This window comes from Lepidochelys kempii, chromosome 6 (genome assembly GCF_965140285.1).
Source record: "Lepidochelys kempii isolate rLepKem1 chromosome 6, rLepKem1.hap1, whole genome shotgun sequence".
In the NCBI taxonomy this organism is placed as follows: domain Eukaryota; kingdom Metazoa; phylum Chordata; order Testudines; family Cheloniidae; genus Lepidochelys; species Lepidochelys kempii.
This window is the reverse complement of record NC_136385.1, coordinates 69,839,399-70,327,485: the sequence shown is the minus strand read 5'-3', so window position 1 is coordinate 70,327,485 and position 488,087 is coordinate 69,839,399. Positions and strand designations below refer to the sequence as shown.

The 488,087-nt window shown below is 42.5% G+C and overlaps 5 protein-coding genes across 18 annotated transcripts; 3 read left to right on the top strand and 2 right to left on the bottom strand.

Moving 5' to 3' along the window:
• The first annotated feature begins 7,038 nt into the window (after positions 1 to 7,038).
• Positions 7,039 to 251,403, top strand: STARD9 (StAR related lipid transfer domain containing 9). 5 transcript variants are annotated; one of them, XR_012159442.2, is made up of 35 exons: positions 7,041 to 7,481; positions 32,850 to 32,919; positions 40,087 to 40,203; positions 88,508 to 88,624; positions 90,937 to 90,969; positions 91,067 to 91,128; positions 91,823 to 91,935; positions 99,769 to 99,838; positions 112,539 to 112,611; positions 113,517 to 113,584; positions 115,033 to 115,130; positions 115,576 to 115,773; positions 116,148 to 116,245; positions 126,416 to 126,493; positions 128,150 to 128,224; positions 130,556 to 130,735; positions 144,234 to 144,285; positions 145,227 to 145,364; positions 153,320 to 153,402; positions 154,140 to 154,249; positions 157,868 to 157,915; positions 166,542 to 166,732; positions 170,760 to 171,246; positions 173,889 to 185,336; positions 186,225 to 186,422; positions 187,884 to 188,067; positions 192,603 to 192,749; positions 193,245 to 193,353; positions 195,319 to 195,461; positions 196,448 to 196,512; positions 196,609 to 196,814; positions 197,870 to 197,949; positions 201,759 to 201,917; positions 202,947 to 203,086; positions 203,996 to 204,077. XR_012159442.2 is itself a non-coding variant. In XM_073348593.2 (34 exons), exons 1-34 carry the CDS (start codon positions 7,435 to 7,437, stop codon positions 251,067 to 251,069), a joined length of 15,378 nt encoding a protein of 5,125 aa, XP_073204694.2. In that variant the 5' UTR covers positions 7,041 to 7,434; the 3' UTR covers positions 251,070 to 251,403. The 5 variants fall into 5 exon arrangements, 4 of the variants coding, with proteins under 4 accessions (XP_073204698.2, XP_073204694.2, XP_073204695.2 ...); XM_073348593.2 differs by lacking the exons at positions 202,947 to 203,086; positions 203,996 to 204,077 and adding an exon at positions 251,037 to 251,403; XM_073348594.2 differs by having other exon boundaries at positions 202,947 to 204,088.
• ZSCAN29 (zinc finger and SCAN domain containing 29) lies at positions 117,314 to 120,913 on the top strand. Its single transcript, XM_073348612.2, has 2 exons — positions 117,314 to 119,733; positions 120,324 to 120,913. The coding sequence occupies exons 1-2, from the start codon at positions 119,151 to 119,153 to the stop codon at positions 120,842 to 120,844; spliced, it is 1,104 nt and encodes a 367-aa protein (XP_073204713.2). The 5' UTR covers positions 117,314 to 119,150; the 3' UTR covers positions 120,845 to 120,913.
• Positions 210,803 to 255,605, bottom strand: CDAN1 (codanin 1). 4 transcript variants are annotated; one of them, XM_073348607.2, is made up of 29 exons: positions 254,425 to 255,603; positions 247,552 to 248,267; positions 246,254 to 246,307; positions 245,003 to 245,227; positions 244,036 to 244,229; positions 243,386 to 243,505; positions 241,171 to 241,249; positions 240,545 to 240,665; positions 239,415 to 239,524; positions 238,636 to 238,725; positions 236,094 to 236,169; positions 233,654 to 233,862; positions 232,668 to 232,782; positions 230,715 to 230,858; positions 229,868 to 230,034; positions 229,120 to 229,201; positions 228,360 to 228,449; positions 226,951 to 227,005; positions 225,717 to 225,850; positions 224,396 to 224,499; positions 222,035 to 222,184; positions 221,152 to 221,215; positions 220,507 to 220,585; positions 219,193 to 219,350; positions 217,289 to 217,396; positions 216,844 to 216,907; positions 215,190 to 215,389; positions 213,538 to 213,645; positions 210,803 to 212,681 (listed from the first exon to the last, which is right to left on the bottom strand). In XM_073348607.2, the coding sequence occupies exons 1-29, from the start codon at positions 254,518 to 254,520 to the stop codon at positions 212,556 to 212,558; spliced, it is 4,038 nt and encodes a 1,345-aa protein (XP_073204708.1). In that variant the 5' UTR covers positions 254,521 to 255,603; the 3' UTR covers positions 210,803 to 212,555. The 4 variants fall into 4 exon arrangements, with proteins under 4 accessions (XP_073204708.1, XP_073204710.1, XP_073204709.1 ...); XM_073348609.2 differs by lacking the exon at positions 254,425 to 255,603 and adding an exon at positions 253,855 to 254,410; XM_073348608.2 differs by lacking the exon at positions 246,254 to 246,307.
• Positions 254,782 to 263,723, top strand: LOC140913021 (uncharacterized). The gene is made up of 2 exons (XM_073348611.2): positions 254,782 to 255,527; positions 256,386 to 263,723. Exons 1-2 carry the CDS (start codon positions 255,071 to 255,073, stop codon positions 257,042 to 257,044), a joined length of 1,116 nt encoding a protein of 371 aa, XP_073204712.1. The 5' UTR covers positions 254,782 to 255,070; the 3' UTR covers positions 257,045 to 263,723.
• On the bottom strand, positions 263,173 to 473,508 carry TTBK2 (tau tubulin kinase 2). Of its 7 annotated transcripts, XM_078853327.1 has the most exons (18): positions 443,210 to 443,810; positions 442,117 to 442,195; positions 434,483 to 434,661; positions 431,998 to 432,157; positions 405,340 to 405,487; positions 364,179 to 364,252; positions 356,157 to 356,297; positions 350,148 to 350,252; positions 329,896 to 329,961; positions 328,364 to 328,456; positions 327,210 to 327,335; positions 312,860 to 313,017; positions 312,235 to 312,451; positions 309,697 to 309,908; positions 307,343 to 307,940; positions 292,076 to 292,324; positions 271,073 to 272,361; positions 263,173 to 269,988 (listed from the first exon to the last, which is right to left on the bottom strand). In XM_078853327.1, the coding sequence occupies exons 4-18, from the start codon at positions 432,064 to 432,066 to the stop codon at positions 269,520 to 269,522; spliced, it is 4,014 nt and encodes a 1,337-aa protein (XP_078709453.1). In that variant the 5' UTR covers positions 432,067 to 432,157; positions 434,483 to 434,661; positions 442,117 to 442,195; positions 443,210 to 443,810; the 3' UTR covers positions 263,173 to 269,519. The 7 variants fall into 7 exon arrangements, with proteins under 7 accessions (XP_078709453.1, XP_078709454.1, XP_078709455.1 ...); XM_078853328.1 differs by lacking the exon at positions 434,483 to 434,661; XM_078853329.1 differs by lacking the exon at positions 443,210 to 443,810 and having other exon boundaries at positions 442,117 to 442,883.
• Positions 473,509 to 488,087: the final 14,579 nt, after the last annotated feature.

The following is a 488,087-nucleotide window of genomic DNA, read 5'->3' as shown; positions in this document are numbered from 1 at the left end:
TTGTGCTTTCCTGCACTCTGACATTATTTGCCTCCACGCATTCGTCTGTGCTCTGTCAGTGTGGGAGGACAGCATGAGCTCGGAGAACATTTCATCGCGAGTGCGTTTTTTTTTCTTTCTAAGCTTCACTAGCCTCTGGGAAGGAGAAGATCCTGTGATCATTGAAACACATGCAGCTGGTGGAGGAAAAAAAAAGGGACAGCGGTATTTAAAAAGACACATTTTATAAAACAGTCGCTACACTCTTTCAGGGTAAACCTTGCTGTTAACATTACATACATAGCACATGTGCTTTCGTTACAAGGTCGCATTTTGCCTCCTCCCACCGCGTGACTACCCCCTCAACCTTCCCCCCTCCCTGTGGCTAACAGCGGGGAACATTTCTGTTCAGCCACAGGCAAACAGCCCAGCCGGAATGGGCTATACTGAGTGTCCCTGAAGAAAAGCACCCTATTTCAACCAGGTGACCATGAATTATATCTCACTCTCCTGAGGATAACACAGAGAGAGAAAGAACGGATTTTGGTTGAATGCCAGCAAACATACACTGCAATGCTTTGTTCTACAGTGATTCCCGAGTATGTGTTACTGGCCTGGAGTGATAAAGTGTCCTACCATGAAGGACGAAATAAGGCTGCCCTCCCCAGAAACCTTTTGCAAAGGCTTTAGGACTACATCTAGGAGAACCGCAAATGCCAGGGCAAAGTAATCCTTTCACATGCTTGCTTTTAAACCATGTATAGCATTTTAAAAGGTACACTCACCAGAGGTCCCTTCTCCGCCTGCTGGGTCCAGGAGGCAGCCTTGGGTGGGTTCGGGGGGTACTGGCTCCAGGTCTAGGGTGAGAAACAGTTCCTGGCTGTCGGGAAAACCGGTTTCTCTGCTTGCTTGCTGTGAGCTATCTACAACCTCCTCCTCCTCATCATCTTCTTCGTCCCCAAAACCTGCTTCCGTATTGCCTCCATCTCCATTGAAGGAGTCAAACAACACGGCTGGGGTAGTGGTGGCTGAACCCCCTAAAATGGCATGCAGCTCATCATAGAAGTGGCATGTTTGGGGCTCTGACCCAGAGTGGCTGTTCGCCTCTCTGGTTTTCTGGTAGGCTTGCCTCAGCTCCTTCAGTTTCACGCGGCACTGCTTCGGGTCCCTGTTATGGCCTCTGTCCTTCATGCCCTGGGAGATTTTCACAAAGGTTTTGGCATTTCGAAAACTGGAACGGAGTTCTGATAGCACGGATTCCTCTCCCCAAACAGCGATCAGATCCCGTACCTCCCGTTCGGTCCATGCTGGAGCTCTTTTGCGATTCTGGGACTCCATCATGGTCACCTGTGCTGATGAGCTCTGCATGGTCACCTGCAGCTTGCCACGCTGGCCAAACAGGAAATGAGATTCAAAAGTTCGCGGTTCTTTTCCTGTCTACCTGGCCAGTGCATCTGAGTTGAGAGTGCTGTCCAGAGCGGTCAGAATGGAGCACTCTGGGATAGCTCCCGGAGGCCAATACCATCGAATTGTGTCCACAGTACCCCAAATTCGAGCGGGGAACATCGATTTAAGCGCTAATCCACTTGTCAGGGGTGGAGTAAGGAAATCGATTTTAAGAGCCCTTTAAGTCGAAATAAAGGGCTTCACTGTGTGGACGGGTGCAGGTTTAAATCGATTTAACGTTGCTAAATTCGACCTAAAGTCCTAGTGTAGACCAGGGCTTAGAGACTAACCAATTTATTTGAGCATAAGTTTTCGTGAGCTACAGCTCACTTCATCGGATACACGAAAGCTTATGCTCAAATAAATTGGTTAGTCTCTAAGGTGCCACAAGTACCCCTCTTCTTTTTAATAATGAATGTGTTCAGATCCAGATCTAAGGAAGTTGCTTGTCATAGCTGGTCCACCACAGAATAAAATGGTTAAAATCCTGAAGTGTCTATGTAGCTGTTGTTCATACATAGTATCTGTGTACTGTGTATGTGACTTTGGCAGGAAGAGCAGTTATAATTAGAATGTTCAAATTGTTGGTTAATAAATTTTCAAATTGGTTGCAAACAGAAGATAATTTCTGCTAATGTATTCATTACTTGTAAATATTCACCAGTGTTCAACCTCTGGGTTATTCATGAAGTATTAATTTCAATTATTCCCTGTTCATGTGGTGTGAATTGTCACCCAGCTACATGGTATTTTTTTGGTCCATGACTAGATAGCAGACATTTAAAACAGAATGACAAACAGCTGGCTCCAAAATATTCTTATTAGTGCCAATGATACATTGGTTCACATACGAACAGGAGTATTAATATTAGCCATCTCCAAGAATACTCAATTCTCAGCATTAATCAAATGTTTGAACATGCCTGAATTAAACAGCACCTTGGAATTTGAAAACAGTTTTGCAGTACTCGACTACTTCTAGCTGTGATATAATAATTTGAGCATAGAACATGAGAAGGTATGTATTTTGTCTTAACTACTTTCAAAGGAGATGTAAAACCAAGGTCCCCTGACAACTTATGGCCGCTAAAGAGCCCATGGAACTGCTTGCAAGGGTGGGGGTAATAACTTCTCAATCATGGCCAAATTCCATGTCTGTCTGTTACAGTTTCCACAGCAATTTTAACTAGATACAGTGTTCTTAGTTTTCATTTACAGTTCTAAACTGTTGTGTAGTGTGTGTTTTGCACTGTTCAATAACTACATCTCACTTCAGCTGAATTTTGGTGATGGGTAATGTGAGCTCTTTGTCCCTTAATGCTATCTCAGAGCAATTTGGGAGGCTTAATAACAGTAATCTTTTGCACTTAGCAATTTTTATCATTACATCTAAAAAAATACCTTCTTCACAAGGGTGGATAATTATTTCCATTTTACAGTTGAGGAAAGTGAAGTAGAATAGATAGAAGGGACTTACCTAAAGTTGAGCAGAATGTCAGTTGTGGAGGTGGGAGAGAAGCTAGATCTCCTGTCTCCTATCAGCTGGCTTACACTACCTCCCTGCAATTACATGAGCATAGGTGGAGATCCTCTTTGCTTGTGCAGAATCCCCATTGAAGTCAGTGATTTTCTGTAGACACAGGGGTCCACATGTCCACATCTCCTTATATGATTGAAGTCTTAAACCCTCCAGTGTGCCTGTGAGATAGGTAAGCATCATAGCCATTTCATAGGTGAGGAAAGAGGCACAAGTGGGGAAATCCTGGCCCCCCTTGAAGTCAATGGAAAAACCTTCATTGACTTCAATGAGGTCAGGATTTCACTCATAACATTCGTGATTTTCCCTACGGTCACACACACAGACTGTGGCATATACAGGAACAGAATCCAAATTTCTGTGCCTCAGTCACAGAACTGTCCTTTGCCTCTGCTGTTGCTTTCTGTAGAGATGCTTTAGCTAGAAGTTCAGGCTAAACTGATTTGCTGTACTTCATCCTTATTCTGGAAGTCTTGAAAACAGCCATGGGCTGTCCTTCATTTATTATAATTATTTTATTTTTAAACAATTAAAAAACCATTAAATGGTCTACTTTCATGCCTCAAACAAACAGTTAAATCAGTTCTTTGACTTTTCCCAGTTTATTGTCGGATATGGGACAATATAAGTTATTGAATAGTATAGCTGTATTGTCCCATTTGTCATCAGCATTGACATACTAATTCATTGTTTTGATTAATGATAACTCAAGGATATTGGAGAGAAAGGTAGCAGCAAATATTTGTGGACAGCAAGTTTTACAACTCTAGTTTGTACGATAAACCAGAAACACCTGTTAAACCTATGTAACAGACCCATAAGCCTCCAAAGCCAATTGTTTGTATTATGATCTTACTTTTTCAGTATGTTAAACACATTTTTAGGAGGTGCTTTATTTGCAGCTTATGGCAGTGTGCCTGGGACAGAAGCTTCAATGAGAGAACACTCCCCCTTTTACAATATAAATAAGACTGTAATTTAGTTAAATGACAAAATGCACAAATAACATGGTTAAACTGAATAAAATATCCTTATAATCTGCAATAAGTATGTAAGTGATGGCTGTCATTGGAAAGGCAGAGATGACATTAACTTGGAATCTCAGCCCAATGCTCCTCGAGCAAAATTTTGAATGGGAAAAAATTCAGTAAGAGAATTACTGACTACATAGACAGATTGTATAAAGAGGAATTGCCATACCAGAATAGACTAATGATCTAGCTACTCCTGAATCCTATCTTAAAAAGTGACCAATGACAGATGCTCCCTATATGCCCTATATCCCCATAATAATGCAGCTAATTGTGATGCCCTAGGGCATTTTCTTCCTGATTTCAGCTGGGGTTAAAAGAAAACCTAAAATGCAGAAATTTACATTAATGGAACACTTTGGTTGAGGCTGAAATCTCACATAGAATTGCAAAGTTATATTCCCCACAATAATTGATGCATATATAAAGGCTGGGATTTTAAAGAAGTTAGATCCCCAAATAAATCCCACTCTCCCTTGCAGTCCTACCTACAAAAAAACTTGACAACCGTTTGTGTGCTGAGGCCACTGGCAATCATGCTGTCTGTATCCATCTGTTGTCTCTTGTATGCTTAGATTGTAAACTACTTGGGGCAGGGACTGACTTTTTGTTTTGTGTTTGTGCAGTAACTAGCACCAGGGGTCGTGAGCCATGATTAGGACACCTCATTACTATGGTAATACAAATAATAAAAATAAAAGGAGTTGGATACCTAACTCCATTAAGTTCCTTTAAGAATCCTATCCTAAAGAATTAAATAAATGCAATGAATGCTCTGAGGACCATAACTTGGCTTCCTGACTTTCTGTATTTAATCCCAGTGTTGAGGATTTTTTTTAATGTAACTAATGGCATCTTGTTCACAGTCCCTTATAATAGCCTTATAGATGACCTGAAGAAGAGCTCTGGGCTTGTCTACACCATGCAGCTTTTAGCGACAAGGCTTGTCGCTAAAAGTCAGCATGTGTAAACGCTCTTTGTCGGTACTTTGTCGGCACTTTTGCTGACAAAATACTTCCAGCCCCGCGAGCAGCATTAGTTTTGTCAGCAGGAGAGCGCTCCTGCCGACAAAGCCACATTCATACTGCCACTTGTGTTGGCAAAACTTTTGTCTTTTGTGGGGGAGGGCTTTTTTAAGTACGAAAGACAAAAGTTTTGTCAACAACTTCGCAGTGTAGACATAACCTCTGTATAAATTCAAAAGCTGCCCCTTGACCAACAGCAGTTAGTCCAGTGGTTCTCAAACTTTTGTACTGGTGACCCCTTTCACATAGCAAGCCTCTGAGTACAACCCCCCTAATAAATTAAAAACATTTTAAAATATATTTAATACCTTTATAAATGTTGATGGCAAAGCGGGGCTTGGGGTGGAGGTTGATAGCTTGCAACCCCCCAGGTAATAACTTCCCAACCCCTTGAGGGGTCCTGACCCCCAATTTGAGAACCCCTGAGTTAGTCCATTAAAATTATTACGTGTTTCTCTTATAAATGTACAGTCAGATACAGGATTAGGTTGGTATTTTTGATTTCTGAATGGAACCAACAGAGAGACAAAGGTAGGTGAGGTAATATCTTTTATTGAACCAACATCTGTTGGTGGAAGACAAAGCTTTGCAGCTTACAGAGCTCTTCTTTCAGGTCTGTCTGGGAAACATACTCAGAGCATCACATGTAAACACTAGGTGGAACAGATTGTTTAGCATAGTAGTTAACACATATTTCAAGGGACCATTCAAAGTGAAGTGGCCCATTAACACCCTGCCAATTGTAGGTGGAAAACTCGGGGGTGGGGGGGGAAGCAGTTGGAGAGGATTATTAGTGGGATATGGAACAAATGTTATGTGGAGGTCAATAAAGGAGAATAATTATGGAATACTCAGCTGCCATTTTTCAGAGTGGTTACGTGTTAGTCTGTATCAGCAAAAACAATGAGGAGTACTTGTGGCACCTGATAGATTAATACATTTATTTGGGCATAAGCTTTCATGGGCTAAAACCCACTTTATCAGATGCATAGAGTGGCAAATACAGTATGAAAATATATATAGCACTGCATGAAAAGATGAGAATTGCCTTACCCAGTGGGGGGGGGGGGAAGAGAGGGGTCAGACAAATCAATTAAATTGGGCTATTATCAACAGGCTGAAAAATTACTTTTATCGTGGTAATCAGGGTGGCTCATTTCAAACAGGTAACAAGAAGGTGTGAGTAACAGTAGGAGCAAATTAGCATGGGGAAATTAGGTTTTTTTAGTTCTTGTAGGTATAGTAACAATAAGGAGTCTGGTGGCACCTTAAAGACTAACAGATTTATTTGGGCATAAGCTTTCATGGATAAAAACCCACTTCTTCAGATGCACCAGATTGTTATAGGTTTCAGAGTAACAGCCGTGTTAGTCTGTATTCGCAAAAAGAAAAGGAGGACTTGTGGCACCTTAGAGACTAACCAATTTATTTGAGCATGAGCTTTCGTGAGCTACAGCTCACTTAGTGTCACTTGTCTGATCACCCCACTTCAAATTGTTATGCAGCAGTCGCTGCCTTTTTGTTACCCCACAGGTGCTGGGAGAGGCAGACATACAATTAGTTCTAGTGCTAACCCATTGAGGTCCTTAACCAGGACTATTCTGTTTTACCCCCAACACATGCTAATAGGGGGCGCCCTTGAGCTGCTCAGGGCCTAAGCAATTACTTAAATCTGCTTATGCCTGGTGCCTGCTCTGCATACAATTGCTTGTAGTAGCAGGGAGGTCTGCAGCCATCCGAAATATGTTCACATGCTGGCAGTCTTGGTGCCCTGTCCACAATTCACCCCACCCCTCACAATACCTAAGGCGGACCTGTCCTCACACGCAGCGTGATCACTGCCACAGCAGGTACAGGTCGCCAGCCAGAACAGCAGGGTGATAAAAGACCTGCTTGAAAACTAAAGCCGTCGCTCCTGCGGTGGAAAGGCTCCTGCCAGCGAGGCCTGGCCCGCCTCCCCCACGCCGTCCAGCCGCAGCGCCTGGTTTGTACCCACACGCACGGTTCAGGCAGTCCCGTGCAGCGGGCCCCGGGGAATCCCCGCTCCGACCTCGGCAAGAACAACGGGCGCGGCTGCGCTAGCCAGTGGCGGGGCGGAGCGGAGCGGACCAGCCCAGCAGCCCTTGTTTTACCGTCGCTCTGAGCAGCGGACCCGCAACGCACCAGCCTCGTCCCCCTCAGCACAGGGGAGGCCGAGCTCGCCCCGCCCCATCTCCAGCTCCGGGGCTGGACGCGCGAGGTTCCCCCCCGCGCCGCCCCGCCCCGCCCGAGCCCCGAGGGCTGCGCTGGGCGGCGGGACCGCGCCTGCCAATCCTGTGGCTCTGGGGCCAGCGGGGAGCCCCGAGAGCCGGGGAGCAGCGAGGGTGCGGCGTGGCCGGCTGGCCGCGGCGTCTCCCCAGCGTAGCTGCGGCGGGACATGGCGAACGTCAAGGTGGCCCTCCGGGTTCGGCCTCTGAGCAAACGGTACGGGGGGCGCTGTGGGGCGAGGCCGGGGCAGCGCCCGGGGTGGAGAGGCTGGGTCCGTGTGCCGCGCGGGCGCCCCAAGGGGGTGCTAGGCTGGGCTGCACGCGTGAGCCGCGGGATTGTGCCTGTCCCACGCCCTAGGTGTGCCCTACGGGGGCATTGCGTGGGTGGCCCGCGTGTCTTCTGTGTTCTCTAACGGGGTAACCCTCGGCCGTACTCCTAGCACCGGAGGCCGACTGGGGCCCCGCTCCAAAGGGGAGAGATTTGTAGGAGGCCCTTCAGCGGTGTAGGTGTGCACGCTATGCCTGTGTGTGTATGTGTGTGTGCTGCTTAAGTGCTTACGAAGAGTGGATGTATATGGTGTCCGTACGTATCTATATACGGTACGGTATAGCTAGCGGAGGGAAGCAATCATGTAGATCCAACAAGTCAGGAAGGAATTGAATGAGGGTCCACGGGGAAGCATGAGAGTGTCTAAGAGATATTCTGTGCGCCTGAATGTCCAAATAATACTAATTGAGGCTGGTAGGAAGGGGGATGATCAGTTGGAAGGTGAAGGTGGAGACCATTCCCCCCCCCCCCCCCCGCGCTGTCTTCTTTCCTGTCTGTAAAGCTCTGCTAGCCAGTCCAACTCATGAAATGCGTGTCCCGCCCCTCTTATTTATATGTGCTGTACTGTATTTCTTTTCCGTTGCACTGTTTGCTAATTATCCTGTGACATGGCAGCTCGTTAGCTTTTCTAGTTTTAGCAACTTTGAGGATGTTAACAGATAAATCGCTGGTATTTTATATTCAGTATGGTAGTGGCTGAAGGGGCAGTATTCGATTACGATTCATTTGTTTGTATCTGAAGAAACTTTTCAAAACCGAATTTCTTTTCGTGTAAGGCGACAAGGAAGATGACTGAAATAGTCCTGTTTAGATCACCAGGTCCCTGGAAGATCGTCTTAAACAAACAAACAAAAAGTGGTGCTGTTTATTTTACTTGTTCCCAACAGAAATGGGGCAATTGTCAGTCTCTGTAAGAAGCCTCCCTCTTCCATTCCTTCCCCCCGCCCCACTTCGTTGTTGTTGTTTTTCCCCCCTGGTAGGCAGAAGCCGGATGTTCAGAATGTTACTCATTCCCTAGGGCTTGTTTGCTTCCAAAAGAAATCTTATAACCTCACTCAATACTGTGATTGCAAGTTCATTTCCCACAAAAGTGAAGATGCTGTAGTTAGAACAGATTTCTAACTTGACCTTTGTGTATAATACACTGTATAATCAAAACCATGTGTACTGTGGACGTTTTGGGAGGAGGGGAAAGAGAGCAAGAAAGTACTGAAGCTGTGTGAATATGGGTGGCTAGTAACTTAATCTGTTTTAGGGGAAGAGGGAGAAAAGCAATATAGCATAGCAGAAAAATGGAAAAGTGCCATGAGCTCCCGCTCTGAGTCTTTGTTTTGATGATGCCTTTTTTTTTTAACTTGAGTCTGTCATGTTGTCTCTTGGCTTCACTGACCTGTAATAAATAACCCTTTTAGGTTGTAGACAAGATGTTTCTGGAAGAGTTTCCCATCCTGAGAACTAATCCATTCATTATACCAACAATATAGTAGCACATCTTTCACGCTTAAATTCATGGAAGTGTTGCCATGGCCTTGACAAATGTTGTTTGACTTTATAACTTAATTTAAAAACTTGCTCTCAGCTTCAGCTAATGCAAAAGAAAGTCCTTTCTCTATATCACGGATGTTTGAGGGAGGGAAAAGGTAGGTAAAAATAAGATTTGAATAAAATAAGCTTTGCAGTTTTTGTTTACGTTGTAAGTCTGTGCAAGGGAGGAGGGAAGAAGGCTACGAGTTTTTTTGGATGCATTTTTGTCCTTATCTCAAAAGCAACTGTCAAGTGAAATCCTTCCTGTTTAAAATCAAATTAAAATATATGTCCAAATAACATTATAATCCTGACATTAATTCATGCTATTATACTGTGGGGAAAACTGCAGTAGCAGGAGAAGGCCAATTATGACTTTGAAGAATATAGTATTGTTTTAATGTTACTGACTGTGATTCTTTGTATTTGCTATTTCTTTGGTGTTCAGACACTTTCCAAAAATGAAAAGTAAGGGCTAAGTAATAGTAGGCAGTTGGTAATGACTGAAAGGCTCCAGTCCTTAAGACTTTAGTTTAATTCTCGACCAGATTGTTTGGAAACTGTTTTCACTCTGCATCTGACCATATCTGTCATTGTACTTCATTGTGTGATATATCATACATTTGTATCTTGCATAATGAACATTCCAAAAAGACTGCCAAACCTCTGTTATGATTTGGTGGTGTCATCCCAGCTCGCTTGTGGATATTCGTGACAATTAGCACCATTGGAATGGATGGGCAGGGGCTGTGATCTTCCCCTCTTACCGGGGTGTAGCAACCTGAATAATCTCACACTTCCCTTGTCTGTGCTGTTTCTGACTTACTGGGTGGAGGATTTAATTCAGTTGTGCTCCTAATCTGGCATCTTTCCCAAACCCTACCTTCATTTAGGAAAAAGAATTCTATCAGAGTGTACAAGGATTTTTTTTTTTTTAGGTATTCCTTAATGCAAGTTGAGTTGTGGTTTTTACTAGTTCATCCATCATTTCTCTCATCAAATAATTGTAATGTCTTCCATTGGGAGATCTGTTCACACTGTCAGCTGCCTGCACAATAGCGTGTTCACATTTGCAGCACTTTCAACAGTATTCGGAGCGGTACACTCTGGGGAGCTGTCCCACAGAGCATTTCTTCCTCTTCCGCCGCTAAGAGTTGTGGGAAGATGGAGGGGGTCATGGGTCCCCTGTCCTAATGCCCCGTGATGCGTTGCTTTGCATCCCAGCAATCTCTGTGCTTCCGTCCCCATTTGGCACCATCTTTCAGTGGATTGTGTACTGCACGCTCTGCCTCTTTGGGCTGCAGGAATGGATCCCGAACTGTTGACCAGTATGCCGTTCGCTCTGACCAACACATCACGAGTGGCAGTGGTGTTATTCCTTAAACTACAAAGGCAAGAGGGGTACGACATTGATCTCGCCACACATAGTAACTATGACACGAAATTGCTGTGGCATTCACGGAGGTGCTGACCACAGTGGAACGCCACTTTTGGGCTTGGGAAACAAGCAGTAAGTGGTAGGATCACATCGGGATGCACGTCTGGGATGATGAGCAGTGGCTGCAGAACTTTTGGATGAGGAAAGCCACATTCATGGAACTGTGTGATGAGCTCGCCCCAGCCCTGTGGTGCAAGGACACGAGAATGAGAGCTGCCCTGCTGTTGGAGAAGCGTGTGGCAATTGCACTGCGGAAGCTGGCTAGTCCAGACTGCTCCAAACGGGGGATCACCTGGTGCGTGGAGCAGGCATGGCCACTTGGAAAGATGCACAGAGGCCACTGCACACATCACCAAGCAAACAGGAAGGGGACTTTCAAAATTCCAAAGGAATTTATGGGGTGGGGATGACAGTTGGTCACCTGAGGGCAGAGCAGTAGAGTTCAAACCGATGACCAGAGAGGCAAGAACAGGCATTGTGGAACACCTCCAGGAGGCCAATTGCAGTGCTGTAATCGACCACAGTGTCTACGCTGGCACCATGACGCTTTAGCCCCGGCACAGTAAGCTCTATGCCTCTTGTTGGGGTGGGGGTTTTTTTTTGAGCGCTGCAACTGCACAGAAATTGCGCACTAAGTGGCTTGGCAGTGTGTACACCTCGGGAATTACAGTGCAGAAAGCTGCTTTACTGTGCAGAAACTTGCCAGTGTAGACAGGCCTTAATGAATAAATGCAGATCCTGTGGAAGCCTTGTGTCTGATGTCCTACTCTGTACGCAGGAGATTATGTAGCATGCACAAATCAAACAAATGTATGAGAAATAATTTATTATTGCCCTCATGAGGTTTGGCTTGTACGGTATATGGCAGCATATTCACACACAAACATCTAATTCTAAAATATCAGTGTTCAAAGTTTTAATGCTTTTAAGTATAATATAGTGAAAGCAAAGAAGCTGCATTATACTTAGAAAACATTTTACTGGCACTTTTGGAAAACTTCAGTGAGATCATAAACTATGTGGAGGAATTATTTTGTGAGATCTGGAGAGACCTAATATGAAATGAGTAGATTCCTTTTCCAAGTCTCTGAAATTCAGGTCTCTGAAGCAGCCGCAGTAGGGTGAATCCCTCATTTTTCTTTAAGCAGCCTCTGCTGCTAGGAGCTGGCTCATCCATTATGGTGATATAGAGGAATCAAGAAGGAAAATGAGACGGTCATCTAGGGGAGGACTCTGAACTTCCAAAACCAGCTTAGTAAAAATAATTATTGTTTTTTTAAGACCAAGATTGATCTTCCCTAAAAACTGAGGGTCAAGGTGACTAAAAGAATGAAAGTTAGTAATAAGTAAATATATGAAACCACAATGATGAGAGATCTCCCTCATCTTGCTCCCTTCTCTTCTGTATGGAGCAAATAATCATTTGTCTGCATTTGCCTGGTGGCGATGGCGGTGTTTCAAACTGCAGCAATTCCCAGTCTAGTTCTCCATACATTATGCCATGGCAGAGAAATAATCTGATCAGAGATGTTTGTCCTACAGTGGCAGGACACAGTATTTTTTGTTTTTGTTCTGTTTTTCCCGTTGGGGGGTTAGGTGACTTGGGTTTCTTTTTGCCCTTTCCTGTTACCTGTGGTTACAGCGTGGGCCATACCTGTACAGCTTTTTTTTTTTTTTTAATATGTATGCAGAGCAACATGTACAATTATTTTAAAAAGTTTACAAAGTTAATCTGGCCTGCTGCTGATTTCAGGCTGAGCTGCTGCAGCAGTTGGTTGAGCCAGAGGCATAGGGGTGTACATGAAGAGGGTAGGTGATTAGGGGGAAAATGTAGTGATAAGGACATCAGGAGGGACGTGGACTGGATGTAGACTTCTGAAGTGTCTTGGATTTTGTGGTACATTTCAAACTTTAGAAGACTCAGACTTCTTGTTGTACAGTCTCCACCAATTAATGTTACCCTAATAAAATAGTATCAATAGGATCTTATAAGAGGGATAAGGCAAAATGCCACGTTTATTGTAAATACAACAGTTAGCATATGCTTCACACACACACACACACACATACATCTCTGCAGATGGTCTTTATAGTTACCAGTCTGTTGTAGCTCAAGTCAATCTAATGGCCAGTTAGGCTGAGCACGAATGAAGAGGAGCAGGGTTCTGTTGGTCGCGATCTCATGCTCCAAGTCTTTGCAGGACTGAACCCAGAGTTCCATGGCAAAACACCCCATCTTTATAGTTGTAAATTCGCATTTGAGTTCATGCATTTTGCAATGTCATCCTATAATCATTAGTCCTTAAGTGGTGTTAATCTTGGGGTTTTCTGCTGTTATTTATTTATTGTCTCGCCTTCAGGGGTGCCTACCTCACCTCTGAGGTCATCAGTGCTGCTAACATGTTTAGCATGGATACAATGGATATTTTCTGATTGTCTCCTGCTGTTTCCAAGTCTCTTACTTTTTCTTGACCATCTGGACATTTGTGATGGCTTTTACACCTTATCTTTTCCTGATGCATGCATTCCTCATTCACACAAACAGTCTCTCACAGAAACCTTCAAAGGTATACAGAATAGATTGTAAATTAAGCCTTGCTAAATCTTATAACTAAAACAATTCACACTGGGGCTTCAGGCCCTCAACATTTCTCTAATTTATTTATCATAGACACAAAACAAAATCCTGTCTTTTACTAACTAAACTTTATAACAGGTCCTAATTGTAATGCATATGGGAAACAGGATCCCAGTCTCAGATGGTTATTCCTTTCTGTTATTCAAAAAGGGTGGCTGGCAGAATGAAATCAAGGTTTACATCAATTCTTATAGTACAATTATAAAATTTAGCCCTACACAGGATCACGAAGCCAAGAGATGTTCCCAGGTGGCAGGGGTAGTCAGAGATTCACTGTCCAGATACTCTTTGGCTGAGGGGAGGGTGCCATGAAGCCATGTATTCTAAATTCACCCCTTCCACTGTTTATATTTCTATGTATTTCAAAACCTGTACTATTGAGTAAGGCTTCATACTCCAGACCATCAGAGAAAGGCAAGTTTCATCCCCTTCCCCCTTCCATTTTACAAATAGGTAAGAGAGTGCCTGAAGTCATTTGTGGCAGAAATGAGAATGAAACCCAGGACTCTGGTATGACCAATCCAGATCTCAGCCACACTGCTTTCAGATTGAATATGCCAAATTTATGTACTTGATTTACCCCATCTGTAATCACTAGACCAGGGGGTTCTTAAAGGTCATTGCACTGCGACCCTGTTCTGACACAAAAAATTACTACACGACCCCAGGAGGGGGGACTGAAGCCTGAGCCCACCTGAGCTCCGCCCACCCGAGCTCCTTCCACCCTGGGTGGGGTGGGCCAAAGCCCAAGCCCCACCACCCTGGACAGGGGATCCCAAGCCCAGGGACTTCAGCCCCGGGCAAGGGGCCTTTAACCTGAGCCCCATCACCCAGAACTGAAACCCTTGGGCTTCGGTGGAACAGAATCCAGGAATCCTGATCCTAACATTCGATTGCTGTCGAGCAAATAGTTAGGTAACTATTTGGCAAAAAGAAAAGGAGTACTTGTGGCACCTTAGAGACTAACAAATTTATTTGAGCATAAGCTTTCGTGAGCTACTGCTCCCTTCATCGGACTGAATGCATCCTAAAGCTTCCTAAAGAGCTCTCAAGTGTGCGGTGCCGCAGGATGCCATTCTGTCACCCTCCTGATAAACTTGTACATGGGGCCGGTGGGAGGGTTAGTAAGGAGGCATGGGGTGCAGTGTTGTCAGCATGTTGAGTATAACCAACTATATATTTATATCATGTCTGATTTGGATGATGCAGTTCAGCATGTCAGCCACTGTTTAGTTGAGATTGGGGTATAGATGAGAGTGAGGTAGCTGAAGCTCAACTCAGATAAGAGTGATGTAGTGATGGTGAGTTGGGAAAAGCAACTGGAGGAGATGGCAGAGGTAGTATTGTCTCCTTTGATTGTATGAGTACATCTGCTATTAGTTAATAGTGTTTGCAATTTACGGTGATTTTAGACCCACAGCTGCTGTTTGACAATCATATTACAGCAGTGACCCAGTCAGCTCTTTACCATCTGTGTCTGGTTAGGAGTTTGCAAGCAGATTAGACTACTGCAATGCACACTACATGAGGCTGCACCTTAAAACCATTGGAGATTGAAGTTGGTTCAGAAATTGTGCACCTTAAAATTCACAAAATATGCGAAGTTAAAAAAATAAGGTACTGGGAGATCATAAGATCCTGCTTGGTATTCAAAACTTTGATTTTAAATATAGTATAATATTAACGTTACTATTTTTAAAAAAATGTTAGTTGCTAAATAGTAGCTTTTTTGGGCCAGGGACCATCTTTTTGTCATGTTTGTACAGTGCTTAGCTCAGTGGGATCCTTGGGGCTCCTAAACACGACCACAATACTAATAATAATTAAATATGAATATAGTTAAAAAGATTTAACTTTAAAATTTCTACGTGCCCTTGCATAAACCTAAACCAGTTTATAATCAACACATTTTAGAACAGCAAATGGATTAATCATTCTAATTCTGTTCATGAATGTATTCTTCTGCACCAAAACATTATCCTAGGAGAAAACTTAAAGAATGCTGACGTAACTTAATGTGCCCTGGAATTAGGTTTTTGTTTTCAAAATATTACCCTTGTAATAAGCTACATAAAAAAATGTTTGTAACAATTATACCTGAGTACACCTCTAACACTGTATTTCCCTTTTTAGAACAAAATTAGGAGGCAGACAAGTTGGGTAGGCATGGTGATAGCTAATTGGAATGGTGATAGCTAATGTTGAAGTGTTATATGGCAGAAGGAACTGGTGAAATCTCAGTTTATTTCCAGACATTCTGAGGTTGGGATTTTTTATTATTATTTTTTTAAGAGGTATATAACTTTTATAAAGAAAGTGAAATATTTTATTTATTATTAGCTGGATACCATTGAAACACACTTTCAGTCTTAACTCTTTTAACTAAGTACTTCTGTTTCAGTATAGGTTTATTAACTTACTGTCTAATTTTTGCCCTAGATTCTTTATTAGGGGAAGTGGGGGGTGCTAGTTAGTGTTTTTGATTATTATTTTTTAGAAGGCAAAACATATTGCTCATTTTTTATACCATGCTAACTTAAATAAAGCTGTGTCTATAGTACCTCTGGCGCTTCCACCACTTCAATTGTTATGGGAACTCATTACTCTGCCTGAAAGCGTCTGGGCCACACTGTGAGAAACCCAGTATTTTTGTGGGACCCTTGTTAGCACACATCGATGATAAGACCACTGTATATTACTTTGTATAGGGCCCAGCAAAATGTAGGGCTCATGCTGGTTGGCTGCTACAGAAAATCCACATGATCCACACTTAAACTCATGGGCATAGAAAACTGGGGACTTGAAGGGGCTTCCTCCCCCACTAAAAAAATTAGGGATTGTGTTAATAAAGGAAACACTGAATTTGGAACAAACATTCATTTATCTGACTCTATTAAAAGTGGGAGAATTTAGTTATAGTATAAAACTACTCATTACGGCAATATATATATATTTAACTCTAGCCCCTTCAGATAAAAAGAAAATAAAGGTGTGTTTGCTGCTGAAGTTGTTTGTGAGACTGGAAAAGGAGCACTAAGGTCCTTATTTTCAGGTCCACTGCTCTTCGCTTTAGAAGAAAGTCCCTCTCCCCGTCTCTATGAACCCCACAGGCAGACCGCTTGAAGGAGCCTCTGTCAGATGAACCTGTTTGGAAGTCATCCCATCAAAAGCCTGTCACATTTTGCTACTCTGCACTCCTTCAAATTTGTGAGACCCTCTATTCCAATCCCTCTGAGACCTTGAGCTAGCCCTACCTTATGTGTAAAGTCTTTAATCTGGAGTCACCGACTGATTCTGGGCAATGCTATGTGGCAAGGCTGAGCCATGGTACCACCACACGCAAGTGGTTGCTGACACAGCTTCAGCCTGCGTCTATACTTTTCCTCACAATCTATATGCTGCATAGTACAGTTCTATAGGAGTCCCCCGACAATCCAGCATGTAGGATAGGAGAGGGCTGTTGAATTCATGACTAGGCAGATGATTGGTTGTGAGCAACCCCAACACTATAGAGCGACTTTCCTACTGTTCTATAGCTAGGGGTGGTGGAGAATCATTCTTCCTTCTAATGATCCCTGGAAACTAAGGGCTAGTCTGCACTGGCAATGCTAAAGCCCTGCTGTGGCAGTGCTTTAACATGGCTTGTGTGGTCATGGCGCTGCACAGTGCGGCTCCCAGCGCTGGTGCACTGTCTACATGGTGCTTTACAGCACTGAGACTTGCTGTGCTCAGTGGGGTGTTTTTTCACACCCCTGAGGCAGAAAGTTGCAGCGCTGTAAATTGCCAGTGTAGACAAGCCCCCAGTGTGTAGCCTGGCAACTCAAGCAGTGTGCTGAGAAAAGAATTTGGCCTTAGTGAATAGTTCAGTAGGGAGACCGCAATTTTTCCAGCATATTAAAGTGTAGCAGATAGCTTAATGTAGTGTAAATTACCATGATCAGTGTGATCCATGATGTCTTGATTATCATGTCTTTTTAAAAAGTAATATGTAAAAATACATTACAGAGTGAATGTTTGTTTAATTAGTAGTATGGCTTTTTTGTTGGGTGCTGCTTTTTTTAAACCATTTAATAAATGATTTCATGAATGAGTGTACTAAACATAATGCTATGTTCCTTCCCATTCATTCTTTTTAATTATGTGCTGTGATATGTAAATAGAAAGGATGTTGTGGTTGGCCTCTGGAATAGTTTTGTAAGCACTAGTCATTGCTACTTTGGGGCCTGCCACTAATGAGTACTACATGCAAAAGAACCACCAAAACTTGGACCTTTGCATTGAAACAGTATTTCTGTTGTTGTTGTCCATAGTAATGATAACTTCTAGCAGGCTAAGTAACAAAACCATTCTCTGACTTTTATGCATGAGAAATCTCAAATGTTGCATTAATGTAGTTAATCTTTGGTGTTATTTATAACAATAGTAGGTGGTAATTTTTTCAGACATATATGTAGTTTTTGTTTAATTGAGAAAAAGTGAGTGAGGTGATATATTTTATTGGAGCAACTTCTGTTGGTGAAAATCACATACTTTCGAGCCACACAGAGCTCAGGTCTGGGAAGGATATTTAGAATGGTACAGCTATATACAAGGTGGAACAGATTGTTCAGCATAAGTAGTTAGCACATATTTCAAGGGACCTTTCAAGGTGAAGTGTCCTTTTAGCACTTCACCAGTTGTAGAGGGGAAAGTGAAAGGAGGGCGGAAGTGGGGATGGGGGACAGTGAGTAAGTTATAGATTGTTTTCAGAGTAGCAGCTGTGTTAGTCTGTCTGCAAAAAGAAAAGGAGTATTTGTGGCACCTTAGAGACTAACAAATTTATTTGAGCATAAGCTTTCGTGAGCTACAGCTTACTTCATTGGATGCATGCAGTGGAAAATACAGTGGGGAGATTTTATATACACAGAGAACATGAAACAATACCATACACACTGTAACAAGAGTGATCGGGTAAAGAGAGCTATTACCAGCAGGAGAGGGAAAAAAACCACAACCTTTTGTAGTGATAATCAAGGTGGGCCATTTCCAGCAGGTATATGGTAACACCCATTGTTTCCATGGGTCCAGATGATGAAGATGTCATCAATGTAGCGCAAGTAGAGTAGGGGCATTAGGGGACGAGAGCTGAGGAAGCGTTCTAAATCCGCCACAAAATGTTGGTGTACTGTCGGGCCACGTGGGTACCCATAGCAGTGCCGCTGATTTGAAGGTGTACATTGTCCCCAAATGTGAAATGGTTATGGGTGAGGACGAAGTCACAAAGTTCAGCCACCAGGTTTTCCGTGACATTATTAGGGATACTGTTCCTGACAGCTTGTAGTCCATCTTTGTGTGGAATGTTGGTGTAGAGGGCTTCTACATCCACAGTGGCCAGGATGGTGTTTTCAGGAAGATCACCGATGGATTGTAGTTTCCTCAGGAAGTCAGTGGTGTCCTTGAAGATACTGGGAATGCTGGTAGCATAGGGCCTGAGGAAGGAGTCAACATAGCCAGACAATCCTGCTGTTAGGGTGCCAATGCCTGAGATGATGGGGCGTCCAGGATTTCCAGGTTTCTGGATCTTGGTTAGCAGATAGAAAACCCCTGGTCGGAGTTCTAGGGGTTTGTCTGTGTGGATTTGTTCTTGTGCTTTTTCTGGTAGTTTCTTGAGCAGATGGTGTAGCATCATCAAGGATCTACAACCTATCCTGAAGGACGACCCATCACTCTCACAGATCTTGGGAGACAGGCCAGTCCTTGCTTACAGACAGCCCCCCAACCTGAAGCAAATACTCCCCAGCAACCACACAACAAAAACACTAACCCAGGAACCTATCCTTGCAACAAAGCCCATTGCCAACTGTGCCCACATATGTATTCAGGGGACGCCATCATAGGGCCTAATCACATCAGCCACGCTATCAGGGACTCGTTCACCTGCACATCTACCAATGTGATATATGCCATCATGTGCCAGCAATGACCTTCTGCCATGTACATTGGCCAAACTGGACAGTCTCTATGTAAAAGAATAAATGAACACCAATTAGACGTCAAGAATTGTAACATTCAAAAACCAGTCGGAGAACACTTCAGTCCCTCTGATCACTCAATTACAGACCTAAAAGTGGCAATTCTTCAACAAAAAAAACTTCAAAACCAGACTCCAATGAGAGACTACTGAATTGGAATTAATTTGCATACTGGAGACCATTAAATTAGGCTTGAATAAAGACTGGGAGTAGATGAGTCATTACACAAAGTAAAACTATTTCCCCATGTTTATTTTCCCCTCTACTGTTCCTCACACGTTCTTGTCAACTGCTGGAAATGGCCCACCTAGATTATCACTACAAAAGGTTTTTTTTTTTTTTTTTTTTTTTTTCCCCTCTCCTGCTGGTAATAGCTCACTTTACCTGATCACCCTCATTACAGTGTATATGGTAACACCCATTGTTTAATGTTCTCTGTGTATTATAAAAATCTCCCTACTGTATTTTCCACTGCATGCATCCGATGAAGTGAGCTGTTGCTCATGAATGCTTATGCTCAAATACATTTGTTAGTCTCTAAGGTGCCACTAGTACTCCTTTTCTTTTTATAAATAGTTGTAATAAGACATAAATCCAGTGTCTCTATTCAGGTTTTTTTTTCGTGTCCAGCAAAGTTATGAATCTAAGCTCCCAGTCTTGTCTTTTGAAGGTGCTGTGCAGGTTTCCTTTGATGATGAGAACTGAGAGGTCAGATATGGAGTGATCGTTTTGTGAAAAGCGTTCATCCATGGGTGATGTGATGCTTTTGTTCTTTATCATTTTTCTGTGAGTTCATTCAAGAGTGTAGTTCTTGTCTGGTTTCACCCACATATTTGTTATTGGGGCATTCAGTGCACTGGATGAGGCACACAATATGTTGTGATTGGCATGTGTAGAATCAATGGATCTTGAAAGGTATGTTTTGGGGGGTGCTGATCATCGTTGCAGTGAAGATATGTTTACAGGTTTTGCATCTGTTATGGCAGGTTCTGGTACCACTTTGAGTTGGTGAGTCCTGGTCTTAGAGGAGCTCGCGTCTGATGATGAGCTTGGCGAGGCTGGGGGGTTGTTGGAAAGCTAGAAGTGGGGGTTTGGGAAAGATATCTCAAGGTGTGGTCCCCACTGAGTATGGGTTGTAGTTGTTTTGATGATACCCCATATTGGTTCCAATGTGGGATGGTAGATGACAATGAGGGGTGTGCAGTCGGAGGGCTTTTTATTCCCATATCGAAGCAGGTTCTCTCAGGGGATTTTGGGTGGCCCTTCCATGTCCACGATACAATGTACTTTTTTGGTGGAGTATTCTTGTTCAGTAAAGGTGGTTTTAAATATGTTAAAGTATGCATTACTGACTTCCTCCTCTGAGCTTATTCTGTCATATCTGAGTGTACTTAAATGTTTCACCTTTCACCAGTAGAAGTTGGTTCAATAAAAGATTGCCTCATCCACCTTGTCTCTTTTAATATCCTGGGACCAATACGGTTACCACAACAAATTTTATTTAATTGACAGTAGCCATATAAAACGTGTTTTGCATTTTGTTCACAAAGACCCCAATCCGACAAAAGTTTGTATGCAGGAATAATGGTGTGAACTCCTCTGGGACCTAAATCGACTAGTTCAGAGTTTTCATGCCTTGAGACAAGACTCCCTGTCTCACAGCTTCAGAACACATTTGTTTAGAGGAAGGTGTATCATTCTGAGAAAAGGTACCCATAGAGATTTTTGGGTAAAATTTTCAAAAGTGCCTCAAATCCTGTTTTCAAAAGTTTGAGTTGAGCTTTAGCATGGCTCATGTAGTCGCGGCATAGCGCTGGGAAGAAAACCACCTCCATGAGGGGCGCAGCTACCAGCGTTGGTGCACTGTGTATCCTGGCACATTACAGTGCTGAAACTTGCAGCGCTCAGGGGTGGTTTTTTGTTTGTTTTTGTTTTTTTCCCCCACACCCCTGAGTGAGAAAGTTGCAGTGCTGTAAAGTGCCAGTGTACACAAGCCCTAAAAGATGCACCATTCGTTTCCTCAAGGTAATTTTTGTAAAGAAAAAAGAACTGTGTGGGAGGGGTATTGTGTTAGTTTCCTGTAGTTTGTTTTTATTACATGTTTACATACAGCATGCTGGATAACTTGAGTGCTTGTTTGGATGGTAAATTAGCTCACTGTCAGCATTTAAAATCACATCCTCTCAGAAAACTACTACATGCAAAATCCACACCTGGGTGTAAGAGGGTATATCTCCCGTTGAAGACTCTGGCTGAATTCTGCAGTAGTGTTTGATATATTGGGGTGCAAATTGAATAGAAAATTGGTGTAAAGGGTAAAGTGTAAATTGTGCTGATTTAGTGTTCAATGCACATACAAAATGAGTGTAGTTAACACACATGGTGAAATTCTGGTCCCACTGAAGTCACTGGCAAAACTCCCTTTATGTATATGTAGCAGGAAAAGCAGCCAATGATTGGTGTTTAAAGCAAGCCCTTGTACCTTATTTATTTTCCTGTTAGCTGCTTTTCTGCTATAGGTAGGACTAGATGAGGACAATTTGGGGCCATCATGGGTGCTCTGGAGTTGGAGCACCTATGGGGAAAAAAAATAGTGGGTGCTCAGCACCCACCAGCTACAGCTGTTTGGTGGTGCCCCAGATCAGCTGATTAGGAGTGCGGCTTGTGGAGAGGCTTGGAGGAAGGTGAAGACCAGCAAGCAGCAGGTGGGCAGGGATCCCTCAGGGATGGAGCAGAGTGGGGTGGGCCTTGGGGGAGGGGCCGAGCGAGGACAGGGCCTTGGGGAGGAAGCGAATTGGGGGTGGGAAGAGATGGAGTGAGGACAGGGCCTTGGGGGAGGGGTGAAATGGGGAAGGGGCCTTGGGGTGGAGCGCCCCCCGGGGAAAAGTAAAAGTCCACACCTATGTTAGGCATAGCATAACATAGGCCTCCCATGACTGCCTCAGAATCACCTCTCAACCCTCAAGCCCTACCCTCAAACTTTGAGTGATAGTAGTAGTGATAGTTTGAAGAAACTCTGAGACTGCCTTCACTGCAGGTTTAACTCAACTTTTAGCATGCCCAGCTTGGAGTATAGTTTAGAGCCTGGATTTCACTGTAATGTGAGCCCTACCCTCACCTGCCTACTTTGTATTGTGGCTGCAGCTGAAGCCTGGATTGCAGAGCTCAGATTTCCATAGTCCTCCAAAGCCACGCCACAGTTGTCTGGGCCTGTGTTTTCGAGTCCTTCTACTTACTTCCCACTCACCTCCTATGCACTGGAAACTACTGTGATGGCTCTTGTACCCAGGGCTGTGAATCACCTTGTTACCCCCTATTTCCAGTGACAGGAAGTCTTGCCTGTGGTAGCTGGGTGTCAGCTCCCTAACACCACCAGCCTGTTATCCACTCATGCACTCTCCTCCAGACTATGCCAGCCCTGTCTTTGCCTTTCAAGTTAACAAAAAGTGCACCCCAGTCCTCTTAAATTGTTCCCCTGTGATATCTAGTCCCTGACGCTGGCTACTCGCACACATCCCAGATCCTCTGCTCCCAAAGGAGCAGCGTACTCCAGTTTGCCAGTTTTATCTTAAATCACTACTCCTGTGTAATCCACTGCACTTGTGAGCATTTTCAATAAAACAAAAGGCTTATTTAAGAAAGAATAAAGATTTCACTAGAAACGAGAGAGTAATGAAAATTATTACAATACAAAACAAAATTATAAAATGTTAACTGGGATCTACACTTATTGGTAGTTACCTTTCCTGTCTAATAAAGTAGGTTCACCTGTCAGAGTTCAGTCTGTTATAGAGCTGGCTTCTTTCCCAGTAACTAGGATCCAATCTTTCATGAAACACCCTCACTCTAGAAGGTGTTGCCCCAGTGAATAGATGCGGAGTGTCTTTCTCCACCCTGTGATATAGTGAATCAGTCTTTTGTATTTATTTGGGGACAGGGCAATCCCCCGTCTGTTACAATGTTACTTTTTTACCTTTTTTTTTTTTTTTAAAGTTGTTTTGATTAGTTGCTGTTTTCTTTGATGGTTTAATAGAATCTTAGAATATCAGGGTTGGAAGGGACCACAGGAGGTCATCTAGTCCAACCCCCTGCTCAAAGCAGGACCAATTCCCCAACTAAATCATCCCAGCCAGGGCTTTGTCAAGCCTGATCTTAAAAACCTCAAAGGAAGGAGATTCCACCACCTCCCTAGGTGACGCATCCCAGTGCTTCACCACCCTCCTAGTGAAAAAGTTTTTCCTAATATCCAACCTAAACCTCCCCCACTGCAACTTGAGACCATTACTCCTTGTTCTGTCATCTGCTACCACTGAGAACAGTCTAGAGCCATCCTCTTTGGAACCCCCTTTCAGGTAGTTGAAAGCAGCTATCAAATCCCCCAACATTCTTCTCTTCTGCAGACTAAACAATCCCAGTTCCCTCAGCCTCTCCTTGTAAGTCATGTGTTCCAGTCCCCTAATCATTTTTGTTGCCCTCTGCTGGACTCTTTCCAATTTTTCCACATCCTTCTTGTAGTGTGGGGCCCAAAACTGGACACAGTACTCCAGGTGAGGCCTCACCAATGTCAGTGGAGGGGAGCAATCATGTCCCTTGATCTGCTGGCAATGCCCCTACTTATACAGCCCAAAAAAACAAAGGCACACTGTTGACTCATATCCAGCTTCTTGTCCACTGTAACCCCTAGGTCCTTTTCTGCAGAACTGTTGCCTAGCCATTCGGTCCCTAGTCTGTAGCGGTGCATGGGATTCTTCCGTCCTAAGTGCAGGACTCTGCACTTGTCCTTGTTGAACCTCATCAGATTTCTTTTGGCCCAATACTCTAATTTGTCTGTATATTTTCCTATTGCTTGTTCTGGGATGGGGCCAGGATAATCCAATTGAACCTTGTATTACATCTCTGGTTAAAGAGGTAGGGATGACAATGCCTTCCTGCTTGAATGGACCATCATTGATTCCTTGGTAATTAACTTTTATTCCAAGACCATAAGGCAAAGCTTTCAATATAATTGTTATTCCTTAAATATTACCCTTACATGCATCTCGCAATAATTATGAGTATTTATAAATTACAAGCTTTCAGTAGAGACATCATGTGCTACCTTTCATTGATAAATATCATTAAAGTGTTAGTGACTAATAAGGTATAGTGAGTTTTTGTCAGGTCTAAGACAGGAGTTACTTGTGAGGAACAGTGACCCCTTTGCCAGCTGGCACCAATGGGCCTGTGTCACAGCTACCCTCCTACTGCTTTATATAAACCTGGTTGGTGTTTAACTCGTCATTTCACATGGCCTGGACCCTTTTGCACTGCTCGGTGCAGCTCAGCTGCACAGTGAGAGAAGATGCCATCCTAGCATGCTGCTAGCTGGCCAGAGGATTACGGCAGGGTTCTGGATGCCTTCTGGTATGAGTAAAGCAAAAAACATGATTTTGGAAGATGCATCTGAAATCTGCATCTATACAAAATGCTTGAGAATTTTTCATACATGAGATATTCAAGACAGTTGGTGAGTTTCCTGTAGCTTACCAGCTCTCTCCATCTATTGATAGGCTGATTAGCTACCAGGTTTGTCAGAGGGTGGAGATGGATGGCAGGAGAGAGATCACTAGATCATTACCTGTTAGGTTCACTTCCTCTGGGGCACCTGGTGTTGGCCACTGTCAGTAGACAGGATACTGGGCTGCATGGACCTTTGGTCTGACCCAGTATGGCCATTCTTATGTTCTTATGTCACTGGAGGGAACAAGTTTTTCATCAGAGATCTCCAAACAATTAACATCCTCCAAAGCTTCCCAGGTCTGATGTAGTGTTAAAACCAATGCTGGTAACAGGCCCCTGGTCTGATTATCTTAGCCCCCCAAACGTGCCCTTAATTTTTTTAATTAATTAAATCTGAAATTCATACCATAATATTTATTTCTCCTGCTCATTTTGACCCAACTCCAGAGATGATAGGCATGCTTTCTGGTTGCTTGTACTGAGTCTGCAAACCAGGAATGTCTTGAATTGAATCCTGGTGAAAGGTCTCGCCTTTAGCCTCACAGATGTTGTGCAGGGTGCAGCACACCACAATAATACAAATGGCACTGGGCACACTGGCATCCAAACAGGTTTGTTGGCCATGCCGTCTTGCCATCAGCCGAATGTGCACACTGTCACCATCCTGCAAGTGCTCAGTGCGCGGTTAAACCTTCTGCCAGGTTCTCTGATACCAGACTAGGGCTTCATGAACCAGGGCAGTAGTTGGGTTTCCTAAAATAACAGTGGGCACAAACATCCTTTTGATAAGCATGTCGTTTGAACAGAAAGGGACCTTATTCTCTCCAAATAAGTAAATGCCAGATGGTCTCAGCATCGCGATATCATGCACCCTGCTGGTGCATCCAACGCTGGTGATCGTAAACTTTGCCTTTATGGTCACCCAAGGCCTGCATAATGCTTGAGTGGTATCCTTTGCCATTGACATATTCATGTGCTCCTCATGGTGGGCAAACAATGGGCAAGTGGCTGCCATCAGTGGTCCCAGTGCAATTTGGTAACCCTATTCTCTGTCATCCTACTATTATTTCAGGCAATAGTAGGTATGTTCAACACCTGGGGGTAGACCAAAGCAGTCATTGCCTCACAAACCTCAACTACTACTGCAGTACTGACAGTTAACTTGCTACCATCAAACTGAGTAGCTACAGACCTGTAGCAATCTGGTGTCGCCAGTTTCCAGATGGCAATAGCAAATAGCTTCTGGACTGGTATGGCCTCCCTCATTTGTGTGTCCACATGAGGAAGGCCACGAATGCTGTATGAGGAGCTAGCCCCAACCCTTCCACATCAGGAAGTTCTGAAACCACTGCTGGTCATCCCAGGTCTGTATGATGAGTCCCACCATGCTGTGCTAGTTGTCCTGCACCAGAAGCACCAGTTTGAATGTAAGGAATCTGCAATAATTGTAGCATGCATCCCCCTGTCTTCCCCATTGCCATGTCAGCATCCAGCCTGCATGATCTCCTCCTTACCAAGACCCACTGCTGCCTTCTGAGTGTCACAAACTACAGCTGAAATTCCCTCCATAGTGTCCCATATGCTGTCTCTGCATCCTGGTGCAATAACAGTGCAAACAAAAGCAGGAACAGTTCCAGAACCTGTGCTGGGTTGTTGTCTTGGCAGTCTTTGGAACCTACAGAAGGAAGGAGCGTGCAGAGCCAGAAGTGCCTCAGTTAAATGTGTCGGTGGGCTAAGAACTCTTCCACCCAGGTATTTGGGAAGAACAGACAAGTACTCCCACTATACACTCCAAAACCATTCCTATTAGCTCAAGTTAGTGAGGTGCTAAGAAGCCTGGGACACACCTCAGAAATCCCAGCATCTACTGCAGCACCATGTGGATGCACCTATACAGGTATGAGTCAAGAACAGGTAGCTCTGCAATGTGGATGCTTCCAGGTGGGCTTGGCTTACATGGGTGCCCAGACTCAGGTAAACTATTCAGTGAAGACATACCTCCCCATCAGCCTGGGGGCTCCTTTCTGCTGCATAGGGGTAGCAGCAGGTCCCTTGCTTCCCTCCTGAGCAGCAAGTGTGGCATCAGGGATCCCCTCTTTCACCCCTGAGGTCTGTCTACACAGCAGCTGGGAGGTGCAAGTCCCAGTACAGGTAGACAGACATGCTAGCTCCACTGTAGTTGGTGCCTAAGAGTGTGGCCACAAGGGCATCACAAGGGTGATGACCCATGCATTTGTGGAAAGCTGGGGTGTAAACCTACCCTGTACTAGCTGGCCATCTACTAACGGTATGTCTGTACTAGAAACACTACAGTGGCACAGCTGCAGGCTATAGTATAGACACTGACTACAGTGACAGAAGGGATTAGTAAATCAATGAGGTAGTTGCTAGGTCAACAGAAGAATTCCTCCATCAGCCTAGCGGTGTCTACAGTGGTCTCTAGGTCAGCTTGCTTATGTTGCACAGGGTGTGAAATTTTTCACGTCTGGGTGGACACTGCTGCTGCACACTAAACATGCCCTCATGCTCTTTAATCTACTCCCATTTTAAAGCAAAGTGCACTATGGAACTTTTAGTGCGCGGCAGGAGGATCCACATGGACGCTTCGTGTGCAGCAAGGTGGTACGGGGTAGATTTATGCCCCAGCTTCTGCAAACTAAGCATTTGTTTAGACAAGCTCTTTGTATATATCCCAGCTGCTGGGGTAGTTGGGTGAGTAAGGCCTGCTGCATGTCTCTCCTGCGGCAGAGTCTTCTGCTGAGGTGGTTTTGGTGGGACTGCTAAAGCAGTGGATTTTGGAGTTCACACCCCATGTGGATGGAAGGGGTAGCTCACCCCTCAAAATTATGATATCATGCTCTCTACAGGCACAGGGAGACATCACTGCATTGGTTATGCTCAGTTCACATTTTCAAGCTTTTTTCCATTACCATGAGGCTAGATACTTTTTTTTTTTTTTTAATGAAAACTGAGGGTCTGATGTAATTACATAACTGTAGGAGCTGGAGGCTTAGACATGAGCCTATAGTCTCTGTGTCTTATTCTAGCCTTGCTCCCACCCTTTTCTGTGTCCTCAGTATGTAAAATAAACCCTTTTCCACATGTGCTGGATGTCAGACTAGTGCAAGTTACAGTACTATGCTATTTTCTAGCTAACTTACGCTATCATTTACACTACTGCAGAATTTGACCCTGTGTGTCTTGGTTTGCCCCCCCCCCCCCCACCGAATCTTCTTATCAGAACTCTACCTACTGATTTGTTAAGCAAATGTTTACCTTATGATCTTATCAGCATCAATAAATTCAGGTGTTTGGTCTGGCACAGGGGTGGGCAAACTCTTTGGCCTGAAGGCCACATCAGGGTATGGAAATTATATGGCGGGCCATGAATGCTCACAAAATTGGGGGTAGGGGTATGAGAGGGGGTGAGGGCTTTGTTTGGGGGTGTGGGCTATGGGGTGGGGCCAGAAATGAGTTCAGGGTGCAGGGGGTTGCTCCAGGCTGGGGCAGGAGGTTGGGGGGTGAGGGAGGGGGGTGAGGGCTCCGGCTGGGGGTGTGGGCTCTGGGGTTGGGCTGGGGGTGATGGGTTTGGGGTGCAAGAGGGTGCTCTGGGCTGGGACAAAGGGGTTTGGAGGGCAGGAGGGGGATCAGGGATGGGGCAGGCTCTTGGGGCACGGGGTGTGTGTGAAGATTCTGGCTGGGTGTACGGGCTCGGGTCGGGCTGAGGATGAGGAGTTTGGGGTGCAGGAGGGAGCTCTGGAGGGTGGGAGGGGGATTAGGGATTGGACAGGTTGTTGGGGCACGGGGAATGGTGAGGGCTTTGCCTGGGGGTGCGGGCTCTCGGGTGGGGCCGGGGATGAGGGGTTTGGGGTACAAGAGGGGGCTCTGGGCTGGGATCGAGGGGTTCAGAGGGCAGGAGGGGGATCAGGGTTGGGGTAGAGGATTGGGGTACCTGGGTGGGGGCTCAGAGGTGCAGGCTCAGGGTGGCGTTTACCTCAAGCAGCTCCTGGAAGCATGTCCCCCCTCTGGCTCCTACACAGAAGCGCTGCCCTGTTGGCAGGTGCCACCCCCACAGCTCCCATTGGCCATGCCTCTGCATACTACTTAGGAGCCGGGGGCTGGGATCATGCCAGCTGCTTCCTGGGAGCTGCAAGGAGCAGGGCAAACCCCCGATGAGCAGGTGCTGAGGACCGGATTAGAAGGTCTGATGAGCCAGATGTGGCCTGCAGGCTGTAGTTTGCCCACCCCTAGTCTGACAGATGGCAATTAGACTTGAATCACAGAGTTTTATGTAAACAGTTCTTACTGTAACTAATATATCCATGTTGTATGGTTTTATTTGACATGGTGTGTTGATACTGAAAGCGCTGATCTCAAGCACACACTTACTACTCAGGTTACTTTGTTTTGTAGTGCAATCTTCTGTAAATATTTTTAAAGTTATTTCCCTCCATCAAATTAACTACAATACTTTTTGCCCATTAAGCTGATTTTAAAAAAAATCAACTGTAAACTAAAATATAGAGAGAGCTGTTCTTTTTCAGTTTGTCTCCCAATACTTACACTTGGTGCTGGAAGATGATTTTCATAGGCTATATCTGTGTTAGAAGGGCCCTGCAACAGTTCCCAGAGGCTTTCCTTCGACAGAGTGCTGGGGGAGCATGTGCAGTCACTGCAACTGTTGCACCTTTTAAAGAGGATGAACTGGGCTAGTGAATGGTTGGTAAGAAAGTGATGTGAGCCCCTTGCTTCCCTCGCTGGGATTTCTAGTGTCTCTGATGCTGTGTGATGCTTGTCTCCCCCACATTGTCTTGTGCTCAGAGAGCATAAGGTGCAGGTTTCTGATGTTTGGTTTGCAAAGTGTGGGAGGTTCCCTGTGCCCCCAACTATCACTTCCCTGAATTACTGCACAAGAATAGGAGTACCTGTGGCACCTTAGAGACTAACAAATCTATTTGAGCATAAGCTTTCGTGAGCTACAGCTCACTTCATTGAAAATCTCATGAAAGCTTATGCTCAAATAGATTTGTTAGTCTCTAAGGTGCCACAAGTACTCCTTTTCTTTTTGCAAATACAGACTAACACGGCTGCTACTCTGAAACCTGCATGAGAATAGATAGACTATGGCCCTTAATGTGCAAATATAAAGAATGTTTTAAAAATTTGTTAGAAACTCTTATATTAATAGTATTTTGTACTTCCATGTAGTACCTTTCCTCCAACGATCAGAAAAGTCTTTACAAACATTGAGTTGCAATATCCTTGTGTGTTATGTCTCAGTTTATAGATAAGAGAAAAAACTGAGGCATAGAGAAGTGAAATGATTTGTCTAAGGTTGTGACACAGATCTCTTGCTTGTTCCTCCCATACTTCAGCTATAAGCCATGCTTCCTTTACCAATGTTCCTCAGCTTATGCCTAAATAGAAGCATATCATCTGGCAAATGTTTATAGGATTAGACTGTGTGGTGGGTAGAGAAGAGGATTTAGAGTTAAAAGAACTTGAGTTCTGTTCCTGATTGCAAATGACTTGCCATGTAACTTTGGACAAGATTGCTTAACGCATTTGTACTTCAGTTTCTTCATCTGTGGAAAGGGGATAATTACCCACCAATGAAAGGCACTACTTTATGTATGCAATCTTTATGCAGTCTGCTTTCGTTTTGAATTTTCTCCTTCGTCCTTTTTTCTTTGTTTTCTTATATTTTACTGTAGTTTGAAGAATCTTTATTTGGAAAGAGTAAAATTATCACTTCTGCTTTACCTAAACAGTGTTGCTTTGGTATGGGAGAGTATGTCATGGGTTCCAGCTTACTAGAGAATTTGTCTGTTCTTAGGGCTATATACAACCCATGTGGAATGGGAACAGTGAATTTCACTTATTATTTTGATTACATATTTATATTGCAGCAGTTCCCAGTCAGGATTAGGGTCCTGTAGTCCTGGGCACAGTATAAACACACAGAAAGAAACTGAGGGGCTCCTGCTCTAAGCATAGTTTGTGTAGCTTTTCTGTCCTCCTCACTGTGATGAGGCGTACCAGGTCCTTCATGGGCCTCCTCGTGGATGCCCTGTGGTCCTACCACACCCTGCCCCAGGAAAGGAACAGCAAAGGCGGGGTCTCCAGGCCTGCCTAGAGAGGCTGCTTAGAAGCAGCCAATTAGAGCCTAACAGGCTCAGATAAAAGGATCTGCAGGGCCTGCGAGCAGCTCAGTTTGTGACTGAGGCTAGATGGCAAAGTAGGGGTTCTGCTCTGGCCACCGGTGTGTGACAGGCTGCACTTACAGCTGTGGGAGAGAGGACCTGAGAACTGTAACCCACCCCAGAAAGGGGGTGCAGCTTGTTTAAAAGCCTGAGACGGTCTAGATTCAAAGGGCCCAGAGACAGGGCTGAAGACGCTAACGAGGGCACACGTTACTCCTCGTCAGGGCATAAATTCTCATAGAGAATCTCCCGGAGCCCCCATGCTGCCCTCAACAATCTATTAAAAACTCCAGGGGGGTTGACATTTTTTTACTGGAGCTCTGCTCTTCTTTGAACCTTCGTTAACCCTGGAAGGGGTTAATAGTTGACTATGTGACTGGGCTGGAGGGCTGAGCCACTAAAGACCTGCCTAGTGAAGTCAACAACCTGCAGGGGGTGCCAGGAGGATAAGATTGAAGTGCCCCACACAGCCCTTAGAGGCAGAATGCAGGAGAACTGAATGTCCCTGTCACACCCCCTCATTTCTGGGTCTGTTTTTAATTTTTGTCTGCCAGGTCCGTTGGCCTTCATTAAACAAACTTTGTTCTTATAGTCCTTAAGACTGCTAGAAACCCAACAACCATATCTTAAACAGAGCTGGGAACAAATAAGTAGCATTTAGCCTTTCTGTTCCTGTGTCCTTCCACAGTTCTCAAATTATTGCCTGTTATTGGATGTTGTTTCCAAGTGGCATATTATTTAGGTGAATAGCTGGTTAATAGGGTAAAACGGCTTGAGTCTTAGCATAGTTCTCTGGAGACGGCTGAACATCTTTTGAGTAGAGGTAAAAAGAAAAGGAGTACTTGTGGCACCTTAGAGACTAACCAATTTATTTGAGCATAAGCTTTCGTGAGCTACAGCTCACTTCATCGGATGCATACTGTGGAAAATACAGAAGATGTTTGTTTTTATACACACAAATCATGAAAAAATGGGTGTTTATCACTACAATAGGTTTTCTCTCCCCCCACCCCGCTCTCCCGTTGGTAATAGCTTATCGAAAGTGATCACTCTCCTTACAATGTGTATGATAATCAAGGTGGGCCATTTCCAGCACAAATCCAGGTTCCCCTCCCCCCTTCAAACAAACCCACTCTCCTGTTGGTAATAGCTTATCTAAAGTGATCACTCTACTTACAATGTGTATGATAATCAAGGTGGGCCATTTCTCCTCCCCACCCACGGCTCCCCAATACCCTCCCTCTGAACTGTGAACCAACATGAGAAGAACCTCCTTGGCTTCAATGAGAAATCCTACTAGGTGCACAGAAATGGTGATTTCGCTCTAACCCCCCCAACCTTTTCAATTCTACGGTAGTAGTAACTTAAGGATGGCAGAAGTTGGATGTACGTGAACACAACTCCCATTGAAGTGAATGGGAGTTTTCCTTGAGTATCAAACAGCCGTGTTTGACCCCTAGCAATTTAAACTGTTTATCCCTGATGAAGCATTCTAACCCGTGAGACAAAAAAAGTCCTGAAATGTAATGTAAATGACCTTTTGGACATCGCCGTCAATTTGGGATTGTACGGTAAAAATAAAACATAGCGCAATATCTCTCTCAAAGTACAGTTGGCTCAGCTTTTATAAGAACATCTGATCTAAATTCCAAACAGTTTAAAATACTTATTTCCTTAGTTGTGGTTTTTAAGACTTGTGCTGAAACTTTTTCATGAGTCTGGTGCTCTTTGCTACTTTTTCTGACTGTAAAGACACTAGACTACAAAGCTACAATAATTTCTTGCTGCCATGAGGGAGTTTTTATAAGCTGGATTGTCTGTCTGTGTTAGAATTAATCATACAAGTTGCTCTTAATTATAGTAGTGCAAGCCCATAAATCTAATATTTAATACAAATCTTTAGTCTTTTTCATATTTTAACTGAATTTTTTTATCTGTTTCCAGAGAGAATGCAGAAGGGGGAAGAATAGTTGTAGAAGTTGATGAAAAAGTGGCAAAAGTCAGAAACATAAAGGTAAGTTTGTTTGTTTTTTCTTCTGCTTCTTAAACTCTGATGGTTGTAGAATAATTATGAAATTCTGTAGGAATGTATAGCTGTAATATTATATTACAGGAAAGGAAGGAAATATTAAGAAAGAATCTTTAATTGGCACAGATATGGCGTTTTAGAATTGCCATGAACATCTGTGTTTTTGTAAGATAAAGAACATCTAGCTGTGCTTCTCTTACTTTCTGTTTTCTGTATCTATCAAAGCCTCAGTACTGTGGCTGCATACCATCGTTCAAGCCTGTCAGTAAATTGTTAGTAACAGTAAGATAATCACAAAATCCCAAACGTCTGGATAACTTTCTCTTTCCTTTTCTCTTTTTTTCTCCCACCATTTGCAGTGAGATGTGATTGCAACTAATGTGTGAAATTGAACAAAATGTATTCAGCCACAGTTAAGGCTTTGATGGGTGACTAGGAACACTGAGAATTGATTTACTGCACCCTCCTTTCTTTCCTTTTGGGATTCTTGGAGGCTACCTGCATGGGACATGAGAACCAGAGCTGTGTTTCAGACACTGAGGCTTTTAATGCTGCTAAGCTACTCAGTAAATTAGTAAAATGGGACCAAAGTCTGTGTTTCCATGCTCTTTCCTCTTCAAAAGGCAAATGAATGAAATGTAGAATAATCTAGATAACTGTGGGAATTCTAAAGGACTCATGTTTTCTTGCTTGCTTGTTTGCTTTTTTGTTTATATCTGCATTGTCAGCCCAATTATATTAGAAGACTTGTTCAAGAGAATTAGTATTTTAAATTTCTTAAGAGGAAGCTTGGCACAGATGAGATGAATGGACTTACGCCTTTTACCCTCTTGTTCTGGCTGCTAATCTGGGCTCTATCCTGTTAGGATAGCAATTGATAGTGCTCAGCAATGCGAGAGATGCCAGAGGGGGAAGTAACTGCTCACCTGCTGCACATTTCCTTTCTTTATCATGTATAAATATTATGGCCCCAATTCTGTAAATTGCTCCATATGGGCCAACCTTGAATCAGTTTGGCTCTGTGCAGGTGCAGGGCTCTCCCCATGTGGAACAGTTTGCAGGATTAGGGCCTAGGGACCTATGGAAGTATTTCCTTTTTCAGCACTTTAAAGCTTTGCACCTAAAACTGACATAGCAAAAGACGGTAGGACTGTAATTCTAATTTAAATCTTTGAATAACCATTGCTCTTCTACCCTCTAAAATAAAGTCAAATTAAGATTTCCTGGTCTACTTACCTAGGGACACAGGGTCCTAGAACTAAAGCAAATTGAGCTAATGTCAGTAGCCTAACATTTGTTTCAACAATAGAGTTTCTGGTACCTTATGAAGATTTGGTTCCCTTCGTCATGCCTATTTGAAAATAGGTGAGAAATTATACTGGTAATTTCATAAGGTAATTAAAGTAAATGTACAGACAGAGCAAATAGGAGGTCACAATAAGATGGCACAAATGTTGAGGAGTTTGCAGAGACCAGGTGTTCTTGAAAAAAGAAAAGGAGGACTTGTGGCACCTTAGAGACTAACCAATTTATTAGAGCATAAGCTTTCGTGAGCTACAGCTCACTTCCTCAGATGCATATCGTGGAAACTGCAGCAGGCTTTATATATACACAGAGAATATGAAACAATACCTATTCCCACCCCACTGTCCTGCTGGTAATAGCTTATCTAAAGTGATTTCCAGCACAAATCCAGGTTTTCTCACCCTCCACCCCCCCACACAAATTCACTCTCCTGCTGGTGATAGCCCATCCAAAGTGACAACTCTTTACACAATGTGCATGACAATCAAGCTGGGCTATTTCCTGCATAAATCCAGGTTCTCACATCCCCCCCACCCCCATACACACACAAACTCACTCTCCTGCTGGTAATAGCTCATCCAAACTGACCACTCTTCAAGTTAAAATCCAAGTTAAACCAGAACATCTGGGGTGGGGGGGTAGGAAAAAACAAGAGGAAACAGGCTACCTTGCATAATGACTTAGCCACTCCAAGTCTCTAATAAATTGGTTAGTCTCTAAGGTGCCACAAGTCCTCCTTTTCTTTTTGTCTAATAAATTGGTTAGTCTCTAAGGTGCCACAAGTCCTCCTTTTCTTTTTGCATAGAGACTTGGAGTGGCTAAGTCATTATGCAAGGTAGCCTGTTTCCTCTTGTTTTTTCTTACCCCCCCCCCCCCAGATGTTCTGGTTTAACTTGGATTTTAACTTGAAGAGTGGTCAGTTTGGATGAGCTATTACCAGCAGGAGAGTGAGTTTGTGTGTGTATGGGGGTGGGGGGGATGTGAGAACCTGGATTTATGCAGGAAATAGCCCAGCTTGATTGTCATGCACATTGTGTAAAGAGTTGTCACTTTGGATGGGCTATCACCAGCAGGAGAGTGAATTTGTGTGGGGGGGTGGAGGGTGAGAAAACCTGGATTTGTGCTGGAAATCACTTTAGATAAGCTATTACCAGCAGGACAGTGGGGTGGGAATAGGTATTGTTTCATATTCTCTGTGTATATATAAAGCCTGCTGCAGTTTCCACGATATGCATCTGAGGAAGTGAGCTGTAGCTCACGAAAGCTTATGCTCTAATAAATTGGTTAGTCTCTAAGGTGCCACAAGTCCTCCTTTTCTTTTTGCGAATACAGACTAACACGGCTGCTACTCTGAAACCAGGTGTTCTTGGTAGTTTTTCCATTTTAATTGTTTTACTGATGGTTATATGCGTCAAACATATTCCAGAGTCTCCTTACAGTTCTGTCTTCAAGAAGGACCTGAAGTGTGTGTTGCAAGTTTAGAGTCTTAGTGAAAGGATTCCTCTGGAATAAGCCTAGAGCACAGATAGATAATAAAATGGACGAAAAACTTAGCAGGTTATAATGCTCAGCTAGGCTACAGCATAGTTAACAATCAGTATATTTAGTATTAGGTCATTTTAGAGAGGTTTTCTGTATATATGTTGTGTGCATTTTTGTGTGTCAGAGAAAAGGCAAAAATAGCCTTAAAGCTTAGCATGTACACTCATAGTAGTCCATGTAAACAACTTCTCTGATACAGAATTATCTGGTGATTTGAGAAGAATATCTTTTGAAGGCAGAAAATATGCTACAGATCAGACAGGTAATATCACAGCAGTCAGGTTAAGCTAGTCGGCCAGGATTTCCAGAAGTGACTAGAGTGTTTGTGTGCCCAACTTTGAAACAACTGAAAGAGGACGGATGTGCAGCGTGCAGGTGCTCAGCCCTTTCTGAAGCATGCAAGAAAAATGGGAGCTTCCTCACCACCTGCCTCAGTTGTGTAGTGGGTTGTTCCAATGGTCCCTTTTCTCCCCAGCCATTATGCCTTCTGCCCCTTTTGCCTTCTTGGGGGAGTCTCTGACAATCAGGATAGTGTTGTGGGGATCTGGGGATCAACCAAGTCTAGGTTCACTGCTCGGATTTATCAGGCCCATCTGGGAGTCCCTCCCTGAAATGATAGTAACTAGGAAGAAGCAATCTGTAGGCTTCAGATATGCAACTGAACCTAGTTAGACTGAGATTTTGAGAGAGAGCCATGAAAGAAGTACTTTGCTTAGGAACAGAGGGATGGAGGGTCTTCCTTACCAGAAGTCTGGCAGGGAATTCTGGAGCCATAAGAGCTGACCTGCTTATATTTTGTTTGGTATTTCAGACTAAGTTTTATGAAGGGAGAGACATTGCCTTGTCTACATACCAAAGTTTCACTGCTTGTAAATATACCAGTATGTTAAAGTGGTACAACCCCCAATGTGGATACAGTTATCAGTATAAAAGTGCTTTATATATGCCAGCAAGCTATTTTTGTACAAGAAGAGAATAAGCTATAGGTATATAAGGCACCTATACAGCAGCATAACCATTTCCACACTAGGGTTGTACCAGTATAATAACTTAGATTTGAAAAAACCCCAAAACCCAATGTACCCCTAATGAAAATAGTTTTATACCAGTGCACAAACTGTGTAGCTGAAACCTTTATGTTAATAGGTAGCCTGTCACTTTGATTATAAAACTGAATTTTCAGAGATAAAGTATTCATTTTATCTTGTTGCAATAGGCGGTCAGGGCTCCTAGTTAGCCACAATCAGCCACTGCAGAAAACAGTGGAGAGCTCTCTTTTGGGTTACAGCACTTATAAGGCTTCTGAATAAACCTCATTCATTGAAGATAATCCTTTTGAATTAACTGATCAATAGACTAGCTTACATTTTAACACTAGCCAAAGGAAACATCAGCTGGAGTTAATTCAACATGACTAATTTAGAATCATGTGGGTTTCTCCATACCTGATGTCCTTTTTCATCTAAGGATAAATGTACGGTGTCTCTTCCCCGCCACACACAGCAGCAAAACTGCTGTTAGCAAAGAGGCTCTTTTAGATGGTCTTGTATAACAATTTCCCCAGTAATCTCCATAAATTATGAAAATACTTAGCATTTACAGTGCTTTTCATTCATAGATCTTAAAGGTAGCTAAGTGTTATCACCATTTTTCAGCAATAGTGGCTTGTTAATGGGAAATTTAGTGTTCCAATTAATAGTGAATTTAACTATTTTCTTTTCTACTTATGCTATTGCCAGATGTCAAGATTGCTAATTCTGTTGTTGCTAATGTCAGTGTTACATATGAACCCACCTATTTCTGGCTCATGTGTGACTCAAGATTTCCTCCTTTGATTTGGGAAGAGGAAGTGTGTGGGTTTTTGGAAAGTTCCTTGCGCACTTGCTTGGTGCAAACAGAAACATCTTGTTTGGAATCAAACAATGACTTGTGTAGCAAGATCTGTTTGATTTCGGTAACTTCTTGAGTCACCTTTTATGAAAATGATTATTTTTACAAAGCCATAGGCATACATGGCACTTCACAGCTCAAATAAAAAGACAAGCTCCTGCCCTTAAGAGTTTACAGTCATCAATATTACACCTGATTCTGCAGTCCTCATTCACAGGAGTAGTGTCATTGACTCTTAATGAAACTTTACGAAATCCTTTAAACAGCTTTTTCTAATATCAAGAGACTGACCCCACCTCCAAACTCTCGCAAGGGGAGGGAAGTGTGTTTAAAAACAGATTTAAAAATTCCAGTAGGGGTTATTCCATTCTTTGCACAGATTAATTTAATGTATAGCATCAGACTTCTTACAATCAGAGATGAAAGCTGAAACCATGAACAAGGTTAAAATATGTATTGTGATAGACCCAGGCCAGTTGGGTACAGAAGAGTAACAGAAGGCAGATATACTGGCTACTGGATTAACAGTTTTCTGTTCCCTGACTGACCAGAGCAGGGGCTGCTCCAGGCTAATGAGAACACCTGACTCCAATTAACCTGCAAAGAGTCAGGTGAGGCCATTAAGCTAATGTGACCACCTGACTCTAATTAAGGCCCCTCTGATAATATAAAAGGGCTCACTCCAGTCAGGCAGAGAGGAGTTAGGGAGCCAGAGGAGAGAAAGTGTGGCTGAAGGGCTGGTTAATGAAGACACCCTCAAGTCATTGGTAAGGGAGCCCTAAGGTAAGGGAGAAGCAGGAGGGCTGTGGGGAAGTGTCCCAGGGAAATGTAGCAACTGTGGCAGTAAAAGGTTGGCTGCCAACAGCTGCTACCATTAGGGTCCCTGGGCCGGAATAGAGAGCGGACCCGGGTTCCCCCCCAACCCACCACTACAGAAACACCTCCTGGGAGGAGAAAACAGGCTTCTGTCAGGATAGGAGGCTAAACTGTTTTGGCATAAGGCCATAGGAGCAACAGAAACTGTGGAAATTCTGTCACCAACCTCCATTGCTGGCTTATGATGAAAAGGGCTCAGTAGACTGTATCCCTGGCCCTAGAGAGAGAAGGGCTATGTGGAGGGTTGCAGTGAGCCTCTGAAGCTAGCATAAACCACCTGGAAGCACGGGACCCAAGGGGACAAGGTTGGAGCTCTGCCACAGTATGTATTTATATATTTTTAGAAATGATGTACATTATAAAGTAGCACAGGGAAATTTTATTCTGATTAACTGATGGCTGTTTAAACTAAAACTGTACAGACCAATATTGGGTATGTCTTCACTGCAGGTTAGCCTTGCCCCAACTCACTTCCTCTCCACACACAAACTTCTCACCTGTATTTAGTGGTGCTTTCAACCTGGGCTAATTGGCATGTCTGTGGGTATAGATTAAAACTTTGTAGTGAGGACTCTAAGCTAAACCACTCAAAAGTTGATAGCCCTCCACTGCCTTCCCAGAATTCCCCATGTGTGCCTGGAAGGGGCAGACAAGTTCTTCTACAACTTAATATGAAAGAATTGTAGAGAAGCTCAGCTTACTGCAGCCCAAAAGAGCCATGGGATATGCCCCTCCAAATCCTAATGACACATACAGATGAGTGTAGCACTCGTGAGGTGGTAGTAATTCGGGTACGGCTTTGCAGTGTGGCTACTCAAACATGGGCTAGGCTAGGTGCTTAGACCTGAATGCCAGTCACCCAAGCTACATTTTTAGTGAAGACATATATCCTAAATGAAATACTTCAGTAACAAAAAGTAGTAGCTCCAGCCTATGCTATGTCTGGAGGGTTTGGTTGTGATTACTGGTTAATCAAAACTCAGGATTTGCTCTGGGCACTTCATAATCCATAACACACTGAAGGAGGAGAACTGATAAACTGTTAATACAGCAAGGTAAAGAAGGAGAGTAGATAGGCTTGTGATTAAAGCGTAATACTAGGAGTTGGGAGGTGTGGTTCGTATTTCTGGCTCTACCATAAACATAGTCATTTAACCTCTGGGATTTGGTTTCTCCATCTGTAAAATGGGGATAATGCTTTCCCACCTAAAACGGACGTTGTGAGGATTAACTCAGTAATGCTTGTAAAATGCTTGGAAATCGTTGAATGGAAAACGCTTAAGTGCATTGTACTTTTTTTGAAGTAGGAGAGAAGTGGTGAATGAACTGCTCAGTGAAAGTTTTACTAGCAGCTTTGTGATGGATCCATCCATATTTTTTCTTTGACTTTTGTGCAAGAAAACGAAAACAGCATGAACTTGGAGCCATGAATATTTGTGTTGTGAGAGGGGGAAAAGTATATCCTGGACAAAGTTTTTAAATTATGCTCTTTGGTAATCCTCAAATTCAAGTGCTCTCTCTATCTTCCCCCCTATTCAGGTAGACAATAGGCTTGAGGGCCTGTGGGACACAAGAGAGAAGATTGTGGCTTTTGGCTTTGATTTCTGCTATTGGTCAGTTGATCCTGAAGATCCTAAATATGCATCTCAGGAAATGGTGAGTAATTTTTCAGTTCTCCGTGTGTGTCCTGTTTTGTCCTTTTATTATTGTGTTTGGTGAGGAGGGGAGGATATAAACCCTCAGTAACCAAGTTTGAGATTCTAGTGTTTGATTTATTTTTCCTGGGACCGTCTTTTTCTTATTCTGTTGATGATGTATCAGTACTGTGTGGTAATATCACAGTCCTTCAATTTTAAAATAAAAATACTGGAGTACTCTTTCTACTAGTTGATATACATCATTTTGACTGTGTCATCAGCTTTCTGATAAGCACTCATGACCTGAAAAGACAAGAAGCCTGAGGGACTCCAGTTAAAGCAATGAAAAATAATTGGGAGTCAGATTCTTGAGGGAGAAAATGATGGTGCTCTATATAAGTGCTGACCACAATCCCAAACTTAGTCCACAGAATCAGAGTAGCTTGATGTTTCTTCTGAAATGATCAGCAATGAAGTGAGATTTTAAATGGCAGCATTAAACTTCAATGTTAACACCATATTGTCCTGAACAATACCAGATTAACTCTGAGTTTTTAATTAAAGAGTCAGAAATCTCTCCTTACCAACCAGCACTCTTCCTAGTTTGATAGTCCAAGGTTTGTTTGGTTAAATTCAAAGGTCATAGGGATATGTGTATTAAAAAAAACCCCAAAAATGATGAGGTTCACTTTCTTTTTTTTCAGTAACCCAGAAGTTCTTGTAAAATGACAAGTAATTATGGGAAAACAGCCCCTACTTTCTCCAGACATATCCTATCTGTGTGCATTCAGTGTTTTATCTGCTGATAGTGGTGATTTAAAACATGTTTTTACTACTTTTTGCTACTGATAGACTTGGAAGAGCCAACACATCTAAGAGGTTGCTGTATCTATTTGATCTTGTCCATCAGTTGAATTGTTTACTAAATTCCAATCATTATCCCTGTGCAGGCCTGTTGAAGACAATGGAGTCACACAGGTGTCACCGAGGACCAAATTAGCCCTGCAAAACCTGTTTTATTGGTGATGATGTGCACAGTACCTAGCTTTACTCTGAGTCTATGCTGAATTTGCAAGGTAGCAGTTCCAAAAATTATGGATCTGCCAAGGAGAAACCTAGCACAACGGTGGGAGGAGGCTATTGGGTATTTCTTTGCAGCTCCTTGATTCATTGGGTGGCTCTGTGCTGGCTGAAGCTCTAACCCAAATTAGAGCATCCTGACAATTGTGCCAACCTTTGTCAGCTTGCAGTGGTCCCCAAAAAACTGTAATCCAGCTAAGGATAGCCAGAGCGCTATGCCTCTAACATTCTCCCTGACCGCCTGCTACAATCATAGAATTGCAGGACTGGAAGGGACCTTGAGAGGTCATCTAGTCCAGTCCCCTGAACTCATGAGAGGACTAAGTATTATCTAGACCAGTGGTTCTCAACTGAGCTGCTTTCAGGGGGCCATAGGGCCCCACGGCTGAAGCCCGGCACTCCAAGCCCTGGCACCCCATGGGGCTGAAACCAGGAGTGGAGCCACAGGGTACCCTGAGCCTCAGTGCCTCTCCCTGCCCCCAGAGCTAACATTCCAAGCCCAGCACCCCCCATGGGTCTGAAGCCAGAAATGTGGGGCTGAAGCCCTGAGCCCTGGCATCCCTGTGGGGCTGAAGGTGGGAGCACAGCCATGGGGCTGAAGCCCAGAGCCCTGGTGCCCCTGTGAGTCTAAAGCCCAGAGTCCTAGCACCCTGCAGGGCAGAAGCCTTACCTCCCCCCAGCCCCGTCACCCTGTGAGGTTGGAGCCCTGAGATCCCCCTCCATCCCCAGCACCCCACGGGACTGAAGCTCTCAGCTCCTCCCCACAGCCCCATCACCTCTTGCCCGGTGGCTGAGGTTCGGAGCTCTGAGGCCCCCCTCCCACTTTGGCTGAAGCCATGAGCCCTAAGGTTCCCCCCCCCCACTCACTCTCCCCCCCCCCCCCCCCGGGGCCCTGGAATTCATATAGCATGGGGGCGGGGGCTCAGAAAGATAAGGGTTGAGAACTCCCGATCTAGACCATTCCTAACAGGTGTTTGTCTAACCTGCTCTTAAAAATTTCCAATGACAGAGATTCCACAATCTCCCTAGGCAATTTATTCCAGTAGTTAATCATCCTGACAGTTAGGAAGCTTTTTCTAATGTCCAACCAAACTGTCCTTGCTGCAGTTGAAGCCCATTTTGTCTTGTCCTCAGAAGTTAAGGAAAACAATTGATCTCCCTCCTCGTTGTAACAACCTTTTATGTGCTTGAAAACTGTTATGTCCCCTCTCGGTCTTATTTTTTTAATATTCCCTCATAGGTCATGTTTTCTAGGCCTTTAATCATTTTTGTTGCTCTTCTCTGGACTTTCACCCATTTGTCCACATCTTTCCTGAAACGTGGCGCCCAGAACTGGACACAATACTCCAGCTGAGGCCTGAGTAAAGCGGAAGAATTACTTCTTGTGTCTTGCTTACAACACTCCTGCTAGTACATCCCAGAATGATGTTTGCTTTTTTTGCAACAGTGTTACACGCTTGACTCATATTTAGCTTGTGATTCACTGTGAGCCCCCAATCCCTTTCTGCAGTACTGCTTCCTAGGCAGTCATTTCCCGTTTTGTACGTGTGCAGCTGAAGGTTTCTTCCTAAGTGGGATACTTTGCATATGTCATAATTGAATTTCATCCTATTTACTTCAGGTCATTTCTCCAGTTTGTCCAGATCATTTTGAATATTAATCCTATCTTTCAAAGCTCCTGGTATTGTCCGTGAACTTTATAAGTGTACTCTCTATGCCCTTACCTAAATCATTGGGATTAAGTGGTGAGGTGGAACAAGAGCTGGGTCAGCTGGCCACATGCCACTATTTTCCAGGGTTTTCGCACTATCAGAGCAGTTTTGAGGGGCAGGAATGCATCAGAGAATCTGACTCTTAATCTTTTTCTGTTTCAATTGAGCACATGATATAGATAAACGGTAAACAAAGAATCCAGGATGCCTTTTTACAAGGTCCCTATTCAGAATAGAGGTGCACTTTAATTATTGTTAAGGGAAGGATTTAAATATGAAGGAATTTAGAACTGATAAGGTGTTATCTGGGTTATAGTCCCCAGATCTGATCCTTGGCAGACCTGCTTTATTGTGGTGCTCTTAATATATTCTCATATTAGTTCCTAATATAATTAGGGTTGGGAGTCTATCTGTGGGCTCATTGAACAAAGAAACTTTGCCCTTACTTGCAAATGGAATGGGAGATGGAGTCAGTCCAACATGCCTTCCCACAGATAGGGAAATTAAGGCATTAAGAATTCACTTACTCTTTCTCCTGAGTGTCTGGATGTTGAAGGCAGCTACCATTCTGCTCCTAAAGAGGAGAAAGCCCAATCAAAGGTAACTACTGAAAATCTGTACTCAAAGTAGGGCTTTTTGGCAGCCGAGGAAGTGTGGAGGCAGTAAAAGCAAAAGGTCTTCTGCATCTGCCCTTTTCTCTAAAATGGTTAAGTGAACTTTGCTTCTACTTTAAGGATTAAAAATTGATGAGATATGTCTCATTCATCAGTGTCGTTGGTTTTCCCCCTTCAAATTGACCTCTCCAACAATTAAATTGGGCGGGAAGAAGCTTCTTTTCTGTGTGCCTTGCTGCAAACACAGACTTCTGTTTCCTCTCATCTTTATAACAATACAATAAGAAACATTTTCTTGTTCATTTTCTAGCAGAACTGTTATCAGTGTAGTTGGCTTTCCAGCTAGGATGCCTTTGCATAAGCATTGATAAATACAACCCACTATGTCCTCTTTATCTCCACTTATGAAAGTGTGCCACATGAATTCAGCATTGGCTAGGGCAATAAAGTACTCTTCATTCTTCTAAAACAATATTACAAATAAAGAAAAGTTTAAAATGTACCATAAAGTGGCCTTGTGTAGTCACTGAATGCACCTGATACCCAGGGCTAAAAGGTTGTTGGGTGCTGCTCCATATACCTGTTATGTCATTTGCAAGCCAGTGGAATGTCTGACTTTTAAAAGAACAACACTGTATTTAGAAGCAAGGGAATGCAACATGAAAGGGTTTAAAGATGGGTTGGTGCTCTGAAGGACATGGGACAGTGAGTGATTTTCTGTCACTAATTTCCCCAACACTTTTTTAGGATTTTTATAGCACATGTAATATGTAGTTCCTAAGGGGGTGCTGGAGAAATGTGCTTGCTTTTGTGAGTTTCAGACTCCTAATATTGTTTGAATGAAGTTCCTTGTATTTAATTCCATGTTTAAAATCAATACTCTATCACTGAGTACATACAGATTCAGTTTCCTAGCAGCTTCCTTATTTTAGTGATATTATCAGCTACTAAAGGAATTAAATAACACTGACATACAATAAAGCTTTCTTCTAAAGTTTGCCTGCAATCACTGTATTTCCTTACAGTGATGTCTTGTTGTGCCAACTGTTATCGCAGGGGCTTGGTTTATTAGCTGAATGATGAAAATACTCTACCTTCAGGCATCTTTCTTGAGAATACTGTCTCTTAAAAAGCTGTGTCCCTTCTTGTCTTCCGGATGAGATGTCAAAACAAGTTCCTAACAGCTTCTAGTCATTATAGAGATCCAATGGCAATGATAGGAGTAGGGGTATACATCCATGTATCTAGGCCAAATTCCAACTCTTTCAATTTATAATCTGCCTCTATAAATTTCTCCTGCAGTTACCCTTGTATGTGGTATTCATTTCAGGTCCTGTTTTATTAAACAGTTGCTGTGTTGTGCTCCAGAGATGGCTACACTTCATAATATTACTATATATTCCTGTATCGCTTACTTGCTTCACAGGTGGTTTTGAGAGGCTTAAGGTGTGTCTATGCTTCCATCTGGGGTGTGTGATTCCTAGCGTGAGGAGACCTACTCACGCTCGCTTTCATGAAGCTAGTATGCTAAAAATAGAATGCAGCTGCAGTAGCATGATCTGTAGAAGGGGCTAGCTGCCCCAAGTGCATTCCCATCAGAGATGCTAAGTATGAATTTAAGGTGGCTAGCCCCTCCTCCTGCTTTTGCCACATTCTATTTTTAGCATGCTAGCACAGGGTTGGGCAAATTACAGGCCACATCCGGCCCATCAGACCTTTTAATCCGGCCCTCGGCTCCTGCCCAGGAGTGGGGTCGGGGGTTTGCCCCACTCTGCGTGGCCCCAGGGGAGCAGTCAGCATGACCCCCCCCCCGGTTTCTACATAGTATGCAGAGGTGCAGCCAGGCGGCTCTGTGTACTGCCCCATCCACAGGCACTGCCCCCATGGCTCCTGAACAATAGGAGCTGTGTGGGCAGCACCTGTGGATGGGGTAGTGCACGCAGATCCGCCTGGTCGCACCTCTGTGTAGGACCCAGAGGGTGGACGTGCTTCCAGGATCTGCTTGAGGTAAGCACCGCACAGAGCCTGCATCCCTGAGCCCCCCTGTGCCTCAATCCCCTGCCCCAGCACTGATCTCCCCCCCCCCAGTCCCCTCAATCCCAGCCCAGAGCCTGCACCCCCAGGTAGAGCCCTCACCCACCCCACCCCCCGTAACCCAATAGCCTGCCCCATCCCTGATCCCCTTCCTGCCCTCTGAGCCCCTTGTTCCTGGACTGGAGCACCCTCTTACACCCCAAACCCCTCATCCCCATCCCCAGCCCCACCCCAGAGCCCGCACCCACAGCCAGAGCCCTCTCACACATCCCTGTCTCAGCCTAGAGCCCCCTCCCGCACCCTGAACTCCTCATTTCTGGCCCCTCCCCAGAGCCTGCTCTCCCAGGCAGAGCCCTCACCCCCACCACCAATTTCATGAGCATTCATGGCCTGCCATACAATTTCCATACCCTGATGTGGCCCTCAGGCCAAAAAGTGTGCCCGCTCCTGCGCTAGCTCGATGAAAGCTAGCTCGGAGGTCTCCTCAAGCTAGGAACTGCCCCCCCAAACTCCAGGTGTAGACATAATGCTTATGTAAAGTGTTGTCAAAACCTTGGATGACAGTTGGTAGAAAGTGTAATCTTGATATTTGAAAAACACTGTCAGCTGTGTTCCTTTCCTGACTTGCATTTGTTAAACTGTGAACAGTTGCCATCCACAGTAGAATCTTAACCACAGTATTGATTACTCTTAATAAGTTTGTGTTAATGTTCCCTTCATCTTTTTTTAATTTAAGAGATGGGAAAAGTATGGTATATTTTGTTTTGGTGTTTTTTTGTTCCTTGGTTGAGGGGTGAATAGTATAAGCTATTACTGTTTGTAATATGATACATAAACCTGAAGAGATGTTAAATGACACAAGGGAGAAAACACTCAATATCCACATGTCATAAATATAAAGGGAAGAGTAAACACCTTTAAATCCCTCCTAGCCAGAGGAAACACCCTTTCACCTGTAAAGGGTTAAGAAGCTAAGACAACCTTGCTGGCACCTGACCAAAATGACCAATGAGGAGACAGGATAGTTTCAAAGCTGGAGGGGGTAGGAGGGGAACAAAGGGTTCTCTGTCTGTGTTGCTTTTGCCCGGACCAGAGCAGGAATGCAGGTCAGAACTCCTGTAAAAAGTCAAAAGAAAAGGAGTACTTGTGGCACCTTAGAGACTAACCAATTTATTTGAGCATAAGCTTTTGTGAGCTACAGCTCACTTCATCGGAAGCAAAAAAGTCAATAAGCAATTGAGTTAGATATGCGTTAGATTCTGTTTTGTTTAAATGGCTGATAAAATAAGTTGTGCTGAATGGAATGTATATTTTTGTAACTTAAGGTTTAGCCTAGAGGGATTGTCTATGTTTTGAATCTCAAATACCTGTAAGGTATTTACCATCCTGATTTTACAGAGGTGATTCTTTTACTTTAATTAAAATTCTTCTTTTAAGAACCTGATTGCTTTTTCATTGTTCTTAAGATCCAAGGGTTTGGGTCTGTGTTCACCTATGCAAATTGGTGAGGATTTTTATCAAGCCTTCCCCAGAAAAGGGGGTGAAGGGCTTGGGGGGATTTTGCGGGGGAAAGATGTTTCCAGGTGGGCTCTTTCCCAGTTATATTTGTTAGACGCTTGATGGTGGCAGCAATAAAGTCCAGGGACAAAAGGTAAAATAGTTTGTACCTTGGGGAAGTTTTAACCTAAGCCGGTAAAAATAAGCTTAGGAGGTTTTTCATGCAGGTCCCCACATCTGTACCCTAGAGTTTAGAGTGGAGAAGGAACCTTGACACCACATAGCATACTTTATGCACTCATTTAACAAAAAGAAAAATGACATCACATCAGTAAGTGCTTATGCCTTTTAAAAACATAAAATAAGTGTGGTTCTTAAATGTAATTTTATTTTCAATATACAGCTCTGTATTTTTATTTTTCAAGGTGCTGTTCAAACAGTAACTATTTTCAGAGCTGAGAATAGAACCCAGTTTTCCTGAGTCGCACTTTTGTGCTCTGACCATAAACTCTTACCTTTCCAAAAGATGGCAAGGTTGCTCATCATTGTCATTCTGAATTAAAAAAAGAACTAACCTTTTATCCATTGAAAGAAGAGCCTATTACTACCATGCTCTCCTGAGTAATTGTCTTAGCTGAGATGAACCAGAGGCTAATGTTAGGAGAGGGTTGCTGGTTTCAGTTATAAGTGATCCTGACTACTTAATTCATGAGCTGTTCTTTTAGTCCAGCAGTTGAGGGAATAGATATGAACCAGAGTTCAGTTTTAATTTCCTTACCTCCTTTTATGGGAGTGACATTGCACTCCATATGTTTATGGAAATACATTATATTTACACTTATAAGTATAATTGGAATATGCTTTATGCAAAGGTAAGGTATCATTACAAAGCTTATAATCTGAGTGTGTTCATCCTATTTGTATGAATGTATCATTCTTGTATCTGAAGCTAGAAATATGAAGTGTGGGCCATTAATTGTGGCTTGGAATCTTGATGGCTCCCATTAACTAGGACAATGGGTTGTAAATGGCTCTGTTTACTTATAAGCCTTCCTGTGTGCCAACCAGCCCCAGAAGAATGGAGACTAGGGGTCTTACAGGACATGGGATCATGTCACATGATACTGGAATCCATTTTAAACCTGGTGCTTTTCCATTTAGAAGGAGGGGTGGGAACCCAGAGAAACAAAGGATTCCTGCCATGGGCCAAAGCTATAAAAAGGGGTGGAGCAGAACAAGGGGGCTGCAAGTAATGAGAAATCCCCTAGTTACCACCTGAGCTGGAACTAACCAGGATTGTACCGGGGAAAGGATTGGGACCAGACTAAAAGGGAGTCTAGTCTGTGAAAGAAGCTTATTGGAACACCTCTGAGGGTGAGATTTACCTGTATCCAGTTTCTTAAATGTATTAGGCTTAGACTTGTGTGTTTTGTTTTATTTTGCTTGGTAACTTACTTTGTTCTGTCTGTCTGTTACTTGAAACCACTTAAATCCTACTTTTTATACTTAATAAAATCACTTTTGTTTATTAATTAACCCAGAGTAAGTGATTAATATCTGGGGGAGTAAGCAGCTGTGCATCTCTCTCTCTGTGTTATAGAATCATAGAATATCAGGGTTGGAAGGGACCTCAGGAGGTCATCTAGTCCAACCCCCTGCTCAAAGCAGGACCGATCCCCAATTAAATCATCCCAGCCAAGGCTTTGTCAAGCCTGACCTTAAAAACTTCTAAGGAAGGAGATTCCACCACCTCCCAAGGTAACGCATTCCAGTGTTTCACCACCCTCCTAGTGAAAAGGTTTTTCCTAATATCCAACCTTAATCTCCCCCACTGCAACTTGAGACCATTACTCCTTGTTCTGTCATCTGCTACCACTGAGAACAGTCTAGAGCCATCCTCTTTGGAACCCCCTTTCAGGTGGTTGAAAGCAGCTATCAAATCCCCCCTCATTCTTCTCTTCCGTAGACTAAACATCCCCAGTTCCCTCAGCCTCTCCTCATAAGTCATGTGTTCCAGTCCCCTAATCATTTTTGTTGCCCTCTGCTGGACTCTTTCCAATTTTTCCACATCCTTCTTGTAGTGTGGGGCCCAAAACTGGACACAGTACTCCAGATGAGGCCTCACCAGTGTCAAATAGAGGGGGATGATCACGTCTCTCGATCTGCTGGCAATGCCCCTACTTATACATCCCAAAATGCCATTGGCCTTCTTGGCAACAAGGGCACACTGTTGACTCATATCCAGCTTCTTGTCCACTGTAACCCCTAGGTCCTTTTCTGCGGAACTGCTGCCGAGCCATTCAGTCCCTAGTCTGTAGCGGTGCATTGGATTCTTCCGTCCTAAGTGCAGGACTCTGCACTTGTCCTTGTTGAACCTCATCAGATTTCTTTTGGCCCAATCCTCCAATTTGTCTAGGTCCCTCTGTATCCTATCCCTACCCTCCAGCGTATCTGCCTCTCCTCCCGGTTTAGTGTCATCTGCAAACTTGCTGAAGATGCAATCCACACCATCCTCCAGATCATTTATGAAGATATTGAACAAAACCAGCCCCAGGACCGACCCTTGGGGCACTCCACTTGATACCGGCTGCCAACTAGACATGGAGCCATTCATCACTACCTGTTGAGCCTGACAATCTAGCCAACTTTCTATCCACCTTATAGTCCATTCATCCAGCCCATACTTCTTTAACTTGCTGGCAAGAATACTGTGGGAGACAGTGTCAAAAGCTTTGCTAAAGTCAAGGAACAACACATCCACTGCTTTCCCTTCATCCACAAAACCAGTTATCTCGTCATAGAAGATTAGTCAGGCATGACTTGCCCTTGGTGAATCCATGCTGACTGTTCCTGATCACTTTGCTCTCCTCTAAGTGCTTCAGAGTTGATTCCTTGAGGACCTGCTCCATGATTTTTCCAGGGACTGAGGTGAGGCTGACTGGCCTGTAGTTCCCAGGATCCTCCTTCTTCCCTTTTTTAAAGATGGGCACTACATTAGCCTTTTTCCAGTCATCTGGGACCTCCCCCAAACACCATGTGTTTTCAAAGATAATGGCCAATGGCTCTGCAATCACATCCGCCAACTCCTTTAGCACTCTCGGATGCAACGCATCTGGCCCCATGGACTTGTGCACGTCCAGCTTTTCTAAATAGTCCCGAACCACTTCTTTCTCCACAGAGGGCTGGTCACCTCCTCCCCATGCTGTGCTGCCCAGTGCAGTAGTCTGGAAGCTGACCTTGTTCGTGAAGACAGAGGCAAAAAAAAGCATTGAGTACATTAGGTTTTTCCACATCCTCTGTCACTAGATTGCCGCCGTCATTCAGTAAGGGGCCCACACTTTCCTTGACTTTCTTCTTGTTGCTAACATACCTGAAGAAACCCTTCTTGTTACTCTTAACATCTCTTGCTAGCTGCAACTCCAGGTGTGATTTGGCCTTCCTGATTTCACTCCTGCATGCCCGAGCAATATTTTTATACTCATCCTTGGTCATTTGTCCAATCTTCCACTTCTTGTAAGCTTCTTTTTTGTGTTCAAGATCAGCAAGGATTTCATTGTTAAGCCAAGCTGGTCGCCTGACATATTTACTATTCTTTCTACGCATTGGGATGGCTTGTCCCTGTAACCTCAATAAGGATTCTTTAAAATACAGCCAGCTCCCCTGGACTCCTTTCCCCTTCATGTTATTCTCCCAGGGGATCTTGTCCATCAGTTCCCTGAGGGAGTCAGTCTGCTTTTCTGAAATCCAGGGTCCGTATTCTGCTGCTTTCCTTTCTTCGTTGTGTCAGGATCCTGAACTCGACCATCTCATGGTCACTGCCTCCCAGGTTCCCATCCACTTTAGCTTCCCCTACTAATTCTTCCTGGTTTGGGAGCAGCAGGTCAAGAAGAGCTCTGCCCCTAGTTGGTTCCTCCAGCACTTGCACCAGGAAATTGTCCCCTATATTTTCCAAAAACTTCCTGGATTGTCTGTGCCCCGCTGTATTGCTCTCCCAGCAGATATCAGGGTGATTGAAGTCCCCATGAAAACCAGGACGTGCGATCTAGTAACTTCTGCCAGTTGCTGGAAGAAAGCCGGAGGGCGGACAATTTATGAGTTTACCCTGTATAAGCTTTATACAGAGTAAAACTGATTTATTTGGGGTTTGGATCCCACTGGGAACTGGGTGCTGGAGATAGGTGACTTGCTGAGCAGTTTTTGGTTAAAGTCTGCAGCTTTGGGGGCCTGGACTAGACCTGGGTCTGTGTTGCAGCAGATTTGCATGTCTGGCTCAACAAGGCAGGGTTCTGGAGTCCCAAGCTGACAGGGAAAACAGGCTCAGAGGTAGTTTCAGCACATCAGGTAACAGTCCCAAGGGGGTCTCTGTGACCGAACCTGTCACAATGGGGAAAGACTAAATTATAATTTCTTCAGTAATTAGGCTTCACTTGTGGATTTGATAGTAATATTTTGAACTCTGTAGCTCGCTCCTCCTTTTGGAGGATATCAAAGTGCTTTACAAAAAATAAGCTTCACAAAAGTCCTTTGAGGTATATCCATATTTTGCTCCTTTTACAGATGATTTAACAATCAAAAGTGGTCTCCAATTTTGGTTGCTTCCATTTTTGGGTGGCCAATTTGAGGCCTGATTTTTCTGAGGTGCTGGGTACCTGCAGCCACCATTGACTTTGGATTGAGTTGAAGGTTTCCAGCTGCTTTTACAGGTGTTAAGGCACAGGTTCAATTCCTGTTGCCACCTTAGATGTTGCAAAGAAGAGTCAGAATGCCTGGAAAAGCAGGAGCAATGGTAACTACTACTTCTAGGGACTGTTCCTGTGTAAGAGGAGAAGAAGACCCAAGAACTATCCTCTGAGATGAGTCATCAGTGGGGGGCAGGAAAGGAGACATCCCTATGCCCAATATGCTGGAGAGTATCGGGAGAAGAGGACCAGGTGTCTGGCCAGCATGCCCAGGGAAGAGTCTGTCAATGGTGTATCTGTGAGTGAGCCTCCCTGCCCAGACCCACAGACTCAGTGGGGCTTGCACACGTGTGCTAAAAATAGCTGTGTAGCTACTGCTTCGATGTTGCAACTATGGTTGTAGGTTAGGCTCTTAAATCCAGGGGCTGGGCTCAGCAGCTTGCTCCCAGATTCAGTGTAGATATACTCTAAGGGTCAGGGAAGCATGTACCGGGGGAGAGGAGGACCAGAAATGAAGTGAAATGAAGAATAAAGGGAAACCCATTTTTCTTTTTCAAAAAATGTAATAAAAACAGCTAAAAGACATGCATACTTTGCTCATCTTACATTTCCCTATAAACAATTGCTGTAGCTGCCACAGGGATATTGTGCAGTTGTAAGTGGGAGGTGTCTTTTGAGATGTGGTTATACCATGGAAAAAGTTTGAGAACCCCTTTTCTAACCAGTATACCACATTCCTTCTATACCTACATCTGATATTGCTCACCTGGAGCAAACCATGTTCTCTTTTCTGTGGGCTCAGTAAGCCTTGATAACTGCAGACCTAGTGTGATTGCATATGGGAGGAGCCTGCGCAGATGCTCTGTACCCCTGGGTAGAGAAGCACAGTTCCACAAGGTCTCCCTGCACTCCCATGTGAAGGAGTTCTTTGGGGATAGTCCTAGGATGGTGATCCATGACTATATGTGGATCCAACAGCCAAAGCCCCTCCCAGCATATGGGGAAGTAACAGATGGAGCAGCTAGTGCCCATTCTTTGTTAACCTCTGTGAACCTCCCAAGCATGCAACTTGAATAAACAGGTTGTGCATTGCATTCAGGCTTTGACTACTGGAGTGAGAGAGGAAACTAGCTAACTGATAGAGAACTCTTTGGAGAGAGGTAAAAGGTGTTCTCAGAAAACTCTCATCCTTGCAGCCCATTCCAAACAAGGAAGAACAAGGAGGGGGTGAGGTTTTTAGGCTCTTCTGTGGTGGATAACACCAAAAATTCAGCTATCATTGGTCGCTGTGTAATGATTAGGGTTTTCACTTAGTAGGAACAAATGATGTACTGTATCTTCCATTTTCGAATGAAAACACATGCAACCCTATGTAGCAATAACTTAATGTTTACTTTCTGATATCTTTGTAAAGGAGTCTGACAAGTATTATGGACAAATGCTGGTATTGCCTCTGTGTCAGATACTTTACACAAGCAAGTTCAGGCTTGCTGCTTAATTTGTATTGTTTAGCAATGGGTGCTGGGGGGTAGGACCAGGGACCCCTGCTGTTGCTGGGGAGGGGTTGGTGGGGCTGTCAGGTTCCCTACCCGGCTTCAATCAGCATGTCCCTGCAGCTCCTGGGGGGAGGGCCCAAGGGAACCACAGCCAATGGGAGCTGTGGGGGCGATGTGCACGGGCAGTGCGCAGAGCACCCTGGTCCTTCCGCCTTGGAGCTGTAGGGACATGCTGGTAGGAGCCGGGGGCAGCCAGCACCAACTGCTGCAGAAGTCACAGAGGTCACGGCAAGTCGCGGAATCCATGGCTTCCGTGACCGACACGCAGCCTTAATTATAGGCCATTGTGATATAACCGCTCCCCAAACCTCTGTACTTATACACTGCGAAAGCTGAGCTAATGTGCAGCTATAATATGTACGGAGGCTAACTGAAGCAAGATTATTCCTGATAGGAGCTGGAATATCTGTGAGCTTCTGCATAGGGTTCTTTGTCCTCATGTAACATATACTAACAAATGTGGAGTTTGTCATTTGATTGGTAGCCCCTGCTCTCTCAGTGGCAGCTGTATGGGAGTGTTTGAGGTGTTGTCTCTTTTTGGGTTTGAGGGAGCCAGAGTTTGGAAGATCAGCTTCCTCCCTGTGCACTTGCAACTGCTGGTGGGCCTCCCTAAACAGCATGTGCCAAAATATAGTCCTATACTTGTAAAGCAGTTCTGATAGAATCCTGTTAACTAGCTGTCATTAGTAAAATTTACTGTTATAAAATGTTGCCTCATGTTCTGGTTTCTAATATTGTCTTTCAACTTGCAAAAACATACGCATTGAACACCCAGTAGTGACTTGTCTTATGTTAGGACAATAATGAAAACACTACAGTTAAAAGCGCGAAGGAAGCCATGTTTAATTTTTAATGCGACACTAAACTTCATTTGGCAGTGTATACTATCTGTCTTTTTCTGTGCAAAGTTATGGGGGGCGGGAAAGCACCTGCTGACACACAACCATCTATCTAATGGAGTACATTATTGATGGTTTTTGTTTTTAAATTGTCCATTGAGGATTTGTTTCATTTTGCACCCTAAGGACAGAAATGGTCATTACTGAAGACCGGCACATAGTGACTTAACACAGATAATATATGAAAACAAAGAAATCACACGTACATTTGTGAAAGTTAGTTTCTGAGAGTTTTACGCTCCTCATTCTGTTTTAAAATGATTGTGCTAGTTTTGACCATAACTTCACGTGCCCAAAAAGCACAGCTTGGTTTTGTGTCCTAATTCCAGCTCAGCAAGTGGTGGGAGCAAGAGGGAAGATAATTCTGCCCCCTTTCCTCCAACGCATAATTGAAGCCTGAACAGAAGAGATGCTGTTTACCTCACAAACCATCCTATTTGAAGCTGTGTACAAGGCCTTCATTGATACAGCAGGATCTTAATTTTACACCAATACAGTTTAGATATAACTTTCATATTGAAAAAAATTTAGAAAGTTACAAACAGTATTTGGAAAACACTGTAATTTGTTTAATATTATTTTCCATCCTTAGTGATAGGTCATTAATCCAGTTTTTTTCGTGATACCACACTCCTGCTTCTATGGAACTCTCATTGAGAAATTTTTCATTTCTAAGTAAGTTGAGTTTTTTATCCATCCCTTCATTCTGTGTGAAATGCACCTTTGTAGTTGTTGTAAAATCTCCTCTTTGATTTGTGCTTTTAAATCTACAAATTGTATTAGAAATGAAGAGCTTTCAAATCCTTCTGTTTTGGGGAGTGGGAGAGAGGAAAGAGCAGGCTGTGGGTGTAAATGGCATTTTCTCATGAAATATTTGCAAAGCATTCTATCCTTGGCATAGTTTTGGTTGGGGGAAACAAACAGAAGTGAAAAGGAGAGCATGCTATAAGAAAAAGGCTTTTTGTGGAATAATTGGATCACTATGTAATGAATTGCATTGGAGGGAGGGAAATCATCACCATGAGCATTTTATTCTGTTGTGTCTTCTCTGCCAGCAACACAGCTGCTGCGTTCAATAGTCATTTACATGGCTTGGATTTTAGAGGAATAAAGTCAGTCTTCTGGCTATATCAAGATGTCTTTCCTCTCCAGAAAATTTAACTGAGAATTTTAATGAATAATCTTGAAATTCAGAGAAGATTTTATGAAGGACAAAAAAAAGACCCTTTGTAATTTAGTATCCGGGTGACAATATTTAGGGGTTATGAAAAGAGGCAGAAATACAAATGGAAAAACATTAGTTGCAAACAATTAGTTTATGAAGCTATTAAAGGAGGAAACAATCACATACTTCAGTGTAAGTTTGCTTACAAATATAAATGAAAAATGCTTGCATTTCAAAATATGAAGTATAAAAAGGGGAAATGGGGGTATGGAGTATAAAAGGGGAAACAAATAGCAGAGAATCACTGTCACATCATCAGTTATATGAATATTCAGAAAAATTGTCTAATGCTGCAGTATTTGCACTCAGACACAAGTATTTACAGGCACTGACTATTGATTATTGGCTGCATAGATTAAGCCAGATGCATAGATTATGCAAAGGAGAAAAAGCCAATAATTGAGTTTTTCCTTCTGCTTCCAGTTCTAGGCAAATCACCTTACCTCCCTATGCCTCAGTTTCTCATCTGGAAAACACTGACAAACACTTATATCATGCGTGTTGTGAAGATGAATTAGTTAATATTCACAGAACACTTTGAACCAGTGAAGCACTATGAGTGCTATATATTAGTAAATTTTTTTTTTAGCAGCTGTACATTACAATATTGTCCACAGATGTGAGAGGGTTGCTTTTGTCACCAACCTCCTTTTTCTGAAAAGTGTGGGTGGTAGTTGTTTATGTTGCTGTAATACACGAGGGTTGAGGCGACGTTGTACTATGGCGTGTAAAAGCATATACCAAAAACGTGATTCTTGCCCCATAGAGCTTATAGTCTAAGTATCAGTATTCAGCTGACTGAAGAGAGAGAGAGAGCAGAAAAAGAGCATCTAAGAAGGAAATCAGGTGAGGAGAAGGCACAGAGAGGTGGAAATAGCTGAAGAAGGGGGGCGTCAGTATAATGAAATCTACATCATCTTCTCTGTCCATAACAGGTAGATGCAAAATAGAACAAGCCTACTGAAACGAACTTCTGCAGCCTGACCAAATTACAGTCTGAATAGGTCAGTGGAAAAACTGGAGAAACCTGCTCCCTAAAAGGCACAACATAGTAAAACTGTAAATGGCTTTGGGATATTCAGCCAAGCACATCACCTGCCTACTACTGAAGGGTTCTCTGTCTGCCTGTGGGTACATAAAATGAGAGAGACTAGAGAGCGAATTGTAGGATTTCTTTATTGCAAGTTGTTTTGTATGTAGGAGTGATCTACAATCGGACATGTTTTGTAGTGACTATGAATATTGCAGTGTCTTGAAAGTAAAAATGAAAACTTTGCATTGGTGACCCTCCTTGTTCAATGGCCCACTTTCTGAAGTTGTTGTGAAGCATAAAACTAATTAAAAGGGTGACCTTGTTAGTTTGCAGTCAGGGTTTTTTTGTTCTGCTTTTTGATTGTCTCAACGATATAGATTGCACTCTCTTCCTTGGGCTGATCTTTCATGCTTGGACTTCATTGTCTAGACAGGTAGGATTTTACTACTTTCATCCATGTTCCTCAGGTAATGAGGTTCTTGCCTCCCCAAGGTAATGATGCTTGTAGGACTGACTAGTCTTGGATGAGAAGATCCTCCAGTTTCTCATTCCTTTCAATCTGCATGGTGTTCCCCATAGTAGTCCTAAATCCCCTATGTTCTCCTTAAAAAGAAAAGGAGTACTTGTGGCACCTTAGAGACTAACCAATTTATTTGAGCATAAGCTTTCGTGAGCTACAGCTCACTTCATCGGATGCTGTAGTTCACGAAAGCTCATGCTCAAATAAATTGGTTAGTCTCTAAGGTGCCACAAGTACTCCTTTTCTTTTTGCGAATACAGACTAACATGGCTGCTACTCTGAAACCTATGTTCTCCTTCTACTTCACTTAACTATAACTCACTCTTGATCTTCTGCAGGGTGTTTCTGGAGGGATACACATAGGATGGAAAGTCATCTCCACAGTGCTTCCAAATCCTTGCCCAGCCAAGAAGCAGTTGTCCTGAGGTCACGTTTAACCCCAAATCATTCTTTCCCCCACCCCGTCGTGGTATATGGCTCTGATAACTGAACCATTAGACTTCTCTTCTGGGAGTAAGTTTTGTTGAGAAAATCACATTGAATTTCAGCTATATCACTAAGCCCCACAAATATCTGCCTATGCTAGTTAATGGTTATTATTTTAAAAGTACTGTATAAAGTACTGGCTTGAATGTAGAGTTAATTGCATGAGCCTTCTAGCCTTTTGGGGATGCACTACTGATGGGATTTTACAAGTAAACTGCCAATCTTTTTTCTTTCCTTTTTGGGCAGCTGGCTTATGAAAGGTCCTGTTGGACAGGGCTACCTTAACATTGCATAATGGAATACATTTATTGTAACAGCTGCAGTCTTGTTCGGCACAGCCATTTTGTTCAGTTCTGAAAATGTGCTGTTTCTGGCATGTTGCAGACATGAGATTGGACTTGAATGAATAATCAAAACTGTAAAAACCCAGACGGTGCTGCAGATCTTGTGAGACTGCTTCTCAAAGTGTCAGGGTACAAACAGTAAATATTTGAATATATTTTAAAGAAAACCAAAACTCACTTTTATAGTGTGTTTTTTCCCCCCCAGTAGCTATTTCCCTGCACACCTTATCTTTGACTAAAATTGTTTTGTCTCTGACTGAAATGTGTGTGTGGCCTTGGAGACTGAGTTAATCATCTTTCTTTGGCTTTGAGGCCCCCTACATTGTGACACGAGTCCATGGTGTTTCTGATCCAACAAAAGTTTACCCAGGATAGCTCATCGGTGAAAAGTAAAATTGATTTCTCTATTTCGCGCTCTCTCTTTTTTGTGAAAATTGATTCAGTTTGTGATGCCTCTGAATAGCATAGAAAGGAGCAGTAAAGATGGATAAAAGTCATTCTTTTAAGTGTCCAGTTACACTGGAGAAGTTAACTGTGTGCACTAGTGTTTTATAACTCCAAAATTTTGAATGTAGTATTTCCTAATAAATGGTTGGGATTTTTTCCTACATTTGCTTTGTATTATGGAAAGCTCTCACTGTTTAATATTGGAAAAGTGAGGAATTTATTATTTGTGTTAATAAGTTAATAGATTCGAAGACCAGCAAGCACCACAGTGATCATCTAGTTTGATCTCTTGCATAACCTAGACCATAGAACAGGGGTGGGCAAGCCTTTTGGCCTGAGGGTTGCATCGGGCTATGGAAATTGTATGGCGGGCCATGAATGCTCACAAAATTGGGGGTTGGGATGCTGGAGGGGGTGAGGTTTCTGGCTGGGGTGAGGCTAGAAATGAGGAGTTCACGGTGTGGGAGAGGGCTCTGGGCTGGGGCAGGGCGTTGGGATGCGGGAGGGGGTGAGCACTCCGGCTGGAGGTGATTCATAGATTCATAGATATTTAGGTCAGAAGGGACCATTATGATCATCTAGTCTGACCTCCTGCACAATGCAGGCCACAGAACTTCACCCACCAGTCCTAAAAAAGACCTCACACCTATATCTGTGCTATTGAAGTCCTCAAATTGTAGTTTGAAGACCTCAAGGAGCAGAGAATCCTCCAGCAAGTGACCCATGCCCCATGCTACAGAGGAAGGCGAAAAACCTCCAGGGCCTTCCAATCTGCCCTGGAGGAAAATTCCTTCCCGACCCCAAATATGGCGATCAGCTAAACCCTGAGCATATGGGCAAGATTCATCAGCCAGATACTACAGAAAATTCTTTCCCGGGTAACTTGGATCTTACCCCATCTAAAAACCCATCACAGGCCATTGGGCCTATTTACCTTGAATATTTAATTACCAAAACCATGTTATCCCATCATACCATCTCCTCCATAAACTTATCGAGTTTAATCTTAAAGCAAGATAGATCTTTTGCCCCCACTACTTCCCTCGGAAGGCTATTCCAAAACTTCACTCCTCTGATGGTTAGAAACCTTCGTCTAATTTCTAATCTAAATTTCCTAGTGGCCAGTTTATATCCATTTGTTCTTGTGTCCACATTGGTACTGAGTTTAAATAATTCCTCTCCCTCTCTGGTATTTATCCCTCTGATATATTTATAGAGAGCAATCATATCTCCCCTCAACCTTGGGCTCTGGGGATGGGCTTGGGATGAACGGTGTGGGGTGCAGGAGGGGGCTGCAGCTGGGGATGGAGCAGAGAGTTTCGGAGTATAGCTGAGGCAGGTGGCTGGGGTATGGGCTCTGGGCTGGGGGTGTGGGTTCCAGGGTGGGGCCAGATATGAGGGGTTCAGGGTATGGGTGGGGCCTTTGGACTGGGGCAGGGGGTTGGATGGCGTGGGGGGGGTGAGGGCTCTGGCTGGGGGTTCAGGAGGCTGCTCTTGCCTGGGACCGAGGGGTTCGGAGGGCAGGAGGGGGATCAGGGCTGGGGCAGGGTGTTGGAGCGCAGGAGGATGTCAGGGGTGCAGGCTCTGGGCGGTGCTTATCTCAAGCAGCTCCCAGAAGCTGCGACATTTCTCCTCTCCGGCTCCTATGCGGAGGTGTGGCCAGGCACCTCTGCGCACTGGTCCCGTCCGCAGGCACCACCCCTGCAGCTCCCGTTGGCCATGGTTCCCAGCCAATGGGAGCTGCAGAGCCATTTGGGGTAGGGGCAGCGTGTGGAGCCCTTGGCTGCCCAAACACATAGGAGCCAGAGTGGGGACATGCCACTTCTTCTGGGAGCCGTGCAAAGTGGGGCAAGCCCCCAGCCCCACTCCCCAACAGGAGCTCAAGGGCTGGATTAAAAGGTCTAATAGGCATGACGCAGCCCTCGGGCCGTAGTTTGCCCACTCCTGCCATAGTATGTCCCTGCAATGATTCTTGTTTGAATATAGGATATCTTTTTTTAGAAAAACATCCACTCTTGATTTAAACATTGCCAGTGGTGGAGAATGTGCTATAACCCTTGGTAAATTTTTTCAATGGTTAATTACCCTTACAGTTAAAAATGTGCACCATATTTCCAGTCTGAATTTGTCTAACTTCGACAACAGCCATGAGATCTTGCCTGCTGATTGATCAGCCCATTGTCAAATATTTGTTCCCCAAGTAGGTGCTTACACACTCTGATCAAGTCAACCCTTAACCTTCTCTTCATAAAGCCAAATAGATTGAGCTCCTTGAATGTCTCACTGTGTGGCTTGTTTGCCAATCCTTTAATTATTCTCCTGACTCTTCCCTGAAACCTCCAAATCAAAATCTTTGAATTATGTACACAAGAACTGGACACAGTACTCTCGCAAAAGTCTTAGTCTGTAATGCACTCTATTCACCACTCTGAAATGTAGACTATACTATTTTGCTTAGGGTTGTCGAGTCTCTTTGGAGGTTCACACATCTGTTATATACAGTTCAATAATTTAAGAAGAACCAATATTATTTAGGAATCTACTTGATAATCATGGGTTGGTTGATTAGGTTGTAATTCTGAGATGCTGGACGGTAGCTACCAAAGAAAAGGGAAAATCTTGCTGGCCACTTTGTAGCCTCCTTTCTTAAGAAAAGGTCTCTGCAGAGAGATGTCTTGCCTTGTAGTCTAAAAGCTGAGACGTGAACTCATTGCAATCTCTGTTCCAAGGGAGTTCTGAGATCAAAGATTCTCCAATGAAAATGTCTTTCTTCCAGACTTTGAGAACATAATTGGGTTATATCAGCAGAAGCACTGTGTGCTCATAGTGCTCTTTGTGGGTTTTGTGTGGAGAAGAGTCTCAGAGGTAGCCAGGTCCTAGTCCTTTAGAGGGACCTGAAAATGAAAACTAGGGCTCTGTGACAGCATGGACTCGGACCAGAGGCCTGCTGCTGGAAGCCTCAGTGTCCTGCCACATTCATCCCAGAGAGAAGCAGAAGAGAAGTTCTCCAAGTGGCCCAGAGTGGGTGCAGGGAAAGCAGCCAATGAGAGCCCGGGGGGCCCTGTAATAAGGAGCTGCAGAGCCAGAGACAGGCAGTTCCTTGCTGGAGCTAGATGACTGCAGGTCTGGGCTATTGACTGGCCAAAGGGAACTGCAGCACAACAGACAGTGCCAGTAGGGACTGGGGGAGCAAGGAAGAGTTCCTGGCTGGCTGCTGGGCCTGAGCTTAGAAGAACCCTGAGCTAAGGGTAAGACATTGGTGAAGGCTGGAGCTGCAGGGAATTGGCCCAGGGAACTGAAGGCACCTTTGCTAAAGGGACATGGCAGTGTGTGGCTGCTATTCTTAGGGTCCCTGGGCTGGAACCCAGAAGGCTGGGTGGGACTGTGTGTGGTATGGTCGTAGTTGTCCCCCCCACCATAGGCAATTGGGGAAGGGCCTACAATTGGACAGCAATGTTCCCTCTAATTTTTTACATCCATGTGCAGAATGAATTTTGTTATGTGCACCAATGTGGAGGTGATGTGTGGCGGGGGTGGGTCTGAAAGGTTTGGTGTTTGGGAGAGAGCAGAGGGTTGGGGTGTAGGGGTGAAGGCTCTGGCTGGGAGTGCAGGGTTTGGGGTGTGGGCGGGGACTCAAGGGTGGGGCAGAGGGTGGGGGGAGGGATCTGGCTGGGAGTGTGGGTTCTGGGGTGGGGCTGGGGATGAGAGGTTTTGGGTACAGGCTGCCCCAGGGCTGCGGTGAGGAGAGAGGACTCCCCTCAGCCCTTCCTTGCTGCAGCAGCCCGGGGCCATGGGAGAGGTGCCTCTCCCTGTCTGCGCAGCCCTTGATAGACAGCTGCATGGCCATGAGGCCACACAGCTTAGAGGGAACTTAATTGGACAGCAGTAAATTCCCAGAAGGAGACTGAACTGTCGGGAGGCCCAGCTGGAGAACAGACTAAGAGGGTGAAACCATTGCCTCCAGGCAGGAAGCCCTGGGGGTACGACCCGATATCAGCTGGGACTAGTTTAAAGACTGTAGACGCCCCACCAGAGGAGGGCGCTCACGAGAGGTGGGTGACATGCTGCTGCAGGACTTAAAGTGAATCTTGCATTGTGTGGGGATGCAGTACAGAGCACTGGTGTGATGTCCTGTTGCTGATCTGTTCCAGTCAGGAGATGAACTTTTACATATGGACCCTATCAGCACAAGGAGATGGACACAACACACAGTCAACCTGTGGAACTCCTTGCCAGAGGATGTTGTGAAGGCCAAGACTATAACGGTTCAAAAAAGAACTAGATAAATTCATGGAGGATAGGTCCATCAATGGTTATTAGTCAGGATGGGCAGGAATGGTGTCCCTAGACTCTGTTCGGCAGAAGCTGGGAATGGGCAACAGGATGGATCACTTGATGATTACCTGTTCTGTTCATTCCCTCTGGGGCACCTGGCATTGGCCACTGTCGGAAGACCCAGTACGGCTGTTCTTATGTTCTTAAGGTCCCTTCCATCTCTACAGTTCTATAATTCTATATTGGACCAATGGAAGTTTTCATGTTGCCCTATTGTTCCTGTTTTCAAGGCAATTGTCATAATTTATCCCTGAGGTGGTAACAACAGTGTCTGTTGTTGATAAATGGGCATTAGTCCTTTGTCACAAAAAGAGGCATAATTTCCTTAATAGCAAGTGGAAGAACACATTCCTGGGCAGTGCTGCTATCTGGAAATCTAGTTATAGAGATAAGTTAAGGAGGACTCCAGAACTGTTACTTTTTAATCAAAGGGCATTAGATGCGGGGGCGGGGAAGAGGAGTCATGGTTTCTGCTAATTAATCAGTATGGTTTCCCTTTTTTCCCACCTTTACCTCAGTCTGCCTTAGTTAGGCCTGCTTTTTACCTGTGCTTTTATTTATTTGATTGATTGAACAGTGGGGTAACTGGGTGACACCATTAGGTAAATTGTATGTTTATGCCAATTGTATTCCTTTTAGGCATGTCCTTACTGTGTTTCTGCCTAAGTGTTGTTTTAGCATTTGCATTGCCCAGCATCAGTTAAGATTAAAGATGTTAAAATCAAGCTAAAACTGGCTAAAATCAAGGATAGTCTCAATTCTGGTTCATTCTTTCAGGAGACTATATATACTGCATTTTCATTTCAAATGCATATTTGGAAAAGAACTGCTATCCACTCTTCCTCACCATTTAATTATTAGCTGTATGTTTTGTTTTTGGAATATGACTAAAAAGAAGAGGAGTTCAACCTGTTACTGCAATGTTTTGGGTTTTTGGGGATGGTTTTTTTTAATGCCTTCTTGATTAGTAGCTTAACTCTTCCAAGATCATGGATTTCTTGAGGCTCCTGACAGATCTGTTAACTTGAACAGAGGACCCTTTACAATGTATTCAGATTGCATCTCATTGGAAAACATGCAGGAAAGAGATTACTGCTTTGAAAGCGGTACAGCAGGTGGCTTTTCTTGTATTCTCTTGGCTCATGTTATCGTTGGTGCTGGCAATAAATGGAGTTGGTCAACTACCGACAGGAATATAAGTTGACAGACTTCCTTTTTTTTCAGTGAGTCAAAAGTATGAAAAGAACAAAAGCTTCATACATTAAGTCCTTCTCTTCCTCCACCCTGGAAGAGAGATCTTTCCTAGCTGACAGCTTTACCTCCAAAAGCCAAAGAGCAAGAGGAAAATCATCATCATCTCATGCCATTTCTTTTGCATGCACAGACTCTTGCAAGACTGAGGTATCTGGGCAAGAATTGTGTCTGTCTCTCTGTCTATACCACTGAATACACTGCTGGTGTTTAACAATTAAGAATAAAAGCTATAGTAACTTGTGTGTGTGTGACTTATTCTTCCTCCTGTATGGTGTGGGGGTTTTTTGTTTTATTTTTATTGCATGTTCTGTCTTTTTGTTTTCTGATATCATACCAGTTCCACTTCTGAGCAGTCGGTTACTTGAATTCACTAACCAGTTGATTGGTTAAGTATTTTCAAACATTTTTTCTCTTACCCTTCTTATTTTTCTTTAAGTTCTAGTGGTGGTTTTTAACCAAGAATATTTTTGCAAAGCTACTTTGGAACAATAACTCTGGTAGTCTGATGTCTTTCATCCAGAGTACTAATGAATATGAACATAAGTAGCAGATTTCTCTCTGGTCTGCAGGACAATCTTTTTTTTTTTTTTTTAAATTAAATGAAAGTGATCACTGGAATTTTAAAGCCAAAAAACCTGTCACTTCTGTAATCAGGAAATCTTTTTAATCTGTAGAGTAGAAATAACTGATAATTTACTTTTTTGTTTGGCCCATGAATTCTAAGCAGTCTTTACCCCTTTAATCAGTGTGTTTCTATAAAAGATATAGCATACAAAACAAGAAAATGATAGTGAGCCTTCAAGTAATATTGTATTTGAGCAACATATGGTATTTCCTATGATAAATTTCCTTCTAAATTTCTTTCAAATCCTTTGGAATATAGAAATAGAAACTTGAGTGATTAGGGCATGTGCTTAAGTGGCTTTTATATTTTTAAGTTAGTCTATCAATCCAATAGTAACTCAAAAGAACTACTAAAAATGGAGCTGCATTTACTGAACAGCATAAAGATTTCAGATTATAAAAGTAGGCTTGTTTCAGTTCTTCCCATTGCCTTCCTTCACTCTTAGCTTGGCATTTGTGTCTCTGACTTTTTTTTTTGCTCAGCATAGCACAATGCAGTAACTGTTTCAAGTCCTACTGTATATAATTTGCATAAATTTATTCCCTGATTACAGTATATGGAATGTAATCTTTTCTATTCCATCGGTTATGAATTTGAAAGGCTTTCTGCGATTGAATGTCATGGGGAAGGAGGGGGTAGAAAGGGAGCAAAAAAAGTCAAAAGATCCTTCTTTACCCCTCAGCTCATTAATTTGGAATTAATAGGTGTTTCCTTTTCTCAACTGAAGGATTCTTTTATTGTAATAATATAATAATAATAAATAATAGTGGTTCTGTAGCACAGCTCATCATTGATCTCAGAGTATTTTTAAAAATAAGCCTCATAATGCCTCTTTGGAGGTACTTAAGAGGTCTTTAGGCCTGATTTTGCTGACCACTGCAATTCATGCAAATGTGGGGTGGAATACAGCTGCTGTTCAGCAGTGTACAATGCTACATAATACTTCAGGAACAGGAAGTGCAGAAGAATAGCATACCCAAAGGACATATCAGCAGGAATTTAGATTGTTAGAGTGTAACTGTTTGAATTCAAATGTGGCCTAGACACAGGGGTAAAACTCTTACTCAGAAAAGCACCTTTTTTTGTTTTTGTTTTTTAAAGTAACAAGGCCTTGTTTTTTATATATCATCCAAAAAACAGCATCTCTATCAGCAGTGTGTGTCCAAACATTGCACCCACCGGGGCACTGACTCACAGGAATTAAGGGCTTGTCTACACGAACAATGAATTTACAGCAAACTAGGGTGTAAATCTACCCCATACTAGTCTGCCACGTGCTGTCTGTCCAGCCTACATAGTCTTTGTCATTGTGGACAGAAACTGGAGAAAATAAGCAATGATTGCAGCTTCTGTTTTTATTTGTAGGGCCCCTAAGTAGTTGCACTGTGACTAACAATTGCAGCCTGTAAGAATCATCTGCTAATATGTTAGGTTCCCAATTCTTTCATGTTGGGAATGCGAGAAAGCAGCTGACCTGGCTAAAGGGTTGGATTAGCAGTTTACTAAAACACTGGTTCTGGCAAACTTTGTTGTGCGTTAAATTACTGAGAGTAAAAAAAAAACCCCAAAAGTTCTCTCCATGAACTCACAAGTGACTTCGAGTTACTTGTTGTTTTGATTCAGATTCTACAAGAAACTGCTGAAATCATATTCGTTAAAAAGGTCCTTATTCTCAAGGAGCCTACAGAGCTTTAAAGCAATTTTTCATTAAGCTTGTGGGAAATATTATGGAATGTTTGCTTTTTTACATAGTAACAACAGTGAACTGCAAAATTGTAGTATAACAAAAGTCTTAAAGTATTAAACCAGACTGCAAAAGAAATCCTGCTCAGCGTCTTGGCTGCTGCTTCTATCGAGTAGTTGTTGGATGTCTCTTTGAACCGGGGCCACGGATTCTTCATAAAAGTATGGGGGGGAAGAGGCCCTGCCCCCCCAGCCAAGCTGGATGCCTATCCAGGGAGCCCAGGCCCCGCCATCTGCCTGGCTGGGGGGCTCAAGAGCAGCCCTTGGCCCGTGTCCCTTCCCTCTGGTCCTCCCACCCAGGGGGAAGAGTGTGTGAGCAGCTCCCCACAGCTGCCCAGGCAGATCTTACCAGGCCAGTCTGGAAACTGGAGCCAGGTCAAGGTAAGAGCCATGTGGGCAGCTGTGGGGAGCTACGGACCCTCTACCTTCCCTGGAGGACAGGGACATGTGCCGGGGGCTGCTCTCTGGCCCCTTCACCAGGCAGGTGGAGGGTCTGCGGCTCCCCACAGCTGCCTGGACTCCCCTAGCCACTCTTACCTGGGCCAGGGCTCCAACTTCTGGCCTGGCTAGGTGGGGGGATCTCAGGGGAAGAGTTGGGGCGGGGGGGGTGGACCAATGGTAAAAAGCTGACAGGCTAGGCTGTTTATCAATTCATGTCCCTCTCCCCATTCCAACCCACCTTCACCATCCCCCTTCAGGAACTCTTCTCATGAGAACCAACTTCATCAGAAAATATACCACTGTTTTGCATTGGGGCCATTGAACCAGTCCTGGTGCAACTCAGGAGTTTCTTTCATTATTTCTTGATATTCCTCCCCCCCCCCCCCCCGAGCAAAATGAGGCTGGAGTTCCATTCTAGATCTAAGGCCATTAAACAAATACGGGAAGGCGCAGACATGCAAGATGGTCACACTAGCAGCCATTATTCCAGCTCTAGAGCAAGGAGATTGATTTCCAGCCGTCGACCTAGAAGATGTCTACTTTCGTATCTCAGTACAACCATCATACAGGAGATTTCCTACAGTTTACCGTTGGGGCAGGACCATTATCAGTACAGACTGCTCCACACAGGGTATTCTCCAAGGTTCTCTTCATTGTAATGATGCACTAACCCCAATACAGCGACGGGAGTTTATTAGCACCAACCTTGATGCAGTACAAGCGAGAGCATTCCTCCCACTACACAGACTCACCACCCTGGGACAGATGCCTCCCTAACAGGCTGGGGAGCTCACCTACACAACCACAAGGCTCAGGGCAAATGGCCTTCCACAGAATTGACCTTCCATATCACTCTTTTGGAGCTACCTGGCTATCTGGGAGGAAGTTTGGTGGGGGCGGGCCTCAGGGCTGGGGCAGGGAGTTGGGGTGTAGGAGGGGGGTTGGGGTGTGGGCTCCAGGCAGCGCTTACCTCAGCTGTTCCTGTGATCCGGTGACATGTCTCTCCGCCTCCTAGGTGCAGGGGTGGCCCGTGGGGGGGGGGGCTCCACACCCTGATCCCATCTGCAGGCGCCATCCCTGCAACTCCCATTGGCTGTGGTTCCTGGCGAATGGAAGCTGCACGGTGCTCAGGGCGGTGCCTGCACCATGGGCAGGGGTAGCACACAGAGCCCCCCACCCAGCTGGCCCTATGCATAGGAGCCAGAGGGATATGCCAGCCACTTATGGGAGTCAGATGCTGCGACCAACTGGACTTTTAATGGCCTGGTCAGCTGTACTGACCAGAGCTGCCAGGGTCCCTTTTCGACCACGCATTCCAGTCAAAAACCAGACACCTGGCAACTCTACTTTAGACAATAAGTTTTATACAAAGATACTTAATCTTCAACTGTCAGCAACTCTCCTCAAAGGTTCATGTAATAATCACACAGTAAAAGGAATTGCTTACAGGTGATTTGAAATGATTTTTTAACAAAAAAAGAAATACAGAACTGTTAAGATCCTAGATTATAAACAGAACACATGTCCAGACTTAAATCACAGGAAAGTATGTTGCACAATAGAGTTGAAAACCAGTCCTTCTTTTAACTGAGCTGTCAAGACCTGAATCAAGGGATATGGCTTTCTCTTGAAAAAGCTGATGAATGACCAAAGTGGAAAGCAGTACATGGCAAACAACTCACTGCTCTGCTGACTTGCTAGTGATGTCTTCAACTGTTGCATGAAAAACACGCGAGCTTGAATCGTAAACTTGGTAAATAAAAAGATTTTCATTTCACCTTGATGACATAAGTATTTGTAACTTTTTAAAAGGGTCACCAACTTAAATTATGCTGCAAACAAAAACGTTTTTTACATCTGCTGTTGTTAATACCTTAAATTATTAAAATTGAAAAGTACTTTTTTATTTTGTATATTTCTTTAAGTTTAGACAATGAAATCAATGAAGTTCCGTTTCATTTTGGCTTACAGGCAGGTTAACCTTTAGTCAGGTTTTCTGCACTGTTTGGGTTATTACACTCTGCAGAGGAATGTTTATTAACAACTTTTTACTGGAATTAAAAAAAAATTTATTGAACGCTTCTGTTTGTTTTAGCTTGCTATTTTACATTTTGGGCCAAGTTTAGGTTAGGCTGACACTATTCTCCATATTCATTCTGTTTAATGATTTGAGATTTTAATCAATTGTGTTAATTTTAAAAACGCTTTTGAATTTGCTCTTGGTACTGAGGGGTTAGGGAAGGGAAGCAGAAGATGTTAGATTTTTTAGTAGCTCATATTTGAAGGAAGTGAATACTCCATCTATGACCCAGAAAAATCAAGTGTCTAGATTTCCAGTTGTTTGCATCTGTAAGGGTGAGGTAATTTATCTTGGTTTGTAATAGTCAAGCCAGAACTGGAGCATTGGCAGGAAACTACAAAGGGTAGTCTAGGGCAGCCTAATCTATAGGCTTGTTCTGCAGACTATAGTGGTTGTATTCATGAAGTTTGCTCAGTTTTTAAGACATTCTCCCATTTTCTTTATAGGGCATGTTTCTCCATCTGGCCTTTTTTACATTGGAGTAAATGTTTTAAGTGTGACCACTGTTGATCACCGTGTAGTGTGACAGCTTCCCTCTTCTTTCTTAAATTATATGGAAAAATAGGAATCTAAAGCTAGTAATAAAATTAACTTACTCTGATTTTTGTCTGAGTGTTGTTTATCAAAATAGTTACTTTCTATAGCTCCTTCACTCTATTGGCACAGTGTGGGTATGCCAAAGAGTAGAACCTGATGTGTGCATTTGAGTTCTTGTCAAGTATGTGCAGCACCCTCAAGAAGCCCATTCAGACTAAACAATGCCAAATACAGGAAATTCCCTTCCAGCAGTGTGAGCTGGAGCGAATTTGTTTCTACTCCAAATAGACAAAAACTGTGCTACAACAATTAAGTTTAAAAATGGAAACACTGTCTCATAGGACTTCCTTACTGTTATTTTTTAAGACTTGTTTACATGACAGGGGTTTTTTTTAGTATCCTCTCCTCTCCTTTTTCTACATCTTGCATATCTTGTTTCTTAAAGCAGTGCCAGCTGATCTCATTTGAAGGGGAGAAGCCAGTTTGTAACTATGTATATTTTATAGGGTTAAGAGGTGGTTTCCAGTGTGCTGATCTTTTAGATCTGATAACCTAGTAGCTAGAGTGCCAACTTGCATCATCTGAGTAAGAAAAAAATAACCATTGACAACTGAAGTACAAAAAGCTAAAATGGAGTTATTAGTTTGATGATATGCTGAATGGTGCCACACTGTTGCTTGAGGATTACAGATTGTTCAGATATTTATCCTTTGAAAATATCTGAACAGTTTGGATTAGTACATTTTTTGTAACCAAGTCAAGGAATTTATTAGTTTTTCCAACAAAAGTAGCACACAGTGATTTAATTATAACTGAGCTAACTAAAAATAAAACACCATATGTTTATTTAGTTTTATATATGCTTGCTTATTTTTATTAATAAAATATATAAAAAGTCCATCAAAATTGCAACAGGGTCATGGAACTCTTCCCTGAGTTATGATCTATGGGTTTGTCTCTAGCTGATGGTGAGGCATGTTTCCTTTTTTTTTTCTTTCTTCACTTTGTGAAAATTAACATGAACATTTATAATGGAATTTGAGGAATTATGAATTTTTTAACATTTGATTTATGGAGCTGGTTTGCTCTGTCACATGGCAAAAAGCCAGTTATCGATCCCATAAGTCATTTAAATCCAATCTTTCCCCTTTATAAAAATAAACACAATTGCTTGAGACGTTTTTGAAAAGTATTCTATTTGTGGAGGTTATTACTGACATCATTTTCCTGTTACTGTAACTTGTAGAAGGTCATATTGCTACCCTAATTTCAGCCTAAATTTTTACAGAAGAAGCAGTTTGCTTTCAGTAAGTTTCTCACCATTATTATTGTTTACCGAATACATCAGCGGACCAGCAGTGACTTTTTAAAAATTGATCAAAATTTTGACTCTCACCTCTCACTGAGTATGTTGCACATAAGTTCATTGCTTCTTTGAAATGTCTGCCTTTTGTGAGGCAGGTTAATTTAGTGCACCAGTGAGATGTCCTGAAATTCTCATTGTATCAGGTGCTTGAAAATCTATTAGGGCTGGTCCCTGCAAAATGCCAACTTGTTACAGTTTAAGCAAAGTAGAAGTATTATTTACCATGGAGTTAAAAAAAATCCTGATTGCTCACATGATTCCCTGGGATCTGCAAACTTGGTTTTCAACACTGTCTTTAAAGATCTACTACATTTTTCTTCCATGATGAAGTTCTGAGATTTTTGGCTTATAGTTGGGTATGATACTTTGAGATATTCTGACACACACACCCAGTTTTTTCCAAGAGACTAGCTATTGTAGTTAAAACACTTGGCTCTTTTCCCTTTTGTAATTCCAATAATCTGCTTTTAAAGATGTAATTGAATCAGGAAGGAAAAGATCAGCTATCTCATAGTTTTTTAAAACTCATACTACCGAGACTGGATACACTACTTAGTATCAACCAAGGCGACCATTTCTGCTGGTGCTGGTGGGTGCACGTGCCCACCCCGTCCTTGCCCCGACTCTGCCCCTACCCCGCCCCATTGCAGCCCCTTCCCCAAAGTCTCTCCCCCAACTCTGCCCCCTCCCTGCCCCTATTGGACTCCTTCCCTAGATCCCCGCCCCACCTCTTCCTTGCCTCCTTCCCTGAGCGCGCTGTGTTCCCGCTCCTCCCCCCTCCCTCCCACAGCATGTTACGCCGCGAAACAGTTGTTTCATGATGGCAAGCGCTGGGAGGAGAAGTGGGGACAGCGCGCTCCGGGGAGGAGGTGGAGGTGAGCTGGGGCTGTGTGGGGAGCTGCCAGTGGGTGCAGAGCACCCACCAGTTTTTCCCAGTAGGTTCAGCCCCGGAGCACCCACAGAGTCAATGCATGTGGTATCAACCATCCTATTAAATTGGCCAAGAATTATTTCAATACATGTTAATACAATGGAAAATGAGAGGATGTAGACTACAGAAGTTATTCATACACTGCTGGCTTACTAGTAACCAAGACCACAGTAAAGATAGAGCAATGCCTCATAATATGGCAAGACAGTGGGAAAATATAATTATCCAACAAATGTTTACAAAACATGTTTACAAAGTTAAAGTAAACATTCAAATTTTGTGGGTATTTTAATGGAAAAAAAGCAGCCTAAACATCTTAAGGCTAGGCAAAGGCCTCAGTGGGAAAAAATAAGTGTCCCACTTGCTCTCAAATCCTTACTCTTCACATTAAATGTCTATACGTTTTTGATGTCGGATTGGACACATTCCATCCTGGATTCCATGTCTTCGAGGCACCATTCCAAAAATGTATTGATACTCATTGCAGAAGAAAATACAAACATGTGTTCATCATATAAATACTTAAGTTTTGCATGACAGAGAAGGCCGTGTTCCAAAGCCAAACACCAGTGTGTTTCTTAGTATCTTGAAAACTCTTTTTAAAAAAAAAAAAACCACAAAAGTCATACAAGAGTCACTATAAATCTGGATTTAGATCCACTGGAAGAAATTTTGGGGACCTTGCCTCCTTGGAAGATTTTTAATTCTCGTGTCTAAAGTGGAAAAAGGACAATAGATGAGTTTTGTGCCCCTTTTTGACTGTCCATTTTCTATAAGTAAAGGTGCCCTTTTAATTTTAGCCTCAGATGATTTGGGCAATTTTGTAATCCCGATTTTCAAAAGTGACATCTGTGTCAGGTAAGTGTTCTAAATGTATAAAGCCAAATTAATTCCCTGGTTCCACCAAAACCATCCTTGGCCTATGGAAAAAGCTTCTGCTGGCATTCACTTGAGAATTACTTCTTTTTAGCCAGTTGGACTGAATATAAGTAAAGTGTCCTGAATACCAAGTTCTGTATCAGTGCTTTTGTGTCCTGCAGCAATGCGAGAGTGCACTTGCAATCAAGAAATTCCATTTGTTCACTTAGGTCCAACTTGTGTGGTAAATTTTGTGAAGCTTTGATTCTTTTAATTTCAGTGGAAGTCAAAAGGCTAAAACTCTTGCCTTTGCTTTGAAAAGGTTCCCAAAACCTTGCTTCAATTTTTGTTCTGTTTCTTCAATTTAATTTTTACTTTTCCAGTAGTACTGTTAACGAATCCACATCCTTTCATCAAGACCAGTTTGATGTGAGAAGATCAGTTATGCTTAGACTCTGGTTTGTGTTCCAAGTTTTCATTGAATTTTGTAGTCCTTCATTTCAGACTCAGCAGAGATCTAGGCATCCTTTTTATAATGGAGCATCATACAGACTTGCAGTATGTTTAGATTCAGAAGGATGTCTTTATGTATACAATACAATTCATTTTTTAGCCTTTCCTTTTAAAGAGGAGTAGCTCAGCAGTGTATCATTAGGCCTTATTGAATTAGTCATGTGTTTTTTTTAATTAATTTGCAGAAAGAACAGCAATAGAAGCCTGTATTTGCCCAATTTTAATTGTTTATACACAAAGTTATATAGTTTTGGGGTGATTTATCCTCCGTTCTTTGGATATGAATTATATACATGAATTACATTCAGCAGTGAAAATATGTTTACAGCTCTAATGTTCATGTGAACTTCCTTGCATGGTTTCCCTTCATTATTTAGGCAGGTGAATTAAATGTGCCAGGGCAAAATGTATTTATAATGCACCAAAACCAAACAAACAAAGCCCTAGGAAACCCAGGGATAAAAAAACTACAAAGAAGAACTGAAAAAAATAGATGATAACCTAAATTAATAGGCATCAGGGAAGAGGAGGTACATATGAAATCTTTAGGGTCAGTTCCTGCAGTCACAATTCAGCTTAAAATTACAATGATGACATTAGGCCTTTTGCATGCATAAATGCTGAGTTCTTAAAAGTTGCTTATCAGGATAATCTCATGTGATGAAGTACCTTGCTTTCATACATCTTTATCGTGTAATAAAGTTTTAAAAGAAAAGGTAAAAATATAATTGTTATTTTTTTCACTGCCTGTTGTTCACTTTTGCCTGATCTTGTTTTGGGGGTACCCTCTATTGTACTGTTTAAAACTGTTATCTCAGATACATCAGTACAATGACTGATCCAATTGTCACATGGGTGAGTGCCAAATAACAAAGCAATCAAGGCAATTAGGAGAGAAATCCAAGATACACAAAACCCACATGATCAAGCAGTCATTTCACAGGCAAAATAATTAATCTAGTCTTTGTATGGCAATGTATTTAAGGTATTTTACAATAACACTGAGTAATACAAAAGAGACTTAGTGTCCGGTTACTTATGTATAAAAGGGAGACAAACATATTAAGAGGCAATTTTAAAAGGCACAGAGGGGAGTTGGGGCGTAACTTTTCTGTCTTCAAGAAAATTCCTTTAAAAGTCTGCTGATAATATTTTGATTAACTGGACCAAGAGGTAGTTACTGTATGCCTGAAAGTAAGAAAGGTTAAAAATGTCCTTTTAGATGTCTCTAAGATTCTCCTGCATATATGTGAATAGGAGTTTCCAGGCACATTAGCTAGTCAGAATTCAAGATAAGCAATGACATAGGATTTGATTTAGCTTTAATGATTGGCTGACATCAGCATCTGCTCTCATTCATGTTTGGGAAAATGGCCCCTGGAAGGAGATTTTTGCCTCAAAAATGTGCTTTTAATATGTGCAAAGTATTATATTCTAGATCTGTTTATGGATTGGCATTTTTCAAACTGGGGTCTGTGGACCCCTGGGGGTCCCTGAGGGTACTCCAGGGGGTCTGCGGGCCTCGCTGATCCAAGTCCTCCCCCTCCCGCAACTTGTCCTCCTCCCTCTATCTCCCGGAGGCTACTGGAGCCAAACTGGGAGATTTTAGGGGCTAAAAGTCTGGTGGCGCAGCGGGGCTAAGGCAGGCTCCCTACCTGTCTGGGCTGCACGCCGCTCCTGGAAGTGGCTGGCACATCCCTTCGGCTCTGGGGGGACAGGGGTCTGCGTGTGCTACCTGTACCCCAAGTGCTGACTCTGCAGCTCCCATTGGCCAGGAACTGCAGCCAATGGAAGCTGCAAGGGCAGCACATTGAGGCACCCTGGCCTCCCTGCCTAGGAGCCGCTGCCAGAGATATGTGCCGGTCACTTTTGGGAGCCGCCCAAGGTAAGTGCTGCCTGGCTGGAGCCCATATCCCTCACCCCCTCCTGCGCATCTGCCCCAGCATCAGCACCCAAACTCCCTCCCAGAGCCCTCACCCCATCCTGCACCCTAACCCCCTACCTGCTGAGAGTGAGTGAGGGTGGGGGAGACTGAGTGATGGAGGGAGATGGGAAGGGTGGGGCCTTGGAGGAAGGGGCTGAGCGGGGGTGCGGGAAGGGGCTGAGTGGGGGTGTTGGGGGGTCCCCAAAAATTTTTAAATCAAAATGGGGGTCCTCAGGTTGCTAAAGTTTGAGAACCGCTGTTATAGATGATAAAACTGATTGATTGAAAAAATCGTCCAGTTGATGACAGTTTCAAGTAACATTCATTGGGCCAAGTTCTTTTTAGTAACATCAGTTCCAATGGAGTTACTATGAATTTACTCAAGAATGGATGTCTTTACAAGCTATGCTCTAGCTCAACCAGAAGTTATGGGTTTCATGTAGGAAATTACTTGGTGAAATTCTGTGGCCTGTGCCGTGCATGAAGTCAAGACTAGATGATCACAATGGTCCCTTCTGGTCTTCAGATTAATGGATCTATGAATACCCTGGTGTAACTGAATGTAGAATTAGTTACTTTGTGTCTTGATTTTCCAGTTACCCTTCTATCTTAGGGAGCTGCTTTTTTTTTTTTTTTTTTTTTTTTTTTAACACGTATGCCAGTGTGTTTAACAGTAGAGAGCGATAGTTCAACTGTGAGATAAATTTAACAGGAAGGAATGTTCTTGCAAGCAGCAGCTACTATTATACTTGCTTGGTGAACATCTTGTGAGCATGTGTGAGAATGAGAAGAAAAGAGAAACAAATTTTAACAGAAATATAAGAAAAGGGCAAAAAACAGTTTAAGAAGTTGGAGAGAGGCTAGCATGCAAATCAAGGGGGAAGAGGCAACATAAATTAAGAAGGGAGCAAATTCATCTCAGGTGTAACTACTTACTTCAGTAGTTACAAGTTATGAAATTGGCCCTGTATTCTGAACACAAAGTGCTGGATTTCAGCTGCATAAGTTCTATTAATAAGGACTTCTTTGTCTTTAAACCTTGTATGTTGAGTTGAGAATATACTCCGTAAATCGAGTTAAAAGCAAAAGTTATCTTTACTGGTCAAAGTTTCCCCCAAAATATTGTACAGTTATGACAACTGTTGTGATGTGTTCAAACCTCTTTTGTTAGAAGTTTCAACAAATATCAGCCACTGATTTTAGGGAATTCTAACACAAACAAGATAGGTTTCCTATTCAGCAATGTTCCCCCCTCAAAAATAGTCATTATTTGTAATATGTTCTTCACAAAATAGTTATTTTATAATCCTGGATATAATCCTGTGGGGTTTTTTTCCATGAAAACATAAGATTAAAGTTTGTAAAGAGCCATTTTATTTGGACTATATTTGATGTGAATTAATAGCCAATAAAGAAATAAATCCACTTGTGAACTGTAAATCTGTTTGAAAAGAGAAACAAGATATTTAACTTATGCTTTCACTTTTGAATAATATTTAGCAACACAGTTACAAACGTATTTGCCAGGGCTGTTATCACTCACTAAACTTACACCATCTGAACCACTTGACTTGAACCTATTGTTGCTATCTGATGAACCTTGCCTCTCATACTACAGAATTAGGAGAGATTCTTAGGTCTTGTAGTGGTAGTTTATTGGAACAACGTATCTGAAGAGAAGTGACACTAAAGAGAGGTGTTTTTTTAATACGTTTCTGTGGTAACTGTCTGAAGGTGAGTTTTTGTCCGTTCAAAGTTAACATGCAAAGTGTTCATAGTCTACGCAAGCTAAGGATAATTCACTAAATTGGAACTCTGACACATGGCACGCTTAATTGAACACTTGTTTTCTACATTAAAAAAGACCCCTTTTTAAAAAAATTTTTGGGTAATGGGTAAAAACTAGCTGTTTATAGTGACAAACACAGGTTACTTATAGAAAAGAACACTGGTGCGTTTATATTTCACTTGAGAAATTACTAATATTTATTTTTATATAATTTATACAGTAGCTAAATGGTGCTGGTCATTTTTTATGCAACATTGGAAGGAAATGACCACTGCCGCAGAGTCTATAATCTAAGGAGAGACCAACCATTACAGACTAAAGAAACATAGAGGAATATGAGAAGAATTGTGTCCAGAGGCTTATGGGCTGGTATTTCTTAAACTTTAAATTTAATTTTTAAAAATAAATATTATGAGTCAGAGCAAGCGTAAAAGTGAGGGGTAAGCTGGTGGGAAAGGAGGTCAGAACATAAGCCAAAAGGGGGAAAAGATGGAAGGACAGAAAGGAATACAATGAATAAGAGTGGGCAATGATGGTTGTGGGTAGGACACTGGGAAGGTATGCATGGTGCCTGACATGACGTAGAGTATACAGGTCCCAGAATATTAGAGAGAGAGAAGGTGGATGAGGTAATACCTTTTATTGGACCAGCTTCTGTTGGTGAGAGAAACAAGCGTTTGAGCTTACTGTAACCTCAAAAGCTTGTCTCTCTCACCAACAGAAGGTTTGTCCAATAAAATATATTACCTCATTCATCTTGTCCTATGATGTACAGTATAAGATGAAAATCCAAAGCATTAATTAGATTCTGCCCCAACAGTCAGCTGTGAGTGCTGCCCAAAACACAAATTTTATATTCCCCTGCAAAAAAAGAATGTTGACTAATAAGGCTCTATTTTTGTAGTGATCCACGCTTCAACACATTAGTTAACGTTTTTATATAGTACCATAAGCGTGCTTGGTGCTTTTCATAACAAAGACACAGTCCTTGTGCTGACTTACCTACCATCTTAACAGTATAATTCATATAGTTTGTAAAGAAATGTAGTTTTTGCAAGTAAGAAGAACAGTGGCTTAGACACTTAGGGTACTGAATCACCCCAGTTAACACTCTCATCTTGAGGGCCCACGTGTCTGCAGGTCTAGGGGGAGAGAGAGAGGTTCTGGTTTCTGGTAGGTAGGGCTAGCTTGGGACTCTTGGAAGGAACTAGGCCCATCCAGTTGGCACCAATTTCTCCTTCCATCTCAACTTGTGGCCCTGACATGACCCAACCTCCAAGACCAGGAACTAGCAGAGGGAAGGTATTGGGATCTGAAACTGGGAAGGAACCACGTGAAGGCAGCAGATTCTCCAGGCACAGATACAAGCACAGAGGTTTGTGCGGAATAAGCTTGAGTGTGAGTTTAAAGCGCAATAGCTATTTGACCCTAACTACCCATGTGGACACTTTTATGCTGCACTAAAAGTATCTTTGTGTGCTTTAGCTTAGTTCACTTTCTGACTGCTTGGGAGGCATGATCTGTTGTTCAGTGGGAGGTCGTATAAAGGTTAAGTTGGTGGGAGAGGACTTGTTCAGAAAAGGGAAAGAACAATGAAGGGTGGAGAAATAGGGGTCTTGCTGTGAAGGGAGGAGGGGAGAGAGAGACAAGATTATTCTTTCTAAATGCTGTGAGAAACAGTGCAAATTAAAAATTCAATCCACACTCTTGAGTGACATAGTTATACCGACCTAACTCCTATATGATCTAACAGAAGGGCTTCTCCCATCAACATAGCTACAGACTCTTGGGGGGAGAGAGTACCTACACCCACGGGGAAGCTTTCCTGTGGATGCAGGTAGCATCTTCACTGAAGTGCTATAGTGGTGCAGCTGTGCTGCTACACGGTTGTAAGTATAAACAAACCATTAGTTAAACTGATGCAAATCCCTAATGTAAACACACTTAGCCCTGGTCTACACTAGGAGTTTAGGTCGAATTTAGCAGCATTAAATCAATGTAAACCTGCACCCGTCCACACGATGAAGCCCTTTTTTTCGACTAAAAGGGCTCTTAAAATCGATTTCTTTATTCCACCCCTGACAAGTGGATTAGCGCTTAAATCGGCCTTGCGGGGTCGAATTTGGGGTACTGTGGACACAATTGGACGGTATTGGCCTCTGGGAGCTATCCCAGAGTGCTCCATGGTGACCGCTCTGGACAGCACTCTCAACTCAGATGCACTGGCCAGGTAGACAGGAAAAGAACTGCGAACTTTTGAATCTCATTTCCTGTTTGGCCAGCTTGGCAAGCTGCTGGTGGCCATGCAGAGCTCATCAGCAGAGGTGACCATGATGGAGTCCCAGAATCGCAAAAGAGCTCCAGCATGGACCGAACGGGAGATACGGGATCTGATCGCTGTATGGGAGAGGAATCCGTGCTATCAGAACTCCGTTCCAGTTTTCGAAATGCCAGAACCTTTGTGAAAATCTCCCTGGGCATGAAGGACAGAGGCCATAACAGGGACCCGAAGCAGTGCCGTGTGAAACTGAAGGAGCTGAGGCAAGCCTACCAGACAACCAGAGAGGCGAACGGCCGCTCCGGGTCAGAGCCCCAAACATGCCTCTTCTATGATGAGCTGCATGCCATTTTACGGGGGTTCAGCCACCACTACCCCAGCCGTGTTGTTTGACTCCTTCAATGGAGATGGAGGCAACATGGAAGCAGGTTTTGGGGACGAAGAAGATAGCTCCCAGCAAGTAAGCGGAGAAACCAGTTTTCCCGACAGCCAGGAACTGTTTCTCACCCTGGACCTGGAGCCAGTACCCCCCGAACCCACCCAAGGCTGCCTCCTGGACCCAGCAGGCGGAGAAGGGACCTCCGGTGAGTGTACCTTTTAAAATACTATACATGGTTTAAAAGCCAGCATGCGAGGATTAATTTGCCCTGGCATTTGCGACTCTCCTGGATGTACTCCCAAAGCCTTTGCAAAAGGTTTCTGGGGAGGGCAGCCTTATTGCATCCTTCATGGTAGGACACTTTACCACTCCAGGCCAGTAACACGTACTTGGGAATCATTGTACAACAAAGCATTGCAGTGTATGTTTGCTGGTGTTCAAACAACGTCCGTTCTTTATCTCTCTGTGTTATCCTCAGGAGAGTGAGATATCATTCATGGTCACCTGGTTGAAATAGGGTGCTTTTCTTCAGGGGACACTCAGAGGTGCCCGTTCCTGCTGGGCTGTTTGCCTGTGGCTGAACAGAAATGTTCCCCTCTGTTAGCCACGGGGAGGGGGGGTAGCCACACGGTGGGGGGAGGCAAAATGCGACCTTGTAACGAAAGCGCATGTGCTATGTATGTAATGTTAACAGCAAGGTTTACCCTGAAAGAGTGTAGCCACTGTTTTATAAAATGTGTCTTTTTAAATACCCTTTTTTTCTCCACCAGCTGCATGTGTTTCAATGATCACAGGATCTTTTCCTTCCCAGAGGCTAGTGAAGATTAGAAAGGAAAAAAAAAAACATTCGTGATGAAATGTTCTCTGAGCTCATGCTGTCCTCCCACACTGACAGAGCACAGACGAATGCGTGGAGGCAAATAATGTCAGAGTGCAGGAAAGCACAAAATGACCAGGAGGAGAGGTGGAGGGCTGAAGACAGGGCTAAAGCTCAAATGTGGCGGCAGCGTGATGAGAGGAGGCAGGATTCAATGCTGAGGCTGCTGGAGGATCAAACCAGTATGCTCCAGTGTATGGTTGAGCTGCAGAAAAGGCAGCTGGAGCACAGACTCCCACTACAGCCCCTGTGTAACCAACCGCCCTCCTCCCCAAGTTCCATAGCCTCCTCACCCAGACGCCCAAGAACGCGGTGGGGGGGCCTCCGGCCAACCAGCCACTCCACCACAGAGGATTGCCCAAAAAACAGAAGGCTGGCATTCAATAAATTTTAAAGTTGTAAACTTTTAAAGTGCTGTGTGGCATTTTCCTTCCCTCCTCCACCACCCCTCCTGGGCTACCTTGGTAGTCATCCCCCTATTTGTGTGATGAATGAATAAAGAATGCATGAATGTGAAGCAACAATGACTTTATTGCCTCTGCAAGCGGTGATCGAAGGGAGGAGGGGAGGGTGGTTAGCTTACAGGGAAGTAGAGTGAACCAAGGGGCTGAGGGTTTCATCAAGGAAAAACAAAGAGAACTTTCACACCATAGCCTGTCCAGTCATGAAACTGGTTTTCAAAGCTTCTCTGATGCGTACCGCGCCCTCCTGTGTTCTTCTAACTGCCCTGGTGTCTGGCTGCGCGTAACCAGCAACCAGGTGATTTGCCTCAACCTCCCACCCCGCCATAAACGTCTCTCCCTTACTCTCACAGATATTGTGGAGCGCACAGCAAGCAGTAATAACAGTGGGAATATTGGTTTCGCTGAGGTCTAAGCGAGTCAGTAAACTGCGCCAGCGCACCTTTAAACATCCAAATACACATTCTACCACCATTCTGCACTTGCTCAGCCTGTAGTTGAACAGCTCCTGACTACTGTCCAGGCTCCCTGTGAACCGCTTCATGAGCCATGGCATTAAGGGGTAGGCTGGGTCCCCAAGGATAACTATAGGCATTTCAACATCCCCAACAGTTGGGGGCTGGGAATAAAGTCCCTTCCTGCAGCTTTTGAAACAGACCAGAGTTCCTGAAGATGCGAGCGTCATGTACCTTTCCCGGCCATCCCACGTTGATGTTGGTGAAACGTCCCTTGTGATCCACCAGAGCTTGCAGCACTATTGAAAAGTACCCCTTGCGGTTTATGTACTTGGCAGCTTGGTGCTCTGGTGCCAAGATAGGGATATGGATTCCGTCTGTGGCCCCACCACAGTTAGGGAATCCCATTGCAGCAAAGCCATCCACTATGACCTGCACATTTCCCAGGGTCACTACCCTTGATATCAGCAGATCTTTGATTGTGTGGGTTACTTGCATCACAGCAGCCCCCACAGTAGATTTGCCCACTCCAAATTGATTCCCAACTGACCGGTAGCTGTCTGGCGTTGCAAGCTTCCACAGAGCTATCGCCACTCGCTTCTCAACTGTGAGGGTTGCTCTCATCTTGGTATTCATGCGCTTCAGAGCAGGGGAAAGCAAGTCACAAAGTTCCATAAAAGTGCCCTTACGCAAGCGAAAGTTTCGCAGCCACTGGGATTCATCCCAGACCCACAACACTATGCGGTCCCACCAGTCTGTGCTTGTTTCCCGAGCCCAGAATCGGCGTTCCACAGCATGAACCTGCCCCATTAGCACCATGATGCATGCATTGGCAGGGCCCATGCTTTGAGAGAAATCTGTGTCCATGTCTTGATCGCTCACGTGACCGCGCTGACGTCGCCTCCTTGCCCGGTATCACTCTGCCAGGTTCTGGTGCTGCATATACTGCTGGATAATGGGTGTGGTGTTTAATGTGCTCCTAATTGCCAAAGTGAGCTGAGCGGCCTCCATGCTTGCCTTGGTATGGCATCCGCACAGAAAAAAGGCGCGGAACGATTGTCTGCCATTGCTCTGATGGAGGGAGGGGTGACTGATGACATGGCTTACAGGGTTGGCTTACAGGGAATTAAAATCAACAAGGGGATGGCTTTACATCAATGAGTATTTCAGGCAGGGCTTCACGGAGGGTTCCAATAAGAAATGGTTCACCTAAGTAATTGTTCTTATTGGAACAAGCAGGTTGGTCTGGCCTCTGATTGATACATGGCTAGATTTACCTCGCTGCACCTTCTCTGTGAGTTACTGCAGTGTGACCTAGAGGAAGGAGTCCCCTAGAGGGGGGAGGGGAGGAAGCAAATGAGTACAAAACAAATCTGGTCTATTTCTTGTTTTGATCCACGCCATCTATCTTTTACATCTTTGGCTGGCAGTAGACGGTGCAGAAGGACTGCAAGCCATCCACATCTCATGGCTGCTCAGCAGAAGATGGTGCAGTAGGACTGCTAGCCATCCTCATCTCTTGCCTGCCTGGCAGAAGATGATACAGTAGGACTGCTAGCAATCCGTATTGCCTGCCTGCTCACCATAAGATGGTTTAATTGGACTTACTGCAGGACTAAAGAGAATGACCTGGTCAAGTCACTTCTAATGTAGTCCCTGCGCCCATGTCTGCCCAGGTGCTCCTGGCCGACGTGGCCAGGAGCACCTCGGACATGATGATGACGGCTATCAGTCCTAGTGCACCGTCTGCTGCCACAAGGCAAGGGGTTGCTGCTGCTGTGTAGCAATGCAGTACCATGTCTGCCAGCACCCAGGAGACGGTTACGTGAGCAGGCTCCATGCTTGCCGTGGTATGGCGTCTGCACAGGTAACTCAAGAAAAAAAGGGGCGAAATGATTGTCTGCTGCTGCTTTCACGGAGGGAGGGAGGGAAGGGGGGCCTGACTATATGTACCCAGAACCACCCGCAACAATGTTTTAGCCCCACCAGGCATTGGAATCTCAACCCAGAATTCCAATGGACAGCGGAGACTTCAGGAACTGTGGGTTAGCTACCCACAGTGCAACACTCCGGAAGTTGACGCTTGCCTCAGTGCTGTGGAAGCACTCCGCCGAGTTAATGCACTTAATGCGCTTAGAGCATTTTCTGTGGGGACACACACACTCGTATATATAAAAACAATTTCTAAAAAACCGACTTCTATAAATTCGACCTAATTTCATAGCGTAGACATACCCTCATAGTGCTTAAACAAGGTTTAAATAGATTTAAGCCACAATGATATAGCTTTCCAGCATAGACAAGGACTATTACTTATAACTGTCTCTCACAGCAGGTGGTTAATGAAGCTCTGTGGCTCTGTTTCTGGTTGTATGCTAAGTTAACAGTTAAGAAGACTAGTGCCTGCTTTAAGCCTTCGTATGTAATATAGTTTGTGCGCGTTAGGTTGTCCTTGTGTTTTCTTAAGGGCTGCATAACTCCTGTTGCAGTCTTACTTCCTGTTTCTTGGGAACAGTACAACTTCAGACATAAGCTTTCATAGTGTGGATCACAAGATTTACCTGGTATGCAAATACTTAAAGGCTCACCCTGTTTTGTACACTCGAATAGGGCATGGAGGCTTTTGAGATGTTTAGATAATCAATTGTTATGCCAGTCAGTAAAACATCAACAACTCTTACTTCAGCTTTCAATCTTCAGATTTTGACAGGGCCTTGACATTGCTGTAGAAGCAGCACATTCAACCCCTAGGAAGGAGAATATCATTTTTGACCAACACTTTGAGGTCAGCGTAGAGTGAGCTCTTCCCCAGGTCATGTTCACCATTCCTTGTTTGGAAAGACAAATTTCCCCTGAGCTCGACCTCAAAATGGGGGTGGGCAAGAGCAGATACATAAGACGAAAAAGGTGTGTGTGTGGGGGAATCCCACAAGATCTCTGTTCTTTTACCCCTCAACAAAAAAACAAACCAGATCCATATTTCCATTAGCAAGGATATGGAGGATTGCTAAATGTGATGGGCAAGAGTGGAAATGGGGTGTGCTTCCCCAATACTTTAACCCTTGGTCAGTGTATAACTTTAGTACAAAGAGTTAAACACATTTTGACCTTGAGATTGATCTATAGGCCCTGTCACATCAAGGAGCCCTCATTAATTTTCTACCATGATGACTCAGTCCAAGAATCACAAATATAATGGTTTGACTTGTGATTATGAATATTCAGATGTTTTTCCAAATAATTGTAACTTTTTAGGGAAAAAAATGGCCTAATTTGTATTGTGCTGATGTAATGAGTCTACAAACACAGGGCCAAATTCTTCCTTCAGTGCTCCACAGAAATAATGGGATTACAACAGAGCATCTTAGAGGAGAATTTGGTTTACAGACTTTTTTAGTCAGTGTGTTTAATAAATAGCCTGCCTGAGATTGATCACTGTGCTCTAAAGTAGAGGTAGCTAATAGTAAATCAAACGTTCTATCCTGCCTTGATCCCAGATCAGTTACTTCCAAGTGCTTCTTTAATTCGAACACTGTTGGAACTGTTGCTGAGCAATTAGACCTAAATACAGTGATTCTCAGTACAGAAAACACTCTGGTGAAATCCAGAACTAGTTTAGAACACAATAGGGATACATTTCGGATTGACCATTTTCTAAGGTGCAACAGCACTGTGGTTAAAGAAACAAAAACATGTCACAGTTGCCAAAGCACAGCAGCACCACCAGTCAGCAACTATTGCTATGTCAGAGTTTTGGGAGACTTGAAGTACTTTTCTATTAGTAAACTTTTGTTCCCTGAAGCACGTACAGGGCTCAGTTCTGTATTCCTTACTCTTGAGTAGTCCCCTTAAAGTCCATAGAACTGACTGTGCTAGATAAGAACTGCAGGATCAGGCCTATATTCTGGTTTGATATTTATTCAATTATTTTTAAAAGAGCATTGCCTTTTCCATAGAAACCAATGAGTTAAATAAAAAACAGATGTTGAAACACTACTACAAAGCAACTTCCAAGAATACTCTAACCCCAAACTAAATCCCTCTCGTTATATTTTCCCACAGCTCAAAGAGGGCCTCATGGGCAAAATACTGCCTATGATCTTATTTTATATTTCATATTTGTATGTGATTACAAGGAGCACATTTTTGAAAAGCCTCGTGGTGTCTGAGTACTTTTAGGAGAGAACAGTGATACAAGAGAATAGTTTCCCAGTGCCCTGAGAGAATATGAATTTGTAACTGCATTCTGCTGGGCAGAAAGAGAATATATTTTTAATAGAGGGAAGGATAATAATTAATAACATTTATACATCAGAGTTTTTAAAGACATCAACCTAATACATTCTATGCCTGAATAATTTACAATCTTTATTTAATAATAAAAAAAGTGCAAGATAGGAGACAGGACAGCAGTACAAGAGTGGGTGAAATCCTGGCCTCAAGTCACTGGTGTGATGGGGCAAGGCCAAATGGCTATAGGAAAGTAGTGAGAAACAGGTATGTTAGCCCCAAGCTAAATAAATCTCTGTTACCATGGTAACCAAATGGCAGTTGCTCCAGGTTAATCAAGACACCTGGGGCCAATTAAGATCCTTCCAGAAAGCAGTGGAGACAGGTTGATTGGGACACCTGAAGCCAATCAGGGGCTGGCTGAAACTAGTTAAAAGCCTCCCAGTTAGTCAGGTGGGGGGTATGTGTCAGGAGCTGTAGGATGAAGCCATGCTGCTGGAGAAACTGAACAGTACAAACCCTATCTGGCACAAGAAAGGAGGCCCTGAGGTAAGGGTGACGTAGATATTGAGGAAGTGGGGGCTGCTGTGGGGAAGTGGCCCAGGGAATCATACTCGTCCTGTTTCCAAAAAGTCAGCTACCAAGAGCTGCTACTATCAGGTTCCCTGGGCTGGAGCCTGGAGTAGAGGGTGGGCCAGGGCTCTCCCCTCTCCTTCCCTCTCCGACTAATCACTGAGACTGGGAGACAACAGAGACTCTGCGAGGGAGGATAGCTTCTCCTCCTCGGTCTTGTTGGCTTATGATGAAAATGGCTCAGTAGGCTGTGACCCTTGCCTCTAGAGAGAGAAGGACTACGTGGCGGGTCACAGTGAGCCTCTGAGGCTAGCATAATCTGCCAGGAAGTGCAGGACCCACTGAGACAAGGTCTGAGCTTTGTCACGCTGGGTAAAATGTCCATTGACTTCAGTGGCGCCAGGATTTCACCATCGAAGCATGAAGAAGACATGGAGCAGAGACTGGAAAAGGAGACTAAGGGAATGGAATATTGAACAAGAAAGGAAGGAAGAAAAAAATTAGGGCAGAGATTACAGAGGGCCTTGTAGGTGAGGATGAGGAGTTTGCATTTGATGTGGCAATGATTAAAAAAACATGCAGTTTCAGCCTATTGGGTGATGGCGACCTGTTCAGCATTGCTCTCTTGTCATTCATATTAAAGTGTCTGCCTGTGTTTTCACTGTGGTTGGTCAGTATATGTTGATAAATGTGTTATATATTATGAGGCAGGTCTGTCTTCCTATTTACATTGTACCATGTTTGAACCTTCCAGGATTTGTCATTCCTGACACAGAATACTTTTGTTAGACATGCTGCCACTGATCCACTAACAATGAACTGATATTTGACTTCTGGCTCAGATGGTTTATTATCAGAGAACACAAATAGCTAAGTTATCCTTGATTACTGAAATGTGTGAATAGTCTCAGCCTTCAGTGGAGTTGGAACTATATTGAATTTTCTGCTAAGAATTGGCACCTGTGGTTTGAACTGTAATATGACCTGCAAATTAAGGCTCAAGAGTTTATTTTTGTTAGCTCTGATTATTATTCTTGCTATTGGGGTAAATTTGTTTTGCCTACAGTATATTTGTTTTCTTTATCCACCATTGTTAAGTTTAATACATTTACCTGTCTGTGAAAGAAACAAAAGTTGGCTGAATCTTTTCAGCGAGTATGGTATGTAACTGTGTGTATATATACAGGTTAACTTTCTACATGAATAGAAAAGATTTTTGTACTTACAGTATTTTCTTTGAAAGACTTCAGCTGTACTGAGTTCATTTATCCTGTGCTGGAAGGCTTAGCAGTTGGCAGCCAGCACAGAGGGGACTCCATACCCCAGTGTACCCAGCAGAGGAGATGACCTCTCTTTACACTGCAGTGGAGTAGCGATTTGGTATGTTGGGGATGGGGTCAGTGGGTTTGGGCACAAAGCAGGAACTGAGCAGGAGGTAACATCTGCTACTTTCTGCCATGCCTAGCAGTAGCCAGCTTTTGGTCTTGTGGATTGTGATGCCCAACTCTTTTTTATTATTTATTATTTGTATTGCTGTAGCGCTTTGGAGCCCTAGTCATGATCCTGGACACCATTGTGTCAGGTGCTTCACAAACACAGCACAAAAAGACAGTCCCTGTCCCAAAAAGTGTGCAATCTAAGTATAAAACAAGAGACGACAGATTGGGGAAACAAGGAAAATTCAACCTTACCCAAAGAGCAGTTAACAATGGTTCACTGTCGCACTGGTAGGATGTAACTAGTTGGGTCCTGCAGGGATCTGTCCTGGGTCTGGTACTATTCCATATTTTTACTAATGACTTTGATAGTGGAGTGGAGAGTGTAATTGTAAAATTTGCGGATGACGTCAAGCTAGGAGCTGTTGCAAGCACTTTGGAGGACAGGATTAGAATTCAAAATGATCGTGACAAATTGGTCTGAAACGAGAGACAAAATTCAGTAAAGACAAGTGCAAAGTACTACACTTAGGAAGGAAGAATCAAATGCACAGTTCCAAACTGTTTTGGTGGTAATACTGCAGAAAAGGATCTGAGGTTATAGTGGATCACAATTTGAATGCGTCAATGTGACACAGTTGCGAAAAAGGCTAATATTCTGGGGTATATTAACAGGAGTGTCATATGTAGGACACGGGATGTAATTGTCCCGCTCTGCTTGTCACTGGTGAGGCCTCGGCTGGAGTATTGTATCCAGTTTTGGGCACCACACTTTAAGAAAGATGTGGGCAAATTGGAGAGAATCCAGAGGAGAGCAACAAAAATGTTTAGAAAACATTTAGAAAACCTAAAAGAAAAAGGAAAAATAAGTGGGCATGTTTAGTCTTGAGAAAAGGAAACTAAGGGGGGGCCTGGTTACAGTCTACCTTTTTTTATCTTGTCCAATTTCCACATGTTTGTTAGTCCCATGAAATATGTCAGTAGGCAAATGGAATGGAACTTCTTATCATTTAGACTTGAGAAAAATAGACTGAGTGATGTTTGAATGGCAGTGAGTGTTTCCAAGGAGGGGATGACTCACTGAGTGCATTTTTTTCTTTTGACCATTCCAGGTTTTCCAGGACCTCGGCACATCAGTGCTATCTGGTGCTTTTAAGGGGTATAATATCTGTCTTTTTGCATATGGACAGACGGGTTCAGGAAAAACGTACACAATGATGGGAACTCCAGTGAGTCATGGTCTTCATTACACTCTTTTTTTTTTTTTATCTGTTTATTAAATTGAAGTTCATGATTAAGATCCCAATTAAGCAAAATGTTTAAGCATGTTTTACTTGGAATTACTTGTGCTTAAAATTAAGCACATGCTTAAGTACAAAGCTAAATAATGTAGCAGAAGCTAAAACCATAAAAATATGGTATAATTATATTATGTGGTATGTTGGGGTATATATAAAAATATGATATAATTCCTTTCGTAGACTGTGCTGTTTGTTTGTTGCATGTGTGTGGTTTATCATTTAGTCTAAAGAAAACAAGTTTTCTACCATGAACACTTACAGTTCTTCGTAGCAGCCAGCCTGTGCATCTACAAAATATTTTAATGTCACTTTCTTTGATAATCAGACAACCGTGTTGAAGTTAAATTACTTTTGCTAATTAATATTTGGAATAATTATTTGTGCCATCTTTGCTGCATTTTTATGAGAAGACTTTGCTGTCCATTAGGGAACAGTCTGAGATGACCATATTTGCTTCATTTCCAATTACTAAATGAATTTGAAGGAAGCTTTGGGGGTGAAACATTAGCATATGCTCCTCAAAGCCACTCAATTCTAAGATATTTGAGTTATGGGGCCCCACTTAGTGTGCCTTTATGTGTTAAAGCACCCAAACCATTGGGTCCAGTGGAAGGGTTACTGGCTTTGCTGATCCAGAGGGAAAGGTAGTTGATCTCTCTGAAAACCTATATAAATTGAAGGGGAGTAAATTGTTTCTAAAGCGGTGTTTCTCAACCTATTTACCATTGTGGGCTGCATATGTGTTAAGTGGGTTGCATCCAATACTACCTGTATGGCCCTGAGGGTGTCACGTGGGCCACAGCTCTGTGCTGAATGGGCAGCAGGTTGAGAACCACTGCAAAAGAGAGAACCATGTTTTAAGGGGACAGCAAGAGCAGGTCAGTACCTCCCACTCCCTGAGAGGATCACTGCTTCAGGTAAAGGGTAGGGGAGAGAGACACACTCTTCAAATAAAATTCTTTGAACCTATAAAAATGTTCAGGGTTGGTCTGAATTTTGGATACAGTTTCTATTTGGTTCTTATTTTTACTGAACTGGTTCTGCTGTTCCTGAATGACCGTATTAGCTTACTAAAGGCACCACCTGACAGGCAGCTGCAGGGAGATTTGCCCATCTGATACCTAAGGCCTGATTCTCTTCCATGTGAAGATTTGTGCATCAGGAAGAATCCCACTTCGATCTGATATTTAATAATTTGCATTTATTGTAAAACACTATTAGCCTTGTTAATAGCTAGAAAATCAGCATGCTTGGTCTGTAGAGAACTTTCACATCCACAAAAATGCATTTATTTAGGGAAAGCTGTGTTTTCTGTAATTTGTTCTATTTCAAATATACCTTTTAAAAATCTTAGCATCCTACTGCAAAGAGATTCCTAGTGGGAGGGGCTGAGCCTGAAGGTAGCTCCAAGTCTTTACGTAAGCCATGTGCTGTAGCAAGTGGAGTCATCTTAGCCTTAAACTTTTCAGCAACCACTGCCTATTAAAAATGCCTTAAGATGACTTCCAGTGAGGATAAAATTGACCATTTCAGGTACAGCCACCATTCTACCAGAGTATATCGTCCCTTTAAGTCAGGGGTGGCCAACCTGAGCCTGAGAAGGAGCCAGAATTTACCAATGTACATTGCCAAAGAGCCACAGTAATACGTCAGCAGCCCCCCCATCAGCTCCCCCCTGCTCCCAGTGCCTCCCGCTCACCAGCAGCCCCGCCAATCAGCGCCTCCCTGCACCTCCCGATTAGCTGTTTCATGGCATGTAGGAGGCTCGGAGGGGGAGAAGCGAGGGCATAGCAGGCTCAGGGGAAGGGGTGGAGTGGGGGCAGAGCCAGGGGTTGAGCAGTGAGCACCCTCCGGAAACATTGGAAAGTTGGTACCTGTAGCTCCAGGTCCAGAGTCGGTGCCTATACAAGGAGCCGCATATTAACAGAAGAGCCGCATGTGGCTCCGGAGCCACAGATGGGTCACCCCTGTTCTAAGTGATTATTTCTAGAGATGCTGCAACTGGAAAGCTATGAGTGGTCACACATCTAGCACTGAGAATGCTCCAGGGCAGATTGTGTTGTGATCTCCACAATCACTACCAGTGTATCTCTCCATGTTTTAGTGGGAAGTTGCTGCTGGAATAGTTGGGCATTCCCCATAGCTTTGTTTATATTTACATTTATTAAAATGACTTCTGACAAGAGACACTGGGACTGTGATCATATCATATAATTGTTTTGTTTTTGTTTTATTTAAAGGCATCCATTGGGTTGACACCTCGTATATGTGAGGTATTTGTTTTATGAACTTGAAATTGTTTAAACTGTTTTTCATTTTCTTTTCTTTTTATTTTCTTAAGAAAAAAATGTAAACTTTTGGTTTGTGCAGGGCCTTTTTTCAAGGGAGTATGATTATTCAGAGCAGCCAGCATCTTGCAGAATAGAAGTCAGGTAGGAGTGTCTCATTATTTTTGGCCGTATGTTTCTAAATACTTTCAAATGTGTATTTCCATAGTCAAAGCATACAAATGTTATTTGATAAGTTTTATTTCTCTTTCTTAGTGCTGTCAATCATTTTGTTGGGGTAGGAAAATCTTGCAATTCAGTTTTCAATCCAAGTATAGTTCCTTGGATGCTGTGTGTTCACTGTTAGATCCCAAAGAATATGCATCTAAATAATAGTGGGTTAAGAGTCCACTTCTTGCTTGTTTAACTCTTCAAAATTTGGACCCTATATTGCATTCAGTTCTTATTCATAAACACCATTAACTTTGTGGAGTTTTGTGCTCTGAACAATTGAAGAGTTGGAAACAACATTAATTAAAAGTGCAGGCAATATACTGTGTTGGCAATGCAGATGATTTATTGTGTCAGCACTATTTCCAACCAGCCAGCAGCAGGGGACAGCTATTTTCTTTTTTCATGACAATTGATTACTTCTCAGCTCCTTTCCAAGTGTCTGTACGCACAACATGTAAGAAGACATAATGTGAAAGGTAATGAAGATGAATGCTTTAGTTTCTGATGTGGAATGTCTGTGCCAGGCTGCAGGTGCAAATTTTTATTGTCCAAGGAACAACTATCATTTTTTTTTTTTGTGAATAGTGGATGCCAGAAACGCAACATTTTATTTATTTTTCTTCAGTTTCCTTGAAATCTATAATGAGCGTGTCCGAGATTTGTTAAAGCAATCAAACCAGAAGAAACCTTATACGCTTCGGGTCCGAGAGCACCCTGAGACAGGTCCATATGTGCAAGGTGAGAGTGAGTTTCTGCATGGGTTATAGATGAATGCCTATGTGCCTACTATGAATGTTCACTTACATTCCTAACCTGATCTTTATTATTTCCACTCTTTCCAGTTATTAAACAGCCGGCATGAAATATGTAATTTGAGGAACTCAAAATCCTCCCAGCAAAAACATATAGCAGAACATGGAATCTAATTCTTAATATTTGGAGAGACTGAAATTCTAGAGCAGGGGTGGGCCAACTTTTTGGCCTGAGGGCCACATCTAGGTATGGAAATTGTATAGTGGGCCATGAATGCTCATGAAATTGGGGGTTGGGGTGCAGGAGGGGTGAGGGCTCCGGCTGGGCATGTGGTGGGGCCAGAAATGAGGAGTTCAGAGTGCGGGAGAGGGCTCTGGGCTGGGGCACGGGGTTGGGGGTGCAGGAGGGTGCTCTGGGTGGGACCAAGTGGTTCGGAGGGCAGGAGTGGGTTGGCGTGAAGGAGGGGGTCGGGGTGCAGGCTCTGGGTGCTGCTTACCTCAAGCACTTCCCAGAAGCAGTGGCATGTCCCCCCTCTGGCACCCTCGTGGAGGTGTGGCCAGGCGACTCTGCACGCTTTCCTGTCCACAGATGTCGCCCCTGCAGCTCCCATTGGCCAGAACCATGGCCAATGGGAGCTGCAGGGGCGACACCTGTGGACAGGGAAGCGTGCAGAGTCGCCTGGCCACACCTCCACGAGGGTGCCAGAGGGGGGACATGCCACTGCTTCTGGGAGCTGTGTAGAGCGGGGAAGCTCCCGACCCCACTCCCTAGTGGAAAGTTGAGTGCCAGATTAAAACATCTGGAGGCCCGGATGCGGCCCTGGGCTGTAGTTTGTCCATCCCTGTTCTAGAGGAAGGACTCATTTTGTGTGTGTAGTGAATGTGTTAAATAAAAATATAGAGTATAAGATTTGCTGTATTGGTTCAGGCCATTGATCTATGTAGCCTGATAATCTGCCTCCAACAGTGGCTACAATGAATGTTTCATGAGAATGTAAAACCATACTGCTAATACTAGGAAGAAATCTCTTTCCTACTAAGCATAGCAGAAAATGGGAGTAACCCCTTTCCTCAAACTAAAATGGTTGTTTAGTTGATAGCAGTTTGCCTGTAAATCCTCAGAAGCTTCAGATTCATGTCAGAAACTTTTTGTGAAACAATGTACTTGTTTCCATTGGAATTACTAGGTTACAGATTTCTAATCTGCTGACTTTCACATGCATGTTTGCTGTAGTTATAAAGACATTGTAATGCAGTTTTATATTAAGTTTCCAAACTTACATCTTTTTGTAAAATTGTTTCTTCCGTTCTGTTTTCCTCTTTTCAGTCTTTATCTTTTCTCTTACCTTCTTTTGCTTTTCCGGTTTTTCCTCTTCTGGTTTTTCTTTCTCTTCCCTTTTGCCTCTGCCCTATTGTCAGAAGTGTAATATTTTAAAGTAAACTGTTGGTGCTTAAATCGTTTGAGAGTGCATTATACTGAGTTTGCCCTCTGAAAAGTAACACGTTTGGTCAGTGATTGACAGAAAGTGGTTTCTACAGAATCAGCGCACTATAGGCAGTAGAAGTAACTAAGTGATCTTAAAACCGTATAAAATATATTAATGGTCAGGAATGGAAGAAGAGACCTTTCGAAACCGATGCAAATTATAAATATGGGTGGGTTTGTCTGGAAAGTAAATACACCCATTTCCCTTTTAATGTGCTGCTAAACACGATGTCTACACAGTGGGCAGAACTCCAAATTGCTTCTGGAATTACTGACCGTGCCAAGTCTTGGCTATTGGCCAAGTGGATTGTAATATGTTTGACGCCTAGGAAGTATTCCTTTAATGTGTAAAATGCACATAAGACAGAATTGTATTGGTTCTGTCATGTCAGATCAAATACTGCTTTTTAAAACATCTCCTTTCCTTTTGTAAGTTTCCTTTGTTCTCCTCTACCCCTTCTCCTGCTGTTTGCCGTTATCGTGTCACCTGACTTACGCAGGTTGGTGGGGGTTTTTTCTTTAGGAGAGGGAGGGAAAGGGAAATGGAAAATCAAGATAAATTCCGTGGCTGGATTTTTGAAAGAGCTGGATAATTTTAGAACTACTAACAACATTTGTAGTCAATTTAATTTGGCTTTGCAAGATATAATAATAGTACATAGCATTCTTCATCCAAGAATCTCAAAGTGCTTCACAAACATAAGTTAAGTCTCTCAACATCTCCGTGAAATATATAAATGGTATTCACAATTTACGGATAGTGAAACTGAAGAGAAGAGGTTGAGTGACTTGCCCAGGTTCATCCAGTGACAGAGCCAAGTAAAAGAAACATGAAATTCTGATGCCTAGTTTCCTGATAATCAGTATGTCCTGTAATATTGCTTTTATCACCTGATCATTGTTATCAGTTTCCATGTCTCAGAGAATAAACTGATTACCAGCAGAGCCAATAGGGAGATTTTACACACAAACCTCCTATACACGATTGGCCAGGTAGCATTCTGGTTATTTTAACTATGACTTTCTGTACCACCAGCATCCTACTAAATTCAGGATTGAAAAATAAATGAGTTGATGGTCTGATCCAGTATGGCAAACCTGTAATCCTTGGAAATCTAGGAGAAGCGTACACATTTGGCCTTCACTGTGGCCCTTTCTGTGTTCCTTCCCTGGCTCCCTCTCAACTGGGAACCTCATTACAGATCTTACCCAGAGCCTAGTTACTGTAGAGCCCGACCAGGAGCTGCTGCTTTTTCCTGATCGTTGCCCACATTGAGAAGAGTGCTTTAGACTGTTTCTTTCCCTGTTTGCTTTGCTGTCAGGCATACATCTCCAGTGGTTCCTAGGTGACAAATCCCAGAGTTCTCTTGATCTGGGAGGAAACCAGGTCATATCTGGGACATGAATGAATCTCTTAATGTCCCAGCTAACCCTGTGGTAGGAAGTTATGCAGTTGTTTCCCAGATAGTTCCTCATTAGATAAATCTATCCTTTGTCTTCTAGTTCTGATATTTTATATTTATTGTTGGTTCTTTAAATAAGAATTCAATACCCAGATGTTACCTAGAATATTGCTTGTAACTAGGATAGTGACTTTATAATGTTGCAGTTCTGTTGTTTCCCTTAAAATTTTCCCTTCCCTGAATTTTTGTTACCTTATACTATGAGAAAAGTATAATATAAACCCGTTAACAAAATCAGAAAGTGCCATTTCAGGTCACATGAGAAAATCCACATTGGGCACTCTATTAGCCCTACTCCTGCTATCTTTGTCCCATGACAAACCCATAAATTCCAATAAAAATCTCTGCAAGGAACTTGCAGCTCTGCTTATAATAAGTAACGTGATTCAAAATTTTAGAAAGAAATGGCTGGATGAGTTAAAAATGAAATAACTTCTTGTTTGAGGTGTCATGTGGTAGCATTACATTGCTGTTGTTGTACCACATAAATAGAATTGATACTGATGAATCAGTATCTTGGGGTATGTAGTCACATGACATAGTTCTTTATGTGTATACTACTGTGTGTTGTGTGTTTAACAACTATAACCATTTATGCCATATGTATTGCATTTGTGTGTATGGTTTGTTTGTTTTTGGGAGGTGGCATTATTTTGTTTTTTGGTAGGAGATTGATAGAGAAGGTGATCACATGGATTCCTGCAGAAGTGTGCTTGTTAGCTCACATGTCAGACGACGGGTGAGAGCGTTCAGACATTTTTCATGCTGCAGATCAGTACAAGTGGCTTGATTTTAAAGAACTTCTAACTCAGAAAATAAAGTGGTTTACACCTCTGTGGCTTAAGGGCTGCTTAGCAATTATTGGTTTCAGCAATATTCTGAGAGTTCAGTAATGTACAGTATGATCCTGTAGTCTTTTTATGTAAGCCCTTGCCCTTTGAAATCCACAGAAGTTTTGCATGTGGAGTCTCTTCAGGATCACACCCTAGGAATCCTGTTACTGATAGCTGGGTGGATATATTTTCTGAATTAGCCATATAATTATAGCCTGTAGTTGCATAGGAGGATGGTTTACTTTGCACCCCTCTACCAGACAATTTGCTGAATGGAACAAATGAGTATTGTTAAACTGATGAACACAGGCAAAGTTCAAAGATTTCCCATTATCTCACAGTACATTGCAGTATATGAAGACTTGCGTCTGTACTTGCGTTATACGTGTTACGTATGAGCTCTCACCAGTTTAGGGGTAACAGAAACATTTTAGTGTTGGGGAGGGGCTTCCTCATATACTGCAGGTGTCACTTAGATAGTTTGTTTCAGTAGTCTCTAGTGTATAGAAGTCAATACTTGGATGAAGAACAGACAAGGAAGGGAACCAAAGAGAAAATCCTTTAGGGTTGCCTAGTTACTTTCATATTAGAGGTAATGCATTTTCCATTTGCTAGTCCAGTCAGGAAATCCCAGCACTAAGTATTTTGAATAGATTCCAGACTATCATTTTTATATATATATAATATATATATATATATTAAGGGCTGCACGTTTCTAGCATTTAAAATGCTGAAACTGTTTCAGTGCTTCAGATTGGAATGGTTTCAAAATTCTCTCTTACAGATGGTTGCACTGTTAAGGAATCAGCCTCTTTTAAATCAGGAAATGATGCAATCTATATTGTTACTCTGAGACAGATTTCTGAGGCAGATACTGTCTTAGTTTGAGAGAGATTTCTAGTCCAGACAGAGTTTTTTGTCATCTTTCTGTGATTCTTGAAAACAGACTTTCTTTTTCCAAGTAGCAGAAAGAGCACTTCATGGCATTCCTTCTCCAACAACATTAATAATTTTTCTTTTGCCTTTTTATAATAAACCTTTGTGTGCTGTGATCAACTAATTTCTATACTGGAGGCAATAGTGTCCACAATAACATAAATGTAATGGGTAAGAACTGTGGAAATTTTATAATAAATATAACTGTGCCTTCCCATCACATAGCTAGTTTTTTATTCACAAGATTACAAACCCTTGAAAGTGAGTTAGAGAAACAATATAAGGCACTTTTCCATATTCTGTAGATTTGCAGATGCTGGTGCTGTTTGAACAGTAATTGGCTATTGTTTTTCAGACAGGAAAATGTCATTACATCTTTTGGAGTTAACATATAGCTAATACAATGTCAAACAGTAGAATAAATGCTTTGCTTTGTAAACCATCTTGTAATTTTGCATGTTTTTAGTCCATTGATGAGATTACTTTAGTTGTGGGTGAATGTGATGCTGGTGTGAGAATTTGTTTTCTTTGGGTCAGGTATTAAATGGCTACAACAAATCTTTGGGCCAAATTCTGACCTCATTCAGAGTCTATTTATCTATTAGTATCTGAGGATAGACTCTGTCCCACTATCAAGGTGGGTAGAAAGCTGGCTAGATTGTCGGGCTCAACGGGTAGTGATCAATGGCTCCATATCTAGTTGGCAGCCGGTATCAAGTGGAGTACCCCAAGGGTCGGTCCTGGGGCCAGTTTTGTTCAATATCTTCATAAATGATCTGGAGGATGGTGTGGATTGCACTCTCAGCAAATTTGCGGATGATACTAAACTGGGAGGAGTGGTAGATACGCTGGAGGGGAGGGATAGGATACAGAAAGACCTAGACAAATTGGAGGATTGGGCCAAAAGAAATCTGATGAGGTTCAATAAGGATAAGTGCAGGGTCCTGCACTTAGGACGGAAGAACCCAATGCACAGCTACAGACTAGGGACCGAATGGCTAGGCAGCAGTTCTGCGGAAAAGGACCTAGGGGTGACAGTGGACGAGAAGCTGGATATGAGTCAGCAGTGTGCCCTTGTTGCCAAGAAGGCCAATGGCATTTTGGGATGTATAAGTAGGGGAATAGCGAGCAGATCGAGGGACGTGATCGTTCCCCTCTATTCGACATTGGTGAGGCCTCATCTGGAGTACTGTGTCCAGTTTTGGGCCCCACACTTCAAGAAGGATGTGGATAAATTGGAGAGAGTCCAGCGAAGGGCAACAAAAATGATTAGGGGACTGGAACACATGAGTTATGAGGAGAGGCTGAGGGAGCTGGGATTGTTTAGCCTGCAGAAGAGAAGAATGAGGGGGGATTTGATAGCTGCTTTCAACTACCTGAAAGGGGGTTCCAAAGAGGATGGCTCTAGACTGTTCTCAATGGTAGCAGATGACAGAACGAGGAGTAATGGTCTCAAGTTGCAGTGGGGGAGGTTTAGATTGGATATTAGGAAAAACTTTTTCACTAAGAGGGTGGTGAAACACTGGAATGCGTTACCTAGGGAGGTGGTAGAATCTCCTTCCTTAGAGGTTTTTAAGGTCAGGCTTGACAAAGCCCTGGCTGGGATGATTTAACTGGGAATTGGTCCTGCTTTGAGCAGGGGGTTGGACTAGATGACCTTCTGGGGTCCCTTCCAACCCTGATATTCTATGATTCTATGATCTCTAAAATAGCCATTTGAGTCTTGCTTAGCTTTTAAATTATTGACTAGGGTAAGCAATTGATCTTGACTTGATAGGAAAATCATTTTAATTAGAAAAATTAGACCTTTTAGAAGGGGGTCTCTTTAGAAGGTGTGGCATTAGGTGTTGATTCCTATCACTGAAAGTCTGTTTCCTGCAGATAAGATGTTCCAATAGAACTATATATTTGTTTTTCATGGTGCCAACGGGTGTGTATATGTAAATTTGCTAGCTCATTTAAAATAGTCTTAAGAAATGATATTCTTACCATAAATTATTTTATGGTAACAAAGTATACCATTTCCTCCCCTCCCCCTTATACACACTTCTATGGCACATATTAAAAAGAAAATATGTTTCCTGGATTGTTGTACTGATGAAATACAACAAAAAATATGAGGCGCACTTCACTCTACCTCATGATAAACAATTTGGGAAAAGATTATTTTCTATAGCGCCTTGTACGGTGAGGCCTAGGATTCCCATGATTCTACAGCTGCCAAAAATAAGACAGTGCAAACATGTGAGATCAGTTTCATCCGAGGAGTAAGTCTATTGAAGCCAACTTCGTGTGTCTGCTACAATTTACATTGTATAAGATGCTAAATAAAGTTACACCATAGCAGCATACTGCCCTCTAGTGGGTTTCATTCCTGGCTGATGGACTTCCCTCACCCCCATTTTTGGTTTTCTCAGGGCAGCTACATTAATGCTTGATTCTTTCTGGGATCATAATCAGGATGCACTTTGGTGCGGAGTAGGACACAGAATTTTGTCCAGGGGTTAGTTTACAGATAAATGTCACAGGTTCACAGTATGGTATTTAGCTAATGAAGTGTGCACCAAAGACTCCAGACAAGAGGACTTTCTCATTCTCTGATTCATTTGGACTGAACCTTATACTTTACATCTGCAGAAGCAATGGCTGTAGGATTGTCTACACACACAAAAATTATCACTTCAACTGAGTGTGTAGTTAAAGTGATTAAAAAAAATCAACCTCATGTGGATGCAGTTACATTCATATAAAATGTTTATGCCACTCTAACTTATTCCTATATGGGAAGAGGAATAAACTAGACTGGTAGAAGACATTTTTATACCAATATAACTGCATCCACACTAGGGGTTGTACCGGTATAACTATTTTGGTTTCAAAACAAAACAAACCCCACAGCTAATCAAAATAGTTATACTGATACAAAAATTGTGTGTAGACGAGGTCTAAATCTCAGACAGAATTTTTGTACTCCCCAGTTATGGTAGTGACCCTATTGCATAGTTGAATCAAGAGACTTAGAGTGAAACAATATTTCCAGAGTAAAACCTGTTTAACAGTCTCTCTCTGTCTCTGTCTCTCACTTTTTAAACCTCTGACAGGATTGTCTCAGCATTTAGTTACCGACTACAAACAAGTCATAGAACTTCTGGAAGAAGGAATAGCCAACAGGTATTTCTGTTTTTTTTTTTTTTTTTTTTTTACTCAAAACCATTTTTCTGTATCTCCTGTTTCATCCCAGTTTTGATGACACAACTACTGATTTTTCTGACAATGTTACACGCTTGCCATTTAACTTTAAACAGAAATGAAGAATGATTGATCTATGCGATGACATCAGGTTTCCAAATTACTCTCTGAAAAAATACTATATATCATCACGTAGCTCTTAAATAGTTGTTACAAGGGCTCATTACAAGATTATTTGCATAGATATTATGACAAAACTGGTTGTATGCTGACTTACACATAATATAATTTTTATACAGGATAAAAAGTGAACTATAGGGAGATGTTTTGCTCTAACCAAGTAAATCTGTATGTTCCACGTACTCCATTCTTCAAATGGTATAGTTTTCAATTCAGTTTCAGTGTAGTTTAGTTTGTGACTACTGAAATCACAACACATTTGTGCTTTACTACAAACTGTTTGATGTATGTTTATCATGTGATTCAGGCTGACCACAGGGTAGAACTATTGTAAAAACAGGCCAGAAGCCATTTGTACCATCCTTTCCTATGGAAAAGATCTAATAAAAATAGCAGAAATTTAAAATTATGTTGGGTTAATTTCTTTAATATAAAGGGACACATTTTCAAGGGTCCTTAAACTAGCCTCTAAAATTACGATGCAGTGTTTGTACACCAATCAAGCAGCTACGTGTAATTACCTGACTTGGGAGCAAACACTGGAATTTTTGCATGCACAAAATATAGTCCTAGCAACATGTGCAAGCAAAACTGTAGGTGCAAGAATTGTCTGCAAAAATCCTAGGTGTATAAAAATGCACCCACAATTTCTGGCTGAAATGTTTCCATAATCTTAGGGTGAATTTCACCTCTGTGCAGAGACCACAGCCATAGGTGCCAGCTCTGTGGGTGCTCTGGGGCTGGAGCACCCACTGGGAAAAATTAGTGGGTGCTCTACACACACCAGCAGCCAAGCTCCCTGCCCCACTCCCCCGCCTCACCTCACCTATGCATTTCATAGTTACTAGCGAGGTTCTTCTGTATAGCATGCCAGACCCAGTCTCAAATGCGTAAAAGAAAAGTAAAATACCACAGCACACAAAAATACAGCTTCTCAACCCTGAAAAATAAAGTAAATAAACCAAAATGATGTCAGCAGGGCCACTGAAAGATAATAAAGCACATGCTACATGCCACAAGCAATAAAACATGAAAAACCACTATAACATCCACCCACAAAAATCCACACATGGGCTGTGAATAGCCTAGACTCTAGACAACTCAAACATCCTGTTATCAGCCAAAGATGCAGCTGAACCCGTGCTAAACTGTGCTCCACACTGCACATGAAGCTGATAGCCATTGTCAGCAATGGGTAATTTTTCTATTAATGTCAAGCCCTAAGTGTGACCAAGAGAGGGATCTGGGAACTGACCGGTACCCTAAGCAAAGTCCTCCTCCTTTTGACATGGCTGACCAATAAAAAGAGTGGGAGGATACTATCAGTTGGACCCAGACAGAGTGGGAGGGTGTAGTTTTTCCCTCTTCAGTGTCCTGGCAGCTGGTAGCTAGCACCCAGCCTCACAGTGCAGTGGCTGAGAGGATTAGATTCAGCTTGGTGAAAAACTTGTGAGCTGGGCTGTGGGGCACCAACTTCCAGCTGCTGCTTTGCAATTTTTTACCTTACCACAGCTAAGTTTGATATTGTAGTTTAGTCATGAATTGTTGGACCCAAAGTCTGGACATGGGCCAACTGTGATAAAGAAAATAAGTAGATACACTGAACTGTATGGTATGCAGTCTGCCCATGGTGGAGGAGTGGGGAGTTCACTCACTTCAATTACACCTGTTGAATGAATTCCATTTTTCAATTCTATTACACTGTTCCCAACCTCCCTTGAATATGGTGAGCCAAATTCTTGGCCCTCGCTCCAGCCTCTTGCACTGCTCTGGTGGTGTAAAATGAGGTAGAAAGGTGCCCTAACAGGTCCTTTGTGACAGAGGATGTCATGAAGCTGGCATCAGCCAGCTGTTAGGGCAGCTTTCTGGCATGCTTGCTCTTCTGGGGATGTGCAGAGGAGCCAGAGTGAGGGCCAAGGCCCTGGCCCAGTATATTCCAGGCACATGGGGATGAAAAATATAATTTATTCCCTTCTTCTTCAAGTAATCATAGAACCATAGAAAACTAGGGTTGGAAGAGACCTCAGGAGGTCATCTAGTTCAACCCCCTGCTCAAAGCAGGACCAAACCCAACTAAATCATTCCAGCCAGGGCTTTGTGAAGTCAGGCCTTAAAAACCTCTAAGGATGGAGATTCCACCACCTCCCTAGGTAACCCATTCCAGTTCTTCACTACCCTCCTAGTAAAATAGTATTTCCTAATCTCCAACCTAGACTTCCCCCACTGCAACTTGAGACCATTGCTGCTTGTTCTGTCATCTGCTCCCACTGAGAACAGCCTACCTCCATCCTCTTTGGAACCCCCTATGTGTAGTTCATAGATTCATAGATATTTAGGTCAGAAGGGACCATTATGATCATCTAGTCTGACCTCCTGCACAACGCAGGCCTCAGAATTTCACCCACCACTCCTGCAAAAAACCTCACACCTATATCTGCACTATTGAAGTCCTCAAATTGTAGTTTAAAGTCCTCCAACAAGTGACCCGTGCCCCATGCTACAGAGGAAGGTGAAAAACCTCCAGGGCCTCTTCCAATCTGCCCTGGAGGAAAATTCCTTCCCGACCCCAAATATGGCGATCAGCTAAACCCTGAGCATATAGGCAGGATTCATCAGCCAGATACTACAGAAAATTCTTTCCTGGGTAACTCGGATCCCACCCCATCTAATATCCCATCACAGGCCATTGGGTCTATTTACCGTGAATATTTAATTACCAAAACCATGTTATCCCATCATACCATCTCCTCCATAAACTTATCGAGTTTAATCTTAAAGCCAGATAGGTTTTTTGCCCCCACTGCTTCCCTTGGAAGGGTATTCCAAAACTTCACTCCTCTGATGGTTAGAAACCTTCATCTAATTTTCTAGCCTAAATTTCCTGGTGGCCAGTTTATATCCATTTGTTCTTGTGTCCACATTGGTACGGAGCTTAAATAATTCCTCTCCCTCTCCAGTATTTATCCCTCTGATATATTTATAGAGAGCAATCGTATCTCCCCTCAACCTTCTTTTAGTTCGGCTAAACAAGCCAAGCTCCTTGAGTCTCCTTTCATAAGACAAGTTTTCCATTCCTCGGATCATCCTAGTATCCCTTCCCTGTACCTGTTCCAGTTTGAATTCATCCTTCTTAAACATGGGAGACCAGAGCTGCACACAGTATTCCAGGTGAGGTCTCACCAGTGCCTTGTATAATGGGACTAAAACCTCCTTATCCCTACTGGAAATACCTCTCCTGATGCATCCCAAGCCCGCATTAGCTTTTTTCACGGCCATATCACATTGGCAGCTCATAGTCATTCTATGATCAACCAATACTCCAAGGTCCTTTTCTTCCTCCGTTACTTCTAATTGATGTGTCCCTAGCTTATAACTAAAATTCTTGTTATTAATCCCTAAATGCATGACCTTACACTTCTCACTATTAAATTTCATCCTATTAGTATAACTCCAGTTTACAAGGTCATCCAGATCCTCCTGTAGGATATCCCTGTCCTTCTCTAAATTGGCAATACCTCCCAGCTTTGTATCATCCGCAAATTTTATTAGCACATTCCTACTTTTTGTGCCAAGGTCAGTAATAAAAAGATTAAATAAGATTGGTCCCAAAACCGATCCTTGAGGAACTCCACTGGTAACCTCCCTCCAGCCTGACAGTTCACCTTTCAGTAGGAGCCATTGTAGTCTCCTCTTTAACCAATTCCTTATCCACCTTTCAATTTTCCTATTGATCCCCATCTTATCCAATTTAACTAATAATTCCCCATGTGGCACGGTATAAAACGCCTTACTAAAATCTAGGTAAATTAGATCCGCTACGTTTCCTTTGTCTAAAAAATCTGTTACTTTCTCAAAGAAGGAGATCAGGTTGGTTTGGCACGATCTACCTTTTGTAAAACCATGTTGTATTTTGTCCCATTTACCATTGACTTCAATGTCCTTAACTACCTTCTCCTTCAAAATTTTTTCCAAGACCTTGCATACTACAGATGTCAAACTAACAGGCCTATAATTACCCGGATCACCTTTTTTCTCTTTCTTAAAAATAGGAACTATGTTAGCAATTCTCCATCATATGGTACAACCCCTGAGTTTACAGATTCATTAAAAATTCTTGCTAATAGGCTTGCAATTTCATGTGCCAATTCTTTTTAATATTCTTGGATGAAGATTATCTGGGCCCCCTGATTTAGTCCCATTAAGCTATTTGAGTTTCGCTTCTACCTCAAATATGGTAATGTCTACCTCCATATCCTCATTCCCATTTGTCCTGCTACCATTATCCCTAAGATCCTCTTTAGTCTTATTAAAGACTGAGGCAAAGTATTTGTTTAGATATTGGGCCATGCCTAGATTATCCTTGACCTCCACTCCATCCTCAGTGTTTAGCGGTCCCACTTCTTTCTTTGTTTTTTTCCTATTTATATGACTATAGAACCTTTTACTATTGGTTTTAATTCCCTTTGCAAGGTCCAACTCTACTTCACTTTTAGCCTGTCTCACTTTATCCCTACGTGTTCTGACCTCGATAAGGTAGCTTTCCTTGCTGATCCCTCCCTTCTTCCACTCGCTGTATGCTTTCTGCTTTTTCTTAATCACCTCTCTGAGATGCTTGCTCATCCAGCTTGGTCTACAACTGCTGCCTATGTATTTTTTCCCCTTTCTTGGGATGCAGGCTTCCGATAGCTTCTACAGCTTTGATTTAAAATAATCCCAGGCCTCCTCTACCTTTAGTTTAATGCCACCATCAAATCCCCACTCACTCTTCTCTTCTGCAGATTAAACAAGCCCAGTTCCCTCAGCCTCTCCTCATAAGTCATGTGCCCCAGCTCCCTAATCATTTTCATTGCCCTCTGCTGGACTCCTCCAATTTGTCCACATTCTTTCTATAGTAGGGGCCCCAAAACTGGACGCAGTACTCCAGATGTGGCCTCACCATTGCCGAATAGAGGGAAATAATCACTTCCCTCGATCTGATTGCAGTGCTCCTACAAATGCAGCCCAATATGCCGTTAGCCTTCTTGGCTACAAGGGCACACTGTTGACTTATATCCAGCTTCTCGTCCACTGTAATCCCCAGGTCCTTTATCTGCAGAACTGCTGCTTAGCCAGTCGGTCTTCAGCCTGTAGCAGTGCATGGAATTCTTCTGTCCTAAGTGAAGGACTCTGCACTTGTCCTTGTTGAACCTCATCAGATTTCTTTTGGCCTAATCCTTCAATTTGTCTAGGTCACTTTGGACCCTATCCCTACCCTCAAGCATCTCTACCTCTCTCCCCAGCTTAGTGTCATCCGCGAACTTGCTGAGGGTGGAATCCATCCCATCATCCAGATCATTAATGAAGATGGGGAACAAAACCAGCCCCAGGACCGACCCCTGGGGCACTCCACTTGATACTGGCTGCCAACTAGACATGAAGCCGTTGAGCCCAACAATCTAGCCAGCTTTCTGTCTACCTTATAGTCCATTCATCAAATCCATACTTTTTTAACTTGCTGGCAAGAATACTGTGGGAGACCATATCAAAAACTTTGCTAAAGTCAGGATATATCATGTCCACCGCTTTCCCCGTATCCTCATAGAAGGCAATCTGGTTGGTCAGGCATGACTTGCCCTTAGCGAATGCATGTTGACAGTTCCTGATCACCTTCCTCTCCTCCAAGTGCTTCAAAATGGATTCCTTGAGGACCAGCTCCATGATTTTTTTAGGGACTGAGGTGAGGCTGACCAGTCTGTAGTTCTCCAGATTCTCCTTCTTCCCTTTTTTAAAGATGGGCACTATATTTGTCTTTTCCCAATCATCCAGGACCACCTCTGATCATCACAAGTTTTCAAAGATAATGGACAGCAGCTCTGCAATCAAATCAGCAAACTCCCTCCGCACCCTCAGATGCATTAGATCCAGACCCATGGACTTGTGCTGTGCATGTCCAGCTTTTCTAAGTAGTCCTTAACCTGTTCTTTCACCACTGAGGGCTGCTCACCTCCTCCCCATACTGTGCTGCCCAGTACAGCAGTCTGGGAGCTGACCTTGTCTGTAGAGACAGAGGCAAAAAAAGCATTGAGTACTTCAGCGTTTTCCACAACATATGTCACTAGGTTGCCTCCCCCATTCAGTAAGGGTTCCGCACTTTCCCTGACCACCACCTTGTTGCTAACATACCTGTAGAAACCCTTATTGTTACCCTTCACATCCCTTGCTAGCTGCAACTCCAGTTGTGCTTTGGCCTTCGTGATTACACCCCTGCATGCTCAAGCAATATTTTTATACTCTCCCATGTCATCTGTCCAAGTTTCCACTTCTTATAAGCTTCCTTTTTGTGTTTAAGCTCACCGAAGATTTCTCTGTTAAGCCAGCTGGTCACCTGCCATATTTGCTATTTTTTCTGCACACTGCGCACTCAATAAGGCTTCTTTAAAATTCAGCCAGCTCTCCTGAACTCCTTTCCCCCTCATATTAGCCTCCCACAGGATCCTGTCCATCAGTTTCCTGAGGGAGTCAAAGTCTGCTTTTCAGAAGTCCAGGGTCCGTATTCTGCTGCTCTCCTTTCTTCCTTTTGTCAGGATTCTGAACTCGACCATCTCATGGTTGCTGCTGCTCAGATTGCCACCCACTTCTACTTCCTCTTCCAATTCTTCCCTGGTTGAAGCAGCAGATCAAGAGGAGCAGGGCCCCTAGTTGGTTTCTCCAGCACTTGCACCAGGAAGTTGTCCCCAACAACTTCCTGGATTGTCTGTGCACTGCTATATTGCTCTCCCAGCAGATGTCAGGGTGATTGAAGTCCCCCATGAGAACCAGGGCTTGTGATCTGGAAACTTCTGTTAGTTGTCCAAAGAAAGCCTCATCTACCTCATTCTCCTGGTCTGGCGGTCTATAGCAGACACCAACTACAACATCACTCTTGTTGCTCTCGCCTCTAAACTTAACCCAAAGACTCTCAACAGGCTTTTCTCCAGTTTCATACTAGAGCTCTGAGCAATCATACTGCTCTTACATAAAGTGCTGCTACTCCACCTTTTCTCCCCTACCTGTCCTTCCTGAACAGTTTATACCCATCCATGACAGTGCTCCAGTCATGTGAGTTACCCCATCAAGTCTCTGTTGTTCCAATCACATCATAGTTCCTTGACTGTGCCAGGACTTCCAATTCTTCCTCCCAGGCTTCTTGCGTTCGCGAACAGGCACCTAAGTAATGGTCCTTATGCGTATCCTGTTGTGTGGTGTCCATGTGCCTGAGGCTGAGGGATTCTTGCTAGCAGCATGCGTTGGTCCATTCTCCTTCTCTCCTTCTTGTGCTCTGAACAGAGGGCATAAGGGACTGTGTGGACCAACCACTTCTCCAGTTTCTTTCTACAGCCTGTGGACTGAGACAGAACCTCTTCAGTGTCCACTGCATTAGCTAACTTCTTCAGTGTCTAACTGCGATTATCTGTAAATAGCTTTTGAGTAATAGTTTTTAGACAGTTTGCGCAGTTAAGTGTAGAGCTGGATCAGGCAGAACCACCAGTTCCGATTGAGTTGTCATCTTTATCCACAGACAAGGTATTTGCACTGGCCTTATCACCACCTGATGACTACAGGCAATTTCAGAATCTACTGAGGAAGATCATTGACATGTTCCAGCTCTCCGTGGAGGCAATGCAGGACACCCCTCATCAACTACTGACATTCTCTAGAGCACTGATCCCAGTAAGGGGCCTTTTCCTATTAAGGAAGTCCTCTTAAATCTGGCCAAGACAGTCTGGCACACTCTGGCCATTTATGCCATACTCCAAGATGAAAGAGAGAGAAATATTTTGTGCCAGTTTTTAGCAGAAGTTTTATTTACACACCCCACTCCAAATTTGTTGTTCATACTAACTGTCGCTGAAAGAAGCAGACAACAGTACCCTGGATCTCCTCCCTCCAATAAGGAAGTTCAACACTTACACCTCTTTGGGAGAAAAATACTTACTTTGAGCTTACAGTTCCACATAGCAAACTACCAAGCCTTGAGGTCAAAATATGTTTGTTTTTTTTAAATTATAGTAAGTTTGTGGAGTTCACTAACAAACTCCTACAGGACATAGGCTGCAGCTCCAGGCATTCAGTGAAGAAGGTGAATTGCTAACCAGATTGTCCTTCCTGCGTTCAGTTGCTGTAACAGATACAGCCTCCTGGTCAATGGCAAATTCTGTAATCGTGTCAGGTGTCATGGCGCCAATCCTCTGGATTTCTCAATGAAGTCTGATCCACAGTGGAGGATCTACCCTTTGAGGGAAACAGTTTGTTTAGTGAAAAGGCAGATGAGTTGTTACATTCCTTAACACGATTCAAGGGCAACCCTCCTTTCCCTGGTTACCTACACTCCAGCTCCATGAAGGAAATACCACAAGTCTCAGTCCTACAAACAATGACCAGCCCCTCAACCCTTTTATCATCAAAAGGGTTACAGGCCACGCAGGAAGTGTCAGAGGATGCAATGTAGCAAACATAACATCCCTCCTTGTCCTCTTTCCACCCACAGCAGCTTCCTACTGGGAAAAACTTTTGACATGACCTTCAAGAGCATTAGTCCCTCTACCACATCTACTTGTTCAGGACTCCGGTATCAATTTGGTGGCCACCTACCTCATTTTTCCCAGGCCTAGTATCTTATAACAACAGACTGGTTACACTGTGTAGTTCTCTCCCTCCCCCTCAAACCCCCTCCTCCTGGACAGAGCATGCTGTACAGGGACTGGTGACCAAGCCAGTCCAAAACATGTAATGCAATGTAATGTGGAAATGCATATAAAAGAAGAAGTATTCTTTGTAACTTAGGATGTGTGGTGTGCCCTATACCCTGAGCCTGATCAACTCAAGTGTACTTTGATTGTATGCCTGTGAAGAAACCTCTGTGATGGGTTCATAGTCCAAATGAGTTCTTGCTCTCATAGGTACTGAGTGGGTAAGGTCTCAGAAACCACCCCAACATAGTGGTGCCATGATTCAGAGCCACCCATCTAAAGCAAGCAATGTATACACCCCTTAGTGTGAGGGTCGCAACCTAGCATTAAGGGAAATGACTCTGAAAGAGTTTAAAGGTTTTAATATTGAAAAAGCTCGTGTCACATTTGAGAAGTGGGTTAAATCTGAAGGTGGACCCGTTGGAATACTCAGAGAAGTATTAGGGTGAGGCTTGGGACCAGGGTAAAGAAGGAACTTTGGAGAATAATAAAGAAAGAGAAAGAAAGAAAAAGAAAAAGCACTTGACAGAGCACAGCAAAGGTCTGTTAAATGCCATAAATAAATGCACATCAAAAGTCTGTTAAATGCAACTAAAATTTTTTTAAAATAGGAACCATTGGCCTCCGTGGAAAAAAGTAGTATCTAGTTGCGTTTTTTTACCCTAATGCAAAGAGAGCCTAAATCTAGGCAGCAGTTTCACAAGGATTATTTCTAGTATCTAAAACTTTACTAGTGAAATGTGCCACCTTGAGAGATAAATGCAAAAAGCATAAAAAGTAGTTATAAAAAACCCAAACAAAATAAATAAATAAAAAATTCTGACAGGTTAAATAAACACACACACACACACACACCCCTGCCCCGCCCAATAATCTATATTACCTATTTGTATAAATCCAAAGTGAAAAGCAGCCATCCGTCAAGGACTGTATTTAGTGGGAACAGCTGTGCACGTAAAGTGTACTAAGTTTAAAAAATAAAGGCAAAAACAAAACATAAGCTTAAAGCCATCAAAAAAATAAGCTAAAAATGTGTTACTATAAAAAATAAAATAAAGAAAATTACAATCCCAGTATTTAGTAGCTAATAACATTTTAAGTGTCTTCTAAAACAATAAAAATTAAAGTAATTATAGAAACGTGCAGTTAAAAAAAACTGTTGTACTAATTAACACGGCAAAGCTCAAAACACCCTAAATAATGAAGTATTAAAAACATTTAAATATTAAATGCTTAATTTAATAATAAAACCCAGTTATAGCAGTATCACTTGGTGTAGTCATGCCTAGTAAACCCTTAATAATCAGAATTATCCAAATATCAATAATCTAATCAAAATTACAAAAAAAAAGTAGAGCCTAGCTGCTTCTAAGTGTACTCATAAAAAATTAACCTGAATGCAAAAAAGAAAATATAGTGCTAAATTTAAAAAATAAAACAACTAAAATTGCTTGTCAAACAAAATTAATGTAACAATAAGCTTACTAAAGTCTTAAATATTTAAAATGTAATTTATAAAATAATCAGCAGTAAAACATAATATTGCTAAAATATAGCAATTATGAAAGCCCAGGCCCAAAAAATTCTCACCTGTTTAAAAAAAAAACAAAAAACAAAACACTTATTCAAGCTTTAATATAGAAATAAATATTGCAGTTTTAAAATGTGAGCAACTTAAATATGTCAGTTGCTCAAAACTTGTAATTTAAAAAAACCCTTCAAAAGTATAAAACCAATTAAAAAAATTCAAAAGCTCAGAAAGCAAAGCTAAGCCAAGCAAGTTTAAAATATTTATTTAGTCTCTCATAATAAACAATTTACAACATAACCTAAAAACCCACAAAATTAAAAACAATAAGAAAATGTATGGATAAAATAAATTAGCTTTTAAAAAAAAATCCACTAAAAATCCATCTAAACCTTCAACTCAAAATTGCAAAGCTAACACAACTACTCTTTGGGCAGCAGCCATCATCTCCTGGCAGTCTTAACTTTAGGCAGTGTAGTTGTAGCCATGTTGGCCCAAGGACATTTGAGAGACAAGGTGAATGAGGTAATAATATCTTTTAATGGATGATAGAGACAAGCTTTTGACAGTCTGAATGTCTGACTTTTGAAGGTCTGAAGAAGAGCTCTGAGTGGTTCAAAAACTTGTCTCTCTCTCTCTCTCTCCAACAAATTTGGTCCAATAAAAGATTTTTACCTCCCCCATCTTGTCAGTCTTAACTTTCTTTGTTAACCCTTTGAGTGTCGCAATGCTTTTACAAAGTTTTTAACATGATAAAAAATTAAATTATAAATATTAAATATAAATTAATAAAAAACCCCAACATACTCAAAAACATCTCCTTTTATTAATAAAACAGCTAAAAAAAGCTACAAAAATAATATATATAATTAATTAAGTAATGTAATATTATAATGAAGGCTCTATTTGATCACTTAGCATTATTTGCCTTAGCCCACTTATCTATGAAGGTTGCCTCTCTAGTTGCCATCATTTCAGCAAGAAGAGTAGGTGAACCGGAGGCCCTTTTGGCTGAGCCTCCTTACACTATCTTCAATAGATACAAAGTGTCCCTGAGATTATACCCAAAATTCACCCCCCAGAGTAATCTTGGAATTTCATCACAGACGACTCACTTAATTTACCTGTGTTCTTCCTGAAATTTGTGCCACCGCTGAGATTAGGAAACGTCACTCTCTGGATGTCTGTCATGCCCAGGCATTCCACCTAGGACAGAATCCTTTAGGAAATCACCTAGACTATTTGAATCCTTTGTGGAATGTATGAGAGGGGAAGAGATCTCTTCTCAGAGACTTTTCCAAATGGATTTCAGCGTGTATGTTGCTTTGTTATGAGTTAACAGTGACCCCTCCCCCACAAAGTGTCAGGGCCCACTCAACTAGACCTCAGACTGCGGCAGTAGTCTCACTTCAAGATTCTCTCCTGGAAATCTGTAAGGCAGCAACATAGGGCTCTGTTCACACTTTTGCAAGACTTTATACCCTGGTTCAAGCTTCTACAGCTGATGCATTCTTTGGCAGAGCAGTCCTCCTATCATTGATCCAGCACAGTTCCTTACACCCTCCTTCTCAACAAATATTGCTCGTGAATCACCCGCAGTGAAATATGCATAGGGACCATTGCTTAAAGAAGAGAGTGAGATTATTTACCTTGTGTGGTAACTGGAGCTCTTTGATATGTGTGGTCCCTATCTGTATTCCACTATCTGGCCTCCTTCTCCTGTGCTGCGGAGCCTTATATTAGGGCTATTTGTAGTAGAAAGGTAACTGGAGGGGCGATTGGTCTGCACCTTCCCTTGTGCCCAGGAGGAGGAGCAGGGTGCAGGTGTGGACCAATGGATACTGCTAGCAAGAATCTTCCAGTCCCAAGCACCTGGAGTACATGCACACCTCACACTGGAATACACATAGGGATCACACCTCTTGAAGAACCCCAGTTACTGTACAGGTGAGTAACCTTGCTTTATACTTTCAAGCTGTATTCAGGTCTTATTTAACACCATAAATATGTACCTGAAGGCTGTTCTAATGTATGTCTCTTGACTGCCTCCTGGATCAAAATGCAAAGGTGGTTTTAATTCACCTTTGCCCTCCACCTTCTCAGATGTTGTACTGGGCACAGTTTGGCCAGATCTAAGAATCTGGCCACTGTATTTAAAGCTACAGTTCTTTAGTCTTAGCCTTCGTTAATCAGATGAATCTTGTATTTGTACTTCAGAAACATGAACTGTCCCAACTGAATTTTTTTGTGTGCACTTTTTATGTAGAATCACAGCAGCTACGCGTGTTCATGATGCCAGCAGCAGATCCCATGCCATCTTCACCATTCAATACACTCAGGTTAGCTAAAAATTCCAATCTCCTTTTTTTCTCCTCCCAAAGAACATTGTTTAGCATACTGTGCAGAGTTTGTTCTACTTTACAGTAACCTCGGTAGAAATTATGCTACTTATTTCCTTTGGATCATACTGCAAATTTTGTTACGCTTCGTACACCAACTTGAAGGCTTTGTATTTGTTGAAGTTACCTTGTTTCCTTGTGCCTGCTTATGGTTAGGAGTGAAGCCAAAGACTCCTTGTGAAAGGAAAAAAATTTAAATTGAAAACTGATCTTTATATTACAATACCACCCCAACAATGTTGTGAAAATTCACGTGGCAATGTGTTTGCAGTTTCACTACCTTTTGTACTCTGTAGCTACTACTTACTGATTAGGATGTTAATATAAAGAGTAGCATTTTAATGCCTCCTCCTGAATTTTTTGACTTTCTGGGATTTCCGTATTCATCTCCTAAGCATCTTGGTGCCTAGTGTGCTGTATCTGATACAATACATCCTTTTTCTGGGGGACTGTATCCTACACGGTCAGGAAGATGGTCTCAGTGATCTAATAGATATTTTCCATCTCGCTCTTCTAACATCCTCTAATTTTAGAACATTCAAGATATTTTTCAGCAGTTTCACAAAAGAACCTTGGAATATAGTAATAGTGATTTTGTCAGGTCTAAAAGAAAATCTTTTCATACAGTCACGAGGCAGTGAAGTTTGCTCAAGAGAAAATGATCATAAGAGTGGGCTTTGCATGTAAGTTAAGAGAACTACTGGGTTGATGTTTTGACTGTACTATATGGCCTAAGGTCACATAATAAGTAGAAGTGCCAGAAATACAACTCTTCAATAGAACACGTAGCCTCTTGTATTTTCATATATTTGAATTGAAAAATTTTGATTTATTTTTCCCTTCAGGCTATACTGGAGAACAATCTCCCCTCTGAAATTGCAAGCAGGATCAACCTGGTGGACCTTGCAGGCAGGTAATAATGAACTGAAGGGAAAAAGCATTATTTTAATGTAGTTTTGTAAAACGTAATTTCCATTTTTAAAATCATCATCATCAGTTGTATGGAACACAGCAGTTAATATTTTAATAGAGCTAAGTATGACTTCTGTATATGAAACCAAGGAGGATATTGAGCTGAAGTTGTCACTCTGTCATGTATTGTTTTGTTTTGGTAATAGGGTTTCATTGGACCAATATCCATTACAAGCAATGGACTCACAAAATCATATGCAATAACTGTGAACAAAGACCAGTATTCTCCCCACTATCACACTGCACAGAAGGGAGCAAAAGAGGAAGTTACTCACCTTGTGCAGTAACAAGCGTTCTTCAAGATGTGTCCCCCGCTGTGGGTGCTCCACGTCAGATGTCGGTGCGTCCCTGCACCGCAGATCGGAGGTTTTTGGTAGCCGTGCTCGGTCAGGGCGTGCGTGCGCAGTAGTCGTCTCGCAGTGCCGTTGGCACCTCATGTAGCATACGCATGGCCTCAACCGTCCTCGGCTGCAAACGGAGCTCAGTGGCCGTGCTGCCTCTTCGTTTTTTTCTCTATAGAAATAATTAGATTAGTTGTAGTTTCGTAAGTCTTGTTTTCTTAGATACCGTTTCTTCCTCCCAACCCCAAAATTATTTGTTATCGCCACTCCCACCCCCCACCTCCTGTTCCCCATTGGGAAACTTTTATCAACTGCAATGTCTGGCTCTCCCGGCTTCAAACGCTGTAACTCTTGCTGTGAGGAAGTGCCAGTCTCTGACGGCCATTCATCATGTGTCTGTTGTTTGGAGGAGACTCATATCCCTCAAAAATGTGCCCATTGTAGTAACCTCAAAGCCAGGGCACGGCATGACAGAGATCTCTGCCTCAAGATGATTTTAATAGAAAAGTCCCTTCAGCCTACTCCTCAAGGACCAAACTCAACACCAGCAGATGGTTCCCCAAGCAAAACCTCTGCTAAGGGAGTGCTCAGTCTTCCAAAATTTCCAGGAAGCGAGCCACCACTTCCCCTCATAGGGACACTCGGAAAAAGAACTGGTCCCCAGCGAGGTCGCTACCCTCAGTGACTCAGTGCTAAACAGGGTTGCATGATGCACTGAGGGAACAAGAAAGTATGTTCTATGTTCCTCCTCCACTAGCCATTTGCAGCGCCATTGTTGTGTCTCTGTCTCAGCTGAGCTCTGCCTTTAAAAAGGGCACATGTGGATGTGGTGAGAGTGTAACCTTGAATTGCTGCCCTTTAAAAAGTAGCATAAGAGGAACGTATTTTATGTAAAATGCCCAAAGCATATACTGTTTACTTCTGAGGTTTGAATTCTTCCATTCTTGTACCTGAGAAGAACATGTTCTCGTTCAGGCCTGCCCTGGCATGTGTTAAATATTAAGTATAGTCACACAGTTTGTATTTTGTCCCCCGATATGTGTCTTAGTGAAAGAGCTGATCCCAGTTATTGCAAAGATCGAATTACAGAAGGTGCCAACATTAACAAGTCATTGGTTACTCTGGGAATTGTCATCTCCACCTTAGGTATGTGTAATAAAATGAATATTTTTTTATTTTGAAAGATAGTTATGCACAAAGCCACGAGACCCCTTGTTGTGTGCTGTATTTGAAAAGTGTATTGGATTTAGAATACTGAGCTGAGGAGAACAGCTCGGTGGCCCCTTCATGTACTAGTTTGACGTTATAGAATGAAAATAGCCATCATTAGAAAAAATGTAGTGATATTTAAACTGATTTCTAAAAAAGCGTTTTCAGATAAACAACTGATAATGGTTTAAATACTTTAATATCAGAGGACAGCCAGCAGGACACTGTAAAATACAATACTAATGACATTTTTATCATCTCAGCCAATTAAGATGCAGAATTGAGAGTAATAAAGACACACTAAATGCAGAAGACAAGAAATTGCTATCTGAGCCCACTGAAGATAATCCCTCTCAGAAAATATTTATTGTATTACCTACAGCACAAAACTCTCAGCTGTTCAGCAGCTGCCAGAGTATAAACAGCATAACTAGTGAAGGGGACAGCCATGTGAGCAGTCACCCTCCGGGCAGCGTCACCAGGCCTAGGCGTCAGGCTTACATCCCGTACCGTGATTCCATCCTCACCTGGCTTCTGAAGGACAGTCTAGGGGGCAACTCCAAAACCATCATGATCGCCAGTGAGTTCAGCTTTCTGTTCACTTCATATGTGGTGTGGTATACTGAAAAATAAACCACTACTGTGGTGTGAGGTCCATTGCATCATTTGGGCCTTGTCCTGCAAAGATTTTTCACCTATGCTTAATTTCATGCACAGGGGATAATCTCATTGAAGGAAGTCAGTGGAACTAAATTTAAGATTGAACATGTGTCTTTCTAAGACTGGGGCTTTGATCAGCACTATTATAGGATGTGTTTATAAATTAAGGGATTTTGATAAGTCATTCTCTATGGACTTGAGATAAATCCCTAAAGACATTTTAAGTTATTAATAAATTTACGATTTTTATAAAAACAGTAATCTCTCTAAATCTGTTTTGTTCTTCATTTAAAGCCATCTCTCCTGCTAGCTCCAGCTACAATGAGACCATGAGTACTTTGAGATATGCCTCAAATGCCAAAAACATTATTAACAAGCCCCAGGTGAATGAGGTGAGACACCAACTTCTGATTTTATTTAATTTTTATATATGTTTTAAATTTATTTAGCATATCTACCAAACACAGTCTGAGCACATTTAAGTAATTGAAAGACACAAATATAACCTTACAGCAATGGGCTTTGACCAATGTCAGCGTCAGATAGACTCATCTCTGGATCATATGTCAAAAAAGAATTGTTTGTAATTGATTGAGTGCAGTTTATATAATTTTGTACCTCTGACTCGTGAGACATTCCTGTTTTGTATCCCTTCAGCATTCATCCCTCTTGTTTGTGAATTTTCATTTCAAATATGTTTACTATGGGCTTGTCTATAGGAACACTTCGTTTGCCACAAGCTGAGGAGTAAATCTACCCCATGCTAGTCTACCGTGCACAATGTCCATGTGTACCTTGCTGTCATGCACTGAAAGTTCCCCAGTGCACTATGGTCTACTCCTGTTTCAAAGCAGAGCACATTTATAATACAGCATTGAATTACATGATTACATGCTATATTTTCCACAGGACTTCAGCTTTATTCAGTGCACAGGCTGTACCTGCTTTGGAGATGACTCAGGGTTGTATATTAAAGGTTGCTGTTGTCTGTAATTTGAAGGTGCATAGTGAATAAGGTAGAGAGTTGGAGGAAGAGAGAGGATGGTCTCATAGTTAAGATAAATGTTGCCCTGGAGAACTGGATTCCATCCCTATCTCTGCCATGGAGTTCCTGTGAGATGCTGGATAAATCACTTAAACCAAACTTTTCCCAGGTGGTCTCTAACTGTGTGTTCCTCATTTTCTGGGTGACTGACTTGAGACCTGGGGTCTGATTTACAGAAGTGCTGAATACTCACAGCTGCAACGAAAAGTGAATGAGAGCTGTGCTTTAAATATGTAAGTTGCTATATAATGCTAAGTACTGAGAAAATCAAGTCCTAAGCATCTCTGGTTGGTGGAACCTTTTGACCTTAATCTCTCTGGGCCTCATCTCCCCATATGTAAAATGGAGATCATAGCATCCCTTCACCTCACTGGGTGTTGTGAAGATAATTCAGTTAATGTTTGTGAAGCACTCAGATCCTGTAGTGATGAACACCATAGAAAAGCTCAGGAGGAAATTAATAATTCTGTCTTCAAAGCAGGGTTTTGAATAGTGTGCAAGAATTAAGGCCTGGGTCCATACATTGAGCAGTGATGCTAAAGCAAAAATACTGGATAGCAGCTCATTAAATGAACACCATCTATCTTGGTCACTGAATGAGAATGGGTTCTTGTGCAAGGAAAAAAGCATGTGTTCATGTCATTAAAGACTTGATCATAATGCATACACACTAGGTGGCTGAATTAAGGTTGCAAAGGTCTGGCATTTTCTCAGTTTTGAGTTCTTGATTTTACAACCTTATTAATGTCCTTTTAACATAGCTTTGTGTGTGTAATTTCCTAGACTTATACAAAAGAAAAATGAAAAAACAAATTTCATTGTGTGGCATCATATTGACCCCCAGGTTTGTCATCAGCAGCGTTAGAACCTTTAGATTCACCACACAGACCTCTGCAAGCTGAACTGAGTAACTGATCGTATTAGTGGACCTTTATGGTCCTTTATGTGGACCAGTACTAAAGGGGACTGGGGGACACACTTTGACAGTGGGTTTCACTGATATTATCTGACAGCAGATAGATGGTGAGATTCAGGAGGCTTTAGTTCTGTTTCAGAGTGTGCTCTAGTAGGCACAGATTCTTCTGCCCATTCCTCCAAATGTGACCCTTTATGCCCTGTCCCCTCCAACCTGTCTCAGTTGCAATCCTGCAACCCCTGGCTCCTTGTCCTAGTCCCATTCTCCTCATTTAGCCAGTCTCCACTCCCCAAGATTCTCATCTCAGTCCCAGTTTCCTTACTCAGATAGTTCTAGTACCCCCTTTCCGAGTTCCTTGTCCAGTCTCTCTCCTGCTTTCCTCCCAAGTCAACCTCACCAGGCTCCTCATCCAGCCTGTCTTCCCATACCACCTCCCTGGCTCCTTGCCTCAATCTCACCTTTTCCTGGCTCCTTATCCCAACTGCTCTGCCAATAGAATTGCTCTGCCAATTCTAATTCTTCCCTGGCATCCCGGGTCTTGGTTGGATTTATCCCCTCTGTTCCTCTCCTGACCCCAATTTCTTAGTTCCTGCCTCCTTGGTCAGCCAGTCCCAGCTTCCCCCAATCTCCTTTTCTGATCTTGATGTCCTCTAACTCCCAGTCCACTGGGTCTGCATCCCACACATTTCCGTCACTGGCTCCCAGTCCTAGTCTCCTTGCCCAACCATTTCCAGTCTCCCCTCCCTCTTGGCTCCCAGTTTCCTTGCCCACCAATTCCAGTTGCCACAATTTCTCTGCCCACCCACCTCCAGTCCTAGTCTAACCAGACTCCTTGGCCTGATTTGCTCCTAACCTTCCCCCTGCACTCCATCCAGCTTTTGTCCCCTCTGCATTCAAGTCAGACAGCTTCCTCCTCCACTCTGCATGGGTGGTAGCATGAGGGGTCATTGAGAGCAGGAGAGACAGACTCCCTTCTCTCAGCCCTGGTCTACACTAGGACTTTAGGTCGAATTTAGCAGCGTTAAATCGATTTAAACCTGCACCCGTCCACACAATGAAGCCCTTTATTTCGACTTAAAGGGCTCTTAAAATCGATTTCCTTACTCCACCCCTGACAAGTGGATTAGCGCTTAAATCGACATTGCCGGCTTGAATTTGGGGTACTGTGGACACAATTCGATGGTATTGGCCTCCGGGAGCTATCCCAGAGTGCTCCATTCTGACCGCTCTGGACAGCACTCTCAACTCAGATGCACTGGCCAGGTAGACAGGAAAAGAACCGCGAACTTTTGAATCTCATTTCCTGTTTGGCCAGCGTGGCAAGCTGCAGGTGACCATGCAGAGCTCATCAGCACAGGTGACCATGATGGAGTCCCAGAATCGCAAAAGAGCTCCAGCATGGACCGAACGGGAGGTACGGGATCTGATTGCTGTTTGGGGAGAGGAATCCGTACTATCAGAACTCCGTTCCAGTTTTCGAAATGCCAAAACCTTTGTCAAAATCTCCCAGGGCATGAAGGACAGAGGCCATAACAGGGACCCGAAGCAGTGCCACGTGAAACTGAAGGAGCTGAGGCAAGCCTACCAGAAAACCAGAGAGGCGAACAGCCGCTCTGGGTCAGAGCCCCAAACATGCCGCTTCTATGATGAGCTGCATGCCATTTTAGGGGGTTCAGCCACCACTACCCCAGCCGTGTTGTTTGACTCCTTCAATGGAGATGGAGGCAATACGGAAGTAGGTTTTGGGGACGAAGAAGATGAGGAGGAGGAGGAGGTTGTAGATAGCTCACAGCAAGCAAGCGGAGAAACCGGTTTTCCCGACAGCCAGGAACTGTTTCTCACCCTAGACCTGGAGCCAGTACCCCCCGAACCCACCCAAGGCTGCCTCCTGGACCCAGCAGGCGGAGAAGGGACCTCTGGTGAGTGTACCTTTTAAAATGCTATACATGGTTTAAAAGCAAGCATGTGAAAGGATTACTTTGCCCTGGCATTTGCGGTTCTCCTAGATGTAGTCCTAAAGTCTTTGCAAAAGGTTTCTGGGGAGGGCAGCCTTATTTCGTCCTTCATGGTAGGACACTTTACCACTCCAGGCCAGTAACACGTACTCGGGAATCACTGTAGAACAAAGCATTGCAGTGTATGTTTGCTGGCATTCAACCAAAATCCGTTCTTTATCTCTCTGTGTTATCCTCAGGAGAGTGAGAGATAATTCATGGTCACCTGGTTGAAATAGAGTGCTTTTCTTCAGGGGACACTCAGAGGAGTCCATTCCTGCTGGGCTGTTTGCCTGTGGCTAAACAGAAATGTTCCCCGCTGTTAGCCACAGGGAGGGGGGAAGGTTGCGGGGGTAGTCACGCGGTGGGAGGAGGCAAAATGCGACCTTGTAACGAAAGCACATGTGCTATGTATGTAATGTTAACAGCAAGGTTTACCCTGAAAGAGTGTAGCGACTGTTTTATAAAATGTGTCTTTTTAAATACCGCTGTCCCTTTTTTTTTCTCTCCACCAGCTGCATGTGTTTCAATGATCACAGGATCTTCTCCTTCCCAGAGGCTAGTGAAGCTTAGAAAGAAAAAAAAACGCACTCGCGATGAAATGTTCTCCGAGCTCATGCTGTCCTCCCACACTGACAGAGCACAGACGAATGCGTGTAGGCAAATAATGTCAGAGTGCAGGAAAGCACAAAATGACCGGGAGGAGAGGTGGCGGGCTGAAGAGAGTAAGTGGCGGGCTGAAGAGAGGGCTGAAGCTCAAATGTGGCGGCAGCGTGATGAGAGGAGGCAGGATTCAATGCTGAGGCTGCTGGAGGATCAAACCAGTATGCTCCAGTGTATGGTTGAGCTGCAGCAAAGGCTGCTGGAGCACAGACTGCCACTACAGCCCCTGCATAACCAACCGCCCTCCTCCCCAAGTTCCATAGCCTCCACACCCAGACGCCCAAGAACGCAGTGGGGGGGCCTCCGGCCAACCAGCCACTCCACCACAGAGGATTGCCCAAAAAACAGAAGGCTGTCATTCAATAAATTTTAAAGTTGTAAACTTTTAAAGTGCTGTGCTTAAAGTGCTGTGTGGCATTTTCCTTCCCTCCTCCACCACCCCTCCTGGGATACCTTGGTAGTCATCTCCCTATTTGTGTGGTGAATGAATAACGAATGCATGACTGTGAAGCAGCAATGACTTTATTGCCTCTGCAAGCGGTGATTAAAGGGAGGAGGGGAGGGTGGTTAGCTTACAGGGAAGTAGAGTGAACCAAGGGGCGGGGGGTTTCATCAAGGAGAAACAAACAGAACTTTCGCACCGTAGCCTGGCCAGTCATGAAACTGGTTTTCAAAGCTTCTCTGATGCGTACCGCGCCCTCCTGTGCTCTTCTAACCGCCCTGGTGTCTGGCTGCGCGTAACCAGCAGCTAGGCGATTTGCCTCAGCCTCCCACCCCGCCATAAACGTCTCCCCCTTACTCTCACAGATATTGTGGAGCACACAGCAAGCAGTAATAACAGTGGGAATATTGGTTTCGCTGAGGTCTAAGCGAGTCAGTAAACTGCGCCAGCGCGCCTTTAAACATCCAAATGCACATTCTACCACCATTCTGCACTTGCTCAGCCTGTAGTTGAACAGCTCCTGACTACTGTCCAGGCTGCCTGTGTACGGCTTCATGAGCCATGGCATTAAGGGGTAGGCTGGGTCCCCAAGGATACATATAGGCATTTCAACATCCCCAAGAGTTATTTTCTGGTCTGGGAATAAAGTCCCTTCCTGCAGCTTTTGAAACAGACCAGAGTTTCTGAAGATGCGAGCATCATGCACCTTTCCCGGCCATCCCACGTTGATGTTGGTGAAACGTCCCTTGTGATCCACCAGAGCTTGCAGCACTATCGAAAAGTACCCCTTGCGGTTTATGTACTCGGTGGCTTGGTGCTCCGGTGCCAAGATAGGGATATGGGTTCCGTCTATAGCCCCACCACAGTTAGGGAATCCCATTTCAGCAAAGCCATCCACTAGGACCTGCACATTTCCCAGGGTCACTACCCTTGATATCAGCAGATCTTTGATTGCGTGAGCTACTTGCATCACAGCAGCCCCCACAGTAGATTTGCCCACTCCAAATTGATTCCCAACTGACCGGTCGCTGTCTGGCGTTGCAAGCTTCCACAGGGCTATCGCCACTCACTTCTCAACTGTGAGGGCTGCTCTCATCTTGGTATTCATGCGCTTCAGGGCAGGGGAAAGCAAGTCACAAAGTTCCATGAAAGTGCCCTTATGCATGCGAAAGTTTTGCAGCCACTGGTAATCGTCCCAGACCTGCAACACTATGCGGTCCCACCAGTCTGTGCTTGTTTCCCGAGCCCAGAATCGGCGTTCCACAGCATGAACCTGCCCCATTAGCACCATGATGCATGCATTGGCAGGGCCCATGCTTTCAGAGAAATCTGTGTCCATGTCCTGATCACTCACGGGACCGCGTTGACGTCGCCTCCTCGCCCGGTATCGCGTTGCCATGTTCTGGTGCTGCATATACTGCTGGATAATGCGTGTGGTGGTTAATGTGCTCCTAATTGCCAAAATGAGCTCAGCGGCCTCCATGCTTGCCTTGGTATGGCGTCCGCACAGAAAAAAGGCGCGGAACGATTGTCTGCCGTTGCTCTGACGGAGGGAGGGGCGACTGACGACACGGCTTACAGGGTTGGCTTCAGGGAGCTAAAATCAACAAAGGGTGTGCCTGTACATCAAGGAGTATTTCAGGCAGGACTGCACGGAGGGTTCCAATAAGAAATGGTGCACCTAAGTTATCGTTGTTATTGGAACAAGGAGGTTAGCCTGGCCTCTGATTGATACATGGCTAGATTTACCTCGCTGCACCTTCTCTGTGAGTGACTGCAGTGTGATCTAGACAGGGGAGGAGGCAAATGAGTACAAAACAAATCTGGTCTATTTCTTGTTCTGACCCACTCCATCTATCTTTTACATCTTTGGCTGGCAGCAGACGGTGCAGAAGGACTGCATGCCATCCACATCTCATGGCTGCTCGGCAGAAGATGGTACAGTACGACTGCTAGCCATCTTCATCTCTTGCCTGCCTGGCATAAGATGGTACAATACGACTGCTAGCAATCCTCATCTCTTGCCTGCCTGGCAGAAGATGGTACAGTACGACTGCTAGCAGTCCGTATCGCCTGCCTGCTCACCATAAGACGGTTCAGTAGGACTGCAGGACTAAAGAGAATGACCTGGTCAAGTCACTCCAAATTTAGTCCCTGCGCCCATGTCTGCCCAGGCGCTCCCAGCCGACGTGGCCAGGAGCACCTCGGACACGCCGAGGACGACTACCAATCGTATTGCACCGTCTGCTGCCAGAAGGCAATGGGTTGCTGCTACTGTGCAGCAAAGCCGTACCGCGTCTGCCAGCACCCAGGAGACATAGGGTGACGGTTACCTGAGCTGGCTCCATGCTTGCCGTGGTATGGCGTCTGCACAGGTAACTCATGAAAAAAGGCGCGAAATGATTGTCTGCCCTTGCTTTCACGGAGGGAGGGAGGGAACGGGGGCCTGACGACATGTACCCAGAACCACCCACGACAATGTTTTAGCCCCATCAGAGTGCTCCATTGTGAGTGCTCTGGACAGCACTCTCAGATGCCCGATTGTTTGCCATTGCTCTGACGCTGGGAGGGGCGCTTACGGGGTTGGCTTCAGGGAGCTAAAATCAACAAAGGGGGTGGCTTTACATCAAGGAGTATTTCAGGCAGGACTTCACGGAGGGTTCCAATAAGAAATGGTGCACCTAAGTTATTGTCCTTATTGGAACAAGAAGGTTAGCCTGGCCTCTGATTGATACATGGCTAGATTTACCTCGCTGCACCTTCTCTGTAAGTGACTGCAGTGTGATCTAGAAGAATGAGTCCCCTAGACAGGGGAGGGGAGGAAGCAAATGAGTACAAAACAAATCTGGTCTATTTCTTGTTTTGATCCACTCCATCTATCTTTTACATCTTTGGCTGGCAGCAGACGGTGCAGAAGGACTGCATGCCATCCACATCTCATGGCTGCTCGGCAGAAGATGGTACAGTATGACTGCTAGCAGTCCGTATCGCCTGCCCGCTCACCATAAGACGGTTCAATAGGACTGACTGCAGGACTAAAGAGAATGACCTGCTCAAGTCACTCCAAATTTAGTCCCTGCGCCCATGTCTGCCCAGGCGCTCCTGATCGACCTCACAGAGGCGACCAGGAGGACCTCAGACATGACGATGATGGCTACCAGTCGTACTGTACCGTCTGCTGCCACAAGGCAAGGGGTTGCTGCTACTGTGTAGCAATGCCGTACCACGTCTGCCAGCACCCAGGAGACATAGGGTGACGGTTACCTGAGCAGGCTCCATGCTTGCAGTGGTATGGCGTCGGCACAGGTAACTCAGGAAAAAAGGCGCGAAATGATTGTCTGCCCTTGCTTTCACGGGGGGAGGGAGGGAACGGGGGCCTGACGATATGTACCCAGAACCACCCGCGACAATGTTTTAGCCCCATCAGGCATTGGGATCTCAACCCAGAATTCCAATGGGCAGCGGAGACTGCGGGAACTGTGGGATAGCTACCCACAGTGCAATGCTCCGGAATTCGACGCTTGCCTCGGTACTGTGGAAGCGCTCCGCCGAGTTAATGCACTTAATGCACTTAGAGCATTTTCTGTGGGGGGACACACACTCGAATATATAAAACCGATTTCTAAAAAACCGACTTCTATAAATTCGACCTAATTTCGTAGTGTAGACATACCCTCAGTTCCAGTGACTGACCCCACCCTACCCTGGAGCAGTAATTTCAGGGAAAGTTCAGTTTTGCCCCTGTAGCCCTGGGCTGGTGCATTCTAAGTTGCTCTGTGGGGATGGTGCATGTCACACAAAAGAGCTCTGTTCAGTGAGGACAGAATCTTCAGAGGTTTTAGCTGCTAAAATCAAAGAAGTCTCTTCTGAACATGTGTGAACCGCAATTTTTCAAAGGCTTATAACTTGACCCAATTTGGGCTGAATTTGTCAAGGATGGCAAATGGCACATTCCTGACATAAAGCCAACCCCTTGCCAGATTTCAAGCCCAAAACATAGGGGGCACTTGATCTTTTCAAAGGAAAGCTCTTTATTTTATTTTTTTAACATGGGCAAAATGTATTTTTTTTTTCTAGCCTTATTCTTGGAAATGGTTGAACCATTTTGGCTGAAATATTTTTTTTTTTTTTTTAATCCTGAAGCAGAAAGATGAGGCATGGAAAATTTGAGCCCAAATGGTTAATATTTGGCAAAGTTTTAAGAACGGAAAACAAGGTCTTATAATGGGAAGTGTCAGGCAACATTAATTATAGGTGTTGCTAAGAGCCCCAATCATAATACTACATTGCCTTGGTTCTATAATCCGGATTCAGGCAAAATTACCCTTGAAATCTGTGCAGGAGTGAGGGCTGCAGGATCAGTTCTATGAGGACTCATAAGCAGTACCTATACATGGGAGTAGTCCCATTACATTCAAACGGCATTACTTGTGTGACTGTTTGTATGAGTCCTTGAACTTCAATGAGCGTTGAATTGGGCCCGTAGTTATCTCCTTCCTACATGTGTGTTCTCCTTCTTGGAGACTGAGTCCTTTGAAAAGCCTTCTGTATTATATGGTTCCTGAGGGAGTCTACAGAAGTACAGTAGATTCTAGAATAAATGTCCTTTTTGTTCCCTTGTACAGTGTTATTGGAGAGAGAGGATGGCTCATTGGTTAGGGCACTAGCCTAAGCCCTGGTCTACAGTACAAACTTATGTTGGTATAACTACGTTTCCCAGGGGTATGGAAAATCGACACCCCTGAGCGACACAGTTAATCCGATCTAACTCCTGTTCTAGTCAGTGCTATGTCAATGGGAGGGCTCCCATTGACATAGCTACTGCCTCTCTGGTTGGTGGAGTGCCTACGCCGCTGAGAGATGCTCTCCCATCAACATAGATAGTGTCTTCGCTAACCGCTACAACAGTTCAGCTGCACTGCGGCGTGCAGACAAGTTCTAAGCCTTGGGAGACCTGGGTTCAATTCCCTGCTCCATCATAGGCTTCCTGTGTGACCTTGGGCAAGTCACTTAGGCTACATCTACACTTACAGGAGTGTGTAGAGAACAAGCAAACACGTGTCTAGCTACACGCCACAGTGAAAGGCTCCAGCAGTGGGAAGGCAGCAGGGAAAGGCTCCAGCAGACTCTCTGTGGGGAGGAGAAAGGCTTTGGTATCAGGGAAAGTTCTGGCAGCAGTGAGGTGCCAGAGCCTTGCCCTGCTACCTCTCCCCTGCCAGAGCCTTGCCAGCTGCTTGCACCTTTCACCATGGAAGAGAGAGGCTCTGACAGCAGGGAGACAGAGGTATCCTAAGAGCTCTACAATAATTGGGGTACAACATAAGGAATGGCAGCTTTTATTTAAAATTCACCCCCCCCCCCCAATAGAAAATCTGAATTTTATTTTAACGTCCTTTCTTAACAGAGTTGTTTTGGAATAACCATCTGTAAGGGAAGTCATTGTCTTCTTTTACTAGATTATTATTTTTAAATATAATTGATAATCATCTCTTAATGTTTCAGGATGCAAATGTAAAACTGATTAGAGAACTCCGAGAGGAAATAGATAGATTAAAAACTATGCTGATGAGCTTTGAACTGGTATGTATGAATTCTTATCTTAACTGAACCCTCAGTAATGCTTTGGGAAGCTATATAACCATAATTTTATGTATTGCAACTTTCTTTACATTTGTTGAATGGGACTGGGAGGGAATGACTCTATTAATTCTTTTAGTGTCTTTATCATGGTTTTGCAGCAGCTGCACCTCTGCCAGATTGGCTACACTCTCTGGTATTGTTTCTTAATGACCCTTAAGCATAAGCTGTTAAGCAATTATTAGAAAGGGCCTCCTCTCGATCTCTAGGATGGATAGTCTGATCTGGCTAGCCAAGCCGACCGCTACAGTGAAATATACATTCCATTATACAGTACAGGAGCACCAGGCTAGTAACAAAACCAGATAGAATACTAATAATTAATAAAGAGCACCACCACACTTGTCATAGTCCTTTTCTAAGAAAGTGACTAATAGGTAGTTTAGGGTTAGAACAGAGGTGGGCAAACTACGGCCCACGGGCCACATCCGGCCTGCGGAACCCTCCTGCCCGTCCCCTGAGTTCCTGGTCCGGGGGCTACCCCCCAGCCCTTTACCTGCTGTTCCCCCTCTCCCGCAGCCTCAGCTCACTGCGCCACCAGCACTATGGTCTGGGCAGCAGTGCAGTTGCAGAGCTGTGGCCTGACCCAGTGCTCTGTGCTGCGCAGGTGGCGTGGCCGGCTCTATTGGCTGCCTGTCCTGGTGCTCCGGGCTGCGCGGCTGTAGCGTCACCAGCCGCCACTGCTCCAGGCAGTGCAGTAAGGGGGCAGGGAGCAGGGTGGGTTGGCTAGAGGGCAGGGGAGTTCAGGGTGGTGGTCAGGGAGCAGGGGTGTGGATAGGGGTTGGGGCAGTCAGAGGGCAGGGAACAGTGGGGTTGATTGTGGGGGGCAGTCAGGAAGGAGAGGGGGCAGTCAGGGGCAGGGGTTCCGGGGGCAGTCACGGGACAGGGAGAAGGGATGGTTGGATGGGGCAGGGGTCCCAGGGGGGCAGTCAGGAATGAGAGGAAGGGTTGGATGGGGTGGGGAGTCCGGGGACAGTCGGGGGACAGGGAACAGGTAGATGGGCAGGAGCCCTGGGGGGGCTGTCAGGGAGCAAGTAGAGGGGTGGTCAGATAGGGGACGGGGGCCAGGCCAAGCCTGGCTTTTTGGGGAGACTCAGCCTCCCCTAACCGTCCCTCCATACCATTTTGGAAACCCGATGTGGCCCTCAGGCCAAAAAGTTTGCCTGCCCCGGGTTAGAACGTAGTCTGCGCTCCCTGAGAGACGATGGGAACCGACTCTGAAACATAAAATACAGCTAGCATTCTTTGTTGTTTTCCTGCATGTTTGCTGCTTCATTTGGACCAGTTGTGAGCTTTAGCACATTTGTGTCACTACTCCTCTTGCAGGTAGAGGTCAAGACTACACTAACTCTGAGCTTCCCCACACAGAGACAGGGTAGTGCAAAAGCAGTATTTAACTATTCTTTCACAGTATCATACAAGGAGTAAGTAACTAGAAAGTATTTCCTGAGTAAATTTGGAGGGTAAAATCAAATGTCTGCCTACATTATCTTTACTTCTGTTGCTTCACTTCTCTGAAATCAGAGTGTTTGACAGAACTTGCCTGCCTGAGTTGTGAGTAAGAAAACAGACAGATTTCTGTAATATTTGTTTGTACAGAGGAATTCTAGCCCTTCTTGGAGTGATGACAGAGATGGAAATCTGACAGAATTGGTTCTTCAGAATGAAATGAAGGTGGGTATATTTTATTAATCTTCCCTCGCACACACTTTGATAGGGACAGTGACATCTTTTTTAAACAGTGAAAATATTCCCATATTAACGCTTTTATCCCTGCTGGTGGAATATCCATATTTTTCAGCAAGTCTTTCATAAAACTTCCATTCTACTGAATGGCAGGTGTAGTGCATTCAATTCTCAACAAGCATTTAAAATGTCCTTAATAGTACATGGTATAGTTTTCATATCTATGTAACCTGGCCATTTTAGAGTTTTCTGTAGCACCAATCACTGTAGAAACAATGTGCTTCTCAGATAAATTAGTTGTATGAGTTGCAGTACCAAGTGGACTTCAAGGAGAGGAGTTTTCTACCCTTCTCCCTGAAGTGGTTAGGAAGACCGAAACAATGAAAAGTGATAATTCTGTTGTCTGCAAGTACTTCCTGAGGGGTTAACTTCTGGCTCCATTTGAGTACAGAAGAGCTTTGGTCTTGCAGAACTCCTAAAGAGCATAGGGCTGAAGCTCTGCCTCTCACCAAACTGACTTGGTCAGCAGCAGTGCAAGCTTCCCCCGCTGCCCCATCAGTTCACTGTCAATCCTCACCTTGAAAGACCACATCTTGGGGGTGTAATAAAGGGGACAGTTGTCAACTTAATCTAATATCTGTATGACTTTTTTGTATCTACTGTTTGTTACAAGTAGCACCCAAGATTACTGTAACTTACAGAATTTAGCAAAAAAACAAAAAGCACTTTCCTTTTTTAAAGTTTGTTTAAATTGTGCTTTTGACTGTTCCACTGTTTTCCCTGTACAGTCCATGAGTATAGCACTAACTGACTAGCAAAAGAAAACTTAATTACCAGCAAGGGTGCAGAAAAACGCTCAACTTTTGTTTTTAGAAAAATATTTCATAACAATCACTATTTAAAGAATGTTCTGCTAGAATTTAAGTCTTCAAAAATTGGTCAGTTTTGAAAAACTCAAGTTGACAGTGTCCCTTTAAGTCATCATGGTCTCGTCTGTCATTGACCTCTCTGCTAAGACCATCAAAACCTGTGACAAATGTGATTGTAGTTTTGTGATATGGACACTTGTCCTTTAAGACCTGAACTGAGACCACCAATGTATTTCATAAAGTTGCTGTACAATTATCAAACGGTTAATGACATTTAGACTACAGAGATAACATTAAGGACAAGAAATCACCACTAACCTGGAGTGGATTTGAAGATCTTAATTTTAAAGTTCAGTGAGGGTTATAACAACACAAACAAAGATTATTTTAAAAGTTATGAAAAACACCTTGAGAATGTATCCTTTGATATTTTGGAGTAAGTTTTGAATGAGCTAAGTTGGTGGTTCTCAAACTTTTTTTTCCACGGACCACTTGAAAATTGCTGAGGGTCTCGGCGGACCACTTAATGATCTTTCCAAATGTTGTTTGTACCATTAGCTAACTTTTGTAAAGTGCTTTGGATATAAGTGCTATATAAAAAAACCTTAATAAAAATTAATGTGTTTTTTTTTTTTGTTCTACAAACAAAAGCACACCACTCATATTTTAATATCAGTAGTCTTACCTTTCTCTCTTCCCTGCCGCGGCAGCTCCCGAGCTGGGACTGGCAAGGAGTGGGGGTCTCTCTTTCTCTCTCCTGCCGTGGCCGCCCCCGAGCTGCGGCTGGGAAGGAGGGGGTTTTCTCCCTGGCAGCTGCAGCCCTGGAGCTGGGGAAAGTCACCTCTTTCTCTGGCCGCCACAGCCCTGCAGATCCCAAATGTCCCCCCACCCGCTCTTCTCACCCCACTGCCACCTACACCCTATTCCTCCCAAGGCCACCACCTCACCTTACATGTGCATCTTCTCCAGGGTCCAGGCACCTAATTAGTGGAGCCATGCGTGCATGGCTCCACTAATTAGGTGGGTGGCCCTTCATTCTCTCATGTGCGCCTGCCCAGGCGTGCACCTTAAAGGGAACTATCCGTGGACAACCTGAATGGAGCTCGTGGACCACTGGTGGAGTGGTCCACGGACCACCATTTAAGAACCTCTGAGCTAAGTCGCCATTTCCCCTTGGATTGGTGCAACATTCACCGGCATTTTTGCGCACATGAAATAGATTTCAGGTACAATTCTAATTTTGTGTCTAGTGATGTGCTTTTCACCTAGAATTGGAAGTACCCAGGTTTGCATGCACAATTCAGTGGAAGATGGAAATTTTGCAAGAATAAATTGCATTGGCAAAAGGGAAGCTGTCCTTTTGGGAAAAAAAATGATATTTTGAGATATACCTAACTTGCTGTGTAAATAAAATCTTTAGTGTTAACTTCCTTTTCTGACCTTCCTTAAGATTGAACAGCTGACCAAAGACTGGAGCGATAAGTGGACTGACAGGAAAGCCATAATGGAAGAATACAGTGTGGACATCAACAAAGAAAAAGCTGGAGTGATAATAGATTCCAATTTACCTCATTTAATGGCAGTGAATGATGATATCCTCAGTACTGGAGTTGTGCTTTATCATCTCAGGGTGAGACAATATAATCACTTCTTTCATTTTGTTTGACTTTCAATAGGTGTCTTTCCTTTGGGAATAGAGAACTCGATTGGGTGGCATTACAACGGCAATTATCAAACTGCAAAAAGCTGTATTGCAAGACACACACCAAAAACTCTACAAAAAGACAGTCACATTGGTAGCAGGACAACAGTAAAAAACAAAGGGGAAACCATCTGTTCTCCACCATCTGTACAAAACAAGATGCATTCAGCTGAATATTAAGATGACCTTTATCAGTGCATATGCAAAACTTATGAAAAAGTGCGTGTGCATACATGCAAAAGCAACCTAGGTGCCCAGCTGCCCAGATACGCATGCAAGTAACTGTTTGCACACACAGAATGGGTGCATGTCACTTTTTGTGGGCTCAGTAGCATTTCAGGGCAACTGCTCCTGTATTCCCCCTCCATGGTCCAGCACGGGCACCCATTCTAGGCTCCAGGCTCCTCAAGCTGTCACCTCTCTTGGGCAGAGACCCATGTCTCTCTCCCTCCTGAACAGTTTTTTTCCAGGCTGCACAGTTCCCTGCCTACATTGTGTTATCCCCAGCAAGTCAGACTGCCTAAACAAGCCAACATCTGTGTTTTAGCATAATTGCCAGCAGTTATAAGCTACCACACAGCCCTTTATAAGGAAGCACATTTATTCTTAAGGTGAAAGCATTACAGAGAAAACATATAGAAAAGAATAAAAGTTCTTGTGTGCATGCTAAAAAAGCTTTCCAGATGTTACCCATTAGTTTTATGGGACCTTAGTAGGCCAAAGTCCTTCCAGTTTTTCCCAGGGATTGGACCCCCTGGGATAGAAGGTTCTGTCCATTTGCTGGATCAGAACAAAGGCCCCGAGTCAGTTTGAACTCAGGCTATTTATCCAAAAGTCTACTCTTTGTCTTTGGGTCTCTGTAGAATCAACTTCGAAATACTTTATATGTGCCTGTCCGGGTGGTGGTACTTCTCTGGAGTGAATTTGCGTATTCACCCTCCACTGTGCTTAGTTTCTGGAAGGCAGTGGTCAGACTCCCCCATGGTATTACATACAATCCCTGGCCCACAATGATGCATAAGATTAATACACTAAGATTTCCCTGAAACATTGCAGGAAATTACCATATCTGTCACAGGATTAATTGTTTGTGTCAAAGTATGCATGCAGAAGCTTAAAATTTGGCCAGGTGTTATAACATAAACATGTTATTACAGCCTTCACATGGAATGAGTGATGGTAGTAGCCAGGAACACCAGAACCTGTGTAGAAGGTGGGGGGGTGGGGCTATCAGTGCCAGAACTGTGACCCACCACCGGCACCTTGTCTTCTCCCCAAGGCCCTACCCTCTGGCCAGACTGGAAGCCAGAGCCAGCCTGTGGTAAGAGTCACCCAGGGAGCCCAGAACTTTGCTTAGGAGCAAAGTCTCAGTGCAAGTCCTCCCAGTAGAAACCACTTTTTAAAATGGGACTTAGGCTTCTAGGTCACTCGAGTCTGATTCTGAAAAGTATTCAGGCACTTAAACAGGCAGATAAGCTTCTGGTGGGACTTTCAAAGTGCCTAGCACTTAGCTGCCATTGATTTTTATGATTTCCCATTGAAACCAATGAGAGTTATCTACCTGGCTGCTTTTGAAAATCCCACTAAGCACTTATCTGCATCTTTAGGTGCTTAAATATCTCAAAATCTCATTCTTAGGCACATCTGAAAATTTTATCCAGTGTTTTAGACACCTGGTTTTTTTGGCTGCAGCATGCCACTTTAACTGATGCCACAAGCTAGTACTGGCAAACAGTGACATGGCACATCTAGCTTGCCTGCTATAGACAAAAGGTGGTTTGCAACATGCATTTGTTTCACTGACATTTATCTTTGACAGAAAATGCTGCAAACCCTCCTCCTTCTTTAGAATCCTAACTTTTTTTCTGACAGCAAACATGACTTGGAGATCAGGTCAGCACAATGATCACAACTATTGATTAGGGCAATGCTTTTTTCTTTGTGTGATGTTGTGGAGAATACTGTCTGGGATAATTCATCCTTCGAAAAACCTGTCAGGTTATATGTTAACCTGGTTTTCCAGCACAAACAAAAATGTATTTGAGGGAACTGTTACCAGCTTTCTTGTCCTTTAATATTATCTCTGTAGTCTAAATATTTTGCTCCATAACAATAGTTTTATGTCTTCCTCTCTTTGATTTTCAACTAATCTAAAACTGAAATGCAAAGTGAATCATGGTAACTGCCATCGTTTTTATGGTAAACAATGATGTACACTTTGAACTAAAAGAAAAGGAGTACTTTTGGCACCTTAGAGACTAACCAATTTATTTGAGCATGAGCTTTCGTGAGCTACAGCTCACTTCATCGGATGAAGTGAGCTGTAGCTCACGAAAGCTCATGCTCAAATAAATTGGTTAGTCTCTAAGGTGCCACAAATACTCCTTTTCTTTTTGCGAATACAGACTAACACAGCTGTTACTCTGAAACCTGACACTTTGAACTGTCACTCACTTATTTATTATTACATGATTTCTTTTCTTATTACATGTATTAATCCAGTTGTCAAGTCCAGCAACTGTCTCTGAGAGCTCCTGTAAAAGAGTGCTGTATGCTGGGATCCAGTTCAGGAATGGTGTGCCACATCTGTATTAACAATTCCTATGAGCAATGTATTTTTCTTTTTCCTTTTCTAAACTAACTCCTTCCTTGTCTTAAACTAGCCTGTAAGCAACAGGCCTTTTCAAATGGCAAGAACATTTTGTCGAGGCAAGGTGAGTGAGGGAATATCTTTTATTGGACCAACTTCTGCTGGTGAGAGAGACAAGCTTTTGAGCCACACACACAGCTCTTCTGAAGGCTCTGAAGAAGAGCTCTGTGTGGCTCAAAACCTTGTCTCTCTTACCAGCAGAAGTTGGTCCAATAAAAGATTTTACCTCACACACCTTGTGTCTCTGATATCCTAGGACCAACCGTTACAATTACATCACATAGAACATACTGAGAATGCAATTATGCTGTTCTACTGTGTGTGTTAATTGCCGTGGAGGAAGAATATATTGCTCCACCAGAGCAAAAACCTGCTTTAGTTGCCTATGAAACCTGCTTCAGAAAACAGAAAAGCACTGTTAGTTTAAAATGTGATTTTTACTTAAAAATGGTATAGCTTTTAACTAGGGCTGACAATTAACTGCTGTTAATGCCTACAATAAACACAATTTCTTTAAACAATTAATTTCTTTAATGCACATTAATCGCAGACCCTTTGGGTGGGAGGGCAGCATGAGCTGCTCCAAAGAACCTGTCTGGTCAAGCGCAGTAATACAAGCTGCCACCAGAGGGCCGGAAAAGGAGGCTACAGAAAGTAAGGTAGTTCTCATTCCTGCATTTTTCAAATAAAAACAGGACAGCCAGGGCAGGGGCTCACCAGAGCAGCCCCCTCCCTTGCAGGGCTCACCCGAACTGCCCTCCCCATGCCTGCTGTGGCTGGAGAACAATTAATCGCGACTAATTTTCTTAATTGCTTTACAGCCCTACTTTTAACATCAGTGCTGTAGAAGGCATTGGGTCGCATCTCTGGTGGAGTTCCTGAGGGGTTCAAAATTTGTATTAGGTCAGATTGCAAGTGCTCAAAGCAACGGTAACTTCAATTACTCTGAGGATAGGACAACCCAAAAAGTGGCCAGTACTGGCTAGAAAGGGAGCATGGTCAGGGCAACCAGTGAGTGCTCTGATTCTGCACCTCCCATCAGCTTTGCATTGATGGAGCTGTGATGGAAATTAAAGCTGCACCACGCAGAAACCCTACAAAGGCAACTGCTTGCACTCCAAAGGGATAAATTATCCATGAGGCACAAAGGGGTGTAATTGGAGCAAGGAGATATAACTTACCCTTTTCTCTGCCAACTTTTTTGTAGTTGGCCCATGATTGTAGTTGCAAGACAGTTTAGGTCAGTATGTTGTTGTTCAAGGAGTCCTGCATTTAATGGCCATGCACTCCATGCACAGTGTTCTTTGTGGAACAAATTCAGATACCAAAGACCAATTTTTTAAATTACCCTCTATATGTGAGCCTGCAAATACTGAACACGTACATACAAATCGGGTAGTTACGTAGGGTTTTGTATTCAATTTGCAGGTGTAGGTTTAGAGGCCCATTTGAAAATTGGCCTGGGTGATTTGTTTCTTGCAAAGGTGCATCTTTCAAGAGTTCTTGCTATTTGCTTTGACATTTTTCTTATTTGGAAATTGTAGCATTTGGAATTTGTGCTACATCTTTTCATCTTTTCAGTGATTCATTCTCATATTTGGTCTGAAGTGCCTGATTTTCTGGCTGAATGCTTTTATTTGAACTAAATACGTAGGCGTAAGCCTTCTTTCCATTGTAAAAAAAATAAAATAAAATAAACTTGTAAATTGCATACCTACAACTTTGGTGCTGCAGTCCAAAGGCAGAGTTTTACCACTACTTTGAAGGTGTATTACCAGTGAGGTGAATGCATCTAAAGGTCTCCTCCATTGATTGGCATAGAATACATAGATATTGTAACTGACAAGTAGTCTGTGGAATTATTTTTGTTAGCCATTTCAAAATAAATAATTGAAAGTATTAGTGATGCAGATGTAAATGTCAATGTTAGTAGACATTCATATTGAATTTTGACAACATTAATCTCAACTGTATATAGAAAGTAGTCACTACTACTTAAAGCACACTTTTTTAAAGCTAGTCCTTCCATATTATAATGTACTGATTTGCAAACAGTAAAGTATTCCATGTGCTACTTTTGTCAAAACCTAAAGTGGTTAACAGATCTCCATTTTAATGGAGAAAAGCTAGTCTGAAGGCTCACCGATAGGACTCATATAAGGCCTCTTATTAAGTTTGTTTCACTTACACTAACATCTTTGTCCCCTCTTTCTTTGCTCCTAGATGCTGCCTTTTCTTTTCTTTGTGCTTTGCCTCTTTTAGGCTCTGGTGTCTGTTACTTCCATCTGAACAACAAGAAGGTAAAATTTAGTGTTCCTTATGTTTTTGTGCAACAGCACTGCACCATCATTTTATACTTTTTTCAGGGAAGGAAAAGGCAGCCAACTTTGAATCATATTGTGCAAGCAGTGTGTTCTCCATTTTTCTCTTCTTGTGTCCTACTTCATATACAGTAGATTTTACAACAGCTTAGCGACATGTTGTTAGCTGTCTTTTGTGAAGAGTATCTTTTTCCTTTTGATTTTAATAGCTCATTAGGGTCTGAAGTTTAAACTGTCGGATCTATTTGTATTGGTGTAAAAAGGATTAGTCCATTTGTGTAGTAAAGTCTTTTGAGAGATGTGTTTTCAAAACTGAAGTGCAAAAATATTTTCCCTAATACAGTAAAAGCTGTGTTATCCGGCACTTTACCAACCGGAAAGCTCTATAAACTGGCATTTCTGATCTTCAGTCAAAGTCCAGTTTATCGTGTGGTTGGCACGGGGCCGGCAGGCTCCCTACCTGGCTCCGCATGACTCCCCAGAAGCGTCAACATGTCCCTGCTGCTCCTAGGCGGAGGAACAGCCATGAGGGGCTCTGAGTGCGGGGTGGGGGGCTCAGGGCAGGGGGTTGAGGCAGTGTTCCCTCTAATTTTTTCCATCCATATGCGGAATGAATTTTGTTATGTGCACCATATCGAGGTTTGTGCGGATGTGCGCCACCAGTAGAAACCAAAAACCTAGATATAATATTTTTTAAAAGTTACCATACGGATAATTACTCCAGCCAGGACAGGTTAGGCATTTTAGAACTCACTATTCAAAGAATTAAGTTTAAGTGTAAGAGAAATAAAAATTATGAAATGCATAGACCAGTCAAAACACTAAAACAACGCACTTAGAAAGAAGTATCAAGAAGTAACAACAACCACCACCACAACAATACAAATATGTATGGGGAGGTGAGTGTGAAAGACAGGGTGTGCGTGCAATGGAGACACATGCTGCAGGTGCGTGTGTTGCCCCTTGAAGTACACTGACGCCACTTTAAGTAGATCAGTTGCCCTTTTAAGTAGACCAGCAGGTTCAGACATAAGAGCATCTGCCAGCAAGCTCCCTCCATCCTGAGCCCTGTTGTGCCACCCCCTCTCTATAGAGATGGGGTACGGGGGAGGGGATCACCCTGACATCAGCCCCCCTCCCTGCTCTGCACAGCAAGTAGGAGGCTCCTGGGAGCAGCTCCAAGGCAGAGGGCAGGAGCAACACACGGCAGTGGGCGGAAGGACACCTGAACTGCGCGACATTTGATAGCCTGCTTATAGCTTACAGAGAACTTAGGGTTGGGTGGTTGGCACCAGGGGCTGCCCCAGCAGCGGCTGGCACGGCTGCGGAAGTCGTGGAGGTCCCGGAAAGTCACGGAATCCGTGACTTCTGAGACAGACTCGCAGCCTTGCTTATAGCTTCTTCTCACAGAAAACAAGCTGACAGGGTCATTACTCAAGTGAGCTCTTCCTTTAATGAAGGAGAGTGAGGAATGAATTTAGAGTCTTTGACCTCCAGTTGTCACGCACAATGATCACTTGCTTTGAAATTAGCACTTTTCTGTTAAAGTTCTTCATTTGCATTCCACACAGCTTCTTTCTCGTTTGATGAGTTATTTAGTTACAGGCGTGTATACAATGTAAATTATAATGGGATATAGATAAATGAAAACAATGGAAGTAACATCCCATTAGTTTCCATGAAGTTTAAACACGTAATCATTGTCATTGCCCTTCTCTGGACTTTTCCCAATTCTAATGTATCCTTTTCGAGATGGAGCAACCACAACTGCACTCAGTATTCAAATACCATGGATGTATATTGTGCCATTATGATATTTTGTGTCTTATTATCTATCCCCTTCCTAATGGTTCTATCATTCTGTTAGCTTTTGTGACTGCTGCTGCACACTGAGTAGATGTTTTCAGAGAACTATCCAGGGTGACTCCAAGATCTCTTTCTTGAGTGGTGACAAGTAATTTAGACCCTATCATTTTATGTGCATAGCTGGAATTATTTTTTCCAATGTGCATTACTCAGCATTTACCAACATTGAATTTCATCTGCCATTTTGTTGTCCGGTCCCCCCGTTTTATGAGGTGCCTTTGTAAATCTCAGATGTCAGTCTTGGACATTGTATCATCTATAAATTTTGCCACCTTACTGTTCACTCCCTTTTACAGATCATTTATGAATATTTTGAATAGCACGGATCCCTGAACAGATCCTTGGGGGACTTGGCTATCTGCCTCTCTCCACTGTGAAAACTGACCATTTATTCCTATCCTTTGTTTCCTGTCTTTTAACCAGTTACTGATCCATGAGGGGTCCTTCCTTCTTATCCCATGACTGCTTACTTTGGTTAAGAGCCTTTGGTGGGGGACCTTGTCAAAGGTTTTCTGAAAGTCCAAGTACACTATGTCCACTGGATCACCCTTGTCCACATATTTGTTGACCCCCTCAGAGAATTCTAATAGTTTGGTGAGGCATGATTTCCTTTTATAAAAGCCGTGTTGACTCAGTCCCAACATATTGTGTTTATCTAGATATCTGATAATTCTGTTCTTGACTATAGTTTCAACCAGTTTGCCTGGTTAGGCTTACTGCCTGTAATTGCCAGCATCAATTCTGAAGCCCTTTTTTTTTTTTTTAAATTGGTACTACATTAGCTATCCTTCAGTCATCTGGTGCAGATGCTGATTTAATTGATAGGTTACATACCGGAATTAGTAGTTCTACAATTTCATATTTGAGTTCCTTCAGAACTCTTGCGAGAATACCATCTGGTCTTGGTGACTTACTATTTAGTTTATCATTTTGTTCCACACCCTCCTTTTCCAACACCACAGCCTGGAACAGTTCCTGTTATTTGTCACCTAAAAAAAATGGCTCAGGTTTGGGGATTTCTCCCACATCCACTGCAGTGAAGACAGATGCAAAGAATTAATTTAGCTTTTCCACGATGGCTTTGTCTTCCTTGAATGTTTCTTTAGCACCTCGGTTGTCCAATGCCCCACTTGGACTATTTGGCAGGCTTCCTGCTTCAGATGTACTTAAAATATTTTTTGCTATTAGTTTGGGTCTTTAACTAGTTGCCCTTTGCATTCTTTCTTGGCCTGCCTCATTATGCTTTTACACTTGATTTACCACAGTTTATGTTCCTTTATATTTTCCTCTGTAGGATTTGATTTTTGAAGGATGCCTTTTTGCCTCTAACCACCTCTTCTACTCTGTTTAGCCTGGGAAGGGGGTTCACTCACCACAAATAGTACCTCTTTGTGGCTGCTCTGGGTCTCACCCGGTCTGGTGCTTTCTTCCATCAGTTACTCAAGCTGTGACCTCTCTCACTCACTCACTCACAGCCCTCCAGTCAGATCACTGTATAGTCCTCCCCTTCTGGGTAGCCAAGTCTCTCTAGACCAGCTGTCTGGTTGGCACCTCTCACACTCCTGTGCCACTTTCCAGTGGCTGTTAAGGGAACTCGGGCATGCCCTCTACACTGGGTTCCAGCCCACGAACCCTGTAACAAACACTCAGGGTCTGCCCCGTCCTACCCCTTGCTGCTGTTTCCCTGGACTTCTTCCTACCTTGCCCTCTCAGGCTTCCTTTCCCTATAACTCCTCTTGGGTTAACCCTTCTTCTTGGGCTTATTCTCCCTTGGGTTCTCTGCTCTCCTCCCTGCTCCCAGGGAGTTACTGCAGCCTCTCTTTAGCAGCCTCTTTCTGCCCTGAGCTACTTGGCTTTATACAAACCCTGCCTGTTCCTGTCCAGGTGAGCTTCATCCTTTAATTAGTTGTCATAGCTCCCTGGCTGCTCCTCAAACTGCAGCCTAGGTGGATAATTAGTCCAATTAGCCAACTTAACCCTTTCAGTGGCTGGTGTGGAATGAACACCCCATAACATAGCCATAGTGGCATTTTTTGGTCCTATTACTGTTTTTTTAAATTTGCGGTATACTTTTAGTTTGAGCCTTTATTATGGTGTTTTTAAATAGTTTCCATGCAGTTTGCAGGCATTTCACCCTTGCTACTGTTCCTTTTAATTTCCATTTAACTAGCTTCCTCATTTTGTGTAGTTCCCTTTTTTGAAGTTAAATGCTATTATGGTGAGTTTATTTGGCATTTTTACCCATACAAGGATGTTAAATTTAATTGCTTGGTAATAGCGACCATAATGTAATCAGCTGTATTCACCTCTTGGACCAGGTCCTTTGCTTCACTTACGACTAAATTAAGAGTTGCCTCTTCCCTTGTGGGTTCTGGGACAAGCTGCTCCAAGAAGCAGTCATTTATAGTGTCTAGAAATGTTGTTTCTGCAGCCCTTTCTGAGGTCAATATGAGAATCGTTGAAATCCACTATGATTATTGTGTTTTTTGCCTTTGTAGCCTGTCCAATATCACTGAGTGGGGGGAGAGAAAACCTTTTGTAGTGATAAACACCCATTTTTTCATGGTCTGTATGTATAAAAACATCTTCTGTATTTTCCACAGTATGCATCCGATGAAGTGAGCTGTAGCTCACGAAAGTTTATGCTCAAATAAATTGGTTAGTCTCTAAGGTGCCACAAGTACTCCTTTTCTTTTTTCATAAGCACTGTCACCATACTGGTCAGGTGATTGGTAGAATATTCCTACTGCTGTATTCTTGTTCTTCAAGCATGGAATTTCTGTCCATAGAGATTCTGTGGTACAGTTTGATTCATTTAAGATTTTTACTTTATTTGATTCTATGCTTTCTTTCACATATAGTGTGTCACCCCCACCAGCGCAACCTACTCTGTCATTCCTGTGCATTTTGTACCCTTGTATTACCGTGTCCAGCTGATTATCCTCATTTCCCCAGGTTTCTGTGATTCCTATTATATCAATATCCTCATTTAATACCAGGCATTCTAGTTCACCCATCTTAGTATTAGACTTTTAGCATTTTTGTATACGCTCTTTTACTGCTCACTAGCTCCTATCTGTACATTAACAACTTCTTTCCTATCATCTTCACTAGGATATACAGTTCTCCCTTTAATAAACTCATCCTTAAGGGACATCTCTGCCTGGCTGGCTTTCCGCTGTCTCTTAGTTTTTAAAAAATCCTCTACAACTTTGTAATTGTACACGCCAGCAATCTGGTTTCATTTTGGTTTAAGTGGAGCCTGTCCTTCCTGTATGTGCTCTTTCTTTTCCAGAAGGTTCTCTAGTTCCTAATAAACCTAAAACAGTCTTCCTTATACCATCGGTTTTTCCACACACTGAGACCCTGCAGTTCTGCCAGTCTTTCGGGCCTGGTGCACAGAACTGGAAGCTTTTCAGAGAATGGTACTATGGAGGTCCTGGACTTTAGTGTCTTAATTGGCAGCCTACATTTGGCCTCTATAACCTCTCTCCTACCTTTGCCTATATCATTGGTACCCACATGCACCACAACCACTGGCTCCTCCCCAGCACTGCAGATGTCTTGTGAGAGCCACAACCTTTGCACCCAGCAGGCAATTTACCATGTGGTTCTCCTGATCATCACAAACCCAGCTATCAACATTTCTAATAATCAAATCCTCTGTTACTATTACTTTGCTCTTCCTAGTAACTGGGGTTCTCTCCCCCTGGAGGGGATCTCCTCAGTAAAAGAGGAAACCATGACATCATCTGGAAGGAGGATCCCAAATACTGAATAGTTTTTTTGTCTCTGCTCCAGCTTGATGTTCTCCTTCCTCGAGACTTTCATCCTTCTGAACAGCACAGGGGCTGTCAGACTGAGAGTGGAACTGCTCTGTTGTGTCCCTGAAAGTCTTCTCTGCATAACTGTCTGTCTCCCTTAGCTCCTGCATTTCAGCTACTCTGGCTTCAAGAGCCCAAACTCTCTCTCTGATGGCCATGAGCTGCTTCCACCATATGCACACATACACCACCTGCCCCTGAGGCAGGTAATCTCACATGCTGCATTCAGTGTAATAAACTGGATAGTTCCCACTCTGCAGCTGAATTTCTGCCTGCACTATTTTTACCCTTGCATCTTTTTTTTTAAGTTGGTTATTTTTGATTGGTGGGGAGGGGTTGGTTTATTGGCCTAAGTTTAGAGTGTGTTTGTTAGGTGTATTGGGTTCTCTCCCCTTCATTCCCCTTTTCTTTTCTAGGGGGATTTTCTGACATTCTTCCAATACAGTGGTTCCCAAACTTTAACAGCCCACGAACCCCTTTCACTAAATTGTGAAATCTCATGAACACCCTCCTAAAAAGGAATATTTCCAGGGATTTAAGTTTAAATTTCCTCCGCACTCTGTGGGGCTCCTGCTGCTGGACCCCATTGACCGCTCTGGTCAACTGAGCTCCACTGAGCGTGGGCTGCAGGTCCCGCTGACCACTGGGGCTCGGGCTGCCAGCCTCAACTGCCCAGCCCCGCTCTCCCTGGGGCTCGGGCTGCCAGCCCCGCGTGGAGTGCTGGGGTTCGGGCTGCCGCCTGCCCCGCTCACGGGGGCAGGGCTCGGGCTGCCAGCCCCAACTGCCCGGCCCCGCTCTCCCTGGGGCTCGGGATGTCAGCCCTGCGTGGAGCGCTGGGGTTCGGGCAGCCAGCTCCCCTGCTGATGGGGGCAGGGCTTGGGCTGCCAGCCCCAACTGCTCGGCCCCGCTCTCCCTGGGGCTCGGGCTGCCAGCCCCGCGTGGATCGCTGGGGTTCGGGCTGCCGCCTGCCCCGCTCACGGGGGCAGGGCTCGGGCTGCCAGCCCCAACTGCCCGGCCCCGCTCTCCCTGGGGCTCGGGATGTCAGCCCTGCGTGGAGCGCTGGGGTTCGGGCAGCCAGCTCCCCTGCTGATGGGGGCAGGGCTTGGGCTGCCAGCCCCAACTGCTCGGCCCCGCTCTCCCTGGGGGTTGGGCTGTCTGACCTGCAACCAGGTCCTGTTTGCTGCCTCCAATGTTTGGGGTCCTTTGGCCTCCATTAGTGAAATTTTTCTGGGGAACCCCCTGTAATGTTCTGCCAACCTCCAGGGGTTCATGAACCCCAGTTTGAACCACTGTTCTAATAGCTCGGTTATAATCCCTCGGTCTCCTCCCCCTGCTGCTGAACTCTCACTGTAGCCAAACTCTCCTTACCTTGGTAGCTTACTTTCTCTTGTGTGGTCTCATTTTGTTGCGGGACTTTCTCTGCTTGAGAGCTGGACTGCGAAGGAATGCCTCTCTCAACTCCCTCGCAAAACTACTGTTCGCTACTCCTCTTCACTAGTGCCTTTGATCGCTTAGGAGGTTGCTTTTTAAACCCCTTTTCTCCCTGAGGAGAGAGCCTTCAACCTCTCAACAGAGGCCTTTGTGTATGAGCTTCACCCCCTCTCAGCCACCCAAGCAGAAGGTTGTGCTGGGTTGTCAGTTTGGAGTTGTTACCCAACCCATGTGTACAGGGACTCCAAGCTAGGGTTGTCACCTCAGAGATATAAAAACTCGGGCAACCAAGATGATCCTGAGCCTATAAAATTGGACAGCCAGCAGTATGTACTGAGCTCCCTTACAGATTTCCTGGGACAGCTACCGCAAAAAAGGGAAGTTCCTAGAAAAACTGGACAGATGGCAACCCTACCCCAGCTCCCTGGGGTGAGAGTGACAATCATCCCTCCTCGTCAGATGCTTAGAAACTAGAAGACATGCTCATGATTATATGTCATTCATTATTACCCTCTAAGTAACCTTGTCATCTTATTATAAACCTCTTCCTTCCTTTTTCTGCCCTGATGGATTGTTGCACTCTCGTATTGCTTCTTGTTTAGAATTAAATTGTATGCTATTTGGGGCAAGGACCATATTTTCATTTGTTCTGGTTGGACCACAGAAAACTTCAGATACTGTACAAATAATAATTTTTATATAATCTAAACCACTGATTATCAAGATGTGGTTGTGTTGTAACATATTCTTTAAAATAAACTTGTTAAGAGAGTGTGTGTATAAGAGTTGGGATTATGTTCTTGTCTGTCTGTCTGTAAACTGCTGCTCCTTGAAGATTCTGGGCTATGTTTTCAAAATTGGCTTCTCATTTTGTGCACACAGCTATTTGTGCATACAGTTATCATAATTACTCACTCAGATTGGGTCATTGGGCATCTGAGTACCCTGTCTGAAAGACTCAGATACCAGTGTGTGTGTTTAAATACAGTAATTGTGCTTGAGAGCAGCCATGCAAGCAAAACATCTAACTCAAGCAACTTAAATTATCCAGCTGGTTGCAGCATCTGCAGAGCTGCAGCTCTGTAACAACAGAGCTTCGAAGCACTAAGTGTGATTCGTAGCAATTACAAAACTGAGGGCAGTTGAAGGTTAAGACTCCATACACATTACAACTAATAGCTACAGTCTGCTCTAATCAACCCAGGCAGGGATAACTTGTCTGAAATATTTACCAAGATACTGTGGCAGAATTCATGAGAACTTTTATGCATTTTTCATTTTCAATAGATTACTTTTAATTTACCTAATTTACAATAGTTATTTCCCTCTTTTAGGAAGGAACAACCAAAATTGGAAGATGTGATTCAGACCAGGAGCAGGATATTGGTAAGAGACTGAGATTACATAGGATTTTATATAGCGTTCTGACAACCCAGGTGCTTTTGCTTGTCTAGCATAACGTTCTAATAGTCATTTTTCTTTACCAGCTGTCTCCATGTGAGAAGTTGAGAAGAGAATAACTGCTTGTAGGTTTGCTATATAATAAAGTGTTAGAGTTAATTTTTGCTGTTGTTTATTGGGTCAAGAAACACCATGAAAATAATTGAGAATCTACTTAAGTTTTTCCCAAGTAGGGTAAATTTACATTAGGGATAGAAAATTATTGTGGTTCAAAGCCCAGAACTTGCTGTATTCATTCCTGTATCAGTGCCTCCCCCACCCTCAAATAAAAAAGCTGTAAAGAAAAAAACTAGCAAACTGGCTTTCCTGTGGTTCAATATATTTCTTTCCAGCTATGTTGGGTCATGGATGTTCGATCTTAAAGTTACTTAGTTTTAATCTGGTCCCCCTGCTTCTTGTCTGATGTGATTTTTAGCAGCAACAATTTCCAGTACCAAAGCTAGTAGAAACTGACATTTAATACTGAAATTGGAAACAGCTTGGAATCCCAGCTTTGATTAAATCATCATGCTCTAGCTCTAGTAGTTAGTGAAATATCAGCTATTAAAATAATGTCACAGTTAAAATAGAAAATATAGCATGATTACAGGTCCTGATAGCTTACAACTTGCTAGGGATAGACACGTTTTGGAAGAACAGTTCAAATACTTTCAGACCAGTAAACTTTTCCAAAAACTGATCCTGAACTAGTAATCCGAGAGGAGACATTTAGGTTCCCATATGGTGCCATAGGATTGTTCTTTGACCATACTACTGTGTAGTTAGTCTATTTACCTGCACTGGAAGCTTTTGTTCTAAAGCAAAGGTTGAAAAGAGTGTAAAATAAACCTAAAATGATCAAATAAAAAGGACCTACAGTTTTGTAGTTCTGCAGGGTGAATGGATTGAGAGGAACCATTGTATCATAGACAACAAGTGTGGGATTGTGACGCTGCGGCCAGTCCAGGGAGCATATTGTACTGTAAATGGACAGGAAGTCACTAGTGCTTGTCGTCTGTCACAAGGTGAGTCTTGCAGTTCCTTTTTGTGGTGTTGATGCTAATGATACAGATATCAGCAGGTGAATACAGTAAAATACTGAGAGTAAATGCTGTAAATCTATTGTTCAGCAGTCCTTCACTTCCTTAGGATGGAACAATACGATCCAATAACCCTCTGAGTTCAGAAACTAGGATCTACTGAAGTCATACACGTCTACTAAATGGATGGGCATACGTCTTATGTTAAAATGAAACTGTTATGGTAATATTGAGATTAATTTTAACTGCAGTAATTCTTAGTTCTCTGAAAACGGAAGGCTTATTCAGGATTGCTCCTGACCAGTAAGGTAATAGGTTAGGTAGAACCCCTCTAACATGTCCACTGCAAATGGCATAAGGGCATGGCTTTCTGTGGACTGTACTAGAATGGTTGACCTTGGACTTCATTTCTCATTGGAATCAGATTTTTGTCAAAATTGTAGATGTTGAGGTACAGAATACAGGGGAGTGTCTCTGAATTCAAAGTTAGGGTTAGAGATTAAGGCAGGATTTACAAAAGCACCTAACAAACTCTATTGATGTCAGTGGAATAGGCCCTTATTGTGGTTTCAAAAGCAAACACTGGGAAACCTGGTGAAGTGAAGAAACAGACTGACAGAGCCAGAAGGGTACCAAAAAGTCACCTACTACAAGACAGGCCCAACAAAGAAAGTAACAGAATGCCACTAGCCATCACCTACAGCCCCCAACTAAAACCTCTCCAGTGCATCATCAAGGATCTACAACCTATCCTGAAGGACGACCCCTCACTCTCACAGACCTTGGAAGACAGGCCAGTCCTCGCTTACAGACAGCCCCTCAACCTGAAGCAAATACTCACCAGCAACTACCCAGCACACAACAAAAACACCAACCCATGGACCAAACGCTGCTACAAACCCCGGTGCCAACTCTGTTCACATATCTATTCAGGGGACACCATCATAGGACCTAACCACATCAGCCACACCATCCGGGGCTCGTTCACCTGCACATCTACCAATGTGATATATGCCAGCAATGCCCCTCTGCCATATACATTGGCCAACCCGGACAGTCTCTATGCAAAAGAATAAATGGACACAAATCTGACATCAGGAATCATAACATTCAAAAACCAGTAGGAGAACATTCAATCTCTCTGGTCACTCAATAACAGACCTCAAAGTGGCAATTCTTCAACAAAAAAAACTTCAAAAACAGACTCCAACGTGAAGCTATAGAACTGGAATTAATTTGCAAACTAGATACCATCAGATTAGGCCTGAATAAAGACTGGGAGTGGTTGGGTCATTACAAAATTGAAACTTAATTTCCCCAATACTAATTTCTCCCTACTGTTACTACACCTTCTTGTCAACTGTCTCTAATGGGCCACTCTCTTACCACTTCAAAAGTTATTTCTCTTCCCTTGGTTTCCTGCTGTTAATTGATTTATCTTGTTAGACTGACCTAACACTTGGTAAAGCAACCCACATCCTTTCATGTATTTGTACCTGCTCTTGTATCGTTTACTTCATATATCTGGGAAACAAGCAGGGAGAACTGGAAGTCCTGGCACAGTCAAGGAATTATGATATGATTGGAATAACAGAGACTTGGTGGGATAATTCATAGATTCATAGATTCATAGATATTTAGGTCAGAAGGGACCATTATGATCATCTAGTCTGACCTCCTGCACAATGCAGGCCACAGAATTTCACCCACCACTCCTAAAAAAGACCTCACACCTATATCTGTGCTATTGAAGTCCTCAAATTGTAGTTTGAAGACCTCAAGGAGCAGAGAATCCTCCAGCAAGTGACCCGTGCCCCATGCTACAGAGGAAGGCGAAAAACCTCCAGGGCCTTCCAATCTGCCCTGGAGGAAAATTCCTTCCCGACCCCAAATATGGCGATCAGCTAAACCCTGAGCATATGGGCAAGATTCATCAGCCAGATACTACAGAAAATTCTTTCCCGGGTAACTTGGATCTTACCCCATCTAAAAACCCATCACAGGCCATTGGGCCTATTTACCATGAATATTTAATTACCAAAACCATGTTATCCCATCATACCATCTCCTCCATAAACTTATCGAGTTTAATCTTAAAGCAAGATAGATCTTTTGCCCCCACTACTTCCCTCGGAAGGCTATTCCAAAACTTCACTCCTCTGATGGTTAGAAACCTTCGTCTAATTTCTAATCTAAATTTCCTAGTGGCCAGTTTATATCCATTTGTTCTTGTGTCCACATTGGTATTGAGTTTAAATAATTCCTCTCCCTCTCTGGTATTTATCCCTCTGATATATTTATAGAGAGCAATCATATCTCCCCTCAACCTTCTTTTAGTTAGGCTAAACAAGCCAAGCTCCCTGAGTCTCCTTTCATAAGACAAGTTTTCCATTCCTCGGATCATCCTAGTAGCCCTTCTCTGTACCTGTTCCAGTTTGAATTCATCCTTCTTAAACATGGGAGACCAGAACTGCGCACAGTATTCCAGGTGAGGTCTCACCAGTGCCTTATATAACGGTACTAAAACCTCCTTATCCCTACTGGAAATACCTCTCCTGATGCATCCCAAGACGACATTAGCTTTTTTCACAGCCATATCACATTGGCAGCTCATAGTCAACCTATGATCAACCAATACTCCAAGGTCCTTTTCCTCCTCCGTTACTTCTAGTTGATGCGTCCCTAGCTTATAACTAAAATTCTTGTTATTAATCCCTAAATGCATGACCTTACACTTCTCACTATTAAATTTCATCCTATTCCTATTACTCCAGTTTACAAGGTCATCCAGATCCTCCTGTAGGGTATCCCTGTCCTTCTCTAAATTAGCAATACCTCCCAGCTTTGTATCATCTGCAAACTTTATTAGCCCACTCCCACTTTTTGTGCCCAGGTCAGTAATAAAAAGATTAAATAAGATTGGTCCCAAAACTGATCCTTGAGGAACTCCACTGGTAACCTCCCTCCAACTTGACAGTTCACCTTTCAGTAGGACCCGTTGTAGTCTCCCCTTTAACCAATTCCCTATCCACCTTTCAATTTTCCTATTGATGCCCATCTTATCCAATTTAACTAATAATTCCCCATGTGGCACAGTATCAAACGCCTTACTAAAATCTAAATAAATTAGATCCACTGCGTTTCCTTTATCTAAAAAATCTGTTACTCTCTCAAAGAAGGAAATCAGGTTGGTTTGGCACGATCTACCTTTTGTAAAACCATGTTGTATTTTGTCCCATTTACCATTGACTTCAATGTCCTTAACTACCTTCTCCTTCAAAATTTTTTCCAAGACCTTGCATACTACAGATGTCAAACTAACAGGCCTATAATTACTTGGATCACTTTTTTTCCCTTTCTTAAAAATAGGAACTATGTTAGCAATTCTCCAATCATATGGTACAACCCCTGAATTTACAGATTCATTAAAAATTCTTGCTAATGGGCTTGCAATTTCTTGTGCCAATTCTTTTAATATTCTTGGATGAAGATTATCTGGGCCCCCCGATTTAGCCCCATTAAGCTGTTTGAGTTTCGCTTCTACCTCAGATATGGTGATGTCTACCTCCATATCCTCATTCCCATTTATCATGCTACCATTATCCCTAAGATCCTCTTTAGTCTTATTAAAGACTGAGGCAAAGTATTTGTTTAGATATTGGGCCATGCCTAGATTATCCTTGACCTCCACTCCATCCTCAGTGTTTAGCGGTCCCACTTCTTCTTTCTTTGTTTTTTTCCTATTTATATGACTATAGAACCTTTTACTATTGGTTTTAATTCCCTTTGCAAGGTCCAACTCTACTTGACTTTTAGCCTGTCTCACTTTATCCCTACATATTCTGACCTCAATAAGGTAGCTTTCCTTACTGATCCCTCCCTTCTTCCACTCCCTATATGCTTTCTGCTTTTTCTTAATTACCTCTCTAAGATGCTTGCTCATCCAGCTTGGTCTACAACTCCTGCCTATGAATTTTTTCCCCTTTCTTGGGATGCAGGCTTCCGATGTGACTTCAGTACTGTCATGGATGGATATAAACTGTTCAGGAAGGACAGGCAGGGCAGAAAAGGTGGGGGAGTAGCACTGTATGTAAGAGAGCAGTATGACTGCTCAGAGCTCAAGTATGAAACTGCAGAAGAACAGGAGAGTCCCTGGATTAAGTTTAGAAGTGTGAGCAACAAGGGTGATGTCGTGGTGGAAGTCTGCTATAGACCGCCGGACCAGGGCGATGAGGTGGACGAGGCTTTCTTCTGGCAACTAACGGAAGTTACTAGATCGCAGGCCCTGGTTCTCATGGGAGACTTCAATCACCCTGATATCTGCTGGGAGAGCAATGCAGCGGTGCACGAACGATCCAGGAAGTTTTTGAAAAGTGTAGGGAACAATTTCCTGGTGCAAGTGCTGGAGGAACCAACTAGAGGCAGAGCTCTTCTTGACCTGCTGCTCACAAACCAGGAAGAATTAGATGGGGAAGCTAAAGTGGATGGGAACCTGGGAGGCAGTGACCATGAGATGGTCGAGTTCAGGATCCTGACACAAGGAAGAAAGGAGAGCAGCAGAATACGGACCCTAAGCTTCAGAAAAGCAGACTTTGACTCCCTCAGGGAACTGATGGGCAGGATCCCCTGAGAGAATAACATGAGGGGGAAAGGAGTCCAGGAGAGCTGGCTGTATTTTAAAGAATCCTTATTGAGGTTACAGGGACAAGCCATCCTGATGTGTAGAAAGAATAGTGAATATGGCAGGCGACCAGCTTGGCTTAACCGTGAAATCCTTGCTGATCTTAAACACAAAAAAGAAGCTTACAAGAAGTGGAAGACTGGACAAATGACCAGGGAGGAGTATAAAAATATTGCTCGGGCATGCAGGAGTGAAATGAGGAAGGCCAAATCACACCTGGAGTTGCAGCTAGCAAGAGATGTTAAGAGTAACAAGAAGGGTTTCTTCAGGTATGTTAGCAACAAGAAGAAAGTCAAGGAAAGTGTGGGTCCCTTACTGAATGAGGGAGACAACCTAGTGACAGAGGATGTGGAAAAAGCTAATGTACTCAATGCTTTTTTTGCCTCTGTCTTCACGAACAAGGTCAGCTTCCAGACTACTGCACTGGGCAGCACAGCATGGGGAGGAGATGACCAGCCCTCTGTGGAGAAAGAAGTGGTTTGCAACTATTTAGAAAAGCTGGATGAGCACAAGTCCATGGGGCCGGATGTGCTGCATCCGAGAGTGCAATCACATCCGCCAACTCCTTTAGCAGAGTCATTGGCCATTATCTTTGAAAACTCATGGCTATCGGGGGGAGGTCCCGGACGACTGAAAAAAGGCTAATGTAGTGCCCATCTTTAAAAAAAGGAAGGAGGAGGATCCGGGGAACTACAGGCCAGTGAGCCTCACCTCAGTCCCTGGAAAAATCATGGAGCAGGTCCTCAAGAAATTAATTCTGCAGCACTTAGAGGAGAGAAAAGTGATCAGGAACAGTCAGCATGGATTCACCAAGGGCAAGTCATGCCTGACTAATCTAATTGCGTTCTATGATGAGATAACTGGCTCTGTGGATGAGGGGAAAGCAGTGGACGTGTTTATTCCTTGACTTTAGCAAAGCTTTTGACACAGTCTCCCACAGTATTCTTGCCAGCAAATTAAAGAAGTATGGGCTGGATGAATGGACTATAAGGTGGATAGAAAGCTGGCTAGATATTTGGGCTCAACGGGATGGCTCCATTTCAAGTTGGCAGCTGGTATCAAGTGGAGTGCCCCAAGGGTCGGTCCTGGGGCCGGTTTTGTTCAATATCTTCATTAATGATCTGGAGGATGGCGTGGATTGCACCCTCAGCAAGTTTTCAGGTGACACTAAACTGGTAGGAGAGGTAGATACCCTGGAGGGTAAGGATAGGATACAGAGGGACCTTGACAAATTGGAGGATTGGGCCAAAAGAAATCTGATGAGGTTCAACAAGGACAAGTTCAGAGTCCTTCACTTAGGACAGAAGAATCCCATGCACCGCTACAGACTAGGGATCGAATGGCTAGGCAGCAGTTCTGCAGAAAAGAACCTAGGGGTTACAGTGGATGAGAAGCTGGATATGAGTCAATCCAACCTTGGATGTTGCCAAGAAGGCCAATGGCATTTTGGGCTGTATAAGTAGGGGCATTGCCAGCAGATCAAGGGATGTGATTGTTCTCCTCTGTTCAACATTGGTGAGGCCTCATCTGGAGTAGTGTGTCCAGTTTTGGGCCCCACACTGCAAGAAGGATGTGAAAAAATTGGAAAGCATCCAGCGGAGGGCAACAAAAATTATTAGGGAACTGGAACACATGATTTATGAGGAGCGGCTGAGGGAACTGGGATTGTTTAGTCTGCGGAAGAGAAGAATGAGGGGCGATTTTATAACTGCTTTCAACTACCTGAAAGGGGGTTCCAAAGAGGATGGCTCTAGACTGTTCTCAGTGGTAGCAGATGACAGAACAAGGAGTAATGGTCTCAAGTTGCAGTGGGGGAGATTTAGGTTGGATATTAGGAAAAACTTTTTCACTAGGAGGGTGGTGAAGCACTGGGATGTGTTACCTAGGGAGGTGGTAGAATCTCCTTCCTTTTGAGGTTTTTAAGATCAGGCTTGACAAAGCCCTGGCTGGGATGATTTAGTTGAGGATTGGTCCTGCTTTGAGCAGGGGGTTGGACTACGTGACCTCCTGAGGTCCCTTCCAACCCTGATATTCTAAGTGGGTTCTAGCCCACGGAAGCTTATGCCCAAATAAATTTGTTAGTCTCTAAGGTGCCACAAGGACTCCTCGTTGTTTTTGTTTTTTTTTTGCTGATACAGACTAACATGGCTACCACTGAAAACTGGGAAACCACTTTTCTTGGCTGCCCAGAACTCCTGCTGTTAGGAGATGCTTCTTCTTTCACACCACCAGCAGACAGTCTTATTCAGCTTACTGGACAAGTCTTTATACAAAACGCCACTAGCTGTCACCTTCAGCCCCCAACTAAAACCTCTTAAACGCATTATCAAGGATCTACAACCTATCCTGAAGAATGACCCATCACTCTCACAGATCTTGGGAGACAGGCCAGTCCTTGCCTACAGACAGCCCCCCAACCTGAAGCAAATACTCACCCAGCAACCACACAACAGAACCACTAACCCAGGAACCTATCCTTGCAACAAAGCCCATTGCCAACTGTCTCCACATATCTATTCAGGGGACACCATCATAGGGCCTAATCACATCAGCCACACTATCAGAGGCTCATTCACCTGTACATCTACCAATGTGATATATGCCATCATGTGCCAGCAGTGCCCCTCTGCCATGAACATTGAGCAAACTGGACAGTCTCTACATAAAAGAATAAATGGACAGCTTATGCTCAAATAAATTGGTTAGTCTCTAAGGTGCCACAAGTACTCCTTTTCTTTTTGCGAATACAGACTAACACGGCTGCTACTCTGAAACCTATCTTATTATTGACACTTTTTTTTCAATTCTACTTCAAAGTTCCAAGATCATGATTCTGTGGGATTAAAATATGGCTTTATGTAGGGGCGTTTCTAAATTCTTCTTTGAATTTTTTTCTTTTACTTAGTAATTGGTACTTTAGATTTTTTCTCACTTTTTGTAGCATTTTCACTTTAAAGATTTTTGAGTATCTTAATTACTGAGCACTGGGACTTGAAAATTTTCTCTTATGTGCTCCTTGTGTCATTGAGATAGAGGAGTCAGAATAAAAAGAAATTTCCAGTAGTGGATTTGCCACTGACCTCCAGGGTTTAAGATTTTTTAAAAAGCACAGTAATGCTGGCAGTAACAGTGAGCAAAGTGTTACTAGGAGCAGTTTAAATAGTATGTACCATGGATACACATCAAATTCCAGATGTTTGATAAATTTTGTCTCCATAGTTTCCTTTTTTTTTCTTTTTTCTTTTTTTTAAAAAAACAGGAGGTCTTGTTGTCCTGGGCAAGGCTCATAAATTTAGGTTCAACCACCCAGCAGAAGCTGCCATTTTAAGACAAAGAAGATTGGTAAGTTTTGAGACTTTATATTTTTCTTTCCTAAATTCCTTCATTGGTGACTAACTTTGTTATTTCATTTTAAAAGCAAACATGAAATGTATAATGTTTCTTCATATCTACTTATTTACTTGCCCCATTTCCTCCTTCTAGTGGTCTGTAGTAACACTAAACCATTGTGGCTTGACATCAGTGCCATTTCCAGAGTTGCTTAGCAAAAGAAAATGCAGATCCTCTTAAATCATTTAACATGCCCTTGTTTTCCAGTCATGACTTCGCTGGCGTTGAAACAATATAATTTAAGGCATTAAAGTGGAAAGACCATTTAAAAACTTTCCACGATCAATAGTATTCTGAGTTGTCGTCTTTATGTTATTAGCTCACTGTTCAGCATTAAATACACTAAAAGCAATTTTAGCTGGTGAAATTATAGAATTAATGTATTGAGTGTCCCAGTGTTATTATCCATGCAGGTGTTGTTACATGCATCAGAGTTAGAGACTTAAATTAAAAATTGATAAAAGGAAATACTTTTTATATGGTGTATAAAAAGGGAACTCACTGCTGCAGGATATTATTCAGGAGATAGTTTATTCAGATTTCCAAACAGACTTAGACATCTGTAAGGTCATTGGGACAAGGACCATACCTCTATTCTGCAGCACATATTAACAGCAGCAATAATAAATTGAAACCTACTAGGTTGTTTTAATATTCCTTCCTCCTGCTCCCACCTTGTTTTTTAATAGATTAGTGAAGCCTCCCCCATATTGAGCAGCAGATCTTTGGAATGGCTGGACTTGGATGGAGATTTCACTCCTTCCCCTCCCTATATCTTTTCTCCCCTTGAAAAAGAAAGGTAAGTTTAAAAGAAGTATTCACCGGAATGTAACTTCCCTGGAACCTGGGTTCATTTCAAAGAGAAGTGGAATGCTTAGGTCCCATCATATTTTATTTCCTTATTTAGATTTAAATTATAATGATGAGTAGAACAGCTCCAACAGGAGAGATTGAGAGAACCACCCCTGATTATTCTATGCCCTGGTGGTCAGGGCACTAACTTGGGCTATAAAAGACCCAAGTTAAAATCCTTACTTCAAATCAGGCAGAGTAAGGATTTAAAAACAGGTCTCCTACATTCCAGGTGAGTGCCCTAAGCATGGGCTATTGGGTATCCTGGGACACACATGCTGCCAGTCCCCCAAAAATGCTCTGTATGGTCACCCCCAACAGTCTTTTGTATGAGGCCCAATCTGATATGCATGCTCTGAGAACAGCTACTGAATTGGGCCCTGCAGATGAGATAAGTGGGCAAGGTCCTAAAATCCTGAGGGGTTTAGGCATGATCTAGGATGCTGAACTGATTGGCAGTGTTAGGACTTCAGTGATTTTGCACATGCCCAAAGCCAGAAATGTAGGCATATTTTCACCAGAAGTTTAGTCTTCTAGGGAATTTTAGGCACCTCCAGGGAGAGGTAGCAACTGAGCAGAAATCTTAGTAGCTCCTAAATTCCTTTGTGGGTCTAGCCCAAAGAGATTAAGGTCAAAAGATCCCACTGATTTTGGGTGTCCAATTTGAGATGACTAGGATCAGATTTTTCAGAATACTTAGCATAGATTAGCTCATTACATGTTCAAATCACAGCTCCCATTGACTTTAGTTGCTGCTGTGAGTTCTCAGCACTTCTGCGAATCAGACCCCCGCAGGGTCTCAACTCAGGCACCCAGAAAATGAGGAACACGCAATTAGTGATAACCAGGGAAGAGTTTGGTTTAAGTGATTTGTTCAGCATCACATAGGAATGCTGTGGCATAGGCAGGGATTGAATCCAATTCTCAGGGCATTCAACTTCCTTAACCATGAAACCATCCTTTCTTTTCCTCACATGCCTTCCAGCTTGTGCAACAAAGGGGTTCTACAGACCGCAACCTCCTTTACTACACAACCTTGATTCATCCCCAGAGCAGGTCTATCATGTGCACTGAATAAAGCTGTGGAAAATATAATATGTGATTGTAATGCATTATGGTCTTTAATTTCACAAACAAGGGGGCTGAATTACTGCTGCACAGGCAACCTTAATTCTGGCATTTCCTAACTTTTGAGTGCTTAACTTTGCAACCTTAATGTTCCTTTAAGCTAGTTTTGGTGTGTAATTTAAGTTATAAAGAGGATGCAATTTGGTGTATTTATAAAACTGAATATAACCATTTTCTTATTCTTAGACAGCTGTCATGCTTCAGTGCCAATCAGGTGGTGATTTGTATTTAATTGTGGGGGAAAGAACAATAACTGCTTCCATAGTTCTCCTCAAGCATCAACCCATTTCTTTGCTAGAGTTATTCTAGTGGAATAGCAAAATTCAGCATCTTTAAACTCTCTTGGAATGTTTTGCCTTTTTATATTTATGAACATGAAGCATTCATCCTTATACAGTATTTGTGCATTCTTTCTGTGTTACTGGCTCCAAGTGTGTACTGTGTGCTCTCCTTCTCTCAGGATCCTCCTAAGCTAATTTATTTTAATTTTAATACAGAGATACCTTTTTTTACAAAACAATATTTGGTATTTATTTGTTTTGTACAATGTACCAGGTCATGTCACTTTAACCTCCCTTCCCCCCAGAATGGAAAAATTTACAAATAAGACGTTTGCTAATGATCTACATGATGCCAAGAGACTCACTACACAGTTTTGAATATAAAAGAGGTAGAAACTTTGTTGTAGGCTCTCAATGATGGGCATCAGATATTTGCACACATCTCAAGGCATAGAATCATAGAATATCAGGGTTGGAAGGGACCTCAGGAGGTCATCTAGTCCAACCCCCTGCTCAAAGCAGGACCAATCCCCAATTTTTGCCCCAGATCCCAAATGGCCCCCTCAAGGATTGAACTCACAACCCTGGGTTTAGCAGGCCAATGCTCAAACCACTGAGCTATCCCTCCCCCCAAACCACTGCCCTATGCTAGGCCACTGCCCTATGCTAGAATAAATATCAAGGAGATGTGAGATAAAACTGGGGCTGCTTTACAGAGGATATAATTCCTGCTACTGCTACTCCTAGTGAAGTGCTAGTTTAGTGTGAATGCTTATGGTGCAGAAAATGAGTTCTAAGCAGAGCATGAAGTCCATAGGTGAAAAGCCTGACTTAATGAAAGCAATGGGACTTTTGCCTTTGACTTAAATGAGATTTTACTTCATGTGCAAAAGTATTCATAGGCCTGGGGTCACGACAATCTTTGACCAAACCCTGCTCTTTGTTAAATGCAAGTATAATTATTTTCATTTGAAATACAACCATTTGCCTCCAACAGGCTTCTGACTATTCCCTTGAAGACTCACAGGCTAGAGCAGGAATTGGCAACCTTTGGCACATGGCCCATCAGGGAAATCCTCTGGCGGGCCGGGACGGCCTGTCCACCCGCAGCGTCCGCAGGTCCGGCCGACCACAGCTCCCACAGGCCGCGGTTCGCAGCTCCAGGCCAATGTGGGCTGCGGGAAGTGGTATGGGCCGAGAGATGTGCAGGCCGCCATTTCCCGCAGCCCCCACCGGCCTGGAACAGCAAACCACGGCCCGCGGGAGCTGCTACCGGCCGGACCCGCGGACGCTGCAGGCAAACAAACCGTCCCGGCCCACCAGCAGACCTCCCTGCAGGCCATGTGCCAAAGATTGCCAATCCCTGGGTTAGAGGTTTCCATTGTTGTGTCCTATTGTATTATAGTGTTAGAAGATGGACGAAACCAAACTACCAGCCCTCCACAATCAGTTGTGACTGCATATAGAAAAGAACAAATTAAGTAAACAAAACCAATATGGAATGTTGTGAATCATACAACAGCATTTATAATATGTATAAATTGTATACATCTAGGATTGTATATCACTGTTTTGTTTTGTTTTTTTAGTGAGTGTTCGAGTTGCCCTCATAAACTAGATAGGATTGAGGGCTATTTCTGATTGATTTCCAGATTATGTATAGAAGCACATTCCTTTAGGATGGGAATATGCTATGTTATAGTGTATAATGTTGCTTTCCATTTTGCCATGATTATCTTAAACCGTTACTCTGAAAATGAAACTTTTTGGTGTCCTGCTTATTTGAATTTTTATTAATGACTGTTACTGATATAATGTGCGAGTAGTTTTTCTTAGCTGTGTTTTACCTGAAGAAATCCAGCAATCTTTTTTTTTGTTTCTTTCCTGCAGTCTTTCCACAAAGTTAAACTAAATTTTTCTTCCCATGCACTAAGTGATAAGTGTGTCTCTTATTCCAGATAAGTGGATTTGCTCATGTGATTGAAATGTTTCCCCCTAAGAGGATCAGCACAAAGGTCTATAATATAGGGCTAAAATGGGTCTGAAGTGGTCTGTAGATGTTGCAGAGGTCCTCTCTACAGAGCAGATCAATGTCACCTAGTAGAAGTGTATCTGAAATACAGTACTGACTAATATATTTCTTCATTTTCCCACAGTCAAAAGCATATAGGCCATGAGGAGTGCAAACATTCAGCTGAAATGAGGTAAGACAATAGCTTGAAGTTAGTAGCTTGCATCATGAGATTTTGTGCACAGGTCTCCAATCTTTGCAAATGAGTATCCATTCTCATGCAGACTTTGAGAATTACAGATATGTGAGGCTCAGAGAAATTGATACTGGTGCAAAGATGCAGTCAGCTCCTTCCTCTGTAATCATTAGGTCTTCATCTCCATTCTTGCCTCATCCTGTTCAGATGTGGGAATTACACCATATTTTTCAGAGCAATAGCATTGTTTAATTGCTTAATTTTCTAGGCTTTCTTAGTTATGACTATCACAAGTTAGAATTATTAGGATCATGTCAAAACCATGTTGATTTTCTGGCCTTTCTAGCCCTTCCTTTCCCGATTGGCTGCTGTGGGAGGAGGCAGTTTGGACCACGATAATCCAAGTGCATTGGGTTTTTATTTTGATTTCATCACACTGAGGTGTAAGAACGGCAATTTGCAATCGAAGTACAGATGAGACCCTATTGCTTGCTGCCATGATGCTATTCTTATTTCACATTTGATGCTTTTTTGCTTTAGTGGCTTGCCAAGCTATTAAACTCAAGTCCCAAGTGAGACAAACCTAACATTCTAATGGATTCAACCTCAAAGCTGCACTGACCAATTGTTGTGGGTTTTTTTTAGTGTTGTAAGTGCAATTTAACAAATGGATTGCAAATGACCCTGCAAAGCTTCTTCATCTCATCTCAGGGTTCTTTTTTTCAGTTATACTGTAAGCGTGATAATGCTAGTTTTGAGGGGATAGAGTGCTATAAGTCAAATGCTGCAGTTGGAAGGAGCTGTGGAGTAATTGTTGACTAACTCCCAACATTATTCCAGCTGACATAGGACTGAGTAGTGTCAAAAATGGATGGGTGAAATTCACACCTATGCAAAGGGTCAGCACCCTTGCGCCTTCCAAGTAGGGCTTAAACATGACTCAAGCAGAACTCAGTGATGTGTAAGCTGGCTCTCTACCCAGGGCTGAATTTCACCCATTTGGAATAAACATAAAGAACATCATGCCATTTTCACTTTTAATTGTAATATTTTTATGAGTGTCAATTTGGTAATTGACATAAATTCTCATAAATTCATTGTAGACTTTTATGTGTAACCAGGTCAAGCCTGTACTTTTTGTTCCCTTGATAAGAATAGAATAACTACAAACATTCACAGTGAAATAATATTAAGGCTCTAACTCAGTCTGACAAAAGCAGGTAATTGAAATGTAATGCCAGATGTGTTTGTCCTTTATGTACCAGGCCCAATTTAACAAACTTTATTCTTGTAAGTATTCCTAATCTCACGAAAGGTAGTTCCACTGACTTGTATGGGACTACTTGCATGTGCGAGGACTAATCATATGATTAATGTTTGTAGAATTGGGCCCTATGTCTGGTGGTTCTAGGGATCTCCAAACTGTATAGGGTCCGGTACAATATCTACTCATACTAGGTGAATACTGGTTGAACTACCAATACAATAGGTACAAAAGTTAAATCCTAGTGCCACAGAAGTCACAGAGAGTTTTACTGTTGACTTCGGTAGGGCCAGGATTTCACTCAAAGAGAAAGAAAGAATGTTACTTTTTACTAAGAAAGGGCCCACTGGAAAACAAGTCAGTCTGTTTTTAAAATCCCAATAAAAACTAGCTTCAGAATAATGCATTACATAAATACTGCATATCAGAATTAATGGATTTAAAACAAAACCTATGCTTCATCATTAGGGGTCTCAGATATTCAAATAATCACCATATATCCCAAATTTCCTTGATAAATTGTGCTCTGTTTTAATGATGAGGGATGGCATTATAGAATAAATTGTTTAAGAAGCCCAAGTGTTTTAAGATCAAAATCAGGCCCATGTAACAAAAAAATACAAAAAACTAGAAAACGAAAGAAGCAGCATCCCAGAAATATAAGCTGAAGATGCATTTTAGTTTCTTGGAGAAATAATCCACTTTTATATAACACATCCAAGCTTCCTTCTTTCTCTTTCTTCCCTTCCTCTGCCCCCCACCTCCTTTTTTTTAAATTACAACGGTGGTGTTTTTTCATCCAGTTTAAAAGAATAAAAAAATCAAATGGTTTATTTATAAATATTGGAAGACACTGTAATTCATGTTAACATACTTAATCCATTGCAATATGGTGAACAAGGAGAATTTCCTGTTAATATTCTCATAATAATAATAATAATATGAAATTCTAATAATGGCTCTCATTTGGAGATCTCAGAGCTTTATATTTCTGAAGTACGTAATGGATCACTTCACCCACCTGTGAAATACTGTCACATCTGGGGTGGGATACAGCAGCTGAATAACAGTGCACAGCGGCATTATATAGCACTTCAGCACACGAACTGAAGAATGCTATATTCAGTTGAAATCACGGGGAGGCTGAGATAGAGTGTAATTCCAACTGAGCTAGAATTTTGCAGAGACACCATTGTCCTCTATGGAGCATATGTTGTGTCTTGACTTACAGGAGTCTTATTCTGGACTAGGGAAAGGACTGTAAATTTATTCTCCAGAGGCAGTGTGCGTGTCTCGTTGCTGGCCAGAGGGATAGGACTGTCTTACAGAGATGCTCAGATGTGTTGTTGGTAGGTCACTTCTGGCTGGTGGTGTTATGTCTGCATATTTAGGCAGTAGAAGGAGTTGGTCATACTCTTAAGAGGAGAACATAAGACAATTGAACAATCACACTAGTCAGCAGACATTTTTTTTCTTTAAGCACACCAGCTTGTCAAAGAACTAAATGCCTGTCTTGCAGGATGATGATGTCCCTTCTCCAGCCTTTAGGGATTTCCCTTCGTGTGCTTGTTTTCAAAGATCACATATGGCTCTTCTACCGTTTTTAATTCATTTTCTTTCTGCATATAATTGTGTAACCTGCAGAGTGTCAAGAGATTTGGGAAGGAGATAACACAAAATGTTCAGAGCCATTTTATCGCTTTTCCCTTTAAGAGCTCATAAGCTTTAAATTCTGTGATGTGAGCAGATATGTATAGCTAGTTTCCTAGGGTGGTCCTGTGCAGTTGCTGTAATCCTCTACTTGCTGTGTGTTACTCTGAGGCTATGGTGTGGTGTGGGAAAGGAGCCTTCTGATTGGACAAATGTGCTGGTGAGGGGATATAGTAGAGAAAAATGCAAATCAGTGGATGGGCTAGAAACCCGGACTTGTAATTGCTTTTATTGCCAGCCTGTCTTGCTTTGCAAATATACAGTGGGAAAAAAAATCTACTCTGATTTTTTTTGGTTTATATAATAAAGAAAAATTTAACTGGAATCTGGATCGGCAGTAAGAAGGGGGAAAACTGTCTGATTTGAGTGATGGTTTTTCTGTCTTTAAATCAGTAAAACTGGTGTTAAGGGACAGTATTTTTTTTCTTTTGTAATACTACTTTGCTTAAGTTTCTTGTTTTGAGCCTTAATGTTACATTGCAAGAAGCACTCTGCTTCATTACAGGGCTATCGCTGCCATAGTTACTGAAAACTGCATTATGCTGTAGAAGCTGCCAGCCTCTGCATCAGCCTTGGAAGTGTTTCGGGAAGAGGGGAGGGGAATTACACAATAGGACTCCAGAAAGCTGACAGCAAAACAGGCTGGAGAAAATGTGGATCTACAGCAGGTTCATTTAGCATGCCTAATGCAAACTTTGTGGATAGAAAGATGAGATGAAAAACAATCCAGCTTTGTTACAATATGAAGATTTTCTCAGTAATTTATTACCATTAGGTTAAGGTTGGTATTTTTTTTTTTTTGGCTGCCTACTTAATAGTTTTAAATGTTTACTTAGAGGAGGATGAACTGTTAATATTTCTATTGTATTTGGTAAATCTGGGGTGTGTGTACAATTCTACAGCGGCAAACCGCTGTCCTTTATTATGAGCTTGCTTTTTGACATGCTGTGCACCACTAAATGGTGGTCTTGTCTATCTGGGTTTCTGTTTTGGAGATAGATGCTCAGCTCTGCAGAATTTAAACGGCTTACCCTATGCCTGTCCTGATGTTAAATTATTTTATTTCCTTATAGTGCTACATGAACTGTTTATGTATGCATGTGGATTTGGGAGAGAAGGGGTGCAAGCAATAGAGGGAACTGATCCCTGCTTGAAATACATAGATTTGGAATATATGAAACAAGATGAAATCTTACTGGTGTGTCCGGTTCAGGGTATGTTTCAGTGGACCAATGAAACAACCACCTGTACTTACCTTGGAATATGTTAATTTGTTTTTGTAACATAAGATGACCTTCATTTTTAGTTAATAATTCAGATGTATTTTGAACATATTAATTGGACTTTAAATTGTCTGTTTGGAAAATTCAGCTACCAGATATGTTAGCATTTTATTTTCTTGTTTGGCTATTGTCACTTCATTTATAACTTCACTTTATCATTTTCACAAACCAGCAAGGATAATTTGGGGTGACTGTAAAACGTTCAGAATGTAAATGGGAAACATTTTGGATTCATATAATTGTTTTTATCACTGAATGTGGAGTGACAGATCTGAATCCCAAATCCAAGCAAATCACATTATTCGCAAGATCACTAGCCTCACAGCCAGTGGAAAAACACTCCATGTTCTGCCATACCTGTATTATGTAAGCAGCAGCCTGTGAATTTTCATTATCTCTCTCCTCCTCCTCAGAGAAACCGTTGTCAAGCAGTAAATGTATTAAGGCTGGTTGGTGGTCCGTCCTAGCCTGTGCATGGGTACTCAGGCCTTTCTTCATTGCTATGTCTGATTTTTATCTCATACTACTAAAAACAGAGAGAGAAGGCAGAGACACCAATATAGCAACAGAATTGTAACTAGCATGTGCGTCTTGCTCTTTTAGCAATAATAGGACAATATTCCCTTCCTCTGTTACAGAATCAATTACCTCAGAGAGGTAAAGAGCCATAGCTCTTTGTCCACATAATGAAAACATAGGATTATAACAGTATGATAATAATTGTAGTCATGGTGTTTTCTAAGTGTTGCAAAGCATTTCTGATTGCAGTGGGGTATGGGTATACTTCCGTGTACTGTGTCTTTCAGGGACGTATTCCTAGTACGGAGCTTTCAATAGTGTAAGTAGGTTTGGCTAGTATTGTCCTGCTGAATGTGCAAACTCTAAATTTTAACATTGGGGAGATTAACTAGCTTCATGCCAATTCAGCAAAAACAAACTCTCATGTGAGTGGATATGCTAGTGCTGCTGGTACAGCAGAATTATTGCTATGTAAAACTTTTAAAATGTTTTCATTGGGGGGCACAAAGGCTCTTTAAAGCTTTACAGTTTCCTTTAAAAAGAGCAAAAGTGTCAATCTAGAATCAGAAACGTAGGTTGGCAGGAACCTTGAGAAGTCATCAAATTCAGTCCCCTGTGCTGAGGTGGGACCAAGTAAACCGAGACAATCCCTGGCAGCTGTTTGTCCAACCTGTTTGTACAAACCTTCTGTGATGGGAATTCTACAACCTCCCTTGGAAGCCTGTCCCAGGGCTTAACCACCCTTTATAGTCAGAAAGTTTTTCCTGATATCTAACCTAAATCTCCTTTGATGCTTGTCCTATATTCAGTGGGCATGGAGAACAATTGATCACAGTTCTTTTTATAACAGTCCTTAATATGTTTGAAGACCTGTAATCAGTTCTTCCCTCCCGCATCATTTTTTCTCAAAACTAAACATGCCCAGTTTTTTTAACCTTTTGTCATTGGTCAGGTTTTCTAAACCATTGATCATTTTTGTTGCTCTCCTTTGGACTGTCTCTTATTTGTTCAAATTTTTCCTGAAGTGTGGTGCCCAGAATTGGACACAGCACTCTAGCTGAGGCCTCATCTGTGCTGAATAGAGCAGGACAGTTACCTCCTGTCTTACATACAAGACTCCTGTTAATACACTCCAGAATGATGTTAACCTGTTTCACAACGACATTACATTGTTGATTCATTTTCAATTTGTGATACACTATAACCTCCAGATCCTTTTTAGCTTTACTACCAATTAACCAATTATTCCTCATTTGTAGCTGTGCATTTGATTTTTCCTTTCTAAGTGTAGCACTTTTCACTTGTCTTTATGGAATTTCATCTTGTTGATTTCAGACCAAGTCTCCAATTTGTCAAGATAATTTTGAATTCTAATTGTGTCCTCCAAAGTGCTAACACCTTCCAGTTTGGTGTAATCTGCAAATTTTATAAGCATACTCTCCACTCCATTATCCGAGTCATTAGTGAAAATACTGAATAGTACCAGATGCAGGCCTGACCCCTAGGGAGCCCCCCTAGATACACCCTCCTAGTTTGACCGTGAGCAGTTGATAATTACTCTGAGTATGATCTTTCAATCAGTTTTGCACACACTTTATAGTAATTTCATCTACATCACATTTCCCTAGTTTGCTTTTAAGAATGTCACATGGGACTGTCTCAAAAGTCTTACTAAAATCAAGATATATATCATCTACTGTTTTCCTACCCCAATCCACTAGGCCAGTAACCCTGTCAAAGAAGGAAATTAGGGGTGGTTTGTCATGATTTGTTCTTTACAAATATCTGTTGGCTATTCCTTATAATCCTGTTGTCCTCTAAGTGCTTACAAATTGACTGTTAAATAATTTGTTCCTGTATCTTTCCAGGTATCAAAATTAGGCTGACTGGTCTATAATTCCCAGCTTCTCCTTTGTACCCCTATTTGAAAATAGGTACTTAGTTTGTGTTTCTCCAGTTCTCGGACCTCATATCCTCCCTGCATCCTCAATGATAATTGCTAACAGTTCCAAGATTGCTTCAGTTGGTTCCTTAAGTGCTCTAGGATGTATTTTATGAGGCCCTGCAGACCTGAATACATCTAACTAATCTAAATATTCTTTAACCTGTTCTTTCCCTCTTTTGACTTGCGTTCCTTCCCCCTTGTTGCTAATATTAATTGTATTGTATCTGATCACCATTAAGCTTTTTAGTGAAGACTGAAGCAAAATAGGCATTAAACACCTCAACCTTCTTGATGTCATCAGTTATTAGCTCTCCTTCCCCATTAAGTAGAGGACCTACACTTTTGTTCATATTTCTCTTGTTCCTAATGTATTTAAACAATTCCATCTTAGTCCGTTTCATGTCCCTTGCTACGTGTAACTCATTTTGTGCCTTAGTTTTTCTGATTTATGTCCCTACATGCTTGTGCTGTTCTTTTGTAATCCTCCTTAGCACTTTGCCCAGGTTCCACTTTTTGTAGGATTCCTTTTTGGTTTTCAGGTCATTAAAGAGCTCCTGATGGAGCCATATTGGCCTCTTATTATTTTTCCTATCGTCCTTCGCATCAGAATAGTTTTCAGTTGTGCCTTTAATATTGTCCCCTTTAGAAACTGCCAGCTCTCCTGAACACCTTTTTCCCATAGATTTTCTTCCCAGGGGACCTTACCTACCAGTTCTCTGAGTTTGTTTAAAATCTGATTTTTTGAACACCATTGTCCTTATGCTGCCACTCTTGCTCCTTCTTTCCTATCTATCTATCATTTCATGATCACTTTCACCCAAATTGCTGTCCACCTTCCTATTCACTGCCAGTTCATCCCTGTTGGTCAGAATCGAGTCTAAAATGGCTAAATTAGCTATAATTTTGTAAATAAAAGTTTTATTCGTTCCTAAAATGAATCTGTAAAAATGGCATTTTCTATGTTTATTCTTTTTCAATGTTTTACACATTTAATTTGCTAAGTTTACAAGTAAAAAATGGTTTTCAAAAGCAAAAATCCAAATGTGGTTCATGCATCATTCCTGTAAATATTCTACAGTTGAACCTTAATTATTAATTGTGGTGTTGATGCACAAACCAGAATGGAATCCAGCTCCCTCTTTTCATAACTATGAGTGGCTTAACACTACTAATGTAAGAGAAGCTAGTAAAAAATTATTTTGTCATTGAAATACATGTGTACGTATCTTGGAATTCACTCGGAGAAGAACTGTTAAAGTGTTTTTTTTTTAACATAGTCACCTTTCTGACGATAACTGCACTTAAAATATAGAAGAAGCAGCCTTATCTAGTGGTTAGAGCAGAGAATTTGGTGACAAGATCTGGGCTCTTATGTTGACTGTATTAGCGACTGACTGTGTAACCTTGGGTTACTCGCTTAACCTCACTAGGCTTCAGGTTTTTTTGGTCTGTAACAAAAGAATAATAATGACTTGTCACTTTTGCAAAGTACTTTGAAATCTTCAGATGAAAGGCACAGCATGCAAGGTATTTTTACATATTTAAAAGAAAAGGATCTCCTTATAGGATGACCTTAAACAAAAATGATCAGTAACAATATTAACAAGTTACCTTTGCTATTAACTTTCTAATGATGGAATTTTCTGTTTTACCATGAGAAACCTCGTATGGTAGCTTTTACTGATTTATATGGGATTGTGACATACTATGTATGACATCACATATGCAACTACCTTAGCACCATATGATCTTGGCAGAATTTTCTACCCCTTAAATGTGTTTGATTGTACACACAATAGCTTGAATTTTGTCTGATTTAAGGGTCTGTCTAACATAAAGAAATGTCTTAACAAAAAAAGTTTGTGTTTCTTGGTTTAAAATCATTGTTAACATTTCTAACAGCAGAGAGATAGATTTTGTGCATGAAGAATACAAGCAGAAGCTGAGAGATCAGGAAGCTTTCCACAGGGAACACGTTCAACAGCAGCAGCTCTACGTTGAGGATTTAAAGCAGCAGATCCTGGCAGGACAGATCAAAGCAGAGCATGAACTAGAATATGACCAGGCACTAATCAACCAGCAGATCAGAGAAAGTGGGTGTCTCTCTCTCTTTCTCTCTCTTTCTCTCTCTCTCTACTTCCCTTCTTTTACTGCATTCCTTCATTGCTGTTTTCATTTTTCTCCCCTTTTTACATTTTTGGACCGTTGGTGGAGTCTTTGACAGTTAACTAGTTTTCTCCTATAATTGCCCTCCTTATGAGGACAGTTATCAAACTTTTGCTGATAGAGGACTAATGGAATTCATTAGCACCTTGCCTGCAGCACTGGTTTATTAGCTTGGGGGTTCACTGCTGAGTGGTGGAAGTACTACTACTCCTGCGGGAATTCTGGGCCACTGTGCAATACAGAATTTGCACGGAAATTAATGTTCTGCGCAGAATTTCCTTTTCCCCCACAGAAATGAACTGGAGAGCTGCTGGCCACCAATAGGGGCTGCTGGATCATGCAGAGTCCAGCTCGCAAATACAGTAGAAGACACTGCCTGGGGGAGGGGAAGGGAGCCGGAAGGCTCCAGGCAGCTGCAGTTCCCAGCATGCCCTGAAGGAAGGAGGCAGCATGCAGGAAACTCCAGAGAAGCCCAGGATGCAGTATCAGGCTGTTCTCCCTCTTGATCTCTGGGGCGGGGGATAGGAGGTGTGGGTGTCTGGACTGGTGTGGGGGGTGGCGGCTGGACACTGAGGAGTTGAGGGTGTGAGTGTCTGGGTTGGGGAGAGGGGCGGCTGGGCTCTGGGGGGGATAGGGGGTGCGAGTGTCTAGGTTCGGGGGGTCCCACAGCTCAGTTTGGCCCACAGCTGGGCCCTGGGGGTAGGGGATGAGAATGTCTGGGCTATGGGGTGCCCCACGGCTGGGCTCTGAGGGGAGGGGATGTGGGTGTCTGACCCCGCAGCTGGGCCCTGGGGGTAGGGGATGAGAATGTCTGGGCTATGGGGTGCCCCACGGCTGGGCTCTGAGGGGAGGGGATGTGGGTGTCTGACCCCGCAGCTGGGCTCGGGGTGGGGGGCGGGCAGAGAAACAGGAACTTGGTTGTCATAGGGGTTTCTTTAACTCTCTGCTCATGGGGGACTTTTTTGTTGTTGTTCTGTATTGCTGGAAGGTATTTTGAAGTAAATTACAAAAATAATTGAAACTGGCATGATTATATAGCAGGGGTGGCCAAACTGTGACTCTCAAGCTACATGCGACTCTTGTACCATTAAAGTACAGCTTGCGTAGCCCCCCACATCTTCCCCCATTCTCCACCTATCAGACTGGGGGATAGCTCAGGACCTCTGCCTTCCAGCGGGGTGGTGGGGTAGGGACTTCTACCCAGCGGGTGGGGCGGGTCAGAGCTTCAGCCCTACGGGGTGCACCTGCCAGGGCTCGGGGCTTCAGCAGGAGTGGGGCTGAAACCCCAACCCCTGGCTCCCAGCAGGTGTGCCCCAGCTCTCGAACTTCTGAAGATGACATATGTGGCTCGGAGGGCCAATAATATGCAGAACTTTAAAATATTGTTTGCAGATTTTATAATTTTTTGGCACAGAATTTCCCCAGGAGTAGTACTACTTGTTTTATGGCATGGAGCTCAATGCCTCTCCTGATACTCCCGGTTGCTGCTTGTATTGCGTGGCTCTATTTAAGTATTTAACTCAAGTGCCCCTTATGGCAGTGTGGAGTGACTTGGCTATCTGGGTTTTTTCCTTTTTTAAATGTCTAACTGTTATCTCTTGAATTTATCCTGGGAAGTTGAAACCCAAGAAGGCCTTTCAAGGCTGAGATAATTTCTGATGAAAGGCATGTGGGGAGTTGCTCTTTGAAGACAAACTGTTATACACACCAGCACACACTGATGGAACAACTCATGCTTGCAACTGCAGTAAAGATCTGTGGGTGTTATATCCTTACAGGTATCACCTGTAAAATGGCATAGACCATATTCACACACTCATAGTCCATTTCACTCTCAAACTGATGTTCATAGGAAAATGTATGTGCACAGGCCCATGGCATGGATTGAAATCTTCTGCAGATTCCATGTGAAACCTAAATAATGAAACCAATTAAATACAGAGAGAACCAAAAATTACAAGAGGGACAAACGTGAAAAGGAAGAGACAATTTGTTTAAAATCTAGGTCAACACATAATATATAATATGAAATTTACAAGGGACACTCAAGTTTAGGGGTAAAATCATGGCCCTGCTGAAGTAAAAGTGAGTTTTGCCATTGACTTCAGTGGGACCAGAATTTCACCTAGGTTTCAAAAATTTGCTTGATGGCAGCTCTGTACAATAATTCATTTTGTTGGCCTCTAAAACTATTAATTTTGACCTTCTCTAAATGTGATTGACACCTTCCAGTCAAATGCTTTCATATCTTTGTCAGTACTGAGCAAGAAGTGTCCTGCAGTAGTTGAAGCAGAGTCTAATTAATTATACGTTAAAACTGCAACATTACTATTACATCATGGTCTCTTCTCTGTCTGTACATTCAAATGGAAATTACAGACCGTTTCTCCAGTTTGTCCAGATCATTTTGAATTTTAATCCTATCCTAAAAGCACTTGCAACCCCTCCCAGCTTTATAAGTGTACTCCCTGTGCTATTATCTAAATCATTGATGAAGATATTGAACAGAACCAGACCCAGAACTGATCCCTGCGGACGTCTCGTGACAGTTATGTTCTGCAGGGACAATGAAGCAGTTGACTTATGAGCACAGGAAACAGAACTTTCAGATCTAGAACTAGTTTATGGAACTCATAAGAGATAAGAATGACCGTGGAACTAACCACTTTCAGAGCTAAATGCAAATTCCATTTTATTGACTTAGCTTTCCCTCACTTTAGATGAACATACACATCAGCATAAACGAGCAAAACCAAACCAACAAATATAATACATAAATTAAGTTGTTTCTTCAACAGGCTGGGAAAGAAGAAAGGGGAATATAGAGAACTATTGTTATCTCTATTTTTAAATACTTTCAAAGCACTCAAATACTATGGGGATATGGACCATAGATAGAGGAGCTAGAGAGTTAGGTTGTTTAAGTGCATATACTTTCAATGGAGTCACTAAAAATTCAGGAAATTACTAGTTAAGACAACGTCAACATGTAGGCAAAACTCAATTCCCATATCTTGTTAGCCAAATGTAACACCCAAATGCTTTGGGCACCTTGGCTCCACAACCCACTGCCTTTCAGTTCCATCATAGACCTACCCACAATGCACATTTTCAGTTCCTTAAAATCACATATACAAACAATAATCTGATCTCAGAAATGTTAAGGTAGAAGTATAGGAAGTTTCTTCCATTTTGAAAGTCAATACTGTTGGAGACACACACATTAAATGAGGAATACCAATAGAACTTGGTAACACCTCTCAAACCAGCAGGAAACATTAAGTGTATCCACTGCATTTTAAGGTCAAAGTTTGAATGATTTTTGAGGAATTAGATGTGTAGATGCTTATCCCTATAGAAGTTACTTGCCATTGCAAATTCTTGCTAGAGAAAGCTTATCCCATCAGCTCCCTTAATGAAGCTGATGGGATAAGCTTTTAAAACCAACTCCACCACTGATGCAGCATACTTGTAGTCAGCTTTCCAAGTCTTATCCCAGTTGGAGGTCTCTCCATTACTAATACAGCACAATGCTGCCACTAGAGGGGATGTGACATATCAACTTTCTCTAGATTTGTTGGATCACAAGTTTTGTTCCTTTGGTATCCAGCAAGTACAGATCAGAGAATCCCTTTTGTCTGGCTGCCTGCTTCTGCCTTTAATCTGGCTTCCTGCTTCTGTCCCGTCTGTGTACCCTTGAGACGCTAGAGAAGGAAGGGATCTTAGAATTAAGAAAGGCAGTGGGGGTAGGCCAACAATATACTGAAGCAGAACAGAAGAGATGTCTGATAGCAGCCATTTTAAATATCCTGATCTGGTTTAAATGATTCATACAAAGTCTTAATGTATAATTGATTACACCCTTCAGGTGGGTCTTTGCTGCTGATTGAAATTAGGAACAGGATAATAATGAAGACATTTTCTAATATTTTTCTTTTATAATTTTGCTTATAGACCAACAGTGGCTTATTAACGAGAAGAAACAACTGGCTTCCCTTCAACCGCAGCAGAGGGAGTTTGCTGTACAGACAGAGTCTAAGTCATATGCAGAAGCTGAAGTGCAGAATACTGTGGATTTGGAGATCTGTCCTTCCCTGGTAGTGCAGAACAGGAAGAGGCTGGTACAGCTGGAGCTTTTGCGGAGATACTCTTTAAAGAAAGCAGAAAGAAACATAAGGCGGAAAAAGGTCAAGTTCCAGTTGGAGAGGATTGTCAAGAAGCAAAAATTACTGGAAGCCAAGAGAAACCTAGAGCAGCTAGAGGCCAGCTTCTGGCTCAGTGAGGATAACTTGAAACAGTCCCAAGTCCTGAACCAAAACACCACAATTACCTCCTGGGATCACAAGTTGCAAAGGAAAAGCAAGTCATTTGGTTCAAGTTCCTTGCAACCAAGAAGACATTCTTTCTGTAATCTTTACCCACCACATGTACCCATTTACAGGTAAGTAAACTTTTATAGAATTTTCCATATTAGTTCCAAGTTTAAGAAATATTTGCTGCCCTACGATCAGGTAATGTACTAAAAACATTTTTATAAGGGTATATTAACCCAAACTTTGTATAAGTCAAAACCCTGATCCATCTTATAAAAGCAGCTACACCACTCTCACTTCCCTTTAAGTCTCCAGTCTTATTTTATGACACATTTTTAAGCGGTTTGTCCTTGCTTTCAAGACTCTGCACCCCTCCCTAAATCTTTGACCTAGTCTCCTTTCACATTGCCCCTGCCTCCTTGATACCCCTTTCACTGGCTCTCACACATGTCTTTGCACCTTTTACTTTAGGTTTGGAATCTCTTTCCTGGACTCTTGGTCAAGACTTTATTTTTGCCTGATCAAACCACTCCTAAAAATTCACTTCTGCAGTGTCACTTTAAAAGATAAACAGGGGTACCCTTAACCACCCCCAACACACCCACAACATTTGGACCACCAAAACGTATATATGCTTAAGTATATATACTTGGGCTGTCAATTAATCGCAATTAACTAACGCGATTAACTCAAAAAATTTAATTGTGGTTAAAAAAATAAATCATAGTTTTAATCGCACTGTTAAACAATAGAATACCAACTGAAATTTTATTAAATATTTTGGATGTTTTTCTACATATTCATATATATTCTGTGTTGTAGTTGAAATCAAAGTGTATGTTTTTTATTACAAATATTTGCACTGTAAAAATGATAAACAAAAGAATTAGTATTTTTCAATTCACCTCATACAAGTACTGTAGTGCAGTCTCTTTGTTGGGAAAGTGCAACTTACAAATGTAGATTTTTTTGGTTACATGACCGCACTCAAAAACAAAACAATGTAAAACTTTAGAGCCTACAAGTCCACTCAGTCCTACTTCTTGTTCAGCCAATCGCTAAGACAAACAAGTTTGTTTACATTGATGGGAGATATTGCTGCCTGCTTTACAATGTCGCCTGAAATGAGAACAGGTATTTTCATGGCACTTTTGTAGCCGGCACTGCAAGGTATTTACGTGTCAGATATGCTAAACATTCATATGCCCCTTCATTCTTCAGCCACCATTCCAGGGGACATGCTTCTATGCTGAGGACGCTTGTTAAAAAAAAATGTGTTAATTAAATTTGTGACTGAACTCCTTGGGGAAGAATTGTATGTCTCCTGCTCTGTTTTACCGGCATTCTGCCATATATTTCATGTTATAGCCATCTGAGATGGTGACCCAGCACATGTTGTTCATTTTAAGAACACTTTCACTGCCGATTTCACAAAACGCAAAGAAGGTACCAATGTGAGATTTCTAGGTATAGCTACAGCACTCGACCCAAGGTTTAAGAATCTGAAGTGCCTTCCAAAATCTGAGAGGGACGAGGTGTGGAGCTTGCTTTCAGAAGTCTTAAAAGAGCAACACTCCGATGAGAAAACTACAGAATCCGAACCACCAAAAAAGAAAATCAACCTTCTACTGGGTGGCATCCGACTCAGATAAAGAAAATGAACATGCGTCGGTCCGCACTGCTTTGGATTGTTCTCAAGCAGAACCAGTCATCAGCATAGATGCATATCTCCTGGAATGGTGGTTGAAGCATGAAGGGACATATGAATCTTTAGCGCATCTGGCACGTAAATACCTTGCAACTACAACAACAACAGTGCCATCAGAACGCCTGTTCTCATTTTCAGGTGATAATGCTGCCTGCTTCTTGTTCACAGTGTCGCCTGCAAATGTAAACAAACTTGTTTGTCTGAGCGATTGGCTGAAAAAGAAATAGGACTGAGTGGACTTGAAGGCTCTAAAGCTTTACATTGTTTTATTTTTGAATGCAGTTATTTTTTGTACATAATTCTACATTTGTAAGTTCAACTTTCATGATAAAGAGATTGCACTACAGTACTTGTATTGGGTGAATTGAAAAATACTATTTTGTTCTTTTTACAGTGCAAGTACTTGTAATCAAAAATAGTGAGCACTGTACACTTTGTATTCTGTGTTGTAATTGAAATCAATATATTTGAAAATGTAGAAAACATCCAAAATATTTAAATAAATGGTATTCTATTATTATTTAACAGTGTGATTAATCACGATTAATTATTTTAATCACTTGACAGCCCTAATATATACAGATGCAATCTGATTGTACATATAACCCTGCATCATTCCCTATTCCTTGATATTATAACTTGATTGAGAAGTCTCTCACTAGACTGTACGCTCTAGAGTTCAGGGACTTGTCTTCTGTTTGTTTTCCTATGAAGCACCCAGCACTCTTGTGGGCATTCTGAAATCATTTATAATAGTAACAACATTGCTTTTTGCCTATCACTGACTAAAATGCTGTATCTGGCTCAGACTTTGAAGCTGAGTAGCCATTACTAAACTAGCTGGGAATCTCCCCAGAGAGCTCTCTTAAATTTGGAAACCACAGGGTAAAGGTAGGGGCATGACTAGGCTTGTGTTAAGTGGATTTCAGTGACTCAGAACTATAGTGTGATTAATAGTGATTACAGCTATGGAGTCTCTGTGGGCCAAGGACATAATATATACTTATATAGTCATGCAGTATGTAAAAGCCTCTGATTCTTTTTCTTGCATTATTTTCACAGCTCTTTCCTGAAGAGGAAGACCACCTCTGAATTATCTACCTCACCAAATACTTATAAATGCCATGAAGGCAATCCACCATGGAAAACATTGTCTCTAGAATATCTACCCAGAACAATTAAAGACAATTCCAGGAGAGATGACCTTAATGATGAGAGGTATAGTTCCTTCCCGACACAGAGACAGCTAACTAAAAAACAAAAGACATCACTGTTTGGAAATAAAAAAAGAGCAGAAAAAGACTGTAATGGTCCAGTTATATTACATATCAACACAGATAATAAAAAAATGGAAAAATTAGATGATAGATTAGTACAAACTGAACCTCAAAGCCAGACCTCTAAGAGCCTCTCTCCCAATCAGCTTAAGAAGAAAGGTGAACTTGAAACCTTTATTACAGGGACACAAGTGACCAAAGCGAAGGTATTAGGAGATTCAAGTCAGCCTACAGGGAGACAGCTAGAAGAAAGTGAAGCCCAGGCATCTCATGAAAAGTCTAGAATGGATTTAAGAGGAGAACGCCAAGATTCACTTCCAGAAAGCTTTACCAAGGAAGTGAAAAAATCAATAGTGCGTGGAAAGCCTCCATCAGTTTGTCTAAGTCAAACAGCGAGGAACTTGAAAAGAGAGCCAAAGTCATCCTTGCCAAATCATGATAGGCAGTCAGTGGAAAAGCAGGAGTTTCTGATGACAGCTACTTCAGTAGGGAACCTTAATAAGATAAACATCCAGACACCACTCCGTTACATTGAAAAAAAATGGCACAGTGCTGAGGTGTTGAATGTCGGAATCTCAAAAGCAGCCACAGATCTGCTAGGGAACTGGCAAGAGGATGATGAAAATGACTTTTCTGATACTGATAGTTCCTACTCTGTGGATTCTCTCTCCTGTGCTTATGCAAAAGCCTTGACCGAGCAACTGAAACAGGAAGATTCAGACCGGAATAAATGTATCACCAACCCAGAAGATTCTGAAAGTGATGATAGTCAGATGTCTCAAGACTCTCTGGTAGAAAAAGAAAATAAAGCCAAAAAACAAAGTAAAAAACGTTTTCACAAGTTATTGGTTCACCAAGAGCCAGTTAAGTTTTACAAAGGCAGATATGATCACCATGTCTCACCCTTAGTGACCTCATCCACATCATGCAGTAGATTGGCAAAGACTGAAAGAAGCTTTTCTCTGGATAGCTTAGCTGATGCAGAAGAGGTGTTAGCAGAAGATCTGATAGAAGAATCCAAATCTGATTCATCTGATGAAGTGCCTGCAGAGATATTTTGGAGGCTGCAGAGTCCTAGGTCCCCAGCCATACAGACTGAGGAATGCCGGAAGCCTGGAGTCTGTGACAAAGATGTAAAAGGAACAAATTATGATCTAAAGCAGAGTAGTTCTTTTTATCTGGGTACTCAAACACAGTCCATTTGCAATAACAATTGCAAACAGCCGTTGAAAGAGATGAAGGTTTGTTTTATAAAACAAGAAGGGTTTCTTGATCAAAGACTTAATTCTACAGGTGGAAACCCTTTGACGCTCATTGATGCTTTGTCTTCATATGACTCAGAAAGTGAAATCAGCAGCCCCAGAATAGCTGTACCTTCTTTTCGTGAAAATTTACAATTTTGTGGTGCTCATCTGAGCAAGCTGGAATGTTGGATGAAGAAAGATGACCTAAAGCAGTCAGCTGCTGAAGTATCTTTTGTCTCTGGCTATAAGCAGTTACATAGTATTTCTCATTTATCACATGGCGTAAATGAGATAAATGCAACTTTCTCCTCTGATGGATCAGAAATACCATTACCAGAAACAACACATTTTAAGAGAGATACAAACAAAGTTCCTGAGAGTGGATCTTTATTAAGTAAGATGGTCAAAGAAAATGCAAATTCTGATGAAAATTCTGTCTTAGAATCTCCAGATGTTAGGTCATTGTTTGTCAGTTCAATAGGACCAAGCACTTCATGTGTCCCCATTTCAACATTTTCAGCAAAACGTGGTTATTATGAAGATGTCAAGTCAGCTCATCCTAAACACAAACAGCTTACTGTATTATCTACTTATGGATCTACTGTTGAATACACACAACAGTATAGCTGTTTGAAAAAAAACTCCATGACAGATTGTTTGTTCTCAGTGTCTGGAAAAGAAGAGGGCTCTCTCCCCAAAATTTATCCTGAACTGCCCAAGGATCAGGATTCTAAAAAAATATCATTCATTTCAGCACCATCTACCTATGTTTTACAGCAGAGAAAAGATCATGGAGATTCTGATTTAGAAGATAGCTTCTTTAGAACTATTGAAAAAGACGACACAGATAATGATTGTGATAATTTGATAATAGAATCAAAAACAATAGAGTCAAACACAAGAGATGCATCTGTCAATGCAGCTGCCAGTGGATTGTCTAAAGAGCTGTCTCCTGATACAGCTTCACTACCCACAGTAGGAACATCTTCAGTAAAACATGGAATATATAAAAAACATGGTCAGCTCTTTGCAAAAGAGGGAACATCAACATCCTGTGATGAGGGTTTCTTTCTCCGTGACCTGTCAAACAAGAACAGGAACACTGGTATAAAGAAAAGTTATACACTTCAGACTTCTGTTGAACAAGGAGAAAATTCTGCTGGTAAAGTAGGTCTACTCAGTTACAGGGGGAATAATTTTGAATCTATGCAGAAGATGGATTACCAACAGTTGTTTGCAGGAGAAATAACCACAGACAGAGATTTTTCTTTTGAAAGAAAACCCTATCGCACTGGTCCTGCAACCTTTCCCCAGGATGCTAGTTATGACCAATTTGCAATATCAATAGACACTTCTCAGAAAGAGTTGGTCTGTAATACAACAAGTAGAGATATATTTATTGAAACTGCCTTGGAGGCCCCTTCATTCAGAGTTCCTGAAGAATATGAACAGGATGAAGATCTGTGTTCACAAAATAATTGTGAATTTCAAAGGAAAATTGTTTTAAAGAATCATTTTCTTAAAAGTTTACAGGCTGACAATCCTGAAAGTTGCTTATCCCTACACATTTTGGGAAACACCGCATTATGTCCTGAGACTATAAGAAAAGAAAGCAGTGAAAGTAAAGAAAAAGATCATTTGAGTTCTCACCCTGTAGGCCAGGAAAGGTCATCATCCAAATATAGAAATTTGGTGGTAGATGAATTAAGATACCTTAATGTGAATTTAAATGGAAAAAACACTGAGCTCTCAACTACAACTACTTGTGAAATTAGAGATGAATCCACCTCACAGTCCAACTCAAGTGAATTTTACTGTGACACAGCAAAAACTAATCTTTTTCTGCATACTTCTGAAACTCAGAAATATAATACACAACTGCAGGATCTTACAGCAGTTAATGAAATTTGTGACACCAGATCTAATTTCAGTATAGAAAACAATGTCCAAAAAAGCTGCTGTTCTGGAATAAATTCTAATTGCCTCTGCACAATGTGTTGCTTAAAATCTGAAGAGCAGAAAAACAACATGCATAAAAAGGCTGAAGTTCCTGTGGGATATGATGCAGCCGTTCTCTCTGATACTCAGACCAAGAACAAATCCTTTCCTGAATCAAGAGAAGAGAATGAAACTGCTTTTTCTTGTGTGGTTCTTAGTGAAAGTGATTTCTCAGGAGAGGTTTTGTTTGTTGGAGGAACCAGTAATTATGTAAAAACAGACTCCGGAAAAGTGTTTGAACCTAATACAACTGTATCAGACACTGCTTTCCAAGAAGGGAGTCCAAGTGTGAATAAAAAATCTGAATGCACAAAGAAGGCAACCGATACTGAAGATGAAATTATCCTGGAAGAGACTCTGGTTCCCTATCAGAGTAAAAAAATAAACACCACTGAAGAAATTGCTAAACTGGTTAACAGTGTCATCAAGTTGGAAAACAATATTTTGGAAATTAAAGCTAGGCAGACTGAAACCTTACATAACTTCTCTGTAGTTGAAGCCCAATGTGATATTGCAGAAAGGAGCAGAAATAATTTGGAAAGCAATAGTCTGGTTCAGAGATCAAAAGATCCCAGTGATCTTGTGGCTTGCAAAGATCACCATGAGTTTTACCAAAAGGTGCACACAACAGTACTGCAGGAAGAGGCAGAGAAAGAAGAATCAGGTGTGTTTGGTGTTGGTGGTGTAAGGGACACTGATGAATCAAAAACAGTGGAGATTTCTGACAGCTTCATTCCGACAAGTAGCATTCATCAAAATAAAAGGAAAGCAAACATAGAAATAAATTATTGTTCAACAGAGACTGAAGCTGCTTCTAAAAGCACTCCATCAGTGCATTCCAGCTCATCAGATTTCTCTGAGAATACTATAGGCTTCCTTGATTCTTATGAGGAATTGAAGCAGACTAACAGAATAACAGAAAATGTGTTGAATACTGAAAGCATAGCCAGAACAATAACAGTTAGTTGTGGTGAAGAGATCTCCTTAGAAAACAGTGAAAAGGGACAAAAAAATGTTTCTAGCAATACAAGTGAAACTTGTATAACAGACTGCTTGGCCCATAAGAACTTTCATCAAGAAAACAAAGTTGATGGAAGCATAACTAACTCCAAAATGGTTGGGAGTGAGGAACAAACTAATATGAAAGACGATGAGATGTTGGTTAGCACAGGAAGAGGTGAACTGCACACAGATGTAAATGTTTCATTGACACAAGAGACTCCAGCTCTCGATCAGATGTATTGTGACGGAGACAACAGTGAAAAATTTATAATTGAATCTGAGATCCCAGAAAGATACTTTACAGCTTCTTCTAAGCTAGAAGAACAAGATGTTTTGTCAGTTGATACTTTAAGGTTAACAGGAGGTAGCCATGATGCAATTGAAAAGAAGGGCAAAACAGATATTATGAATAAATTGGTGGAAGACATTAATAACTGTGACCATTCAGCTGATGATAGTGCAGTAATTGAGCAAAACGTAATCAGAGGAAAATCTGGAAGACATATTAAAGAGAATAGCAATACAGATAAGAGTTCTTATACCGACTATCCCAAGTATGGGGTGTCTGAAGATTTGGATGTAAATTTTGTTGGAAGCAGACCTGATAATTTTGAATCTGATCCAATGTGCTTCATAGCACAAGAGAAGGAGAAAACGCATCTGATAAATCTGGTACAAATGGTTAAAGCAGATGTAAGAAATGAAAGTGTGAAAACATATAATGCGTCTGTTTTTAGAACCAATAAAGAAAGGAAGGCTTTCAAAGAAAACATTGAGAGTCGAGAACTGACTGCTTCACAAAATCAAAATGAAGTTCCACCTGAAAACAAAGGCAGCCACCAACCGACAAATAATAAATTAAATGAGATCTTAAAAGAAAGTCATTGGGTATCTAAAGGTTATTCTGGAAATGATGCCAATGATTCCTCGGTACCTAATAAACAACAGCGTACACCAGAAACTATAAAGTCTTCTGAAGAAACTCAACAGTGTTTGCTTAAAGTCTTTCCATGTCAGTCTGTAAATCATCCTTTATATTTTGGAATAAATAACAGCACAGAAGTTGTGCAGGATGATCCCACTGTGTTAAGAGGACATGTAAAGTCATTTAATAGTAATGCTGGTACTGGAGTTCTTCCTTACTATGAAACATTAATGGAGAATGATGTGTGTGTCAGAGCACCCAGTACACTTAACGAAGAGAGAAGAGATGAATCATTTTCTCATAAAATGCAAAATAAAGAGAGTGATTTTCTGCAAACCATGATCATGCAGAACAAGGAGAGGGAAGGAAACTTTGTATTAAACAACACATCTAATTATGCTGTATCTGGGCAATTTCCTGATAGGGATGACATAAATTCAACTTCCTATATTGCAGAGTGTCACAAATCCATAATTGCTGCACCCAGTCAAGGCACAACAAATTATTCAGTTTCCCTGGGAAGGTTAGATTCTCCTGAAGATATAATTCAAAATGTGAGCAATTCTGAGACAGAGCACAGCACAGGCTTAAGTGTGCGGGGGGAATCAAAAGTTTGTTTTAATTCCTTTGACGATATAGTTCAAGAAGGAAGTATGGCTGCGTCAATGGCTGTGTCTGGTCCACTGACTTCAGATAATAAAAATCTGCTTTCCTCTTCAATGTTGAAAGATAATGATATGAGAAAGAAAATAGAGCAATCACTACCAGAGGTCTGTTCTCAGAAAGTTTTTCAAAATATGAATATAAGTCAGAAAGAATTAGCGCAATGCAATCAGACAGAGAAATGTTCAACTGCAGACTATATTAAAACAGACTGTAAAAGTAATAGTGAAAGGATTCCTGATGTATTTGGATATCAAACTGAACCCAGTGAGATTCAGGCATACAGGGCTTCTAGAGATCTCTGTGTGGGATATCCAGACAACTCTGCAGTTGCTTCTGAGATCCTTGGGGAAAGTATTAATCAACCCTTGTGGGGAAATGCTCATTATGAAGAAGACTCTGCAAGATATAATATGAATTCTTGTGTTTCTAAATATTCTTCTGGTCTGCTGAAGAATAGCCCCGTTACACTTGCAAATGTTTTGGTAGACAGCAGAGAAGACAAATGTAAAATTGATGCTGTTTGTTCTGGAAAAACAAAATACTTGGAAAGTGAATCAGTAGATTTGGATGTACCGATACTTGTTTCTGATGATCTGTTTGTAAATCAGAAAGATCATGAAAGCAAAATTTGTTCTGTATTTGGAGAGAGAGAGAGAACAGACACACAGCATGATGAAATCACTAAAGAGGTAGTTGGAGTAGATGAAAAGCAAGAACAAAGTCAAGATTCTTTCCAGATTTGCCATGGTATAAAAGAAAAAGTATTGTGTTTATACTCAGAGGACTATATTGGTAGTTCTGGCATGAAACTACCCGAGAAGAGCTTGCTTACATATCAAAATCTTGAACAAAATAGCAATAAGGAAACAAAATCTCTTCCTTTATGCACTGTGGAGAATGTTCCAGCTTATACAACATTTCAAAGTTCCAACAATCTTAGTACCTTTGAAACCTCTAATTTGCCAGAAGACTCAAAATCTCTGAAATTTAGGCAGCTTGACGACTCATTGCAAGACATTTCTTTGACTGACCAGTTGTCATCTACTTTTACAAACCCTCATTCTCTACAAGAAAGACAAGAGAGAGAGTTTCCTCGAGAAGTTCCAAAAGTTTCTTACCCATCATTAAAAATGTTTTCAAAATACCCTCTTACTGCTGACATTGGTTACAATGAAACTAGCAGATACGATGTTTCACATACAGCTACTTCAAACTGTTCTGCATTTGCTATAGTACAAATGCAAGAGAGTCAATCTGATGATACTGTGATATTTGACCAGCAGCCATCTGCTTCAACAAATATTGTACTTTCTCTTACAAAAGAAAAGAGACATCTGCCAATAGATGATACAAAATCTACCTCTCAAGGATATCCTACTGAAGATGGAAAATCAATACATAAAAGTAACTCTGAACAACTCAACAATGAAACAGAAGTTGATAAAGTTTCACTACAACAAGCATTTTTAGAAAACCTAAGGAAAGTAGATGATGATGTTTCTATGTCATCATCATTTGCTTTTGAGGATGCTGCAAGAGCAACTCTTAATAAACAGGAAAATATGAGAGCGAGAATTAGCAGAAATGAGAAGGAATTGCATTCAAACTTGGAGAAAGCACTTCCTGCAACAGACAGGAATCAGAGAAGAACATTTTTAAGAAAAGATCCTGTTGAAAATCAAACCATAGCACCATCAGTTGTTGCCAATGAGTTCATGGCCCCACAAATCACAATATCGCAAAACCCATGTTCAGGAAACATTAATGTGGATTCCAGGTACATGTATAATCTGAATGGGCGAGTATGTCCCACAGATGATAATGCTGCGGATCCCAAAGAAACATATCGCACTACCTCAGATTTTGAAATAAATTCATGTATAGATTTACAAGACAATTGGCAGGATGGGCGTGCAAAGGAAGAAGATCAAAATAGAGCAAAAGTAAGAAGTGGAAAAGATATGGAACATTGCAAAAATAATGCATGTTCAAGTGTTGATAGTCCTGACAATTATCAGATAATGGCAAATAATATAATGAAGATTAAGCGAAAGACTTCACAATCAGAAAGGCTAAATCTTTCTTTCGTGAAAAATGAGAATACGTGCTTCAAAATTTTACCAGAAAACAGTTGTTTGCCTCCACAGGAACCCAAGTTGGTATTACTTAGGAATGAAAAATCATACTTTACTGCACTAAATACAAAGCATTGCAAACAAGATGAACAAAGACATTGTTTACAGAATCACATATTGTCAGCCCCAGCTATTTCTGCGATCTCTGATCTTGAATACACTTCAGAAGTTTCATCTAAGGCACATCTTTCTTTGTATCCTGCCTCTAAATCTTTACAAGAATTGAATATGAGTGTTGAGCCTCCATCTCCAACTGAAGATGATCTTCATGGAATTGAAAGATTTTCTAAATTGGAGTCAGATAAGTTAATACTGGCTAAATACAAACCCAGATTTCAGCAGAGATTGGTACAAACTCAGAGACCTGCTAATTATGATCCAAAAAGCTCACAAAATTATGGGGAGAGAAGCCAAGGCAGCAACTCCTTAGAGCCCTCTGCTGTTCACTATTCAACTGCTTTGGCACATAGAGCTGGTCGTTCCATGGATATAGAAGCAAAAAAACATTCAAATACTTCTACTTTACCACAGTGCAATGAAGAGACAATTGAAGAATTGAGATATCAACCAGAAGAAATGAATTTATTTTTACAGGACAATAAAGATGCAATGCATTTTAGTTCAAGTGATATCAATCCATACATTCATCCATGGCAGCAAGATGGACTCTGCAAGATTGGTTGGAAGCAATATGTTTTTGGTAGTGCAAGTGATGTCTCTTGCAGTCAGCCTCCTCTAAGTCTAGATAATCATAAGGTTATGAGGTGCTCCAGTGTGGATAATGGATTGAACTCTCAAAACTCCCCTTTTCACTCTCATCTCAGTTCTTATGCTAATGCAAAAGTACTATCAAGCACTTTAAGCAGCATTGAAGACCCCCAGGGATGGGATGATGTGAGACAGGGCTTTGAATCTCCATATTCAAGTGACAACAGCAAGCATTATGTAAATGTATCAGGTGAGATACTTGAAACGAATCCCAAAAACAGAATTTCGAAATTTGAGAATCCTTCTGAACAACCTGGAAACAGTTCCATGCAAGTTGATGAAATTGTACTCCTCTACCCTTCTGAGTCAGAAACAGCCTCCAAAAAACCACAAGGCATTACTTGTGAGCAGGGAACACAAACAATGGCTACAGGAAGGTATAAAAGACAGAAAAGGCACCGGAGAAGTTATACAGATGTTTCTGCAAGAAAACAAGACACAAATAGGAGTTCATTTCAGCGACCTTCTTCTTGGATGAGCATGCAGAATCTGTCCATGCACCTATCACAACTTCTTCATAACACTTCTGAGCTGCTGGGAAACCTCTCCCAACAGAATGTTATAGATAACGAGCAGAATGCCAAAATCAATCAAAGAGGAATTGCTGAAGAGATTGTAAGGGCTACTATGTCAGACAGTTGTACGCAAACTACAGGAGATGTAGGCATTCAAGCTGATATTTCAGAACACCCACAAAGCAAAAACAAGCAAAACCTATTCCAGGCAAAAATTGAAAATGAATTGATGAAAGCTCAGGAAGTGAATGTGATTGTGAAAGTGGTAGGTTCAGACGCCGTATGTAGGTCTCAGGAAAAGAAAGATGTACGTCTGGCTGTTCAAGAGAGAACTCCAGAAAGCATTGAAATGAGAATGCAGAGCATGCCTGTCTTCAATGATTCTGCTGCTAATATTTTGGGAGATTCCTTTATGCATCTGCCTTCGTTAGCCAGAGCCTCCACTCCTATCTTAGATCTTCAAAAAACACCATTCAGTGCACAGCAGAATGTTGCTTTTGGAAGTCCCACAGTTTCTCCTGTTGTATCATCTTCACTGAGTTCAGGACAAGATGAATCTTCATGCATGGTAGTTAGCAGGTCTACTTCTAGTACGTCTCCATCTCCAGCACATTACACTCAGGATAAGAGAACTGTTGATGAATCTGATATTGCAGCAGAAAGGAAACTACGTTATAAAAACACCTTATTAGTTGACAGAGCCTCTTCCCCTATTCTAACACTTAGTGCAAATCCAAGCAACCAGGTTACCTGTAGCAAGTCCATTTGTTCTATCAAGGGATCTGTGGAACATCCTAATGATACTTCAAGTTCTCTCAGTAATCAAAGAAAGCAAGGATCACGTTCATGTTCTGGCTTGGGCACCTTGGAGCCTCATGTAGACAATTCTTCACAAACAGAAACAGACAATGAATCTGCCACTTCTAGAGATAGCAAGGAAGTGAGCAAGAAATCTGCAAGTTTCTCAGATAAGAACACAGCTAAAGAGTTCTTAGGAGTAGGTGTTTCAAAAGAGTCGAAGGAAAAGCACAGATTCACTGTTGACGCACACACTACAATTCGTGCAAAAAGATTGTATCATTCAAGTAGCACTTTAGAGGTTTCTGGTCATGGGGAGTATTTAGTTGATGATCTCAAAGAGCACATTCCAGTGGAACATTCACTACGTTGTATGTATGTCACCAGAAGAGGAAGAGGCTCTTCAGGAAGAATCAGATACGACAAAACCACTGGAAGTTCTGATGCCTCTTTGATTAAAAACCACGCTCAGACGTCTTATGTTGAGGAATGTAGACATTCGCCTCCAAATTCTGACTTGTTTTTTAATCAAGAAATTAGTACGTGTTGGTCAAGCAAGACAAATGCTGATGGATCTCCAGAACATCAAATGGAAGCGTCTTCTGCACAGTTCCACCATTCCTTTTGGAAAAATCAAAATAACTGCCCTTTTCCACTTTCTAAAATGAGTGATATGCATGTACCCCTTCAAGATGACGATACAGCATCGGCTTCTGCAAGTGAATGTAATACTGAAATTCTACTAAATGAGAATGCATCCTTAGTGAAGACCCACAGGCCACGAAGCTATAGTCTTCGTGACTTGCCCATACACAATAAATTTAGCAACTGGTGTGGAGTGAAGGGCAGTCCTCCATCCTCAGTAATTAGCTTGACTGGCAGTGCTGCTGATTTACAAAATCAAATGGAAAAGAAGTCAATCAGCAAACGAGCAACTGAAACAGAAGGGAAATCCCAGCCTTGGGAAAGTAAAACAAGAGAAATTGAGAGACTTCAAAGAGAGCGTGCCCAGATTATGTCTGGCATACATCTGGATATGAAGCAGCAGCCTCTTACTGTAGAGCTTACTGAAGCAAAGCTGAATTATGGAATTGGAGAAACAGATGCACTGCTGAGAATTCTCCAGAATGGAACAGGAGAGGATCTGACTTCAGTTCCCATAAAGCAGCAACTTTATGAAAGGTAAATTACTTAAAATAGTTTCGTGTGGAATCTCATGCATTTTAAATACACTAATAATAATAATAATAATAATAAATAAACATAAGTATTAAATATTCAGTTTATTAAGGGATCTTAACTGGAGAACAGAAACATTTGTATGAACAAGCGTAACATTAAGATTCTCTTACCCGCAGTATAAATAATAATGAAGAACAAGGCTTTCACTGTAATCATGGAAATGGGAAGAAGTACAAGCTACAGAGTATTCAGGTCCAACGTCCCCCTTCTACAAAGTTAACCAAAATCATTAGCAGCTATGAGAATCACACACACATCTCTGCACTGTGAGCCATCAAAGTAGGATTCTGTTGATGAGCTACTGCAATGTAAAAAATTTGATGCCTCTGTATTTTTTATAACAATATTTCATTCTTGTTTCTGTTAGCAAATACTGCTATGGGAATGTGAAGGTGGCAAAAACAAATAAAAAGACAATGGTGGAGAAACTAGGAAAAATTAAGCCCTTTTTATAAGATTCTTATTGTAGGGTAATATTTGTATTGGAAATCAGGAAGTTATCATTATAACCTAAAAGCTTAAGATGAGTATTGAGCGTATCTCTTGATTCCCCTCACCCCCCAATAGTTATTAAAAACATGAAAGTGAGTTCTAATTCTTTGTACACATTTCCTACTATTTTAATGGTTTAGCATTTCTGCAACTCCTGTGATCATGTGACTGATGGGGGCTGTGCAGGAGTCCTTTGTTAGATTCTTGTGAATTTCATGTTTTCACTTTACCTGGTTTTCAGGGTCTTTAGCAGTGGAATATATCACTCTGGAAAAGTGAGCTTTGTAACTTTACCTGGTGCATACCTTGTAACTCTGACCTTGTACCCTTAAATAGGCACATGAAGACAATTGAAGCCCTGAGAAAGCAGAGGGAGGAAAGGCTGCAGAGCTATAGGAGAACCCGCAGTCTCAGTCCACAAAAGCATCTGAGCCTGTTGCAGATGTTGGACACAAACCAGCGGGATCTGGATCTCCCCAGCAGACGCCGAGAGTACCTGCAGCAACTGAGAAGAAATGTAGTAGAAAATACTAGGTAGAGTCATGTAAACTTCAGCTTTGGCAACCCATGCTGCCCTCAGGTGTACATGCACAACTCCCATTTTATTCACTAAGGTGAACAGTGATGTGTCTGTGGTAGAATGAGCACTTAGATTCTCCTGTGGAATGCCAGATGTAGAAGTGGTGAACTTTGGGGCAGGAGAGTTGTTTATTATTCTCTTCTAGAGAAGGCAAAAACTTTCCATACAAGTTTTGGTCAATTTGATTTCCCTTTTCAAACTATTAACCTAGAAAAGATTCTCATGACTTAGGGAAAACTAACCTTTCCCCACTGCAAAGGAAAATGCCATGTAGTTCATATCTACCTAGTTTGAATTGATAGTCTAAAGCAGTAAACCATGGACTTATTTTTGCACATGTACAATGTTTAGCAAAAGACTTTCTCAAAAGCAAGATTCCACCCCACTTATTATGAATTACTCACCAACCTCTCCTTTCACTCTCCACTCAAAAAGCCAAGGAAGAGAGATGGGTTTTGCATTATGCTCTAAATATAAACAAACTTGGGCTCTGTCAGAATAGTGAGAGAAGTGAATTCCAGAGTCTAAGGGCTCTCTGCTGAGAATCCCAACCCCAAGTTGTTTGAATTTAGAGACTGCCCCAGCTGAACTTTACTGTCCTGATGGTAGATGGGGAGAGAGGCAGTCTAATAGATAATTGGGACCCTTGTTTTAATGAGCTTAATAGATCAAAATCAGCACCTTAAGTTGCTCCTGTATGTTAATAGGATGTCACAGAAGTGTAAGTATTCTCACTGTGATGAATACTAGACATGCACCCTGAATCCAATTTTCAAGCTCAGCGGTTGTGAGGCCTGCAAAGGAGATGTGAATGATGTGGTAATTGCACAGTCTGGGAACTGGGGACAGCACGTGGGAAAGGATAAGTGATGCAACTCGTGCCAAGGCTTTCCATGTGCCTGTGAGAAGCTTGTTTCAGAGGTGATCACTGAGTTGACTCATTGTGGGAGTTTCATGCTGCCCATTGAGAGAGAATTAGAGGCGTGTGTTTGCGGGGGAGGGAGAGAATGAGGGGATAACCAAGAAGCAAGAGGGGGCATAGTGGGGTGATGAGATGCGGCTGTTACTTCAGTAGAACATGCATTGTTGAGTTTTGTTACTGCTGCAGATATAATTCTTCTTCACACATAATCATACATATTGAAGATTTTGTATTTAAATAAAGCCCAAGGTGACCATGTGTGCATTTTTCTTTAAATCTTCAGGAGGGGGGAGAGAAGCTAGGTAGCTATCCAGAAGCTCTTCCATGAAGCAGGGAGAGACAGTATTTTTTAGGAATAATCCTGTTTTCCTTATTATGAAGTTCCTTGTTCAGTGTTGGAAGAAAGCAACTCTTTCTGTGATTCTTTACCATTGTCTCATGGCATTGTATCAGACGTTTCTTAGTGTGTCTTTTCCCCACCCCCAATCTTTAGAGTCCAAGAACCAAAGAGGAGGGTTATCCAGTATCCTTCAGAGATTGAACTGCTACTCCGAGACTATCAGAGAGCACGAGAGGAGGCCAAGACTGAAATTGCAAGAGCAAGGGACAAACTTCGGGAGAGAGCTGAGCAAGAAAAGAGACGTATACGAGAGCAAATATTTTCTCATCTACAGAAGGTGAGCGTTAAATTACTGTAGTGACTGAACTGTTTTGAATGACTCATGTTAATACAATTTCTTTCTTTTTTAAAAAAGAAACTGTGATGGTGATTAAGCCCAAGGCAGATCTTTTTCTTTAATTTTGCCTGTTAAGGGGGCAAAGGTAATAAGGAATAATCTTGTTAACTTGTATTTAAAAACAAACAACCCCACACTGATTTACTGATGGTGCTTCTGGACTGTCTTTGTGCAATAGTGTCATTTTATTGACAATATGCCAAGACTCATAAGCTTCACTCACTGTATGAGAGGACATCTTTAAGCCACAAGTGCTGGATATTAATGCATGCAGCGACTCTACTGATATAGGCTTAATGCGGTTGAATTCTGTACGTTAAAATGACAAGATGAAAAGAAAATCTTTCACCATCCTTTTTAGTCTGCTTCTCTCTCTTTCCCTTTAGTCTGGTGTGTGTGTGTTTGCCTCTTCCCTTTGTTTTGTATTTTGTCACCCTTCCTGCACATGTGAGAATTTTGTTGGGTTTTTTTGTCTGACTTTGGAATGGTACTATATTACCTTCAGGTCACTCTGCCTAATTTGTGACCATACTTTTCCTATAGCAACTGCTTTGTCACCTCTTATGAGCAGAAGCTGTAGTAACCCTCTGAGACATCCCCCAGGGTACAATCTGGACCGTTGAACCGTGGTGTTGCCTTAACTCGCTAACGTGGGGTGCCTTTTCCACTACTTTGGGGTCAGAACAGTTACCCCTGGCCTGCTCACACATCCTTCAACATGTAAATTCACTCCCAACTAAATACATGAGCACTCTGACCAGTCACTCATGAATTACATACAGGACAACACCCGCAAGTTCTCTAATACCAGTCATGTTCCCCCAGAAATGTGTATCCTGTACTGTCCAGCACACTACTGAACAATGCACGCTCATAGAAAGTCTGTCATTTCATCAAAGTAAAATGATATGTGCACCAGCCTTGTTATCCCAAGTGGAGTTTCCCACACACTTGAATTCAAACTCAGTGGTTAAGATAAAACAATAAGATAAGTTTATTAACTACAGAAAGATAGATTTTAAGTGATTACAAGTGATGATGCATAAAAGACAGGATTGGTTACAAAAGAAAATAACATTCAAAAGCCAGTCGGAGAACACTTCAGTCTCTCTGGTCACTCGATTACAGACCTAAAAGTGGCAATTCTTCAACAAAAGAACTTCAGAAACAGACTCCAACGAGAGACTGCTGAATTGGAATTAATTTGCAAACTGGATACAATTAACTTAGGCTTGAATAGAGACTGGGAGTGGATGGGTCATTACACAAAATAAAATTATTTCCCCATGTTTGTTCTCCCCCCCCGCTGTTCCTCTGACGTTCTTGTCAACTGCTGGAAATGGCCCACCTTTGATTATCTCTACAAAAGGCTTTTTTCCCCCTGCTCTCCTGCTGATAATAGATCACCTTACCTGATCACTCTCGTTACAGTGTGTATGGTAACACACATTGTTTCATGTTCTCTGTGTATATAAATCTCCCCACTGTATTTTCCACTGAATGCATCCGATGAAGTGAGCTGTAGCTCACGAAAGCTTATGCTCAAATAAATTTGTTAGTCTCTAAGGTGCCACAAGTACTCCTTTTCTTTTTTTAAAAGAAAATAAGAGTAATAGTCAAGCTAATACCTAACTTAACAAGCTAGGTGAACTTAAAAGCAAAGATTTTGTGTCACCATACACTGTTGTAAATTTCATAGGCTGGGTCTCGTTTCAGTCTGGAACCACTCCCCCCTTAGTTTAGTTCTTTGAGAGTCATTGATGTCATGGGCAGAGAGATGAGAGGAGGAGAGGTGAAGTCAAGTGTTTTTCTCCCCCTTTATAATTCAGTTTCTTGTGCTAGACACGTCCTTGCTGAGTCATGGTGACACACAGTCCACTGTGGACGTGAGGTTTGAATCATCCCTGTGATGAAATGTAAATTTCTTGTTTACGCCTTCCCGTTGCTAGAGAATGGCTGCTTAAGCCGGTGATAGCTCTTTAAAACCTGGCTGGGATACCAGTGAGTCCTTGTCTCTGAAAAACTGATTTGACCCTGCCTTTCTAACTATAGAACATGTTAAATCAGTGTTATACAGTAGAAACGTATAAGTTTACATACAATGTTGATACACATATTTTACCAGGACAGTAATGTTCAGCAGATTTTGAGTTTTCAAATGGTATCTCACAAGGCATACCGTGTACAAAATTTATCATAGTCTTGTAAAAGTGGTGACCATAGTATAGACTGTCACACCCTCTTCTCATATGTGACAGGTAATTCAGTAGCCTGTCACTTCATTGCCTCTGCCTCGTTTAAAATGCTAAGCGGTCAGTAGATAACTGTGCATCGGCCAAATCAATCTCAGCTTCTGTATTATGGAAGTCTGTGAAAGTTCTTCATCTGAGCTGGCAAACTAAACTTGCAACTGCCTTTCTGGTGAAAAAACCATCCAAGGGTTTTTAGTATTTTCTTGTCATCAATTAATTCTATTTGTTACTTTAAGGCTCACATAGAGTAGTTACAGCTAAAGTAAAATCTTCAGTCCTACCACTGAGTTATGTCAAGGCATGGACTCACTTGAAGAGATGCAAAGAGGAATAATTGGAATTTCAGGGAGATTGTTTCCCCCACCCCCCCCACCCCGCAGCAAATCTGTTGCTGGTTTGACAGCCTGGAAACTTGAAATTCTTTATCTAAAAAACAGAAGCAGCACAGGTCATGACCATTCAGGGTTTCCCCAGCTTGCCACACACTTGACCTGGAGTGCCACATGAATGGTTTATATGGTCATTCAGTCTTCCTGGTCTATACAGTCTTGAACTTCCCGCAGAATTTGCCAACTTAAAGAGTAGTTATCAATGGTTTGCTGTCAAACTGGGGAAACTGGGTGCTGCATGGGTTCATCGTGAGTCCAGTACTAATCAATATTTTCATTAATGACTTGAATAATGAAGTGGAGAGTATGCTTATAAAATTTGCTGGATGACACCAAACTGGGAGGGATTGCTAGCTCTTTGGGGAATAGGATTAGAATCAAAATGACCTTGACAAATTGGAGACTTGGTCTGAAATCAACTAGATGAAATTCAGTAAAGACAAGTGCAAAATACTGCGCTTAGGCAGGAAAAGTCAAACTCACAGCTTCAAAACGGAATAACTGGCTAGGTGGTAGTACTGTTGAAAAGGATCGTGGTGGGGAGGGAGTGTTATAGTGGAACACAAATTGAAAATGAGTCAACAATGTAATGCAGTTGTGAAAAAGGCCAATATTGTTCTGGGGTGTATTAAGAGGAGTGTTGTATGTAAGACACGGGAGGTAATTGTCCCGCTCAACTCAGCACTGGTTAGGCTTGGCTGGAGTACTGTGTCCCATTCTGGGCTCCACACGTTAAGAAAGATGTGAGCAAATTGGAGAGAATTGAAATAAAAGCAACAAAAATGATAAAACATTTAGAAAACCTGACCTGTGAGGAAAGGTTAAAAAAAACTTAGGATGTATAGTCTTGAGAAGACTGACTAAAAGGGAGTGGGGAGCAGGGAGACCTGATAACAGTCTTTAAATAGGTTCAGGGCTGTTTATTAAGAGGACTGTGATCAATTGTTCTCCATGTCCAATGCAGGTAGAACAAGAAGCAATGGGCTTAATCTGCAGTAAGGGAGATTTAGGTAGATATTAGGAAAAACTTTTGTACTATAAGGATAGTTAAGCACTGCCATTGCAGGGGTCTCAAACATTGGTGCACCTCCCCTCCCTTCTATTCTCTGCCTGTGGCACATAACCATCTAGTCTCTAGTGGGCTGTAATACTGTGGTCTCATTTCAGTTGTTGAATTTACTATGTGGTTGGTGTTGGTGGCCTGTGATACACAGGAGGTTGGACTAGATGATCTGGTGGTCCCTTCTGGCCTGAAACTTTGACTGTGACACTGGAATAGGCTTCCAAGGGAAGTTGTGGAATCCCTATAGTTGGAGAACAGGCTAGACCAGTGGTGGGCAACCTGTGGGCCGCATGCGGCTGGGCCACAAAACAGTTTGTTTACGCTGACAGTCTGCAAGCACAGCCACCTGCAGCTCCCATTGGCCGGGAATGGCAAACTGCGGCTACTGGGAACTGCAGGTGGCCAAAGTAAACAAACTGTCTCGCGGCCCACCAGTGGATTACCCTGATGGGCCGCAGTTTGCCCACCACTGGGCTAGACAAACATCTGCAGCGCAGGGGGTTGGTCTTGATGATCTCTTGAGGTCCCTTCCAGCTGTACATTTCTATGCTTCTAAGAATCAGGGTGCTTGTTAGTGTTAGGAGTGGTGGTATTTTTTTTTTTTGTAATGTGAACAGCCACTTACAGAGACTTGTTTTTAAATCACCAAATAAGATCACTCCTATTTCATCTGGCAGAGGTACTGTACACTCATTTATTTGGCTAGATGCGAGTGAAGGTAGACGACTCCTACTTTCTAGTATGTTTATAACACTGTGGCATCCTTCACAGGAAGAAGCGAAGCTGAAGACACTTGTAAGCACAAGCACTTTATGTACAGATTCCAGCCTAAGTCTTTCCTCTGGCCCAACATCTGGTTATAACAGCAGCAACACTGCTGCTTATGCTGCAAGTAAAGTCGGCAAACAAGAAGCACTGGTAAGAGCAGATTGCTGACAGGTTGTCAGTGAGGGTAATGCCTTTCTGATTTTTTGGTGGTGAGAGGAGGGATGTAATAGCAGAAGGCTTTGTATTGGGGAAGGTTAATGGTCAATCAGGGCTCCCAACCTGTCAAGGTCCTGGTGTGTGGCATGCTCCAAAGATGTTAAATGTGGGTCACCACATTATAACCACAGAGGAAGATGGCTGAAATGATAGTCTTCACTTCTTTAATATGAACCAAGTTTTGTATGACTTCGATTTCAAGACACTGCATTACTGTTAAGAACTCTAACAATTCTACTAGCTAAAAGTTAGATAACCAGAGGATTCTGAGAGCAAAGTGAAAGGAAAGGGTCTCCCTAAACTAATATGTATATACCAGTATTGTAAAGAAGGTTTCAGGCTATAAATATAGTATTTGTTTGATTAAGTAATTATATTTCTTTCCCTAGTCCTCACTACAAACTATTTTTGCCCTCTTTTGAATAACAGATTTATCCTGGAAGTGCAGATCTCCCAAGAGGAGATGCAAGAGGTCGCTCAGCTGTTAGAAATAGTCAACTTTATGTGTTGGAGCAACTACAAAAGAATTCAGCATGTGGTAAGTGAAAAAAAATTATGCTTAAATTGGGATCCACATCATTAATCTGTATGGATTTATTATCTATTCAGTCATCCAATTCTTATTTGATTCTAGAGTTTTGAAGATATCTTGCTACTATGCATCTTCAGAAAAATCTTGGCTACCAGTGTCCAAAGTCTAAGGTGGAATTTATTGAAAACTAAAATAGGATTTATTTATTTATTTATATTTCCATAGAAGTTAAGAGCCCCAGTCATGAACCAGAATCTCATTTTGCTAGGCACTGTACAAACAGGTTCATATGAACCAGTTCCCATGTTAGTACTTTGATATAGGTAACAAAGCAACATATTCAGATAGGAGGACCAGAGTATAAATGCCTTGAAACAAAGAAGTCTGGGGCTAGATTTTCAAGTGTAGACTTGCAAATTGCATTATACACACACACATTGACTTGTGTGCGCAGCTAGTTTCCTAGTATATATGTAGTGATACCCTTTAAACTATACTGCAACTTAATTATAAGTAGGTGGAGATTATAAAAACAAGATGTGTGTCACTAGTTCTTGCAGTCCCTCCTATCTTGCCTTGCTTACATTTATGTGATTGAGTGGTTAGAGGATTAGAAGTTAAATGGGTTTTATTCTCAGCTCTGTTACTGATTTACCTCTTCTGCTTCAATCTACCCATTTGTACAATGGACCTAATAATACTTATCTTAATAATACGCACCTGTATCACAAGAAGCTCTATCTAAGTGAAAAGTATTAATAGTCTTTTGGTTATTTCTGAGCTATCAGCCCTTCTTGATTTTAATCTTCAGTTACTGATTTTGATTGACATTATCCAATTTAGATTTAATCCTGTCTTTTTTGAAAAGCTGCATGGAGCGAAATCTTTTTCCCTAGCATGCTTTCTTACCTTGTTAGTTTCCAGTATTCGACTGAGGCATGAAAAAATCTGCAACTGTGTTTTCCTTTAGTTGTGTAGGCCTAGCAGATGTCAACACAGTACTTCCACTGAGCTTTCATGACAGAAACAAGTATTTTTAAAAGAAGTGAAGTCTAATGTGGGCTAAACTTTTTGTAGTAGAATTCTGCTTGAGTGTATCTGCCAGTTCATGAGTAGCTCTGCCCGCTACTTATTTCTTTAAATATTTTCAGCAGCATTAGGAGTGCATTATGCACACACAGTGAAACCAGCACAAAATAACGCACACCCTCTCCCAAAGGGTGAGATCATCCCAGAAAATCCTGCCATATTAGGCCATAGCCTTAGGTCTGGACTAAATTCACAGAGTGCAAATCGGGGTAGTGTGGAAAGGAGCCTTAAATTTCTCCTTGACACTGCCCAGGTCCTGGTGTTGTGTCTGCATGATGACAGTCCCTGTGCTGTTCTAGATCTTCATGAGGGCTACTCTAATTTACATCTACTTTTAACAGCTGCAGGTGGATCAACATACAGACCAAGATTCTAAGAGTGGCCATTTAAGAATAATTTCACTGAATATATATGTGGAGTGAATCATGTGACAGATGTTTCAGAACTGGATAGATGTCAAGATAGTCAGTTTTAAGGCCCAGTTACCTTTGCAGTCTCTTAAAAAAAAAAAAAAAAGAAAGAAAAATTCAAATGAGCATTTTTGTGCCCTTAGTAACTTGTACAGAAGTATACATTCTGTTGCGATAGGAAGTGAGATGCTGAAGAACCACCACCTTCCCCATCACTTTCTGTTCCAAGAGTAAGATGCACTTCTTTGCCTTTGCTGATATAAACTATAAACACATCGCACAGCACTCACATTATTTTGAAATATCCACATTCAATTTTCCTCTTGAGAAAGCTGCACGATAGTCACATTGCTGAATGTATTACTGTGAGGTACTTGGGTACCACGGTGATGGAGATGGTATAGTACCCTGAATAGAATATTTTTTCTCTCCATTTCAAAGACTTCTCCTCTAACTTCTTCATCCTCCACAGAGAGCAGCAGAGTTCAGTCATCACTTCCATCTGCTAGCATCAGTGATAGGGTCACTCATGGACTAACTCTTTCAGTCAGTTCCTCTCCTACAAAAGAATACCAGGATTTGTCCAAACACGTTTTGGCTAATGCTACAACTGAGGTGAGTAAATGAGCATGGTCATTATTTATTTCTGTATTTCCTAACAGTGTGGCAGGTTTCCAACAACACACTGTCTGGAATATCTATTGCACTCCTTGTCCAGCTATCTAGAAAGCCAATTTGACCATGACAGCTCACTGTGGCCTGCCCTTTTTATTGCTCAATTGTATATAAGGATGCTTAGAGAAACTGAAATGGCAGAAGTGAAGTAAGCCAGGTTGCAGCTGTGGCGTTCTGACTGTTGTGTATTATTTAGAATTTTAAAATAACAACCACCAGATGGCCTACATTGGTGAGCACCATAATGGCGAAAGTTTGGCGAGAGCAATACGGTATAGTCTTACAGATTTTGTAACATGCTTGTTCTCAACCATTCCAGGCAATTGTACAAGTTTACCAGACTTAACCCTTCATTGTAGCACTATAGCTGACCATTTCAACATCACTGGGATGGGGATTTTAAACTAAAGCTTTTCTCCCCATATTTCAGTTAAGTTTTAACACTGTGCAAAGGATACATACAGTATACTATGTCCAAAGAATTTCTAAGCTGTCTATCCATCTTGGTCTCTTCTGTGAAAGCACTCTGCTTTCAGCCCGATTAATGCTGCCTGGCTTATTGACCAGGCTGTATCCAGCATGACTTGAATGTGTGTACGTACATGCGTGTCTGTGTATGTATGCAGAAGGTGGGAGAGCCAAACTTGACATGCCTCTGTTTGGAATCACACTGGGAGAACATCAGCTGTGCTCCAAGCAGAGAGGCAGTTTTATACTGTCCTGTCAACTCTCCCACAATAGGCAATGGGGAGGTGTGGTCTTACCACTGTCGAATGACTGGATATATACACTTAATTCATACATAAACAGTTAAGGCTTGCTCTTCAGCCTGGCTGAGACAAACTGTGGTACTGCAAGACAGGTGCACACAATTTATAGATCAGGCAACTCTCCCTTGATTACATCTCTGAATTGTAATTTTTAAGGTTATGGCGGCATGTTCAAATAACCTGAGGAACTTTTACAACTGCCAAGCAGCAGCTGGTTGGAAGTAAGTGTATGCCAGATGTTTTCCTTTTTGGGGTGTTTGGACACACTTCTATGTTGTCTTTAGTGCAAATACCTGAAGCGTGTCTTTTTTCTTTAGATACCAGTGTACAGAAAAAGAGGTACTGGTTTATTACAAAGTCTTCCCATCAGCAACTAAGCATGGGTTTTTGGGAGCTGGAGTGATTGAAAGACCTCTTCCCAACGTGTGGTGCATGGTGAAAGACCCTGGCAAAAGGCATCTGTATGACAAAACCATTAACACAGCTCGAGTACATAAGAAAATAACGAGCCAGATTCAGCTGGGTGAGTTATCAATTGGGATTGCTGTGTGTAAGGGGAACTTTATGGCAATTGGTTCATAGCTGTCTCTGTCCTCTGAAGAATATTATCAATTCCCACTGCTAGCCATTTTATCAGAAGAGGTGAGGCTGAAAAGGCAAATAAAGAATAAATGGAACCTACTTCAGTGAAAATCCACATCATAAAAAGAACAACAGACCTATGAAGTGAGATGCTTATGGTAAATACCCACTCTGACCCTGTACCTGTAGGGCCAGATCCTCAGATGGTGTCAATTTCATGTAGCACCATTGATTCACAGAGACCCAGGATCTTTTGAACCCACCTCTTAGAGACGATAGAAGCTTAAACAGTAAATAAAGGAGACCCTTATCTCAGACAATCCGTAATGAGGAATTTCAAAGCCAGAACTTAGGTGTTACTTTAGAATGTTACTTGTGTTTTAAAAAATTCATCTTATTGTCAGTGTGCCCAGAATAGTCAATATTTTATTGACCCAATGTAATATACTGGCTTCTAAAGAAAAACTGAGCTGTTTGGAAAACAAATTTTATGCTACTTTTAAAAATACATATTATTACCTCTTGGAAGACCCGTGGAACTGTTGTTATTAAATATTTGTCTATAGTACTACTGGTGTGCATGGCTTTTGACAGAAAAAATAAAGACATGGGCTTGAAAATCTGTAACAAGGGGCTTTTTAAATAGCTGATGTTTTACTCATTACAGTTTCATGTCATCGACTTCTTAAGGAGCTGGCTTTCCCCTCAGTTCTAATCCATAGACTTGTCTCAACATTTCTGTTGGACAGAGTTCTGAACTCAGTCAGCAGTGACAGAAACTGTAGAAATTGGGTGCAATAGGCTGTCTTTTGCACTATTCTGTTACTTTTCAGCACGGACAAGTTAATATACAGTTATTTATAAGCTTTGAAAGCAGTGGAGAATTGTACAGATGAGGACGTTTCTTCTAAAGAGGAAACATTCAAAAGCAGGTAGCTGTGTATCGTTGCTGTAGTGTGATTGTTTTCACCCACCCCCCTCCTCAATTTTTTACAGTATATTTGGTGAGTGATACTTCATTGTGTTACCTAAAGCAACCACGGGATTTCTGCTGCATCACCGTAGAGGCCAAAGAGGTAAATTTATCAGTGCTTTCCAAGATGTAGCCTAATCTAAATTGTTTCAGGTTACTGTTCAAGAAAAAGATGGGATATGGGGAAGAGGGTCCACAGTTGTACACCTTTATGAATTAAGTGGGAAGAGAGATTTGCTTGTGCTCCTGGAATCCTTATTGTGGTTGAGAGTTCAGATGCTGACTCTCAAATTCTAACCTGATTCCTTATATTGCAAGGTAGATTTATCAGAACATAATAAAATAACGCAGGTTGCATCCTGAACAGCGTGTGGCTGGTATCTTTGGAAGTTAAGTCTGTAGAATACAAGGAGGAAGATTTTCCAGATGCACAATGTAAAATGCTTTGGCAACGAACAGTTCTGGTATGCATCTGGAAGGAGTGAGCAGAGCATGGAGGTGCTGCTTGTTGGCCCAGCACAAAGATTTTATACTTCTATTGATATGGGAACATGGTTTGTGGAATAACCCAGCATAGGGAGGATGCCAGAGCAAAGATGCAAGGAGAAGTATTGCCATTAGGATTGTTAAAGAACTGTAGTTCAAAAAACTTCAATATTCACAACTGAAAGTAATGCATCAGTAAAGAGAGCAGTGTATAATACCTGGATATACAGCAGATTTTATCTCTCACCACATTTGGAGTGAGGAATGCCTGAAGAATGACCCTGAGGCCATTAGAATAAATAAATTATTATAAAAGTAAACTAAAAACATCTAGTAACATTTCATAGATTCCGAGGCCAGAAGGGATAATTGTAAGAATGGTTATGTGATCACCTGCCCATATCGTGTGTCAATAATTTATTGAATTTCAGGTTGTTTAGTTAAAGCATAGACTTTAACTTTAAGATACCTTTGTTAGTCAAAATATAATTGAAAAACACAGAAGTTTATATGATGCTGCTTACAAACTTAAATAAATGAAACTTAATACAGTTCCTTTTATCAATTAGTAAATCAAGTGTATATAAAAATAAGTTAATTGAATGCTAGGATGCCATTTAAATTTAGGTTATTACTTAAAATGGAAATGTCAGTTCAAAATGGCCTTCCTAGATTATTCGTAGCCAAGGTTCCTCTTTAGAGACTCACACACTAATATCAAGTATACACTTAGGCTTCAGTACTGCACCACATGTAAGCACATGAGCAGTCCCATCAACTTTAGTTGGGCTACTCAAATGCTAAACTTTAAGCATGTGCTTAGTGAGTTTCTGGACTGAGACAGTAATGATTTAAACTAGCTTTAGTTTCTCTGCATATTCACCAGTAGGTAGAAAACTGTAACCTCTAACCTTAACCTACTTCAAGTTTTGTCACTTTATTATTTAAAAATTTGGTTAAACTGCTCTCAAGGATCTACATGGAGTCTTAGTGTGCAACAAGTACTAGCTTGCCATGCACTAACTGGCTGTGTGGACCTTGCTTCTGCACACCAAAAGTTGAGTAGTATACTTCGATATATGTAGGGCTCAACGGGTAGTCATCAATGGCTCCATGTCTAATTGGCAGCCAGTATCAAGTGGAGTGCCCCAAGGGTTGGTTTTGGGGCTAGTTTTGTTCAATATCTTCATAAATGATCTGGAGGATGGTGTGGATTGCACCCTCAGCAAGTTTGCAGATGACACTAAACCGGGAGGAGAGGCAGATACACTGGAGGGTAGGGATAGGATACAGAGGGACCTAGACAAATTGGAGGATTGGGCCAAAAGAAATCTGATGAGGTTCAACAAGGACAAGTGCAGAGTCCTGCACTTAGGACGGAAGAATCCAATGCACTGCTACAGACTAGGGACCAAATGGCTAGGCAGCAGTTCTGCGGAAAAGGACCTAGGGGTTACAGTGGACGAGAAGCTGGATATGAGTCAACAGTGTGCCCTTGTTGCCAAGAAGGCCAGTGGCATTTTGGGATGTATAAGTAGGGGCATTGCCAGCAGACGGAGGGACGTGATCGTTCCCCTCTATTCGACACTGGTGAGGCCTCATCTGGAGTACTGTGTCCAGTTTTGGGCCCCACACTACAAGAAGGATGTGGAAAAATTGGGAAGAGTCTAGCGGAGGGCAACAAAAATGATTAGGGGACTGGAACACGAGTTATGAGGAGAGACTGAGGGAACTGGGGATATTTAGTCTACAGAAGAGAATGAGCGGGGATTTAATAGCTGCTTTCAGCTACCTGAAAGGGGGTTCCAAAGAGGATGGCTCTAGACTGTTCTCAGTGGTAGCAGATGACAGAACAAGGAGAAATGGTCTCAAGTTGCAGTGGGGGAGATTTAGGTTGGATATTAGGAAAAACTTTTTCACTAGGAGAGTGGTGAAACACTGGAATGCGTTACCTAGGGAGGTGGTGGAGTCTCCTTCCTTAGAGGTTTTCAAGGTCAGGCTTGACAAAGCCCTGGCTGGGATGATTTAGTTGGGGATCGGTCCTGCTTTGAGCAGGGGGTTGGACTAGATGACCTCCTGAGGTCCCTTCCAACCCTGATATTCTGTGATTCTATGTGGTAGCAGACACCCTATGGCAACTTTGCTGAGGAAGGCTAGAGCTGTATACATTCATACCCTGGCTGGCTATGCACTAAGACTCCAGGTAGACAAGCCCTCTGTATGCATGCATGCAGTTTCCTGTTAGAAGTAGTGCTACACTGATCTATTATAATGAATTTTCCAACCCAGTGGACTTAACTTGTTGTCTTAATTACTTCTAGGTATCTAAAGTATAACTGCTTAATGAAGAAATACAAAATAGAAATTACACATTTAAGTCATCTATAGGTTTTCACAATCAGGCCCTTATTTTAAAATAACCCCAAAACACCCAGTTGTCACTTGGGTGGAATGAAAGAAAGCCACAAATCTGTTCTGGTGGAACTAGTATAGTTTATACTCTAGCTCATTCTAAAAGTTTGCAATAGCTGAGCTCTTGAGTTGGGTAGAAACTTCAATGCAAAGTAACACATTCTTCCACTATCACAGCTAGAGCTGGTTGAAAAGTTTAAATAAAAAATGGCCTATTTCTAAAATGAACAATTTTGATTAAAACTGGTATTTTCAAAATTTTTCACTGACTTGAACTCTTGGTTTTTTGTAAATGGAAAATATCTGTAATCATTCTGTCAAAACTGAAAAAACGAGAAAGTGCTCATTTTGAAGCTTCAAAGTTATTTCTTTATTTGAACAGTTCCAATCTGTATTTCAGCTGCAGGAGATTGTGGCATCCACCAGTTGGTTATTATAAGTGTCTTATCAGAGGTTGGCATTCTTGTCCAGGTTTCTCCTTCTGCTTTCACATTCTATAAAAAACTAGGTTAAGCTAACATTTAAGTACTACAGTATTTATGTATGAATCACTGCCTCAAATAAACTTGTTCTCCTACCACAGCGGGTGGTGGTGTTTTACCTTTAAAATGTATCGCACAATTTATATTGCTTGTGTTAGGACTGTGTCTTAACAGATTGAGCTGTCTGCACTGGGAGGTGAGTGAATTTAGCTAACTATTGTAGGTGATTCAAACCACTGGTACCTTATGTTGTAAACAGATTGTCACTTTTCTTCCCTGTAGCCAGAGGGAGGTAAGATTCTCTGCACCTCAGAGCATTTTTTGTTCATTAAATGAATGGGCATGAGCTGGTTGAGGCATTGCCTTTGCTCAGGACTAATAGGTATTTGCATCCCTTTGGACCAGAATTTGTCTCAGTGTACTGTGTCTGAACTATTTCAGCTGTATAACTTACACTGTGCCCCAAAAGCTTGCAATTTTTGTCTTCTCTGCTCTAAATAAATAACTGTTTTTGGCACTCTATCATATGCAGGAAAACTTGTCGATTTTAGCTATTCAGTCCATCTATGATGAGTCCATGCCTCGTCCTTGTAAAGAAATGGTACGAGGGGAGATTCTGCCAAGTGCTTGGATATTGGAACCTGATAGAGTAAATGGAAAAGACGTCACCAGAATCGTTTACATGGCACAGGTGAGAGATTCCATGCAAATGTTTTGATTCAGTTACACATCCAGTTGAGTCTAAGCATTTTCTGATGTCACCTAACCCATTTCTGCAGTGAGAATATTATACAAGTAAAATTAACGTTCATCTCAAGACTTGCAAAGTGCTCATACTAATGTATTATGTTGACAGATTTTAAATCATACTAAATTCAGTGAGATTGCTACTTTGTTGTGAACACAATGGTTGCCTGATTACAAGAGAGACTTAGTGTTCCAATATGTAACGTAGACTGGAACTTTGTTTAAGCTAGTATGGAGAGAATCATGTCAGGGCACCTGATTCCATATGTAGTGTAGACAGACCCCTTTATTGATATTACAGCATCTAAAGACTGGTTTACACAAGGTGTCGGGTCATGTGTCCCATATCTTAACTATTAGATTTTTAGTGAGCAAAATCTATACAGCACATACTTGCAATGTGTTGAGCTCCGATAAGTGCCATCTGCCTAGAGCAGTTGTTCCCAGACTTGTTCTACTGCTTGTGCAGGGAAAGCCCCTGGCAGGCTGAGTTGGTTTGTTTACCTGCCATGTCCACAGGTTCAGCTGATCGTGGCTCCCAGTGGCCATGGTTCGCTGCTCCAGGCTCATGGAAGCTGCAGCCACTAAGTCCCTCAGCCTGTGCCTGGAGCAGTGAACTGTGGCCACTGGGAGCGGTGATCGGCCGGATGTGGCAGGTAAACAAACCAGCCTGGCCCACCAGGGGCTTTCCCTGCACAAACGGCGGAACAAGTTTGGGAACCACTGGTCTTGGGTTAGAAAGGTAATGGTGTTTAAGTCCCAGGATCCAAGGTTGTAGGTTCCACTCTGCTAATGTGTGTCTCAGTTTCTCCAGCTGTAAAATGGGTATACTACTTTCCTAGGTGTCAGAAGGATAATTAACAGTTTTGAGAGCCTTCTGTAAAGGTGACTTTATATGCAAATTGTATTTATTTGTGTGGCTCTGCCACTGAAAGTAAACAATCACCACAACAGTCTATGTATTTTCTTGCAGCTATTATAAACAAAATGCCAGAATGTATAAAGAATGAGATTGAAAATAATACAATGCCATTATGCAAGACCTCATTGAGAGTATGGTGTTCATTTGAGCCCCTATCTCAAGCAGAAGGGGACAAGAGACAGGTGATGAAAGTGAGTATAGGAGAGACAAAGTATTAGCACTCTTCTGAGAGGGGTTACAGAAGGAGGTTTACAAATGAGTTAAAATAAAATTAGGCTTTGCTCTTACAATACAAGAACAAGGGGTCAATCAATGAACCTGACAGTAATTTTCCATTTCACTTTTACCTTTGTTGTCTATCATTGTCCCAGGATCATTAGTATTATGGTGCCATCTACAACGAAACAAAGAATTGTAAAACTCCCTCCCCTGTTGAGTGAGAAACAGACTAGGGAGTATTTAAAAGAGAAGACCAGATCCCCCTCATTTCAATGAACTATGATACAGGAGTTGTGTTATGCTCTTCACATCCAGCCTAATCCTGTATGTTAAAAGTGAAGAACCGTACTGTGTAGTAGTAATGTTATACCCTGAGAGCTAAAATGTAATGAAGCTTAATTTTTTTCTACTTAAAGAACTTCTCATCCCTATTTTTCAATGGTCTGTTCTACTGTATGATTTTATATTAAATATGTGGAGAGCATTATTGTTTACAGTAGTTTCAGTGTATAGTGTACACTGCATAGTTTGTCAGAGCAGCTTGTTCTCATGAATTTGGAGCTCACTGATTAAGCAGTTAATTTGTGGTTTGATTTATAGCTTGTGACTTTACATTTGCTCAAATCATACCCAAGCACTGCAATTGATAGTCTCTCTCATACAACACCAGTATGAAGGAGGCAGGCTTAATTTTAACTTCAGACTTCACTGATACCACTTTTTCTTTGTATTTCTTCATCATCATTTGTGGCCTGTTGGCACAGGACTATAACTTGTGTTTACTGTGTACTCTTATACCATTTAGCCATTAGAAACCCACACTAGAAAAACTGTCTTGACTCAAAGCACTCACAAAAACCCTTCTATTTTAATTTCTGCAGGTTGATCTTGGTGCCCCAGCTATCCCTGCACGGCTTCTGAGCTCCATTGCTAAGCGGCAGCCTCTGGTGATTGCTAGACTAGCACATTGGTTTTGTTGTTAACTAGCAAAAAAGACACATTGTTACAGTGGGAGAAAGCAGCAAAGTACCAGGGAACAGATGTGAAAGTCTTTATCTTCCTCACAGAAAAAGTAAAATTTTGGCTTAGAAAACATTTTCAATCATGTCCCTCTTCAGAACCGGAGATGAGAAGCCACAGGCTAACCCGCTCTGTGCAAAGCTATTACTGAAACAAACACCTGGAAGATTAACAGCTCCAGGAATCGCTGTTCAAAGAGTTAACATTCTTAGGGTGCCTGGCCTTACCTGCGGTAGGTCCCTCCCAGCACTTGCTGTTCAGTAGTGGCGGGGGAAGTGCTGCCTGTCGTAAATCTGTCAGCAAAGACAGCGAGCCCTCACCTTGCAGGCAATCTGCCTGGGTGCAAAAGGCAGGTTACAGCCATTTCAAAATGCAATCCTTCCTTCTCTATGCAAGAGAAAGCCCTTGCCTAGAGAAACAAATCTGTTGTCAGATGCTACAAGAATGATGCTTACAGATGGAGGCTTCATAATAAACATTGTAGATAAAGTCAGCTTGCCCACCTGGAGGAGTTCTTAATCTTGGCAGGGTTAAAATGTTAACAGCATGACCAACTAATCATTCTACCCCCTGCTTGAATGAAGCTCTAGATTCAGTATATCAAATTGTCACTATTCAGCAACAGTGGCAAGAAAAACATACCTCAGGAGACAGTTTATTCATGTGCTACTACATGATCATAGTAATGCAGAATTAGGTGCTTTGAAGTGGAGAAACCAAGACTAGGGAGTAGAACTGATGATTCAAGTTGTTTCTAGAATTAAAATCCTGCAAACGTGAAAAGTTTAGTTTTGTTCTGATGGCTGTTCTATTCTTTTTCTCACCTGAACCAACCAGATTCTCTAGTTGCTAAGGTACAGAGCATTCATAGTTCCCTTGAAGCGTTCCAAAGGGGCTCATATCTCCAGCTGAATTTTGTCTGAAGCTCCTGCTTTATATACAGAAAACCCTCTTTCTATAAAATTGTCATATACTTTTAAAAGAGTTACCCAAAACCTAAACCCTTACTATAGCAGAGAACCATTAAAAATATACATTAGGGAGCAGATGCTTGAAAGGGGTAAATGTCCACCCTGTCCAAGGCAGTACTGCACTTTAAATGTGATGAATGGGTATCTATCGCAAACATCTATCTTCAATAGCATACCAAAGGCTGGTTTTCTAAGTTAAGAAAAACAGCCATGAGTCTCCCCCCACAAAGGCAGACTTCAGTGCAGCCCACTTACTTCACTGAGGTTGCACATGCCTAATGGGGCAGAATTCAGTCCTTGAACTAGATACCTATTTGATCTGAATATTTTACTTAATTTTCTGAATCATTTGACACAAATCTTTGTTCTGGTGTGACAGGGATGAGTGATAGCTTAGCACCTACTCACTACAGACAACCACTGTTGAGTTTACTTCATTAAACACTCACCTGCCAGAGAAAACAAATTACAGAAATAGCTTTCAGCAAGTGACAAACCCCTGCACTGCACTCTAAAGGGATAACAACCCCTTTCCATAAAAAAAAGCCATTGTGTATGGATTTGTTACTTGGGGGTGGACTTTGTAAAGTGCAGGAAGCAGAACTCCTCCTCCAAGTACCCCAGAACCCTTTGATTCAGACTTAGCAGTAGCTGCAGCACATTGCAATTGGGAAAGGTATGAAATCTTCATATGACCCATCAAATATTTGCTGTTTAAGTGAAAGGTTTGCTTATTTTCCATTATTTTGGACATGGCACTCTGTTAATGACAAAGCAATATTTTCAGGAACAACATCTAAAAGGACTCAAGGAGGTTAACAATGACAGTGCCTGTTGAAAGATAATGTCTTATTGTACAGTGCATCAGATGTTTATTTTTATAAATGCATATGTTTTTTTCTATGTTTACAAATTAAGTTATTTTTATATGCTGAAGCTAATTTTTATTTTTACTAGTATCCAATTAATATAAGCTTTTTTTTAAATACAGTCACCAATTGATACTAAATAGCCCTATTTATACAAATGTTTTCTTTTGCAAATATAACAACATTTATGGTACTGTTAATGTGTGGGATTGGTTTGTTTAGAAGAAAAGTAGGGAAAAACAAATACATCAGCTAGCTTTTATCAAGACTAGGCAAAAACTTCCTGGCAGTATTTTACTATCATTATAGTAGTAAATTGGAATGATAGTGAATCAAACCAATTGTACTGTATCTCTTATCCCATCTTGCTCTCAACAAGGATTGCTATTTTCATATCAACAATAAATGGTATTTTCTACATAGAGAGAAAATGCCCCAAGCGACATTCAGTGTCTTGACTCAACATGCTAGGTCTACTCAGCAAGACATTTTCAGCCCCTCACAAAATGTGATTTAATGGTCATTAAAATGATTTAGGAAATAACTGAAAGGCTTAGTTCGTTGATGATTAAAGATGAGGCCTTCCATAACACCCTCTAAGGCAAAATTACCTATTAATGTCTATAATTTATCTAATTCTCTATGAAAAATACAAACAGCACAAGACATCTGCAGTTCCTTCAAAGCATTATAGCAGCTTTTTCCATACAATTCAATGCCTAGCAGTTAATTTGGAGGTAGTGACATCAGGAGTATAGCACTGAGTCTACTTCAGACTTCTCAAGATGCACTGTAGGGTATCACTCCCCAGGTGGTCAGCTAGATTTTCACATTTTTTGGATGGCAACTGTTTTCTACAGAAGGGGAGGGAAAGCTACTGGGATGAGTGCTCCTAACCTCTCACCATCAGCAGCAGCCAATAAAGAACAGGCACAGAGCCTGCAATGCTTGTGTAAAGACAAGTGGAGAGGGAGAGAGCAGGTCATTCCTGTGCTTAGCTAGACTCAAAGGAGGCAGAAGGGCCTCTTCCCAAGAGAAGCATACTTCCTCCTCTCCCCCCCCCCCCCATAGTACCTCACTCCAGAGGGATTCACTTAACTCTGGTGTTCTACTCAGTGTGTGTTCAATTTATGAACTGACCAGTCAACCATGCTTCATTAGGAACTAGAAGTATGCAATCAGGCAGCAGCAGTGCAGTACTGTTAAATGTAAACTACTAAAGAAAACAACTTTCCTTTTTAAAAAATTTGACAGGGTAAAGGAACTATTTCTGTAAATGTTCAGTTGTAAACTTTTGAAAGAATATTTCAGAGTTATGAACAGCCTCCAGTCTTGAGGTTCTCTTACAACACTTAACATGAGGATCCAGCTTTCAACATAATGCTCAAGGTGCTGTAGGGTATCAATCCTAACTACTATGGGTGATTTGCTAATTTCTTTACTCAAACTACAGAAGAACTATATGTACCCCACTAGAGAGCAGACTGAAAATGGAAAGTCTGTTACCTGATTTCTTTTCTAAGCCAGGCCCATCACAGACAATTAGGCTGTGCCTGTATTCCTACAAACACCAGATGCACTTCAGCTTTTTCATAGGGCTTGGCCCCTCTTCATAAGAGCTCCTAAAGCTGTACAGGAACACAGTCCTTGCTACATAAATTCCTGAAAAGTAAAGGATGATAGCTATATACTTGGACTCTCAGGATGCCATGGTATAGACAGCCAAAGAATGTATCTTGGGAGGGTGAAATCAGTCCCAGAAAAGAAATAAGGACATTTTGCAGAGGCCATTGGAACATGAATTGGGGAGGGGGATGGGGAAGGTGCAGGACAGGAGAGAAAAATCTGCCCCATCCCTAAAATAAGTAGTAGTCATTGATGGTGGCAGTGGTGGTTGTTGGGGTTAAGGGGGACCCTCACATGGGCACACAAGCCCCAAGAGCAGTTGCAGGAAGTCCCTGAAATAAAAGGGGATAAGGTGTGGCACACAGGGTGCTTGCAGGGATGCAAGGCGTTCCTGGTGTGTGGAATAAATGATCTACACAAGCTACAAGTGTGCAACACCCAAGTAGGTGCTTTTCTCAGACCAAGCATGCACTATGATGCTTTCAGATGAAGTAGTTTTGGGCAAAATGAGGGAAGAATTAACTTGTCCTTGTAGTTTCATCGACCCTTCTTGCTGACACAGTAGGAAGCAGGTCTTCAAACAGAAAAAACAAATCAGACTGAGCCATTAGAATCTATTGTACTGTGGGTAAAACCTAGGCCTGACTGTTAGTTTGAACGGAAGTGCTGCCCCAGGGACCTCAGTGCCACTGAAGGAGCCTGAGGTTGTAACCCTCTTTAGTGCTAACACAAGATGAGATGGTGGGAGGCCTTACACCAACATCTAGGCTATCCAGAAGACCTGGTTTCCTGGGTTTTTAATGGTGTCCAACTACAAGGATCAAAGGAATGGTGTCTATACTCTTGTATAGACAAGGTAGTGGAAGGCCTGTGCAAAGCAAGGGAAGCGCTTTAGAGGGTATTCCTTCTTGTTTAGGATTTGCAACTCAAAAGATTTTGTCAAACTCCAGTAATCTGGGCCAGAAAATCCTACCTGCTGGGAAAATGGAGTGGAGACTTTTGGGTCAGGTCCAATATCTCATGGCTTCTTAAGAATCTGGAATGACAGGAATGCTGCCTCTATCATCATTTCATAATTCTTCCCAGTAGTGGAAATGGAGAGAAAAGCATGGAGAAGCTGATATGGCCATCTGTGAACTCCACAGCATCTAATCCTATTGGTCTTTGCCTGATGAGGTAAGATTTTCACCTTGACATTTCAACTGAACATGAACAGATCCCATCTAAGGTGGCCTAGCTCCCTGGATATCAGCTGGAGAATTTATAGGTTCAGGGGCCACAGCTGCTGACAATTTATCTAGCATACTGTTATGTTCAGCAGCTTCATTAGGTGGATTGCCACAATGGAGGCAATGTGACCTTGTGCTCAGGAAAACACCTGGACTGCAGGGATATTTAAACTTCACCTCCTTATGTTCCTTTGTCACTTTATATATACCAAGGTCATTGTGTTCTAGATGTCCAGCAGAGCCAATGTGACCACTCATCTCTAGGAAGCTGGAGCCTTTTTTGGCCTTCAGCATCACTTGTGTATTGTGGTGCCCCAAGTGGGCTCCTCACCTTGAAAGGCTGGCATTAGTGTAGCTGTGTTCAGGAATGTGGAGGAAGCATCCTTTCATCACATGGGGTTCTTGTTTCCACCAACTGAGGGAATGAATTAGTGGATGGTAAACTTTCCTTTCCTTTCCATCTCTTGTTGAGAATCCCTCAAAAGGCCAAAGCCTATCAGAGGAACCTCCAAAGTTCTCTCTCATGTGCAGGCTCACACAGGACAAGAAGAACTAGAAGGAATAGACAAAGATGGATTGATGCCAGGTATTGACACATCTTGTAGTCTTGTTTGCCAGAAGTTGGGAATGAGCGACAAGAGATGGTTCATTTGATGATTACCTGTTCTGTTCATTCCCTCTAGTGCACCTGGCACTGGCCACTGTCAGAAGGCAGGATACTGGGCTAGATGGACCCTTGGTCTGACCCAGTAGGGCCATTCTTATGAGGTATCCAAAGATCATGCTCCGATTAGCATGGGGTCTAAGAACAGGTATAAATAAATTCCTAGACTCCTCACCCAGGCTGCTAGCTTTGTCAGTGGATTAACAGATAGCGTAGCATTTTGTATTGACAGGAGCAATTGCTGTAGGCAAACCAGAGAAACTGCCAATTACAACATCTGATGGGATTATGCAGATAAACCTCTTCCTGGTCTAACAGTGGAAAAGGTCTCCTGGAGAGATTGCAGAGAGAGGCGAAGTTAGAATGTCCATTTTATTTATCATCTTTGCTGACTATGCTTTTTGAAGTCTAGGATGGCCCAGTCTCTTCCTAACCCTTTTCTCACTATGAAGAAAGTAGAGCAGTGCCCTGAACCTCTTTCCTGGGACAGGTTTTATCACCATTAGCTCTAGCAGGTGTAAGATTTCCATCAGAATGACAACGTTTTCTTATCCCTGGAGTTTGGAGAGAGGATGAAGGAAGTTGAGGAGCCTGGCACTCCAGAGAGCATCCATACTACAATGACACTCATTTCCACCTGTCTAAAGTTGATTGGAACCATCTGAATGGGAAATGAAGCATGCAGCTCCTTATGTTTATCTCCATATGAATGCAGGCTCTGTTGCAGTTATACTGACTATAAGATGACTTGTGGACTTACCCCGGAGGAGCCTTGATAAAACAGACGAGAGAGGTGGGAAAAAAAAGATGTTGCTTGTTATTGCCCCGGAAGAAACTTTAAAAATTAAGAGGCTAAAGGGCAAGGAAGAAGGCCTGAACTACCACTCTGTTTCCACCATCAGTGGCAGACAGCCTAATGCCATGACACAGACAAACCCTGGAGCCTGGAGGAGAGCCTCCAGCATTCGCAGGAAGAGAGGTGCAGCCCAACAGTCTTGGACTAATAAATAATCAGAATAAAAAAAACTGATTACAAGTAATATGAACATACAACTCACCAGCCAGCGCAGGGACAACATGTTGGCAAAGTCAGTGTTACACCTGAGTTGTCTGAAATAGACCCAGCAACTTCACTATTACAACAAAAGTCTTGCAGAGTGTTTACAGGATGAGTGCAGCTCCCCAGCTATGCTTCTTAGAGATGGGTATCCTTGTGTGCTTTAGTTTCCACCAGTTTAAAAAAAAACTCAATGAGTGACTGTGTGCACTTCTAGTTTTATATACTTGCAGTTCAGACACAAAACAGGCCTCCATTTTGATAATCTCTTTATTACAGCAAATCTGACAGCTTTACTGAGATATCAACAGTGAAATGGTCATGTTATACTGAGCCCTGAAGAGCAAGTGTGTGTAGCATGAAGAAGCACACCTGTTCTTTCAGTTCATACTGTGACAGCTGTTCCTGTCCACACATTTTGTTCACATGATATGGTATTACTGAACAACCTCAGCATGATGACAGGAAACAAAAAACACTGACAAGACAGATACCTGGCATCTGCAGTCTCCTTCAATCCAGCACCCAACAGTCTGAGTAGGTGACAAAACTACCCAAAATAGTTGCAACATGCACATTGTCCTCTTTGGTTTCCCTCATTTTCTCTGTGTCCAGTAGACTTTAATAGTAGCCAGATTTATGCAGTCTGATTTTTAAACAATTTAACTCCTTGACATTTCATTTTCTACCCCAGGAATTCCAACCCATACCAGCAAAAGAGAGGCTAATTAGCAATAGAAATGGCCATACAAACAGCCTAGGATTCACCTTGTCTAGCTGTCCTGCTTATGTAACACAATATTTGCTTTTGAATAACCTGTATTTAGTGAGGAAAAGACACTCCATCGACCTGTTAGGCAAAAAGAAAAGAAAAAAATCCTTCCTTATACAGGGAGGCAAATCCTATGCAAACTCTCTGATGAGTGACTAATCTTATTAAAAACCCTTGGAACATTGTATTTAAGATACTGAAAATTAGCAGCCCCTCTTTGTTGGCAGTTTCCCTTTTAAGGTGGATCCATGAGGATGGACAGCACTCAGCAGCATGCCATGAATAGGACTGCTTCCTTCCAGCATCCTAGTGATGCTATTTCATGGGAGTTCTGTTACATTTCCAATCTAGTTACTCTAGTCTGTGCTTATCACGCACAAGTCTTTCTATGAAAGAACCCCAAACTCAAGGCAATAAGGATTTTAAAGACAGTGAGTAACAGATACATGGCATTTATGCTCACACTACAAAAACAATGCCTCTTAAAATACTGTCAGCTCTCCCTAGTAAAAAAGATAACCAGATGATCTCCCCCTCAATTCTATAAAAACCATGAAATAGAAGTGCTGCTTTTGTTAAGTGAGACACATAGGCATGAATGTCCTTTAAAATAATATCTGATCCAATGCTCCAAAATATTTTTTTGTGATTTTACTTTTAAAATGTGTCTTAAAAAATTTAAAAAACAAACCTTCAAGCTTGAGCTCATGGTGAAAAATAAATATCCCTCCATCTCCTTGGGCTATAGTTTGACTTCTTCCTTCTCCTGGTAGCACAGTGTATTTTCTAAAAGAGTCCATAAGAAATCACACTAAGTTAAGATAAGAGATGGCACCTTGGGAAACCACCAGAAATCCCTCCAGCAATGTAGCAGGTTTTGTGCACTAGAATGGATTCCAGACTCTGTTCAGAGCCTCTTGCTGCAGGAGTACAAGATGTGTTTCCACTACAAGTATGGATCAGCAGCTGTGAACCACAGTCAGGTTCTTAAAAGAGAGTTCCAAACTTAGAGAGCAACTCTTAGAAGCATTTCCATTTGCAGATGTAAACCCCTCCAAACACTTTGAGGGATGTGTGTTCCTGTCACACCTAGTGACTCCTTCAAGGGAAAGTCTGATGCAGTTTTTGCACAAGTGACCCTTCAATGCATTGTGATCCAAGCAAGAGGCTTACTGCATGGACTCAGCAGCAACATCAAATTCCACATGTCGAGTTCTCCTCAGATTGTCTGCACTAGCTTTCTGCTGCCACAGTACCTCTTGGTTGTCTCACCAATTCACAAGGCCTAGTCCTGGATTCTGCAACATGATACTCTGATATAAATATTCTAGAGATAGTTTCCAATTCTTCCAAGAAATCCTGCAACAAACAATGCAAATCAGAGACCATCTTTTAAAAGTGTGAGCCAAGGGATACAAACTTCTTTTGAATAATATAAAGTTCAGATTTCATAAGCAAAAACAGGATCAAAGTTTTGTGTTGGGATGTTAATATAATGACACAGACTATACCAGTAAAAACAGTTAAAGCACAGTGGAAGAGACCACAGCTGCTGAAGTGATAAGATATACCAAGCCTTCCCTTTGATCCCTGTGCCCATCTTAGTTTATATACTAACCTGATATCAGCACCTAAAAATCATTGCCTGATTCTTAAAGGTGCTGAGCACCTGCAGTTTCCATTAACTGCAGTGGGATTTATGGGTGTTGAGCACATCAAAAAATCAGACCACATTTAGTCAGAGGACTAACTTGAAGCTCCCACATTTCAAACATCTAGCCAGCAGGTTAGATTCTCTAGTGCATTATGGTGATGGCAAAGAGGCTGAAAAGCAGCTGGATCTTGCCAGCTGAGAATTTCCCCTGGCATAGAGAAGTTCTGAGCTGGAGCAGATCCAACATACCCAGCCCCCTGTGAGCCTGGCCAGGTGTGCTGCACTTCAGCTATCCCCAGCTAGTTTATGGTTTCTTGGGGACCACTGTCAGCTGGTATAGTGGCAGGTTTTCTAATCTATACTGGAGCAGGGCAGGCACAGATCCAGCCTAAGAAAACCCCCCTACACACACACTTTATATTGCACCAAGCAGAAACTCTGCATAGACAAGAATCTGGACCTAGGTCTTTGAGAGAGGGGTACAAAAAAATTAAAGCTAAAAGCCAAACTGACACAGCATCCTCATATTCATGCCTGAATATCAAAATGAAAAATACTTACTGAGGACCAGAGAAGTTCTTGGAGGCTATGCAAGCAGTTCTCTATCTCTGCATTTCCCATCAGACCATGACCAACAAGACCATGAAGCATAAACAGGAACAAATCCCACTGCAGAAAAAACAAGGAGTGTCAAATTCCTCAAGATGGGCTATGGCCTGCATCTATTTACTGCTCTGTAAGAACTCTGTACAAGTTATGTTTTGAATTTACTCCAATCTGTATTATGGGGAAAAAACAAAGGTGAAAAGAGGAAGTGAACTATGGCCCTGGGTTCTGGGGCTTCCTTGCAGCTCATCTAGTCTTGGTTTTTCTATTCTACAATAAAACAATCACACCATTTCAGTGTTGATAAATGCAAAGTAATGCACATTGGAAATTTAATCCAAATTATACATACAAAATGTTGGGGTCTAAATTAGCTACTACCACTCAAGATCTTGGCGTCATTGTGAAGCATTTTATGAAAACATCTGCTCAATGTGCAAAAACACAAAGAATGTTAGGAACCATAAGGAAAGGGATAAAAAGACAGAAAATATAATAATGCAACTATATAAATCTACATCTCAAATACTGAGTGCAGTTCTGGTTGCCCCATCTCAAAAAAAGATCTATTAGAACTGGAAAAAATACAGAGATATGGAACAGCTTTCATATGAAGACATTAAGGCAGCTGGGACTGTTCAGCTTCGAAAAGAGACAACTGCGGCAAGATATGATAAAGATTTATTAAATAATGAATGGTGGGGAAAAAGTGAATAAGGAAGTATTTATCCCTTCACAACACATGAACCAGGGGTCATCCAAAGAAATTAATAGGGAGAAGGTTTAATACAAATATGAGGAAGTACTTCACACAATGTCAACCAGTCAAACTCCTATTTCTGGCCTTCACAACATCCCCTGGCAATAACTGGGTTAAAAAAAGATTCCATAAGTTCATGGATGATAGGTCTATCTATGGCTATTAGAAAAGATGGCATGGATGCAACCCCATGCTCCCATTGTCCCTAAGCCTCAGACTGCCAGAAGCTGGGACTAGATGACAGAGGATGGATCACTTGATAAATTGCCCTGTTCAGTTCACTCCCTCTGAAGCACCTTGCTCTGGCCACTGTCTGAAGACAGGATACAGGGCTAGATGGACCATTGGTCTGATCCAGTACAGCCATTCTTACGTTTATTTTCAGTTCTGGATTCCCAGCTGGAAATAGAGTAAGTGTTTCCTGCCCAGCTCAAGGACAGGTTGGGAATGCCTGTCTAATTTTCAACAAAAGCGGATATCCTGGTCTGGATCTACACAGAAAAATTCTTCAGACCCAAAGTTAACCATGGGGCCATTTACGTTTACAGTGCTATAATCTCTCAGGTTGATCATCAATTTTATCATTTGTTCTGACATTAAACTGAACAAATTCTAGTGTCACTTGCATCTCCCCAAACATAAATATCACAGTCTGCCTTCTTGACAAAACTATACACTGCTCTTACTTTTCCGCTGTCCCTGAAGAAACTCATTGGCAGCTGAACAGAGAGCCAAATCTTGCTGGCCTTACTCACATGATAGTCAGTCACAGAAATCAACAGAACTCCAGTGTGAGTACAGCAAGCAGGATTGGGCAGATGGTTCTGGAGAGCTAAGGAAGTCCCACCTCACGTTGCTTGACTTCTGCGATGTAACCGACATTCTTCCTGCTGAACATCAGCTGAACGGGAACAGGTGTCCAAAAGTCTTCCTTCCAAACTGACAGCAGCGATTTCAGAAGGCCATAGACAGCATTCTTCCCTCGCTGTCTTTCAGGTTTCTTCTGGATCTGAGGCTTAAGGCCCTGGATAGGAACACGATCTGAAACTATGGGATGGAGGGGATGGACCAATACAGTTTATTACTATTACATTTACAGTCATCTTGGTACGTGCAGCACATTGTTAGTGAGCTGACAGGGACCAATACAGTTTATTACTATTACATTTACAGTCATCTTGGTACGTGCAGCACATTGTTAGTGAGCTGACAGGCTTCGTTAGCACCAATACAAACACCAAGGTGAAAATATTCACAAAGAGGCAGTGCAGAGCCACAGTTTCTACTGAGGAGGGTCAGAATCTTGGAACATGCAAAATTCTGGGTTCTGCACCCAAGACAGAAAACACCGCAGACAAGAAATAGAAGTCTGTTCTGAAGTTGACTCTACTGGCCTATTGCCCACAAAGCTGGGAGAAGAAAGCAATATAACTAGCTACTAGTTTTTAGTCTAACAGAATGGGATGTAGTTGTCACTCCTACAAAGGGCAGTGGTTACTTTAACTGAATAGAACATTTAAATAAAAAAAAATGTACACTTTGCATTAATAATTTTACTGATAGATTAGTAGATCCTAGATTTACGTGGGGACGACTTTATAGTGGATGAACTGTTTTCTCTAAGGACAACATTCATTTTTAATTATTCTTATTACAGTACTTCTAAATACAGCTAAACAATGAATCCTAAAAAACTCAGACCTTCCCTGTAGTTTGTCATCTCATGGAAAGATAGAACTGCATTTCCAGCCCCCGCCCCCCCCCCCCCAAAAAAAAAAAAAAAAAAAGGAGTTTAGCGTGTTTCATCCTTCCAAGGTACAGGAAACTGCTCTCTAAAAGGGGAACATTTCAAGGGGAGCCCTACTCCCTCTGAAGGCTCTAGACAGCAGAGATATGGAGACTGGCCAGGGGGAAAGCTCTGCACCCACATGATTAGCTAGAAGCGTGTGAGGTGTAGATGCATATCAGGTATCAGAAGCCATAATCTGACACATTTAGCAAGAGGGGAAATCACACACTGTAGTTGGCTGCTGCCAAGAGATCCAGGCAGTAATGCACTCGCTGAACCTGCACAGAGGGGTCACTGATCCACATGAAATGAGCTAATGACTTTCTCTCACAAGAGAGGCATGAAAACTGGAATCAAATATTACGTTTAGGAAAATGTTCAATTCCAATAATCCAGAGACAGGGATCTCAGAGCTCACTGCGTGTCTGAATGAGGGGGCCAAGAACTGGGAGGGGAAAAAAGGGTGAATGAGGTAAATATGTATTTGAAGGAGGTCAGCTCAAAAGAATGATGTTTGTGAGGGGTTTTAAGAAAGCAATCTCCCAGTCATCCTGTGGGTTTTGCAATGCAATGTCTTTGCAGATCCAGTGGCACTTTTGTTACAAGAGAGCCAACAAAACTCTGAATTAAAAGCAGGGAGACCTAAGGGGCACTCAGAGGTGAAGGGAAAGCAGTCAGCATTAACAATGCACAGACGTCACAACTGGCTTACCTAGGAGAGATGCCAACTCTACAGTGCACCTAGCCAGCTGCTGCTCAGAGGTGGGACACATGAACTGAAAACATAAAATTGGCATGTCACCATCAGGGAATCATCCCAGAACCTGCAGCCTCTGGTTCAGACTGATCAGACAGGAGCTTTGCATTAAAAATAATTAGGAAAGGCACAAGCAGCAACAACAAGAGCCACAGAGTTGCTGACTCAGGGTCATTAAAGAAGGCATGGTTGGAAAGATGTAGGAAATTCTCCATGAAAATAATCAGTCTTCACATACCCACATATGACATGCAAATATCTAGGGTCAGAGAATGAAACTTATCTTTGCCAAGTCTGATCTCAGATGAAAGGTGCCCCCCTACCATGAGCTGAGACAGGTTCATTACACTAACATGTACACAGATGGCTCAGAAAGCACTGCATACTTCTTTATTTCTACCTTTCTGCACTGAAGTGTTTGGCTCAGTCTTTTCAGCAAACACTCCAGCTGGACATAGGGAATTCCTTCATCTTCATCCCTGGGTCCCACAGCAATACAGAGCACGTCCTAGACGAAAAGGCAACAACAGCTCATCCTTTGCATTTCTAGAGAGATCACTGGACTGAAGATTAAGCAATTTACAACCATTCCTTAATTGTCACAAAAAAACCCAAAACAACCCATTCACAGCCCATGAAGGAGGCTAGTATTATCCCCACTTTACAAACTAGGAAATGGAAGCAGAAATATTGCCACCAATTTTTTCAAACTTGGGTGCCTAACCTCAGGCACCCAAATCTATATTTAGGCATGTAATAAGTGCCCTCACTTTTGCCTGTAGCTCTCACTGATGTCAATAAGGGAAACAGCCTCTCACCACCCTTGCAAATCACATCACTTATTTAGCCACCCAAATTTCAAAGTTCTGGTCTAAGTGATTTGCCAAAAGTCACAGAGAGTCAGTGGTACAGCTGGTAACAGAACCCAGGTCTTCTGACCCCTGCCTCCATCCTCCATCTTGTGTCTCAACCATGACATCATCTTCTGCTTTTCTAGGAGGCTCAACACCATTATTACAGGAGTGTTATATATCACACTCAAAACAAATGTGTAGCATTAACTGTCTGGTTCCTTGGATCATATTTTTCCTGATGCCGTGTGTGGTTAACACCTAGCATCACCAGTGACTTACCGACCAGCACTAGTATCCTTGAATGACAACTAAAGGGCAGAACTTCAATTAGAAGACATGGAAACAACTATGTTTTAGAACATTAGAAGGATTATGTCAGATATAGTGACTCCAAATTTAAGCTTTGCAAAAAGCAAAATTAAAAAAAAAAAAAAGATCTTCATATAACTTTCCATGATTTTTTGTTGCAATTCCAGTGGAAACGCTTGTTACTTTTAACAAAACACATTCTGCTGCAGCCAAAACATTGGAGGCAGTGGCCTAGAACATGTGAAACTGATAGGAATTTGACTATTGCTACTCTACTTTCACTACCCATGTAAACAGAAATTAAACTCAGAAAAACAAGCAGAATAAATAGTGAAAAGCAGATGAGATTATTAATATTCTTTCACTTAATTTCAGGTGATGGTGACATAACTGTTTGGGTTTTTTTTTAATTATGAATTCTAAGAGAACAGCATCCATTTAAGCCTGGGACAGGAGAGGTAGGAAGGCAATCTGGAAAAATCAAGCCACCCCACCACTCCCTTCTTTCTCTGTAACTTCAATTCCCCCTAAATCCAGTTGAGTGTAGAGGAGAAGGCAGGCAGGCAAACCCCTTTCTATGGATTTGCACTGATGTAGCTGACTGGAACTCAGCAAAACAATTCTGTTGGTGCATAAGGAGGAACAGAATCCAGCTGGCTCTGCAGGGCTGATAAGGATAAAGACCAGGAAATACTTATTTTAGACCCTGAAGTCAGCAGAGCTCACTGGGGAAAAAAAAAACACACTGAGAGCAGATCTGCAGTGTAAGGAGGAACCATTTTGACATAGTCATTCTTCAGGAAAGAACTGCACAGAACTCTCAATAGGGCAGGATGGCTCTTACATCCCCAAAACAGGGACTCTGGACTGAGGTAAGTGAAGTTAGATGGACATCTCCCCTCTCCCCCCACGGCCATGTCACCATGAACACTGTATTTGACAGGGTCCCTGGAGACCAGAATGCTGATCTCTAAGCAGCTCCTGGAAGGGAGTGAGAAGCAACATAGGCGCACTCCCCTCCACTCCCACCCCATCCAGGCTCAGAGCTTGTTCCTTTGAACTGTGACAGCTTAACTGTACCCAGGGGAGGAAAGTAAAAAAAAATATCAATGTAACCAAGGAGACAGTGGAAGTTCTGTACTTTGATCTCATTGATGATCTGAGAGGGGAACGGAGCATGATGCTGGCAGTCGGGGGGACAACCTTTCCTCTCCCCCTGTGCATCTTCACTGGGCAAGGAAGGCCCCTGGACTCTCAACATTCGATTAAAGGTAGTTCTCACTTCTCTTTTGATCAGTGCTGTAAGAAAGAAACAACAGGGCTTATTACATTCATATTTTTCTCACAAGGGATATGGAGAACAGGGTTTCGAGAAACCACATCATGGGGTGCTCCCTCAAATCTTTCTCCACTGAGTGGTATCTCAGGACCAGCATAAGGAATGTGTTAGGTTTCCAACATCCCAGCCTCTGAGCTCCTATTCCTTCTCATAATCATAGGCTCCCCTCCCACCCTGGGCATGGGCAGAGCCAATGCTGTACCCACAGCTCTTCTCAGAAGTGTAGGTTAATGGTAATATCTAGCCCATCTCAGTGTGTCCTGTGAACATCAATTAAGCAGGAGATAAACTAGCATCACTATTAGGTAGTGTTACACTAGAAAGCTGAACTGGTGTGTTGTGCCAGTTTACACATCAGTGCTTTAGAATGCCCGCACTAGCCATCACATCAGTTCATGTTCTGAGCCCAACATCCACGCTAGTGCTGTTCTAAACCGTTTTTGCTGCAATGCCTACGGGGTACCTATCCCGTAGTTCTTGGCACAACTCTCAGAAGCAATGACTTCTGAGAGATTCTGAAATGCTACCAATGCACTATGGGACAGAAGCTGGAGAACTATATGAATCATTTCACTACCATCAATGCTAGCAGTAAATCAGTGCAATCTGAAATGGCTCTCATTAAACTGGCGTTCTGCTGAAAGCAATTCCAATGTGAGTAGTACCTATTCTGCAGGCAAGCCCTAAGAAGTAGTAATTGGTGTGGACACAAGGTATTTTACAAGCACGCTGAAGGGACCAAGCAGATCTTAGCGCTGTAAATGTCTAGTGCAGACAAGACTTTAGCCCAAGTGACAGATTAAGGGGAAGCCTCCCATCTTGTAGAACGCAGCACCCCCCAAACAGACTCCTGACCTCAGATCCTGAAGTGACCTAAAGGCCAAAGTTTGAGAACTCAAAACCTTGGAACATGCACTTAGGGTTAGAAACCAGATGGGTGAGGACACCAACCCCTTCCCCTGCTTCTAAACACGTATGGATGGGCAGGACAAACCTCTGACTACAAGAAAACCAGGGAGAGCATGTACTTCATTACACTGGAAAGACCTCTCTCATCTTACAAAAGTCCCTGCCTTCAAGTCAGGAGCAGCCACAGTGCAGAGAGCTGAGGCCTACCTGTGATGTTGGTTGCCAGCCAGCTGCAGGCCTTCTCAGTAGCCAGTCCCACCACAATGTCTTCTGCACTGCTCAAAACCTTTGAAATGGACAAAGCAGCAGTGTTAGTTATTGCCATTCACAGGACAACCCTGCCCTGCTGGGCAGGGAGAGACAAAGGCACAAATTCTCTAGGGAAGAGTCTTCATTTCAACATACATTGTGTTCAGAGTCAATACATGCGGCTCCTGATAAACGCAAATGGGACAAGGCCGCTGTCATGGAAACTGGGTTCTCAAATGATCAAAAGGGTCCTTTTACACACATTCTCTACATGAAGCCCATTGACTCAGGCAGTATTTGGTGCTAAGGAAGATGTATTACATTAATGTATAATTAATGTAACATAAATTAAGTATGATTAACAAATTACATTAATTGCAATGGGAGTTAACTGTGAAGTCACATGGTAATGTAAACAACAGTTAACTATTTTGCTGCTGGATTATTTTGACTGAAATGCCCAGTTAATTCAGGGTGATTTTATATTCGTGTGTCAGTAAATTCGACCCTCCTATCACGGAGGGGTTTAAAAGTGACAGCAATGGCGATACAGGAATACCGAGCAGGACTAAAGGCAAGGCCTTTAATAGACATGGTACATACTGCTGCTGATGTCTCTTCTGACAGCAGCACTCTCACAGCCTCAGGCCCTTTCAACCTGCAAAATCTGCAAATAAAAAATGGCAAAGAAAATATACTGTTGTGTCAGCCAAAGCTCTAGTGCAGGGGTTCTCAAACTTCATTGCACAGAGACCTCCTTCTGACAACAAAAATTATTACATGACCCCAGGAGGAGGGACCGAAGCCTGAGCCCCGCTGTCCTGGGTTGGGTGGCCAAAGCCGAAGCCCAAGGGCTTCAGTCTCAGGCGGGGGCCTGTAACCTGAGTTTCTCCACCCAGGGCCGAAGCCCTTGGGCTTTGGCACTAGGCCCCAGCAAGTCTAAGCCAGCCCTAGCAACCCCATTAAAATGGGGTTGTGACCCACACTGAGGTCCTGACCCACAGTTCAGGAGCCGCTGCTCTAGGGTGACAGTCAGAGATGTCCCTGCAGGGACTTCCACCTGCTTTGTTACATTTTACCATGTGAACATCTTAGTGGGTCCCACAACCAGGCAGGATAGAACCAGGTAAGCAAAGTTTTAATAACAGGTTCCTGCTATAGGCAGTTGAGCCGTAACACCCAGGATTCATTCCTTCCTTCCTCTCCAAAAGAGGGGAAAATACAATGACTGAAGCTTAAGTCAGTTTGGAGCTGGAGGCAGCTAGAGTACACAGGACTGTATCCTCCTCAATTCCTTCCTAGGAATAGAAGGCATTCGAAGGGAAACTGAGCTCAGATTACAGGGATGCAGCTAAACACACCAGCGCATCTGAAGCAGAGGTTGGGAGTTTTAAAAATGTGTGTAATCTCAGAGTCTATACATCATTAAGGAATCTGCAATGAAAAGGAAGAGAAATGACTAATTTAAGTAGCTTCTCCTGCTTACTCTCTGCCTTTGTGGAGAGCCTGCGCCCCTTCGTCGTACAGCTGAGCACACACCTCGTCCAGCAGTTTGCTATGATTAGCATCCTCTTCCTTTACCTTATCCTGCAGCATGACCTCTGCCCTTTTGACCAGCTCTGCTACCAGCGTTGCCCTGTTACAAGCCAACGGGACAACAGAGAGAACAAGCCAGGAAATCAGTATATAGCCCTTATATCCTGCTTCAAGAGGGGCACCATTTTCCTTTAGACCACAAATGAAACAAAACACTGAGATTAAAAACTCCATCTCCCCCCTCCACAATAAGATCTTCTCATCCCAAGCCCATTGGAATTCATTGCCACAGGATGTTGTTGAGGCCAAAAACAGTGAGATTCAAAAAGGGAATGTAGGTTTCTATAGCTAACAAGAATATGCAGAGTTACCAGTGATTGCTAACAAATTTTGGAAGACAAATTAAACCTTGTGCCTCAAGGCCTAAACCAATCTCTAACTATTAGGGTTTAGGATGAGACCCAACATGAGGGGCAGATTATCCCACATCTGCCTACTGTGACGTGTCTTAAATCTTCCTCTGAAGCATCTGGTGCTAGCCACTAGAGATACAACACTAGGCCAGAAAGACTACAGGCCTGATCCAACATGGCAATTTTTATGTTTCCATGTTCACTCTAAACAGACATAATCCAAAGTAACAAGGGATACACAGCTTTCCCCTGAAGATGCTCACAGAAACACCCTAGGTCACTAAGCTATTTTGGGAGCGCTAGTGCAGACAGGACTTCAGGCAGGCAGTCACCAGCACCCTACCTAGACTAGCACTCGCATTAGTTTCCACCAGGAACTGGCAGCACTGATCTCAACAGAGAGTAGTAACACAGGGACATTTTAGAGCAATCACCCAAATGTAGACAAAGCATTACAGTCAGCAAGGGAAAGTGTCTGCTTACACGATCTATGGACTGGTAATCTCTGGCCGAGTCTTACTGAACAGATGTCTTATGTCATAAAGCCACCACTGTTTGGCCCCTCAGTAGAGAGGCCAAGGGTAAATGGGACAAGACAAGGAACCAAACTCCCTTCCTCACCCCTAAAAGTGGATCCCCATCTGACCAGAGTAATACATGCTAGCTGTGCAATATCATGAAAGCTTGCTCTATCTGCACTGTACTTCTTCTGTGAACAGAGGCCTTCAATCCCTGAGACTGTCAGTCAAGAGCCTCCAACTAGCACTCAGGTTCTCTCTCTCTCTCTCTCACACACACACACACACAATTTAACAAACAATTTAGAAAAATCCAAAAAACCACAGAGAATGAGAAGACTCCCTCAGAGGGCTCATTAGAAAAAGGAAACACTCCCTTGCACTCCAATGTCTGCCATTGGATCGCTGGCTGGCGGGGGGGGGGGGGGGGGGGCGGGATTTAGCATCCAAGAATTAATCAGGAAACTGGTGAGCCCCAATCAGAGAGATCACGGTCTCAGAGAAGGAGGGTGTCAATGGGGCTCAAAGCATTTTACCTGATAAACATTTTTTCAAAACGTTTTTTAAAAATATTTCTAAATGAGATCAGTCTTTTAAGGTAGAAGCTGGGTGCTGCTGGGAGGGGACAGAGTGTCTTATTCTGCATGGGCCAGAGGGTGCCCAAGTGGAGTCCATTCCGGTCTCAGCGTCGTCAAGGAATCCAAGACGAGGAAAAGCACTTCCAACTTCAAGGGAGAGATTCCCCCCACCTTCCCCTCAAAGGGGGGGTGGCAACTAACCTTTGCACCAGCTGAAATACTAAGCTGTGATTTTAAAAAAATAACACTGCCCATTTATAGTGCCATCCACCTGAGGATCTCTCATAGGACTTTACTATGAGTTAGGCCCCCAAAACTCGATCAGGGAGGGAAGTATTACCATTGTTAACATCATCCTCGTTTTCACAGATAGGGTATTGAGGCAAAGATTAGGTGACTTGCCACTTGTTTTACAATACCTGTAAGAGGCATCCAGTGTGTGTGTGGGGCGGGGGGGCGTGTTTCTGTCATTGGCAGAGGGTTGAGGCTGGGGGGCAAGGGAAGTGGGCAGACAGCATCTGCACAGATGTCTACTAGGTGGGCCCTTCTGTTATACCAATCCCCTTCCATCTTAAAGAGAGGGTGACATTTTCACCAGATGGAGGAAATGCAGAGTGGTCCCCACCACACTAGTCCAAAGTGAGCCCAGCTTTTTAGCACCAGTCAGGTTCGGACTGCCCACTGTCAGCAGTGAGGCCAATGCAGCAACTCCCTCCGCAACAGGACACCCAAATGTTTGCCTCAGAGATTGAAACCCAACAGGCAAGCAGGGATTTTCAGAGATGCCCAACCCAGCACTTACTTGATGTGCTTAACACAGTTGGATCCCACCCTCTCTGCCACAAATTCCACGGTCCTCCGCAGGGACGGAGGCTGGTTGTGGAAGAAGGCCTGCTCCAGCTCCACCTGCTCAAGAGGAAGAGCAAGAGCTACAAACAGACCAGGGCACTCCACATCAATCCTTCCCTCTGCACTACAGGAGCAAACAGGCCCAGGGCACACTGGCTCTGTTGTGTACGGTACACAGTAAAGATTCATAGATATTTCGGTCAGAAGGGACCATTATGATCATCTAGTCTGACCTCCTGCACAACGCAGGCCACAGAATTTCACCCACCACTCCTGCAAAAACCTCTCACCTATGTCTGTGCTATTGACGTCCTCAAATCGTAGTTTAAAGACTTCAAGGAGCAGAGAATCCTCCAGCAAGTGACCCATGCAACAGGGGAAGGCGAAAAACCTCCAGGGCCTCTTCCAATCTGCCCTGGAGGAAAATTCCTTCCCGACCCCAAATATGGCGATCAGCTAAACCCTGAGGATATGGGCAAGATTCATCAGCCAGATGAAAGGCATAAAACTTGTCTATGCTAGAGCATTTTATGACCACAACCCCGGAACACCTTGTAAAATGCTTATGTCCAATCTTCCTCTCACCTTTTAGCCCAAAGCTTATTCCTTTTGACTTGTGAGGAAACTGCAAAACAATTGACTGATAAAGTGGTAAAAAAGAGGAAGGAAAAACATGGATAGCTCTGTCCATTCTGAGCAGCACCTTTTCACAGCAGGCTGCAACTGGGAGCACTGTATGACAATGAGCCGTTCCCAGGAAGTATTGCTTTATCCCCTTTAATTATAGGGGGACAACACTGCACCACACACAGAACCCTCATATGTCCTACCATGGTTATAGAGGAATCAGAGCAGTGTAAAAAGAAAGTCAGGGGTACGCACCAAAAAGAAGAGACAGGGAGAAAGACTGGGTATAAAAGCATCAGCTGTGCGTGTGACAGGAAAGGCTTGTGTATTCAGGTTCTCTAGAATTTAAAGCCCACCCAGTATCAGTGCTGGAAGATTTAACAAGCAGATAGTAGGATCAGTCACCCTTCCTCTTATAACGGTTAAGCAAGAGATTCCTTGCTGCCTATGCTTGTGTTGTTCCCCCCCCCAATATAGTTTTAGGCTAACACTGTGCAGCCTAACCTCTTGTGAACACTCCTTCCCTTTGCATATCTGCTGTGAAAAGCCACTTCACCATGCTCAGAGCTATTTCATTATGCGGAAACAGAATGGATCCCTAACTTGTGCAAGGAGCCAGTACACAGCTCCTCTCTGGTTCTCTCTACCTGCAATTTCTGCTGTGTGATAGAAGGTTTAGGTGCCAAGGACTCTGCAGCAGTTGGGGTTATTTTCCTTATAAAGCCACCATTCTTTGCTCCACTGCCAGCCACAAAGGAAGCCAGCAGCTTCCGTAGCTCACCTGTAAAGAAAAAACAGGTGTGAAGAGCAGTCCCCACATATACAGTCCTGACAGTGGGTAACAGAGCCAGATGTGCCAAGAGAAATTCACTGAACCAGGTTCTGCAATACCTTAGCTTTTGTGAAAGCAGAGAGTAAGTTTGGGATCTGAGGAGAGGCCAGCACAATCCCAACACCCCACACACCCAGGATGGTGAGGAAAGCGGGCTGCAAGCCCCTACCCTTGCAGGGTGGCAAGGCACCCCCAGAACCTGTTCCTTGCTAGGAGTGCAGCAAGGCTGCACACTGCTTCCCAATACTCAACAGCAACCCTTCAGAAGGATTAGGGAGTAGTGACTTGGACAAGGTTTTCATGACAATCCCGCCCAGTCCTCCTCAGACTGCGGCAGCTCTGCAAGGGCCACCAGGGTTGTGGAAGAATCAAGGACCCTCAGCACTCCAGTGTGGTTACCGAGAGAATGCCGGAGGTGAGCTCAGTAAGGGGGATTTCAACCCTTCAAATTGTGATGTGCATTTCCTATGTAAGAATCATTGCACTGACTGTACAGCCTTCCCTGCAGCCCCAGGAGGTAAAGCCTCCCCCTTTTCATCTTCAAAGCCAATGGTCAGGTGGGTGCCTCTGTTGTATGAGTGCACAGCCACCAAGAGGCAGTCTCTCAAGGAAACAAAGACTGAGGAACACTGTCACTACCAATCCTGACAACACAAGCTTGACAGCATATGATGTCAAGGTACAAAGGGATCCCTCCCCTCTACCTTCAGTAAGTGTCAGCCTAGAGACCAGGGTACTGTCACAATCCAAACCCTTCCCATTTAAACACAGCATGGGGAAGCCTGGCACTCCCCCATTCAAGTCTGACTTTACATGGAGTGCCAGGTTCCCCCTCTCCTGTGAATCACTAACTCTACACAGTCTGAACAGTCAATCTGCAGCCTCCCTGTCCCAAGAGGTACATCTATCAATTGTTGTTGGAGTATCCGTGACTTGGTCTTTTCATCAAGGTCAGAATTATGAGTTTTAAGGTTGTGGGGAGGGGTAAGAAAGATGACCTGACTCATGGGACCAAAGAATGCTGGCACTAACATCAATACAATACTCACCAAGGAAGGGACAGCAGGTATAAAGTAACTGCTGATCCACCAAAGGCACAGAATCCTGGTAAAAGGAAGAAAAGGAAGTTGAAGGACAGAACAGCTGCAAAAGGGTATCATCTTTAGAGGATTAGAAATCCCTTACGTATCACGCAGATGTCTCAGGGCACCTTACCCTCAAAAAAATGGAGCTAATCACAACTCAGATCAAGTGCATCTGAAGGAAGACATGAACTTTGAACACACACAGAGTTCATTCCTGCCCTCAATATGCAGTGAACAGTGCTGCATTTCAGAAAGATCTGCCATTGCTTGAGCTTTAGTCCTGGTCACTGTCAAAACCCCACTGAGAGTGGATGGTTGTAAAAAGGGATTAGGAATCCCAGTGGAGGCCTGCTGCCCTGACTGCTGCTGACTGGGGGAAGAGCCCAAACTAGGAGGAAGGTAAAGAACACACAACTATTAAAAATTAAAGCTCCACCACTGATTCCATCCAGACACACAGAATCAGTCCATTTGACTTTAGACTCTGACCCATGGAGTTACAAGACCACACACACTCCCGCCGCCATATTACCACCTTGCATAGCCAAGCAGGATGGGGATCAAGAGAGGGCCTAGCATCCCATCATTGCGGACAGTATATATTGTACATATTTAGGAAAGGCTGCAATGGAGTTCTGCATCTCCCTTCTGCCATTGGAGGTGCGACTGACATACTGTAACAAGATACTCTCATATAGTGGTGAGACAGGCTGGAGGCTCCCACAGACAGCAAGGGAGATGGGATCTGAAAACTACCTTATTTGTTGTCTTGAATTATTTTTTCTGAAGTGGTTTTTGTTCAAGTGCTAATTACCCTTTGCCAGGCCAGGTGGATTGTAGAGAATTCCAATACAGCAGACTTCTTTACAAAAAGATCTGAGTCACCTGTTTCCAGTTTGTTCTGTCATCACTCCTAGCACCTGGGACAGGCTGTAACTCTCACACTCACTCTGCACTGTGGATATTCTATCAACATTAGATCAGAGTCTGTAAATAAACATGCTTGTGTGCCCTCATCTCCTTGGCAAAGCACCCCCTCAGTTCATCCTAGCCACGCTTTCTCCAGTTTAGAGTCATATTGGCAGTTTACCAAAAGCCCTGAGGGGTAATTTGCATAAAACAAGCAGATTGCAGCTGCCTGTGTTTTCAATATTGAAGTCCAGCCCACAGAGACTATAGGTCCCAGCATAAAATGCAATATGACCAGTCAGACAAGTCGAAGCATTGCATGCGTCTTTATTCAACACATTTGCACTGAAGATAAGCCACTACACATGATGTTGAAGTCCACAGGCTGCACATGGCCTGCAGGTCACCCAGGCCTCAGTCAATCAGCAGCAAATATTAAAGCAGCTACTGTTACACAGACTTACCAAAGCCTGAGCAGATGTCATAGTGTCCCTCATCAACCCCTCCTGTCTGACTTCACTGGTGAAGAACAACTCCTCTGGGACCGAGGGGACCTGGAACACAAACCCACAATAGTTGCCATCCACTGGCAGTCAGTGAGTGAAATACAGTCCCAGCTACAAGGGTGGGACAGTCTTTCAATGTTCTAAAAATATATATCCTGCCATTAAATCTTCCATACTCTGCCAGACCCACCACGCCACAGATAGCTTCTTTCTATAAATCAAGAGTTTATTACCCTCCATTTCACATATCCCAACCTCCCACCGGGGATCTTTCATATCGCTCACCAAGCTTCGGGGTTCTCTCACTCCCATTAAAACAGGCACCACTCTCCCAGCTGAGGACAGAACAGGAGTACCTTTGGAGTCTCATCAATGCCATTTCTTAATAAGCTGGACAAGTTCTCTGATTAATGCAAAGCACTGCCACCTCCCTACAGCATTCAGCACACTGCCTTTGCAGTGCAAGACAATTTCCAATTTCAGTGGGAACTAATGTGTGCACTCGTAACAGACGAAGCCCTTTGCTTCTGAGGAAAAGTGCTATATAGTTTAATGATGATGAGATCTATGGAAATAAAGTAGGGAATTATACAGGAGTGTTAAACTTGCTACAGAAAGGATCTCGTTTATTTTATCTCACTTTATCTCATTTTCATTTGTTTTCAATTAACTTCTAGCACATTCTTCCTCCAGCCATTTACTTTTCCAACTACTGTACCTGAAAAAGCCAGCCCAGCACTGCAAGGATCAGTAGCTTGTTCAGGAAACTCATCTCCTTATCTTCAGAAAGGACCAGGCACCTGCCATGGAGAAAGGGCAGTAGAAGAGACCATTAAACTTCAGCTGCATTAATTAAAAAAATATTTTCGCTACACTATAACTTGTCTCCATGCTCTCCATTTCCTTAACCTGTTCCCTGCCTTGTCTACCTTAAATCTCAACCTCTTTTGAACAGAGAAGGTGTCTTAGCCTGTGCATGAGTGTGCGCGGTGGTGATGGAGGGGTTGTATAAAGTGCATTGTACATTTGGTCTCCAGCAGCCACAGTTTGGTGAACTTAGGACATGCTACAAATCCCATCTCTTTGCACTCTTTTATGGAGGGGAGAAGAATTGAGAATATTTGGGCAGTGGGGAACTTTGCAGAGGGACTTAAGTTTATATTTTGCAGCTGCAACTGCTTGAAGACACATGGGAAGCTGTATATATTTGGTCAAACTCTATATTTTAATCAAATGTCAAAGGTTCCCAGAGCTTGGGATGGACTCCTCTTAATACAGTATAAAATTAAAAAAAAATACAAGTGATTTACAGCTGTAACAGGGACAGAAGTGATTTTTTATAATGGTCCCACCTGAGGGCTAGCATGCAGCCTCACAGCCACCATTTTGGAAGAAGAGTGGGATGTGATTATCATTGCAAAGAAATGTTCTCAAGCAGGTGCAGGCATCCTTGCTCAGTCTCTCACCTGTACAGCTGCAGCAGGAGGGAAAATACCCTCCCGTAGTAGTCAAGGAATGGAGCAAAATGGTCCACAAGGGAGAGGAACTCTATAACCCAAGGAATGGTAAGAATAGTACGTCGGTTCAAGATAGATCGTCTCAGGAGCTTCAATATATCCAGTACAGGCAGAGTCTTGATGGGCAACACACATTAAGTCAACTTAAATTAGTTTGAAGCTAACTTTTCACATTTACTTTAAAAAGAAAAATCCACATCTACCTTATGGTTTTTCTTTCCATGATTTAACTCTTTGTACAATTAAGCAGTAACAAAATGGCTAGTGTTTATATCTCTGTAACTTCCAGTCACTGGAGATCTATATAAATTAAATATCCTGCTAGTAATAGTTAATGGAGATCCCACTGTAGCTTTGAGAAGATGGTCTTCTGGCTAGAACTCTGACACAGTACCAGGAGATCTGGGTTCAATTCTTACAGACAATAAAAGCCAATCTGCCTCTGGTTTGACATATTAGTGGGAGTATTTAGCGGAGACCTGAGACACTCCTAAAAGTGTTTCTAGCAGTAGAACCTTACACAATGCAAAGGAAGCATTTCCTGTGTATTCAGGTCTTCGATACATCATCAAGAAGTTCAGCAATGCACCACTTACTAACACCTCCCTCTTCCCGATCTCATATGCTTTTCTTCACCTGACAGGGCACAGCTCAGTATGGAATGTCATTTTGGAGTCTGTTCCACCTCATGAAATGGTGCTGCCAGATGCAGCAGAGAAATACCTGCCTCATCTGGGGCAAAGGAAACTTACTTGCCAAGCAAAAACACAGGCTGGTTCTCTAGCAGGTTACTTACTTGGTTCCTTAATGCCACTGCAGACTCCTGCAAGTCTCTGCTTGGTGGTTCCACTGTTTGGTATGGCAGGAAAACAAGAAATCCTAGAAACTTTGCAAGGAGTCTGAGAGTCATCAGGGCTGCAGTGAAATGCTTTTTTTCATCCTGAAATGGAGAGAAGGAAAACTGGTCAGGGACACCACAGCACCAAACTGGGAAGCAGTAACCTACCAGAGCTCTTCTCTTCCTGCATGGGAAATGCCTCACAGCTTCATCCTCCCCACCACTCTCCGAAAAACTCTTTCCCCTATTGCAGCGAAGGGCACTCTGCAATATTCAAGCATCCTTCAAAAGTGGAGTTCAGCAATCAAGTGCACTAGTAAGAGTTCTAAGGGGGATGTTTACAGGACCAGGCCCTTCTCTTCAAAGCCTTGCATGGACAGAGGCTGAGGTATGTGACCTCATGTCTCTCTACTTTTCTCCATGGCAGCTGGGTTCCACAAAAATGCTTCCACTTGAGTCCAAGTTTCAGTTTAAGAGCGTTTTCAGCAGAGGACCCTCAACTGTGAAGCTCGCTGCTACAAGAGATGATCCTGAGCCCACCTCTTCCAGTCTTCAAAGTCTCACCTCTTCCAGCAAGCATTTCCTTAATCACATTGCAATACAGCCCCAGAGACATGCTCCTGGGGCATGCCACTTAGACCTACAAAAGCAGCTTAGAAGTGAGTGCAAGTAGAGACCTGGCTCCTCCTCCAGAGGGACAAGTGGAGTATATTTAATCAGTATAAATGTAACTAGATATTGTTGTGATGGGCACATTTAAATTACATACATAAATGGCTGTACACAGCTCCTGTCTTCACTGTTGCACTGGCTACTGAGGGGACAGTCCCACTATTGACATAAGCAACAAATGAATCCAAGATCTTTTTCTTAAAAAAATAAAGAAAACAAGAAGCTGCTCAAACAGTCATACTTCCATATTACTAATCTTAACTTGATATTCCTGTACTCCTCCATCTCTGGCAATGAAGCAAGAGCAATCAGCATGTAGCCAACATCAGCCGAGTAGCAGCTGCATATCCCTGAGAATTTAGAGAGCAGTTTCATTCTGAAAAGTGACTTGGTGAAGATGGCAGCCTTGGGTCCTACATGTGTTCCGTCTCAGTGACTCCAGACTGTTTGCTCATCTTAGAAGCTGCCAGCACCACAAACACACCCTGGGATCTCAGCTAAACTAAATTATCTGTTTCAGAGTAGCAGCCATGTTAGTCTGTATTAGCAAAAAGAAAAGGTGTACTTGTGGCATCTCAGAGACTAAAATTCTGTGGCTTGTGCAACATGATCATCAAAGATCCTGATGGCCATATTCTGCCCTCTGTTACATCTGTGCAACCCTCAGGATTTTAGTGGAATTGCATAAGTATAACTAGGCAAAATTTGAGAACAATGGGATTGCACGGTTAGCCTTACAAACATAGGTATGTTAGCTCTACAGGGTTAACATGATTTTTTTTTTTTTAAATGTTAAGTTACTTTATTTGTACTCCAGTCAGACCATCAAACTCAACACACAGTGAACAGACCCGCTAAGATGTCTTAAACACAAAACTTGTCACTTTTCAGAGTACAACCACATTTGAAGAGTTGCTGATCACCAAAAGGCGCTATTTGCATAGTTACTTCTGTAACCATAACTGAGCACATGTAAACTGAGCACAGGGGCAAAGTTAAAGTGGCTACTGGAACCTTAGTGGATAATTTTTTATCTTCCAAACATACTGATGTAACTTTAAACAATATTTTAGATTTTTTTTTTATTTTTTTTTTAAAGAGGATCACAATCACAACTATAAATGGATTTTAAACAAGTCTTTTTATATCACTGTAGCAACTAGGAAACTCATCATGAACCAGCTCTCGGACTGATCCGATGAACAAGTTCTTAGCAGATGTCTGGAACATATTACTTACCTGTTCATCCATATCTGCCTCCCCATCACTAGGTTCGTGCTCTACCAAAGTAAGGCCATCCAGCTCAAGTATCTTTAGACACAGGCTATCCATCAGGTGCTGGTTGAACTGGTAGCTTCAGCAAAAGATGAAAAATCAGACGGAAAATAGCAGTGGAATCTCAATTAACATTTAAGCCTTAATCACTGAAGTTGGGGACGGCTGATACAAAACATCAACTCATTTAAGGGAGGAGCTCCAAGTGCATTGTGTGGCCAAGAATAGCACTGTCTAACAGCCAGGCAGAGCCTGGGCAGACTCCATGCAAGTCTCGCCACACCAGCTCTGTCGGTGCACTAACCAACCTCAACATGGACTAATGACCTTTTCCAGTCTAATCTTGGGCCTCTCTGGAACAGAGACTTCCCTTATTCTCCAACAGCGTGCTGGTTCTAATGATGTGGCTAAACATTTACAGATGAGACTGAGGTCCCCAAACCCATTTCATTTGCAGTCTAAGGGAGATCTGAATCTATGCTGTGGAACATGAAAGGCTAACCATAGAGCAGCCTCACACTCCACCGCAGGGCACTGACCACCACCACCCTGTAAGGAACAATTCATCTGTGCAGAGCTCCTGCTGTTCGCTGTTGCATCACCTCGTGGTATTAGGAAACAATGACCCCCTCTGGCAAGACATTCAGTTTGATTCTGTAGTAAGCTAACTAGGAACTAGCCTGATGTAGCTCTTAGGAGAGGAAGATAGATTGGGCCAGTGGATACAAGAGCAACTTGGTAACTATGCCAGTCAGGAGTACTTAATGGACAGTGCAAATCGCAACCTTCTTCAGAGTTTGAAAACATCCCCATTTGGGCTCTACTGTCCCGAAGAGCTGGAGTTCCAAGACCAGTTTCTGAGTTGACTCCCCAACTGCAGCACAAGCCAGTGGTATTAGCCAACCACCATCCAAACTTAGCCGAGGCATAAGCAGTGATACGCAGCTAACCTTCCTGCACTGAGAATGAAGTCCCTGAAGAACTGCTGGCACCCTGGGAAGGCAGGGGGCGGGCAGGGCCCTCTGATGCTCTGAGGAACGACAAATCTCTCCTGTAGCCTCTTCAGCCGGCTCAGGTTATCGGAACCCAGCATATTAAGGACATCCTGGTCTGGGGTATCTCCCCAACTTGTGCCACCACCAATAGGACCTTTACACATCTTCAGGAGGGGGAAAAAGGAGGGAGATGGGAAATTTATAAGATTTTCTTTTCTCTTGGATATCTTGCCCCACCCACTCTCTGCCCCATAAAAAGTCTTTTGATGGAGGAGTTTTCTATCCAATGCAAGGAACTGGATGTGGCTCCCTATAAAGCCTATGAATGCTATCTCCTTCAGCCAGTCAAGGGAGGGCAGAACACATGGAAAAGCATACAAGGCCAACATGCTACCCTCCCGGCCTAGTGGTCTCAGGAATGGAATCCAGATGCCACACATTAACACTAGGACCCTAGGCTGCTGGGCCAACCTGGCTTCCTATTACATAGAGAATATAAATACCATGGATAACTGTACAACCTGCATGAATCAGAGTTCAGTCGTCCATGGTTTAGTCCACCGCTCAGGGATCAGGACTATTTAAGACTGTGCTACTTCTCACTGTCATCTACTGCATGTTCCTGGACCAGATTCTGTGGGGCTCCTCGGTGTTTCACAGATTTTAAGTATTATTTGCAGTGGCTCATCCACACAGAGAGCTATGGCTCAGCACTCAAAGGAAGAGGTTTTCAAGCCCTCAGAACTAATCAGGTACCGAGGCATCTCAAGGATGCAACTTGAAATCCTGGCACCATGCAGAGAAGTAAACTCCTTAAAATACGATAGGGTGAGGTTAACACTTATTGCGTCTCAATAATTCTAAACTGAACGTGCTCAAGTTTACAAAGGAAAATCCTTTTACAACTGCTAACCCTGTAAATACACCCTGGGCTCTGAGAGTCAAGTTAGATTCGCTCCTGCTCGGATATCACAAATCGCACAGGTCCAGCAGGGCAAGTTCTGGTCAGTTACACCCATACCTCATTGCAGACAAAACATTTTCAACTTAAGTCTTTAGTTACACCTATGAAACCCTACAGTGTTCAATAGGAATGCAAAGATGTAACTGAGGGAGAAATCTGGCTTTGCAATTGGAACTTAGTTAACACCTTTTTTGATGATCCCAGTCTCTTAGCTATGATGGTTCTGCAAGGCTAACAGAAGTAAAGATCAGTAAAACCGTATTTTGCTCACTAAAGTCAGCAGATGACAATTGTGGAGACACACAGGGAGCACATCTGCAGAATAAGATGAAGACATTTTTACAGTCTTTTCAGATTAGAAATACACTTAAAAGGTGGGATTTTCAAAGGTGACTAAGAGAGTTGTGCGCCCAATTTGCAAACTGGGCACCTAATTCCCTTAGTCTCCTTTGAAAATCCCAGCCTAAAGGGACATTGATTTCAAAATATGCATTGCAAGTAGTTTCAGGTACTACACCTGCCCAAGCCTCTGACCATTTTTTGTGGATTTAGATTTTTTTTAAATCTCTCTCTCTATAGTGCTGTATGAAAGGAGACACCCCCCCACCCCCCCGCATACAAGGGAAACTGACCAACTATACAGGATCAGAAATGGAAATACTACACACAAAGCAAACAAGCAGAAAATTCTCTCTACTTTCTCACACTGACAATGATCTCACACATTACTTGGAACAATAGTAGGCAAAAAAAAAATAGACAGAACAACAATAATGCTTCAAACAGCATCGTGTCTCCTTCCAAGCATAAACAAACCAAAATCAGGGCCATCATATCCAGACCAGGATCCAGCAACAATAATTCATTCCATTGAGAAAAACAACGAACATAACCAGGCAAGTCTGAATCAGATACACATCAATGTCTAAACATTTTTTTTTTAATTTCCAAATGCGTGAATTTTTATTGCTGGTAAAATGTCCCAGGTGAACAGCTGTTGAGACCAAAGCCCTCTGTAGTCAAAGCTCAATACGCAGCCCTATTAGCATGCCACAAACCTGACAAGAATCATCTCTAAAGTAGAAAAGATTAAGTAATCCAATCTCCATCATCCATTAATTCCCTGGTATGTCTGTCCATTCTGGTATGGACACATGTTGATTGGGAACTGTACTGGGAACAAACTTATTTTACATAGCCCATTCAGAAGTCATTAGATAATGGTAGTTTTCTACCAATCTGTGCTGGATTTGAACTGATAAAATTATTCTTTTGAGATATCCATTCCCCCCACCCCCTCAAATAATTCCATTCACTCAGGAAAGGTTCAATTACAGCAAAAAGTATATGTACAAATGTATAAATACTAGGTTACATTTTGCTATAGCTTAGCAAAACTGCTCTGTTTATGGAAAATACAATGTTATTTACCTGGATAAGCTGTTTCTGAAAGAGCCTGGCAAAGTGGCTGTGATTATAGGCTGCTGTGAGGTGATTCATCATAGCCCTGGGAAACAAAACAAACCGCTAAAACCAAAAAGAGCCAGTCAAAACAGAGTCTATATACAGCTATAGCAGAAGCACAAGGTGATTTCTTTAAAAACCAATGCCTTCCAATGCCATATAAATAAGAACACAAGGAAAGAAGAAGTGGGACCGCTAAACACTGAGGATGGGGTGGAGATTAAAGATTATCTAGACATGGCCCAACACTTAAACAAATATTTGCCTGTTTTTAATGAGGTTAATGAAGAGTTTAGGGGTAGTGGCAGGGTGACTAATGGCAACGAAGATATGAAGGTAGAAATGACCACATCCGAGGTGGTAGTTAAACGCAAACAATTTAATGGGACTAAACCAAGGGTCCCAGATAATCTCTATCCAAGAATATTACAAGAAGTGGCACATGAAATTGCAACCCCAATAGCAAGAATGTTTAATGAATCTGTAAACTCGAGGATCGTACCCTATGACTGAAGAATTGCTAATATAGTTCCTATTTTTAAGAAAGAGAAAGAAGTGACCCAGGAAACTACAGGCCTCTTAGTTTGCCCTCAACTGTATGCAAGGTCTTGGAACAAATTCTAAAAGAGGAAGTAATTAAGGACATTGAGGTGAACAGTAATTGGGATAAAACACAATATGTTTTTACAAAAGGTGGATCGTGCCAGACCAACCTGATCTCCTTCTTTGAAAAGATAACTTTTTCAGACAAAGGAAATGCAGCAGATCTAATCTACTTGGATTTCAGTAAAGCATCTGATACAGTTCCAGATGGGAAATTATTAGTTAAATTGGAGATGATAGGGCTTAATATGAGAATTGAAAGGTGGATAAGGAACTGGTTAAAGGGGAGACTACAAAGTGTCATACTGAAAGGTGAACTGTGAGGCTGGAGGGATGTTACTAGTGGAGTTCCTCAGGGATCAGTCTTGGGACCAATCTTATTTAACAGTTCTATTACTGATGTTGGCACAAAAAAATGAGTGCACACTAATAAAATTTGCAGATGACACAAAGTTGGGAGGTATTGCCAATACGGAGGAGGATCAGAATATCATATCAGAAGATCTGGATGACCTTGTAAAATGGAGTAATAGAAATGGAATGAAATTTAATAGTGCAAAGTTGTGCATTTAGGGATTAACAAGAATTTTTGCTATAAGATGTGGACTTATCAGTTAGAAGCAACAGAGGAGGAGAAAGACCTGGGTGTATTAGTTGCTCACTGGATGACTATGACAATGTGATGTGGCCGTGAAAAAGGCTAATGCAGACCTAGGATGAATCAGGAGAGGTATTTCTAGTAGAGGCAGGGAAGTGTCAGTACCATTATACAAGGAACTTGCGAGACCTCATTGGAGTAGTGTGTGCAGTTCTGTTCTCCCATGTTTAAGAAAGAGGAATTCAAACTGGAAGAGGTACAGAAAAGGGCTACTAGGATGATCAGAGGAAAGGAAAACCTACCTTTTGAGAGAAGACTGTAGGCTTGTTTAGCCTAACAAAAAGGCAGCTGAGGGGAGATATGATTACTCTCTATAAATCCGTCAGCGGGATAAATACCAGGGAGGGAGAGGAGTTATTTAATTAAGTGCCAATGTGGACACAAGAACAATGAATATAAACTAGCCAACAACAAGTTTAGGCTCGAAATTAGGCAAAGATTTAATCCCCAATGGCTGGAGATGGGACACTAGATGGGGAGGGCTCTGAGTTATTACAGAGAATTCTCTCTCAAGTGTCTGGTTGGTGGGTCTGACCTACATGCTCAGGGTCTAACTGATGGCCATATTTGGGGTTGGGAAGGAATTTTCCCCCAGGTCAGATTGGCAGAGACCCTAGGCCTGGGGAGAGGGGGAGCGCAAGTTGCCTTCCTCTGCAGCATGGGGCAGGGGTCACTTGAAGGTGTAAACTAGTGTAAATGGTGAATTCTCTGTAACTTGAAGTCTTTAAGCCATGATTTGAGGACTTCAGTACCTCAGCAGAGGTTAGGGGTCTATTTCAGAAGTGGGTGGGTGAAGTCCTGTCGTCTGCCATGTGCAGGAGGTCAGTAAGACTAGATCGGGGTTCTCAAACTGGGGGTCAGGACCCCTCAGGGGGTTGCGAGGTTATTACATGTGGGATCACAAGCTGTCAGCCTCCACCCCAAATCCTGCTTTGCACCCAGCATTTATAATGGTGTTAAATATATTAAAAAGTGTTTTTAATTTGGGGGGGGTCCCACACTCAGAGGCTTGCTATGTGAAAGGGGTCACCAGTACAAAAGTTTGAGAACTACTGGACTTGATCACAATGGTCCCTTCTGAACTTAAAGTCTGAGAGTCTATTCTGCTCCAAATCATGAGACTGTAATGCAACATCTTCTTTATAATTGGCCCTGTGCCCTCTGGGCATCTACTGGCTTCAGGGACAAAAGTAAGTTTTTATCTGGATTTCCCATTAGCAAACCAGAGCTGCAGCACCAGTCTCCTACCTGATCCTGTTGCCCAAAACTCTTTCAAAGTCCCAGCCTGGTTTTTCACAGTTATCCTCCCACTCACGCAGCAATTCATAAAAGATGTCCCTATTGAACAAAAGATGCAAACATGTCAAGTCCTGGGCCTTCAGTCTCTGAACCAATAGCAACAGATTCCCAGCCAACAGTTCACAAGCTACACCCTCATGGAATATACTCCAGATTGAATAAAAGTCACATCTCCAAAGCCCCATGTATCTTACCTTTTGCAGCAGTGACCAGCACCACTGAGCCTATTAGTTTCAATCTGCAGCCCACCACTGACAGGTGCTCTGCCTGAACTCAGGCATTATAACCAAGACACCCATCCCATTATTAGACAGAGTAGGGGTCAGATAAGCAGATGAACCTGTGTGGTGGATCCCTCAATGAAGCAAAGAGAATAGGAACCATATGAAATTACTTCTACGTGAAAAAGAGAACAAGTCGACAGGAGGTGCTCCCCTACTCTCCCGCCACGAGACAGAAGGGACAGAAGGGAGTATCTCCAAAGCCTGAGCTGAACCAGCACTGAACTGTGCTGTACTGGCACGTCAACAACTTCTGCAGGATTTAGGCTTCCATTGTTTAAAGTCCTTATCCCTGTAAATACTAAAGTCCTGTGTTCTTAGAGCAGAACATCCCCACTATGCTGTATATAGGCAGTATAACTGGATGCTATGGCATCCAATTGTTCACATCCATGGATAGAACATAATCCCCCCCATACACACACACACAAACTGGAGGACATTTACCTTTGTTTCTTAAATATATGAAAAGCCCTGTCACTTGGAAAGTTAGAACGATTGTCCGTTTCTGGCTGGAAAGAAACGGACTGGACAGACGAAGGCAGCAGGAGGGACACCTATTGAACATATAACAGAGTCCATTAGTATAATGAAATTCTCTGATTTTGAACGTTATCTTAGGTATTACCACAGTCATGCTGTTCAGACACTAACAATTTCCGAACCACTAATGAGTAACTGCTGGTCAGCATTAGTGCAGAAAAGACACAGACAGTCACTCAGTAGGATGGTAAAGGGGCATCTCCTATCGCTTTTGAGGAACTTTCTGAGACCAGAACAGAACTAGCAGGCACATGCCCTGGAGAAAGAGTCCTGTGCAATCATTTAATGCATGTCAACTCAACACAGGGATTCTGAGAAGGTGAGAGTGACAGCTGGCGATTCCCATGTCATCATCTCTCCTCCCCTCCTCTGAAAGAAAGAATCCCTTAAAATCAGTAAAACAGCTTCATCACAGCTGCTACCTCTATCTATATGGCCCTCATCACATGAGCACTTTACAATCATCAGTTGATTTTATCCCCACAACACTGCTTTCAGGAAGGAAAGTACAACCCCATATTCTATTTTTTTTTTTTTTAAATAGATTGGGGACAGAGGCACAGAGTAGATTAAGTGTTTTGCCCAAAACAACACAGGAAATTTGTAGCAGAGCTGTGAAATGAACATAAGCCTCCGGAGTCACAGTCCAGTGCCATATCCACTATCTTCGTACCTCCAGACTCACCACAGGGAAAAGAGTAAGAGTGAAATCCTGGCCCCCCTGAATTCACTGGGAGTTTGGCCACAGACTTCAATGGAGTCAGGATTTCATCCTAACTGCAATACAAGTTAGTAAAAGGAATTCCCAGCTACAGCTCATTGGCCCTAGCAATGCACAGGCTCAATCTGGACAGGAAATGGTGGTTTTAACATAGTCTCCAAAGAAATTGAAAAATGAAGCCCCAGAGCAGGATGAACAGGATTTGATATTAATCATCAAACTGACTGTGGCAAGGGAGCGATAGGCAAGCATATTACTGGGAACCCCTTGGAATTTCATACATTCAACTTTCTAAGGACTATTCATTTTTTACCTTGGCTGTGCTGCTCTCATAAGCTTTCATAAGCCTCTCATGCAAGCCAGGGGAAAAGGATGCAATCCGCTCATTCTCAGCCAAAAGTTTCAGTGTCCCCTTCTCTAAATGAGAAATAATTCTGCAAAGAGACCACACACAGAACACAACATTGAGGGAGCAAATCTAAATAAAGTGTACACTTATTTTACAAAAATCACACAGGTTTAACCACTAGCCACCTGGAATCTGGATCCTACTGGCATCAACAGGACACACTGCAAATGCCATAGTCACACGGAGGTGACATGAAGGAAAAAGTCCACTGAGTTTTTCCTGTTCTGGTGGCATCTGAAGCAAAACATCAGTCCCACCAAATTCCAACTGCAGTTTGGATGTGTTACCTCATAACCCACCATTTCCCTGTGGGAACACTTACACTGAAACATAATGGTGTAGAGACCACCACAAAGAAAGGTCCTGGCTTTCTAATTCAACTGAGTCATTAACTCAGTGTGTGACATTGCGTAAATTACTCAACACCATGCCCCTAAAATGACCTCAATGAAATTCAGATGCACGCTCTCTCCCACTCTCATACTCACACAACCCACCTATACCCAAAGAAAGAGAAAGGTTCAACTTACTCAAACTGACAATCCAAGACCTGCACAGCAAAGTAAACACAGTTGTGTACATTTCGAAAATGCTGCCGCTCCACTGCATCTGAAAACAAATAGCATTTAACAACAATTGGTGGAAAATTCAGAAGCTAAATAGAAAAATCTAAAGTAATTAACTGAGAGGGATGTAGGAATTACCAAACCCAGTCACATCATTGGTCCATCAGTGCCCATTACCTGACATGTCACATGAAGGCAAAACACCCCCTTAAAAAGACCCCATTCTAACATCGTTGGCCAATTGTGCAATGTTGCATGAGAGGGAAGGTTTCTTCCTGATCTCTGTGGCAATTATCTGGAGCTTGCCCTGAAGCCTGATATTTGATTGCCACTATTGTGTGCAGATCTGGTCACCCCATCTCAAAAAAGATAATTGGAATTGGAAAAGGTACAGAAAAAGGCAACAAAAATGATTAGGGCTCTGAAACAGCTTCCACATGAGAAAAGATTAATAAAACTGCAACCTTTCAGCTTGGAAAAGAGACAAACTAAGGGGGGGATATGATAGAAGTCTATAAAATCATGACTGGTGTGGAGAAAGTAAATAAGCAAGTGTTATGTACTCCTCCTCATAACACAAGAATTAGGGGTCACCAAATGAAATTAATAGGCAGCAGGTTTAAAACAAACAAAAGGAAGTATTTCTTCATATAACACAGTCAACCTGTGGAATTCTTTGCCAGAAGATGTTGTGAAGGCCAAGACTATAGCAGGGTTCAAAAAAGAACTAGATAAGTTCATGGAGGATAGGTCCATCACTCGCTATTAGCCAGGATGGGCAGGGATGGTATCCCAAGCCTCTGTTTGCCAGAAGCTTGGAATGGGTGACAGGGTGGATCACTTGATAATTACCTGTTCTGTTCATTCCCTCTGAAGCACCTGGCATTAGCCACTGTTGGAAGACAGGATACTGGGCTAGATGGACCATGGTCTGATCCAGTTTGGCCATTCTTATTTTAATCGGTATAACTACCAGTGTTCTTGTTTGACAAAATTATCCACCTTTCCTAGTTAGCCGTGGGCAATCACCTAGATCAGAGTTCATGTTAACTCCTTAAATCTCAGCCTTGGACAAGAGGCTGCTTTTCTCTTAAGGGTCAATCCTAGAAGTAATGGAATTTCCGCTGACGTCAATGGGAGTTAGACACGTACAGGGCTTGCAGGAGTGAGCCCTTACAAGACAGATGTGGACTCCTGGGACAGCATCAATGGGATTCTACCCATCCCCTCCTTGATGAAACAATCAGTCGAAACTGATTTGGAACAGGATGAACACATTGGCAGCATTATGTCCACAGACTGCTAACTGTGCGCCAAAACGTCGAGCAAATACAACCAATTATTAGACTCCTCCAGCCAACGGCTGGGGTGCACTGTGCTACCGAAGTCAAGACCAACTGGGGTTCTTCGGATCTGTAGGTCACGGAACAATAACAGCAGCCAAAAATGGAGCGTTTTTCTAACAGACACCAGGAGCTATTCTCAGCTGGAAGTCACTCTTGTACACCTTATCCAGAAATCAAGCTACTGACTAGCTTAGTGTAAGGTCCAAATTTGCCATAAACCTGTGTACAACTCCCACTGATGGGAATTGCACATGTCTCCCTAGGCAGAATTAGACCTTAAACTTACAATGGGTTCAACGGTATTTCTGGGTTTGAAGGAACTGATGGGAGGAGGAAATCTGGTGAATCACTCTTCTCTCTGAAAATTCATTTTAGTGGGTAAATATGGAGTTCTTAGACAATAACAGTGAGTTACCATAACCTGGTTTTCAATAGCCTATTAGATTATAAAACACCTATTCATTCCAAATATCAAACTAATTTGGCGGCCTGGTCTATAGGCTTCAGGCTAAATACCCCCTTCACTCCATAGTGGAACATTCCCTGATATCAAAAGGAGGGTTATATAAGATCAAGGGTAGACACTCGTCTTTTTGTAGTAAACTAAGCTTTTAGGGTTCTTTATTTGTTCACTACCTGAATGCCATATTCTACACCACTCACTGAGACATGCTAATTCACTTCATGCAGGCCTCAGAAGTCTTCAGTGTAATGACTTTTGGTCACTAATTCCCTGAAGCTCGATTTGAACCCCGTGAATCAGAGACGATATGCTCTGTATCCCATTACCAGGCCTGGGAACAACCTAGTCTCCATTCAAGAGCATTGCTGACCTTTACATCCTTGATTGAATTCCATGTCATTCTCACCATCTTCCGAAGAAGTTGTTCCCTTGGATGTTAGCAGCTGCAGGACAAAGAAGAGCTCCAGGAAAATATTTGGAACCAGGTTTTCTGGAAGAGGAAGTGACATAAAATGGCTAAACACTCAGCATTAGTCTACGTTAATAAATCAAGATAACAAAGATAATCAAATCTCAAGCTTATAGTCTCAGCTGATCCATACAGGACTCAACAATGCTGATATGCAGCCATGCGCATTTGGGTAGGTGCATTATAGAAAGTGTTTTACCTCCATTCCCCCAAAAGTTAAACCATGGGTAACAGCTTAAAACATCTTATAAACCACTTCAACCTAATGAGCATTGTCAGGGAATAGTCCTGGCCTCTAATATTCACTTTTCCAGTTGGGCCAATACAGTTTGAGTCTGCTGAGGGGTTCAGGGAATTGTGTAGGGCCCATCTCATTTTCTAGACTTCTGTCCAGTTAGGGGTGGATATACTCTTGAGTAGGAGGGAGGTCTCTGTTTATTTTTCCAGGCAGCACTCACTTGTATTATAAGTCATGGGTGCACTCTGGAAATAGTAAGTATTTAAAGAAGATATTCCACACCATAGTCATCTCACTACTCCCAGTTCTTTACCTGCTATACAAGATGAATAGAGCTGAGCCAGCTGTTCCAGCTGTTTCTTGCAGGAAACTTTACTGAGATCTGCAGAGGTCACTAGTTGACCATCAGTAGCGAGGCTTCCACTCCAACTGTAATTAGGCTTGGTAGGTGTACTGGGATCCAGAGACAGGCCTGCAGGAGAACATGTTTGGTGCAGCAACTTGCATCTGAAATTCAAAGTCAATGACTTACAGAGGAACTGAAGATGACACACACCACATTCAAACAGGAAGTTTTCTTCTTTGGTGTATGGTTTTCTGGGATTCCTACAAGAATTGATCACAACATTTACAGAATCTAATGCAGTTTCTACACAGGAGATGGGTTAAATTACTTAATTCATCCATTTTCTGCCTAATGACAAAATAGTGTCTTGTGGTTAAGGCACAGAACTGGAATTCAAGAGAACTGGGTTCGAATTCTAAATCTGCCATGGCTCAGAGTGTGACCTCAGGCAAGTCACTCAACCTCTCTGTCCTATAGCTTTCCATTTCCTAAAAGGGGGTGATAGTTATCACATTACACCTGTGTGCACCCTACTAGCTTTCAGCAGGTTTGCATAGGTAAAACAGAGCATCATCTGAAGACAATGGTATTACATAAGTATGCTTGAGAGTACAGTCTGACCCACAGAACTTTGCATTAATGCAATAAGGAGTAACTGAAATACAATAAATTCAGGACCAATATGATGCCAGAGTCGCTTTGCAGAGTAGAAGCACATCTTTAAGTGAAGAGTGAAGGCTGAATTTGAAAACTTGTTAGTCTGATACTACATTCATTTTCATCTCATCTGCTTTTAGGTCAATTTTTTTAATCAAACAACTATTATCTTGTCTGGATATTTTCTGTTAATTTACAGCTTCTTATTGGCAATTTCCTAATAAAGGGAGCAGTATGAACCCCTGCAGATGTGTCCCCATCCCTGTTCATACTGTACCTTTCTTTCTTCAGCATCTCCCTCTCCTCTTGAAGGCTGCTCCCTCTGATGGAGGTAACGTTCCCTTCCTGGATGGCAGCAAAGGTCTCAAGACAGGTCCCAGACGGAAACCGAGCAGCTGGAGACTGGCTGACTGGCGTGGAAGTGAAACACATCTTAGGTTTTGAGTGGGAGCGCTCAGCACTCACTGGAGTTGGGTTGATTCGTCTTGATGGCTTGCTTTTGCTGAAACAATTTAAGAGAGGCTTTCACTTAAATGAAGTATAAACAGATCGTCAAGAGAGAAAATAGCAGTCAAATCCATCAAACTCTTTCAGAGAATTTTGATGCCAATGTAAAATTGATAAGGAAAGAGAGAATCAAGATACAGTGCAACTGTAATTGCATCTGGCAGGGTAGCTGATTTTGCCCCGGGCCACTAGACAAAGAGTGGGTACATCCTACAAATATAGACTTCAACGATCCTGATGAAGTACAATGTATTTCCTGCTACTCCACTGCTGTGACTTAAAATTAACTATGATCACTATGGGGGAAAATGGATGAAAAACATGGATATTACTCAACTTATCTACCCCACCTGTCCTACATTGTCAGACTGCTAACTTAGGACATACCAAGTTCTGGCTGCTCATCAGTTCATCATATAGTCCCAAAATGTTCATGAAAGCATGACCCAGTGACCCTCTTTGGCCACTACAAGTCAGGACTCCCAGATTTCTATTCTTGCCTCTGCCACCAACCTGCTTTGTAACCTGTACAAATCCTAATCTCTCTGCGCCTCAGTTTATCTATCCATATAATATTGCTTACCCACCTCACAAGGGTGACATGAGGCATAAGATTTGTAAAGTGCTGTAAGATTCTTGGGGAAAAGGCTCCATAGAACAGTAATATGTCATTTTAAACGAAATGTAGAAATGATGATAAAATCAGTGTTCTACAACTGACATCTCTTTTCCCAATGAATCTGCTGCCTGCTACATGTTAGCTGCTAGGGACCTTACCTTATACTGTTACTTCCAGTCTTATATTTGACTCATCTCCTCACACTTTTCACATCAGTCACATACTCTGCAATTTGAAACTTACTGCTTGTGATGGAAATGCATTATATCCTGCAGGTCAAAGCCATCTCACAGAGCATCATAAGGATTTCCCATCTTTAAATCCCCACCCTCCATGTGGGACCCTATTTCTCAGGAGAACCAAGAGTTCTAACCAGCTCTAAAATCACTTCAATTAACTCACTTTAGAACTGGTTGGTGCCACTGCACAGACCAAGCAGCAGAAGCTTGACTCTCCCTGAAAGGTGGTTAATGGGGGTGGGAGGAAGGAGAGAAAGAGAAAATGAATATTACCTCAGTGTAGACCAGGCCTAACAGGAATTGCTAAGTACAGATTCAACCGTAACTATACATCCTGGACAGAGAGCAGGTAGAAAGATCACTGATTCACAGGAAGAGAACTCTGGTAGCCTACCTTGTGTTATGGAGAGCTGTGCATCAGCTACTGTAGCATCTATTAGGAATTCTGAACCTATGAACTCTGAGGTCTACTAAAGGGAAGGAGAGTTAAGGTGGGTAAGATTAGTGGACCAGACCTACATTACATTCAGCTAAGTCTAACCGCAGAAGCCCCTGCCTTGATCTGAAGAGGACTTTCAGAATCACACATCCTTCAGATTCCTGCAGATTGCCATGACCTAAATTTTCAGAAGTAATTTTAGGTGGCAAACATGAGACCTTAAAGGGGCCTGATTTCTCCTTTATTGAGACCTAGCAGTGAATCTTAGGTTTCATTTAAAAAAGAGAGAGAGACCAACAGCATGTACCACGAGGAAGAGCTGCGCCCTTCGCCAGCCCAGCTAGAAAAAATCATAAGCAACCAGGGGAAACTCATGCACTTCAAGAACTAAACAGAACCCACATGTCAACCATCTACCCAGCCCATTACCACAGGAGACCCATTTCCCTCTAACTGGCACCATAGAGCCAGAGGACATGATGCCTCACCTGCCAATGCTGTTGCCACCAGAGGTCGCAGAATGCCTGTTTGCCATCCTGGCAGCCGTTCCAGACAGCCGCAGCAAAGTAGAGGAGACACTTAGGGCTTACCCTCAGTATAAAATCCTATCATGTTTAAATACAACTGTAGAGTCAAGATAATGCTGACTGACTGTGACTCACTGATCATGGCAAACAAGGACAAAGGTGTGCTCAGCATCATATCACCACTGTCTCAACTCTTCACAACTCTGTTTAATGGTAAGATTTCCCAATGAAAATGAGCCCCTAGAGGAGCCTCAGAAGGATACTGGGGAGAAGGAAGCATGGTGAGTTGAAAAACACAGACTGCACAGCATAGCAACAGCCCCCTAACCTGCAATCTATTACAAAACATTCATAACTGAGACAGTTATAAGACCATCTATATATTATTACCTGTGAGATAACAGTGTCAGCTGCTCCCAAGAAATAACCTGCAGTACTCAATGCTGCCAGCACGATCAGAAAAATAAGAGTGCAACAAGGAAGACTTGCTCTTACTTTGTCAAGCCAGAAGCAGCACTCATGGGTGGGAACTCCTCCAAGTTGTTGAGGTTCAGCTGATCAGGTGGGGAATTGGCTGAGGTAGGACCCACCTCACTCCGTTTCCTCCTCCCGCCACTCAACGATGTGCTGTCACCCTTCCCATCCTCCTCTTCAGTGAGGCTTCGCCCTAGGTCCCGAGCCACTTGCCGGCCAGTGGCATTGGCAGAACTGTTGCCTTTTCTTCTGCCTCGCCTCACTGGCTGGACATCTGGTGCGGGCATAAGGAAGCTGCCCAAATTGGCCTTCTGAGATGAACGTTTCTCACTGTGGTTGAACACAGGGCTGCAACCAAAGCTTGGGCTGGTGCTGGGGAAATCACTGCCGGGGCCAGACAAGCTTGACCCAGTAAAGGCAGAAGAGCCACTTGATGCAGCAGAAGAGGGAAAACTAGCACCTGGGGTACAGGAGCTAGCAGGGGTCCTCTGGGGAAAGAGCTGCATTCGGCTGCTGCATGACCCTGCTGAGTTGCCTATCCTCCTTTCTGACCCTGACTTTTGGTTCCCATGGCTAGCTGAGCTCCTGAGGGTCTTAGAATTTGGGGTTTTAGCAGGGGTAGAGGGCCCATTGGTCAAGATCTGACTAGTCTGTTCCCTTAAAAAATTCAACAGGAAAGGCACAAAGTCTTTCTGAAGCAACTTATGAGGTACCAGCTTGTCATGGACATGGTTCTCCTGCAAGGAAAGAGAACAAAACATTAATAAAGATACCCGTAGACTTACTCCAATCTGTTTCTCTCTCTCTCAAATACTGGGCACGAATTCACCATCATCATGGATTCTAATACTTTTAAGTTGAGGGAGTGTCTCTAGTAGTTACAGCAAGGAACAGATTCAGGAGTTCTTGGTTCTACAGAATTCCCTAGTCTGACAATTATTCCTCAGGCCCAACTTTTCAAAAGTAGCCACTAATTTTGCCTTCCCAGCTGGAAACCATTGGGGCCTGTCTTACAGAAATGCTTAGGTGCAGTGGTAGGTGCTAGAGTCATTGAGAGCTGAGGGTGATCAGCACCTCAAAAGCAGGCCCCTTTAAAATGTTTCAAGTAGGGCACCAAAAATTGACGCAAACAAAATTAGTGGACAATTTATTAAGCCTGTAGCTTCTCTGTGCTCCAGTTACCTACTAATACCATCTACTTCCTCAGGAGGTGCTCCAAAAATAAATGATTATTTATATAATGCTTTGAGATCCTCATGTGCAAGACACAACAGAAGAGAAAAGCTCTTACTACATTTTAATGAAGTCATATTATTCACTTGTGAGACCACAGAGCTCCAAATATATTATGCGGCAACTTTTATGATGCATAAAACTAATATTCAAGAAAGCTAAATAAAAATGCGACAATAATATATAAGATTTTAAATCTTCATGGGAACATAATCCTTAAAAGGATCTGTAAATTATCTGAGAATTCTACCATCAGCTTTTTAAAATTATTATAATACTGTAAAACCTTGTATGCAGTGTAAAAAAAAGTCGCACTGCTCTTTCAGTGCATCACATTTCTATTTTCCTCACAATAGAACTAGGCAAAGTTTGACAGACTGCCAGAAGAACTCTCTTGGATACTAATTCTTTTTTGTACTGAGACCTGGCAACCACATTGTCATACTTGTGCTCTCCTCTCTTAGGCCTTATGCTCTCCTCTCTTAGGCTTTATCCAAAGAGGAAACGCTTTGTTTCCCTAAGTGAGACCCTGGTGAAATGGAAAGCAGGAAATGCAGAAGACAGCAAGTACTTTATTTTTATGGAGCTTTTTCTTAAGAAAGACGGCAATGGAACTACTATCTTCCTTTGCTTCATATATGTGCCCTTCAAGGAGCACATGCCAGGAGATTTGGCTGAGAATGCAAATGAATTTCAGTTTCCAGCTCAAGTAAGAAAAATCTGTAAAGTCTCTCTGTGCTTTTCCACTGTTCATTGTTTTCCAAAAGTGTCTCTACTTGTTAGAGCACAAAACTGAGTCAACAGACCTAGATTTTTATCAGCTCTGATGCAGACTTGCTAAATGCCCTTAGACTCAGATATTAAGGCCAGAAGCATCCATTGTGATCATCTAGTCTGACCTCCCACACACCATAGGACACAGAACCTCACCACCCACTCCTGTAATAGATCCATAACCTCTGACTTAGTTACTGATATCCTCAAGTAATCACTTAAAGACTTCAAGTTACACAGAATCCACCATTTACTCTATTCAAACCAGCAAGTGACCTGTGCCTCATGCTGCAGAGGAAGGCAAAAATCCAACAGGGTCTCTGTCAATCTGAGCTAGGGGAAAATTCCTTCCCAAATCCAAATATGGCAATCAGTTGAACCATGAGCATATCAGCAAGACACCTGGGAAAGAATTCTCTGTAGCAATTGTGAGTCCTCCCCATCTAGTTAGTCCCATCTCTGAACAATGGGGATATTTGTTACTAGCAGTCACAGATGGGCCATGAGCCATTGTAAGCAGTCTCATACCATCCCCTTCACCATAAACTTACGCTCTGCCTTGAAACCAGTTAGGTTTACTACCCTCTCCACCGGAAGGCTGCTTCAGAACTTCACTCCTCCTTCACTTCATCTCATAGGTGCCAGCTCTTGGGCTAGAGCATCCACCAAAAAAAAAAAAAAAGTGGGTGCTCAGTGGGGTCTGGGGCAGAGCGGGGAGGTCGAGCTCTCCCCGGGGAAATCACCAAGTCCGTGCCTGTGCTTCATCTAATTTCAAGCCTAAACTTGTTGATGACCAATTTATACTCATTTGTTCTTGGGTCAACACTGGCACTTAACTCCTCACCCTCCCTGGTATTTATCCCTGACGTATGTATAGAGATCATATCTCCTCTCAGCCTTCATTTGGTTAGGCTAAACAAGCCAAGCTCCTCAAGTCTCTTCTCATAAGGTAGGTTTTCCCTTCCTCTGATCATCCTAGAGCCCTTCTCTGCACCTGTTCTAGTTTGAATTCATCTTTCTTAAACATGGGAGACAAGAACTGCACACAATATTTCAGATGAGGTGTCACCAGTACCTTATAAGGATATTAACACTTCCCTCTCTCTACTGGAAATACCACACCTGATGTATTCTAGGACTTCACATTTCACCAAGACAGTTACCCTGTCAAACGATCAGGTTTCCCACCTGTAAAATGAACTCACAATGCAAGAGTAACTGGGTGAAATTCTAAGGTCTGTGTTATATACAGGAGGTCAGATGAAATGATTGAATCCTCTCTTCTGGCCTTAAAAATCTATGAAAATACGAATATTACTTGTCTACCTCATAGGGGTAGTGTCCTAATGAGTGAGACAGCTGTAAGGGTTAGTTAATATTTGTAAAGCACATTGAAGTCCTTAAGCAGAAAATGCTATGACGTGCAAAGCCGGTTTTCAAATACAATCCCCAAAACACAATCGCTCACAACCAACGTTTATTTATTTGTATTCCAACAGAACCAAGAGGCCACAACCAAGACTCACTACTAGGCCCTCTACACATACAAGACGACATTCCTGCCCCAAATAGAAAAGTACGAGGAAAAAGACAAGAGATTAAATGATTTGCCCAAGATGACACAGCAAGGCAGTGGGAGAGCCAGGGACAGAATCCAGGTCTCCTGATTCCTAGTTCAGTGCATCTAGACCTCAAATCTCCCTTTTAAGCAATATTCTTCTAGCTGGCAAAGCTGCACCGACAATGACTTCACAATATACCTCAATTTTATCTCTTTCCCTTTGCTTTTTTTTTTTTTTTCCCTTCTTCTCCTCTTCAAAACTGCAGTGAGTATCTTTTGATTTGACCTCTTTTCCACAGGATATAGATTATTCTCCCATAGTGTCTCCTTTTATTTACAATCACATAATTAAACTACATTTATATCAGGGTGGATAAAAATCAATGATTTTTTTTAAATCAAAAACAGATTTAAATTGGATTTTTTGATACAATGCTTTTTGAGGAAAAAAACCTATCTAAAGATAGTTTTAATTAAGATACATTATAGTTCAAAGATATATCATGGAATAGGGATTATAAATTCATGTAATGTTTAAAAAAAGTTTTGTAAATGAGTTCCAATAGTTCATGGATTAGGGACCCAATTTTATGGGGTGTCAGATTTAGGTTAATCTTTCTATCTATCCAATGGGACTCAGTGCTCAGTCTAGAAGATAAACATCAGAGATGCTTAGTTCTGCAGTTCTCAAACTGTGGATGTGTGTCTCCAGAGAGAACATGCTTGTTAACAGCAAAAATGTTTTTAAATAATGGCAGCAGGCCGTAAAAGAGACCCAGTTTGGGAATTAGAACCATTCAAGAAATATATGTTTGCTGATGTTTTAAAGAAAGTCACACCAGTGAACTGGTGGAGGTCACTTAAGCACTTTGAATCAGAGACTGTTGAAGCGATAATCTCACTTTCTACACCAGCAGAAGCAGCTACTGCTGTTAAAAGAATATTTTCTTCCTTTGGACTAATTCATTACAAATTGAGAAATCATTTGGGACCTGAAAAAGCAAGAAAGCTTGTTTTTCTTTTCCAGATTATCAATAAACAGGAAAATGAAGATGACTGAGTTAGCTGCAGAAGCCCATATTTTAAGTTTCTCATGTTGACCTGGCTGACATAGTCTACTGAATTTTTGTTTTTTAAATTTAATTTAACTATTTTAGATAAAAATAATTTTAACAAAACAAACCTGATTTTAAAAAACTTTAATGTTTAACTAAATTCAAAAATTCAAATGCTTGTTTTGTTAAAATATTATGTTTGTTGTTGAAGAAAAAAAATCCAGAATACATAATGTGATGTTTTAGTTAAATAAAACAATTTAAATGTCTGTTTGGTGATGTTCTCCTCTTAATACAGCATGGCAGGAAAATCCTCCAAATATTAATGATTAACCTGTTGAATTGGAGATAGTTCACCTCCCAAGGACTTCATAAATATCAGCTTCAATTATCTTTGATAAAATGAATGATTGGTTATTTCATTAATGATATAGCTGTAAAACTAATCTGGAAAGTTTTCAAAATAAATCACTTTAAAAATGTATAGTGTGTACCTTCTAAAAATGAAACCAACATCTATCTCTGAGTTGTGAAGAATATGTATTAAGGTTTTAACAACCAAGAATGCACTTTTATGTAGAAATCCATGATTAAATAGTGTCTTCCTGACTAGTGATTTAAATCAAATCCACCCTGATTTATACAGCACTTTTCTTCCCAAAAAGACTCCAAACACATCACAAACGTAAATTCAGCTACTCCTTGATTCACAGTAACTGATGCATTAGAAAGTGATACCTGCTCAGCAGCAATGCTATACAACTAAATGCTATACAGTTTTAGACAGGAAGCTAAGAGAAATAGTGTAATTACCTGAGGTGGCCTTTGGTAAAAATAGTGTTTACCACCTCTAACTTATGAAAAATGCCAAGAGATTTTAATGAAGCATTTTAAATCTCATGCATGAGACAGCACTGACCACAGCACAGTACCCACAAGTACTCCACTGGAGCAATTACTCAGGACTAACCCAGAAGGATCAGTGCTATGAAACTTTTAGAGTAACAGCCGTGTTAGTCTGTATTCACAAAAAGAAAAGGAGTACTTGTGGCACCTTAGAGACTAACCAATTTATTTGAGCATAAGCTTTCATGAGCTACAGCTCACTTCATCGGCATCCGATGCTCAAATAAATTGGTTAGTCTCTAAGGTGCCACAAGTACTCCTTTTCTTTTTGCTATGAAACTGCCACTCTCTTCCTGCAGCATCCTGGATTTCTTTGGAAGTCTCCTATTCAAGTAATAATCAAGCTAAATCTCACTTAACTTATCAGGTTGATGAGAGGGTGTTAATAGACTGTCTCTTTAAAATAGCGTTTGATAACAGCTTGCTGCAAAACCAGCAGATGGAGCTCACAAACTACAGCGATAGCCACATTTCAGGACTACAAGAGAATTCGGCGAGTGTTCTGTAAATACACTTGGATATGTAGCTCAGGCTGAGTTTATCTGGACACCCAGCTAAGTTTTCACCCGGCCAAGCCTTCCTCAGCGGCTACAGACCAAAACAACCACCAAGCAGTGTTGTGGGTCACACCAAGGGCTTGCAAACTGCCAGAAAAAAAAAAATAAAAAGCTGTACCTAATTAACGTAAACCGTAACTTTAGCTACTCTTCTCTTAACACAGGAGCACGGCTCATGGAAACTACGGGCAGGGCTAAAAGCGGGGGGGATGGGGAGGCCGCAAAGGATCACACACACCTGGCACTTTATTTGTGTCGGCATTCGTGGGGCTGGGCCGCTGAGGAGGGACACGCCCCAAGCACTTCTTTACCAGCGCCGCTGCTGCTCCTCCCCCATTGTTTTCCTCCAGCTCGCTGTAAGCACTGACCACCTCCAGGGCCCAGCACCGGGGCGCCAACTTCGCGGGCTGCCCTGCGCCGCGGAGAGCCTCGGCCTTGGCCCGCCGGCTGCCCGGGCTCCCCTCAGATCCGTGCCGAGCACGACACGAGGTTTCCTGCCCTCTAGTGACGCTGCGCCCGGCACGCCTGGACGCAGGCCGGGGCTTAGGGCGGCGCGCTCGGGCCCGAGTGCGGAGGGAGGGAGGGAGCCCTGCAGCCCCCGGGACCAGCCCTCCGTGCCCAGGCGAGCGGCGCCCCGGCGAGCGGCGGGCTGGGCGTGCGGCCCAGAGGCCGCCGCGGGGCAGCCCGGCTGCAGCCCAAGACGCTGGCCCGCCCGGGGCGGGGAGTCCGGGCTGCAGCAGGCCCCGGCGCCCCGCTGCCGGGCTGAGGGCGGAGCAGCGCCACACAACGGTGCTGGGCTGCGCGTTACCTCGGCTGGGCGGTGGCGGGGGCCGTGGTCGAGCCACCGCACCACGGCGCCGGGCGCCACCTCCTCCCGCAGCACCAGCTCCAAAACAGCCGCCATCCCCGGCCGCCCGCCCGCCGAGCAGGCGCACAACGCACGTCGCAGCGCGCGGACAAGAGCGGCTGCGGCGGGGGGGGGGAGGCAGACCCGGCCTGTCCCCCAAGCGCGGGTCACACCAACTGTGGGCGGGGCTAGAATGCTGTACCACGTGGGCGAGGACAGCGCCGCTACTCGCCTACCGAGCCTCGGCTAGGGGAGGACTGGGATCAGATTTGCGCCGTGGGGTGTGGTTGTGACGGCGGAAAGGGGCGGGGCTAGAACGCTCAGTGCCCGTGGTGGGCGGGAGCAAGTCGGGCGGACGCGAGTCTCAGCTGGGATTCCCATTCGGGAGCGGCGCGCGCCGGCTCCCCTGCGCGGGGCGGGGCCGCCCGGACACCGGCTCCCGCCCTCTCCCCATGTCAACAAGCGGGGCGCGGGGCGCCTGCGCCGGGGGCTTGCGCGTCCCTCGCTTTCGTGCGCGGCGTTGGTCTGCCGAGCAGGGCCCGGGCTGTGGCCTAGCGGCGGCCGCGCGGCGATCGGGGCGGCCCGCGGGCCCCGCCCGCCGGGGAGGATGATGGCCGAGGACTCGCCCAAGCGGCGCAAAGCCAATTTCAACGAGGCGGAGACCGAGGTGCTGATCGAGCAGGTGCTGAAGCACGAGCAGATGCTGTTCGCAGCGGGGCCGGGCCGCGCCTCCCCGGGCCAGAAGCGGCGGGTCTGGGAGCTGATCCGGCACAAGGTGAACCCGGTGGCCGCCTGCCCCCGCGACGTGGAGGATCTCAAGAAGCGCTGGAGGGATCTGAAGCGGCGCGACCGCAGCAAGCTCTGCCGCCTCTCACAGGGCTGCGGCCCCGCCGGCCACTCCGGCGGGCTCGGCCTGCTGCTGTGCACGGAGGAGATGCCCCAGCCCGGCCCGCAGCCCGACCACCAGCGCGCCTACGGCTCCGCGCTCGGCCCCGCCGAGGCCGTGCCCATCGTGGGCGGAATCGACACGCTGGATCTGCCCGGAGCCTCCGTGGTGGACCTCGGTGAGCTCCGGGGCTGGTGAGGGGGGAGCGGGCCCCTGTGCGCCCCGCGCCCGGTCTCGGCTTCTGCTTCCCCTCCCCGCTGGTCTGGGCCTCCGGCGCGGCGGGAGTCGGCGTTGCCATGGAGCCGGGGAATTAGCCCCGCCAGGTCACTGGAGCAGAAGAGCGGGTCATCCCTCCCGCAGAGGGGCCAGCTCAGCCTCTGTGCAGCGCCCGGAGGGCTCCGTACTGGCGGGCGGGGGCGGCCTTGTGCGTCTTTCCCCCCGTTCGGCGCTGAAAGGGGGCTCCTCTCATCAGCGGGGAGCAGCAGTTTTGGTAAAATGCAGCTTCCTGCCAGGCCCCCCCGCAGTGACCCAGTTCATTCTTGATGATGTACACCCTGTTGTGCATGGGTCTGCAAGGTATGAGCTTTAGTGCAATGAATCTTACTTCAGGCAAGGAGGAGCAATTCAGATAGGATGTCACTTATTTCTGCCTTGCAGATACTGGTTTCTTGTGCTGAGCTGGGAGAAAGGAAAATAAGAGCTTGGAATGAACTTAATCTCTTCTGTAGCAAATGCTTTTGGCTGGTCTATTGGGGAGTGAGTGATTTTAATCTGAGATTTGCATCGCTCAGTTATGTCATTTACAGTGAGCATGTTTCAATATTTTTTCCTACTAAAGGAGATATCTATGCTACAAGTGTAGGGGATAATACAGTACAAGTCATCATTATAGGGTCTTGACAGCAGAAGTATTAACTACCACGTAAATGCCAATCGTGCTCACTGGGCAGGCAGAGGTTTGAGTGACCACCGAGATAATGAAGTCTGTTGACTCCTGTTTCTGTTTTGTTTTTTTCCCTCCTCTCTGCCCTTTTAGGGTTTACAGATGATCCTGGTCCATCCCACCAACCCTGTCTTGAGAAGATGAACTTAAAAGAGGAAATAGTAGTGAAGGTAGTGGAGCCAGAAGAAAGTTCTGAGGACATGGCTGTGGTTCCACCTAGCCAGGAGCAACTGCCCTTTCTGGGAACAGCTGGGAGTGGTTTGTCTGGGAAAGTAAAAGCCAAAACAAAAGGCCGGTCTCAGACAGACCAAAATGAAATTACGGAAGAGGACCTAATGCAGATCCAGCAGAACCAGATGCAGGTGATCCAGTCTGGCTTTGACAGTGTCAACCACAACCTTCGGCTGCTGCAGCAAGGCATGCAAGATCTCAGCAACAGCCTCAGTATTATGGCACACACATTGGTGGCTATAAAAAATGTTTATGTGAAAAACAACACTGGCCCAACCACCTATGCCACCACCTCTACTCAGACCACAGCAGGGTACCTGAGTCCTGGGTCTCCCCAGATCTCCCCAGCTGAGGACAGAGGCAGAGCACAGGTGGCTGGAAGTAGCAGCAGAAGCAGTAGCTGCAGTTCCAGCTCTATGTCTCAAGAACCAGGCCCTTCGGAATTTCCTAGACCACCCCTGAGAACCATTAAGAAAGAACATCCAAATGGCTGCTACTATTTCTGTTTTGCAGATGTGTAAAACTTGAATATATGTAAAGTGACTGATGTTAGCGGTACTGTTGTATGCTCTGCTCCAGCCTCTGACTATAATGGAGCAAATTGGACTTGCCTCCTGCTTTTTTTTCCCCAGTGGGGAAAGTTTCACATTAGGTGGCATTTGACACTAACTACCAATCTCCAATTTGTTAACACTAACTGTTGCAGTTGGTTAATGTCTCTCTTCTGTTTTCTTCACCGTCTTCTTTCAAAAAAAAAAAAATCAAATTTATTTTGACTAAGACTCTTGTCTGTATCCTCTTTGGGTTAATGTGACTTTTTGAACATAAAAGGTATGATGGAGTAGGGTAATGTTACAGTTATTGAATAACAGAAGCAGAATCTGTTAGTTACACAAGTTGTGTATTTTTTTAAAACCAAACTGTAAAAATAGCTTACTTTAAATTTAGTATCTGCTATTTTTATTGTATTTTAAAAAAGACTTTAAAAAAAAAAATCTGGTCTGTGCAAGGTATCCCAAGAGTTTGACAACTTTACCTCCTCAGGGGATGGGATAGAACTAGGCCACAGAGCCGCTGATCCATGAATATGCTGCTCAGATTTCATCCAGCATTGATCCATCTGGTCACTGTTTATTTCCAGCTCTTCAGATGCAGAAGCATTTTGCTTAACTGCAATGAAAGTGGAGGGTGTTATTTGTCACATAATTTTTTAAAAAGAGAAATATAGCAAAAAAATTCATTTCTGGTGAATGATGCCGGCTCTCAATATGGAACAATCTTTGCTGGTATAGCTTAGCACCAGGTTCTGTCTTCAACAGAGCCAGCATGCTTTCTGGGGACAAATGTCACACCATTTGAAAGAGGTAGAAGAGAAACCCATGTCCTATATTGTCCAGAACTGACAGACTTGCTACTCAGTATACTAGTTAGGGTTTGGCTTAGCCTGGGGCAGAGCAAGTTCTCTCTCCTGGCTCTTGAAAGAGTTCATGTGCTGGGCCTCTGTTTGGGTGGAAGTGTTAGAAGATCTTCCATTCCTTATCATGATTTATATCATAGCACTTAGGAACCCCAGTCATGGATCAGGACCACATTGTGCTGGGAACTTTACAAACATGGAAGAAAAAGATAGTTCCATACTACATCCTGAAGGAAGAGAGGATGGGAGCAAGGAGAGTCTGAGGAGAAAACAATTCCTAAATGCCACCCCTGGAGAAAATAAGAGCCAAGGAGAACCATTACTTCTCCTGATAGAAAGAACAAAAGTCTGATTTTTGCATTGCGACTTGTATGTATGCCTGCTCTGTACAGATACCCACAGAGTCCAGCTCCCCCTCTCCTAGCTAAGAAACCATGTGGCTTTGTTAAGTAAGACATCATTTTTACCATCAGTTGTGACAGCAGTACTGCACTTTAAGGAGATGATGAAGCCCTTTGCTTCAAACTGTGATAAAACTGAGGGGATATCAACAGCTTTCAGCAGTTGGGAGTGGTGCAAGGATTTTTTCTCAGGGCCCCAAAATAGCATCCCCTTATTACAGCCTGTGAAACTGCTGCCTGAAGGTGAGCAAGTTGAGCAAATCTCAGTCGCATAGCCTGTACAGAGTCTCCACAACCAGCATTTGGGACTGACTGTGTAGAAAAGGGCCTGACTATGTTGAGAGCTCTGTGATTCTAGCTGGCAGCTCCTCAGGTATTGCTGAAGAACGAATCTCAAACAAATTATCCAGACGACTGAAAGAAAATATCTGAAAAATTAAAAATTGGCAAGAGCATACAGTGTCAAATTTAAAAATTCCCAGAGACATTTTTTCCAGCTAGTATTATACACAATGGGGGGGAACTTAGCTAACCCTCTGTCCCCCACAATAGTTACTGTTGGCAGTTACATCACTTCCTACAGCAGAAAGAAAGAAACCAAAGGTTGAGACAAGGATGGCCTGTTACCTGGCACCAGCACAAACACATATCCTGTCTGCTGGTGCCAGAGTTGAAGTAGTTTAGACTTCGGAGCTTAGGTGCCAGAGTTGAAGTAGTTTAGACTTCGGAGCTTAGGTGTGTTCTATCAGTGTTACATGCAAGGATCACAAATGCAAAAGTAGGGTTCTTTTCTCATCACCTTTGGAAACTATTGCGTAACTTTCTCCAGCTCATTAGTTTCCCTTTACTTCTGATGAAAAGATTCCCTTTTATTCTTTATATTAACTTCAGTGCCTGTATAAGTTTTTTTTAATCTGGCAGCTGCTGGCTAATTAAAAGTAAACCTGCAGTAGTAATATTGCTGGTGTGTGTTCTTCCTCACTGCCCTGGTCCATGTACCGTGTGCAAGATTATACTGCAACCCAAGCATACGGCACATCGACAGTGCGGGTTAATACAGGCTAGGCACCTTCTTTGAAGTGATAGTCTGGCTTCTGAGAAGTTTTACTTCACAAAAGCAGTTGCTGCAGGTGATAGGTACAACTATTTTACTAATCATTTACCAGGTTTTCTTAAACTGACCCACTCCAAAACTAGTTTCTGAGTCCTGTGATATTAAAAGCTTCCTATTGCTTGGGAATAGCATAGGATTCCTGTTTGCCTGATGTGCACATATTAACATGGTGGGAGTTCGTATATTCAGATTCCACTCATTGAGATGTGGGCTTCATCTAGTTGTATTTCCTTTAACTGAAAAGCAGCCTTCGCCTCTGTTCTGTTCTTGTAGGACAAGTAGTGATTAATGCTTCTGTAACATTCCAGTTAGCTTAGTGAAATGTTGTGCTCTAACGCTCACCTAATCATTCTGGGCAGTGACTGCCAACTTGTCCAGACTACAGCAGCCACTTCTTTCAAGGCCATTTCTCCAATTGTTGAATTGCTGCATTTGCCCTGTGGCAACATTGCTTGGTAGGGCCTAGCTTGAGCCTCTATCACACTGAAGTTTAAGTCCCTGCTAAGAGCAATTGGATTTTTCAATTCAGAAGCAGTTAATGTTTGTAGGTCAAGTGCTGTGGAACTCCTGAGACTCTAGGAACAGTAGGTGGACAAGTACCTCCACTGTGATCGTGAACAAGGCATACTGAGAGACACTATAGTAGTTGTGTCATTTACTTACATTAATCAGGAGTCAGATTAAGACAAAACTCCTTCACTTGTGATATGATCCACTTTTAAACCAAGTTTAGAGCAGTGAAAGATCTATACATTGGCTCCAGTACAGAGTGTATAGAATAGCTATTTTGACCCCCACCATCATATGCCTAAGCAGTCATTCCTTTATGTGCTCAACTGATCTACTGACACAGAACATCCAAGATGAAAGCTCTCCCTCCTGAAGCACGCCACTGAATTCCTTCCTGCTTTTAAACCAAGACATCATCATTTTCTGGGATTATTACTGTGTAAATGAGTTCTGGATTTATGCTTCCTATTGTGTGAAGTGACTTGAAATTATCTACATAAAAGAAAATAGGTGAGGGCCTGGTTCCAGCTACTGTGGAAGCCAGTGGAGTATTGCTATTGACTTTAATGGGGTCAGGACTGGGCCCTTAATTTGTGTTACCATTACCTAGCATGGCACTTGCATAGCACACGTAGGTGGTGCTATAGCTGTAATAGCGTTGATGGACTTTTTCCCTGCTGCTGTGGACTTCACCAAAAATATTCCATTTTGCCATGTAACAGACCAGACAATATTTTTGACAGCATATAGGGAATGAGAAATGCATGTATGTTCCTGGCAAATATAATCTCTGAAGGGGATTAAGCCTATCTATATCTGTTGTTTTATCAGAGAGATATGCAAGGGGGAAAATCTTCTCTGAATAACAGAAGTAACATTGATCAGACCAACCAGTGACTTAGTAACACTGTTACTGAAAATTGTCTGGTTTCTATAACAGCCTTACTTCTTACACTTCCCTAATTGCTGCAGCTCAGATATATTGTTCACAAATGAGGCTGATCTCCTGATGGGGCTGCAAGGCCAGTAACAGCCAGGACCATCTTATGGAGAATAATCGCCATCACTCTATGAAGACACTGACTACAGAGACCTTTCTGACTGGAGGGAAGGTACCCAAGGAGACTGTTGGTTTCTCAGGGTATGTCTACACATAAACTACTGTAGCGCTTCAATGAAGACACTACCTACAGTGATGGGAGGAGTTCTGGTGGCATAGGTAATCCCTCTCCCTGAGAGGCAGTAGCTAGGTCAATGGAAGAATTCTCCTATCAGCCTAGCACCGTCTACACTGGGGGTTAGGTCGGTTTAACTGTGTCGTCCAGGGGTGTGGATTTTTCACACCTCTGAATGACGTAGTTATACTGACCTAACTTCCTAGTGTAGACCAGGCCGCAGAATGACAAGATTTGGAATCTGCCAGATTCTTACTACACTGAACTTGACCTGTAGCAGAATCATTGCTTGGTTGGATGGGAAGGAGTGGGGCAAGAAATAGAGCAAAGCTAAAGTGTCTACCCTTTCTACAGTAATACAGAGTATGAGGCTGCTGAATCAGTAGGAGCTCTTTGATTCAACCACTCCAGTATGCAACATGAACATCTCACTGTTGCTTGCTCTGGTGCCAACACAATTCCACGGTGTACTTTTTATGTAACAAAAAAGTACAGTATGTCATAACACAATTGGTGCTGCTTCTCTCCATTTATAAGTTCAGAATTACAACAGTCAAGAAATAGGCTATAAAAATAATTGGTTAGGAGCTTTATAAACAGTAAACTCATCATTCATAGGCAGTCAAGGATTGCAGTTTTGCATGCTGAATGAATATTTTATTTAGAACCAGTTTATAAAAATAAAATACAAAATAATTTGAAAACAGAACATAAAACATTGTACAAAGCCTTGATATGGTACAAATGGAAAAAAAATAAATAATTACACCTTTATATACAAATGACCATTACAAGGGCATTAGTTCTTCTGCAAAAGCTTATGTTCTTGGATGCCTGAGCAAAAAGAAAAAAATGGCTTACAAGATTTCATTGTGCAGGGAGAGGGAAACAAGTACAGGGCAAGAGAGTCTGGAGGACTCACAATGGTAATTAATAAGCTCTGGGAAAAATGTAAATGAATTATACCATAGATTTTAATCTTGAGTTGTTAAATGTCTTCTTATTGGATTCACTGAACATTCTATCTTTCGTTGATTTACAGATTTTCATTTCTTTGTGGTATTGCCCCAAGATTTTAGGTTAGCAGTCAACTGTTCACAGATTGAAAAGTTTACTACTTGTCTCTAAGAATTGCTGGTGATTTCCTTAATTTATTGGACTGGATACTTGTAGGAAAGCAGTTGAAAATCAGTTGCTGCCAGCGCCAGCATAACAGCTTGTGTATGGGCTAATTCAAGGTGAAAATCAGAAGTCAGAGGAAGACTTTGGAACCTTGCTCTCTGGCCAGGGAAGGTAGTATGAATACAGGGAAGAGTTTCCAAGCAACCTACTTCTGGGATTCTGTCAGGCAGGTGTGAAATAGCTTTTTTTAAAAAGGCCAACTTCCCCAGTGTCAAATTATCATGACCTTGCTCTGCTGTGCAGTAGATAGGAGTTTATAAGGACTCCCATTCTCCATACACGGGAAGACAAGACCCATCAACATTGTATCTTTGGGGAAGATACAAACTGTCCTGCTGTTAGAGCACCCTATACACTGGCCAGTTCACAGATGAACTGATCCTGAAAGGAGGCTAACACCTGCAATTTCCACTGGAGGTAGTTAAATTCCTTTTGAGAATTGTGGGTGGTCAACACCTCTTATGGGCAGCCTGTTTATGATATTTCTTTAGAGACCATGGGCTCTGCAGCCCTGGTCACAGCAGTTGCTATAATAAATGAGGATGGGGCATAGGTCTGCACGGTGGCCACAACACATTCATTTTCCAAATAAAATAACCAGCAACTGTAAATATCCTCACAGTGGGCCCATTGCTTCAGTCCATACACAGACAAAACCTCCACTGACTTCAATGAGAGAGTTTCACTTGCATGCAAATGGCTGGACCAGCCCAAGATCTAAGTTACCCATATGCAGGAGGAATGGAAGTAGTAGACAGTAAAACTTATAGATCATATAAGCCAACATTTGCACTGGATAAGGATATTGCTGAAGGCCTAACAAGCAAACATCGGAATCAATATATACTCATTTGAAGATAAGCAGGGTTTCTTTATTTCAGCATTTCAGTTAAAGCCTTTGTTATATTCAAGCTCAAGTTTTGCACTGCACAGTATCTAGCACTAATGAGAGATGGACCCTGAACCAAAACAGAGGCTCCAGATATCATGCATCTTTGAGAACATTCAGTTCAATATCTGAGCCTTGCAGTTCAGAACAATCTCTTGTGCTAGCTTTATGCATCAGCCACATATTAATTTCTGAATATAATTTCCCCTCAATGAACAACTTTTGCAAAGGGAGAAAGTCATTCCCATGATTATCTGGCATGCGTGCTGAGCATCTTGGAAAGTGACTAGCTAACAGAAACAGCATATACTATACAGGAAAGATTGCAAGTACTAGAGGTTTGTCATTTGTTACTCTGAAGAGACGCTATTAGTGACAATGGATGGAATGAAAGTCAAAATATAAATTAAAACTTGAATGAAGTAGCCACTAAGTTAACATACAGTACCTAGAGATAATAAACTTCTATATATTTTTGTCTTAAAGGAAGATCTGACTCAATATTAAAATAAAGACAGATGATTTAAAACCTGCTGTGACTGTGATTATACAGACTCCTCTGCTTTAGACAGCATGCTACAGTAAACCCAGGTAGTACGAGTCATTACACAATCCAATCTCCCCCTTATTTCATTTATTTTTCCCAAAGAGATTTGTGTGTTTGTGTTTCAGGGGAAGGGGAGTTCAGGTGGGAGGCCAGAAAAGTACAGATTGAGTGTTTATGTATATTGTGGTAACTTAGGTATACCTTAAGATTCATTTGTTCACTGTCTAGTTTCCTTGCATTTGCACCAAAGAGATACATGAAAGGATTAGGCATTATACTAAAAGTTACAGTAACAGTAAGGGCCATCCATAGCTTTTAACAGTTAAACACAGGGGACATGGTTAAGTACTACAGCTTTTGTCAATATAGTAACCAGGTCCTCTGACTGTGTAACAGTGAAAGCACAGTTGAACCAAAAGACATTTGGAATGATAGTGTGTACTTATGAGCCTAATCCTGCAAGTTGCTGAGCACCCTCAACTCTAATAGAAGTCAACAGGAGTTGAGGGCATTCAGCACTTCACAGGATCAGGCCCATAAGAAAGCAAATTGTTATTTTATACCCGAGTGACTAGAAATCAATTGGACTGTGATTGCTACTCATTCCTCCCATTCATTTTGGAAGGTTCATTTTGTCACCAAAATGAAATGTGCAAAAATATTTTAGGTGCATAAAGAAAAAAATACACATCAAACAGTATTGGGAGGCATGCACCAGTTCTTTGCCACTAACTCACTTTTAAGAAATTGAAATAATTACCCTCTGGCAGCTCTTCATTCTCATGTTGATGTTGCTACAAGAATTCATATCCTTTAGCGTCCTGAGGAAAAGGTCGCTTGCTGACAGACAGGGAGACAGTAGCGTAAGACAGACATTGCCTAAGTTCCACTTTAGGGAGGGAGAGAAGAATGTGGTTTATAGTACATTACAGTTCAGCCACTGCCACAAATGCTACTGCACTTATAGGGAGCATGGGCATTTTGCCCAGATTAGGACTGTAGGATTATGCCCGTGATTTGGAAGGGGGCCGGTGCGGCAATTAGCCAGGGATAAGTACGGGTAGTTCAAGGAGGAGGTCAAACTAAATGAAAGTACAGTAGGCCTCAGCTAGTTCTTGCAGCTGAATTCTAACCAAGAGGAGGCAATAGCTAAGGTAGTTCCCACACACTTTTATCCAAAAAAATGGAAGGTGAATGGAACTACTTTTAAAGACCAGCTTCAGCGTTTCCCTTGCTATAATTAATGATCACAAATGCCCCAGCAATGCATGGAATGGAGCTCTCAGAACTCAGGCCTTAAAAGATGAAAAGTCCGTCAGCCCACTTTTAAACATATAAGACAAGATACAGCCCTGTGCTTCATGAGTATTCTGTGAGGTGAGGGCGTAGGGAGCTTGTTTCTCACCCGTGCAAACATCAAGACAGGATTTTGCCTTGTAGTTCCCAGAGAGGATATGGTTGCTGGCTACAGGGAATGCCCCGCCCCACCACCCTCACCCAGCCAGCTAATATATATACAGGTAGCTGGGGCTAAGTATGGCTCCTTTTTTAGGGCAGTAGCACAGTGCACCTAGCAGCATATTACCTATGCCCACCCTGAGCCACCCTGCCCTGCTCTAGTGGCAGATGTATGCTTAGCATCCTTCTCTCTGCTAGCTCCTGCATGTCGCATAACTCATTAAGTCTGGGGCAGGATTTTGCCTACAGTTAATCAAACAAGCTGTCAGTGCACCATGAAAAGGTTTTGCCAATATTAAGATACATTTTTAAAAACTACAAACTAAGCACACTGTACCTTGCAAAATAGCACCACAAAAATCTGTTATTTAGAAGTAAAATATTAAATGCTGGATTTTATTTCATTTAATACATTTAGGGATCCGTACTGACAGCTGTGCAAAAATGCTCTGGAGGGCTTGGCAGTCATAAAGGCCGGGGGAAATTCTGTCCCTTCCCCAACTTCTCCAACCTGGCCACAAAAGACCCCTGAAAACAGTGGAACTGCCACAGTTTCAGAATACATGGAGGATACTGAAGAGGAACTGTGCAGGAGGAATCTGAAAGCCCTGTATGATCTTAGCTGCATGGCAGTTCTCTCCACAGAAATGGAGATTGGGATTGAAGGATGGTATAGCCAGTGGGTCCACGAACTAACCTTCGTGTTAAGGGGACGCTACTGCAAACTGTGCAGAATGGCTGCAGCTGCTCTGGGGAAGATTCTCCCTATTCTAAGCACGGCAGAGGTTCCCTGCACAAAGCCATTTACTTAGACTTTACACAGGCCATTGTCCTTTAGTGTTTTAAACAACTGGAATTAAATGTATAATTATTTATATATTTACATTGTTGGGATTTATTCTTTATAGGGTCACTGATGATGATAGAGGCCCTTCTAGAAATATTACAAGGATGACAATTACACAGGGCTTGATTACCATATAGTTACATTTGCTGATAGTTTAGTTCATAATACTCAATTTTGTTACCTTCACGGGGAAGGAATTATATAACCAACAAAGTAAAGTGGGAAGAAGAGTACAAGAGAGGCTATAATCTTGATCAATCCATAAATGTAAAGCTGCTTCTATCAGTAACTCAGTAGTTTTCTAACCAGATACAAAATCTGTTTGAGTCACCGAAATCCGCAGCCACCACCAGGGACATAAAGTTATTTTACCCTGCATTGCACTGAAAATGCCAAAAGCACCATCCTCTGCTTTGAGCTTTCCCCCATTCTGATGTAGTTCCTCTCTTTATATTGGCAAGAAGTGCAAATAGTAATGTATTTCTACAAGATCAATATTCTCAGTTTTATTCACCATTACGTAATATTGCACAATATGGATATATTTTAGTCTCTGGCAGAGAGAAGGAAAATATCTTGAGTTTTATGTCTCCCCTCACCTGTAAAACAAACTATTCTTACAATAACAGTGATTACCTGTTTCTGGATCCTGCTATATCAGGGAGAAAATGTAAATACCTTATTTTCAATATTTCAGGGGAAGGGCACAGAGCCCAAACCTGCCCCCATTAAAGTTAATGCCAAAACTCCCACAGATCTCACTGATATAGGACTTAACTCAAAGACCAAAGAGAATGCTCCTCAGAAAATTGAGAATGAAAAATTATCATAAGCTGCCACACTGCCTTAAGAGACAGTATCAGCAGAGCCTTGAGGAGAGATGTCTACAATGGGATCCAACTCTCGATAGTGTATACTGCAAGGTGACAGGTAAGGAAATTGAAAAGGAAAAGATGGGGTTTTATTTTATTTTTTTTGTCATAGTCATCTATTAGGTATTCATTAACTGTGACTGCTCCTGTATCATGAGCAATGTTGCAGCTTAAAAATGCACATTGTGAAATGAAAAAACAGTTATTAAAAATCCTATCTTATAATCAAAGATACAGTACTTCTGAGTCTGTGCTCCTGTTTCACACACAAACAGACACACACACAAAACTATAAATAAAAGGAAAAGGCTGAGACACAAAACACTGGCTTGCTGACAAATCACCAACCCTTCAGCCCTGTACTGAGGCATGAAGGCTATTTGACTTTGTGGATGCCAGGAAACTATTTTCAGGAAAGGAGAGATGCAACACCAAGAGTATTCAGATACGCAACAGAAAAAGAACTGCATCGTCTGTGGTCCATAAATTACAAATGGAGAATGAGAAAGAGTAAGTGAATTTATATAAGCATATGTATATATATATATTTATAAATATTTATATTATATAATTTACCATGAGGACATGCAATCATTAGTATAGTACCTATTATACAATATAATACAAAGAAATAAGCCTTTCCAATAATATAGTTTCTTCAGAAACAGCAGGTATGCGCTACCTATTGCATTCCACTGCAGTGCTTGAAACCTGAATGAAACTAAGGTTCCACACTGTGCTACATTACTTATGGAAAACAGTATACACAGGAGGAAAAAGAAAATCCCAACACACTCTGACAGCACAAGTGAAATTCAGTGCAGCTCCAGGGCAGCTGTGATGCAGCATTAGAAATGTGTTAGCTCAGAGAGAAAATATTTCCTTTTCAATCCAAAGGTACTAGTTTGGCAGCAAACAGAGGTTAAATAAAAAGCACAGATGCTGGCTAGAAAGGCATATGACTACAGCAAGCAGATCAGTAACTGACAGTGCTTCCACACATCCAGCACCGCTAGGACAGGTAGCATTAGGGATGCTAGTGTATCCCTTTCAGACTTGTACTCCTGTGTTTTAAACTATTCTGATCCACTCTCCATTTCTGAACATAGTAAAGGCTGCCATACCCCTAAAGTGTCCTACAATGATTCTCTACAGCATATTAAGTGAGTACTAAAGGAAACTGTTTGGGGAAAATAGGCACCATGGACTTTATTCACAGAGAAGGGGTCTGGCTTCCCTAAGAGACATTAGGGCAAAAGGGAAGACAAAAATCCAAACAGGGAAGTTGTCTGAGATTTGTTTTCCTTCTGGTTATATTGCCAAATATTCTCATTCAGATTCTGTAGGAAATGGAAGTGAAGGCCTTTATTCCTCTTGTCTATAACCTAGCAAGTGTACAGGCTCTGCACTCACCTTTCAGCACTGAGAATACACATACAGTTCATCTTCTAGACTTAAGCTAAATTCCAAGGTAAAAAACGAATCTGAGTTTGTAGTTCTCTCTACTCCTTCTCAGCATTGCCATCTTGGATTTAATGTCAAGACAGCAACATTGTGAATAAGGTCAACAAGGATTTAAGTGGTCCATAACCAATGGGAAAATGATAGTTGTAACAAAGGCTCTCTTTTGCACTCAGACAGACTTTCAGACAAACAGTTTACATACTTCTGACCAAATACACACAGCAGTATATGGTAAGTCTGCAACAACCCTCTGCCTGAAGACTCTTCCTTCTTTCTCCCATAACTCAGATTGGAATGACTGTCTCCAGAATATACATAATACAGGCCCGGAGAGGAGAACCATGGACCCAGAAGGAAAAAAGCAACATGACCGATGTTTAAAGGTTCTTGGATACTAACAAAAGACAAATGCCCTGCAAAATATCACTATAAAAACTCAGAAAATGTTAAAACTTATTTTTAAAATGTCATCAGTATATAGAACAGGTAAAGTGAGTAATTTTTTTTTAAGTAGGGGAATCTGTACCATTGGGGCAGGGGGGAAGGGGGGGAGAGATGGACACCGAATGACTCAGAAAGAGATGTGCACAGCCTGACACTGAAAAGACTCACAAATTAAAAATATTATCTTCCAAATAATGTGCTTATTTAAAATTCTACAAATAAATGCCTGAGCCGTACCTATTTCAGAGGTGGTGGTGTCATTGTGGAAATAAAAACAGATGTTTCAGGTTCTATTACATTTCTTTGAGAAAGGCCTTAAATAATTAGGCCAAATCTCCTAAGTATACAACATAAAAACAATAAATAAATAAAAAACCCTATTAGAATACTCACTTCAGAGATAATTTTAACTTCAAATGTTCCACACATCTTTGACTATCCTTCTCTGACCTCTACCCCCTCTCTGATCTGCTTGCTGCCTGTCATTAGGCAATGCCTGGCCACTCATTTACACACTATGAATTGTCAAATAATTTATCATATGTTTACTTTCTTTTGAAAGCAAGGACTCAACACTGATTTTTTTGTTTTTTTGTTTTTTGTTTAAATAGACAATACACAGACACAACATGCATCAAATTACGAGAAGGCTTTTACACCTGTCAAGGCTCAGTTCCTATCTGCTAAGTTTACTAGCCGATTTGCTCTTTCCTGTGGGGGTTTTAGTGTTTGGGGAGTGGTGGCAGGAGCAGTTGGATCCTTTCAGACCGTTCTTGCTTGGTTTGCTGCAGAAGTGCTCTTGTTGGCAGGACCTCCTAGAGGATGAGGAGCCTGAATGGCTAGGAGGCGATTTACTCCTCCCAAGGTGTGGGGATGAACTCTTCTGGTCATGGTGGGGCCGTCCAGCCCGGGATGGTGAAGAACTGGCTGTACGGGGTAAGGAAGAGCTCCTAGGGGAGGCACTGGGGCTGCGTCGAGGGATGACAGGGCTTTTGGGTGGCGTTTTTGGGCTATGTGGTGATCCTGGACTTTTACACTGGGTGGAGCTCCTTGGTTTTTGAGATCCATTCTGAAGGATTTGAGCCAGACGAGAGATAAGGTCTGAGTCTGAGTTGCTGCTCCCTAGAACTCTGTACCTGCGTAATCTTAAAAAGAAATGAAGAGAGATTATTTCCACCATTTTATTGTGCTTTATCCATTACAATGAATATACACAAACATAATGTAAATGGAAACTAGAGATGGGCCTTAGCTGCAGAGTTCACATCTGGATCTGAACTTACCTAAAATTCAGAGGCATCTGGATGTAGGGTTTTGGTTTGTGTACAGTTCAAATGGATACAGTATCCATGTTTGTGTAACCCCCAACACATAACAAAAATGTCTTTATAAGTACTAGACAGAGGTGTCAAAGTGCATACAAGCATACTTATTTTTCTAATAATACGGGAAGGAGTATACTGAAGGGCGGTGCTTATTAGCTCCTTTTTTGGAGCGGTAGCATACACTCCCTGTCTACCCACTGTGACTGCAGTCTGTCAGTGTGGAAGAGGGCAAAGCCATCCCCCTACAACTTCCTTCAGAGAATACTGAATCACTGTTGACACCTACACTCCCCTTATACTTGTAGTCTACTTATACACAGAACTGGATTATGGCTGCCCATGCATAGATGTCCAGGGGTGAAGTAGAGCTTTTGAAGGCCTCTCTGTGCTCCTTTTCATTCCTGTGCATAATCAGTCATGATCTGATCCTAACCAATTATGTCTAATATTGTTCATCAAAATTTTCAAACTGTTAGACTTCTAAATAAGAGTACTTTGGTAATGGGTTTTGTTGAGTATTCAGCACTTCTGAGAATCAGGTAATTTTTATTTAAGTATCTAAATATAGCTATAACTTTAGGAACCCAGGTTTGAAAATTCTGGCTCTTTGTATCTGTTGGAGAGTTCACTGGAAGGCTGTCACATCCTTCTGTAACACTTCAAGATATTATTAATATCTAACTGATGTTTTAAAGCTAAAGCTTTTTTTAAAAAACAGTTAAGATATTTCTCAAATGTTTTTCTGTGGTCAGATCACTCAAATCCAGGATTTTTAAAAAAAAATCGGTTTACAAATGACAGAAGTTTTGGACAATCACACCATGCATATTCTCACAATACTCTTTGCAAGCTAGCTCAAAGCTATTTTAAAATAAAATACGTATTTCTAGTTCGTCTGTATTACCTGGCTTCTACCCCAGGCCTAGTTGGTGGTTTTCCTGGGGGTGGACGAGGAAAGAATTGAGCTGAGGTTGAACTGGTGACTTGATCAGTTGTAGCCCAGGATACTGGCCTTGGAATCTTGCTCTTTCTGGACTGAGAACTATTTGGTGACAAAGAGCCATCCTCCGATTGTTTGCCCACATGAGAGTCCAGTGTCAATTTGGAAAAGGCAGATAAGACGTCATCCTCTGAAAACGGTACAGGAGCAGCAACCACTTTTTCCTCCAGTGACTTGTCAGAGGCACTGGAGAGATCACCAAGGAAAGACTTGAGCTGTCTCTTTTCCACGAGTAGCCTGACCAAATCTGTCTGATGGGCCTTCTTTAGGAGAAGCTTTTCCTTTGCTGAAACAGGAGAAGTGGACTCTGATGTCAAGTCTATTTCTTGTGCTAAAACTGGTATGCGACTTTGTCTGACTACAAAAGGTGACTTAACCAAGTCTTTCTTAGACTGATGAGAACTCTCATTCTCGGAAATACAATGGAACAGCTCTCCATTTCTGGGGGCACTTTTTTCTCTTTTGCCCTCCCGGTGAAAAAATGAAGTAAGGTCCATCTGGTGGCATTCCAAGTCTTCACTATGATCAATTTCTTCATTATCATGGAAACCATTTTCCTGCACTATTACTATTTGACTTTCCTGTCTATCATCAAAAAGGTCTATGACTCTTGATGGTGAAACCTCTGATGTCTCAGCTACTGCTGACTTCAGTACCTCATAGTTTGCATCTGAATTTGGCACCAGGCAGGAAGTCCTTGGCTGTGATTCATCTGCAGATTCAATAGTAGCTGGAGGTTTTCCTTCCACAAATTTTGAGCTCCCTTGTGGAGAAGAACTCTGCCCTTTGTGAGACATTTTTATGGCATCCTCAGAAACCACTGGAAGCCTTCCTTCTTCAGTTTCTAGAGCAAGATTTCCAGGTTCTTTTTCTTCCTCCCTACTGCTACATTGTTCAAATAGGTCCTTTTGGCCACAGTCTACGAGTCTGTCACATTCTTTGACGTGCCCTTCCCTATCAAGCACCTCATGGCTGATATGATTTAACTGAAGTACCAGATCTGTTCTGCTGGTACTAGTGGGAAGTGCATCCTCTGTCACTACCAATCCAGGCAAATTCTCCTTCGGAGAGGAAAATTCCACAGTGTGTTCCATAGGATGAGTGTCTCTATCCCTCTTCTCTAGCTGGTGGCCACAACGAAAGCTCTCAGAGGCAGACTGGGTGGATGCTACTGATGGTCTGGGTATTGTTATCTATATTGAAAAATTAAAGAAAAAATTAAAAAAGATAGGAATATCATCTTATACAGATGATATTCTTTAAAATGCAGACTTGATACTGTATGTTCAAAGTGTTATTCTTCCCATCAATCATTATGGTCATATTGGAAAAGTAACAGCTAATTTCATAAATGACATTTGATTTACAGAACTAGAAAATAAAATACTCTACCATCCTGGGACAGAATGTATGGCATGTGAAAACAAGCATTATCTCTGCTGAAAAGGTTACATTCACCAAGAACCCTGCTGGAGAACAGAGCCAGCCTAAGGAGTAAACTAAGTTTTGTTTGTTATTTTTATACAATTTTGCATATTTTTATAAAAGTTTTACACATTGAATTTCATAGTAAAAAGTAATCCTTTATAAGCTATACTATAAAAATTACAAGACCCTGCAGTCAGGGATGGAAGATGATTAATAGTATTTCATAGGCTAGGATTAAAGAAGTTAGATTTTTGGTCAAGGCAGCAGATAGTTCCCACTGAGTCACCATGGTGTATAGACCTATAGTCAGAGCTTGTAATATTCATCAGCAGTGGAAATGATTATGGAATGTGAGTCCGGCCACAAAAGCCTCCTGGATTCCCCTCTGCTGGAAGATGAGGCTGATGACAGTTGCCATGGAATCTGCAATTTTATATCATAGACCTCACTGGCACTTGCTGCAGAAATAGTCTGAAAGTGCTGGAGAGCTCAAAGGGCATACTTTTAGCATAATTAGCATAGTGACACCATTGGATGTTAAAATCAAACTCACCCATTAGGTCCCAGGAACACATTTTGCAGTTAATACTGGTGGTATTCAATCTACTTCCATAAAAACAAGCAAACTGGGATTTGATAGTGACATGTACCCTGTTGGGGAATCTGAATTCAACAGCTGCATGGAGACTCTCACTCCTTTTGTACATCCTTTTAATAGTCCCATGCAACAAACATCCATTATTATAGGGTCAAACTTACCTTCATCAAACACAAACATCCAACTGATGTTGTAAATTTATTCACAGGAAAAATATGAAACATTAGCCATGCTGCATCATGATACTGAAGTTACAGAAATTAATGTTATTTATGTTAAGGAAATTATTGCCACATCATACTGAGATTTATTACACTGATTTTCTAATGTGCCTCACTTTGGGGTCTTTGTTCCATATTTGGGCTTGAGGCTGGGTTGGGCAAGCTAGAAATACAAGGTCTGGCTCACAATGTGGTTTTTATACACCACTGGGTAGCTGGTCTCAGAGTAGCAGTGATTTGCAAAGCAGGTTCTTTGTAGTTCCACAGACAGCATGAGAGTCAACCATTTTTTCTGTTACTTTTAGGGCAGAAAAAATGGGGTTTTCACTGTGTGCAGTGGGAGAGAAAGCAGGAAATAGCCCAGCAAGGAAGGCACCCTAAGGATTCCCAAAGGGGACTGAATAAGCTGTATCTACTGTTCTTACAGAGGATTTGCCAGGATCAACGGAGCAAGGGAAAACCCATACTCAGATGCCTGGAGTCCTTCTGCAGCAAGAGGTAAACTTTGTTCTCATTTACCTGCTAATTTGCTTTCAGTGACTGGATCAATATGCACAGTCCTGAGTTTTTCTTGTTGACTGAATCAGAATGGAATGTTGACAACCAATCAACCCAAAGTTGAAACAGTACTCACTTCTTGGGAACAGTACTCACTTCTTCTCTTATCTTAGTTTTAGTCTTTAATATGAAAGAAACATTATCTCCGTTTTTGAGTGAGAAGTGTTTTTTTACTCCAGGATTCAAGAAAAAATCCAGGATCTTTCAGGTCAGAGGGGGGATTTGTGCTGTACTGATCCAATCTCAAAAAGCAAAGGGGAAGTGGGAATAAAATTTGCCTTTCCGTGACTGGGTCCACTACTGCACAGTTCTTGCATTTTAAACAACAATACCCTAGCAAGCACTCAGGGTGTAAAGGAAAAGGAACAAACGACATTAGGGTCAACATAATGAGACAATTCTTTCTCCCATTCCCTCTCTGTTAGAACTGCTAAATGTTTTATAGCTACACAATTCTCTCCTTGAATGGAAATATCATTCCTTGAGCTCATTAGCAAACCCACATGGCTCAAGTGCTCAGAGGGAAAGGAAACACTCTTTTTGTGATTCACTCCCATGAACCCAGGTCAAAAATGCCCATTGTCCCACTGATTCTCCTCAGAGCTTGGTCTTCAGACTTTATCCACATGTGCAAGTGATTTAAATAGCTGATCATGCAGAAGACTTTACTTAACAGGTCTGCTGCAACTTCAGACATAGATTTAATAAAATCCAAAGGAGCTTGTAATGGGGACTGGGCTTATCAGTGGTGCTGCATAGTTATTTGGTCCCTGGGTTCCACCTCTCCTCCATTTCCAGCATCCCTCACCAGCAATCACGCCAACACTGTAGAGGTCCACTTTTGGTAGGGTAGTGATTCAGCCATTCCACCTGGTCATCAGTTGAGTTCACCCCCTTCCGAGGTACCAGAGTCCAAAAAAATATATATAGTTCAACTTCCCCACAAAAGAAAGGGTCAACAGCCCATCTCCAAACCCCTGTGGGTGGCATGCCCTTGACACAGGGCTTACAATGTCTCTATCATCTCCTTCTCTCCAAGAGCAGGGGGAAGGATGGGAAGGAGTTTATGCCCCCTCCACGAAAAGGGTGGTTGGTAGGCGAGCCTGGGCTCTTCCTCTCCACTGGGCTCTGACTTAGAGCCCTGTGAGAGACAGTGATAGCAAAACACCCCAGAGTATTTCGGGGCTGCCTCCCAACGCCACTTCCTACCATTTGCTTCCTTGGTTCATGGTGTGGTCAAATGCCTTATCAATGATCCTCTAGAAGCTAGAGCAAAGGTTTCCCTAGTCTTAGGGAAAGCCAAGCCCTTCCTCATAGGGTCTGGGGTAGCTGTCACTGGCAGAACCTCTCTACAGCCAGGGCTCTAGCTTCATCCTTATTCAGGAGCTCATGAAATAGGTCTCTCCTCCTCCACCATCCTCCCCCTCTTTCTGAGTTGTCTGGCTCCCTTTTAAGGTCCTCCTATAGCTAGAGCAAGCTCTGCTGGTATGGCAGGGGTGAGTCATCTGGGCCAAGACCTGCTCCCTAACCCCTTCTGTCCCAGTGTGGGTCTTAAATACCCCATTGTAGAACCAATTAAAAAGCCAATTATCCAGAGGAAACCTTAGACCTATTAGATCAGATGAGACTATAAGGATGTGGAGGGAAGTATTTGTTAACATCACAGATGCAGGATATCCCTTTGGTCTCTAGTAGTCCCTTATTGTTCCCTTACACTGAGATGATGGCTCTGACCTCCAAGAAGTGGGTCACCTCTGAAGAAAATCATCCTTATTGGCTGAAGAAAGAGGAAGATGACATGCCACTACCCTTGGGGAGAGGAGGAAACTGGAGGAATATGAGAATATAACTCTGGGACACGATGGACAGAACACAACTCAGTGAGGAAATTCACAAGACAACCAATTGGAAATCCTTCCTCCTTACTGTCCATTCCCAGTGCCTGAGGTTTGATGAAAGCAGATTATCAGAAGCATTTATTACAAGTCCTTTACTGAGATCACAAAGGGCAACATGGATTTCTTAGGTCCATACTTCCTGGTTGATTTCTGGATGGAAAATAGTGACTCTTACCTGCAAAAGAGGGTTTAGGATTTCTTACACTGGGAAGCTAGGATTGAAAGAGAATCCTTATTATCTGAAAGTTCAGCGAGATTGGCATCTGAAATCTCATTAAAAATCTAGACCCCCTATGAAATAAAAAGAATGACTCACATCCTGATTTAGGAAGCTATAACTTCCCCCATAGTCTAATCCATAAGGCCCTGCAGGCTATTGAAGACAAGATAAGAATGTTAGCTGCTAGGTAGAGGGAATCATGGATCAAGTCTCTAAAGTTAACAACAACTTGGAAAAACAAACAAACAGAAAAAGCCTCTCTCACTTTTCAGGAAAAGGATGTTAAAAAAACCCCAAACCCAAAAAACTACCTCATCCTGCAGTACCTCTGACAACCAGCAGATGGGTATAAAATTGGTTCTACCAATATAAATTAGGTCGGTTCCACTGACAGGCATACGTTATACCAGCCTAAGCACAGTTATACCTATATAGCTGCTACATCTACACTGGTATAGCTATGCCAGTTAAAAACCTGCCCTACATCTAACCAATATATCCAGTGATGAGCTGCCAAAATCTTAACAACGGGTTCCCTCCTCACCCCACGAGGGGGTCGTTGCCCACCCCTGCCCCCCGGGACTCCTGCCCCATCCAACCCCGCAGCATTTCTTGACGCCCCCCCCCCCCAGGACCCCTGCCCCATCCACCCCACTCCCCTGTCTGCCCCCAGAACCGGGCAGGAGGGTCTCGTGGGCCACTATAGTGGGTGCTCACCCCACCCCTAAGAGCCAGAGGCACCTGCCTGGAGGCAAGGTGGGGAGTCCTGGCTGTGCTTACCTGAGGCAGCTCCCAGGAAGCATCCGGCAGGTCCCTCTGGCTCCTAGGGGCGGGGGAGCATAGCTGGGGGGGGAGCAGGGGGAGCGGCCACTCCCCCCACTGATCACATCAAAAGTGGCACCTTAGGGGCAGACTCCCTGGGTGCTCCGGGACTGAAGCACCCACGGGGAAAAATTGGTCTGTCTGCCCTCCGCCCAGCCCCAGCTTACCTCTGCTCCGCCTCCTCCCCTGAACCCACCGCCCCGCTCTGCTTCTCCGGCCCCACTCCCCACCCCCGGCTTCCAGCGAATCAGCTATTCGGCGGGAAGCCAGGGAGGGCAGAGAAGCAGGCCGTGGCTTCCCACTCAGGCCGAGAGTGGCGGAGGTGAGCTGGGGCAGGGAGCGGTTCCCCTGCGCCCCCCCCCCAAGTTACCTGCTGCGGCACGGGTGGCCCTTCTCGCGCCACCCCCCAGCCCAGCTCACCTCAGCCTCCCTGGGCCTGAGCGGGAAGCTGCCGCTTGCTTCTCAGCCCACCCCAGCTTCCCGCGCAAACAGCTGATTCACAGGAAGCCTGGGGGGGCGGAGAAGCAGAGCGGGGCGGCGCGTTCAGGGGAGGAGGCGGAGCGGAGGTGAGCTGGGGCCGAGGGTGGAGCGGGGAGCTGCCGGTGGGTGCTCTGCACTCACCAAATTTTCCCCTTGGGTGCTCCAGGGCTGGAGCACCCATGGAGTCGGCACCTAAGGCGCCACTTTTGGCCGGTTAAATTTAGAAGCCCTTTTAGAACCAGGCCTTTGACTGTTTAATGCTCTTTGTTAGGCTGACCTGCAAACTCACTAGAAGTGGGACTCCTTTTAGAACCGGTCGTGCCTTGCGGAACAACTGGTTCTAAAAGGGCTTCTAAATTTAACAACCAGTTCTAGCGAACCAGCTCCAGCTCACCACTGAATATATCTATACCTGTAAACTTTGTAAGTGTGGACCATGCCTCAGTGGCAAAGTTAAGAATAGAATCCAGGAGTTCTGATTCCCAGTCTACTGTGCTAATCACTAGAAAATATTATCTACCTAATTATTATCATTACTGGCTTCTCTCTACAAACTCTATGATGCAGCAGACTGCTGTCTCAGTTCAGAAGTCCAGGGGCATTGATCAGCATCTCTTACAATTGCAAAAGTTTAAATATGTCTCAGAAAGCAATGCTGAGCAAACAAATGGTGAGATAAATAAGATATTCTCTTCCCCCCTCATTGAATTGTCAGAAATTAATTTGTTTCTGTTTTAGGCATAAATCCTTTAGCCTCCGACAGCACAATTTCTTACTTATACTAGATAGCATATAGTTCTCTCCAACTGAGATATGGAATGAGATTATTTGTTCTGTTTTTCATTTTTCCTTCCTAACATTCCATTCATTCACCATATTGCCCATTTCTTGAAGAAAAAACAATCCGAGTAGACAGAAGACATCCATTATGAAATCTTACCAACTCCACTCTCCTCCTTTTAAAACTTGGATAGGCTAAAATAAAATCTTATATCCTTGGGGTGAAATCCTCTCATCAAATCTGCATGGTGAACCTAAGCTGGGGGCTGTGGTTCCTTGGCCTCGTTGTCAAGATACTAGATCTGGAACTGCTGGTCTGAGTCCGAAAGGTTGTCTAGAATTGGCACTGTGCTATACAACAACAGAGCTACTGATACACCAAAAGATAAATCTGTGACCTTTCAACAACAGCTTCTTCTCTGAGATCACAGTGTCTGCTGCTACTGAAAGTGCAGGTCTGCTTTTGCCTGGGACAGCAGGATTCTTAGGGTATGTCAACACAGCAAAGAAAAACCTGTGTTAGGCCCATGCCAGCTGACTCAGACTTGTGTGGCTCGGCCTGCAGGGCTGTTTCATTGCTGTGTAGACTTCCAGGCTTGGGCAGGAGTCTGGGCTCTAGGGCCCTTTGGGGTGGGAGGGTTCCAGAACTTGGGCTCCAGCCCAAGCCCAGAAATCTACACACCAATGGAACAACAACCCAAGTTGGCTGGCATGGGCCAGCTGCAGATTTTTCTTTGCTGTGTAGACATATCCTTAGGAACATTGTGCCCAGATCTGTTGTTAATCTGCTCCTGATACCACTGTCAACACTTTCTCACATGTATGAAGCATCATCATATTACATACCTCTCTGTGGACATCTCATCTTGCTCCGTCATCAGTTTAGTTTACAACTCAAAAGTCCTCTCCAAGTTTTTAAACGCTTTCATGGATTCACTACAGTAAAATTCATGTATCTTCTCTCTCTCTCCTTCCTGCATCTTCTTCTCATCTAGTACTGACCCTCTGGCTCCTCACACTATCTGGCCACTTTTATTATAAGTCTCTATCTTCTGCCATCTAGAATAACTTCCCTATATCTCTCCATCTCATAGATGCTTCATCTTATATAATGTTCGGTTCCTTGCTTAGTACAAGGAGGTTACTTATCTGTAACTGGAGATTCTTCGAGATGTGTGGTCCCTATCTGTATTCTAGTGAGGGTTACGCATGCACACCATACACCCAGAGATAGAGAATTTGAAAGTAGTGTCCGTTGGTCCACGCATGCACCTTGGCTCGCCTCATGCCTGCGTCTGAGGTGATAAAGGGATGCATCGATGATGATCCTCTTGTCTCGGAAGGAAGGAAGGAAACCCCGATGCCTACATGACATGGATCTGTACACCACTGGAGGGATGACAGTATGTTAGCAGGGACTGTCAGCATGAAATCCATGGAGTGATGGTTTGGTGAGTAACCAGATTGGAGCCATGTCTGAAGGCAGCAAAGATGGAGGCATGCAAAAGGGGTCATGTATGTACACAAAGTCCTGTGGCCCCAGAGGCAAAAGCAAGTCCTTGCTGGTACATGAAGATTGTTCATGATGAAATCGCCTGGAACTTGTCTTTCGCTAAATAGGCCCATTCTGTGACCAAATTGATGGTAGGCCCTATGAAGTCCAGAGACTGTGTGGGATCTAGGATCAATTTCTCAATGTTGATGCTGACTCCGAGGGGTGAAAGAGGTTGAGCAACATGGAGGTTGATGCTTGGGCTTCTTGCCTGGACCATACGGCTAGAAGCCATCCTCAAGATATGGAAACACAAGGACTCCGTAACATCTGACATAGGCCGCTACAACAGAAAATCTCTGATGAAGACTTTGGGAGCAGTGGCTATTCCAAAGTTGAGCACCTGTACTGGAAATGGTGGATGCCCGCTGTGCATATCAGGAAACCACTGTGGGCCAGATGCATATTGATGTGAAAATAAATGTCCTTCATATTGAGAGCCTTAAACCATGTCCTTTTTCTAAGGATGGGATAATCAGTGCCAGTGTGACCATACCAAACTTGATCTTATGATTTAAGGACTGAGATGTCAGAGATTGGTCTCCACCCGCCTTTCTTCTTCGACATCAGGAAGTAAATTGAGTAAAACCCCCTTCCTTAGTATTCTGGGAGAACGTGTTCTACTGCTCCTCATTGTAATAAGGAGTTCACTTATTTAGTGAGGATGCTGTCATGAGAGTGCTCCCTGAAGAGGCACATGGAGGGGGGGGGGTCTTGGAAGAGGTACTGTGACAAATTCAATCTGTAGCCATGGCAGATGACGTTCAACACCCATTTGTCCCTTGTTATCACACTCCAAGTGTGGGAAAAGAGTGTTAAACAACCCCCAGATGGGATAGGACGGTCATCAGGGGGTAGGTGCAGCAGTTGGTGCCTCTTGGGTTTGCCTCAGAAATACTTCTTGGCTGGAGGTTGTATCTGTGATATCAAAGCCTATGAAAGGGGCCCCAGAGAGCAAGATCTGAGTCTTTTGGTGTTTCCTCAGGGGCTCACAATGTCTCTGAGGATAGAAATCAGGGGACCTGTAGCATTGAGTGGATGGTGAGCGGTGTAATTTGCACTTTGGAACAGAAGTGTAGGTGCCCAGCGAACGAAGGGTGGCTCTGGAGTCCTTGAGCGTATGCAGTTATTCATCCGTCTTTTGGTTAAAAAGATGGGATTCATTGAAAGGGAGGTCTTCAATAATGTTCTGCACCTCCCTCAGGAAACCAGAGGAATGGAGCCAAGACTCCCTACACATAATTATGGCCATAGCTATGGCCCTGGAAGAAGTATCTGCTGCATCCACTGCTGACTGGAGGACCATCCTGTCTACCAGCTTCCCTTCCTCAATAAGCTCCTGAAAATGAGCTTGGTCGTGTTGTGGCAGTAATCAGTAAAGTCCTCGAAATAACTGTAATTCAGGAAATTATATGGGGCTAATAATACCTGATAGTTCGCAATCCTGAATTGAAGGCTAGACCAGGAAAATACCTTGCATCCCAAAAGGTCCAAACACTTGCTCACCTTATCAGCTGGTGTCCATTGAGGCTGCTGCTGTTTGGCTCGTTCAGTTGCTGCCTGGACAACCAGGGAGTTTGGAGGAGGGTACAAAAACAGGAACGCAAAGAGGCACTAATTTTCTAATGTGCTGGAGGATGCTCCCCCTGCCTTCGCCCCGCACACCACTCAGACACCACCCCTTCCCCTAAGGGACCACCCCCACTCCGCCTCTTCCCACCCCCACTCCGCCCCTTCCCCTGAGTGCTCCCTGCCCTTGCTCCTCCCCGGCAGGGCCTCCTGCATGCCGGGGAACAACTGATTGGGGCGGGCAGGAGGCGCTGATCAATGGAGCTGCCGGTGGGCACGAGGCGCTGGGGGGTAGAGGGAGAGGAGCTGATTGTGGGGGATTGCTGGAGCATCCATGGAGTCAGTGCATATGGGAACTCAGACCCCTTGGCAGGAACATAGTAATGTTTGGCCCCATTGGGGGTCACTGTGCATGTGGCAAAGGTGTGTCATACTGTCCTGACAGGCTCCAGAACAGCGTCATTTGTTGGCAGTGCAAATCTGGCCAGTGATGAGGTATGGAGGATATCCAGAACCTTATGCTGGGTATCCTGGATCTCTTCCAGGGGAATTGGAGTTCCTCCGCAACTCTCTGCAACAGTTCCTGAAATTACCTGAAGTCATCCAGAGGAGAGAGGGATGCTGCAGTCACCGCTATGTCCGGAGATGAAGAGGGAAATCTCGATGGTTCTGGAGGCACCACCAGGACCAGACTAAGGGGTTCTTCCCCTAACAGTGGATCCCAGTGCCTGCTAGAAGGATCCCTTAGGGGGAGAGGCAGGTGAAGGTTCTCTCACAAACTGAGCCTGTTCTGCGGGAAGGGTATTAGGACCAGGGTCCCCAGAATGACCCTTCTGGCTCCTATGCATAGAGGCAGCCATGGGCCTCTGCTCTGCATGCTGCCCCCACCCCAAGTGCCTGTGGACGGGGCAGCGCACAGTAGAGCTGCCTGGCTGCACTTCCATGTAGGAGCTGGAGGGGGGACAAACCACTGCTTCTGGGAGCTGCTTGAGGTAAGCGCCGCCCGTAGCCTGCACCCCTGAGACACCCTCCCATGCCTCATCCCCTGCCCCAGCCCTCATCCCCCTCCCAAACTCCGAACCCCTCAGTCCCAGCCCAGAGCACCCTCCTACACCCCAAACCCCTCATCCCCAGCCCCACCCCAGAGCCTGCACCCCCAGCTGGAGCCCTCACCCCCCCTCCCCACACCCTATCCCCTCTGCCCTAGCCCAGAGCCCCATCCTGCACCCTGAACTCATTTCTGGCCCTACCCCGGAGCCTGCACCCCCAGCCAGAGCCCTCATCCCCTTCTGTACCCCAACCCCAATTTTGTGAGCATTCATGGCCCACCATACAATTTCCATACCCAGATGTGGCCCTCGGGCCAAAACGTTTTCCCACCCCTGTGGTATAGTCTCCACAATGTAGATGCAGCCTAGGTCTTTTGATTATTATCTAGTCAGAGTAGCATATCAACTGCAAGCCTAGGTGAGAACTACAACTGCCTAAAGATCACTAACTCCCACCAACAAATATTTCTCTGTTTTAAAAAACGAGGAAATTAAATGGCAAAAAACTTTGTTAACATGGAGTTAAGGTTGCCCAATGATAGCTCATGCCCTTCCACAACATCGAAGTTCAGCAGCTTAACTTCTGAAAACCAGGAAATTCAGAATTAAGATAAATGCCCACACAACCTTAATGCTGCCCTCTCTGAGCAATACACAATAGCCATAACACACACATTTGCACTTTGCCTTTTCACTTTAATAGACAGGTGCTACTTGTGCTTGCCCTAAGCTCAAACACTAAGCCTGGAGCTCCAGCACCATACTTGTAAAATTTACCACTTCAAACCCCTTTACAACCTCTTCACACTTGCACACAGGATTCCACCTGGCTATCCTTTCCCCTACCCATCGTTTAATCCACTGACTGCTCTCATGTCCCACCTTACTTCTGACAATACCCTTAGCAAGAAGACCCCGGTGCTCTGCTAGTGACACAAAGTACACAATTCTGTACTGAAATGATGCAGACTGGGAACCTCAAGGTACACATGTACATCTTTCTTTTGACAACACACATGGTGGGACTCAGACCCAGATCTTCCCATACCATAATCCAGAGGTTCTCAAACTTCATTGCACCACAACCCGCTTCTGACAACAATAATTACTACAAGACCCCAGGAGGGGTGACCTAGGCCTGAGCCCGCCGAAGCCCCGCCACCCCAGGTGGTGGGGGTTCCAAAGCCAAAGCCCCACTGCCCCAGGCTGGGGGGCTGAAGCAAAAGCCCAAGAGCTTCAGCCCCACACAGGGGGCCTGTAAACCTTAGCCCCACCACCCAGGGCTGAAGCCCTCGGGCTTTGGCTTTGGCCCTGGGCCCCAGCAAGTCTAAGCCAGCCCTGGCAACCCAATTAAAATGGGGTCGAAACCCATAGTTTGAGAACCGCTGCCATAATCACAGCTCTGTGAAGTTCCTCAAACTATCCCCAGATCTCCTTGTACCATAAACACACCTCTATCAACCTGTCCCACCTATTGCCTCCACTGTTCTCAACATCTACACTTAAAACACTGAAAGAAACTGGAGTGCATGCAGACAATTTCCCATGGCTCTTGCCAACTCCGGGGGGGCAGAGTTAAGGAAAGGCATGTGGTGTCACCAGGTAACCTTAACTCTGTATTTTTCACCATTGAAAATAGCACTGTCAACACTGCTGGTACAGTAGCTATGCTGGAATTGGCTGCTCCATCCCAGCTGCACGTCACTCCTCTGTTGAGATTCCAAATGCTGTGTCCCGTAAATTAATGACAGGTTTCAGAGTAGCAGCCGTGTTAGTCTGTATTCGCAAAAAGAAAAGGAGTACTTGTGGCACCTTCGAGACTAACAAATTTATCTGAGCATAAGCTTTCGTGAGCTACAGCTCACTTCATCGGATGCATCCGATGAAGTGAGCTGTAGCTCACGAAAGCTTATGCGCAAATAAATTTGTTAGTCTCGAAGGTGCCACAAGTACTCCTTTTCTTTTTCCGTAAGTTAATGTTACTCAGAGCAGAAGTAACTTTAAAGTGTAGGTTTATCTAGCCTCAGTCACATCTGTTTGGAGAGAGGAACATGCTATTCTAAGCAACTGATTTCTCCCTTCTGCCAGGTTACACCCTATTTCTGTATACCTCTATCTTACATAGAGGGATCACAGAGTGAGAGGAGGGAAGGATATAAAGTCAGAGTAAAGAGTGTTTGTGATAGCTCTGTATTTCCATATTTTCCAAAATATTGGGTGATAGAAGCTGCGGGGGGGACGGGTATTTTTATAGATTTACCTGAAGGTAAAATTTTCTGAGTTTACAGTTGTTGTGGTTTGAAAACAGCAATGTTCTTTTAAGGTGCTTTCCTCCTTTAATTATTGATACAAATGTACAATCTTAACTTGAGGTTAAGGAAGCTTTTGTTGTGCGACCTAACATAAATGCACTTTAAATGAAATGAAATGAGTAACTGCTTTTAGAGAATGTTTGTCACATCATTATAACAAGCGGTTAATGTGACTACATGAGATACTCACAAAATTAGAATCTTTTTCTGGAAAATGTATTAAAAATTATAGAATGGGTACAGCATTTATTTACTGTTAATGGAAAACTGTTGCATTTATAATAATAGTATTACAGGATCTCCTGCTGTCATAGAATGATGGTAAAAGTAGCCCAGGTATTGTAATATTTTTCTTGAGTGCAGTGGACATGTCTCTAAACATGCAAGACTAGGGTTTTACTTGACCCTAATTTCAAAAAGCCTGAAGAGATGGTATCCTAAGCTTCTTTCACCTTCAAAATTTCAACTCTCCATTTTCACCTCTATAGTCACCAAACTCCTTTCTCCTCATGGTTGCTTTCATCCTTCTGTAACAATGACTGAGGTGGAGACTATAATATAGCCAGAAGGATGGCCAAGTCATTGCTTTTCCTTCTAGAAAGTTAGAATCTACTGGCTTCATAAAACAAGATTTTGGATTCTGTTCCAAGGCCAACCGACAGGCAACTGCAGACCACACTTTTAGAAGCATATTTTATTCAGTGTTTCTAAATCTAGATTTTACAGAATAGCTAACAACTTCCAGTAAGATGTTACTTAGGTCCCAAAGGAAGGTTTTTCATAACTCTTACCTACATACTGTGCCTTTCTAATTAAGAAGCAACCCAAGTAAAATAAGACACTGAAAATTATAAAATAAGATATTTTAACTCAATCACACACAGAGGCTTTATAGCTGAAATAGAAGACACTGTCAATTTGAAATTAAAAGGTTTGCTTTACTTTAAATGAGAAATCATTGGTGCTAGTTTTCTTAAAACACATATTACTTATATAGCCGAATTTTTATCTTAAACAAGTTGAGTACTAATTGCAGTGAATGTGGAATGTATCTATATATAGTTTTTTCCTTAATTCCAAGATGGTTTCATTATATACAAAATATACCTCTGAAGTTAAGCAATTTATTGGTTCCTTCTCCAGCAGAGAAATGTATAATTATCAAAAACATTAAAAGCATAAGATAACACTATTTAGAAAAGTTCTGATTTTCCTTTCCAAGGGTATACTATAGCTCATTTAAAAGAGCTGCACTTTTCCAAACTGGATATCTGTTTTGGAAGATTAAAAAAATTAATTGTTCTGTTTTTTAAACCCAGAGAGGGATCCCATTACAGTAACTCCTCACTTAATGTTGTAGTTATATTCCTGAAAAATGTGACTTTAAGTGAAACGATGTTAAGCGAATCCAATTTCCCCATAAGAATTAATGTAAATGGGGGGGTTAGGTTCCAGGGAAATTTTTTTCACCAGACAAAAGACTATATTATATATATATGTACAGTATAAGTTTTAAACAATTTAATAGTGTACACAGCGATGATGATTGTGAAGCTTGATTAAGGTGGTGGAGTCAGAGGGTGGAAGAGGGTGGGATATTTCCCAGGGAATGCCTTAGCGCTAAATGATGAACTAGCACTCAGCTGAGCCCTCAAGGGTTAACACATTGTTGTTAATGTAGCCTCACACTCTACAAGGCAGCACAAATAGAGGGAGGGGAGACAGCATGGCAGACAGAGACAAACATCCTGTGTGTGAGAGAGGAGGAGAGATGTGCATTGCCCCTTTAAGTACACTGACCTCACTCTAAGTACATTGCCTTTTTAAGTAGATCAATAAGTTGAAACAGCAACTGTTACTAGCAAGCTCCCTCTATCATGAGCCCTGTAATGTGCCCCCCTGCTCTATGGAGATGGGGTAAGCAGGGTGCAGGAGCAGGGGAGAGGGGAACACCCTGACATTAGCCCCCCTCTTCCCAAGTTATTGCTCCTCTACACATCTATTTTTGTTTTAACTGTGTGTGCTATAAAAATGTAAAATATGGACCTTCAGCTGCAAAACATTAAGGGCCAAAACCTAACCAAAAAAAAAAAGGTATGTAAGGCCCCAAATCCTGCAATCAGACAGCAGGTCCATTCATCTGTACTGAGCACTATTAAATTAAATGGGGCTCTGCAAAGTGATACACTCTCATGGATTCAGTTGTAGGACTGGCATTAAGTTTACACTTGTTGCTCACAACTACTTTGTGCCTCAAAAAGGAGAATTTGTGAACAGAAACAGCATTTGCAGGCATAAATTAAGCAGATCTCAGGATATTTGCAAATGCAGTTTGCATACAAATTCTGTGTTGTAACATTAAAACTATTGTACACACAAAACTATAGGTGAAAATTAAGAATCTAGATCAAGGCTCCTTTGAAAGTGATCCTCTGATGAAGTGACACAATCTTTAGGAGCTTGTTGAGATTGACGGGTTTCTCATACTCTTTTTTCCTTTCTCAAGATGTAACTTTTTCTCTTATCTATCTTCTCTGTGTTTATGTATTTTTTAAATAAGCTGAACTAATGTTAGCAGGAGTGGGAGCTCTAATAAAGACCAGGCTTCAGCTGCTTCTTGCATTTTTACCACCATGTTCAGTCAATGTCCCTTTCAGAAGTTGAATCAGAAGGCAGGAGTCTTGTCTACACTAGGGCTTCCACCAATTCCAAAATGGGAAGGTATTTTTGTTGTTGTTTTTTTTAACTTCTCCTCACCATCCACAAGCCTCTAGAGATGTGATTAGAGCACAGTTCCTCCTACCCCAATGGTAAAATACTATATGGTCCAGTCAGCAATACAAAATCTGTATATATGCACAGCGCTTAAACATTTTAAAGGCCCAACTATAATGCAGCATGGCTTTGCCTCTGTGGATACAAGGCCAGGGGCAGAGCATAGCTTTTTGACATAGTTATAACATGGTTAGGTCCCAACCACACTGGCAAGATCAAGTCATATTACAACACAGGTGGTCACTAACACATATAAAGCTCCATGTTTAAAGGGACACTATCAACTTTCTTAGATTGTAAACTCTTCAGGGAGAGGCCCATGTCTTCAAAAATATTTATATTGTATTTTCCACAGAGGGGCTCTGATTCTGTTTTGGTCTTCTGGGTCCTACTGTAATACAAATATCAGGACTACTGTAGTGTATAGGAAAGGGTAGTATCCCTCTAAGTAGTTTTTGAGCCCTCTAGTGGCACTCACCATGTTCAGTGTTTTAGAAGTTGTCAAAAACTGGTCAGAGCTTGTACTGACTTGAATGGGAATAGTAGGTGCTCAGCACTCCTTTGAAAATCAGACCCCTTTATAATGTCTCAAGTTGGGATCCAAAAGATGGAGGTGTGACAAAGCAAGATACATCTGTATCAAATTATGAACTCTATTTTGCAGTAGGTGTTGAATACTAGGATAAACTTGCCATACCCAGGAAAGGCAATTGCCACCTCATTGAAGGACTATAGCTAAGACTAATCTAAGGCCATTAAAACTGCTGGCCCACCTCCATGGAACAATGTGTTTTCTGCACAGAGGTATGCAGGGAGTGACAAGCATGACATGAGGGAGCTAGAGGAGTGATTCTCAACTTATTTATCATTGTGGGCCACACTGGGTGAAGAGGCAGCTCGGACCCCACCATGCTGGGCAGCTGGAAACCTGGACCCTGCCAAGCGGGCCAGCCTTTAGCACATAGCTGAGCTGGGTCGCACCTGTGTGCTAATTGGGCCGCATGTGGGCCACAGGTTGAGAACAGCTGGGCTAGTACTTCCCAGTGGAGCACAATGCAGAGACACAGAGATCCTACTTAACAGCAAGGTTCTGCTCTGTGCTGGGGGAGCCAACCACTGCCACACATAGGAAAGACTCACAAGAGTGCAAGGGCAGGCAGGACTCTGCCCTATATGAAATGCTGACAAACACTGGACTCACAAGAAGGGTGAGATCAGACCATGGGAGGGGCTGTCTCAGTACTCTTAGCCCTGGTCTACACTGGTGAGGGGGTGGGGGGAGATCGATCTAAGTTACGCAACTTCAGCTACATGAATAACGTACCTGAAGTCGATGTACTAAGATCAACTTACCGTGGTGTCTTCACCGCAGCGAGTCAACCCCCCCGTCAACTCTGCCTACGCCTCTCGTGGTGCTGGAGCACAGGAGTCAACAAGAGAGCACTCAGGGGTCGATTTATCACGTCTAGACTAGACGCAATAAATCGATCCCTGCTGGATCAATCGCTGCCCGCCGATCTGATCCGGCGGGTAGTGAAGACATACCCTTAGTGTTTTCAGCTATCTGTAATTCTTGACTGCTTAAAGAATAAACTGACTGTGGTTAAGAAACTCCTTTGCTAAGCCAATGTTCCTTGCTTTCCTGTGATGTTTTCCTTGATGAGGTTAAAACAGAAGCATAGGGTGTCCACAACCTCTTGGGGAGCATATGTAAGAGACTGGCTTTGGGGTCTAGGGCAATTGGATGACAGCATCCCACATCCCAAGGAAGGATGTCAGAAAAGTGGTCTGAGTCTTGGAGTTTGCCTTGTAGTCTGTAAGCTAGAAAAGTGACTAGACCCTACCCAGACCCAAGGGGTTTGGAAACGCATGTAAAAAGCTGTATATATCCACTGGATATTTTCCACTTTAACATTACAAACATAAATGTAACTCAAATGTTGACAACATCCTTTAATATTTGAAAATTCCAAATGTTCCCCACTATGTGAACACAACAGTCCTTTTTCAGACTAAAGAAAATAACATTTCCCCATGCCTTCCATGATTCAACAGTTATGGAAACAGCTGCAGCATTTGCTGCTGGCAAGGGTCTGAATAGAAATCTGTCCCTATTCTAAGTATCCCTCACTTGGCCAGGCAGTACAGGGAAAGTGTGCTAATCAGAAGCCTGATCCCACTGCCTGGATTCACGAAGAGGTCAAGGAATCTCTTGTTCCCTCTGACAGTTCTAATGCTTCCAGGCTCTTCCTTATGCTGCAAACTGAACAAAACAGAAAGGCAGAAAGCATCTAATTCCCTTCCATATCCTGCATGACCACATATGTACGGCAGGGAGAGGGCACCTCTATCCAAAACGTGGATGAATGTGAAAGCCTAGTCCTTCCACCACACTAGCAACCAATATGTAGAGCGGGGGGTTAGCAACAACCTCTTTCATCTAATACAACAATCAAATTATGGAGGGTGGGTTACAGCCCTATAACGCTCACCCACTCAATCAGTAACAAGGGACGAAAATCCTTTTGCCTGATTTCAAGGAACAGCTGTACCGTTATTTATTCTGCAGCACACCGGACCTAAACTTTACAGCATGGTTCCATGATTTCTGCAATTCATCAGTTATAAATCCTACAGCATAATGTAAATTACACAGCAGGAAATGTATGGAAATACATTTAACACCAAATAGTTATATAAAATTCTTTTTATATTTGTTTTTAATATTTAATTGAAGGAAAACCTCTCATGTTTAATGAGTTTCTATGTTTTTCATGCTGCTGCAGAACTTCAAGCTTGCCACAGAATCTAACTCCACTGCATCATAGAAATCAGAAGACATTACATAAGAATTTAGGTCCAGTAAGCCATGAAGTAAATGGTACGCTGCTCATTGGAAAAAAAATAGGGCACCGTGTATATGTAGTACCCACTGCAGCTGAATAAAGCTAAACTCTCAACTAAATCAGGAATTTCAAACATTCCTGTTGGAAAAGGAATATACAGAACCACCTACTGGATACTCTGGTAGCCAGTGAAGATCCCTGAGAGTCAGCCTGTCCAATTTGCAAACTGTACTTGCAATATTTTATATCTGTGATGGAAAAAACTGAAGCTAAACTGTGCACACACATTTAAGAAAATTAGGCCAATCTGCATCCTGGGATACAAAGTAACTCTAAGTAACATTATAGCATTAAAGCATAATTTTTAATGAGTTTATTTCTCTAACATTTTCATATCCTAGTAAATACAGTTCAACTAACATGAAGAACTGGATATTCTGGCATCCCATGAGTTTCACAATACCAGGTATCTGGTACCTGGCACTTTCTAACTGACAGCACATTTACCCATTTCCAAGCACCTGGGGTCCAGATGGGAAGAGGGGCTAGCATTCTATATGGAGATGAAAAAAAGCTTGGTGCTGGAGAGAAAACACTGATTATTGGATTAGCTGATAAAATTCTGACATAATTATACCTACAGCACTGTTTGTCTTGTTATCACCAGCCATCGATCCTATTAAACTACTGAGAGAAGCTAGCCATTAAAACAAATCAATATATTTGTGCATGCTTTATAGAAAAAAATAAACATTAGATATATGATATTTATAATAATACATATGCATATGCAGAAAACAGAAGACAATGTGGAATTATTTTTAGTCTAGATTAAACATTTATGGTGTAATGGTGAATGATGAGATGTTTGGATCTATGTGTAATCAATGTTATGTCACACTGCTTTAATAGTGATTGCAAGCTGAAGCTGCTCAGCAAATCTCAAATACCATCTTTGTAACCACAACATAAATTATGAGACACAAAGTATAATCTGAATGCTAATCTTTTTCTTACTGGAAAGAAGCTCCAAAAATTGGACATAGCACAGAACAAGGACACAAATTGCCCTATTAACTTTGCCATTAGCAAGTCTTATTGATTGTTCCCAACATTATTTTATCCATTGGAAGCAATAGAACGTTTTTAGATTATTAAGTGTTACAGATACCCAAAGAAAGCACACTGGTGGTTCCTGATCCTATTTTTCTCCACTGAAAGCCTTCCAGGAGGGCCAAATTATATATTCCTCCCCCACAATTCATCAGATGTTCCCAAATGACCCCATCTTCACAAATGGAGAGTTCCTGATTTTATTTTTTAAACCAAGAATCCACTTCTTGATTTATGCGCCCATCTTTTCCCACTGAAAATCCCTTGGAGGAACCTGAATCTATCCTCACCAGTAACAGCAGATCTACAGGAGCCCCTGATCATGACTTCCCAAACAACAGATCCCTAAGTGATCTTGCCTATATCCTCTCCAGAAGAAATAACCACTAGGTGTTTCTAACTATCCTGTCCTCTGAAAGACTAGCAAGTATTTCTCACTCTATTTTTACCTCTTTAGGTGGTAATAACTTATCTTTCTCAGGAAATGTTTCTGACTCTGTTCTTTGATGAAGTACACTGAGTGCTCCTTTAATAGATCTTCTCAATATGCTTTCACAAGAGGTATTTTATAGCAGCACGATTAGCACCTCCATATTACTGTACTTTGCAAAGCAGCTATGAACCTTACAACTTAGCAAATGACTGATACAGTGCAGTTGCTTTTATGAAGACGAAGACTTATTCACCTGTTGGAGTTGTGCTTTTGAGATGCGAATGACAGGGGGAAACTTGTTGCCACTGGGAATGACAGGAAGCTGCCTACGGCCAGTTGAGCGGGAAGAGGAGGAATGGCTCTCTGCTGATTGACTCCTGGGTAACCCAGCCTCTTTCTTAGGGTCCAAGTGGGAGGACAGATGGGCAATAGGGCTCAGGGTGCGGAGGATGGGACTTGAAATTCTTGGAGTGGAGAAATGCAGCATGTGAGATGAGTTGAGCTGTGAGAACAACATGGTGGGGAAAAAAGTAAGTTTTTCACATATATTTTTTTTAACAATTTATTTTTGACCTACTGCCTGTGTAGCTTTCTTACAGTGACAGAATCACATCTCTCTCTCTCAGGCTAAAAGCTGATAATTTAAGAGAGATATAAATTCAGAAGCCTCCACATTTATCATCCATTAAAAAAATTAATATCACAATAAGAAATGAGCATCCTTTTTCTCTTTGGCTATCTAGTCCCCTAACTTTACTCATCTATTCAGCAAGCATACGTATAGGATAGGTATAACACTAAGCAAAGAAACTGTTGCAAAGATAATGACTGCATGAAATTGTTGATCACCGCACTTGTCTTTTCTACTGTTTAACACAGCAACATTGTTTTCTGACCGGACTATTTTTGCAGATCCATATACAGCATGCTTTACAACTGTGGTGGAACTAAAGCACAATGGGACTGCTGAAGTACCTAATTCATAAGGATAAGCACTGAGGCTAAAAGCAGCGACTTCTGGGAAATTTCCAAATTATGGGATGAAATTGGAGGAACAAACTGAAATGGTGAAGCTATAACAATTGTGGATTCCTGTATTGTCTGGATCAGGACTGAGCTAAAGATTTCATCCCAAATGTTGCAACCAACAGGAAAAAAACAAACCTTGGAAAGAGCTTGGATGGCTGTAGTGTGTAGAATAGGCAACATACAGGAACTGCAAGAACAAAGCCTCTCAGCTTTTGGAACACCTTTTCATTTAGGGTAGACAAAGCTCCAATAAAACCTATAGCCCTTGAATGCACAACTCTGAAGCCAACTAAAATCTTTGCAAGTCCTAATAAGCATTGAAGCAATACTGTTGAATATCTATTGCTAAAAATCATCAGATGAGATAATTATTTATCTCCTTTTTTGCAATTACTTTTAGACAAAATCAGAAAAGGGGAGAGATATGGAAAAATTTCCTTTAAAGTTTCTTGGATTTGATTTCTTCTGTTACTGCTGCTCTTTTAATTTTCGTTGGTATTTGGGAATCCCATTTGTCTTCCTATTATGATTGGATATTGATAATACTGTGGATGTATTGCACAGTTTCCAAGGAGAAGGTGTTAACAGCAGCATCACTTCTAGAGCTTCAGTACCCATAAAGTAGAATCATAGAATATCAGGGTTGGAAGGGACCTCAGGAGGTCATCTAGTCCAATCTCCTGCTCAAAGCAGGACCAATCCCCAATTAAATCACAGTTATCATTCACTTAAAAAAAAAACTATGCCCAATGTGTCATAAAAGCAGCATGTGAAGAAGGAAGATACATTAAAATTAAAAGAGGAGGAACTCTAAAATAAGGGAAAGAACATTTCAAAGCCCTACTTCCTGTACCCCTTGCATTTCAAAGGCTACTACTTATGATCATTTTAGTGACATTTCTAAATAATAACAAACCAACAGAAGCATGCAGACAAATCAGTTTTATAATTGTTCATATATATATTGAAAGTGGATTGCTAAACAAGTGTGACAAGAACAAACATCTGATTGATTAATTTAATCTAAAAGATGAAAGTGATATTAGCTGATACAGATTAGCCTCTTTCAATACGAATGAAAAAGTTGTACTGTTGAGAGATCTACTTGACAAATACTACATTTTGAAGACAGCTTTGTTCAGATACCATATAAAGTCTCACTGCATTTGGATACAAGTAGCAGAAATAAGAAAGAACAAGAAAATTAGTTCCCTCATCTGTAATTTTTATTTCTTATATTGGAAGGCACCAAGAGCTCTAGACATTACTCATGGGCTAGACCTGTTCATTCCACTCCAATAGAGTCATCTTAGACTGTTTTCTTTCCTCCTTTGAGCTCAGATTTCATGTATTGGGCTGCTATAGCCCTGCATTCTGACCCAGGGAGATTAATTCTAATGCTGAAACTATATAAACTAGGCAGAAAACATTAACATCACTGTAGATGGCACAATTAGTAGAATTAACGGAACTACATCTACAAACTCAATTTTATCAATAACCTTTTAATGTAAAAGGAGGGTTTGCCCAGATCAGTGCTTCCCTTCCATTATGAGAAATAAAAATGACAGGTTAAGTAAATTAATTTTCTCTTTCTCATACATGAGCTACACTCCAGGCCAATGGATCTTATGGTAAGTAGCAAGCAGTAAAAGACAATTCCTAAAAAGGGAAGACACATTAAATACAAGTCAATGTAAATCCCTACAGGTAAAACAAAAATAAATAATGTATTTTATTCATTTACTTTTTGTAATATTAACTTTATTATTTGCTTCTTTAGTTTAGGTTGAGGTAAGCCAAAAGAGCAAGGGCTGCATAAGTTGAGGAGAGAATGTGAGTTTGATAGAACTTGGGGAAATAACCAAAAATCTTAAGTGGCCACACTGTAAATCCTTTCATCCCAAGAATCTGAGGGTATGTCTACACTGCAATTAAAAACCTGTGGCTGGCCCATGCCAACTGACTCAGCTCAGACGAAGGGGCTGTTTAACATTTGGGACTGGACTGAAGCCCTGGCTCTAAGACCCTACCAGCTGCAGCCCAAACCTGATCGTCTACACCGCAATTAAACAGCCCCGCAGCCCGACCCGGCAACCCTGAGTCACCTGGCAGGGTGTCTGATTACAGTGTAGACATACCCTGAGGCACCCTTAACAGAATAAACTTTGATGCTCCCAGGAGGGGACTTACTGGATGCTTTGCACACTTAATCTGATTTTTGAGAGCTAACATAATGGGGACCTTGAAGAATTTTTCAATACTCCCATGAAGATAAAATAAGGCATCTAACTTTCTCCACTCTTTGGTCAAGGGCTGAGAGATTTTAAAACCCATTTCACATCCAAAAAATGTTTGTCTAATAACAGTTGGGAAAGAAATAGACTGATCCAACTTTCTTACTGTTATCCAAGGTAGTTGTATCTCAAAAGGAGACAGACAAATACGGTGAGGCGTCCACTTAACAAGTAAAAAGATAGTAAGGGGGCTGGCAGTGGTTGGAGCAGTGGTCAGGCCTTGTGGTTAGAGCAACAGTTGGTAGCCAGGAATAGGAGCTCAGGATCAGAGCTGGAGTAACAGACCAGATGCCACAGCCAAAGTTCAGAGCTGAAGTCAGAAATCAGAGCTGAAGGTCAGAGCCGGGTTATCTGGAGTAAGGCAAGGTTGGGGTCAAGGTAGGAGCAGGGCTTAATCTGAGGCAGGAACAGGGCTGGGACAAGGATGAAACAAAGCAGGAACACGACTTGGAACAAGCAGAGTAGGGGTTATCACAGCCGTGCATGAATGCTTTCAGCAGTTGCTGAACTACTGCTCCTTTGGGATTAAAGAGATGGTCTGATGACTTCCAACCAGTCAGGCAGTATAGCCAATCAGGCGTCCTACTGCAGGCCAGCTGTATGCCTCAAATTTTGCCATAAGTGCAATACTAACTCAATATGAGGGGCCCCGCAACCAACTCCACCCTGTGCCTATTAGTCTTGGAAGCTAATCCCAGCAGAAAAAAATTACGTTTAGAACAAGGAGCTACGGGCTATCGAGGTGGATTTTGAGGAGTGGGGCTACCTCCTAGAAGGATCCTAGTTCCTGGTTCAAGTCCTAATGGATGACAAGAACCTGGAGTACATACAGACTGCAAGATGCCTTAACCAATGCCAGATCTGCTGCTCTTTCTTCCTCACTGACTTCGACTTTGTTGTAACTTATCAACATGGGACAAGAAACAGCAAGGCAGATACCCTATCTCACAAAGATGAATATTCTGTTACTATGCTCAAGATGTCCAACTATGTCAATGGGACAACTGACAGCTGTCTGATGTCCTCCATCCACTTCTACTCCCCAATGACTCATATGCAACCCAGATCTGCCAGATCCTGAACTATGAGGGTACCCAAAATGATTGAGTTCCAACTACAGAATGGTCTCTTCTGTCGTAAGGGTTGTGTTTATGTTCCAGAGGGACCATCTAGGCTTCAGGTATTGAAATTATACCACAATTTTCCACTTGAGGGCCACTGTGGCCAATTCAAGACCTGGAATCTGGTTTCAAGGAGCTTCTCATTAACTCAGAGCTCAAAAACCTTTAAGGTGGTTTGAAAACTCTGCTGCTTCTACTGTTATTTGTTAGTTCAGGACCAACATGAAGGGATGGAGGAATATCCTCCACCAAAGTGAAGTATGAAATGGGAGACTACCAAGAGTGGTATAAATACTGGTGTGTGAAAACGTGTAACAGGATTTCTGTAGTGACTTTATAGCTATGTCACTTTTGGCAACTCATTGTGTCAACCTTTTCATTGCAGAATTATATTTAGATTGTACACTACTATGAGCTACTAAACCACACTCTACTGCTTTGACTTGTGAAGAACTGCCAGTGGGACCAATGAGGTGGCAACCTAGGTTTGGATATCCTGGCACACAAACTGAGGAGCTTGAGAGAAGAAAAAAAAATTAGGCACACTTTTTCCTACACCTTCCACATATTTGGATGCTCTGCTGTCTGAGGTAGGCCAGCGGTACATGTAGACCACTTTGCTGCGTGCCTAAGGAATGCCAGTGGCAGACAGGGCTAAATCACAATGACATACTCTGAGCCAGAAGAAATGCAGGCCTACTGACATTAGCAAGTTGGTGATATAGGCCACTTTGAGTTGCTGAAGGAAATCAGTGAAAAGTGTAGTATAATGGCAGGCTGAGCTAGGGGACACACTCACACACAGAGGGAGCTGATCTGCTGGCATAGGCTAGACACCTCTGCTGCACTGCTGAGAGAAGTCAGTGGAAGGTGTAGTAAAATGCAGGGCAAGGCTCCACTGCATTACTTATACTCTGAGGGAGTTGGAAACCATGTATATTCAAATATACAGGATCCTCAGGCTGCCTTAAAATGAAAGATAACAAGTTGCAACTACTGATATGTGACTCGTCTGACATTCCCAATGGTTTGTGATAGAAAATTATCATACTAAAGCTTTCTTCTGTGAAGAGCAGCAAGCCTGAAGCTGTTCTGTCTGAGGGAGGCAGAGTAAACGTGGGTCAGAAAGTGGTATTGCAGCAATCCAACAGCATTACTTGGAATTCAAAGGAGGAAGGAAGGAAACAAAACTCAGACTGCCTCCATGCTAGAAAGAGCAGGTCTAGATCATGATATCCAGACCAGTGGAAGCCTATGTATAAGAAACAATTTCATGGGTTATCAGCCAGATTAGCTAAAAATTGGCCGACAGTCCTGACAACTGATACTGAACATATTTAATTTCAAAATCTGTGAGACTGACCAAATACTGAAACATACAAAATGTCATTTTAGAGATTCACTTTTTTAACTACATGATGAAGTGTATATAAGTCCTATAAGCAGAAAAGTGAATCTGTAAAAATTATAGTTTCAGTACACTCTCTCAATGATTTCCAAGTCAAATTTGCTCAATTTACAGGTCAGGTCAGTAAGCACATCATTTGATTGTCAGCATCACAAGAACACCCTGAGATCTAAAAATAAAGTGTTCTTTTCCCTCTCAGTTATCTCCAGGATCAATAATACCGTATTTGAAGTCAATGTGATTGTAAGGTTGTAACAGAGAAAAAAATTGGCTCTGGAATCAGAATGCAATTGACTGTTTTGTTGATGATTGAGGCAGAATAGAACCTAGTTCATTTTCTCTTAGCTGCATGGCTTCTGAAGTAGTAATAGGAATAAATAATTTTTTTTCAGTAAATCCAACAGATGTGACTTGAACACACAGGAAGACCAGTTGAGTAAGAAAGTGGCATTTTTACATAGTTACTTTCCTGATTATACAATTACACTATAACCACTATTGTAACAAACTCATAGTGAGTTATTACATTTATAAAACATGTCAACAATAAACAGAAAAAACGCCATGCAGTTTAAAAAAAATATTCTGGACTGACTTGTAACCAAACGTTCCATGGGTAAGCATGTTCTTCACTGATTAATAAAAAGATGCTCTGATAAGAAAAGGTAAAATTGTATAGCCTGTTTAAATTTTATACTAATACAGTAACAATACCAGAACAGGTAAACAGACTGTGAGGCGATACAAGCATTGTTTTGGCTGAACAGGAGTTTTTGTTGTAACTTATTAACAGGTGCTTTCTCTCTCTCTGTAGATCTAAAAAATAGATACAATATTTATAAAATAATAAATCTGACCAACACCTGATTATAATTGACCAACACCCATTACAACTTCACATATGGGACTTTGTCCTCATTATATTTAAAAATACTTGATTACAAAAAAAAAATGAAAAGCACTTCAAGAAATAAGCTTATATAGTATGACTCCTCTGGTGTGGGTGGCTGAATACACTTGGACCTTGGTCTCATGCCCTTACTGCCCAAAGGTGTGCAATTATCCTGGCAGTTTTCTTTGTCCCCACATCTTGTGATGTGTTACTACTAATCAGCTCTGGGTTTTTTTTCCATGTGTGTGCATTTCCCACTTCTCTTTCTTATATAAAGGTTTCTCCTTCCACTTACCTACTCTGCCAATTTTCTATATACACATACTCTCTCTCTCTCTCATCTTCCCTCCCACAATCATAGCTGTTTCATCACCCTCAATCAATCAGTTCTTCACAAGAGACAGGGACCAAACTCAGAAGCCTGAGGATGTTCAATGAGAAGGGGATTTTCAATGACCAGAAAAAAAAAAAAGCAATGCTATGGAAATAATGAGCCAGAAATCTGGAGCACAAGTGCAGAAAACACATACCTGCTGTCAATTCTGACACTTCCTACAATTTTCCACAGGATTATTACTGTTATTATTTGAAAAGCAACACAAAAAGGCTACATAATTTTTTCCAAATAATTTCTGATCTTTCAACTTTGCTACATGGTCTCTACTATGAAACAGATATGGGGACAGACAGAATGATTTCTTTATTCCCCAAAGCATCTCGTGTTGAAATGTTCTCAGAGCAGTGTTCAGAATCATCTGGAGGAAGGAGGAAACTGAGTTGTTTCAGAACTTGTATTAAATAACCAAGACCCAACGTTTTCCCCCCTACAGCACTATTTCATATTTCTAGATCCGTTTTACCCCGTTTTTACTGACACTTTATTTGGTTCAGTAGTATTATACTGAAATTGTATTCTTGGAGGCAAATTTTGTTCATAGCCAGAGGTGCAATATAAAACTGAAATCAGCATCAACAAGAGCAAAATTTGCCCCTTTTCCTGTTTGTATTTTTTCACATGGGCACACTATCTAAATTAAATTAAAAAACAACTAAATATCAGTATGTTTAATTTAAGGCTTCTATGATTACACAAACAATTCTGATACCAACCTTATCACTCATTTTATCCACACACAAAACTTCTAAATCACCAGCATTCATATGACCTTTGCTCTACCCCTGGATTTGCTTTACTAGTTTACGGCCTGATTTAACATCCATTGAAGTTAATGCTAGTCTTTTCTTTGACTTTATTGGGAATTTGACAGGTCCCTTATGTACATTTTAAACATCATACAGTTGGATAAGTGAATACTGGTGCGTACTATTTGTTTTGGAGTATCAAGTTGTGACATAAATAGCTCCCATTTTAATGTACTAGACATAGTTTTTTCATCTGGCATAACAGTGATGTTTACTGTATGTTCAGACAGCAGATGTTGTCTCTAATGATATTAGTCTAATTACAGGTACATTAAATTATTTTGCTTAGTAAAGAAAGAATGCTATCTGGATGTGCTTACATACTACAGCGACAGAGAAACCTAAAATGATATATCTGGTATTCATATGTTCTTGAGTTGCTAAAGTATTTTTGATTTTGTGAGTTGCTTATGGTTGTATGAATAAGATATGGTATTAAAGTTTAGAGGTACAATTCTTAGGGAAGTTATGAGATAAACAGATAAAGGTTAATTTCTACTTTTTAGTCATTCTGAATATTTTGTTACAGAGGCAGAATCCAAGTTTTTTGACTTGCAGTGATTAATAATTTGTCTCTTTAATAGTCTGTGGGAACACAGTAGGTATTAAGATTTTTATCACTTTTTAAACTTTAGCTTGCTATTTCCATATTTTTTAATGTTTTGAGCTTTCTTAAGGATGTGTTTAATTGTATGCCTCGTCTTGAATTGCACACTGCAACCTTAACTATAATAACGTTTTTGTTATTTAATTTCTTATTTTTGTAAAGTATTTTACAATGTTTTTGAATGTTATCAAAAGCTGGGATAGAGACTAAGTGATAGACACTATATGACCTACAGACAACCATTGATACTATGTATCCTAAGCACCTTCCATACACTATTCAACTATTTTAATCTTCAGGCTCTGCAGAATCCAAACTATAGTCACCTATATATCGTTTTCATCTAGACTTTTAAAGGCCAAAAGATGTGTAATCTAAATCTGGATATGACAATCTCATTTGTCAACAAATATACAATAGTATCTCTGATGTAGAAACACAAATAACTTAAAAAAGTAAAATTTTTAATGATGAAATCTGTGAAAAGAAATCACAGCATACATTACAGTGCATTATAAAGTACATTAGAATGAGTTTCCAAACGTTTTCAGCCAACCAGCATTCACGTATCATGGGGTTCTTTTTTTCCATTGTGAAAGTCATTTTTTTCTACTCTTTGCCATTAACCCAATTCTGATGCTACACTTCTGAAAACACACAATTCAGATCACTATCACCTTGACTTAAAAAGTTAGAAGGAGGGTTACAATAAGTTTTATACATGGAACACTGGTTGCAACCTTAACTATGAAAGTGCTGCTCACTACTTCTTAATTATGCAGAGATGTCCTTATTTTCCCTGTCTTTACTGTTTCCTCGCCCTCTATAGTTATCTTCCTGTGTTGTGGCTGTGATACCGCAACATTCCTTTGTTTCCCTAACTATGGAGCAGAACAATCCTCAACTACAATCACAACACAGGATGTATGAAAGAGAAACTGTCCCAAGGAAGAGATTCATATGAAGCCACTATGAATGAAAGTCATTCCTCCACTCTTCTGTTTTAGGATAGCATTTTACAATACATATGGGATACATTTTCTGTTTATTCCCAGATATCACTGTATGTGGATGAGATGCACTCATTCAGTGAATCTTGTTAAGGAGGAATGTAACAGTGGAGACTGATGATACTGACTAAAGCCATTTTATTTTGGGAATGGGTTCTTTAAAGACACAGTGAGCCTACCCTTTAGAGTCCCAGAGTTACAGTTACTATATAAATGTGCCCTGAGACAACATATTTATCATATTCCACCTAGAAATAGAAACGGCATACAACAGGGCCTGTGGACACTAATATTGACAACTACAGAACATGCCTAAGGTTTGCTGAATAGCACAGCACAAGAAGGATTCAATAAACCTACTTGTACTTCAAAAAAAACCAAACAATCTCGTATGAAAGTAAGTTTGTTGATTTATATCAAAATATTATAGTCTATTGGCCTAAAAATGACAGTTTAGAGATGACCTGAAAGTGCTCTTTTTAAAATTAAAGTAAGGTCAGTTATCAGGACAGATTTCACTGCCTATTCTAACCAATGATTAAGCCAATAAAAACTGCAATCTTTATGGATAAATGCAGTAAGACGCATTCTCCTAAGGGGTCAAACCATGGTTTCATGAGTTATGTAGGCATAAGAGCCAAATCCAAAGAATGTGAAGAGTCACAAATAGGTGAGAAGACATGCAACCATCCTTATTAAAACCTTTTTACACTAGAGTGTGCAAGACTTAGGATTCTTGTACTAAAGAAACATACCCAGATATGGCTGCCAGATGGAGTTTAACAGCACTCAAAGACAGATTAGACTATTTGAGTGATGAGAAATAGTTTAAAAGTAAGAGAACTGTAGAAATTTACTGTAATATAATAATAAACCAGAACCCTTATTAGAGACCAACAAGAAAAACCTCTTATTTTAAGGCAGAGTTCTTTTTCATTAAAGGTTTATTCTCCAGATGAATTTGCTGAATTTCTTATAGGCAACATAAGTCAGAATTCAAAAAGAGGTCACAATCCAAGCCAGCAGAAAGTTTCTCCTTCTCCTCTCCCTCCTTTTGTTCTGGTTGTTGTGTGCCTTGATAATACCTTCTGTCCCAGAAGTAGCTGCATTTCAGTGGTGCAGTTATTTATGTATTGTATAAAAGGTGCTATATAAAAGTAAAATTCTCTGTCTCTCACATTAAATTCAGTTACTTTCTTCCAGTTAATTGTTTTCTTATTCTCCTTACATTTACATGTCTGTCATCATCGCTCTATTCTGTCTCTTATTACCATTTTTATTTCATTTTATATCTCTGTCACTATGTGCCCATTTTTCTGTCTCCTGTTCTTCATCCAAACTTCTCCCTTGTTAGTTTATTCCTCGCTGTCTTTTCCACCAGATGTGTGATTAGTTTTAATACTTCAGCTGAAGGTGGCTAGAAATTCATCTGATTCTGCTTTCCCTATTATTTCTGACAGTAAGTAAGTTATAAAGCCCTCCAGCTACAGTGCCAGGATTAGCATTTCAGACCTCTAGGAGACATCTGATGAGATGAGTAATGTATAATGATAAGTGCACATTTTTGGTGGGCTGTCAAAATATCAGATTTGACTATTTTGCAGAAAGTTGGGCCCAAAGTAAGGAGGGATGGCACAGTTGTGTGGGATGAAGAAGTGAAATTACAGCATCATGAATTTTATACCTTTAACGATGAATTCTCTTCCTTTTTTTGCTTTAAATTGGATTCTTAATATTACTTAAGATGAGATTAATTCAACCACAAAAAAAGTTTATGCATTAAAAATTTATCCAAAATGCTTATCAATGGTCCCATTCACATCAGTGGCAAAGAACTGGGGCCCTAGTCACACATTTGATCCATCCTAGTCAAATTCTAATCTCTCTCAGCACTGCACAGAAGTTACTGTCTCCAGTTCTCCTCAGTTTACCTTCTTCCTTTAGATAATATCTAGGCTAGGGTGTCTCATACTTTTTCCTAACTTGGATCAAATCTTAACAAAAAGATATTTTAGTGGACATGTCATCTACCATTTGCACTATATGTATGTATGTCAACTGAAGCAAATGCTTACATGGAACAGTTATATTAGGGAAGAGTGTATGCATTTCTCATTGTTTTGAATGGGATAAGTGTTTTGCCCTTTTGGAAAAATGTTAATCAAACCATTTACTTTTCATCTCGTCATCTCCTTCTCCCTATCTATTCCTCCCTCTTCCCCATAATATTTCTCAACCCCTTTATTTCCCTCTCTCCTTGGTCCCCGGGCATACTATCCAATAGAGTGGTTTTCTGCTCCTGGACAGTTTATCAATGACTTCAGGCTCTGAAGACTAGTTCTATTTCTGTCTCCCTAGGTATGTGTGTGACCCCCATGATTATCAATCAGTGTTTCCTCCCCCTCTCTTAAGTAGCTATGAACCCTACTGGAGGTAAACTCTTTTTGCTTGTTTCCAACTGCTTTAACAGGAATCCAGGTCTCCTTTGAAATAAAAAGCCTACCAGCTGTAAAAGCAGCTAGAAATAAGGAGGAGAAGCCAGCACCATGTTACCTACCAGGTATTTGTGGAGCAGCCTCACTTTGACCCTGATTCAAAGGCCACTGAAATAGAAGGAAGCAATCACTTTCTTCAGTAGTCTTTGGATCAGACCCTTTGAAAGGCACTGTTTGATAATCCTTTTCAAATTTACATTAAGTTTCCCAAATCACCTCCACTCATACAGTAACTCCTCATTTAATGTGGTAGTTATGTTCCTGAAAAATGCAACTTTAAGCGAAATGATGTTAAGCGAATCCAGTTTCCACACAAGAACTAATGTAAATGGGGGGGTTAGGTTCCAGGGAAATTTTTTTTTTTGCCAGACAAAAGACTATATATATATATATATACACACACACACACATATACACACACAATATAAGCTTTAAACAAACAATTTAATACTGTACACAGCGATGATGACTGTGAAGCTTGGTTGAGGTGGTGGAGTCAAAGGGTGGGATGCCTTACTGCTAAATGATGAACTAGCAATTGGCTGAGCCCTCAAGGGTTAACTCATTGTTGTTAATGTAGCCTCACACTCTACAAGGTAGCACAAATGGAGGGAGGGGAAACAGCATGACAGACAGAGACACACACCCTGTGTGTGAGAGAGAGAGATGCGCATTTCCCCTTTAAGTAGCTGACACCACTCTTAAGTACACTACCTTGTTAAGTTAATCAGCAAGCTGAGACCACAGCAGCTGCTGCCAGGAAGCTCCCTCAGTCCTGAGCCCTGTCGTGTGTCCCCCCTGCTCTATGGAGATGGGGTAAGCGGGGTGCAGGAGGAAGGGGGAGGGGGACACCCTGACATTAGGCCCCCCACCTCAGCAAGCAGGAGGCTCTGGAGAGCAGCTCCAAGGTAGAGGGCAGGAGCAGCACATGGCAGTGGGGAGAGGGACAGCTGAACTGCTGGCAACTGATAGCTTGCTGGGCGGCTGCTGCACATGGAACTTAGGGGAATGGGAAGCTGATAGGGGGCTGACAGTCCACCCTAGTTCCAAGCCCCCACCAGCTAGCTGCAACGGGATGCTCTTCCTGAAAGCAGTGGACAAAACAGGCGGCTGCCAAACATTATAATGGAGCACTGCACAACTTTAAACGAGCATGTTCCCTAACTGATCAGCAAGGTAACAACGAAACAACGTTAACCGGGACAACTTTAAGTGAGGAGTTATTGTACTTCCAGTTTAATTTCCATTTTCAATTTCATACTGTTTATTCATTGTCAAGCCAGACAAGTTTCCTCCACTCACCTTCTCTGAAATGTCTCCCATTCCTGATGCAGTTTAAATTTACCTGTACTTCTCTCTTTTTCCAGTTCAGGCCATAATCCTACCCCATTTACCATTTCAACAAAAGTTTCTTCGTCTACATAGTCCAATTCAAAAACCTAGATTATAGCTATCTCCATTTCCCAATGCACCTTCACTTTCCTCTCCAGAAATTCACATTGTTCACTACTATTTCAGTGAATGACAGCTCCATTAGAATCAAGTCAGTTTCAATCCCACCTATACTCAGAGTTTAAGTAAGCAAACCATTGCCCGTAACATAGTACATTTGTGTGAAGAACGTCCATGCAAAGTTGCAAACTGAGAACTGAAAATTAGCAATTTGCACCAACAATGTTACTATACATTGTCTACTATGGCTATAGTTAAAAAGCAACAGTTGAGCTGTAAATCAACGCTACATCTTTATGGGGTTCTCAACGAACTGTAAAACTGCAGTATTTTGTGTTGGCCACATTACTAACGTATGTTTCAAAATTCTTGTTCTCTTTAGCTTAGCAGCAGCTGCATATTTTAAGGTCTTTTCTGTACATTTAATCTTTCTGTAACTTACACAGTTTGCAAAGAATGGGTGCCTAAAAATAAATAACCATGTATAAATATTTCTACTGTCTTTAATATTTCACAAGAACATGGGGATATTTGCATATGTGTAGAAGAGATTAAGTAGAACTGTTTAATTGTGTCTCTGAATTTTCCTAAAGTAATAAAATTTCAGATTCCTGAATTAGTAAGTGATCAGGAGCATCAAGGGACATATATTTTTGCAGCCTCTCTTTTAGCAAAAAGAACTTTAACTTTTTAAAACTGTGGTGTAAAGTAAGAGAGAAGTGAAGCCAGGTTTATTAGGATTTATGAAACCAGAGTCCTTTTCTATCTGGGTTTTAACTTTGGAATTTATTTTGGAAAACAGAATACTGACAAGAAGTCTCTTCTGAGCAATATGCTGCACTTAACCATAATATAGAAAAAATAAGGAGTAGAGAGATTAAGACAAATACTTTCAAATATGGGTACTTAAGGTTAGGTACTTAAATAAATGTGGCCTGATATTCAGAGATACTGTATACCTACAGATGCCACTGGTTTAATTTAGGTGCCTAAATATGGATTTCAATGCCTAACTTTAGGCACCCAAGTTTGAGAATACTGACATATGTGTCCCAGATTGACACAGCAAGTGTAAGAGGCAAGAACTGAAATCACAAGTCTTGAGTCCCTATACCCTGGTTTAACCACTAAACCACACTGCCTCTCTAAGAAAGGAAGGAGAGAAATAAAGTCGGAGGGAGCATTATTTGGTGATGGAGACATCTGAAGGGGAAGGAAAACTATTGGGAACTGTGCAGATGAGGCATGTATGAGACAGAAAAGAGAAACATGCCAACAGGAGAAGGAGCAGAGGAATCTGTTGGGCAATCTGTCCAGCAGAAGAGAGGCAAATGACAAGCAATTACAGAACTATTTCAGAAGTGGGAAGTAGCAGTGGAGTTAGAGAAGCCGGCAAAGAACTATAACTGGTGCAAAATATATCAGGGGTTGCAGAAACATAAACATTACAGTGTCAGTGCACTAGAAGTCCCTATGATCAATAAACAGATTATAGCCAGTCAAACAGGGAAGCCAAGTTGTTTCAGGGGCAGAAAGCAGCAGAGGAAATTCAGAAGAAAGAAACTAATTACAGGACGCAGGGAGCAAGAAACTTTGTTTCTTTGGTACGATACTAGCTTCTGCCTTTTAGACTTTCTCTACAGGACATAACATACTATTGCATAGTATTTTACACATTTGTTATACTCTCTGTTTATTTACTCATAACAATATACATATGTGTGTATGTCGTTGGTTAAAAGGTTCTTTTTAATGTATATTTTTTAATTAAGCCCAGTTCTGAGGGTTGTTCACTGCTGAACCGAAAGCAAACCTCTTGCAGAATTTAGACACAAATTTAGCAGATCCTGGGAAATCCCTGGTGCAGAGTCAAGTCCCATATCCCATAACCTAAACATTCCAGAACCCTGTTTACACTTTAGCCACTGCCTTTTCATTTACTGCTTTATTCTCATATAGCACTGAAAAGAGAGTAAAGATATGATTATAACTATGAGTTTTCTTACCAGAGTAAGGGCTCCTTCTGCTTGGGCCTCCATTGGACTTGAAGGTGTGGCTGCAAGAAGCTGGCCAGCAACTCCAGCCATAAATTCTAATTTATCTGTAAATTGTTCAGAAGCAGCAGTAGCATGATCAACAGGTAGATCTAACCCCACACCTAAGGCTTCATTCTTGGCATGGACGTTGTTTTCTGCCCAAATACTCAGTCTCAGCTGTTTCTCTTGGGGGGATTCCTCTAGGACTTGTAGAACCTCAGGCTCCTCATCTGAGGGACTTCCAGTTGTTTTATGTACTAAAGCTCCATTGGTCCTGAAATCCTGCAAGTCCCGTTCCTTATCTACTATCACCCATTCCTTGGAATCAACCTCCTGCCGGCAGGAGCTTAAGTTGACAGCCACAAAGCCATTACTGACAATGCCATCAACTTGTTCTGGAGAACTGGCTGAAGCAAGCTTAGAAGCATCAGGGAGATATTCTTCATCATAATGCCAGACACGGTCAGTGCGGGCAGCCACAGCAGGAACAGATATTTTCTGAGGAAGAGGAGGAGCAGCAACAGCAGTTTCTTTCCCAGCATTTGAGTCTTTCTGCATCTTCTGCAAGCTTAGGAGAGAAAGAAGTTACATATGAATTAATTAAGAATGAACTACACAATCTGAATTGTGCCATAGAAGCCAAGTTAAATTCACTTGAGAGTCTACTGCAGTGTCTTACAAATCCAAGGATGAGCATAAGAAACATAATTTTCAAGCAGCAATTATGGAGATGCCTGCAACCAAATGTTTTGCATGTGAACACGTAACTCCTGTCAAATAAGGGCTCAACAGCAATTTACTGAAAATAAGGGGAAGGAGGCAGAAAGTTAATAAAAGTCAGAGGAACATTGGAACTAAAGAAAGGAAACCAACTCCTCACCTCAGCATGAATTAATGCCAAAACATTTCAGCCTGGATTCAGTACTTCCCTTTTGGTACGAATGAAAAAAGGAGATTAGGAGACCGAGGGTGACATGAGAATAACCATGTACCACATCAACTTGTTTTGTTTCATAACTTTGTTATTACTATATAATAAACCAGCCTAAATATACCCTTTCTATCTACCTGCAAGGATTTTCTAACTGCTGCACTTTTGCTTTGTGAGAAACATGAACATTCATCCCGTCTCTCTGCAGCATGGGATGTTCTCTTGTTTTGTAAGAGGTTTACTGAAGAACACTAATGAGTTTTTATTATTCAGGAATGTAAATCTCTGCCTTTGTTGTCCACTGTGAGTGAGGGGGTGTTAAGGAAATGATGAAACTTTAGTTCTATTACTGGTGTGAGATAGTTGCCTTTCTTTGTCCTTAATTAAGTATGACATACAACTCTATGTCTCAGTTTTTGTTTTTACATGACTCACTCTTTGAACCTCTCTCGTTTATCCAAAATACTACTAAATTCTTTTTCCTCTCTGTCTACTCTGATCATGTCTTCCTCTACTCACGTAAGCTCTGCATCAAATTCAAATTCCTTGTTCTCATGTTCAAGGCTCTGCGCAGCTCTACCACTGCCTAGATCTCAACACTCTTCTATTGTTTCCTGATTTAGCTTTCTGCTCTGCCAACACCTCTTCCCTCTAGCCTCCCTGTGTGTTATCCTTCCATAATACTCCCTTCAGTTGGACTAAATTCCCTGATCCTGTACTCACACAACCTCCTTCTCCAACTTCAAATTCTCTCTCAAAATCCTAACAAGCTTTCCTGACAACTTTAGAAATATACAACAACAGTGAAACTAATGACACATGCACTACACAAACAAGTAAACTTATTATTTTATTTTACATAAATCCTGCTCCTTGTACACATTACACCTTACCAGAGGTAATCTATGCCTATATCTAATTTAGTGCTTGATTCTGTAATGCTTATCCAAGTTAAGTTGCACTAACTCCCATGAAGTCACTGACTCCCATGTCCTACTGAAGTCAACAGGACTGTTCATGAAGTGCTAATCGACAGAAGTGTGATAGAAATGGGCCCTTAAACTAAGAATTCCTTGAGGTAAGGACTTTGCCTTTATTTGTCTATAATACACCATGAACTTTGGCTTAGCGTAAACAGTAATAAAAATTCAATAAAAATTTAACTTAAAAATGTAAAATGGGATAGAAGCCAGGGATGTTCCTCAGAGCAAATACTATAAATCCAGTAGACATTACTAGCTATACTTGGCATAAGCATAGCTCAGCAACTCCATTTCTGGTTTTCACTGACCACTGTCCATGGATACAGTACTAGAGAAAAGAAAATACAGTCTAAGCCAACAAGCCCCCAAAAGATCCAAGCATAAATGTGAGATAGAAATTTTCTCTTTACCAGGTCTCAAGAAATTTATCAGTGTCTGGCTTTGATTCCAAGGTCAACCGTTTCTCCAGTTCAAAGCTGTGGATTGAACGTAACTTTCTCATCAGTGGGACATCCCTGTCTGGCTGGGTGGTCTCTGAGCGGACTCGAACTGGAGAACCCAGGCTTGGTGCATTAAGCAGTCCATTCACTGGTCCATGGCTGTTTTCCTCCTCTGTAGAAGCCTGTGCAAATAAAGCACAATAGAAATAAAAATGTAATTTATAGGAGTGCTGAAACAGAGGAAGACACAACAGTGTATGCAGTGCATATAACCCAATGCTTCTATCCTGTAACAAAACAAATTCATACTGAGGATGCTCCTTCAGCAGAAGTTCATGCCATATTTCATGTAGTTTATTTGTGCTCATCAGCTACCAGTTTCCTAAGGCATAAATTTAAATTAGGGATTAATTGCCAGCAACACTGTGGTTTTCATTAAGCCTCAGGACGGAAGGAGTAAATGGAAGAAAACAATACATTTCCCAGACTTTAGATGTATACTGATCCCCACTCCCATTTCTGGAATTCTCATCAATAGCAGGTCGAATCCAGAAGCCTAGGAGCTTCTTCATACCGCTTTACAGTCATAGACTTTTTTTTTTATTGATGAAAGGTTAATCATCATGTTAACTCATCCTTATGCATATCTGAGGCATGCAATACCATTGTTCGCAAAGTCTACAAGGTAGCTTTTTGATGTGGAGCAATGTTTATTAGAAATTAAAATCAGATCTCCAACTGCATCTCACTTTGTAGATCAACTGGGTATGATTCAGTGTTGAAGGAGCACTCTGATCCCCGGTGTAAGCAGATGTAACACCCACTGATATCAATGAAACTTGTATCTGCTTATACCTGAGCTGAATTTGGCCCCAAAAGAGAAAAAGTCCATCTGTCTTCTGCCATTTTAAAAAACTAATACACATTAGCCAGGTACAAGCATAAGTATCACAGCAGTCTGGGCTCCTCCCAACCCATTTTACATATACCTTGAAAAATACACAGCTCTGTCACTAGATAGTATTTCGGCTTAAAGAACACTTCAGTAACATCTTACAGCTACTGATGACATTTTCACATCAGAGGAGCACTGGCTACAATTGTCTGAATATGAATTGTAGTGATTATGAGAGAGAGAGAATAATAGAAGTAATGATAGTGAGAGACCAGGATCACTGTCAGGAGCCAGCTATAATCTAGACAAGCACTGAGCAAGTTTCCCTTCCATGAATTAGTCTATCTACCTCAATGTTGACCCTTAGTAATTCTACTTTTCCAGTAATGGGATTCTACTCAACACAAACTGAGGGATATGTTACATTATGAAGACAAGCATGCAATATTGACGAAATGGAGAATACCAATCATATTTATTTTGTTGACTGGAGAGTTAGTTCTGATCTATTTTGATATCTTCACTCTTAATTACTACCATGGAAAGTGACTAGGAAACAAAATCATCTTTGAACCCAATATGAATCATGGCCTTTAGAAGTGAAAAGAGCACTGACCCATTGAAGCATGTAGCTCTCTGCTTTGGAAAACCATTCTCTCTGGTCAAACTGCAGAATATTTCAAGTGCCAAGTGAGCATTTGCTCTCCTATTACTCATCATGCCACATTATCATGTTCCTGATGATGCCAGGAAATTGCTGAAAGAGATTGTCAAGGTTCCTTCCCCACTCTGAACTCTAGGGTACAGATGTGGGGACCTCCATGAAAGACCCCCTAAGCTTATTCTTACCAGCTTAGGTTAAAAACTTCCCCAACGTACAAACTTTGCCTTGTCCTTGAACCGTATGCTGCCACCACCAAGCGTTTTAAATAAGAACAGAGAAAGAGCCCACTTGGAGACGTCTTCTCCCAAAATATCCCCCCAAGCCCTACACCCCCTTCCTGGGGAAGGCTTGATAGGAATCCTCACCAATTTGTACAGGTGAACACAGACCCAAACCCTTGGATCTTAAGAACAATGAAAAAGCAATCAGGTTCTTAAAAGAAGAATTTTAAATAAAGAAAAGGTAAAAGAATCACCTCTGTAAAATCAGGATGGTAAATACCTTACAGGGTAATCCGATTGAAAAGATAGAGAATCCCTCTAGGCAAAACCTTAAGTTACAAAAAGACCCAAAAACAGGAATATACATTCCATCCAGCACAGCTTATTTTATCAGCCATTAAACAAAAGGAAATCCTACGCATGTTCTAGCTTACTAATTTAACAAGAGTTGTAAGGCTGCATTCCTGATCTGTTCCTGGCAAAAGCATCACACACACAGACAGAACCCTTTGTTCCCCCCCACACCTCCAGATATGAAAGTATCTTGTCCCCTCATTGGTTATTTTGGGTCAGGTGCCAGCGAGGTTACCTTAGCTTCTTAACCCTTGACAGGTGAAACGGTTTTGCCTCTGGCCAGGAGGGATTTTATAGCACTGTATACAGAAAGGTGGTTACCCTTCCCTTTATATTTATGACAGAGGTTTTTCCCATTGCAGCTCTATAAATACCTTACAGATCCCCAGCTTTATTTTGTTTCTGTTGGCATCCATCTCCTCCCAGACATCTTTTTCCTGAGGACGTTGATGCCCGGGGGACCCAGGCAGTTTCTCTGGTGAGACTCCAACAGGAATACCATTCTCCCCATCACTGAGCTGCTCATCTGGAAACACCTCATCCGTGTTCTCTCGCAGCAAATCTCCTGGGATAGGTGTGGCATTGGCTATTCTACAAAGGAAGAAGTGAAAAATAAAGCAGTTATTTGCAAGTGGTCCTCGTAAGTGATGATTTAAAGCCCAGAGAAGGCAACGGAAGTCTTTCATTGAGTTCAATGTGCTAGGGATCAGGCCTTAGGTTCTTAACATAGGCTTTAGCAAAAGGTTGACTGCAGAATGGGAATCTAATAAAGTGATTTCCTAACCCAGACATGTATCAACATTCGTAACTGCTGTATATTTAGGACAGCAGCACTTTTTTTTTTTCCTGAGGAGAGGCTCAATAGTGACCAAAGGGAGACCTAGTATCCTGCAATACCCTATTAGTTAACACCCTGGAGAAACAGATGTAACAGATGACTTTCCCTTGGTGCTAAGTGGTTGGATTTTTAGGTTAAACATAGGAAATGCTTGAACATACCCAATTGCAGCTGGGGTCAGGCGAGTATGTAACTGAGGAGTTGTTGATGTTGTTGTCGTCGTCAGAGAGCCATCAGTTCCACTCTTCTCCCAATCAAAAGGGTCACTTTCAATGACTCCAGAAGTTTTCATACTGTTGTCAAACACAGACATGAGAAGCTAAAAATAAAGAAAAGAGTTAATTAATTCTTCTTTCTTTGAATAAGAGAAAGATAAAGTACTCCAGACTCAGTTTCCCCTCAAGACTTTTCTAACATCTGGTTCTCCTTTAAGACTTTATCTGACAATTAATTGTTAAAAAGGTAAGGTTTATCAACAGTGCCATATCACCACTGCCCCCATCTGTGGCTCAGAATGGTGCACTATTTATTTTGAAAATTATGAAATAGCTTTTTGTAATGCTTGGGTAGAGCACTTTAAGCATTGCTACCACTTAACTGCTTTCTGTGTTGGTATGTTTTAACCACTGTGGTAAACCCAGGACAAACAGCTACAAAAGGGGGGTAGTAATTAGTCCCAGGGGATTAAAAGGCCCCTCCCTATCCACTGAGGGGAGAGAACCACTGGGCAATAAGGTTCAGCTGGAAAAGGGGTTGCTAAGGAAGCAATTAGGTTTAGCTGACTCCAACTACTTGGGACCTTTTTAAACACTCCCCTGAGTGGTAGGAGGGGGAGAATGAGGGAGTGAGAGGAGCAGGGAAGCTGCCAGTAGGCTGTTTGCAGCAAGACACCAGACCTTCCCAGCAGGGAGGCTGCACTCGCTCCCCAGAAGGGAAGGAAAACAAGCACAAGGGACTGACTGAGGAGAGGAGTAGCAGGACCCTGTGCCACCTATAAGGATTCACCTTGCCCCAAACCTGAGTCTCCAAGGCTAAAAAAGGACTGAGCCTGCTGAGGCGAACAAGGTATTTTGCCACACCATTTATTTAAAAAAATAATAATCCTAAAAGAATTGAAGTACAAAAAATTTCTAACATTCTAACATTACTCATTAAGCAAAGAGAAACTAGGACTACATTATTTATACAGTAGAGTCGCATCATACGCACATTTAACTTACGCGAATTCAACTACAAGCGCTTGGCAAAAAAAAAGAAAAATAACAATAACTCACAGCGGTGGAGTACTGTACAGGAGTCAATGGGAGAGTGTTGGGGGTTGATTTATCGCATCTAGACTATATGCGATAAATCGACCCCCACTGGTTCGATCGCTGACCGCCGATCCAGTGAGCATCTCACTGCGCTGAGTGTGATTCTAGTGTTTAAAGATACGTATTTTTCATACAACATGGCCCCTAAACACAAGCCAACTACTTCATCTGGTGCTCAACCAAATAAACAGTGATCTGTTCCAACGCTGAAGGAAAAACTGGCTGTGTTGGGCTTAAGAAACAGTATGTCAGCCTCCAACGTGGCGCGTAAATACGGCCACATCAAATCTAGCATCTGTGCCATCAAGATTCGAGAGAGAGAAATTCGTCAAGCCGTGGCATCAAGTGCTCCAATAACTGCTAAAGTGACGAGCCAGGTGCGTGATAAGACTTTAGTGAAGACTGAAAAGGCATTAAACTTATGGCTGGAACACATGAACCATAAACATGTGCCTATCGATGGCAACACATTGCGAGAAAAGGCTCTTAACCTCTACGCGCTGTTCAAACCTTCTGCCGAAGAGGGACAGCCTTCTGATGAGAAGAAATTCAAAGCCAGCCAAGGTTGGCTTAATAGTTTAGGAACTGCTTCAACCTCAAAAACGTGCAGACTACTGGGGAAGCTGCATCTGCCAATGAAGAGGCAGCAAAAGACTACCCCGAACCATTAAAGAAAATCATAGAAGAAAAGGGCTATCTTCCAGAACAAGTTTTTAATGCTGACGAGACTGGGCTCTTCTAGAAAAAAAATGCCCAACCACACTTACACTTTGAAATCAGAAAGACAAGCCCCTGGCTTCAAAGCAGCTAAAGACTGTGTGACTGTGTTGTTTTGTGGCAATGCGGCTGGGCATTTAATAAAGCCGGGCTTGCTCTACAGGGCTGCAAAGCCCCGTGCCCTAAAAGGCAAGAACAAAAATCTCCTGCCTGGCAATCAAATAAAAAGGCTTGGGTGACGGCAGCATTATTTCTGGATTGGTTCCACAAGTGTTTCATTCCGGAGGTCAAGCGGTACCTCAAAGAGAAACGACTTGACTTTAAAGTGTTGCTGATCATAGACAATGCTCCTGGACATCCTTAGGCACTCCGGTTTGCGCATAATGACTTTGAAGTTGTCTTTCTCCCTTTTTTATTCGTTCATTCTTCCATCTCTCTCTTTTTGACTATACGCGATTTTCGCCTTACATGCTGACTTTAGAACCTAACCCCCGCGTAAGATGCGACTCCACTGTATTACTCTCATCAAGTATTACATTCTTCATTCTCCTTCAGTTCAAGACAAGACATGCAGTCTTGTGGTTTGTGAAAAAAAGCTATGCTTCTTACAGAAAAAAGAAGAAAAGGAGCACATTGGGAGACCTGTATGGGTAGTGCATAGGAAGCCATCAGTATCTGTGAAGAAGTGTGGTCATCAGGAGTCTCTATAGAGGAGTGTGGGAGTTTCAGTAACCATGGGCTTCTGTGGGAATGGGGAGACACATGAGCATACTAGGAATGTCTAAGGGGCTGCAGAAAAATAAAAAAATAATTTCACCGCACATCTGCATTGCCTAAGGATTAAAATTGACAGAGCTACTATTTCTGTTTAGACAACATATTCCATGGTGCATGAACAACACTGTAATACTCATATGGCATAAGCGTCAACGTAAAAAATCTCACTGCTTTGAGACAGCAAATCAGAAATTATGTCTGGGTTTTTTTTGATAACTGAGACATCTTTGGCAGGTTGAAGTGGAATATATTTTTACAGTGTGTGAGCAAATTACACTGTAAATGGATAAGTTTTTAAAAAGTCCTCATACTAGTACTGCTAACTGTGTTGAAGTCATAGACAATGCAGAATTAAGTAGTAAGAAACAAATGAAGAAAAGAAAGTTTGACAAAAGTTATACCGATTTTAGTTTTATGGAATTTAGTGATGGACGACTGTATTGCATTGTATGCTTATGAATCCTATCAAATGAAGCAATGAAATTTGCAAAATTGAAATGACACCTCACAACAAGGTACCTGGAGTATGAAGATAAACCCAGAGAACTTTCTTCAATGAAAGAAAGAAGAATACAATAGACAGAAAACTCAAATGCCAAACATAACATCAGTTCCAGAAAACGCTTTGAAAGCATCTTTCTTAACAGCGCTTCGGACTGCAAAGAGTAAAAAATCCCATACCACTGGAGAACAACTGAGTCTTCCAGCTGCTGTAGAAATGTGCAAAGTGATGGTAAGTGAAGATGCAAGGAAGAAACTTAAGGCCACACCACAGTTAGAAGGAAAATTGAAGAGTTTTCAAATTATGTAAAATCCCAACTAATTGAAAAGCTATGTACATGTGAATAGTTTGTAATTCAGCTTGATGAGACTACTGATGCTGGTAATACAGCACAATTATTAGTTTTTGTTCGTTTTATCTGGCTGGGGGAAATTTTGGAGGATTTTCTTTTTGTCAGCTGTTAGCATAAGGACAACAGGTCAGGAAATAGTCAAATTATTGGATAAAGCTGAATTGCTGAATTGGGAGAAGTGCATTGCCAGTGCTATTGGCATGGACAGTGCTACCACTATGACAAACAATAGGAATGGCGGTGTAGCAAGAATACGAGTCATAAACCTACAGTTAATTGTAGTACACGATATGTTGCATCACCAGGACCTTGCATTAAAGAAAATGAAACCTGAATTAAATGATGTGCTAAATGCAGCTGTGACAGTTGTGAATTTTGTGAAGTCCTGGCCTTTGAATTCACACCTTTTTGTAAATCTGTGTCTCGAAATGGGTGCAGGACATAACAAATTATTGTTTCATATGGAGTTGTGTTGGCTATCTCACAGCAGAGTGTTGGAAAGAGTTTTTGAGCTTTGCAAACAGCTGCTATTTTTTCTTTCTAGCACAATCCCAAGATTGTCTCAAATTTTTCTGAACCAATATGGATCACAAAGCTTGCATATCTTGCAGACATTTTTAACTTGTTGAATGCGCTGAACCTGTCCACACAAGGGAGCGATAAAACCATACTTGAGGTGAGTGACAAGTGGAGCATTTCAGAAGAAAGTCAAGATTTGGAAAACCAGACAGAGCCATGGAATCTTAGATACATTTCCGCTACTAACAGAATTTCTGGATACTAACAGCATAACAATTGACTGTGTGAGAGACAGGGCTGTTGCTCATCTTTCAATTCTGGCAGAGTACTTCAGTGTTTACTTTAAAAATGTAAACATGGAGGAATATGATTGGGTTCAGGATGCATTCTCAACTTTTAATATGTGATCTTGCCATTTGAGTGGAAAAACAGAACAGGAGCTGCTCAAAAGGAGCCCACACACTGAAAATTAAGTTTCAGGAACTGACATCTTGCCAGTTTTGGCCAACTGTTGCTGTGTAGAACCCAGTTTTAGTTACAGAAGCAATGAAAGTGTTGCTACTACTCCCAACAAAATATGTTATGTAAAGCATTATTGTCTGCCATGACAGCTATGAAGACAAAGTTCAGGTCCCAACTGGAAGTGAAGAATGATTTATGAATTTGCTTGTCAACCATCACACCAAGGATAGATAGAGTGCAGTAAGAAGCAGGCGCACTCATCTCACTGGTATCTGTAAGTACTCGTATGTTCTTTTTTTCAAAGCATTACTAACAGTACGTGTTTACATGACCGCATATACTCTGTCAATCAGTTTCTCAGTTGGGGGTCCAGAATTAATATTGCATTTGAAAAGGGGTCAGTCAACAAAAAAAGTTTAAGAAGCTCTGTCCTATTGCATTGTCCACTGCTTCATTGCTCAGCTAGCAATGCCAGCCTCCACTGCTCATTTCTGCCACAAACAGCTTCTTGCTTTCTTTCATGCTACTCCCTACACATTAAATGTTCTCTGAACTAATCCATAAGGTCATTTCTCTTTCCTCCTTGAAAGCCCTTCTCAAGACTCACTTCTACTGCAGTGCCTATACAATATCAACCAAATAATGATGGGTGAAGACTGACAGACACTAAGAGACAGCTGATATTTATTCTGATTGTTTTAAAAATCCATATATGTGTACACAAACAACTGCACAAATTGAATGTATTTTATGCTGTCCCTCTGCCATTCCTGTCATAAGTTGTTGATATTTTTAGACAAGGCAGGGACTGTGTCAATTTACATCCTTGTTCAGCGCTCTTGAATAATACAAACCCAATCCTGACTGGGACCTCTAGGTACCATCCTAACTTCATAGAATTGGAAGGGACCTCAAGAGGTCATCTCGTCCAGTCCTCTGCACTCAAGGCAGAGCTAAGTATTATTTAGACCATCCCTGACAGGTGTTTGTCCAGCCTGCTCTTAAAAATCCCCAATGATGGAGATTCCACAACCTCCCTAGGCAATTTATTCCAGTGCTTAACCACTCTGAGTTTGGACGTTAGGTTTGACACTTCCTACCTAAACCGCCCATTGCTTCTTGTCCTGTCCTATCCTCAGAGGTTTAGGAGAACAATTTTTCTCTGTCATCCTTGTAACAACCTTTTATGTACTTGAAAACTGTTATCATGTCCCCTCTCAGTCTTCTCTTCTCCAGATTAAACAAACCCAATTTTTTCAGTCTTCCCTCATAGGTCATGTGTAGCAGGGTGGTCACCCTGCTCTGGCCCAGAAAGGGTTAAAACAGCCCTGGGAGAGGGCTACCTGGGGGAGCCAATAGTAAAAGCAGCCCTGGAGAGGGTTGCAGCTGGGAAAAGGGATTAAGAACAGCTGGGGGAAGCTGACTATGTAGCTGACCACAGGTGTGGCTGTCTTAATTAGGGCCCAGAGTGAGATTCCCCCAGCTTCTGGCCCTTATAAGAGGGCTGTGGGCCAGAAGCTGGGGGAATCTCACTCTAGCCCTGGAGTGGGAAGGGCTAGCTGCCTGAGAAGAAGGTACCTGAAGCGGAGCAGTTCTGGGGAAGGGCAAAGGGAGCTGGGAAGCTCCAGCCTGGTAAACCCCCAGGCTGCAGGCCTTGGTAAAGGCCCAGAAAGGTACTGGGGCTGCAGAGGGGCAGCTTGGGAATAGGCAGAGGCAGCTGGTCCTAACCTCTTGCCAGTGATGAGTGGCCATTACACTACAGTCTGCCCCAGTAAGCGGGGGTAAGATGATGACTGGCAGTAGCCACTGAGGCAAGGTGGGTTTAGCGGGTTCCCCAGGGAGGGAAGACCCAGAGTATGGGGGTACTGCTGGGGCAGAACCCCAGGGTAAAGGGCACCGGGGTCCAGGAGAGACACAGGCCTGCAGAGGGCGCTCCAAAGGCTGGAAAGAGCTAATGCCTGAGATGACCAGCAGGAGGTGCCACGCCAGTGAGTCGTCCCTTCGCTACATCATGTTTTCTAGACCTTTAATCATTTTTTTGCTCTTCTCTGGTGGACCTTCTCCAATTTGTCCACATCTTTCCTAAAATGTGGTGCCCAGAACTGGACACAATACCCCAGTTGAAGCCTAATCAACGCGGAGTAGAGTGGAAGAATTACTTCTCGTGTCTTGCTTACAATATTGCTAATACATCCCAGAATGATATTTGCTTTTTTTGCAACAGCATTACACTGCTGACTCATATTTAGCTTATGATCCACTATGACCCCCCCAGATCTCTTTCCGCAGTACTCCTTCCTAGGCAGGCATTTCCCATTTTGTATGTGTGCAACTGATTGTTCCTTCCGAAGTGGAGTACTTTGCATTTGTCCTTATTGAATTTCATGCTATTTACTTCAGACCATTTCTCCAGTTTGTCCAGATCATTTTGAATTTTAATCCTAACTTCCAAAGCACTTGCAACCCCTCCCAGCTTGATATCATCCACAAACTTTATAAGTGTACTCTCTATGCCATTATCTAAATCATTGATGAAGATATTGAACAGAATTGGACCCAGAACCAATCCCTGCAGGACCCCACTCGTTATGCCCTTCATTAAATAGGGGACAAAAAAGGCAATAAAAAGAGGTTATATACATACACGAAAAGCAAGAAAAAGACAAGGGAAATGTAAGTCCACTTAATGGGGAAGGACAGCTAATAATGGGTGACGCCAAGAAGGCTGAGCTGTTTAATGCCTTTTTTGCTTCAGTCTTCACTAAAAAGGTTAACAGCGGCAAAATGCTTCCACAATTAATATTAACAACAAACCGGAATAGGGAAAGAACAGATTAAAGAATATTTAGATAAGTTACATATATTCAAGCTGGCAAGATCTGATGAAGTTCATGCTAGGATAGTTAAGGAACTAGCTGAATCAATCTTGGAACAATTAGCAATTATCTTTGAGAACTCAGGGAGGAAGAATAAGGTCCTACAGGAATGGAGAAGGGCAAATATAGTACCTATCTTTAAAATGGGGAACAAAATTGCACCAGGGAATTATAGATCAGTCCGACACACTTCAATACAAATTATTATACAATCTGTTTGTAAGCACCTAAAGGATAACCGGTAATAGCCAATATGGATTTGTCAAGAACAAATCATGCCAAACCAATCTAATTTCCTTCTCTAACAGGGTTAATATCCTTTAAAAAAAAATCAAAAGCACAACTACAACATGAGGAATAAATGACTAGACAGTAGACTGGTGAAAAGGATCTGCGGGTTATAGCGAATCACAAATTGAATATGAGTCAACAATGTAATGCAGTTGCAAAAATGTCTAATATAATTCTGGAGTGTATTAACAGGAGTGTCAAATGTAAGAAATTGGAGATAATTGTTTCACTGTACTCGGCAGCCATGAGGATTCAGTTGAAATACTGTGTACAGTTTTGGGTATGACCCTTTAAAAAAGATGTGGATAAACTGGAGCGAGTCCAGAGGAGAGCAATATAAATGATCGAACGTTTAAAAATCCTGACCTCTGAGGAAAGGTTAAAAAAACTCAGTATGTTTAGTCTTGAGAAAAGAAGACTGAAGGGGGACCTGATAACAATCTTCAAATATATTAAGAGCTGTTATAAAGAGAATGGTGATCAATTGTCCTCCATGTCCACTAAACAAGAAACAATCAGCTTAATCTGCAGCAATGAAGATTTAGGTTAGATATCAGGAAAAGCTTTCTAACAATAAGGATAGTTAAGTACTGGAACAGGTTACCAAGAGAGTTTGTGGAATGTCTATCAAAGATTTTTAAGAACAAGTTAGGTAAACACCTGTTAGGGACGCTCTAGGTATACTTGTTACTGCCTCAGCATGGGGGGGATGGACTAGGTAACCTCTCGAGATTCCTTCCAGTTCTACATTTCTGTGATTCTATAAATAAATAACAACAAAGAACTATGATACAAATCCACATCCCAAAAAGTACTTTTACAACTGACATGAATTCAGATAATCAAGATGTTGAATGGGCATGGAAAGTACAATACACTCTTACCCCTAAAGGTAGGGCCATCCAGTTCATAGTTATGGCACATGGGCAGGGTGGTGTAGGGAAGCTTGCACTGTAGCTGTAAAAATTCTATGAATAATCAAAGGACAGTATACAGAACTGTCTTGGCTTTACCTTGGAACAGGTAAAATCTATAAATGTATCACTTTAATCTCTTATTGAGTTTCTGTGTCTACAACAGGTTGGGCCATTTAAAGAAAGGTGAGGGTGGTGTACATACAGCAGACCTACACCGAAAGAAAGGAAGAAATGCACTGGCAAAAGGGGAACTTGATATCACTTGATATTTCCAGTTCTTATTTAAAATCCTCGATCTTGATTTATCTGTTAATGTTAGCAAGCCAAGTAATCAATACGAATTTTTTTTAAAAAAAGGAGCGGGCATTCTGCTACGTTGCCTGATCAGCAATCTCGATGGTAGATAGAGGAAGTTGGTTTCCAGCAGAAGAAACAGTTTTACTGCCAATAATAGCTAAAAAGTTGCAGTGAGAAAGAAACATGTTTCCCAGACAAAACTCCACAGATATCAACCTAATGAAAAATGCCAACAGCATTGGTCTCCTAGAGACAGACGCAGCAAAGGTATAAGATAAATATAACAGATAAATTGATAAACACATGCAATAACAGAGCTTCAGTTGCTGCTGTTTTCTGCCTTCTTAGTATAAACAGTGATACATTAGCGGCCATCTACTCAGGTTGGCTTTGATTTGTCTGAATATACTCTCTGAAAACAAGAAAACCAACGCACAATTTGTTGATGTTACACATAAATAGTCTCTACTTTGGAACCGCAGATGTGTGAATGTGGAACAGTATGAAAGAAAATTTTTCCAGAGGAAAGCTAATTAGTTTCACATGCCCAAATGTAATTTAATGGTGATGATGAATATTCTTATCTCTAGTCTTCTGGAAGCTGTAATTCCAGAATTAGTTAATATGATGCACTCATTCAGATTCATTCTCTGCAGTTTACGACTCAGCCAGTACGCAGAATATCATTATCTACAAATCAAACAAGTCTATTTGAAAGGCCAGCAGGAAGGGATTTACTGACTCCTAATTAGATCTTGATAGTTTTCCCCCCATTCTAGATTATGAGAGGAGAAAGTGTGTGGAGGGGGCGGGAAGAAGGGGGCGGTTTCTTCTATTGCCATGGAACAAAAAATGGAAATTTACAACAGAGGACAATTATTGTAGTCACACTTATTGTCCTGCACTTTAAACCTGTGAAGGAACCAGGGACTCAATCCTGCTCCTACTCAGGTCTGTCTCAACCCTGATTGTCCATTTCCATGAACTTTATCACTGACTTTCCCAATTCCAATGGCCACACAACTCTGCTAGTTGTTGTTGACGTACTTACAAAAATGTCACGTTTCGTGCCATGACTTCGAATTCCCTCTGAGGAGGTAACAGCCTATGCCATTCCAGTGTGCAATCCAGACCAGTGAGGAGCTCTCTCACCTTTGCCCTGAAACCTGGGGTGCCTCACAATATTTTGCTGCTGTAGCTCCCAATTTGGGCTCCTCAGAAACAGCCAAACAGCATTCAGGTCACGTCCTAAATGTCTGTGTATAACTGCAGCCTGCCAGAACACTCCGGTTTCCATTAACCTTGGTTATCACTTGCAGGATGACCCCAGCACACTCCCAGTCCCAAATTTCCCCCCCAAAACAGGTGTTCTACACTGTCCAGTCCTGTTCTAGACAGTCCAGATATTTTAGGTCCATTGCCCCTTTCAGAGGACCAATATCCAACAGTTTCCTGCTTTAAATGGAGTTACCTACACAATTTAGTTAAAGCACAACACTGGATTTGTTTTGATTAAAGAATAAAACAAGTTTCTTTAACTACAAAGAGATAGGTTTTAAGTGAGTACAAGTATAAGTAAAAAAATGGCTACAAGCAAAATAAAGATGAAATGCTTCCTAGTACTAAAACTTAATAAAACTTTCAAGTTGAAATCCCTTACCACATTTCCAATAACATTGCTGACCAAATTCTCAGGCCAGGATCTGCTCCCATAGTCCAAAGGCTGCTTCTTTTGTCTTCTTAGGTGAATGAGAGATGGATAGGGACAGATACCTTGGGGTGGTTTTGCCCCTCAATTTTACAGTCCAGTCCCCCTTTGAAATGCATTTTCTTGAGGGTTATCCCTATATAATGTTTATTCCTGCTGTGAGGACGGAGACAAGGAGCCTTGCGGTGAAAGAGGTTTCATGCTGTTGCTTGCTAAGATGCAGATCTGTTTGTTCCTAGCCCCTTTCCTTGACAAAGAATGGCCACTTGATAGGTGATTGCCCTCCAACTGACACCTGGCTAGAGGCGTCAGCTTGTCCTTAGTCTCTGAGAAACTGATTTACCCAAACTTTTCTGATAAACACATTTCAGACCTAATTTCAGCATATGTTTATAACTTTACATATATTTTTACTATATATATTTCATCATGAAATTATTGACCAGTGGGTTACAGGGTTGCCAACTTTCTACTCACACAACACCAAACACCCCTGCCCTGCCCCTTCTCCAAGGCCCCACCCCCTGCTCATTCCACCCACCCACCCCACTCACTCGCTCTCCCCACCCTCACTCATTCATTCATTTTCACCAGGCTGGCTCAGGGGATTGCGGTGCGGGAGGAGGTGAAGGCTCTGGCTGTGGTGGGGCCAGGAATGAAAGGCTTGGAGTGCAGGAGGGGGCTCCGGGCTGAGGGTGGAGCTGAGGGGTTCAGAGTATGGGAAGGGGCTACAGTCTGAGGCAGGGAGTTGGGGTGTGGGAGGGGGTACGGGTTCCGGGGTGGGGCCAGAAATGAGGGATTTAGGGTTCAGGAGGGGGTTCTGGGCTGGGGAAGGGGTTTGGGGTGTGGGGGGAGTGAGGGCTCCAGCTGGGAGTGTGGGCTCTGGTGTGGAGCCGGGAATGAGGGATTTGGGGTGCAGGAGGGAACGCCAGGCTGGAGCTGAGAGGTTCGGAGGGGGCTCTGGGCTGGGGCAGGGGGTTGGGCTGTGGGGGGGTGAGGGCTCTGGCTGGGGGTGCAGACTCTGGGCTGGGGATGAGCCGTTTGGGATAAGGGATGGTTCTCAGGGCTCGGATTGAGGGGGTTGGAGGACAATCAAGGCTGGGGTAGGGGGTTGGGGCTCGGGAGGGGGTCAGGAGTGCAGATTCTGAGCAGAGCTTAGCTCAAGCAGCTCCCAGAGCAGTGGCATGTCCCCCCTCCGGCTCCTATGCAGAGGAGCAGCCAGGCAGGTTTGCGTGCTGTCCCACCTGCAGGCGCCGCTCCCACAGCTCCCATTGACCATGGTTCCTGGCCAATGGGAGCTGCAGAGCTGAAGTTTGGGGCAGGAGCAGCGTGCGGAGCCCCCTGGCTGTCCCTATGCATAGGAGCCAGAGGAGGGACATGCCACTGCTTCCTGGAGCCGCACCAAGCCACAGCAAGCAGGGAGCTTGCCTTAGCTCCATTGCGCTGATGACCGGATTTTTAACAGCCTGACCCGTGCCGCCAGGGTCCCTTTTTGACCGGGCGTTCTGGTAAAAAAACCGGACACCTAGCAATCCTAGTGGGTTATTATTTTTCAAATGATACCTCACAAGGGATATTTTGTACAAAGATTATTAAAATAGTGTGTAGGGTGTGGATGCAGGGGTTCACTCCGTCATATATCCCAACTGTTTTTTAACTATGTCTTCCAATTCCATGGTCAACTATCTAACATCGCATCTCATTGAGGATCACAGTTATTTCGTATTTCTGGCAAGAGTTGTTCAAGCTCCTTGTGATGGGGTGACTAATACACACACACACCCTGCAAGTTTTAATGCAGGCCAGATGAGCCAATTAACCCATTAGGCGCCTGATTAAGCAGGCTCAGCTGGACAGGAATAGGCAGGGCCTATGAAGCCAAGGGGCTGAAAGGAGAAGAGGTGGCTGGGAAAAGGCAGACACTCCTAGGAGAAAGGGAGGAGTGAGCTGGAACTGCAGTCACTCCCCAGGAAGAGGGAGGAGGCTTTGGGAACTCGTAGGTCCAGGAAGAAAAGGGCAACCAGTGGTAGGAAGAAGCCCCAGGATAGAGCAGTGAGGGCAGAGAGAGAAGGCCAAGGCTGCTGAGCTGAGAGTCTCTGGTCTGGGACCTGGAGAAGAGGGCGGGTCCGGGTTCCCCTACCAGTCACTGGGCAAGTAGCACAGAGGAAGTGAGCAAGAGTACTGCCTATGACTACTGAGGGGTTAATCTTCCCCAGAAGGGGGGAACATGGATAATAACACAGCCAGAGGGCTGAGCCATGAAGAAGACATTATGGTTCCTGAGGCTGCGAGAGGAGCTGCAGGTGGACAGAGTGATGGTGTGCAAATAGCGGACGGGAGCATTGGCCTCAAGCTAATCCCCAGAGTACCAGAAGGAGGCGCCAGTCCAGCAGTGAGTGGTGCACCCCATGACACTCCTGAATGTGGATCTACATGTCTCCTCATCTTATCACTCCAAGATTGATGGACAGATGGAATGAGTGAACCAAATTCTTGAGCAATACTTCTGTTGCTTTATCAGTTACCACCAGAATGACTGGGTTTCGTTTCTCTCTCTTGCCAAATTAGTGTACAATAACTCCAACCACAGATCAACCCACCAGCGTCCTTTCTACACCAACTACAGTTTCCTCCACCTGTCCATGCCACAAGTCTCCCACATACTTGCAGCATCCAATGTATCTGAACACCTGCACTGCATCCAGGAGGAGTTCAAAGCCCACTATGACAAAGTTCCTCCTCTACCTTGGTGGGTCTTGCGCTTATTGGCGGATTTGCTCGCCTTGGAGCTTCATGACAGCCCTCAGCTTGGCCGTTTTTCTGAACCCACAGTCCAGGTCGACTCCTCCTGTGTCTGACAAGGAGTTGGGAGGTTTGGGGGGAACCTGGGCCCGCCCTCTACTCCAGGTTCCAGCCCAGGGCCCTGTGGAATGCAACTATCTAGAGTACCTTCTGAAACAGCTGTGCAACAGCTACAACTCCCTGGGCTACTTCCCCATGGCCTCCTCCCAACACCTTCTTTATCCTCACCATAGGACCTTCCTCCTGGTGTCTGATAATGCTTGTACTCCTCAGTCCTCCAACAGTATGCATTCTCACTCTCAGCTCCTAGCACCTCTTGCTCCCAGCTCCTTACACGCGCACCACAAACTGAAGTGAGCTCCTTTTTAAACCCAGGTGCCCTGATTAGCCTGCCTTAATTGATTCTAGCAGCTTCTTGATTGGCTGCAGGTGTTCTAATCAGCCTGTCTGTCTTAATTGTCCCCAGAAGGTTCCTGATTGTTCTGGAACCTTCCCTGTTACCTTACTGAGGGAAAAGGGACCTACTTAACCTGGGGCTAATATATCTGCCTTCTATTACTCTCCTGTAGCCATCCGGCCCGACACTGTCACACTACCTAGAATTGGCCAAAAGAGATTACAAATGGTTTGCATACCTCTGTTTGCAGGGAACCCCTCACATCACAGTTGTAGATAAAATATGGCTCTCAACACAGCACCATGGCTCTACCACACCTTCACAAAAGCTAGATTACTGATACAGTGGCCCATTGCAGGTCATCCAGCAGATCAACACTGTAGCCTTCAAACTATCTTAGCATCAAACTACCAAACTTCACAAAAGTACCTTATGGCCATTAAAATAGCTCTACAGTGGGACAGTCCATAATCATTATCGTTATGGATACAGGATCAGATCAAAGGAAGGATAATTTTGATAAAATAAGGCAAAACAAGATTATTTAAAAATGAGAAATACAAAAAAGTAAAAAGCCTTACCTGGTAATCAGGTTTTGTACAGTAATCTAAATTGGAGATGTGATCTAGAAAGATGTTGAATTCTTGGGGGAGATGTTTCAACATGAGCCTGTGGTCATATCTCTCTTTTATGGAGCCCACTTGCTCCTAGGAACAGTTAGCACACAAAGCATTAGCATACCACCATTCCCAACTGCAGAATATTCACACCATACATCACAGGCATTAAATGCAATATTTTTGGTCAGAGTTGAAGGGTGTTTGAAAAGGAGATTAATCCTTTAGGTTATAGCAGGACCAGAGATCCTGCCACTGTCCTTAGCACCAATGTAAAACGTCCTTTAAAACCTCCTACTCAATACTTAAATGCTAGTCTAATTCTCTCTCTCTCTCTCTCTCTCTGTGTTTTCTTGCTGTTTGACACCACTGATTATAACTGGGCATTATAACTCTACTAGAATTATAGATAGGGATTAAAAAGTTCTATTACGTCATCTACTTCAGTTCACTTCTGATACACAATTACTCCTCAGAGTAGACTTTTTTTAGTATTTTTATTCAGTCCAATATCAGTTAATCTGTGGTTTCCAAAGTCAGAAGAATAAGAGCAGTCCTTTGTATGGCCCATCTTCATCTACCAACATAGCTAAGTTAATCAGAAAGTGCTTTTGATTATGCTATACATTCAAAATAGGGAGACACAAGTAGTGGACACAAGCCATCAGAGGTTTCTTTTTCTTTGCTTACCTCCCATAAGACATCTGCCTAACAGCATGACCACAGATCTACTGGGCTAACTTTGTCTAACAGCAAATACTGAATGTCTATTTCCAAGATGAAATGTCAAACTTTGTACAGAAGGTTTGTAAAGGCAAAAAGCACTGGTTTCAAAATAGGGCCATGAATTAATGTATGTACATTTATATTTGCCCTCTATAATGAATCTGTAAAAACTGTAAACTCTGTCTAAATTCCCTTGCAAACTAAGACTATTTGTAACACTCCACAACACTTTATGCCATGACATTTGCACTGTGACGTGAGGGGGAGGAAATAACTAGAAACTGCTGCAAAATGTAACATTAGAATTTTATGAACCAATGATTCTTGAGAAGATTTTTCATGAAGGCGTTTATGTGCAATGCCCATCTAAGATCCTTATTTCTAGATTTTACCTTGTCTTTTATTTTTCTCCAAGGCAGCTGTCCGACCACAAACTCTACCAACATGTAAAACAGGGACCAGAGGTCATCATGCCTTCCCATTTCCTGTGAAAAAGAAGAGGGATGGAATTTTATTACTCCTCAGAACTGCTGTACTTTACCTTACTACTATGCAATCAGAGCTAGTGGGCTTTGCTGGATCCTGTATTACTCTAGAGCAGGAGTGGGCAAACTTCGGCCCGCAGGCTGCATCCGACCCGCCAGCTGTTTTAATTAGAACCTTGAGCTCCTGCTGAGGAGTTGGGTCTGGGGCTTGCCCCACTCCAGGCTCCAGCTGGGGAGCAGGGTCGGGAGCCACTCCACGTGGCTTCCAGAAGCAGCAGCATGTCCCCCTTCTGGTTCCTATGCATAGGGGCAGTCAGGGGCCTCCGCTCCGCATGCTGCCCCCACCCCAAGAGCTGTCCCTGCAGATCTCATTGGCCGGGAACTGCAGCCAATGGGAGCTGCAGGGGCGGTGCCTGTGGATGGGGCAGCGCGCAGCAGAGCCGCCTGGCCACACTTCCGCATAGAAGCTGGAGGGGGGACATGCCACTGCTTCCGGGAACCACTTGAGGTAAGCGCCGCCCGGAGCCTGCACCCCTGAGACACCCCCCACTCCTCACTCCCTGCCCCAGCCTTCATCCCCCTCCTACACCCCAAACCCTCATCCCCAGTCTCACCCCAGAGTCCTCACCCCACCCCTGCCCCTGCCCCATCCCGGAGCCCCTTCCTGCACCCTGAACTCCTCATGTCTGGACCTACCCTGGAGCCCACACCCCCAGCCACAGCTCTCATCCCCTCCTGCACCCCAACCCCAATTTCATAAGCATTCATGGCCCGCCATACAATTTCCATACCCAGATGTGGTCCTCGGGCCAAAAAGTTTGCCCACCCCTGTTCTAGAGACTTCAACTATTGTATATTCCCAATAAAACTGATTAGAAGAAAAATTGCAAAACAGACCCCTATAATACTGCAAGTAGGAAAACACTCTCTCCTTTTTCATCTCTTCAGATGGAAGAATAAAAAGCACAGAAAAAAATAGAAGAGGAAGCATGTTAAAATATGATTACAGGGATGTACATCATTTTACTGTGAAGTGAAATATCATCACACTGGCAATAGTAGTTTGTCCAAAATTCTCTAATATGCTGAGATCATGATGATCAGTGGAATATACTGTAAATATAATATGTTATCACCTGATAATTTCATCTTCCCTGTTCTATTCTTCTGTGGTATTATTAAAACAGTGATGGTAATAATTAAAACTATTATGATTTCTGCAACCAGAACACCATTATGAAGATAAGACATTCAGTTATCTACAGTAACGTAAAAGTGACCTATTCTTTCCTAAATATTTCCCACAGTCTAACATCTTTCTATATAATAATGACAGAGGGACACAGAAAATGAAGCAAGATTTATACTATATACACAATTGACAGTGTTTTTAATTACTAGAAAACTCAGACAGGTGGGATGTAAGCACAGATACTCACTCTGTTTCTGTGAGCATTGACTGATGCATAGCGTACTGTTCCTCGAAAACCCGCAACAGCTCGTGGCTATCAGAGAAGTAGACACAAAAATCAAAGATTTTTCAGTACCAAAGAAGATAAACCACCTGATAACACACAACAACATGTAAAACCTACTACAGCACAGAGAATGGAGCAACGGCAAATGTCATTTAGATCTTCTGTCTGCTTTCGGTTTCCCACATTGCTGGTACAATATTACTGCAAGAGATTCAATGGGGGCTCAAATGGACATGACAAGATGGTGTGCAGCATATCCACACATGGGTTAGCTCTAGGGAAAAGCTATCCTCTACCTAGGTTAGCTTTTGTTTTAAAGAGTGTCAAATCCTCAAAGAGAGGCCTCTTAGGAAAGATGCATGGTGGGTTTACTAATATCTTTCACCACTGAGTCTTGGTTCTAAATCTCAGGAAGTCTGAAGTTTAAACTATGAAAGGAACAGAAGTGTACAAGTATCTTTGAAAAATCTCAAGATACTGCTAGGTCTCAGCTATCTTACATCAGAGAACAGCTAGGGACAATTAGGCATTTGTTAAAATTATTTTTATCATCACAATTACTTTTCAGATCAAGAGGTCAATGATTTGAGAAATTCCAAGAGAGGGAGAACCCGTATAAAAGTCTCAAAGCTGTGGGCTGAGAAATAAATAGCATGTACTGAGCACCTCATTGGGCTAACAAAAGGCAAAATATAGCTGAAGAAAGAAATGCATTTGCTGCATCCCATGTTGTAGAATGCCAGTCAGCACAATACCAAAGCAACCTCTTTCCCTAAAAGCACCTTCTTTGGCAGCTTCCTGGTCCCTACTAACTCTCCACAGAACAGGGCTACACTTTTATAGGAACTTTTTCCAGTGTGCCTTTCTGATGCTGGTCCTTTAAACTTGGCAGAACCAAGCAACCGTTGCCCTAAAGTGGCCACCCTTGGCACTGTAACTGGCAGCATCTCTCTCTCCATCTTCTAGCTGGTGAATACCTGCCTTTCTTTCTCACTGCTGAGAAGATAGCACATTCTCACAGATCAAACTGAACTTTTAGAGCCACAGAACAGATACCTATAGAATAGTAATGACTTCCTGAAGTCTCTTGTTCCCAATAAAACATTATAGGAGCAGTGTAATTAAATATTTATTTTGTAATATTTTAATCTTCATGTTTATGGTACAAAATAAAATAAGTATTATATTACATTGTCAGAAATAGACATCCTACTCATTTTAGCCACTCAACTCACCTCACCTCACATAGACACAAAAAAAACCCCTGCCTGAACTGCTAAATGTTATTTCTGTCTTTGCCTTTTTCCTGAACTTAAGATTTTCAAAAGTAATTTCTTCTTTTTGTTTCCTCTAAAAATTAATGCAAGAGACTTGTATAACCTACACCAGTTCTCACTTGATCTGAGAATGAGTGAGGGTGAACTCTACTTGCCTGGGGGCCCATGCAAGTTTTTAGATTTTTCAAAAATAATATGATGAAAAGTTTCTATTCATACGCATTTGGAGACCACCACAATATAAAATTATGATTGTAATCAGGAAAAGATTTTTTTTTTCAGATTACCCAACGTGGCTATCATTCGTTCATGTCCACCAATGTGAGCAACATTGGGAGCCCTCATATCGGCAGGCCAGCAACTGCTGTCATTGTTTTTAACATCACATTGATTAGATCTGCTCTCAAGTAGGATTCCATATCAGCGTTTTTTTAAAAAAATGCCAACAGTAGCCAGTGGCCCATCTAAGCAATAGTGGAGCTGAACCAGGGTTAGTAAAGGTGGGAAATCTTTTGCAAAAATTTTTAAGTGTAGACAGGGTCTTTGAGTTTACTGTAAATAGACTGGGTTTTTTGCACTCTCACAAACAGCCTTTAAATGACACTTGGAAGTAATTTTGTGATTAGGTCTGCTAGAGAATTTAGTTTAAATTTCAGCTTAATTAGCTTTACAGTGTAAACCATCTTATAGTTTTTTATAATGAATCTTTAACTGTTTAACCAAAGGTACAAGTATAAAACCCCTAGAATCATCATAGAATATCAGGGTTGGAAGGGACCTCAGGAGGTCATCTAGTCCAATCCCCTGCTCAAAGCAGGACCAATCCCCAATATTTGCCCCATATCCCTAAATGGCCCCCTCAAGGATTGAACTCGCAACCCTGGGTTTAGCAGGCCAAAGCTCAAACCACTGAGCTATCCCTCTCCCCGGGAAAGGAAGCGTGGTCCAGTGATTACGGAGGGTACTATTAGCCTGACTCTTCCATTGATTCCCTGCATCACCTTGGGCAAATCACTTTACTTCTCTGTGCTTTGGTTTAACTTTTCTGTCAAATGGGAATAATAATCTTTAACAACCTCTCACAAAAGTGGTGGAGTATAGCTAATCTTTGTGGGTCCAAATCCTGTAGTCCCAGCATTGACCTATTGAATCCCATTAACTTCAAAGGGTGTTCTGTCTGCACAAGAACTGTGGGATCAGTTCCTGCATATCCTTGGATCAAAGGCACTATGTAAGTGCAAATTGTCATGAATTATGATCATACACGAGGTTTCCTTCAAGCAACTCCACATAGTTGATATGGATCCCCTCTATCAGGCCAGTGGGTCCTCAGGATTGCTGAAGTCCAGAGTACAGCTTACTTATGTTTGAGTCTTATATGTCCCTTGCTACCACATACAGGAGGTATCAGGATTTAGCCCCTTCTATCAAGTCTTTATAACAGATATGCCAGTGGTTGCATGTTATGCATACTCTTCTTCATCTAACACCCAGCTAGAACTCTCTGAGAGCTGGTATGTCATTGGGCTTAGATTTTACCCTGAGTAGGAGGGCCACAGAATTTCATGCTGCAGAAATTCCATGCTATAGTGTAAATTTAGGTAGGGTCTTTCTGTAAGATTTCAAGAGAATCTCAGCTCCCATTTTAAAAAGATGGGTTTTTAGCCCAGCAGTCCTAATCAGTCCTGAATCAGTCATCCAAGAGACCTTCTTATCTTACAGCTGTTTCTAAGACTGCTATAATTTAGGTAAATTTCCACAAGAATGTAAATAGACTGAATGGTAGCACTTTTTTGCAGGATGTTGCTATACATCATAGCCCTAAAACGCCAACACATCAGTGTCCTTAGTATGAGCAAAGATGCAACCTATAAATCCCAACAGCGCAGGAACCCAGAAGATGAAATCCAATGCACTACTCTGGTTAGAACCTAAGAGCACAGCTGCACCGCTGTAAGCTCTCTAATGTAGCTGCTCTAAGCTGACAGGAGAGAGCTCTCCCATTGGTTTAACTACTCAAACCCCCACATCTGCGGGACAAGCTCTCTTGCTGACATAGCGCTGTCCATACTGGCGCTTATGTCAGTGTAACTTATTTCAGAGTAGCAGCCATGTTAGTCTGTATTCGCAAAAAGAAAAGGAGTACTTGTGGCACCTTAGAGACTAACAAATTTATTTGAGCATAAGCTTTCATGAGCTACAGCTCACTTCATCAGATGATGCATTGATTGCATGCATCCGATGAAGCGAGCTGTAGCTCACAAAAGCTTATGCTCAAATAAATTTGTTAGTGTAACTTATGTCGCTCGGGGGTGACTTATTCACCCCCCTAAGCAACGTAAGTTATGTCAACGTAAGATGTAGTGTAGACATAGCTTAAATGAGGTCAGGAACATATTTACTTTTACCAAGTAAAATATTTCTCTTTTCATGAAGACAATGAAATAAACATGGTGACTGGAATGGACAGGGACCCATCTTCTTAGAGTAATGACCTTGATTTCCACGAGATAACTAGCACACACCAAATCATTTCCCATTTGTTTGACTTCGGGCAAGGAGACTGAACACAAAACAGTTCCTTTAGAGTTTTGATGCAAATTTTAAAGTGCAATCTTCTCCACCGACTATTGAATCCATTGGGCTGTTCTATCTAAGATCTACACCAGGACAAAAGTCTTTTTTATCAGGTCATATAAAGCAGGTAACTTCTCACTATGCCAGCTGCTTAACGTTAAAACACCTATTTTAATTATACTCTAAGTTGCATCACTCACAAAACTATTGATGGTTTTGGAGGTAGTTAGCTGAGCCAGTTCAAAATGGGATTTACTGCCCTCTGGACTTTTACTAAGCTTCTGAAACTGCTGTATCAGAATTCTTGATGCATATCAAAAAGCTTCATGTAATAAAAGATAAGTTCTCAAACTATCCACTTTACTGGAGCTTTCAAACAAAACCCCCTCTACCACCAACTGTGAAGCTTTTTTGTTTATAGATCCCCAAAATGGATGCGTTCAATATTGGCTCATCTACCAGCAACTCAGGATTCTCCTTCTGTAAAGGACATAGATTATTATGCAGCCACGATAAAATGACTAGTTAATTTTTTTTAAAACTGGTACTACCAAATTAAGGCATAGACAATACTTCAGAATGCTTACAGGGTGCCAAAAAGGATTGGGTTCCCAGAAGCAGGATCCACAATTTTATCTACCAGATTCAATCTCTAAGAAATCTCCTTCAGCAGCAGCTGAGCTTTCTGAAAACAACCTAATGTCCCCCATTGAGAGTGAAAGCTTGAAAGGCTGTCTATCTGGAGCCATTAAAGAAGGTGACCTACAAGAGCTATTAAGAGAACCATCTGGGTTTATAGCTTCTTTGACATGAATAATTCTCTGGAGTGCATTTGTAATTACAGAAGGGAATGCATACATTTGGGTATATCCGTGAATTCCACTGAAAATCTTCATTAAAATGGATTACATCTGTGTCTCTTTCCATAAGAGGAGAGACTTTTATGAGACCTCATCAATGCATGGCTGCTTCTTCACTTGGGACTTTGCAGCTTGTATCTATCTAGATTGTAATTCTAGAGCATCTAGCACCATAATATACAAGTATCATTTACAATAAAAATTTCTCAGAGATATTCCTAGCATATTTGATAATGGGCTCTGCTCTTCATCTCACCCAGGTTTAGCAGCTTTACTTACTGTGTTTTTGTTTTATATTGCTGCTGCTGTTGTAATTTCTTGCCTTCGGTTATTGTAACAAAGCTTTTGCAAAGAGATGAGTCCTTCATCTTTCTGTGAAAACTGTCACACTTGAGCTCAGTCTGATTTGGTCCCATAAACTACTACAGTCAAACTCTTTTGATGAACAATAGTTTACTCCTAACTTTTGAGAACTTTACACTGGGCATTGTCAGTTACATTCTCCCAAGGGAGCGACTCTCTAAGTATTTCATGAATGGAGGAGGTGATTTTGAATGTAGCTGGGCTTCAACCCAATTAAGGCTTTAAAGATTAAGACCAGAAACTTAAATTGGCACAAGAAGCAAAGTGAAAGAGGAGTGTATGGCCCATTTGAGCAATGCATTCTCTGCAGTTTTTCCTGCTAAGCAATGAAAGCCAATGTTTGTAAGGCCCATGCTGTGGCTATTAGTATGATGTAATCCCCATCTTGTTTGATCTTGTACAAGACCTTGGGCAGAAACAGAACTTGAGGGAAAGCATACAGCAGGCCTTTTGGAAAATTCAGGAGGAAAGCATCTGGCACTGACCCTGGGCTGTGACCCGCCAAGGAACACAAAAAAAACCAAACATTTCTTGTTTTCTTTCACTGAGAACAGGTCCCCTCGGGAATACTCCACAACTGGAAAATGGTGATGGACACATGCGGATGATGGGATCATTCATGGTGGCCTGCAGACAATCTGCTCAGGTGATCTGCCAGGGTGTTTTGAACCTCTGGAAAGTAGGCTGCTTTCAGGTTGATGGATCTGGCTATGCAAAAGTTCCAAAGCAAGATGGGCTGTATGCATAACTTCGTCAACTGGGGTCCTCCCTGTCTGTTTACATAAAACATGGCTGTTGTGTTGCCTGTGAGTACAAACAAACTCTGCGCCCTCACATGCAGGAGGAATGACATACAAGCCAAATAAATGGCCTGAAGTTCTTTGTTATATGGACACCAAGGTCCTGGGATGACCAAAGCCCCTGAGTCTGATGGCGACCTAAGTGAGCTCCTCAACTTATATCAGATGCATCCATGACTAAGGTGAGTATCTGCTGAGGAGGCACAAAGGGAACTCATGTGTAAACATTCAATGGGTCTGTCCACCAGCCCAGGGAGGACAAGACTTGAGCTGTTACCTGAACTACCCCATCCATGTGATGGTCAGCTGGAGAGTATACTGAGGTTAGCCAATCCTGCAGCACTCTGAAGTGCAGTTTAGTGTGCTGGACCACGTAGGTGCATGCCGCCATATGCACTAGAAGTCTGAGGCACTTTCAAACCATAGTGAGAGGATGTGCCTTTAGAACTAGAGCAATGATCTGCAGTTCACTGAACCTCATTTGCGGCACGAATGCCCTGGCCTGTTCAGTCACTATTCATAAAAATATTTAACTGGAACAGCCCTCTAATTACTCTTATTTCCCACTTATCTCCTCAAGTCCATTTCTAAGTTTTTAAAGTTCGGCTAAACCTCTGTGGTTTTAATGTTCTGTCTGAAGTTGCATCAACACATTTCTGTGCATGGTCTATACAGGCACTTTTTGCTTTTCTTAGTATATTTCTAGGGTAGTATATGCAGATGCACATATGTTGAAAATTGTTGATAAAAGTCCGTTTGCTGGAGATACTCCAAAAGTTCAAATCCCCTGTGAGCACTGAACAAAGGTAAATGGCATTTATTTGGTTTCTTATGCAAACACCTGAGTAGAAGAACATGTTCACAAAGCCCATGTGAACAGATGTTTAATTGCTTCCATAGTGATTAAAAAGATCGAAACATTTATGTTCACAGATGTCTTCTCATGAGCCTTTTCATAAGGATCAGTATTTACAGCACTTGCTGACAGATTCTAAGAAAGCAGGTGTCAGAGCTGAGAATTTTGTTATTGTGGGGATCTTCAATTCCCTGTTGCATCAGTAGAGAGTCAAGAGTGGATTTTGCCTTCTGCAAGTGACTGCCCATAAGAAATTTATTAGATAATTTGTTTCCTCTGGATTTAAATGGATTTGCAATTGTTTGAGAGGTGAAATTCAGGCATTGTTAGATATTTTATCTGAACATCTCAATGCTTAGAGTCAGTATTCCTCCAAAACATGATGCTATATTTCCAAGTTGTTCTAAAAGCAGGAGTTCCAGCTGTGCACACCTGTAAAGATTTTATAACATTCCCAGTCAAAAATCTGGTAGTTAAAGTACCACAAACCTACTTGGACGACACATTACAAAAATGTTTGTTTTTAAAAAGAACCCCCAAAGGCCAGAGATCCAAAATTAAAGTTACACTTAAGTTAAAAGTTTCCAAACAGTGGAAAGTATGGAAATATTCAGTTAAGTTCAGCCAAACAATCATAACTCTGCTCCCACGTCACTGCCCTGAGAACAAGCAAAAAATTAAAATCCATTTTAGCTTCAAACATCAAAAAGGTTCATTTACTCATTGACTCAAATTTAACACTTCTTACTAGACACTCTTACTTGCGATCTTTAAGAAGTAGGCTGTGATATGACAATCTGCCTTGAATAACAGGCAGGGGATGGCTTCACTACTCCAGAAGCAGAGTGATTAGAGGGAATGTGAGAAGCTCAAAAGATGCAGAATACAAACAGTTTATTACATAGTTGCTGAAATACAGCTATCTTTCTCATGGATATAATTACCACAAAGTTACATGTGTACACATACACTTTATATAATTTTTAAAATAGATTACATACTGGATCCTCAACTGAAGCAAACCTTTAATGAAGAAATCATTCTTCAAGTATTTAAATTCTCTTTAACATATAATAGCGTTTGGTGTTCAAACAAATTGACAGCGCTCCATTACAATAATGTTCTATTAGATCTTTGTATATGTTCATATATAGAAATAAATTAAACAAGACCAAAACCATACTATATAAATGCCATAATAAACCACATGTTAACAGGGGGGATACTTTTTCAAGGATCTGCAGGGATGTTGCCTTATTTTTAAAAATATATAATTCTTAAATTGAGCACAAGCTATACACGATATGGCACAAACAGGTATATTGCATACACAGTGTGAGGTTGAAAATGGTGATACTACCTAACTCTTCTGTATGGCATAATATTTACATGTGCATTCTAAATAAAAACTACTGAAAGTGATATGATTTGTCCTAATACACTGGTGCAGGATTTCCAGTCCATTTAGGAAAAAAAGCAAGGTTAACCAAATTAAATAGAAATGGAAAATATAAAATATAACCAGGTAAGCAATTCATACGCCTGTCCTCAGCTATAGGTATAAGTACAGATGATTCAGTGCATTCCAGTAATAGAGCTATTACATCTAAGAACATCTCTTCCCTTCATCTCCTCCCTCTTTCACAGCCCTACAAAAATACAACGTATGTTGATCTCTGAGTTAAGTCCTATGTATCAGATTGATTCATTACTCAAAAGCTAACAGTCCTTACCAATATTCTATAAACTCAGTAAGCTATGGAGACACTTTTCTCTTCAGAACTAGATCAACTTGCACACAAAAATCCAGGAGATTATTAAAAATTGCCCATCTCCCAATGAACATACTCTAATAACTATGAAACAGGGCTGAAGATTTTTTAACTTGCTCCATTTTACCATAAAATCTTCTGTCCAAGAGCAACTCTAATCTGTAACATGCAAAACAGGGTTCAAAATAGGATTCTTTAGCTGCTCTTTATTGTAAAGAGTTTTAACCTTTTTTCTTTTAAACTGAAAATTAACCAGATGAGGCAGAACATTGTAGAGATATATTACAATAATCAGTAGACTGCAACCAAAACTGTTTAAATTTGAAACGTAAACAGAGGCCTTGGAATAAATGAAAAATTGTCTCCATTGATTTAATAACCTAATAATATATAAGCATATTGAGTCCCAAGGGTGAGCACAAGGGATGCACTTCCTTTTACTGCTATTTCAGACACTGAGCGTTAGCTCTGGTCTACATTATGAGTTTAGGTCGAATTTAGCAGCGTTAGGTCGATTTAACCTTGCACCCGTCCACATGACGAAGCCATTTTTGTCGACTTAAAGGACTCTTAAAATCGATTTTTGTACTCCTCCCTGACAAGGGGATTAGCACTTAAATCGACATTGCTGGGTCGAATTTGGGGTAATGTGGATGCAATTCAACGGTATTGGCCTCCAGGAGCTATCCCAGAGAGCTCCATTGTGACCACTCTGAACAGCACTTTCAACTCAGATGCACTAGTCAGGTACACAGGAAAAGCCCTGGGAGCTTTTGAATTTCATTTCCTGTTTGGCCAGCGTGGCGAGATCATCAGCACAAGTGACAATGCAGTCCCAGAATCACAAAAGAACTCCAGCATGGACCAAATGGGAGGAACTGGATCTGATCGCTGTATGGGGAGACAAATCCATGCTATCAGAACTCCGTTCCAAAAGACGTAATGCCAATACATATGCCAAAATCTCCAAGGGCAAATGCAAGGTATTTACAATGCTCACAACTGCAGTGGTGATTGGAGTGGGCTCCCGCTTGCAGTCCTATGGCATATGCGCAGGCAATCCAGGAAATAGGGCGAGAAATGATTGTTTGCCGTTGCTTTCACAGAGGAAGGGAGGGAATGGTCACTGACGACATGTACCCAAAATCACCCGTAGCTACCTTGTCCGTTATCTCAATTTTTTAAAAAATTAATAAAGAAAGAATGCAAGGTTTCAAAACAATAGTTACTTTATTTCGAAGGGGGGAAGGTGGTTGGCTTACAGGGATTTAAAATCAACAAAGGGGGCGGGTTTGCAGCAAGGAGAAACACACACAACTGTCACACCGTAGCCTGGCCAGTCATGAAACTGGTTTTCAAAGTCTCGGTGATGCGCAGCACACCTTGCTGTGCTCTTCTAATCGGTGTCTGGCTGCTCAAAATCGGACGCCAGGTGATTTGCCTCAACCTCCCATCCCGCCATAAACATCTCCCCCTTACTCTCACAGATATTATGGAGCACACAGCAAGCAGCAATAACAATGGGAATGTTGGTTGCGCTGAGGTCTGACCAACAGCGCCAGTGAGCTTTTAAATGTCCAAAGGCACGGCACATTCTACCACCATTCTGCACTTGCTCAGCCTATAGTTGAACTGCTCCTTATTACTGTCCAGGCTTCATGAGCCATGGGAGCAAGCGGTAGGCTGGGGTAGGTGCGACTGCGTGGTGCTGCCGGCTGGGAGAGCAGCCTGAAGCAGACACCTGCAGCTCGCAGGAGATCAGGATAGCAGAATTGCAGCGGAAGCAGTGGAGTGAGCAAAACGCCATTGATGAGGACAGCTAGCAGTCCTACTGCACCGTCTGCTGCAGAGTTGCAGCAGATCAGGATAGCAGAGTTGCAGCGGAAGCAGTGGAGCCGTTCACCATTGATGCGAAGGCACCCAGGAGCTCCTGCTGTGTGACCAAGGCAAAAGAGCAAGAGCCCTGGAGCTGTTACATGTGGAATGTACGGCTGCAAGACTTCTTCACCAGCGACAAAGAACAGGAATATGATGCACCTAAAATCTAAAAAGGCCCGCACATTTCCCAGAGTCACTACCCTTGATAATAGAACGTCAATGATTGCACTGGCTACTTGGATCACAGCAGTCCACACAATAGACTTGCCCGCAACAGCAGCGGTGATGGTGAGCTGAGCAGGCTCTCGCTTGCAGTGCTATGGCGTCTGTGCGGTTAACCCAGGAAAAAAAGACGCGAAACGATTATCTGCCGTTGCTTTCACGGAGGGAGGGAAGGGCAACTGACGACATGTACCCAAAACCACCCGCGACAATGTTTTTTCCCCATCAGGCATTGGGAGCTCAACCCAGAATTCCAATGGGCAGCGGAGACTGCAGGAACTGTGGGATAGCTACCCACAGTGCACCGCTATGAAAGTCGACGCTAGCCACGGTACTGTGGACGCACTCTGCCAACTTACTGCACTTAGTGGGGACGCACTCAATCGACTGTATAAAACAGCTTCTAAAAAATCGACTTCTATAAAATCAACCTAATTTCATAGTGTAGACATACTCTTAGACATAAATTTTAGGCTGAGTAACAAGAGAGTTGCAAAACATTTCTATTCAAGCCAACAACCCTCTCCATAATTTTATAAAACTTTTACTTTTCCCTGCTCACTAGGAATATGTTAAATTTAAAGTTACATTCAGAGAGTCCAATGGAAGACAAGAACTCTTCTCTTCAATGCTGTCACATTTATTTTTTAATGGTGTCTTTTTTCTTTTTAACAAAATCACACTTTGTAATAAATTACTGAATATACACACAAATACACAAAAACAAGATTACAGGAAGCATTTGTTCATTTAATAAAGAGCAGAATAAGAAGGGCTGCAGTGAAAAATGTTTTGAGGAATGAAACAGGAAACTGATTAGGAAAATAGGATTTCATTGTTTTATGATAAATGATTAGATGTCATAAGAAGAAGAAAGAGATTGATCTGAAGAGTTGGGGCAACAGGCACACAAAGGCTATGTTAGATACAATGTGGGAGAAGAATCTATTACTCAAATTAAAGAGTCATAAGCAGAGATGAGAGAGGTATGATTGAAAGTTTTGAGGATTGTGAAGAATAAGGACAAAAAAATTTGTATTAGATTTTTAAACAGACAAGTATGTGAAGATTTCTGAGCATGTGGCAATACGTTCCCATTTTCAAGTATGGGTAAACTCAACTATTTCAGTGTCATGTCAGACTTCGTACCGAAAGTCTGAATCAGATGGAATGAATGATCCAAAGAGGAAACAAGAAGCTAGACCTCTGAGTTAGTGAGTCTGGAAAGCCTAACTAATTATCAGGATGACAAATGGATATGTCATTAATTCACTGGCCCTGCACATGACTACGTATCAATGCATTCTGCATCAGCAGTTTATGTGAGGAACTGGTGTCTGCTAACTCCTGGGGGCTAATCCCTGGGATTGTTTTGCACTGTACGAAAAAATAGACATGTGGTGGGAAGGAAAGTTGTGGATGAGGGAATATGTAGAAGGGAAGAGAGAGTTAATAATTACAGAAGTGATTTCTTGGATTCCCTCAAATGTCAGTGTTTATCCACTAAGAAATCCTCCTGTGAGTCCTCTTTTTGTAGCCTCCAAAATCATTCATATTGGCTCTTGCCTGCTGTAAATGGAATGGAGGTCATTCAGGATAATCTAATCCAAAGGTGAAATATCATGTTTCCTAATAGCAAATCACATTGGAGAGGAAGATAACTAAATGGGCTGACAACTGTTTGCTCAATAGTCCTGTAAAAGATTATCCACATAAAACATCCCAAGAATATAATGAAAAGCACAACAAGCCCTGCAAATGTCAAACTACAGAAAAGCTTTATTGATACATCTCTTACTATTTTCAGAATTACTTTGCAGAAAGAAGTTCCTGTATGTTAAACCTCCGTATTATGGTGATGCATTTAGATGTCAGCAAAAGTGATAATAAATAGATTCTAATTCAAAAAATAAGGAGGATTCCTCAAATCCATTCATCACTTTTAATGCTGGGCTACCAGTTGCATAGGACTGGCCAACTAATAAATATGTACTGAGATAACGAAAAAATATTCCCTCTGTTGCACATGAATGCATTTAAATGTATTAAATACCTCAACCCCTCCTTTCCCTGAATGTAAAGGCATTAAAATGGCAACTGATTTAAAATGTGCCCCAAATATAGTGTGAACAGGGAGTAGTCACACATTTACGTTAGACTGGAACTGAGAAAGATTTGTGAATACATACCACAGGAAAAATGCATGGAAATGTTTCTGTATTTAAGTAAACCTTAAGCATGTTTCAGGAAGTAGCACTGGATGACATGCATAACTGAGTAGTGATAATATGAATGAAATATATAAAACCAAATATATTTTATATTCATTTATAAAGATATACTTTTAGACTGCTACTCTCCTAATGGACCACTGTGATGGCAGAAATCACCAGACACATTTCTGCTGACAGTACCTAGATGTGTGCTTCTTTTGTCTGGAGATAGGATGTTTTTGCAGGAAGTCCCTACCTGATGAACTCCCTCCCACTGACAGTATTCAAGAGCCCAAGTTTATTGATTTTTAAAACACAGAGTATGAAATATTCTGATCTAACGTTTATTGGTTAGTTATCCATCACTGGACTATTTATTAGTTTTGGTTGGGCTGGTACCGAAAGGGACTGTTTATGGTGTCTTCTGTGTGCAGTAAAGTTTACAACCATAATATATATGGATAGTATGGTGACTGGGGCATAACAAAGTTAAATAAAAGATTTGATTTCTGATCTGGAATTATATTCTTTTGTTTCTTTCATTGCTTATATTAACTAACTCTAATGATGTAATAATGTAAAGGAGTCTTTACAGTTCTTGCATCTCATCTATTCATAAAAACATAGTTCTGCTATGCAGACTGTGAATGAGACATTTATCATACAAGCCAAATTCTACCTTCAGATACACATGCATGCACTATTAGCTTCAGCAGAAGCTCCCCTGTAAGCACATCCAAGAACAGAATTTGGTCTCATAATTTATAACCAAATGGTGCTTAGTATAGCAAGTGGTATCCACCACACTGCATAAAAATCCATGATTTAAAATAAAAAATAAAAATATTTGGATAGCTTTAATAAATTTTTCCTTTTAAAAATAAACCTATTTGAAATTATAACACCAATATTAAGGCCTAAACATACTTTGATCTATTAATAAGTTAAAAAAATTCCAAAAGTACATGTTTGTTGAAGTATTAAAGAAAGTCAAACTACAGAACTAGTGGAAATCACTGGCTAAGCACCTGACACCAAAGTTTGTTGAAGTGCTAAAACAACTTTTGACAGCAGTTTCCTCTTCTGCAGGTGCAAAGAGAATATTTTCTTCTTTTGAGTTTATTCAACTACTTCAGTTCAATGACTAGTTCTCACGAAGTTGAGAAACAGATTGGGAGCTGAAAAAGCAGAAAAGCTTGTTTTCCTCTTCCAATCTGTGAATAAAAACAATGTGTGAGAGGATGAGATCTGCTAATTCTAAAATCCTGAAGGAAATGGTGACCAGAAAATCAGTTAAATTCATTACCTAGAATTATTTCCTTTGTTTAATAAATTAGTTTTAAACACAAAACACAAAACCTATTTTGATAAATTAACTTTTTCCCCCTTATGGATCAAGCACCTTTAAGATACTTTTATTTAACTAATAAAAACAATTTTAAAATGCTGTTTTTGTGCACTGAATTGAATTCCAATCCCCATCCAAACACAGCTTGATAAAAATCATAATTAAAAAGTATTCGTCTAGTAAATAAAAGATGCATCACTCACCATTTTTAAATGTAATAAAAATATAACTATTACGACTGAATAAATGTATGTTAAGTTACATAAGTGCTTAAATAAATGTGTATAGATATAGTGTGTGCTTTCCTGCTTTGCTGACATAATTCTGTGATTAAAATCACTTTGGTTTAAACCAATTCACCCCGAATCTAGCTAATTGTATTTCTGACTAGTTGACTATTACTCGTTGATAAGAGTATGAATAATTATATTGGGTATCTGCTACAGAGTTCTAGGAACGGATGATACCAGAATGATTGGTTTCTGGACCAACTCTCAAGAAAAATAAAACCACAAAGCATTGTACTCACAGGGACTCATATATGGATATCTGGTGGGTAACAGATAAAGCCACACATGGTGTTTTGGAAAGGTTCCTTCCTTACAAAGAGGATAGCAGTATGATCCAGAAAGTAAAGAATCCAGTTATAAGAGAAATTACTTCTTCAGTGGGGAATTCAGAGGTAGAGTCCTGTTTCTTATAGATAGGGGAGGACAGAAAACAACAGGAAATTTTAGTACCATAACTCCCTGAGTTCAGAAAGGTATGGAATGGATTCAAAGAATGCAGTAATAAAGCTATGTTTAAAAACATATATTTGATGGAATTAAAGTCTAGTGGGAAAGCTGTGATGACAGAAAGCACCAAAATCCTTGAACATAGAATATGGGAGAATCCTAAAAGGTATTTACTGATATGTTCATCTGCCTCGGCAGGACTATCACCTATGTCCCTTGGACCCAAGGAGGCCTTGCAATATGGTCCATGGTTTGTGCTGGGGAAGATGGTGGAGACCGGGTTGGCGGAAGCTGAGGATGCATATAGTCTCCCCACCTTGATCCAATGAAGAATAATCAGAAAAGATAATAAAAGCTTGAGCTGTATTATCTTGTCCACAGAGCGTCCCCCAGCTCAAAATCCCAGAATCCTGGAAGCAACTGCACCCAGGGGGAGTCCTTGGTAGCTTGCCAAATTCCTGCATCCTAACATCTTCCAATAAGAAACTGAGTTTTTGCTTTTTATTTTACTTTTATTGCTGAAGTATAGAATCATCCATTTATTCTGACATTTTTCTTTGCAAAAATCCATTCTCTTGACTGAAATCATATATTTTCCATGACAAATATGATCATCTCAGTCTTGTATCATATTGCTCTTTACTATATTTTCAAGGCAAACTGAACCACGGTAAGTGTACTCTTAGTATGATTTATGTCATGCTCATTACTTATGCTAGGGAGCAGAAGGGAATACAACAATCACATTATCCTTTGTCTTTATTTTATCTCATTTTAAACCATAATATAAAAGATTAAAACATGGGCTCATTCAGTTCAATGTAGATCACCGATTTTAACAGGAGAAATACATTCTCCGATGGATGAAGATCAAATCAGTATTAAAAAAACAAACTACATAAAGATAGAAACATTTAAATTTTATGCTCATGCTACACCACTTAGTCAGTATTAAATAGAGGTTTCATGCTTTCTGTGGTAAGGCAGGTTTCTAAAATATCATGGGAGCAATTTTTCCCTTAATTACATCTCCTTACTACAGAGAGTAATTTAATTTGTTACAGAAGCTGCAGCTGCTTTTAACTTAATTCTACAACCATTTCAGGAAGGTAGAGGAAGATGATATAAAAAACCAAACTGCAATAAACTAGAGAATGTCCAAAGCTGCTGCAAAATTTGCACAAAAAGAATCTATGATCTCCCCTTAAGACTCTGTGATTAAATTAATAGGATGGTTAGGGGAATCATTTCCAAATAACTGGATTTGGAGCATGTCAAGTGCAACTGCAGAAGTTGACATTTAGGACATTGTCTTTTTACAGATAGAAACAGAAGGGGGAACCAAACTCACATCAGGGAGGTGACTGTGTCTTCATTCTTTGTAAGGTACCTAACACAATGACTGGGGCCTTTGGGAGCTACCACAATAACATTAAACAATAGTAAGTTGTTACTGGAAAAGATAGCTAATCAATTCCTTTGGACTGAATGAATCTCCATTTCCATTTTTCAACATAAACACTTTCTAATGGAGGTTTTCCTGAGCTTGGCCCAAAATTCCCTGCCCTTAACTGCTGTAGAGCTTGCTGTGAAATGGTTTTCTGCCTGGCTGCCACCTTCAGAGCTTCATTGACAATGCATTATAGGCAGTGCAGGTAGAGACACCAACGGTAGGGTTGCCCGACACCTCCCATTACTTCCCACCTCCCCTTGTTTCAATTCCTTATAACTTTGCCAAACTTTAATTGTTTGGGCAGACACTTCCCATGCCAGATGTCTACTTCAGGCTGACTGATATATTTATTAACTTCAGCTAAATTAGTTCAAACATTTTTCAGAACGAAGTGAAAAGAAATTATGTCAATTTACTCACGTTAAAAAATTATTACAACATTTTATTAAGAAACTCTAGTGCTCCATGCTTTGGGGCACGGTCTTAACATTTTTCAAGAAGGGGGTGCCACCATGGTGTCAGAGCCTTTTGCTGTCTCCACGATAATTTGCCCAAATTTGGACAAGCATGAGATTCTGAAAATCTCAGTTCACATATACCCAATAGAAAGTTGATTGAGTTTGGTGGCTAATCTCTTCAAGGATTATATCTGTACTAAGTATGTTCCATCCTAGAGCTACGGGGCTGAGCAGGCCTTTCCTGCAATTTCTCCTCTGGGCAGCCATAGGCCACTGTTGTACCGAGCACAGGAACTGAGAAAAAGGAGATTGTCTCTCCTGGATTTACAATATTCCCTCTGTTGGTACTCAGGCAAAGAGGAGGAGACAGAGAAGATAGCCTCACTGGAATGCCAAGGATTAGGAGCTAGGCCTAGGCAAGGAATTTAGGAGGGGAGACAAGGATACTGTCTTGAACTGTCACAAGGATAGGCTGGAGAGGCTGGGGCCGAAAAGATCAGGTCTGGGGGGAAGGAAAGTAGAGGGTAAGTGTAGAAGATCTATTACCACTAGAATTCACTCCCCCCATAGAATATAAACTCAGGATTCCCGAGTCTCACCCTTCCTCTGCTATCAGCAAATACTGTGAAACTACTGGCAAAATTCATGCCTTATCTCCTTTTAGTGATTGTCCACAAAGAAGATGACAGCCTTCCAAAAAACAACTAGATACATTTATGGAGTATAGGTCCATCAGTGGCTATTAGCCAGGATGGGCACGGATGGTGTCCCTAGCCTCTGTTAGCCAGAAGCTGGGAATGGGAGACAGGAGATGGATCACTTGATGATTACCTTTTCTGTTCATTTTCTCTGGGGCACCTGGCATGGGCCACTGTCAGAAGACAGGATGCTGGGCTAAATGGACTTTTGGTCTGACCCAGTATGGCCGTTCTTATGTTCTACTATCATCAATCTTTTAGCTCAAGAGGCAAAAATCTGTGCTTTGGACCTAAAGGTTTCGCTAATACTGTTGATGAACCATCTGGAAGTTAATATGGTTCCACATGATGGAATTTATGGCACTGAATGAGACAGATATCCTACTTATTTCTACATATGTGATGAAGTGGTACTGCCACAATTGGGTTCATTCTTTCTACGTGTCATGGACAGATCAGGGCCGTGAATTTTTCTTTATTGCCCCTGACCTGTCCATGACTTTTACTAAAAATACCCATGGCTAAATCTTAGTCTTAATTATTGGCAGTAAAATAGGAAATCACAAAAGCCAAGAAGGAAGTTTTCTTCCAGAACAATTTTGAAAGAGAGATGTAATTTACTAGTTACATTCCTAGAAAACAACTTTTAAATAAGACACTGCTTCTGGCCCAGATTTTCTATTTTAACTGAGTAGTTAGCTCTTGTTTTACATGTATATGTTCAAAGAACTTCCAGTAGTTACAAAACAAAACACTTATCAATAGCAGAGAAAAACCTTTAAACTCACTAGAATACAGCAGTACTTAGCCTTGAAGAACCAACTTTTTTATCAAATGGAGGAATGAAATATTGAGGACCTGACTTCCTGACTTGAGTTGACAATGTTTGCATTATGAACTTGCATCATCATAGCTCAACATTTTACCACACACATAAAAAAAATCAGAATGCAATATCTGGACATTATGGCATGATTATATCGTGGATGTCTATGGAGCAGCAACCACCATGCCATAACATATGTTGACTTTTATTATCATATTTTATTAGATTTTAAAAAATAATACAACTCTAAATTTTTGGAGAATTTTTTTTTACTATCTCCAGATTATTTGTGAAATATATTTAAGAAAACCTATACAAAAATCTAGTGAAGATCAGAATAAGAATCACTATATGGCAGTGAAGAGACTATGTCAACACACAGGATATTCTGCTTAAAGAAAATGCAACTCAGTTTTATTAGTAGTCATTTTGTAGGTGCAACAAGAACTACTTGCTATTTAACCTAAAGACACAAGTGATTGATTAGTGCAAATAAAAACTAATATGCATTTTCCTTGCTGATGCTGTATCATCATTACAGTATGCATTATACCATCAGAAAAGCCTGAAAATAGACTACATTTCACTAAAGAACTACTTCAGTTATACTGCAGGGCACTACAATGAAAAACGAAGGCAACAAATGCGTTTTCATAAGAGAAACAATTTTGTGTGAACTGCTTGCGACAGAAAATATAGTATTTCTCTTAATTTTCCTGAAAATACTACCATTGGTGGATGTATGTTTTTGAACTCAGAGAATCATAAGAATTTGTTTCATTTCAAATTTACAAGTCAGAAAAACAACCGTAAACACCAGACACACAGAAAAAGACAAAAGCTTATGAAAATTAAAAACCACTTGCTCACCTTTAAAACAGCTGCAGCCACTCTGTTGGTCTCCCCTGCTCTTTGTTTTCATTGTAATGTCCAGCATTATGACTGAAGGAATAGAGTACAGCAGAACCTCGCTAATTTACTTTGCTAATCCACACACCTCAGAATTTGCACACACAAAAATAGCTATTTTGCCCCACCTCTCAGCCAAGATTGATTTGTAAATGCTATTGAGAATGTTCCTATTACTCAACTTCATTACATGTACAAAATATACTACAGAATATTGACTACTATATTATTCAATATTACCATAAACATTAAAACAAAAAACTAGTTAAACATATAAACTACATTTTAGGATGTATCATCGTACATTGTGTTCACTTACTTCCCTATTTGCAAACTTCAGGAATTCACAATGGCCTCCCTCCCTATCAACAGTGAATTAGGGAGGCTCTACTGTACTTATTGCAATGTTCTTATTCAGATCCCTGTATCTATGATCCTCTCTAACTCATAGTCATTCCCCAATTCCTAATTCATATTTGAAAATTACTGTATTTCTTATGGCAATATTAAACTAAACTTAGCTATATTGTTTCATTCTACCATTCTACCCAATTCTTTCCTCTCCAAACTACTGTATGTTTTCAATGTACTGTTTGAGTTTTTCTCCTCTATATTATTTTCTGTAATTTATTTACTATGAAAAGTTTAGCTTTGATGTAACATCCATTATTCAGCAAGGTTCTGCTTTTTGCCTAATTTTCCAGCTGGATAGATTGATTGATATACAAGACATTCAAGTACTGCCCAAGGGCACACAATAAATCTATGTCTTAGGCCAAAGAAAGAACCCATGATTCTTCCTGGCTTCCTGTCCTTTGCACTTCCCACTAGATCATATGGCATCTCTGTTCTGGAATGGAGTGAACCAAATTTAGATACTGTATCAATTCAGTCTCCAGAAAGATTTTGGTATAGTATCACAACAAATTAATAATCATTTACAATAATTGTGAAAAAAATTCTTACCGGTCTGACATCCCCACATGAGTTTGTAAACTGTCGTGCCAAGCCAAAATCCAGCATGTAACACTTCCTACACGTGCTAGGGAAACGTCCCATAGCAAAGTTTGACTAGAAAAAGAAACAAAAAAGTATACATCATTAATATACACATATTAATGTATGTCATTTTCCATTATTCTATCCTTCTGTCTATATTTTCACTTCTGCCCATGTTCTATTAACTTTGGAGAAACAAACACATTATACTAGCACTGTATTTGCCAAGAGAGGGATGCAGAATGCTCCCTCCTCTTTTCTGGCTGCCTAGAAAAAATCTTCAAAGAAAAATGGGTTGGAGGGAGAGAGTGTGGATTTGTGGAGGCAATACATTCTGAAAACTTCAGTTAGAGTTCATTTTCATTTTCTTGTTCATCATCTGCCTCCACAGATCCTAATTCTTGGGTTTTGTCTACATAGCCTTTTTACCTAAAATTTCTCAATACTGCACTGGTTCAGCTCCTCTGCTGTCAGCAACATTTCTAATATAACAGTCTGCCTATCACTTTTGTTTTAACCATGTGAGCTAGATTTGTTCAACAAGCTTTAAAAATTATCAGTGGGAAAAACAGGGCTAGGCCAAAGAGCTGAAGCAAGAGTCTGTGCACTAAGTAAAACCCCTGTACAAGTGGGAGAATTCACCATATTGGAAATTTGGCACTGATGACTGTGGAAAAGCTATTGTTGATTTCTTATTCTCTACTGCCTGGTACTTCACGTACCCAGTTTGGATGAAACCAATGAATCCAACAGTAGCCCTTGTCTTTATAACTTTGGCCAAGATATCATCCATCTTGGAGCAAAGCAGATGAAGTTCTAAAAGAAAGAGACTGAACTCCTGTATCTCTGGAAAGAGAAACAAGCCACAACAAATAATGCCAGAGGCAGAGCACAAGTTTATAGATGGATCAGAGAAAGTTAGTATAATAGAGTCATTAGACAACTCTGACTCTTATAAGTTAGCTGCCTAAGTTGTCATAATTCACTGGCAAATGTTCTGGTGGCATAACTAATTACCAGACCTAGTAATTTGCCATTCGTGAAAAAAGCCAAAGGAAAAAAGTGTCCTTTTAGCTATTAAGCAGTCTAATATTCTATATTGTTTATTAGGGGCAGCAAGGTGGAAAGTCCTTAGAATTCCAAATTTATCATTTCCTGGTCTCACTTCCAAAGAATTTGGAAGAGTCAATAAAAGAACATTAAAGACCTGCACAGGGAAGCATTTTAATCATAGATTGGACTGTTGCCAAGTGAGTCTGTAACATATCGACAGAGTTTAAAACGATAGGAGACCTGCCTTCTAGTCTATGTCAGATATAAAGTTGTTAACTGGTTGCAAGCCTTCTTCTGAATGAAGAAAGAGGATCATTTAAAGCATCTGAGAGCTGACAAATTGTCACTTGTAAGATTTTACATCATCCATCGGAGATGAACAGATGAAACAAAAATTTGCTGTTCAGGAATGGCAGGACTTGTCAAGTTCACCTTCCAACTCAAATCTAGACAGAGAATCTGAGATACTATCACTCTGGAAATGAACAAAAGCGTGACATTAATTTAGAAGAATACCCTCCATTCAGTGTTTCAGAAAAGACTCTTTAATGTGAATTAACTTAAGTGGTTCTGTAAACAGAAGGAACCACAGTCCACAGATGTTATAATGAAGATCCACATGGGCCATGGCCAACTTAGAAAGGCTGAGATATGCTTACAACCTGTCTCCCTCCATGCAGGACAGATACAAACAGGGACAATTGGGAACATATACATTTCCCGATGGTGAATTTAGACTGTCATTATTTTTGTACACCAAAGGACTGCACCGAGAAAGGATTGCCATTGAGATCAGAGGAAAAAATAGATAAGGAATACTACGGTCAAGGAAGATTACTTGGATAGTCTTGATAAATCAGACTTGGATGCTAGCAGAAATTCCACAGCAGAATTTGGCTTTGAGATGTGTCAAAGACAGTACCAAAAACTTGCATTGTAAGAGCTGTACAGAGAGGGCATGGACATTTATAAAATCCATTTGACAAGATAACTAAGATTTCATAACTTTGTTCTTCTCTTTTTCTGTGCCTTGTCAGATTGCTCATCCACAAGTGCACACATAGATTCCCTGAGTATCAAGACTTTTGAAGTGAGGCTAAGATTGGAAGTCTTGGCATCAAGGCATTTACAGGGAACTAGACATTTGTTTCTGGCTTGCCATGAGAAGCAAGCAAAGAATATGGCCCATCACTTTTTACAGTGCTTAAAACTTGATTTTTTTTAACCATTTCAAAGCCAACCATTTTGAAACAAGTTTTTAGGCCTATAAGTTCTGTCAGGAAAAACACAAACACAAAGCCTAAATGACAAATTTAACTATCAATTTTCTAAAACCTACAAAAAGCATTTCTGCTGAATAAACTTGAAAAAACTAAAAATATTAAAAACATACAGCAGTTTCAGGTCCAATGGGTAGATGAAAAAAATAAAAATAAAAAAGGAGCAGAAATATGTGTGTTCTGCAGTATTCTCTTTATGCAGAGAGAGTTTCAAAGCCCTCCCATTCATGTCTACAGGCCTGTAACCACCACTGGACTTACTGCTTCTGGAATGCTGAAGGTCTGAGCTCAGGGCATTTTTCTCCAGTAAATAATGTGGACTTTTACCTGTAGGTAAAGAATACTCCAAGTCAAAAGTCCATCTTATCCCTAGAAAGCGATTTAACCCTTTCATCCAGATGTGCTGTTGTGTTATGTAACACCTCTCTTAGAAGGAAGGAATAGTTCTAATATAATTTGTGGTTCTCTCTGTTGCTCCTGCTCCTGTCCTGGCTCAATATTTAAGTTCCCAACCACTTTCCCCCACCAGCAACATCTTCCACCTCCCTGTGGTTTGTACACTTCCTCAACTCCACTGGCTTCATCCAAACTCTTCTCCCTACAGTTACCAGGCTGCCTCCATCCATCCCTTGCCCTCCCATCATGCACATATCATCACCTTCCGCTTCTAGCCTACTTCACAGTCTCCACACCTTTCAAGTTCGATGCTCCACTTATCTCTGTCTCAACCTATTTCCTTCCTGACTCTGGCTCCACGAACCACCCAAATGAAGTCCTGGGTGACATACCATTTAAAAAAAAATATAATGCAAGAATGAAGGATAAAAATGAAGATTTCTTAACTCACACCATCCTGTTAGCTGGGCATTATAATTAGGGCATGAAATTCAGTGTATTTTGTCAGATAACATTAAGTCAGAAGATGAAAATAATGGTGACAAAAAATAGAAGAGCTTTGCATGTATGGAATTCAATTGTACATGTTCACAGTGGAATCTGATGACATTTTTAGTGTACAGCAATATATAGCATGCATGTAACAAATGCAGTGATAATCTCAGAGGAAACCAGAAAAATAAAATACCAAAAATAAGACCTACTTCACAGCAGAAAAGTATAGTGTGTGATACTAACAAACAGATGAAAGAAAAATAATTCAGGTTCTCACTAAGTGCATGATCAAACAACACTCTACAATTTATTGGGCAATTCTTATTGGTTATCACGCTATACATTCAAAAGATAGCTCTATTTATTGTTATTTATTAAAGGTTAACAATGCATTCACTGCTCTACAATGCACAAATGTGAAGAAAGTCCCTGCATGAAGAAGCTTACAATTTTTGACATTAATAGAAAAGACAAGCCACAGTGCAATACCAAAAGAAGACGGGCACAGGAATTTTTTGTATTTTTTTTTAAATATCCCATCCCTTCCTGTCAGTAAGGTAGCAGTGGGAATGGGGCTTATTGTGGCAAAGTGTTCATAGGCTTTATGGAACAAGTGGGTCATTAGGTGGAATGTAAGAGCCTGGTGAAGTTGGAGGTTTTTTCCCATGTTATCTCTTATGCATGGGAGAGACACAAACGTGGGAGTGCAAGAAGGGAATAAAAGAGGGCAGTGGAATTGACATCACTGACAGTTGTGAAAAGGGAGAGGATGGACACAATAAGAAATTAGATTTGATAATATAGACTGAATCTTAGTCATGCAGGACCTTGAAAGGAAGGATCAGGTGAGCAAAGGGCAACAAGCCAAAGGTTTCAAATAGAGGAGAGATGTGTTCAGAGCAACAGGCAAGCTAGAGAACCTGTTACATTTTGACAAAATTTGTCAGTGATGTGGTTATCAGGGACTCCAAAGAGAAGAAGAATGCATTACTTAAAACAGAAGTGGCTAGGGTATGGACAAGTGTTTTGACTTTCAGACAAGAGAGGAAGAGTTGGATTTTCTGTAAGTTGTCGAGGAAGCAAGAACACTATTTAGTGACCCTTTTCATGTGTGGGGAGGAGGAGGAGTTAAAGATAACTTAGGGGTTGTGAATCTGTGTGACAGGGAGAAGGATAATAGTATTTTCTTCAGCAGTGGAGAACAGAAGAGACATAGAAGCTTTAGAAGGAACCGTAAAGAGCTCATTCCTGGCCACATTTAGAAAATATATGGAATGCGCTAAATAGCAAGGATAATACAGTCCTCTGGTTATAATTTTACAAAGAAAAAAGGCAAGTTTAAAATGATTATATGCTGGAATTCAATACTAAATGCCTGCTATTTAACCTTAATTTAGTTAATTGTTAAAAAAAACACTTGCTGTTCACCTTAAAATATAGGCAATATGACAGCTTTATAGACATCTCTAGTTTTTATACTTCTCTAAAGAAAACATATACTTTGTAATTTAGAGGAATTTAATAACAAACCATAGGAGTAATAAATGGACAGATGGTCAGAGATAAACAAGACTAGAGTGCTGTCTAAAAAAACTCCACCAAAGAATATTCATAATGGTTAATGCAAAATCTACAGTTCAATAGAGGTAACTGAGAAAAAAACAAATGTAAATTTGTAAATTAAAATAACCTATAAGCTATAACCATACTATACAACCTATAATAAACTATTAACTTATTTAAGTAAAGTATAGCTTATTATTTATCACTTTATATTAGTCAACTGCCAGTTTGCAAGTGATGTAAGGGCAGTACTGTAGCTATCTTTTTTTGTGGTTGGAACACTTTTACATGGTATTTAAAATAATACTTTCATTAACATAATCAGGCAAATATTTAATTTTAAAGGCATTGGGACCTTCAGGAGTTAGTCTTCCCTATTAAATCCGACCATGTCCTAAATATCCTGCTTGTTCAATATATTTTATTTAAATTTGTGCATTCTTTTTGAAATTGAAAATTTAGTGTCTTTGTTGGTGAATAAGGCTTCCAAACAAAAACAAGCATAATATTACTGAATAATCAATTACCAGAACACCATAATAACTGCTGAGGAATTCCTTCAGAATTATGTACTGTATGTTGCTTTTCCCAAATAAAATTTCTGTACCTACACTTTACTAAAGCAACCAAAAGCTTTCTGTTTTTAGTGGGTTTTATCCAAAGCTCAGACTTTGATAACCTAGCATATCAGGCTGCCACCTGCACATAACAGTTTTCTTCCGTATGCAGAGATGGTTTGTATCTCTGTTATTCATACATTAGATTCCATACCACAACTTAAATTACACTGATTTAACATTATGAAATTACTATTAAAACTCTTACAAATATTTCCTATGGTTAAATTTTACTCCCTTTGATTTCTTACATTAAGAGTTTGCTTCTATAGTCCAAAAAAGTCACTAATCATATTTTATTCTGTGGTGGGAGTTACTGCTATATACCATCTCTGTAGCCGACAGATGAAAATGCTAATTGAAGATCACTTGGAAGATGACCGCCATTTATACCAGTTGCAATCTAGCATAAATTAAATAAATTTTGCACATCCATCTTGAAAGATTCACATCTAATTCTCTGCTCCTACTGACTTTTTCAAGTTAACATCTAATACACTGCCCTTTCTTCTTAATGCTGTCAACTAAAGTCCACATATTGATTTCTGGTTTTGGCTTAAGAAAGAATTTACTGGTTTAATGTCTCTGTGCAGGAATCCCACAGAGTGAATGCTCTCAATGGACTCAAGAATCTGCTTTCCCAGGCGCAGGGTGGTACTGATGGTGAAGGTCCCTCGAGACTGGCTCCGACGCAGATCTGCCAAATTCCGACCCTAATTAAAACATAAGAACATTTTTGGGAGCAGTCCCAAAAACAGTATTCACAGATAATGTTAACAAATTCTTTACTTATCTTGAACTGAGACACGGTGAGTGAGGTAATATCTTATATTGGACCAACTTCTGATGGTGAGAGAGACAAGTTTTCCAGCTTACACCTCTCTCACCAACAGAAATTTGTCTAATAAAAGATACTACCTCACCCATATTGTTTCTCTAATATCCTCAGACCAACACAGCTACAACACTGGATGCTTTTCTTAAACTGTTCACAACGGAAGTCTTAAGAAACGCATCCAAGGACTCGCCCCTCACCCATTGTACTCTTCAAGGACACCACATCTCATAGATGAATAATTTCCAAGTCCAGAAGGGACCATTATGATCATGTAATCTGAGCTCCTGTATAACACATGCCACAGAACTTCCCCAAAATAATTCTAGAGCATATCTTTTAGAAAAGCATCCAATCTTGATTTAAAAATTCAGTGATGGAGAAGGTGTTCTAAATTTATATGCAAAATTCTCCAAATATTTCAGACATTAAATTTAGAAGCTGTTTTTGAAAATGTGACTCACTGTTTCTGATTCCAGATAACCTGAATCACACCAACTTGGATCTAGCAGAAAAGTGATTTTGACATATTTATCAGTTATGATTAGAGCTGGACAACGTTTTTGGGGAGAAATTGTAGTTTCAGTCTACCTAAAACCATTCGTAAATTTGCACTGAGTTCACAGAATAATTTTGACCAAACCAAAAAATCAAAATGTTTTGGAAATGTCAAAACAAAACATTTCATTTTGACCCAACTCGACATTTTCCATTTTAGATTTTGGACATTTTGACAAAATCAAAGGAGGACTAGATTCAAAAGCGGCTGGAGGTAGAGAATGAGGAGGTGGTCTCCTTATATCTTTTAGCCCAGTTGTTAAGGCACTCACCTGGCATGTGGGAAATGCAAGTTCAGTTCCTCTCTCTTCCTGATGTGAAGTACGGATTTGAACGTGTCTCTCCCACGTTTCAGGGGAGTGCACTACCCACTGAGCTATGTGATGTTCTGGAGTGAGTCTATGAATTTGCCACTATGAATTCAAATGGGTAGCCTTGAGGCCAGGGGAAAGAAGGTGAGAATGACCCTATAGTCTAGTAGTTAGGGCACTCACATAGGATATGGGAGACACAAGTTCAAGTCCATCCCCCAATGATTATTTAATTATTTATAAATTTTGGAACAGCTTCAACAGGAAAAATTGAGAAGGACCCACATCGGAATATTCCATAGCCACATAGCTAAGGGAATGTGGGAGACCCAAGTTCAAATCCCTTCTCCATTTCAGAGAGAGGGTGGAATTGAACATGGCCCTTTCACATCTCAGGTGAGTGCCCTAACCACTGGGTGAACAGTCATGAGGAAAGTGGAACACCTCCTTTCCCTGCCATTTTGTGAAACTAGTTTTCCTTAGCTTTTTCAAATTCACTGAAATAGAAATGATAAATAGAGTCAGAACAAAACGCATTTTGTTTCAACTCATCTCAAAGTTTGTTTAACTTTTCAATTTGCTAAAAATTTTGTTTTCAATTCAACCTGAAACAAAAGAGATTTTTTTTAATTGTCAGCAAACCAGCTCTAGTTATGATAGAGTCTTATATCTGTTATCTTCTGAGTGTCTGGCAGCCACAGAGAATAAAAACATAACATAAGTTTTCACAGAAATCTTTATGCTCCTTTCTTTTTGAATATCCAAGTGGCTGGATGACTAGCAATGTGCATCAGAACCTACTGCTTTTTCAGGTCCTTTTTAATGTCAAGACATTTTTCCCTAAAGTCCCATGATTTTGAGTAGCATCCGTGTTAGTCTGTATTCGCAAAAAGAAAACGAGTACTTGTGGCACCTTAGAGACTAACCAATTTATTTGAGCATAAGCTTTGAGTGTTAATCCCCATTTCAATCCCTTTCTACAGGAAAGAAAGGTTAGTCACCCTTTCGTAACTGTTGTTCTTTGAGATGAAATGCATATGTCCATTACATTAGGTGCGTGAGCATCTCATGCACCAGTGCGGAAGAGTTTTCCCAAATGGTACCCCAAGGGGTGGCCACACCTGTGCTCTGGGCTCATGGCCCAAGCAAGAAGGCATAAAGGGAGGAGCCACCTTGCCTGCTCTTCAGTTCCTTCACACCAGATTTTTAGATGAACAACTGATGCATTGGGGAAGGAGGGAGGGACATGTAATGGATATATGCAACACATCTCAAAGAATAACAGTTATGAAAAAGGTGAGTAACCGTTCTTTCTTCTTTGAGTGACTGCATACGTATATTACACTAGGTGACTCCCAATTTCCAATGGAGATGGGGCTAGGAGTCTTACTGGAAGAGGAACTACAAAACTGCTTTCCTACATTAGCATCTTCCCTTGGCGCAGTAGTAATCACTCAATGTCTAGCTAAGTTGTGGATTGGACTGCATTGCTGTTCTGCAAATGTCCACAATGGGATGTTACTCAAACACTGTGGGTGCTGAGTGAGCTCTGACTGAATGTGTAGACAACTTTTCTTGAGGACTAACACCCTTGGCATTGTAACACATGACAACAGAGCTAGTGATCCATTTGGACTGCCACTGCACTGTTGCAGGATGGCCCCTCATTCATTCTGCAAAGACAATAAATATAATTGGAAAGAGAACCAAAAGGGCTTTGTTCTTTCTAAATAAAAAGCCACAAAAGTTGTTTGAACATCCAGCAGGTGGAGCTTTTGTTTGTCCCTATGACCCTGTGGCTTTGGAAAGAAAACTGGTAAATACATATACTGATTGAGATGAAAGTCAAACGCTAGTTTGGAAATAAACTTTCCATGTGGCCTAAATTGTACCTCATCCTTGAAGAAAACAGTATATAGAGGATCCATTACTAGGCCATGCAGCTTCTCCTATTCTCCTTGCAGACATGATGGCTACTAAAAAGGCCACCTTAATTGAAAGATGCCACCATGAGCAAGGGGCTTACAGTTCAAAAGGGGAACCCATGAGGGCAGATAACACTAAATTCAATCCCACTCTGGGACAAGGTCCCTAATATGTGGGAACAGTCTATTTAGAACTTTTAAGAACCTAGTAGTTACTGGATTAGCGAAAACAGTCTCTCCCCCCTCTACTTGAGACACTGTTCTTAGAATAGACCTGGTGAGGGACCACATACGATCCAAGGTGAAGGACCTCCTTAGTTTGTCCACTACACCATTCTGAACCCCCGGCAGGTGTGACGCTACAAGTATCAAGTAATTTTGTATACAGAAGTTCTGCAGCCTGACTGCCTCCTGGCACAGGTTGTTTGATCTGGAGGCCTCCTGCTTATTGATGTAGAACACCACTGTGGTGGTGTTAGCACTTGCTTAGACAGTTTTGCCACATATATGTGGTAAGAACTGGCGATACACTCTGGAGATTGCTGTTAGCTTGAGAATGTTTATGGATAGGCCTTGTCTTTGGAGTGGACCACAAGCCTTGAACCTGCATGGCTCCCAGATGCACTCATCACTCCATGTCTGAAGTGCCCGTTACCAGTTATGGAAGAAAGAGGCAGGGACAAAGGAACTCTCCTGCAAACCTTGTCTTGGCTCCTCCTCCAACCCAACAAGGGTAAGATTTTGCCAGGGATACATAGTAGACTGTCCAGGTGATGTACCTGAGGGTGGTATGTTTGTAACCCCCTGAGATCCAGCCTGGCATGTGGGATCACATACGTGCATGCTGCCATATGCCCCAGGAGCCTTACTGATGTATGAAGATGGCTCTTCAGGGATAGGCAGATGTTCTCATGTGGCTAGAAATCTTGAAAGCGGCAGAGAGGTCCTGGCTAGAATTGAATCTAGGACTGCTCTGATGAATTCTATCCTTTGGAGGGGTACTAGAGTTAATTCCGCAGAGCAGGAGGTATCCGGTGATTGCTGCTGGCCAGTTACCTACTAAAGGAGATCAAGATTGAGGTCTTTAAACCACGATTAAAGGACTTCAGTAGCTCAGACATAGGTTCGGGGTTTGTTACAGGAGTGGATGGGTGAGATTCTGTGGCATGCGTTGTGCAGGAGGTCAGACTAGATGATCATAATGGTCCCTTCTGACCTTAAAGTCTATGATTACCAGGCCTAGGCATGAAAACTGGTGGAATGTCTGATGAATACTTTCCTATACCTGCTGACAGGAACTCCTCACAGCAGCCAGTCATCCGGTAACGATATTCCTGGATATGCCAGCAGCAGAGCCACCATAGCCATGAACGTAGTGAAAACTCTCAGAGCAGATGAAATGCCGAAGGGTAGAAGTGTAAATTGAAAGTGGTCCCCTCCTACTACAAACCTTAGAAATTTCCTGTGGACATGGTGAATGGTCATATAGATGTGGGAACATGCATTCTTCAAATGAAAGGCAGCAGACAAATCTCCCAGATCTAACAAGGGATAATAATTGTGAGGGAGACCATGTGGAATCACAACTTTTTGATGTATCTGTTTAGGTTTTGAAGGTTTAGAATGTGCCTGGGCCTTCTTTTGCTTTGGGTATTGGGAAGTATCGTGAGTACAATCCTCTTCCCTGATACTGAGGGAGTACTTCTTCTGTGGCTTCCAAAGAACATAGAGTCTGCTCCTCTCGTCTCAGAACTGGATTTGTTAGATAGTTCCTGAAAACGGACAGGGAAGGTAGGTGGGAAAGGAGGGAGAGGACAGGAATTGGAGGGTATATCCCGATTCCACTGTGCTGTAGCACCTACTTCTTGGAGATGATGGATTGCCATGCACTTAAGAAATATGACAACCGGCTCCGAAAGGGAGGAAGACAGCTTGCAAGATCTAATATTGTCAGTATGCTGTCCTTAACAGAAGATTCAAATGGGCTGTTTAGAGAGGTGTGGCTGCCTGGATGATGGAGAAGTCTCCTCCATTCCTGCCTGTATGTCCACTTATACTGATCCAGGTGTCTACGCCAACCGTACTGCTGACTTGGTGGAAGCTGAGAACAAAACTTCAGTCTTTTGGGGACTGGTGATTACAGACCCAGGGACTTGAACACTGCCCTACAGTTTTTTTAATGTATACAGTTAATCATCTTTTTTCAAACAAAACAATCCACAGCCCTAAAAGGAGAGGTCTTTGATAGTCTGCTGGACTTCAGTGGGAATCCTGGAGCCAAGCCACACAGTGCATGGTTACCACCATTGTCATGACTCTGGCAGCTGAGTCTTGCTGCATCCAAGGAAGCTAGTATAGCAGACCTTTCAACTGCATAGCCTCCCACCCCTCTCTCAAATTCTTCTGACAAAGAGGTCAAATTTTTTGTGTCCTTGTCCTTAGGAGTCACTTTTACTCTACCATGGTAGTGCTTTTCATTTACAACTGCCACTGCTATGGAATATGAAAAGACTGCTTAGATCCCCAAGATGGAACCTGCTACTTGGGTTCTGGGTACTTTGCCACTGGCATGAGAGATAATGGAGTTTGACACAAAGTTTTATTAGGCAGCATAACTTTCTCATTTATAGGGAGACCAACTTTCCCTGACGTAGCCAGGTGTAAAATGTCTTTGAGCTTGTGTGGATTTTCTTCCACAAGCTCCATTTGTATCCCCAGGATGTAGACATCCTTTTCAGGAGCTCTTCATAGGCCTTTAAATCATCTGGTATTGAGGAAGAGGGTTCCAGTACCAGTGCTTCTTCCAGAGAGGAGGTGGAGGATGTATTCAAAGGAGGCAGGCTACAACCTTCCTGGCGCTGGTCAAGAACTGCAGATGTAGAAGGCCTGTCTAAAGCCAACAACAGGCCATTCTGATCCTCACCTCATCAGTGATGGTCAGAACCAGGATCAAGAGGCCCACTGATACCACGTGGGGAGACTTCATTGTTAAGGGATATATTTTTGTAATGTAGCAGCTGCTCTGTACCGACTTCCTTCAGTCTGTCAATATTGGGTGGAGAGGCTCACCTTCTCAAGAACTGATTTCTGTAGTGCAGCTGGGATGATTATCTAGACTCTGGAGGCATCCACCATTGTACCTAGTAGGGGCAATGGTAGGGCTTGTGCAGTACTGGAGGACAATCATGCCTAAACCAGGCCCTCAAATGCATTGGTCTGCTCTTGTCAGGACAACTCATATGAGAGGGTAACAATGACTGAAGAACATCCTGGATTCCCTGTTGTGGGAGACGTTGGAGCCCACTTCAGAGTCTGAGGAGGAATATGAGTACTCTACCAGCCAGGGAGGCAGAGTACCAAACATCATCATCAGAAATCAGGTCCAATATCTTTGACTAGACTGCAGTACCAGTGACAAACTCAGTGGCTTACTGTCTATGCACTGAGGTGGAGTGGTTGCTGATGGTCTCAGAGTCAGCTTCACAGTAAAAGGATACGGTACTGGACACCAGCATGGGAAGCAACATGTGTACACTGTACGATAGCGCTGGCAAGACACTACTAGTCTGAATAACTGGAAAGGGCAGTACCGAAAGGCTCAGCCACACAGGCCTCCAGGGTGGTCAGTACTGAAATAAGCGTTTGCTCAGTGATGATCAACCCTCTTCCTGCACCTGCTCTGAAGAAATACCCAGCCTTCAAGGTCCCAGCTGGGGAACTGGAATCAATGGTTCTGCACTGATCGAGCCACTAGAAAGAAATACCAAGGGCAGCAAGCTGGAGGGTCCACTCTATCTTCAGTGCTGGAGTGGGTCACATCTGCAGCTAAAGAATCCCGCACTGAAGACTTTTGACACCATTTAAACTGTTCCTTTCTTTGACTTCAGATGCTGAGAGGGCTCTGAGCACTTATGCCTCTTCAAGGAATGTCCTGGTGAAGGAGATCTCCTCCATTCCCTGCCTTCCGGTAAGGCAGGGGAGTGCTCCTGGATGGGGAGGAACTCCTTCTATCTGATCAAGGCAGTACCAATGCCAGCAAAACGGAGGCCTCAGTAAGGATATACTTGAGGCATTTTTCTCTTAACTTCTTGATTCTGCTCTTGAAGTCCTGGCAAACTGGACACATGTCCTTGATGTGACCCTCACCAAAAAACTCGAGGCAGCAAGAGCGAGGGTCGCAGTCAGTTTGCAACACCCTGAACAAAGTCTAAACCCAAGGAACCTAAGCATAGGCTCCCCCGATATCGGGCAGAGCTCTGAGTTGAGAGAGAAAAGGAAAAGGAAAAGAAAGCCCCAAAATGAGTACCATTCAGAAGCAAAACACTTACACCATGTTCACAAAGGAACAACTGGCAGCATGCTCTAACCACCGATGGTAAGAAGGAAGAGAGAGGTGGGTAGGGCAGATGCACCCTTGGTTTGAAGCACAAGGAGCTCAGGGCACAGGCATGGCCACCCCTATGGGCACTGCTAGGGAAAATTCTCTGGCACAGGTGCATGATACATCTAATATAATTGACATATACAATCAGTCAGAATAGGTCTTCTGATCCTCTGGATTGAGTCTTAACCTACACAGGAAGTTTCTTATCAATGTATTTTCATTAGAGAAGTGATCAAAAACATATATTGAAAAAACTAATCTATCCCAGAAGCAGTTCTGCACATCTTAAGCTATCTTCCAATTTCAAATAAAGTTTTCAGAAGGATGTAAACTATCTCAGAAAACATCACACCTCTCTCACTAAAATAATCAGTCTGTTCTGAAGACCTATGAGATTTCTCCTTCTTTCTGGCAGATGATGGTAACAATATGAAATATTCAGTTTACTTTGGCTCACCACCCCACCATAACAATGGCCTGTTTTCTACTATCCACCATACTCTAAAATTTCACAGTTATTTTTTGCTATATACATGCTTGGGGAAAAAATAAATCCCTAAAATCTATTTAGTTCAACTCACCTGCAGCTGCATGACCACATAGTTAAATCTGTCATTCCTTCCACAGCCAATGAATCTACAGACATGGTCTTTCCCTGAGGGGAAAAAAAGAAACAAGTTAGCCAATAACAACTAATTTCTGTCTTTCTTGATTTACATGTCTAGTAAAATATGCAAAAATGTGCCCATGTGTTACTCTAGGTGCCTTTAACAAACTTTTAAAAAGGCATTCACACTAAAACAGCAGTGAACCCAGTGCCAGTTCTGCCTCCAGTGAAACAAAACTCCCTTCTGCCACAAACATTAGCTCCCTTAGTAGAGAGGAATGTTCTAGGTATATTTATTCCTGCCTCAGTACAGGGGAAGAACTAGATGACCTTTTCCAGACCAACATTTTATGACTATGAGTTCTGCAATATTTACTGCACTATGCCTACTCTTATTACCAGAACACCTGAAAGTCCACTCCCCAACCCACATGCTACAGGCTTTGAACAGTGCCCCATATACTCACCATGATGTGAGCTGCTGAACTTCCTAAATCAAGCATCCCTGAAGCAAGTCAGACACAGTTCATGCTTTTATGAATATCTTTACGGGAACTTTTTAGGGAGTTTCTGACTTTTCTTTTTCTGCCCAGTAAGCCTCTAAATATAACAATAGCTTTCTCACTTGATGTTTAGCAGTGGCCTAAGCCAGGGTACCATTTTCAGGCACCCCTCCATCCATTCTGACTGACCATAATCAGGAAAAAGAAGAATGGACAGGGGAGGCATTTTCAGATCTTCTCAGGAGTTCTGAGGCCAGCTCGCAAGAGACAATGGATTGGAGGAAGAGCATGCTCGAGGAAAGGCCAAAGAAATGAGACACGCATTGAGAAGCACACCAAACATAATGCAGTGCCTCAAACAAACTCAGATACTGAAAATCATTACGAAGTAAAATGCCCAAAGATTGACACCCTAAAGCCATTGCAATGTATAGACAATTCTATGTTCCCTGGCCATGTGCCATAAACACACAACCCAGGCAAGGCCCCACCATAGCCTACACAGAAACCCTTCCACTCAACCCCAACAGAAAACAAGAAAAATGATATGACCTGTGATTCATACAGGAACATTCTGCACTGTGCACTTTGTAAATTTTTTATAAATATTTCAATTGTTGATTACTGTTCAATAAAGTTGCATTTTGTGAAAATAATATTTATTTACTTTCTCTTAGAAAACATCATTTTTGATCCCCAAAAGAAGCATCTCTCCCATCCTGGGTTTTAACAGTACACGTACAATTCATATAGAAGCCAAGTAAAGTTTTTCATAAAACTACACAAAATAGCACACAGCAGCACACTTTCATGCTATGGCACACTATTCGAAGTTCACTCTCAAAGCCTTCCTCAGCCATAGAGCATCTCAAAGTCCTCATGTGACTGCCCATGTGTCTGGCTGTTCAAAGTCAGCAGTCTTTCCACTTACCCCTTCCACTCTACAGGCAACATTTCCTCCTTTGCTTCACAAATATTATGTAAAATAGTCAAATGCAATATGCAGAAATAACAATAAGAATATTTGTCTCAATGAGAGCTAGCCTAGTCACAAGACATTTCCAGTGTCCTTTCAATTTACCAAATGCACATTCACCAATTATCCTGCACCTGCTTAGGTGGTAGTTAAATTTTTCCTTGCTTCTGTCCAGTTGGCCTGTGTATAGCTTCACGAGCCAGGGAAGCAGAAAGGTAGGCTGGGTCCCCAAGAATCACTATTAGCATTGTAATCAAACACATATGAATGTGCCAATCTGAGGGGAAAGTTCCTGTTTCCATCCATTCAAAAAGTCTTGTATTCCTAAAGATGTGAGCATCATACATCTTCCTGACCAACATTGTCAGTGAAATATCCACAGTGATCCACCAGCACTTACATAACCATTGAAAAATTTAATCCAGCAAAGTTTAATCCAGCTCTCTGCAACAAAGGGGGAATAAATGAAAGCAATTTAAGAAGATAAAAAGAGGCAGCCAGTCTGAATCCACAGATCTGTGACATAAATATGAACCCATGAAGCCAGCTTTGAAAAGAAAAAGAGAAGACTGAAGAGAACTTGCAGATCCCAGCCCCAGAGAGCAGCTTCAGCGGGAGAATGTCCAGCAACAGAATCCAGTACCACCAGCCTGCAGAACATATTAAAAATGACTCTGCAAGCTTAGAGATGCTGAACTGGACCCTCATTATCCTGCAAAGAGAGGGTGGGTGAATGCAATGAAGTTAAAAAAATTATTAAAATTGTACTATTGTGGCTGGGGGGAGTAAGTATGGCAGCAGCCATTTGGAAAGGTCAGACAAACAAAGGGCAGGTGTGGCAGCAGCCATCCTGAGAAGGACTCAACAAGAGAAAAAGGAACGACAAGAAGATCTGGATGTTCGGGAAAGGAAAGAAATCTTCCAATACAAAGATCAGTCATCTTCCCTCCCTGCCCCCCCAAAAACCCAAAGACATGGTGTCATAAATATAAAGGGAAGGGTAAACACCTTTAAAATCCCTCCTGGCCAGAGGAAAAACCCTTTCACCTGTAAAGGGTTAAGAAGCTAAGATAGCCTCACTGGCACCTGACCAAAATGACCAATGAGGAGACAAGATACTTTCAAAAGCTAGGGGAAGGGAGAAACAAAGGGTCTCGGTCTGTCTGTGTGATGTTTTTGCCGGTGACAGAACAGGAATGGAGTATTAGAATTCAGTAAGTAATCTAGCTAGAGATGCCTTAGATTATGATTTCTTTAAATGGCTGAGGAAATAAGCTGTGCTGAAAGGAATGGATATTCCGGTCTTTGTGTCTTTTTTGTAACTTAAGGTTTTGCCTAGAGAGATTCTCTATGTTTTGAATCTAATTACCCTGTAAGGTATTTACTATCCTGATTTTACAGAGGTGATTCTTTTTACTTCTATTAAAATTCTTCTTTTCAGAAACTGAATGCTTTTTCATTGTTCTTAAGATCCAAGGGTTTGGGACTGTGGTCTTCTATGCAAACTGGTGAGGATTTTTACCAAACCTTCCCCAGGAAGTGCGATGCAAGGGTTGGGAGGATTTTGGGGGGAGAGACGTTTCCAAACAACTCTTTCCCAGTAACCGGTTAAACGTTTAGTGGTGGCAGCGAAAGTCCAAGGGCAAAGGGTAAAATAGTTTGTACCTTGGGGAAGTTTTAACCTAAGCTGGTAAAAGTAAGCTTAGGAGGTTTTCATGCAGGTCCCCACATCTGTACCCTAGAGTTCAGAGTGGGGAAGGAACCTTGACCCATGGCCATGAAAGAGAGCGACTTCCCCTCCAGCAAACAAACTAGTGGATGGAGAATCACAAGTCACTAAGACTGGCCTGAAAGATCTACTGTTAAAAATCGAAAAGATGAATAAGATGATGAAGAATGAGTTCCATCCAGCCCATCCCCCCTGGTTCCAGGCTTACATTAAAGATAAAAAAATTAAATTAATGAGATTAATTATCACATGTGGAAAATATCACATGTGGAAACAGGATAAAATGAGCCATCGGACAGCATGATTAATCTAGATGAAAGAATCCAAATAATTGAAAAAGGAGAAAAAGAAATAGAATTACAGCTGGAATATATGGAAAATAGAGACCACATGAATAACATAAGGATTAAAGATATTACAAAGGAAACTGAAGGGAGAACTCTGCTGAATGTACTGGATGATATTGTCCATGAGATACTAAAACTGGGAAATAAAGATTCCATTCATACTGAACAAGCTGACAGATCCCTTTTCCCTAGGGCCTCAGCTGGCTCCTGACCAAGAAGTGTGATAATTTATCTACACTACTATCAAGACAAGGGTAAAATACTGAGGGCAATGAAGAGAGAGATGAACCATTAATAATGATGATTCTTACCCACCCCATACAAATTTTCCCAGAGCTGGAAACCTCATCCCTTAAAAAGCAAAGAGAACATCACCACAATTCTTAGAAAGAATAATATAAGATACAAATAGAGGTTAGACTGTCCTTTCAATGGAAGGAAAGATATATGTCTATCTCAGATCCAAATGAAGGGAAACAGGTACTTCTGAACATGAGAATACGCAAATCAGCTCAAGAACAATCTGAATGGGATCAAGGGCATCAGTCCTACAGGTCACCAAGAAATCACTGGGAAGCAGTGAGATCAGAGAGAGCCAGAACACCTCAAAAAGATGCATCATTAAGACAACAGGACAATCATGAGAATAGAAGAAACAGTCCTGATCCAAAAGAATAAGATTAGTATATGGGCTACAACATTATAATAGATAATGGATATTATATCCATGAGTTTATAATGATAAAGGGGTATTATAAGATGGGAACTGGGCTGTGTAGCTTGGAGGATATTTTACTCTACATGGATACAGTATACTTACTGGGTAAATATTATAGTTAATTGAATTTGTGATTTATATTATGAAAAAAATTAGTAACAAATTAGGAGACCCAGATCTCCTAAAGTGAAGCAAGTTTGATTTTAGAGTTGTCATAAACATTCCAAAATTTATATAAACTGGAGAAGGGTCACCTATGGTGGAAAATTTTAAGAATATAAGAACTCAGAGATGGTATAATAATCTCATAATGCCCTATGTTATAAAGATGTTTAATAAGATTAGATAAAGCTTGGTTCTTAAGAATATATAAAAAGACACCTCCCCAACACAACAGGGTACTAACATGTCCATGAAGGAAGTAAGATGAGCTCAGGCTTCCACAGTTAGAGGGGACATAGTGACAATGGAGCAGTGCACAGGAAGGGAAACAAGAAATCAGAAACAGATGATAAATATTGTTACATGTTTTAATATAAAAGAGTATATTAACATAAAATGTTGGGCACAGAATTTTAAAATTTACAGTAAATCAGACTTAGGGTCAGGGCACAACAATATAGGTGTTAAAGAAAGGAAAAACAATATATGTGGTAGCGTTAAAATTATTGTGTGTATGATGGGTACTATATCTAAAATGTCTTATTTAAAGAAGAGGAGTAAATGTAACGGAGACCTGGCATCTAGCTGGAGGGTCTCACTGCCTTTAACAAAGAGTAATAAACTTGGTAACAGAAGATGTGGTACTCATGAGTGAGTTTATTAATCTCATGACTGTTAATGTGAAGGGGATGAACAATCTAACAAAAAGAAAAGAGGTATACTGCTCACTGAAAAAAAGGATTTTCCTAGTAAAGTCTATTTATAGGAAACACACTTGAAGAAATATGATGATAAACACCCAAATACTTCTTGGACACAGCTATTATATGTCTCTACAGGGAAATTAGTAGAAGAGCAGTGGCAATTCTCTTTACTAAACACTTCCCTTTTATTATTTCAGCACAACTCATAGATATGGAGGACAGATATATTTTAATTAGGCTTGGAAGGATTAGATTTTTATTGGTACAATGTTGGTAAACATCAATTTCATTTTACCCACACAAACCAAGGGAAAAATATTTCCATCAAGAATAATCAAAATGTACAGATAGGCAAAGTAAGAAAAATGCTGCTTGAGAATTTATTAGAGTTTGGTTTAAGGATATTTACTTTTCATATGTTGATAATTTGTGTTTTAATGGTTATAAAGCTTTAACATTTTGAATCTCAACATCTACTGTCATTAAATAATTGTCTGACTCCCACATGGTCTCATACCCCCTGAATAATTTTCCGTAACTCTGAAAATGTAAGTCAGTAAAAATCTAAAAAAAACCCTAAAATCCATAATTTTGCAAAATTGAAAAAAATTTAATTAGATAAAAATCAGAAAAAATGCTTAAAAATAACCATCAGTATCTGTCAAAATTAAAACAAATACAAATTGAATTCTGACAAGCCTAATTTTAATTAAGGGGCCCTTCTCATCTTAGCCAAGGTATGCGCTCCCAACCAAGATCAAGCTTTTTTTTCTGATCAATTTTTTATGGATTTAGGAAGTTTCACGGAAGGGGATATTTTTCTGGGGGAGATTTTAATGAAGTGCTTAATTCCACTTTGGATCAATCGAATGTACACAGAGGGCATTCAAGAGGAGCAAGAGCAAATTTGTCGTAGAAAATGAGGATCTGGAGGATGTCCGTCAGATGAATGTGGACATCCGAAACTACTATTCTGCTACTCATGGATCTTATGCCAGGATTGATATGATTTTAGTTCTTGCACCTTGGCTAATTTGGTCAAAAAAGATAATCTGGGATTTATAACTTGGTCTGATCATACCCCTTCATATATTAGAATAAAAGACTGGATGGATCGAGTGGAAAAACAAAGATCCTTGGCAGTAGACTGGAGCTTTTCTGGATAACCCCATTTGAATTCAAAAACTGGTAAAAAATCAGAAATATATAGAAGAAAATAATAAGGAAGAGATCAATTAAAGTATTTTCTGGGAAGCTGGAAAGGTAGTAATGAGGGGGTGCTTAAAAATAAAGTACCCTACCTCAACCCAGAAGTATTAGTCATCTTGTTATGGCTGAAAACATTATTCATTAAGTCCCAAAATCAGTATTTGTATACAATAGCTCTTTATAAGAAAAGGTTTGCAGCAAACTTCCTAAAATACAACTGTGTATCTTCTCTGCTGCAGTTTGCATCTAATGAGGTCTCAGCTCAAATATTTACAACTTTTTTATAGAAGCTGTGGCATTCTGGAGGAACATATTTGGAGATGTATTACTGCATTTTGCTTTTTCTGCCAAGTGCAATACAGGTGTCCAAAACCTTGACTGCCCTGGGAAACCACTTTTTAATTCTTAGCAGCCAGTTTGACAAGTGCTTCTGAAATTAACTTCTATAACAATTTGAGGAAATGGTACAGTGTAGACAGAAGCCCTATTGACACAGTTAAAACAACTGAGTTTTACAGCCACTGTTACACTTTGATGTGGTTGAACCTGGTTCTAAAGCCTTTTTTTATCAGAACTACATGAAGAGAAAGACAGTATTATAGCCAGGTTAAGGAGGACCATCTGCTTTAGCAGATTTCATTTAAAAAGCAGAGATAGGTTTAAAGAGTTAAATAGCACTCTGCAAGCAAAATTTAAGAGACCTTTGTTTCTTCTGATAAGAAAAGAAGTGCTTCCAAAATTATCTTGATCTTTGCTGGACTGATGGCCAATTCCAAAGGAAGACTGTAATATCTGACCCCTGGATAGTCTATAAGATTTTGTTTGGAAATAAATTGTTTTGAGCTCAGAGACCTGGGCAGGGACTTTGTGGATTTCATTTTTTCCCAAAACTTGTCTTCTGAAGGCATAGACCCTTAGGTCTGAGTCAGACAAATTCACAGTTTTAGCCTGGGCCTTGACGGTAAGACTACAACTCCTGATCCAGGAACATCTCTTAAGGGATACAGATGTATCCAAGGCCATTGTGACTGAAATATCAAAGGAAGCCCTAAGGTAATGTTTGGATGCCCTCTGGTCTTCCCCGAAAAATTCCAGAAACTCCTTTTTTTGTCCTCAGGAATGTACTAGTTTTAAGTGAAAGGTTATATCTGGCCATAACTACCCAATAATTAGAACCTTTTAAAACTAGAGTAGCCAAGGAATAACCTTTCATCAAAAACAGATCCAGTCACTTAGAATGCCTGTTCATCGGGACTAAGGCAGAGGTTTTCAAACTGCGGGTCACGACCCAGTACTGGGTCGTGGAATGTAAGGCACTGGGTCACGGCGGCTGTGGTCAGCACCGCTGACTGGACTGTTAAAAGTCCCGTCTGCGGTGCTGCCTGGCTAAGGCAGGCTCGTCCCTACCTGTTCTGACATTGCGCTGCACCCCAGAAGCAGCCAGCAGCAGGTCCGGCTCCTATGCAGGGCAGCCACAGGGCTCCGCATGCTGCCCCCACCCCGAGCACCAGCTCCACACTCCCACTGGCCTGTGGACGAGAGCCACTTGTGTGCCTCTACCTAGGAACCGGACTTGCTGATGGCTGCTTCCGGGGAGCAGCGCAGTCCGCGGTGCCAGGACAGGCAGGAAGCTTGCCTTAGCATCCCCGATGTGCCACTCACGGGGAGCCACCCAAGATAAACCCGCACCCCAACCCTTCTCCCCAATCCCCTGCCCTGAGCTCCCCCCAAACTCAGAGCCCCCTCCTGCACCCAAACCCTTCATCCCCAGCCCCACCCCAGAGTCTGCACCCCCAGCCCAGAGCCCTGACCCCCTCCCACACCTCAGAGCCCCTCCCACACCCTGAACCCCTCATTCCCAGCCCCACCCTGCAGCTCTCACCCCCTGCACCCCAAACCCTTCATCCCCAGCTCCGTTGGATCACGGGCATCAACAATTTTCTTCAAATGGGTCGACAAAAAAAAAGTTTGAAAACCACTGGATTAAGATAATGTCTTCTATTGGACCAACTTCTGTTGGTGAGAGAGACAAGCTTTAAAGCCACTTGGTTGAATAACAGATATTACCTCACCCACTTCATCCCTCTAATATCAAGGGACCGACTCAGCTACAACTACACTCCATACATAGGGAGGGAAGACACCTTCATAGCTCCAAATGTCTTATTTATTATAGCAGAAACCACAAGTGAGCCTAGGATAGGATGCTTAAGGAATATAACAATCTATCCATGGGAACCGGTCATTAAAGAGAAAAAGCACGACTTCACTGAATATTAGATACCCAGCTTTTGTGGGTAAATATATATTAGAATATAGGTCTTGACAAACAAACCTGATTTCATTCTTTGATAAGATTATTATTAATAATAATAGGGCTGTCAAGTGATTAAAAAATTAATTGCAATTAATCTTAGTTTGAATCGCACTGTTAAACAATATTAGAATACCATTAATTTAAATATTTTTGGGTTTTCTATATTTTCAAATATAGGGTTAGGGCTGCGGGCTCTGGAATTCTGCCGGGTGTGTGGCTCAGGGTTTCAGCCCCTCTAGAGGTGTGGGGATACGGGCTCCAACCTGGCATGGGGGTTCAGCCCAGCATAGGGCTTGGGGCTCCAGCCTCTTCCCCACCCCCGCCACCTGCTGGGAAGCTGCAGGCTGGGGCTGGGGCTGGGGCTGCTCCAGCTCCTCCGCCACCTCCAGAGCTGGGCTGCTTCAGCACACACACACCCCTCCAGCACTGAGGGCTGAGGCTTCAGCCCACCGAAGCCAATACCTCCCGCCCTACCCAAAGGTAGGCAATTAATGCCTTAAAAAAAATCAACATATTAATTTTGCTTTCAGTTATTCACAGGCATTAACTATGATTAGCTGACAGTCCTAAATAATAATAATGTTTATTACAGTAGTGCCTAAGGACCAAGCAAGAATGGGGCCCCATTTTCCTAAGCAATATACAAACAAAAGTACAAACAAAGGAAGCAGATTGTAAGCTATTCAAGGCAGCTACTATATAAATAGACATACCAGACACAGGGTGGGGGAAAAGGACAGAACACAAGCAGAGTGAACTTTGTGATGGCAGCAAACATCATGTTAGTCCCATGATTTTTTGGGGTGGGGGGTTAAAGGGAATAAGTTAAATGGAAAGCAAACTGAAGGGAGAGCGGACATGGAAGAGAAGGGAGATACGGCAAACAGGGCAGGGCAGAGGAGAATAAGAGCAGCAGGGTGAAGTGAATCTGAGGTGAAGTGACTGTGAGGGAGGGATAGGGGGAGCACTAGAACAAGCAGCCAATCAGCACAGGACAGATAAAGTCCAGTCAAAAGCATAGAAAGTTCTATGAATGTCTGAAGGTCACTGCTTTGGCTGCTTCTGCAGCTGCTCTTACCTGAAATCTCTGACTGGGTCCTCCCAGAGTTTTCCCCCTAATGCCACATGGTACAAAGGAAGGGAAGCATCACATGGGTCCTAATGCCCCATGGGGGGTGGGGGGTCTCCCTTGTATAGTTCTGGGTCCAGGAATGTGCTGGAGGTACCCGTTGGATCCCATTTTTAACCTTCTCCCCCTCAGCCCTGGTCTACACTAGGAGTTGAGGTCAAATTTAGCAGCATTAAATCGATTTAACCCTGCACCTGTCCACACGACGAAGCCCTTTTTTTCAACTTAAAGGGCTCTTAAAATCGATTTCCTTACTCCACTCCCCCGAAAAGGGGATTAGCTCTGAAATTGGCCTTGCCGGGTCAAATTTGTGGTACTGTGGATGCAATTCGACGGTATTGGCCTCCGGGAGCTATCCCAGAGTGCTCCATTGTGACCACTCTGGACAGCGCTCTCAACTCAACATACTGGCCAGGTAGACAGGAAAAGGCCCGCAAACTTTTGAATTTCATTTCCTGTTTGGCCAGCGTGGCAAGCTGCAGGTAAGTGCAGAGCTCATTAGCAGAGGTGACCATGATGGAGTCCCAGAATCACAAAAGAGCTCCAGCATGGACCGAATGGGAGGTACGGGATCTGATCGCTGTATGGGGAGAGGTAATCCGTGCTATCAGTACTCCGTTCCAGTTTTCGAAATGCCAAAACATTTGTCAAAATCTCCCAGGGCATGAAGGACAGAGGCCATAACAGGGACCTGAAGCAGTACTGCGTGAAACTTAAGGAGCTGAGGAAAGCCAACCAGAAAACCAGAGAGGCAAACGGCCGCTCCAGGTCAGAGCCCAAAACATGCTGCTTCTATGATGAGCTGCATGCCATTTTAGGGGGTTCAGCCACCACTACCCCAGCTGTGTTGTTTGACTCCTTCAATGGAGATGGAGGCAACAAGAAAGCAGGTTTTGGGGACGAAGAAGATGGTGATGATGATGAGGTTGTAGATAGCTCACAGCAAGCAAGTGGAGAAACTGGTTTTCCCGACAGCCAGAAACTGTTTCTCACCCTGGACCTGGAGCCAGTACCCCCCAAACCCACCCAAGGCTGCCTCCCAAACCCTCCAGGCGGAGAAGGGACCTCTGGTGAGTGTACCTTTTTAAATAGTATACATGGTTCAAAAGCAAGCGTGTTTAATGATTAATTTGCCCTGGCATTCACGGCCAGTACAGCTACTGGAAAAGTCTGTTAATGTGTCTGGGGACGGAGCGGAAATCCTCCAGGGACATCTCCATAAATCTCTCCTGAATGTACTCCCAAAACCTTTGCAAAAGGTTTCTGGGGAGGGCAGCCTTATTCCATCCACCATGGTAGGACACTTTACCACGCCAGGCCAGTAGCACGTAGTCGGGAATCATTGCAGAACAAAGCACTGCAGTGTATGTTTGCTGGCGTTCAAACAACATCCATTCTTTATCTCTCTGTGTTATCCTCAGGACAGTGATATCATTCATGGTCACCTGGTTGGAATAGGGTGCTTTTCTTAAGGGGACATTCAGAGGTGCCCATTCCTGCTGGGCTGTTTGCCTGTGGCTGAACAGAAATGTTCCCCGCTGTTAGCCACGGGGAGGGGGGAGGGACTAGCCACATGGTGGGCAGAGGCAAAATGTGACCTTGTAACGAAAGCACGTGTTATGTATGTAATGTTAACAGCAAGGTTTACCATGAAAGAATGTATTCATTGTTCTATAAAATGTGTCTTTTTAAATACCACTGTCCCTTTTCTTTTCTCCACCAGCTGCATGTGTTTCAAGGATCTTCTCCTTCCCAGAGGCTAGCGAAGATTAGAAGGCGAAAAAAACGCACTCACGATTAAATGTTCTCTGAGCTCATGCTGTCCTCCCACACTGACAGAGCACAGACCAATGCATGGAGGCAGACAATGTCAAAGTGCAGGAAAGCACAAAATGACCGGAAGGAGAGGTGGCAGGCTGAAGAGAGTAAGTTGAGGGCTGAAGCTGAAAGGTGGTGCCAGCGTGATGACAGGAGGCAGGATTCAATGCTGAGGCTGCTGGAGGATCAAACTAATGCGCTCCAGCGTATTGTTGAGCTGCAGGAAAGGCAGCAGGAGCACAGACACTACAGCCCCAGTGTAACCAACCGCCCTCCTCCCCAAGTTCCATAGCCTCCTCACCCAGACGCCCAAGAACGCGGTGGGGGGGGCCTCCAGCCACCCAGCCACTCCACCCCAGAGGATTGCCCAAGCAACAGAAGGCTGGCATTCAATAAGTTTTAAAGTTTTAAACTTTTAAAGTGTTGTATGGCCTTGTCCTTCCCTCCTCCACCACCCCTCCCAGGCTACCTTGGCAGTTATCCTTCTATTTGTGTGATGAATTAATAAAGAATGCATGAATGTGAAACAACCATGACTTTATTGCCTCTGCAAGCAGTGATCGAAGGGAGGAAGGGAGGGTGGTTAGCTTACAGCGAAGTAGAGTGAACCAAGTTGGTGGGGTGGGGGTCATCAAGGAGAAACAAACAGAACTTTCACACCGTAGCCTGGCCAGTCATTAAACTGGTTTTCAAAGCTTCTCTGATGCGCACCGCGCCCTCCTGTGCTCTTCTAACCACCCTTGTGTCTGGCTGCGCGTAACCAGTGGCCAGACCATTTGCCTCAACCTCCCACCCCGCCATAAACGTCTCCCCCTTACTCTCAAAGATATTGTGGAGCGCATAACAAGCAGTAGTAACAGTGGGAATACTGGTTTCGCTGAGGTCTAACTGAGTCCGTAAACTGCGCCAGCGCGCTTTTAAACGTCCAAATGCACATTCTACCACCATTCTGCACTTGCTTAGCTTGTAGTTGAACAGCTCCTGACTACTGTCCAGGCTGCCTGTGTACGGCTTCATGAGCCATGGCATTAAGGGGTAGGCTGGGTTCCCAAGGATAACTATAGGCATTTCAACATCCCCAACAGTTATTTTCTGGTCTGGGAATAAAGTCCCTTCCTGCAGCTTTTGAAACAGACCAGAGTTCCTGAAGATGCGAGCTTCATGTACCTTTCCCGGCTATCTCACGTTGATGTTGGTGAAACGTCCCTTGTGATCCACCAGTGCTTGCAGCACTATTGAAAAGTACCCCTTGCGGTTTATGTACTCGCCGGCTTGGTGCTCCGGTGCCAAGATAGGGATATGGGTTCCGTCTATGGCCCCACCACAGTTAGGGAATCCCATTGCAGCGAAGCCATCCACTATGATCTGCACATTTCCCAGGGTCACTACCCTTGATATCAGCAGATCTTTGATTGCGTGGGCTACTTGCATCACAGCAGCCCCAACAGTAGATTTGCCCACTCCAAATTGATTCCCAACTGACTGGTAACTGTCTGGTGTTGCAAGCTTCCACAGGATTATTGCCACTCGCTTCTCAACTGTGAGGGCTGCTCTCATCTTGGTATTCTTGCGCCTTAGGGCAGGGGAAAGCAAGTCACAAAGTTCTATGAAAGTGTCTTTATGCATGCAAAAGTTTTGCAGCCACTGAGAATCGTCCCAGACCTGCAACACTATGTGGTCCCACCAGTCTGTGTTTGTTTCCCGGGCCCAGAATCGGCGTTCCACCGCATGAACCTGCCCCATTAGCACCATGATGCCCACATTGCCAGGGCCCGTGCTTTGAGAGAAGTTTGTGTCCATGTCCTCATCACACTCGTCACCGCGCTGACATTGCCTACTCACCCAGTTTTGCTTTGCCAGGTTCTGGTGCTGCATATACTGCTGGATAATGCGCGTGGTTTTTAATGACAGGTTTCAGAGTTTTTAATGTGCTCCTAATTGCCAAAGTGATCTGAGCGGGCTCCATGCTTGCCGTGGTATGGCGTCTGCACAGAAAAAAGGCGCGGAACGATTGTCTGCCGTTGCTCTGACGGACGGAGGGGCAACTGACAACATGGCTTACAGGAATTAAAATCAACAAAGGGGGTGGCTTTACATCAAGGAGAAACAAAAACAACTGTCACATAGAATGGCCCCCTCAAGGATTGAACTCAAAATCCTGGGTTTAGCAGGCCAATGCTCAACCCACTGAGCTATCCCTCCCCCCAGTATTTCAGGCAGGACTGAATCTCCATTAAACTTTTCAAGGTGCCCCTGACAGACCTCACCAAAACGATTGTCAGCCATTGATTTCACGGCGGGAGGGAGGGGGAGCAAATGAATACAAAACAAATCTGGTGTATTTCTTGTTTTGATCCACTCCATCTATCTTTTACATCTTTGGCTGGCAGCCGACGGTGCAGTAGGACTGCTAGCCATCCTCATCTCCTGCCTGCTCGCCATAAGACGGTACAATAGGACTGCTGGCAGGACTAAAGAGAATGACCTGGTCGAGTCACTCCTATTTTAGTCCCTGCGCCCATGTCTGCCCAGGTGCTCCTGACCAACTTTACCGAGACGGCCAGGAGCACCTCGGACATGACAACAATGGCTATCAGGCCTATTGCACAGTCTGCTGCCACGAGGCAATGGGTTGCTGCTGTGTAGCAATGCAGTACCGAGTCTGCCAGCACCCAGGAAACGTACGGTGACAGTGAGCTGAGCGGGCTCCATGCTTGCCATGGTATGGCGTCTGTACAGGTAACTCAGGAAAAAGGTGCGAAACGATTGTCTGCCGTTGCTTTCACGGAGAGAGGGAGGGAGGGCCTGACGACATGTACCCAGAACTACACACGACAATGTTTTTGCCCCATTACGCATTGGGATCTCAACCCAGAATTCCAATGGGCGGCAGAGACTGTGGGAACTGTGCAATAGCTACCCACAGTGCAACGCTCTGGAAGTCAATGCTAGCCTCGGTACTCTGGAAGCACTCCACCGAGTTAATGTACTTAGAGCATTTTGTGTGGGGACATACACAATCAACTAAATAAAAACGATTTCTAAAAAAACTACTTCTATAAATTCAACCTAATTTCGTAGTGTAGACATACTTTCAGTGCAGCAGTCCTTGCTTTGGCTGCTGTTGCAGTCACTCCTACTGGTTTGGCTGATAAAGGCAAATGCATAAGGGTAATATACTTAGCCTTTTGTACGGCATTTGACTTAGGCTCACACAACATTCTGATTACAAAATTTGCACTATATAGTATCAATAAAGCACACATTAAATGGATTAAGAACTGTCAGTTCTCAAAAACAGAAGTCAATGGCAAATCATCATCTAATGAGGATATTTCTAGCACGGGGTGGGCAAACTACAGCCTGCAGGTCAGATCCGGCCCGCTAGCTGTTTTGAGCTGGCCCTCAAACTCTTGCTGGGGAGCGGAGTCTGGGGCTTGCCCCACTCCGGCACTCTGGTGCTCCAGCTCGGGAGCAGGGCCAGGGGCCTGGAAGCAGCTGCACAGCCCTGCTCTGGTACTCCAGCTAGGGCACAGGGTCGGGGGTCACTCCACATGGCTCCTGGAAGCTGTGGCATGGCCCCCCTCTGGCACTCCAATGGGAGCTGCAGGGGCGGTGCCTGCGGACAGGGCAGTGCCTGCGGACAGGGTAGCATGCAGAGATGCCTGGCTGCGCCTCCGCATAGGGGCCAGAAAAGGGACATGCCACTGCTTCCGGGAGCCGCTTGAAGTAAGCGCCACCTGGAGCCTGCACACCTGAGCCTCTCCCCATGCCCCAACCCACTGCCCCAGCCCTCCAAACCCCTCAATGCCAGCCCAGAGCACCCTCCTACACCCCAACTCCTCAGCCCCACCCCAGAGCCTGCACCCCCAGCCAGAGCCCTCACCCCCCCCGCAGCACTCCACTCTGGAGGCCCCCCCCCGAACTCCTCATTTCTAGCCCCACCCTGGAGCCCACACCCCCAACCAGAGCCCTTACCCCCTCCCGCACCCCAACCCCAATTTTCTGAGCATTCATGGCCTGCCATACAATTTCTATTCCCACATGTGGCTCTCAGGCCAAAAAGTTTGCCCACCCCTATTCTAGTGGTATTCCACAGGGATCAGTATTTGGCCTGATGCTATTTAACATTTTCATTAATGATCTGGAAATAAATATAAAATCACTGCTGATAAAATTTGCGGATAACATAAAGATTGGCTGAGTGGTAAATAATTATGAGAATACAGCATTCATACATAGTGAACTGGATCACTTGGTAAGCTGGACCTGTTCAAACAAAATGTGCTTTAATATAACCAAATGCAATATTATACATCTAGGAACAAAGAATTTGGCCATTCCTACAGAATAGGCGAATGTATCCTAGAAAGCAGTGATTCTGAAAATGATTTAGGGGTCTTAGTGGACAAGCAACTCAACATGAGCTCCAATACAATGCTGTCGCAACAAGAGCTAATACAATCCTTGGGTATATAAACAGGGGAATAGCGAGTAGGAGTATGGAGGTGATTTTGCTTCTGTACATAGCATTGGTGAGACAGATATACTGCACACCGCTCTGGTGCGCACATTTTAAAGAGGAAGTTGAAAAACTGGACAGGGTGCAGAAAACAGTCATAAAACGATTTGAGGGCTGGAGAAAATGGCTTACAGTGAGAGAGCTCAATAGGTTTAGATTATCAAAAAGAAGACTGAGAGGTGACTTGATTACAGTGTATAACAACCATCAAAGGGAGAAAATACTAGGTATTAAAGAGCTCTTTAATTTCATGGAGAAAGGCTTCACAAGAAGCAATGGCTAGAAGTTAAAGACAGACAAATTCAAATAGGAAATTAGGCACAATTTTTATTTATTTAATTTATTTATTTAAACAGTGAGGGTAATTAATCACTGGAACAAACAATAAAGGGAAGTGGTGGATTCTCCATCTCTTGTTGTCTTCAGATTAAGACTGAATGCCCTTCTAGAAGATATGCTTTAACCAAACAGAAGATATTGGGCTCAATACAGAGGGTTAGATGATTGGGTGAAATTTAATGGCCTGTGATATACAGGAGGTAAGACTAGATGATCTAATGGTTGCTTCTGCCCCTAAAATCTATGAATTAATTTATTAATCTAGAACAAAACAAAAAATGATCAGGGGCTATCTGATACAAAAAATATTTTTTTAAATAAACTATTTCCCATATAAGCACATTTTCAGTATGTATAGTACAATTTATCTCGGATTAGACTTGCTCTGGATAGTCCAAGAATGTGTTCATTTTAGAGGAAATTATTTCAAAATGTAAACCCCACAGAGTTTAGAAGAAAGGCTGAAACCATACAAAGAGGAGTAGGTATAACATATTTTCCTTCTCTGTTGGAAGTAGTGCCAAATGGAGTGTGCTGTGTACCTTCAGAAGCTGGTGGAATCATCTCAACAGCAGAAAGGAAGGGGCTGGGCCTGTAATATCCTTACTGCTCTCTGTGGCTTCCACAGATCTCATGTTGTGTGTGAAATCTTCCAACTGAGGCCTTAAGGGAGGCAGAGGAGGAGGAGGAAATAACTGAACTCCATAGTCAGGAGTAGTAGCTCCTGGTGCAGGCTCTGGGGCAGAGGTGGGCAAACTACGGCCCGTGGGCCACATCCAGGGGGTTGGATAGAAGGCGGGGAGTTTGGGGTGGTGGTCAGCGGGCAGGGTGTGGATAGGAGGCAGGGCGGTCAGAGGGCGGGGTCCTGGGGGGTTGAATGGCGGCGGCAGGGGGCAGTCAGGAAGGAAAGGAGGGGTAGGATGGGGCGGCGGGGGGCAGTTAGGGGCGGGATGTCCGGGGGCGGTCAGGGAGAAGGGCGGTTGGATGGGGCAGGGGTCCCAGGGGGTAGTCAGGAAGGAGAGGGGAGGTTGGATGGGGCAGGGGGTCCAGGGGTGGTCAGGGGGCAAGAAGCAGCGGGGGGTCAGATAAGGGTCAGGGGAAGCACAGCCTCCCCTAACTGGCCCTCCACACAACTTCAGAAACCCGATGCGGCCCTCAGGCCAAAAAGTTTGCCCGCCCCTGCTCTGGGGATTTAGGCACAATCTTGTCCCTAGCATATTACCTTTCTGGAGTCATGCACCTCATGGAAAAAGAAGATGCCACTTACCAGTGGAGCTCGCTTCTCTGATCCTGCCTCCTTACTTTTGTGTCCTGGAAGCTGGCCAAAGGCACCCCCTACCCCTGCTGGGCTGCTGAGGAGGAAATTGCTTCCTGCCCACAGAAACAGCAAATCTCCCAGTCAAGACCCAGACCTTTCCTTTTGCATTTGTTTGGCTTTTTCAGCCTTGCTTTCTCCCTAGGCAGCTGTAGGAACACAGACATTACAACATCTCAACATGGAAATAGATGAGGGAGAAAAACTACCCAAAAGGCAGATAAGGTCCCAGCTGAAATTTAGATTGCCAAATTTTTGGCTAACAATTTAAATAAAATTATGGAATTTTCCTTAAAAGAGCTCTACAGCAACGAGGCCTGGTTATGCCTGCCTCCTGCTGCAGAGGCAGAAAAAAAACTTGGCAGGAGCTTCACAGGGTGAAGTATTCACCTAATGAAAGAAAATGACTGGCGTGGTTGCACTTTTCTTTAAGAAAAGCAATATTAAATATTCATTATTTAAATAGATTTCTTACCATTGATTTTGTGATTGAAACCTGTGATTTAAGTCATTTGTTTTTAAATTTAAGACAATACACCCTTGTCCCATGGAAATGCCTCTCATCTAACTACTTTCTTCTACGTCTTCTTTCCTCTCTGCCCCTTCCACCAACACAAGAACAACTACTGTCCCCACAGAGTTGAGCTCATTAATGCCAGTTTGTATTCCTCAACTGTCTTTTGGATAAATATAGAATCATAGAACTGGAAGGGATCTCGAGAGGTCATCTAGTCCAGTCCCCCACACTCAAGGCAAGACTAAGTATGATCTTTCCAGACCATCCCTGACAGGTGTTTGTCCAACTGCTCTTAAAAATCTCCAATGATGGAGATTCCACAACCTCCATAGGCACTTTATTCCAGTGCTTAACCACTCTGACAGTTAGGAAGTTTTTCCTAATGTCCAACCTAAACTGCCCTTGCTGAAATTTAATCCCATTGCTTCTTGTCCTATCCTCAGAGGTTAAGAAAAATAATTTTTCTCCCTCCTCCTTGTAACCATCTTTCATGTACTTGAAAACTGTTATCATATCCCGACTCAGTCTTCTCTTCTCCAGACTAAACAAACCCAATTTTTTCAATCTGCCCTCATAGGTCATGTTTTCTAGACCTTTAATCATTTTTGTTGCTCTTCGCTGGTGGACTTTCTCCAATTTGTTCACATCTTTCCTGAAAAGTGGCGCCCAGAACTGGACACAATACTCCAGTTGAGGCCTAATCAATGCAGAGTAGAGCGGAAGAATTACTTCTCGAGTCTTGCTTACAGTACTCCTGCTAATACATCCCAGAATGATGTCTGCTTTTTTTGCAACAGTTGACCCATATTTAGCATATTTAGCAAACCAGCTGAGCAGCGAACAGCAGAGCGGCTAACAGAAGGAGTTTGCCTGGGAGTTCGCCTGAGGAGAGCCTGCTGAGGCTTACATCTGGCTGGCTTATCTGAGCAGTTACTACAACTCCTGAGTGAGCTTGTAGAAGGAAGGTAATATGGATGGGGGATGTTCAGCTGTTGTGACCTGCACTGGATGTGCCATGGTTGTCTTTCTTCCACAGGACAGAAGCGACTTTGTCTGTACAAAGTGCAAGCTGGTCTCCATATTGGAAGAGAAGGTTCAAGGTCTGGAGCAACAGGTATTGACCCTGCATTGCATAAGAGAAACTGAAGATTTCCTGGACAGACGTCAGGATATGCTTCTACGGGCACAATGTTCTGAAGATTCAGAGCAGGCTGCGCAGCGGGGACAGGAGAATGGTGAAGAAATTTGGCAGCATGTGACCTCCAGAAGAAGAAAGGGGAGCGTCCATGTACCAGCAACGCAGATACAGGTAAGTAACCGTTTTCATGTTCTCTCCACAGGTACTAATGCGGAGAGTGGACTAGATGATACACCTGAGGGAAGAGAACAGAAGGAGACTCCGCCGATTGGAAGGCATGAGATGCACTGTCCTAGGGTTGGGGGTTCCATGACCACCGCTCCCAAGAGAAGGAGGCGGGTAGTGGTGGCCGGGGACTCTCTCCTCAGGGGGACTGAGTCATCTATCTGTCGCCCCGACCGGGAAAACCAAGAAGTCTGCTGCTTGCCAGGAGCTAAGATTCGTGATGTGACGGAGAGACTGCCAAGACTCATCAAGCCCTCGGATCGCTACCCCTTCCTGCTTCTCCACGTGGGCACCAATGATACTGCCAAGAATGACCTTGAGCGGATCACTGCAGACTACGCGGCTCTGGGAAGAAGGATAAAGGAGTTTCAGGCACAAGTGGTCTTCTCATCCATCCTCCCCGTGGAAGGAAAAGGCCTGGGTAGAGACCGTCGAATATTGGAAGTCAACTAATGGCTACGCAGGTGGTGTCGGAGAGAAGGCTTTGGATTCTTTGACCATGGGATGGTGTTCCAAGAAGGAGGAGTGCTAAGCAGAGACGGGCTCCACTAATGAAGAGAGGGAAGAGCATCTCCGCAAGCAGGCTGGCTAACCTAGTGAGGGCGGCTTTAAACTAGGTTCACTGCAGGAAGGAGACCAAAGCCCTGAGGTAAGTGGGAAAGTGGGATACTGGGAGGAAGCATGAGCAGGAGCGCATGAGAGGGGACGGCTCCTGCCTCATACTGAGAAAGAGGGGTGATCAGTGGGTTATCTCAAGTGCCTATACACAAATGCAAGAAGCCTGGGAAACAAACAGTCCTGGCACAGTCAAGGAATTTTGATGTGATTGGAATAACAGAGACTTGGTGGGATAACTCACGTAACTTCAGTACTGTCATGGATGGATATAAACTGTTCAGGAAGGACAGGCAGGGCAGAAAAGGTGGGGGAGTAGTACTGTATGTAAGAGAGCAGTATGACTGCTCAGAGCTCAAGTATGAAACTGCAGAAAAACCGGAGAGTCTCTGGATTAAGTTTAGAAGTGTGAGCAACAAGGGTGATGTCGTGGTGGAAGTCTGCTATAGACCGCTGGACCAGGGGGATGAGGTGGACGAGGCTTTCTTCCGGCAACTAACGGAAGTTACTAGATCGCAGGCCCTGGTTCTCATGGGAGACTTCAATCACCTTGATATCTGCTGGGAGAGCAATGCAGCGGTGCACAAACGATCCAGGAAGTTTTTGAAAAGTGTAGGGAACAATTTCCTGGTGCAAGTGCTGGAGGAACCAACTAGGGGCAGAGTTCTTCTTGACCTGCTGCTCACAAACCAGGAAGAATTAGATGGGAAAGCAAAAGTGGATGGGAACCTGGGAGGCAGTGACCATGAGATGGTCGAGTTCAGGATCCTGACACAACGAAGAAAGGAAAGCAGCAGAATACGGACCCTGGACTTCAGAAAAGCAGACTTTGACTCCATTTGGGAACTGATGGACAAGATCCCCTGGGAGAATAACATGGGGGGAAAGGAGTCCAGGAGAGCTGGCGGTATTTTAAAGAATCCTTATTGAGGTTAAAGGAACAAACCATCCCGATGTGTACAAAGAATAGTAAATATAGCAGGTGACCAGCTTGGCTTAACAGTGAAATCCTTGCGGATCTTAAACACAAAAAAGAGGCTTACAAGAAGTGGAAGATTGGACAAATGACCAGGGAGGAGTATATAAATATTGCTCGGGCATGTAGGAATGGAATCAGGAAGGCTAAATCACACCTGGAGTTGCAGCTACCGAGGGATGTTAAGAGTAACAAGAAGGGTTTCTTCAGGTATGTTAGCAACAAGAAGAAAGTCAAGGAAAGTGTGGGCCCTTTACTGAATGAGGGAGGCAACCTAGTGACAGAGGATGTGGAAAAAGCTAACGTACTCAATGCTATTTTTGCGTCTGTCTTCACGAACAAGATCAGCTCCCAGACTACTGCACTGGGCAGCACAGCATGGGGAGGAGGTGACCAGCCCTCTGTGGAGAAAGAAGTGGTTCGGGACTATTTAGAAAAGCTGGGCGCGCACAAGTCCATGGGGCCGGATGCGTTGCATCCGAGAGTGCTAAAGGAGTTGGCGGATGTGATTGCAGAGCTATTGGCCATTATCTTTGAAAACTCATGGTGATAGGGGGAAGTCCCGGACGATTGGAAAAAGGCTAATGTAGTGCCCATCTTTAAAAAAGGGAAGGAGGAGGATCCGGGGAACTACAGGCCAGTCAGCCTCACCTCAGTCCCTGGAAAAATCATGGAGCAGGTCCTCAAGGAATCAATTCTGAAGCACTTAGAGGAGAGGAAAGTGATCAGGAACAGTCAGCATGGATTCACCAAGGGCAAGTCATGCCTGACTAATCTAATTGCCTTCTATGACGAGATAACTGGTTCTGTGGATGAAGGGAAAGCAGTGGACGTGTTGTTCCTTGACTTTAGCAAAGCTTTTGACACTGTCTCCCACAGTATTCTTGCCAGCAAGTTAAAGAAGTATGGGCTGGCTGAATGGACTATAAGGTGGATAGAAAGCTGGCTAGATTGTCTGGCTCAACGGGTAGTGATCAATGGCTCCATGTCTAGTGGGCATCCGGTATCAAGTGGAGTGCCCCACGGGTCGGTGAGGAGAGGCTGAGGGAACTGGGATTGTTTAGTCTGCGGAAGAGAAGAATGAGGGGGGATTTGATAGCTGCTTTCAACTACCTGAAAGGGGGTTCCAAAGAGGATGGATCTAGACTGTTCTCAGTGGTAGCTGATGACAGAACAAGGAGTAATGGTCTCAAGTTGCAGTGGGGGAGGTTTAGGTTGGATAATAGGAAAAACTTTTTCACTAGGAGGGTGGTGAAACACTGGAATGCGTTACCTAGGGAGGTGGTGAAATCTCCTTCCTTAGATATTTTTAAGGTCAGGCTTGACAAAGCCCTAGCTGGGATGATTTAGTTGGGGATTGGTCCTGCTTTGAGCAAGGGGTTGGACTAGATGACCTCCTGAGGTCCCCTCCAACCCTGATATTCTATGATTTAGCTTGTGAATCACTATGACCCCCAGAACCCTTTCCACAGTACTCCTTGCTATGCAGTCATTTCCCATTTTGTATGTGTGCAACGGATTGTTCCTTCCTAAGTGGAGAACTTTGAATTTGTCCTTATTGAATTTCATCCTATTTACGTCAGACCATTTCTCCAGTTTGTCCAGATCATTTTGAATTTTAATCCTGTCCTCCAAAGCACTTGTAACCCCTCCCAGCTTGGTATCATCCGCAAACTTTATATAATTGATAACTAAAGGGTCACACACTTTGTAGTTTGTGTAGGCCAACCTTATTGCACACACCAGCAGTTTCTTGCATACTTCCATTCCCTCCATAAGTTCCCTGTGTGCCACTCTCCCATTCCCCTCTATTTCAGGGATTCCTTAAAAGTCCCCCCAATCTCCTCCCTGGCAGGGGTCCTCCATTCTTTCCCCATATCGGCAGCTGTGTGCAAACCCATTCTCACTTCCCCCTATGTCCTCTATTCCACATTCCCCCCATGCCAGGTGCTCTGTGTGACCCCCTTCCTCCCATACTAGGTTCCCCCAACTTCCCCCACCAGGGGTTCTGTGTGCCTCATCATTCCCTCATCCCCCATATTCTGGAGCTCCTTCATTCTCCTCCCCCATGGCAGCAGCTGTCTGTGCTCTCCCATTTCCCTCTTCCCTTCCATGCCTACCATTCCCCCTCCTCCCATACCAGGAACCCCAGATCTCCTGTCTTGCCAAGGGATTGGTGTAGCCCACCCCACTGCCTGGCATGTCCCTTTAGGGGTTTGAAAGGTCCAGGATATGGACTTAAGGGGGATATAGAGAGGAAACGGTCCCAGGTGTTTGGGATGAAATCCTGTCACTGTATCTCTAAGGCTCTAGGGCCAAGAGCCTTGCAGAGAGGACGGAGCAAGGATCCCTGCTAATTCCCGACTGGCTAGGTGAAAGGGGAGCTTTCACTTCATTCCTTCCTTCCCCCTCCATGCCAGGGCTCTGTCTGCCCTCCATTCCTCCCCCAGTGCTAGGATTCTCTATGCTACCCATCTTCTGCAATCCCTCCATAGCAGGCATCCCCAATCTCCCTCCCACACCCGGGGCTGTGTACACATCCCCCCTTCTCCTCCTCACCTCCCACCATTATTCTTCTTTCTGTCTAGAAATAAATAATTTAGCATGTCAACATGTTAAACTCTATCAGGAGGATGAACACAGGTATTGTTATGTAGGAAGGCATTAACTGGTCCCATCAATCATTTGATCTTTAGACAACTGAAGATGTGCTAAAAGTTCTGGCTGTGCTAATCAAATGGCAGGGGCTCCATCTTTCTCCCATTTTCCCCCTTTCAGTTTTCTGATTTTCCCCAAGTTCAATAGGGTTCTGGCCACTAATGCCTAAAACATTCCTTACATTTTTTAATTGATTGGATGCATTGTTCAAAAGTTATGTTACATACATACAGACAAACAAATACAGAAATGTCACTGAGTTGAGTGTAAAACCTGTGCAAGCTTGGCTACATAAATGAGGCTGCTGATTAGGCATATCAGGCGCACAATTAAGTAGAGTCAGGTGAGTGCTAACAGAAGATATTCTCTTGCCAACTGAGTAAGAACTCATCTCATGGAAGAGTAGTGGGGCTCTGACTCTGAAGTTGTTGAGTAAATTAAGGACATGTCTGTGCTACTAACTTTGGCCGACACAAGTTACATCAGGATACAACTGCCAAAGTTTGTATATTGCTCATGAGCATGCATACTTGACTGCTTGTGATAGTGCTGCACATACTCACTGGGAGTGCTTGTGTCGATGCAAAGTGCAGTGTACCACAAGTAGGTATCCCCATGTGACACACAGTGCCGTGGGCGCAGGGAAATTTTTGCAATGTGCTGTGGGATACAAATGACTTCCTCAGAGATCTCTTGGACTTGTGGGTCAAGTTTCCAGATTTCAACTTTCTCAATCCCATAATGTCATCCTGAACTGATGTGGGGCACCAGATGACACGCATATCCCTATTTTGGCACCAGCCCACCTTGCCACAGAGTACATTAACAGAAAGAGCTACTTTTCTATGGTTATGCAAGTACTGGTGGATCACTGGGGATGGTTCACTGATATCAGTGTAGGCTAATCAAGGAAGGTGCATGATGCTTGCATATTTAAGAACATAGGACTGTTCAGAAAGCTGTAAGTATGGATATTCTTTCCCAACCAGCAGACTACCATTGGCAATACTGAAATGCCAATAGTGATTCCAATGGACCCAGCCTAATCCTTGCTCCCCTGGTTCGTGAAGCCATATGCTGATCACCTTGACAACACCAAGAAAAGATTCAACTACCACCTCAGTAGGTGCAGAATTGGCTGTTGAAAGTGCTTTCGGTAGATTAAACACCACCAGCATTGCTTCACTCACTAGACTGGATCTCAGGGAGTAAACTAACCCAATGATTATAGCTGCCTTTTTTATCCTACATACTATCTGTGAGGCAAAGGGTGAAATGCTTCTCCTGGGGTGGAAAACAGAGATGGAGAAGCTGTCTTTTGACTTTGAACAGCCAGACATAAGAGCCACTGTAAAAGCCCAACATGGAGGTATGCGGTTGAGGGAGACTTTGAAAGAGTATTTTAATGGTCAGCCAGCTTTACGCTGGAAGCTTTGGGTGCTGCGGAGTTATGCAATGCTTGCTGTAGACTTATAAATATGATTGAGTGTTTTCCTGAAGCTATGAATTATGTGGTGCTTGCTATACATTTACAACTATTGTGTGCTTTGAGTACCTCTATGCATTCTGCAACATATTGTGAACTCATAAAGATCATTTTATTCTCCAAAAATAGAAATTTATTGAGTGGCAAAAAAAAGTGCAGAAAAACAATGTGCAAAAAACCACAGGCAATGTAATACAAGCTTTTAACATAAATTAATGGAGTAGAACTTTGAAACTGGAAAGATAGCAAACATTTCTGTTCATTTCAGTGCACAAATGTAGTACATTATTGCTATACATACATCAGTCATGGTTCTCATAAGTCAGTGTATGTGAAGCTGTAGTTTTTCTTGCTGTTCCCTCAGCAGAGCGTGGTAGGGATAAGGATGTAGCCTGAGATGCCACATGTATACTGGCTGTAGGAAGTAGCTATGATAGAGTTCTCTAAGGACTGCAAAAGGTGGGGAACCTGGATTTTTTTGATGTATAGGTCAATCAGGGTAGGCAGTATTTGGATTTGCTGCCTGAGAAGATCCATTATCATAGAATCATAGAATATTAGGGTTGGAAGAGACCTCTAGTCCAACCCCCTGCTCAAAGCAGGATCAACACCAACTAAATCATCCCAGCCAGGGCTTTGTCAAGCCTGGCCTTAAAAGCCCCTAAAAATGGAGATTCCACCACTTCCCTAGGTAACCCATTCTGGTGTTTCACCACCCTCCTAGTGAAATAGTGTTTCCTAATATCCAACCTAGACCTCCCCCACTGCAACTTGAGACCATTTCTTCTTGTTCTGTCATCTGCCACCACTGAGAACAGCCTAGCTGCTGGTAGTTGAAGGCTGCTACCAAACCCCCCCTCACTCTTCTCTTCTGCAGACTAAATAACCCCAGTTACCTCAGTCTCTCCTCATAAGTCATGTGCCCCAGCCCCCTAATCATTTTCATTGCCCTCCACTGGACTCTCTCCAATTTGTCCACATCCCTTCTGTAGTGGGGGGACCAAAACTGGACACAATACTCCAGGTGTGGCCTCACCAGTGCCAAATAGAGGGGAATAATCACTTCCCTCGATCTGCTGCCAATGCTCCTACTAATACAGCCCAATATGCCGTTGGCTTTCTTGGCAGCAAGGGCACTCTGCTGACTCATATCCAGCTTCTCGTCCACTGTAATCCCCAGGTCCTTTTCTGAAGAACTGCTGCTTAGCCAGTTGGTCCCCAGCCAGTAGCAGTGCCTGGGAGTCTTCCTTCTTAAGTGCAGGACTCTCAACTTGTCCTTGTCGAACCTCATCAGATTTATTTTAGCCCAATCCTCCAATTTGTCTAGGTCACTCTGGACCCTATCCCTACCCTCCAGTGTATCTACCTCTCCCCCCATCTTAGTGTCATCTGCGAACTTGCTGAGGGTGCAATTCATCCCATCATCTAGATCATTAATAAAGATGTTGAACAAAACTGGCCCAAGGATCGACCCCAGGGGCACTCCACTTGATACCGGCTGCCAACTAGACATTGAGCCATTGATCACTACCTGTTGAGCCTGACAATCTAGCCAGCTTTCTATCCACTCTATAGTCCATTCATCCAATCCATACTTCTGTAACTTGCCGGCAAGAATACTGTGGGAGACCGTATCAAAAGCTTTGCTAAAGGCAAGATATATCACATCCACCACTTGCCCCATATCCACAGAGCCAGGTATCTCATCATAGAAGGCAATCAGGTTGGTCAGGCATGACTTGCCCTTGGTGAATCCATGTTGACTGTTCCTGATCACCTTCCTGTCCTCCAAGTGCTTCAAAATAGATTCCTTGAGGACCTGCTCCATGATTTTCCCAGGGACTGAAGTGAGGCTGACCAGTCTGTAGTTCCCTGGGTTCTCTTTCTTCCCTTTTTAAAATATGGGCACTATATTTGCCTTTTTCCAATCATCCAGGATCTCCCCCGATCGCCATGAATCTTCAAAGATAATGGCCAATGGCTCTGCAATTATGTCCAAGTGCATCTCCCTCTCCTTTTCCTGCTGGGACTTTCTGCTGTGTACTCTGTCGTTCTCCACACTGTGAATCATATTGACCCTCTAGGCCCTCTATTCACAGTCTGAAGCAAGACTGGCTTGCAGGATCTCAATGAACATGTCCTCCGCAGTCCTCTTCTTTCTCCTCCTCATCAGGGTCAAGCTTTCTGCGGGAGTTGAGGGGGTACCCCTTCAGGCCACCACAGCAGAATCTTCTGTTAAAAACAGACAAATATATTACTGGATTTACAGTCACAACAGAAAGGGAAAAATAATTTTAAGAACTCCCTTCCCTTTAGAACCATAAACACTTTTCATAAGAAATACTTATTAACACTTCAACTTTGGGAACGCCTTTGCATAATTCTGCTCTCCAGCCCCTATCATGGTGAGTATGGACCACCAGGTGTGAGGGGAGGGGAAAGATTTTCTGTTGCATGAAGTAATAAAATTTTGGTCCCTATTCCATGGATATGAATGTTGGGCAATGGCACTGAATATTTGGCACTATTTTCCACAGTGGTGAAGGTTTTAGGTGAGCTCTTGTTCCTGAGGGTCACAAGGGCACAGAGAACGCAGATGCTACTGGTGTCCTGAAGCTGCCCTGGCCCATATGCCACTAGCTTGTTTACTGCAATGGTGCCCGCTGAACTCACTGCAGAGTGGCATGGGAAAGTATCTTACCACGAAAAAAGAAATAAAGTAGCCATCCCTAGAAACCTTAAGTAGAGAATTGCAAAGTACCTCCACAAAAGTTTCACTGAGATCTCTCAGGAGGATAAAAGGAATACTCCTAGGTTCCCAAACAAATATCTCTGCATGGCCCCACTCCTTCACCCCCACACCTAAGTCAACAGGAGAATGAAAAGCAGATGCCAACTCTACCTCTGTTTATTATATTTAACTCATATGAGAAGAGGCAGAAACAATGAAGTGTTGATATCTGTGCTTGTTAACTTGATGATGGGCTGGGCCCCATCTTTACATTTAAGCACTGTAGGGAAAGATGCATGCAAACACTTACCGGAACTCCCTTCCCCTTTATCCATGATCGCCTGGTGGCACTGGCTAGACTGTAACGGAGTCTCAAACAGGATCTGACTCACAGCATGGCTGGAGCTACCTGCCACATCTCCCCACTCCTCCTCTTCTCTGTTCAGAATGAGGGACTCTGCCTCAGACTCCTCTGAGATATCCACAGTGGCCGATGAGGTCTCTGCCAAGTTTAGCATGCAGCTGGTTGTGTGGCTCAGTACCAGATCTATTGTTGGCTTCTCTGGACTTGTAAAATGCCTGGCAAAGTTCCTTCACTTTCATGCAGCACTGCTGCTGGTTCCTGTCATATTCCTTTGCCTGCAACTCCCATGAAATCTGTTCATAGAGGCGCACGTTTCTATGGCTAATCTATAGGTGTGCTTGCGCAGCTTCTACTCCCTACAGGACAAGAAGATCCAATACCTCCTGTCTACTCCAGGCATGGTCAGTTGTACACAAGTGCAAGCTCCCAGGTGTCCTCACCAAGGTGGGCAATCAAGAAAGATGTATTTCAAAAACATATGGGTTTTTTTAAGGTGGGAAAGCTGGTTTCCCATCTCTGTGATCCCTGGGAAATGGAATTTAAAGTTGTGACCAGAGTAGTCACTCTCACAGGAATGGGGTATTGTGGGACAGCTGCTGGAGGACTGTTAGACCATCCAGTGTCTATACTCATAAGCAGGCCGACCATGGCTGGTTCTACTGCATTGCTACAATGGGGCTCTTATATCGTCCAAACACAAATTTGAGCGTAGTCATGCACAAATAGGTCAATTCAAGGTGACTTACATCAACTATGTTGTATAGACAAGGCCGAAGTCTATCATGAGCCTACCTTTACACCTTGTCTTGGACCTTATAAATTCTTGCAGTGGCCTTGAATTTTGCTGAACTACTAAATCATACTAACAAAAACAATCTAATAAATACAAACAGCAAATCTAAAATTAAGAAGATGTAACAGTTTCATAGATATTAAGACCAGAAGAGACCATTCTGATAATCTATTCTGACCTTTTGCATGATATAGGCCACAGTATTTCACCCCAGTAATTCCTGCATCAAGCCCATAATTTTGGCTTACTTAAGGCCTGTCTTGTAAGGTGGCATCCAATCTTGAATTAAAGAATTCAAATGATTGAGAATCTATCATCTCCCTTGGTAAGTTGTTCCAATTGTTAATTACTCTTACAGTTAGAAATTTCCACCTTATTTTCAATCTGAATTTATTTTCAATTTCCATCCATTCAATCTTGTTATGCTTTTGTTTGCTAGATTAAAGAGCTAACTACTATTGAAAAGCTCCCTGTGTTGGTATTTATAGACTGAAAAGTATAAAATGGCAAAAGCAAAAATCGGAACAGTTACTCCATCCTCATTTTGCTTTACTGTACAAAGTTTTTAGAAGGGTCCCAATGTGGACATGAATTTTTAATAATATATTTAAACAGAGTGTAACAGAGCACACAAACAGGACAAAATGTGTATGCGATATAGCTTAATTCGCAACAGTAGAATAGGCTAGCCTGAAAGTTCACCTTTTCATCACGCTCTCCTTCACCCATAGTAGGATCCTATTATCAAAATTAGAAAAAGTGAACCACATTTTAAAATAAATGTACCACTCTTCCATTAGAGATCATATCAATTTTTTCATTTTACTGCAAGCCACACTTGACAAAGCCACTTTATACAAACCCAGGGGTATTATCAGATCTACTATTTTTTAAGTGTGGGTACCTGCCTGCCAACAAAGGAGAGTTTATCCATGTCCCCGGGACTTTTCTGAATTCCATCTCACTTAATAATCCTGGAACAACCACCATAAGATTGAATGTTAGTGTCATTTCTTATTTTAGCCAGGGCAAACACATTCCACAAAAATAAGTCCCCTTCAGAGAGAATGATCAATGAAAGCTTGTTAAGGAAAAGGGAAATTCTGCAGGGTTCTACTATGGCTTTCTGCTGGAGAAATGGAAAGTCTGCAGAAATCTCTGTTTTTGAAGAAAAACAAATTCCACCTTTTGTAAATGTCACTAATTTGAGGAACACTGGAAACTCTAGAAGAGAGTTTTAAAGATGCAGTCCCAGTATACAAATCTGAAAGTAATCTTTTGGCACATATCCATTAAACTGGCAATGGTCTTTTACTTTTATTTATTTTTTTTTTAAACTCACATCATGAAAACAAAACCAGATCCCTTCACTCTCATTGGCCATTTAACCCCTACTGTTTCCATGCATGACAAAACACAATTACAGTAATCTTAGCTGCTATTTGTACCTACTATACTTAAAACATTTTCAGACAAATGTGATTTTTCAAGCTGACAGTATCCCATTAACTTCACAAATACTTGTCTTAAGTACACTCACTGGGACCATTCAAGAGTACAGGTGTACTTTGAAAGGACTGGCTGTTAATAGCTTCTTTTTTTTTTTTGGTTATGTGTAGAAACATACAAAGCAAATACACTGTACATAAATCAAATTAAGTATAAGAAATAAAGCACATTGACAGGTTACAGAAGATGACCTTAAAAGTGATTTTTCACTCTACTGGCTAGCTCAGGGAGCCCTTCATAATAATCTAAAGAAACTAGGTCAGATTTATTGTTACTGACAGGTTTCAGAGTAACAGCCATGTTAGTCTGTATTCGCAAAAAGAAAAGGAGTACTTGTGGCACCTTAGAGACTAACCAATTTATTTGAGCATAAGCTTTCGTGAGCTACTTCCGATGAAGTGAGCTATAGCTCACAAAAGCTTATGCTCAAATAAATTGGTTAGTCTCTAAGGTGCCACAAGTACTCCTTTTCTTTTTTATTGTTACTGTGACACTTCTCAAGTCAATGGAATTACAAATAAGATTAATCTTGTTAACTCTAAAATGTTTTTCTGAATGCTCCCCTGATGAGCCCCAAATTATTCTTCCAAGTTTCTCTGTGAAGAAATGCTCCTCTGTATTTATACCTTACACAGTATCATAATAATATTTGTACAAGGTATACCTTGTGAAGTATCATTTGAAAACTCATAACTAAGGCTGCGAGTATATCACGGAGGTCACAGATTCCATGACTTTCCGGGACTTCTGCAGTGGCTGGTGCTGGCTCAGGGGCTGCCCGAGCAGTCCCAGGGCCAGCAGCAGCAGTTTGGGTGTGTGAGAGGGGGCTCAGGGCTAGGGGTGCTTATCTCAGGGTGGGGGGCTCACCGGATCCCACTGGCATGACCCCTCTACAGATCCTAGGCAGCAGAGGAGTGTGGGGGGTCTCCACGCCATGCACTGGCCATGGCTGCAGGCCCCGCCCCCACAGCTCCCATTGGCTGCAGTTCCTGGCCAATGGGCACTATGGCAGCCGGCATTTGCAGTGGGAATAGCGGAGCCCCTGCCCTTGCACCTGTCTCCGCTGCTGAGGAGCTGCAGGGACGCAGAGCCGGGTAGGAAGCCCCTGGCAGTCCCACCAACCCTCCCAGTGTAAAGTTATGAACTTAATCTGAAATCATGACTGAAGTGTGTTTCCCAGATAAGTATGGGGCATGACTCAACCAGTTTCTCAAAGACTAAGGGCAAGATGACATATCGTCCAGGTGCCAACAAAGCTGATGGGCCATCAGCTATCAAGTGGCCATTCGTTGGCAAGAAAGGGAGGCAAGGACAAAGAGATCTTGCATCTCAGCAAAGAAACAGCATAAGGTCTCCTTCCTCCATCAGACCCCCTCTCTTGTTTCTCAGCCAGAAATGCTTTTTAAAGACGGACTGAAACTCTTAAAAGGAGGAATGAACAGATGAAGACCCCTCTACCTCTCTCCTTGCACATCTCATTCTCTGCAGGTGAGAAGACAAAGGAAATAGCCATTGGATTGTGGGAAAGGGATCCTGACCTGAAAGTTTGGTCAGTAATGCTGTTGGAAGCATGTGGTGAGAAACTTTGCATTGAATCGAACATAGTTTGTTAAGCTAGGCACTAGAAATGTTTATTTTCTTGTAGCCATTTCTGACTTTTATGCCTCATTGCTTGTACTCACTTAAAATCTCTTTCTTTGTAGTTAATAAACTGCTTTCTTGTTTTATCTAATTACTGTGTTTAAGTTAAAGTGTCTGGATAACTCCATTTAAGGTGGCGAGTTGTTGTGTATTATTCCCTTAAAGGAATCACGGACATAATATATTTGAACTATCCAGAAGAGGGCTAGGCAGTACAAGACATACATTTCCGGAGAAAAATCCCGAACTGGGAATATGTTGGGGTCACGTTGCAGTATAACCAAGGCTGGTGAGACCCAGCGTGCGACTGTTAGGCTACAGTTACACAAACACATCTCAGAGTGACCTGCATGCTGGAAGGCTGTCCATGAGCAGCCCAGGTGGGAGCTACTTAAGCAAGGTATTGTAAGACACCCAATTTTGCAGGGCAGGGGTGACAGAGGCCCCCACTGTTCTGGATTGCTCCTAGGTATGTCACATTCTCCCATTTACACCATATTTGAGTGCATCATGTGCAGTTCTAGATAGCTCAAAATGTCCCATCCTTTCCAGAACTGCCAAGTGTCATTTTGTGTGTGATATTCATACCATCAGCTCTCCATCACAGCCCTCCTAGGTTCTCAAACCTCCAGCTGGGCTGAAGACAAGAAGCTGGCATTTCCCTCTGCAGTAATTCCCACTAGGGCAGCGTTTCTCAAACTGGGGTCCACAAGGGTACTCCAGGGGGTCTGCAGACCCCACTGATTAACTCCTCCCCCTACTTCCCAGAACCTCCTGCATGCCAGGGGACAGCTGTTCAGTGGCGTGCAGGAGGCACTGGGAGGGAGTGGAAGGAGCGGGGATGAGGCGTATGCGGGGAGAGGGCAGAATCCTGTTCGGGACCGCTGGCCCCGCTGATCAACTCCTCCATCTCCCTCCCAGCAATCCTGCATGCCGTGGAACAGCTGTTCCCCGATGTGCAGGAGGCACAGGGAGGGAGAGGGAGGAGCAGGGACAGGGCATGCTCAGGGGAGGGGGCGGAATCACGTCCGGGGCCACCAGCCCCACTGATCAACTCGTCCCCCTCCTTCCCAGTGCCTCCTACACATTGAGGAACAGCTGTTCAGCAGCATGCAGGAGGTGCTGGGAGGGAGTGGTAGGAGCAGGGACAGGAAGAGGTGGAGCAGGGTGGAGCCTTGGGGAAGTTGGGAAAATCAATGGCTTTCTCTCATGAGTAAAAAAGTGTCACATAATGAGCCATACAAAACTTGGTTGCAGTGCCCTTCCCATTTCCCCTCTCCTTCCCTCTTTTGCTGCAGAATAAAGCAAGCGGAAATGACAACATATTTAAAAAAAAAATCAACAAAAAGATATAAAGATGGACAAGCCTATCAGCTCCTATTACCTACTCATCTCTACGCCAGCCACCAGTAAGTGATCAGGTCACACTCATCTCATGAAAATATGTTCCGTAACCTCAGGACATATTTCCTTTGTACACATCTCTTGGATACAGATACAATGACAATGAGCTAGAAAGACATCAGAAAAAAGGAATGAAATCAGAAAGACAGATAGGCCTATATTATCCTGATCCAGCTGTGTCATAAATATAAAGGGAAAGGTAACCACCTTTCTGTATATAGTGCAATAAAACCCCTCCTGGCCAGAGGCAACATCCTGTTACATGTAAAGGGTTAAGAAGCTCAGCTAACCTGGTTGGCACCTGACCCAAAGGACCAAGAAGGGGACAAGATACTTTCAAATCTTGGGGGGGGGAGCTTTTGTTTTGTGCTCTTTGTTTACGTGGTTGGTCTCTCTTGGGACAGAGAGAGGCCAGACAGAAATCCATCTTCTCCAACCCACCCTAATCCAAGTCTCCAATATTGCGGTAAGACAGGCAAGGTGGATTAGTTTATCTTTTGTTTTATGTGAATTTTCCCTGTGTTAAGAGGGAGGTTTATTTCCTGTTTTCAAAACTTTAAGGTTTTGCCCAGAAGGGGATCCTCTGTGTTTTGAATCTGAATACCCTGTGAAGTATTTTCCATCCTGATTTTTACAGAGATGATTTTTACCTTTCTTTTTTTATAAAATCCTTCTTTTAAGAACCTGACTGATTTTTCCATTGTTCCAAGATTCAGGGGTTTGGGTCTTCGATGATTTTGTAACAAATTGGTTAGGATATTATTCTCAAGACTCCCCAGGAAAGGGGGTGTGTAGGGCTGCGGGGGAGGGATAGCTCAGTGGTTTGAGCATTGGCCTGCTAAACCCAGGGTTGTGAGTTCAATCCTTGAGGGGGCCATTTAGGGATCGGGGCAAAAATTGGGGATTGGTCCTGCTTTGAGCAGGGGGTTGGACTAGATGACCTCCTGAGGTCCCTTCCAACCCTGATATTCTATGATTCTATGATTTTGTGGGAAGACGTCTCCAAGTGGGCTCTTTCCCTGTTCTTTGTTTAAAACGCTTGGTGGTGGCAGCATACTGTTCAAGGACAAGGCAAAGTTTGTAACCTGTGGGAGTTTTTAACTTAAGCTGGTAAGAATAAGCTTAGGGGGTCTTTCATGTCGGTCCCCACATCTGTACCCTAGAGTTCACAGTGGGGAAGGAACCCTGACAACCCGTATTCTAAAACTTTAGGTCATAAAAATCTCTTTTCCATTCCAGTTGAATGAGCAGAGTTACTTTGCCACTTGAATAATGAATACTTCCAGTGTGCATGGCAAATATTATACTACTTTCAAGCGTGAAGCTCAGCTAGCATGTTCGGGAATGTATTGATGCTACAGACCAGCATCCATCTCTAAAGCAGTATGCACAAAACAGGAAATAAAATAAACAAGTTCTTAATCATTTGCAAGCATCATAAATGCTTCTAGTTAAATCTAATACACTCAACTTCCACTTCATAATATTGTGAAAGGATTCCAGTTTATATTCTGAGAGAATGATGGAAGACTAGATCTAAAAATGGACATGACCACTTTGCACCAGTGGCCTTTAGCACACAGCAAATACAAAACATCAGTCAAATGACATACCATTGAAAGCTAGCAACACTGTAATCATGTGCTTCAACAACAGTTTCACTGAAATTCAGAAGCCCAAACAAAGTAAGATGTTCTTTGCTGCTTATTTTTCACATAGATTTTAATACTAATCTAGAGGTAGAGAACTGTGCATAAATTAACCAACAACTTGCTTTAGCATTCTGTAAACAAACAAACCAGCTATCCAGAAATTTGTTAAGCTTACATTCTTCTCACTTGACAGAATGGGAAGAGATGCTGGATAATATAAGACAGACATCTATCTATCTATCTATATATTACTATTTTACAAAAAACAAACCCACGATACTTTTGCATTGAGTCTCAAGTATCCTGGTCAGACAAACTCATCAAGCCAAAATATAAAAAGAATGCATATATGTTACTATTATGACTCTTGTAGATGAGCTACTGATATACACCACAGTTATATATAAACCACCATGTCTAGAGATTTTTGGATGTGAATTCCAGTACTTGTATTCCATGAGCATAAAGAAATATTGCCTCACTTCCTGTGAATTGAATTAAGCATCTCAAGCTATTTAGTAGGCTATGTCTAAGGAAATTCTATTTTTGATACTGTTTGTCCAAAGAGATTTTTGAGGATGAATTCCAGGACATTTTGAGGGTTCCCTGTAAAGTGTTGAAGTGTTTTGCCTAGAGATGTGTCCTCTTGTATTTACTTTTTGGATTCTGAAGATTCATAGGAGGCAGGCCAACCTTAGGTTCAATGAGGATGTTCAGTCACACTATCATGTTCATACCATTCATTTTTATCCAAAATGCTTGTATTATTTGCATTTTCAAGACACACATATTAATGAACCTCTTGAGACTTGGCATCAGTCAAAAAAGTTTTCTTCACCTTTATAAGCAATACGTTTTGGGGTACAATATATGTTTGAAGTAATTTATAAACAATCATTCTGAATTTTATGTGACTAAAACTGGAAGTCATATTATCATAATGTTCTTCCCATTTTTCTTCATTAGTCTGCCTCAGTATCTCAAGTCTGTGTCCCCATAATTTGGGGTATTTTTCTATCTGATTTAAGAAGTGTTCTGTACTGTGTATACAATATGCTATTTGAATCAATAGGCAAGTGGAAAAAGGACTGAAGTCTTGAGTCATTTGTTCTGTTTTTCCATTGTTTAGTATGAAACAATATGACGGTGCGGATTAAAACTTTGTTTATTAAAGTGAACATTTCAGGCTTATTGCTCTTAAGGGATCTAATAAGTAATTCCAGTTTTTTATATTTTCTAGAGATTAGGTAGGACTTTCCTGTGGAGCATTATTTATAAATGTACACCGGACCCTTGCTAGAATGCGGGATTTGGGATCCATGCGTGGGTGCCGCATTAACGCGCGGATCGCGTTATAGCGGGGACCGCGTTAAAATGAATTCCAATTAAAGTAATTAAATTTGGGATCCATGGCCACGACCGCGTTTTATGCAAATTCGCGACATATAGATGTGTGTTCTAGCGAGGGTCCGGTGTATATGTGAAATCTAGTGAACCAGGTCCTGGAGCCCAGAACCAGTTTCTAAATTTAGATGTATTACTTGATATTAAAACAAACTATACTACAAACAGATTTTTCTCCAGTAAACCTTTCAAATACTCATTTAAGGCCCTGGCTCAGCAAAGAATTTAGGCGCTTGTATAGTCCCACTGACATAAATAGAAAAAACAGTTACATACATCTCGTAACTGCTGTTCTTTGAGATGTGTTGCTCATGTCCACTCCAAGTAGATGCGCGCGCGCGCCACCTGCTTCAGAAGGTTTTTCCCCTTGCAGTACCTGTCGGGTCGGCTGTGAAGCCCCCTGAAATCGCACCTTCATTGCGGTTTATATTAAGTCCCAGCCGACCCGCCACCTCTTCAGTTCCTTCTTGCCGGACACTTCAACGAAGGGGCGGCGGGTGGGTCTTGGAATGGACATGAGCAACACATCTCATAGAACAACAGCTACAACACGTAGGTAACCATTTTTTCTTCTTCGAGTGCTTGCTCATATAGATTCCAAGTAGAGTGATTCCCAAGCCTCACCTAGGAGGCAGGGTCAGTGTTCATGGAATGGCTGACTGCAGTGCTGCTTTGCCAAATGTTGCATTTTGGCCCGAGGGCCACATTGGGGTCGCAAAACTCTGTGGAAAGCCAGGTAGGGAAGGCTCTGCCTCCCCAAACAACCTGCCCCCACATCCACCCTCTCCCACTTCCCACCCCGACTGCCCCCCTCAGAACTCCTGACTGCCCCCTCCCGGAGCCCCCCGCCCCAACCACCCCCGGGACCCCGCCCCATCCAACCCCCCCGCTCCCTGTCCCCTGACTGCCCCAATCCCTATCCACACCCCCACCCCCTGCCAGGCCCCCCGGGACTCCCATGCCTATCCAAATCACCCCCCGCTCCCCGCCCCCTTACCATGCCGCTCAGAGCAGCAGGACCTCACAGCCCTGCCACCCAGCAGGAGCAGCGGGCCAGAACAAGGGCGGTACAGTGAGCTGAAGCTACGGGGGAGGAGGGGGGGACAGTGTGGGAGGGGCTGGGGACTAGCCTCCCTGGCCGGGAGCTCAAGGGCCAGGCAGGATGGTCCCACGGGCCAGATGTGGCCCGCGGGCCTTAGTTTGCCCACCTCTGCACTAGGGGATTGCTTCCCATAGCAAGAGAGGAGCTGCTCCAACAACCGTCACTGGTGGTAAAAAGGAACTGAAAAGGCAGTGGGTCAGCAAGGACCTATATACACCACCATGAAGGTGTACTCCACGGGGCTCCACAGCTGACCCGACGAGTAACGCTAGGGGAAAAACCTTCCAACAACTGTGCACGTGGCACGCGCACACCTACTTGGAATCGACATGAGCAAGCACTTGAAGAACTACTCATATTTAAGCATGTGCATAACTGCTTTGCCAGATCAGGACTATAAAACAGTTTCTTTGCAGCTCTCCATTACTTACGGTACTTTATACCTATGATACTACTACTTTCACTTAATTATTGTAGTGTATGAAACATGCCCATTGTATTACCGAAAAATTCTAAGAATAAAACATTAAAAATACTGATTTTGCACTCTTCTAGCACCTATCTTCAAGGATCTGCATATCTTCTTATTCCTGTTCCATTTCTTCTTATTCCCCTTCTCACCCACTTCTCTATTCCTCCCTCACCACTCCCTTTGAAACCTTCTCTCATGTATTTTCATTTTTTCCCATGCCAAGTTCTGTGTTTGGAATAGTTTCTCACTTCTTGTGCAACAAGGCCCTGATCCAGTAAAGCACTTCTGAACAAATGTAATTTTAAGCATGTGAGTAGTCTCACTGAAATTATTTGGACTATGTGTGTGATTAAAGTTACACGTGTGCTTATGTGTTTTGCTGGATTGAGGCCAAACTGCCACCTTCTGTTCTTTCAAAGCACTCCTTAAAGCTTACAGCTTCCACAAATCCCCTGAGAATTAATCTATCAATGAAATATATCTTTAAAAAACAAAAAACGTTTAAGAGCTGTCCTCCAGAGCATTCTGTATGGTAATATCATTGTTGAGGCAATGACTGTGTCTTCCTTTGTGTATTAATTCAGCAGCAAACAGACAATGTTCAACAACAACAAAATCAGAATCCTGCAATTAGTAGCCCAAGTCTATTTTCTAGGGGCACATGACACATAGCAGACCAGACAAAAATATTCTGCAATAAATAGCTGTAACATTGTTTTGCCAATAGCCACTTTCTGTCCATTTTACTTACTTTTTTTCCTATTTGAAAACTTTAGTCTGAAAACCTGTGAGATAGAAAAATGAGTGGAGATTCTTGCTGCTAGGAGCTAGACAGAAAAAATATTTTCTGGCATTTGTCTAATTTCTTGTCTGTCATGCAAAAAGTAATCCTATCAATCTGGATTCAAAAAATGGTAATGTATTTATATGTCTATCCATACTATGGATTCCCTACAGTAAAAAATATTATAATGTTCTAACTTCTGGGCTAAAATTTATAAGGGCACCTCCTTCTTCTCCCCTCTGTTTCTCAAAGAAGTACTGATCTGACTTTGGCACCTAACTCCAGGACAGGGTTCGTGACTGTGAATTCTGAGTGGAGACAGGTGCTTAACTTCCTCTGCATGGCAGGGTTTAGGCCAAACCCCTCTGCTAGTTATTTCCTACTGGCTTGCTTAGGTGGCTCCCCAGTCAGCCAGCTGGCTTTTGTGGATCCCATTCTTAGGTGCCTAATTCTCCGTTCCATTGTATCGAGAGCCTGGGCACCTAACTCAGGTTTCTACTAGCTGGATAGGTGCCTAAAAGATAGGGACGGCAACACTCAATATTGCAGTGCCTGAATCCCCCTTGTGAATTCCACCCTTGGAATGAAATGGCCTGTTAAAGTACTTGTATAATTGCATAAGCGAGCTTGGTGTACTAATCTATATGGAGCAGAGGCTGCTATTGCTCTTGCAATGTGACCTTGTCAGCGGATTGGATAACACCATATGTCTTGAAGTTTTTGTTTTGTCCAAACCATGAATCTAGAAACAAACTATAAACAGCAAGAGAGAGACTGGCAGCTGCACAGGTTAATATTGGAGCAGTCTCCAGTTTTCTCTGTTTTCTTAAAGAAAATTGTATTGTTTAAAAATAAGGTAAAGTTTTAAACTTCACAGCTCTGAATAATAATAAAAAGAGAAGCTATTACATTTCTCTCTGTACCAGTACCTGCTTTTGACTTGAAAAAGTTTGAATGTTAAGCTAATGAGGTGACCTAATTATTGAACATGCAAGAATCACCAGTCAGTCAAACTAGTTCTGAATGCTCAACCACTTGAGCTCTAACTTGCTGACTATTCAAAAGTGCTTCAGAATTCTAAATATCATTGCTTCTGTGTATCTTACTGATTAGAGCACATCTATATTCTTTATGGCTGTTTCCACTTTAGTATCACAGAATCCATTGAGAAACCATCCCTTTGAGAAGACAAACTATAAAATACTGGGGAAAGTATTCCTGTGCTAGATGTCAGCTGGAGGCCCTCAACCAAAGAGGAAGACTTAAGCAAAAGTTTGAAAAACAAAACAAAAAACACACACACAGACGCACACACACACCCAGGGCAGAGTCTCTAACAACAAAGAGACAAAAAGAAAAGGAGTACTTGTGGCACCTTAGAGACTAGCAAATTTATTTGAGCATAAACTTTCGTGAGCTACAGCTCACTTCATCGGATGCATTCTTTTTGTGAATACAAACACACACAGCTGCTACTCTGAAACCTGTCAACAAAGAGACAGGATCCAGAAAGAAGCTAAAATTGGAGATTAAGAACTTCTGATTTTTAAAACAATTGAAACTTTCTGCTAATTTTCTCTTATCCTATTCAGATCGTAAGGGCAGCTCCATCATAAGCTTCCACATACTGGAAGTGAATGCTTTTCCTGCCCAGTATGCCAAGAACTAGAAGCCTCTGCTCACCATTGATGAAAATCAATATACACAAAGGGCCAGATTCACCCTTACTTTGATTAGCCCCATTGAGTTCAATGGTACTACTTACAGAATAAGGAAAAGATGGCAGAACATGGACCCTAGTGACTGGGAATGCAGTTGAGACTCTTAGCCACCTACCATACACTCGCTTGTTGGTATACCAAGGAAACCACCTTACCTTGCAGTTTCTTCAACACAGCCACTTCCATTTTCAAGACTTGCTTTGGTTGCTGAGCTGACTCGACCTTTAGTGCAACATTTTCCCGCGTGAGCAAGTCCAGAGCATCATAAATTTCTCCAAACCCCCCACCTCCTATCTTCCTCAACTGCATTAAAAAGAAGCATATAGAGGAGACAAAAAAGACAAAGGAAACAAAATACATTAATATTTCTATGCATTGTTCTCATAGTAGGAAACTACCAGTATAACATGTTACCACCACTTTTTAACTAACATGATATTAAACATGATTTCACCCTTAGTGTGGACAAGAAGAGTCATGTTTAAAAATGTGTTAGCTCATTGTGGTACCATAAGAGGACCCTATGGTTAACGACTATCAGCTAAACCACTTTGTCCCCCATCTACACTAGGTTTTACATAGTGTTTACCATCATGTTAGTTAAAATGTTTTAGTAACTTAATAAAATTTCCTATTGTAGAGATAGCCAAAGAAAGGACTCCACAGTATACCCAACATATTCATACCTCATATAATAAAATCGCACCTAATCCCCAAAACAAACTAACAAAATCATATCAATGTACAGTGAAATTTTTAAAAATATGCCCTCTTTTTCTTCTTCAGGAATATATACTTGGAGTATACACACACTTATAAAGTTCCTTGGGTCTCTGAACAGAACCAGTATAGCATTCTCTATTGTGTGCAATGACCTTTGCATAATAATTAAAAATAAAACCACCGCAATTTAGAAAAGATCATCTTTAAATTTGGATTTTTACTACTGCTCACAGTTCTTTCCTCCCCTAATTCCACTCATATTAACATAAGGCATATTACAAAAATTTCAATAATACACTATAACAATACAAAATCTCATAAAGAACATAAGAATGGCCATACTGGGTCAGACCAATCTATCTAGACCAGTATGCTGTCTTCCAACAGTGAATGGTGCCAGATGCTTCAGAGGGAGTGAACAGAACAGAGTAATTTAACAAGTGATCCATCCCATCATCCAGTCCCAGCCAGCAGGCAGAGGTTTAGGGACACCCGGAGCATTGAGTTGTATCCCTGATCATCTTGGCTACTATTCACCGATGGACCCATCTTCCCGGAATTTAACTAATTCTTTTTTGAACCTAGATATACTTTGGGCCTTCACAACATCCCCTGGCAACGAGTACCACATATTGACTGTTCGTTGTGTGAAGAAGTATTTCCTTATGTTTTTTTACATCTGCTGCCTATTAATTTCATTGGATGACCCCTGGTTCTTGTGTTATGTGAAGAGATAAAGAATATTTCCTTATTTACTTTCTCCACATCATTCAGGATTTTATTGACCTCTATCATATGTCCCCCCTTCTTCCCCCGCAGTCATCTCTTTTCCAAGCTGAACAGGTCCAGTCTTTTAAGTGTCTCCTCATATGGAAGCTGTTCCATACCCCTAATCATTTTTGTTGCCCTTCTCTGTTGCTTTTCCTATTTTAATATACCTTTTTTTGAGATGGGGCAATCAGAACTGCATGAAGTACTCAAGGGATGGGTGTATGGGTTTATACAGTAGCATTATGATATTTTCTGTCTTACCGGTGTTAGGAGAAAATAAGAAGCATCACAGAATATTTAGCTGACATGTGATACACTCAGAGCCAATATTAGAGGGTAGCCTTTCAGCCCCTGCTTTGGAGTTCACAATGGGCAGTCTGTTCTTTGGTATCGTAAAAGTTAGATTTGTTTCAGCCAGTGATTTAATTGATTATGTACAACTATCTCCTTCCACCCCTACAGTTCCAAAGCTGTTAAAGTAGGAATGCAGTGAAGAAGGGCGCCAGGGGCGGGAGGGGTCACATTAAGAAATATACCCTATTGCATTTTTACCACTTTTGCTCTGAAAAGGGCTGCCATCTTTTTCTCAGCAGTATTTGCTGGGGTCACCTGACTACATTATCCTGAATGTCATCTACGTATTTTGAGAATGTGGAAATCATCCAGCTAGAAATCCAGCCAGCACATTAGTCTCTCTTTAGGATTTGAAGATGGATCTAACAAGATCTATTGTATGTGATTAACCTGATGGAGAACGGCAGAGTAATTTTTTAAAATAACGTAAGTTCCTACCAAGAAGGAAGAATCTGATGATGCATAAAATATGATTTATTCATAAATTTTACTTGTATTTTTCAGCTCATGTACTGTAGCACCCCACCCCAATACATCTGTCTGTATCAAGTATCAAAAAAGGAGGACATGGAATGCCAATATGGAATTTCTGGGAGTTTCACTTCACAGCACCTTTCAACAGACAGGTTTATTAGGTCATTTTTTTGCAGTCCACACCAACTGTTTCCTTTACTATAAAGGATAAAGTACACCAAAAATCTCAAGATAGGGACCTTCATAAGTCACATGAATCTTTATCAAATACATACTTTATGTTCGTCTTTGCTAAGAGCATATCATTGTGAGTAAAACGTGTTACTGGCTGCCTGTGCTCTGGCCAGTTTGCATATATTTATAATATGCCATAGCTTACTGAATAGAAGCTGCAGTTCATTTTTGTAATTAAGGAGGGTATTGCTAAGTCATTGGCTTCAATACGACCTGCAACGGATTTGTTTTAAAAAAACACCACAACAAAACTGAGTTTGGACTATTTTTCAGATGAATAGAGGTGGCATGAAATATTGAAAACTGAGCAATTTGGAAGGGAAAGGATTTTTAGCCAGTCTGCTCATAACTATTTTAACACCTATTTAACTTCACTAACAAGTTAACATTAGGTAAAACAGTCTATTAAAGGGACACTGTCACCTTGACATTAAAAAAAAAAAAAACAACCATCACATGAAAATGCTGTACCTACTATGATTACAAGAAACTCCCGCAAAAGCAAACAAATATTTTCTGTTTTCCTGCTTTGTTTTATTCATTTGACAGTGCTTTGTATTTAGTCAATTAGCTTCTCACTTGTTCTCCCTTGCAGAAAGGCCCCTTATAATTATCAGAGTAACAAAAAAAACCCTTAAATATAAGGAGTTATACACACACACAAATCAGGACATAATGGTGCTCTGAGACATTGGGAATCTTTTAAAAATTTCCATGTCCCTTTAATGACTCAACACCTCTTTCTTTTTCATTTAAAATGTTAGTGTACACAATGTATACTCATATGAACAACATGTATGTGCATACATGAAACGTGTATGCATAAGAGCCTTTGTGGGGAGAGGGGGAAGAGGGAGGACTAAAGAGAAGACCAATCCTGGTACTTTAAAAGGCGAAAAGAAAAAAAAAGAAAAGAAAAAGAAAAGAAAAAAGAAAGTTCTTCAGAAACCAAAAGACAAGTCCAATTAAAAAAAAAAAAAAGTCCTTTACAGGTCACTTTTCAGACAGAAATCATGGAGACTAAAGATCAAACTAATAACAAAAGGGCAAGGTAAAAAGAAGGAAGATATGAGCACACAGCAGAAAATCAGATGTTGAAAACAAAATTAATCAAGGGACCAAAAGACACAGAGAAGAAAAACTGAACAGCGCATACACCAATGCTAGAGCCTGGATAACAAACCAGAGGACTTGAAATTGCTCATGAGAATAAAATCACTCTAGTATGTATTACTGAAACCTGGTGGGATGAGTCACACAACTGGACTGTTGAAATCAATGGTTATAACCTATTTAGGAAAGAGTGAGTGGGTGAAAGGGAGGAGGAAGCAGCACTCTGTATCAAAAATGGCATTACTTGTTTCAGAGTCACTGATAACTCAGAAGAAAATGATCTTGAATGCTTATGGATCAATGTCCTAAAACAGAAAAAGCACAAGATGGTGAGACCCTAAGAGCCCCTCAATGTCAACTGGCAGAGGGCCCACTGTACTGTAACTCCGTTCAGGCCTGACCCACTCACTACACCTAAACACATTGCGGTCATAGTACTGATCTTTAAAGAATGTTGTGTGAAGTATCAAATGAAAGCGGGTGAAACACTGTTCATAAATATCATTGTGTGATGTATGTACAAATGGTGTGTAGAGAATTATGTATGTGTACTGGAAATATGTTCCCAAAATATGTTTTGGGGGCAGAGTTGATAACAAGTTTGTCCTAGACAAAGGAATGTTGATTTGCCTGTTTGTCTGTGTCGCTAATGTAAATTTAGCATGATGCCAGAGACACTGGGCTTTTCATTTGCATTTAAGGTAAACACCAGTAATCAGGATGACTAGGAAACTGTATCGTGTCGACACACTGGAGGACATCCCACAGTCCGAACTGCAGAGGGACATTCTGACTCTTCAGACAAGGAACTGTGGGGAAAATAAGCAGCAGCAAAAGGACATCTTGTTATCCATCACTGAGGCAACAAAGAGGTCAGTGCTCTTTGCATTCCATGAATGGTGGATCCCTAACCACGTGGGACTGGTGATGCTCAGAAGTGACTGTAGGTGAGAAAACTGCCTTAGACAATGACTAGAGAGACAAGGTGGTTGAGATAATATCTTATTGGATCCACTTCTGCTGGTGACAGAGACAAGCTTTCAAGCTTACACAGAGCTCTTCCTCAGGTCTGGGAAATCTAGTGTCACAACTGAATACAAGATGGAACAGATGGTTTAGCATAAATGGTTAACTAGACCTCTCAGAGGATCTCAGAGCCCAGGGTCCAGCCTGAGCCCAAATTTCGACACTGGAATTTTATAGCCCCCTCCAGAGTCCCACAAGCCCGAGTCAGCTGATGCTTTAGTAGGACCAATTTCAAAAAGCTGAAAACAATTATGAACCAAATTAGATGGAGGGAAGAATTTAAACAGAAAAATGTGACTGATGATGGGGAATCATTTAAGAACACCTTACTAGATGCCCAAAAAAATCACAATCCTACAATTGAGGAAGAAGGTTGTGGTGGTTAAAAAACCAACCTAGTTTAGAGGGGAAGAGAAGGCAGTGAAAATTATAAACAAATAGAAGAAATGGTAAGTTGATAGTGATGAACATAAATCAGATGTTAAGAATTGTAGACAGTTGATAAGACAAGAAAAGGGACACAAGGATAAATCTATGGCTAGCAGAGTTAAGGACAATACGGAAGACTTTTTGAAATATATTAGGAACAAAAAGAATCCTGACAATGGCACTGGTCAATTATAGATGGAAATAGTAGAATTATCAATAATAATGCGGAAAAGGAAAAAGTGTTTGTGACATTGCACCTCATATTCTCCACAGTGATATTATTATATGATTATGGCATTTTTATGATGCATTTTGTACAAGATGGGTCATGTGAGGGGTCACTGGAAAAGTTAAGATTTGCTGAATATGATTATCCTATTTGTACACATGCATCATTTTTGTATCTAAAGTTAGGAATATTGACTATGTATCTGTACTTCAATCATACTTACTCTGGGTGGCACCCACAACTAGTCTTTTTGGTACAACAATGAAGAAGCCAGACAGTGCTGATGGAAGACCCTGGAAGAACTTAACCTTCTGTGAACTTTCCAGACAGCCTGTAAGTAATGGCTGCTATGACTCAGCAAGGTAGGCAAGGGCATATAACCAGGCCACATGACTCTGGACTCCATCTTGGGAAGTCAGTGTTTTTCCACAAACTGAGTTTGGGACAAAAGGGTTCCCACCACATGCTAAAGCTATATAAGGCAGGGAGTGACATCATCTGTTGTTCTTCACTCCCCACACAAGAAGACTCCTGGAAACACCTGAGGAACAAAGTCTGAACTGGGGAAAGTGCTGGACCCAGGCTAAAGGGATTTCTAGTGTGTGTGTGTAAGAAAACCTGGGGATTCCCAAGCTGCAAAGCAAGTGCAGCTTGTGCCTTAAGAATCTGCAACCTGCTTGTACCATTAGCCACAGTGAGAATTTGCTAATTCATATCCTATCTTTCTAGTATCTTAGGCTTAGTTTGCTTTGTTGTTTATTTACCAGATGATCTGCTTTGATCTTTTTGCTATCACTTATAATCCCTTAAAATCTATCTTTTTGTAATTAATAAACTTATTTTATGTTTTAATCTAAACCATAAAATTTGGATTGAAGTGCTTGGGAATCTTAGCTCAGGAGACCGTTGCATTTCCTCTCCACATTGACAGAGGGGCGAACTCTATGAGCTTATGTTGTACAGTTCCCTGTGCAGCACAAGACGGTATAATTTGGGGCTTATACTCCAGTGGAGGGAGGGGGCGTTCTAGGTTGGGAAGCTGGTAATTATTTTGGCTGTAACCTCTCTATTGTTGGTTCATGCAGTGGCTGGTCAGAAAGCCTGCATGTAATTGCATCTGGGTGTGTCCCTACCCATATGAATGTGCTGGAGAAAGTGTAGGACTGGGAGCAGGTCTGCAGCTTGTCACAGCAGCACAATGTGAGAGGGAGGCCAGGATGGTGGGTAAGAGGGCTCAGTGGTACCCCAGTTCCAGGTGACACTCCGGGGTGTGAACCTATCACAGTATTCAATAAATATTTCTGTCCTATATTTGTGAAACAAAACAGATGATGCAATCCATTCCACTAATATCTCGGAAAGATGTTAAGAAGAAACTACTAAAGATTGGACATTTTTAAATCAGCAGGTCCAAGGGTTTTAAAAGACTTGGCCGAAGAGCTCGCTGGGCTGTTAATTTTGATTTTCAACCCGTCCTGGAGCACTGAGGACGTTCCAGAAGACTGAAAGAAAACTAATGTGACGATTTTTAAAAAGGATAAACAGGATGACCTGAGTAATTACAAGCCTGACATTGATCCTGAAAAGATAATGGAGCAGCTAAGACAAGACTCGATTAATAAAGAATTAAAGTAGGGTAATATAGTTAATGCAAATCAACATGGCTTTATGGAAAAGAGATGCTTTCAAACTAACTTGATTTTTTTATGAGATTACAAGTTTGATTGATAAAGGTAATACCATTCACATAATATATTTAGACTTCGTAAGGCATTTGACTTGGTACCACACAATATTTTGATTAAAAAACTAGAATATAAAATTAATATGGCACACATTGAATGGATTAAAAACTGGCTAACAGAAAGGGCTTAAAATTAATTATAAACAAGGAACTGTGTTTGAGTGGCTGTTTCCAGTGCAGTCCCACAGGGTTTTGGTTCTTGGTCATACGCCATTTAATGTTTTTATCAATGAACCAGAAGAAAACAAAATAATCCTCAAAGTTTGTAGGTGATCCAAAAAGTGGGTGAGTAGTAAATAATTAAGAGGACAGTTCACTGGTCAGTGATTGCGCAAGCAAACACTGTGTGTTTTAATATACCTAAATGTAAATGTGAACATCTAGGAACAATGAATGTAGGCCATACTTACAGGATGGGGGACTCTATTCTGGGAAAAAGTGACTCTGAAAAAGATTTGGGGGTCATGCTGGATAATCAGATGAATATGAGCTCCCAATCTGATGCTATGGTGAAAAAAAGCTACTGCAATCCTGGGATGCATCAACATGGGAATCTTAAGTAGGAGTAGAAAAGTTATTTTACCTCTGTATTTGGCACTTGTGCAACCACTGCTGAAATAATGTCTTCAGTTCTGGTGCCCACAATTCAAGAAGGATGTTGATAAATTGCAGAGGGTTCAAAGAAGAGCCATGAGAATGATGAAAGGATTAGAAGACATGCTTTATAGTGATAGTCTCAAAGACCTCAATCTATTTAGCTTAACAAAGAGAAGGTTACCTGGTGTTTTGATTACAGTCTATAAGTACCTACCTGGGAAACAAATATTTAACAACAGTTTCTTCAATCTAGCCGAGAAAGATACAACATGATTCAATGGCTGAAAGTTGAAGCTAGACAAATTCAGACTAGTAAGGCAGAAATTTATGACAGTGAAGGTAATTAACCATTGGAACAATTTAACAAGGGTCGTGGTAGATTCTCCATCACTGACAATTTTTAAATCAAGATTGGTTGTTTTTCTAAAAGATCTGCTCTAGGAATTATTTTGGGGAAGTTCTATGGCCTATGTTATACAGAAGGTCAGACTGGATGATCACAATTGTCCCTTCTGGTCTTGGAGTCTATGAAACATGAACAGGGAAAATAGACAAGGGGGAACTAACAATGGCTTCATAAGGGTGTAGGTTTGACTAGGAGCTATATCTGCCTGTAGGCCTGAAATCCAAAGTCCACTGAAGTCAATGGAAATGAGGGACGTGACCGTCCCCCTCTATTCGACATTGGTGAGGCCTCATCTGGAGTACTGTGTCCAGTTTTGGGCCCCACACTACAAGAAGGATGTGGATAAATTGGAAAGAGTCCAGCGAAGGGCAACAAAAATGATTAGGGATCTGGAACACATGACTTATGAGGAGAGGCTGAGGGAACTGGGATTGTTTAGTCTGCAGAAGAGAAGAATGAGGGGGGATTTGATAGCTGCTTTCAACTACCTGAGAGGTGGTTCCAGAGAGGATGGTTCTAAACTATTCTCAGTGGTGGAAGAGGACAGGACAAGGAGTAATGGTCTTAAGTTGCAGTGGGGGAGGTTTAGGTTGGATATTAGGAAAAACTTTTTCTCTAGGAGGGTGGTGAAACACTGGAATGCGTTGCCTAGGGAGGTGGTGGAATCTCCTTCCTTAGAAGTTTTTAAGGTCAGGCTTGACAAAGCCCTGGCTGGGATGATTTAATTGGGGATGGGTCCTGCTTTTGAGCAGAGGGTTGGACTAGATGACCTCTTGAGGTCCCTTCCAACCCTGATATTCTATGATTCTATGAAATGGGCTTTGGGCATGCCCTATATGCCCTTCTTTTTATAACCTGACCTGATTCCCCACCTGGAAAAGTTCCCAAGTTATAAAGAGACAACTTGCCAATACCAGTCATAGGAAGCTAGGGAAGCCAATCACTGAAAAAGAAGAAGTAGAGAGATAATTACAAAAACAGCACTTAGTTGTGCGTGTTTGTTCGGCTTTTCTTTTAAGCTCTAAGAACTTAAAATTGGTTGCTCTTTAGACCTTCAAACCTGGCATGTGGCTAGCTGTCAAATATGGAAGTTGTTTAGATAAGTTTGAAGTTTTCATAAATACTAAACATAGGAGATGTAACAAATAAAGTTATAAAAATGATGCACAGTTTAAGAGATATTATGAAAAAAGCAATATCTTTAAAACTATCACATCAACTTTATGAATGTTATCTGTATATTTGTGAGCCAGGGACTGTAGGCTGGCTACATGGGGGAGAGTTACAAAGCTTGCTCCAGGCACTAAAATCAATGGAGGTTAATTACTGCTGACTGTGGGACAAGTAAAAAATTTCAAAGAAGTACCGTTGGTACATACTGGATTCAAGAAGCAAGGGAGACAAAGGAAGAGCTTAAGGTATAAAGAGCCAGCCTAGACTGGCTGAGCACCCCTCATTTTGACCCAACAACTGACAGAAGATAGTAGCCAGGAGGGCAAACCCTGCTATAAGAGTTTGGAACCTAACAGAGTCCCCATGTGGAAAATGCGGGACACCTGGTAAGCCTTAGTGTGCATGTAGACCTTTTTTTTGTTTTGTTTTATTACATTTTTGCGGTAATGCTTTCCATAGAAACATAGAAATGTAGAGCTGGAAGGGACCTCGAGAGGTCATTTAGTCCAGCCACTCTGCAGAGGCAGAACCAAAGAAAAATAAATGTGCTGTGCTTTGTGAAAACTGTTTAGTCACCGGTACAACATGGTCATGGCCCTTGAGAGCATGCAAAATGGCAGATGCTGAGCTAAGGTCACACCTGCTGAGATAAAGTGATGTTCAGGGGGACTGAAAGCCTGAACTCCTTGTCTGGAAGGAGAGGGATGTGAGTTGCACCCAATAGAGAGGAGATGGCTAGAGGCCTGAGACCTAAAGGAGCATCCCTCAAGCAGATCAAGGAGGGGTCAGACTGTGCAGTTACCCCCAAAACTGTGGCACACAATATGTACATTTTCTTTATCAATTAAAATCAGCCTCAACAACCCTCTCCACATTCAGCCAAATGACATGAAAACCCCACTCTACCAGCCTCCTCCTTACACAACTGAAATATGATGGCTGCGTGGAGAATGTTAGGAAATGTGTTCAGTTAATATTATTTTATGTATGGTGGTATAATGGAAGTAAAACCTGTGACTGGACCTGAGACAGTGATGTAACATCTTAAGACTCTGTAAAGACCCTTTCAGTTGCTAGGAGCCACCATGCAATGTTTGTTTGAATTCCAGCCACTGGGTGAGGATGGCTGGAAGGAAAAGTTGAGGCGGGCTGGCGGGAGATAGGTTGTTCCGGGAACTGTCTGAAGGTGTCAGGAAGGGACTCTAAATTATTTCATCCCTGGGTTTACTTGAAATGAAAGAAGTAAGGTATTGTTAATCAAGTCTGGGGTGCAGCTGTGGAGACTGGGTTTTCCTGCAGTGGCCTTTGATGAACATCTGCCATATTTATCAGCGAGCTCCCCACTTGTAAGGACAGTGTCCTTTGAATAAAAGACCCGACTGAGGGATGACAAGAGGTAAAATTTCCAAGTGCAAACCCTGGTGGTGGCAGCTGTTACCTGAATGCAAGATTAGATTAATTTACCTCCATAGTGAAGACAAGCCCTAAGACAACCGAGAATTTAATTGCACAAGAGTCAAAAAAATAAAGAGTCATGGTTCTCACAGCACTATTAACTCAGCCTCACTGCACTACTTCTCTTAGACGGGAAGCTCTTTGAGGCAGGGAATCTTGATTCCACTGATGTTTGCACAGGGCAGAACACATCAAGCAAGCCACCAGAAACAAATAATTCCTGGGTAAAATCCATGTTAAACTGGAGTTGCGGTGGAGAATACAGATCAGTAATTTAAGGGGAGAAAACATTACAAGAAGGTTGCAATTATCCCCAAAACCACACAAAACCATAAAATGAAGAGTTATTTGAGATAAGATTAAATTTAAAACTATGTTAAGATACACACATTTTAAAGGGGAATCTAAGTTCCTGTGCCAGGAGATAGAGGGTATGAGAGCTGAAGAGGTCATGGATGGTAGTGATATTTTAAAGACCACACAGGCACTTTTCCAGAGGAAAATGGGAGAAAGGTAACTGGAGTGAGGTTAGAGGAGCAGTATCCAGAAAAACAGAGGAGGTGACAGAGAAGTCTCAGGGAAGTGAAAACATTGGGGATGGATAGAGGGCCATGGTTGGAGCAAATGTCACCAGAAGCAAAGAGGCAGCAGACATGGGAGAACAGGTCTTAATTCTGTGCAATTCACGAACTATTTAATGATGTACAACTGTTCCCCGCTGCTCAGAAGCCAAGAGATTTCTCAGAAGCCAAGAAGCCTGGGCTTCTCTGTAGGGCACTACCCCCTGGATTCCAAAGGACAACTTCTCCTCATCTTTCATATTGGCTTCTAGTAGTACTGCTTGGCAAACTTTTCAAGGCCTCCATGCAAGCAATTAAGTTTCATTATACTGTCTATTTACATAATGTCTATAACAGTGAGCTAATTTAAAAGAATTAAGAACCCAGTTTTATTTGTTCTTATTACATTTAAATGGCAGCACCTCCATAGGTTAGATCAGGGGTCTCAAACAAACTCTCCCACCAAGCTCCCCACCCCCCCGGAGTTATTTCCTGCGGCCGCCAAGCTCCCCTCAGCTGCCGCCCCCCCAACCCCCTTCCAGCGCGCCATGTCCCTGCTCCTCTGCTTACCTCCAGATAGCAACTTTTGCTTAGCGCTTTCCAGGAGGAAGGGGGGAGGAGCGAGAAGCCATGTGCTCAGGGGAGGAGGCGGAGAAGAGGCATGGCAGGGGTGGGGATTTGGGGAAGGGGTTGGAATAGGGTCAGGGAAGGGGTGGGAAGAGGCGGGGCCTCATGGAAGGGGTGGAGTGGGGGCAGGGCCTGGGGGGCAGCTTTTGTATCTCTATATGAAAAGGTGTCAGTGATGCAGCCCTCGGGCCAATGTACTAGTCCTCATGTGGCCCTCGTGGTGATTTGAGTTTGAGATCCCTGGGTTAGATCAATACCTGCATTTAAAGTAGCATTTACTAAACTTGTACTATCAGGATTAACTCTTTACTTGCCAGTGATTAGACACAAATCTCTGATGGGAAGTTATAAATGTTTATTTGCTCTAAAGCTTCTCCTTTGAAATGGGACAGTTATCCCTCAGTCACATGGATCTTTCCATTAACTAATGAGAATTGCATGAGGACTGTAATGATTAGCATTATATTATAAGCATCTGCTTAAATTATTCCACCAATATTCATAGCTTAAGCACAATATCTCAAAGCAGGACTATTATTTGCTTCAGGGGAAACTTCACTTCTTATAAGATCTTTCCAATATTACTCAACTACCATTTGGTTTCCTTCCGTTTCTTGGCTCCTACCAGAATCCTAGCAGCAAGAATAGTGGGGCATCCAAAACTTGATAGTAGACCATCTTGCTATTAGTAAATAATAGTCTACAATAGCCTACAAGAGAATTCTTCCACTACGTGGTTTTCACGCCATCAAAACCTATAAACAGACCAGTTCAATGGATGGGCTCTTCAATATCCTACGGGAAAAGGTGAAACCCATGTTCAATTCACAGCCTGAAATGCAAGGTCTAAAGGCAACAAGATCCATCTATGGAAATTTAATTATGCCATCTGGTACTGACAAATGTTGTGAAGGGGCACTTGTGCCGTAATGAAATATTCTTACAGTTTTACTGTACACTGACTGTCAGGGCCTGTAAAGAGGTGGTCTGACCTATCAGTCTGAGCCTGGTTGGAGCCAGGATGGAGTTGGGGTCTCAATTGGAAGTCACACAGAGTCAGAGTTCAAAACTATGTCAAGTGTCAAGCCAGAGTCCAAAGCCACACTCAGGGTCAGAACCAGGGTCAGAGTTGAAAGACACTCCAGGAGTAACCAAAAAGTTGGAGTCAGAAATCACACAGAGTCAAAGATGGAGCCAGCAACAGGGGTCAGGGTGAGAAACCAGGAACAAGGTGTCGTAACAGCAGCAAGGACAAGGTGTGGTAGCAAGAATAGGAAGCAAGATGAAACAGCAGGAACCAGGGACAAGGAGTAGGAACTAGGTGAGGAGGCAGGGATTTGGTCTCAGGGTTGGGGCAGCAACAGAAGCAGTGACCACAGGAACCAGCAAACAGAGCTGGAAACCGGGGAGTTTGAGGGAGATGGGTTAGAGAAGTGAGGCAAGCCCCTGTTCCTTAGGGGCAGTGAGTGGGTTTTTGAGAGTGAGAGTTTGGTTGTTTGCTTGCTGGGTTTTTTTGGGGGGTTTTTTAGTTTGCAGAACTGGAGGGGGGTGGTGTGAGAGAAGCAGAGTCTTTGATCACAGCAAAGCCCTGATTCGGGTGCAGGGCTTCCTGTTGGGCTACAAAGGCAGCCAAGCAGCCAGCCAGCAGCACAGGAGCCAGCAAACAGAGCTGGAAACAGGGGAGTCTGAGTGGGAGTTTGTAAGGGAAGTTTGCGGGAGGGAGTATGTGGTGTTTAGTTTTTGGATTGTGTGTGGTGCGTGTTTTTTTCTTCCCCCCTTGTCAGGGAGCTTAGGTGCAAAGGTTATAACAGCTACAGAGGCAGCAGTGGTAGCGACCCAAGGAACAGGAGACAGTGAAGATGACTGGAAATGGAAGCTGCAGCATGTACATTATCTTGGAGCAGGTACCTGAAAAGTGGTTTGTTTGTAAGAAGTGCCTCCTGATAGAGCTGATGGAAGAGAAGGTCCAAGGACTACAGCTGAGTTCATAGAATCATAGAAGGTTAGGGTTGGAAGGGACCTCAGGAGGTCATCTAGTCCAACCCCCTGCTCAAAGTAGGACCAATCCCCAACTAAAAGAAGAAGATTCAAGCAGATGATGGAGGGAAGGCAAGAGGAGGCAGAAGGAAAAACTCAAGACTCGCCGTTGCAAGCTAGACTGGAAAACTGTGAGGACAGACTGCTGAATAAGGAAAGTGGCCAATGGAAGCATGTGACTATGAGAACCAGGCAGAGGAAAAGACCAACTAGTGAAGTAGAAATAGAGCTGAGCAACTGGTTTGCTGAGATGGAAAATGAAGAAGGGGCACAGCAAGCAGTAACCGAAGGTAGAAGGGCAAGGAAGAAGAGAAGAGCAGCTAGTCCTACAAGAAGAGGGGAAGAGTCAATGGAGATAGCCAAAGTTCGGAGGCCCAGGATGATCGAAAACTGCAGAAAATTGCAAGTGAGAACTAAAGACAAGAGGACTTGCAGCCAGAAAGAACAGAAGAGGAAAGACTGAAGAATCGCACCAACACCAGGAAGAGGCAGGTCTATGTGACTGGGGACTCCCTACTAAGAAGAACCAACAGGCCTGTCACCAGAGCTGATCCGGAGAACAGAGGGGCAAAAGACCTATCTGGCTTCAAGATTAAACTCGATAAGTTTATGAAGGAGATGGTACGATGGGAATAACATGATTCTGGCAATTAACTGATCTTTAACTATTCATGGTAAATAGGCCCAATGGCCTGTGATGGAATGTTAGATGGGGTGGGAATCTGAGTTACTACAGAGAATTCTTTCCTAGGTATCTGGCTGGAGAATCTTGCCCACATGCTCAGGGTTCAGTTGATCACCATATTTGGGGTCGGGAAGGAATTTTCCTCCAGGGCAGATTGGAAGAGGCCCTGGGGGGGTTTCGCCTTCCTCTGCAGCATGGGGCATGGGTCACTTGCTGGAGGAGTCTCTGCACCTTGAAGTCTTTAAACCATGATTTGAGGACTTCAATAGCTCAGACATAGGTGAGAGGTTTATTGTAGGAGTGGGTGGGTGAGATTTGGTGGCCTGCATTGTGCAGGAGGTCAGACTAGATGATCATAATGGTCCCTTCTGACCTTAATATCTATGAGTCTATGGGTGTGCTGTCTGCCAAGAGCTAAGATATGGGATGTTGACCTGAGGCTGAAGAGATTCCTAATGGGAGCTGGAAAGGGTCCACTGATTGTCCTTCACATGGGAACAAATGATACAGCTAGATTCTCACTGGAACGCATCAAGGGAGACTATGCCAGGCTGGGGAAGATGCTTAAAGAAATGCAGGCGCGGGTGATCTTCAGTGAGATTCTTCCTGTCCCCAGACGAGGAGAGCGAAGGCAAAACAAGATTAGGATGATCAACAGATGGCTCAGGCAATGGTGCTAAAAGAGGGGTTTGGGATGTTAGACCACTGGGAGGCACTTATGGACAGAGGACTTCTGGGATGGAAGTAATTATGCATGAGGAAGATCAAATTAAATGGTTACTAACCTTTTGTAACTGTTATTCTTCAAGATGTGTTGCACATGATCATTCCACTCTTGCTGTGTGCGCACCCTGTGCACAGTCCCCAGAAATTTTTCCTGCTGGGGTGGCTCGAGTGCCCTGTGTTGACACAGATATAAAGGGCCTAGCCAATTCCAAGCCCTCTCAGTTCCTTCTTTCCAGAAACTCCTATATAGAGAAGCAGGGCGGCAGGTCGTGGAATGGACATGTGCAACACATCTCAAAGAACAACAGTTATGAAAGATTAGTAACCATTTTTTCTTCAAGTGATTGCACATGTGCATTCCACTCCTGGTGAAAATTCCAAGCAGTTAAATAGGTGGAGGAATCAGAATTCATGTACACACAGACTGTAGTATAGCTCAAACAAATTTGGCATAATCTCTAGAGTACTGTGTGATAGTGCGCACTAATTATGAGGTTGCTGCTTTGCAAATGTCCAGGATAGGGATCTGCCCTAGGAAGGCCGTTGAAAATGCTTGTGGATCTTGTGGAGTGCCCAGTCAGCTTACCTGGTGGTGAAACACTTTCCAGATCATAACAAGCATGGATACAAGAAGTTATCCAAGATGAAATTCTCTGTGAAGAGATAGGAAGACTTTTCATTCTGTCTGCTACAGCCGCGAACAGTTGGGTGGACCGCTGAAATGGTTTAATCCTGTCTACGTAGAACGCCAGTGCTTGTCTAACATCTAATGTGTATAGACATTGCTCATCCCTATTTGAATGTGGTTTTAAGCAAAATTCAGGTAAGTAAATTGATTGATATGAAAATCTGAAACTATCTTAGTGAGAAAATATCAATGAGGGCGTAAGTACACTTTATCTTTAAAAAAAGCCTGTGTACGGTGGACCAGATGACCCTGTTCAGAGACCCTTCTGGCAGAAATGATAGCAATTAGGAAAACTACCTTGTACAAAAGGTGTAGTAAGGAGCACATTGCTGAAGGCTCAAATGGTAGTCCCACAAATTTAGACAAAATCAAGTTTAAGTCCCAAGGGCGAATGGGCTCCCTTTAATTGAGGGTATAATATTTCCAGGCCTTTAATCAATCTAATTGTCATGTATTTAGAAAAAACAAAAAACAGTTATCCATGTGAAGTTGGAAAGCTGATATGGCTGCCAGGTGAACCCTGATAAAAGAAACTGCTCAGTCTTGCTGTTTCAGGTGCAGCAGACAGTCAAGTATATGTTGGATGTCCGAATGCATCAGCAAGACTCCAATTTGACAAGCCTAGACAAAGAATCTCTTCCATTCTGACAGGAAAGTAGCCCTGATGGAGGGCTTTCTGCTACTTAGTGAGACCTGATGAAATTGCTCCAAGCAAGCCTGCACTCTGGAATTTAACCATAGCCTTCCCATGCCGTTAAATTACTTGGATTGCAGGTTAGAGTGGAGCAGCCAACCGTGGTTCTGAGAGATCAAATCAGGGTGTAACGGGAGTGAGATTGGATCAGTAGAGTAGAGAACCAGTGTTGGTGGGGCCACACTGGGGCTATTAAAATAACCTGGGTGTAGACCTGCTGGATCTTTAGCAGTGCCCTGCACAGAAGCGGGATTGGGGGAAAAGCGTAGTAAAGCTTTTCTGCCCAGAGTAGCAGAAGGCTGGTGACATTTTCTTTTGTACTTGTTCGTAAATAGGTCTATTTGGGGAGTCCCCCACTGTTGGAAAAATGCACCTGGCTACATCCAGGCAAAGAGACCACTTGTGGTAACTGGAAAATGACCTGCTCATGTGGTCTGCTAGCACATTCTGCACCCCTGGAAGGTGAGAAACATCAAGGTTGAATGAATGGGCTATACAAAATTCCCAAAGGTGAACTGCTTCCAGACAAAGGAGGGACAAGCAAGCTCCTCCCTGCCTGTTGATGTAAAACGCTGCTGTAGTGTGGTCTGTAAGAACAAAACAGGTTTCTCCCCCTGATATGAGGAAGGAAAGCCTGACAGGGAAGACGAATCACCATGAGCTCTCTGACGTTGATACGAAGAGCGAGCTTCCTCGAGGACCAAAGACCTTGAGCTCAGAGGAGCCCCAGGTGAGCTCCCCACCCTAGAGCCGACGCATCTAAGACCAGAATCATCAACGGTTAAAGGAGGCATGCCCGAACAAACATTGAGAGGATACAACCACCAGTTCAGCAAAATTAGAACCCATGAAGGTACCGGGAGCACACTGTCTAGATGAAGACAGCTTGGCAAGTACACTGGGGCCAGCCAAGTTTGGAAGAGTCTGAGGTGCAGCCTCACATGTTGTACTACATATGTGCATGAGGCCACGTGTCCTAGGAGTCTTTTACAGTTTCAGGCTGTTGTGACAGATCTCAAGATTCATCCAGTCTCAAACAATCAAACAGATTGAAATATCAATTCTGGGAGAAACGCTCTGGCCTGTATTGAGTCCAACACAGACCCTATAAACTCTATTATCTATTCTGGGCAAAGGATACAGTTATCTGCATTGATCAGCAGGCCTAAGGCCTTGAAGGCTGATTAAATGAGTTGAATGCTGGATATAACCTGAGCTTTGGACCAGCCCCTGACTAGTCAATCATCTTGGTAAGGACAGACCTGCATTCCTAGTCTGCCAAGGAATGCTGCTACCATGGCCATGCATTTTGTGAACACCTGAGAAGCTGCAGACAGGCCAAACAGAAGCACTATGAATTGGTAATGTGAGTGCTTCACTACAAATATGAGGAACTTTCTGTGCTCTTGGTATATCAACACCAAGATGATGTCTCGAACTGAAGATGCCAAACCAGTCTCCAGGATACTGAGAGGGAATAATGGATGCCAGGGTGACCATGTGAACTGTTATCTTTTTGAGACAGTTGTTGAGCTAACATGGATCTAAAAAATAGACCTGAGACCTCCCTTGGCTTTTGGGATTAGGAAAAAATGAAAGTAGAAACACTTCCTTCTTAAATTCTGAGGAACCTCCTCTATGACTTCGATGTAAACGAGAGACTGAAGCTCCTGGACCAGAAGTTCTTCGTGAAAGGGGATCTCGGAAGAGGGATCGGGAGGGAGGGAAGGTGGAAAGGTGGGGCAGAAATAAACTGAAGAGAGTGTATTCCACTTCTACAGTGCTCAACATCCAATGGATCACAGAAATACTGGACCAACCACTGAAAAAATGGGAAAGGCTGTTTGCAAGCAAAGGAAAAAGGAGTTTGAAATCCTGGGAACTGGTACTGCATGCTCAAGCATCCCATCAAAATGCTTGCTTAGAACCCGCTGGATGTCTCAGGGGGCAGGCATTGATGCAGAGGTATAAGGAGAAGGTGATCTATGCCTAACACCTCTACTCTCCTTTCTCTGCCGCTCCTGTTGGAAAGCTAAAGCAGACTACTGGAGGGGTTGCTGAGGCTGAAGTGCTTCCTGGAAGGGGCTGGAGCGTACAACCCAAGGGGCTTTAGAGTTGCCCCTGAGTCCTTTAACCCAGTGTTTCTCAACCTTTTTATGCTGGCAACACCCTTTGGACTTCCAAAAAAATTGTGACACCCCCGCCCCCCCTTAGGCCTGGTCTACACTATGGGGTTAGGTCGAATTTAGCTGCAGTTAGGTCGATTTTAAAATGAATGTGTCCACACAACCAACCCTGTTCCGTTGACCTAACGGGCTCTTTAATTGACTTGTGCACTCCTCCCCGACGAGGGGAGTAGTGCTAAAATCAACCTTGCTGGGTCGAATTTGGGATAGTGTGGATGCAAATCGATGGTATTGGCCTCCAGGAGCTATCCCAGAGTGTTCCATTGTGACCGCTCTGGACAGCGCTTTGAACTCCGATGCACTAGCCAGGTACACAGGAAAAGCCCTGGGAACTTTTGAATTTAATTTCCTGTTTGGTCAGCATGGCGAACTCAGCAGCACTCAGCAGCGCAGATGACCATGCAGTCCCCCCAGAATCGTACAGTGTAGAATGTTTGTACACTCCCCCTATCATCTCTGTCCCTGAGGTTACCGCAGATTAGAAGGCAGAAAAAAACGCATCTGCAGGGCAGGTCCTGCAGTCTGTTGAACCTCCTGTGGGAGCCCAGAGAACTGCAACCAGGAACTCCTATGCTTGTCAACTGCCGAACCCATGGACATGGCAGCTGAGCCAGCCGCATCCAGAGCGGCTTGCAGCCAGGCCCTTGCCATTGATTTTCCCTCATCTACTACTGAGAAGAACTCCTGCCTACCATTTTCTGGAGCATGTCTTTACATTTTAGCATAGAGTCCCATACATTAAAGTCATACCTATCCAAAAATGCATGCTGGTTTGCAGTCCTGAGATACAACCTCCCCAGTAAAATAAACTTTCCTACCAATCGTGTCTTTTTTTTTTTGGCAGAGGGGGTGTATCTTTTGATTTTGGAGTTGTGCCCTGATGCTGCTTGCCTTTCCCACTCATTGGCACCAGATTCTAGTAGGGAACCGGGGGGGGTGGAGGGGGTGTGTATAAAGGAATTCAAACTTGAGCAGGTACAAAATACTTGCATTCAGCCCTTTTTGAAGCAGGGAGGAAGGGATGCAGGGGACTGCCACAGCCCCTTAAACTGGTTCCATCATGGCCTCATTGAGAGGCAGGGCCACTCTGCAAGGACCTGCAGTGGCTAAAATACTGATCAGACAGTGTGAGGATTCTTGTTCTTCCTCACCTGTATGCCCAGACTTAAGTAAACCTTCTTTAACAATTCTTGGTGTGCTTTATAGCCATCTGGGTGAGGCAACATGCCCCGTCCTGAGACTGCCTAGTCAGGGGAGGACAACAACGCGGCCAGCAATGGCTGCAGATGCTTTTCCTCCATTTTTTGATCTGCCGGGTCCTGTTGAGCCAGCTCTTGATGTCCAGTACAGAGTTCATTACCGGAATCAGGAACGGGTGCTGCCCTGTGGGTTGGTGCCGCATGACTTTCCAATGTCACTCAATAGGAGTGCCTGGATTATTATCAAAGCCCCACAGATTCCACAAAGACCAGTGGACAGGCTTAGTCCCCCAGTGACCTCCTGGCCAACCACTCAATGTTACTCCTGTGACTGGATCCATGGAAGGGTGGAAACATCTGGAGAAGGTATCGCAAGAGCTCTCTGAGGACAAGTAATGTAGGACCCAACCTCAGATTTGGAAGATGACAACTCTCCTTCCACTGACTATGGAGGCGCTGTTTCAGATTGTGCCAGCAATGGGTGCCAAGGTGGAGAGGCCCACAGAGAAGTGAGCATCTCGGGTTTTCTCTTTGACAGTACCAAAGGGCAAGCCATCAAAGGTACATGAAACTGGCACGGTACTGAGCACTGTAGGAAACCTGCGGGTTCTCCTGTGTTCACCAGCACCAATAGCATCAACCCTTGTACTACTACTAGCAATGACAGAATCAGGAAGTGTCTGGCAGCCACCAATGCCTCCAGTGTGGTTGGTACTGAGATAGGTGCTGCGCCATGGATGTGGAAGATGCTCCTTCTGGTTCCAGATTTGACAAAAACTGCAGAGTCAGTGGTGCCATCTCCTGTGGTACCAAAGCAGAGAAGAAAACTGTATCCTCATGCCTAGCAGACTTTGATGCTGGGTATCTCCCCCTTTCAACAGTCTGCTTCTTACGCCTCTTTTTAGGTATTGGGGATGGTGAATTGTCTTGGGACTCAGGCACAATAGGAGGCACACTCCTTACCAACACCAAGCCACTTGGTGCCAAGTCTGACTAAGCTGGCTCAGATGGAAGTCTCAAAGTCATCTCCATGAGTAGAAACTTCAAAGCCATCTCCATGAGTAGAAACTTTAGCCTGGCTTCATGATCTTTCTTCATGCGAGGCTTAAAGTCCCTGCAAATTTGGCAGGACTTCCTAATATGAGCTTCCCCAAGGCACTTCAAGCAACTGGAGTGCAAGACGCTCATGGGCACAGCCTTACTGCAGAAAACACGGGGCTTGAAGCCCAGTGACCAAGGCATCCCTTGGCACTGGGAACTGACCGAAATCCTCGGAGTAAAAACCTAACTAAATACTAAAAACCTTAACAACCCTACTGACAGTAAAATACAAGAGAACACAGTCCACTAAGAATACTTGCTAAAGCCAAAAGAGTTCCAGTTCCAGTGACTGTCATGGGTGTGAAGAAGGAACTGAGGAGTCTCAGGGTTGGCTGGACCCTTTATACCAATATCAACAGTGTGAAACAGCAGAGTGTGCTCAAGCCTCCCCTACAGGTATCACTGAGAGGAAAATTTCCAGTGACTGCGCGTGGGCTGCACATGTCCAATCACGCAAAGAAGAACCAGCTTGACCTTCACAAGAACCAGCTTGACCTTCACATCTCATATTGCATTTTCAAAGCAGGCAATTAGATAAGATGTGATTGAGACAACACTCATATCATTTTATAGCCACTTTTTAAAATATAGTCACACTTAGAAATATTCTCCCTTGCCTTCATTGATTAAAAACAAAGCAAATGGAATTTAAACAAGTTTTTTAAAATCTGGTGACCTTCTGAAATTCCTTATAATTATGATGGCGCAGCAGCACCATTCTAGTTAAGGTTGTATCACAACTTCTGTTTAAAGGTCGACCTTTCTAAGTCCTCTAAAATTGATATGTTTAGTCGGATTCCTTTGAAATGTGGTGTGCCTGTGGAGGGTGCAGAGTAGGATTAGTAAACCAAAGTTGGGGTCACTTGAGCCAGGGGTTGAGGAGATAAGCCTAAAAAAAATAACCATTTTTCAAAAAGTTTCTAGGTGGAGGTTTTTTGGTACAGATCTAACTACTGATGGGATGAAGTACTGGTCTCAATCCATTGGGTTTTACCAAATGTAGTATATTGTACCCATTAAATCTTTGGGGACCCAAACTAAGAACACATTCACTTCTTTCCTCATGTAGATGTGCACTCTTGAAGGATTCCACCCTTTTATGCTTGCCTGGGTAGTTCAAGAGAATGTACCAATGCCACTGTGCCACTGATCCCTGCCATTGATGTTTCTAGTTCGAGCCTTTGTACACCTATGCAATAAAGATTTAATGAATGGTTGCTTGCTACAAGTTGTCACTGATAAAATACAACTTGTTTTCATTTTATGGGGAGATTTACTGTGAACACAGCACAACAGTCAGCAGGTGATCTAACCAACATTTTTGTTGTATTGGATGGGCAAGAGCCGAAAATAGATGACTTGGGGGGAGAGAGAGAGACAAGAAGAGGTGTTGCAGCTACAAAGGGGACAGGAAATTACGGCAGCTGGTAGGCAGAATTTGAATTGGTTGTTTGAGAATATTATTTTACTCGCCCTGGAGGGAGGAGAAGGGGAGGGCAAGTGGCTACTTCCTGATCAAAGGGCAGATTAATGTGATGTTTCCAAAGACATATAACACGTAGATTTGGAACTGACAGTGCAGGTCCCTTGTTCTCTGAGGGAAAAGAAATGTGTGTGCTGACAAGGTTGCCAACATGTGGATTCTGGATGATTCTTGGATCACGAGATTGCAGAAGTTTGCAGAACAGCAAGGAGTACACTAAAACATGGAGATTATGGACTACGGCCTGCTTTGGGCAGAAAGAGGTGGCTCGTGTTGGCATCATGTTTTGCCCACTCTGCAGCACATAACCAGTGACTTAAGACATTGTGATCTACCAGATGTTGCTGTGATTCCCTTAGGCAGATATGATCTGGCTGTACACCTCACACGGTGTATGAGTGCAGACTGGGACCACATCACAGATTTGTATTTAGGAAATGCTATTGTTTACTGTGATATGGCTGAATGTCTGCATAACTGATTGTACAGTGTCAATGTGAAAGTCATTAATAAGTGTTGGAAGAACATTAAATCGGGAACTTGGAGTGTTCATGGTTGACCAAAAAATGTGTAGTGTGTCACAGAAAAATTATAAGCTCTGACACCTTGCTGTTTTTCACATATGTAGTCTATCTATTGGATAGGTGTCAGAGGAACTTTCTGTCAAAGATAAAACTGTCAGTATTTTGGAACAGAAACCATGTCCGATTTCTCTTGCTGGCTCTGACACAAACTCCACCTTCCAACCATTCTGAAACACAACCAGGAATACCATTCCACTGTAACAGGCTGTAACAGACTCTCTGTGTGAGTTGGGTTATTGTGAGTGGGATGGGGGAATAACTGCAACAGAAACAACTTGTATATCAGGGAGTAAAGACTTCAGGAAGATGCATTTCCAGCTTAAGGCAGGGGGTGGGGGTGGGTACAGTAGTGGGAAAGGGGCCAGGTTGGAGGGGGGAATGAAGAGAAATGGAAGGGGCATGGCTGGAAAGATATGCCGAAACAGGGCTGGTGTGGCCCAGCTGATTAGGGGGAGGGATGGGAGAGGGGGAAGGAAGAGGGGGTTGGCCGGCTCACTATGCAAATTGCAGGACACGATACGTATAAGATTACTAACTCCTACCAACAATATATCTTTGCCATTAATTTCCTAAATGTTTGAACCAGAAAAGAACCACACTAATGCAGAGTTAAGTTTGTTTGGTGGTGTCATCCTCTTGCAGAAAGCTGAGTTGAGCAGAATTAAAATGTCTGAAAACCAGGATATGCAGCGGTAAGATTGGCCATGCCCTGGCTTTTAGAAATTCGGGGTTTGCTCAACTCAACTTTTTGCAAGTGGACAACACACTAACAAGCAACCTGAACTCTGAATTAACATAGGTTTTTGCTGCTGGATTACACATATGTTTGTGACTACTCTATGTGATTAAAAAGAGCAAAATACAGTCATCAAAAATTCTGATAAAATGTACTTCTACTGCAGATTTTTACCTAACTCCCAGATGTATCATTTTCTACATGTTTAGAGACACACAATGAATTATTTCAGGCAACAAATTCTGGGATTTTCCCAAGGGAAAGAAAAGCATTGAACTGGGGACACTTCCTCCCCTGGCCTCCCCCCCCAAAAAATCAGGAACAGCATTTATATTGCAACTATAAATGTAAAAAACAGGCTTCCCTCCACCTCATGGAAGTACAATTTTTAAAAATTAAAAACTGCATTCGCACAGCAAAAAAAAGTCAGTTCCTAGTAGTCAAGTGAAGGATTCTACATCACAAGGAGTTTGGTAATTCTGAAATTTGCCCTCACTGCCCTTTTCACTGGCACATTTTGCAGGGAAATCCTGAGTGCAAAGAATAAATTAGCTGAATTTCCTACCCCAAAACATGAACATTAGCAGCTACAGGGAGTTGCCGCCCACAAGAAACTTTAGAGCTTTAGGCAGTCCCTATCTCATAATTATATCTGTGTCACAGGACTGGCCTTTAAGGGGTGGGTCAGATGCCCAGCCTACCTGTGGCAGGCTGAAGGAAAGGATCCACCTGGGGATTAACTAAGTGGCTCGAAGGCAGTTAAGTAACGAGCTCCTGGGCCTAATAAAAGGCTTGGGAGACCTGAGCTAAAGACAAGGCTCCTCTGGAGAAAGGAAGCTCTGGAGAAGAGGAGCTCCTAGGGAGATTAAGCCAGGCAGAAACTGTGCTCTTAAAGCAGGAACAGTGAGCTGATTACAAAACTCTCCAGGCAGGGTGGCCTATGAAAGACCCTAAACAAGCAGGGGTAATACTGCAAAAACTCTCCAGGACAGCATTTTTCAAACTTTGAGCGGCAACCCAGTACTGGGTCACGACATGTCAGGCGCTGGGTCACTCTGGTCAGCACCACAGACCGGGATATTAAAAGTCCCATTGGCGGTGCTGCCCAGCTAAGGAAGGCTCGTGCCTTCCTGTTTCGACACCACGCTGCACCCTGGAAGTGGCCTGCAGTGGGGGCCAAGGGGCTCCGCGCGCTGCCCTCGCCCTGAGCATTGAACTGGGGACACTTCCTCCCCTGCCCCCCCCAAAAAAATCATTGGCCGGCCAATGGGAACTGGGGATGGGGGGGGCGGGGGTGGGTTTGCCTGCAGGTGAGAGTCATGCAAAGCCACTTGCATGCCTCCACCTACAAGCTGGACCTGCTCCTGGCCGCTTCTGGGGCACGGCGCAGTCCCAGGACAGACGGGAAGCATGCCTCTGCACCCCAGCTGCACCGCTGACTGGGAGCCGCCAGATATAAGTCCACGCCCCAACCCCGCACCCCAATCCTCTGCCCCAGCCCTGCATCCTCCCAAACCTGGAATCCCTTCCTGCACCCCAAACTCCTCATCCCTGGTGCCACCCCAGAGCCTACACCCCCACCCCCGAACCCCCTGCCCCAGCCCAGAGCCCCCTCCCATACCCTGAACCCCTCATTCCCAGACCCACACCACAGCCCTCACCCCTGCACCCCAACCCTCGCCCCAGCCCTGAACCCCTCCCACACCCCAAACCCCTCATCCTCAGCTCTGCTGGGTTGCGGGCATCAAATATTTTCTTCAACTGGGTCCCCAGAAATAAAGTTTGAAAACCACTGCTCTAGGGAGTAAAGAAGCCTGATGCCTTACAGCAGAAGGAGCTGCTGCTAGAACCCAGATACTTTTGTTTTGGGACTATTAAGTTTTGTCTGCGCTTTAAAATAAGAGCCTATAAAACCACCATACAAGTACTCCTTCCGGAAGGTTTTATTAAAGGGAGATATACTGCTGTAAAGTACAGTGTTTGTCTTCTCTTTGACCAGACAGTTGAAGTGACCTCATTGTTGCCTCACCAACGGGGGAATTGAGGCAGGCCACACTCTTTTATAGAATGTGCTCCGATTTAAAACTACTGCTAGATACATCCTATACATTAAATTGCTCTCTTTCTTAACAATGCTTCTTTACAATGTTAAATGTATTTGTTTTCCAAAGGCTGTATCTTAGGCCCCATTTACATATACTGGGTTAACAATCTGTGTTAGACAGAACTTGGTTATAAAACCAGAATCAGCCTAACTGAGATTTAAGGTACTTTTCCTAATCAGTGTGGACTGGACACAGACTGTCGGAAATATTTTTCCATGATGGATTTTAAAGTAACTATGAATTTATTACCACTTTCTGTGTTCAGTAACAGTTAAACGCCATTAAAACAACAGAGGTAACCGGAGTTCACTCAGGATTTAAACCTTTTTTACTGAGATCAGAATCTGGCCCTTTGGTCATAAATGGTTTTTGCAGTTGGGTTTAAACAAGCTTTTTCAGATCCTAATAACCAGGGAAAACCTCTTAAATCCATGCAAAACTGAACTTCATTTTAAAATGAGATCAGGTACTTTAGTGTATTTTCCATTAGAGGCTGGGGCTTTGTGATAGTGCAGTGCAAGCATTAGTGAAGAAGTCCAATAAAAGGGAAGGGCATCAGACTTATGAGGAATTTGGTACGGGCAGATAAATATACATTTTGGTACTAAGCAAAAACCACCTCAAAGATCTTTTTTTTTTTTTTAATTGAAGAAATGAAAGCAAGACATACTCACCACTTTCCATCTTTCTTTGACCAAGATTCCCACACTGAGGATGTCTGGCTGCTCCCCTCCCCCACTCATTGCAATCTCCAGATGTGGTGGAGCTGCTATGATGAGTCTCTGTCAGTACCAATCATCCAGCTCCCAGAGGTGGATTCCATTTAACCTGAGGCTAGAGAAACAAATAGCAGCACATCAGGTGTCATTAATTAATGCATGGGCCCCAAAAGCATTCCTAATCTAACAGACTTGAGCTAGGCCATTCTGATGTAGAAAAACTAAATTTAGAAAACTTCCAATTAACAGAAGTTTGATTAAAAAAAAAATCCCTATTTTTTTTTTACAAATGGATTTTAGCCAGCTCTACCTGGAACTAACCTAAGTCTACCTCTAAAATGATATTTAATGGACAGAAACCATTTTAAGGGAGCCAAGAGCCGAAAACAAAAGTTATATTCTGTTAGCAATCAGAATATACTGGGAGTTTGAAATGGCTATAAATCACCATTAGATGCAAACAAATTGCATTTAAATGTAACTTTAAAGTTGCACAATTAAAAGTCGCACACAAAAGAATTGGGGAAATTAAAGAATCTAAAATTAAAATTAAGAAGTTACGGTTCTACACTGTTGGACATCATGTATATTATGCCTGATGGTGTGTTTGTGTATATAAAATTATGATTTAACAGTACAAATTAAACTGCACAGTTAGCCAGAAAAATACAAGTATGAAAAAATTCTAAGCATGAACAAGGCAGCCAGTTTAATTTATGAATTTATTGACTTTTGGTGATCTTATCTATCTTAGATTTTTATACAGTGATATAAATGTGGTATCTTGGAGCCCAGTCCAATTCCCAATGAAATCAATGGTTTCCCATCTGATCAACCATGATGAGCTAATATGTTTTTAAAGTTCATAAATTATGGGCTTGTCTACACAATTATAGTATAGCTATACCAGCTTAACTCCCGCAGTGGGCACACTTATTTCAGAATAAGAATCACATTTTTTTGTTTAGTTTAAACTCTTCCAAAGATCAGCTATAAGCTAAAACAAAAAGGCCCTCTTATAATCAGAATAACTGTGTCAACATGGGGAGTTATACCAATATAGTTCTGTGGTTTAAATTCACACCTTAGCTTATACCAGTATTACTTTCCTTTGTACACAACCCCTGTGTCTACCTGAGGTGCAAAATTATGTTTACATTTTTTAAGCACAACCTATTTCCTAGTCTAAATTTGCCACTCCTATATATATTTTAGGATTGTTTTAACACGTTGTTGTTGTGCACATTTAACTTAGTATTTGTCTGAAGTTTTGATTTTTTGTTTCTTTGTCCTTAATAGAACAATGGTAATGTTCCCAATTAGGCTTTGAAGTTAATGCCTCATTCAGATGAATGGGCAAGTGAGGGCCAGTTCCCACATTTGCTGCTACTATGGTTTGGCAAGAGAATTTTTTCAAAGGTTACAGAAAAAAAGATGGAATTTTTTAAACCCCTTCCCTGTTCATTACAGCTTAGAATTTTACTCCCGGGGAAATTCTGCACCACTGCACGTGGGCAGAATTCATGTCCCCCAGAGATTTCTTTGCTTCCCTGCAGAAAAAATGATTTTCTTACAGGGAAGCAAAGGGAAGCTGCAAGAGCAGTCATGCACCACTCCCTAGCTGTACAGGTACATTGTTTCAGGCACCTGGAGTAATCCATGAAGAGGTAAATCACTGCAGGGATACCCCAGCCAGTGGCTTCTACCCTGAGCCGGAATCAGCTGCTAGTCCTGGCTGGGCTGGAGGCAGGAGAAGATGGGACTTCCTCTTCCCCTGTAAGGAGTACCTGGGCCTGTGTCAGATCCACCCCCAGAAACTCCCCCTGCTGCAGAAAAGCTCAGCATCCTCCCCTGCTTCCGGCCCCATCACTCCTCAGCTGCAAGGGGAGGGGTCATTGTGCAGGGGAGCTGCTCACCCATCCACCCAACCCCCATGCATTCAGACCTCCCAGACATGCCCACCAAGCCTCACTCCGTACACCCAGAACCCCCCTAGCCCTCCATACCCGAATCCCACCCCACTGAACCTCAACCCCTGCACCTGGAGCCCCCCTGCACCCAGACCCCCTTTCTCCAGAGCCCCACCCCCCCTGCACCCCTACACTCAGATCCTCATACCACCAACTCCCAAGTAGCTGCACCCAGACCCCTACCCCACCAAGCCCCATGCCCCCAGCTCCCGGACCCCCCTGCAGAGACCCCCACAACCAGCTCCCTCTGCTGAGCCCCAACCACTTGCACCTGGAAGCCTCTGCAGAGTCCCATTGCCCCTGCATCTGGAACCCCCCAACAAGCCTCTGTGCATCCAGATCCTCCCACACCTAGGACCACCACCACCCCACCCCCCACTGAGCTGCCTGCATCCAGACTGTCCCACACAGAATCCTCCCACCCTGAGCCCTTCCACAGTTGGATCCTGCCTGCCCCACACCTGGTGTACCTAGTGCAGAGGGGCAGGGTCCCAGGGTGTTTCTGGGGTAGGCCCAGGCCTTGTGCTGTGTCGGAGTTGAGTGCAGCCTCACCACTGAGTCCGTGTCTCGGGGGTGTGGAGGCTGCAATGTGATCTCCCACCTTCATACAGTCATGTGGCATGTGCTCCCCACTGGCATGCTGGAGCCTCTGCATTTATTTATTGACAAATAAAACTTGCAAAATTTTAAAATATTGTGCGTAGAATGTTTAATTTTTTGGCTCAACATGCCCTCAGGAGTAAGAATTTGCACAACTCTGAAAAAATTGTGGAGACATATACCCTCAAATCATACAATGGGAAGTTTTTTCCACCCACACCCATAATTTCATCCTTTCCCAATTTGTGAGACTGGTTTTCTTGGTAGGTAATTGTGTAATAAACTTTTAAAAATGCACACAATCTCCCTGATTCAACTGATCTTTTCAAACAGCCCCAGTAGCCTTGTCTACATTAGGAACCTTTTACAAAAATTTTCTACCACTTCTAACATGGTTTCAACTGTACTTGTACAAGCAACCTTGAGACCCTAGCATGGAGTTTTTGCTTTCAGCACTGTCAGTTAAACCTACTCTAAACAAGTCTAATGCTTCACCTACACAGGAAAATTAGGAAGTATCCCCACACAATGATTTAATCTTGTATTATTACACCCTTAAAGTAATACCAGTAAATTTTTTACCCCCCTATTAGAAAAGGTCATACTGAAGCTATGCTGAAAAATGACAGGTTTCAGAGTAGCAGCTGTGTTAGTCTGTATTTGCAAAAAGAAAAGGAGTACTTGTGGCACCTTAGAGACTAACCAATTTATTTGAGCATAAGCTTTCGTGAGCTACAGCTCACTTCATCGGATGCATAAAGTGGAAAATACAGTGAGGAGATTTATATACACCATGAAAAAATGGGTGTTTATCATATACATTGTAAGGAGAGTGATCACTTAAGATGAGCTATTACCAGCAGGAGAGTGGGGAGGGGAAAACCTTTTGAAGTTTCTCCCCCCTCCCCACTCTCCTGCTAGTAATAGCTCATCTTAAGTGATCACTCTCCTTACAATGTGTATGATAAACACCCATTTTTTCATGGTCTGTGTGTATATAAATCTCCTCACTGTATTTTCCACTTTATGCATCCGATGAAGTGAGCTGTAGCTCACGAAAACTTATGCTCAAATAAATTGGTTAGTCTCTACGGTGCCACAAGTACTCCTTTTCTTTATGCTGAAAATGGATGACAGAGCCAGAGAGTCATTTGTACTAAGGCTCCAATGTTGCTAACCAGTGTTACAAACAATGGACTTTTAATATTAAAAAAAAAAAAAAGCTCCATAATGTAGACAAGGATTAAACAGGTCAGGGCTGGGCAGAGAGAACTTGTCATAATGTCATAAAAGGGACAGCGCTCCATTAATTTCTTCTCAAATTAGACGCCCACTGAGCAAAATGGACTGTGAATTTGGTAGGGCCCTAGCAATAACACTCTTCAGTATTAAAATTCTATTGAACTATAATAAGACCTGCTAAATCTTGTAAGTGAATGAGCCAAATGCAATGCAACATATGACTATGCAACGAACAACAACTTTCCTCTAACACACTATTTAGACTGCATAATAAATTTAACTTGGGATACATGAATTTGTACAAAAATGCAATGTGCATAACCTCTTTGCATAACAACTCAAGATTTCCATCCACCTTTTGTAACCAGAACTGCATTAGTCATTCCAAAAGGTAGGATATACATCTTTATTATATCATCATCATAGTGGTCCTGATTTTAGTATTATATTTTAACCCTGAATTACAAACCTTAACGGTTGTGAAGAAAACCTTCCAAATGAGAACAAAACATAGTTAATGCAATCTTGTGTCTTCTTTCCTCAAGCTCATGGGTGCCAAAAACCCAGATCACAACCCACAGATTCCCAGGTGCAAAAAGCTCCAACTGTCTCCTATTCAGCTGCCAAAACCTCCAGCTTCCCTTTTTGGCAACTTCTGCATTACAGTTAATGTTGTCACTACAAGAGTCTGTAGCACTTTCACAGTTTGAGGACAATACTAAATACATTGAATTTAGTATCAAATCAACAGCATTAATTTAAAGGACAAAAAACCACAAGAAAGCACAATATACACTTGAAGCCGCCACACAATTTCCAGTTTGAAATAGAATTCAGCAACAGAATGTTCCAAAAAAACACAGAAGGAATCCTTCTAAAGCAGGAGTTCTCAAACCCTTTTTAGAATCATGCCCCCCCAACCTTTAAAAAAAAAACAAAACAACCTTGGAGTCCCTCTCTTCCCCTTACAAAGCGGGACCTTCCCCTGTAATCTAGATTGAACTGGGGCCATTAATACACTGATTCCAATACAGAGGATTCTACTTTAAATAAATTAGTCCTTTGATCCTGCTGTCTAACTGTGCACAGGCTAGGATTTAAAAGCACACACCTTAATATCCAAAAAGTTTTCAGGGCAGTATTTCTCAATTTCAGCATCAAAAAGTGATAGATAGTGTTGTGACCCCAAGCACCAATGCCACTCACTCAAATTTAGCTCGGCCTCTCCCCTTGTTCACGACAGAGTGGTGGCCAGACCAATTTTGAGCAAGTGAGAAGGCTTGCTACAATCTCTTAGAAACTTTTATGTACCCCTTCCCCAAGGTTGCAAACTGCTGTTCTAAAGAATTTAGGTTCTGAGTTCTGCTTGACACAGAGTCAACTGCTTGCTCAAATACAAAAAACACACACACACAAAACTGAATCTGGATTTACTGACAACCAAGAGTTACTTCCAAATCAAACAGACTAACATGATTACTTATTGATCCCCAAAATCACCTAAAGGACAAAACAGAACAAAAATGTGGGCTGTCAAGCAATTAAAAAATTAATCGCAATTAAACAATAGAATACCATTTATTTAAATATTTTTGATATTTTCTACATTTTCAAATATATTGATTTCAATTACAACACAGAATACAAAGTATACAGTGATCACTTTATATTTATTTTTATCACAAACATTTGTACTGCAAAAAAACTTCAATTCACCTCATTGAAGTACTGTAGTGCAATCTCTTTATTGTGAAAGTTGAGCTTACAACTGTAGAATTATGTAAAAAATAACTGCACTTAACAATAAAACGTAAAACTTTAGAGCCTACGAGTCCACTGAGTCCCACTTCTTGTTCAGCCAATCACTCAGACAAACAAGCATTCAGTGTAGGGGGAGGACGGGGGGAGCGGGGAAGTAAGCAGTGACTTGTGCAGGAGGAGGGTGACGAAGGTGATTTGCTGCTGCTTCTGGAACGGTGGTTTCTGGTACTGGGCTCACCAGGCTCACCTCCTTTTACTGAGCTAGGTGGGCTCCCTTCAGCTGAGTGAGCCCTTGTTTGCAAGGGAGGGTGGATTTTACATCAGGGACTCATCATACTGCAGGGGAGGAGAGGCTGGTGCAGGGTGACTGAGCTCGCCAGGCCATGTTCTCTATGGGGTACCCCCAGAGCGAGCAGCATGATGCATGGGGGTTGGTCCCGAGAACGAGGGGTCGGCCGGGAACAATAGGGCACGGGCTGGCTAGGGTGTAGATACTTCCTGTTTTGGTCAGGACAGTCCCCTTTTTCAGCTCTGTCCTGCCAGTCCGTACTTCTTTGCCAAAACTGGGCATTTGTCCCACCTGCAAGACGCAGAGCAGAGCAGAGGTGGCTACTGCCTGGGAATCAGCTGAAGCCAGCAATGCCTGCCAGCAGGAAAGGGGAGAAATTTGCTGCTGGTGGGCAGTGCTGGCTTCAGAGCTGACCCTTGAGAGGTGCAGAGCTGGGGATGGGTGGGGGAGATGATCAGCCTCAGCCGGTGGAGGCGCGGAGCTGGAGGGGGAAAGGGGGATCAGCCTCAGCTGTGGGCAGCACTTGACTCGGGGGGGGGAGGGGAAGAGACTGAGCCCCAGTCTTGGGAAGTGTAGAGTGGGGAGGCGGAGTCAGCCCCAGCTGCGGACAGCAGAGGGCTCGGGCAGGGGGGTCAGCCCCTGAGCTCAGTCCCAGCCCTGGGCAGCACGGGAGGGGGGGGGGGGAGGGCATGGGGCTCAGGCAGGGGGGCAGCCCCACCTCTGGGTGGCACGAGGCTCTGGACGGCACACGGCTCAGGCTGGGGGGGGGAGGGGGAGGGGGAGGGGGAGGGGGAGGGGTCAGCCCCAGCCCGAGGAGGCATAAAGTTTGGGATGATGCCCCTGAGCTTGGGATGGTGGTCAGTCCCAATCTGGGTGACACGGGGGGAGGGTTCAGCCCCAGATGCAGGTGGCATGGGGAGGGCAGTTCGGATGAGATCTGCAAAGGTGGGTGGCCCGCTCTGGCAAGCCCCTGGTCATCCTGTTTTTAGACTTTAAAAACCAGGGCATGAGAACTACCTTACTTTCTGTAGCCTCTTCTTCCCGCCCTCTGGTGGAGGCTTGTGTTACTGTGCCTGACCAGCCAGGTTTTTTGGAACAGCTCATGCTGCCCTCCCGCCCACAGGTCTGCGATTAACACGCATTAAAAAAAAATTAACGCATTAATTGTGCAGTGCGTTAATCACAGGCGTTAAACAGCAGTTAATTGACAGCCCTATTTTTTATTACAAATATTTGCACTGTAAACAAGAAATAGTATTTTTCAATTCACCTAATACAAGTACTGTAGTGCAATCTCTTTATCATGAAAGCTGAACTTACAAATGTAGAATTATGTACAAAAAATAACTGCATTCAAAAATAAAATTATGTAAAACTTTAGAGCCTACAAGTCCACTCAGTCCTGCTTCAGCCAATCACTCAGACAAACAAGTTTGGTTACAATTTGCAGGAAATAATGCTGCCCGATTCTTGTTTACAATGTCACTTGAAAGTGAGAACAGGCTTGTAGCCAGCATCGCAAGATATTTACATGCCAGATGCGTTAGAGATTCATATGTCCCTTCATGCTTCAACCACCATTCCAGAGGACATGTGTCCATGCTGAAGACAAATTCTGCTTGATAAAAATCCAAAGCAGACTGATATGTTGATTTTCATCGTCTGAGTCAGATGCCACCAGCAGAAGGTTGATTTTCTTTTTTGGTGGTTCGGGTTCTGTAGTTTCCGCATCAGAGTGTTGCTCTTTTAAGACTTCTGAAAGCATGCGCCACACTTCATCCCTTTCAGATTTTACTTCAGATCCTTAAACCTTGGATCAAGTGCTGTAGCTATTTTTAGAAATCTCACATTGGTACCTCTTTGCATTTTATCAAATCTGCTGTGAAAGTGTTCTTAAAACAAACATGTGCTGGGTCATCATCTGAGACTACTATAACATGAAATATATGATAGAATGTGGGTAAAACAGAGGAGGCAGCATACAATTCTCCCCCAAGGAGTTCAGCCACAAATTTAATTAATGCATTATTTTTTTAATGAGCATCATCAGCATCGAAGTATGTCCTCTGGAATGGTGGCCCAAGCATGAAGGGACATACGAATGTTTAGCGTATCTGACATGTAAATATCTTGCAATGCCGGCTAGAAAAGTGACATACAAAAGCCTGTTCTCACTTTCAGTGACACTGGAAATAAGAAGCAGGCAGGAACACCTCTCATCAATGTAAACAAACTTGTTTGTCTTAGTGATTGGCTGAACAAGAAGTAGGACTGAGTGAACTTTTAGGCTCTAAAGTTTTACATTGTTTTGTTTTTGAGTGCAATTATGTAACAAAAAAAATCTGCGTTTGTAAATTGCACTTTCACGATAAAGAGATTGCACTACAGTATTTGTGAACCGAAAAATACTATTTCTTTTGTTTATCATTTTTACAGTGCAAATATTTGTAATAAAGATAATATAAAGTGAGCACTTACACTTTGTATTGTGTGTTGTAAGAGAAATCAATATATTTGAAAATGTAGAAGAACATCCAAAAATATTTAATAAATTTCAATTGGTATTCTATTGTTTAACAGTGCGATTAATCAAGATTCATTTTTTTGAGTTAATCACATGAGTTAATTGCAATTAATCGACAGCCCAAAAAACAATAAATCTTACTGGCCAGGAAGCTATGATTCTGTGTATTGTTATCTACAAACCTAAACTAAGCTAGAAGAGGATAGAATAAAAACTGTATGATAAAAATTGAACTAACTTATCTCCCATGGAAGCTTACTATAAAGAAACCACTTCTTTGTTTGTTTACACTGAGCATGCACTTTCCAACATTTGAAGCATAGGCCAATTTTACCAGTTCCTAAAATAAACAGTATTACAATAACTAATATTTGTAGAGCTCTTCGAAAACATGCAGCATAAGAGAAGGGTTAAGTGTTATCAAAACATGATGTAAACACCAGGAGTCCAAAGATGCATGGTTGCGTCATCGAAAAAGGGCCAATCAGCCAATGAAAATGTAACAACTTCTAATGGTTCAGAGCTGGGACCATGTAATCAGAATAAAATTTCTTACATTCATAACCATTTTACACATTGGAGGAGTCAATTCTGTTGGAGATAAAAGTCAGAGACTGAGTCATTTATCATGAACCCTTGGAACTCCAAAGAGATTGATGTTTTTATACTCTACCACGTACTGTCCTTACTAGTACTACTATTTATTTGTATTACTTTATCTGTCAATTGTCCAAGCAGGGGAACACATGTTCTCCCAGCCTTTTCAGTTAAGGAATGCTGATGGCTAAGCTTTTTGGGAAAATACATTGATCCAACACAGCCACAAATGATAAGCTCTTGGACAAGCCTCTTAAGTAATCTGTGTTTCTCTCAAGGGGGGAAAAAAAAGAAAAAAATCAACTAATCTGGAAGATTTCTCCACAGCTCCATGTGACCTTTGGCAGTGAAGACCTCATAGTACACAGATAGAGGATTGCAGCTGTGGACTGGTTGGCCCAGTGAAGTGAGGTTCTACACTCAACTTGGCAGCATTTCTGTTTGTTGGATATAACATGATAATTTTTGACCACCACATCCAATCTATTCCAATTTTTCAGGAAACTTTCCAGGCAACAGTGGGCAGAATACTATTGATTTTAATGAAAATCTGAAAACCAGAGTGGGGAAACAGAGAATACACAGAGTCCCCTGCATCTGGTTACCACACCCAGGAGCTTCAACCACCTCTGTAACTGTTTATATATCAAAGAACCTGGAATAGAAGAGCCTGGTATAGGGGAAGGAGACATGGGAAACACACACCCCTGTAATGGCGGGGGAGAGGTGGGAGGTTTACAGGAAGTCCCTGAAAAAGAAGAGGTGAATTAAAGCACACTAGGGAAATTTTAGCATGCAACAGCAGGGTCCATACTGACAGCTAGCGAGCAGGCTAGTATGAGGTAAATTTACATCTCAGCTTGCAGCACACTAACAGTTCCTTTAGACAAGTCTTCGGTGTATCTATTTGGCTTTGCATCCACACCCAGCAGTCAACTCCTGATCTCCTCTTCGATGTATGCTACAGGCTGATTTCCTTGGAGGATAATGTGCTCCAGCTGTTCTGGTCCCAGCTCAGAGTCCTAACCAGAAACTCTGGGGCTTTTTGATATGGCCATCTACCACACATTCCACATAGGAAAATTACTTACAAGTACAGTAACTGGAGTTCTTTGAGCTGCGTTGTCCATGTGCACTTTCCACTAGTGCTGACTCCTAAGCCGTGGATCACTGCAATGGAGGTGAGAGCTCAGAATCTTAAGAGAACAAAAACTGTAAAACAGCCTTGCCAAATGCAGTATCTGATTGTAAGGCTTCAGTAACAACTTAATGTGTCAAACATGTGACCAGAACCCCAACTGGCTGCTTTATATGTAATATTCAGAATATACATATTCTTCAATGACGCTGCTAAGGGAGAGAACTCAGTGTGGTAGGAAGGTTTACTTTGCCCACCTCATAAGTTCTCACACTATCAAAAGTCCACCTCTATAGTTTCTGAGATGAGATGGTTTTGACTTTCATCCTCTCTGTGATGGCGACAAAGAAATCCCGGCAAAGATCTAAAAGGGTTTGTTCCTTGCAGATAAAATGTCAGGGCATGCCTGACGTTTACAGAGTGCAGTGTAGCCTCTACTTTGGTAGCGTGAAGGTTAGGAAAAAAAATGTAGGTAGGTTAATTTGCTGGTTCAGATGAAACTCTGTGATTGCCTTTGGCAAGAACTTAGCAGGTGTCCTCAGAGACATCTTGTCTGGATAAAAGATGGTATATAAGGAGAGCCAGTCATTAAAGCTTTGATTTCTCTGACATTCAGAGAGGCAATAGCAACCAGGAATGATGTTTTTAACACCGTCAGTTTGAAGAGTAGGCTTCTCAGTGCCAAGAAAACCAAGTTACAGTCCCATGGTGGGATTTGTTCTTTAATAGGTGAGAACACCTTAGCAAGACTTTTCAAAAATCTGATCACAGCTAGATGAAAAAAATGGTATGTCTATCCACTGGAGGATGAGCAGAAATAGCCACAAGGAGAACCTGATGGAGCTAAATGACATGTTATGCTGTTTCAAGTCAAGCCAATAGTCTGACTCTAAGATCTCAGACACACAAGCTTCTTGCAGAGACAGGGACTTTTGGAGACACCAGCAGGAAGGCATCATCCATTTCACTAGGTAAGTTTGTCTTAAAGGATCTTTCCTACTGTTCACTAAGATATTCCAGACAGACAAGGAGCATGATTGCTCTACCTTTGATATGCATCCGGTGGCCAAGATGTTAGATAAAAGAACTACAGATCTGGATGTATAATCTCCGCTTCCCTTCATTCTGTGATAGCAGGTCCAGAAGCAGAGACAAGGTCCTTGGCTGGCAGGTCAACAGAATATCTGGGAACCAAACCTGCCTTGGTCACACACAGAGCTATTGATATTAGCTTGGGTGAGTCCTCTCTGATCTTGCAGAGCACTCTGGGAGCCAACAGGACCTGTGGGTAAATGTACATCAGGATTTCTGACCAAGAGATTAAGAGGATATCAAGCAGGGAGTCTGGGTTCCCCTACCCCCAGCAGAAAATCTGACACTTCTTGTTTTGTGTCACAAATATGTCTATCCACGGATAACCATAACTCAAAGAGATGTTATGCAGGATAGAGTCCTTGATCTCCCACTTGTAACTGGATGAGAAATGTTTACTCAGATTATCTGCTATGCTGTTCTGCAGACCACATAAACATACTGTTGAGAGGGAGATTTGGCATCTGATGCACGAGTTCCACAGTCTAACCACATCTCAACATAGTGGGGAAGATCTTGCCTCACCCTGTTTGTTGTTGTAGAACAAAGTGGTTGTATTATCCATTATTATTTGGACAGACTATCCTCAAATGTGATGGAGAAAGGACTCGCAAGTTCTATGCAATGCCCCAAGTTCTAGCACACGGATGTGCATCCGTGTTATTGTGTGGTCCAAAGGCCTTGTGCCTGTAGATCACCCATGCATGTTTCTCCCCTAGATCGAGGCAACTGGCACTATCATTTTGGATCAGAGAAGAGATGCAAGGGTTTGTAAGCATTCCTGGGGTCTGTTGTGACAACTGGGCCTACAAATTTACCCAGATTATGAGCTAAACTACAAAAAGTATGTAGAAGTTCTTAAGACATTACAATAATCTATAACAACAAATGTTAATGGGAAAAGGTATGAAAGGGAGTTAAAATACCTGAATCTAAAACAAAGATCATGTTGATGTGATTCAAGGACTGCATTAAAATTATGCTTGATAAAGACAGAATATTTGAAGCTGAAAATTATAGCTGACAAGCTAAAACTGGAAAGTCAGATATTAGGCCCAATTAATATTAGGCCCATTAATGATGGGCACAGCACCCTCACAGGGAGGGGCAGTATTTGAATCTAGGATACTGGACTGAGGCCATCCCAGTGGCAGCAGAATTTTAATTTTGGAAAAATAAAGCACCAACAGGCAACTAACTAAACTATACAATCATAATGATTCTATGGATAGGCTTGGCAGAATTCAATTTTTATTTTTTATAATTTCAATGGATAACATCTAGGTTTATTTTAAAATATTTTTTCAATTTTTAACAATTTACATTTTCACAGTTGTGCAAAATTATGGGTTTTAAGCATTTCTTTTTATTTGAATCTATTTAAATGTTCATAGTTACAAGAAAATATTGGAGGTGGAGGGACCAGACAATAGGGAGGCCAGATAATTATTCAATGACAGTAGATGTTGAGATTCAAAAAGTCAAAGCTTCAGCACTGTTAAAACACAAACTGTGAACAGCATGTGTCAAAATATACAAAGTAAATATCCTTATATCAAACTCTAGTAAATTCTTAAGCAGCATCTTTCTTACTTTGCATATCTGCACATTTCTGTTATTACTGATGGAAATATTTTTCAGTAGTCTGAGTGTGTACAGTGAAATTGACATTTACTGATAAAAAACTAATCTTTCCAAGCCTAGCTACAGTCACTTTTGAAAAAGGTGCTAGAAGTTCATGAACCACAGACTGCAAGCTGTTCCCTCTTGAAGCCAAGAGATAGTAAGAGGAACCGAGTGGTGGCTGTTGCACTCCACCTTTTCATGTCCTTGACACAAGCCACAGAGAACACTCAGGGCACATATGCGGTAATACAGACACTGATGGCAAAAAGACTCCGAATTTGAGCACACAGGGCACATGTGCATCATGAGTGGAATGTACTTATGGACAATCACTTGAAGGAGAAACATAACTTACTCTATCACAGATCTGTTTCATACACTGGTGGGGGGAAAGTGGCCTTAGAAAGCTAGAACAAATTTGATAACATTAAAGTGAACACTAAAGAATCCATATTTTAACAGTATCAAACCATACCAGAACACCCATTTATAGGTTATTGGTGCATGTTTTAGGCAGCTGACAGGTCACAGAACACCACAAACATCCAAAAAGAAAAGGAGTACTTGTGGCACCTTAGAGACTAACCAATTTATTTGAGCATAAGCTTTCGTGAGCTACAGCTCACTTTATCGGATGCATGCCGTGGAAACTGCAGCAGACTTTATTTATACACAGAGAATATGAACCAATACCTCCTCCCACCCCACTGTCCTGCTGGTAATAGCTTATCTAAAGTGATCATCAGGTGGGCCATTTCCAGCACAAATCCAGGTTTTCTCACCCTCCCCCTCCCCACACAAATTCACTCTCCTGCTGGTGATAGCCCATCCAAAGTGACAACTCTTTACACAATGTGCATGACAATCAAGTTGGGCTATTTCCTGCACAAATCCAGGTTCTCTCACATCCCCCCCACCCCCATACACACACAAACTCACTCTCCTGCTGGTAATAGCTCATCCAAACTGACCACTCTCCAAGTTTAAATCCAAGTTAAACCAGAACATCTGGGGGGGGGGGGGGGGGTAGGAAAAAACAAGAGGAAACAGGCTACCTTGCATAATGACTTAGCCACTCTCAGTCTCTATTTAAGCCTAAATTAATAGTATCCAATTTGCAAATGAATTCCAATTCAGCAGTTTCTCGCTGGAGTCTGGATTTGAAGTTTTTTTGTTTTAAGATAGCGACCTTCATGTCTGTGATTGCGTGACCAGAGAGATTGAAGTGTTCTCCGACTGGTTTATGAATGTTATAATTCTTGACATCTGATTTGTGTCCATTTATTCTTTTACGTAGAGACTGTCCAGTTTGACCAATGTACATGGCAGAGGGGCATTGCTGGCACATGATGGCATATATCACATTGGTGGATGTGCAGGTGAACGAGCCTCTGATAGTGTGGCTGATGTTATTAGGCCCTGTGATGGTGTCCCCTGAATAGATATGTGGGCACAATTGGCAACGGGCTTTGTTGCAAGGATAAGTTCCTGGGTTAGTGGTTCTGTTGTGTGGTATGTGGTTGTTGGTGAGTATTTGCTTCAGGTTGCGGGGCTGTCTGTAGGCAAGGACTGGCCTGTCTCCCAAGATTTGTGAGAGTTAATGGACAATCTGGGATGATTTATCATTATATTCTTTAGCACCAACAAGAGAGTCAGCCTGCTCTTCAGAGACAGTGGAATTTTCATTAAGATTGCAGTCAAATAAGCTTCTGCAATAAATGAAGTGGGGGGTAGCTCCCTTTTATGAACACCCAGCCAGCCAGTTAGCTGTAAAATCCGTCTTGGTGTCTGTTCTCTGCTTGCTTTACCTGTAAAGGGTTAACAAGCTCACAGGTAAAAGAAAAGGAGTGGGCACCTGACCAAAAAAGCAAATGAGAAGACTAGAACTTTTAAAATTGGGAAAGAAACTTTCCCTTTGTTGTTCTCTGGTCTGGAGGGACACGAAGCAGCAATGCTATAGCAGGAATGCTGTGTAAGGTTTGAACTAGGTATGAAAATTCATCTTCCATACCTAGAAGAAATTATTTGGATAGGGAATGTTTAGACAGACACAATCAGGTTTATTTTTTATTTTGGCTCGTGCATCTCCTCTGTGCTAACCCCAAATGCTTTTGTTAGCTTGTAACCTCTAAGCTGAACCCCCAAGAAAGCTATTTTGGGTGCTTAATTTTTGGAATTGCTCCTTTAAAATCTAGCAAAAACCTAAGATCCAAATGTATTTTCTTTCTTTTTGTTGTTAATAAAATTTACCTTTTTTAAGAACAGAATTGGATTTTTGGTGCCCTAAGAGGTTTGTGCATATGCTGTTGAATTAACTGGTGGCACCAGTTAATTTTCTTTGTTTTCTCTCAGCTCTTCCCTGGACGGGAGGTGAAAGGGGAGGTACCCCACAAGGAGGAATTACCAAGTGCTCCATCCTGGGTCCAAAGGGGTTTTTTTTGCGTTTAACAGCCAAGGTCAGAGAAAAGCTGTAACCTTGGGAGTTTAATACAAGCCTGGAGTGGCAAGTATTAGTTTTTTAAATCCTTGCGGGCTCCTGCTTCCTGCACTCGAGGTGCCAGAGTAGGGATTCAACCCTGACAGCTTCTCTCAAATTCTTATGGCATATATAAGGTATTTTATGACAAATTAAGTCCTTCATTATGGTGAAGTAACACTTATTTCAAGCAAAAATTTTAAAATATCCAGCTTAATGAATAGCCAACCAAATTAATTTATTAATATACTACACTGGGGTGTGAGAGACACCCTCAAGACTTTGCTTCTTAGGTCAGCTTTCTATCTTTGGTTGGAAAAAATAAAGTTTGTACCAGTCACTTGCACCTCTTAGAAAGCATCTGGTTATGGACTGATAGTATCCGCCTTTGCTGAAGCCACATGTCCACCCTTCTAATCACACATTAAGTGTATACATCTGACAAGATTATAAGGGAGAGGAAGACAAAGGAATCCAGAAAGAATGGGTATAGCAACATTCTACAAACCTCACTCAGACAGGCTCAGATTTATTGAGCCACTGCCTCAAGAGAATAGCTTCTTTATGTGTATTCTAATTGGAGTCAGGCAGGGTAAATGAAAACTGCACTATTGATGCACAGTGCATGACAAATACGTAGAGCATTATTTAAGAAACCCAGTACACTGGAACTTGATCAAAATCCTGACACACAAAATCCTGACATTCAAAATCACTAACACTGCATCACTGCTCTACGCTGTGTGTGCTCACACACAGCACTTCACAGCTATTTATTTCCCCAAAGATCATTTATTGGAGCGATGTCAGAAAAGCCTGGTAGATCCCTCATTGCAGGGATATGAAAAGTAAAGTGGGATGGCTGGATGACTGAAAGGGGGAATATAATTAACGGGGTATAGCGTCAGGATTTTGACTAATTGGAAATGTAGTTTATCAAGATTTTGACTGTCTTTTGATCCTTTCAGGATTTTGTACTTGTTTCCCCAAGCCCAAAAGCAGCGTTCCACTGTAGTCAGCACCTCCGTGAATGCCACAAGCAATCTTGTGTCATAGCTACTATGCATGGCAAGATCAATGTCAAACTCCTCTTTCCTTTGTAGTTTAAAGAAAAACTCCACTGCCACTCGTGACATGTTGGTCAGAGAAAGCAGCATATTGGTCAACAGTGCAGAATCCATTCCTGCAGACTGAAGAGGCAAAGTACACAAACAGTTGAAAGATGGCACCAAATGCAGACGGAAGCACAGGGATTGCTGGGATGCGAAGCAATGCATCACGGACATTGGGACAGGACCCAAGATGCCCTGCGACCCCCACTGCCTTCCCACAACTCTTAGTGCCAGAAGAGGAAGAGATGATCTGTGGGATAGCTGCCCAGAGTGCACCCCTCCGAATACCACGGCAAGTGTGAACAAGTTATTGTGCAGGCAGCTGACAGTGTGTTCACACAACAGCGGTTTCCCTTCAGCACTCTCTGAGCAGCGCTGCGCGATGTAACTCTGCCAGTGAAGACATACCCAGTGACTGTTACTGTAGATGTCCAAAATTGTAATAAAGACTAGAATTCAGCACATATTTGAGGTAACATAGCCATGTGTGATCCCTACAACCAAAAGACCTATACTCTCTTTTCTCAAGAGCTATTAGAAACATACAGCAGAGGTTATATTTCAAGCTAAGTGTGAGAAAGAAGTTATTAATCCAGATATCAGTAATGAAGTACTCAGATATATTAAAGGTTTTATAAACATACTGCCAACTTAATATATGCTCAACTCCTTTTAAGGAGACAGCAAAGAACATTCTCCATATCATCTGCCCTACAGGAAAAAAAACAAAAAAAAAAAACCCTCTTCTTGTAGCAGATGGGATTTTTTTGTTGTTTTTGTTTTTGTTTTTTTGGTAAGAGAATAGAAACATGCTGTAGCCAAATTACCAGTATGGTGACTGAGATTATGATGTCATAATTTTTCAGAGATATCTGGTGAAACTCCCCGCCCCCCCTCAGGCTTATTTAAAAAAAATAAATAAATAAAACACCAATGCCTGCATTAACAGGACAGTAGGCAAAACACAACAATTTTTCTTTAAACAACTTAGCAAACACCACAAATATTCAGGGAGGATCAAGTCAGGCTAGTAAATTTTTACTGCTGTGAAAAATCACAAATATTTGTAAATTATTACATAACCCTGTCAAGGAAATACTACCTGATTCAAGGCAGGACATGTCTATTGTTTACCTCCTCAGAGTTAGGAACAATGCTAACAAATAGGATTTCCAGATATTGTGGGTTCAGACATTCAAGACAGAAATGGCACAAAGTGGCTTTCAACCAGCTAGAGATTGCCTCCACAAGCTTTCTGCCATTGGAGAGGAGTTCTGTGCTGGCTATGTAAATTAAAGCTACAAGGAAGCAGCACTAACTTACACTGGAGCTGTATTATGAAATCACCTAATATCACATACTATCTTCCATTTCAAACTTGCTAGTAAGTACACCAACAAGAATCTGTGAAGGGACGGTAGCTACAGCAGACTCCTATTAGAAGAAGATTGACTACTATCACAGCTCTATTCCAACATCAGATATTTCCAGCAAGGCAAGATTCAACTTGGAAATAAATTTAGATTCATTTCAGAGCATGAAAAAAAAATTGTTACAACAATTTAGAAAACAAAGAACAGTTTTAGCAATGCTGATAAAGCAACAAAAAATATTTGATTAAACTGCACAGACAGACATCAACCCTACCTCCACTCTCCCAAATGTAATCCATTATATAAATGAGAACTTAATATGTGTTCCAAATTTCCTGGCAATCAAACCACTTTTTATATAAAATATTATACAGCATTTCCCATACCAAAAAATCCCAATGTGTTTTACAGAAGTCGCTTCAGCCACCTCTGAAAAGCTGGTATGGAAACATGGTAACCATTCTGTGGTAGTTTTGAGGAGGGTGGGGAGGAGCAAAGATTACTAACAATCGATACTTCGCCTTACGAATTTCCACTCACCTGCTCACTTTGGACCAGTAAATTCTGGGGCAGGTAATAGAAGACTAAGGTTTTCATTCTCGTAACACAAAACCACAACCTGTAGCATATTTTGGAACCAGCTCAGAATTCATAGTGTTCTATAGCTGTGTCGTGGATGCCTTATAGAGCACTGCTCCATCCTGTGTTAAACAAAAGGGGAGAATGCAGGAGACTGTGCGATGCAGAGGACAAAGAAGCTAGCAAGAGTGGATCCCCTTTCCCCACACCTTTTTTCCCCTCACAGAACAATATCCCACAAACATACACACAGTCTTTACCTTTCTTCTTCCCCACAGATGTGCACAAACGAGGACAGATGGGCCAGAGTGCACCGTCATTGGCATCGTTCAGACAGCCTAGTAGATTTTACCTGAACTAGTAAATACATGTGACAATTTTGCAAGACTGGCATAACGTGTTATGAAGTCATCCTAGCAGCTCCACAACTAAGGTTGCAGTGACTTGAACCAAGGAATAAATTCTTTAATTAAAAGATGAAAATGCATACAAGCAATTTTCCAAAGTGGCCTATTTCACAGACTTTAGACATCTGTAAATCTGTGTATAACATATCTGAGCAATATGTAGAAAATGAAAGGCTTAACAACTATTGCATTTTTTAAATTTCCACACAGTATACAGTATCTCAGGTTTCTACATAAATAATCCATATGAAAGCTAGCATACGTCTTTTCCACAAGCTTCAGTTCCTGAACTGTACACAACACAGAATTAAAAAAGAAAGGAGCCTACCAATGTATCTGTGATACAGATATGCCCAGTCATGCCCTAGCAGGTATAATACATCAGTGGTTCTCAACCAGGGGTCCACGCAGGGCTGAAGCCTGGAGACACGGGTCTGAATCCTGGAGCCCCGAGCCCTGGTGCTCCCTGTGGGTTCAGAAGCCCTGAGCACATGGGCAGAGTTGGAGACATGGAGGGCACTGCCCTGCCCCGCCCCCCCAACCGCAGCACAAGACCACTGCAGTCCCAGGGGCAGCTCCACACCTTGCCCCTCCTTCTCCCCACCCCCTGGCCAGATTGGAGGCAGGAAGATGGAGCCAGACAGTGCGGGGAAGCTGCTGCTGCTCTGGCTAGTGCCATGGAGCAGGCAGCAGCAGCATTCCCTCCTCTCCTGCTGGTGCCCCAGGTTGAAGCTGCTCCTCAGTTCCCAGATATCTTTGCTTCCACAGAGGCAGTCGGTAAGAGCCCCTGGGTGGGGAGACCCAGCCCTGTGGCTGGCAGACCCCTCCAGGAATAGGGACCACAGGGGAGTCCTCCCAGCACACTGCCCTTAATAACCCTCTCCCTACACTCTGAGCTACCCACTCCCCACACACAGCCCCTAGTACCTCCTCCTGCACCCTGTGCTACTCCCCTGCCTGCACACAGCCCCAGCTACCCCCTCCCTGCCAGCTGAACTATCCTCTGCCCTCACAGAGCCCCTAGAGACTCCCTACCTCCACGTTGAGCTATCCCCTGCCCTCACACAGCCCCTAGTGACTCCCTACCTCCACCCCTGCCCTCACACAGCCCCTAGTGACTCCCTACCTCCACGTTGAGCTATCTCCTGCCCTCACACAACCCCTAGTGACTCCCTCCCTGCACCCAAAGCTGCTTTCAAACTTTTTGAGCTAAGCCCCCCACCTTTGAATTATAATTTTTGATTGCACACCCCTCTCCAGCCCAGACAGGCTGGGTGGCCTGCTGAGGTGAGTCCGGGGGTGGAGGTGGCATTCCCTCCCTGGACCCCGCCATACAGAGGTGGCTCGAGCCCTGCTGGCCCCTGCCCTCCCCACCAAGAAAAATCAAACTATGCCTATGCCCAAGGCCCTGCCCCGAAGCTCCGCCACCCTCGCTGGGCCCTGAAGTTTTTATAGCATGTTGAGGGGGGCCTCAGAGAAAAAGGCTGAGAACCCCTGTACTACATCATGTCCAACCATTTACTCAATATTACACTGAAGAAGGTAATGTGCGGTCTCTGACAAAAGCTAAGAACTAGCCGATTGTCATGATTATTGCAAGATGTTTTTATAGAAATCAATTTTAGAGTTACATAATATATAGGATATGTATGTTCCAAATCTGTTGGGAGTGAAACCTATCACCCGAGAAGGGGAAGTCTGAGAGCAGATCCAATCAACATGAGAACAATGAATATTCTTCAACTGAGCCAGTTTATGTTTACTGTTTGGGGAAGATACAGTCTTAAGTACACTCAAAGACAAACAAACCCCAGGAGAGTTCTCAGAAGAGATGGCCCTCTGGGACTAAGAAACAATAGCTTGTGACTGTATGAGAGAGGAAAAAATGGCCCACGGCAGTGATCCATTACAAAGGAAAGATACTGAAAGCAAGAGTGACTCATGAAAAGTGGATCCCAGCTTTCAGAACTGGACAAGTGCTGATAGAACAAACCACTGAGTGACAAGTATTTTATAAGATAGGAAAATAACTTGTTAATAAATATAAGCTATAGAATGTGTTTTATGTTTTTCTTTTACCTGTAACCTTTTATTTTCAAACTCTTATCCTTTCTTTTATTTGAATCTTTATCTCAAGCTCTGTTAAATAAACTGCCATTTGGTTTTACCTGTCAAAGCACCTTGTGCTAAGGAGAGTCAAACCAGTGAACTAGGGTGCACTGTTCCCAGAGGCTGCAGACACCTGGAGTGCACTGGGGGTGTCAAGACAATAGGGAATGGAGGACTCCAGTGTAACAGAGTGGAATGTGTAAATTGCTAGCCTGCAAAGAGAAAGAGCAGGGCTCATGCAGCCTGGAGCAGAGTGCCTGCATTGCCAGTAGCTGGGGAGAGTTTCACCTGGTGGGCACAGACAGGGCTCCCTCCCACTGTGAGCAGATGGCAGCAATTCATTTGGGACACCTTAGCTAACCCTCAAATGTGTGTCAGTAGCATTGTCAACAGGATCTGCACCCAATTTATGAGCTAACCAAAGTTCACACTCAAGGCACTTACGAAGTATACTATTACACATCTCCTAAAGATTCATAAGTAATAAGGTTGGACAGGAAAGAAAAAAAGCTTGTTGTTTTCTGCTTGTTTATTTCAAGAGAGGTCAATAGAACAAAAGGCAGCACAAAATAAGCAAACAAGAAACATATGCCAAACTGATCAAAGCGCAGTTTGAGCATCTGTGCACAGAACACGGATTAACTGCAGCAGAAAAGACACATACAGGAGATGAGAATTATGCTCATGGCACAAGGTAAACAACATGTAGAGCAGTCATACCCCTCAGAAAGAAATAAGGGTGTGGGGAATGCAGGGGTACAATTCCCCTAGGAACAGTGGGGGACATAATCCTCAACAAACCAGCTGTTCAGTTGGAGTTGGCTGAACTGGTGCTGAGGAAATTGAAACAGGAACAAGAGTACCAAATGTGGAGAGCAGCAGAGAACAGGCAGTGGAGAAAATAGCCACAGAAAAATGGGCAGCAGCTGGATAGAAAAACAATTAAGAGTTGCAATCCTACTCAAAAATCTGTTACTACTAATGTATCTCTTTAGTATTAAAAACGTCACCTTACATAAAGGGAAGTGGAAGGAAACATGGCTTGAATAGTCAAGCAGTCACGAGCTCCATAACATAATTTTAAAAATAGCAGGAGGTAAACTGTTCACAAGATACTAAATGTGCCTTAGGTTTTGGTGACATCATAAGCACTGACTCATTGTGTCACCAAAACATCTTACAGTATTTATAGCCATAAGTAAATATCTGATATCGCCCTGTAACATTACCAGTTTTTCAACCTCATAGAGGGTAGTGTGATGTAACATATTAATGATAAATTATTCCATACTGTTACAGGAAAAAGGTCAAATGCAAAATACTTTAATTTACTATATTATAGCAAAAGGGTTTTCAAAAGTTCAGAAATGTTCCATTTCATCAGAAGTATACAAACTAACATTTAAGGGAACATTTTTAAATAAAAATTAATATATGTGCTACTAATAACTTATGAAATTATAAAAAATGAAAGTAGTTTAATATACTATCATTTTCATTTTTCAGTATTTATGGAGTTTACTTCTTGCATTTTCTTATAATTAGAAGTGAAACCAGACTGGTCAGTTTCACTTTCTTATCTATGTACATTAGCCCAAAGACAGGGTGTACATGGCAGATGATGCAGGGAAAGGTTTGGGGTTTTTTTAGTATTGTAACTCTACATTTTAAACAATTCCTCAAATACACTCTAACAAAAAAGTACAAACTAAAAAAAAAAAAAAAATGTCCACACACACATGCTGAGGAGCATGGGTTGTCTGTCATGTTGTTTAAGCAACTTTACAATCCATGCACTTAAGTGAATTTGTGGACGTGTTGGAGGGGGGAACAAAAACAAGACCCAAAAAAACCCTATGCTTTTGGTATGTACCCACATCCTGAGATTCATGAGGACAGCCCTCAATTTCCCAGGGGATTCTGAGTCCTTGCACAGGTTAATATATGCTCCTTGGAAATCTTACTGCGGTCATTAATCTTTACCTTCCAACCTAAAAGAAGAATTGCTCTAGTATTTTAAATTAGATTTTTCCACTGAAAAGCAGCATCGGGTCTGCAAGTCTGAAGTGAAGTGTCAACAGACCGCTTTTAAAATCAGATTGTAGTATCCCCAAAACAAAGGGAGAATTAATATTGTTAGTAATAGAATCTGCATTAAAAAAAAGATACTGGAGCTACCACCTGAACTTGGAGCTGAGAGGAAGTGCCACACTGTCAGATTCACTCAGCAACATTCAACTATAGCATTTTTCTGGCAAAGAACACTGGAGCAGAATAGTGCAACACAAGATCTCCTCTTTGAAATATAAAATTTGGAGAATCTCTCCTAAATAAGAAGCCAGAATTTTAATAAATAAATAAATAAATGATGCAGAACTCGGACAGCATAATAAAATTAACTGAAATCAAGGGCAGATTCCAAAACTAATGAAGGACACTATGGCTACAGATTGTCAACTAGAACATTGGCGGGGAGACGAGGGGGGAAGAGAGACAAGGAAGAGCCAAAAATGGAGCAGTGCAAGTTTCCCTTGAGGGAAAGTCTATTCAAACCTACTTTCTTGTATCAAAGTTCTGAACCTGGATGTGAAAGAAGATCCTATCTACTTATAAAATGCTTATCACTTTCCCATAAGGAAAGAGCCATAAAAATTTGCTATGTAAGAACCATTGTTGTAGTCATACTATATGATTAGGATAACCAACAAAATTCTGCTCGCTGCACACAGTATAAAGGAAACAGAATTGAAAGGGGCCAAACTAATATTTTTGAAATCTCAGGCCAGTGACAAAGAAGGGACTTCACTATTCTGAAATAAAAAATGTGAAGAAAAGATCAGAACACTTTTCTCTCTATCATAATTCAAGGCCACTTTTGATGGGAAATGAGAATTATTCTGGGATTTGACATCAGTGACCTGATTACTTGATACTTTCAAAGACAGTGCTTCAGGCAAGGACTTTGACACAGATGAAACTAAGGACTGAAACAGTATTCACTCCCTACAATATCAGCCTCCCCACTTTATCGACATAGGCCCTTTCTTTCTTCCATAACTGGAAAACTTGTTCTGTGTATTTTGCAACACATCATTTTTAAACAAAATGTAACCTTGTTATGTATTACTGGTGTGAATTTGTATAAATGCTTAAAGTAAGTAATTAAACTAGTGCTGGTTTGTGCCATGACCCCACACAGTAATTATTCATCACTCCCTTATTATATGCTTTGGATAGGAACTGTAGACTTGAGCTCATGCTCCCTGGCAGGTTATGGTCCTAATGGCTTAAGTATCCACTGAAGACTTAAGCTCAGGAGCATCCTTGAATGGTACAATGTTTGTAATGTACTGGGCTGTAACAATTGGTCTGGCACATCTTTAATAATGGGGTATTATTTATGATGTGTTTGAGCACCCCCCATTCCAAGAGTCTCATACAGTGCTAGAAAAAACAGTGCCTGTGCTCACTCAAGGAGACAGTCTGGTTTCAAATTGTAGCACAGAGTGAAGTTTTCTAAAGGTCAGTTACTGGAGGCTTGCCTCGTAAGAGGATGACCACAACAGCATACTCTTAGGCAGGGGTTCTCAAACTGGGGATCGGGACCCCTGGGGGATTGTGAGCTGTCAGCCCCCACCCCAAACCACACTTTGCCTGCAGCATTTATAATGGTGTTAAATATATTAAAAATGTTTTTAATTTATAAGGGGCGGGGGTCGCATTCAGACTTGCTATGTGAAAGGGGTCACCAGTACAAAAGTTTGAGAACCACTACTCTTAGGGATATGATTGTAATGAGCATTGCTAACAACACTGCTAATTTTCCTTTTCCTGTTGCCAGTGAAAAAAGGTTTTGGTAGTTGCTCCAGAAGAAGAGGTTGGTCACTACAACAAGGAGTAGCTATGGACCTGGTCTGCAAGAGGTTTAGCAACGGCAACTCACTCTGAGGCCCTGAACATTTCACAACCATAAGTAGAAAGAAAAGGGAGTACTTGTGGCACCTTAGAGACTAACCAATTTATTTGAGCATAAGCTTTCGTGAGCTACAGCTCACTTCATCGGATCCGATGAAGTGAGCTGTAGCTCACGAAAGCTTATGCTCAAATAAATTGGTTAGTCTCTAAGGTGCCACAAGTACTCCCTTTTCTTTTTGCGAATACAGACTAACACGGCTGTTACTCTGAAACCAACCATAAGTAGGTTTTCCATGCTTCTTCCCAAGCCCTGATCAGAGATCCATCAGTCTTTACCACAGGAAACAAATAGTAGCAGGATATCGTAAGCCACTGGAGATTGTTTCCATGATTACCAGGCGGCAGAGTACTTGGGCTAGGTATCAGGGCATGTAGATGCTCCCATGCCCTTCCATTTTACCATTCCTCTGCTGTGCTGCTTTTAGGAGATATCCAGGGTCAATAAAGTTGCAGCCACCTGGCCAGAAAATATCATTGGTCTCTTTCCTCATTAGCCCCTGCCATCCGCAATAAGAATTTCGAACATGATGGTAACACTTGTTAGCAACTCCAGTTAGGAATGTTGACCAATCTGTCTTAAAAAACATTTTTTTACCTACACAAATTGGTAAAGAAATGGATCCTGATTAGTTCTGATGCATCAGATAGTTATTGTTTTATTAAAAATATTAGATTTATATTAGTTTTTTACTCCCATTCATATTCTAACCAAAAAGTTTATGTGTTGCACATACATATCCTATCAGTTGACAGTGGTCCGGTCCATGTAAAATAGACTGGTGTGGGGGGACAAGCCTCACCTGAAACCTTCTCTGTTGGGATCACTATTTTCCTGTCAGATTTTACCCTACAACAAAGAATGATTCATGCACAGCTGCTGACAGATAAAATTCTCCATCAGCATCTGCATTTTTACCTCCAACAGGACCATCTTCCCACCTTCTCCAATCCCTGCATCAAGTATTTAAAAAACCTAGGAAATTAATATGCAAAAAAATTTACCTGTGAAGTACTTAAGGTTGCTCAACATGCTCAACACAAATCCACAAAGGAAACAAAAAGTTAACCCACGTAATGGTAAATAACTCTTCCACCTACAAGCACACAAATTACTATTACTACTACCACAACTACTAAACTTTAACTCTGCCTCTCTAGGAGTGCCAGCCTTCCACCACTCATCCGAAAATAACCCTTTATCAAATTATCCACTCCCTACAAAATCAACTACTAGTGTTGGGGGGAAATAATCTGGTCCAGTGGTATATGCAGAAGGGTGAAAAGGGGGGGGAGGGGGGGAGAGTTAAGTTGCACTGCCTGGACTCCCCTCCAGTATACAGAAATTGTGGTAATGGTAAGGTGTGCGCTTGTAGATTGAAGAGTTATTTACCATTAGGTGACTTACCTTTTCATATCCTTGATTTTGTAGGTCATATGCTGTATGAGTAGAAAGCCCAACTTCTGCTTTATAAATTTGTGTATTTATTATATTTTCAGGAGCTAATCTACAATCATTGCCCTCCCGCAACTTTATTGCAACACAATGGATATTGACAATTTATTTGTTGCAGAATGGTCTTTATTTACTAACAGTAGACTAATTTTTATGAGCAAGTCTTACAACAGGAATTTTTCATCTTTTCTTGGATTGCACTGACTTTGACCTTTTGATTTAAAAAATGAAAAAGCTGTGGATACTATTTATAACCCTGATTTCTAGAAGTTTGCATCATGCTTCCTGTATTTTTGGATGCCTACTCAAACACCAAAAATGTGGCTTCTTCAGGATTTCCTTCCACAATTTTTTTTTTTTTTTTACGCCAAGCAAGAAGATTGATTACAGTGATGCAACTGAAATATCTCCAGGGACAGAAAAACAAAGCCTAAAACGAGGGGAAAGAAAGTGAATGAGAGGAAATGGGAGACTCAGTCCTAGATCTATTACAGGAGAGAATTATTAGAGGCATTCGCCAGTTAAAAGAGCTGCAAATTCACCATATTAGAGAACCATTACAAAATTGAGGAGAGTTAAGAATGGTCACAAATATTAAAAAGCCACAGAGCATAAAACTCTATAAAAGAAATATAAAACTGTTGCATAAGTGAAAAATACATTTAATCCTTATAATAAAAAGATTGTGCTAAAAATACTCAGATCAGATTTTCTTTCAAAGGCACTCAAAGCAACAAGTAAGTTATCTCAACATGATGCTCCACAGAGATTCAAGGTGGAGTAAGAGAACTCCAGACAGTGACCGAAAGTGAACTTAGGCTTTAATTCCTTTTGTTAATATTGGACAGAGTCTTTTTGGTAAAACAGAAGACAGACATTGGACAAGCAGCTAAAATTTGAGTTAAAAGAATTAAGATTGAGCTTTTTGAAGTTTAATGGTCCTTAGTATTGGGGAAGTATTTTTATAAAAAAGGAATCTGAAAATAAATCAAATTATAGTCCAAAAGAGGGAAAAATTCTCTCAGATTGAGGAACTCAAGAAAATACATTTAAACACAAGTGACTGAAGGCACATTATGTGAACTTAAAAAAAACCCACCCAGAACAAGCAAAGGGCTATCAACAACAATCAAAATATGGAAGGTCACTCATCACATTCATGTAAGTGTTCAGTCAATGGGAGCAGGGGCTGCTGCATAACTGCTACCCTAAAACTGTGAAAAAAATAATTTTCCTCCATGGCATTCAGATATAAAGGAAGCATACGTAATGGTCTCTGGTAGAGACTGGACAGGTTAATTAGGGTCAAATATAAACCAACACCATACCATCCCTAACCTGCAGCCCTAAGAGAATGCAAAAGTAAGATATACAAAACTTTTTTTTTTCTTGAGTCTTAAAGACAGTATCTATGGTTGGCATTTTTAATGCAGCCCACTTCAGTAGCATTTAGAGGTCCTATTCACAAGTTTTAAAGTATCACCGTCATCCGAAAGAAAACTAATCTCTGTCACTCATACCACTTTCTTCAGTGAAATGTTCTTGCTTGGTCTCCTTGACGGACCACATCAGCTATTCTGACAGGTTTCAGAGTAACAGCCGTGTTAGTCTGTATTCGCAAAAAGAAAAGGAGTACTTGTGGCACCTTAGAGACTAACCAATTTATTTGAGCATGAGCTTTCGTGAGCTACAGCTCACTTCATTGGATACATACCGTGGAAACTGCAGAAGACATTATATACACACAGAGACCATGAAACAATACCTCCTCCCGCCCCACTGTCCTGCTGGTAATAGCTTATCTAAAGTGACCATCAAGTTGGGCCATTTCCAGCACAAATCCAGGTTTTCTCACCCTCCCCCCCCCCACACACACACACAAACTCACTCTCCTGCTGGTAATAGCTCATCCAAAGTGACCACTCTCCCTACAACGTGCATGGTAATCAAGGTGGGCCATTTCCAGAACAAATCCAGGCTCTCTCACCCCCCCCCCCCCCCGGGGGACACACACACACACACACACTCACTCCCCTGCTGGCAATAGCTCATCCAAACTGACCACTCTCCAAGTTTAAATCTAAGTTTAACCAGAACGTCGGGCGGGGGGGGGTAGGAAAAAACAAGGGGAAATAGGCTACCTTGCATAATGACTTAGCCACTCCCAGTCTCTATTTAAGCCTAAATTAATAGTATCCAATTTGCAAATGAATTCCAATTCAGCAGTTTCTCGCTGGAGTCTGGATTGATAGAGCCAGAAGAGTTCCCAGAAGTCACCTACTACAGAACAGGCCTAACAAAGAAAATAACAACGCCACTAGCCGTCACCTTCAGCCCCCAACTAAAACCCCTCCAACACATTATTAAGGATCCACAACCTATCCTGAAGGATGACCCAACACTCTCACAAATCTTGGGAGACAGGCCAGTCCTTGCCTACAGACAGCCCCGCAACCTGAAGCAAATACTCACCAACAGCCACATACCACACAACAGAACCACTAACCCAGGAACCTATCCTTGCAACAAAGCCCGTTGCCAATTGTGCCCACATATCTATTCAGGGGACACCATCACAGGGCCTAATAACATCAGCCACACTATCAGAGGCTCGTTCACCTGCACATCCACCAATGTGATATATGCCATCATGTGCCAGCAATGCCCCTCTGCCATGTACATTGGGCAAACTGGACAGTCTCTACGTAAAAGAATAAATGGACACAAATCAGATGTCAAGAATTATAACATTCATAAACCAGTCGGAGAACACTTCAATCTCTCTGGTCACGCAATCACAGACATGAAGGTAGCTATCTTACAACAAAAAAACTTCAAATCCAGACTCCAGCGAGAAACTGCTGAATTGGAATTCATTTGCAAATTGGATACTATTAATTTAGGCTTAAATAGAGACTGAGAGTGGCTAAGTCATTATGCAAGGTAGCCCATTTCCCCTTGTTTTTTCCTACCTCCCCTCCCCAGACGTTCTGGTTAAACTTGGATTTAAACTTGAAGAGTGGTCAGTTTGGATGAGCTATTACCAGCAGGAGAGTGAGTGAGTGAGTGGGTGTGTGTCCGGGGGGGGGGGTGTGTGAGAAAGCCTGGATTTGTGCTGGAAATGGCCCACCTTGATTATCAAGCACGTTGTAGGGAGAGTGGTCACTTTGGATAAGCTATTACCAGCAGGAGAGTGAGTTTGTGTGTGTGGTTTTTGGAGGAGGGGAGAGAACCTGGATTTGTGCAGGAAATGGCCCACCTTGATTATCATACACATTGTGAAGAGAGTGGTCACTTTGGATGGGCTATTACCAGCAGGAGAGTGAGTTTGTGTGGGGGGGTCGGAGGGTGAGAAAACCTGGATTTGTGCTGGAAATGGCCCAACTTGATGATCACTTTAGATAAGCTATTACCAGCAGGACAGTGGGGCGGGAGGAGGTATTGTTTCATGGTCTCTGTGTGTATATAACGTCTTCTGCAGTTTCCACGGTATGCATCCGATGAAGTGAGCTGTAGCTCACGAAAGCTCATGCTCAAATAAATTGGTTAGTCTCTAAGGTGCCACAAGTACTCCTTTTCTATCAGCTATTCTGTAGCCATCATTATTGAGGGAGCAAATAGATGCATCGTGCTTTGTATTCTCAAGGGGGTAAACTCCAGGCTCAACCTGGTCTTCTTTGGTAAGGAATTCCACAAATGCGGACTTCAACTGAGAACACCTAGCATCTAAGATGTCACAGCGAACCCTGGAGCAAGAAATGATTTCTAAGAAAGCCTGTCAACAACTGATTGAAAACAGAGTAATATAAGGACACCTCAAAGAATATCTGGAACTGGATGGGGAGCTGGTATACATAAAAAAGATGTGAGGTGCTCATCAGTTTACATTGCACAGATGAGCCTTTTCATGATGGATCATTTGCCATTGTTGCATGGCCTGTGGATAACATAAGCGGCCTATTGCAGCAGTTCAGCCTGGAGGCAATAAAGACATGGATTGCTGTGGCTACATCTTGATCGAAAGAACGAGATGCAAAAAAGGCTGAAAAGTAAAATGCATTCCTGACTACAGCTTCTATTTGAATGCCAAGAATTTAAGATGAGTACCCAGGTCTCCGGATCACCTTGACCACAGGAAGGCGATTAAATACCTTCTATAGAAGATGAGGCAAGAGCTCCTGCTAGTCCCTCAAAGCTAGTTCCTTTCATCCAGCAATACTTCCATCCTTCTCAGCTTAAGCCAACTATTTTTCATTCTTACACTTCTCTCATTCAGCTACTGGAACATTCAAGTATTAGCGCTGGCTATGTTTGATGAAGACAAGATGTAGAACTGGGTGTCAACTTACTGAAGTCCACACATTCTCATGATCTCCCTTGCTATTCAGACCTATACTGAATAGAGAATGTGAGAGACCTGAACTCTGAGTGACATCAAAAGTCAGAGATCTTGAGGAGAAAAAAAGAGGTACTCATCATGATTTTAGGTTACCTATTCAAAAGAAATCAAAGCCAGCTTTGTGCAACTCGTCCCATTCCTGATAGGCCTCTTGAAGGCAAATCAACAGCAACACGTGACTAATGATATTGAAGACACATACATCTAGTACAGTGGTTCCCAGACTTGTTCCGCCACTTGCGCGGGAAAAGCCTCTGGCGGGCCGGGCTGGTTTGTTTACCTGCTGCGTCCGCAGGTTCAGCCGATCGCGGCTCCCAGCGGCCGCGGTCTGCTACTGGTCGCCGCTTCCAGCGGCCGCGGTCTGCTACTGGTCGCCGCTTCCAGCAGCTCCCATTGGCCTGGAGCAGCGAACCACGGCCACTGGGAGCCGCAATCGGCCGAACCTGCGGACGCGGCAGGTAAACAAACCAGCCCGGCCCTCCAGGGGCTTTCCCTGCACAAGCGGCGGAAGAAGTTTGGGAACCACTTATCTAGTATCAACAATTAAGTTTGTCCTCTGTCCATGAGGATAAGGAGATACCCTCCAATTCCATCCCCATATCATAACCTGGTCTGAAGTCTGATAGATACAAGCCAAAGCAGAAGAGAGGTGCTGCTGAAGTCAGTTTGCTTATCAGCTCTTTAATAACTTTATTCAAACTCAGATAGCGAAGCTTAGACATATTGCAATAGTTGACAAGATAATTTGCATTGAAGGATGGGTTTGTTGATCATTAAACAAACTACTGATAGTAAAAAAAATTAACAAGACAGTCATTTAAAAAATAGATGCAAGATAGCAGATCATATCTACATAACTGTGCTAAAAGAGGATAAGCAAGAAAAAGGCTGCCTTTTAGAGGTCTATTATAGGACACTGATCAAAGCAGCACAGAAAAAAATCTATGGTCAGCAGAATTAAGGACAATAAAAAGGAATCATATGTATATCAGGAAAAAGGAATGCTAGCAACAGTATTGATCCATTATTAGATTGAAATGGTAGAACTGTTAATAATAACGCAGAAAAGGCAGACGAGTGCAATAAATATTTCTGGTCTGTTTTTGTGAAAAAGCTACCATATCATAAGATATTTTTAAATCAGCAAGTCCAGATAATTTGCATCCAAGAGTTTTAAAAGAGCTGGCCTGAGTTTTAATAAGTCTTGGAACACCGAAGAAATTCCAGAGGACTGGAAGAAAGCTAACGCTGTCTTACTAGTTCTAAAGTGTAAACGAGATGAACAAAGTAATTATAGGTCTGTCAGACTGACAACAATTTCTGGCTAAATAATGGAACAGCTGATACCAGCCTTGATTAATAAAGAATTAAAAGAGGGTAATTTAGTTAATGCAATCAACATAAGATTATGCAAAATAGATTTTATCAGCATAACATGTTATCTTCTTGAGGAGATTACGAGTTTGGCTGATAAAAGTATAGTGTTGATGCAATATACTTAAGACTTTACATAAGGCATTTGAATAAGAAATTATCGTGATACAAAATTAACATGGTGAATATTAAACCAATTCAAAACTGGCTAACAATAGGTCTCAAAAAGTAACTGTAAATGTGGAATCATCGAGTAGGTTTGTTTCTAGTGGGGCCCTATACAGATCAGTCCTTTGCCCTGTGATATTTAATATTTTACTTAATATCTTAAGTTTCTGTCATCTCCAAAGATTGGGGGAGAGGTGAATAATGAAGAGGATAGGCCATTGATACAGAGTGATCTGGGTCACTTGGTAAACTGGAAGCAATCAAAGAATAGGCATTTCAATATTGCCAAATGTAAGGGCATACACGCAGGAACAAAAATATAGGCCACACTTGCAGGATGGGGACTTTATCCTAGGAAGCAGCGATCCTGAAAAAGACTTGGGAGTAATAGAGGATAGTCAACTGCACATGAGCTCCCAGTGTAATAGTGTGGCTAAAAGGCCTTGTGTGATCCTTGGATGTATGTAAGCTGCTGACCTGTCTCCCTACTCCAGGAAAGACTAATACTAGGTCAAAGTCTGTTTCAGGATGTTCCATGAGGACCTGGTTTATTAATTTAAAAAAAAAAATGCACAAAAACCCTTGACCAACAGAATCTAAAGGGGCCAAGAGTCACTTCACTCTACGCCTCTCCCTCTGCTTCAGGGCCAGTCAAAGAAGCCAAACTGCCTCCTACAGCTTCCTTGCCAGTGCCCTCTCTCAGCCCTTCCCAGGCATAACCTGAACACTTCCGAGCTGAGTCTGATAACTGAACAGTGCTAGTTGGCCCCAGGTCCTTAAAGGAGCAGAGCATCCTGTTACCATGTATTAATAGAGGAATATACAGTGGGAAAGTTATATTACAGGGTGGCTAAACTTACTGACCCACTGAGATGCACATGACAACCTTCAGAAGCTTGAGAGCTGGGGCAGCCTGTCAGGGATTCAGCCCTGCAGGGGCAGTCCTCAGGGCTTCAGCCGCATGGGAGACACCTGCGGGGGCTTGGGACTTCTGCTCTGTTCCTTCTGGAACTCTGTGCCCCAGCAGGCATGCCCCACGGGGCTGAAGCCCCAAGTCTCGGCAGGCATGTCCCAAGGTGCTGAAGTCTCAAGACCCCTTTCTCTGCCAAGCAAAAGTGAGGCATGGGGTGTGGGGGGGGTGTCACATACCCCACAGATTTTTGACAGGGTTTGCTGGCCCCACTCAATCACATGGTACCACAGGGCTCCCTCCCTGCATGGCAGCTGCTGGAGCAGGCAAGCTGGGAGCTGCCGCAGTGGGGAGAGGCAGCGGCAAACAGCTGGGAGTTTCCAGGAAGAGCCTCTGCTTTTCCTACTGCCTCTCCCCACAGAGCTGAAGCAGCAGCCTCCTCCCCACAGCTCCCAGCTGTTTGTGGCTGCCTCCCCATGGAGCTAGCACTTGGGAACTGCAGGGAGGGGCCACTGAGGATAAGAGGGGGGCATGACTCAAGCTGTTGGGGGGAGGACAAACCTTTAAATTGTATCCCCCCACTCTCAACAGGCACCAGTCATCTCTGCCAGAAGCTCCTAGCCCCACCGCAGGGCAGAAACCCTGAGCTCCTGCCTCCCTAGTCTGGTAGGCGGAGAATGAGAGGAGTATGTGGGGGCACCACAAGAAGCACTTTAACTGTAAAAGAGCCGCATGAGGCACATGAGCCGCAATTTGGCCACCTCATTATATTACTTCTTGTTTGGCACGGTGCAACCGCTGCTGGAATACCACGTCTAGTTCTGGTGTCCACATTTCAAGAAGGATGTTGAAAAATTGGAGAGGATTTAAAAGAGCCATGAGAATGTTTAAAGAATTGAAAACATGCCTTATACTGAGAAATTCAAGGAGCTGAATCTATTTAGTTTAAAGAGAAAATTAAGGCGTGACTTGACTACAGACTGTAGGTTCTTAAACAGGGAATAGAAATTTAACGACAGAGGGCTCTTCAATTTAACATGTCTGGAACCAGGACACAGGCAATCTTGTCTAATAGTCAGAGCAAGAGTCGGCATCAGAAGTTAAATCAAGAGGTCACAGCTGGAGTCAGAGTCAGACATCAGAGTAAATGGTCAAAAGTGAGGCATAGCAGTAGGAACCAGATATGAGACAAGGAGCAGCAGTAAGGCAGGAACCAGGATTGGGTGCTGGAGCAAGGCAGGAGGAACCAAGAATAGGACAGAAGCAGATCAGGAACCAAGAACAGGACTGGATGCAGATCACAGGAGACAAGCAAAGAGCAGGGTCCAATGGGGCAGCAACAGGAAGTCTGCTCAGTTGCTTGGACAATCCAGCCAGGTCACTTCCTGGCTTAAGTCATGAGTGCAAGACAATCAGGCACTCTAGGCCTTGGATATACTGACAGGACTTCCTCTATGACCTGACCTTTCAAGATTAGTGAGGTGCTGCTTCATCTGTCTCTTCTGGTGGTGACAAGGGAGTGTCAGTGATCAAGAGTCCTCACAGCCCCAGATTCTAGGCCTGCCTCCTTCAGATCCTTACATAGCAGACATAAGGTATAACCAGATCCAATGCCTGGAAGCTGAAGATAGACAAAGTCAGACTACAAACAAGATGCAAATATTTTAACAGTGAGGATAATTAACAATTGGAACAACTTGTCAAGGGTTGTGGTGCATTCTCCATCACTGGAAATTTTTAAAATCAAGATCAGATGTTTTTTCAAAAAGATATATTCTAGTGCAACCACAGTTATTGGACCTGAAGCAAGAATTAATTCAGAAAAGTCCTATGACTTGCATTATGCAGCTCTAATTAGATTATCACAATGGTCTCCTTTCTGGCCTTTAAAAAAAAAAATTATGAATGAACAGTGAGAAAGTGTTTAGGATGAGATGGGTGAAGAGTCTGTATCCATCATCAAAAGTTAACTGCAAAGTAGCACTAGTCATCAAATAATAATCTTTCCATGTAAATTTAATTTGTCACAGCACTGCTCCTAGACCACAACGGTATACCTAAGAGTCCAGCTGCTGGATGACCAAATGACATGCAAGTCTTTTGGTGACCTTCTCTGTAGTTCAATTTGTGTATTGCAAACATACTGTTCAAAATGCAAAAGAAGTCATGTCACACAATTTCTTATATAATAGAAAAGTCCTGGTCCAAGAGGAGATGCTCTTTTTCCACCAGCTGAGCTGCCAAAAAAACCACACACACACAAACCTACTCCCATTATTAATCTAACAGACAAGAAGAGTTTCCTCAAAGTCATTACAGCCTTTCATGCAATCCATATTTAGGAAATGAACAATAAAAATATTAAATATTCATCTTACATTTTAAAGTGTTTATTGTATCGTGCCGCCACCAGGAGCAGTGCAGAAGTAAGGATGGCATGGTATGGTATTGCCACCTTTACTTCTGTGCTGCTGCTGGCAGGGTGCTGCCTTCAGAGCTCAGTGCCCAGGCAACAGCTGCCACTCTCCTGCTGCCCAGCTCTGAAGGAAACACAGAAGTAATGGTGGCAATATCAGGACCCTGATAAAATAATCTTGTGACCCCCCTCCAACTCCCTTTTGGGTCAGGACCCCCAGTTTGAGAAATGCTGATTTCCCCCATTAAATCTGTATAGTATAGGGTAAAAGCACACAAAAGACTAGACTTCACGGAGGGGAGACAAGATTTCACAGTCCATGACATGTTTTCCATGGTCGTGAATTTGGTAGGGCCTTATGTATCACAGAACAATAGATTTTAAAAGTCAAAGTAATCTGAATTAGACAAGTAAAAAGGCTAAAAGCAATAAAGGTGTTGACTTAAAAAAGAGTGACTGAACCAAGTTTTTTCCATTTGTAAATTTAAAAAAAAAAAAAAACCAACTAAAGTAGCATTTTATGGGATAGTGAATCACTTTAAAAAAAAATTCGCATAATAATGACACAACCCTAATAGCAGTATAGCATTTTATAATTTCTAAAGTTACCTATAGCAATGAGTGCTCCATTGTAAAAATCACAAGTAATCTTTTAACAAAGTTTTCACCATTCTGAAAGCATTATGTAGAAATGAGGATACCAAAACTGGCATTAACTGAATTTCTACTGCAGAGAGAACATGTTAAGGAGAAGACTATCACATGGCAAACAAGGTCATGTGATTCTGTGGTGACAATCATATCAAAAACAGTTTCACATCTAAGAGCATATATTAAATATAAGAAATAAACAAACCCCTTCTACTTTTTAAATAGTATTGGTGACTTTTGTGAGGAGTTTGTCTGTTTGTTTTTTAAATAGTAATGATATCCTCATTTAAGACCCAGAACAATCCAACTGCCCTGGGTAAGTTATACCATTTTCTGGCATCCACCTTTCTGTGATTCCAGCTCTTATTATTCAGAATCAGACATAATGTGAGAATAGGAGATCCCAACATCAAATATTATTAGTAGTGTTGTCCCTTTTGAACTGGAACAGCTCATCAAAGTTTGAGGCCACGGGAATGTTCGAACTGGGGGCAGAAACTGAAAATAGAGTCCCATATTTTCTTTGATGCAATCTTGTTTATTTACAAGTAATGTGCAAAGTCTTACTTCTCCAAATGCAGGAGGAACACAAGAACAGTTTCTTAGCTTACAGTCCCAAACCTCTTAAACCTTTCCTCTCCCACACACTTTACCCCAAAACAATACTCAAGCAAAAACCCCTCGATCCACCCAGCCTAAAACTCCTTTTTAGTTGGGGGTTTGTTATTAACTTCTCCCTACAGTTATGCTAACTGATGTGTGCATTCAAATCCTTCAACCTCACTAAGGTTTTTTAACTCAGCCCATAACAAGGTTTCATCCAGCTCAGTTATAACAGTATGTATTGTGTTCTCTTATGAGCATACCACACTCCATACCTAGCTCAGGATGAAAAGTGTAATAGGGTTCAGCACATACCACAATTTTTTTAATAAACGGGGTGGAAGAAGCTGTCAAGTAGACAGTGTATACATTTATCAAAAGTCGGAGAATTCTGGCAATTTAAAAAACAAACAAACGCATCCTGAAGGGTTTGATTATAAACTTAGACCAAGTAAAAGGTTGGGTGATGTTTTGAGAGAAGGAATATGTAGGGGCATCACAAGAATGGTGTAAAAAATGTTTAGGCCTAAATTTTGTTTAAAAAAATACTATTAACATTATGTGGTGTTCAAGATTTTCAGTGAAAACTTTTGTTTGTATGCTGCAGAACAACATTTCAGTCCAACCAATAAAGAACAGGACTGGCACATAAGAATTTAAATTATCCTGTCTAGTTTCAATCTCTAAACTGAGTGAAATGCAATAGATAAAAAAATTATGAAAGATAAGTCAGATCTTTAAAATGAAATATATATATTTACCTCTTAACTGGGTAGAATATTAACATAGGAATTAATCTGATGAACAAATCTCTTTCACCACTAATGCCAAGAAGAAATCAATACATTGTCTGGTTGATGGCAAGCCATTTTTAACCAAAGCATAATCTACAGTTCTTGGATCTTTTAGTGTGCAATTTGTAATAAACGGATTCTGAAAACTAACTCTTGTATGATTAGTAAATTATCTATTAAACATGATAAATTTTAATGGTCTGTTAGGTTTCTGGTTTATTTGTGACAGCAAATAGAAGGGGCTGGTTTCTCTGTCACTGCAGGAGAGGGTGTTTCTCAAGAGTTGGGAAGGGGAGGAGGAATAGTGGCTGGCTGGTTCATATACCAGGCATCCCTCTGAGATTGCAAATAATAGTATTGTCTTAAATTGAATCTGCAGCTGTCTCTCTGCCCCTTTAGCCAGATTCTACACAGTTCTGAATAGTGGTTTAAGAGAGCAAGAGAAGGTGATAATGATCCAGAAAATGGAAATACACAGAAACTGTATAGAAGACCAGCTTTAGAATTGTCAGTATATTCTTACAGTAGGATCAAGTCTTAGTTTAACAGGAGATGCAATCAACAATATTCATTTTATCTTGTATTGTACTTTATACATTCCAAATGGATGTTTAATATTGTATATACAAAAATAATTGGCTGTATCAGGGCTCTCTACACTTTTTTTGCTACAAAAGTTAAAATATGGTTATGGATAAGGAAAACTCTTTTCCTTTTAGAAAAAACATTCCAACTTTTATTTTAGTATACATATAGCCCTCTGTGGCCTGAAAACTGCAGTGTTACAATTTAACAGAAAATGTAACATGCAATACTATATGACTCCATCAGACCTGATTAATGTCTCATGGGCTTCCATTCTCACACATTTTCCATCTGTCTGAATTTCTCTGCCTAACCCCCTATTGCTTCCAAAATACCACAAAGAGGTTAAAGACACAGTGGCTACCAAGTACACAGTAGCAGATCTGAAGCAGATCAAAATAAAAATGGAAATGTTTTCTGAAGAAAGCTAATAACACATTTCCATCATATACACAGTATTTAGATACACTGTGCCAAAAATAACTTTGTGAAAGCCAAATAAAAAGCATTAGCAATAAGTACATAGTCACTCTTTTATACACATTACAAATCACTTCGCTCATCCTTTACAAATTGAACAGATGTTAACAAGACTACCTCTAGAATAAAACGCTAACTTTAAGACTTAGTACTTTGCTTACTCAAATACATTACTAGGGCATTTCACTGTATAATCCTGAGAAGTCATTATCAAGATATGAAAAGATTCTGTACTGAGCTACATAGAATATTGAATATATTTGTCCCACATTTCACTGTTGAGAGTCAATGCTACTGCAGACACAAAAAAATTTGCAGGATCATATCACCTTTAACCTCTTGTTGTCTCAAGTACTGTAGCAAAAATGAATTAACACACACCTAGATACACCACAACAAAGACACAGCATTGCCTACAGAAGATTTATTAAAAAAAAAAACTAAGCTTTTGGAAAATCTGCAACATAGAATTCATTCATTCATTTCAATGCTAACTATATTTAAGAGGTATTAAACTAAAAAATAATCAATACAATGTTCTTTGCACGTACCCCCCCCATAATTAATATATCTTACTGTCTTTAAATTATTCTGATACTGCAACTTCACTGCTCAACTTCAGCATCTCCACTCATTCTGAGGTTTTTACAGGACCTCATTTCTTAATATTAAAAAATATATGTAGCAACAAATTTATCAAGGCACTTAATAAATTTCTCTCATTAAAATAAAAGCAGCTTGTTAATTTAAAATAATGTTTGTCCATGTACATTGTCTGCATAAGAAATGTCTTCACTATAATCTGTTTCACACATTTCACATAAATACCTTCACCATAAATACCATGCGTTGTATAGAAGAGGTTAAGCTATAAACATGCCACTTCTTTTGTTCTTCCAATTGACATACAATAGTTGATCAGAATTTTTAAATCCATCCCTGTCTACACTGAAGAGTGTTTCCTATTGCCACAGTATATACCCTCAAGGTTAGTAATTCCATACCAATCTTTGTCCTCCCACTGCTTTTGCTCTCTTGTGAGAACAGAAGTGCAAGGATGCTGTAACACAGCTTTCAACCCTCATCTATACTTTCAGAAATAATATATTTTCTTATATCATTAAATACTACCGGTGGTGGATAAAATAGTATTTTTAAAAGGCCCCTCCCATATTAGATTTTTGTTTGTTTATTACAACTATGGCCTACTGAGGCATATCTCATATTTGTATTCATATATTGATGCAACTGCTGTTAATGTCTCCAATGCTTAATATGACAGACACCGGACAGATTCTCCAGCCATCCTTGCCCACACATGTATATAATATATGTATACAAACACACACACACACCCATAGCATATTTGTACAAGAAAAGGAAACAGACAAAATCTATTATAAACTTGGCTGTTTCAACATCAAGTAACAAGTATCTGCTAATAATGTGTATCCTCCTCTAGTAAGAGAAAGTAAAGAGCATAATCATGTGCCTATAAATTTAACTTCAGAGTAGAAAGGCCAAGGTGGAGAGTAACGCTGCTGGATTCCAGCATACCTGGTGACCTTATATCAAATACAGGGGCAACTATTCTTCCCTGTCCAATCTACACAATCTGTGCTAGTGTGCTGTAATAGCAATATCTTTCAGAGAGTGCCCTGTAACATTCCAAAGCTTCTGTGCACCTTTTATGCCATCAGCATTACACCATAACTAAGATTTGTTATGTTATATACTGTATATATACTGTAAATAATCGTTTTACAGTATATAACAGCACCTCTCATCCTAACGACCCAAAGTGCTTTTATGCCGCAAAAACCCTTCCGTCACTCGTAGTCAGTCTGCAAGCAGTCGGGAAATGATCTAGCAACGGGATCTTATCTTGCTGTAGCCCGGAAGGTTCCTCCCCTGCCCCGTAGCGCTCATCACCCCTATGTCACCGGCTATTACCCGTTGGCGGGCACACGCAGAAATTACACTGCCCCCCTAGCTCCGGCGCGACCCGTCCCGAATGGTCCCAGTCGCCAGCAGCCTAGGGATGCGCCGGCGAATGATGCCGGGATATTTCCAGCTCCCCAGGCATCCCGCCCGCCCCGCAGTGCCCTGCGTGGAGACAAAGAACCAGCCATAAATAACCCCACCACCACCACAGTGAGGCGGCGGGGCCCAGCGGCGGGCAGCTCTAGACCGTCTGAGCCTCGCGGGTGGCTCTCACCTGGAACGTGGCCCAGCCGGCGGCGGCGGCTGCGGCGGCTCCTCCCCGACGGGGCGAGTCGGCCGGCGGGGGCAGGGTTAACGCCTGCGGCGAGAGCGCCCCTCACGCCCCTCAGCTGCAGTCAGGGCTAGCGCCGCGGGCCCCGGCTCAGCCCGCTGCCCATCGCGTGCGGTCTCTATGGCGACTGCCGTGCCGGGAGGGGGACCGCCGGGAGGGGTGACCAGTGCCGCGAGGCAAGGAGTGCTAGTGGGGTGCTGCGGGGCCCGTGTCCCGCCCCAGCAGGGTTAACCTCTTCTCTTCCGCCTCTCCCATGCCTGCTGCAGCCGCCGCCGCCGGACCCGACTGCTCTCGCTACCGTCGCAATAAACTCCCCCCTCTCTCCGAGCGCCAACTAGCCTGTCGTCGCTGAGAGCACCGCCCAGCTGCAGTCACGCCGGGCGTTGATTTGACGGCTGCCGAGCTTCTCGCCCGCCGATTGGCTGACAGGATTATCATGCTGATGAAAGGAGGGCGTACCTTGGAAATACCGCTGTCTTCAGGTTTGCTTGAGAGCAGCGGTAACCAGTTAACAGAGTCACAATGATCTGCACGCATGCGCACGGCAAAAATGCATTCTGGGTAGTGTAGTTTTCCGGCTGCCGCTGCAGGGGAGACGCGTGGCTGGGAGGCGTTTCTTCTCCTGAGCTGTTGAAGGAGGCGGGAGATGCTAGTTAAAACCCAGGGTTAGGAGCCGGGAATCCTGATTTCCTGTGACTTACCCAGGCGGAGTGAAGTGCTCTCTGTTCCGTGCAGGGTCACATACCGCGCTTATCACCGCAGCGTGCAAGCGCCTTCCCGTGGGTGCATTGGCGCATCTCGCCTCTGCAGCCCGGGCTCTGGTTCCCCTCGGTCGCGTGAGAGCAGCAGGGGAGTCGCTGCGTCCCCACTGCATTGCTAGCTCCACCCTCAGCAGCATCCAGCTCCAGCCTGCACTCCCTGAGCAGCCGGCGAGCTGAGTGTAAAACATCGCTTAACGTCGGCTAGAGGTGCGTGTGGACGCACAGGAGGGCGGTTAGGTGCAACTGTCGAATGATGCTTCGCCCTAACGCTGCAGTGAAGCCAGGCTCTAAGAGACATGACTTTCAGCTGTTACATGTAGTTAGTCTGTTCTCCATCTCCACCTGCGTCTGCCGGGAGGCGTGTGTGTGTGTGGGGGGGTGTTTTATCTAGGTACACGCTGCTCTGTGTTTATAGTAAAGGAAGGCTCAAGAGTGCACCTTGAACGTTGTGGTGAGGTTTGTGACGGTTCTTGGCTCCTAGGGGAGTTCTTTCTGTATTTTTGGCCTAGCCTCAAAGGCGGCTCCATCTCTCCAGCACCGATGAGCCCTTAACCTTATCGTAGAACATTCCATAGGTGAGGCACGGAGGGACATACAGGGTCAAGTGCCCCTACTGATTGCTGCTTAGTGGGGGGCAGGGAAGGGCTCTGTCCCTCTGCTGGGTCTGCCCCCAAGCTCCCTATGCCGCTCTCCGGGGAAGGCAAGCCCAGCTGCAGAGTGAACAGGGCAGGAGCAGCCCTTTTCGCGCAGGCTGCTCTGGGTCACTGCTCTGTGCAGCGCAGCAGCTGCTTCAGAGAGCCTGGCTAGGAGGCAACTGAGTCGGGGACAAGACCAAGCAAGCCGGCATTTTCCCCCCACGTTTCTGGCTTGCTCAGCTCCTGTGCCCAGCAGCCAGGGCTGGGCAGAGAGCAGAAAGGGTGGCCCGCTCCTGATGCCACCACCTTCCCAGCCTGGCTCTTGCAGGCAGTCGCCACACTGCACAGAGCAGTGACCCAGCGCAACCAGCTTCAGTCATTTGAGAAGTGACTCAGTTCCGCTCCCACTGAAGCTTGGCTGCCAGGGACAGGAGCTGAACATGTGCAGGGAGGGAGCATAGTGGAAGAACAGACCCCACCCCCTACACAGCCCCACAGGTAACTCTGGTGGGGCAGAGAGAGGATGGCGGCCCCTAGGTGGGCGCTATGGGGTAGTGGTGGTGGTCAGAGGAGACACATGGGGGGAAGGGTCACGTATCCTCCCCTTTAGATTGTGCCCTCCCTCTGTATAGGGAGGCCGGAGTAACCTGCTTCTTCCTCATCTCATGTGTCAAACCACCACTTTCTCTCCAAATTCCTCCCAAAAATATAGGTAGTAGCCTTTGCAAAATTACTTCCATTCATTTTCAGGATCAATCCCACTTATTTCCCCATGCATATTATTCATATCTGTACTATATTGTGTACATATGCTACTCAAATTAGAGATTCTAACCTTTCTATCTCAGGGTTTTATAATGCCATCCATCACTACAGTACCTGTGCACCTTCCAGATAAAATCAATAATAGCAGAGTAAAGAGTTCTGCTTGGAGTAGGGCGTGTATTTATTTTTATATTTAATTTTTGTACATTTAATTCTCTACACATTTGTGTTTTTATTTATATTTACATGGCATTACTGAAGCACAGAAACTGATAGTACTCACTACTTCATACAACAATTGGCAATTGTGTGGTCAAATAAGTTGTGTCCTTAACAATAATACTTCACACTGGTCTATAGGAAGGATTTCAAAACACTTTACATACATTAATTTAGCCTCACAACCGTCCTGAATGCTAGGTCAGTATGATCCCCATTGTACAGGTGGGAAAACTGGATGGTTTAAGGGACTTGAGCAGTGTTTCAGACTGCAGGAGACTTGAAAGTAGAACCTAGGTCTCCTACTTCCCTTAAAGAGAAGGAAGATAAAAGGACCTGTTTTGAAATTTAAGGTTGAAATTTTTCTAAAGTTTAAAACAGAAGAGCGAGTATGTTGGTCTACTGGTCCTCCAGAAAAATCGACACTGAAATCAATAAATGGATTGCTCAAGAGATGCCCAAGCTATGAAAGTAGCAGGCCCAGGATTAGAATAGCAGAGTGTAACTCGATTTAGTTATCTTGATGTAAAAACTTACCTCTTTTTCCAGTGAAAACATAGCCATAGTCTGTTGTTTAGTCACAGCAATGTGCATTACTGCCCTAGTCTAGTTATTATATGCTGCATATGCAAGTTTGTCATGCAGCCTTTTAAATTAATAAAATCAAAGATAATTGAGGTTAGTTCCACTTCTATATCTATCTGCCAGAAATGATGAGTTGTTTAAACAGATCTTAAGCTGCACCTATTGAAATCTGTGTCTGAAGGCCCCTCCCCCAGACTGAAGGGAGAAGCTACTGGACCCAGAGTTCAAATAATTACAGGGGACAACTAATGAATAACAATGATGTGAGTGTCACAGGTACAAAAATCAGGAATCAGGAAAGGGACACCGAGCAAAGAACCTTGGACAGCACCCACCTCAAAAGGAGTCCAGGGAGCCAGCAGATGTGGCCCAGAGGAACTCTGCCCAGATACATGAGCCCAGAGAGGAACAGAGTCGCAGAACACCCCCTTGTCCAGCATCCTCCTCCTGGTATTTTAGATGGCCATTTTGGTCAGCGCCAGGAGGAGGTTGATGAGGAGGTCTCACAACTTTATGGAGCCACGGACAGGGTGTACATAGATCAGAAGATGTGGGGAAAAGTGCAGCCAGACCTTAGGAGAAGGTTCTGAAGGAGCTGGAAAAGGGGGATCTTAAGCTGCAGTGACAGAGTCAGTAGCACAGATAATTTGCTAACCAGTGGCTTGAGAACTCTAGCTAACGCTAACTTGGCTGTGAATTCATCAACTCACTTTACCTAACCTTAACTAGTACTAGTCCATGCAAAGAAAAGGTGATCCAGTTTCCACTACTGCTATTCATTCATATTTGAACTTTCTTTTACTACCTACTGATTTTACATTCACAGAGATTATGAAATGGGAAAAACAAGATAGAAACTTGTCAATTTGTTAATTTGTGCAAGAAACTGTCAAAAATACTAGTTGTCTTTCTAGATTCTAATTTCGGATGTATTGTGGGTCTCAGTCTATTACTGCTATTAACATTTATGCAAACTATAGTGGATTTTACTGTGCACATTTGTAATTTACTCTCCTATGCTTGTAAACTGTTTAGGAATGTCTCTTTTCTTCCTATAACCATCATATCACTTTTGTTGTTCCAAAACACTGCATTGTTTTGTTTACATTTTTAATTCTAAATTATTCCCAGAATGTCATGTTTTTGTATAAAGTAACCAAGTTCACTCTGCTTGGCAAATTGCACTTCTTTCTCAGCGAAGGCCTAAAGCTGGGTGGGGAGAATTTCACCTGGGGAAGAAGGACAGACAATGGCCCAATTCTTTGCTGGTGTAACTCCTCAAAAGTCAATGAGATTAAGCCAGGAGAGAATGTGGCCTAGTTTTCCAACAGAGAGGGGAACTATCACAATTGTTGGGGGTTTCATAATACATCACCCAGTGGATGAAGACTATTAAAATAGGAGGAGGTGGAGCTCACCTGTGTTGATGGTTGTATGTCACTGTGGGTGTTGATGTCCTGTGATGTGTCATTGCATTATCTTGTGTGGTGGGATATGGCCTAGGGAAGAGAACTGAGACAAGGCAATAACATATCTGAAAGGAGTCCGTGTCCCGAAGCATACCCACAGCCAGCCAGATTTAAGAGAATAAGTGTGTATGTACTCATATACAGAACATGAAAGAGTTAAGAGAACAACTTTTGTGCTCCCAACCATCCTGCCCTCCCACAAACCTCGCTAGAAAGCTCCAAGAAGTGAGAGAGAATTTGTAGAGCCATTACATTTCCCCTAGAATTGCACTAGTGGATGGATGTGATATGCTCTCCCTCTTTTTTCTCTGTGCCACATTGGCAGAGAGGGGGAATGTACTGCAAACAGAGGATAGATAGAAGCTTGGATCATTCTTCTTCCATCAGGTGCCCGTGTAGCTCCATCTACAATCAGGAAGGCTTGGAACCCCACAAACTCCCTTCCCACATATCAGCTCCTACTTCAGAACTTCCTGCCTAATGAGTTTCCATTTCACGGCCAGTAAAGAGGCAAGAGGTGGGTGCAGTCTCTCCACAGGTTGACACACTAAAATCAAGCTAAAGGCACTGAAATGTGCCTACCTCGGTGTTAAGTGGAATTTCAATCAAGTTAAGCTTGCGCCATTGAAAAAAAGCATCTTTTTACCTGTCTAGACAGGGTGTCTGTGGTCATCAGCTCAGGACTTCCAACTTTTTGGACTGATTTCAAGCCATGGGTTTTTGTTAGGTTCAGCATCTGTAGTTTACTATGATGAACGCAAGGAGCAGGCCTTTGTGGGGTTACTTGCTCAGCAAATGTAGCTTGACTTCCTGACATACTTTCTCTCCATAATAACCACTAGCAGCCACCACCACAACAAAATTGCGCTCAGGCAGAGAAGCACTTTACAGATAGAGCCACCTGCAAAGATAAAACTCATTATGAAGGAGGATTGGATAAAAGAGCCAAACCCTAGTAAGAAAGATAGGGGGAGAGGCAAACACATGATGAACAGAAACAATACTGGTGATCTTAACACTGGTATCCCACATTGTTCCCCGAGAGAAATATGTAGGCCACAAACTTAATTGTGAGCTACCAACATATGGATGTTGATAGATCAGTAGACTATCATTTAGAGAACGATCCTTGCTACATAATCTAAAAGGATTTAAACATACCGCAACATCTCACAAGGAAATCCTGCCTTTGAGCCCTTTAGATATTTCTTTGTATTCTGCTAGCATGTCATTACTCCTATCCTAATTCCAGCCAAAAGTGATAGAGATCAGAAACCAGCATGACATCTAGATATAGCAATATAGAAAGGAATTAAATTAATGGACTTTAAGACATTTGGAGGGAATGCTCTTCAAATTCAAGGTGAGACCCAAGTGGGGAATACATGTAGAGAAATGTTCAGGTACTGACTGGAATACAACTATTTTACAAAGAAGTCCAAAAATGTAAAGTGCACTTCTCTGAAAAAGACACCCTCTTACTCAGTAGATCAGCTCCTTCTATCACATCTGCTAACTTTAGTGACAAAATTAATTTTTAACTGCTCTTTACTCCTGTTAGGCCTACAAAGCCAATAAACACAGCTAAGAGAGAAAGAGCTGGAGTCTGTTCCTGTTTGTGCATGATCAACAGAATTGATTACTAAGTACCAAATCAATTACCTATTGGCAGTATTGAGATTGTGCAGGGGTCACCAAGAGTATAATCTGAAGACAATCAAGTTACACAGATTTAACAGAGGACATTTGATCTGCTTAATCTTTATTCCCTGCTATAATGCTTAGGAATGAGAGAATCTAGCTTGACTTTCAAATCTAAAATGGAGCTGGCAGGGCTGGCAACAAAACAAAGCATCTTTTTACTTGCAAACTGAGTGCCAAAAACAAACAAGTCCCACCACCACCACCACCACCTCTGCTATTTTTCCTTATTTCCCTCTTTGTTAGGAAAGGTGTACTCAAAAACAAGAGATTCTATTTACTTTTTTTTTTTATTAAATGTTCTAAGATGCGGTAGTCCTATAATAGCAACCTTGCGGCACAACTGGGAATGTTTTATTAGTTAACGTTTGCAAAACACTTTGAAGATGGAAAATCTGTATATGTGTTGAAGATTAATAAATGTCTCTGGTGGCCAAAGGCATGAAGCAGACTAATAAAACATGCCTTGTCATGTCTTAATGCTATATTCAAGAGCTCACTTGGCTACAAATTGAAAGGAGAGGGAAGTCAAGTGCTGAGGATCAGAGCTTCAGATGGAGAGTCAAGAGGATAAATGCCATTAATTATAGCAAATGCCCAAAGGTTCATCTGTCAAAACGTCATTGTAACATATGTTACTATTCAAAGTTATAAGTAACGGAAGGAATAAAAAGTTTAGCAGGGCTAGTGTGTGAGAAGGCAATATAATTTACTAGTTTGTGCAACTGTGAGAAATAAGCACAACGTTGCAAATAGGTCCTTACACTTCAATTGTAAATTACTTATTTTATTTAATAACAAGTCTCCAATCCAAGGATCCCCAAAAGCTTTATAAATATAAGTAGCAGTAATCCCGTTTTACAGGACAGGAACATAAGAACGGCCATACTGAATCAGACCAAAGGTCCATCCAGCCCAGTATCCTGTCTACCGATAGTGGCCAATACCAGGTGCCCCAGAGGGAGTGAACCTAACAGGTAATGACCTAGTGATCTCTCTCCTGCCATCCATCTCCACCTCTGACAAACAGAGGCTAGGGACACCATTCTTTATCCATCCTGACTAACAGCCATTAATGGACTTAACCTCCATGAATTTATCCAGGTCTCTTTTAAACCCTGTTATAGTCCTAGCCTTCACAACCTCCTCAGGCAAAGAGTTCCACAGGTTGACTGTGCGCTGAGTGAAGAAGAACTTCCTTTTATTTGTTTTAAACCTGCTACCCATTAATTTCATTTGGTGGCCCCTAGTTCTTCTATTATGGGAACAAGTAAATAACTTTTCCTTATTCACTTTCTCCACACCACTCATGATTTTATATACCTCTATCATATCCCCCCTTAGTCTCCTCTTTTCCAAGCTGAAAAGTCCTAGTCTCTAATCTCTCCTCATATGGAATCCGTTCCAAACCCCTAATCATTTTAGTTGCCCTTTTCTGAACCTTTTCTAATGCCAGTATATCTTTCTTGAGATGAGGGGACCACATCTGTATGCAGTATTCAAGATGTGGATGTACCATGGATTTATATAAGGGCAATAAGATATTCTCCGTCTTATTCTCTATCCCTTTTTTAATGAGTCCTAACATCCCGTTTGCTTTTTTTACTGCCACTGCACACTGCATAGACGTCTTCAGAGAACGATCCATGATGACTCCAAGATCTTTCTCCTGATTAGTTGTAGCTAAGTTAGCCCCCATCATATTGTATGTATAATTGGGGTTATTTTTTTCCAATGTGCATTACTTTACATTTATCCACATTAAATTTCATTTGCCATTTTGTTGCCCAATCACTTAGTTTTGTGAGATCTTTTTAAAGTTCCTCACGATCTGCTTTGGTCTTAACTGTCTTGAGCACTTTAGTATCGTCCGCAAACTTTGCCACCTCACTGTTCACCCCTTTCTCCGGATCATTTATGAATAGGTTGAATAGGATTGGTCCTAGGACTGACCCTTGGAGAAGACCACTAGTTACCCCTCTCCATTCTGAAAATTTACCATTTATTCCTACCCTTTGTTCCCTGTCTTTTAACCAGTTCTCAATCCATGAAAGGATCTTCCCTCTTATCCCATGATGACTTAATTTACGTAAGAGCCTTTTGTGAGGGACCTTGTCAAAGGCTTTCTGGAAATCTAAGTACACTACGTCCACTGGATCCCCCTTGTCCACATGTTTGTTGACCCTCTCAAAGAACTCTAATAGATTAGTAAGACATGATCTCCCTTTACAGAAACCATGTTGACTTTTGCACAACAATTTATGCTTTTCTATGTGTCTGACAATTTTATTCTTTACTATTGTTTCAACTAATTTACCTGGAACTGATGTTAGACTTACCGGTCTGTAATTGCCACAATCACCTCTAGAGCCCTTCTTAAATATTGGCGTTACATTAGCTATCTTCCAGTCATGGGTACAGTAGCTGATTTAAAGGACAGGTTACAAACCATAGTTAATAGTTCCGCAATTTCACATTTGAGTTCTTTCAGAACTCTTGGGTGAGTGCCATCTGGTCCCGGTGACTTGTTACTGTTAAGTTGCTCAATTAATTCCAAAACCTCCTCCAGTGATACTTCAATCTGTGACAATTCCTCAGATTTGTCACCTAAAAAAGACGGTTCAGGTTTGGGAATCTCCCTAACATCCTCAGCCATGAAGACTGAAGCAAAGAATTCATTTAGTTTCTCTGCGATGACTTTATCATCTTTAAGTGCTCCTTTTGTACCTCGATTCGCTAGGGGCCCCACTGGTTGTTTGTTTAGTAGTCTTCCTGCTTCTGATGTACTTAAACAACATTTTCTTATTACCTTTTGAGTTTTTGGCTTTTCCTATTACATTTTTACATTTAATTTGGCAATGTTTATGCTCCTTTCTATTTACCTCAATAGGATTTGACTTCCACTTTTTAAAAGATGCCTTTTTATCTCTCACTGCTTCTTTTACATGGTTAAGCCATGGTGGCTCTTTTTTCATTTTTTTTTACTGTGTTTTTTATTTTGGGGTATACATTTAAGTTGAGCCTCTATTATGGTCTCTGAAAAGTGTCCATGCAGCTTGCAGGGATTTCACTCCAGTCACTGTACCTTTTAATTTCTGTTTAACTAACCTCCTCATTTTTGCATAGTTCCCCTTTCTGAAATTAAATGCCACCGTGTTGGGCTGTTGAGGTGTTCTTCCCACCACAGGACTGTTAAATGTTGTTATATTATGGTCATTATTTCCGAGCAGTTCTGTTATAGTTACCTCTTGGACCAGATCCTGCACTCCACTCAGGACTAGATCGAGAGTTGCCTCTCCCCTTGTGGGTTCCTGTACCAGCTGCTCCAAGAAGCAGTCATTTAAAGTATCGAGAAATTTTGTCTCTACATTTTGTCCTGAGGTGACATGTACCCAGTCAGTGTGGGGATAATTGAAATCCCCCACTATTATTGAGTTTTTTATTTTGATAGCCTCTCTAATCTCCCTTAGCATTTCATCATCACTATCACTGTCCTGGTCAATCATAGATCCCTACTGTTATATTCTTATTAGAGCATGGAATTACTATTCATAGAGATTCTATGGAACATGTGGATTCATTTAAGATTTTTATTTCATTTGATTCTACATTTTCTTTCACATATAGTGCCACTCCTCCCCACACAACCTGTTCTGTCCTTCCGATATATTTTGTACCCAAATGATTGTGTCCCATTGATTGTCCTCACTCCACCAGGTTTCTGTGATTCCTATTATATCAATATCCTTTCTTTAACATGAGGCACTCTAGTTCACCCATCTTATTATTTAGACTTCTAGCATTTGTGTACAAGCACTTTAAAAACTTGTCACTACCTATTTGTCTGCCCTTTTCTGATGTGTCAGATTCTTTATGTGAATGTTTCTTGTCTGATCTGGCCCATACTTTATCCTCTTCCATCCCCTCCTCCTGACTAAAACCTAGAGAATCTCTATCAATAGACTCTCCTCTAAGCCCTGGTCTACACTAGGACTTTAGGTCGAATTTAGCAGCGTTAAATCGATGTAAACCTGCACCCGTCCACACGATGAAGCCCTTTATTTCGACTTAAAGGGCTCTTAAAATCGATTTCCTTACTCCACCCCTGACAAATGGATTAGCGCTTAAATCGGCCTTGCCGGGTCGAATTTGGGGTACTGTGGACACAATTAGACGGTATTGGCCTCCGGGAGCTATCCCAGAGTGCTCCATTGTGACCGCTCTGGACAGCGCTCTCAACTCAGATGCACTGGCCAGGTAGATAGGAAAAGAACCGCGAACTTTTGAATCTCATTTCCTGTTTGGCCAGCATGGCAAGCTGCAAGTGACCATGCAGAGCTCATCAGCAGAGGTGACCATGATGGAGTCCCAGAATCGCAAAAGAGCTCCAGCATGGACTGAACGGGAGGTACGGGATCTGATCGCTGTATGGGGAGAGGAATCCGTGCTATCAGAACTCTGTTCCAGTTTTCGAAATGCCAAAACATTTGTCAAAATCTCCCAGGGCATGAAGGACAGAGGCCATAACAGGGACCCGAAGCAGTGCCCTGTGAAACTTAAGGAGCTGAGGCAAGCCTACCAGAAAACCAGAGAGGTGAACAGCCGCTCCAGGTCAGAGCCCCAAACATGCCGCTTCTATGATGATCTGCATGCCATTTTAGGGGGTTCAGCCACCACTACCCCAGCCGTCTTGTTAGACTCCTTCAATGGAGATGGAGGCAACATGGAAGCAGGTTTTGGGGACAAAGAAGATGATGAGGAGGAGGAGGAGGTTGTAGCTAGCTCACAGCAAGCAAGCGGAGAAACTGGTTTTCCCAACAGCCAGGAACTGTTTCTCACCCTGGACCTGGAGCCAGTACCTCCTGAACCCACCCAAGGCTGCCTCCTGGACCCGGCAGGCAGAGAAGGGACCTCCGGTGAGTGTACCTTTTAAAATACTATACATGGTTTAAAAGCAAGCATGTGAAAGGATTAATTTGCCCTGGCATTCGTGGCTCTCCTGGATGTACTCCCAAAGCCTTTGCAAAAGGTTTCTGGGGAGGGCAGCCTTATTGCATCCTCCATGGTAGGACACTTTACCACTCCAGGCCAGTAACACGTACTCGGGAATCATTGTACAACAAAGCATTGCAGTGTATGTTTGCTGGCGTTCAAACAACATCCGTTCTTTATCTCTCTGTGTTATCCTCAGGAGAGTGAGATATAATTCATGGTCACCTGGTTGAAATAGACTGCTTTTCTTCAGGGGACACTCAGAGGTGCCCGTTCCTGCTGGGCTGTTTGCCTGTGGCTGAACAGAAATGTTCCCTGCTGTTAGCCACGGGGAGGGGGGAGGGTTGAGGGGGTAGCCACGCAGTGGGGGGAGGCAAAATGTGACCTTGTAACGAAAGCACATGTACTATGTATGTAATGTTAAGAGCAAGGTTTACCCTGAAAGAGTGTAGCCACTGTTTTATAAAATGTGTCTTTTTAAATACCGCTGTCCCTTTTTTTTTCTCCACCAGCTGCATGTGTTTCAATGATCACAGGATCTTCTCCTTCGCAGAGGCTAGTGAAGATTAGAAAGAAAAAAAAATGCACTTGTGATGAAATGTTCTCTGAGCTCATGCTGTCCTCCTACACTGACAGAGCACAGACGAATGCGTGTAGGCAAATAATGTCAGAGTGCAGGAAAGCACAAAATGACCGGGAGGAGAGGTGGCAGGCTGAAGAGAGGGCTGAAGCTCAAATGTGGTGGCAGCGTGATGAGAGGAGGCAGGATTCAATGCTGAGGCTGCTGGAGGATCAAACCAGTATGCTCCAGTGTATGGTTGAGCTGCAGCAAAGGCAGCTGGAGCACAGACTGCCACTACAGCCCCTGCATAACCAACCGCCCTCCTCCCCAAGTTCCATAGCCTCCACACCCAGACGCCCAAGAACGCAGTGGGGGGGCCTCCGGCCAACCAGCCACTCCACCACAGAGGATTGCCCAAAAAAACAGAAGGCTGGCATTCAATAAATTTTAAAGTTGTAAACTTTTAAAGTGCTGTGTGGCATTTTCCTTCCCTCCTCCACCACCCCTCCTGGACTACCTTGGTAGTCATCCCCCTATTTGTGTGATGAATGAATAAAGAATGCATGAATGTGAAGCAACAATTACTTTATTGCCTCTGCAAGCAGTGATCGAAGGGAGGAGGGGAGGGTGGTTAGCTTACAGGGAAGTAGAGTGAACCAAGGGGCAGGGGGTTTCATCAAGGAGAAACAAACAGAACTTTCACACCGTAGCCTGGCCAGTCATTAAACTGGTTTTCAAAGCTTCTCTGATGCGTACCGCACCCTCCTGTGCTCTTCTAACCGCCCTGGTGTCTGGCAGCGCGTAACCAGCAGCCAGGTGATTTGCCTCAACCTCCCACCCTGCCATAAACATCTCCCCCTTACTCTCACAGATATTGTGGAGTGCACAGCAAACAGTAATAACAGTGGGAATATTGGTTTCGCTGAGGTCTAAGCGAGTCAGTAAACTGCACCAGCGCGCCTTTAAACATCCAAATGCACATTCTACCACCATTCTGCACTTGCTCAGCCCATAGTTGAACAGCTCCTGACTACTGTCCAGGGTGCCTGTGTACGGCTTCATGAGCCATGGCATTAAGGGGTAGGCTGGGTCCCCAAGGATACATATAGGCATTTCAACGTCCCCAACAGTTATTTTCTGGTCTGGGAATAAAGTCCCTTCCTGCAGCTTTTGAAACAGACCAGAGTTCCTGAAGATGCGAGCGTCATGTACCTTTCCCGGCTATCCCACATTGATGTTGGTGAAACGTCCCTTGTGATCCACCAGAGCTTGCAGCACTATTGAAAAGTACCCCTTGTGGTTTATGTACTCGCCGGCTTGGTGCTCCGGTGCCAAGATAGGGATATGGGTTCCATCTATGGCTCCACCACAGTTAGGGAATCCCATTTCAGCAAAGCCATCCACTAGGACCTGCACGTTTCCCAGGGTCACTACCCTTGATATCAGCAGATCTTTGATTGCGTGGGCTACTTGCATCACAGCAGCCCCCACAGTAGATTTGCCCACTCCAAATTGATTCCCAACTGACCGGTAGCTGTCTGGCGTTGCAAGCTTCCACAGGGCTATTGCCACTCGCTTCTCAACTGTGAGGGCTGCTCTCATCATGGTATTCATGTGCTTCAGGGCAGGGGAAAGTAGTTTTAATGGAATTTATCTTTGCCAAGCTAGCTACTATTTTTTATTTGATTAGGATTCAGAAGTTCTTCAAGTTTGTTTACGACTCTGTGGGTGGATAGTTTCAAAGGGGAACCCATATCTCAGCAGTAATTATTTGAGTGAAATAATTGTGTCTTATGTCCCAATATCTCTTGGTTTTGGATAGATCATCTATCAATCTTGTAACTGCTGGGCTTAGATATACCCCCATATGCAAATCACAAGACAAATTTATTTGAATATGTTTCTGCTCAATCACTGGCCCTGTAAGAGGCAAGCACAGCCTCAGAGACAAAATGTAAAGCAAGGAGAAACAAAAGAGAAATTATCAGGAATAAGGCAGAGATGCACAGGATTGATGCATGTTAATTCCCAAGCGAAGACAAATTTAGAATTAAGATAAAATAATCTCACTACCCAGCAAATGAACATCTGCCAGTCTTATAATTTGTTGGAAGTAGCAGGTCATTTTAAAAAAGTAAGGAGGCAGGAGGTATGCTTTAAGTGAGGAACAGAAGAGAAAATTTTACAGGATGGACATCCTGCAAAATCCAGTGATCAAAGGAAGCACCAGCTGAATATAGTGTATCTGCTTTATGTAGTTTAAACAGAAATATGGAGAGGTGCCTAAGTCACAGCTCCTTATAAGATGACACATTTCTCTCTGCCCCTAAGGTTGCCATTAAACTGGCAAGGGCACATAGATCTCTTTCAGAGGAAATTTATGGATACTTGGCTTCTCCTTGGGACCATGTGACTTTGTTTTTGAAGGATACAGCTACAGAAGACTGCCTCAGATTTTCTAAAACAGGATGCCCTATCTGGGTAATATTTTATGATTCACATGATGTTTAAGGAGTGATGTACAACCTTAGGAGAAGGTTTGTGACAAAACGACCAAAGAAAAATGTCTTGATTAATGTGGAAGGGTGAATTGACCTTGAGAAGAAATTCAGGAGAGGTTCTGAGGATAACTTTGTCAGGGGAAAAACAGTTCCTTGATAGTATAGGGCTCCTAACTGACTAACCTTTGAGGTGTAACATTGAGGAAGGTAACCTTAAAAGGAAAAGTAACATAAGGAACTTGCCTTGGTTATTTAAAAGGAGGCTTCTTGAGAGCCCTGAGAATGAGGTTACAATTCCATTTAAAACAGGCTTCTTGATTATTGGCCTGTGATGTTTTCTTGACCGTAGAACATGAGACATGAGGGCAAAGAGCAAGGCTATTACTTGGCATGGTTGGGTCCAGTGCCACAGGAGCGGGCAACTGCCATAGAAGAGAACCAGACCTGACCTGTAAGTTTTAACCTGTTAACAAATCTAAAATATGGTTTCAATTCTCAGCTCTGACACAAACTTCCAGTGCAAGCTTGTTCTATGTTTCAATTCCCCATTTATAAACTGGGGACAATAATGACTTCCTTTCTCCCTCCTTTTGTCCGTCTCCTCTGTTTAGACTTTAAGGTCTTTGGGGAAGATTGTCTCTTACTCAATCTGTACAGTACTTGGGGGGCCTCGATCATGATTTGAGCCTCTCAGCACTACTGTGATATAAATAAGTTATAATTGATCTTGTTTGCAATCTGTCTTGCAGCATTCTAGCACATAAATTAGGTTCTCTTTTAAAATTTCCACCATCCCTACACTCCTTACATTTGATTTTTAACATTACCTCTGTTTTCCTCTCTCTCTCTCTGCATTTCCTTGGAAAACTTTAGCAAA

Excerpts from the sequence above, each read along its gene's own strand:
- STARD9 (XM_073348592.2), top strand. The coding sequence starts at position 7,435 with ATGGCGAACGTCAAGGTGGCCCTCCGGGTTCGGCCTCTGAGCAAACG. Across the intron at positions 128,225-130,555 it reads TTCTTCAGAATGAAATGAAG|ATTGAACAGCTGACCAAAGA; the intron begins GTGGGTATATTT and ends ACCTTCCTTAAG. Across the intron at positions 186,423-187,883 it reads AATGTAGTAGAAAATACTAG|AGTCCAAGAACCAAAGAGGA; the intron begins GTAGAGTCATGT and ends CCCAATCTTTAG.
- ZSCAN29 (XM_073348612.2), top strand. The coding sequence starts at position 119,151 with ATGCAGAGCTCATCAGCACAGGTGACCATGATGGAGTCCCAGAATCGC. Across the intron at positions 119,734-120,323 it reads AGGCGGAGAAGGGACCTCTG|CTGCATGTGTTTCAATGATC; the intron begins GTGAGTGTACCT and ends TCTCTCCACCAG.
- CDAN1 (XM_073348607.2), bottom strand. The coding sequence starts at position 254,520 with ATGGCGGCTGTTTTGGAGCTGGTGCTGCGGGAGGAGGTGGCGCCCGGC. Across the intron at positions 229,202-229,867 it reads CTCCTGCTGCAGCTGTACAG|GTGCCTGGTCCTTTCTGAAG; the intron begins GTGAGAGACTGA and ends TCTCCATGGCAG. Across the intron at positions 215,390-216,843 it reads AGAGTTGGCATCTCTCCTAG|TTTCAGATCGTGTTCCTATC; the intron begins GTAAGCCAGTTG and ends TCCATCCCATAG.
- TTBK2 (XM_073348603.2), bottom strand. The coding sequence starts at position 432,066 with ATGAGTGGGGGAGGGGAGCAGCCAGACATCCTCAGTGTGGGAATCTTG. Across the intron at positions 312,452-312,859 it reads CTGACCCCAGCTGCAATTGG|AATAGCCAATGCCACACCTA; the intron begins GTATGTTCAAGC and ends CTTCCTTTGTAG. Across the intron at positions 269,989-271,072 it reads AGGCCTGGGGTAGAAGCCAG|ATTACGCAGGTACAGAGTTC; the intron begins GTAATACAGACG and ends TTTCTTTTTAAG.
- LOC140913021 (XM_073348611.2), top strand. The coding sequence starts at position 255,071 with ATGATGGCCGAGGACTCGCCCAAGCGGCGCAAAGCCAATTTCAACGAG. Across the intron at positions 255,528-256,385 it reads AGCCTCCGTGGTGGACCTCG|GGTTTACAGATGATCCTGGT; the intron begins GTGAGCTCCGGG and ends CTGCCCTTTTAG.